This window comes from Camellia sinensis, chromosome 4 (genome assembly GCF_055761805.1).
Source record: "Camellia sinensis isolate YWXY chromosome 4, ASM5576180v1, whole genome shotgun sequence".
In the NCBI taxonomy this organism is placed as follows: Eukaryota; Viridiplantae; Streptophyta; class Magnoliopsida; order Ericales; family Theaceae; genus Camellia; species Camellia sinensis.
Genome location: NC_138964.1, coordinates 72,459,069 through 73,035,784, shown reverse-complemented (window position 1 = coordinate 73,035,784; position 576,716 = coordinate 72,459,069). Strand labels below are relative to the sequence as shown.

The 576,716-nt window shown below is 41.2% G+C and overlaps 4 protein-coding genes and 1 long non-coding RNA gene across 5 annotated transcripts; 2 read left to right on the top strand and 3 right to left on the bottom strand.

Moving 5' to 3' along the window:
• The first annotated feature begins 23,559 nt into the window (after positions 1 to 23,559).
• On the top strand, positions 23,560 to 26,566 carry LOC145823837 (uncharacterized). The gene is made up of 3 exons (XM_082923363.1): positions 23,560 to 24,019; positions 24,111 to 24,165; positions 25,897 to 26,566. Exons 1-3 carry the CDS (start codon positions 23,560 to 23,562, stop codon positions 26,564 to 26,566), a joined length of 1,185 nt encoding a protein of 394 aa, XP_082779489.1.
• A 54,046-nt stretch (positions 26,567 to 80,612) lies between these two features.
• LOC114309980 (uncharacterized) lies at positions 80,613 to 81,272 on the bottom strand. Its single transcript, XM_028255871.2, has 2 exons — positions 81,076 to 81,272; positions 80,613 to 80,961 (listed from the first exon to the last, which is right to left on the bottom strand). Exons 1-2 carry the CDS (start codon positions 81,270 to 81,272, stop codon positions 80,613 to 80,615), a joined length of 546 nt encoding a protein of 181 aa, XP_028111672.2.
• A 345,322-nt stretch (positions 81,273 to 426,594) lies between these two features.
• LOC145823836 (uncharacterized) lies at positions 426,595 to 427,647 on the bottom strand. The gene is made up of 3 exons (XM_082923362.1): positions 427,588 to 427,647; positions 426,891 to 427,076; positions 426,595 to 426,801 (listed from the first exon to the last, which is right to left on the bottom strand). Exons 1-3 carry the CDS (start codon positions 427,645 to 427,647, stop codon positions 426,595 to 426,597), a joined length of 453 nt encoding a protein of 150 aa, XP_082779488.1.
• Positions 427,648 to 430,558: 2,911 nt separating this feature from the next.
• On the bottom strand, positions 430,559 to 431,217 carry LOC145823368 (uncharacterized). Its single transcript, XR_014365647.1, has 3 exons — positions 431,047 to 431,217; positions 430,853 to 430,937; positions 430,559 to 430,652 (listed from the first exon to the last, which is right to left on the bottom strand). It is a non-coding gene; the product is annotated as an uncharacterized LOC145823368 (long non-coding RNA).
• Positions 431,218 to 457,284: 26,067 nt separating this feature from the next.
• LOC145823835 (chaperonin CPN60-2, mitochondrial-like) lies at positions 457,285 to 463,195 on the top strand. Its single transcript, XM_082923361.1, has 9 exons — positions 457,285 to 457,298; positions 458,251 to 458,351; positions 459,715 to 459,888; positions 460,338 to 460,390; positions 460,567 to 460,662; positions 461,038 to 461,137; positions 461,227 to 461,329; positions 461,581 to 461,686; positions 462,814 to 463,195. The coding sequence occupies exons 1-8, from the start codon at positions 457,285 to 457,287 to the stop codon at positions 461,597 to 461,599; spliced, it is 660 nt and encodes a 219-aa protein (XP_082779487.1). The 3' UTR covers positions 461,600 to 461,686; positions 462,814 to 463,195.
• Positions 463,196 to 576,716: the final 113,521 nt, after the last annotated feature.

The window sequence follows — 576,716 nt, the reverse complement described above, 5'->3', positions numbered from 1 at the left end:
TATTTTCTACACTCATTTTATGCATTAAAATATTTGTGCATTGTGGGAAAAACTGTTGTACGTTAGATGTAGAATTTTTTTTTTTTTGGGTTAAACTCTCCCGTATTAATTCTTGATTCAGAGGGTGTAAAAATGTCAACAACCCCCCCCCCCCTCCTTTTGGGTTAAACTCTCCCGTATTAATTCTTGATTCAGAGGGTGTAAAAATGTCAAACCCCCCCCCCCCCCAAAAAAAAATGTGGTAAAAGTGCAGATGGGGATTTGAAGAAAAGATATTTTTTTTTTTTTTGAGAATAATTCTATAAACGATCTCTATTATATCATTTAATGGTTGTAAAAAAATATGAGAATTAATCAATATTTTAAATTTAAAAAGAATTATTACAGGCTCTTAAACAATACAATGAAAATCATTCATTACAACTTTAAAATAGAGATAATCACAGTCGGTTAAAAAAATAATGATATCATCCAATGAATATCTAATGATGTTTAACACATGTATTTTAGTAAGAATTTTAGTACATATAATTTGATTGAAAGATAAGCAAGTCAAAATTTCACACATTTTGAAAACTCAAAGAAGAATAGTCATTAAAACAAAAGATGGAAGATTTTTTTGGCGACAATTACAACAAAAAATTAAAAAAAAAAAAAACTCCCAAAATTTGAGCTTTATAACAAAATAAAATCTTAATTTTTAATTTTGTCAAACTTTTGATTTTTTTTCAATTTAAATATTTTCTATATTTTTATTAAGTCAAATCGACAGAAAAATATTTATTTCTTAAACTCAATGTTGGTATACATTAAATGTCTAAAATACTCTTTTTTATTGAGTTTAATAACTAAAATACCAATTTTTCTATCGATTTTACTTAATGAAAATAGGCAAATAGTATTAATTAGAAACAAATAAAAAATTTGGGATTTTAATTGATAAAATTAAAAACTCAGTATTGATTTTGTTATAAAAATCAAATCTTGAAATTTTTTTAATTTCCCCATTTTTTTTTGGGAGGGGGGGGGGTTTCAAAAGTGCATTTATCATTTTTTGTTTTTTTGTTTTTTTTGCGATTTTCTGTTTTATTTTATAAATTATGCCCGAGGTTGTAATTTTGCCCAGATGTGTTAAAACTTAGTTCCATTTAGCTACACTCTTTTGATTCTTCAAATATTTTATGAAACATATCTTAAACTTATAAATGATTTTAGGCTTTAATATACGTGTTTATATAAAATCAAAGGGTATGAGATACGGTCATTTATAGGGTGTAACGTCTTAATTTAAATCTCAACATTGCATGGTATATTTTTCTCTTATTTATGTTAAACCCAATATAGAAAGGGGATTTTTTTTTTTTTTTTAAATTCCTGATATTAAAATTTTATAAGCTCAATATTTTTACAGAGAAATTTTGCGTGGAAGAAATTTTATCCGACTTAGAGAAATTTCAATCCCGGCCCAGAGAAATTTTAATTTTCATAGAGAAATTTCTTTATTATGATCGCAGAGAAATTTCACTGAGAGACCTTAACTAATAAAAAAATATTTTGGATCTCTCCTGCTACACTAAGTTGGAGATGGATGTTTTACTAATTTTTCCATATAAAAAAGGGGAATTACTTACCAGTTGGACAAATAAAAAAATATATCCACAAACATGGAGGGGTGCAAGTGAGAGTTGCATCCTCACAGTTTTTCATTTGTAACCCATCACAGAATCATTTGTACTCTCAATGTTTTTGTAATTTTTTTCCTATGACACTATTAAGTAATTCTCCCTATAAATATATATATAACTAAATTATAAATTGGATTTGTTTCATTTGCCAAAAGCCAACAGAAGTTATTAAGTGGCTGTTTGGCAATTACTTTCTTCTTTTTTTTCTTTTATAGTTGTTTTGTTAATTTATTCTCATCTTTAGTAAAAAAAAATTAAATTTTATAAAAAGTCTTTTATATTGTACTCGACGAGGCAAATCGAGAAACTATTAGAAGAAAAAATTAATTAATTTTTTTAAAAAAAAAATCTAGAAAAGGCAAACAGAACAAATAATTGTGGATTTTTATTTTCTTACTAGTAATTTTTGGGCATATTTGATTGGGTGGATTAGAGTATGTGATTGTAATTATTAATTCGTGGACCCAATTATTATATGTTTGTTTTGACATTTTCATTTAGAATTATTAATCCAATGAATAATTAATCTAATAAATTTATAAGATTATTAGTAATTGAGTAGTGATGGAATTATTAATCTAATAGATATTAATCTAACTAGAGAGTGACTATCACACTAATTTAATAAAATTATTAATATTTTACTATTAATCTTGTGAATTAAACATAACCTTTATAAATTTGATTAATCATAAATATCATTGGTGTTTAACACACGCGAGAAGCTGAGAGCAATATCACGTGCATAAGCAGATGCGGGCAATTAATGAAAAGGGTTGAATTAGGTTCTGCCACGTCACAACAAGACATGGTGGCAAATGTGGGCCCACGAACAACGTGTCAAGGGAGCATGAGGAGTTAATGAGACGGCCCACGGAGTCACCGTCCTGTCTGTACACTCTCCTCTCCGCTGACGAGGACTGTTTTATCGTTTACTTGCCTCCGAGGCGGCCACCCCACGTGGCCGTCCACATCGAACAAGAATTCCTTCCTTGAGTTTTTAATTTGACTTCTTATTTGCTGAGTTATTGGATTTATGTTTAGGCTCAATTTTAATAATTCAAACTCTTCATATTTTAAGATTTATCAAGTATATCATATTTGTAAAAAAATTAAGTTTATCAAATATCAAAAAATATGTATTTGAAAAATTATTTATTAAATTATTTTAAAAAATAATTTTCAATTCGATTATACGAACACATACTTTCTAATATTAGATTAATTTAATTTTTTATAAATTTTATATACTCAAAATATCTTAAAAAATAAATTGTTCATAGTATCCAAATTGAGTCTAGAATTAAACTCAGGCCTCGTTTAGGAACAGGCTATTTTAGTAATTTTTTAAATTTTTACGAAAAAATGTACAAAAAAGTAGAGAAATGATGTGACTAATTTTAATTAACTTTTTAACTTTTTAACTAAAATAATCACTCCCCAAACGAAGCCCCAATAACTCAATAGGTAAGAAGTCCGGTACGAAATTCAAAGAGGTGGTCCTGATTCCCACATCGGGGGCTCACTTTGGTGACATGGCAGGTAATTTAGGCACGTGGCATCGCCGAATCACACGCTGTGTTTAGGCGAGGGGTAGCAGAAAGATATAGTAAAGCTTAACCGTGTCGGGGTCTGTCAGGCGGAGAGGGCTGTGGTTTATGTTTAAAGATAAATTATAAATTATAAATATAAAATTTGTTTAAAATATGAATTATTTTTTATAATTTTAAAAATTATAAATATTTTATTTTTATAATTTTTTAATTATTCTTTTACATAATAAAATAATAAAATTATTTAAATTATTAATTAAAATAAATTTTTGATATCATTAAAAATTATTAATTAATTTTATGATTTATTGAAAAAAGGAATCATTTGTTATGAAATTTAAAATTTTATAGAGCTAAATATAATTTTTATAATTATAAAAAATAATTTATATTTTAAATAAATATAAAAAATATTTGTAATTTATCCTTTATTTAATGGGACGGTTGAGTGACTGAAACCGGCATCGCTACTCCTGTGTCGTGGTGGGGGGTTTTTAACCCTTGGATATAGTGTACTGCCTTGTTGGTGCTGTGTCGGTGTAGCATTCTGTTTAAGTGGGGTGTTGGTGTTGGTTTTTTTTTTTTATAATTATTTTTTATAAATTATAAAAAGCTACTCCATTCATCAATTTAATTTTAGATTTTTTTTATTTATTGAAAGTTCATATTTTAAAATATTTTATCTATAAAGACAAATTCTTATAAAATAAATAAATTATGTATGATTATTAGGCTTTTAATGTTTAATTGATATATTTGATATTAATATATGAAATGTTTTTAATTTTATATTTTTTTATTTAAGGGATTGGTTTGATAATGATATCAAAGTTGTCACCATATTTGATTTTGAAAAAGTAAAAACTAATTTAACAAAAATAAAAATAACTACCTATTACATAATTATCATCCAAACATTTATTAAAAATTAATTTGGTAAAAATAAATAAATAAATATGTAAAAGATTTATCAATTTGATATAATTTTATGGTGACTAGGAATAATTTTTAAAAATTCAAAAATAATTTTTTGATATGTATTTTTGTCAAACTAGTTTATATTTTATCAAATTGATGATTTTGTCTTTAAAATTGAGCAATAATATTTTTAATTATTTTTATTTGAAACGAAATTTAAATTAAAAATTAAATATGTGATAATTGAAAAGTCAAAAATTAAAAGCAACACAAATTTCAAATTATAGAGGCGATTAGTGTAATACGCTCCTCTTTTTTTTTTAATTTAAAAAGTGTGGGAGAATCGGTGAAAAGTTCCATTTGGGAACTTGTTTAGTCATAGATTCCACAGACCCAATATATTTGGAATTGTATTCTAAGAGGTCTGTTTATTTTTTTTAGTTACATATTTCTTCATGATAACAATGTCTTTTTGGCCAACATGTTTGAAAAACTTAAGTGATTCGTGATTCAAATCAGAATTAATTGTAACAATTTTCAAACAATTAATACTAACCATTTAAATCATCCAGCACATACAAAAATGATTTAGATTGTTGTTTTAAAATTAATAAATTGACACAATCAATTTTTACGTGAAAAAATCACAATTGGAGTACCTCCAATTGTGATTAAAAACTCACGGGTGAAACGCCACTAATCAATCCACTATGAAAGAAAGAAATAATACAGATTTGTCAAACAAACTCTATCAATTTGTCTTCAACAATCTATATCTCTTTCACCACCACATTCGTCTGGGAATTGATCACCTTGATATCGAATCCATAACATCCACGTCGAATCAACGACCACTCGTAGCTTCGAAATCCTTCAAATACTCCACACTTGACTTTTTGGAATTCACCGAAGAGGAACTTCTCTCCTGATCCATGAACAAACTCACAAAGAAATCAAAGAAAAACTAGTAAATAACCTCAAGAAGAAAACCCTAAAACCCAAAAAAAGGATCTGGAAGCCGTACCTTAGATTTGGAACAAACTGCAGATTTGTAGCAGTCAAAAATGCAATTTCTGCTTGAGCGTAGGAATGGACACTCGAGGGGTGTCACTTAAACTCATGTTCCTAACAAGGGTCTATGCTCAAGCGCAGGAAAGTTCGTTCGAGCATAAAAACACAACCCCCAATACTTTTGCAGACAAGCCAAACTACTAAGAGTGGGAGTTTGCCACTAGAGCGAGAAGACCAAAAAGCAAGGAAAAATTACAACTCGACTAAACCAAGTTTGTTTGCAGAATTGACAACAAGTAGGGACCTAACAATCTCCCCTTTTGTCAATTCCTAGACAAAACTTTCTAACAATTTTTCTTAACAAACACACGCACTAGATAGACTACCTAATAAAAAACAAAGGCTACAAAGGATACAAGCCTAACTAGTTAGGAACACCATGAAACAGCCACCTGTTAAACCAAAAACCAAAACACTAGAAATAGGATATTAAACACAAGCAGATATAGATAGAGATAAGACAATATATATCAAAGTAATAAATCGATATCAATATCCATCAAGTTAGCATTCCACAAAAACATTCTATCCTAATATTCAACATGCATTCATCAAAAAAAAAAAAAAAAAAAAACACTAGACTACGTATGTGGCATGAGTAAGTGCACGTGTAAGTCTCCAAAACCCAAAAAACCAAAACACTCCTTTTTGTTTGGGAGAGATAAACAACCACTATATATATATATATATAAACAAGAAATAAGAAAGAATATCACTGAGAATGAGGAGGATGAGACTGCAGTTGGAGCAGAGAAATAATCTCGGCAACCTGGATGGTAGTCTAATCAACAGTCTGTTTAAGATGTCTAAGACGGCCATCGAAAGCATCTAGGCGAGCATCCATGTGATCAAACCTCTTGGTTATAGACTGCTCAAACTGGCAAAGCGGGCCACGAATGGTTCGTAGAAGGACATCATGCTCCTCCACACCAGCGGCTGCAACATCTTTTTTGGCCTTCTCAACGAAAAGATCATCATCACCTGCAGTAGAAGTACCCCCCCCAGACGACTCCCCCTTAATATGAGCCCAATTTTGAGAAATGGTTTTCTTAGTGAAAAGTTTGATAGAAATGGCAAACTCGTCCTCATCTAAGACCGGGACCTCAAGTTTAGAATGGAGGCGGTGGATAAAGCAACCATAGGGTAACCCTAACTGCTTGTTCCTAAGGACAACTATCATTTTCTGGAGGATAAGAGTGGCAAGATTAATAGGTAACTGGCGATCTATGCAGTAAAAGGTATAGCCTTGGTCTTGGTTAATTTCAGAGTTGTGGGTGGTGACAATGATATTGGCACAAACAATGAGGTTAAGCAACCGAAACAGGGGAAGGAGTTTATTCTGTTTGATTAGGGCCCCCTTAATCCAGGTTTTTGGTGTACCGCATAACTCAGTGGCCACCCAGTTGAAGCCACAAGTGGGGCGAACAAAGAAAGGAAAATGAGAGTTGACAACCGAGCCAATGCTTAGGAGAGAACGAATGAGGTCCTGGTTTACGGTGATTTCCTTAGATCTAACCTAGATTTTAAAGGAAGGACCAACATCATCGACCCCCTCAACGTTGCAGTAAAACTCTCAGACACAATTCAAATTTGGGCTCCTAGAGAAAGAGAGAACTAGGTCACCTCCTAAGGGTTGAAGCACAGGCTATATAGGGATCGACTCAAAAGTATTGGGCTGCACATTTCTCTCTGGATGCACTGTATGGGAGATATAGGCTTCTCGAAAGTTTTTGGCTTTTCGGCAAAGGGAAAACAGTCAGGATTATAAAATGGACAGTTCGCCGTAGACTTTCGGCATTTAGAGGTTGACATGGCTAAACCTAAGGACACACCTATCCCCCAAATGCAAAATAAGAGATCAAACCGCATTAGTGACCAAACCATTAGGAATCAAAAGCCAAAGACAACAAAATCCCAACAAAACAGCATGAAGATATATCAATAGACACATAGAGGAAAAAAAAGAAGAAAAAAACAATAATAAGGCAGTAATATAAACCAAAGCACAACCAAGCATAACCCAATCAGAACTAGCATTAGGACTCTGGTCAAACATGTTCAATAGAAAACCACACAGAAACCAAGAACAACACCCAAAATGCTCAAATCCACTGTGGAAGTGTGTGAACAAGTGAAGCCCTAGAATAGACACGGACCAAGCCACCATAACCAAGACTCAAAATAGATGAGAAACCGAGATAAAAAGAAACATTAAAGATTAAAAAAAAAAGAAAAAAAAAATGAAGAAAATGAAGAAAGACATACCTGAGACAAAGATGGAGGACTTGAAGAAGGTAAGAACACACATTGACAAGGAAGACCAAGTTGCAATTAGGGAGGATGAGATCGCAAATGGAGCCCTAGGAGAGAGAAGAAGAAATTTGGGGCTAAAAAATTGGACTGAAAGGACGGGTTAAAGTTTTTATACAAAGGCTCACTGCTCGAACGTGAGAATCAATGCTCGAGCGAACTCACTTATGCGCGTTTCTCTGCTCGAGCCAAGAATATTGCGCTCAAGCGCTAAAAGCATGCTCTCAGTATCTCAAACACTCTGCAAAAATATTGGATGAGTGAAATCACCGCTCGAGCGTAAGAGTTGATGCTCGAGTGGGGGAGAAAAAAATATCAAGTTCAAAATTCACCCTACTGAGCATTTAAAAACAACTCACACTGGATGCGTTTGTCGTTGGTTATGTAGAAATGTTGGAGATCTCTTCTTTAAAAGTGTTTTTGGGAAGTAAAAAGTGTGTGATTTGAAATCATAGATGTTGATTTATGAAAAAAGAAAAAGAAAGGAATGATGTTGTGTTTTTGATTGGATAAAATGAATGTATATGTTGATAATGAGGGTGGAGTCCGATATGTGTATCACTCCCATTTTGAAGAATTATGAGATTATATGTGTTGTTGGAAAATTATCTATTGATTAGAAATATTTGTTTAGGGTTATCAGTGGAGGATAGCTTTGATTGTTGTAAAAATTGAATGAAGATTAGGTCAATTGAAAGTAATTACTCATATATCTTGCATTGAGCATTGCTTTATACTTAAACATTGAAAGTGTATTGTTTTGAGAAAAGCAGTGCATACCTCAGTAAATCTGGTGAGAGGGTGTGGTTGTGGTTATTATGTTATCATGTGTGTCCTTGGTAAAAGTGCAGAAACCCACGGAGTTAGGCCGACCCTTCCGGTTAGTACCGGTAAAATGGCTTTGGTAGTGCTTATATAGCCTACTGGCAGACATGTACCTAGAGATTCCCAGTGTTTTGTATCTACTGCCCTATTTTGTAATTGAAAAAGTATTATTTATTGAATTGAATTACATATTATTGAGACATGGCATTGTTTTGAAAGAGGAAGCATGATGTTTTGGAAAAATATATTCACCATATGATTTTGTTAAGCTTCATAAGTTACGTTTGAATATCTCGACTGGGTTTTAGCTCACCCAACGTTAAAAACAACTTTCAGGTACTGATGATATGCCTCCGCCAAGGACGTAGCTTGGGAGGACTTGGAGCCAAGAGCTTCTTTTGTCTCTTTTGAAGTAATTGTTTTGTACAAGCCATGGACTTTAACTATATTGCGTTAAACTCATTTTTGTTGTTTCCAAGCATTGACTTGGAAGGATGTAGCCATTAGGGCATAACTTACCTGTGTCTCCTTATGTTTTAATTCCTTTACATATATCATATGCTATAGATTCAGGATCTAAGATTTATGCATGTATGTATGTCATCTTTTGTACGGTCAATGAATGTAAATAGAAGGGTAACATTTCTCAAGCTTGTGTTTTCTATTGAATATCATGGGATGGGTTGTCATTATTTTGGGGCATTACAAATGTCACATGATTTTTCTAATTTATAGAATTCAAGAAATAAGTTAAATTTCTCTCATCTCATAATATGCAAATTTAATTATTAACTTATAGGTTTTTTTTAATTTTTTAAAATCTAAAACCAAAAAACTAATTTAGTTATTAGTCAATTTATTTTTAAAAACAATTCAAAGGTTTTAATGCCCAATAGTTTTGAGGATTTGGCATTCACTTGCAGAAATGAAATAAGTTCATATTTTTTCTTTTTATTTGTTAACAATATTCGAAACATGTCATATATCATATTAATGCAAGAGTAAAAAGAATATTAAACTTAAGTAATGTTCAATTATTTTTTATTATTACCGTTACATTATCGCTATCTTATAATTTTATAATTGAGATGGCCACTTCAATTAGCTTAAAATTTAACCATGCATATTTTTAAAATTTTAAAAATGTTTGAACATTGTAACACCCCCAATTTATAACAATAGATAATCTCATAACCCATCAACAGATATACAGATGCTCATCAAATTTAATCATTAATTAAGACAATATTACTATAATATTCTCTCTTTCATTAATTTCTTTAATATAGTACAAAGATGATATTACATGCATTAATACATTCTGTAGCGATCCCGATTTTGACCCGGTCAACTTACGAGAGTCGAGCTGCCCGGTCAGCTCGTCGAAGCAAAAATGTAAAATGCATTCGAAGTTGCTTGAGCCGCACGTGCGGAAATCAGGGGAGGGCTTGTTTGGCTACTGCAATAACTGCAGGTGTGGGAGTGCAAGTGCGGGAGAAACGCCACACGTGCGGTGGCAGGTGAGTCCGAAATTTTGGTCTTTTCTTCTCTTTAGTTTGAGTGTATCCCACTCTTGTTAGGTCTCTCTCTCTCTCTAAAAACCCTTTCATCTCCCTTCTCTCTACATTTCCCTATGCCAAACTGGATCAAAACCTTGATTTCTCAAGATCCATTAGAGTTCTGCCATAGGTTCTTCATCAAAGTTGGTTAACTTTTCAAGGGCTTCGTTGTGTATGGTGAAGATCGAGTTTCAACACCGTTGATTTTGGGAGTTTCATCTCATTTCTTCTTCAAAAGTTGAGGTACGGATTTTCTTAGAGTTATATATATATATATATATATTTGCAAGATCTAGATGATTTTCGAAATCATCTTTCGATAGCTTTGAAAATTGATTGTTGATTCAAGAAGTTGAGTGATTTTGAAAGTGGGTTTGTCTCTTATTCTTTTAAAATAATCTTATGGGTTTTGATCTTCGTTGATTGAAGAAAATATTATTTTGGAAAGTTTTCTTTCAAAAGATTTGAGTTGTATAGTTTTGGTGAGAAAACCTAGAATTTGGAAAAAAAAAAATTAAAAGAGACTGAAAATCCAAGAATGATATTGTTATATTTCCTTTGTGTGTCAAAATAAATGAATGTTTGGAAAATTTCTTATTTATATTTATATAAATAATGAATTTCCGGGAATATGAGAATTGTTGTTTATTTTGGAAATTATTGTTCAAAACGTTGAAATAGTCTTGAAATGACTAATTGTTGAGAATACTTGAGAAAAGGAAATTGTGTTATTCTTTGGATGATGAATTGGAATAAAAGTATTTATATTCATCTTGTGTTATTGGCATATCAATTAATTTGATTACATTAAACTTTGAAAGTTGATTTGAAAACTTGCATTGAGAAAAGAATGTTAAGAAACAAGTTTTCATGGAATGGTTTTGGGGTAAAAACGTTGATAAGTCTTGATAGGTGGTGTAGATAATATTGAATAAGTTGGCCTGAGAGTCCGGGGTGAAAGACCGAAAACCCGCGTGGATAGGTGTCGAGCATTCCGGTTAATATCAGTAAAAATCACAAATTGGTAGTACTTGTATAGTCTACTTGCAGACACCGACCTAGGGATTACTAGAGTCGTGTTTACCGCTCTTGAAATGAATTGTTATGTTTTGAAGAATTGAAATTGCATGACATCATTGAGCATGATGGTTTTCAAAGATGAAGATGTGATTTTCTTTCAAAAAGGCATAGCATGGCATGTGCATTTTATCTCTTGAGACTTGTATAAAATGTATATAGTTTGTTGAGGATTTCCTACTGGGTTTTATGCTTACCTTATGGGATTTTTGTGCAGGAAAAGATGTAGTGATGCCGCCTAACTAAAGGCGAGGAAATGTGTGTTGAGAGTACGAGACTCTCATTTTGCTCTGACACTATGTGTAAGCCAAGGGCTGTATGTGTGTGGGTTTTCTTTTATTTTAGACAGGAAAAGCAATTACAAAGAAGAGGGAGCCTCCGAAGCCACCAACCCCATTAAGGAGGGAGGAGCTTCCTCCATCCAAATGCGAGGTGAATCAAAATCAAAAGCTAACCTACTTAAACAATGAGCCACAGAATTGCCATCTCTATAAACATGCGAGACGGATGAGGAATGAAACTGCAAGAGGAGTGCTTGAGCCATATCTACGAAATGACCATAACACGATAAATTTTCTGTCTTTCCTTGAATTGCAGACACCATGTTGAAAGAATCTCCTTCAAGCTGAATATTATCCAACCCCAAGTCATATCCAAATTGAAGCGCTTTAACGGCACCCAAAGCTTCCACACAATCCACATCTTCCAGATAATGAATTTGCTCAACCATAGCAGCAATAACCAACCCATTACTGTCACGAACAATAATCCCAATACCAACAAGTGCTTGGGTCTTCCGAATCGAGCCATCAAAATTCAATTTAAACACACCTTCTTGTGGTGCAACCCACCTTCGAACCCACAGATGATGCACTGGAATTTGGCTGCATTGGTGAACTTGAGCATACTCTGTTACATACTTCTCAGCAAAAGCCACAACATTATCTATGGTTCTTACCTTATGTTCAAAGAGAATGGAGTTTCGTTGATTCCATAAACCCCAACAAATAGTAAAAAATAAAGCCATCAACTTCATATCATACTTTGTCATAAGATTGCAAACCCACTGAAAACAATTATTAACAGGCATAATGTTGAGAACCACCGAAATCGAGCTGGACATCCAAACTTGCCGTGCAAACCAACAATTATGAAAGCAATGGCTCACGGTATCCACTTCATCACCACACAACTCACATAAATCCACAGTCACGATATGTCTTTTCCGCAAATTTTCTCGCACCGGTAACAACCCATGACACATTTTCCAGCCAAATATCTTGATTTTAGTCGGAATCTGCAGCTGCCATAGAGCAGTCCAAAACTGCTTCTTTGACAGACCATCATCGGAGGTGACACCAAGGCCATCCAAGCAGCCCATATCCACACACAAATGATACGCCGATCGCACTGAAAATTCACCACTTCGCGTAAAAATGCCAAACTAATGTATCCGGGGGTAAAGTTGGACAGATAGGGATGCATCGAATAGCTTCACCATCAACGCGCAGAAACTATTGATTAAGAAGCTCAGAGTTCCAGATACCAAGTTGGGAATCAATCAACACACTAACCTTTGCATTGTCCGGGAGAGTGGAAGGTGGCAAAATGACCTTAAAGGTATGAGACCGGGGAACCCATTTATCAGACTTAACCGAAATGCTCTCACCGTTTCCCACTCGCCATCGTAACCCAGCATTAAGCAAATATCGAGCGCCTGCTATACTCCTCCAGGTGAAAGATGGGTTGCTTCCAAGCAACGCATCAAGAAACGAAGTGTGAGGAAAATACTTGGCTTTTAACACCCTTGCAATCAACGAGTGAGGCCGTTTCACAAGTCGCCAACATTGTTTGGCCAACATAGCTGTATTAAATTCATTAAGGCAGCAAAACCCCATCCCTCCACTCAATTTAGATTTGCACAAATGCTTCCAGTTAGTCCAATGAATTTTATAGGCTTCCTCCTTTTGTCCCCACCAATAATTGCACACCATTGATTCAATTTCATGGCACAGACCAGCGGGTAATCGAAAACAGGACATAATATAAGTGGGGATTGCATGGGCAACAGACTTAATAAGGACCTCGCGACCCGCAATCGATAATGATTTCTCCTTCCACCCATTTAAACGATGCCATACTTGCTCTTTGACAAAACCCAAAACGGATCGTTTTGAGTGACCCACACAATACGGTAGCCCCAAATACTTCCCGTACGTCGCCATGGAACCCACCCCAAGAATTGATGTCACCACTTGCTGGGTAACCAATTTCGTATTTTTGCTAAAACAAATAGCAAATTTTTGGAAATTAATTTTCTGCCCCGAGGCTAGCTCATATATTTGAAGGACATCTCGTAGCACCCCGGCTTCAGCTTCAGTGGCAGCCGCAAATAGAAGACTATCATCAGCAAAAAACAAATGCGATAATCGTGGACTACCGCGACAAAAGGAAATCCCCAACAACTAGTTGTTTACCATAGCATGTGTTAGAAGCGCCGACATCCCTTCCGCACAAATAGTGAACAAGTATGGCGAAAGAGGATCCCCCTGTCTGAGCCCCCATGTTGGACGAAACAATCTTGAAGGCTTGCCATTAAGAAGAACCGAAAATGATACCATCGACACACAAATCATGAGGAGTTGCACAAATTGCTGCGGAAAACCCAATTGGAGCATCATTTGATGAATAAATGGCCATTCCACTCGGTCATAAGCTTTACTCATGTCTAGTTTCAGTGCGAGAAATCCATCTCTTCCGGCCCGCTTGTTTTTAAGAAAATGAAAAACTTTGAAAGCCAATAGCGCATTATTTGTGATCAATCGACCTGGTATAAAAGCACTCTGAGTGTTAGAAATTACTGATGGCAAAACCTCTTTAAGGCGATTGGCCAACACTTTGGCAATAAGCTTGTAGACAACATTACATAGACTGAATGGCCGAAATTCGGACATATGCTGGGGCTTTTTAACTTTAGGGATAAGCACAATAAAGGTATGATTAATCTGTGAAATATCATCCACCCCATTCAAAACCCCAAGCACAGCATTACTGACACTAGGACCCACTACGTGCCAAAATTTTTGAAAGAATAAAGCAGGCTTACCATCAGGCCCGGGGGCCTTCGTTGGATGCATTTGGAGAAGCACATGATGCACTTCAAGTGCAGAGAAAGGGCAACTTAGAGTAATAGCACTACGAACTGAAATTCTCCTTTGAACCAATTGGAGCACCGGGTCCACTGTCAACCCCACGCCTGCTGAAAATAGCTCTTTAAAATAAGTCACGAAATTATCCTCCATTACACTGTGCTCCGCTTGCCAGATCCCACAGGAATCGACTATGCCGTCAATCTTCTTCTTTTTATGTCTTTGGGTGGCCTTAGAATGGAAGAAAGAAGTATTACGATCGCCATCCTTTAACCAATTGGCTCGAGCACGCTGACCCCAAAAAATAGATTCTCGTTCTAAAAGCTCATCAATTTCACACCGCAACGTACGCTCTTCTTCTGCTTCAGCCAAAGAAAGACCACACCTTGTAAGCAACCGGTGGAGGTGGTTAGTTTTTTTCGTCAACTGCTTCTTTATACACCCAAATACATTTCGGTCCCACCGTCTCAACGAAGAGCTCACTCGGGAAATATTAGAAACCAAGCCCTTAACATCCATAGTAGAAGAAGGCCCCCAATTTTTAGTGACCACTTGTTCACAGTTTGCATTCCGTAACCACATAGCCTCAAAACGATAAATGCGATGTTTATCCCGACGAATCTCACGTTGAGCCTTATCCCCACAGAGGTCAATACAGAGAGGTAAATGATCTGAGGATGTGCAAGCTAGAGGATAGGCCTTTGTGGGTTTGAATAATCATTTTGTGTAACCAGGCTCAAGCCTTGGAAAATTGTAAGCCATTGGGGGCATTTATTTGTTTATTTACTTGTTGTTGGATTAATGTATTGTTGCATGAAGAACTATTGTATCATGCAATGTAAGTTTGGAGATTTATATTTAGTTTTCTTTGAAAGAGCCATGATTGTTGTATTATCATTTGGTCTATAAATTTGGGGCATTACACATTCATTAACCCTAAGTTATGAATCTATAGCATGTGACGGATATACATAAATAACAAAAGAGGAAAATAGAAGTTCATGCCCTAAGGGCTACATACTTTCAAGACGATGTTTGGTTACAACAAAAGTGGGTCAAGCCCAATACAAATAAAAAGCTCGAAACTTGTACAAATGATATTTACAACACAAAAATAAATGAGCCTTCGCCCAAGATCCTCCCAAGCTGAGTCCTTGGCGAAGGCATTCGTCAACACTTGAAAGTTGATTTCCACATAGAGTGAGCTAAAACCTAGTAGATATTAACTTAACAAATTATATGATACTTAACAATGACATATGGTGAATGCACATGAATGTCATTTATTAAAAGAATGCCTTTTTCCTACTCAAACAACACAATTTTATTTTCAGAATCCAATTAATAAATCATTACCTTTTAAATTAGAAAATAGGGCAATGGATACACAACACTGGGAATCTTTAGGTACGTGTTTGCCAATAGGTTATACAAGCACTAACAAAACCATTTTACCGATACCAACTAGAAGGATCGACACCCAACTTCGTGGGTTTCTAGACTTTTGCCAATGACACACAGGCCAACATAATAATAACCACAGCCACACCCCCTAATTAGATTCATTAAGGTATTCACCAATTTGTCTCAAAACAATACATTTCAATGTATAAAATATGAAACCAATGTTCAAATGCGAGATGCGAGAGTGGATGTTTTCGTTAACCTAGTTTTCATGCACTTGCTACAACAATCAATGATATCCTCCACTGATAGTTAAAATAGATATTTCTATTCAAAAGATAATTTTAAGTAAACGGATATAAATTTCCAAAATTACAACATAGGAGTAACAACACATGTTCCAATTCCACTTTCCAACTCAACAAGTATCCAATCACTTCTAATCATTCTCATTCTTACTCAAAAACCAAATAATTTCCATGATTTTGAAAACATATGTTTCTTTCAATAATTAATTTTAAAGAGAGGTTTCCAAGATTTTCAACCCTTCTCATCAACAATGTGGCACCTGGGTTTTTCGTTCTGCTCGAGTGAAGCTTTTCTCAATCAAGCATAGATCTCTAGCTCCCAGTAATTTGCAACTTTGCAGGTGGGCCGCTAGAGCGAAGAAGTTTTCGCTTGAGGTAGAATGCATGTTCCTAGTAATTTCATTGTAGCTCTGCAAAAATTCTGGGACATGTTCTTTTTCGCTCGAGCGAAGGAAGTTGCGCTTGAGCGAGATCTCTTAGTTGTGCCTTACGCTCGAGCGTCAAAAGTTGAGCTCGAGCGACCTGTCGGGGACAGCAGATTTTAAAGGTTGATTCCAAGTCATTTTCTTTTAACCTTTCCACCATCTCTCTCTCCAACTCTACCTTTTCTCAAACCTTAGCTCACAAAACCATTGATTTCTCCAATCTTGACCCAAGATCCATCCAAGATCTCCCAAGAATAGTTGAAAGAAAAGCTAGATTGACGCTTTCACCGATTGTTTCGCTGGATCATTGAAGTACGAGTGTGAATTGCAACTCTAGCTTACCAACTCGAGGTAGGGGTGTCTTTAACTCCTTATATCTTCAATTTGAGTTAACTTATGTGGTATTTCATAGCTACTCATGGTGTATCTATACACACACACACACATATACATGTATGTGTATACATTTTATATCATGATCAACGTTGGGAAAAAAGAGGTCGGGGGAGAGGGGGGGAGGGGGGAGGAAATACTCTATGGTTATGAAAGAAACTATACCTTTCTTTGGATGAATATCAATGTTATGATGGAAAATTTCCTCAATTTCATAAAAGACAGAAAATCCCCAATTTTCTTAAAACCCTATTTTTTAATTTAATTTACAAAAAAGGGGGTTTGCTCAATTGAGTTCCAAAACATGAAATTGAGTGTAATTACTTGACTTTGAGATGGAAATATGTGAGTTAAATGTTCTTCCTTGATATACACCTTGAGTTGATGATGATTGTTGGTGGTAAACCCTTATTTTATGAATTGTGAAGGGGTGGATTATTTAGGAAATGGTATCATCTTAAGAAAACTATACCTTATTTCCAATTAATGCATCATATGCATCATTATTTCTTTTGGTTTTATGTTTGTACAAATGGTTGAAGGTTGAATGGTGGTAATTAGCCTATGAGTCTGGGTAGTAAGTCAGGTTGGATTTGAGTTATGTTTTGTCATTGGTACCTGCGCGGGGAGTTAAGGTACCCAATTTCCCTATCTGCGTGTGACACCTGAGTTTTTCGCTCTGCTCAAGCGAAGCTTTTCTCGCTCGAGCATAGATCTTTAGCTCCCAGTAAATTACAACTTTGCATGCGAGCCGCTTGAGCAAAGAAGTTGTCTCTCGAGCGTAGATTGCATGCTCTCAGTAGTTTCATTATAGCTCTGCAAAACTTCTGGGACATGTTCTTCTCCGCTCGAGCGAGATCACTTGGTTGTGTCTTACGCTTGAACACCAGAAGTTTCACTTGAGTGACCTGTCGGTGACAGCAGATTTTAAAAGCGATTCCAAGTCATTTTGTTTGTACTTTTCCATCATCTCTCTCTTTCTCGCTCTGATCCCACATTTTCTCAAACCGTAGCACACAAAACCTTAGATTTCTCCACTCTTGACCCAAGATCCACCCAAGATCTCCCAAGAATAGTTGAGAGAAAAGCTAGATCGACACTTTCACCGATTGTTTTGCTAGATCTTTGATGTGCAAGCTTGAATTGCAACTCTAGCTTACTAACTTGAGGTAGGGGTGCCTTTAACTCTTTATTTCTTCAATTTGAGCTAACTTATGTGATATTTCATAACTACTCATGGTGTATCTACATACATATATACATAGATCTATATAGATTATGGGTGTATGGTAGTGTGGATGAATAATTGGGTTCATGTTGTAAATGTTTCATGACTAAGCAAGAAGTTGTGCTTATTATCAATGATTATCACTATTGATGATGAGTAATTGCCTCAATTTCATTAAGAAGGGAAAAACCCCAAATTTTACTTAAACCCTAGTTTTCCAAACTCTTTTTATTTTATTTTATTTTTTTTATAAAAAGGGATTTTGCTCAATTGTTTTCAAAAACATGAAATTGAGTGTAATTACTTGACTTGAGTTAGACATGTGTGATTTACATGTTTCCTTTGGTGTGCACCTTGAGTTGTGGATGATTGTTAGTGTTAGACCCTTGGTTTAGACATTGTGAAGAGGTGGACTCCTTTAAGGAGTGGCTTCATTTTGGGAAATCATACTCTAATTGCAAATTCATACATCATATGCATTGTCATCTCTTTTGGTTATATCTTTGTACGAATGGTTGAAAGTTGAATGAAGGTAATTAGCCTATGAGGCCAGGTAGTGAGTCGGATTGGACTTGAGTTGTGTTATGTCATTGGTACCCGAGCGGGGAGTCAAAGTGCCCAATTGCCCTGCCTATACATATAGCCAGACGAATGTGAGAAAATGTTTTTGGGGTGTCCATGAGGTCACCGTTTCTAGAGTTGGCAAATGTGGAAAAATGAATGGTTTTGGGTGTCCACGTCCTCGCCATTTATGGAGCTGGCAAATGTGGAAGGTTTTGATGTTTTTGGATGTTTATCGCCTCGTCGTTTCAGGAGTCGGAAAATGTGGGATTATTTTCTATACCTAATTATAATTATCTATGTATGTTTGATGTTTGACTCTTACCTGGAAATGTCATGGCTGGGTTATCGCCCGATGAGAATGTGGGATAAATGAGATATATTCCAAGCACTGTATCTTTTCATTTGCATACTCATGCATTGTTTTACATTCTTTTTCTATATTCTCATAAATTGCATCGCGTGAGCATAAGTCTTTCAAATGATTATATAATTTGTTAAATGCATCACCTATTGAGCTTATGCTCACCCCAAAAACTAACAAATTTTCAAGAATTGAGGACAAGATACCTCTCAAGTGATGATGTCAATTGACCTAGCACGTTTTGTTGAAGTTTCTTAGGGCGTGGTGATGATAATTATATTTAGAAGCTAATTTTTGTGTCCTAGTTTGTGAAGAACATTGTGATAAGGAAAAAAGGCCCTTGTGGGTTTAATTGTTGATTTCTTACTTTTTTCCTTTTGAATTGTTTTAATGTTTTGAGGAATGAAATGGAACAACTATGTAAATTTCTTTTGGGAATAGTTCAAAGGGAAAGAAAGCCATGAGTGTATTGCTATATTATTATTGTTACGACCCAAACCCGCCCCTAAAAGTTTAGTCCATGACCGGCCCGCACTTAGGCCTCAAAACAAAATTTCTATAATATGCATCTGATAACGGGGCCTAAAATGGAAGCAAATAAATTACAGAATGTCCATTGAGCAGTGCTTATATGGTAAAATTTTAAATTTACACAATTTATATACATGTACATGTATAAGACCACATCATGTAGGTATATACAAGGAGTTCGCCACCAAAAATTTACAAAACATATGACATCAAAAGAACCAGACAAAAGGCTTCAATTGCGGGGCTTAACACAACAGACTCGCCAAAAAGGCTCCTGAAGCTGACCTAGGGCTGTCCTCCAAGTTGATCACCTACATAAACATATATAAAAACGAAGTGAGCAAGACTCGGTGAATAATAATAATGTAAGGAGGTTCAGTGAATACGCATATGTCTTAGAGAATATTTATCTAACGTTTATATGTCCCCTTCGCCATATTCCAAAGCGACCTCAGCCCACAAAGGACAAAACGGCTTAGGCCCAACGTAAAACAGAACGGCCTTAGGCCCAACATAATACCAAATGACCTCGGGCCCAAGACAATACCAAAACGGCCTTGGGCCCAATAGAGTACAAAATGGCCTCGGGCCCAACATAATACAAAATGGCCTCGGGCCCAATAGAGTACAAAATGGCCTCGGGCTTAACATAATACAAAATGGCCTCGGGCCCAATAGAGTACAAAATGGCCTCGGGCCCAATAGAGTACTCATATATAACAAAATAGAACGACTTTAGGTCCCTTTCTTATGCCATTACTCATGCTTATATCATTACTCAGTCGTTTCCATTCACTTAAATTTATTTAACGTGCGCCACTTCCAAGCAAAAATACATAAATCATTGCACCATTTATCCCCAACATATCACTCGCAATCATAATGTAATAACCATAGTACAAATTGTCTCGAATGAACTAAATACAATTAAGGTACGTAATTCATAAACAAGAATATAGAAATAAATATATAAATCATTACACTATTATTACTTACTGCGGTTTAGGCGAGCAACGGTCTCTTTCCGCAAGTGACTTATACGTAGCACACATACACAAACGGGTAAATGATACATTCTTTCCTTAGTTTATCTCTTTAATCATTTGTTCGATTCATTAATACATAGGAAATTGTAAGCATTGCAGACGGATCAAATGTACATATTAATAATTTTAAAGGGTCAAATAGAGGCAAGAAAGGTGATAGAACCCTTCTCCACGTGCCGCACGTGCGAGAATCTCCCACCGCACGTGCGAAAAGGTGCACTGCATGTGCTGCCCGCACATGCCTTTATTGTAGAATGCTGAAGTTGCTTCCCCTATTTTCCGCACATGCAGCTGTAAGCCCCGCACGTGCGGTTGTACCTTCCGTATATGCAGCCATGAGCCCCGCACATGCGGTCCTGGGCCTTGTTTGAGCAGTCCAAAAATCCATCCAAGGCAAGCCTTCTAAACTCGTTTCTAAGGCTCAATTCAAGCAAATTTACTTCAAAAAACATGATCTATGAACATATTAAACATGAAACACAAGCTCAATGAGATCAAACTTCTTTTAATTTGACATACAAATTCTTAATGTTCATCACCCCTTCATTTTCTTCATCCTTTCATAATATATATATACATACATGCTTACATGGGTTCATAATATGCAAGGCCTCAAGATTAAATAGCAAAATCAACTAAACATAAAGGGATTAACTCTTTAATCAAACAATTATGAGAAATCTATGGTAATTTCCTACCATTTGTCCAAGTAAGAGTATAACTCACAAACCCTAACTCCCAAGAGTGACAAAGCTTCCTTATAGGTCTTGATTCTATCAATATAAGAAAAATGTAAGGTGTTTTAGTTGATTTACACTTACCTTGAGTTATATTCCTTGAATCCTCTTTCAATTTCTTAGATTCTCAAGCTCCAAGTTGAGTTCCTTTCTTCTTCTCTCTTTTCTCTTCTCCTCTCACTCTCCAGAAGATATTTTTGGTGTTTGGTTGAGTGTAAAGAATATAGAAGGCTCAAAGATATATATATATATATATATATATATAACAAGGCCAACCAACCCTAACTTAACGAATCAGACAAAAAATCAGTCTTCAATTAAATTGCCTGAATGGCTCTAAAAATTCTCATTATCATATTCATGTACTCAATTTTGATTTCTGAACTCATTAAAATCGTTAATTTCAGTTTCAAGTGTTAACTCCAAGAGTTAAGCCAAATAAAACTAATTAATTTGTTATGAATTAAATTTTTACAAAATTTCATATAATGTCCTAAAAATCATGATGATCATAACTGTAAAGTCAATTTTCGGTTATCGTGCCGCTAAGGCTTTCAATTTGCAGTCCGAAGGTCGTAATTTCAACAGGTTTTTTTTTTTTTATAACCGACAGGTATAATCTCATAAGCACATAATTCACACATTGAATCACATACATACTAACACAAATAATGAGGAATTTAGAACATAGACAGTATATGAAAGAGATGGGCTATTACAATTATATTTGTCTAGATCTTGTATGTTGATAATGCTTGGATGAACAATTTTATGGATTGGGTTTTTAGGGCGTTACATTGAGCATATTGTTGGACAAATGTGGAAAAAATGTTTTTGGGTGTCTACGAGCCTGCCGTTTGTGGATCCGTTAAATGTGAAAAAACATGATTTTGGGTGTCCATGTCCTGCCATTAATAGAGCCGACAAATGTGGAAGGTTTAGATGTTTTGGGTGTCCATCACCCCGCCCTTTCTAGAGTTGATAAATGTGGGGTTATTTTCTATATATATATATATAACTACAATTTTCCATGTATGTTTTGGTTTTTGACTCTTACTTGGGATGTCATGGCTGAGTTACTGCCCGATGAGAACGTAGGAAAGATGAGATATTTTCCAACCATTGCATCTTTTCATTTGCATAATCATACATTGCCTCACACTTTTTTCCTTTTTTTTTTTTTTTAAATATGCTCAAGAGTTGCATTGCATGAGCATAAGTCTTTCAAATGATTATATAAGTTGTTAAATGCATTACCTATTGAGCTTATGCTCACCCCCAAAACTAACAAATTTCAGGAACTGAAGATGAGGTACCTCTTAAGTGATGATGTCATTCAGAAAGCATGTTTTGTTGGAGCTTGTTGATCTGTTTGTTGAAGTTTTGTGGGGCGTGACGATGATAATTGTATTTAAGGGTTGATTATTGTGTCTTAGTTTGTGAAAAACATTGTTGTGAAGAGAAAGCCCATGTGGATTTAATTGTGTATACTTATTTCTTTTCTTTTAAACTACTTCAATATTTTGAAGAATGTAATGGAATAGTTATGTAAATTTCTTTTGGGAATAGTTCAAAGGGAAAGAAAGCCATGACTATATTTCTATATTATTCTATTTGTTTGGATCATGTATGTTGGTAATGCTTGGGAGAATAGTTTATGGAATGGGTCTTTTAGGGTGTTACAATTTGGTATCAGAGCTAACCAGGTTGCATACCTGGAGCTCGTGGGAAGTGGCCTTGGCGCATAAGGCTATTATGTTAGAGGGGGAAATATTAGATTGTCTTGTGTGCTTTAAATTGATTTTTTTTTTTTTTTTGATTATGTGGGTATGGAGTTAAGCTCTTAGGACATGACTTGTATCTATTGTAATCATTGAAATCCTTTTGGAAAGGCACCTGATCAATGCTTTTTCCACCAGGAAATCTTTGAGTGCTATGGGACTAGTTAGAGTCCAGGGAGAGTAACTCATGTGTGCCCTGTGTGTTTATGTGAGTATGTGGTGTGCCTTATGTAGCAATTGCCTAAAGGTGCATTTAACTCTTGTGTGTAATATAAGAGTTTCCATATATCGTGTGTGGGCTGTGAGTTAAATCTTTCTCCTTATTTTCGTATAGGATGTCAGGATGAGGATGAGGAGGTCGAGGTAGACCCCGTAGAGACTGCTGGGATATGTCGGCACAGTAAGATCTCGCTCCCTATGAAGAAGGGGTAGGGTAGAATGACGGGCCATTCCGCCGGCCTAATATGCAATGGGGGCATTAGCCAGAGAAATGAAGGGAGCCCTTCGTGAATCTATTGAAATACTCTGAGCCGAGCAAGCAACGAGGACAATTGAAGGGGAAACCTGAGTCTCCTTCTTGAAGAAGGAATTCTTTCGCTCTAACCCCGCAGAGTATAGTGGCGAGCCTAACCCTATGAAGGCAGATGAATGGTTGGAGCAAATTGTCAAGTCATTTGAGATTCTGGATATCAATGATGGGGAGCTTATGGTGGCTTTCGCAGTGTATCAATTGAAAGGAGAGGCCGGTCAATGGTGGAGGGCAATTAAGCACAGAGTGGAGCATACTTGGGAGGCATTCATTCACACTTTCCAAGAGAAGTTTTTGCCTCTTACAACTAGGGAGAGGTTTAGGAAGCAATTTGAAGATTTGAGGCAATTAGACACACCAGTGGTAGAATTTGAGGCCACATTTACTACTTTGGCATGTTATTCTCTTGAACTCGTAGCTACTGAAGAACGTTGGTGTTTCGAATTTGAGAAGAGGTTAAGGCCTAAGATACTCATGAAGGTGATGGGTCATGTGTATTGGGAATATAATAAGTTAGTGGAAGCTGCGGCACATGTGGAGATTATGATGGAGGCCGGGCAACAAGGTAGAAGCACAAGAGGCCGAACTATGCTGAGTCTATGGGCGATTCTAGATCTTCTAAGAAATCTAAGGATTTTTTTTCTTCATCTTCTCAGTCTATACTGCAATCAACCAAGTCATCGGGATCTGTTTCTCTGAGAAGTTTGGAAAGTACGGGCCCCAATCGTGTCACTTGTTTTAGATGTGGCCAGTAGGGCCACAAGGCTTTAGACTGCAAACAGAATCGTAGCTGTCAACAACAAACTTGTTCTCAAAGTCTAGCCCAAGGAAGGGGGCAATTGCCTGCGTGCTACCATTGCGAGCAATCGGGTCACATGAAAAAATCTTGCCCACAACTGATTGGAACAGGGAACCCTTCTAGGTCCCAAAATTCTGGGGGTTATTAGTCAGGCCAGGGTCAAAGACAGGGTTATCATCCATTTCAGTCAGGATAGACATCGAGGGTAGTATAAGGGGCCACATCTGCACAGTCAACACAACTGGTCAATACTGTGAGAAGTGATTGGGGTGATCAGAGGGTTGAAGGATGAGTTTATGCTGTTACTGCTTTTGAACAGTCATCGGGACTATCGGTGATGAGAGGTACTTATCTTGTTTATAACACATGGGCCAATGTGTTGCTTGATACCGGGGCATTGCATTCATTCATAGCATCAACATTTGCATTTGCATTGGGCCTAAAAGTAGAACGATTAGAATCATCACTCATGGTTGAGTCACCACTTGGGGATCAAGTTACATTGGATAGGGGGTGTCGTAGGTGTGTAATTGAGTTAGCTGAACGTCAACTTCCTTTTAATTTCATGTTGACAGAAATGTCAAGTTATGATGTTATTCTCGGTATGGAGTGGTTGCTCACATATCGTGCTTTAATAGATTATTACTGTGAAAGAGTTACAGTGTGCATTGTAGGAGGAGACTATTTTCACTTTCTAGGGATAGAGCTTTTGGAGGGTTGTCACCCCTGTATGACCCACGAAATCGAGGCAAGCTTAGTTTTCTTCTCGCAACTATTGTAGATGATGAGAATAATGGGATTTGAGGAATGTTTCCTAAGGTAGTTTTTGAGTATCCTGATGCTTTCCTTGAAGACCTCATTACATTACCACCTCATCGTGAGGTAGAATTTTCTATAGATTTAGTGTTCAGAATAACGCCCATTCCTATGTCTCCTTATAGATTTTCCCTTGTGGAGTTACTTGTTGTAAATGAGTAGCTACAAGAATTGCTAGACAAAGATTTTATACGTCCTAGTACCTTGCCATGGGGAGCACTGACACTATTTCCAAAGAAGAAAGATGGATCGTTGTGGCTATGCATCGACTATCGCAAACTCAAAAGAGCCACAGTCAAGAATAAATACCCTTTATCTCAGATAGATGACCTTTTTGACCAACTCAAGGGTTTTTGATGTTTCTCGAAGATAGACTTAAGATCGGGCTATCATTAGTTACGAGTGAAAGAGGAGGACAATCCTAAGACAACCTTTCGTACTCGTTATGGTCACTATGAATTTCTAGTAATGCCGTTTGGCTTAACTAATGCTCCTACAACTTTTATGAATTTGATGAATCAAATTTTCTGAGATTTCCTTGATAAGTTCGCAGTAGTTTTGGTAGACGACATACTTAATTACTTGCCCTCTGAAGATGAGCATGAGAAACATCTTCACATTGTCTTACAACTTCTTAGAGAACACCGACTTTTGGATAAATATAAGAAGTGTGAGTTTTGGCTCTCAGAGGTGAAGTTTTTGGGTCATGTGGTCTCGGAGGAGGGAGTTACAGTAGATTCATTGAAAATTGAAGCCATACAGAAGTGGGAACAACCTAGAAATGTGTTTGAGATTCACAGCTTTTGGGGGTTTGTTGGGTATTATAGGCATTTTGTGAAGGATTTTTCTTCATTAGTGACACAGTTAACCAAATTGACCAGGAAGGGAGTGAAATTCATATCGAACGATGCCTGTGAGAAATCTTTTCTAGAATTAAAGGCTAGATTAACTATCGCGCCTATTCTGATTATTCCCCAGAGAGGAAGAGGTTACGCGGTCTATTATGATGCTTCAAAAGAAGGGCTAGGGTGCGTCCTGATGCAAGAGGGCAAAGTTATAGCTTATGGTTCTCGCCAACTGAAAACACATGAGAAAAACTACCCTTCTCATGATCTTGAATTAGCCGCGATCATTTTTTCTTTAAAAACTTGGAGATATTACCTATATAGAGAGAAATTTGATGTCTTTTTTTATCATAAGAGCCTCAAGTACTTATTTTCTCAGAAAGATTTGAATTTACGTCAAAGAAGATGGATGGAATACGTGGAGGACTACGATTTTGAATTGCACTACCATCCAGGAAAGGCGAATGTTGTCGCAGATACTTTAAGTAGAAAATCTATGGGCACGGTTGCCAGCCTTTCCATGAGAGAGTGGAATATGTTGGAGGACTTAATTGAGTTCGAGGTACAACTTGCTGAATCACCTAGTCAAGCCACATTGTTTTTTATTTTAGTTCAACCATCATTAGTCGCTCAAGTTTTGGAAGCACAGTGAAATGATCTAGAAGTGGAGGCTATGAGAGGGAAGATCTCACAAGAAAAAGAGGAAAAAGGGTTGAGGGTGCATTCCGACTCAAGCATTCGATATGTAAACTTCCTTTTTGTTCCATAATCTTGTAGAGATAACGCACAACGAGAATCCCATCACTCCCGTCTTGCCTTTCATCCCGGAGGTATGAAAATGTATGTGTCGTCACCTTTGGTGGAAAGGTATGAAGAAGGATGTGGCTTTATTTGTGTCTAAATGCTTAACATGTCAAAAAGTTAAAGCAAAGCACCAAAAGCTACCAGGGTTGTTACAACCCTTACTTGTAGCGGAATGGAAGTGGGAGCACATCACCATGGATTTTGTTTCCGATCTCCCTAGAACTCAAAGGAGTAACAGTGCTATTTGGGTTGTAGTGGACTGACTAACCAAATCAGCACATTTTCTTGCGATGTGTATGAATGACTCCATTGACTATCTAACAGAGTTGTACGTTAAGGAGATTGTTCGGCTCCATGGGGTTTCATAAGTATTGTTTCAGATAGAGATCCCCGCTTCACTATAGTTATGGCAGAGTTTGCAAACCGTCATGGGGACTTAATTGAACTTCAGTATTGCATATCACCCCTAAACCAATGGTCAGCTTGAGCGTATGATCCAAATTTTAGACGACATGTTAAGGGCTTGTGTATTAGACTTCAAGGGGATGTGGGAAAAATATTTGTCATTAGCCGAGCTTGCCTATAACAACAGTTTTTAGGCTAGCATTGGGATGACGCGTTTTGAGGCATTGTATGGTCGTCCATGTAGGTCGCCCGTGTGTTGGATTGAAGTGGGAGATTCACCCATGCTCGGCCTGGACTTAGTTTACAAAACTACGGAAAAAGTAGTTGTTATTCGAAAAAGACTAATCGCGATGCAAAGTCGGCAAAAGAATTATGTGGATCGGAGAAGACAACCATTAATTTTTAAAGTGGGTGACCATGTATTTTTGAAAATATCACTAGGAAGTGTTTGATGAGATTTGGCCGGAGTGGGAAGCTATCACGTAGATATATTGGCCCTTTTGACATCATTGAACAGGTGGAAGAAGTCGCTTACCGTCTCGCCCTTCCTCCATAACTATTCGAAATTCATGATGTGTTTCATGTCTCCATGCTTTGCAAATATGAACCAGACCCCTCACACGTTTTAGATTGGGCTAGCATAGAGGTAGATGAGAATGTTACTTATGGAGAAAGATCGGTAAAGATTTTAGACTCTTGAGAGCATGTACTGACAGGCAAAACCATTCCCTTAGTCAAAGTACTTTGGCACCATCATGGAGTGGAAGAACCTACTTGGGAAAAGGAAGTAGAAATTTGAGAAAAATACCCTGAACTATTTAGAGACATGTAATCATATCAACTTTTGTGATGTTAATGTTTGTATTATGGCTAATTAAATGGGAATGAGCCTTTGGCGAATGTATTATGTTGAAATTGTGAAAGGTTTATGAGTTTTGATCATTGAAAAGCCAAATTTTTGGTATTATACTGATGCTATGATGATTTTGGGGCATTATAAGATTGGTATTTGTCTTCTTGAGAATTGTTTAAATTGCTTTTGGTAGGGATTACCTTAATTTCGGGGACGAAATTCTTTAAGGAGGGCAGGTTGTGACACTTGGGCTTTTCGCTCCGCTCAAACGAAGCTTTTCTTGCTCAAGCGTAGATCTCTAGTTCCTAGTAATTTGCAACTTTGCAAGTGGGCCACTCGAGCGAGGAAGTTTTCTCTTGACCGCAAAATGCATGCTTCTAGTAATTTCACTGTAGCTCTCCAAAGCTTCTGGGACATGTTCTTTTTCGCTCGAGCGAAGGAAGTTCTCGAGTGAGATCTCGTAGTTGTGCCTTATGCTCGAGCGTCAAAACTTGCACTCGAGCGAACTGTCGGGGACAACAAATTTTAAAAGTTGATTCCAAGTCATTTTCTTTTAACCTTTCCATCCTCTCTCTCTCCAACTCTGCCTTTTTCCAAACCTTAGCTCACAAAACCATAGATTTCTCCAATCTTGACCTAAGATCCACCCAAGATCTCCCAAGAATAGTTGAAAGAAAAGCTAGATCGACACTTTCACTGATTGTTTCACTGGATCATCGAAGTACGAGTGTGAATTAGCTCTAGCTTACCAACTCGAGGTAGGGGTGTCTTTAACTCTTTATATCTTCAATTTAACTTATATGGTATTTCATAGCTACTCATGGTGTATCTATACACACACACACACACACACATATATATATATGTACATGTATATGCATACATTTTATATCATGGTCACAGTTGGGAAGAAAGAGGGAGGGAAATACTCTATGGTTATGGAAGAAACTATACTTTTCTTTGGATGAATATCAATGTTATAATGGAAAATTTCCTCAATTTCATAAAAGATAGAACATCCCCAATTTTCTTGAAACCCTATTTTTTTTTTAATTTAATTTACAAAAAAAGGGGTTTGCTCAATTGAGTTCCAATACATGAAATTGAATATAATTACTTGACTTTGAGATGGAAATATGTGATTTAAATGTTCTTCCTTGATGCACATCTTGAGTTGATGATGATTGTTGGTGGTAAACCCTTAATTTATGAATTGTGAAGAGGTGGATTCTTTAGAAAATGTTATCATCTTAAGAAAATGGTATCATCTTAAGAAAACCATACCTTATTTGCAATTCATGCATCATATGCATTGTCATTTCTTTTGGTTCTATCTTTGTACAAATGGTTGAAGGTTGAACGGTGGTAATTAGCCTATGAGTCCGGGTAGTGAGTTGGGTTGGATTTGAGTTATGTTTTGTAATTGGTACCTGCGCGGGGAGTCAAGGTGCCCAATTTCCCTATCTGCGCATATTGCTGGACAAATGTGAGAAAAATGTTTTTGGGTGTCCATGAGCCTGCCGTTTATGGAGCCGGTAAATGTAAAAAAAACATGGTTTTCGGTGTCCCCGTCCCCGTCCCCGTCATTTATGGAGCCGGCAAATGTGGAAGGTCTTGATGTTTTGGGTGCCCATCACCCCACCGTTTCTAGAGTCGGCAAATGTGGAGTTATTTTCTATATATATATATATATATATAACTACAATTATCTATGTATGCTTTGGTTTTTGACTCTTATTTGGGATGTCACGGCTGAGTTATCGCCCAATGAGAACGTGGGAAAGATGAGATATTTTCCAAACATTGCATCCTTTCATTTGCATACTCATACATTGCCTTGCATTTTATTTTATTTTTTTATTATATATCCTCAAGAGTTGCATTGCAGGAGCATAAGTCTTTTAAATGATTATATAAGTTGTTAAATGCATCATCTACTGAGCTTATGTTCACCCCAAAAACTAACAAATTTCAGGAACTGAAGATGAGGTACCTCTTAAGTGATGATGTCATTGAGAAAGCATGTTTTTGGAGCTTATTGATCTGTTTGTTGAAGTTTTATGGGGCGTGATGATGATAATTGTATTCAAGAGTTGATTTTTGTGTCTTAGTTTGTAAAAAACATTGTTGTGAAGAGAAAGCCTGTGTGGATTGAATTGTGTCTACTTATTTCTTTTCTTTTAAACTGCCTTAATATTTTGAAGAATGTAATGGAAAAATTATGTAAATTTCTTTTGGGAATAGTTCAAATGGAAAGAAAGCCATGACTATATTGCTATATTATTTTATTTGTCTGGATCATGTATGTTGGTAACGCTAGGGAGAACAGTTTATGGAATGGGTCTTTTAGGGCATTACAAACTCACCCATATTCACAACCTTTCAAACAACCCATTCCAAAACCCCTCTTTTATAACTTATTTCAAACCCAAATCAAAACCAAATTAAACTCAAATATCTCAAAATGCTACTCTATTCAAGGAGCACATAACAAAGCTAAATATCATGCATAAATGTTAAAGAAATCCCTACCTCAAAAGAAGAAAGAGAGGGAAAGAACACTCCTGAAATCAATGAGTCGAATCTTGAACTTTTTCAGATCAAAACGACTATCTTTTCGTGCTCTACCTTTTTTCTCAAAGAACAAAGGTCTCGAAATTCAAGGATTTGGGTATATGGGTAAATTTATATAAGAGTAGAGAGAGAGAGAGAGAGAGAGAGAGAGAGAGAGAGAAAAGCAAAAAGTGAAATAAAATCTTTTTCTCATATGTTTATATGCACAAACTGCTCGAGTGTCAAATACAAAACACTACTCAAGCTATCAAACCATGACTTGAGTGAAGAAACCAAATTCTCACAACAACCCTGCAGGATAAATCGCTTGAGCGAATTAGTCACCACTTGAGCGAAGAATGACCCCCTCTCGGACAAAGAGACCGCTTAAGCGAAGAACACCCCACTCTTAGATGTCCAGACTATAGACACTTTGTCTAGAATGAACAAAAGACCGCTCGAACTCAACAACAAACGGACAGAAATTCCCTTGAAACACTAGCTCGCTGCCTCTTCAAAACAAAATCCAACTATCTAAACAACCAATCCCAATCAATAACATGACAACAAGAAGTATAAAGAACAATAATGAGTATCGGATCCCGAATCAAATAGCATAAAATGGACAGGCCTTAACCCAAGCCGATAAACGTTATATTACACATGGATTGTAGTGTTTCCTAATTTATATTCATTCAATAAAAGTAACATCAATTTTAATAGACAAAAGTTAAAAATATTGATTATCTAACTTATTTTTTTTCTAATAGATCATGCATTTACCTTGAATATGAAGAACTTTAAAATTTTTCTCTATGAAGCTATGTCTCTTATTGACAGAAACATGAGACTTTTATGTGATATTGTGAATTTACAAGGTGAAAAACATGCATTGCAAAAAACAAACCAATCCCCCCCCCCTCCCGCCCCCAAAAAAAAAAAATTATTTTTTACCACTTTACATTTAAAATATACAACTTGAAATAAGAAAAAAATTAAAATATTTATATACATGAAATTCAGCGCATGAAAAAAAAAACCATGAAATATGAGTCAAACTTCCTAAATAAATCATGTAAAATGAAGTTTTTCTCACAAATATGGGGGCTCACCTTTTGTTTCACATTTGTGTGTTCTTAGAAACTTGTTTATGATTAAAAATTGTGTAACAAATGTTTTAAAAATAATGACAAGGTTAATTTCTTTTTTGAAATAAATCTATATATATATATATATATATATATTTTAAATTAGTAAAATATAGTTTGTGCTATTCATTATTTGTTTTTTAATTTTTTTTTCTTGTGCGTCATGGGCTTGCTAGCAAGAGCTTTTAACAAATTTTCAAAACTTATTGATGTGTCATTTAATAAAAAAAAAAAAAAAATTAGAATATTTAAACAAGACTTATTTCAATGACGGGATAAGATAAGCATTACACTAGTAAGTGAAAACGTGTTTAAGATGTTAATTATACCTTATTGTAGTCTAAATAGTTATGAGAGGGCACTTTGATGTTAGACGAGATTTCTATTTTGAGTCAATGGAATTGTGTTGGCCTTTTATAATACTTAACGCCATCAATCTATTGATATCATATTTCGTGACCCAAAAAAAAAAAAAAAAAAAAATTACACTTTAATCCAGTTGAGGACAGAAGGTTTCATTAGCTAAATTTATTGGTTTTTTTGTGATACTTTGTCTTTTTATTTGTGTGCATGGAGAACATATAGTTTTTCTTTTTAGGGTGTCGTTTGGTAGCTCGAAACTTTTGTAACTCAAATTGGCTCAAATGATATGGCGATGATGAGGAAAATAATTATTAATTTTATTTTATTTTATTTTATTATTATTATTTAGGATATTAAACCTAGATGTTTTTGATAATATACAATTTTTTGAGATATTTTATCAACTCTTTTTCTTGTAAATTCTATATCTTTAGCAACACTAGTATTTAGTAGATTTTGTAAAAATTCACAATGTTGGTGACAGTTTGCGATTAGTATTAGTATTTGATTACGATCTAGCAACAGATCTTGAATATGGAAATGGTGATATAAACTAATAAAAAAGAAAAACTTACCTATAACTCTAAGATATTTTGATTTTAAGCAGACTATGCTTCCAAAATAAGAACAGTAGCTAAGGAATTTGACTGTTACCTAAACATAGTCGGCGTAGAGCTCTGGCGTTGGCAAGCTTCCAGTTTACAGAGGTGGCTAACCTCAACCTTTCCTTCCTTAGATCAGGCTTAGCACAGATCTGTTTCGTTTCCTACCTCAGACCGTAACTTCAAAAACTACTTCTTTGGTTACGTAGGAGACCTAAGATCAATAACTTGACATACAGTAGTAACACACTCTTTTCTGAAAATGAAAAACTTTTTTATTTGTTGAACAAAGATTTACAAGGAAAGGGGTGTCTGCAGACTGTTGGATTGTTAGAGTATTATTTGCTCTAAGAAGGCTTCAGAACCAGACTTCTTTTTTAGTTTTAAGTATAAATCTCTTCTCTTTTGCTCTACCTCAAGGCCTTTATATACGCACCTTGTGGACTTCAAAGTCTGGATTTTAACCTATTCTATAAGCATAAAATATTTTATGCATTATTTATTTATTTATTTATTTTTATTTTTTTGTTACTTGAAGACAAACAAGAGATAAACAAGCAGGTGGTGTGGCCACGTGCTAATTTATTTATGAACAAGAGACACTTGGTGGTGTAGTTCGATGGAAGAATCTTCAGCCCATGGTTTTACCAAACTGCCCATTGTTTTGTCAATCCATTGTATTGTCTAGTGTAACAACCCGACTCTCTTATATGCTTTAATTTCCTCATTATATGTGTGATTATATTTGTGTTTATGTGCTTGATGTAAAATTTCATGTTTAAATGTGTGAATTACATGTTTATAAACTTGTATTTGTTAGTTATAAGAAAATCTATTGAAATTGCAACCTTTGGACTGGAATTGATAGCCATGGAGGCGCGATAAACTGAAATCGACTTCACAGTTATGATTAGCATGATTTTTAGGACACAATATGAAGTTTTGTAAAAATTTGATTCGTAATGAATTAATTGGATTTATTTGGCTAAATTCATAACTAAGCCCAATTAGACTCAATGAGCTTAAGTGATATAGGATATGTATAAGAGCCTTATGAGACTTAGACTCAACACAACTCAAAATATCTCCTGGAGAGAGAGAGAGAGAGAGAGAGAGAGAGAGAGGAAGGAAGAAGAGAGAGAGCAAGGGAGAACTCCACCTAGAGCTTGGATCTTAGAAATTGAAGGGGCAAATCAAGATTATAGTGCAAGGTAAGTGTAAATCAACTAGAATACTTAAAATCTTGCTTCAATTGGTTCAAATCAAGACTAAAATGAAGCTTTGACACCCATGGAAGTTAGGGTTTATGAGATATGATCTTGCTTGATCATAAGCACTGCTTAATGGGCATTATGTTATTTTATTTGCTTCCGCTTAAGCCCCATTATTATAAATTCTTTGTAACCTTTCTGAGGCCGTAAGTAATTAAGAGGTTACTAGCCGGTCATAATCCTAACTTTTAGGAGCAGGTTTGAGTCGTGACATCTAGATTCCATGCCTCCTCATCACCCACGATATCACTAAGATCATAGTTTTCATCATATTCTTCAAACATCTCATTCCACCCTTCTAGATCTTATTCCATCAGATATTTCTCCAAAAATTTACATAATCTTTGAATAAATACGTCCCCAAATCTACTTGTTCCAAATAATCATATACTAATTCACAAGGCAATCCTAGAACAATTTACTTTTCCGCCAAGGATGGTGTTATTGCAAATGTAGTCCTTCCATAATGAATTAATTTGAATCCAACTCTTGCCAATTTTGCAATTTTGTGAGATATTATGAAAAACCCTCTTACACTTACTTCTGTTGGATCTAATAGAAAAGGTTCGTCTCAATCTTTGTACCAATCACATTTGTAGGGGATCACGTCTTTCTTGTCTTTGACTTTTATCAGATAAGGAGCTGCATTTAGGTGTTCATGAATTGTTGGAATTTGGTGAGTTAAGAGAACATAGTACTCTGTTGGTGAGGTGGAACATCGAATGTATTGATTATTCCCAATTTCCATGTTTGAACCAACGTTTTTTTGGGCTGATGACATTGTCTAGATCGAATGAAACTTTTAACATTCTATAACTATACAAGGCTGTCCATCCATTGAAGTAGCACCACTGAGTTCCCAGATAGGTGACACATTCTGCATACCATCTCGGAAATAACTTAATAAACATACGTCTTCTTATTTTATCTTGGATGTCATAGGGGAGTTGAAGAAACAAATATAATACTTCTAATTGTAAAAAGGTTTTGGCTACTAAATGGGTTGTCCTAATAAGCTCGTTCACAAAATGGCTCTTCCATGCTGCTTGCATTTTTCTGATAATTTCAATGCTGTCTTGTGTCACCAAGTCCAGCACTTCTTGAGTTTTTGGCAGGAGTGTTTCCTTCTCTGGGGGTGTAAGTCTTGTGGATGTGGATGTCATCTGCAAGTTCTCGAGTTAGAGTATCTGTTAAATTATTTTTATTGCCATTAATATGTTTTATATCAAAGGTAAATTGTTTTAACCAGAGTTGCTATCATAAAAGCCTTAATTGTGCCTGCATGTTAGATAAATTCTTTTTTACAAAGCCTAGTAGGCCTTTGCAATCAATTCTTATTAAAAATGGTTTTGGTACCAAAAATATTAAAAAATTTCTATACATTTTATTATGGTTGATAATTCTCTTTCCATGGTGGGATAATTACATTCAACTTCATTAAAACTTCCATTACAATACCCAAATAGTTTATTATTTTCATTTATTTTTAGCATTGCGCTCCAATGATTATTACTTGCATCAGTTTCTAGTACGAACTTATCATTTTCATTGGAAAGAGTTAAAGTAGGTAAATCTTTACATTTTTCTTTTAAGAATTTTACTAAAGTACAGTCGGCTGCGCTCCAAGTCCAACTCTCATCGTTTTTTAGTTTCTTTTGTAAAGATTTTCTTATTTTGGCTAAATCTTTTATAAAATCTGAGGCATAAGTTAAGCATCCTAAAAATCTTTCTAATTATTTTTTATTCGTGATTTTATCAAGAAATTTATTAATTTTTTGAAGAATATGACTTTGCATTTTTATTGATCTTGCCTTGATTTCAAGTTCTAAAAATTCTATTTCCTTTTGTGCATATACGTATTTATTCTCACCTAACACTATTCCATGTTCTTCACATTTTTCTGTTATTATTTTAATATCTATTCTATGTTGTTCTATGAATCTAGAAAAAAAATTAAAATATCATCTATATGTATAAGACAAATATTATTCAATTCTTTAAAAATGTTATCCATTTTTCTTTGAAATATTTGAGGTGCATTTTTTAACCAAAATGGCATTACAAGCCATTCATAATGTCCTTGTGATGCACTAAAGGTTGTTAGTGGGATGTTGTCTTTATCCATTTTTATTTGCCAGCATCCACTTTTACAGTTAATTTTGGAGAACCATGAGGCACCCTGTATTATGTTAAAAAGGACTTGCTTATTTGGAATAAAATAACCATCTCTTTTCGTATGATCATTCAACTTTTTGTAATTTATTACCATTCTAGCATTTCCTTTTTTAATCTCAGCATGATTTCTAACTATAAAAGTTGGACTACTATGTGGACTTTTACTATCTCTAATTAATCATTTTCCATTGAGATCTTCTATCTCTTTTCTGAATTCCTCTATATCATTATAAGTATATACCATTTATTTTACTCTAATTATTTTATTAGGGCCGATTAGGTCTAATTTAGATATAATTTTATTTTTATGCCAAAATTTTAACGGATCTTCACTATATAAATTCTTGCATTTTTCTTGTTGGCCTTTTTGAATTTCTTCTTAAATACTAATTTCTTTAATGCTTAGTGCAGTTTCACACCCGATTGGAGAGATTACCTCCTTACCACACTTGCTGTGTATGAAGTGAATATTGTAATGTGAAACAGCCGCTTTTAGTTTTAAGACTTCAATTGGTTTATTGTTATTTGTAAACATAACAGAGTGTAATGTTTGAGTACAAGAGATGTATAATCTTGGAAAATTATTGCCAATAATTACATCATGTGATGGTTGATCGATTGCCCAAAGTTTAGGAATGATAAAGGTAACTGAATTAATTTCTATAACTAAATTTTCTACAGCATCATTATGTATCCTCGTACTATTATTAGTGATTTGAACTATTAATGGTGGATTTTGCTTTTTCCACATATATGCTGGAAAGAGTTTCTTTTTCCCAAAACATACTAAGCATCCACTATTTAAGTAAGCACATAGTTCATAAGTATTAAATCCATTTATGTGTATTCTTAAGGGTATATATATACTATTAATATGATAATGACATTTTATTGTCTTCATTCTTTTTACTATATCATTTTACAAATGTATCATATTCTTTTTGTGCCTCTTCTTCATTGTCTTTTGTCGATATCATAAGATTTTCCTCATCTACACATACTGGTACACTCGTAGTTCTATATCCTATTATTCTTTTGCTAATTGAACTCTTTCTAGATTGTACACTAGAATTGTCTATAGAGTGTCTTCCTGACGATATCCTTATGTTATCCACTTCATCATTATTTTCTATTGTGCTAGGAGTTTCTATTTCAATATTTCCGGTGTTATCGATTTTAATTATATTTTTTCTTTTTGTAATATTTTTAGGATTATTGAAACCTATCTATCGATTATCTAACTTGATTTCATTAAGATTTATTGCTTTAGGTGTAATTTTATCTATTGATATTCCATTAGTAGGTTCAAATTTATCAACTTCTATCATTTTATATTGCATTTTAGGATTTATGGCATTATCTAACTTATATATTATTTTCCAAAATATCCTTAATAGATGGGTGGTTTCATGCATATTGATTCCTACGATTTTTATTTTTAAAGTTAAAAATCTATTTATGACTCCATCTTTTAAGCTAATATAATATCATGGTCTGCAATTAAAATCTAATGGTCTCCTACATAGATTACTTTTTATTCCATTGATTATGGTCCTTCCAAAATTACATTGTCTAAATCACACAAAACTGCATATATATATATATATATATCTTATCCTTTATCAAATAATGGTGTAATTTGTATTTGTATACTCCCCATATGCATATATTTATACTTATTATCTTTGTTATTTTTTAATATATTTTCATAATTTATTAAATTTATTTCTCCTACATCATATTTACAATCCTTAATTTTAATATCTCCTTTCATTCTTTTACATATATATTTACTTTTTAATTTGAATATTGATTTATGATATATTTCGTCTTTTCGTATTATTGGCAATATCTAATCTTTTTCTAGAGAAATTTCTATGTCAAACTGTTCTCCTCTTAAATTTTCTGTACTTATTTCTTCTGTCATCCTAAAATTGAACTCTTTTTCGGCGTCACTATAATCTTCGTCTTCTATTTCTATTTCTTCTTCAATTAATTCTATTATTCCTTTATTATTTTCTAAAGTCAATTCTAGAGCTTCTTCTTCCTCTAATTCCACATAATCCAAACTTCCTAAGGCTTTTATTATTTTATTATTCTTTTTATTTCTGCATTGATTAGCAAAGTGACATATTTCTCCATATGTGCAACATTTACAAGTCTTTTTTTTTTCCTTTTGGACAATAATTATTTTTTCTAAAAATATATTTTACAAATAAATTTAACATACGTCCTGGGGTAGTTTCTACTGTTAATTTTTCTTTGTTACTTTCTCTCAGGTTGTTATACCAGCTTGCTACTATACCTGTAAAGCTATGTTCAATATAATTTAGAAAACTTTGCACGCTTTAATTGCTGCTATGGATATTTAAGACATGGTTCATGCCTCTCTTCCATTGTTTTTATTACCTCAATTGTATTTGTAGCACAATCAATGTGTAATAAATACCCTGTATTACTTATTGGTTTTAATGGTAACTTCCTTAAGAATACTCCCTTCCTAGGAGTAAAATCTGCATAATTGGATGTTCCTCTAGCAAAAGATCCTTTATTTAGATAACTATAGTGTCCCGTTCTTCTTCTATATTCATAATTTGTGGTATCATTTTTCAATTGTTGTTTGGTAAAATTTCTAAAATTTGGATGATTTGGATTAGGTGGGGTAGACGAGCTACTTCCTTCTTGTTTTATTACTGCCATATCAATATTATTAATGTTATTAGGTTCTTCTTCCAAAGCATTATCTTTTCTTTTTCTATGTCTTCGAAGGTCATTATTTCCCACTATTTGTTCTAAATTTTCAATGGGAATGCGTTCTATTTCTCCCAAGCTAATTAATCTTAATTGTTTATAGGTATCTTTTTCTAATTCTATTCTCTAATTATTTATTTATGTTCTATTATTTCTTCATCTACCATATCTAATTGTTCAGCTATTAATAATATTATCTTGTATTTTATTTTATTTCATTATCATTTTCTTTTTCAACAATTTCTTCTAACTATCTTAAGTTATAGTTATTTAACTCAATTATCTTCTTGTTTTGCAGGTGAAATTAATTCAAAGGGTTCCTCCAGATTATTTCCTCTATATGGATAGGGATATAGATCTAATTCTTTTTGTTTTTCTTCAAAAATGGCTACTTGTTTTTCTGGATCTTATACAATATGTCTAATTTCGTGTATTATTTCTAATTGATTAGTTCTAAGTTTTTCGTTAATTTCTTTTAATAGCCTAATTAAGGTGTTATTTTGTTCTATTATTATTTGTAAAGAAGTATTATTATTTAAGTTATCATATTCTAGTGCTTAACTATAGTTAACACGCATGCAAGAGTTATTGGCAAGGTTGAGAAATCGGGCTCTGATACCAATTTATTTGCAGATTTGCAGATCTAATTTAATATTAACTCTTGTAAAATCTTGCAGATTTGCGAATCTAATTTGATATTTCCAGTTTTGACTAGATCCTTATTGTATTCTGGACTTGGGTTTTATGGTGTTGTATTGTTGATCATATCTTGCTTCCCTTGTGTTTCTTTAAATTTGGCTATTGCGTTGTTGTGGTTGCGTTTGGAACAGGTTGGTTACCTAGTTTCCAAACTTTTGTTGCCCAGATTTTTGCCCTTCGCTTGAGCGACACTTCTTGCGCTTGAGTGGCTTTGCAAACTCTCAGTACTTTTGCAGGTCTGCAAAACTATTGGGAGAGTGTATTCTACGTTCAAGTAGTTCTTTCTGTGCTTGAGCGAGCTCAGCTCAAGCAGCCTTTCTTGCCCTCAAGCGTTGGTCCGTTGTCTGCAAAACTACTGGGAGTGTGCATTCTGCACTAAAGTGGCACTTCTTGCACTCGAGTGGAACAGCTTATTGTGTCTGACGCTCGAGTGTCACTTCTTGCGCTCAAGCGAACTGTGCGTATATTAGTTCGTAACAGCCACTTTTTACATCACTTTTTCATCTCTTTCTTTCTCTAAAACATTTCAAAACCCTAGATCTTGAGTCTCTTTTTCTAAAACTCACACTTTCTCTACATTTTCATCTAGATCCATTGGTTTCTCTACCCCAGTGTCTTTGGAAAAAAGTTGGATCATCTCAAGGTCTTCGTTTCGATCCGAATAGACCTTGGTTTCGGTGTCATTGGAGTTTCTCCATTGTTTTGTTTGTCTTCTCACTTTGAGGTAGGGACTTTCTACACTTTCCTATGATTTTTAACTTAGTTATTTGTTGTTGTGTAAATAATGTTGGAATTTGGAGGATTTTAGACAAACCTAGGATTTTGGTTTAAAATCAAAAAAGGGTTTTCAAATGAAGGTATTGAAAATGGTTATGGGTATAGATATGAGGATGTGTTGTGTTGAATTTGTTGATTTTGACACATGGTTTGGATTTGGGAGAGAATGGAGTTTTGCCCTTAAATGTTTAAAATAATTGTTTTGTATAAATAATGAAATTGGTATTGAAAATCTGAATTAGACGAATGTTTATATCAATGGTGGAGTTGGATGCGTATTATCTCTCACCTATGAAAATTTAGATAATTTATCTGTCATGGAGATTGTATATCTGTTTAGAAATATTTATTTTGGGCTATTCGTAGAAGATAAGTATGATTGTTGTAGAAATTGCATGAAAATTAGGTGAATTGAAACTAATCTCTTATTGGTTGTCGCTGAATATGATTGTGTTTTAATATGTTGTATATGTATGATGTTTGTGAGGAGAAAGGAGATGTACTTCATGTTTGGGAGGAGAAAGGGGATGGACTCCGGTGAATTAAGTTGGTCTGCGTGTCCAGGGTGAAAGTCCCAAAAATCGCTTGTATACATGGGTGCCAATCCCGCGGACGAAATTTTCGTAAAATGACAAATGAATGTGTTTGTATGATAACTATATTGATTTGAGACTCGATGAGTTGTATTTTTAGTATTGGGTGATTGAACGAAATGGATATGAATAATGAATAAGATATAAAACTTGGCATACTATGATCTTGTAAATTATGAATGATTTATCACAGGCATTGTATATGGACATTTTACTTATATCTTTATTAAAATTCATATATTGTGTTAGATTGTTTCTACCGGGCTTTGGCTCACCCTATTTGGGAAGAACCATTTTCAGGTGTTGGTGATATGCCTCCGCCAAGGACTTAGCTTGGGAGCATTGTGGAGCTGAAGGCTCACTTTTGTTTATTTTGTATTTACTTGTTTACAAGCCTAGGGTTTTAGTTGTACTGAGCTTATGACTCATTTTGTTATAACCAAGCATGGTCTTGGAAAGATGTAAGCCATTAGGGCATATAAATATCTGTTTAGCTTTCATTCTTTATTTATGTCTTGCAATACATGCTGTAGATTTAGGATGAATGATTTATAAATGTATATCACATGTGTCACCTTTTGTATATTAACTCTGATTAATGAAAGCTTCTAATTGTATTTATAACACTTTGTACTGGTGCTTGGAGTTGGATTATTGTAATTATTTTGGGGGCGTTACAAAAGTAAAAGAAATAAAAGTAGAGTAAATACCCAAGGGCTACAAGTTCCCAGGCTTAAGCCTAGTTACACAAAAAGGTTGTCAAACCCATACACATTTAGTTCTTAGCTTGCATAAGATCACAAAAAGGGGAGAAAGCCTCTTGCTCTCAAGACATTCTATACCTTCAACTAGGCGGGATCACCACATCTTTTCCTACACAAATCTACTAGGGGATGAGTACAAAGTCCAGTAAAGATAATTTAACAAAGTATATACATTTTAAGTAGTCTCATATACATAAATGCAATGCCATGCCATGTTCAAATGTCAAAAATTTTCCATTTCTTTTGAAATACATGCAACGTTTCTTTCAAAAAGTTTATTTTCTTCATGAAATTCAAATAATGACAATGGGTGATTAATATGACTCAGGTAATCCCTAGGCTGATGTCTGTAAGTAGGCATAACAAGCACTACTAATCCTCCACTTTACCAGCTCCTAACTGAAAGGCACGTGCTTCTCTATGCGTATTTTCGGTCTTTCACCTTGGACACTCAGGCCAACTTGAACAATACCAATTACAACCCCTATCCGGACTTATCAAATGCATTTACCCAAAAATAATTCAATAGCAGTAGTTGTTTTCTCAAAACAATGAATTAATTTCTAAGGCATGGCCGTGAATGAAAAATATTCAAAACGATGCAAACGAGTAAAATGCAAAATAACTACATGTATGCATCTCATTTGTGCAATATTTTCATGATTCTCAACACTATTGTTCAATAGTTCTCCAAATCATGACAAAATACAAATCTATGTGACATTTATGCCATTTCATGTTCACAATCAATATTCATTTCATAGTCCAACTTACACTATTTCAAGATCTTTTACATTTTTCCAACAACAACATTTATCCATCCCATAGATATCTCAACTACACAATTAACATAAGGAGGGTTTTATCAATTTCATGAGGAATTTAACAACAGTTTCATGGATATCTCACGAAATTCATTTTCCCTAAAATTTCTTCCAAACTAGGGTTAGATCTAAAAAGATTTTTCCTTCATTTTTCACAAAATCTCCTTTCAAGGTACTTCCAAGAGTTCTACAAGCTCATAAAACATTTTTAATTTGAACATTCTCACAAGAAAAAGCCATTTTCTTCAACATTTTCAAAAACCATACTACAAAACCCAACTCTTCATTCAAAGTCATGGGAAAAATAGACTAGACATGCTAAAATTATATATAACTCAAAGAACTCCTTATCTCAAGATTTGGGATGAAAATGTGAGAAAAACTTCAAAATCAACAATGTTACTCTTGATAAGCTCTCTAATAATAATGAAGACACTAGGGTCAAAAACCCAATGAATTTGTATATATCAAAGAAATAAATAAGGTGGATAGAAGGGTTTTCTAGAGAGAGAGATGAGAGAAAAAGGGGAAAGTGAAATGTAGAGTGTCACAACCCAAACCCCCCTTATAGGTTTAGTAGCGTAACTGGCCAGTAATCCTCAGATTACCGAAGGCCTTTGAGACAGATTAACATAATATTAGGGGGCTAGCAGAAGCAAATAACAAATATACAATGTCCATTGAGCTGTGTAGACTTATATGAGACAAAAAAAATTTGAACTTTTTATATACATGTATCATACATCACCCTTACGTCATCACATTTATGCAGGTAACGTAAAAAGGGAACTTAGCCATATATTCAAAATAAACAGAAACTTGTTTAACCAGAACAAGATAACCAAAACTTGAACTTTAATAATATAGCCATGACTACTGGACATATCCGGAACCTTCACGGGAGACACATAGATTGGCTGACAAAGACAGATTCCAAGCAGAAGCTCTAGGCCTGGTCACGTGTCTAATCACCACCATATATATATATATATATATATAAAGAGTGAGCTGGAGCCCTGTGAATAATAACAAAGTAAAGGTTTTATGAATGTTGTCCACAACAGATTCAAAAATCAGAATTCAGATCAGAAACAGATTCATATACATATTTAGATTTGGCATATAGCCATATGTGGTATATCCAATAACGCTAACAGATGGCTCATGATTACATGAGATGGTACAGATGACCCATAAATGGACGTATACAAAGTAGAGAAACGGTTATGCTTAACCAGTTCCATAATGGAACCTCTGGTACTAGGTAACAGATAACAGATATTACATGGTGCTAAGGATGCCACGAATACATTTCAGAAAGGTCGACAATCATTCATTTAATCATAAAATAGCATTTCAGAAAACAAATTATATCATATCATTCAGAAAATACTTAAAGTTGAACATAGATTTATAGAGTTATTACTCATAGATAGCTCCAAAAGCGGATCAGACAGATTTGACAAATTAGACAGATCAAGCAAACGATAACGTGTGACCTACACAAACACATAACATATACACATTGAAACACAATATCACTTCCTTAATCAAACTTGACTTCTCTTGTCTTTTTCAGTCTAAGAAACCTGAAATTCTACTACGCGTATTCTTTCTTTATTCAAATGAATCGGATTCTCATTTCACATATTCTTTCATTACTAAGTCCTTCTTTTCCAAATGAATCGATTTCTTATTTGGCTTCTTAAACAATTATTACTAGATCAATGATTTATTCTTTAACTAACTAATTTATGCTGATTGATAGCTTATTAATCTTTATTGAGCCATAAATCATGTCTAAAATGCTTTGAAAAGAGATAGGATCGAAATATGAGCGAAGTGTAGTTTTTCAAAATATGTTGAAAATAGTTTGACCGCTCAAGCTTAATGTATTGCCTGTAAAAATACTGAAAGGTCGTAATGTTCATTCGAGCCATTAATTGATTGCTCGAGCCGTCTGTAAATTTTCTGAGTTTCAAAACTGTAGTTTGACCTTCCAAACTTCATTTCAAATTTAGATTCATGCATGACTCAATTCAAACATGTAATGTCATTAACAAATATGAACACATGACTAATTTCCAAATCTCAATACAAAAACCTCCTTAATTTGTCTAAATTTAAATTTAATTCATTTCCTTCATATGAAACCCAATTTCAAACTCGTAAGTTCTGAAATATGAATTAAACTTTCAAAATATAATTCCAAAACTTAGGTTTAAACATGACTTGTCTAAACATGTACAAACACTTAGATAATTAAGAAAACTTGATGAAATTTTAAACCATTTACATCAAAACTCCTTTAATATAAAAATTAAGCTCATTCTTCATAGACTCATAATTTTTTATTTTTTTTTCAAAATTTAGTTCTTGTTTCATCAATACATGGAAATCAATTCCTAGAAATCTTTAATGCATGTGCAATTAGAGTATCAAAATTTGTACAATTTGTTCATGCATGTAGGAATTAGACTCATACTCATGTAAGAAATTCAAAATCAATTCCAAAATAATTAGTTTCCAAAACCATGAACATGCATGTAACCCATTTCATGTTCAAAACCCAATTCCTTTCTAATTCCATTAATATAACCTCAAATCATTCTCAATCTCAAGTATTATAAGAAGATTCTACAAAATCAAACCAAAAGAAAAATAATAATTAATTTCTAAATCAATTTCCAAAACCATGATTTTAACTCAATTTCCTTCATTTTCTTCTTAATTTCTTTCAATTACACGATATTGATTCTAAATTCATCTCAATTTGGACATAAATTTCATTCCTTAAGTTTTAATTGATTAAAATTCTTGAACTTCCTTTCCTTCTTTTGTTATTTTAACTGGAGCTTTTCTTCTTCCCCTTCTTTTGTTCTAGCAGCTAGCTAACTCTCTCTCTCTCTCTCTCTCTCTCATTCACAGTTTTTGGAACAAAAGAATTAATTGAATGAGATTTCCTTCTCTTTCTAGTAAGAGATATACACACACTCTCTCTTCTCAATTTTTTTAGAACGTGCTCCAGTAAAAAAAATGAAAGGGACTCCCCTCTTTTGAGTTCTGCCAAGCCTCTCAAAGCTTTTAGACTTTACCTTAACACACATCACTTAATTTTAATTAATCATAATTACCACATAACTTATTTAATTGACTATAACTAATTACACGTCTCATATAATTTAATTAGTCTAATTGACTTCAGTTAAGGCCAAATCAATCGTAATTAAATTTATCAATATGAATTAGATTTTTAATTAAATACCCAAAAGGTTCCAAATATCAAATTAAACTTATTTCCATCACCAATTTTGGTTTTTTAAATCATTAAGGCCTTCAATTTTAGATCAAACTCTAAATCTCTGCCAATAAATTATGTACTCAATTGACCACCTCATAAATAAATGGAATTCATAATAAGCTTAATTCCTAATTCTGATAACTTAATTAACTCCAATTCAGATATGGTCTGATACTCGAAATTAAACTAATTCAATTATTCAATTTCACATTCTTGAGCAATTTAAGCTTTCAATTTCTAATTCCAAAATAAATTCTTAACCAAATCATATACGAATTAGTTTCCATAATTTTCATAAATCTCAAATTAAGTCAGAATAATAGGCAATTAAAATTCAAATCTCTTTAATTAATTAATGTTAATTTTTATATGTGGTGGGGTCATCACATAGAGAGAGAGAGTGAAGTGAAAAGTGAAAGAAAATGGTGTAAGGGTCTAACTTTTAAGTGATTAGATATATTTTTTGAAACAGACTGCGGACAGACTGCTTGAGTGGCCAAACCTGCGCTCGAGCGAACAATTCAAACTCTCAAAATCTCTCTCCTCCTTGCAAAGACCACTCAAGCGACGAAACCTTCGTTCGAGTGAATAATAGAAATTCCCAAAACTTCATATTGCAAAACCGAATGCTAGAAAGTTGACGTTACCGCTTGAGCGATGAAAGGACCGTTCGAGCAGTTTCAACTAAAGAGTGCGACAAAACAACCTTAAAGCATTCTCACCATTCCTGAATTCACTCTAACACCCAAAGATACAAAATGACATCTCGGAATACAATAGAATGTATTTGAACAATCACAAGGAAAGAATAGATAACAACACGAGACTCAAAGGGTTCAACAGTGATGAAGACAACTAAAGAAGATAGAAATTACAGATTAGTATACTTAAATTGCTTTAAAAAGACTCGGGACATCACACGTACACTTACATTGAACATAATGGCTAAAATATTATTTTTTTAAAATCAGTTTAACATGGTGAAGATAGACAAATAATTTAAATTGAAAATAAATCAAAAAAAATTAAATTTCAAATTGATAAAATTAATAATTCAAAATTTATTTTCCTATAAGGCTCAAATTTTAACTTTTTCCTTTCTATTTATAACTTTTCCTAGAAAAAAAAGTTGATCCCCAGCTACCCTTTCAGATTTCAAGCTAATCGTCTTTGTAACTTTAGTTACGAGGTGATCACGAAGATCCTATCCAACAGGCTGGTGAGAAAATGCTTTGCCTTAAGTTTCTTCGATGTCTCCAAATTGTTTTAGAGACTAACAACAAATTTAATGCTGTGGTTGGTGTAGTTTTGAAAATTTAATTTCATCCTTCCATTTGTGTGTATTGTTTGGATAGTTTTAGAATTGTGACTTCATCACACATTTTAAAACATATTTCTCTTTTCTGGCTATTATCTCTCTTTCGTGTTCTCCATTCTGAAAAGTAAAGGATTTTTGAATTTCGGGTCTACCTAGTCATCCTCCCGGACGTCCACTCGGATGTTCGGCGGGTGTTTTTTTTTTTTTTTAGGCACCTGTTATTTTTTATATTTTAAATAAAAAATATTTTGAATTTTTTTTTTTGTAATTTTTTTTTAAAATTTTTTATGAGCTTTGAATATAATTTTGGATTGTATGTTTGGTTATGAGTTGTAAATTTTTAAATCAAATATCATTTGTCACATCACTCAATTCAAACTATTTTCAAAATTTTTTTCAAAACTCATAATCAAAAAAATTTTCAACACTCAAATAATAATTTCAAAACTCATAAACTCAAAATACAACTCTATTATCAAATCATAATTTTAAATCTCTACCAAACGCAATCTAATGTTTTCATACTTTTTGTGCTTTAATTCATAATTATTCCTAGAAAATTTCCTAATTTAATGGTTTAAATTAACCGTTCTCCAATACTTTAACTAAATATTCAATAAACCATTGTCTTAGTGTATATGCACATAACATAACACGATTAATTGAAGGGAGTTTTTCGTGCATGTCTTAATATATGAATTTATTACTTAATACGTATTGCGATAATTAACATCGTTTTTATAATATAAAAAAGTCATTATTTATTAATTTTTAGTGATAGTTTAAAAAATTCGTCATAAAAAAGTTGCTAATTGTCAATTTTTAGTGACAGATTTAAAAAGACATAAAGCATCTCAAAAAATGTCACTAATTATCAATTTTTAACAACAGTTTCAATAAAATGTCACAAAAACATACTAATTGTCAATTTTTAACGATAATTTTGATAGGATCAACTTTTGACGATGAATTGATAGGACTTAATGTGAATTAAATCCAACTATCTACTGATAATTTACCGCTAATTTAACTACAAATTAGTGATTTTAACAATCAATGCAAGAGAACAAGAAAGACAACCTTGCAATTTTATTTATTTATTATTATTATTATTATTTTATTTTAGCAAGGACCCTTATATATATTTAAAAATTATATTGGTGTTTGCTTAAAGTAAATCATGGTTGTAGTTCAATTGGAGGACCAAATGACAATTAGTCACATGAATTAAGGTAATGATGTATATAATAAGAAATGCATGTCCTTAACCATTTTTTTTATTTTATTTTATTTTTCCTTTTGTGTGAACTGAAAAACGCCCAAGTCTTTACAGGAAAAAGGACATTCCCAACCCAGTCCAGAGGCGCATTAATGAGCCACACGGTTGGCCTCCTTGGCCACCCAAGAAATCGAACATCCTGAACATGTTATTAATAAATTATTAACATCACAAACCCTAATGCTACCTTTGTCATTTGCAAATTGCATTAACCTATAGCTTCAGCTCACTGCTTGACTTTGCAATTCATATTTATAATGTTAATGAAGGCACTTTAGAACATTCTTTTGTCACTATCTTACGTAAATATTATATTATATTTGTACGGGAAAGAAATAAACATTCTCGTATAATCTTATTGATCAAGTCTGTGCTCCTCCGCACGACATCGCTTTACTCCCTGAAAACACAAACGTGAGCTAGCTGGTGAGTGTGTGCCGGATACCTCTCCGATGCCTAAGTCAGCAAAATAGATAAATAGACAAAAGCTCTGTGTATTTGAGAATCAAAATTGTGTTACCTCTCCATAGGTGATGTTGTGAGCTTTTATAGGTTCTGTGTGTCACAATCCTAGTAGGACTCTTACTCCTCCCTGTAGAGTCCCCTTAGGAATCACATTCCTGAAAGATAATGCTTATCCTTCAACACCCCCCTCACTGCTTAAACCAAGTGAGATGGTTTTATCATGGTCGGATCCCCACATAACCGAGGTAAGCATGGCTATGCTAAGCCGCAGAGTAGACCGAACTAAAGCCAGTTCGGTTTCTTCCATTCACTACTCTTACCTCGGCTTCTCCTTTACAAACCATGGTGTGTTTAGACCGAGCTAAGAAATAGCAAGGTTTTGACCAAACTAACCGCAACATGCCACGACCGGGCTAACTCTGAGTGTGGTGCCCGGGTTGTCTGTAACACTCTCTTGGACCGGGATAACAACAAGGCATTTTTTGGAGACCGGGTTAACGCCAAGGCCTTTTTTACTTCGCCCTTCTTACTGTGGCCCACAACGGCCCATTACCCAGCTCGGCCCAATTTATGTATAAATTACCCTCTCAATTACCCTTTAATTCCATCTGCACAGCATGATAGGGATTACCTGTTTTCAGCCGTGCTAAAAAAAACCTTTAGCATTTCAACCGAGCTAAGAACTTTTAGCGTTCCAACCAGACTAAATTCTTGTTCCAACCGGGCCAGGTTAACACCGGGCTACTTTAATATGCCCGGTCAAAACGTCTCTTCAATCGCCGCAACTGATTCGCTTCTCATCCCTGGGACACGTGGCACACTCTTATTGGCCCAGTGCAGCTGTTACGCCGTCTTCGTACTTCACGTAATTTAAACAGTCCCGCCTTTTTTGTCCTTCCCTCTACACAAAACAAATCCTTCCTTTTTTGAATCAATCATTATACTATTCATCTCTTTCTCTCTCTCTACCTTCTGAGTTCCCATTTCACCTCAACTCTGCAGCTGTGTGGCTTGTGTTTTTGTTGCTGCTCTTGAGGCCTTGATCTGCTTCCTCCGAATCGTAAGTACCTCAACCTTCTCTTGCTTTCCTTTTGTATAGACGCGTAGCATTTGTATATACATGTTTTCTCAAAACACACGCCATGTTTGCTTCCGTTTTTCTTTTGATTCAATTAGTCGAGCTATCGAACCGTACTAGGTCTGCGCAATAGTGTGCCTGAATGCCTTAACCACGACCGAGCTACAGCCTGGGGGCTAAACCAGCCCTCTTAGTTCGGACCGAACTAAGAATGCTGCCCCTAGAGGCTCAATCGAGCTAAAAACTGCCTACTCAAACCGAGCTAAGATTCGTAGCATTTCACATAGTCGTGCTAGGTCTTCAATTATCTTGCCTTTGTTTCTTTTAGCACAGTCCAATCGATCTGTGCTTAACACCTTTGTTTTTCACTTTGCAGACTTAAGCTGTCCAGGCACTCCTTTGAGCGCTCGACCGAGCTACTCAGCATCACTCTTTGACCGAGCTAACACTCTAGTTTAATTTATTCATAACTTAAACCATAAATGGGAAAGTATAGGTTCTTAGTTAACTCATCTGGCGCCATGGCCGAATTCCGAAAAGATTATAACATCCCTGATGATGTCCACATCTCCCTAGCCAACCTGGATATCATACTATGGGAAAAACATGGCTTCGTTCCCTTTACCCTGCTGTCCATAGTGGAGACCGGACTAAGATTCCCCGTACAGCCTCTCCTCTATGAATTCCTTAGGCAGACCAACCTTTGCCCAACCCAACTTTCCACCAATTCTTACTGTATAATAAATGGTATTGCCGAGCTAAACTGCCGGGTTGGCCTTAATCTCGGTTTAGACGAGCTGTTCCATCAATATTCTATAGGCTCCGCCGAAGATGGATGTGTCTATTATTTAAGAATAAGACACCGGCGTGAAAAAAAAAAAAGATACCCCGGATAAAGACGTAAATGATGATGACTTCCTTTGGGTATCTGGAAATTTTGAGGACCAACAGGCCTAGATCCCTGGTGATAGAATAAATTGGAACAAGGGCGTAGTCGGTAGAGTCACTTCGACCTTATACTATGTCTTTCTTTACTTCGGTTTTCTCATCTTAAACCGTACTAACTGTTTGTCTTTTTTATGTAGATTCGAACTTCCTTAAGTCCCAATACAACTACCCCAACTTGAATATATTTCGCGCCGCCCTGCGATATCCAAATCGAAGTTGGACCGAGCTACTGGACTTTCAACCAACCTACCGATATAGTGGCAAATGGAAGACCAAGGTAACTGATTTCTTATTGGAAGCCTCTTCTGAACCGGACCCAAACTTGCCTCAAATCAGATTGATCCCCTTAACCGCTGAGCAAGAGATGGCCAAAAAATGAGCTATGAGGGCCCTTTTGATCGAAACAAACCAAGCCGAGGTACCGCCAGCAAGCCTACCCCAAGAGACCGTGGTGGCCTTACCGACGCATCAACCCTCTTCATCTCGTCCAAACAAGTGTGCTCGGACTTCCACGACTGAGCCACGCCTTGTTGATGAAGAGGATACCATTCCTCCACTAAGCCCTCTACGAAGCCAACAACCGGAGCGCTCTGACCGAGCAAACTCTTCAAAGTGGGCTCAAAAAATCACTTTTCAGAACCGCGCTATATGGGATACAGACTCGGTGGTCGCTGAAAAAGGTCACCTAATGGCCTTTAATCTGGCCAAAAGTGTTTGCCTTCCACGTGACATGAAGCACCATGACCACCTAACCGAGCTAAAGGGACTTCGCTCATCCACAAAATCCATGGTGCTGGTAAGTATCTCTCTTGCTTATCTTTCAAATTCTTACAACTTTCTGCTCGGTCGTTTGTGAAAAAGTTTCTTTCCATCACTTTGTAGGCCATACAGAAGAACCATATCGCTCATAAGCGAGTGTTGGAGCTTCGTAAAACAACAAGGTAAGCTATGGCCGAAGTAACTGAAAAAATCATCGAGCTAGAAGAGGCCAGGAAGCAGTTCGCCGAGCTTCGAACCGAGAATGGTCGTCTGTTCAGTCATATTAGCTGGGCTGAGGCGGACAAACAAAAGGTTGCAGCCGTGATAAAAGACAAATATTTGCGCGAGCTAGCCAAGCTTGAAGGGAAAAAGAATGCCGAGATAACCAAGCTTGAGAAGAAGCTGGAAGATGCGGAAGACCATGGCTTTAAAGAAGGCGAAGCCCTGTACATTAAGCAGTGTGAAGCTGCAAAGGACCTCTTCTTTAAGTGCGGGTAGAGGGGTGCTGTGGTGCAACTCGGTCATGGGCCTGAGACCGAGGTCTTCAATCCTTCTCAATACTTCTTACCGAGCTCACTTGCGGAGTATGCTGCCACCACTCAGCAACAATTTCTCGAAGCTTATAATGAAGAAGAAACCATGCCCATCGATACCCTGGTCGTCAATGATCCCGTCGATCAGTCAGCTTGGGCGGAGCCAACGATGGAAGACCTGACTAACGAGCAACCCACTAAAATCGTGCCTTCGACCAAAACCGTGCTCTTGACTGAAACCGGGCTCCGAGTTGAACTAGATGTTGATCTTGACGACCTATTTGCCTGACTTTGTATTTTATTTTTTTTTTTGGATAAGAAAGGTAACCGGGCTGAAGTCCCCTTTTTGTATTTTGACTTTGCATGATCAATGAAATTTCTTTTGTACTGTTATTTTGGCTTACTTCTATGCATGTACTTTGCTTTCCAACTGTAGTCTGAATGAAGTATAACCTTCTCTTACCGAGATACTTTATCCCGGTCTTTAGCTTTCCAATCTATCAGGCCAACAATAAGTGTTGATTTTTCCAGCCAACCACTCTTCAGCTTGGATCCTTATCTCGGTTGAAGGGTACAAAGTGTTGGTTTTTCCAGCCAACCATTCTTCAGCCTGAATCCTTATCTCGGCTGAAGAGGACTAAGTGTTGGTTTTTCCAGCCAACCACTCTTCAGCCTGAATCCTTATCTCGGTTGAAGAGGACTAAGTGTTGGTTTTTCCAGCCAACCACTCTTCAGTCTGAATCCTTATCTCGGCTGAAGAGGACTAAGTTGGTTTTTCCAGTCAACCTAGAGTAAAGTGTTTGGTTTTTCCAGCCAAACGTCCTGCAGCCTGGATCCTTATCCTGGGCTTAGGAGGGGTGCTGGTTCTTCTAGCCAACCTCGAAGTTGGTTTTTCCAACCAACCTAGAGTAAAGTGTTTGGTTGTTCCAGCCAAACGTCCTGCAGCCCGGATCCTTATCCTGGGCTTAGGAGGGGTGTTGGTTATTCCAGCCAACCTGTAAGTTGGTTTTTCAAGCCAACCTAGAGTAAAGTGTTTGGTTATTCTAGCCAAACGTCCTGCAACCTGGATCCTTATCCTGGGCTTAGGAGGGGTGTTGGTTATTCCAGCCAACCTCTAAGTTGGTTTTTCCAGCCAACCTAGAGTAAAGTGTTTGGTTATTCCAGCCAAACGTCCTGCAGCCTGGATCCTTATCCTGGGCTTAGGAGGGGTGTTGGTTATTCTAGCCAACCTCTAAGTTGGTTTTTCCAGCCAACCTAGAGTAAAGTGTTTGGTTATTCTGACCAAACGTCTTGCAGCCTGGATCCTTATCCTAGGCTTAGGAGGGGTGTTGGTTATTCCAGCCAACCTCTAAGTTGGTTTTTCCAGCCAACCTAGAGTAAAGTGTTTGATTATTCCGACCAAATGTCCTGCAGCCTGGATCCTTATCCTGGGCTTAGGAGGGGTGTTGGTTATTCTAGCCAACCTCTAAGTTGGTTTTTCCTGCCAACTATGCTTACAATGTCTCTAACTTACTAAAACAATCTCTTACAGAATGAAATAACTGTGCTGAAAAGAAATTGTTTGTTTTATTGAGAAAGGAAAAAACTACAAATACTTGGAAGAAAAGCTAAAAATAAAATAAGTTAAGATTGGCGGTGTTCCACGGCCTTGGAACGACTTTGATGTCTTCATCTTCCAAGTGGTATGCCCCTTTTCCGGCTAATCTCACCACTTTGTATGGTCATTCTCAATTGGGCCCTAGCTTGCCATCTCCGGGTACCAAAGTGTTTCCCATTACTTTGTGAAGTACCCAATCTCTAATCTTGAACTGTCTTGGATGCACTGTCTTGTTGTATTTCCTTGATAACTCTTACTGGTATGAGGCGATGTGAACTAGTGCTCTTTCTCTTCTTTCTTCCACAAGGTCGAGCTCCAAGGTAATGGCTTCTCCATTTAGGTCTGGATCAAAATTTTCACTTCTGATTGTAGGCAGGCCGACTTCTATGGGATTACTGCTTCCATGCCATAGGCCAAGGAAAAAGGTGTTTCCCTAGTAGATCGACGAGGTGTGGTACGGTAAGCCCATGAAACACGAGGGAGCTCTTCAGCCCACTTGCCCTTTGCTTTTTCTAGCCATTTGTTCAATCCATCCAAGACAACTTTGTTTGATGCTTCTGCTTGGCCGTTTTCCTGGGAGTAAGCCGGTGTAGAGTTGTAGAACTCTATCTTGTATTCTTCACAAAAGCCTCTAAAAATTTTGCCGTCGAACTCGGTGCCATTGTCTGATATTAGAGCTTTTGGTATGCCGAATCGAGTAATGATATTCTGCCAGATGAATTTCTTCACATATTTCTCCTTTATTGATGGTAGTGCTTCTGCCTCCACCCACTTTGTGAAGTAATCTGTTGCTGCTAGAAAGAACTTCCTATTGCCGGGTGCTGTTGGGAGTGGCCCTACTATGTCCAAGCCCCACATTGCTAAGGGCCATGGGCTAGGTAATGGTAGAAGTTCTCTGGCTGGCTGATGTATTTGGTCTGCGAACTTCTGACATTTCTCGCACCTCTTTACTTACTTCTCTGAATCTACTTGCATGTACGGCCACCAATATCCTTGTGAAATGGCTTTGTAAGCTAATGATCTTCCTCCTTGGTGGCTTCCGCATACGCCTTCATGTATCTCGAACAAGAACGTTTCAACTTTGCTGGGATGGACACACTTCAAATAAGGTCCTGTGAAGGATTTCTTGTACAAGGTCATTGATGGGGAGAGCCAAAATCGCTGTGACTTTGCTCTTATTTTGTTGGCCTTTTTTTTCTCTTCCGATAGGACGCCGTCTTTTAAGAATGCTATGATGGGATCCATCCATGAAGGGCCTAGTTCGGCGTAACATGCTTCTTCTACATTAGGTTCTTCAATGCTTGGTCTTGGTATGTAGTCAATTAGTAACGGATGTGGGATGAATGTATCTGCCATTGAAGCAAAGCCTGATAGTTCGTCAGCTCTATTGTTTTCTTCCCTACCAATCTGTTCTATCCGTACTACTTCAAATTTCTTGATTTCTTTTCTGACTAATTCTTGGTACTTAGCCATCCTGTTGTCTTTTGCCTCGTAGTCACCTGAAATTTGGCTTACCACCAGCTGTGAGTCACTGTAAACCATTAGCTCGGTGGCCTTCATATAGGATGCTGATTTCAGTCCTACTAAAAGTGCTTCATATTCTGCCTCGTTGTTTGATGCTGGGAAGCCAAGGTTGACTGCTTGTTCCACTACTAGGCCATCTGGTGAGATGAGGACTATGCCGAGTCCTGCACCGTGCCTGTTGGATGCTCCATCCACAAAGAGCTTCCACATCTCTCCTACGAATAACTTTCAGGAGGTAGAGGGATCAGATGATGCCTTGGGGTCCTGAGTGTTGCTGGTGTTTTCTTCCAAGTCCATGCTTGCTGTTTGCCCCTCATTATCTGATTGTACCAAGTCTTCATTTGCTGGTGAATCTTTGGTTGGTGTAGCATGGTTTGCTTTTTTCATCCTTACTTTACTCTGGTTTGCCTTATGGTCTGACTGGATATCCTGTACCAGGGGTTGCGCTATTCCGGCGTCAACTTCTAACCCTAGTTCGGTTGTATCAGTCAGGTCGACTGGGCAGATATGATGACTTCCTGGGGTGAATTCTACGACAAAGTCTGCCAAGGCTTGGGCTTTTATCACGGTTCTAGGTTGGAACTTGATGTCAAATTGTCCCAACTCCACTACCTACTTCAAGATTCGCCCAGAAAAGTTCGTCCTCTCAAACAGAGCTTTTAATAGAAAAGCTGTGAGGACGATTATGGTGTGGACGTGAAAGTAGTGCGACAACTTCCTTGATGCCATCATCAAGGCTAAGGCCAATTTTTCCAATGGTAAGTACTTGGTTTTCGCGCCCAGCAATGTCTTGCTAACAGAAAAGATGGGTAGATGTTGGATTCCATCCGCTCGTACTAACAGTGCACTAATCACGCGCTGTGAGACTGCCAGGTACAAAAATAGTTCTTCTCTAGGTATTGGGGTCACTAGCAGCGGTGGAGAAGACATGTATTCTTTCAAACTTTCAAGGGCACGGTCACAATCTTCATCCCATTGAAATTTGGCCTTCAATGCTTGAAAAAATGGCCGACATCTGTCTGACGACCGACTGGTGAACCGGTTTAGTGCGGCTGTCATACTGGTGAGATGCTGTACTTCCTTTACTGAGTTGGGTCTCTCTAGATCCTGGATTACTTTGATCTGAGAAGGGTCTGCCTCTATGCCTCGTTTGGTTACCAGGAAGCCTAGGAATTTTCCAGATCCTACGCCGAATGCACACTTAGATGCATTAAGGCGTAACTTGTGTTTCTTCAGGATTTGAAACATCTCACCTAGGTCCTTGAGATGGTCACTCTTGTCCTTGCTCTTGACCACCATGTCGTCGATGTAAGCCTCCATTGTTCCGCCTAACAGTGGTTCAAACATCTTGGTGACCATCCGTTGGAATGTTGCCCCTGCGTTCTTTAGGCCAAAGGGCATGACCTTGTAGCAGTAAAGTCCTCTTGGTGTTGTAAAGGATGTGACCTCCTGGTTCATACATAACGATCTGATGGTAGCCTCTGTACGCATTGAGGAAGCTAAGACAGTTGTGTCCTGCCGTCAGATCTACTAGTTGGTCTATCCGTGGAAGAGGAAAACCGTCATTTGGGCATGCCTTATTGACCGTTTTGTAGTCCACACAGATACTCCATTATCCATTCTTCTTAGGCACTACCACTGTATTGGAAATCCATCTGGGGTAGTGCACTTCTCTGATAGCTCCTGCTTCTAGCAGGTTTTCTACTTCCTCCGTCACTATCTCGGCATGGTGGAGTGCCGATCTGCGAGTGCGCTATATAATTGGTCTGGCAGTTGGGTGGACATTCAATTGGTGACAGATGAAGCTTGGGTCAATGCCAGGCATGTCATACGGCGTCCAGGCAAACACTTCGATGTTAGAGGTCAAGAATTCCATGACCTCTATTCTCTCAGTGCTGGACATAGATGAGACAAGCAAAAAGAACTTATCCGGGTTCTTTTCATCTATTCTTACCTGTACCAAGTCTTCCACTACCTTCTGTTTAGCGACTTTGCCAATATCCGCAAATAATTCATTATTTTTGGGCTCTTCAACCATTTGAACAAACCCCTTGGCAGCTCGGCTGCCATTTACTGTGACGAAGCATTGCTTGGACATAATTTGATCACCATAGACCTCTTCAATTATTCCGGCTTCGTTGGGGAACCGCATTACTTGATGGTAGGTTGACGCTACCGCTCTCATGGTGTGCAGCCATGTCCTTCCCAAGATTATGTTGTAAGTGGAGGGCACTTTTAATACCCAGAATTCCACTTGTTTAGTCATGCTTCCTGCTTTGACTGGGACGATTATCTTGCTGACTGGCCACTCTGGCATTGAGTTGTACCTGATCAGGGGAGATACAGCGGGTGCCAAGTCTTTGTCCTTCAATTTCAATTGTTTGAAAGTTTCATAGTACATTATCTCACATGAGCTTCCTTGGTCAATCAAAATTCTCTTGACGTTGTAACCCTTGATGCGAAGAGTGACGACCAGTGCATCGTTGTGTGGGCAATATATCCTTTCCAGGTCCTTGTCTGAAAAAGACACGACGTTCGTGGCCTCTGTTTTCCCCTTTTTAATGGTGGGCTGCACACTTAATACCTCCTTTAAGTGCTCAGCCTTCTTTATCATGCCCCTGAGCTCACATACTCGCTCAGTCTCTGATACCCAATGTATCACGTTTATCACGCCTTGAGGTGGGGCGTCGTTCGGTGTTCCATCTGGGTGGTCGTGGTTTTGGGGGGCTGGCTGTGTCCCTCCTTTTATGTACCGGTCTAGGTGACCAGCTGCCACTAACTCCTCCAGATACTGCCTCAATGGTGTGCAATTTTCAGTGCGGTGCCCCTTTTTCTTATGGAAGGTGCACCGAGATCTTTCGTCACAGTCCTTCTGAGCCTCTCCCAATTTAACTGGCCATTTGACGAAAGGTTCATCGCGTATCTCACTGAGAATTCGGTAGATTGGTTTCTTGAATACCGTGGTAATGGCAGTGCGGACTCTCAACCATCTTTTATCTCGGTCCTCTTCGTTGTCTCGCCTACCTCGTCCATTCTTGTTTTGACGTTCCACCGCATTGACCTTTGCTGCAGTCTTCTTGTCTGGTGTTGCTGTTGCACCAGATTTTGCCTTGGCATGGGCGTCATCTTCCTCCACCCGAATATGTTGGTGCACTCTCTCCATCAAGGCTTCCATCGTGAAGGGTGGAGTCATGGTAATCGAATCCCTCAATCTGTTTCCGATTGGAAGTCCTCTTTTGTATTGTGCGATGGCGAGATTGGTGGGGCAGTCCCCTATCTGGTTGAACGTCTCGCAGTAGCGACTGTTGTAGGACCTCAATGTTTCTTTGTCGCCCATGTCAATGGAGAGTAGCTGATCGATCTCCACTGGTGTCTTGGTGTTCATTCTGAATCTTCGCTAATTGCGCCCAGGAGGCTATGTTGCCTTCTGGTAGCCTTTCGAACCAGGTTAAACCTAGGTCACCAAGGCTAGAAGGGAATAGGATGCACATCAAAGCTTCGTTCCGCCGGTATACTGCCATAACCTGGCGAAAGTGGCTTAGGTGCATGTAAGGGTCTGTCTTCCCTTCGTACGTGGTAAATTTAGGCTGGATGAAGCCTGAGGGTAATGGTGCGTTCGCAATCGCCGGAACGAACGGCGAACTATGTAGTCTTGCCCACACTTTATCTGTTGGTTTGTAGGCAAGGTGCGGTATTGGCATTCCAACCTCGACGCTTCCATGCGTCCGAGGAGCCAACCGCTGAAGGGTTAAAACTCTGTGCGAGTCGCGTGCCCTGGCATCCTCTTTCTATCACACCCTTTCTTCAAGCACAGTCTGTAAGTCGGATGATCTAGACAACTCCGTTTGCCTGGATGATGTCTGGTGCGTATGTGAGGGCCGATAGGTACTTCCCTCAGTGTAAGACCACAATGATCTCGTTCTCTCAGACCTGGAGTAACGAGTTCTGGAAGTCCTTGATTGAGTGTCGCCTGTCCTGAGGCTTTTACTCTTTTCTTGCGATGGCGTGGTATGCCTACCACGATCTTCTGAGTGGTGAGGAGGTGTATTGCCTTTGCGCTTCTGTCCTGTCGCCACCCCTTTTTCCTTGATCTGGCGCTTTATGGCCTCCATGTCCGCCGCCATCTTCCTTATTAGTTCATCTTGCTATTTTACACGATCCTCCAGAGCTTGAGGGTCGATTCTTCACCTTTGCCTTTCAGGACTTTGTGAGCGAGAGTGACGGGGGCTGTTGTTCTGCCTCCCCCTTGCATCCCTCCTGGGATTCTGTCGCTGGGGCTCTAAGTCCACCATGGGAGGGATAGAGGGCAATCCTTCGCGCCTCCCACCCCCCTCTGGGGTTTGTCTGTCGATGGCGGACTACGGCAAATCTTCGTTGTGCGCTATTCAACTAACGAGGGAAACTTAATCAAGAGGTTTTGTTCTTTTTCTGATCTTTCCACAGATGGCGCCAATTGTACGGGAAAGAAATAAACCTTCTCGTATAATCCTGTTGATCAAGTCTGCGCTCCTCCGTACGACGTCGCTTTACTCCCTGAAAACACAAACGTGAGCTAGCCGGCGGGTGTGTGCCGGATACCTCTCCGATACCTAAGTCAGCAAAATAGACAAATAGACAAAAGCTCTGTGTATTTGAGAATCAAAGTTGTGTTACCTCTCCATAGGTGATGTTGTGAGCTTTTATAGGTTCCGTGTGTCACAATCCTAGTAGGACTCTTAGTCCTCCCTGTAGAGTCCCCCTAGGAATCACATTCCTGAAAGATAATGCTTATCCTTCAACACCCCCCTCACTGCTTAAACCAAGTGAGATGGTTTTACCATGGTCGAATCCTCACATAACCGAGGTAAGCGTGGCTAGACTAAGCCGCAGAGTAGACCGAACTAAATCTAGTTCGGTTTCTTCCATTCACTACTCTTACCTCGGCTTCTCCTTTACAAACCATGGTGTGTTTAGACCGAGCTAAGAAATAGCAAGGTTTTGACCGAACTAACCGCAACATGCCACGACTGGGCTAACTCTAAGTGTGGTGACCGGGTTGTCTGTAACACTCTCTTGGACGATAACAACAAGGCCTTTTTTGGGGACCGGGCTAACGCCAAGGCCTTTTTTACTTCGCCCTTCTTACTGTGGCTCACAACGGCCCATTACCCAGCTTGGCCCAATTTATGTATAAATTACCCTCTCAATATTATATAATTCTTAAAAGTAAGGGGTTAATGCCAAACTGGTGGTGTCATTTGAAAGATTCTTTTATTCCTAGTACAATCATAATCTAATAATGTAGGGTTTTCTTTAAGGGAGAATTATATGTAAGGGAGAGAAGGAGATACAAATTACCAACACATAGAGGGGTGTAAGTGACAATTGAACTCCCACAACTTTTTATTTGCACCCCTATGTATTTGTAATTTTTTTCTCTTTCTGCCACCTGCATGTAGTTATCAATTTTTTTTTTTCAATCTATATTCTAGAGAATTAATGATTCATCCCTTAATTTTGTTATCCTAATTCTACCTCTAATAATGTGAAATTAAGGAGGTTAAAAATGAGAGGAGTGTGGAAATTACTTCACATGAGAGTGGATCACTTCATTAGAAGTAAAATTGGATGGAAAAAAATAAGGGGATGTAACACCACTAAATTAGAATATTTAATTACAATAAAGATTTTTCCTAATTTGTTTTGGAATTTATTTATACTTACTAATTTGTGGTAGAAACTTATCATTACTGATGTAATTAATTTAAATTTTATAAATTAGAACATTAAAAAAATAACTTTCCTACTTTGTTTTAGAATTTATGTCTACTTTTCAATTTGCGGTAGAAAATTATCATAACCGGGTAATTTATGCAAATTTTATAAACAAAACATAAAATTATCATAAAGAATGTCTTTAATTATAAAATTCCTAATTTGTTTTTGTTAATAATATTTTTTCTTTGAAAGAAAAATGATTAGATAGTCCTGAAATAGCATGCGACATTGTTTATGTGGTGTTCACGGAAAATGAGAAATCGCAACTTACACTAAGTGAGTCATTTCTTGTGACACATCTATCTAACAATGGTAAGTTATTATGTTTTTACCTGTAACATTTCTCGGTACACACTGATATGAGGACAATTTTATGTGTGCCTTCGAGAGTATCCAACAATTTGTTCATGGAGTTTTACATTGATTATGAAATGCTATTGACAAACTATGAAAAATAAAGATTTTGCTATTTAAAAAAACAAATTAGTGAAAGCTATTAACAAGGACAAATTAAGAATTATAAAATGAGTAACGCTAGGAACACATACACCAAATACAAAATCAATTACATATATCTCATATAGAGTTGAGTCTACATAGGGTGGGACCTACATGTGCGATTCATCCCATGTGAGATATATGTGTTTAATTCTGTGTTTGGTGTTTGTGTTCCTAAACTTATTGTTATACAATTAGGAAGGTTTTATTTATTTATTTATTCATTGCATCTTATTTATTTATTTATTTATAATCAAATTAGGAACGCTCTTTATGGTAATTTAATGTTTTGTGTATAAATTTTGTATTAATTTTTCAGGCACAAATTGGTAAGTAGACATCAAATTTAAAACTCAAAAATAAAACAAATATATTTAATCCACACTAAATATTTTTAGTTGCTTCTTTTAGATTGTTGTCGTGCCTATAACTGTTCCTGGTAACTTCGTAATATTTAGTTTCATTGTTTAATTACTTCCTGTCTTACATGCCCAAAAGAATTAAAAATCACATAGTTAGGCTTTGTCCCCTCCCCTATAAATATTGGTCAGATTTGGTTCTAACAAGGTAAAACAAATCCATTGGCATAAACTATTTGAAGGTTAACTCATAACTTAATACTCTTGGATTATGTTTGTTTGGGTGGATATGAGTTTGGAATTAGACTAATATGGAGAAGGCTCCAATCAAATCCGCTCTTTTGGTCATTCTCTTAGTAGTTGTATCTGGTACTCTCTCTTTCTCTCTCTCTCTCTCTATATATATATTAACAGTATTTTATTCAATAAAAGATGAACCCATTGCCTTCGATTTCTCTTTGAATTAATTAAAAAAAAAATGTTTTAATTACATGTACATTTTGTTAAATTATTGATCACCAACATATCAAAAAGTTAAAAGTTGTTTGCTCAAAATGCTTCAAAATGCCCCTTAACTATGAAAATAATTTTGTTAAGGTTTTCGTATAAGTGCCCTAATACATATATTATGAAGTGTAAAATATTTTTACATCCTACATAAAAAGGGTGTGCAATAAAATTTTAAATTTTTTTGTTGCTTCTTAAAATTTGGTAAATGTCTCAATATACGTCTCTCTCTCTCTCTCTCTCTCTCTCTCTCTCTCTCTCTCTCTCTCTCTCTCTCTCTCTCTCTCTCTCTCTCTCTCTCTCTCTCTCTCTATATATATATATATATATATGTGGTATCTTAAATTACATGAAGGTTTTCAACGAAATTCTTCTATTTCTTGGAAAAAACTAAAATATATATATATGAAGGTGACACAACAAAAAAATTCACTTTTAACAGCGGCCAAAATTGCCGCTAAAAGTAGGAAAAAACATTGCTAAAAACTAAAAGACCTTTACCCGCAGTTGAAATAGCGGCTTCAAAACTGCCACAGTAGCCCCATCAGCATATCCTTATAGTGACGTTTTTGTCAAACGCTAGTATGGTTATTTATATTGCGACGGTTGATGTAGTGATGGTTACAAATGTTGCTATATCGTAAATTTACCCATTACTTGATAACTTTATAGCGACGGGTTGACTGCTGCTATATCATTCGCTTTTGCGATGTTTTGTGAACTGCTACTATATTTTGACTCTATTCCATCAGTTATACACTGTTGTTATAGCCATAGAATTCTTTTTGAATTTTATTTGCAACGATGGTTATTAACCACGGTTATAGGCTATGTTTATTATTCAATTACCAATAATATATAACTTGAATTTTTCAATGGTTTGCTAACCATTAATGGTTGTCTCTCACTTATCCCTGCTCATATTACATAACTATAAAAGCACTATTTTATTCTAATGGCTCAATACTCGATAATTGTAAAAGGTAAAAGAGTTTGCATTTTCATAATGCCAAAATATCCAAAACACCTTAATTTCAAGGTTTATTACATAAGTCTGTCATACCAAAATAGATCAAATATTTGTAGCAAACTAATAGCCACACCATAATCCAAAAGATTCATATAAACTTGTCACATGACAATAGTACTGAAAAGTATTACTCATGATGCCATTTTAGAAAGACCTCCATGAAAAATGTTCAAATCGAGAAATTTCGTCCATTGTTTGATGCTTTCCCATTGTCTTATTTCCTGTAATAAAAATGATTGAATGGTGTAGACGTCCCCGAACGCCCCGGGAGGGAATCCCATTTTGTTCATTGGGCTCACTACAGTTCAGGACTCAATGTCACGGTCCTGTATCCAATCTCGCAGAGTGCAATGCAAGACCGATGAATCGTTAAAGAGTCCAAATTCGGCAAATCATTTTTGAAAACAGATTTTTTGAAAGAAGTGCCAAACATGGACTGCTTTGCCAGATACAAAGTCGCCACCTAAATATTTTATTCTTTGGGAATTTAGGAAACCCTGACTCGTGTCTAAGGCCACGTGTCCGTCATCACTAAAGTTGCCTCGGATCGGGAATTTGGGTACGATTGGGGAAGGTCACTTCGTGAGCACCCCCGCTCGCCCGATCAAAGATCGGCCTCTACTAACCATGATATCGTGTTTTGAAAACATTATGCGTTCTTATTCCGGTTATTAGCCTAGATTTACTATGTGATGCGCCCAGCATACAAGTATAGACTGGATCGCCTGAATTGGAACAAAACATCTCATGTTTGTTTTTTTTGAAAATGGTTTGATGGTGCTACTCGTAAGTAGGCTAAGACGTGGATTTGCCACCCTCAGGTGGGCTTAGAAAAAATAATTTTGCCACTCTCAAGTGGGCTTAAAACTCGCATTTAATGAATTGTTCCAATCCAAATAACCCAACCTTCACCCACAGGCATTCAGGCAGTTATATCACATAAGTAGTTAGCCTCATGGTAAGCATGCTATCATGGCAGTCACTCACATACATGCAAGGATGCTATCATGGCAGTCACTCACATACATGCAACCTAGCATATGCAATGCTATGAAATGGCATACACCATGCACGATGGACTTACACCAACATGAGTGGACCTTAGCCACGCTCACATCAGTGGCCATTAGGATGGAAATGAGACAACTGAAACACATGCAAACTTGCACGGATACAAAGGACCGACCCTAAGGCATAACATACCACTCTACCAAAGCATGGCAAGGGATGCAATATGGCATAGAATACCATAAATTACAGCTCTGAAACAGCATGCAATATGGTCCCGAAACATGCAAATATGTCACATAATGCAAGCTAGGGGGCCCGGGTACCGGAACTAGTGAAGTGCGTTACACTAGAGGTACCCAAAGCAATGCACCAAAGGCAAAACCAACCCCAAACAGACCCTAGACAGGTCTAAAACAGTGGGGAAATGGCCTAAAATGGTGGCTCAACATGCAAGAAAATGGAGCTCATTCAATGGTCCGAAAACAAGGCATTCAAGCCCGACTCTCAAGTACACTTAAAGAGATGAAAACATGGCAATATGGCATTCATATAGGCTCTGAAATGTGATGTAAAATGGCCTCAAAACATGAACACACCTCAGCACATGCATGCAATGGACCTCAAATCTCAAAGTTAAGCATGGGTATTGAACTACAAGCATGCAAAACAGACATCATTCAATCATGAGACCCAAAAACAGAGCTAGGGTAGTCCAAAATAAGCACAATATCAGTTTATGACATGGCCAAAAAGTGCTAAAATCAAGGGCCCACAAAGCATGCAAAGAAAGCTAGCTAACCATGAATTGTTCTACAACTATATGAAGCATATGAAAGCTCATTAAACTAGATAAAAAAAAGATGTATGCCATGCCAAAATATGCCCAAATAACCACTAAAACTCAGTCAATGCATGCAAAAAAGATGAGCTCCTTTGGAAGGCCATGCAAGGGGTTACTCTACACCTATATGATGGACACATAAAAGGTCAAAACCACCTCTAGAAATGAGTTATGAAAACTTTAAAACTCACCAAATAGGCCCTAGAATTGGTCTAGGAAGCATGCAATGAAAGGTCCGTTTGAAAGGCCTTGAGTAGGATTGCTCTACACATGCATCATAGACATAAAATATGGCAAAATGGGCTCTGGACAGAGCTAATGCAGACCATAAAACTCACAAAATAAGTCCTGGAATGTGACTTCACAACATGAAAAATGGAGCTCCTTTGGAAGGCCAACAAAGCTAGTTAAGAGAATGAGGGGTGAGGGGGTCACCCCTCTATGATTTTGAAGCTCAAAGACACATATTGGTCACTGGAAATCCACTGGATTTCAATGGCCAAAAGTCCATACCAAGGCCAATGCAAGTGCTCTAATGCATAGTCCTAAACATGAGGAAATGGAGCATGCAAGGGGGAAGATGACCCCAAACAGAAAAAAGTCCTTAAACAAACATGTTTAGAAGATCAAAACAAGACTTTTTCCAGTTTATGTAGAAGTCCAAAAATGCTTGCAAATAAGGCTAAACTATGGAGAAAAATAGTGCCAAAATGGGAGAAACAGAGGCTTACCCTTGTAACACAGCAATGCAGCAACTTTTGGACCAAGAAAGGGAGCCTTCAAACTCTGAAAATCAGTCCCAAGGTGCTTGAATGGATGATGGAGGTGGTAGGCTTGGAGGTGTAGTGTAAATGGCCAAGAATATTAGGGTTTTGGAGGCTTGAAGTAGAGAGATGGAGGGGAAGTGTAAATGCTCCAGCCAAATTTTTTCTAACCCTTGCAAATGGAGAGGAGGGTTCGTTTTTATAGAGGAAGAGAGCCAAGGCTTCTTGGAGAAGCCTCAAGAAAGGGTCAAAGCTTCTCAAAGAAGCTTAAGCAAAAGGGTCAAGCTTCTTGGAGAAACTAGAGCAAAAGGTTCAAGCTTCTTCAAGAAGCTAAAACAAAAAGTTCAAAAGGTTCAAGCTTCCTTAAGAAGCTAAAACAAAGGTTCAAGCTTCCTCAAGAAGCTAAAACTGAGGGTTCAAGCCAGCTAAAAAAAAAAAAAATCAGCCAACAAAGATGACCGACCAACCATCAAATGGCGCCGACTGACCAACTGTCAAAGGTGCCGACCGACCGTCCATCAATGGTGCCGACCGACCGTCCATCAATGGTGCCGACCGACTGACCGTCAATGGTGCCGACTGACCGTCCATCAATTTTGCCGACCGACCGTCCATCAATGGTGCCGACCGACCGACCGTCCATCCATGGTGCTGATCGACCGACCGACCGTCAATGGTGCCAACCGACCGACCGTCAAAGGTACCGACCAACCGACCGTCAAAGGTGCCGACCGACCGTCCATCAATTGTGCCGACCGACCGTCCATCAATGGTGCCGACCGACCGACCGACAAAGGTGCCGACCGACCGTCCATCAATGGTGCCGACCGACCGACCGTCCATCAATGGTGCCGACCGACCGTCCATCAATGGTGCCGACCGACCGACCGTCAAAGGTGCCGACCGACCATCCATCAATGGTGCTGACCGACCGACCGTCCATGGCCGGTGGCAAGAAACCAGGGCCGGTGGCCTTAAGCTATGGCCGGTGGGTTTAGGGAATGGCAGACAAGCCACTCTCTACCCTCCAAAGCAAAAACCAACAAGTGTTTGGTCCAACCAAGCACAAAACAAACAAGTTAAGAGATCCTGAGGCAGGGCGCTCGGCCGAGGCCTCCGGGAACTCAAAACGAATGAACATGGATGATCATCGAGTGTTCAAACAATGACGTCCAAATCTTGAGGACGGACAAAAATGGGGTGTCTACAAATGGGTATAAGTATCATTTTCAATTTCAAAATCTATAAAGAAAATTTAGACTACAAATAATTCTCGACAAGTCTTATTTATTTATTTATTCATTTTTTTTTGTATGTGGTTTACATACAAAAAATAAAGATTATAATGAAGTTCAATATCATATTTGCATATTAAGAGAGATCAGCCATTAAGAGAGAAAACAACAACAAATGGAGAAAAAAATACAGTAATGAGGAAGTGTGTTAAAGGTGGCTAAAGATTTAAGAAACAAATTGTTCTCAATTTAGACTGAATCAGCCAATAAGGCCAAACATTAGTAGCAGCCACCAAATCAAGCAGCCAATAGCAACATCCAAACATCTATTTTTAATTGTATATTATAGTTTGATACGTTGCTGATATTCAAATTTGTTCGATTGCCCAATTCTTTATTTCACTGGTTTGTTTGGTATTTTTACAGATGCCAATAAAGGAAGAAAAGTAGAGAAGTCAACCTATCAAATCCCAATTATGTCCAAACCAACTAACAATTTATTGGTAAATAAGTCAATAACATTGGTTCTAAATTTGTGTCAATGTATGTGTATTGTAATGATGACTTACCTCAATTAGAAGGTTGTATTTCATGACTCCCAAAAGAGGATCTTTGATGTGTTTGTGGAGAAGCCTGGTCTGGAATGCCACTAGATCCATCTGTCGCCTAATTTATACAATAAAATTTTCAAGTCAAACTGTTCCATTTAATCAATGAAGACCATATAGAACAAATACCTCACTTGGGGTTTCTAAGGACAATAATCATAGAATCTCCTCGGAGAAACACCTTGCTAATGAACCGATCTTTATTAACTGGGTGGGCTTTCTTCTTGCCGTTCCTAGTCTTCTGTACTTGAGAAGAAACACAAAATTTAAACACAAACTTTAGAATCTTTAGATGTGGAACTTGCATGGTATTCAACATAATAGCATTAACAAATGGAAAAAAAAAAAACCAAGATTTGTCAAAGATACAGAACTAACCTCTATTCACATCTCTCTAACATTTTTCAGCACCATGTTGCAGTGTCGATCAAATGCTTTCATATGGCCCAGAAGTTTTTTGTTGGTCTTGCAGTTGATAAGCACCTGATTATTGCAGAAGAGTCACAGATGTGTCATCAACAACCAAATACACAACAAACCCAGTGATAAAAAGTAAGCAAATTAAAATACATACAACAATTCCTTCTCGATTTCACAATAGAATTGAACACAACAAAATCATCTCTTACAATAGAGGATCCTGGCAACTGCTCTAACGTTGCAATAGCATACACGCGCCCCTGTGGCCTCTGATCAACTTGTTCATCTCTCGGAGTATAGGCTTGTTGTACTGATTGAGTCAAGGTGGCTCCCTAATTAGCTTGTGAGGTTTGGACTGAATGAGCCTACTGATGGCTTTAAGTCTTCATCGACCCTAATGTGCCAGATGCGCCTCCCAACTACGAGTAAGCTATTCTCAAATGCCCTGACTGACCACACTAAAAACATGTAGTTCCATATCCCCTACTCTAGGACTGACTCTAAGATCGGTTAGGTGGTGGTGGTAAAATTTGCTGCCCTCTTCCCTTCTGTGGGCAGGCACTAGCCTTGTGACCTTGCTGGCCACACTTGAAACAAGTAAGTCCGCCCTGAGCATTCTTCCTCGGGCCAATACTCGACAATGGAAAAGTGAATCTAGTCTGTTGAGATTGAGGCTAGGGTGAAGCAGAGCCCCTATGCTTCTTGCTAAGTCTAAAGTCACCCTACGACTCTTGACCCTTAGACCTTGAACCCCGAAGTCTCTCATTCTCGGCCTGCACTGTAATCTTTACATATGCTGCTGCCTCCACAAGACGATCATAGTTTCGGATCATGTTTTCAGCAACCTTGAACAAGATTTTGGTTCTCAATCTTTTCTCAAATTCTATGCAACGATGTTCTTCCGTTGTCACTGATTTATGTGCAAACCAGGGACAAACTAGTGAAGATCGCTTTAAACTCAACCACTGACAGGTTTAGTTGCTTGAGGTTTTGAAATTCTTGCCTCATTCTCTCTAGAGTAGTGGGAGGTACGTATTTGTCTTGGAAAACGATGGCAAAAGCTTCCCATGTCAACCCCACTTTGCCTTTGGCATACTTCTACCATTGGCCCACATCCCCTACTGGCACAAAATATCTGCATAAAGCAGATGAATAGGGTTTGGCCACCAAAAAAGGCTGATCGACCAACATAAGTGTTGGCCAACCAAATATAGTGCCGATCGGCCAATACTTTTGGCCGATGGAAAGAAAACAGGGCCGATGGCTTCAAGCCTTGGCCAGTGGGTTGAGGGTATGGCAAACAAGCAGTCCTTTTCCTTTAGAAACAAAAACACAAATGTTTGGTCCACAACCAAGCACAAAACAGACAAGTTGAGAGATCTTAAGGCAAGGCGCGTAGCCGAGACCTCTGAGAACTCAAAGCGAACACGAGCATGAATGATCATCGAATGTTCAAACGATGACGTCCAAGTCCTGGGGATGGTAAAAAATGGGGTATCTACAGCTATGCATCCTGGAAATACTAAGATATATCAAGATCTCAAGAAAGCTTTTTGATGGCCTAATATGAAGAGAGAAATTGTAGAGTTTATTTCAAGATGTCTTCAATGTCAGCAACTAAAAGCAGAGTATCAAAGACTAGAGGGCTTACTTCAGCCTCCCTATTCCGGAATGGAAGTGGGAGCACATAACTATGGACTTTGCTATTGGCTTACCCCGAACACCTCAAGGTATGGATTCCATATGGGTTATCGTGGATAGATTGACTAAATCTACTCATTTTTTTCCTGTGAAAATTGTTTATAATACTGATAGACTTGCTACTATATATATCAATGAGATTGTTTGACTACATGGTGTTTCGGTTTCAATTGGGTGGGATAGAGATTCTAAGTTTTGTCAAGATTTTGGCAAAGCTTACAGAAAGCATTGGGAACAAAATTAAGATTCAGTACTACATTTCATCCACAAACTGATGGGTAGTCTGAAAGGACTATACAAACTTTAGAGGACATGCTCCCAATGTGTGTTTTAGATTTCCATGAAAATTGGGAAACTTATCTACCTTTTTTAGAATTTTCATATAATAATAATTTCCACTCCAGTATATAGATGGCACCATATGAAGCTTTATATGGGAGAAAATGTTGATCTCCAGTTTGTTAGACCGAAGATGGGAATAAAGCATTGTTTGGACTTGAAATTGTGCAAATTAGTACAAAAAAAAAATCAAGATCATCCAACAGAGATTGAGAACTACTCAAAGCTGACAAAAGAGCTACGTGGACCAAAGAAGGAGGGACTTAGAATTTGAGGTTGGGGATCATGTTTTTTTTTTTTTTAATCAAAGTCAATCCGATGACAAGGCAAACAAGATTTGGGGAAAATGGGACATTGTCACCCTGGTACATAGGTGTAGACACCCCATTTTTGACCGACCTTAAGACTCAGACGTCATCGGTTGTGCATTCAATGATTGTGCATGTCTGTGCTTATTTCGAGCGCCCGAAGGTCTCGGTTGGGTGCCTTGTCTTTGAGCCTCTTAACCCTTTGTGTTTTGGCCTTTGTTTTTTGGGTCTAACCTTGTTGCCTCTTGCCTGGGGGGGGGGGGGGGGGGGAGGGAGAGGGCCTTGCTGGCCACTTGTGGCACTTGCTGGCCACTTTTCTCCCTTGTAGACCACTTTAAGTGGCCGACCGGCTAGGGAAAGTGGCCGGCCGATCAATTAACTAGCCGGTAGCCACTTTTTTTTCCTTTTTAGATATTTTCAGATATTTTCAGCCAGTTGCGCCTCACTGAACGCATCCTCCATATTGAGCAAGCCTTTTGGCTTGCATTGCTTATATAAGGGGAGCTTGCTCCCCCTTGAGAGGGGTTCAGATTTTTCAGAGCTAAAAATCTTCCTCTCTCTACAATTCTCACTCACTCTCTCTATATTGTGCTATTTTGCTTAGAAGTGTTGTTTTTTCATACTCTTGCACACAAACACCTAGTTAAACACCTTTACTTTGGAGCTGAGGTCCATTGGAGTTTCATTTGAGGTCTTTGGAGTGCATTTGGTTCAGAATTGTTGTTGAAGTTGCCTCCTTGCTGCTGTGCTCCAAGGGTAAGGCACTTGTCCCTTTAAAAGCTTTGTTTTGCTTAAGTATTTGGCCACCTTTGCATGCTAATTTAGGCCTGGTTGTTAACTACAAAAAGCTCTAATTTTAAGTGTTAAGAAAGGTTGTTTAAGGCCTCTTTGGTGTTGGGGGTGTTTCACCCTCTTGTGTGCCTTATTTGCTTGAGGTTGGTGCCTTCTTTTAAAGCTTTGGAGGCACCCTTTGTTTGGCTTTCCTACCACTGAAACTCAGTGGAATTTCAGTGGTAGAAACCATGTTTTGAAGTCCAAAATAGGAGGGGGTGGCCTCCCCTCCTTGCTTCTTGGTTCCATGCCTTGTTGGCCTAATTAGTGAGCACGTTTTTCTAGCATGTGTTGGCTTATTCTCAGCTCATTTTTGGTCTTATTTTAGCATGGCATAACTCTGTTTTGGCCTAGTTGGGTCACCTCATACATGCTTTTTACACTTGTAGTGTAATCTTGCCTTTTAGCCTTACATGCTTGCTACTTTGGCTCATCATCCTAGCTTATTTTGGCTATGCTCCCACTTGTTTTTACTCTTGATTTAACATGATATAACTCTATTTTGGGTTGGCTTGGTTGCTCTTGCATGCTTCTTACACTTGTAGTGCAATTTGGTTCACTAGCCAAGTGTATTTTGTGTTTTAGCCTATTGATCTAGCATGTGTATGCTCTACTCCAGCACATTTTTGGCTATGTTTTAGCATGCTTTAGGTCTAATTTGAGTGTTTTTGGGCATGCATGTTTGGCTTTGCATAGCTATAGTGTATGTGGTTTTGATAGTCTTGTGCTTTAAGACCTCTAGCATGTCATATTTGAGCTTTTTGCATGGCATGGCATCATTTGGCATGTTATTTCAGACCATATACCTCTGCCATATTCTTGCATTTGTCTCCCTTTTGTTGTGTTTGAGGGTTGAGCCTTATGTTTCACTTGTGGGCCAATACGTATGCATGCTTGTCTAAGCTTTTGAGCTTCCATCTCAGCATGTTTTGGTCATTGTTTTGGCCTAATTGGGCTCTGTCGAAAGCTGGTTTAGTCATTTGTGCCATGTATTACATGCCTCTTGTGTAGTGTCTCTTACTAGCTTTATGCTTTGGGCCTTCTACCATGCCTTATTTGTGATGTTTATGTGATATGGCATCATTAAATACATAATTTCAGAGCATATAGCCCTGTCATACTCTCATGTTTATCACTCTTTAATTGTGTTTAAGAGTTGTGCCCTTATGCCTTGTTGATGAGTTAATGCATGAGCATCATTATCTTGCCTTTCATGCTATCATTTCAGAGCATTTTGGCCACTGTCTTGGCACACATGAGGTCTGTTTAGGGTTGGTTTAGTCCATTGATCATCGTATTGCATAGTCATAGTGTTGTGTACTTCACTAGCTTTAATGCTTAAGGACTCTAGCATGCCATACTTGTGTTGTTTGCATGATATGTCATCGTTTGGCATATGATTTCAGTGCTTGTACCTCTATCATGCTCTCATATTTGTCACTCTTTCAATGGGTTAGAAAGTTAAGCTTTATGCCTTGCTTGTAAGCAAATGAGTGAGCATGCATTTCTTGTCTTTTGTGCCTAAGTTTTGGTGTGTATTGGCCACTGTTTTGGAGTATCTTAGGTCTGTCCATAGTTGATTTTACCATTTTAAATTGATATTTCATGCCTCATGTGTAATACACTTCACTAGCTTTGATGACTTAGCTTCTAAACATGCCATGCATGCATTGTTTAACTGATAGAGTCTTGTGCATGCCACTTTAGCATTGAAGGATAAGCATCTTGTTTGCATTGCATTATGTCTGGATCGGACGTTAATCCAAACACAAGGAATAAGGCACGTTTCATACTCAAAGTGATGAAACGTGTTGCGTTTCTTGGTTGCTGACCCTCTTGATCATGCATGATAGAGGCGGAAGCTCTTATGTGTTGTTTGTGCATTCACTAATATTGTGCAAGCTTGGCTCTTTGGCCATCGTGCATTGAGATGCGTGATTGGTGGCTTGAGAGCTGAGTACTACGCTGCTTTGAGCTTGACAAATGATAAGGAGAGTAGTTCCACACACATTTCCATGTAAATGCATTGTTGTGCCTTCGTTGATCTCTATTGCAGCAAAGTTGAGGTTCTAGAAAGGAAGGTGGCCGGTCGGCCACTTGCACTAGCCTGTCGACCACTTGAAGTGGCCGGCCGGCCAGTTGAGGTAGCCTGTCGACCAGCTAAAGTGGCCGGTCGGCCACTTGCAGCAAATTTGTCCAGAATTCTCTTGTTTTGGGGCAGATGCAACCTGAAAGTGCGTTCGATGTTCTGAGGTCACCGTGAGTGCAAACAAAGGCAACTTATGGAATGGCAATGCATTTCCGGGCAAAGCAAACCGAGCATGCATATCTTCCTCCCCTCGAGGCCATTTTGACTGCTTTGTTTAGTTAGTTAATTTGTCGGTTTCTATAATTAATTAGTTGATGTGTTTAGCTAATTTAATTCATTATTGTAATTTTCTAATTAGCTTAGAATAGCTATTTTCAATTTGGTTTGTAACAATTAGTTAGCTAGAGTTAGTTAATTAATTGGTTTGTAATAAGTAGCTTAGCTTAGCTCTCATTTATTTGGACCCTCTGTCGAGAGGGCAAATGTTGTAATAAGCGTGCGTGTGTGTGTGAATGTCTTCCAACCCCACTTCTCCCTTTTATTTATCCGTTTTTGATGGCTAGTTTAGGGCATATCTCAAGTAGCATACCTTATGCTTGCTTGTTTGAATCCACTCATTTGTATTGCATGCATCGGGCTCGGCACATCATTTAAACTGTATCGTATTTCAATACACTTTCTTGAATAAGTGTTTTAATGCATGTTATCAAGTTGCATTCATATGCCATCTTAGCAAGCCAAGCTTATTTTAGTTACATTTTTGCATGCGTTGCATTAGGCATCTTACATAGTTAGGATCATGCATGATTTCTAATTAGTTTCCTGTTTTGGCTCGGAGTACACTTTAAGTGTTTACGCTTTAGCATACTGCACGAGATGTGTATGTTGCCATGTTTACCATGCTTGCCATGAGGCTATGTACTTAAATGATTAACTGCATGAATGTCTGTGGATGAAGGCTTCATTACTTGAATTGGAACAATTCATCAAGATGCGAGTTTTATGCCCACTTGGAGTGGCAAATCATCATGTTTTAAGCCCACCTTATTTGGTGGTAAATCTGCATTTCTAAGCCCACTTGAGGGTAGCAAATTCAAACCATTTTTGAAAAGCAAACATGAGATGTTTTGTTCCAAATCGAGCGATTTAGTCTATACTTGTATGCTGTGCGCATCACATAGTAAGTTAGGTTAATAATGAAAATAAGAAGACATGTGTTTATAAAACAACATATCATGTTAGTAGAGGCCGATCCTTTGATCGGGCGAGCGGGGGTGCTCATTTCAGGACCTTCCCCTCTCGTACCCAAGTTCTTGAGCCGAGGCAACTTTGGTGATGACGAACACGCGGCCTTTCGCACGAGTCAGGGTTTCCTAAATTTCCCAAAACAAAATATTTAGGTGGCGACTCTGAAATCTGGCAAAGCAGTCCATGTTTGGCGCTTTTTGATTAAAATCAATTTTCAAAAACGATTTGCCGGAATTGGACTCTTTGATGATTTATCAGTCTTACATTGCACTTTGTGAGATTAGATTCAGAACCGTGATATGAGTCCGAATTGTAGTAGCTAGAACCCGATTCGCGCCCTCTTCGAGAGGGGGGCTGCACGGAGAGAGTTTCGGGGCGGTCTAAATAGGTCCATTTCAAATTTTAGAGAGATTAGGTCTGGCTGCCTATCGAATTGTTTTACCACTGAGCATAAAGCAAGTGCATAATGTGTTCCACGTATCAACGTTGCGAGGCTACCTTCGGGATCCTTTTTATGTTGTTGATTATCATCATATTATTTTGGATGACGATATGATTTATGAGGAAAAACCCATTCAGATCTTGGATCGACAAGTCAAGCAAGTGAGAAACAAGACTATCCCAATGGTGAAAGTCGAATGGAAGGAACATTACGAAAAAGAAGCCACTTGGGAACGGGAATAAGAAATGAGGCAACGATATCCATAGTTGTTTTCGACTTAAGGTAATGAAGTTTAGAGGACCAAACTTCCTGAAGGGGGGAAGACTGTGATAACCCAACCCGTATTATGCTTAATTATGCATGTGATTATGTGTTTGATATGAATTTGCATGTTTAAGTATGTGATGTAAGTGATTTTGAATTTATATCTGTTACTTGTATGAAAATCTGTTGCAATTAGAACTTTGAACTGAAATTGGAAAGCTTTAGAGGCACTAGAAACCAAAACTGACTTCATATCTGTGTTTGGCATGATTTAGAGCCTACTATGAAATTTTGTAAAATTACGATTCGTAATGAATTAATTGGGTTTAATTAGCATAAATCCTAGATTAACTTGCCCTAAGTCAATCTAGCCTCAGTTATACATATAGTAAGTTGTCTTGAAATCATCTTTTATTAAGAACTCTTGCTTGAGAGTTAGAGAGAGAGAGGGGGAGAGAGAGAGAGAGAGAGAGAGGAAGGAGAGCTCCAAGAATTGAGAACGAAAGCTAGAGATTTTGAGGAGACTGAAGGGGAAAACTCAAGAATTGGTTTAAGGTATCTAAAACTCAAATAGATCTCTTGGATTAACTCATCTTTTGTTTGAAATTAAGAATTAATTTGAAGGTTTGAAACCTAAATAAGTTAGGGTTTTGAGCTGAGAGTTTGTTTAAGCTAAATTCAAGAAATTGAGCGTTGATCTATTTAACTTTGTTTGATTTGTGTTCAATCTTGTGAATACCTCATGAAATGAGCTCTAGATTGTTCATACAACAAAGATTTGTGTAAGGATCATCCATGTATGTATGTATTTTAAACTTGATCATGTGATGCTTGAATTTTTGGAATAGATGAGATGTTGATTTTGAACTTTAAGCAAGATTGATGTGTTTGAGTTGAAATTACACATGAATAATGTTAGTACATCATGTTGTTGAATTAGTTTTGTTGGAATTTGGGCTTGGAAATGAATATAATAGATTATACTTTGTGTCATTTTCGGGCTGTCTGGTTTTGCCTGGACCGCTCGTGCAGCTGCGAGCTCCGCAAGAGCGGAGCATGAACCAAAAAAGAGGATGCATTCTTCTCGCTTGAGCAACCATTACCTCCACATGAGTGAAACTTGACCGTAAGAGCGGTGAGGCTGTCTGCGCGAGCGAACAACAGGGGAAAATTCTACATCCTTTTTGTTGACCTTTCTAACCTTCTTACTGCATGCATGACCTTTCTGAACTTTTGTTTTGAAAATATTGTGTACATGGTCAATTAGAAAGGAATAAAAATCACCCGTCTTGCTCATTAAAATGATTTCAAATGACAATTTTGCAAATTCACTAATCGGACATTTCCATGGTCGATTCTATGAGTTATAGAACGAAAATGCCTCGATGCTTGTAGACCCATAGGATATAATTTGGTTGAGATAGGGCCGAACTCAAGTTTGGAGTTGGCTACATATCCCAAAGGTTGGGAATCAGGCCATTCGTAGTTCATGGTAGGGTTCACTTGGGTGTTAACTCTCTCCTTTTGCACTCTAACTTCTGCCAAGATTGCTTTTTTGAGTTTTCAATCTTGCGAGCTTTCAATTTTTATTTATTTATTTATTTTTTGCTCTAATTTTTTTCTTAGGTTTCCCTTTCGAGTTTTCGGCCTAATGAGCTCGCTCAACAACGGTAGCACCTTTTTAGTTTGTCCAAGTTAATAGGTTACGTGAATTCTATCTCATCCTGATCCATTAGAGTAATTGCTCTCCCAGTGATAATCTTTTTAATGATGTTTGTCCCCGTCCAGTTTGGCTTGAATGTTCTTCTTGGGTCATGTGCCGGAGCTTGGTTCTCTTTGAGTACTAGTGTCACGACCCGGACCCGACCCTAGAGGTTTAGGTCATGACCGACCAGTAATCCCAAATTACCTTCGGCCTCAAAGACAAAATCAAATTATAATATAATAAACGGGGTTAGGGAAAGCAATAGCAAATTATAAATAGTCCATTATAAACTGCAGGCATGGCAAATTACATAGATATAATAAACTTTATTCTATATACACGACCAACAAACTTAAACATTTTACACAACTTCCAAACATAAAACATAGTTTTCTAAATAACAAAGACAAACCTTAAAAAAAAAAAAAAAGGTTGACATGCTTGGCTCCTCTTGAGACCAATTAATGCCCCATTGAGGAGGCACTTCATGAGTTGCTTCACAAAAAGGATGGACTCCCGAGACATCTCTAGACTTGACGATCCATTTGCTCACCTATATATATATATATATATAAGGGAGAGGGGTGAGATAAAGCCCGGTGAATAATAACAGAATAAAGAGGTTTGATGAATCATACATTATAAATCATGCCTTACATTTTCAAATATCGAATAACGAAATCGAATCAAACATTTATCATATCAAACACAGTAACCAAATGTCATATGCGGTACATCCATTAGCATAACAAATGGGCTCGAAGGCCTAATTAAAGGGACCATAAGGTCTAGTAAAGGGACCACAAGGGTCTATACAAAGGGACCATAAAGGTATAGCAAAGGGACCACGAGGGTCATCCATTTGAGATCTCTGTAATCGAATAATCAAAGGGCCATGATATTGTTTTCCCCAGGCATAAGGCTCATTAAGGATGCTACAAATACATTTACAAAATGGACATTCATTCATTCATATAAAATAGCATTTCACAAATATCATTCTTGGAATAATCCAAAATACATTTGAACATATCTTTACAAAGCTACTACTTATAGTAGGCTAGCACAAATGTAGGGCTTCGGATGATCACCTACACAAAATATATAGCAAAGATACACATTGTCTTAATCAAATGTTCGATCTTAATTCAATTCCCTTAAATGTGTTTCTAGCTCATTCTCTCATTATTGATTGAAAAGCAATTCCCAGGAATGCCTAAAGGTACATAAGAATGGAAGTATGCACTTAAAGCATTTTTCAAAAGTTGTTGAAACATGGCCATTCACTTGACTGCACTATTGGTCGATCGAGTGGACCACATGGTCTGCAAAAGTATTAGATGGTTGAAATATAGGCTCGATGGTAGCTCGAGCCAAGTGTAATGCAAAGCTGTGTTCACTTGAGCACACACTTGGTCACTCGAGCCAAATGCAAGGTTTTGCAAAAATACTAGGAGCATGCAAAGTGTGCTTGAGCGATGACTTTATCGCTCGAGTGATGTGGTCAAATTTTGAAATATCCAGAATATAATTCAAGTTTAAAATCATGAGTTCAAGTTGTATAGCTTGCATGGCTGGACCCAAAAGCATAAAACTCTTTACAAAACGCAATCCATTTGAAACAATAAAGTCAAAACCTTTGTTAATTCTCAAAATCAAACTCCAAACCTTGTAATTCAACCGTGCATAGAAGGAAGTCATCCTCATGACTTTCAAATTGTCAAAACATGAACAACTGAGTATAAATTCATGGAGAGTTCTCAAAATCAACAAGTATGAACTTCATGCATGTAAGGATTTTGAAAACCAAATTCAAAAGTGGAGAATTACGCATGCACGTAAGCCACGCTTCCAAATTCATCAATCCAAGCTTAATTCTTATATCTAATTTCACTATCTTCTTGAATTCAATTACATCTACAAGGATTATGATTGAAATTCTTACCTTAAGCTTGAATTTGAGGGTTTGCTAGCTTAATTCCTTCACTTCTTGTTCTACTCTTCACAATTCTTCATTTCTCTAACAAATTGTTCAAGTTCTCTCTCTCTCTCTCTCTCTCTAAATTTGAGCCATATTATGAGTTTGAGTTCATTCTTAAGCTTAACAAACACACACACACACACACACACACACACAGAGGTTAGAATAAGTTAGACTAATTAATCAATCTTAGGGTTAATTAATCTAGCTCAGTTCTAATTGATTTTAATCAATCAATTAATTAATTCTAATTAATTTAGTCTGAATGAAATTTTAATCAAACGTCCCATATGATTCTAAATATCCTAATTAGCCTATTAAGCTAGTCAATTTCAATTTCTGAATTTGCTAAGGCTTTCAATTTTAGATTCGAAGTAAGCATTCAAATAGATATTCCAAGAACAAACAGATATACACGATTTTAAACATGTAAACAAATTATAAAATAATTCAGTATGCAATGATCATGTGCATGTCGGGGTGGTCACAACCAGATCCCCATCTTTCAGATTTCTGGCCTTCACCTTTTTGTTAAATGCCTAGAAAATCCTTCGTCGATAACCTTGGGCATGATACAATGCTTGCAACCTTTTCTCGTCAAAGAGCATTAGTTCTTCAAGCCTGCTTTTTTGCCACTCAGCCTCTTCAATTTGACACTCAGCCAACACTTGTAGTGAAGGGACCTCAGTCTTAATAGGTAAGACAACTTCTATCTCATAGACTAGAGAATAGGAAGTTGCCCCAGTTAAAGTTCTAATTGATTCGGTACCCCATAACATGAATGGCAACTTGTTTGGTCAACCCTTTTATTTATCAATTATTTTTCACAGAATTCTCTTAACATTATTTTTTGTAGTTTCAATAGCCCTGTTGGTTTGTGCTCAATATGGCGATGACTTATGGAAAGTCACACCATATTTTTCAATAAAAACGACCATTTCTCCTTTAAAATGAAAACCATGATCAAATATTATTTCATTTGACACTCCATATCTGCAAATGATATTGTTTTTGATGAATTTAGCCACATGTAAGGCTTTGAGTACTAAGAAGGATGCTGCTTTGACCCACTTAGTAAAATAATCGATGGTCAATAGTATATATTCTTGTTTGTTTGATCCCCTTGGTGTGACTGCCCCAATTACATCAATGCCCCAAATTGAGAACTGTTAGTGCGAGGTGCAACTGTGAGGATGGCACATTCATAAGATTTGCTTGAATCTGGCATTTATGGCATCTTCTAACAAACCGTATGAAATCACTCTCCATGCAATACCCTTGTCTAAGGATTTTTCTTGCTAGCACAACCCTATTCATATGAGCTCCACATTCTTTGCCATGTATGGATTCCATGAGCTTTTCCCCTTCTTCACCATCTACACATAGCTTTTGGGCATCCCCAGATGACCCCTTTTATATAGCCTTCCTCCACACGGAATGTATTGGGTAGCTAAATAGCGGATAACTCTTCTGTGTTTCTCTGTTGCTCCATGCGAATAATCTTTATTCTCTATGAAATTCCAGATGTCATAGTACCATGGATGTCTATCTTGGACTTCTTCTATTATAGCAATCAACTCGTAGGCTGACATGTATTTTTTCTCTATGATGATTGGTTTCATTTTGATGCTTTCTAGGTTATCAACCACATAAGCTAGAGTAGCCAAGGCATCAACAAACCTGTTGTTTTTCCTCAACATGTGGGTGAATGTGATGTTCTTAAACCTAGGTAGCAGACAATCTAGACTCTGATGGTACACTTTCATATTTTCCTCTTTGACTTTTTAATCCCCTCTAGCTTGTGAGACTACCAAGTTTGAGTCTCTGATAATGTCTAACCGCCTTGCCGCTACCTCAAGGGCTGCTTCAAACCCAGCAATGCAAGGCTTGTATTCTGCCTGATTGTTGGATACTTCAAAACGAAGCCTGAAAGCCAATGGCACATGAGACTTATTAGAGGCAATAAGAAGGACCCCTATCCCATAGTCAATTTGGTTTGAAGCTCCATTAAAGTACAATTTCCAAGTTTCTTCCATTACTTGCATGATTTCCTCACCGGACAACAAGAATTCTAAGCCTTCTTCTTCACTGACTAGTTGATCTGCTAAGAATTTTGGCACTGCCCTACCCTTTATTGATTTCCTGGGGATGTGCTTCAAGCCGAACTTAGCTAGAAGTAACAACCAACGTGCTAGCCTACCAGTTAATGCTGGCTTCTCAAAGGGATATTTGATAGGGTCTAGTTGTAGCTGGTTTTTTGCACTCCTCGGATGTGTTAGTCTCCTTGGGTATGATAGCCCTACAGTTCAGACTCTCGTGGTTCTGAATTTGGTTTTACAAGTGCACTAAAAAAAAAAAAAGAATGATAGTCCAAGTCTAGTAAATCTTAAAAAATTCATTTATCATGAGAGATGCTAAAAATGGACTGCATTGCCAGATTTCAGAGTCGTCACTTAAATATTTTTGAAAAATTTAGGAAACTCATTACTCGTGCTGAAGGTCACTTGTCCGTCATAATCGAAGTGTCTTCGCTCGGGAACTTAGGTATGAGAGGGGAAGGTTATGAATTGAGCACTCCACTCACTCGATCAAAGATGGGCCTATACTAGTCATGATGTGATTTTTATCAACATTATATGTTCATGTTCTGATTATTATGCCAACTTACTATGTGAGGCACACAAATATAGACTATTTCACCCACTTCAGAATGCTTTGATTTCATGTTTGTTTGAAAGGAGTTTTGAGTATGTGCTACTTGAATGAAAAGCAGGCACATACGTTCATTTATCAAAGTCATTCAAACTTAAGCGAAATAGCTTTCATCCATAGGCATTCAAAGAGATGTTTCAAATAAGCACGTAGCCTTAGGGTGGTATGCTTGATATGGAAACACAAACACTCATGTAACATGCTAAAGCAAAAAATGCTCACCTAGTACTCAACCAAGGCAAGCCAAAAAGAAGAAAATAATTAGAAAAATGCATGTTCTTAATATGCAAAGTGACTAATGCAACGCATACAAAATGCAACTATTAGGTTCGGCTTTTTTATCATGTCATATGGATCATCTAAAAGCATGCGGTAATGCACATATTCAAGTAAGTAGGAAAATAACAATGATATTGGAATGATGAACCGAACCCAATGCATGCAAAATGGATACAAATCATGGCAATGATATGAAACCAAAAGTATGATGCTATATACAACCACGGTAAGCATATAAATAAAAGGGAGAAAGAAATGAGGGTTCGAAAATATACAACTATTACAAGTTAGCCCTTGCACAAGAGGGTTCGAATGAATGTCCTAATTAAACTAATTATTACAACACACTTGAATAAACTAAGCTAACTAATTATTACAAGTCCGAATGAAAGTAAAGAAACTAATTAATTACAACATATGAATACGAATATTAAAGCAGCTAATCTAATGGACTTGAACAGGAGGTGAAGAATCACATGTGCACAATTGAAAACACCCTCCAGAAACCTCTCAAAAGTTTATTTTGTTTTGGCCTCAGATTCTACTTTGTTCTGCTGTAAAAATGCCAATGCCTTTACAAAATGGATGGCCAGCCGGCCTGAGAGATGGTCAGCCGTACTGAATGATGGTCGGTCGGCCACTGCTACAATAGAGTTGAAACAGAGCAAAAACATATTGTTTCCACAAGATGTTTATCCTCTCTACCCTTCCCTATCATGAAGATTGATCAAGGGAGGAGCAAATTCTATTCTCAAATCATCAATCATTGCAAATTTGTTGCATAATGACTTTAGAAATAAGGGGAAAAGAGCTCAATAAATGAAACAAAAGATAAACAATACCTCTCTATCATGGAGTTACCTCAAGAGAGGGAGCAGAGTTGCCTCATGAATCATCAAACATCATAACAATAGTATGCGATGATTCAAGATGCAATAGGTTCAGTATAACGTCCAACTGAACCTAACCAAATTTTATTGTCTTTTTACTCTTTTACTCCAATTGTATTAGCCTTTTTTTACATTACCTTTCTATTTTTCTTATCTTTTCTTCCTTTCTGTCCAAAGGTGATGATTACGTTCACTAAATCCAAAGCAATAAAGAGTAGCAAGCATGACTTAACCCGAGAAATGAGCTTTTCAAGTCCTTTTCTATAGGGGAAACTACAAAGGAAGGATCAAACTCATTTACAAGAGATCATGAATTCGTAATCAAACCTAAAACGAGCGATAATGACTCCAAATCCAAACTTGATAATATGCTATAATGAACCTTTCCTTTGTGATTTACATGGATCTAACTAGAAAATTAGTCCCTTAGAAGTAACACAACGACGATAAAGAGAAGTATCAGACAAAAATCATGCTTAGCATAAGAGAGATGTAATGCCCTAGTAATGAACCTTCGAAGAGATTAAACCATTTAGCACGATAGGTCTCTTTCGTATGCCTTGAGCGATAGTGTTTTGTTTGATACCACTCTTTATCAAAAGAAACAAAGAAAGGAGGGAGATTGCAAATTGCTAATGAAAAGGTGGATGATTATCATGGTGTGAATATGTACATGAAAGCTATGAAAAATGAAAGAAAGGACTATCAACTCAAATAGATTGGAAGCTAAGACCTATATACCAAATCCATGAGGACTCACAACAACACAAGTATAATATTTCAAAGCATGAATTAAATAAACACTTTAAACAGCACCAAAATAGCACAAAACAGTGTTGAAAATCGGTTTAAAAAAACATATAAAATATGAACAAAAAAGGAAGAGGACAAACCTAGTAAGCAAGCTTAAGGAAGGGTGGCTAACCCCTCCACTTTTTGCAACTTTAAATCACATTTTTAAGCTTTAAAAGCTGTGAAATCAGTATGAAAAGGTAAAGAAAAGAGAGAGAAAAGATTGTAAAAGAGCTCAAGATATACCTCTTGGAAAAGAGAAAAAGCCCCCTAGTTAACAAACCACAAACCAAGCACTCTCAAGGAGTTGAAGTTAGATTCAAGAACCTCGGCAAAAGCTTCAAGTTTAAGCTTAAAAGGTGTATATAGTGTATGTATATTGCAAGAGAGGAGGGTAGGGTGTTGGATAAGTTTTTAGCTATTGGAGAATTTTTGTAACCCCAAACCCTTAGGAGAGGCCTTGTATTTATGGAAAAACAAGTTCTCACGTTGCAAATATTAGCAAAGGGACAATTGGTGCAAGTCATGCATATGGGGATAATTGGCTATCTCAAAATATCTACTGTCGCTAAACATGGCTGGCTGACCATCAGGAGGTACGGTCGGTCTAATGAAAATGGCTAGCCGGCCATTTGTTGGCCAGCAGTTCTCTGAGTGGTTAGGATAGAAAAAATAAGGTTTTGGTCCAAAGGGGGCATAGGGCTTAGGTTTTAAAGCTTGAAACTGAGGCATTTTGCTGAAGAAAATCAAATGATTGCACAGTGTAACATTTCATCATCGAATGTTTAGAGTGAGGCGTTCAAGTCTTAGGGGTAGTCAAACTGGGGTGTTTATAGTTGCCCTCTTTGATAAAGCTTGAAATCATGAAATGATGTGAGTGAATGTCAAAGCCCGAAGATGACCCATTTGACAAGGCCGTAAGACTTGGGCAGACAAACAAAACGTAAATGCATTTAGTTGAACTTGAAAGTTTCCTACGTATCCATTTGCAAGGAATCAAACTAGCGTAGTTCAAGGACAAGATGCAAATGATATGCTTAAGACTACACTTGAAAGATGGACTTACATACTTTGTGAAGCCAGTTATTTTGAAAATTCATGATCATGCAAGACAATACAATGAGTAATAAATATGACAAGGTGACGGCACATGAATGAAACAAGCCTCAAGCCAAATCAAAAGAAATCTAACCATGTTTCACATGAGAAGGAATAAGCAAACAGCAATTCCAAACACATTTCACAAGAAAGGAGGATGGGAGATACAAGCCAAACTACGTGTCACGTAGAAAAGATGTGAGAATATGCAAGCCAAACTATGTCTCACATAGAGAGGGTGAAAAGATGCAAGTCAAATTACATCTCACGTAAAGAGGATGTGAAGATACAAGCCAAACTACATCTCACGTGGAAAGGCTGTAAGAAAATGCAAGCCCAAACTACGTCTCATGCAGAGAGGATGAAAATGCAAGCCAAACTACGTCTCATAGAGAAAGGATGTAAGAAAATGCAATCCTAACTACATCTCATGTAGAGAGGATGAAAAGATGAAATCCAAACTACGTCTCAGGTAGAGAGGAGTGAAAGAAATGCAATCTTAACTACGTGTCATGTAGAGAGGATGAAAACATGCAATCCAAACTACATCTCACGCAGAGAGGAGTGAAAGAAATGCAATCGTAACTACGTCTCACGTAGAGAGGATGAAGAGATGCAATCCAAACTACGTCTCACGCAGAGAGAAGTGAAAGATATGAACCAAACTACGTCTCACGTAGAGAGGTGGTGAAAGATGCAATCCTAACTATGTCTCATGTAGGGAGGATGTAAGAAATGCAATCCTAACTACGTCTCACGTAGAGAGGATTAAAGAAGCAGACCAAACTACATCTCACATAGTGAGGAAAGGTACAAGCCAAACTACGTCTCACGTAGAGAGGGATGAAAAGGTGAAAGCCAAACTACGTCTCACGTAGAGAGGGTGGAAGAGTTGCAAACCAAACTACATCTCATGTAGAGACGGATGAACAGGTGCAAACCAAACTACGTCTCACGTGGAGAGGGTGAAATCCTAACTACGTCTCATGTAAAGAGGATGTAAAAAGATGCAATCTTAACTACGTCTCACGTAGAGAGGAAAGGGTGAACAAGCTTAATGCATGCAACTAGCTAAATCCACTATCTGGTGATAATGATAGACACAATATGATGAATAGGCACGATGCACATGGATGCAACATAATATGATATAATTGCTGCAATTGATGCGAATTACAATGCGATGAATGTTCCTTGCAACATGACAGAATAAGAGAAAGAAAAAGCAATGGTTTTGAAAACGCCTCATGGGGGAACTGGTGATGAGCAACCTTATTTTGCCAAGGATCTTCCTCTTCTTTTTATGTTTTTCAAACTTCAACCCTCAACGTCACAGTTAGTTTTTCAAACTTCAACCCTGAATTTATAGTTAGAAGTTCTCGTACTGAAATTTGCTTGAGCTCGAGGTCGTGGCACATTTACACTTCGGAGACATGGTGAGACCTAGAACACCGCATCCAGAATGACATTTCAAAATTTTATGTAAATGAAACAAACCCAAATTCTTCATTTTTCCACTTTATAGATGAAGACTGGAAAAACCATGCCCAAAATAGGTAAATTTCCAAGAAAATACCTAAAAATACACTAGAGTAGTCGGCTGGCCAAAAGAGGAACCGGCCGTACAACATTTTAGCTGGCCGGCTGATCGATCTGTTTTCGGGGTAGAATCGGGTTTTTACACCCATGGCTCATTTAAACATGATGTAAGCCCTAGTTGCTTACACCTTCACATCTGAGAACTCCATCTCTCTCTCTCTCTGGGCTCTCTAGATTTTCACCCTACTCATGTTATCCAACAATCCACGCGAACTTTTTCGCAGAACCCTTACGGCCCTCTACATTTTGAACCGAATAGGTTTTGATTTGATTGAGTTTTTTTTCTTTCTCATTGTTTTTTGCTTATTCTCACGGGTTTTCTTGGTATTTGTGCACTTACTCTCAAGTTTTGACTTTTCCTCTTACTTTCTCTTTCTTAGGGTTTGGGTTTTTGGGTTTCCTGCCTATTTCCTCATTTTCTTTATTTGTTTCTCACCACCCACTATATTCTTCATGGCTGATGATATCTCACATGATGGTGCCTTTCCCGAGATGCCGGTTTTTCCACCTGCTGAGGGTATGGAGGAGCCAATGATAGACGAGGCTGGCGGGGTGACAGAGGACATTGCTGACGATATTGCTGTGGAGGAGATCTACCCTCTAGAGTTCGAGCCTGAGCTATCGTCATTGAGGGTGAGGCCATTCGACCTAGCCACTTACCACTCATGCACACATGCGATGGCTCCTGGCGGCATGTTGCGGTTTGAGGATTTTGCCTAAGGCATGCCTGAGGATTTCCTCCTACAAGAACACACCTTGCAGCTCTCCCATGATGCTTCTAAGGTGAGAACTTTTGCTCATTTGTATACACTTTGCTTTCTTTGACATTCATTACAAACTTTCATTTGTCACGTATGTAATAATTTCTTCTTTCAACATAAGGTGATGCTCTTGCTTGGAAAGGCTATAGGGCGGTGACAATGAGGAACTGGTACCAGGAGCTCCCCGCTTGAGTTTGAAAGTTAGTTGATAAGGCAGGTTTGGGCCTATTTAGCTCTGGGCTCTCACCGTTGTAGGCGAGTCGGCCCTTGCTCGGGGCCCTAGTAGAGAGGTGTTGGGACACCACCAACTCCTTCCACTTCTCCATTACTGAGGAGATAACGATGACCCCTTACGAATTCTCCATGATCATGGGACTACAAGTAGGGGGTGATTTGATCCCTTTTGATCTTGACATGGTGTAACACGTCCGCGAGGGACCCCGCTACAGTTCGGACTCGATTTGTGTCGTGGTTCTTAATCTTAAACCAAAGAGTCCAAATCTGGCAAATCGTTTTGTGAAAACAGATTTTAGGAAAGAAGTGCCAAACATGGACTGCTTTGCCAGATGCAGAGTCGCCACCTAAATATTTTTTATGGGGGAATTTAGGAATCCCTGACTCGGTGCCAAAGGCCACACGTCCGTCATCACCGGAGTTGTCTCGGCTCGGGAGCTAGGGTACGATTGGGGAAGGTCAGCTATGAGCACCCCCTCTCGCCCGATCAGAAGATCGGCCTCTACTAACCGTGATATCCATTTTTTGAAAACATTATGTGTTCTTATTCCCATTTGTTAGCCTAGAATTACTATGTTATGCGCACAGCAAACAAGTATAGACTAGATTGTCTAATTTGGAAATAAGCATTGCATATCCGTTTGTTTTGAAAAACGCTTTGGAATTTGCTACTCGCAAGTAGGCTAAAACATGGATTTCAACGAGTTTTTCCAACTCAAACAATCCAACCTTCACCCACAGGCATTCAAACAGTTTATCTCATATAAGCACTTAGCCACATGGCAAACATACTGTCATGGCAACATTCGCACGCATGCGAGATGCTAAAGCATAAATACTTACATTGTACTTCGTGCCAAAACAATAAACTAGTTAGCAAACATGCATGATCCTAGTTCATGTTAGAGTGGCTAATGCAACGCATGCAAAACGAAATTAGAGTAGGCTCGGCTAACCTAAGCATGGCATGTAAAATGCAGTCAATTGATGCACGTACTCAATTTGGAATTTGAAATACAAATGCAGTTAGTGTGATGTACCGAGCCCGGTGCATGTAAAACAAATGAATGAATGCATGCATGCATTACATGAGGTATGCTAATTTAAACGTGCCCTAATCTACCATCATAAGCAGGTAAATAAAAGGGAAGAAAGACGTGAGGTTGGAAGACATACACACACTCACGCACACTTATTACAGATTTGCCCTCACTCGGAGGGACCAAATAAATAATACAAATTAATTAACTACGCAAGCTAATTAAATATTACAAATTGCCTAATTAGCTAACAAACTAATTAAGCTAAGAAAAACAGTAAACCGCCTCAGGAGCAAAGCCAAATGCAGCGCGTGCTCGGGTCTTGCTCGGAAGTGCACCGCCATGCCTAGTCTGCCTCTGTTTTCCTTCTTTTACTCCTCCGGAGGCTGCCAAAACCTCTGGATTGCTTCTCTGGATACTGGAAGACATCACCGGCCGAGTGGGATTACCACCGGCAGTGATATATAGCTACCGGCCATTGGTGAAGCTATCGACAGAGATAGGAGTGCCGGTCGGCACTTGGCACTGCCGGTCGGCAGAGTGTTCCTGCAGAATCTGCAATTGACAGCAACAGAGGGCAAGGCAGAGCATGGCAGCACAATTCAAGGCATATATGCACCAATCATGTCCCTTATCATGTTTGTGACTCAAAGGGACATACTCCTTGGTTCTCGGACCATCAATCGCACATTTCCATGCGTGATGGTCCAAGTGACCAAGTGTGCACATTTTGATGTTAAGTGTAACGCAAACCAACAAACCAAAGGGGTCCAATCCCTATCACTAAATCAACGGACAAGACATGCATGTTCAATGCAACCTAAGCATGTTAGCTAGGGATGCAACATGGCAATGCAAGCAAGCAAGCAATGAACAAGCATACAAGCTAATGGTCATGCAAGACACGGTGCAATCAAAGCATGCGAAGTGTGAGACATGTAACAACATGTAAAGATTGGACTTAAACATGATTTGGGCAGCTCTAAAAGGGGCCGAAACAGTGGCCAAAAGTCAAGGAATTGGAATCAAACATACATACACACATGCAAGTAAGTTGGACCAACACTTAGGCACAAATGCTCAAGCCTCAAAGGGCTACTTCTAAGCACATTTGAATGAGGCAATCATGGGCATATGACATGCAAGGTAAGCATTGAAACTCATGTTAGAATGGTGTCAAACCAAGCAAACAAAATAGACCAAGCATGCAATAGATGGCCCAAGTACTTGAAGCAAGTCAAAGAGACTTGAACCATGGCTAAGCCAACCAAGCCTCACAAGGCTAAGAGGACTTAAAATAGGTTCAAGATAGTCCTAGACCATGCAAAAGGGACTCTTAGATGGCATCTAAGTGGCTCGAATTCAAAAGCATGCACAAGTGCCAAAACATAGAGCATGCTACACAAGCTTTCAAAGCATTAAGGAAACATCCAAGGCAAACATACAAGCATGCTATAAGGTCTGAAATAACATGGTGGATAGTTCCAAACCACTAAATCAATGCAAGAATGCCATGCTATACATTCATACACTTAAGGCCAACAAGCCGGAATGCAAAGGAGCTATTCTAAGCATGCCAAATCCGACCCAAACAACCTAGGAAAGACCTTAAACATGGCATAATGAGCACAAAACCTTCACAAGGCTAAGCCTAAAACATGCTAGAACAAAGGCTAACAACCTAAGGCATATTAAGGCAATAACATGGCTTTACATGGTAGGTATGCTAAGCATGCATGGTGTACCAAAACCAACACACAACAAGGCTATATCATGGCATAATAAGCATGGAAAACAACCAAGACATGACCAATACACACTCTAACATGATACTCTCTCAAGAGGCCAAAAGGGGTTCATTTCAAGGACAACAAGGAGAGGGGGTGGCCCTCCCCTTTTGGAGACTTCAAGGCACCATCTCCACCATTGAAATCCCTCAAGATTTCAGTGGCGAAGAGGCCCAAACACCAAAGTCTCGAAACTCACTCAAAATGGCTCAAAATGGGGCCTTTCAAGGCCTAAGAGGGGTCAAACACCTCCAAACCAAAAAAAACTCTTATTAAACAATCAAGAGGGCTAAAAAACAGAACTTTTTTGTACTATACACCAAGCTCAAAAACGATTTTAAGACAGGTAAAAATACAATGCAAGATTGGGGAATAAAGGGGCTAGTTTCTTACCCTTGAAGACCCCTTCACAAATGATGCTCCAACAGCCCTCCTTGGCTTGAAAACAGCTTCAAAACTTCAAAACCAACCTCTTAGAACCTCAGTAGCTAAGTGAAAGTGAAACACTATGTGTTTATGTGCAATAGTAAGACACAAATGCACTTAAACACACACAAGAGGGAGATATAGAGATAGAAAGCGTATGGTTTCTAACCCTAGAACTCAAAACCCTAAAAATGGCTGTCTAAAAATATCCTAAGTCTCTCAAGTGTCTAACCCTAAAGCCAGGAGACAAAGCTCTCTCTTATAGAGCTTCTTGTCTTGTAAAGCTTACAAGACAAGCTTCCAAGAGAGAGATCCCTCCATACACGTGTATGGAGGGGAGCCAAAAGCAAGACAGCTGTGATAAAATATCTGCAAAAGAAGATGCACAGTTGTCGGCCAGCCAAAGATGCCATTTTGGCAAAAAGGGGTGCCGACCGGCAACAAAATGTGTCGATGGCAGTAAAAACCAGCCGGTGACCTCTAGCCACTGCCGGTGGTGTGTGGGGATGCCTCACAAGGCATTCCCTGCCCCTCCAAGGTAAAACACAAGTGTTTGGTGCAAAACCAGACACTAAACAGTCAAGTTTGGAGATCCTAAGGCAGGGCGCGTAGCCGAGACATCCGGGAACTCCAAACGAACACAAACATGGATAATCACCGAGTGTTCAAACGGTGACGTCCAAGTCTTAAGGACTGTCAAAAATGGGGTGTCTACACATGGGCCAGTGGTAGGCCGCCTGGGTCCATCTTCTTGGTGCACGCCCTCCCTTGGATAGGCCATCCATGGTGCGCTACAGTTGGTTCTACAACCACTTCAACGGGAGCCATCCAGAGACTCAGAAGTTGATTGAGCAGTACACCTAGGGTTTCCTGATCTACCTTCTCGGCACCATCTTGTTCACGAATAGGTGGAACACCATAGGTCTGTATTTTCTGAGTGCCCTGGTGCTCCTGCCACAGGTGTGCTTCTATGATTGGGGTGGCACTGGCCTCGCCACCCTGTATGGATATATGAGCTTTGGTTCCTGCAAGAAGGAGAACATGGTGGGCGGCTACTAGATAGCCTGGGAGGTAGGTCTTGCACTTCGTTTTCAATTTCTACTTGTAATTTATGTTTTCTGCTTTGCATTTTCTACCTTTATTTATGTTTATAACCTATTGACTCACAAACTATTCTCCTCTTGTAACTCTGGTTCTATGCTTACTTCCCTGTCCTTGCTCTATTGCCATGAGATAAGGTGGAGACATCTGTGCCTCACTCGAGTCGATATGATGACAGGTGCTACCCTCGGTGCTGTAATGTCACCACTTTTGCCTACTACTGCCAATTCTTTGATGCCGTTGTGGCATGTGAAGTAACATGAAACCTATACTCATTCCATATCTATATTGCTTCCGTTCCATAATTTGACAACTAATACAACTGACAACAATTGATGATTGCAAATTCTTTGTTTGCAGGTTACATGGCAACTGTGGGTGGTCATGCTAGCCGGGATGAGGGACGAGTATGCCGGGTCCTGGGATACCTCCAAGTTGCGGATCTTGCTGGGGGGTCCTTTCTGCTAGACTTGGTATCTTGGAGAAAGGTTCGTGCACCAGACCCTAGGCTTACCAGATCCCATTGTTCCTACTCCACCCCCTACATCTATGAGGATGGCCGATAGTCTTCCTGTCAAGGCTATTGTACAGTTAATGGCGGGACATGATACTGATCTCTTCTATGGGGTTAGAGACTACACCGATTTCATTCGGACCCATCTCATGCCACCTTTGGCCTATAGATGCACCTGCTGCCAGAGCTGCCACTCATGTTGCTGAGCCTCATGTTAGAGGGGCTCTTCCTCCTATTCATATAACCCATCTGCTTGCAATCTCAACTATGATCACATATTGGCGGCCGAATGGGATGGCTTACTAGATTCCGATTGAGCATCTGGAAGAGGAGCGTGAGTACATTAGGGACCTCGACGTAGAGTAGGTATGCACTTTGTCACGCAGTTATATTTCATATTTTATTTTCTGTGTACTAATGTTCAAACTAATTTATAGGTGCCAATGGGTTACGTGGACGGCCTCCTTCAGTTGGTCGACTCCTTGATCCATATGGAGCGGAGGAGGGAGGCATAGATTGTCTACCATGGTCATCAGGTAGCCTATTTTCCATGTCTAACATGCACTGATTTTCCTTTACCATGCTCATACTATTCCTGCACCAAACTGTACTGATGTTCTGTTTCTTGCAAACTCTTTTCAGCCTCTACCTGTACCAGTGGTACCTGTGGCACCCCCCCAACCGCGAGAAGGGGAGACAGAAGAGCTCTGGGTTGTGGCAAGGGTGAGGGCAGAGGCAGAGGCAGAGGTAATTGCAGAAACGCCCGAAGTAAAAGCCGGAGTCAGAGTAGAGACAGCGAGTCCAGAGTGCAGGGAGCTTATTCATTTGCTTAGAGGACCTTTACTGGTGAGGACACTGAGACTAGAGACACTGAGGCAATCATGAGCGAGCACTCTAAGTCTGTGGATGGAGACGTTGATTCTAGGTCGGAGTCATAGTCTTCCGGAGATAGCAATGCTAATGGCAACAGTGAGGGCTTCCCAATGCACTTGACTTGATGCATGCTGATTTTGGATTCCTCTGTTTCCTTTTTGTTTTGGTAGTTTAGAACTTGTAGAGCTTCAGATAGATTCTTTTACTCTTTGTTGTTGAAAACTTATATTTTCTCTTTTGTAAAAATATGATCGGGGTAGAACCTGACAGTTTTATAAAAGAAGGAACTTTTGCTTTGCACAACATCTCAAGAATGGCACAACACTTAAAACAAATGATTGCATTTCTGAATTTGAAATAGAGAATGGTTCACAATCGAATGAGTTCACAACCAGATATTGAGCCTACAACTGACCAAAATGTAAAATACAACTCAATAAAGGAATGACAAAGTAAAAACAACCTAAACACACCTACTTATACTTACTAGAAACAAAAGACTCAAAACAAGATGTAAAAACAAAAAGGGCAAACATAACACTGCTGCCAAGTTGTTTGGTTGGCAGAGTTGGCCGGTCAACCAATGAAATGTACGGCTAGCTGGAGGAGTGGCCGGCCAACCAAGACTTGCGGCTGGAGAGCTAGCAGCAGCTGTCAACCACTCACACAACCTTATCTTCTATAAAGGTCTTCTCTTGATATTTCTTCAACAGAACCTCTTATTTTCTACTTGTTTACTCTAAAAATGGATATTTTGGTTATGGAGAAGCTCGAAGATTGGACGACTACTTTGGACGGCACGAAAAAGGTTAATTTCAATGGCTTAAACATAAACGTTCTTTTTACTTTGAGTCACACTCCGCTTTGATTTTCTTTCCTCTAGGCCGCTGCCCATTGTTGGGACCCGATTACCCATGTGTTTTGCTTTGGATCACAAGAGATGTGCCCTACTCTTGAATAGTTTCAAGCACTAATGGAGTCCCGACATAACGAGGAAATTATGCCTCAACCTCTTTTTGGCCATGCACGGGCTCTTTAACAAATGTGCAGCCTCTCTTTCAAGGAGGCTAAATCTTTGGCTCATCCAATATTGGGAATAGGTGTGATCTTTTTTGGCGAGGTTATCGCCAACATGCCCCCTGTATGCTTCCTAGCCCATTACCTTAGGTATGAGAGGGGAAGGTCATGAATTGAGCACCCCGCTAACCCAACCAAAGATGGGCCTCTACTAATCATGATGTGATTTTTATCAACATTATATGCTCACGTTCTGATTATTATGCTAACTTACTATGTGAGGCACACAAGTATAGACTATTTCACCCACTTTGGAATGCTTTGATTTCATGTTTGTTTGAAAAATGTTTTTAATACGTGCTACTTGAATGAAAAGCAAGCTCATATGTACATTTGTCAAAGTCATTCCAAATTAAGAGAAATAACCTTCATCCACAGGCATTCAAAGATATATTTCAAATAAGCACGTAGCCTCAGGATGGTATGCTTGATATGACAACACAAACACCCATGCAACATGCTAAAGCAAAATGCTCATCTAGTACTCAACTGAGGCAAGCCAAAGAGAAGAAAATAATTAGAAAAATTCATGTTCTTAATATGCAAAGTGGCTAATGCAAGACACACAAAATGCAACTACTAGGTTTGGCTTTTTTATCATGTCATATGGATCCTCTCAAAGCATGCGGTAATGCATGTATTCCAAGTAGGAAAATAACAACGATATTGGAATAATGAACCAAACACAATGCATGCCAAATGGATACACATCATGGCAATGATATGAAACCAAAAGTATGATGCTATATACAACCACAATAAGCATATATAAATAAAATGGAGAAATAAATGGGGATTGGAACACAAACAAATATTACAAGTTAGTGTAGCTTGGTTTTTCGTGCTCCTCAGATGGGTTTAGTCTCCTTGGATAAAATAGCCCTACAGTTCAGACTCCCGTGGTTCTAAATTTGTTTTCATAAGTGCAATGTGAAACAGAAAAACACAAAAAAGTCAAAATCTGACAGATCTTTGGAAAATCAATTTACAATAAAAAAATTCCCAAAATGGACTACATTGCTAGATTTCAGAGTCACCACCTAAATATTTTTGGAAAATTTAGGAAAACTGTAGCTCGCGCCAAAGGCCACTTGTCCGTCATCACCAAAGTGTCTCGGCTTGGGAACTTAGGTATGAGAGGAGAAGGTAATGAATTGAGCACCCCCTCATCCGATCAAAAATTGGTCTCTACTAATCATGATGTGATTTTTATATACAGTGTATGCTCTTGTTCTGTTTTATTAATGGTAAACATACTATGTGTGGCACACAAGTATAGACTAAGTCACTCGTGTTGGAATATTTTGATTTCATGTTCGTTTGAAATGTGTTTTGAATACGTACCACTTGAAAAAGTGAGCTCATTGTAGACACCCCATTTTTGATTGCTTTTAAGACTTGGGCGCTACTGATGGTTTACTTGGTGGTGAAAGTTATGCAGTGTAAAGTTTCGATTTCTTCAGCAAGAGGAGAGTCAAATCCTAACCTCACACCCCATTTTTGGACAAAAACTATTTTGAATGGTTTTTAGACCTTAAAACCCTCTCTTTCAAAATATTTTTGAAAAGAAGTTTCTACGATGTTCCGACGCTCGCATTTTGTCAAATGTTACGCTTTTCGGTAAATTGAGCAAGGACAAAGTGGAAATGAATTAAAGAGAGATGAAATCTATGGAAAATCCTTCAAAACACCTTGTTTAGGGGTTTGGATTTGAATAAAAGAGGAGAAGAGGGAAGAAACCAAGTTGGAGAAGAAGATGGGCATGAATCGCTAAGACAGAGTCGAGCAACGCTCGCTGAATCAGGCCTATTCATCTGTGCATTTGGATTTCAGCTATGAGGCCACCACTGTTGAAAATAAGATTTCCGGGGCTTCATTTTGCATTCAAGAAGCTCCTCAAGACGAGTCCGGATGGGGGAGATATGATTGATTGAAGTTGGGCATCATTCCAGTTGGACCGAAACTGAGCAGCCTTCACTAAAAGAGAGATATTTCTTTACACAGTTGGAATTTTTGTGAACGGTTTCCATCATTGGAAAGCTTACTTCCGGGGCTTCAATTTTCATACAAAAATGACCTGAAAAGGCATCCAGATGAAGGAGTTAGGCTTGCTTCAAGTCGGGGACTAGGACTGATTTTTGCTCCCGGCCCCTATGGGAGTGTGCCAGCCAACAATAGTGTGCTGCCAACCAACAATGGTAAAGGTGCCGGCCATTGATGAAAATATCAGTTGTTTGCAGATATTTTGCTCCAGCTGTCTCTCTTGAGATATTTTCGGTGGAAAACTTGTATCTTGCTATATAATGAAGCCTTGTACCTCATATTGAAGGGTTAGAAATTTTTGAGAGCTTCTCTCACTAAACTCCCTCTCTCTCTACAATTTTTCGAGCTTAATCTCTGCCTCTCTCTCTAGAGTTCACTCTCTCTTGCCCTTTTGTGCTAGAAGACTTGCATACAACCATCTTCAACCTATCAACCCTTAAGAAGACTTGATCACATTGGGCTGAGGTCCCTTGGAACTTGTTTTGGGCTGCTAAAGGTGGTTTTGGCTCAAGAAAAGTGGCTTTTTGTTAGTTGTTTGCTGCTGTGCTTCAAGGGTGAGCTTCTCCCTCTTTTAAGCTTATTTTTGTACACAACCTTAGCCACCTTTTCATGCTGATTTTGGCCTAGTTGTCAACTACAAAAACCTTAGTTCTTAAGGATTAAAAATGGTAGTTTAAAGTGTTTTTGGACTTAGGGGTGTTTCACCCTCTTTGGTGGCTTATTTGCTAAGCTTCTTGCCTTCCTTTAAGGCTTTTGAAACCATCTTGTTTTGGCCTTTTAACCACTAAATTCCAGAGGAATTTCAGTGGTGGAAAACCTATTTTGAGTCTCAAAATAGGAGGGGGTGGTCCCCCCTCCTCTTGTCTTGTTTGCTTGTCTTGATGGCTCACCAAATGAGCACGTGTTTGTACTTCTTTATGGCTTTGTTCAAGTACTTTTTTGTGACTTTTTAGACCTGCCATAACTCTGTTTTGGGCTGGTTTGGTCACCTCTTGCATGCTTTTGGTACTTGTAGTGAAATCATGCTTGTTGGCCTAACATGCTTCATGCTTTTGTTCATCATTCTAGCATGTGTTAGCTTTGATCTAGCACATTTTTACCACGGATTTAACATGCTTGCGGCCCGTTTTAAGTGGTCCTGGTCATGTATGGCTTGTCTTGTAGGGCTATAGTGCAAATGGCTTTGCTAGCCTTGTGTTTGGGGCCCCTAGCATGCCTTATTTGTGATGTTTGTGTGATATGACATCATTTTTCATGTAATTTCAGAGCATAAACTTTTGTCATACTCTCATGTTTATCACTCTTTCATTGTGTTTAAGGGTTGTGCCTTCATGCCTTGTTTGTGAGCCAATACATGAGCGTATCTTTCTTGCCATCTGTGCTGCAAGTCTAGCATGTTTTGGCCACTATTTTGACCTGCCTTAGATCTGCTTTGAATGACTAGGGTCATTTGAGCATTGCTTAATATGGTTGTAGTGTAAAAGGGCTTGACTAGTTTTGAGTTTCGGGTCCCCTAGCATGCCTTATTTGTGATGTTTGTGTGATATGGCATCATTTGGCATGTAATTTTGAGGCATATAGTGCAGTCACACTCTTATATACTTCACTTCTTCATTGCTTTTGAGGGTTGTGTATTATGCTTTGCTTATAGGCCAACATGTGAGCATGCTTGTCTAGCCTTTTGAGCTTCAATTCCAACATGTTTTGGCCACTGATTTGGGCATGATTGAGGTCTGTCCATTTTAGTTTAAGTCCATTTTGCATGTTGTTGCATGCTTGGTATATAGCATGTTGTTGTATGCTTGTTCCATTGTGTTGTTGTTGCATGCTTGTCGCATTGCATGTTGTCGCATGCTTGCCGCATTGCATGATTCTTGCATGTTGTTTACATGTTTATGTTGCATTGCATTGTGTTCAACCCGGTGTTGTGTTTGAACACAAGGTGGATTAGCTCATTTCATACTTGAAGTGATGAAATGGGCCAATCTTCCTTTGGTCTCCATTGCCTTTGATTTCTCATGATAAGGAGATGGTCTTGGTGTCTTATATGTCATGCATTTATTGAATTTGCACATGTTGGATCTTTGGCCATCATGCATCGAGATGCGCGATTGATAGTCTTGGATCAAATGATGCCCCCTCCATTGATGTTTTAAAGTGATATGGAGTGGCATAGTGCGTACACACCCTTGGGAGACCCTCCATTTTCTCTATTTTGTGCTCTGTGGCAGCTTTTAGTCAGAGCACACCAGTGGTCGGCAGCCTCTTATTTCTTGTCGGCAGCCCTTCATCCTTGGTCGGAAGTGTGCATATTTGGTCAGCAGGGGGGTTGGCAGCAGCTTCTCATGGCCGGGAGGCCACTGATGCACTCCCCAGCACTGCTTTGGTAAGTTTCAACAGCAAGCACTGGAAGACACCCTGTAAGCAAAGCCTCAAGAGAGCAACCAGAGAGCTTTTCGGGGCAAGAAACCGAATGTGAGCATACATGTTCAACATCTTCAAACCAGAGCTGAAGTAGTTTAATTTAGTGCTTTACTTGTTAGTTAGCATTGAATTTGTAATTTAATTAATTAATTTGTTAATTAGTTAATTGTTGTAATAATTAATTGTAGCTAGTTATTCAATTTGGTTATCTAATAATTAGTTTAATTAGCGTAGCTAGTTAGCTAAATTCATTCGGACCCTCCGTCGAGAGGGCGAATTTTGTAATAAGTGTGCGTGCGTGTGTGAATTTCTTCCAACCCCACGTCTTTCTGCCTTTTACTTACCCGCTTTTGATGGTTAGTTCTAGGTCGTATTTTGATTAGCATCCTTATGCTTGCATGTTTGCATCCATTGATTCGTATTGCATGCACCGGGCTCGGCGCATCATACTAACTATATTGTGTTTCAATTCCTATTTGAATACATGATTATCAAGTTACATCTCATATGCCATCTTAGAATAGTCGAGCCTATTTTTAGTTGCATTTTGCATGTGTTGCATTAGCCATCTTAACATAGCTAGGATCATGCATTGATTACTAACTAGCTATTGTTTTGGCTCGGAGTACTAGGTAAGCTTTTACGCTTTAGCATCCTTGCATGAGTGTGAGTGTTGTCATGATATCATGCTTGCCATGAGGCTATTTGCTTAACTGATATAACTACCTGAATGCAGTGTGGGTGAAGGTTGGATTACTTGAATTGGAACAACTCATCAAATGCGAGTTTTAAGACCACTTGAGGGTGGCAAAATCTTGTTTTCTAAGCCCACTCGAGGGTGGCAAATCCACGTGTTAGCCTACTTGTAAGTAGCACCTTCAAACCATTTTCAAACAAACAAACAAACATGAGATCTTTTGTTCCAATTTAGGCGATCTAGTCTATACTGGTGTGTTGTGCGCATCACATAGTAATTATAGGCCAATAACTGGAATAAGAACGCATGTGTTTTCAAAAACAAGATATCATGTTAGTAAAGGCCGATCTTTGATCAGGAAAGCGGGGGTGCTCATTGCATGACCTTCCCCTCTCGTACCTAAGTTCCCAAGCCGAGGCAACTTTGGTGATGACGGACACGTGGCCTTAGGCAACAAGTCAGGGTTTCCTAAATTTTCCCAAAAATAAAATATTTAGGTGGTGACTCTGTATCTAGCTAAGCAGTCCATGTTTGGCACTTTATAAAAATTAGTTTCCCAAAACGATTTGCCGGATTTGGACTCTTTGGTGATTTATCGGTCTTGCATTGCACTTTGCGAGATTAGATTCAGAACCGTGACATTTGAATCCGAACTATAGTAGCTCAATGAACAAAACGGATTTCGCGCTGCTCGCGCGCGGAACCCGGGACATTCAGGCGCATCTACAGTTTCTAGCGACTCTGCTGTGGACTTAGAGAACTTGACTCGAACTCATGATATCTTATTTTGATTACACTTATGTGTTTCTTTGCATTGCATGTGCATTGGTGCGCCTTGGACACCATGTTTGTCGTATGCTATTCCTGAATGGTTTGTCGGAGGCTTGCTTTGAGGAGCGTTCCATAACGCTGACCGGTTGCGGGCTCTGCCACGACAGGAACACAAACCTCAGTTTTTACCGAGGCACCCTTTTGACCATTCGACCTAGTGCATATCGGAAACTGTAGTGACCATTCCAAGCTAGGACAGGTTGCTTACCCGGTTATAGGTTTTTTGAAACTACTGTGTGCGTAGTGAAACCCTAGCTCCTGACAAGATAGGACAGAGAAACCCTATCCCATCATAGGGGTGTTTTGGTTCTTGCTTGCTTGCTATGCGCTGTCAGAGTGTGTCTCTACAGGTTGTATGAATCAGTTTGCAAGTCTGGGTATCTGGCCTGAGGGCATCAGTATTTTTGAGGAATCAGTTTTACCTGAGGGTATCAGTTTAGAGGCAGAATTTTGGGTTGAATTTTTGTAGGGAGCACAGTTATTCAGCTTTGCTTATATTTATTCTGGTGAAATCAGGCTGAGATGCTGTCTGTTTTCTCTTTTCCTAGAGGTAGTCTTGGAACCATAGCTTCAGAAGGCTCCAATATCCCCCGGGTACATTGGACTTGTGCTGATAGACTTTGTCAGGTCAGAGATTCAGTGCAAGGGCAACCAATTTTTCTTTGCCAGTGGTAAAGCAAAGAAAGGCCAGTTAGGGCTCACCGGTTCATCTGATCCGTTAGTCACTAGTCACATCACCTCTGTTCAATTCAGCAAACTCATGATGACGCAGAGTTCGAAAGAGATTGTGGTCATGATAGCGACATTAAACCAGGGAATCACCATGCATGGTGGAACCGACGCTGAAATGCAATGCCCGTCTGGGGCACCTACCACACATCCAGTCTTGGAACCCCAATCATTTCAGGCCTGTGAGCCCACTACTTTTGAGCTGATGGGAATGATCAGCGATCTTCAGAGAACTGTGGTTGATCTGGCCTTTGGACTATCGGCTCTGCCATTGACTACATCATATGCCGGGAATTTCACACCAGAAGACCCCCCACTCTTGGGGTGAATTGTAATTGAACTCAGCCAACCTGACGCTATCCCAAGTTTGGGCAATGATGTGTCAGCAACAACCGGGCTTCGCACTGATGTAGCAACCCAAACCTTTGACCAAGCTGAGGCGACTGGAAAGAACAAAGTGGGGGCAGACATTGATCCTTATGAATACCTTTCGTGGATTTTGAGGCTTTGAAAGCCGATGGGCTGAACAAACAACAAGTGTTCACAGTTGTTGTGAAAACTGTGGATGACACTTTCGCCACTCTGAATGAGAGCAGTTCAAAGCAAGGGGAGAACAGGGAGAAGGGTCGTCGTACCAAAAATGATCCTGTCAGCTTTAATCCTGTACTCCGAAAAGACCAGAAAACCAAGCCAGCACTTGTTGACCCCTTTGCTAGTGCACCCAGTAGAAATCCCCAAACCTCGAAGTATCTACCTCGAGGTCGTAGGGTCTTTCATGCTCTCTCTATGCCTTTGTCCAAGGCTATTCAAATCCTTGTTGAAAAGGTCCATCTCAAACGCCTTGAGCCTCGGCCTCTCCCGAATAACCTCCCTCTTTCGCATGATGCTACCCAGTATTGTGCCAACCATCAACAAACCGGTCATACCACCGATAATTGTTTTCGTCTTCGCCATGAAATACAGGATCTGTTTGACAACAAGGTCATCATCCCACCAAGCTCAGCAAAGTCTATTGTCACTAGTTCAGTGAACCTGGGGGATAATGTGATATGATCAGGGGATGAGCCACCTGCGGGCGGCGCTCAACTTACTCCAGATATGGCGTATGGCACGCACTATTTTGAGCATTTGCGAATGCTAGTTTTTGTACTTTCTGACTTGGGCATTGGGTCAGTTTTGTTGTGTTGTACAGAGTCAGTCTTTTTGGGCTGAGTCAGTCGGGTCTGTCTTGTTATATCGAGTCAACCCTGTTGTATAGGAGTCAGGTGATTCCTGGGGTGTTACCTCGGACATCACTATTTTGTTTTGTGTTTGTCTTTTCGTTTTCTTTGAGTCTGTTTCTGTCGTGGGGCCAGTTGCACCAGAATATTTGAATGGAACAACAGTGATTTTCACCCCTTTGCATTTGTTTATGCCCTGAAGCCAATTATGCCAGAAGTTTTGAATGAAACGGCAGTGCATTTTTGCATACTTCTTCTGTGCTTTTAAGTCATTGCATTGACCTATGTTTTTCAAAACATTTTCTAACACTGTGGCGAAAACAATGAGGAAGGAATTCCTCGGGATTTGCCAAAATTTGATCAACTGAGAGAAAGAGAGGCATGCTAAGCCCTTAATGAATGAGATCATGCTTGTTAATGTGAGTATTGAGAAGGATCCTGGCCTGATCCAGATTAGTTCTACATTGTCTTCGGCTCGAGCGACTAGTCGCTTTCTTAAAGATTTCAAAAAATATTTTACGCGGTCCTGCGAAGACCTGTTTGGAATCACTCTTGAGATTGTGTAGCATAGGATCACTCTCAGCCTCAAGACTCCACCCCTTTTTGCTTTCAAACCTTGAACTTGGATTCAGAATGTTCTATGGTCAACCACAATGTGAGGCTTGTATGGCCAGATTTGAAGCAGCCCATGAACTAGGGGCAATAAGGTCGTATGACATCAAAGGAGGCCCGCCAAGCCTAATTTAAAGCAGCCCTCAGACTACGGGCAAAGAGGGTCAAATATGATCAAAAGAATGCTTGCAAAGCTGTATGAGAAGCAGCCCTTGAACTAGGGGCACAAAAAATGTCAGATGTGCTCGAAGAGTCAAAAATTGGGACATTTCTGAAGCTAACGAAGATCGGCAAGAATGCCAAATCACAGAAGGGAGGAAAGAAGAAAGTATTGCTGAAGGATAACCGAGTTTCTATCCGCAACGCTAGGGGCAAATTCAGCCCCCTATTGGATGGACCTCTGCATCATCAACAAACAGCAGCCATTCTCTTGAATTCAGATGGCTTCGAGATCCTACGACCAGTCAACATGGACAAAGTTAAACTTTTATCCTTGAGAGGCTCGCTGGGTCAAAAACCCGGAAGGGCGACCCAGGCAAAAGTCAGAGCAAGAAAAGAAAGAAAAGAAAAAGGACAAAAAAAAAAGAAAAAAAGAAAAATGAAGAAAAGATGAAAAGAAATGAAAAGTAAGAAAAGAAATGAAAAGAAAAGAAGAACATAGCTCGCAAGGTTGAAAACCTGGAAGGGCGGCCTTGGCAAAAGTTAGAGTGCAAAAGGAGAGGTTAATACCCGAGTATACCTTAACCCCGAACTACGTAAGGCTTGATTCCCATTTATGGGATACGTAGGCAACTTCATTCTGAAGTCTAGCCGTAAACACTTCAAATTCAATTGTCCTATCCACGAGATTGAATGGGTCATCTTTGTCTTCTCTATTATCTGAGAGTTTGGTTGTGATCATCACTCTGAGGACTGATTGCAGTATGCTGCGGCGCTATTCAAACAAGGGACAACTTTTCGTTGCTAGATTTGGTGTCGTACAGTGCCATTCAGACAAGGGGCAATTTTCCATTGTTTTGGATCTGAGGTTATGCATCTCAAGAGAAGATTCTGTGTTGGTCGAGTAGGGGCCATTTGTAAAAGCAAGTTTTGAGAATTTTTAATGAAGTTGACTAATTTTCTCAAAATTAGTCCATTTTTCCAAAACTGGACCACTTCTTGGACCCAAAAAAGAAAATTTTCAGTGCTCATAGCCTGATCTGCATGATTTCAAATCAGAAAATTGAACAAGCATGTTAATCTAACTCTCATGTTGGTCAAAATTGTTTTAGTAGAAAACCAAAACAAAAAAAGGTCAAAATGATGAACTAGGGGCACAGTTGAGTCAGGCTTCCTGTCTTTTTCCCCGTTGTCAATGCATTTGCCAAAAAGGGCACCATAGTTGCCGGAAAGGGCACCATATTCGCCAGAAATGACACAATTGAAGCTAACAGCAAAGGACTGAAAGCTCTCACATCCTCCAAGCAGCAAGGTATCAAGCCAAGTGCGAAGCACAAACTGGAATGGATCAAGATATTCCACTCCCTCATCTGGACTGGTTTGATCACATCTGAACTGGCCAAGGGCATCATCAATCGATGTCAACTGCAGATCTGTTGCACATCCAACCGCATCACAACCCCCTCTGTGGGAAAGCTCACTGTTGTGAGCGGAAGGAAGAGAATCTAGCAGAATGCTAGGGGCAAGAGCCCGTAACTTCCTGTTTATCCATCAACCACCCAAAGGAGGGATAAAAAAGAAGAGAGGTTGAAGAATAGAGAGATGTGCGTTGAGAGAAAAAGAAAGAAAAGGGCTTTTTCAGAAAACAAGAGATTGAGTGCCAGAGTGATGTGAGAATCACAAATGAGAAAGGGTGGGAAACAATACCGGAGAAACAGGCTCCCTGTGCACATTTGAGTCTTGTGTTTTGTTGTGTTCTTGTTTGTCTTGATTTTTTTTTTGAGTCATTTCAAATGTCAATAGATGTGTTTAGGTTGTTTTACCTTTGTTTTCCTTTGTTGAGTCGTGGTGCGCTGTGTTCAATCGTAGGCTCAATACCCAGTTGAAAACTTATTCTCACTTTCAATTTCAAAAATAAATCGCTTGTGCTCAGACTGCTGTGCCATTCTCCACATATGTGCAAAACAGGATCCTTTCTTTCTTGAACTACAGCGTTCAACCCAGGTCATGTGAGAACAATAGAACCAGGACCTATCTGAAGCTATATAGGTTCCGGACTGCAAAGCAAAAGAAAAGAGGGAAAATTTGGAGCATCTCAGCATGTTTCAACTCCGGTAAAATCCGAGACTGCATTTCAGGTGCACCTTCTCAGGCCTCGCCTTTCTCTGGAATATGAGTGTATCTCGACCCGAAGCTTAAGCTTGTTTCAAGTCAGAATGGCAGTCCAAGCAGCACCTGTGGTTTTCACATGCAGATGTTATCTCTCACCAATATGAACAGGGTGTACCCTTTTGAGCGGAGTATGTTGCAAAGTCCTCTGAGAGGTAAATCAGAGGCACCGGAGTACATGTTTGATGCGCCTCTATTGCATAGAATGTGCACTTTCATATACACTTCTGTTGCATGCGTGCCATACATCGTTATGATTCATGCATAGAATATGCCTGTCTATTGCATAGAATATGCTTGCCTCTTGCATTGAATATGCTTTCAATATTGCATAGAATATGCTTTTGTTTCATGCATAGAAAATGCACTCTTCCATACTTGCATAGAAAATGCTCGTATCTCTTGCCTAGAAAATGCATTCTTCCTCATTTGCATAGAAAATGCATTTTATTGCACTTTTTTGTGCATCTCACTCACACTATCTTGTGCCCTTACACTCTGGATCTCACTCGCACTATCTTGTGCACTTACACTTTGTGTCTCACTCGCACTTTCTTGCGCATCGCACTGTCATGTGCATTCTCTGGTCTAGGAGACCTTAAAATCCACCATTCACATTCGTGCTTTCTTGCGCATCGCACTGTTTTGTGCAGTTTACACTCGCGCTTTCTTGCGCATCGCACTGCTTTGTGTAGTTTACACTCGCGCTTTCTTGTACATTGCACTATTTTGTGCAGTTTACACTCGCTCTTTCTTGCACATTGCACTATTTTGTGCAGTTTACACTCGCTCTTTCTTGCGCATCGCACTGTTTTGTGTAGTTTACACTCGCGCTCTCTTGCACATCGCACTATCTTGTGCATTTCATTACACGCTCTCATCTTGCATAGAAAATGCTTGTATCTTTTGCATTGAATTTGCATCGCGCTTTCTTGCGCACCTTACTTGCACTTGTTAGTGCATTGCATTGTCTGCGCTTTCTTGCGCACCTTACCTACACTTGTTAGTGCATTGTATTGTTCGCGCTTTCGTGTGCACCTTTCTTGCACTTGTTAGTGCATTGCTCGCGCTATTTTGCGCACCTTTCTTGCACCTGCTAGTGCATTGCTCGTGCTGTTTTGCGCACCTTTCTTGCGCTTGTTAGTGCATTGCTCACACTTTCCTGCGCACCCTACCTGCACTTGTTCGAGCATTGTTTGCGTTGTCATGCGCACCCTTTGTCTTAGCACTGTTTTGTGCACACACTTCCATTGCACGATCTTGTGCATTTCGCACTATTTTGTGCATTCACTCTGCATCACACTGTCAAGTGCATTTCAAATTGTCCGCGCTGTCTCGCGCATCGCACACGTCTGGTGCATTTCATCCATTTTATCTCCCAGTCTAGGAGACCTTAAATCCTCTAAAGGTGCAATTCCTTTGGTGTTTGTCGTGCTCGAACGATTTCCGGTGGTCTGGTATAGCCACCTGCCTGTGTTTGTGGTGAGTTTCGAGGAGATCAACTAAGACGGTGGAAACTAGAGTTCGAATGGCCAATGCCTAGAATGCAAAGATTCAGGATTTCTGAGACTAAAGTCTGGTTTAAATACCCAGGGGTGTATCCTCGGCTTGAAATCTGTATGGAAGCCCCATAGGTTGAGATAGCATGCGTATGTGCCTCAGTTCTGGATACTGAACCAACCTAGTCTGTCACCATGTTGGAGAATAGGGAAAGTTGCGAACATAGCCAGGGAGAAAAGTAGAACCTATGGTTCAACCAAGAAGAAGCGAAAGATCCCCAGCAGCATGAGGTGAGTAATTGCCAATTGCGCCTGTAAGGTACTTTCACTTCCCAACTACATTGCATTTTAATATCTATTACGTCTGTTGCATTGTATATAGCATCTATTGCATGCATGTGCTGCATTATTCATTTTATCGCTTGCATCCTTTCCATATTAAGCTTGGTTTGGCATGCGTCCATGCATTTCCTTCGTTCAAAGCATAGTTGTGTGATTATGTATACGCGCCTATTCCACTAAGAGAATTGTGGTCTGCAGGTGTCAGCATCTTTTCTGTGTCAGACGTGGTCTGTTTTGTGTGTATGCCTTTTCTAGGAGAAACGTTGTTTGGCCGTGCGCCTTATTCACTTCATCCATTGCATCGTAGCTTGTTATGTTGCATGCAGCATTTAGGACCACGATGTTCCCTCAGCAGATCAGTCCTCACTTATATCATGCCACCTAATTACTGGTATTTTGTGGTCTCTCTACGAAACACATATTTGTGCATGTGCTCGCACCCCTTTCATGTTGAAACACGGTTCTGTTATGTGTAAGCATCCATGCTGCGTTGAGGCCAGTATTGAGGATGTAGGCACTTAGCCTGTGTTAGGCTTCATTCGGCTTGTGCCCACTTCTTTTCTATGTTAAACGTGGTTTGATGTTTCATCTCCATCCCTTTATGATATTTGTGTGGTTTTGCACTGCTTGTGGTCTGATTATTTCATTACATTTTATATCATTACATTGTTTTGTAATATTGCATATCACTTTGCATCCTGCCCCTGAACTACACTGGTTTGATTCCTTGCAATGGGATATGTAGGCAGCCTGCGGGCGCAACCATTTATTTATCTATATTTTGTTTGTTTGTCCAAGTCTTCAGCCTTGTCAAAAATGGGTCATCTCTGGGCTTTGACATTCACTCACGTCATTTCATGACTTCCGAGTTCTGTCAAAAAGAGGCAACTGTAGACACCCCATTTTTGACCGCCCTTAAGACTTGGGCGCTACTGATGGTTTACTTGGTGGTGAAAGTTGTGCAGTGCAAAGGTTCGATTTCTTCGGCAAGAGGAGAGTCAAATCTTAACCTCACCCCCCATTTTTGGACAAAAACTATTTTGAATGGTTTTTAGACTTTAAAACACTCTCTTTCAAAATATTTTTGAAAAGAAGTTTCTACGATGTTCCGAGGCTCGCATTTTGTCAAATGTTGCGCTTTTTGGTAAACCGAGCTAGGACAAAGTGGAAATGAATGAAAGAGAGATGAAATCTTTGGAAAATCCTTCAAAACATCATGTTTAGGGGTTTGGAGTTGAAGAAAAGTGGAGAAGAGGGAAGAAACCAAGTTGGAGAAGAAGATGGGCATGAATCTGTAAGAGAGAGTCGAGCAACGCTCGCTGAATCAGGCCTGTTCAATTGTACATTTATATTTCTGTTATGACGCCCCCACCGTTGAAAAGAAGATTTCTGGGGCTTCATTTTTCACTCAAGAATCTCCTCAAGACGAGTCTGGATGGGGGAGATATGATTGGTTGAAGTTGGGCATCATTCCGGTTGGACCGAAACTGAGCAGCCTTCACTAAAAGGGGGATATCTATTAGCACAATTGGTATTTTGATGCAAGGCTTCCACCATTGGAAATCTTACTTCCGGGGCTTCAACTTGCACACAAGAATGACCTGAAAAGGCATCTAGATGAAGGAGTTACGCTTGCTTCAATTCGGGGACTAGGACTGATTTTTGCTGCCGGCCCCTATGGGAGTGTGCCGGCCATGAATGGCCAATGCCGTCCAAGAGTGACCCCCGTCGGCCAACAATAGTGTGCTGCCAGCCAACAATGGTAAAGGTGCTGGCCATTGATGAAAATATTAGTTTTTTGGAGATATTTTGCTCCAGCTTGCTCCAGCTGTCTCGCTTGAGATATTTTCACTAGAAAGCTTGTATCTTGCTATATAATGAAGCCTTATATCTCATATTGAAGGGTTAGAACTTCTTAAGCAATTTTGAGAGCTTCTCTCACTAAAATCCCTCTCTCTCTACAATTTTCAAAGCTTAATCTCTGCCTCTCTCTCTAGAGTACACTCTCTCTTCCCCTTTTGTGCTAGAATACTTGCATACAACCATCTTCAACCTATCAACCCTTAAGAAGTCGTGATCACCATTGGGTTGAGGTCCCTTGGAACGTTTTTTGGGCTGCTAAAGGTGGTTTTGGCTCAAACAAATTGGCCTTTTGTTGTTTGGTTGCTGCTGTGCTTCAAGGGTGAGCTTCTTCCTCTTTTAAGCTTATTTTTGTACACAACCTTGGCCACCTTTTCATGTTGATTTTGGCCTAGTTGTCAATTACAAAAACGTTAGTTTTTAAGGCTTAAAAATGGTAGTTTAATTTTTTTTTGGAGTTAGGGGTGTTTCACCCTCTTTGGTGGCTTATTTGCTAAGCTTCTTGCCTTCCTTTAAAGCTTTTGAAACCATCTTGTTTTGGCCTTTTAACCACTGAATTCCAGAGGAATTTCAGTGGTCGAGAATAGTTCACTCATCTTGTGGTTGCCAACTATGTGTTGTCTTTATTAAAGCTGTTATGCTGTCCATTTTTCTGGTCATTTTATTTCCTTATTATGCTTTATTTATCTTTTTGCAAGGTAGTTTTAGCACCATTGCATCCGACCAGATAGACATTCCCCGAGCACTCTGGGTTAGAGGTCGTAGACTTTTTCAATTTAGGGATCTGATAGATGGACAAGCAGTGTTCCTTTCTTTACCTCCGATTACCAGACGGAGATCAATAAGGCACAGTGTATCGGTACAGCAGTCGTCAGATCAGTGGTCTACCCTACTAGTGAACAGTCAGGCTGAGGTCTCAATTTCTATTACAGGGATAGATATACCGGTTATTCAGTTAGATCAGCATAATATGGCAGGCTTGGAAGTGATGATGCGTCAACTCCAGGAAAGTATGAAAACCATGCAGCAGGATCCTGCCCGTCAAATAGAATTTGCTACACGCCAGGCCGAGGTTATGGCTCAACAAGCAGAGGTAATTACCAAGCTACAGCAGCAGACTGGAGCATCTACTTCACACCAAGCTCCTCCCCCACCAAGAGTTCTCATACTCGGGGAGACAACTAATGTCCAAGATGGTACGGACATTCCAATCGCGCCGGCCCCACCCCGATCCTACCCCAGCTATCCAAAGCACATACCAACCTACCGGATTCTCCCTTTGAGTTCGAGGTGGACCCCACAGCATTAAAAGTGAGTAAGCTTGAAAAGCTGTTCAAGAAATCCTAGGGTGTGAAGTCCATTTCGGATATTGAGTATGGGTACACCGACTCAACCGTAACTCTGCCAGACCGGTTTAAAATGCCGCACATAGACCGTTTCGACGGGTCTGGAGATCCTAAGGTGCATTTGCGTTCGTTTTCGGACATACTAAGGCCGATGGGCCTTTCTAGATTGCAGAAGCTTTCTCTGTTTGGCCGAACCCTGTTGGGTGTAGCGGCTATTTGGTATGCAAAATTGGAAGACTTTGTTAAGAGGAATTGTGAGGAGATGGCTGAGGCCTTCATAGCTCAATACTCCTATAATACTCAGATCGAGGTTACAACTTGTGATCATGAGACGACCAAGCAGGAGCGAAAGGAGAGTTTCTCCGATTTCGTAACCCGTTGGAGGGCTAAAGCCTTGATGATGACCTTCAGGCCAGTTGACAAAGACCAGATTCGAATGGTTATCCGCAACCTCCAGCCCAAGCTCATGCAGAAGATGATCGCTCTCCCCCTCCCACCTTTGCAGATCTACACGAGATAGGGGTGCAGATCGAGGACGCAATGAAACAAGGCCTCATTGATCATGAGAGAGAGCAGCCCAAGAGGGCATTCAACAGCAGTACAAATGCAGGCACAAGCAGTGCTGCAGCTGCTAGATCCTCAGATGTGGGTATGGTTACTACCACCACCACTCCAAGAACCCTAGCAGCTACACCATTCACTGGTGCGTCCGGAAGTAGCTCACAAACAACCAAGTATCCACCCCGAAGCCAAAGAACCTTCACCCCACTATATATGCCCCCGTCCAAAGCTCTGGGGGTTTTGATCAGGAAAGGGCACTTGAAGCCCCTAGAGCCGCGGCCAGTACCAGATAGACTCCTTGCTTCCCATAACCCAGCCAAGTACTGCGCCTATCACCAACAGCATGGTCATGACCCCGACCAGTGCTTTCGATTATGTCATGAGATTCAGGATCTCATTGATAACAGGGTGATCGTACCTTCGGAGAAACCGAATGTCACAACCAACCCTCTCCCACCTCACAACCAAGCTCCACCTCCTAAACGCATCAATTTAATCCAAAATGGGGTTGTGTCAAACGAACCTAGCATATACATCACCCCTTCTCACCTACCCAAGCTGGAGGTGTTCATTCCTGACAGCACTGACTTGTGCTTGTTGGACATCTCCCAAACCCAACCAGAAGTGGTGGTGGTGGCTATTGAAGATAAAATTGGGTTAACTGTGGAAATAAATGAGAATGATCAGTCAGAGCCTGAGGGGTCTGCGAGTTTCATATACGACCCGAGTTGTTATATTACATCAGCAGGCCAGTTTAGGCCAATTGTGGAATTGCTAGTGGAGGCAGAGATTTGTGTAGTACGGGAGGATGGACCTAATCAGGGGCTAGATGACTTGGCGGATCTCGAAGAAGACATTGCAAATCTACAGTTCTTTGAAGAGCAGGACTTAGCGAACGTGACAGTCAATTAGTTTGATTTGGGTGGGTCAGCGGAATCTACTGGGTGGCTTGACGACCAACCCGATGTTGTTGAACAACCTTAGTTAGAACAAGGTCCATCAGGGACAGGGACATCAACAGGGCTGGGAATCAGTTAGCATCGTCGAAGAGTGCCGATGTTAAGAATCTCGCTCGGGTTCCGGGCAGTTTGAATATGGAAGAGACTGAACAGCAAGTCGTTCTAAAACAATTTGAGCAGGAAAGGATCGAAGATTCTGAGAGGTCCAAAAAAGCCAAAACCCCTGTGGGGACAGAACATGCTACGTGTACAGGAATAGAAGGTGCTGTAGGCACAGGAATAGTTGTAACAAAGCCAGACAGGTGTCTGTCGGCTGTCGATGGCGTATGGTGAGAAGATAATGACCTGTGTCTTGATCACACAGATGAAGACTAGGGATAAAGCCAACCGGATGATACCTGGTATGTGGGAGAGGTTGACCACATGACTAGGAGTGGGCGGTATTTCAAGCCCCCGCACTTAGATCAACCAGAAGTGTCTGGGAAGGACGAGGAGGTGGTGAAGCAGAAAGAAAAGTTACTTGAAGAGGAGGCTGTACTGAAATAGTTGAAGAAGATACAAGCAAACATCTCCATCTGGGACTGCTTATGGCTTCCAGAGTACATAAACAGGCTGTTCTTTCTGCAATGGACAAGGCCAAACTCTTAATAGACACCACATCTGAATAGCTGGTAGGGCTGGTCTTTCCGGGAGGAGCTTTCCTGACATTGACCTTTTCTGACAAGGAACTGTCGCCTAAGGGCTCGGTTCACAACAAACCACTCTACATCTTTGTGGAGTGTAGAGAAAAATAGATACCAGTGGTTCTTGTCGACACAGGATCCGCCATTAACGTGTGCCCATCGAGGACAGCATATGCAATCGGGTTGAAGCCCGTGGACTTTGTGCCAACTGCACAAGTAATATGGGCGTATGATAACACCAGTAGAGAAGTGATGGGGACTGTACAAATTCAGACCCAGGTTGGTCCAGAACAATGTTGACTTTCATGTCTTGGACGTTCCCGCAACCTTTAATCTACTCCTGGGATGACCGTGACTGCACCTGGTAAAGGCAGTCTCTTCTACCCTGTACCAAATGTTGAAATACCCCCATGGGAAGGGGGTGGCTATAGTTTTTGGGAATTCGTAAATCCAACCACCTCTAGAGGTGTCTACACCAGGTTTAGAAATCGAACACGGCGCAGAGGATATGTTCCGGTCGGGATTTACCCTAGCCGAGGTTCGAGTCGTACAAAACATTTTGGCTGTTGATGAAGGGTTATATGTCAATGCACAATCAGTGTACCTCATGAACAAGGAAGAAGTGGCCGGAAGGGCATTACTGTATCGGCCGAAGTGCCGCACTTTGTTCGGGAGGGGGAAGACTTTCCATTCTTTGGCTTCCCAGAGCCATGGCTAAATGCAGAGAAGAGGCGGCTGGTGGGGTTTGAGATATTCTTTGACTTACAGTTGTCCGGGGATGATGTTGCTGCGGAGCAGACAGACCCACCAACAGAGGTTGATCATTATAAGGAAGTGGATTCTGAGAGCACCGAGATTGAAACGGGGGTAACACTAGCTTGTCTATTTTCAGATTCTCCGATTGTACATGAGTGCTTGGGGGATGACCTCTCAATGTCTACGATCAGGTATGAAACGACTGCAAGCCCATCTTCAAACATTTTGGATACATCCATCACACCCTCTCTCGTTTGGCAGTACAAGAAGGGATTCTTATCAAGCAGCACCAGATTAGGTAGTGAGTCGGAATCTGATTCCACCGAGTCCGTAGAGTCAGAATTAGGTTCCAGCTCGTCTGAGTCTGAGTCCAGTATTCCTGCGAGTGATAACCCGGATGCCACAGTCCTGTCTAGGTCGTCCTTTTTTTTTTTTTTCCTTTGAGTCTGTTGTAAAAGAGGAATCAGGCGACTTGGAAGAGATTAATGAGAACGACTTGGCATTTGAGTATTTTGTTATGCCCTTGATTTATTGCATTAATTCAGTCTTTCAAAATTTCGATGAAAAGGACGAGGAAGAAATTCTTCCGGTTTTGAAATATTTGCTAGAACAAGAGCAGGAGAGGTTTGTAAAATCGCTGGTTGATGAAATCAACCAAATTAATGTTGGTACTGAGAAGGACCCGCGACTGGTCCAGATCGGGTCCACGTTGTCTTCGGAGGAGTGCGAGCGCTTAGTCACTTTATTAAAAGATTTCAAAGATGTTTTTGCGTGGTCTTATGAAGACATGCCTGGAATTGATCTTGAGATTGTACAGTACCGGATCCCTCTTGACCCAGATGCCCGACTTGTCAAGCAGAAGCTCAGAAGGATCCGCCCGAATTGGGCTATCAAGATCAAAGAAGAGGTCAACAAGCAAATTGACGCAGGGTTCCTGCTGGTATTTGAATACCCAACTTGGTTAGCCAACATAGTTCTGGTGCCAAAGAAGGACGGCAAAATTCGGGTATGTGTGGATTTCAGGGATTTGAACAAAGCCAGTCCGAAGGACGACTTTCCTCTGCTGCATATCAATGAGTTAGTGGATTTTACTGCTGGGCATGCGTTTCTCTCATTCATGGATGGGTTTTCAGGCTACAACCAGATTGTAACAGCACCTAAAGACCGGGAGAAGACTGCTTTTACCATCCCGTGGGGGACCTATTGTTATAGGGTGATGCCGTTTGGGCTGAAGAATGCTGGAGCTACATATCAACGCGCGACGACCACAATATTGCACGACGTGATCCATAAGGAGGTTGAGGTGTACGTAGACAACATGACTATCAAGTCCAAGGAAAGAGAGGGCCACTACACTGCCTTGCAAAAGTTCTTTCAACGGATCAGAGAGTATCGGTTGCGACTGAATCCTCAGAAGTGTACGTTTGGTGTTACAGCAGGAAAAATGCTGGGGTTCTTGATCACACAGAGAGGTATCAAAGTCAACCTTTCCAAAATCAAGTCCATCTTAGAAATGCCACCACTAAGGACTGAAAAGGAGGTATGAGGCTTTCTGGGTAAAGTGCAATTCATAAGATGGTTTATCGCAAAATTAACCTTGACTTGTGAACCACTCCTTGGTCTCCTGAAGAAAGGAAAGAAATTCCAATGGGACGGCCAATGCCAAGTTGCTTTTGAACAGATTAAGCAATATTTACAGAACCCACTTGTGTTGTCACCACCAGAGTCAGGGAAACCGTTGATCTTATATCTTTCAGTGACTGAAACTACAATGGGCTGCATGCTTGCACAAGAGTCTGAGGACAAGGTAGAGAGAGCTATCTACTACCTGAGCAAGAAAATGTTGGATTACCAGACCCGCTACACTCCGCTGGAGAAGGCTTGTCTGGCCTTGGTATGGGCTACCATGAAGCTACGGCACTACCTGTTAGCTCAATCTGTCACACTGGTTTCAAGATTAGATCCCATCAAATATCTCTTCAAGAAACCGGCACTTACGGGCAAGCTAGCTCGTTGGTTGCTTCTGCTTTCCGAATTCGATCTTAAGTATGTGACGCGCAAGTTAGTAAAGGGGAGTGTAGACACCCCATTTTTGACCGTCCTCAAGACTTGGACGTCACCGTTTGAACACTCGATGATTATCCATGTTTGTGTTCGTTTGGAGTTCCCGGAGGTCTCGGCTACGCGCCTTGCCTCAGGATCTCCGAACTTGACCGTTTAGTGTCTGATTTCACACCAAACACTTTTGTTTTGCCTTGGAAGGGGAGGGAATTCCTTGTGAGACATCCCCACATACCACCGGCAGCGGCTAGATGCCACCGGCTGATTTTTGCTTCCATCGGCACTATTTGTTGCCGGTCGGCACATTTTATTGCCGGTCGGCACTTTTTTTTGTCGAAATGACATTTTTGGGCAGCCGACCACTGTTCATCTACTTTATGGAGATATTTTGTGCCAGCTGTGATAGCTGGCACCAACTCTTCCTCCCTCCATACACGTGTATGGAGGGATCTCCCTCTAACCAAGCTTGTTGTATAAGCTTTGCAAGAGGGAGTCCTATAAGAGGAAGGCTCTCCTCTTTGATCTAGGTTAGAAAACTTGGAAGCAAAAACCAGAGCTTAGAGATATAGATACATCCTATCTCTATATCTCCCTCTCTCTCTTCCTTTGTGTGTGTTTTTTGGCCCAAAAGTGTGTTTTTACCTTACTTTTGCACCAATACACACACTATTACACCTAGCTCCGAGATTGAGGGACTTGGGCGGTTGATTCTTGAGTTTTTGGACTGATTTTGATCAAAAGAGGAGGGCTAGACCATTTGTTCTTCAAAGGTTCTTCAAGGGTGAGCATCTTGCTTTATTTTCCCCAAACTTGCAATAGTTATTTACCTATCTTGCTTGTTGATTTAGCTTTCGTGCATAACATGAAAAAGGCTTATATTTTCATGCTTTAGAACTTTCATTAAGGTTGTCTTGTAGTTTGAGTGCAAACTCACCTTGTTAGGCCTTATTTGGCCCCTTTTGTTGCCTCTTTGGTAAGGCTTTGTTTACTTCAGTGTTTTGATCTCTTCACCACTGAAAACCAGTGTATTTTTAGTGGTAAGGAAGGTGGTTTAAAGTCTTGCATAGGGGAGGGACACCCCTCTCCCTTCATTGTCTTTTTTCCTTGCTTTTTGGCTTAAAAGGGTAGCATGTATGCTTGATTATTTTTGGCCTCATTTCAGAAGTTTTTTGGGTGTTTTAGGTCATGTGTGACCTCTGTTTTTGGCCGGATTTATGTCTCTTTGCATGCTTAAAGTACTTGCTTTGTATTGCTCCATTTGGCCTAGGAATGCCCCTTGTGCTTAGGCCATGATTCTTGCATATATTGGCATGGTTCCATGAAGGTTTTGGTATTATTTTATCATGTTTGAGGTCTGTTGGTCATCTATTTCAGCCATGTTTGCCTTGTTGATGTCATCTCTTTGTGTTTTGGTTTGTAAGCTTTGAGTATGTTGACCTCTAGCATGCATAGTTTGGACCATCCTCATGTTTTGGCATCATTTAGGACCATATTTCAGTCCATAAATCATGCTCATATGTGTGCATTGGTGAGCTCTTTTGTGCCTTGAAGGTGTGCCCTCTTGTGCCTACACATGAACCTTAGTGCATACACCTCTTTGGAGCCATCTTAGCTGCCATACTAGGAGGGTTTGGAGCCCTATTTTGCCTGTAAAAATTCTGTTTCTTACTTGTCTAAATCATGCTATGATTGGTCATGTTATGGGAGTGAGGTACCTCCCTTCTTGTGCCTTAGTTTTGAGACCATTGGCTTGCATGTTGGCATGAGAGTTTGTCCACCATTTTAGGCACTTTTGGTCACTGTTTTAAGATGGGTTGAGGTCTTCCCCTTTGTGGTTTATGGTCACCCTTGCATGCTTGTCTCATGTTTGTTGCATAATTGCTTCATTAAGTGTTGTAACATGTCAATCCCATTGCCTAAATGGCCCATGTTTGCACTACATTTGCATCTCGTATGCCTAACATTGCATGCTTGCCATACTAGTTGCACCACACTTGGCATGCCTTGCATCTTGGTATCATGTCGCATTTTAAGCCATGTTTGCATAACATGCATTGCATTATTTGGTTTGGGGTGTCAAGCCAAATGTGGGGATCAAGGGACATTCATACTTCAAGTGATGTAATGTGCCTTGATTCTCGGTCACCGAGACCTTTGACTCCAATTTGATAAGGCTTTGGTTCTCATTTTGTTTGTTGCATGCATCTTTACATCAAGTGGCAAATTTGATCCCTTGGGCTATCATGCACCATTGATGGCTCGAGGATCGAGGGCCATGCTTCCTTGAGTTTAAAGCATGATAGGAAGCATGACCATGCTAACATATGCCTGAAATCCCATACCATACTGTCTGTCCTCTGTTTGCTGTCAAAATTGTCTTCTGCAGGAAGTTTCTGCCGACCGGCAGAATTTAGTGCCGACCGGCAATCTGTTTACAACTGATAGATCCAAAAGCGGCCGGTGGGAATTGTGCACTGCCAGTGGTAATTTCCCTTGGCCGGTGGTACTGTACAGCATGCAAGGAACCTGTTCTGGGACTTTGGGAATTTTCAGAGAAGCAGGGCAGTATAAACAGAGGTGGCAGTAATGTGGTACGGGTTTTCTAGGCGAGCCGGGTTTCGAGCATGCATCATTTGCGCATCCCGAGGCAGAGGCTGCGGCCACCCCTTTCCTTCCTTTTTGCATTCTTTTTTATTAATTAATAAAAAATTCTGTAATAATTTTATTTGCTTATCATTCGGACTGTAATATTTATTCGGTCCCTCCGAGTGAGGGCAATGATGTAATAAGTGTGCGTGAGTGTGTGTATGTCTTCCAACCTCACGTCTTTCTTCCCTTTTATTTACCTGTTTATGATGGTAGACTAGGGCATTTTTTAAATTAGCATACCTTATGCAACGCATGCGTGCATCCATACATTTGTCCCGCATGCACCGGGCTCGGTACATCATGCTAACTGCATTTGTATTTCAAAATTCCAAATTGAATACGTGAAATCAATTGGTTGCATTTCACATGCCATGTTTAGGGTTAGCCGAGCGTATATAATTGCATCCTGTATGTGTTGCATTAGACAATTTAACATGAACTAGGACACGCATGTTTGCTAACTAGTTTATTGTTTTGGCACGGAGTACGATGTAAGTATTTACGCTTTAGCATCCCGCATACGTGTGAATGTTGCCATAACAGTATGCTTGCCATGCGGCTAAATGCTTATGTGATAAATTGTTTGAATGCCTGTGGGTGAAGGGTAGATTGTTTGAATTGAAAAAACTCATTAAAATCCGTGTTTTAGCCTACTTGCGGGTAGCAAATTCTAAAACGCTTTTCAAAACAAACGGATATGCAATGCTTATTTCCAAATTAGGCGATCTAGTCTATACTTGTTTGCTGTGCGCATAACATAGTAATTCTAGGCTAATAACCGGAATAAGAACACATAAAGTTTTCAAAAACGGATATCATGATTAGTAGAGGCCGGTCTTCGGACCAGGCGAGAGGGGGTGCTCATAGCTGACCTTCCCCAATCGTACCCTAGCTCCCGAGCCGAGACAACTCCGGTGATGACGGACATGTGGCCTTCGGCACCGAGTCAGGATTTCCTAAATTTCCCCATTTTAAAATATTTAGGTGGCGACTCTGTATTTGGCAAAGTAGTCCATGTTTGGCACTTCTTTTCAAAAAATCTGTTTCCCAAAACGATTTGCCAGATTTGGACTCTTTGGTTCAAGATTAAGAACCGTGACAATTTGAGAGTCCGAGCTGTAGTGACCCCACAAATGAACAGAACGGGACTCACCCTCCCGGGGCGTTCGGGGACGTCTACAGGGAGAGCGGTAGCAGAGTTCCTAGCCGATCACCCAGTGGAAGGAGATGAAACAGTTGATTATTTGTTCTCGGACGAGGCCATTTTACATGTCGAAAAAGAGTTTTGGACGATGTACTTTGATGGAGCATCAAACCAATATGGATATGGGATAGGAGTGTTGCTGATAGCACCTGACAATTCCCTCATACCCTTAGCATTCAAACTCCATTTCAAAGTGTCGAACAGTGAAGCAGAATATGAGGCCTGCATTGCTGGTTTAGAAGCCGCCCTAGAACTAGGGGCAAAACGGTTGGACATCATCGGGAACTCGAACCTTGTTGTGTCTTAAGCTAAAGGAGATTGGAAAGTTAAAGAAGAAAATATGAAAATCTATCACCAGGCCTTAGATGTGTTGATTCCTCGGTTTGAGAAACTGAATTTCGCTCATCTGTTAAGAGAGAACAACAGGTTCGCAGATTCACTAGCAACTTTATCTTCCATGATAGACATCCCTTTCGGAGTCCAGATGCGTCTGATGATCATTGAACAGAAGTTTGCGTCAGCCTATGAGCTGATTGCTGCCATAGATGAGGTTCAAGATAAGAACCCCTGGTATTATGATGTTTGGAACTTCTTGGAGAAGGAAGTGTATCCACCAGGGGCAAATGCCAAAGATAAAAGGGCAATTTGAAGAATGGCTGCTCAGTTCATCGTCTGTGGGGGTAAACTGTACAAGAGAGGTCATCTCGGGATGCATAAAGCATGTGTTGAAGCTGAAGAATCGAAGCGCCTGATAGAGGCCATACATGGAGGGGAGTGCGGAGCGCACATGAACGGGGTGATGCTAGCCTGGAAGATACTTAGACAGGGTTACTACTGGTCCACCATGGAGGAGGATTGTGTTGGCTTTGTTCAGCGATGCCACAAATGCCAGATCCATGCAAATCGCAAGAACAGTCCACCGTCTAAGCAGTACAACATGACTTTGCCACGGCCGTTTTCAGTATGGGGAATTGATGTGATCGGGCTATCACTCCGAAGGGGTCCAATGAGCATGAGTTCATTCTGGTCGTGATAGACTATTTCACGAAGTGGGTTGAGGCCTATAGACACCCCATTTTTGACCGTCTTCAAGACTTGGACGTCATCATTTGAACACTCGATGATCATCCATGTTTGTGTTCGTTTTGAATTTTCGAAAGTCTCGGTTGCGCGCCTTGCCTTAGGATCTCTCAACTTGACTGTTTTGCGCTTGGTTGTGGACCAAGAACTTGTGGTTTTTGTACCTGAGGGTAGGAAGTGGCCTGTTAACCATCCCCTCAACCCACCGGCCATGGCCTGAGGCCACCGGCCTTGTTTTCTTGCCACCGGCCAAATGTATTGGTCGATTGGCACTGTATTTGGTCGACCGGCCATTTTCTTGGTCGATCGGCGACTTTTCCTGGCCGAGGCATTTTCTTTTCCTTTTTCAGGCATTGTGCATGCCAGCTGTGCCAGCTGGTGAGCACAGACTCTGCCCTCCATACACTTGTATGGAGGGATTTCATCCTACACTTAGCTTCCCTTAGAAGCTTGGAATTGAATTTCCTATAAGAGGAGGGCCTCCCCTCCCTTTCCAAAGGTTCAGCCAACTGATATAGAATATATATATCACTCTCTCTATATATCTCCTCTCTCTGTATAGTTGTGTGTGTAATAGTGTTCTAAAGGGTGTTTGGTTCATATTTTTGCACTAAAGCACCTAGTGGTACACTAACCCTTAGTTACTGAGGTGCTAAGGAGTTGCTTTCAGAGTTTTTGAGTTGGTTTTGATCAAAAGGAGGTGCCGGAGCTGGTGTTCTTGAAGTGTTCTTCAAGGGTGAGAAACTACTCTTTTATTCCTTATTTTTGCTTAAGCTTTTAGCAATACTTGCATACTATTTTAAGCTTAGTGTCCAACTAAAAAAATTTATGTTTTTATTTGCTAAATATGTTTGTTTAAGGTTACTTTTGGGTTGGGGGTTGTCTACCCCATCTTAGGCCTTGTTTGGCCTTATTTTTTGACCTTCTTTTTGAGCTTTGAACCCTTTTGGTCTTGACCTTCTCACCACTGAAATCGAGAGGATTTTCAGTGGTGGAGAATTGGTTTTGAAGTCTTGAATAGGGGAGGGACACCCCTCTCCTTTTGTGTCTCATTTGCTTGCATTGTTGGTTGACTATAATAGCATGTTTGCTTAGCCTATGTTGACCTCATTTCAGTGGGTTTTTGGGCTTGTTTTAGCATGCCATGACTCTGTTTTGGGTGGGTTTAGTCGGCTCTTACATGCTTCATATACTTGCTTTGCAATCCCCTCATTTGCCTTAACATGCACCTTGTGTTTAGACTACCATGCTTTCTTGTTTTGGCTTAACTTTGAGAAGCTTTTAGCTTTATTTTACCATGCTTGAGGTCTAATTTTGGTTGCTTGGGTCACATATGCCATGCTTTGTATAGCCACCATGCAATCTAGCTTGTTAGCATTGAGTGTTCAAGTCATTAGCATGCTTTATTTCGACCATTTCAGTGATTTGGCATCACTTGCCGTATTATTTCAGTCCATATAGTATGCTCCTATGCTTGCACTTGTGACTTCTTTAATGTTTTAAAGAGTTGGTATGTTGTGCCTCATGAATGTGTCATTGTGTATGCCATCATGTTTAGGCCTTTGGGATGCTATCTAAGCGGGTTTTTTTTGGGCTCATTTTGCATGCCATAACTCTGTTTTTATTGGCTTAAAAGATGTTATATTTAGTTGTCTTAGGTGTAGTGTAATACCTCTTTGGTAGCCTAACATGCCCCATGATCTTGCCCCTTTGTCTTAGCTTGTTTTGGCTTTGGTCATTGTATGTTTTAGGCTTACTTTGCCATGCTTTAGGACTATTTTGGGTCATACTTGCCATATCCCCTTTGTTTTGTGTAGCTTTGGTTCAAGTCCCTTCACTAGACTTAAGGTTTAGGCCTCCTTGCATGCTACATTTGTTTTGTTTGGTTGGTTTGGCATCACTCCTCACATGATTTTAGAGCTTAATGCATTGCCATACTCTCATGTTTATCGCATCTTGCTCGTGCTTGAAGATTGTGCATTGTTGCTTAAGTGTTGGACCATTTGCATATGCATGTTCGTTTTGCATTTCCATGCTCCCAATTCATGACTTTGGCCACTGTTTTGGGTATGGATGAGGTCTTCCCATGTCAGTTTAAGTCCATCTCCGCATGTTGTTGCATGCTTGTCTTGCACGTTGCATGTTTACACGTTTAGGTTGCATTACATTTGGCCTGTTCGCTACCTTAAGCTTTGTGTGCATACTTGAGTCACATTGTGTTTGACATGCATGCATTGCATTGTGTTTGGTTTGGGTTGCCAAACCAAACATGAGGAATGAGGGACGTTCGTACTTAAAGTGACGAAACGTACCTCAATCCTCGGTTGCCGACGTTCTTGAGCAAGCATGATAGAGTTCTAGGCATTCATGTGTTTTGTTGCATTCACTCCACACTGATTTGCACACTTGGCACCTCTGGTCATCATGCATTGAAATGCGTGATTGGTGGTCCGAGGGTCGAGAGCCATACTCCCTTGAGTTCATAGTATGATAGGGAGGGTGGTCGTGCACACATTGTCTTGTAAACACCCTGCCATGAACTGTCTGTCCTCTGCTGTAGCAAAAACAACATTCTGCAGGAAGGGATGGCCGGTTGGCCATCTTCAGTTCCGGCCGGCTAACTTAACCTGGCCGAGAGCTCCACTTTTGGTCGATGATCATTTTCCCATGGCTGGTGACTCCATATCTTGGCCAGTGACCTCCCACAGTTCTCAGGGAGTGTTTCAGAAGCATCTTAAGGATTTTCACAAATTTTAGAGATGCAAAACAGTGCAAACAGAGGCAACATGTGGCATGGCAACGGGTTTCTGAGCGAGGCGATCGAGCATGCATCATTCAATCATCCCGAGGTGGAGCTGCGGCGGCCTCTTTTTTTGTAATTAATCTGTTAATTAATTAAGGGTTTGTAATAATTAATTAGCTAGGATAGTTGATTAATCATTTGGGTTTGTATTATTTATTTGGACCCTCCATCGAGAGGGCGAATTTGTAATAAGTGTCCGTGCGTGTGTGAATGTCTTCCAACCCCACGTCTTTCTCCCTTTTACTTCCCTGCTTTTGATGGTTAGTTTTAGGTCATGTTGCAATTAGCATACTTATGTTAGCATGTTTGCATACATTCATTCGTATTGCACGCACCGGGCTCGACGCATCATACCGATTGCATAGTATTTGAATTCCAACTTGAATACTGTAGACGCGCCCGCGTGGGGCCCTCGCTACTACAGTTCAGACTCGATTTGTGTCACGGTTCTTAATCTGAACCAAAGAGTCCAAATCCGGCAAATCGTTTTGAGAAACAGATTTTTGAAAAGAAGTACCAAACATGGACTGCTTTGCCAGATACAGAGTCGCCACCTAAATATTTTAATGGGGGAATTTAGGAAACCCTGACTCGGTGCCGAAGGCCATGTGTCCGTCATCACTAAAGTTGCCTCGGCTCGGGAACTTGGGTACGATTGGGGAAGGTCAGCTATGACCACCCCCTCTCGCCCGATCCGAAGATCGGCCTCTACTAACCATGATATCCGTTTTTGAAAACGTTATGTGTTCTTATTCCAGTTATTAGCCTAGAATTACTATGTTATGCGCACAGCAAACAAGTATCGACCAGATTGCCTAATTTGGGAATAAGCATTGCATATCCGTTTGTTTTGGAAAATGTTTTGGAATTTGCTACTCGCAAGTAGGCTAAAACACAGATTTCAATGAGCTATTCCAACTCAAGCAATCCAACCTCACCCACAGGCATTCAAGCAGTTTATATCACATAAGCAGCTAGCCTCATGGTAATCATGCTATCATGGCAACACCAACACACATGCAAGGATGCTAAAGCATGAATACTTACATCGTACTCCGTGCCAAAACAAAGAACTCGTTAGCAATCAATGCATGATCCAAGTCCATGTTTAAATGTCTAATGCAATGCATATGGAATGTCACTAGAGTAGGCTCGGCTATTCTATGAATGACATGTGAAAATGCATAAGTAGAATGTATTCAAGTTAGATTTGAAATACCAATGCAGTTGGCATGATGGGCCGAGCCCGGTGCATGCAATACTAATGAATGACGCACGCATGCATAGCATAAGGTATGCTAAATTAAACATGACCTATTTACTAACCATCAAAGCAGGTAAGTAAAAGGGAGAAAGAAGTGGGGGTTGGAAGACATGCACACACTCAGCCACACTTATCACAAATTTGCCCTCGCTCAGAGGGACCGAAAGAATAATACAAATTAACTAACTTGCAAGCTAATTAATTATTACAAATCAACTAATTAATTAACAAATTAACTAAGCATAAGGAAAGCAATAAAAGGGGGGGCTCGGGAAGAGGGTCCGATGCGCGCGTGCTCGGGTCTTGCTCGGAAGTGCACGGCCATGCATAGGCCGCCTCTGTTTTCCCTGCTCTGCCTCTTTGAAGACTGCCAAAGTTTCAGAATTGCTTCCCTGGATATTGGGAGACACCACCGGCTGAGTAGAATAGCCACCGGCAGTGGTATGTGATCATCGGCTGTTGGTGAAGCTATCGGCCACTAATGGATTGCCGGTCGGCACTAACCACTGCCGGTCGGCAAATAATGTTTGCAGAACCTGCAGTTGACAGCAGCAGAGCGCAAAGCATAGCATGGTAATGCAATTCAAGCCATATATGCACCAATCATGTTCCTTATCATGCTAGTGACTCAAAGGGACATGTTCCTTGGTTCTCAGACCATCAATCGCGCGTTTCCATGCGTGATGGCCCAAGGGACCAAGTGTGCACACTTTGATGTCAAATGCAATGCAAACCAAAAAACCAAAGCCCAATTCCTATCACTAGATCAAGGAACAAAACATGCATTCTAGACGCAATGCAACCTAGGCATGCAAGCTAAGGATGCAACATGGGAATGCAAAATGTACATGCAAGCATGCAAACAAACATGCAAGGTAAGCATGCAAGCAAACAAAAGATGGACTTAAGCATGATTTAGGCAGCTCCAATTAGGCCCAAAACAGTGGCCATAAGTGCTATGAAATGAGGACTAAACACACATACACACATGCACATGTTAAAGGGCTAACACTCAAGCACAAAAGGGCAACTCTCAAGCACACTTGAAAGAGGCATAACATGGACTAATGGCATACAAGGTAAGCATTGAAAATCATGTTACAAAAGGTGCTAAGCCAATTAAACAAGATAAACAAGGCATGCAAACAAAGCCAAAAACCCAAGACAAGCCAAGAGGCTTAAACCAAGACTAAGTCAACCAAGCCTCACAAGGCTAAGAGGACTTAAAATAGGTCTAATGCGAACCTAAACAACACCCAAGGGACACCTAGATGGCATCTAAGTGGCTCAAATTCAAAAGCATGCACAATGACCAAAACATGGAGCATACAACATAAGCTTTCAAAGCTTCAAAGAGGCATCCAAGGCAAGCATACAAGCATGTTAAAGGGACTGAAATAACATGGCAAATGGTCCCAACCCACTAAATTAAGGCAAGGATGCATGCTATACATTCACACACTTAAGGCCAACAAACCAAAAATACAAAGGGGCTATACTAAGCATGCCAAAGTCGACCCAAACAACTAAGGACAGACCTCAAACATAGCAAAATAAGCACAAAAGCTTCACAAAGCCAAGCCCAAAACATGCTAGAACAATGGTTTATAACCTAAGACATGTTAAGGCAACAAAATGGCATTACAAGGCATGTATGCTAAGCAAGCAAGGTGCACGAAAACCAACTAAAAACAGAGGCATATTATGACATAATAAGCACAAAAATCAACTAAGGCATGGTCAATAAGAGCCTAAGCTAGGTGCTCCCTCAAGAGGCAAAAATGGTCCTTTTCAAGGACAACAAGGAGAGGGGGTGGCCCTCTCCTTCTTGGGACTTCAAGGCGCCATCCTTACCACTGAAATCCCTCAAGATTTAGGTGGTGAGGAGGCCCAAACACCAAAGTCCCGGAGCTCACTCAAAATAGCACAAAATGGAGTCCCTCAAGGCTTAAGAGGACAAAACACTCTAAACAAACTATTTAGAGGGCCCAAAAACAGAACTTTTTTATATTGTACACAGCTCAAAAACAGTTCTAAGATAGGCAAAATAGTATGCAAGAGTGGGGTAAAAATGGGTAAGATTGTTACCCTTGTTGACCTTATTCAGAAATGAAGCTCCAGCAGCTTCTTGAGCTCCAAACAAGCTCCAAAACTCTGAAAACAATCCCTTAGAACCTCAATAGCCAAGGGAAAGTGTAATGGTAGGTGTTTGTGTGCAATATTATGAACAAATACACCTGGAACACTCAAGAGAGAGAGATATAGAGATAGAATATATATAAGCTCTAACCCTACAACCAGAGTTTCGAACAATGTTTTTCTCTCTAAAATGTCTAACCCTAAAGCCAAGAGAGGAGGGCTCCTCCTATAGAGAAGCCAATCTTGTAAAGCTTACTCAAGAAGCTAACAAGGAAGCCATCCCTCCATACACGTGTATGGAGGGGAACAAAATGCAAGCCAGCTGTATTAAAATATCTGCAAAAGCAGATGAACAGTAGTCGGCTGCTCAAAATTGCCATTTTGACAAAATGTACTGCCGACCGGCAACAAAGAATGCCGACCGGCAATATACATTGCCGATGGCAACAAAACACCAGCAGGTGGCCTCTGGCCGTGGCCGGTGATGTGTGGGGATGCCTCACAAGGCATTCCCTGCCCCTCCAAGGCAAAACACAAAGTGTTTGGTGCAAACCAGACACTAAACAGTCGAGTTCGGAGATCCTGAGGCAAGGCGCGTAGCCGAGACCTCCGGGAACTCCAAACGAACACAAACATGGATGATCACCGGGTGTTCAAACGGTGACGTCCATGTCTTGAGGACGGTCAAAAATGGGGTGTCTACAGTTGCCCCTCTTTGACAGAACTCGAAAGTCATAACAATGACGGGAGTGGATGTCAAAGCCCAGAGACGACCCATTTTTGACAAGGCCGAAGACTTAGACAAACATGCAAGACAAACAAGGTATGCGCCCGAAGGCAGGGGCAAAATGCAAGACAATGCACGAAGCCGAGCATAACTTATGATCATGTAAAGAAAGCTGTAATGAAGCATACATGCGACAATTTTAAGCTAGCATACACCGAACTACACTACAATGCAGAAAGGATGTAAGAGAATTATGCAATTCTCAATACGTCTCACTCGGAGGATACAATACCTATGCGGCTCGTCTCGTTGCACCAGCCTCAAGTGAACCGTACATACAATATCGTGCCTGTAAAGAAAACAACTCAACAGGTACGATGTTATTAGCAACATGCATGACAATGCAAAAATGGATGCAAAATGATATGCAATATATACAAAACAATGTATAAGAAATGCAAATGAAAATGCAATGCAATTGAAACAATGCAAACTATGTGCAAAGCAATTCGATCATGATCCAATCATGAGTGGTTCGAAACCACACCTATGTCAAATAGATTGATGGAGGTAACGAGTCCGTCTACCATAGAACGGTCAACTGAACTATGAGTAATGTAGACAGATGCAAGCACAAGTATTGGGGGGGATGACATAAGTGGGGAAACGACCCACTGGGGGAAGGACAAAGATCCTAATGCTGGATGCAACAATTACACTACAATGCAATATATATATGGATATGCTGGGGAAATGGCAATAGATATGGCACACGGGCCAAACCAAATCTTGCCTTGGCAAAGCATGTATGCATACAAGCCATGTCTAACATAGAACGGTCCACTGAACTATGCTTCGACACGAGAAATATGGGCACATACCGGACCATGCTCAACATGGAAAGGCGCAAGCCATAGATGAAAGGCGATACAGTGGATGTATGCAAATTACAATGCAATGTGCATTGGGATGGAAAAGATACGATGGATAAGGCACGCAGGCCAATCCAAATCTTTGCCTAAGAAGGGCATGTACACGTACAAGCCGCGTCTAACATAGAACGGTCCATTGAACTATGCTTCGACACGAGAAGTATGGGCACATACTGGACCAAGCTCAACATGGAAAGGCGCAGGCCATAGGCGGAGATGATGCAACGAATGCATGTAAGCTACAATGCGATGTACACTATATTACAATGATGCATGACAATGCAACTATTTACGATGGTGCATGACAATGCAATTATATTTTTTTTGTTTTATTTTTGTTTTTTGAAATGCAAATGCATGACGATGCATGATGCATGGAATGCGCGACAACACGCAGTTTTTGAGATGCACGACAATGCGAACGAACTGTGCACATCAATGCACCAAAGGTCTTGCACCTTCCAAGGATTTAAGGTCTCCTTGACCGCACAATACCTGTGCGGCTCGTCTGGTTGCACCAACCTTAAATGAACCGTACATACAATATCGTGCCTGCAAAGAAAACAACTTAACTGGTACAATGTGATTAACAACATGCATATTAATGTATTTGAAAATGCATGACAACGCAAAGCAAGTGGGAAGCATAACAATGCTGTGAAGGCACAGACATGTAAGTGGAGCACGCGGTCTGCGTAGGCAACGAAATTGATCATAAGCATGCGGTCTACGCAAGCAATGAGATCGAACATAAGCATGCGGTCTACGCAAGCAGAACATACAGTCTACGCAAGTAATGAATTTGAACAAACATGCGGTCTACGCATGGAAAACATGCGGTCCACGCAAGTAAAACATGCGGTCTACGCAAGTAATGAAATTGAATGCAAACATGCGGTCTACGCAAGCAAAACATGCGGTCCACGCAAGTAATGAAGTTGATTACGAACATGCGGTCTACGCAAGCAAAACATGCGGTCTACGCAAGTAATGAATTTGAACAAACATGCGGTCTACGCAAGCAAAACATGCAGTCTACGCAAGTAATGAATTTGAACAAACATGTGGTCTACGCAAGCAAAACATGCAGTCTACGCAAGTAATGAATTTGAACAAATATGCGGTCTACGCAAGCAAAACATGCGGTCTACGCAAGTAATGAAATCGATTACAAACATGCGATCTACGCAAGCAAAACATGCGGTCTACGCAAGTAATGAATTTGAACAAACATGCGGTCTACGCAAGCAAAACATGCGGTCTACGCAAGTAATGAATTTGAACAAACATGTGGTCTACGCAAGTAAAACATGCGGTCTACGCAAGTAATGAATTTGAACAAACATGCGGTCTACGCAAGCAAAACATGCGGTCTACGCAAGTTATGAATTTGAACAAACACGCGGTCTACGCAAGTTATAAATTTGAACAAACATGCGGTCTACGCAAGCAAAACATGCGGTCTACGCAAGTAATGAAATTGATTGAATGCATGCAAAATGCAATGAGATACGCAAAACCACGCGATGCGTTTTAGACAACGCGAGCGGACAAGACAGTGCGGATGATATGCGATATGCATGGGGCAACTTTTGAGTTTTGTAAAAGCCAAAAGGATACAAAAAGGATACCCCTTGCACGAATTCGAGTGCCACGCACAGAAGACACGACCCGAGGTCACAACGGAGGCCGGTTGAGTGTCAGAGATGCACTTTCTTGTACTTTTTTGAGCTATGAAGACCCGAAACTACAGATCTGACCCAAACAAGGATGCAGGAGGCTCACCGGCCGGAAGAGGAGGCCACCGGCTGTCCATCGGCCATCAATACATTCCACCGGCCAAATATTTGGCCGACTGGCCAAAAATGTAGCCGACCGGCCAAAAATGCCTGAATCGGGGCAAATTTGACTTTTCACCTCGGGTCTTTTAAAATAGGGTTCCAAACCCTATTTTACACATCCTCCTTAGCCGAAAATCGATTCCCTCTCTTTCCAAAGCATTTTTCTCTCTTCTTTTCTCCGTTTCTTTGCGTTTCACGCCCGTTTCTTCGTTCTATTCGCGTATATCTTCGCGTTTCGAACATTTTCATCCGAATATTTCTTCATTTCGGTGCTTCCTTTGCCATTTCCACCTTTTGGGGTTTATTCCCCTCGAGTTTCTCTCGACTTGCGTGCTTTTTCACTTCCCGGCTTCTCGGGCCACTTTTCACCCTCTCGGGTTGACTTTCCGGTTGACTTTCCACATTTTTGCCCGATTTTCCCTTTTCCGGCTATTTTCTCACCATTTTTGACATGGCCGACGATATTCCACAAGGCGGGACTCCCCCGGATCACGAGATGGATCGCGGGGTTGAGCTCCTCCCGTTAAGCGTCCGCCCGTTCGACCCGGCGACCTACCGGCCGGCGATTCATATGCTACCTCCTGACGGACTTCGCTAGTTTCGGAGTTTTAACAGAGCGATGCCACCAGAGCTCCTCCTGCGTGACCTACATCTCACTTATCCTTCGGCGCTTCTGAGGTAACATTCCTTTCTCTGTTTTATTTTCCGCAATGTAGAATATAAAAAACTGCCATAGCTGATTACATTCTTTAACTGCTTGACTCAGATACACTGACACACTGTGCACTGTAGTTGATCGCAACCATACTGATACCCGATATCTGTTTGAATTTGAAAAGCTTGCACACGTGCTATATTTGTACTGAACCACGCCAACACGCTGACACATCACACATTGTAGTTCACTATAAGCACACCAGCACCCGGGATCTGTTTGAATCTGAAAAACTTGCACGCATGCTATATTTGTACTGAATTCTAAATGCCCTTCGAAACTAGTATATTCAGTATTGCCTCGCAATTATTTGTTTGAAAATAGGGAGATTCCCATACCGTCCGCGGGTATGGGAACATTGTCACTCGGGACTGGTATGCTGAGCTTCCCGACGCGGTTCGCCACATTGTGGACCAGGCGGGCTTCGGCGCTTTCTGCAGGGGATTATCCAGACTCACCACGAGCAGGCCTCTCCTTGCTTCTCTAGCGGAGAGGTGGTGGGACACCACAGACTCGTTCCATCTATCTGCGACGGGAGACATGACGATGACTCCCTATGATTTCTCGATGCTCACAGGTATCGGGGTAGGGGGTGATCCGATCCCCTTCGACACTGATATGGATGAGTGGACTGCCACTCAGATCCATCTGCTTGGCGAGGTGCCACCTCTCGCCCGTCCAGGCTTTGCTCGTTACTCCTGGTTTGAGGTGCAGTTCAGGGTCCAGCCCGCGTTGGTGGAGGAGGCACAGATGACCCAGGAGGCCGTGGAGAGATATACGCGCGGCTTTCTCATGTTCCTGCTGGGGACGACCATTTTTGCCGACCAGGCGAACACCGTGCCCCTCTGCCTGCTTAGTGCACTGGTGGATGTTAGGCAGATCTTGCACTATGATTGGGGTGGTGCCGCTCTGGCCACACTCTACGGGTATATGAGCTCGGCTTCCCGTGGGAGCGGACAGTTGCTCGGGGGCTACTGGCGTGCTTGGGAGGTACGTTTTTTTTTCGCTTTTCATTTCTGCTTTTTTATCTTCTGTATTCTGTACTGTATTCTGTATTGCACACACTGTAGTCTGCTTTTCACTAACTGTATACTGCACACACGGCACACACATACACTCTGCTTTACGCTGACTGTACACTGCTCACACTGTACACTGTACACAATACACTGTCTGCGCAACACACTGCACAACATGTGGCCCTGTTATTCCTGTTTTATTTTGCATTCCGCTCTTATCTGATAATCATATTGATGTTTTCTCTGCAGTTGTGGGTCTATGCCTACTTTCCCAGGCTTGCACCCGTGCCAGACACGGAGACCCCCCTCGTCGTCCCGTTCTCGCGATGCTTCGACGGGAGATGCGTGCGGAGGTCACGAGAGACATTTAGCTTCTTTCGCCGCTACTTCGACACTATCACCCCTGCCGAGGTATGTTTTATTTCAGAATTTATCTAAGCTTTTCCTTTCACTGCATATTTCAATAACGATAGATAACAAACTGTATGTCACTTTCAGATCACTTGGCAGCCTTGGGCTTCGTTGTCGGTGACGATTCGGGACCGATTTGCCGGTGCTGAGGAGACCTCACATTTCCGGATCTTACTAGAGGGCCCGGTCTGTCGGGCTTGGTACCTGGGTGAACGTTTCCTACGCCAGACCCTAGGGTTACCAGAGTAGATAATCCCAGTTCACCCTCCTGAGGACATGAGGGAGACCAAGAGACTCATTACCGAGCAGATGTCCGATTATACTATCGGCTAGGAGGCGACCCGCTTCAGAGGCGTCGGCGACTATAGAGAGTATGTGCAGACATACATTATGCGGTTTCTGAGCGGCGGCCGTCGAGCTGAGGGAGCCAGGCCCGTGGCGCCAGTAGCAAGGGCAGGAGCGGGAGCTGGAGCAGGAGCATCGAGGAGGGCTCGAGTCCGTGGCAAGGGCGGGGTTCAGGGAGGACGGGGGACCGGTTGGCCTGCTCTGCCCACTTTACTGACATAGAGAGGGCAGGATGGGGCGACCTACCAGATCCCATTTGCTCCTCCCCCGGCTGGGCATGAGTTAGCCGGTATCCCCGACTTGCCTTCGGTATGTATTACATCATTTTGCATCTTGCATTGGCATTTCATTTCAGTTTATTTGATATTCCGCGGAATACTGATATATCTTGTACTCTTGCAGGCGTCTTCCGAGTACACCCAGCAGTCTGTGGAGTTGAATGCCTCTACGATGGGGATGCTACAGCGGACCTTCGACCTCCTGGCCCTCTATAGTATTTCGGTATGTTCTTCTGATCACGGCCTCAAATCACTCACAAGCTGATTCACGTAATCTAATGCACGACACAACACCTGACACACTGAGCTCACATCGTCTGATACACTGCATACACTGCATTCTACACTGTACTCTGCACTGATAAACTGCTCACGACATTCACACATTGTACTTTATACACCGCATTGTGTATTGATAAACTGCTCACGGCATTCACACATTGTACTCATACACTGCATTCTGCACTGATAAACTGTCCACAATATTCAGACACTGTACTTCATACACCGCATTCTGTACTGATAAACTGCTCACGTCATTCACACACTGTACTCATACACTGCATTCTGCACTGATAAACTGTCCACAGTATACTGATGCATTTGCCTTTTATGTACTTTTTCAGCCTCCCTTCCAGATTCCTGTTGTAGGAGGTGCTCCAGCCGGACCTTCCGTCCCCGCCCGAGGGAGAGATGAGGAGGACAGAGTATTCCCCCACACCAAGGCGGGGCGCACTCATGTCGGGAGTAGTTCGCAGGCTCCAGTCCCTGATGATGATGACGAGGAGTCGAAGGCGGAGGCAGAGTCGGAGGCGGAGTCATCGGAGGAGGAGACCGGAGGCGGCACTGGCTCGGGCTCGGATGACGATGCTGATGATGCTCCTGGACCTTCATCCAGGAAGAGGACTAGGACAGACCGACAGCCCTCGGAGCCACTTGACATGGATACAGATTTTTGTTGTTTTTCTTCTTTCTTGTACTTTTCCTTTTTGTTGGTAGTTAGGATACTTTGTACTGCCGTAGGTAGATTTTTGTTTCCAAAACTTGTGTACTTGAAAAGATGATGAAATGAAACAGGCTTTTTATCTGAAAAAGTGTTTACATTCGTATATCTTTACATTTCGTACTTTGCATTGCATCACACCATACTACACCTCAATGTAAATGAAATTGATTGGTTGTCTGAAAATTGAACACTTGCACTGTAATAATCAGATAACTAAACGGCCTCATAGCAAAATAGCCCAAGCAACACACTGCTCAAACTGAACACGCAGCCCATACTCTGTTGGGGATTAGTTTGTGTACAGCCCCTAACACCACACTCGGTTCATTCTGCACACAGCAAATCCTGAACAAACGGCCCAATTTGACAAGACGGAGCACAAAGATGGAACCAGTTGAAGTTGAAGCACGCTCAGATGCCCCGAATTTTTCTTCTTCTTCTGCTTCGCACAGATGTAGAGAATGGCACAGCACTCTGAGCATAAATGATTAATTTTTGAAATTGAAGAAGGGTTTTTCAAATCGGGGCATCGAGCCTAACACTGAACATAGCGGGAAGGATTCAAACAAAAGGGAACACAACCTAAACACAACGAGACACGCTCGGAAAAGACCCAAAACAAAAGTTGAGGTGGACAAAACGAAAGACACGACATGCGGACATGTTCAACGAAAGACCTCAAATCTCGAGGAGCCAGTTCCTCCGAGTATATTTCCTACCCTTTCTGATTTGTGATTCTCACATCACTCGACCCTCAGGCTCAGTTTTTCTCTCAAAACCCTTTGGCTTGCTTTTTCTCTCAACTTACACCTCTCTATTCTTTATTCTCTCATTTTTCGTCCCTCCTCAAGGTGATTAATGAATGAATAGGAAATTGCGGGTTCATGCCCGATGCCGTTAGCTCACAGCTATTTCTTTTGGTGGGTAGAGTGCCCTCCTGGCAAGTATGTTGACGACGGGGGAAAGACAGAACGCCTGGCTCAACTGTGCCCCTAGTTCATCATTTTGACCATTTTTTGTTTTGGTTTTCTACTGAAACAGTTTTGATCAAGATGAGAGTCAGATTAACACACTTGTTCGATTTTTGATTTGAAAACCATGAAAGTCAGGCTATACGCACTGAAATGTTTCCTTTTTGGGTCCAAGAAAATGGTCCAGTTTTGGAAAATGGAATAGTTTTCGAGAAAATAGTCAACCTCAGTAAAAATTTTCAAAAACTATTTTGCAAATAGTCAATGCTCAACGGGCATAGAACTTACTCTTTGAGATGCGCGACCTCGGATCAGAGGTAATGGAAAATTGCCCCTGGCTTGAAAGGGGTGGATGGCAACGAAAAGTTACCCCTGGTTTGAGCGGCGACTCACGACGACTCATGGCAACGGAAAGTTGCCCCTTGTTTGGATGATACCGCAGCAGCCCGCAAACAGTCTTCATTGGTGGTGGTCAAACTCTTGGACACGGAGATGACGAAGAGGGTCAAAATCAATATATGGACACAGTCACATTGGACGTGTTGGCGACTGGACTTTGGGATGAAATCGAAACCATTGTATGGACTGAGACGCTATGAAAGCGTTGGGGGCTGGACTTCAGAATGAAGTTGCCTACGTATCCCAAACATGGGAATCAAGCCCTACATAGTTCCGGGTAAGGTACACTCTGGTATTTTAACCTTCACTTTTTAGGCTCTAACTTTTTCCTAGGTGCCCAATGCGGGTTTTCGACCTTGCGAGCTTCTTTTCATTTTCTTTTTTTTCGATTTTTTTCTTGATTTTTTGTATCTTTTCATTCTCTTTTTTTATTTTATTTTATTTCTTCTCTTTTTTTTTTTGTATTTTTCTCTTGCTCTAACTTTTTCCTGGGTCGCGCTTCCGGGTTTTCGGCCCAGTGAGCCTCTCAAAGGGTAAAAGTGTAACAAGTCCATGCCAAATGGTTTTTGAAGTTAAAGCCTCTCTACATCTAGGAGAATGGCTGTTGCAATGATTTGCTGAAGAATCCATCATGGCTGCTCCACGAGCTTCTTCTGGTGAGATCTAATCTTTTTTATTCGACTTTGGTGTCTCTTGTTCGAGGGCTGCTTCAAAACTGGCCACACGGGCCTCCTCTGACAGCTGACCATTGAATGTTCCGAATGAGTTCAAGGTTCAAAACAAACAGGTCGAATCTTGGAGCTGAGAGCAATCCTAAGATGCACAATCTCAAGAGCGATTCCACACAGGTCTTCACAGGGCCGTGCAAAACATTTGTTTTTGAAAGTTTTTAAGAAAGCGACAAATCGCTCGCGCCGAAGATAGTGTGGAACCGGTCTGGATCAAGCCAGGGTCCTTCCCAGTACTCACGCTGACAAGCATGATTTCATTCATTAAGGGCTTGGCATGCCTCTCTTTCTCTCAATTGATCAAATCTTTGCAAAACAGGAGGAATTCCTTCCTCTTCGTTTTTATCACAATGTGTCGAAAAAAGTTTTGAAGAACTTAGGTCAATGCAATAATTCTCAAGGCACAGGGGAGCAGGTAGAATGCAGGGCCATTCCATTCAAAACCTCTGGCACAACTAGGCCAAAACAAACAATAAACACGGAAACATGATAGCCGCAGCTGTTTCATTCAGGTTTCTCGGATGTAACTGGCCCCACGGCAGAGACAGACTCAAAAAGAAAGCAAAAAGGTTAAATAAAAAAACGGTGTTCGAGGCAACAACCCCGGAATCACTCGACATCCTATACAACGGGACCGACTCGCTACAACAAGACAGACCCAAAAACAGAAAGACTGACTCAAAGCAAAGAGGCAGACTCAAAACAAAACAGAGAACTGACACAAAACCCTAGCCAGAAGCTACAAAACTGCATTTACAAATGCTCAAAAGTGCGTGCCAGACCTCATTATCGATCAGATCCTATACATCATGGCGAAGGCGAAAATAGTTGTCAGTGGCGTGACCGATCTGCTGGTGGTACGCGTAGTACAAAGCAGCATCATGTGTGAGAGGGAGATTCTTCGGGAGAGGCCGAGGTTCAAGGGGTATGAGGTGCCCCTTTTCAGCAAGAATCTGAAGTGCCTTAGACAGAGGCATGTAGAGAGCATGAAAGACCCTGCGCCCTCGAGGAAGGTACTTTGAAGTCTGAGTATTCTTACTAGACGCACTAGCAAAAGGGTCGGTAGGCACTGCCTTAGCTTTCTGATCTTTCCCAGGTGCAGGGTTGGGGATAGGAGGAACTGTTTTGGCATGACGGGGCCTATCTCGATTTTCTGACTAATTTGAACTACCCTCAGGTGGAGTGGGGAAAGCATCATCCACAGTTTTTGCCACAACTGCGGATATCTATTGCTTGTTCATCCCCCCGGCTTTCAAAGCCTCGACTGCCCACAGCAGTTGTTCAATGGGATCGGCATCTGCCTTCATTTTGTTCTTGCCTCTGGCCTCAGACTGATCGGGGGTTTGGGTTACTGCATCAGAGCGAAGCCCGGTTGTTGCTGACACGTCGTTACTGTAGCTGGAGGCAACCTCTGGTTGGCTGAGCTCTATCACAATCCGCCCAGTAGCGGGGGCTCCTGTGGTATGAAATTCCCGGCATACGGTGCCGCTGGTGGTGAAGCCGACATTCCATAGGCCAGATCGGCCACGGATCTCTGGAGGTCACCAATCATTCCCATTAGCTCGAATGTGGTGGGCTCACGAGCCTGATACAACTGGGGGGTCCAGACTGGGTGTGCGACAGGCGACCTAGGCGGATGCGATACATCAACAATGGCTTCATCCTGCAAGGTGATCCCTTGATCCAGCGTAGCTGTCATAACCACAATCTCTTCTGAATTCTACGTCATCATAAATCCGCTGTAGTGAACGGTGACTGACAGATCAGATATCGGTCTTGCCTCAGCAAGGGGGAACACTAGCTACTCTGTATCAATTCTTTGAACCTCTGAACTGAAAGGAAAAACAAACAGCATTTCAGCCCAAACAGATCAAACACGGGTGTAGCCGAACAACTGCACTCTACTACTGATCACTGTTCCCCAGAATCACTGTCCCCGAAGTTGAACTTGATACCCGCAGATAACTGATTCTCATAAACTGACACTGATACCCCCAGGTCTGATACTCAAACTTGCAAACTGATATGTACGTTCCTGTAGAGATACACTCTAAAGCACATAGCAGATAAGTGAGAGCCAAAACACCCCTATGTTGGGGTAGGGTTTCCCTGTCCTATTTTGTCAGGAGCTAGGGTTTCACTATGCACGCAACAGTTTTCAAACAACCTAACATCGGGTAAGCAACCTGTCCTAACTTGCAATGGCCACTATGGATCCGAATATGCACTAGGTCGAATGGTCAAAAAGGGTGCCCCAGTAAAACCGGGGTTTGTGTTCCCATACTGTCAGAGCCCATAACCGGTCAGCCTTATGGTCATGCCTTGACAAGACAAGCCTCCGGCAAACCGTTCAGGAATGGCAGATGGCAAACACGGTGTCCTAGGCGCACCAATGCACATGCAATACAAAGAGACACATAAATGAGATCAAAACAGGATATCATGAGTTCGAGTCAAGCTCTCTAAATTCCCCAGTGGAGTCGCCAGAAACTATAGACGTGCCCGCGTGGGGCCCTCGCTACTACAGTTTGGACTCGATTTGTGTCACGGTTCTTAATCTAAACCAAAGAGTCCAAATCCGGCAAATCGTTTTGAGAAACAGATTTTTGAAAAGAAGTGCCAAGCATGGACTGCTTTGCCAGATACAGAGTCGCCACCTAAATATTTTAATGGGGGAATTTAGGAAACCCTGACTCGGTGCCGAAGGCCACGTGTCCGTCATCACCAAAGTTGCCTCGGCTCGGGAACTTGGGTACGATTAGGGAAGGTCAGCTATGAGCACCCCCTCTCGCCCGATCCGAAGATCGGCCTCTACTGACCATGATATCCGTTTTTGAAAACGTTATGTGTTCTTATTCTAGTTATTAGCCTAGAATTACTATGTTATGCGCACAGCAAACAAGTATAGACTAGATTGCCTAATTTGGGAATAAGCATTGCATATCCGTTTGTTTTGGAAAATGTTTTGGAATTTGCTACTCGCAAGTAGGCTAAAACACGGATTTCAATGAGCTATTCCAACTCAGGCAATCCAACCTTCACCCACAGGCATTCAAGTAGTTTATATCACATAAGCAGCTAGCCTCATGGTAATCATGCTATCATGGCAACACCCACACGCATGCAAGGATGCTAAAGCATGAATACTTAGATCGTACTCTGTGCCAAAACAAAGAACTCGTTAGCAATCAATGCATGATCCAAGTCCATGTTTAAATGTCTAATGCAACGCATACGGAATGTCATTAGAGTAGGCTCGGCTATTCTACGAATGACATGTGAAAATGCACAAGTAGCATGTATTCAAGTTAGATTTGAAATACCAATGCAGTTGGCATGATGCGCCGAGCCCGGTGCATGCAATACTGATGAATGATGCACGCATGCATAGCATAAGGTATGCTAAATTAAACATGACCTATTTACTAACCATCAAAGCAGGTAAGTAAAAGGGAGAAAGAAGTGGGGGTTGGAAGACATGCACACACTTACCCACACTTATTACAAATTTGCCCTCGCTCAGAGGGACCGTAAGAATAATAGAAATTAACTAACTTGCAAGCTAACTAATTATTACAAATCACCTAATTAATTAACAAATTAACTAAGCATAAGGAAAGCAATAAAATGGGGGGCTCGGGAAGAGGGTCCGATGTGCGCGTGCTCGGGTCTTGCTCGGAAGTGCACTGCCATGCATAGGCTGCCTTTGTTTTCCCTGCTCTGCCTCTTTGAACACTGCCAAAGTTTCAGAATTGCTTCCCTGGATATTGGGAGACACCACCGGCTGAGTAGAATAGCCACCGACAGTGGTATGTGATCATCGGCTGTTGGTGAAGCTATCGGCCACCAATGGATTGCCGGTCGGCACTAAACACTGCCGGTCGGCAAATAATGTCTGCAGAACCTGTAGTTGACAGCAGCAGAGGGCAAGGCATAGCATGGTAATGCAATTCAAGCCATATATGCACCAATCATGTCCCTTATCATGTTAGTGACTCAAAGGGACATGTTCCTTGGTTCTCAGACCATCAATCGCACAATACCATGCGTGATGGCCCAAGGGACCAAGTGTGCACACTTTAATGTCAAATGCAATGCAAACCAACAAACCAAAGCCCAATTCCTATCACTAGATCAAGGAACAAGACATGCATGCTAGATGCAATGCAACCTAGGCATGCAAGCTAAGGATGCTACATGGGAATGCAAGATGTACATGCAAGCATGCAAACAAACATGCAAGGTAAGCATGCAAGCAAGCAAAAGATGGACTTAAACATGATTTAGGCAGCTCTAATTAGGCCCAAAACAGTGGCCATAAGTGCTATGAAATGAGGACTAAACACACATACACACATGCACATGTTAAAGGGCTAACACTCAAGCACAAAAGGGCAACTCTCAAGCACACTTGAAAGAGGCATAACATGGACTAATGGCATACAAGGTAAGCATTGAAAATCATGTTACAAAAGGTGCTAAGCCAATTAAACAAGATAAACAAGGCATGCAAACAAAGCCAAAAACCCAAGACAAGCCAAGAGGCTTAAACCAAGACTAAGTCAATCAAGCCTCACAAGGCTAAGAGGACTTAAAATAGGTCTAATACGAACCTAAACAACACCCAAGGGACACCTAGATGGCATCTAAGTGGCTCAAATTCAAAAGCATGCACAATGACCAAAACATGGAGCATACAACATAAGCTTTCAAAGCTTCAAAGAGGCATCCAAGGCAGGCATACAAGCATGTTAAAGGGACTGAAATAACCTGGCAAATGGTCCCAACCCACTAAATTAAGGCAAGGATGCATGCTATACATTCACACACTTAAGGCCAACAAACCAAAAATGCAAAGGGGCTATATTAAGCATGCCAAAGTCGACCCAAACAACTAAGGATAGACCTCAAACATAGCAAAATAAGCACAAAAGCTTCACAAAGCCAAGCCTAAAACATGATAGAACAATGGTTTATAACCGAAGGCATGTTAAGGCAACAAAATGGCATTACAAGGCATGTATGCTAAGCAAGCATGGTGTACCAAAACCAACTAGAAACAGAGGCATATTATGACATAATAAGCACAAAAATCAACTAAGGCATGGTCAATAAGAGCCTAAGCTAGGTGCTCCCTCAAGAGGCAAAAATGGTCCTTTTCAAGGACAACAAGGAGAGAGGGTGACCCTCTCCTTCTTGGGACTTCAAGACACCATCCTTACCACTGAAATTGTAATAACCCGACCCTCGTACATGTTTTCTGATATATTTTTAGTCCCTGTTTTGTGCTCTCGAATGCTTATTTTGAAATCCTATGAGAAATTACGGTTAAGAGAGTGAACTTCATGTTTAAAGATGCCTATCTGTTTGATAAGAAATGTATCTGTTGCAACTATAAAGTTTGAATCAGAAATTAGAAGCCTTGGGGGCCTGTTTATCTGAAATTGATTTTATATATGTGATCAACATAATTTTTAGGTAATATTAAGCGTTTCTGTGGAATTTCAATTTCAGATGTTTAAACGATTGATTTTCGTCTTTATTCACCCTTTATATATGTATGTCTATAAGAGCCTCTATGAACTCAAGACTTAGAAACTTTCTTATAACATACTCCTTGGAGAAAAGTGAAGAGAGGATAAGAACAAGGGAGAGTTGAGAGAAATTGAAGCTAAGGTAAGTTTAATTTCCCTAATCCAATCTTCTTCCTCAATTTGAAATAGGAAGCTCTTGACGTGTATGATCTATAGTGGAATAAAAGTCCTAGATGTGTGTGTTGAAGACTTGGTATGATAATCCTGTCATTTGTGCATTATGGATCCAATTCAAGTTATCTAGTGAGAGCATACATTTTGTCTCTTCTCTTTACTTCTCAAATCGGTATTCATGTTCATGCCATGCCTTTGTGTATCTATGTTATGTGTGTATAAAGTTAAGAGCCTCAAGAATGGAATTATATTGATGAGCTTCAACTTTTGTTCAAACCAATTGAATTGTGTTCATGGGTTTAATTCCAGTTAGATTATGGTATGTCGTACCTTGAATTACATGTTTTTGAACCATGATTTAGTAGTGAAAGGATCCATTTTAGAGCCTTGTGAACATCCCCCAAAGGATGAGAATTTGTTGCAAATTTCGGACCAAAACAGGGCAATCGCCGCACGTGCGGGAGTCACTGCCGCACGTGCGGCAAATGCTGAAATTTTGTGGTTTGGTTCTGCCAAAAAGGCACGTGCGGGACCTCAAGGCTGCACGTGCGGGGCCAACTGCCGCACGTGCGGGGCTCACAGCCGCACGTGCGGCTCATGCTGAAAAATAATGTTTGCTCCGTTTTGCGTGTAGAATCCTCTAATATTATCGGAATATGTATTCGAGGCCTTTTGATAATGATACATTCCTTCGAAGTGAAATGAAACAGAAAGTAAAATGATAAGCAAAATGAACTAATGAGCAAGTTTTGAACGTGTGCAGGACACACCCTGGGAGGAAGTAAAACGTCATCTCGACACTGTGAGTAGTAGTACTGTCGTAGTATGCTTTATTTACAGCAAATGGTCACCACGGACACTCTGTTAATTTCAGGTTAACTATGTTAACGCACACGAACGATGATGAAATAAATGTGTATGCTTCTGATTAATAGTTAATATTAATAGTCTATCCTCTGTAAGTGAACTATGTCATGCTTAATGAATAAAAAGGAACTTAGGATCATTCTTGAACAACGATTTCGATGTGAACATTGAAAGATTTTGGCATACATCGGTACGACTCTGAACCTACCTTGCATTTTGGTTAAGGTCCATGATCATCGTCAATGTATCAACTTGTAAGTTACCCATGATTCCGTATAAGAATTGCATATACACCCTTAACACTGTGAAGTTGGTTGTTCTGACCTATTAATGTAATTATATCTTTGTCTTCAGGTCATCGTTAAAATGAACGTTCTGCTAATTGCAAGACAAGTATGTCGATTTACAATGAATCAATGAACCATGAGGCAATCTAAACGCATCATTAGGTCATACGTTGTTTACTGTTAATAGTTAATGTTAACATTCTGTTTTCTGCGAGTTAGCAGTATTGGTTCATGACAAGAAAATCGAATGTAGGCACACTATGGTGTAATGGTAATCTGAAGAACTGAGAATGCCCTGTTTCTATTTATCCGTTCTATTTCTGCTATGTTATGACATGATATGAGTGATTCAGGGAAACAGTGTGAAGCTATGGAAACATCAAAAGAATTGGTGAAGCTATAAATCTATGTGAATAAGTGAATGTGTGAACCTATCAAGTATGGAACAAAGTGTTGTACGGAACTAAGTGCTGCCATGCGAGTCACCTCTAGAATCTGTACGAGCCACCTCTTGAGTCCATCATGCATATGTGAACTAGGCTTAAAGCCGATGTGAAAGTCATGAGGCCTATGGCCGTTCTATGAAAGTTGTGAAGCTTATAGCTGTTCTGTAACATTTGTGAGGCCTATGGCCAATTTGTGATATCCGGGCCTATGGCCATTCTGTATGATCCGTTAGTATGAAACAAAGTGCTGCCATGCGAGTCACCTCTAGAATCCGTGCGAGCCACCTCTTGAGTTCATACATACATGATAAGGGCTTTATGCCATTCTGTCAAGGGCTTTACGCCATTCTGTTAAGGGCTTTATGCCATTCTGATAAGGGCTTTATGCCATTCTGTCAAGGGCTTTATGCCATTCTGTTAAGGGCTTTATGCCATTCTGATAAGGGCTTTATGCCATTCTGTCAAGGGCTTTATGCCATTTTGTTAAGGGCTTTATGCCATTCTGTTAAGGGCTTTATGCCATTCTGATAAGGGCTTTATGCCATTCTGTCAAGGGCTTTATGCCATTTTGTTAAGGGCTTTACGCCATTCTGTTAAGGGCTTTACGCCATTCTGATAAGGGCTTTATGCCATTATGTCAAGGGCTTTATGCCACTCTGTTCAAGGGTTTGAAACCATTCTGTTTAAAGTTAACACTGGAAATAATTACAGGATAAGTTAACTATATGCTCTCTGCACTTATACATGTCCATTGCCATTCACGTTAAATGTTAAATTGTTTATGTATTACTATTCACTGAGCTTGGCTCACTTTATCCTATGTTTGTTTCTGTAGGCGTTCCACCTGGAGGTCAGTCTTAACCTATGGCTTCCATTCCTCCTTGGTCAACCTCAGAGTGTCCAGGCACCAAAATGAAGGCAGCTCATTTTACAGAGTTTTGTTAAGCGTTTAGTTTTGTAGCCTGATGGTCTGTTTAATGTTAAAGTGTATATAATTCTTTTACCCTCCAATGTTTCTGTTATACACCAATCTTGAGGGTTGGGTCAGTATATGCATGTGTGCATAGCTAAATTCTTCGAGGCATGTCTCTGTATGTCTATTTGCCATATGTTCTGTTGGTGATCCTGGCATAGTAGCGATGGCTCAATGGATGATTTGTACGTTGTTATATTAGATTAAATGCTTCCGTTCAGGCCCCATATCTCATATACATCGAGTAAAGTGTCCGTTTTTTGAAGTGGTCATGCCCGAACTTTTAGGGGCATGTTCGGGGCGTGACAAGTGGTATCAGAGCACGAGTTGCTATCTCACACACGAATCCATTGAGCTCTAGGATGTCTAGAGAAGACGTAGGTACCAAGACGTAGGTACCATGCATGACGTTCTTATGAAAAGATTGATGACAACGTCAAATGTACTTTGTTAATGCTAACGGTTATGATCTATGCCTATTGTATATCCTGTATGTATATTGTGATTGATTGTTATGCAGAACATGGGGAGTATAAAGCTGGAAGATCCGAAGGATCCTACCTTCATGCGGTCAGACAAAATGAAAAGAAAAACTACATGACGTATGTGAACGGCAAGGTGGGATTAAGTTGATAGTACTGCACTGTCAAAGTGTGGTGAGGGCTCGAGCCGATCGGTAAGACCTTTCATATGCAATTAATTAAGTAAGATACGTTTTATTAGTTGTTATTTTTGGACCAATAGTTACCTATCATCTGTGTAGATGAATTACTTAAACTTCAAGTATTAATCCCTCGGACTTATTAAGTAACTAACACGATATATGTCATGTTTTAAGCTCTATGAGATAGGCACGTCCTTCTTATCATAGCAATGTGCAGATTTGTGATTTTGAGATGCTATTGTGTCTAGATATTTTGATAAGTTGCGTTTCGGCATGATAGTTTGAATTGTATTAAGTATAGCTGGCTGTGAGAAGAAGTTATGCCTATAGTGACCCCTCTTCGAATTGTGTGAAAAGTTAAGTGAATGTAATTTTGTTCCTACTGATTGTTCCTCTGTTTGGAAGTTGAATATTGACCTCTGTAATTTGTTTTGTTTATGTGTAATCTGTAATATATGATAGAGATTCTCATAAGGAATGGTTGAAAGACATGAAGAATCCCACCTCTGTTACGTGTCTGCCCATATGACACCCGCAAAAAGACAGGCAATTATTGACTACTTCGAGATCAAACGAGATGATTAGTAAACTGATAAGTTATTGTAAGAATTAGAATCCTGTTTCGGTATGTTAATGACTTAAGATTGAAAATCATTTCTGTAATATGTTCCTGTGTAAATGTGTAAATGCTCGATAGTGTAAATTGCTAAATTAATCCCTATTCTGTATTTAAAGGGTATAATGTGAACTGTTCTGCATGACATAGTGAATGTTAATAAATAAATAAAAATGATTATGGGGGTGTCCCATATTGATGATGGGTTAACGAGTATCTACCTCCTCTTACATGTTCGTACGGGTTGGTATAAAATGTGCGATATAATTTTGAATTGATGTACTATCATATTGAACTGATCTGGCTAAGAATCCTAACTCTGATTTTGTCACTAAACTGTTGAATTCCTAGACATTATGGAATCTGAATGAATGTGATCACGGTATATTTCATGAAATTTATGACCCTACGAATAGACTTAGTGGAACCTACGTACATGGAGGAACCAGATACCCTATTTATGTTCCTTGACTAGGCCGGACGACTGGTCTAGAATTTCTGTATGACTGTTTATTGACTTCCTACAACTATCAATTGTGAATACGAAACCATGTGGTTAAGCTTGTATCCTACTGTAGGACGAGGAAGAATTGTCTGAACAGTGGAACACTGAAATGATTATAAGGGACCAAATTAAATTGTATTGTGATGAGAATGTTGCATCTTATTGTTATGACTGATTAGTTAAGTGATTGAATTTGCTTTCTGGCCTTATCTTTGCTCTCCTTGCTCAAAAAAAAAAAAAAAATGGTTGTCCCATCTGTTTCTGTTACTCAGGCCCGAACTAGTAATAGTGTAATTAAGTAGTTATTATGGCATATCTGCATGAATTCGCAAAAGTATAAGAGACTAGTTTTGATATTATCATAACTGTTTGATTTGAAGCATGATTTTTCTTGTGTTACTGTGCTTAGAGATAACGCTATGAGAAATTAACGATGTGCATTGTGACCTTTTTGTTTATCGTATTAGCCATGCTTACCTATAATTCTGAACCAATAAAATGGTATGCTGCGGAAATGTTTTGAAAACGCTTAAGCAAATGGTATCTTCTACATTTCAGTAGTTGAGAATTATACGTTTCTGTATTTAAGAATTGATGCGATGAAACTTATCGATAAAGAAATATTGTGATTATAGACCTTGCCTACCGAGGATTTTCTACCTTAAATACTCTGCAATAGACTCTACGTGAGTCGACATTGAAACGACTGGTTGGATAAAGCTATGAAATGTTTATTATGTTAAGAACTTTTGTATAACCATAATAAATATCAGCTTAACCTGTAAAGTGGTCAAAAACAAAAAAAAAACAAAAATTTAAATTTACGTGAGCATCTATAGCAGAATTGGACAATAATGTGAGACTGGGATTTCTAATCTGTTACATGGTAAAACAAGTTTGGAGGACCAAACTTATTTAAGGGGGGGAGAGTGTAACAACCCGACCCTCGTACATGTTTTCTAATATATTTTTAGTCCCTGTTTTGTGCTCTCGAATGCTTATTGTGAAATCCTATGAGAAATTATGGTTAAGAGAGTGAACTTCATGTTTAAAGATGCCTATTTGTTTGATAAGAAATGTATCTGTTGCAACTATAAAGTTTGAATCAGAAATTGGAAGCCTTGGGGGCCTGTTTATCTGAAATTGATTTTATATATGTGATCAACATAATTTTTAGGTAATATTAAGCGTTTCTTTGGAATTTCAATTTTAGATGTTTAAACGATTGATTTTCGTCTTTATTCACCCTTTATATATGTATGTCTATAAGAGCCTCTATGAACTCAAGACTTAGAAACTTTCTTATAACATACTCCTTGGAGAAAAGTGAAGAGAGGATAAGAACAAGGGAGAGTTGAGAGAAATTGAAGCTAAGGTAAGTTTAATTTCCCTAATCCAATCTTCTTCCTCAATTTGAAATAGGAAGCTCTTGACGTGTATGATCTATAGTGGAATAAAAGTCCTAGATGTGTGTGTTGAAGACTTGGTATGATAATCCTGTCATTTGTGCATTATGGATCCAATTCAAGTTATCTAGTGAGAGCATACATTTTGTCTCTTCTCTTTACTTCTCAAATCGGTATTCATGTTCATGCCATGCCTTTGTGTATCTATGTTATGTGTGTGTAAAGTTAAGAGCCTCAAGAATGGAATTATATTGATGAGCTTCAACTTTTGTTCAAACCAATTGAATTGTGTTCATGGGTTTAATTCCAGTTAGATTATGGTATGTTGTACCTTGAATTACATGTTTTTGAACCATGATTTAGTAATGAAAGGATCCATTTTAGAGCCTTGTGAACATCCCCCAAAGGATGAGAATTTGTTGCAAATTTCGGACCAAAACAGGGCAATCGCCGCACATGCGGGAGTCACTGCCGCACGTGCGGCAAATGCTGAAATTTTGTGGTTTGGTTCTGCCTAAAAGGCACGTGCGGGACCTCAAGGCTGCACGTGCGGGGCCAACTGCCGCACGCGCGGGGCTCACAGCCGCACGTGCGGTTCATGCTGAAAAATAATGTTTGCTCCGTTTTGCGTGTAGAATCCTCTAATATTATCGGAATATGTATTCGAGGCCTTTTGATAATGATACATTCCTTCGAAGTGAAATGAAACAGAAAGTAAAATGATAAGCAAAATGAACTAATGAGCAAGTTTTGAACGTGTGCAGGACACACCCTGGGAGGAAGTAAAACGTCATCTCGACACTGTGAGTAGTAGTACTGTCGTAGTATGCTTTATTTACAGCTAATGGTCACCATGAACACTCTGTTAATTGCAGGTTAACTATGTTAACGCACACGAACGATGATGAAATAAATGTGTATGCTTCTGATTAATAGTTAATATTAATAGTCTATTCTCTGTAAGTGAGCTATGTCGTGCTTAATGAATAAAAAGGAACTTAGGATCATTCTTGAACAACGATTTCAATGTGAACATTGAAAGATTTTGGCGTACATCGGTACGACTCTGAACCTACCTTGCATTTTGGTTAAGGTCCATGATCATCGTCAATGTATCAACTTGTAAGTTACCCATGATTACGTATAAGAATTGCATATACACCCTTAACACTGTGAAGTTGGTTGTTCTGACCTATTAATGTAATGATATCTTTGTCTTCGGGTCATCGTTAAAATGAACGTTCTGCTAATTGCAAGACAAGTATGTCGATTTACAATGAATCAATGAACCATGAGGCAATCTAAAGGCATCATTAGGTCATACGTTGTTTACTATTAATAGTTAATGTTAACATTCTGTTATCTGCGAGTTAGTAGTATTGGTTCATGACAAGAAAATGGAATGTAGGCACACTATGGTATAATGGTAATCTGAAGAACTGAGAATGCCCTGTTTCTATTTATCCGTTCTATTTCTGCTATGTTATGACATGATATGAGTGATTCAGGGAAACAGTGTGAAGCTATGGAAACATCAAAAGAATTGGTGAAGCTATGAATCTATGTGAATATGTGAATGTGTGAACCTATCAAGTATGGAACAAAGTACTGTATGGAACTAAGTGCTGCCATGCGAGTCACCTCTAGAATCCGTACGAGCCACCTCTTGAGTCCATCATACATATGCGAACTAGGCTTAAAGCCGATGTGAAAGTCATGAGGCCTATGGCCGTTCTATGAAAGTTGTGAAGCTTATAGCTGTTCTGTAACATTTGTGAGGCCTATGGCCAATTTGTGATATCCGGGCCTATGGCCATTCTGTATGATCCGTTAGTATGAAACAAAGTGCTGTACGGAACTAAGTGTTGCCATGCGAGTCACCTCTAGAATCCGTGCGAGCCACCTCTTGAGTTCATACATACATGATAAGGGCTTTATGCCATTCTGTCAAGGGCTTTACGCCATTCTGATAAGGGCTTTATGCCATTCTGTCACGGGTTTTATGCCATTCTGATAAGGGCTTTATGCCATTCTGTCAAGGGCTTTACGCCATTCTGTTAAGGGCTTTACGCCATTCTGATAAGGGCTTTATGCCATTCTGTCAAGGGCTTTATGCCACTTTGTTCAAGGCCTTGAAACCATTCTGTTTAAAGTTAACACTGGAAATAATTACAGGATAAGTTAACTATATGCTCTCTGCACTTATACATGTTCATTGCCATTCACGTTAAATGTTAAATTGTTTATGTATTACTATTCACTGAGCTTGGCTCACTTTATCCTATGTTTGTTTCTGTAGGCGTTCCACCTGGAGGTCAGTCTTAACCTATGGCTTCCATTCCTTCTTGGTCAACCTCAGAGTGCCCAGGCACCAAAATGAAGGCAGCTCATTTTACAGAGTTTTGTTAAGCGTTTAGTTTTGTACCCTAATGGTCTGTTTAAGGTTAAAGTGTATATAATTCTTTTACCCTCCAATGTTTCTGTTATACACCAATCTTGAGGGCTGGGTCTGTATATGCATGTGTACATAGCTAAATTCTTCGAGGCATGTCTCTGTATGTCTATTTGCCATATGTTCTGTTGGTGATCCTGGCATAGTAGTGATGGCTCAATAGATGATTTGTACGTTGTTATATTAGATTAAATGCTTCCGTTCAGGCCCCATATCTCATATACATCGAGTTAAGTGTCCTTTTTTTGAAGTGTTCACGCCCAAACTTTTAGGGGCAGGTTCAGGGCGTGACAGAAATCCCTCAAGATTTCAGTGGTGAGGAGGCCCAAACACCAAAGTCCCGGAGCTCACTCAAAATAGCACAAAATGGAGACCCTCAAGGCTTAAGAGGGTTCAAACGCCTCCAAACCACAGAACACTCTAAACAAACTATTTAGAGGGCCCAAAAACAGAACTTTTTTATATTATACACTAAGCTCAAAAATAGTTCTAAGATAGGCAAAAATAGTATGCAAGAATGGGGTAAAAAGGGGTAAGATTGTTACCCATGTTGACCTTCTTCACAAATGAAGCTCCAGTAGCTTCTTGAGCTCCAAACTAGCTCCAAAACTCTGAAAACAATCTCTTAGAACCTCAATAGCCAAGGGAAGATGTAATGGTAGGTGTTTGTGTGCAATACTGTGAACAAATACACCTAGAACACTCAAGAGAGAGAGATATAGAGATAGAATATATATAAGCTCTAACCCTAGAACCAGAGTTTCTAACAATGTTTTTCTCTCTAAAATGTCTAACCCTAAAGCCAAGAGAGGAGGGCTCCTCTTATAGAGAAGCCAATCTTGTAAAGCTTACTCAAGAAGCTAACAAGGGAGCCATCCCTCCATACACGTGTATGAAGGGGAACAAAATGCAAGCCAGCTGTATTAAAATATCTGCAAAAGTAGATGAATAGTAGTCGGCTGCTCAAAATTGCCATTTTGACAAAATGTACTACCGACCGGCAACAAAGAATGCCGACCGGCAATATACATTGCCAATGACAACAAAACACCAGCTGGTGGCCTCTGGACATGGCCGATGATGTGTGGGGATGCCTCACAAGGCATTCCCTGCCCCTCCAAGGCAAAACACAAGTGTTTGGTGCAAAACCAGACACTAAACGGTCGAGTTCGGAGATCCTGAGGCAAGGCGCGTAGCCGAGACCTCCGGGAACTCCAAACGAACACAAACATGGATGATCACCGGGTGTTCAAACGGTGACGTCCAAGTCTTGAGGATGGTCAAAAATGGGGTGTCTACAAATATGTGTATCGAGTTGTCGCATTTCACATGCCATTCTTAGATTAGCCGAGCCTATTCTAGTTGCATTTTGCATGTGTTGCATTAGCCATCTTAACATGAACTAGGATCATCCATGATTTCTAACTAGTTTCTTGTTTTGGCTCGGAGTACTAGGTAAGCTTTTATGTTTTAGCATCTTACATGAGTGTGAGTGTTGCCATGATAGCATGCTTGCCATGAGGCTATTTGCTTAAGTGATATAAGCTGACTGAATGCCTGTGGGTGAAGGTTGGATTACTTGAATTGGAACAATTCGTCAAAATGCGAGTTTTAAGCCCACTTGAGAGTGGCAAAATCATGTTTTTTTAAGCCCACTCGAGGGTGGCAAATCCATGTCTTAGCCTACTTGCGAGTAGCACCATCAAAGCATTTTGAAATAAACAAAACATGAAATGTCTTGTTCCAATTTAGGCGATTCGGTCTATACTTGTGTGTTGTGCGCATCACATAGTAATTTTAGGATAAGAACCGGAATAAGAATACATATGTTTTCAAAACAAAATATCATGTTTAGTACAGGCCGATCTTTGATCGGGTGAGCGGGGGTGCTCATAGATGACCTTCCCTAATCGTACCTAAGTTCCTGAGCTGAGGCTACTTTGGTGATGACGGACACGTGGCCTTGGGCAACGAGTCAGGGTTTCCTGAATTTCCCCAAAATAAAATATTTAGGTGGCAACTCTGTATCTGGCAAAGCAGTCCATGTTTGGCATTTCTTTCTTAAAATCCGTTTTGTAAAACGATTTGCCGGATTTGGACTCTTTGGTGATTTATCGGTCTCGCATTGCACTTTGCGGGATTAGATTCAGAACTGTGACATTTGAGTCCGAACTGTAGCATGAGGCCCTCATGGGGCGCGTCTACAAGGCCTAATCTTATGCGGTGTTGAAGGCTTCGCATGTTGCAAAGTTCATCAGGAACAACATCATCTGTCGCTACGGGGTCCCGAACGAGATCATTTCAGATAATGGTTCCCACTTCAAGAAGGAAGTGATCGACTTGTTGGACAAGTACAACATGGCTTTTCATAAGTCATCCATATATCAGCCGTAGGTCAATGGAGCAGTTGAGGCCGCCAACAAGAACATAAAACACATACTGCAGAAGATGGTGGAAACCTACCGGGACTGGCCATGTAAGCTGCCTTTCGCTCTGTGGGGCTACCGGACTTCAATTCGAACTTCTACTAGGGCGACTCCTTATTCCTAGGTCTATGGGATGGAGGCTGTTCTGCCTATCGAAGTTGAGGTTCCGTCATTATGGGTATTGGCTGAGTGCCAGATAGCTGAGGCAGATTGGCAGCAAAGCAGGTTCGAAAAACTCATGCTCTTTAACGAGAGAAGGCTAAAAACACTGTACCATGTTTAGGGTTATCAACGAAGAATTGCCAGGGCTTTCAATAAGAAGATTAAGTCCAGGAATTTGAAAGAAGGAGATTTGGTGCTGAAGGACAACCAAGCTCCCATCCACGATCCTAGGGGCAAGTTCAGACTCAATTCGACTGGTCCTTACATCATCAAGTTGATCTGGTTGGGTGGAGCTGTCGTTCTGATGGACCTAGATGGCCTAGAGTTCTCCTAGCCGATCAACATGGACAAGTTAAAGAAATATTTTCCCTGAGTGGCTCGCTAGGCCGAAAACTCGAAAGGGCGATCTAGGCAAAAATTAGAGCATGAAAATTTTGAAATTACAAAAACTGAGCTTGCAAGGTTGAAAACCCGCAAAGGGCGGCCTTGGCAAAAGTTAGAGTGCAAAAGAAGAGTGTTAATACTCGAGTGAACCCGTCTTTGGGATACGTAGGCAACTTCATCCTGAAGTCCAGCCATAAACACTTCCCCGATCAACTTTGTCCATGTGATCATGCTTGGTCATCTTCATCTATTTTGCATTCAAGACCTTGGTTGTCATCTCCGGTACAGTGCCATTTAGACAAGGGGCAACTTTCCAATTGCTGGAATCCGGGGTTGTACATCTCAGTGACAGATCTTAGGCGTGTCCAGTTTTGATCCATATTGAAAATGGTTTTGAAAAGTTTTAATAAAAGTTAATTTTTCTCAAATTAATCCTTTTACAAGTTAGACCATTTTTGGACCAAACGGAAAATTTTCATTACCTACAACCTTCAATTACTTTGATTTCAATACAAAGTTCTCCTACTCTTGAATACAAATTGAAGTTGCTTTTCATTATATTCATAAGGAAAACTTGAAAGTTCTGATTAAAGCAAATAAATCTGGGGCATAATCAGGTGTTCCTGCATCCCCTTCCAGAGCTTGTGAAAGCCTCTGATGCCAAAGTGGGCCCTACCTGTACCTCTTCATGGAGCCAATCTATGCACTCATCAGAGAGGGTGCAGCTGAAAGCGGGAGCGGAGGCCAGAAGCTCTCTCGTCCTCCATGCTATGGCACATCGGACTAGCTGTGCGCCTTGGACCGGGAGTGTAGCAGGGTACTCTATCCCCTCTTTTGGACAAGTCGGATCCTGACCGAACTGGCGCCGGATCCGGAACGGAAAGTAAAAGACACAGTGTGTGAAACTAACGAACTGAATATCGAGCTGGCGAATTATGCTATAACTCATTGTTGGTAAATTGAGCCAGGGTAGCGCCAGGCAATGTCGAAAGCAGACAAATTGCACATCCAGTTGTACCACCATTCCTCAACAGGGGCATTGCCTAGACGTTGTCGAAAGAAATAGCTACGAGCTGAGTATGCCGGGCATGAGTCCACCACTCTCAATTTGTCCATAAACCATACCTGGAGAGGGATAAAAAAAATGAGAGATTAAACAATAGAGAGGTGTACGTTAAGAGAAAAAGTAAGAAAAGGGTTTTGAGAGAAAAACTAAGCCTAAGGGCCGAGTGATGTGAGAAACATATGTGAGATAGGATGGGAAACATTACCTGTAGTAGTAGTGGACTCCCCGTGAACCTAACCGTCTCCCGGCGATGAGAAGCGTCTAATCCTATCAACGTCTTGGCTAGCGTCATGGGGATGCCGCTCTTGCCCTCTCTTCAGCCCTCGGCGACCTCAATCAAATGAGTGTTAAACCCACCAGAGCCTGGGGCAAGCAAGAAATGAGATAGCATACACAAGCAAAGCGCCTGCCGCCGATAACTCTGTCAATGATGGTCGCCGTGGTCACCGGCATCAGAAAACCGACGAACCAAGCTCAGAATGTCCAGCTCCCCGTCATGAATCAACGACTGAGCATCATGCAAAGTGAGGCCGCACATCCGTCCTAAGGCTTGGACGTGGCCGAACCGGGGTTGAGGCAAGATTTCTTCCTCGCACTCGGATTCCGTTAAAGCTTGGAAATCCTCAAAAGTAGAACACATCTTTTGTCCACCAAAGCTAAAGACGTGTGTCATCGGATTCCAAAACCTTGCTGCGGCATGAAGGAACGGATAACGCAGCGGAGTGCGACTCAACGTGAATAGTGCATTTATGCCAAAGCCCCGAAAATTCAGCTTTTCTGAGCCATCCAAGTTGGCAATCCAATTTGTGAGGTTTTAGACAAGAAATGCTTCCATTTGGTGCAAAATTGAGCTAAAATGAAGAGAATCCTGAAGCTGGAACTTGTATAGAAGATAAGACAATGAGTGGAGAACAGATGTCGACGTTTCAGAGAGTCTGCCATCGATAACCGGTAGTGGTTCATCAGTGGCCAGCAATGGCACACTGATGGCCGGCAGATCCTCCTCTGTGGCCGGCAACCCCTCTCTTATGCTCACTGGCCTTCTTGGTGAAGATCCAGTTGTTTGCTGCAGAGAAGTCCTGTCACTCGCGTCTTTTAAGGTCTTGTTTTTGTCTTGTCGGACTCTGTTGCGTCTTGTTTAGGGTGTTTTAGTCTTTCATTTTGTATCGAGTTGTAATCATCTTCCTCTCATTTATCGAGTTATTGTAACTTGCTTATCGAGTTGTAAACTTGTTAGGACTTTGTTTTTCTTATCGAGTTGTTTTGTTGTTAGTCGATTCACTACCTTATTAGTGCAATTCAAGTGTTTAGTTTTCAAAACAAAGTTCAATCTCATTTACATTGTTGTGTAAAGTGATGCGATGCGATGCGATGTGATGCATAGAATGTACAAATGTAACACTTTTTCAACAAAAGGACTGCTTTCATTCCATCATAGATTCTTTTTACAAAAGAGCGTAGTTTTGAGAAAATAAAACCTGCCTGACGCGGTACAAGGTGCTAAAGCTACTAGTAAAAAGGAAAATAAAGCAAAAAAGAAGAGCAACATCTGAACCAACAAAATATCTGGATCAGCACTAGTTGCCTCAAGGCTGAGAGGTCCTCCTCGCTCTCTTCCTTGACTGAGAGGACTCTGGAACATCGTCACCATCGGCATCTGAACTCAAACCATCCCCAGCCTCATCCCTATCTTGAGGCGACTCTGACCGCAGACTCACTGTTTCCTCGTCAGACTCATCATCATCTAGGGCAGTCCCCCGTGAGCTAGTCCCACGTCCCGTTCCCTCTGCTGCTCGGGGAGGTGCTGAAGGACCCGTCCGTGCTCCTGCTGCGGCATCTGATGGGCCTGGCATCATGAAAGGAATCTGAAAAAAAGGCAATTCGCCGAAATGAATTAATAATCAAAATTTATCAGATGCAAAGAATAATGTGCTATGAGCAGTGAATGATTTGCAGTGTATGTGTACCACCGTGAGCGGTGTATGAGTGTGGAACTGTACAAATGATGTTGTGTTAAGAAAAGACTGTGTGGCATGAAGTGTAGTTTGAAAAGACTCACCGAAATGCTGTAAATACTGAGCAGGTCCATGCTCGTTTGCAGCATCCCTATCACCGAAGCCGTCAACTCCAGAGACTGACGAGTGTACTCAATGGAAGCCTGCAAAAATGTTGAAGTCATTAGTATTCTGCGAGACATTAAATGAAATCAAATGACTGTACAGAATAAAAAGTATAGTACATACAGGGGTCGAGCCGTAAACTCCGACAAGCTCGTGACCAGCTGGACGAGGAGCGAAGGGAATTTGATAAGTCTCTCCAGACCGCCCTTGGCATGCCATAGTAGTAGGTAGCATTGGCCATGCAGTCCCCTGCCTTCCCTCAGGACCTCTCCTCCTACGAGACCTGGTCGCTCCGCCTCTCCCTCTCGCAGTTGGAGCCCTCGCTACCTCTCCTCCTCGGACACCGAAAAAAGGCGGCATCAGATGTGTCTGAATAAAGGTCGGGTAGTCGCCCTCTGCCTGGAAGAAATCCGTCTCCTGTCCTACCATGAACTGAATCACCTGGTCAGCAGACAACCTGTGTGTCTCCCTCATCGATGGTGGAGGTGCCATCGGTACAAATGGAGCAAGCAATCCCAAGGTCTTACACACGAAGCGCTCACTCAAAAACCAAGCGCGACAAATCGGGCCTTAGAACAGAATGTGGAACTGAGACATAGTCCAGGCAGTGTGGTACTGATCTTGGAGTCCTGACGGGATCGCATCCCACGGCTGCCACGTGATCTGAGAAAAGAGAATAAACAAGATGATTAGTCGTCAAATAACTAACGTTGGTGCACCAGGTTAATTGAAATAATCTTATTGCAGACTTACCTCACGCGCCGTGACCCTGTCAAAATACTGTCGGAAGAACATAAAGCTCTCTTGGGTGCTACGACGAAGCGGGTCATCGTATATATCAGAGAATGGGACAGTCGCTGGGGTCTCCTCCATAGGCTCTGGAGCAAGTGTCGGGAAGTATGCGTACACCCACAGCTATAAGAAAGATGTGATCAGTACAGTGTATGAACAGATTGTTGAACATGCAGAAAGCAAAACGCAGTACAATGCCTAAGGAGTCAAGAGCAGACATTAGATTTTGTGTGTGCAGTGTATGGTATGTAGTGTGCAGCATGTATGGTGTACAGAAAATGCAAAGCAGAAAGCATGCAATACAAAGCAAATACAGAAAACGCAGAAAGTACAAGTGCTAAATAAAACAAAAGAAGGAAATGCTAAGCAAAGTAATGAAAAGGGGAAATTAAGCGATGTACCTCCCAAGCTCGCCAGTAGTCGCCGATCAACCTCCCACACATCCGAGAGATCGAGCTCATGTATCCATAGAAAGTGGTAAGGCCGGCTGCGCCCCAGTCATAGAAACGGACTCGTTAGAGCACCACCAAAGTGCCCAGGATGTATAAACCCACGGTATTCCACCTGTTCAAAAACAAGGTGGTACTGAAAAGGAACAAGAGGAAGCCCCTGTCGTACTGGTCTACCTCCCCATCAGTATCAGGATCTGTAGACACCCCATTTTTGACCGTCCTCAAGACTTGGATGTCACCGTTTGAACACTCGGTGATCATTCATGTTCATGTTCGTTTTGAGTTCCCGGAGGTCTCGGCTACGCGCCTTGCCTCAGGATCTCTCAACTCGGTTGCCTTGTGCTTGGTTGGACCAAACACTTGTTGGTTTTTTCTTTGGAAGGTAGAGAATGGCTTGTTAGCCATCCCCACGCCTCACCGGCCATGGCTTGAGGCCGCCGGCTGTGTCTTCTTGCCACTGGCCATTGGTGATGGCCGGTCGGCACTTTGTGTGGTCGGCTGACAATTTATTTGGCTGATAGAATCCTTTTCTGGCCGGTACCACCTTTTTGCTTTTTTCAGGCATTATGCATGCCAGCTGTGCCAGCTGGAGTGCACGGATTTGTCCTCCATACACCTATATGGAGGAATTGCACCCTTTGCACCCTTTTGGTCCTAGCTTCCTCAACAAGCTTGGACCCTTTGCTCAAGCTTCTTGAGGAAGCTTGACCCTTTGTCTTAGCTTCCTCAAGAAGCTTGGACCTTCGGGTTAGCTTCCTTGAGAAGCTTGACCCCCTTTGACCCTTTTGTTTAGCTTCCCTTAGAAGCTTCAAGCCTTCATCTTGCTCTATATAAGAGGACCTTCCTCTTCCTTTGAGGAGGTTCAGCAAAACCAGAGATAATACATATATATCTGATATATAAACCACTCTCTCTCTATATCCCCTCTCTCTCTCTTCATTTGTGTGTGTTTGAGAGTTCAAAAGTGTGTTTTGTTCTTAGTTTTGAACTAGGACACAATATTAAACCATAATTCGGTTCTTGAGGTGTTGAGAGATTGTTCTTGGAGGTTTTGGGTTAGTTTTGATCAGAAAAAGGGGCTACACTTGCTGTTCTTCAAGTGTTCTTCAAGGGTGAGTATAGTTGCTTTATATTCCCCATTCTTGCACTAGTTTTTAACCTATCTTGCATACTGATTTAAGCTTTGTGTATAACTGCAAAAAGTCTTGTATTTGCATTCTTATGATCTTTCATTAGGTCTCCTTTGTGTTTGGGGTCGACCTCCCCCTCTTAGGCCTTGTTTGGCCCCTTTTGTGCCTTCTTTTGTTGAGCTTTGGAACCTTTTGTGTATTGGCCTTCTCACCACTGAAATCCAGTGGATTTTCAGTGGTGGTGAAAGGGTCTTGAAGTCTTGCATAGGGGAGGGACACCCCTCTCCCTTCATTTTTTTGGCTCACAAAGGTAGCATGCATGCTTAGTGGTTTTTGGCTCCATTTTAGAGGGTTTGGGAAGTTATTCAGTCATATTATATCACTGTTTTTGGTCGGATTAATGGTCCATTTCATGCATTATATGCTTGCCTTGTAATCTCATGTTTTGATCTAATATGTATTATGTTAGGAGATGACATTCTAGCATGATTTTGGTTTGGTTCCAAGAAGGTTTTAGCATTATTTTGCCATGCTTAAGGTTTGTTAGGTACTGATTTGGCCATGCTTGCCATGATTTGTATAGCCTCCATGCATTTTGGCTTATGAGCCTTGGGTGTGTGAGTCATAAGTATGCTTTAGTTGGGCTATTTCAGTGATTTGGAGTCACTTATTATGCCATTTCAGTTCATGTTTTATGCTTACATAATTGCATTTGTTACCCTTTCAATGCCTTGAAGAGATGTGGTCTTATGCTCCATGTTAGGGGCTTTTGTCCATTCCTATGTGTTTGAGGCTTTGGGCTGCCATATCAGAGGTTTTTGGGGCTCATTTTTGCAAGATAAAACTCTGTTTTGTATTGAAAAATCAATGCCATGTTTGCTTGGGGTAGGTGTTGAGTAATGCTTTCTTTGTGGCCTTGAATGTCTTCTATCTCGCACCCATTCCCTAGCATGTTTTGGCATCATCCTTCGCATACTTTTCAGAGTTTAACATGAGTGCTTAATGTCCATTTTTGTCACCTCTGAGTGTTCTTGAGAGTTGCCTTTCATGCCTTAGTCTTAGGCCCTTCGGGTGGCATGTTTGTTTTGCATGATTGGCACCATTATTTTAGCATTCTTGGCCACTATTTTGGATGGGCTGAGGCCTTCCCATCTCGGTTTAGGTCCATCTTTGTATATAATTGCATGTTTGATGTGTTGCATTGCCTTGGTATCATGCGTGCATTGTATCTTGTTCGCACATTTGCATATTGTTTATCTAGTTCCATTTCATATCCTAGCTTGCATGATAGACTGCATGGCATTGCATCTTGCATGTTTGGCACATTGCATTTGGCATGTTCATTACCTTAGTCCCATATGGCATACTTGAGCTACTTCGCATGTTTGAGCCATGTTGCACACATGCATTACATTTTGCTTGGTTTGGGGTGTCAAACCAAGCAAGAGAGGTGAGGTGTGTTCGTACGCCAAGTGACAAAACACGTCTCAACCCTCGGTCGCCGATGCCCTTGATCTCAACATGATAGGAGATGAGGTATTCATTTGTTTTGTCCCATGCATTTACATCGATTTGCAAGCTTGGTGCCTTTGGCCATCATGCATCGAAAAGCGTGATTGGTGGCCCGAGGACCAAGGGCCACACTCCCTTGAGTCCATAGCATGATTGGGAGAGTGACCATGCACACATTGCTTTGAAATTTCCATACCATGCACTGTCTATCCTCTGTAGCTGTCAAAACAGGGTTCTGCAGGAAGGAATGGCTGGCCGGCCACTTATAGTATCGACCGGCTACCAAAGTCTAGCCGGTGGTTCAATTTTTGGCTGATGGCCACATTCTCATAGCCGGTAATGCTCTATCATGGCCGGGGGCATCCCATAACACTTAGGGAGTTATTCAGAAGGGTCCTGGAAACTTTCATAATTTTCAGAGGAGTAAGGCAGTGTAAACAGAGGCAACAGTGGCATGGTACTGGGTTTCCGAGCAAGGCGAGTCAAGCATGCATCAGCCACGCATTCTGAGGCAGAAGTGCGGTGGTCTCTTTAGTTTCACATTTAGGCTTTTTTTTTTGTTATTAATTTGTTAATTAATTAGAGGTTTTGTAATAATTAATTAGCTAGGATAGTTTATTCATTATTCGGCCTGTATTGTTATTTCGGACCCTCCGAGCGAGGGCAATTGTGTAATAAGTATGTGTGAGTGTGTATGTCTTCCAACCCCTACTTCTTTCTCCCTTTTACTTACCTGCTTTCAATGGTTAGTATTAGGGCATATTTAAATTAGCATACCTTATGCTATGCATGTGTGCATCCATACATTTGTTTTGCATGCACCGGCTCGGCGCATCATACTAAGTGCATTGTATTTCAATTCCAAGTTGAATACGTGTTAGCTGTAGCATCATCATATGCCATCTTAGAATAGCCGAGCCTATTGTAGTTGCATCTCTCATGTGTTGCATTAGCCATCTTAACATGAACTAGGATCATGCATATGATTATTAACTAGTTTCTGTTTTGGCTTGGAGTACTCGCTAAGCAGTTATGTTTTAGCATCCCTGCATGAGTGTAAGTGTTGCCATGATAGCATGCTTACCATGAGGCTATGTGCTTATGTGTTATAACTGCCTGAATGCCTGTGGGTGAAGGTTGGGTTGCTTGAGTTGGAATAATTCGTCGAAACCCATGTTTTAGCCTACTTGCGAGTAGCAAATTTCAAGCCATTTTCAACACAAACAGATTTGCGATGTTTTGTTCCAATTCGGAAATCGGTCTATACTTGTATGTTGTGCGCATCATATAGTAAATCTAGGCTAATAACCGGTTTAATAACGCATAATGTTTTCAAAATAAGATATCATGGTTAGTAGAGGCCGATCTTCAGATTGGGCGAGCGGGGGTGCTCATAGCTGACCTTCCCCAATCGTACCCAAGTTCCCGAGCCGAGGCAACTTTGGTGATGAGGGACACGTGGCCTGAGGCAAACGAGTCAGGGTTTCCTAAATTCCCCCATAAAAAATATTTAGGTGGCAACTCTGTATCTGGTAAAGCAGTCCATGTTTGGCACTTCTTTCAAAAAAATCTGTTTTCAAAAACGATTTGCTGGCTTTGGACTCTTTGGTTCAGATTTTGAACCGTGGCAATTCGAGTCCTGAACTGTAGTGAGCCCATAATGAACGAAACGGGATTTCCCTCCCGGAATGTTTGGGGACGTCTACAGCTTCTGGCGACTCAGCTTGGGAGTTAGAGAGCTTGACTCGAACTCGTGATATCTTGTTTTGTTACACTTATGTGTTTCTTTGCATTGCATGTGCATTGGTGCGCCTAGGACACAGTGTTTGCCATCTGCTATTCCTGATCAGTTATCCTGAGGCTGCGTGCCATAAGGTTGGCTGGTTACGGGCTCTGCCAGTATGGGAACACAAACCCCGATTTTTACAGGGGCACCCTTTTTGACCATTCGACCTAGTGCATATTCGGAATCCGTAGTGACCATTCCAAACTAGGACAGGTTGCTTACTCGATTATAGGTTGTTTGAAACCGCTACGTGTGTAGTGAAACCCTAGCTCCTGACAAAATAGGACAGGGAAACCCTACCCCAACAAAGGGGTGTTTTGGCTCTCACTTATCTATTATGTGCTTTAGAGTTGGCCTCTACAGGAATGCATGTATCAACTTATAAATTTGGGTATCAAAAAACCAGTTCAGTATTTCATGAATCAGTTATCTGCGGGTATCAGATTCAGTTTTTGGGGCAGTGATTCGGGGACAATGATCAGTATTGAGGAACAGTGTATTCAACTTATCAACCGTGGGTTGTGATGCCCAACTATGTGTTGTGTGTTTATTTTACGTTGTTGTACTGTCTGTTTGTCTGGTTATTTATTTCCTTATTATTGATTTATTTATCTTTTTGCTAGGTAGTTTAGCACAATTGCTTCCGACCTAGCAGATATTCCCCATGCACTCTGGACTAGAGGTCGCCGACTTAATCGATCTGAGGATCTGGTCGACGGACAACCAGTGTTTTATTCTCTACCCTTGGTTATCAGACGAAGGTCGAGAAGACGCAGTGTATCCGAGCAGAGATTGCCAGAGCAGTGCTCAACCCTACTAGTGGACAGTCAGGCCGAGGACTCAGTTTTCACCACAGAAAGGGAATATATACCGATAATTCAATCATAGCAGAGCAATATGGCAAGCTTGGAGGAGATGGTGTGCCAGCTCCAAGAGAGCATGAAAACTATGCAGCAAGACGCTGTCCGACAGGCAGAGTTCGCCAAACAACAGGCCATGATTATGACTGAACAAGCATAGTTAATCATAAGGCTACAGCAGCAAACCAGGGCATCTGCCTTACATCAAGCTCCTCTCCCACCAAGGGTTCCGATGCCCAAGGAGACACCAAATGTCCAGAATATCCAAGAGGATACAGACATTCCAACGGGGCCGGTTCCGCCCCCGATTCTACCACAACTATCCAAGGAGCCCACGCCTATCAATGTACCGGATTCTCCCTTCGAGTTCGAAGTGGACCCCACAACATTAAAGCTAAGCAAGCTGGAAAAGATGTTTAAGAAATCCCAGGAAGTGAAGACCATCCGTGATATTGAGGACGGGTATACCGACGCAACTTTGACGCTGCCGGACCGATTCAAGACGCCGCATATTAACCGATTTGATGGGTCCGGGGACCCCATGGTGCACTTGAGGTTGTTTTTCGATATCTTAAGGCCGATGGGCCTCACCAGATTACAGAAGCTATCTTTGTTCGGCCGGACCCTGTCGGGTGTGGCGGCCATCTGGTACGCCAAATTAGAAGATGATGTTAAGAAGAACTGGGATGAGATGGCCGAGGCAATCATTGCACAGTACTCATATAACACGCAAATCGAGATTACGACCCGTGATCTCGAGACGACAAGGCAAGAGCCTAAGGAGAGCTTTTCGGAGTTCGTAACCAGATGGAGGGCCAAGGCCTCAATGATGACCCTAAGGCCCACCGATAAAGATCAAATTCGGATGATTGTGCGCAATCTCCAGCCTAAGCTGATGCAGAAAATGATCGTGCTCCCCTTCCTTACTTTTTCAGATCTGCATGAGATGGGAGTACAGATTGAGGATGCCTTGAAACAAGGCTTGATCGACAATGACAGAGAGCAACCCAAGAGAACCTTTAACCGCAACACTAATACAGGCCCGAGCGGCGCTACAACTACAAGAGCCACAGAAGTGAGCATGGTCACCACCATTCCCCCTCCAAGAGCCATGGCAGCTACGCCATTCTCCGGTGCGTCCGGAAGCAATACACAAACAACCAAATACCCGCCCAAAAATCAAAGAACCTTCACTCCACTATATATGCCCCTGTCCAAAGCTCTAGGGGTTTTAATCAGAAAATGGCACTTGAAGCCCCTAGAGCCGCGGCCATTGCCGGAAAAACTTCCCCCTACCAACAACCCAACCAAATATTGCGCATTTCACCAACAGCACGGTCATGACACCGACCAATGCTTCTGATTACGTCATGAGATTCAAGATCTCATTGATAATGGGGTGATTGTGCCTTCCAAAAAACCCAATGTCATAACAAACCCTCTCCCACCGCACCACCAAGCTCCACCTCCTAAAAGAATCAACTTTATCCAGACTGGGGTCGTGTCTTACGATCCTAGCATATATATCACCCCATCCCACCTACCCAAGCTAGAGGTGCTCCTTCCTAACTACACTGACATGTGCATGTTGGACATCTCCAAAACCCAACCTGAACCAATGGTGGTGACTGTCAAAGACAGAACAAGGGAGATTTCAGAGGAGAATGGGATTGTTGAGTCAGAATCTGAGGAATCTCGGAGTTTTGCCAGAGAGATGTACAGTCCGAGTGACTACATTTTGTCGGTAGGCCATGATAGATCAAGTGTGAAATTGCCAGAAAGGGCAGAGCTTTGTGTGATACAAGGGGATAGATTTGATCAGAGATCAGAGGACTTAGCGGCTGTGGAGGGGAACTTTGCTGACCTCCAATTTTTCAATGAACAAGGTCTAGGGGACATGTCTGTCAACTGGTCAGATTTCGTGGAATCAGTAGAGGCTACCGGGTGGCTTGATGACCTACCCGACGTTGTCGAAGAATTTCAGTTGAAACGAGGCCTGTTAGGGGGAAGGACATCAGTTGTGGCCGGGAGGGCCGAGGATCGGAGTGCATCGCCGGAGAGCGCCGGTGTTAAGAATTTTGCTCGGGATCTGGGCACTTTGAATACGAGAATTATTGAACAGACAGGTGTACTGAGGCAATTGGAACAGGAAAGGTTTGAGGATTCTAAGAGAATCAGAAAAGCTAGAGCCCATGAGGGGACTGAAAATACTGTGAGTACAAGGACAATAGAAACGGAGCCGGACAGGTGTCTGTCGGTTGCCGATGGAATGTGGTGGGAGGACGATGATTTATGTCTTGCCCACACAGATGAGGATTGGGGGAGCAATCAACCAGACGATACCAGGTATATTGGTGAAGTCGACCACATGACTAGGAGTGGATGGTATTTCAAGCCTCCACACCTAGATCAGCCAGAGGCGTCTGGGAAAGATAAGGAGGTAGAGAAGGAAAAAGAGAAGCAACTTGAAGATGAGGCTGTACTGAAATAGTTGAAAAAGATACAAGCAGACATGTCCATCTGGGGATTGCTTATGGCATCGTAGGTGCATCGACAAGCTGTCTTATCGGCCATGGACAAGGCCAAGCTCGCAATAGACACCACGCCTAAACAGCTGGTGGGCTTTGTTTTTCCGGGAGGAGCTACCCCAATGTTGACTTTTTTTGACAAGGAATTTCCACCTGAGGGTGCGAACCATAACAAGCCACTCTATATCTCTGTGGAGTGTAGAAACAAATGGATACCAATGGTACTTGTCGACACAAGGTCCGCCATCAATGTGTGCCCGGCAGGAACTGTATATGCAATCAGTTTAAAAACCGCGGACTTTGTGCCGACAGCCCAGGTGATTTGGGCATATGACAACATGAGCAGAGAAGTAATGGGAACAGTGAAAATTCAGACCAAGGTTGGCCTGGGACAGCATGAGATAGATTTCCACGTCCTAGAGGTTCCCGTCACTTTCAATCTACTCCTGGGACGGCCGTGGCTGTACCAGGTAAAGGCAGTTTCATCCACCTTGCATCAGATTGTGAAATACCCCCATGGGAAGGGAGTAGCCATTGTTTTTGGAAATTCGTCGATCCATCCACCACCACAAGTATCTACGCTAGCTTTGGAAATTGAGCACGGTATGGAGGATGTGTTCATGCCGGGTTTTACCCTTGCCGAGGCCCAGGTTGTACAGAACACTTTGGCTGTTAATGAGGGGTTGTATGTCAGTGCTCAATCAGTGTACCTCATGAACAAGCTCCAACACATGCTCGGGATGGGATTGGGAAAGAGCGGCCAGAAGGGCGTCGCAACATTGGCCAAAGTGCCACACAACCCGCATGCCTTCGGTTTGGGTTATCTGCCCACCAAAGAGGATTGGATAAGGAAAGGCAAGGAGATGGCTGGGAGAGCCAGAGCGAAGCAGGCAGGGAAGCCTTTTGATCTAATGCACCGGCCTATCCAGGGTACCCTAAACGGACGCTTCGTCTGGGAGGGAGAGAACTTTCCGTTTTGTGGCTTCCCAGAGCTGTGGCTAAATACGGAAAGGAAGCGCGTGCCAAGTTTTGAGATCTTTTCTAACCTACAATTATCCGGGGATGATGTTGCCGAAGAGCAGACAGACCCAACAGTTGAGGTCAAGCAGAGCAAGAAAGTGGAGTCTGAGGACACCGAAAGTGAAATGGGGGTAGCGCTGGCATGTCTACTTTCAGATCCTTTGATCACACAGAAGTGCTTGGGGGATAACTTTTCGGTGTCCATGATCGGGAATGAAACGGTTGCGGGCCTACCAGCAAACATTTTGAATGCATCCATCGCACCCTCTCTCATTTGGCATTATGAAGAGGGATTTTTGTCAAGCAGCACCGGGTCAGGTAGTGAGCCGGAATATGATTCCACCGAGTCTTGTGAGTCGGAATCAGGTTCCAGCTCGACTGAGTCTGAGTCGAGTAATCCTGGGGATGATAACCCAGATGCCACAATCCTGTCTAGGTCATCTTTTTCCTTCTCTTTTGAGTCTATTGTAACAAAAGAATCGGACGGTTTGGATGTGCTTAATGAGAATGGTGTGGATGTGGTTTCTGAGTACTTTTCTGTGCCCTTGATTTATTGCATTAACTCAGACTTCCAAAATTTTGATGAAAACGACGAGGAAGAAATTCCTCTGGTTTTGCAACGCTTAATTGAACAAGGGCAGGAAAGATTTGTTAAACCTTTAGTTAATGAAATCACTACTGTGAATGTTGGTACTGAGAAGGACCCGCGGCTGGTCCAGATTAGGTCCACGTTGTCTTCGAAAGAACGCGAGCGCTTACTCGCTTTATTAAAAGATTTCAAAGATGTTTTTGCGTGGTCCTACGAAGACATGCCTGGAATCAATCTTGAGATTGTACAGCACCGGATCCCTCCGGACCCCGAGGCCCGACCCATCAAGCAGAAACTCAGAAGGATCCGCCCGGACTGGGCCCTCAAGATTAAGGAAGAGGTCACCAAGCAAATGGACGTTGGGTTCCTCCTGGTTTCTAAATACCTGACTTGGTTGGCTAACATCGTTCCGGTGCCGAAGAAGGATGGCAGGATCAGGGTATGCGTGGATTTCAGGGATTTAAAAAGAGCTAGTCCGAGTGACGACTTTCCCTTACCGCATATCGATGAGTTGGTGGACTTCACAGCGGGGCATGCTTTGCTTTTGTTCATAGATGGCTTCTCAGGCTACAATCAGATAGTGACGGCACCAGAAGATCAAGAGAAGACTGCTTTCACTACCTAGTGGGGGACATACTGCTATAGAGTATTGCCGTTTAGGTTAAAGAATGCTGGAGCTACATATCAACGGGCCGCGACCACGATATTACACGACATGATCCACAAAGAGGTTGAGGTGTACGTGGACGACATGATTGTCAAGTCCAAAGAAAGAGAGGGCCACTACACTGCCTTGTAAAAGTTCTTCCAAAGGATCAGAGAATTTCGGTTGTGACTGAATCCTCAGAAGTGTACGTTTGGTGTTACAGCGGGAAAAATACTGGGGTTTCAGATTCCACAGAGAGGTATCGAAGTCGACCTTTCCAAAATCAAGGCCATCTTAGAAATGCCACCACCAGGGACTGAAAAGGAGGTGCGAGGCTTTCTGGGTAAAGTGCAATTCATAAGACGGTTTATCTCAAAATTAACCTTGACTTGTGAACCACTTTTTGGCCTCCTGAAGAAAGGAAAGAAATTCCAATGGGGGGGCCGATGCCAAGTTGCTTTTGAACAGATCAAGAAATACTTACAGAACCCACCCGTGTTGTCACCGCTAGGGCCGGGGAGACCGTTGATTTTGTATCTTTCAGTAACTGAGACTACAATGGGTTGTATGCTCGCGTAAGAATCAGAGGACAAGGTGGAGATGGTTGTCTACTATCTGAGCAAGAAGATGCTAGAGTATGAGACTCGCTACACACCGTTGGAAAAGGCTTTCTTAGCCTTGGTATGGGCTACTAGGAAGCTGTGGCACTACCTGTTAGCTCACTCTATAATGTTGGCTTCAAGATTAGATTCCATCAAATATCTTTTCGAGAAATCGGCACTTACGGGTAGGCTAGCTCGTTGGTTGCTGTTGCTCTCCGAATTCGATCTAAAATATGTGACGCGCAAGTCAGTCAAGTGAAGAGCAGCAACAGAATTATTAGCCGATCGTCCAGTGGAAGGGGGTGAAGCAGTTGAGTACTTATTCCCATATGAGGCCATTTTACATATTGATGATAAACTTGGACGATGTACTTTGACGGAGCGTCAAACCAGTACGGGTATGGGATAGGGGTGTTGCTGATAGCACCCGACAATTTCCGTATCCCTCTAGCCTTCAAACTCTGGTTCAAAGTCTCAAACAACGAAGCAGAATATGAGGCATGCATTGCCGGTCTAGAAATAGCCCTGGAACTAGGGGCAAAGAAGTTAGACGTCATCGGGGACTCGAACCTTATTGTATCCCAAGCTAAGGGGGATTGGAAAGTCAAAGAGGAAAAGATGATAATGTACCACCAGACCTTGGACCTTCTGATTCCTCGGTTTAAGAAGCTAAACTTCATTCATCTACTAAGAGAAAACAACAGGTTCGCAGATTCACTAGCATCTTTATCTTCCATGATAGACATCCCGTTTGGAGTCCGGATGCGTCCAGTCATTATCGACCAGAAATTGGTGCCGGTTTACGAGTCAATTGCTGCTATAGATAAAGTTCAAGATGAGAATCCCTGGTATCACGATATTTGGAATTTCTTGGAGAAGGAAGCATATCCACCAAGGGTAAATGCCAAGGATAAAAGGGCAATCAGAAGAATGGTCGTTCAGTTCATCATCTGCGGAGGTAAATTGTATAAGAGAGGTCATTTGGGAATGCATAAGCTGTGCGTTGAAGCTGAAGAATCAAAACGCCTGATGGAGGCCATCCATGGAGGGGAATGCGGTGCGCATATGAATGGGGTAATGCTAGCACGGAAGATCCTCAGACAAGGTTACCACTGGTCCACCATGGAGGAGGATTGTATCGGTTTTGTTCGGCGATGCCACATTGTCAGATCCATGCAAACCGCATGAATATCCTGCCGTCGAAGCTGTACAATATGACTTCGCCATGGCCATTTTCCGTTTCGGGAATTGATGTGATCGGAGCTGTTACTCCAAAGGGGTCAAATGGGCATGAGTTCATCCTGGTTGCGATATATTATTTTACAAAGTGGGTTGAGGCCCAATCTTATGCTGTGTTGAAAGCATCGCACGTTGCAAAGTTTATCAGGAACAACATCATCTGTCGCTATGGAGTCCCGAACGAGATTATCTCAGATAATGGTTCCCACTTCAAAAAGGAAGTGATTGACTTGTTGGAGAAATACAATGTGGCTTTTCACAAGTCATCCACATACTGGCCTCAGACCAATGGAGCGGTTGAGGCCGCCAACAAGAATGTCAAGCGCATTGTACAGAAGATGGTGGAAACCTACCGAGATTGGCCAGATAAGCTGTCGTTTGCTCTGTGGGGCTACCGGACTTCGATTAGAACTTCTACTAGGGAAACCCCGTATTCATTAGTTTATGGGATGGAGGTCGTTCTACCTATTGAAATTGAGGTTCTGTCTTTGCGAGTACTTGTTAAGTGTCAGATAGTCGAAGCAGATTGGCAGCAGAGCAGATTTGAGGAACTCATGCTCTTTGATGAAAGAAGACTGAAAGCATTGTACCATGTTCAAGGTTATCAGCGCAGAATTGCCCGGGCTTTCAATAAGAAAGTTAAGTCCCGAAATTTGAAAGAAGGGGATTTGGTGCTCAAGGACAACCGAGCTCCCATCCACGATCCAAGGGGTAAGTTCAGACCCAATTGGACCGGTCCCTACATCATGAAATCTATATGGTCAGGTGGAGTTGTGGTTCTGATGGACCTAGATGGCCTAGAGTTTTCACAGCCGATCAATATGGACAAGTTGAAGAAATATTACCCCTGAGAGGCTCGCTAGGCCAAAAACCCGAAAGGGCGACCTAGGCCAAAGTTAGAGCATAGAAAATTTGAAATTATAAAAACTGAGCTCGCAAGTTTGAAAACCCGCAAAGGGCGGCCTTGGCAAAAGTTAGAGCGCAAAAGGAGAGTGAAAATACTCGAGTGATCCCAAGCCTGAACTACGTAAGGCTTGATTCCCATCTTTGGGATATGTAGGCAACTTCATCCTGAAGTTCAGCCATAAAATTTTCCCCGATCAACTTTGTCCATTTGATCATCTCGGTTATCTTTGTCTATTCAGCATTGAAGAGGTCATTTGTGATCTCCGGTACAGTGCTATTCAGACTAGGGGCAACTTTCCAGTTGCTGGGATCTGGGGTTGTGCATCTCTGTGACAGATCTCAGGCGTGTCCAGTTCTAATCCATATCGAAAATGGTTTTGAAAAGTTTTGATAAAAATTGACTTGGTTCAAATTAATCTTTTTACAACTTAGACCATTTTTGGACCAAAGCGGAAAATTTTCAGTACCCACAACCTTCAATTTCATTGATTTCAATACAGAGTTCTCCTGCTCTTGCATACAAATTGAAGTTGCTTTTTATTACATTCATAAAGAAAACTTGAAAGTACTAATAAAGCAATAAATCCAGGGCATAGATAAGTCAGGTGTTCCTGCCCCCCCTCCCAGAGCTGGTCGAAGCCTCTGATGCCAAGCTGAGCCCAATCTGTGCCTCTTCATTGAGCCAATCTATGCATTCATCAGACAAAGTGCAACTGAAAGTGGGAGCGGGGCCCAGGAGCCAATCTATGCACTGTAAGTCTCTCGGCGATAAAAGGCGTCCAAGCCCATTAACGTCTCAGCCAAAGTCATGGCAATACAGCTCTTGCCTTCTTTTAAGCCTTGGGCAACCTCAATCAATCGGACACTAGACCCTTTGGAGCCTGAGGCAAGCAAAAAGTAAGATAGCATGCACAAACTGAGGGCGTGTCACCGAAAGCCCTGCCGATGATAGTCGTCGCGGTCACCAGCATCAGAAAATTGGCAAATCAAAGTCGGAAGATCCAACATTCCGTCACAAATCAAAGACTGAGCATCGTGCATCGTGAGCCCACACATTTGCCCTAAGGTTTGGGCGTGGCCGAAACAAAGCTGAGGCAAGACTTCTTCGTTGCGCTCAGATTCCATCAAAGCTTGGAAATCCTCGAAGGTAGGACATACCTCTTGCCCGCCAAAGCTAAAGACATCTGTTACCGGGTTCCAAAACCTCGCCACGGCATGAAGGAACGGAAAGTGCAGTGGGGTACGACTCAGAGTGAATAGTGCATTTATGTCGAAGCCCCGAAAATTTAGCTTTTTTGAGCCGTCCAAGTTGGCAATCCAAGCCATGAGATTCTGGGCAAGAAACTCTTCCATTTGGAGCAAATCAGTGTTGAATTGAGAAAAACTACGAAGCTGAGGCCTTTTGTAGAGGATAAGGTGGGTGGAGGACAGGGGTCAACATTCTAGTGGTTCTTGCCATTTTTGACCGGCCGGCCATGAATAGTGCCAACCGGCCACCATGTTTGGCCGATCGGCTAGTCATAATGGCCAGTGGCCATTTATTGTGGCCAGTGACCTCTTTATTTGGCCGGTGGCCTTCCTTCCTATCCTCAGAGTTGTCCATCTGCTGAAAATGCTGAAAACTTGTGACTGGTTCCACTTCCAGTGTCTTTAGTGATTGATTTTGCGGAGTCACGCCTATTGGCATATTGAGTTGTTGCATATTTGCTTATCGAGTTGTAGTTCACTCTCTTTAGGTCTTTGCTTTGCTTATCGAGTTGTGCTCGCACTTGGTTAGCTTATTGAGTTTCTTTGTTTTGCTTATCGAGTTGTAAGTCAGTTCACTACCTGATTATTATGATGCAAGTGCTTAATTTTCAAACGAAGTTTAATTTCATTCACATTGTTATGTGATGCCACGCGATGCGATGCGTAGAAAGTACAAATGTAACACCTTTTTGAACAAAATAGCTGTTTCATTTCCATCATGTCTTTGCAAAAATACACAGTCTTGAAAAAGTAAAACCTGCCTGAGGCAGTGCAATATGCTTAAAACTAACAGTAGTAAAGGAAAGTAAAGCAAAAGGAGAGAAGGGTAGCAGAGTGTCTGGATTAATACCAGTGGCCTCCTCTTGTGATCGATGCACCTCCCGCGCCTTTGTTCGGGTCAATTATACAGTTTGGCACCTTCATTACTCGAGATAATGCAAGAAAGTGCGCTTTGGAATGTTAACTGGTCTTTCTGTTGACCTCGAGCCATGTCTTCTGTGTGTGACGCTCGGTGCGCGCAAAGTGTATCCTTTCCCGTATCCTTTTATCTGGCGAGTTCCGCATGTCACTGTAATAAGCACGCTCGTTACGCGTCTTGCTTTCAACAAATGCCTCGTCTCGATTTGGTTGCACCTCAACAAATGCGAGTAGCATGCCTTCACTATACTTATGCCGAACATGTGTTCATACCTTGCTTGCTTCACACATTGCATGCGTTGTCGCGTTATGCTTTACTTACATGTGTTCAAGTTCCCTCTATACACATTGCATGCGTTGTCGCGTTATGCTTTACTTACATGTGTTCAAGTTCCTTTTTATACACATTGCATGCGTTGTCGCGTCATGCTTTATTTACATGTGTTCAAGTCCCTTTTTATACACATTGCATGCGTTGTCGCGTTATGCTTTACTTACATGTGTTCAAGTTCCTTCTATACACATTGCATGCGTTGTCGCGTTATGCTTTACTTACATGTGTTCAAGTTCCTTTTATACACATTGCATGCGTTGTTGCGTTATGCTTTACTTACATGTGTTCAAGTCCCTTCTATACACATTGCATGCGTTGTTGCGTTATGCTTTACTTACATGTGTTCAAGTTCATTTTATACACATTGCATGTGTTGTCGCGTTATGCTTTACTTACATGTGTTCAAGTCCCTTTTTATACACATTGCATGTGTTGTCGCGTTATGCTTTACTTACATGTGTTCAAGTTCCTTTTATACACATTGCATGCGTTGTCGCGTTAAGCTTTACTTACATGTGTTCAAGTCCCTTTTTATACACATTGCATGCGTTGTGACATTATGCTTTACTTACATGTGTTCAAGTTCCTTCTATACACATTGCATGCGTTGTCGCGTTATGCTTTACTTACACGTGTTCAAGTTCCTTTTATACGCATTGCATGCGTTGTCGCATTATGTTTTACATATATGTGTTCAGGTCCCTTTTTATACACATTGCATGCATTGTCACGTTGTGCTTTACTTACATGTGTTCAAGTTCCTTCTATACACATTGCATGCGTTGTCGCGTTATGCTTTACTTACATGTGTTCAAGTTCCTTTTATACACATTGCATGCGTTGTCGCGTTATGCTTTACTTACAAGTGTTCAAGTCCCTTTTTATGCATATTGCATGTGTTGTCGCGTTATGCCTTACTTACATGTGTTCAAGTTCATTTTATACACATTGCATGCGTTGTCGCGTTATGCTTTACTTACATGTGTTCAAGTTCTTTTTATAGACATTGCATGTTTTGTCACGTTATGCTTTACTTATATGTGTTCAAGTCCCTTTTTATACACATTGTATGTGTTGTGGCATTATGCTTTACTTACATATGTTCAAGTTCATTTTTATACACATCGCATGCGTTTTCACGTTATGCTTTACTTACATGTGTTCAAGTCCCTTTTTATACACATTGTATGCGTTGTCGTGTATGCTTTACTTACATGTGTCTGCATCTTCACAAATTGTGCACGTTGTCACGTGTTCTTCACTTAGATGTGTTTATAGCATTGTTATGCCTACCCAAATCGCATTGTTATGTGTCCTACTCGACTTGCATTGTCACGCAGCTTCAGATTGCATTGTTATGCATACTGCTACCGATATTGTACCTGTTAAGTTTTCTTTCTCTTACAGGCACGATATTGTATGAACGGTTCATTTGAAGCTGGCACGACCAGACAAACCGCACAGGTATTGTATTCTCCGCGTGAAACGTAGCGAGAATTACATAATTCTCTTACATCCTTTCTGCATTGTAATGTAGTTGGATTTATGTTAGATTACTTAAAACTGTTGCATTTATTGTATGTACATGCTTCATTACAGCTTTCTTTACATGATCATAAGTTATGCTCGGCTTTGTGCATTGTCATGCATTTTGCCCCTGCCTTCGGGCGCATGTCTTTGCTTGTAGCTTGTATGCTTTGTCTAAGCCTTCGGCCTTGTCAAAAATGGGTCGTCTCTGGGCTTTGACATTCACTCCTGTCATTGTTATGACTTTTGAGTTCTGCCAAAGAGGGGCAACTGTAGACACCCCATTTTTGACCGTCCTCAAGACTTGGGCATCACCGTTTGAACACTCGGTGATCATCCATGTTCGTGTTCATTTTGAGTTCCCGGAGGTCTCGGCTACTCACCTTGCCTCAGTATCTCTCAACTCGGTTGTCTTGTGCTTGGTTGGACCAAACACTTGTTGGTTTTTGCTTTGGAAGGTAGAGAATGGCTTGAGGCCACCGGCCATGTCTTCTTGCCACCGGCCATTGGTGATGGCCCGTCGGCACTTTGTGTGGTCGGCTGACCATTTATTTGGCCGATGGACTCATTTTCTGGCCGGTACCACCTTTTTGCCTTTTTCAGGCATTATGCATGCCAACTGTGCCAGCTGGAGTGCACAGATTTGTGCTCGAATCGCACCCTTTGCACCCTTTTGGTCCTAGCTTCCTCAAGAAGCTTGGACCTTTGGGTTAGCTTCCTTGAGAAGCTTGACCCCTTTGACCCTTTTGTTTAGCATCCCTTAGAAGCTTGAAGCCTTCATCTTGCTCTATATAAGAGGACCTTCCTCTTCCTTTGAGGAGGTTCAACAAAACCAGAGATAATACATATATATCTGATATATAAACCACTCTCTCTCTATATCACCCTCTCTCTCTTCATTTGTGTGTGTTTGAGAGTTCAAAAGTGTGTTTTGTTCTTAGTTTTGCACTAGGACACATAGTATTACACCATACTTTGGTTCTTGAGGTGTTGAGAGATTGTTCTTGGAGGTTTTAGGTTGGTTTTGATCAGAAAAAGGGGCTGGACTTGTTGTTCTTCAAGTGTTCTTCAAGGGTGAGTATAGCTGCTTTATATTCTCCATTCTTGCACTAGTTTTTAACCTATCTTGCATACTGATTTAAGCTTTGTGTATAACTGAAAAAAGTCTTGTATTTGCATGCTTAAGATCTTTCATTGAGGTCTCTTTTGTGTTTGGGGTCGACCTCCCTCTCTTAGGCCTTGTTTGGCCCCTTTTGTGCCTTCTTTTGTTGAGCTTTGGAACCTTTTGTGTATTGGCCTTCTCACCACTAAAATCCAGTGGATTTTCAGTGGTGGTGAAAGGGTCTTGAAGCCTTGCATAGTGGAGGGACACCCCTCTTCCTTGGTCTCTCATTTGTTCATTTTTTTTGGCTCACAAGGGTAGCATGCATGCTTAGTTGTTTTTGGCTCCATTTCAGAGGGTTTTGGATGTTATTCAGTCATATTATATCACTGTTTTTGGTCGGATTAATGGTCCATTTCATGCATTATATGCTTGCCTTGTAATCTCATGTTTTGATCTAATATGTATTATGTTATGAGATGACATTCTAGCCTGATTTTGGTTTTGTTCTAAGAAGGTTTTAGCATTATTTTGCCATGCTTAAGGTCTGTTGGGTATTGATTTGGCCATGCTTGCCATGATTTGTATAGCCTCCATGCATTTTGGCTTATGAGCCTTGGGTGTTTGAGTCATAAGCATGCTTTAGTTGGGCTATTTTAGTGATTTAGAGTCACTTATTATGCCATTTCAGTTCATGTTTTATGCTTACATAATTGCATTTGTTACCCTTTCAATGCCTTGAAGAGATGTGGTCTTATGCTCCATGTTTGGGGCTTTTGTGCATGCCTATGTGTTTGAGGCTTTGGGCTGCCATATCAGAGGTTTTTGGTGCTCTTTTTTGCATGATAAAACTCTGTTTTGCATTGAAAAATCTATTCCATGTTTGGTTGGGGTAGGTGTTTAGTAATGCTTTCTTTGTGGCCTTGAATGTCTTCTATTTCGCACCCATTCCCTAGCATGTTTGGCATCATCCTTCGCATGCTTTCAGAGTTTAACATGAGTGCTTAATGTCCATTTTTGTCACCTTTGAGTGTTCTTGAGAGTTGCCTTTCATGCCTTAGTCTTAGGCCCTTTGGTTGGCACGTTTATTTTGCATGATTGGCACCATTATTTTAGTATTCTTGGCCACTGTTTTGGGATGGGCTGAGGCCTTCCCATCTCGGTTTAAGTCCATCTTTGTGTATAATTGCATGTTTGATGTATTGCATTGCTTTGGTATCATGCGTGCATTGTATCATGTTCACACATTTGCATATTGTTTAGCTAGTTGCATTTCATATCCTAGCTTGCATGATAGATTGCATGGCATTGCATCTTGCATGTTTGGCACATTGAATTTGGCATGTTCATTACCTTAGTCCCATATGGCATACTTGAGCTACTTCGCATGTTTGAGCCATGTTGCATACATGCATTACATTTTGCTTGGTTTGGGGTGTCAAACCAAGCAAGAGGGGTGTGGTGTGTTCGTACTCCAAGTGACGAAACATGTCTCAACCCTCGGTCGCCGATGCCCTTGATCTCAACATGATAGGGCATGAGGCATTCATTTGTTTTGTCGCATGCATTTACATCGATTTCCAAGCTTGGTGCCTTTGTCCATCATGCATCGAAATGCGTGATTGGTGGCCTGAGAACCAAGGGCCACACTCCCTTGAGTCCATAGCATGATTGGGAGAGTGACCATCCACACATTGCTTTGAAATTTCCATACCATGCACTGTCTGTCCTCTGCTGCTGTCAAAACAGGGTTCTGCAGGAAGGAATGGTCGGCCGGCCATTTACAGTGCCGACCGGCAACCAAAGTCCAGCCGGTGGTTCAATTTTTGGCCAATGGCCACATTCTCATAGCCGGTAATGCTCTAACATGGCCGGTGGCATCCCACAACACTCAGGGAGTTATTCAGAAGGGTCCTGGAAACTTTCATAATTTTCAAAGGAGTAAGGCAGTGTAAACAGAGGCAACAGTGGCATGGTACTGGGTTTCTGAGCAAGGCGAGTCAAGCATGCATCATCTACGCATTCCGAGGCAGAGCTGCGGTGGTCTCTTTAGTTTCATATTTAGGCTTTTTTTTGTAATTAATTTGTTAATTAATTAGAAGTTTTGTAATAATTAATTAGCTAGGATAGTTAATTCATTATTCAGCCTGTATTATTATTTCGGACCCTCCGAGCGAGGGCAATTGTATAATAAGTGTGTGTGAGTGTGTGTATGTCTTCCAACCCCCACTTCTTTCTCCCTTTTACTTACCTGCTTTCAATGGTTAGTATTAAGGCATATTTAAATTAGCATACCTTATGCTATGCATGCGTGCATCCATACATTTGTCTTTCATGCACGGGACTCGGCACATCATACTGACTGCATTGTATTTCAATTCGAAGTTGAATACATGTTAGTTGTAGCATCATCATATGCCATCTTAGAATAGCCGAGCCTATTGTTGTTGCATCTCGCATGTGTTGCATTAGCCATTTTAACATGAACTAGGATCATGCATATGATTATTAACGAGTTTCTGTTTTGGCTTGGAGTACTCGGTAAGCATTTATGTTTTAGCATCCTTGCATGAGTGTAAGTGTTGCCGTGATAGCATGCTTACCATGAGGCTATGTGCTTATGTGTTACAACTGCCTGAATGCCTATGGGTGAAGGTTGGGTTGCTTGAGTTGGAATAATTCGTCGAAACCCATGTTTTAGCCTACTTGCGAGTAGCAAATTTCAAGCCATTTTCAAAACAAACGGATATGCGATGTTTTGTTCCAATTCAGGGAATTCAGTCTATACTTGTATGTTGTGCGCATCATGTAGTAAATCTAGGCTAATAACTGGTTTAAGAACGCATAATGTTTTCAAAACAAGATATCATGGTTAGTAGAGGCTGATCTTCGGATCGGGCGAGCGGGGGTGGTCATAGCTGACGTTCCCCAATCGTACCCAAGTTCTCGAGCCGAGGCAACTTTGGTGATGACGGACACGTGGCCTTAGGCAAACGAGTCAGGGTTTCCTAAATTCCCCCATAAAAAATATTTTGGTGGCGACTCTGTATCTGGCAAAGCAGTCCATGTTTGGCACTTCTTTCAAAAAAATATGTTTTCAAAAATGATTTGCCGGATTTGGACTCTTTGGTTCAGATTTAGAACCGGGACAATTCAAGTCCTGAACTGTAGCGCGCCCATAATGAACGAAATGGGATTTCCCTCCTGGGACGTTCGGGGACGTCTATAGGATCCTCCCCTCTGTAAGGCTCCTCGAAGCAAGTATATCTGACCATACTTGCTTGAAGTGTCGGTGGACGCGCTACAAGTAATGTATCCCACGCAGCCACCCACTCTCCCATGTCGGGATCAAGAGGAATCAGATCACCTCCTACACCCAGGCTAGTGATCATAGCAAAGTCGAGGGGAGTCATCGCCATCTCTCCTGCTGTGCAGAAGTGGAAAGAGTTGGTGGTGTCCCACCACCTCTCCACAAGAGCCCCTAGGAGGGGGCGACTCGCTGTGACCCGTGTCAAACTGCAGCAAAATAGACCAAAGATGGTCCCGTCGATGATCCAGCAGACCCTCGCGGGAAGCACATCATACCAGTCCCGAGCAGTCGTAGCACCATAACCTTAGAAGGAGCGGGATCCATCCAGCGAAAATACAGTTCAAGTCAGATTAGCGGTGTATTGAAAATACAATTCAAGTCAGATCAGCAGTGTAATAAATATACAGTTCAAGTCAAATTAGCGGTGTATTGAAAATACAGTTCAAGTCAGATCAGTGATGTATTAAAAGTACAGTCGCATCCAGAATAGTGATGTATCGAAGACGCAATTGAATTCAGGGCAGTGATGCTTGAGGTGCGGTCGTATACGGTACATACAGGGCAGTAATACGTGAAGTGCAGTTAAATGCGGAGCAACAATGCATGAAATACAGTCAGATCAAAGCATGTGATGCAATCAGAATGAAACAGTACAAGAAATGCAAGTAGTTGAAGTAATACTGCAGAAAAGCAGAGTTGGTACCTCCGCAGCAATGGCCGACAAATGAGACATCGACTCTCTCAGTAAGAGGTCGTCTGGCGTGCCGTTATCAAAATCAGTGAAAGTGTGGATGCCTCCCACCACCAGAATAATGTGAGTCTCCGGGTGATACCTCGCGGGGTCAAAGGAACGTATGCTCAATGGTAAAGGCTGAGGCTCAACCTCCAGCTTAGCCGCAAAGTCTGCCGCTAACTCTACTAGAGGGAGTGAGGGGAAGCCCTCATCACGCGGGATATCGTCAGCCATCTGAGATAGATGCAAAAATGAGGAAAAATGAGCAAAATGGTGAAATTTTGAACAAATCAAACCCTAGGAGAGAGAAAATCCAAATAAAGTTGAAAACCGGGGAAAAGTGAACTAACCTCGAGAGAAATTCGGGTGAAACAATCCTTGAATGGGGGAAATGATGAAAGAGGCCTCAGATTCAATTTCTGATCGGTTCAAATTGAAGAGAACAAAGGAGTTTTAACGATTCAAGGTTGTTTAGGGTGTTGGGAAACGCGTAGAATGCGCGAATCTAGAGAGAAGGCACACCTAGAGGGTAAGGGAAATGTTTTCTATGTAAGGGTTTGTGAGGAAATGGGGTAATTTTGGGTCTATTTAAAGACCCATGGCCGAAAAGACCACTTTGCCCGAATCTGCCACCGATGGCCGGCAGGGGCACATCGATGGCCGGCAGTCCATTATTGATGGTCGGCAGTCCATTATTGATGGCCGGCAGTGGCTTCAGATGGCCGGTAGGGGGCCAGCGGATTTCCCTGATGGCCAGAGATCCTCCACTAGCTTCCTCTGCCTATTGTGTCTTCGTATGTGTCCCTGGATGTCAACAATTTCGAGGAGTATTCAAAATTTGGTTCAAAACGCCACCGTGGAAACCCGAAAATCATGTTCTGAATGTACGGTGGTCATCGCCCATCAACGTGCACAAGGTGTATCCTTTTTACGCATCGCAAATCTTTCGGGTGGTAAACCGGAAGTTCCCTTGAAGATGTCTTTATCAAGCATGTTTTTGTTGTCACCTAGCGTTTACCTGTCGTATTAAACAGCCGTTCTTTATACTTGCATTGTTTTGCACCTTCTTTATACTTGCATTGTTTTGCACCTCATTTATACTTGCATTGTTTTGCAGCTCATTTATACTTGCATTGTTTTGCACCTCATTTATACTTGCATTGTGTTGCACCCTCTTTATACTTGCAATGTTTTGCACCCTGTTTATACTTGCATTGTTTTGCACCTCATTTATACTTGCATTGTTTTGCACCTTCTTTATACTTGCATTGCTTTGCATCTCATTTATACTTGCAATGTTTTGCACCTCATTTATAATTGCATTGTTTTTCACCCTTGTTATTTGCGTTGTTTCGCACCCCTGTTTAACTTGCACTGTTACGCTCGTTATTCGCGTTGTTTCGTACCCCTGTTTAACTTGCGCTGTTATGCTCGTTATTCGCGTTGTGTCGCACCCCTCTTTAACTTGCGCTGTTGCGTTCGTTATTTGCGTTGTTTTGCACCCCTCTTTAACTTACGCTGTTACGCTCGTTATTGGCGTTGTTTCCCACCCCTCTTTAACTTGCACTGTTATGCTCGTTATTTGCGTTGTTTCGCACTGATATTTAACTTGCGCTGTTACGCTCGTTATTTGCATTGTTTCGCACTCCTCTTTAACTTGCACTGTTACGCTCGTTATTGGCGTTGTTTCGCACCCCTCTCTATCTTGCGCTGTTACGCTCGTTATTTACGTTGTTTCGCTTGTTACTTGCATTGTTTTGAATATCTTTATCCTGCGCTGTCACGCACATATCCCTATCTTGCGCTGTTATGCATGTTTCACCTGCGCTGTTACGCATTTCATTTACGTGCACTGTTACGCACCTCGCTTACTTGCGCTGTCACGCACGTTACTTGCATTGTGTTGCACTACTTCATTCTCGTTGTCACACCCGCTTAGGTTCTATTATCATGCACCCCTCCACTTGTGTTGTCACACACTTTTCACCTGCATTGATGTGCATGTTTCTAACGATATTGTAGCTATTGAGTTTCTTTCTTTTACAGGCACGATATTGTATCTACGGTTCATTTAAAGCTGACGCGACTAGACGAACCAGACAGTATTGTATTTGCGCCGCATGAGATGTGGCGAGAATGGTACAAATCTCTTACATCCTTTCTGCATGTAATGTAGTTTTTTTTGTATTCGCATTCTTAAAACTGTTGCATTTATTGTATATAATTGCTTCATTACAGCTGTCTTTGCATAATCATAAGTTACGCTCTGGCATCTTGCATGTCATTTGCATTTTTTCCCAGCCTATGGGCGCATCTCTGCATGGTTATTTTGAATGTTTGCCCGAGTCTTCGACCTTGTCCAAAATGGGTCGTCTCTGGGCTTTGACATTTACTCCCGTCACTTTGTGATTTTCGAGTTCTGTTAAAGAGGGGCAACTGTAGATACCCTATTTTTGACCGTCCTCAAGACTTGGTTGTGCTTGCAGGTACATTCAACAACTAGTTCGATTGCTCGTCGAGTGCTCGGCTTTCGCAGCGGAACGTCATAGGTTTGAGCTTTCCAAACCCTGTATCCTTTCTACCCCTTTTTTTGGACCATGTGTTGGTCTTTCCAGCATAATTCTCTTACTGCACTGCCGGCTATCCTATGCTACTGCTGGCCATGCCTTTGTTACTGCCGGCCATTGACGAAGCCTGCCGGCCATCAATGAGCCACTGTCGACCACCACTGATGGCCGGCAGAACCCTTGTCCCCGCAGGTTTCACCCCAGATCTTTTGAGACAACTGGTTTTCACTCATCTTCCCTCCATACACGTGTATGGAGGGATGAAGCTCTTGCCAAGCTTGTTTAACAAGCTTCTTCTTGTTTTTCTTCTATATAAGGAGAGGCCCTTCCTCTCTACCAGAGGTTCAAAAAATTTTAGAGAAGCTGTATCTCTCTCTATATATATATTTCTCACTCTATCTCTCCATATTGTGTTTGTTTATGCTCTAAAGTCCATTTTTCTTACACTTTTGCACTACAACACATAGTGATACACCACCATCTTTGAGCTGAGGTTCTTGGGAGGGTTATTTGAGCTTTGAAACTTGGTTTCTAGCCTCTGAGGTTGCTGGTTTCGAAGTTGATCTTCAAGGGTGAGTATATTCCCCATTTAAGCCTTTGTTTGTATCTCATTTTGGCCATCCTTGCATATTGTTTTAGGCCTTGCTTTCAACTGAAAAAAGTTTTATTTTTAAGTGCTTTTGATGATTTTTATGGTCTTTTTGGTGTTAGGGGTGTACAACCCTCTTCTATGCCTTGTTTGACCATGTTTTGTGCCATGCTTTAAGGCCTTTGGAGTAGTATTGGTTTGGCCTTTTAGCCACTGAAATCCAGTGGATTTTCAGTGGTAGGCATGTGGTTTTGAGGCTTCAAATCAGAGGGGGGTGACCCCCTCTCTTTTTCTTTTGTTTGCTTGAGTTATTGGGCTATCAAAGGAGCATGTATCCATATAATTTTGAGACCTAGTTCAGGCACTTTTTAGTGGCTTTTAGGGCCTGCCTTAACTGTTTCCTTGGCTGGTTTGCTCACCTTGTGCACGCATCTTGTATATGTAGTGTAATCCCATTTGTGGTTCATCAAAGTAGCATGTCTTGCTAGCATGTATTGGCTCCATTTCAGTGGGTTTTTGAACATCATTTGACATGTCTTGACTCTGTCTCAAGTTGGTTTGATAGTCTCTTGAGTGGCTCATGTACTTGTAGAACAAATCTTGTTTACTAGCTTTATGTGCATGACGCTTTGACTCATCACTCTAGCATATTTTGGCGATGCACCAGCATGATTTTATTTATATTTTGGGATGTTCTAGGACTGTTTTGGGCTTCCGTGGTCATATCACTCATGTTTTGTATAGCTATAGTGCAAATGCTTTGACTAGTCTTGAGCTTTGAGGCCCCTACCATGCTATACTTGTGACGTATGCATGCTTTGGCATCATTTGAAATGTTATTTCAGTACATGTTTCATGGTCAAACACTTTCCTTTGTCATGCTTTCAATGCCTTGAAGAGTTGGCGTTTTATGCCTCATGAATGGATCATTGTGCATACCTCTATGCTTAGGTCCTTAGGATGCCATGTTAGTGGATTTTGGGGCTTGTTTTATCATGCCATAACTCTAATTTTTGTTGGTTGAGTTATCCCATGCTTGGTCTTAATAGGTGTAGCGTAATCCACCTTATTCATGCCTTATGCCCTCCATGCTAGCATATTTTGGCTTCTTTCCATGCATGTTTTAGACTCATTTTAATATGTTCCAGGACTGTTTTGGGTTGCCTTAACCATGTGCTCCATGTTTTGTATACTTGTAGTATAAATGCTCTTGCTTGCCTCAAGCTTTGAGCACCATTGCATGCTTCATTTGTGTTGTGTACGTGATTTGGTATCACTTAACATGACATTTCAGAGCCTATAGCATTGCCATATTTCCACTTCAATCATGCTTTAAGTGCCTTTGAGCATTGTGCTTTGTTGCCTAGTTTATGGCGTAGTGTGTTTGCTTGCATGCCTAGGTCTTTGGGCCCTCATCTCAGCATGTTTAGGTCCTTAATTTGACCTATTTAAGCTCTGTCCATGCATAGTTCATGCATTTGTGCCATGTATTGCATGCTTCCTTTGTAGCCCTCTTTGATAGCTCCATACTTTAAGGACCTTCGCATGCTTTACTTGTGTTGTTTAAATGATTTGGGATCATTTCTCACCCCATTTCAGTGCACTTAGTGTTGTTACACTTCTACACTTTTCACTCTTTAGGTGTTCTTGAGAGTTGCACCTTTATACCTTAATTGGTGAGCCAATTGGCATGCATGCTTGTATGTGTTTTCAGTGCCTTCATCTTCGCATTTTGGTCACTGATTTGGGCATATCTGAGGTCTGTCCGTTTCAGTTTAAGTTCATTCAGCATGATTGATTACATCGCATTATCTATGCCTTATACTTTGCATTGTGTATGCTTAGGCTACATTGCATTGAGCATGCCATCATTTGCATTGTGTATACTTAGTTGTTGCATGCATTAGCATTGCACATGCCATTAGCCTTGTTAGGTTGTTCATATTGCATTACATGTTTGCATGCTTGAGTCGCATTGTGTATGCCATGCTTGTATTCCATTGTCTGTTTGGATTAAGTGTTAATCTGAGCATGAGAAACGAGGGACGTTTCATACTTCAAGTGATGAAACATGCCTCAATTCTCGGTCGCCGTCACTCTTGATTATCCATGATAGAGTTCTAGGCATTTATGTGTTTTTGTGCATCCATTTTACATTGAATTTGTACAAGTTGTATCTTTGGCCATCATGCATCGGGATGCGTGATTGATGGTCATGGATCTGACTATGCCTCTCCCTTGATGTTTTGAGGTGATATGGGGTGGCATAGTGCGTACATACCCTTGGGAAACCCTCCATTTTTCTCTATTTTGTACTCTGCTGCAGCTTGGTGTTACAACACATCAGTGGCCGGCAGTTCCTTGCAGATGGCCGGTAGTGCTTCATTCTTGGCCGGTAGTGCCCACTCTTGGTCGGCAGGGGGGTCCACAGTGGCTCCCTATGGCCGGCAGGCCACTGGTGTATTCCCCAGGCTGGTTTTGGTAAGGTTCAGCAGGAATTCCTTCAGGACACCTTGCAGACAGAGCCTCTAAAGAGCAGCCAGAGAGCTTTTTGGGGCGGCAACCGAGCATGCATCCTCTTCTCCCCCAACCAGAGCTGGAACAACATTGTTTACTGTTTTCCTTACTTGTTAATTAGCATTTGGTTTTGTAATTAATTAATTAATTTGTTGATTAATTAAGTTTTGTAATAATTAGTTGTAGCTAGTTATTTATTCGGTTATGTAATAATTAATTAGCTTGTTAATTAGTTAATTAGTTGGTCTGTATTATTCATTCGGACCCTCCATTGAGACGACGAACTTTGTAATAAGTGTGGGTGCGCGTGTGCATGTCTTCTAACCCCCATTTCTTTCTCCATTTTAGTCATCTGCTTTTAGTGGTTAGTTTTAGGGAATGTTTTGATTAGCATCCTTATGCTTGCATGTTTGCATCCATTCATCTACATTGCATGCACCAAGCTCGGCGCATCATACTAACTGCATTGTATTTCAATTCCAAGTTGAATACATGTCATCAAATGTTGCATCACATATGCCATCTTAGAATAGCTGAGCCTATTTCTAGTCGAATTTTTGATGTGTTGCATTAGCCATCTTAACATGAACTAGGATCATGCATTGATTACTAACTAGTTGTTGTTTTGGCTCAGAGTACACTGTGAGTGTTTATGTTTTAGCATACTGCATGTGTTATTGTTTCCATGAAAGCATGCTTGCCATGAGGCTAATTGCTTATTTGATATAACTGTCTGAATGGCTGTGTTTGAAGGTTGGGTTACTTGAATTGGAACAATTCATTAAAATCCGCAATTTAGCCTATATACGAGTAGCAAACTTCAAACCGTTTTCAAACAAACGGATATGCAATGTTTTGCTCCAACTTAGGCGATCTAGTCTATACTTGTTTGTTGTGCGCATCACATAGTAATTCTAGGTTTAAAAACCGGAATAAGAACACATGTGTTTTCAAAAATAAGATATCATGTTAGTAGTGCCCGATCTTTGATCGGGCAAGTGGGGGTGCTCATTGCATGACCTTCCCCAATCGTACCCATGTTCCCGAGCCGAGGCAACTTTGGTGATAACGAACACGTGGCCTTAGGCATAAGTCAGGGTTTCCTAAATTCCCCCAAAATAAAATATTTAGGTGGTGACTCTGTATCTGGCAAAGCAGTCCATGTTTGGCACTTCTTTACAAAAATCAATTTTCCAAAATGATTTGCCAGATTTGGAGTCTTTGGTGATTTATCGATCTTGCATTGCACTTTGCGAGATTAGATTCAGAACTGTGACATTGAGTCCGAATTGTAGTAGTAAGCTCGGAACAAAACGAGATTCGTGTGCCCCCTCGCAAGCGCGGATGTCGGAGAGTTCCCGGGAGCGCGTCTACACTCTGTTGCAATAGAATGGAAATAGAGCAAAAACAGAGAGTTTTCAGGGGATGTTTATCCTCTCTGCTTATCCCTATCATGAAACTGATCAAGGGAGGGGTAGATTCGATTCGCAAACCATTAATTGACGCAAACTCGTGGCATGATGATCTATCTATTGATGGGACAAACGCTCAATATTTGAAAAGAAAAGAACAACAAAACCTCCTCCCCATCATGGACTTACCTCAAGGGAAGTACTAGATATCGCTTCACAAATCATTAACATTACTAAAGAGTATGCAATGACTCGAGACACAATAGGTTCAATTAACGTTTGATTGAACCCAACTTGATTTTATTGCTCTTGCTGCCACTTTTAGTCCAAATGTATTAGCCCTTTTTATTACCTTTCCATTTTTTAATCATTTTGTCCAAAAGTGATAGTTACATCCACTAATGAAGAGAAGTGTCAAACAAGAAGTTGTCTTTAGCATAAGAGAGAAGTAATGCATTAGTAATGAATCTTCGAGGAGATTAAACCATTGAGCATGAAAAGTCTCTTTATCATGCCTTAAACAACAATTAATTGTTTAGAACAAATCTTAAATAAAAAAGAAAGAAAATCGAGAAAGGAGGGAGGTTGCAGAGATGAATATTATAAGTGTGAGTATATGTACGAAAACTATGAAATAAAAGCTATTAACTCAACTAGGTTGGTGTCTATGGCCTAAACCACCAAACCTATGAGGACTTAAAACAATACAAGCATGATATTCAAAGCATAAGATATCTAAACAATTAAAACAGCCCCAAAACTCCAAAAATTGTGCTAAAATTGGTTTGAAAAAAGCTAGAAAAAGCAAGCAAAACGGAAGAGAATTGAAGCTAATAAGCAAGCCTAAGGAGGGGTGGCTTACCTCTCCACTTTTTGGACCTTAAAATCACATATTTTAGCTTCTTAAAACTCTGAAAAGCAGTGGCCAAAAGCTGAGTAACAAGTGGGAAACACAAGGATAAAAGCTTGTGGTACAAGGTTCAACCAAGGGTGATTAACCCCTCTGCCTTTGGTAGCTTTAAATCACAAGTTTCAGCCCACCAAAACAATCCAAAAAGAATATGGAAACAGCAAGAAAAGAGAAGGAAGAAGAAGTGTAACAATGGCCAAAGTTATACCTCTTTAAGAGGAGTTACTCTTTTGTTCACATACCACAAGATATCTACTCTCAAGGGCAGAGATTTTAGCTCAAGAACCTCAACAAGGAGCCTGTATTTTTGGTTTAGGAAGTGTATGTATAGTGTTTGTATGTTGCAAGATAGAGAGGGAGAGTGTTTAGAAAGAATTTGAGCTTTGGCAAATTTTTCTAACCTAAAACCGTAAGGGATGGTCAAGTATTTATAGAAAAACAGGTTCCTATCTTAGAAATATCCATATTGAGTCAGCTGGTGTAGTACATGCAGATGAGGGGGATAACTGGTAGGAAATATCTGCTTACTGGGAAACTTGGCCACCCAGCCAGGTAAGGAGACGGTCGGCCACTAAAAAATGGCCAGCCAGTGAGTCCCCTCTCCAGAAGAGGACGAAGGGAGCCTCTCGAGCTTGAGGCGATTGACACTGATTTCTGTATTCTTTTTTCTTTCTCTTTTGTTTTGCAGTCTAAAACTTTTATAACTTCAGATAGGATTGTTACTTTTTGTTTTGAAACACTTGTACTTCCTTTTTTTGTAAAAACTATGATTAGGGTAATACCATGCTGTTTTATAAAAGGAGTATTATTTCCCATCTTGAGTATGACACCACATTTGCATAAAATTAGAATTGAATATGCAAAATGCTTGTATTTGAACGATGTTTGAAATCGGATATTGAGCCGACAACCAACCCAAAATTCAAAATACAACTCGATAGTGAAAAACAAACTAAAAATAACCTAAACACGGTTATTTACACTTGCTGGAAACAAAAGACTCAAAACATGACCTCAAAGCAAAAAGATCAAAACAATACACTGTTGTCTAGCTACCAGGCCAACATAGTTGGTTGGCCAGCCACCTGAAGGAACGGTCGGCCAGGGGAGGTGGCCGGCCGGCCAAGTGCTATGGCTGGATAGCTGGCAACAACTGTCAACCACTCATACAACCTTATCCTCTATAAAAGGTCTTTCTTCGCTGTTTTTTCGATAGAACTTCATCTTTGCTGTTGTTTTCTCTAAAAATGGAGATATTTCTTGCTGAGAGGCTCAAGGATTGGATAGCCACTTTGGACAGCATGGAAAAGATAAATTTTAAGGGTTTCACCATAAACGCTCTTTTCTCGTTGAGCCATACTTTGCTTTGTTTTTTGTTCCTTCACACTGCGGTTTGATGTTGGAACCCGATTACCTATTTATTTCTCTTCGGAGAGCAAGAGATGTGCCCTACGATCGAAGAATGTGTGGGCTTATGCCTTAACCCTGTTCTGGCCCTGCACAGGCTTTGGAACGAATGTGAGGGCTTACTTTACCCAAGGCTCGATCCTTGGCTGATGACGGGGAGTTGAATATACCTAGCATGATTCATCGGTTTTTTGTCAATGAAGATAGACGTGATCTTCTCTGGCGAGGTTATCATCAACATGCCCTTTGTTTATGTTTGCTTGCACACTTCCTTCTTTTCTCTAGTTGCGCTACAGCTAGCATTAGGTTGATCAAAGTGGCCCAATGTCTCAAAGAGGGTAAAAGTTGCATGGGTTTAGCATTGGCCCAGACTTTGATGGGTTTGGACGCCTTCCATTGACGAGAGACTACTTGGTTTACGGGGAGTCCATTGCTTCTCCAAGTATTTTTCCCACCCTTTCTTATTTATGATTTCTCATATCACTCGGCACTTACTCTCCGTTTTCCCCTCAAAAACCTTTTTCTCACTTTTTCTCTCAATGTATATCTCTCTATTCTTTAATCTCTCTGATTTTTCATCCCTTCCCAAGTGTGGTTGATGGATAAGCTGAAAGTGGGGGACCCTTGTCCCGAGTATTCGACCAGAGCCTACTTCCTTCGTCCACGGCTAGTGGATTTTCCCTCAGAAGGAATATGGTGTGACTAGATATGCAGTAGATTTGTGGCTGACATGCCTTGGTGTTGCCCCTGGCTTAATCTGGCTGAGATAGGCTACAACATATCCTGACAGCCGGGTATAGAGTTGATTGGCCTCACGCACTGGGTGTTCTATTTCCCACTCAGGTTTAAACACCAGTTTGGACATGACTAGACCTGTCAGGAGGAATGGGTGGAATACCCGACTCCATTTCCACTTCGTGATCCGCACTTGGCCTGGCACCTCACTGTTTGGAGGACAAGAGAGTTTCTAATTCTTGCTGCTAGCTTCAGTTACACCCTTCTGGCAAATGCTTGGCTTGGCTTGAGGACCAGGCACAGGTTAGGCCATCCTTGGTTACAGAGACTCCCGTAAGCACGAGTAGAAGACATAGGACCGCTTGACTTATCTATGCATAGTTTATTTCTTTGACTTTTCTTTCCAAGTTTTATGATGTAAAAACAACTTTGATTTAATTAGAGAGTTGGAGAATGTACTTGTGTTGAAAAGATGGACCGATCAAACAAAATGGATAAGACAGTAGAGTTGGAGATGGTTATGGTCGAAATTCAGGATGAAGTTGCTTATGTATCCCAAAGATGGAAATTAGGCCTTACGTAGTTCGGTTAAGGTGCACTCTGGTATTAACTCTCTTTTTATGCTCTAACGCTTGTCAAAGTCTCCCTTTCGGGTTTTCGACCTTGCGAGCTCAGTTTTTCTTTGTTTCTAATTTTTCATGCTCTAAGTTTTGCCTAGGTCGCCCTTTCAGGTTTTTGGCCTAGCAAGCCTCTCGGGGATAGTATTTCTTCAACTTATCCATATTGATCGGTTGTGAGAACTTCAGGCCATCTAAATCCATAGGAATAATTGCTCCCCCAACCAGATAGATTTGATGATGTAAGGACCAATCCAATTGGGTATGAACTTGCCCCCACGGTCATGGATGGGAGCTTAGTTGTGTTTTAGCACCGTATCTCCTTCCTTGAGATTTTTGGATTTGACTTTCTTATTGAAGGCCCTGGCAATTTTGTGCTCATATCCTTGGATGTGATATAACGCCTTCAATCGTCATTTGTCAAACAACATCAATTCTTCGAACCTATTTTGCTGCCAATCCGCCTCCACTATCTAACACTCGGCCATAATCTGTAGTGACGGTACTTCAATCTTAATCAGCAGAATAGCTTCCATCCCATACACTAGAGAATAGGGGGTTACCCCTGTAGATGTTCAAATTGACGTTCTATAACCCTAGAGTGCAAATGGCAATTTATTTGGCCAGTCTTTATAGGTCTCAACCATCTTTCACAGGATGTTCTTGACATTCTTGTTAGCAGCCTCAATAGCTCCGTTGGTTTGTGGTCTATACGTTGATGACTTGTGAAAAGCCATGTTGTATTTCTCGAGTAAATCGACCACCTTTTTGTTGAAGTGCGAGCCGTTGTTTGCGATGATCTCATTTGGTACCCCATACCTGCAGATGATGTTGTTTCTGATGAACTTGGCCATATGTTACGCCTTCAACATAAAGTAAGACTGAGCTTCCACCCGCTTGGTAAAACAGTCGATTGCCACTAGAATGTACTCATGCCCATTTAAACGCTTTGGCAAGACTGCCCTGATGACGTCAATTCCCTAGACTAAGGCAGGCCATGGCGAAGTCATGTAGTAAAGCTTTGGCGGCGGTATGTTCATGCAATTAGCATAGATTTGATATTTGTGGCATCACCGAACAAAGTTGATACAATCCTCCTCCATAGTTGACAAATAATAGCCTTGTTTGAGGATTTTTCGAGCCAGCATTACACCATTCATGTGTGCTCCACACTGTCCCTAATGAATGGTCTCCATGAGACGCTTTGACTCCTCTTCTTCAACACAGAGCTTGTGCATTCCTAGATGGCCTCTTTTACATAACTTATTTCCACAGATGACGAATTGGATGCCTAGACGCCGTATTCCCATTTATCCTTGGCATTGCCCCCGGTGGATACGTATCCTTGTCCAGAAATTTCCAAATGTCGTAATGCCAGGAGTTCTTGTCTTGAACCTCATTTATCACAACAATGAACTCATAAGCTGGCGTATACTTCTATTCAATGATAATCGGATGTATGTTGACTATAAGCGGGATGTCTACCATGGAATATAAAGTTGCTAATGCATTAGTGAACTGGTTGTTCCCTCTTAACAGATGTGTAAATGTTAGTTTTTCAAACCTCAGAATAAGAATGTCCAGGGTCTAATGATAAACCTTCATTTTCTCTTCCTCGAGAAACAACCAAGTTCGAGTCTCTGATGACGTCCAACCTTATTGTCCCTAGTTCTAGGACATCTTTTAATCTAGTGATACATGCCATGTATTCTGCTTCACTATTGAACACTTTAAATCGGAGTTTGAAAGCTAGGTTTATGTGGGAATCAGTTGCTGCTATTAACAACACACCTATCCCATGACCGTATTGATTAGCAGCTCGATCAAAGCACATTGTCCATGTTTCCTTTTCTATCTGTAGAATTTTTTCATTTGGGAATAGATACTTGACTGTTTTATCTCCTTTCACTGGGTGGTCAGCCAGAAATTCCACTATGGCTCTCCGTTTGAGAAATTTGTGTGTGAGATATTTGAGGTCAAACTTGGAGAGGAGAAGCAACCAACGAGCTAGCCTACCCGTACATGCTAGTTCCTCAAAGAGATATTTGATGAGATCTAATCTCAAAACCAAAATTACGGAGTGAGCTAACAAGTAGTGCCTCAACTTGCTGGTGGCTCAAACCAAAGCTAAGCAAGCTTTTTCTAGGGGGTGCAACGGGTCTCGTAATCCAACATCTTCTTGCTCAGATAGTAGATGGCCTTCTTCACTTTAGCTTCTGATTCTTAAGCTAGTATGCACCCCATGGTCGAATCTGTTACTAACAAATACAAGATCAACGGCTTCCCCAGCTCTGGCAGTAACTATACAAGTGGATTCTACAAGTACGGCTTGACCTGTTCGAAGGCGAACTGACATTGATCATCCCATTGGAATTTTGTCCCTTTCTTCAAGAGACCAAACAGTGGTTCACAAGTCAAGGTAAATTTTGAGATAAACCGTCTTATAAATTGCACTTTACCTAGAAAGCCGCACACTTCATTTTCAGTCCTCGGTGGTGGCATTTCTAAGATGGCCTTGATTTTGGAAGGATCTACTTCAATTCCCCTCTGTGTAATCAGAAATCCTAGTATTTTCCCTGCAATCAGCCTAAAGGTGCATTTTTGTGGGTTCAACCTCAGTCTATCCTCCCTGATCCATTAAAAGAATTTGTCCAATGCGGTGTAGTGGCCTTCTCTCTCCTTAGACTTGACAAAGATGTTGTCCATATACGCCTTGACCTCCTTATGGATCATGTCGTGCAAGATTCTGGTTGTAGCCCTCTAATATGTAGCCCCGACTTTCTTCAACCCAAAAGGCATAACCCTGTACCAGTAAGTACCCCATAGTGTGATGAATGCAATCTTTTCTCTATCCTCTAGTGCCATCACAATCTGATTATACCTGAACAACCCATCCATGAACGATAACAATGCATGGCCTGCGCTGAAGTCTACCAGTTCATCGATGTATAGCAATGGAAAGTCGTCTTTCAGACTGGCTCTGTTTAGATCCCAAAAGTCGACGCAAACCTTAATTCTGCTGTTCTTTTTTGGAACTGGAACGATATTAGCCAACCAAGTTGGGTATTTAGACACCATCAAGAAACCCGCATAAATCTATTTGGTGACCTCCTCTTTAATCTTCAATGCCCAATTCGGACGGATTCTGTGCAATTTCTGCTTGACTAGTCGGGCCTCGGGGTCAAGAGGGATCCAGCTTTGTACAATCTCAGGATAGATTTTAGGCATGTCTTCATAGGACCAGGCAAAAACATCTTTGAAATCTTTTAATAAAACGATTAAATGCTCACATTCCTCCAAAGACAATGTGTCCCGATCTGGACTAAGCGGGGATCCTTCTTAGCACCCATGTTAATTGCAATGATTTCATCTATACAGGGTTTAGCACATCTCTCATCCTTCTAGTCAATCAAGTTTTTCAAAGCCTGAGGAATTTCTTTATCTTCATTTTCATTAAAATTTTGAAAATCTTGGTCAATGCAATAAGTCAGCGGCACTGAGAAGTAAGCGGAATCTATAGCATTTTAATTCATAAGTTCTGGCTCTTCGGTTACAACAAACTCGAAAGAGAAAGTGAAAGGGGACTTAAACAGGACCTTGGCATCCGGGTATCCACTTCGGAAATGCTAGACTCTCCTCGGACTGACTCGAATCTGATTCTGACTCAACAAACTTGGTGGAATCAGATTCATGCTCATCATCCGATTCAAAAGTGGAAATAAAGCCCTTCTTCAACTGCTAAGTGAGGTGTGGCATCCTTGATGCATCCAGAATACCACTAGTATATGCCTTTTTAAACAGCTTCTCCAGTTTATTGATTTTGAGCGCGGTTGGGTCAACCACGAATTCAAATGATGCCTCAGCCTGGTAAACTAGAGCTCTAGAAGCCTGTGTTGGTATGGGTTCTTCCTAGACAGCAAAGATCGGAACACCCTCGGCCTGTGGACCTTAATTTGTAGTAGCATTGGCAGTGGTACTAGGCACATGAATAGCCGCGGTAGGTACATGCGACGTAGAAGCCGTAGCTGGCTGCTGTTGTTATTACTGCAACCTCGTTGTGACCTTGGCTTGGCAGGCCATATTGTGTTAGAGTGAGTCAACTGATTGTTGCAATTGGATTATCAAATCCTCCAAATCTAATGAAGGGTATCGTGTCATTCTTGGAATAGATGACTATTCATGAGGTGGACTAAGAATAGGTGAGCTCAAAGGTGATTGCGCAAGAATTGAACTGGTGAACTTTGCCTAATCCTCCTTCGCCTTGTAACTAGTGGCTGGGAGGCAAACACAGGTTGTCCCCAAACAAGATCTCCGACCTTGCAAAGTCTACCGACGTGGGTCCAGAGTATTTGGGGGATATTAGAACTTCTATGGTTTTAAACTACCTAGCAAAAAGAAATAAATAAAGAGAATAGTAATCAGAAATCGGACAACACCTCAGCTAAGATTCCATCAAAACAAGCATGATCAAGGCTGTAGGATTGTACTTCCCACTAAATTCTGCCCCAAAAGAGATAACAACTGTACCACTGATATGAACATTCATGTACAGTTTCACTATAAAGCACATACCAGTTAAATAAAGCCAAATCACCCCTATGTGGGGGTAAGGTTACCATGCCCTAGATTTTGACATGAACTGGAACTTCACTATTTCACACAAGTAGTTTCACAAGATCCTACATACGAGTGAGTATCCTGTCCTAGTTTAGGATAGTCATTATGGCTTTACTATATGCAGTAGGCCAAATGGTCAAATGGTACCTCGCAAGATTATCTAATATACCTCTCATACCTAACACCGAGAAGTGAAATGAGGATCAAGTGGTACAACGGTAGTCCAGACCCGAGGGTTATGTTTCCAACGTGGCAGAGCCCTTGACCGGCCAACCCTTTTGGCAAGCTTTTAAGGCAAACCTCCAGAAAGTCAGCTAGTAATAGCAAATGGAAAACACAGTGACTTAGAGTAACGATGCAGATGCAATGCAAAGAACATATATCTGTAAATAAAATGTCACATCATAAAGTCCAAGTCAAGTTCTCTAAGTCCCAACAGAGTCGCTAGAAATTGTAGCTTGGTTTTTCGTGCTCCTTAGAGGGGTTTAGTCTCCTTGAATATGATAGCCCTACAGTTCGAACTCCCATGGTTCTGAATCTGGTTTCACAAGTGTAATGTGAAATAGAAAAACACAAAAGCATCAAAATCTCGTAAATCTTTGGAAAATCGATTTACGATTAAAAAATGCCAAAAATGGACTTCATTGCCAGATTTCAGAGTCACCACCTAAATATTTTTGAGAAATTTAGGAAACTCGTGACTTGCTCCAAAGGCCACTTGTTCGTCATCACTAAAGTGTCTCTGCTCGAGAACTTAGGTATGAGAGGGGAAGGTCATGAATTGAGTACCCCCCTCACCCAATCAAAGATCGGCCTCTACTAATCATGATGTGATTTTCATATACAATATATGCTCTTGTTCTGTTTTATTAATGCTAAACATATTATGTGCGAGACACAAATATAGACTACGTTACTCATGTTGGAATGTTTTGATTTCATATTCATTTTGAAAAGTGTTTTGAATACGTATCACTTGAAAAAGTGATCTCATATGTACATTTAATCAAATCATCCCAACTTAAGTGAAAAATCCTTCATCCATAGGCATTGAAAAAGGTATATCAACTAAGCACTTAGCCTCATGGTAAACATGCTTGATGCATCAACAATCGTACGCATGCAATATGCTAAAGAAAAAAATGCTTACCCCAAGTATCCGAAGCGAACCAAAAGAAAGAAAAGAGTTAGAAAAAATGCATGTTCCTAAACAATGCAACATGACCGATCTAACGCATACAACGTGCAATTAATAGGCTCGGCTACTAGCATGGCATGTGAGCCAATTCAAGGCATGTGACAAAGCTCGTATTTAAGTAAGGAATTTGAAATTAACATTGATTAGTATGATGAGCTGAACCCTTATGCATGCAAAATGAATGGATGCGAGTCATGGTAATGCTTATGGAATCAAAACATGAATGCAACATGTAACCATCATAGTCAAGTAAATAAAAGGGAGAAAGAATGGGGGTTGGAAGACATACACAATATTACAAGTACGCCCTCGTACAAGAGGGTCCGAATGAATGTCCTAATTAACTAATTATTACAACACCAAATTAATTAACTAAATTAACTAGCTATTACAAATTCAAAAGAATTTAACTAATTAATTACAACACACTAATTAATCAAAGAGCTATCTAGGCTAATTAATTCAAACAGGAGTTGAAGAACCACGCACGCAACCGAGAACATTCTCTCGGAAACTCCTTTGTTTTGCTGCTAGATTCTGTTCTACTTGCAATCAAAAAATAATTCTATTTTTTCCCCAGTTTCTGCTTTGTTCTGTCATGAAAATGACACTACTTGTATGAAATGAGGTGGCCGGCCTTGGAAAGTGGTCGGCCAGATGGTTGGGTGGCCGACCGGCCACTATTTTTAGGTGCTGTCCTGCTGCAACAGAATGGTAACAAGGCAAAAATAGAGAGTTTCCAGGGGATGTTTATCCTCTTTCCCTCTCCCTATCATGAAACTGATCAAGGAAGGGGTAGATTCGATTCACAAACCATCAATTAACCCAAACTCATTGCGTGATGATCTATGAATCGATGGGACAAAGGCTTAATAAATGAAAAGAAAAGGTCAACAAAAACTCCTCCCCATTGTGGAGTTACCTCAAGGGAGGGGTAGATTCGATTCACAGACCATCAATTGACGCAAACTCGTTGCGTGATGATCTATGAATTGATGGGACAAAGGCTTAATAAATGAAAAGAAAAGGTCAACCAAACCTCCTCCCCATTGTGGAGTTACTTCAAGGGAAGTAGTAGACATCTTTTCTCGAATCATTAACATCACTAAAGAGTATGTAATGACCTGTGACATAATAGGTTCAATTAACGTCCGATTGAACCCAACTTGATTTTATTACTCTTGTTCCCACTTTTAGTCCAAATGTATTAGCCCTTTTTATTACCTTTCCATTCTTTAATCATTTTGTCCAAAAGTGATAGTTACGTCTACTAATGAAGAGAAGTGTCAAACAAGAAGTTGTCTTTAGCATGAGAGAGATGTAATGCGTTGGTAATGAACCTCCGAAGAGATTCAACCATTAAGTAAGGTCTCTTTCTCATGCCTTAAATAGCAATCAATTGTTCAAAAAAAAAAATTCGAGAAAGGAAGGAGGTTACAGAGATGATTATTTCAAATGTGAGTGCATGTATGAAACTATGAAATAAAAGCTATCAACTCAAATAGGTTGGTGTTTATGGTCTAAACCATCAAACCTATGAGGACTTACAACAATACGCGCATGATATCCAAAGCATAAGCTATCTAAACAATTAAAACAGTCCCCAAAAATCCAAAAATTGTGCTGAAATTGGTTTGAAAAAGCCAGAAAAAACAAGCAAAATGGGAGAGAATTGAAGCTAGTAAGCAAGCCTAAGAAGGGGTGGCTAACCCGTCCACTTTTTGGACCTTAAAATCACATAATTTAGCTTCTTCAAACTCTAAAAAGAAGTGGCCAAAAGTTGAGAAACAAGTGGGAAACACAAGGATAAAAGCTTATGAAACAAGGTTCAAGCAAGGGTGTTTAACCTCTTCGCCTTTGTTAGCTTTAAATCACAAGTTCAACCCACCAAACTAGTCCAAAACAGTATGAAAATAGCAAGAAAAGAGAAGGAAGAAGTAGTGTAAGGATGGCCAAAGTTATACCTCTTGGAGACGAGTTACTCTTTGTTCGCAAACCACAAGATATCCACTCTCAAGGGCCGAGATTTTAGATCAAGAACCTCAGCAAGGAGCCTCAAATATTTGGTTTAGGAAGTGTATGCGGAGTGTATGTATGTTGCAAGATTGAGAGGGAGAGTGTTTGGTAAGATTTTGAGCTTTGGCAAACTTTTCTAACCTAAAACCATAAGGGATGTTCAAGTATATATAGAAAAATAGGTTCCTATCTTAGAAATATCTATATTGAGCCAGCTGGTGAAGTGCATGCATATGGGGGGACCACTGGCAGCAAACATCTTCCGGCCGGGAAACCTGGTCGGCTGGCCAGGTAAGGGGACGGCCGGCCACTAAAAAATGGCCAATCGGCCACCGGTTGGCCAGTAAACCTTTAAGTGGCTAGGCTAGAAAAAAAAAGTTAGGTTCTAGTCCAATGGGGGTGCAAAGTTGTAGGCTTTGAAACTCAAAACCGAGGCTTCTTGCTGAGGAAATCAAATGTTTGTACAACATAGTATTTCATTATCGAGTGTTCACCGTAAGGCACCCAAGTCTTGAAGGCAGTCAAAAATGGGATGTCTACAGCTAGCCCTCGCACAAGAGGGTCTGAATGAATACCCTAATTAAACTAATTATTACAACACAATTGAATAAACTAAACTAACTAATTATTACAAGTTCGAATGAAAGTAGAGCAACTAATTAATTACAATATATGAATTTGAATATTAAAGCAGCTAATCTAATGGACTCGAACGGGAGAAGAAGAACCGCATGCGTACAATTGAAAACACCCTTCATTTCCTCACAACCTTAGGTCCGAAATTGCTCTCCCTCCCTCTCTAGACACTTTTCTCTCTAGATTTGCACTTTATCTGTGTTTTCCATCACCCCATGCAAACTTTATTCGCTAAACCCTCATAGTTATCTTCCTTTTGAACTGATCAAAATTCGTTTTCGACGATTTTTTCCTCATTTTCACCCTTCTAGACTTGTTCCCCTCGAGTTTCTCTTAAGTTTCGTGAACTTTCCTGGGCTTTGACTTTTTCTCCCATTTTCTCTCTACTAGGGTTGACTTTTTCCAAGTTTACCCTCTTTTTCCATTTTTCTTCACTTTTCACCTACATTTCACCCATTCTTCAGATGGTAGATGATATACCACATGACGGAGACCCTTCCGAGGTTCCCCCTATACTCCAACTTGTTGCCAAGGTAGAGAAGCCAGCAGTTGCCAAGGCCGATGAGGTGGCTAAGGGCATTAAAGCTAACCTCGAGGCAGTGTTTGAGCTTGAGCTTGAGTCAGAGCCGCTACCATTGAGGGTATGGCCTTTTGATCCAGCAAGGTATCATCCCCGCACACATATCTTGGCAACACGGAGGCATCAGGTGCTTCAGTGATTTCACTCGCAGTGTACCGGAGGACCTCCTGCTGAGGGAGCCAGCTTCTCACCTTTCATCCAGCGCCACTGAGGTATGAACTCTATTTTCATGCATTCCTGCCTTTCTTTTCACTGCATTGTTTTGCACTGTGTAGTGACCCCATTTTTGACTGACCTTAAGACTTAGACGTCATCGATTGAGCGCTCGGTGATGGTGCATGTTGTGCTCATTTAGAGGTTTCGGAGTTTTGGCTGAGGGCCTTGCCTACGGGCCTCTGAATTCTTTTGTGCTTCGGTTCGGTTTGTGGACCGAACTTTGTTTCTCTTTGCCGGAGGGAGGGAGAGGTCTTGTAGACCATCTCCTTGTGGTCATAGACCACTTTTTGTGGTCGTAGGCCACTTTTCCTGTTTGGAGACTAGTTTCCAGTTTTTGGAGCCTTCGACCGTGTGCCTTGTCTCGGGACCGCTTAACGTTCTCTGTTTGGCGTGGTTTTTGAACCACACAACACTGTGGTCTGGGAGACCACTTTTGTGGTGGCATACCACTTTTGATGCTTGTAGACCAGTTTTCGAGGCTTTCGGCCGCGTGCTTTGCCTCCTGAACTCTCGTCTTGTATCCGTTTTGTTTTTTTTTTGGTACAAACCTTGTTTACCATATTTGGAAGGTGGTACAGGGGTGGGAGAGCAATTTTCTCCTTGGAAACCACTTTTTCTTCTGCCAGCCAATTTTCTGGTCAGATAACTGGCTTTCTTGTTCTTTGGGCCACATTTTCTAGTCAGCTACCACATCACTAGCCTTTTTTCATGCCCTGGACTCTCTCCCACCATGGTTGACCAATTTGTGTCTTGGAAGACCACTTGAAGTGGTCGGCCGACCACTTTGGAGATGTTTTCCTCCAGCTGGCACAGCTGGAGGGCATTTGGGCTATCCTCCATACACGTGTATGGAGGGATTTGTTTGAAGCTTAGGTTCTCCATGAAGCTTTGCCTTTTGGTTTCTATAAGAGAGAGGCTCCTCCTCCCTCCTCTAGGTTCAGAAAAACTTCCTTGAGCCATCATATAATCTATATCTATACATCTTCATTTCTCTCTTGTTTTGTGCCATAAAGTGTAGATTTGTCTCACTTTTGTACACAAACACACACTCAAACACCTTGCTTGTGTTGCTGAGGCTTCTTGAAGTTGTTTTTGGTGTTCTTGGCTTGGTTTGAACTTGGAAAACTTGCTGAAGTTGCAGTTTTAAAGGTGGTCTTCAAGGTTGAGTCTTTAGCCCTTAAATCCACCATTCTTGCTTAAGCCTTTAACCCTTCTTGCATACATTTTTAAGCTTAACTGTTAACTAGAGAAAGTTTTGTTTTGCATGCTTAAGATCTTTGTTTGATGTCACTTTTTCGTTTGGGGTGATTTACCCCCTCTCAGGCCTTGTGAGGCCTTATTTTGAGCCATCCCTTTAGGCTCTTGTTGAAGCCTTTGCATGAACTTTCTACCACTGAAATCCAGAGGATTTTCAGTGGTGGAAAGGTGGTTTTGGTGTCTTAAATAGGAGAGGGTCAAATTTGTTTACTTGCTTCATATGCCTCATATTTGAGCACCTTTGTTAAGCTTATGATGGCCATATCTTAGCTTGTATTTGTGGTTATTTTGCTGAGGCATACAACTTTTTTTGAGTCCATTTCCATGGTTAATACACTTGTAGTGTAAATCTCTTAAACTAGCTTTGTATGCTTCATGAAGTAGCATGTCATTATAGCTTGGTTTGAGTCCAATTCAGCATGTTCTTGGGCTTCCTTTACCATGTCATACCATTGTTCGGATTTTTTTTGGTTAGCCTTTGCATGCTCCTTGCACTTGTAGTGCATTTCCATGAAATAGCCTAACATGCATCATGTTGTAGCATATCATTTTAGCATGCTTTTGGCTTAGCTCTGAGAAGACTTTGTTCATGGTTTAGCATGTTTAAGGTCTGATTTGTGTTGTTTTGGTCATTCATGACTTGTTTTGTATAGCATTGGTTCAATCTAGCTTGTTAGCTTTGTGTATTGAGTCCACTAGCATGCATTAATTGGACTATTTTAATGATTTGGCATCATTTATTATGTGATTTCAGTCCATGTTTCATGGCCATGCATCCACATTTATCACTTATTCAATGCGTTGGAGGGTTTCCCCCTTTATGCCTTAACATGAATCATTGCGTATGCCTTCATGCCTTAGCTTGCGAGTCATCATTTCAGTGCTTATTTGGGGTTATCATGCCATGGTACAACTCTGATTTTTGTTGCATAAGTCATCCCATGCTTGGTCTTAATAGGTGTAGTGTAATCCACCATATTTGCCTTGTATGCATCATGTCTTATGCCCTTCATGATAGCTTGTTTTCGCTTCCTTCCATGCATGTTTTAGACTCATTTTAACATGTTGTAGGACAGTTTTGGATCGCCTTGGTAACATGCTTCATGTTTTGTATAGTTGTAGTGCAAGTGCCCTTGCTTGTTTCAAGCTTTGAGCACCATTGCATGCTTCATTTGTGTTGTGTACATGATTTGGCATTACTTAACATGACATTTTAGAGCATATAGACTTGCCATGTTCTCACTTCATTCACCCCTTGAGTGCCTCTAAGGGTTGTGCATTTGTTGCCTAGTTTATGGCTTAGTTTGTATGCTTGCATGCCTGGGTATTTGAGCCCTCATCTCAGCATGTTTAGGTCATTGTTTTGACCTAATTAAGCTCTGCGCATGATTGGTTCATGCATTTGTGCCATGTATTGCATGTCCCTAGAGTAATCCTCCTTGTTAGCTTACATGCTTTAGGACCATTGCATGCTTTGCTTGTTTTGTTTGAATGATTTGGCATCATTTCTTACATCATTTCAGTGCACTTAGTGTTGTCACACTTGCACGTTTGTCACTTTTGAGCACTCTTGAGAGTTATGCTCTTAGGCCATTTTGATAGGCCATTGCATTGTACATGCATACCTTGCCTTTTGTGCCTTAATTTCATCACCAATGATCACTAATTTGGGCATGACTGAGGTCTACCCCTGTTGGTTTAAGTCCATTGATTATGCCATGTATATTGCATTGAGTATGCCATATTGTTTCATTGCATTGTGCATGCCATGTGGTTATTTGCATTGCGTATGCCAAGTTGTTCCTGGCATTGAGTATGCATGTCCCTAACATTGCTAAGTTGCCCTTGTAGCATTGCATTGTGCATGCATGTATTAGCATTGTTTGCATGCCATTTACATTGGTAGTTTCATCATGTTGTATTGCATGTTGTTGCATGTCTGTCCCTTGCATTATGTATGCCATGTCGTAGCATTGTACATGCCATGTTATGTGTTGCATTGTGTTTGGAATAGGTGTTAGCCCAAACACGGGAAAAGAAGGACGCTTCATACTTGAAGTGATGAAACGTGTCTTAATTCCCGGTCGCCGACGCTCTTGATCATACATGATAGAGTTTTAGGCCTTATGTGTTTACTTGTGTATTCATTTTACATTGAATTGTGCAACTTCGCCTCTCGGCCATCATGCATTGAAATGCGCGATTGGAGGCCCGAGGGTCGAAAACAACACCCCCTTGTGTTCATAACATGATAGGAAGGGTGGTTGTGCACACATATCTTGCAAATACATTGCCATGCACTTTCTTGCTCTCTGTTGCAGCAAATTGCAATTCAACAACAACAACTGGCCGGCCAGCCAGAAAAACTAGCTGGCCGACCACTTTTCTGGTTTTTCAACAACGAAAAGTGGTCGGCAGGTGTCTGGAGAGACCAAAAATGGTTGGCCACTCTCCCATAGGTTTCCCTAGGTGGAGTTTCATCTTTCTAGAGCTTAGTGTAGAGTTCTGAGGACAAATGAAAACAAAGGCAAATTGGGGCATCGCATTGGATTTTCAAACGAGGCGACCGGGCTAGCATGCATTCCTCTCCGTCTGAGGCTCTTGATTTATTACTTTCCTTAGTTGCCATGCTTAGATAGCTCGCTTTTGCTTTGGTTTGTACTTTAATTAGTTAATGCGTTAGCTATTCAATTCATTTTGTAATAATTAGTTAATTAGGATTAGTTAATTAATTTGTTGTGTAATAATTAGTTTAATTAGATTAGATTAGCTAGTTAGCTTCTTATTCGGTCCCTCTTTCAAGAGGGCGTATTATTGTAATAAGCATGCGTGTGTGTGATGCATGTCTTCCAACCTCCATTTCTTTCTCCTTTTTACTTAACCGCTTACGATGGTTAGTTTTAGGGCATATTTCATTTAGCATACCTTATGCTTGCATGCGTGCATCCATTCATCTGTATTGCATGCATCGGGCTCGACGCATCATACTAACTGCATTGTACTTTCAATACATTACTTGAATACGTGTTTTAACAGCATGGTATCAAGTTGCATTTCACATGACATTCTAGGTAGCCAAGCCTATCTTAGGTACATTTTCGCATGTGTTGCATTAGACATCTTAACAGGAACTAGGACCATGCATGATTTCTAACGAGTTCTTTGTTTTGGCTCGGAGTACACTGTGAGTGTTTACGCTTTAGCATACTGCATGTGTGTTAATGTTGCCATGTTAGCATGCTTGCCATGAGGCTAACTGCTTATGTGATTAACTGCCTGAATGCCTGTGGGTGAAGGTTGGATTGCTTGAATTAGAACAATTGAATGAAATCCGCATTTTAGCCTACTTGCGAGTAGCAAACTTCAAACCATTTTCCAAACAAACGGATATACAATGCTTCATTCCAAATTAGACAATCTAGTCTATACTTGTTTGCTGTGCGTATCACATAGTAAGATTAGCTAATTAACCGAAATAAGAACACATGTGTTTTCAAAAATAAGATATCATGCTTAGTATAGGTCGATCTTTGATCGGGAGAGCGGGGGTGCTCATTAGATTCAGAACCATGACATTTGAGTCCGAACTATGGTAAGCCAAAATGAACAAAACGGGATTTTCCCGGAACGTTCAGCCGCGCCCACACACTGCCTTTCATTTTACTATACTTTCATCATTGCCTTATCTGATTCATCTGTGCTTTGCCACATGGGGAGTCTCGTGCCTACTGAGGGTATGGAGCTTTGATGGCAAAAGGTTGGTACGACGAGCTCCCTGCTAGTGTTCGCGACATTGTTGACGAGACCGGCTTTGGTCTTTTCTGCTCCAGCCTAACATGGGTCATTGTGAGTTGTTCTGTTCTAAGCACGTTTGTAGAGAGGTGGTGGGACACCACCAACTCCTTCCACTTCTCCACTGCGGGGGAGATGACGATGACTCCCTACAAATTTTCCATGATTACGGGCTCAGGAGTAGCGGTGATTCAATCCCTTTTGACACAGACATGAGGGAGTGAGAGACCGCTTGGATCGAGCTGTTAGGAGCACGTCCACCCTTGTACCGACCAACCGTGGTCAGATATAGATGGTTCACTGAGCAATTCCAAGGGAATGAGCCAAAGACAGTAGAAGAGATGGAGCAGTATGCCAGAGGCTTCCTGATGTTTGTCCTTGGTACCACATTATTTTCGAATAGGTGGAACTCCGTGGGTTTATATCTGTTGAGTTCCTTGATGACCTTTCCCCAGGTAGGCTTCTATGATTGGAGTGGAGTTGGCCTTGCCACCCTGTACGGATATATGAGCTCTACCTCCCGCCTGAGGAAGAGCCGATCGGAGGCTATTGGAGAGCCTAGGTGGTATGAATTTCAGTTCACTCTTTGTACTTTACATTTTCCTCTACATTTTCTATTTTATATCTGTTCAACACCTATGCTTTCTACTTTACACTTTCTGCATCTGTTCATGCATCGTGCTTTCTACTTTGCACTTTCTGCATCTGTTCATACTGTATGCTTTCTGTTTTACATTTTCTATATCTGTTCATGTTGTATGTTTTATGCTTTGCACTTTCTGCATCTGTTCATACTCTGTTGATCACATATTACTACACTTTCCTTGCAACTATGGGTTTATGTTTATTTTCCAGCTCTTGCCCCAGAGCCCATGGAAGAGCTCCCCCTGGCAGTTCCCTACTTGAGGCGGTATGATGGCAAGTGTCAATACAGGAGTCGCGAGTCGTTTGCATTCTTTCTCCACTACTATGATACAGTGGCAGCCCACGAGGTAACCCAAAACATAGTCGTTTTTGCTTTATAACTGTTCTGATTCACACTTTAGCAACTGACAACAACTAATAATCTGTACACTCTTTATTTGTAGATCATGTAGTAGACGTGGGCCATGATGCCGGCTGGAGTACGGGACCAATACGCTGGAGCCTAGGCCACTTCTGATTTTCGGATCTTGCTTGAGGGCCCAGTTTGCTGGGCCTAGTTCCTGAGTGAGTGGTTCGTCCGCCAGATCATGGGCTTGCCGGACTTGATCGTTCCGATGCCACTGCCAGAGTCTATGAGGTCAGCAGACAGCCTATCTATTGATGCAGTTACACAGTTTATGGTAGGCTTTAATACCGATTACTTCAGGGCAGTGGAAGACTACGCAACCTTTATTTAGACACACCTCATGCCACCTTTGACAAGCGCTCGAGGAGGCGAGGGGGCGAGGGCTTCTTCCGTGAGAGAGGCGACTAGGGTGACCAGGGTTCGTGCTAGAGGGGCTCCCCCTACGGAGCAGAGAACTCGTTGTCCAGAGCTTCCCACCGCGCTTACATGCTGGCGGCATACTGGTGCTACTTACCAGATCCTAATCGAGCCTACAGAGGCTGGACACAAGCTAGTTAGAGTTCGGGGTTTGTCTCAAGTATATACCATACTTTACGATTTGCACTCCACATTTCATTTCAAATATGTTTATTGCAGACACTGATCATCCAAATGCATTTGCAGGCATCCATTGAGTACATGGGAAGCGCTCTCGAGCTGGTAGCCTCCTTGACGGGTATAGTGCAGAGGAGGGAGACGCTGCTCAGTCTCCACGGTATCTAGGTAATTTCTTTCAGTCTGCACTTCATGCTATCAAATTTCTTCTGATACATTGGCATTTCAACTGTAGTCTTTCCCAAACTGCACGGATACACTGCATTGGCACACTGTACTTATACACTGTTCTCATACTGTATCTGATTTTTGCATACCGCTTATTCTGCATACTGTGCTTGTATCTGATACACACTATAACTGATCTGTTGATGACTATCTTTTTCAGATCCCGTCTACACCGATGGCTCCGGCGGCGGCAGAAGCACCAGCACAAGCAGTACCCCCTCCAACAGCAAGGAAGAGAGGCAGAGATAGGGGCACCCAAGGCCAGATTAGTCCTCCAATGCCCATCTTGAGCGATGATGATGCTGAGACTAGTGGCTCAGAGCAGGTAGCGGGTCAGCATTCTGAGTCATCGAAGAGCAAAGATAACAATACTCGCTCGGGTTTCGAGAACGGAGGTGATGATGCCGAGGAGAGTTATGGGTAGAGAGCAGAGACGATGCCGGCTCTGGTTCTGGCTTAAAGACTGATTCAAACAACAGCGCTAATGAAGATAGTGCCACTGAGTCCTGTCCTCCAAGGAAGAGGTTGAAGAGGGCCTCTCGGGCCTGAAGCGACTGGCGTTCATTTTTGAGTTTTTGCTTTGTTTGGTAGCATTAGCAAATGTATAACTTCAAATAAGTTTATTTTGCTTTAAAACTTGTACTCCTCTTTTGTAAAAAAAAAACATGATCGGAACAAAACGTCACAGTTTTTTTTATAAAAAGCGTTGTCATTTTTGCATCATGAGCACCATATTTGCATGAAATGGACATGGAATTGAATTGGCCAAGAGCACTTGATTGAAACAACATTCTTAATCAGGTAATGAACCGATTAACAAACCAAATACAAAATACAACATACAACTCGATAAGCAAAACAAAAACAACTCAAGTACAAATAAACAAACTTGCTAAAACCAAAAAGACTCAAAACAAGACCTTGAAACACTCAAAGATCAAGACAAAACACATGCTTCTAGCACTGCTCAACAAACAGGTGGATGGCAGGCCTGAATAGATGGCTGCCGGAGTTTGCCGGCCATAGAGAGTGGCCTGCCAGCCACCTGCCGGCCATCTGCCAGCCACCAAATATGAGAATAGCCAGATTGCTGACAACTGGCTTCCACTCACAGCCTTATCTTCTACAAAAGGTTTAGCTTCGTGAATTCTTCTCTAGAGCTTCATTTCAACTACAAAATCTTCCACAAACGGAGCCATATTTTGCTGAAAAGCTCTAAAATTGGATAACGACTTTGGACCGCACGAAAATGGTAAATTTTCAAGGTTTTAGTATAAATGCACTTTTTTCATTGAGCCGAACTCCACTTTGTTTCCCATTCCTTCATGCCACGGCACGATGTTGGGACCCGATTACACACATCTTTAGCTTCGGGAGACAAGAAATATGCCTGACAGTCGAAGATATTCAAGCATTAATGGAATCCCAACGTGATGAGGAAATCATGCCTCAGCCCCGTTTTGGCCATGCCCAAGCTTTGGGACGGATGTGTGGGCTTACTCTACACGAGGCTCGACGTCTGGCCCGCAACGGAGAGCTAGACATTCCCAGTTTGATCCATCGATTTTCCAACATTGATGACAGAGGCAACCTTCTCTGGCGAGGTTTACGACAACATGCCCTCTGCTTATGTATGCTTGCTCATTTCCTTCTTGCCTCTAGTTTTGGCAGGTCCAGTATTCGTTTTGATTAAAGTGGCCCAAGGTTTGAAAGAAGGCAAGAGTTGCATTAGCTTGGTGCTGGCCGAGACTTTGATGGGCTTAGATGCTTTTCATCAGTGAGAGACTACCAGATTCGCAGGGAATCCACTACTTCTTCAGGTATTGTTCCCACCCTTCCTTATATGTGTTTCTCACATTGCTAGGCACTCATGATCTATTTTCTCTCAAAATACATCTCTCTATTCTTTAATCTCTCTTTTCTTTCATCCCTCCCAAGGTGTGGCTTATGGATAAGCTGAAGGTAGTGGACTCTTGCCTTGAGTACTAAGCTCGAGGCTATTTCCTTCGTCACTGTCTAGTGGATTTCCTAAATGAGGGATGGTGATGCCACTAGATGTGCAACAAGTCTGCTGCTAACATAGGCTGGCGTTTCCCCTAGCTTAACCTGACTGGGATGAGTTACAGCATGGCTTAGCAGCTTGGCATATAGCTGATCGGGCTTATGCACTGTGTGTTCTACTTCTCCTTTTGGTTTAGACATTAGTTTGGGCATGATCAAACCCGCTCAGAGGAGGGCGTAGAGTACCTGGTTTCATTCCCCATCCGTGGTTCACATCTGGCTAGGTACCTTACTTCTTCGCGGGTGAGAGAGCTTCTGGCCCCTGCCCCTAGTTTCAGTTGCGCCCTTTCTGGCGAGTGTTTGGCTTTTCTCGAGGATGGGGCACAAACCGGGCCCACTTTGGCTTCAAAAGCTTCCACAAGCACGAGTAGGGGACGCAGGAGCACCTGACTCATCTATGCCCCTAGTTTATTGCTTTGACCTATCTTTTCAAGTTTTTTCAATGTAATAAAAGCAACTTTGATTTGTATCGGAGAGTTGGAGAGCTTTTATGCTGAAATTAATGAAATTAAAGTTGTAAGCATTGAAAATTTTCCTTTTCGTCTAAAACTGATATAAGTTGTAAAAGGGAAAATTTGAACAAAATCAACTTTTATTAAAACTTTCCAAAACCATTTTCGAAAAGGATCACCACTTGACACGCACATAATCAATCTTCAAAATGTACAACCCCGAATCAAAAGATCACAAATTTCCTTTTGATTGAATATCACTACTCAGTATTGTAACTAGCTCTTTTTCTCAGAGTGAAGATCACAACCAAACCCTCAGGTAAAGAATAGACAAAGATGACCTAATCAGACACATGGACAGGACAGCTAAGTTGAAGGTGATGGGAAGATGGGAATCAGGCCTTATGTAGTTCAGTTTAGGTTCACTCGAGTATTTACTCTTTCCTTTTGCGCTCTAACTTTTTGCCAAAGTCACCCTTTAGGGTTTTCAACCTTTTGAGCTCAGTTTTTCTTTATTTATAATTTTTCATGCTCTAACTTTTGCCGAGGTCGCCCTTCCAGGTTTTCAGCCTAGCGAACCTCTCAGGGATAGTATTTCTTCAACTTGTCCATGTTGATCAGTTGTGAAAATTCCAGGCCATCCAGGTCCATGAGAATAACAGCTCCACCCGACCAGATAGTTTTGATGATGTAAGGACCAATCCATTTGGGTTTGAACTTGCCCCTAAGGTCATGAATGGGAGCTCCGTTGTCTTTCAGCACCATATCCCCCTCTTTGAGATTCCAGGACTTAACTTTCTTGTTAAAAGCCCTAGCAATTCAACATTGACAGCCCTATACATGATACAATGCTTTCAGCCTCCTCTTATCAAAGAGCACCAGTTCTTCAAATCTGCTCTGTTGCCAGTCTGCCTCTGCTATCTAACACTCAACCATAACTCGTAGCGACGAGACTTCTATTTCCATTGGCAGAACAACTTCCATCTCGTAGAGAAGATAATAAGGAGTTGCCCCTGTAGACGTCCGGATTGAAGTTCTATAGCCCTAGAGTGCGGATGGAAATTTATTTAGCCAGTCTCTGTAGGTCTCAACCATCTTTTGGGAAATATTCTTGATGCTCTTGTTAGCGGCTTCAATATCTCCGTTGATTTCGAGCCGATATATAGATGACTTATGAAAAGCCACATTGTATTTCTCCAACAAGTCTATCACCTCTTTCTTGAAGTCGGAGCCACTATCTGATATGATCTCGTTTGGGACTCCATATCGGCAAATGATATTGTTTCTGATGAACTTGGCCACATGCGATGCTTTCAACACTGCATAGGACCAAGCTTCCAGCCACTTTGTAAAGTAATCAATTGCCACCAAGATGTATTCATGCCCATTCGACCCTTTTAGTGTGACTGAATCGATGACATCGATTCCCCAGACTGAGAAATGCCATGGGGAAGTCATGTTGTACAGTTTTGACAGCGGGATTAGCATGAATTTGGCATTTGTGGCATCACTGAACAAAACCAATACAATCCCCCTCCATAGTAGACCAGTAGTAACCTTGCCTAAGAATCTTCTGGGCTAACATCACTCCGTTCATGTGCACTTCGCACTCTCCTCTATGGATGGCCTCCATCAAGCGCTTTGACTACTCTTCTTCAACACACAACTTGTGCATTCCCAGATGACCTCTTTTGTACAGTTTACCTCCGCAGATGATAAATTGGACAGTTATTCGCCATATTCCCCTTTCATCCTTGGCATTCACCCTTGGTGGATAAATCTCCTTTTCTAAGAGGTTTCAAATATCGTAGTACCAGGCGTTTCTGTCTTGCGCTTCATCTATTGCGGTGATAGTTTCATAGGCCGGCATGTATCTCTACTTAATGATAGTCGGACGCATCCAGACTCCTAGTGGGATGTCTACCGTAAAAGATAGAGTTGCTAAAGTATTAGTGAACCTATTGTTCTCTCTTAGTAGATGCGTGAAAGTCAGCTTTTCAAACCTAGGAATCAGAACATTCGGGGTCTGGTGATAAGTCTTCATCTTTTTTTCTTTGACTTTCCAATCTCCATTTGCTTGAGACAAAACTAAGTTCGAGTCCTCGATAACATCCAACATTTTTTCCCCTAGTTCCAGGGCAGCTTCTAAACCAGCAATACACGCCTAATATTCTGCTTCGTTATTTGACACCTTGAACTGAAGTTTCAAGGCTAAGGGTATATGGGAGTCTTTGGGTGCTATTAGCAACACACCTATCCCGTAACCGTATTGATTGGATGCTCCGTCAAAGTACATCGTCCAAGTCTCCTTCTCAATTTCCAGAATGGCTTCATCTAGGAATAGGTATTCCAATGCTTCATCACCTTCTACCAGGTGATTTTCCAGGAACTCCGCTACAGCTCTACCTTTAACTGATTTGCGGGTAACATACTTGAGATCAAATTCAGAGAGGAGAAGCAACCAACGGGCTACCCTACCTGTAAGCGCTAGTTTCTCAAAGAGATATTTGATGGGATCTAACCTCGAAACCAGGATTACAAAGTGAGCTAACAAGTAGTGCCTCAACTTCCATATAGCATACCAAGGCAAGGCAAGCTTTCTCTAACAGAGTATAGCGGGTCTCGTAATCTAGCATTTTCTTGCTCAAGTAGTGGATGGCTTTCTCCACCCTATCCTTAGATTCCTAAGCGAGCATGCATCCCATAGTCATGTCTGTCACTGACAGGTACAGAATCAATGACTTCCCCAGCTCTGGCGGCGACAACACGGGCGGATTTTGAAGGTATTGCTTAATCTACTAAAAAGCGAATTGACATCCATCATCTCACCGTAATTTCTTTCCTTTCTTCAGGAGACCAAATAGTGATTCACAAGTCAAGATTAATTGGGAAATAAACCGTCTTATAAATTGCACTTTACCCAGAATGACTCGCACCTCCTTTTTAGTCCTTGGTGGTGGCATTTCTAGTATGGCCTTGATTTTGGAAGGATTTACCTCGATGCCCCTCTGTGTGATCAAAAAGCCTATCATTTTCCCTATTGTTATGCCGAAAGTACATTTATGCATATTCAACCTCAGTCTGCATTCTCTGATCCGTTGAAAGAATTTCTTCAAGGCGGTGTAATGGCCCTCTTTTTCTTTGGACTTGACAATCATGTCATACACGTACACCTCGACCTCTTTGTGGATCATATCATGGAGAATGGTGGTTGCAACCCTTTGGTAGGTATATCATATCATATCATATCATGCATTCTTCTGCCCAAACAGCATAACCTGATAGTAGTAGGTCCCCCACGGCGTAGTAAATGCACTTTTCTCTCTATCCTCGGGCGCCATCAGAATCTGGTTATACCCGGAAAATCGATCTATGAAGGATAGCAATGCATGACCCGTAGTGATGTCACTAACTCATCAATGTGCAGCAAAGGAAAGTTGTCCTTCGGACTGGCTCTGTTCAAATCCTGAATGTCTACACACACTTGGATTCTACCATCATTTTTCAGCATTGGGACAATGTTGGCCAACTACGTCGGATATTCAGATACTAACAAGAAACCTACCTTGATCTGCTTGGTGACCTCTTCTTTGATTTTCAACGCCCAATTCAGACGGATTCTTCGCAACTTCTTCTTGACGGGTCGGGCCTCAAGGTCAAAAGGGATCCAATGCACTCAAGATCGATTCCATGAATGTCTTCGTAGGACCGCATGAAAGCATCTTTGAAATCTTTTCAAAAAGCGACTAAGCGCTCACGCTCCTCCGAAGACAACGTGGATGCGATCTGGGCCAAATGTGGATTCTTCTCAGTACCCACATTAATAGCAATGATTTCATCAGCACAAGGATTTGCACACCACTCCTCCTCCCGATTTGTCAAGTTTTTCAAAACCAGAGGAATTCCTTCCTCTTCATTTCATTAAAATTCTGAAAATCTTGGTCAATATAATAAACAAGTGGCACCGAGAAATACTCAGAATTAGTAGCGTTCTCGTTCATAAGGTCCATCTCTTTGGTTACAACTTACTCAAAAGAAAAAGAGAAGGAGGACCTGGACATGACCTTGGTATCTGGGTTATCACCCCCAAGAATACTAGACTCGGACTCAGAAGAATCGAAATCTAATTCCAACTCCACAGACTTTGTGTAATCAAATTTTAGCTCATCACTCATTTCAAAACTAGACAGGTAGCCCTCCTCTAGCTGCCAAATAAGAGGCGATGCTTCCGATGCATCCGAAATGCTACTGGATGGGTTCACACCCAGTTAGTCCTCGATCATAGAGATGGCAAGTTTATCCTCCAAGTTCTCTGAGTCAACTGGAGGAGACACGCCAATGCTACCCCTATTCCAAGCTCATTGTTATCTGAGTAATTTTTTATGCTCCTTTCAGCTTTAGCACTTGGTTTAGCCTATTCCTCGACATTACTATCTTACAACTGCAGGTCGGAGAAGATTTTGAATCCAGGAACATGCTGCTTCATGGAATTCATCCAGGGCTCGGGAAAACCGTAAAAAAGGAAATCTTCTCCGTCCAAAATAAAGTGGTCGTTCAGCGTTCCTTGGATTGGCCTATGAATAAGCTCATAGTGTTTCCTTGCATGCTTGGCTCTGGCTCTGCCTGTCATCTCTTTTCTTTTACTGATCCAATCCTCTTTGGTGGGTACCTATCCTAGACCGATGGCTTGCAGATTATACGGCACATCGGCCAATGTTGTGACGCCTTTCTGGCCACTTCTTCCAAGTCTCATTCCTGGCACATGCTGCAATTTGTTCATGACATAGATTGATTGGGCACTGACATACATGCCCTCATCAACGGCCAAAATGTTCTACATTACTCGGGCCTTAGCCAGAGTAAACCTTGAAAAGAATACATCCTCCTCCCCATGAGTGATCTCTAACACTGGTGTAGTTACCTCTGGCGGGGGTTGGATGGATGAATTCTCAAAGACGATCGCCACTCCCTCCCCATGAGGGTATTTCAGCATTTGGTGGAGGGTAAAAGAGACTGCTTTCGCCAGATGTAACCAAGGTCTTCCTAGTAGTAAGTTAAAGGTGGTCGGGATATCCAGGACATGGAACTCGACATCTTGCTAAGCTGGGCCTAGCTGGACTCTAGTTTGTACCATGCCCATAACCTCTCTGCTTGTATTATCATATGCCTGAATTACTTGGGTTGTGGGCCCAAAATCTTCCGGTCTAAGGTCGATTGCATAAGCTGTGGGTGAAGAATAGACGTTGATAACTAAATCGGTGTCTATCAATACCACCGGTACCCATTTTTCCTTGCACTTGTAGACACCCCATGTTTTACTGTCCCCGAGACTTGGATGTCATCGCTCGTGCACTCGATGATTGTGACTATTTGTGCTTGTTTTAGTGCCCAAAGTCCTCAGTGGAATGCCCTGTCTTTGAGCCTTGAAACCCCATCCAATCGGTGCCCCATTTTGGACCAAAACCTTCAAGCGTCGGCCGTCAATTGAGGCTGTCGGCCACCAATTGAGCCTGCGCACCAGTGTCTTTTTTCAAATATTTTGTTGACAACTGTTTCAGCTGTTGGCACAATTGGTGTCATCTCCATGCACGTGTATGGATGGATTTTTCTCAGCCATAGGCATGTTTATTTATATATATGGGGTCTCATCCCTCACTTTTAGAGGTTAGAAATTTTGGAACAAAAAATCTCTCTCTCTCTCTCTCTCTCTCTCTCTCTTTGTCGTGTAAATTTGTACACATTTGCCTACTTATACTACACTCATATATTTCCTTAACTAAAGTTGATCATCTTTGAGCTGAGGTTCCTTGAAGCCATCTTGGAGCCCTTGAAGGTGGTTTTAGCTTGAATTAGTACCTAAAATTGTTCTTTGCTTTAAGAGGTATAGTACTTGTCTTTTAAGCTTTCTTTGCATACTTGTTTTCCTATCTCTTCCTACTATTTTTGGGCTGTTTTTATGGGTTGAAATTGGTGTTTTAGGCCATTTAAGGTTAGGGGGTATCTCACCCCTCTTTATTCCTTGCTTTTAAGACTTTTTCACCTTTGTTTCCCACTTTCAAACTATCTTTGCTTGGGCTTTTTAGCACTGAATTTCGGAGTATTTTCAGTTCGAAAAACCATGTTTTAAAGTCCAAAATTAGAGGTGTTAGGCTCCCCTCCTTGTGTCTTATTTGCTAGCCTGGTTAGCTCCATGTGTTAGCTTAATTTTCTAGCCTTTTGTAGCTTAATTCTAGCATGCTTTAGGCTCTATTTTACACTGTTTTAACTCTGTTTTTGGTTTTTTTATTGCATTTTAGTCTTGTTTTGCATGCCTCTAGTGTAATAGTCCTCACATGCTTGGTGTTTTAGGGCTTTAGGCACAACTTATTTGAGTTGATTGCATGTTTTAGTGCTTTTCTCACTTCATTTCAACACTTATGATCTTTGAAATCCCCCTCTTTTCTTCACTCTTTATTTGCTTTGAGGGTTGTTTCAACCTTAGGATAGTTTAAGCTTGAGATTGAGGTTCATTGCTTAATGGTTTAATCCTCTTTTGGGGGATCATTACCAACAGCATCACATCTCTATCTTGCCTTAAACTATCCCCTGTTTAATATTTCCTTCCCTTTAGAGGACTTCTCATCAATGGACTTAATTGGTTAAAGAATGGAAAGGTAATTAAAATGGGTAAACAAGTTAAAACTAAAAGTGTGCAAGATAAGAAACTGGTTTTCTTTTGATGTGTTCAATCTGATGTTAATTGAACACAAGAAAAATTGAGGCATTTCATACTCAAAGTGATGAAATGTGCCAAGTTTCCAAGGACTCCATTGCCCTTGATCATGCTTGATAGGGTGATGGTCTTTTTGGTCTTATTTGTGCATTTATTAACTTGTATATCTTGGTTCCTTAGCCATCATGCAATGAAATTTCTTGATTGATGGTTTGAGGACTAAGTGTATCACTCCTTTGAGATGTTTTGATGATAAGAAGAGATACAAAGTACAAACAACCTGTGAGAAGACCCTCTCTTTTCCTTGTTTGCTCTCTGTTGTAGCAAAAAAAAAAAAAAAAAAAACAAAGAGTCATCAGTGGCCTGCTGGCCACTGTTACTGGCTGGTAGGCCATCAGTGTTGGACGGCAACCCCTCAGTGGTGGCCGATTGGTGTAGACACCCCATTTTTGACCGACCTTAAGACTAAGACATCACCGATTGAGCGCTTAGTGATGTTGCATATTGTGCTCGTTCTGAAGTTTCAGAGTCTTAGCTGCGAGCCTTGCCTCCGGACTTCCGGACTCTTTTGTGCTTTGCCTCGGTTTTCGAACCATGCCCTATTTTCTCTGTTTTCTCTTCCCAAAGGGAGGGAGAGGTCTTGTAGATCATCTCTCAGTGGCCGTAGGATACGTTTCGTGGTCGTAGGCCATTTTTCCCGTTTGGAGCCCGGTTTTCGATTTTTCGGAGCCGACGGCCGTGTGCCTCGGTTCGGGACCGCTTAACCACCTTCGTTTGCTCCGGTTTTTGGCACATACCTTATTTTCTCCTTTTCGAGGGACACTGTGGTCCGAGAGACCGACTTCGTGGTCAAATACCACTTCTGGTGCCTAACGGTCAGTTTTCGGGGCCCCACACTGCGCGTTTTGGCCCCCGAGCCTTGCTTACGAGCATTGTTGGGCTCTGACCCAAACTAGAGGTAGTCATATTTTGAGGTCCTTTTCATGTTTAATTAAGGACCTTTTGCTGTTTGAGATCTGCTCCTATCACTTGCTTCTTTAACGCTCTTTTAGGCCTATTTTTGCACGGTATTTTAGGCTTATTTGTGAGCTGTTTCGGACTTGGTCATAAACTACAAAGTGTCTTTTTTTGAGCCCCTCTTCAACTTTGTTGAAGGGATCTCGGCCATTTGGGTCCAGCAGCTACCACTTGCCTTTATATCCCACTTTTTGGCCTTTTTGGGGGGAAATTTGAATTTCAATTTCCCCCCCATTTTTCCCCCTCTTTTCCACCCTCTTGTGTCTATATAACAGACCCCCCAGATGTGTTTTAGGGGTTAGAAAATTTTGGTTTGGAGCTCTCACATTAAATCTCTCTCTCTCTCTACTCTAAGCCTTAAAAAACCCCTTTGATTCTTACACCATTTCCTCACCATCACCTAGCACCACACCACCACTCCATTCAAACAGCTTGGAGGGTCTTCTCAGAGCTTAGGAGGCAGCATTTCTTAGTCCAAAAGGGTGTCAAAGATTAGTCTTCAAGGGTAAGTCCTCTTCTCCCCTTTTTGACCCTTTTCTTGGTTCACATCTTAGCTCTTTGTGCTTGCATGTTGGGGTTCCGACCCTAACTGAAAATATCATTTTTTGAGCTCTATTTCATGTTTGTTTAAGGGCATCTCACTGTTTGAGGCCTCCTTGTTGCACTTGCTTCATTACCTCCCTTGTATGCCATTTTCTTGTGTAGTATTTTTGGCCTATGTATAAATTGTTTTGAGGCATGTAATAAACTGTAAAGTGGGTTATTTTGAGCCCTTCTTCAACATTTTTGAAGGGCTCATCACTGTTTGAGGCTTCTATCTTCCACTTGCCTTTATATCCCTCTTTTGGCCTCATTTTTGCATGATTTGTTAGCCTCTTGTGCTTCTGTTTTTGGGCTCTGGTCCGAACTGTAAGTGGCCTTATTTTGACCCCATCTTCGTGTTTCATTCAGGGTATTTTACTATTTGAGGCATCCTTTTTGTACTTTGTGTTATAGCTCTCTTTTGGCCTTATTTTGCATAGCATTTTGAGCATGCTTGTGCACTGTTTTGGGTCTGGTTATAAACTGTAAAATACTATATTTTGGGCCCCTCTTCGATACTGTAGAAGGGCCCTTCTCTGTTTGGGGTCAGCGGCTGTCACTTGCTTCAATAGCTTGCTTTCGGGGCCATTTTTGCATGCTAGTTTAGCCCCATTTGCATTCGTTGTTTGACCTTGCTTAGAAATGTAAATGTGCTTATTTTTGGGCTGTATTGACTCTATCTTTACATTCCATGTTCAAATAATGCATGCTTTGTATAGCAATAGGTCATTGCGTATGCTTAGTTTTGCATTTCGGGTCTTATTTCATGCATCGGGTGCCATGTTTGCATGATTCGGGGCTGTTTTGCATCGTATTTCAGCGCTGAAATTTGCATGCTTGTATGCCATATTCCATGCCTTGCCATGTTTTGTTAGAGTGGCATTTGGTGCCTTAGGGTCGGTCCTCGGTTTGCGTGCATGTGTGCACGCATTCCGAGTTATCTCATTTTCATCTCATGGCTACTAATGTGAGCGTGGCTGAGGTCCACTCATGTTGGTGTAAGTCCATCGTGAATGGTGTATGCCATTTCATTTCATAGCATTGTGTATGCTAGGTCGCATGTTAGCGCATTGTGTATGCCATGTTACCTCGTGCGTCGTGTATGTCATTCCATAGCATTGTGCACGCTAGGTTGTATACTAGTTGCATTCATGCATGTCATGCATATTGCATTGTGTTTGGGATAGGAGTTAGCCCGAGCACGGGAAACGAGGGACGTTTCACACTTCGAGTGACGGAACGTGTCTCAATTCCCAGTCACCGACTCTCCGGATTATCCATGATGGAGTTTAGGTTTCGTTATATTTATATGTGCATTTATTCTATATTGAGTTGCACAATTCGACTCCTCGGCCATCATGCATCGAGATGCGTGATTGGTGGCACGAGGATCGAGGCATGCATACGTTTGTGAAAATACATTGCCATGCCCCTTTTCTGCTCTTTGTTGCAGCAAATCAAGAATCAGCAGTCTTCCGGGGCTTGGCGCGCTTTCCAAGAACCATTGCAAAACAGAGGCTAATTGGGGCATCACAGTGGATTTCCGCGCAAAGGCGACCCGGACATGCATCATTCATTATCTGGAGAAGAGTCAAGACAGTCCCTGGCTTGCATGCCAGTTTATTATTTTTCTTAGTTAATTTGTAAATTAATTAGGGATTTGTACATATTTGGGCTGTATTATTTGGACTGTATTATTTGGACTGTACTATTTATTTGGACCCTCTGCGCAAGGACAATGTTGTAATAAGTGTGCGTGTGTGTGATGTATGTCTTCCAACCCCACTTCTTTCTCCCTTTTATTTATCCGCTTATGATGGTTAGATTAGGGCATGTTTCAATTAGCATACAGTATGATAGCATGTTTGGATTCATTCATCTGTATTACATGCACCGGGCTTGGCGCATCATACTAACTGCATTGTATTTTCAATTCCAAGTTGAACACATGTTAGCTGTAGCATCTCATATGCCATGTTTAGAATTGCCGAGCCTGTTATAGTTGGATCTTTGCATGTGTTGCATTAGGCATTTCTGTATAATTAGGATCATGCATGGATTTCTAATTAGCTTCTGTTTTGGCTTGGAGTACTCGGTGAGTTTTATGCTTTATCATCCTTGCATGCGTGTGAGTGCTACCATGAATAGCATGCTTACCATGACGCTATATGCTTATGTGATATAACTGCCTGAATGCCTGTGGGTGAAGGTTGGGTTATTTGAATTGGAACAATTCATCAAATGTGTGTTTTAAGCCCACTAGATAGTGGCAAAATCATGTTTTCTAAGCCCACCCAAGGGTGGCAAATCCACGTCTTAGCCTACTTGCGAGTAGCACCATCAAACCATTTTCAAACAAACAAACATGAAATGTTTTGTTCTAAATCAGGCGATCCAGTCTGTACTTGTATGCTGTGCGCATCACATAGTAAATCTAGGCTAATAACCGGAATAAGAACGCATAATGTTTTCAAAAATAGATATCATGGTTAGTAGAGGCCGATCTTTGATCGGGCGAGCGGGGGTGCTCACGAAGTGACCTTCCCCAATCGTACCCAAGTTCCCGAGCCGAGGAAACTTTGGTGATGACGGACACGTGGCCTTAGGCAAACGAGTTAGGGTTTCCTAAATTTGCCCCCAAAATAAAATATTTAGGTGGCGACTCTGTATTTGGCAAAATAGTCCATGTTTGGCACTTCTTTCAAAAAAATCTGTTTTCTCAAAACGATTTGCCGGATTTGGACTCTTTGGTTCAGATTAAGAACCGTGACAATCTGAGAGTCCTGCGCTGTAGTGAGCCCAATATCGAACGAAACGGGGGGGGACTCGTTCCCTCCCGGGGCGTTGGGGGGACGTCTACAGTTTCTGGCGACTCTGCTGGGGAGTTAGAGAACTTGACTCGAACTCATGATATCTGTTTTTGACTACACTCTTGTGTTTCTTTGCATTGCATTTGCATTGGTGCACCTAGGACACCGTGTTTGCCATCTGCTATTCCTGAACGATTTGCCGGAGGCTTGCCTTGTCAAGGCATGACCATAAGGCTGACCGGTTGTGGGCTCTGCCAGTATGGGAACACAAACCCCGGTTTTACCGGGGCACCCTTTTGGCCATTCGACCTAGTGCATATTCGGAATCCGTAGTGACCATTCCAAACTAGGACAGGTTACTTACCCAATATAGGTTGTTTGAAACCGCTATGTGCGTAATGAAACCCTAGCTCCTGACAAAATAGGACAGGGAAACCCTACCCCAACATAGGGGTGCTTTGGCTCTCACTTGTCTGCTATGTGCTTTTAGAGTGCGTCTCTATAGGGATGCATGTATCAGTCAACAAGTTTGGGCATCAGGCCTGCGGGCAGCGGTTTAGTAGTTTGGGCATTAGGCCTGCGGGCACCAGTTCAGTACTTTGGGATTCAGTTCACCTGAGGGTATCAGTTTACGGGCAGAATTTTGGGGGCAGAATTCAGTAGAGGGCACAGTCATCCTACTATGCTCGTATCTGTTTTGGTGAAGTTAGGCTGAGATGCTGCATGTTTTCTCTTTTGCTAGGTAGTCTGGGAACCATAGCTTCAGAAGGCTCCGATATCCCCCGAGGTTCATCGAACTTGTGCTGATAGACTTTATCAGGTCAGAGATTCAGTTCACGGGCAATCAGTGTTCCTTTGCCAGAGGCAGGGTAAAAGGGCCAGTCAGGCACAAATCACCAGTTCAGCAGTTACCAGATCAGTGGCCCTTATCCACCCCACCAGTAAACAGTCAGGCTGAGGTCTTAGTTTCTACTGCAGGGATAGATACCAGTCAGTTAGATGGATCAGCAGAACACATCAGGGATGGAGGCAATGATGCGCCAGATGCAAGAAAGTATGAAACTCTTGCAGCAAGATGCTGTCCGCCAAGCTGAATTCGCCAAACAGCAGGCTGCGGTCATGGCCCAACAGGCAGAGCTAATCACCAGATTGCAACAGCAAAACGGAGCATCTGCTTCACATCAAGCTCCCTCTCCACCAGTAGATCCAATACCCGAGGAGACGCCAAATGTCCAAGACGGTACGGACATTCCGACAGGGCCGGCTCCGCCCCCAATCTTACCCCGGTTGTCTAAAGCACCAACCAACCCATCGGACTCTCCCTTTGAGTTCGAGGTAGACCATACAGCGTTGAAGTTGAGCAAGCTTGAAAAGTTGTTCAAGAAATCCCAGGGGGTAAAGTCCATCCCGGACATTGAGGACGGGTATACCGACGCAGCTGTGACACTACCGGACAGGTTCAAGATGCCTCACATCGACCGTTTTGACGGGTCAGGACATCCCATGGTCCACCTGAGTTTGTTTTCAGATGTTCTGCGCCTGATGGGCTTGACAAGATTACAGAAGCTTTCCCTTTTTGGCAGGACCCTGTCGGGTATTGCGGCCATCTGGTACGCCAAATTGGAGGATTCAGTGAAACGAAGCTGGGAGGAGATGGCTAAGGCCTTCGTCGCACAATATTCGTACAATACCCAAATCGAGATTACGATCCGTGATCTTGGGACGATGAGACAGGAGCCTAAGGAGAGCTTCTCAGAATTCGTGGCCCGCTGGAGGGCCAAAGCCTCAACGATGACCATTAGGCCAACGGATAAGGATCAAATACGGATGGTTGTGCGCAACCTCCAGCCCAAACTAATACAGAAAATGATCGTGCTCCCCTTCCCTACCTTTTCAGATTTGCATGAGATGGGAGTACAGATCGAGGATGCTATGAAGCAGGGCCTGATTGACAATGACAGGGAGCCGCCCAGGAAGGCGTTTTTTCGCAGTTCGAATGCGACCACTAGCGGTGATGCAGTTGTAAGATCTTCTGAAGTGGGCATGGTCACCGCCACTGCACCAAAAACAACCACCCCATTCACCGGTGCATTCGGGAGTAGCTCGCAAGTAGCCAAATATCCACCCCAAGCCAAGAAGGTTTTCACCCCACTTTATATGCCTTTGTCAAAGGCTCTGGGGGTTTTGATCAAGAAAGGGCATCTGACGCCCCTGGAGCCGCTGCCATTACCAAAGAACCTCCCTCTCTCACACAACCCAGCCGACTACTGTGCCTTCCATCAGCGAGCTGGCCATGACACTGACACGTGCTTTCGTCTCCGCCATGAAATACAAGATCTGATCGACAACGGGGTCATCCCCGCACCAGGTCCTGCAAAGTCTATCGGCACTTGATCAGTGAACTTGGGGGATAATGTGATGTGATTGGGGGATGAACCACCTGCGGGCAGTGCTTAGTTTACTCCAGATATGGTGGATGGCATGCACTGTTTTGAGCATTTGCGAATGCTAGCTTTTGTGCTTTTTGACTTGGATATTGGGTCAGTCTTGTTGTTTTGTTTTGAGTGTGTCTTTTTGTTTTGAGTCAGTCTCTTTTTTTGTTTTGGGTCTATCTTGTTGTATCGAGTCAGTCCTGTTGTATAGGAGTCGAGTGATTCCAGGGGGTGTTGCCTCGGGCATCACCATTTTGTTTTGTGCTTGTCTTTTCATTTTGTTTTGAGTCTGTTTCTGTCAGGGAGCCAGTTGTGCCAACAGATTTTGAATGAAACAGCAGTGATTTTCACGCTCCCGCATTTGCTTCTGCCTTGTGCCAGTTGTACCAGAAATTCCAAATGAGATGGCAGTGTTTGATTAGAAGCTGTGTCTTTTCTGTGCCTTGAATTCATTGTATCGACCTAAGTTTTTCAAAACTTTTCGAACACTGCGGTGAAAATGAAGAGGAAGGAATTCCTCGGATTTTGCAAAACTTTGATCATTCGAGAGAAAGAAAGGCCTGCTAAGCCCTTAATGAATGGAATCATGCTTGTTAGCGTGAGTACTGAGAATGACCCTGGCTTGATCCAGATTGGTTCTACACTATCTTCAGCGCGAGCGATTTGTCGCTTTCTTAAAAATTTTCAAAAACAAAATGTTTTGCGCGTTCCTGCAAAGACTTGTGTGGAATTGCTCTTGAGATTGTGCAGCTTAGGATCGCTCTCAGCCTCGAGACTTGAGCCCTTGCTTTCAAACCTTGACCTTGGATTCAGAGTGTTCAACGGTCAACCACGATATGAGGCCTGTGTGGCCAAATTTGAAACAGCCCTCGAACAAGAGGCACCAAAGTCAGATCAAGAAGATCAGACCCCATCAGAAGAAGCTTGCGAAGCTAGAACAGAAACACTCCTCGAACTAGGGGCGAAAATGTCCGATGTGCTCAAAGAGTCGAAGATGGATCCTTCTGCAAATCGATACAACAGCCACTCTCTTGGATACGGATGGCTTCGAGATCCTAAAACCATTTGGCATGGACTTGTTACACTTTTACCCTTTGAGAGGCTCGCTGGGCCGAAAACCCGGAAAGGGCGACCCAGGCAAAAGTTAGAGCAAGAAAAGTTATATACAAAAAGCAAAAAGAAAAAAAGAAGAAAAGAGAAAAAAGAAGAAAAGCAAAAAAAAAAAAAAGAAAAAGAAGAAAAGAGAAAAAAAAGAGAAGAAAAGAAATGAAAAAGAAAAGAAAAACAAAGCTCGCAAGGTCGAAAACCCGCAACAGGTGCCTTGGCAAAAGTTAGAGCACAAAAAGGAGAGGTTAAATACCCGCGTGTACCTTAACCCCGAACTACGTGAGGCTTGATTCCCATCTTTGGGATACGTAGGCAACTTCATTCTGAAGTCCAGCCGTAAAATACTTCAAATTCAACTGTGTCCATGTGATGGTTCTAGTCATCTTTGTCTTTTCTGTATCCGGGAGTTCGGCTGCAATCATCGCTCTGAGGACTGATTGCAATACACTACGGTGCCATTCAGACAAGGGGCAACTTTCCGTTGCCATTCAATGCACCGCGGTGTCATTCAAACAAAGGGCAGTTTTCCGTTGCCATTCAATGCACCGCGGTGTCATCCAAACAAGGGGCAGCTTTCCGTTGCCATTCAATGCGCTGCGGTGCCATTCAAACAAGGGGCGATTGTCCGTTGCCATGCAGCTCCCCTCAAGAAAGGGGCAATTTTCCTTCGGATCTGAGGTTGTGCATCTCAAGGGTAGGTTCCGTGCTCGTTCAGCAGTGGCCGTTTGCGAAATAGTTTTTGAGAATTTTTACTGAGGTTGACTAATCTTCTCGAAAAGTACTCCATTTTTTCAAAACTGGACCATTTCTTGGACCCAAAAAAGGAAAACTCTCAGTGCTCATAGCCTAACTTGCATGATTTTAAATCAGAAAATCGAACAAGCGCGTTAATCTAACTCTCATGTTGGTCAAAACTGTTTTAGTAGAAAGAAAAAACAAAAAATGGTCAAAATGATGAACTAGGGGCACAGTTGAGTCAGGCTTCCTGTCTTTCCCATTGTTAACATACTTGCCAAGAAGGGCACTCTACCTGCCAGAATAGGGCACAACTGAAGTTAACAACAAAGGGCTGAAAGCTCTCTCATCCTCCAACCAACGAGGTATCAAGCAAAGTGTGAAGCACGAACTAGAATGGGGCAAGATATTCCACTCCATCATCTGGGCAGATCTTATCACGTCCAATCTCCCCAGCAAAGCATCATCAACTGATGTTAGCTGCAGATTTGCTACACACCTAGTTGTAGCGCAACCCTTCCGTGGGAGGAATTCACTAGCTGTGAGCGGAAGAAAGAGAATCTAGCAGAATGCTAGGGGTACGAGCCCACAATTTGCTGTTTATTCATCAACCACCCAGGGGAGGGATGAAAAATGAGAGATCGAAGAATAGAGATATGTGCGATGAGAGGAAAAGTGAGAAAAGGGATTTTTCAGAAAAACAGAGCCTGAGGGCCGAGCGATGTTAGAGACACAAATGAGAAAGGGTGGGAAACAATATCCGGAGAAACTGGCTCCTCGCGATCTGAGAGGTCTGTCGTCTTTGTAATACGTCTATGTGTCGTGTCTTTTGTTTTGTTTGTCTCGATTCCTACTTTGAGTCGTCCCGAGCGTGACTCGTTGTGTTTAGGTTGTTTACCTTTTTGTCTTTCGTTGTTGAGTCTTTTTCGCTGTGTTCAGTCGTAGGCTCAATACCCGGTTAAGAACTCATTTCTTAATTTCAAAAATAAAATCGTTTTGTGCTCAGAGTGCTGTGCCATTCTTCATGATTGTGCAACACAAGATTCGTTCTTTCATAAAACCACACGGTTCAACCCAAGTCATATGAGAACAGTAAAATCAGGATCTATCTGAAGCTATATAGGTTCCAGGCTGCGAAGCAAAAGAAAAGAGGAAAAATTGGAGCATTTGAGTTTGTTTCAGTTTCCGTGATTATACTCTCCGTTATTATACTCCAGATGTACCTCTTCAGGCCTTGTCAATGCTCCGAAGTACGAGTGTGCCTCTACTCCCAAACTCAAGCCTACTTTAATGCCAGAATGGCAATCGAAGTGCTCCCTCTGAAAACCAGCCCCTGCCAGATGCATCTTGGCTGTGTTTGCAATGAGTTCCTAGGAGGCCAACTGCGACGGTGGAAACTAGAGTTCGGACGACTATTGCCTAGAACGCAAAGGTTCGGAATTTCCGAGACTAAAGTCTGGTTTAAATACCCAGGGGTCTATCCTCGGCTTGAAATCTGTATGGCAGCCCCATAGATTGAGATAGCATGTGAATGCGCCTCGATTCTGGATACTGAATCAACCTAGTCTGTCACCCTGTTGGAGAATAGGGAAAGTTGTGAACATGGCCAGGAAGGAAAGGTAGTAACTGCGGTTTGGAAGTACAAATTAAGAAAGTGTAAGAAGAATCCACTCTTTTCAGCTCAAAATGTTTCTGCGGAATTTTCAACTCATGTCTTCGATGTGTAGCTGATCGTCAGTCGGCATGCACGAGGTGTATCCTTTTTCGAATGCATCGTGACCCCTCCGAGAGGTAAATCGGAGGTTGCGTTTGGAATTTGGTCTACTTAAGGCTTGTATTCCCTTATTCGGTATTTTTGTTTCAAACGGGTGTTGTCACGCGCGTTCCACTGGCATTGTTATGCTCATTCGTTGCATTGTTATGCACATCTATCTAGCATTGTTATGCTCATTCGTTGCATTATTATGCACATCTATCTAGCATTGTTATGCTCATTACTTGCATTGTTATGTACACTTCACCTGCATCGTTATGCACCTTTTCACTTGCAATTGTCGTCTTTTCTCCTATTGCATGCGGTGCGTTAGGACATCTTCGGTTTCGAACATTCGGACGAGTTCCGGTGTTCATTCATACCTTTCCTCTCTTGCATGTGATATGCTGAGAGGTTTTCTCTTGCGTGTGATACGCTGAGAAGTTTCCCTTTTCTCTCTTGCATGTGATATGCTGAGAGGTTTTCTCTTACGTGTGATACGCTGAGAAATTTACGTTTCCTCTCTTGCATGTGATATGCTGAGACGTTTTCTCTTGCACGTGATATGCTGAGAAATTTACCTTTTCTCTCTTGCATGTGATATGCTGAGAGGTTTTCTCTTACGTGTGATACGCTGAGAAATTTACCTTTCCTCTCTTGCATGTGATATGCTGAGAGGTTTTCTCTTGCGTCTGATATGCTGAGAAATTTACCTTTCCTCTCTTGCATGTGATATGCTGAGAGGTTTTCTCTTACGTGTGATACGCTGAGAAATTTACCTTTTCTCTCTTGCATGTGATATGCAGAGAGGTTTTCTCTTGCGTGTGATACGCTGAGAAGTTTCCCTGTTCTCTCTTGCATGTGATATGCTGAGAGGTTTTCTCTTGCGTGTGATACGCTTAGAAATTTATCTTTCCTCCCTTGCATGTGATATGCTGAGAGGTTTTCTCTTGCGTGTGATTGTAGACAACCCATTTTTGATCGTCCTCAAGACTTGGACGTCACCATTTGAACACCCGGTGATTATCCATGTTTGTGTTTGTTTGGAGTTCCCGGAGGCCTCGGCTACGCGCCTTGCCTCAGAATCTCCGAACTCGACCGTTTAGTGTCTGGTTTTGCACCAAACACTTGTGTTTTGCCTTGGAGGGGCCGGGAATGTCTCGTGAGGCATCCCCACACATCACCAGCCATGGCCAGAGGCCACCGGCTGGTGTTTTGATGCCATCGGCAATGTATATTGCCGGTCGGCATTATTTGTTGCCGGTCGGCACTCAATTTTGACAAAATGGCAATTTTGGGCAGCTGACTACTGTTCATCTGCTTTTGCAGATATTTTAATACAGTTGTATGTCATTTTGTTCCCCTCCATACAGTGTATGGAGGGATGGACTCCTTGTTAGCTTACCTTGTAAGCTTTACAAGATTGGCTCCTCTATAAGAGGAGCCCTCCTCTCTTGGCTCTAGGTTAGACACTTGAGAGAAAAAAACATTGTGAGAGCTTTGGTTTTAGGTTTAGGGTTTGATTTATATTCTATCTCTATACCTCTCTCTCATTTAGCCTTAGTGCGTGTGTTTTGTCTTACTTTTGCTCACAAGCACCCACCATTACACCATCCCTTGGTGGTGAGACCCCTTGAGGGTTGTTTTTGAGGTTTTGAAGCTGGTTTCAACCTAAAAGAAGCTGCTGGTCCACCATTGTTGAAGGGGCCTTGAAGGGTAAGAAACTAGTCCCTTTATTCCCCATTCTTGCATACTTGTTTTGCCTATCTTAGAACTATTTTTGTATTTAGTGCATAATACAAAAAAGTTATGTTTTTAGGCCCTCTAAATAGTTTGTTTAGGGTGTTTTGTTGTTTGAGGTTGTTTGACCCCTCCTCAGCCTTGTAAGGCTCCATTTTGTGCTATTTTGTGTGAGCTCCAGGACCTTGGTGTTTGGGCCTCCTCACCACTGAAATCTTGAGGGATTTCAGAGGTGAGGATGGTGCCTTGAGGTCCTAGGAAGGAGAGGGTCACCCCCTCTCCTTGTTGTCCTTGAAATGGACAATTTTTGGCCTCTTGAGGGAGCACCTAGCTAAGCTTCTTGTTGACTATGCCTAGGCAATTTTTTGTGCCTATTATGTCATAATATGCCTCTATTTTTTGTTGGTTTTGGTATACCATGCATGCTTAGCATACCTACCTTGTAATGCCACTTTATTGCCTTAACATGCCTTAGGTTGTAAACCCTTGTTCTAGCATGTTTTAGGCTTAGCCTTGTGAATCTTTCATGCTTATTTTTCCATGTTTAAGGCCTGTCTATAGTTGTTTGGATCAGCCATGGCATGCATTGCATAGCCCCTTTGCATTTTTGGCTTGTTGGCCTTAAGTAGGTGAATGTATAGCATGCATTACTTGCCTTGAATTAATGGTTTGGCATCATTTAAAGCACCATTTCAGTCCCCCTTGCATGCTTGTATGCTTACCTTGGTTGTCTCTTTGATGCCTTATGAGCTTGTGTTATATGCTCCATGTTTTGGCCATTATACATACCTTTGAATTTGAGCCACTTAGATGCCATCTAGGGGCCCCCCTTTGCATGGTCTAGGTCTGCCTTGGACCTGTTTTAAGCCCTCTTGGCCTTGTGAGGCTTGGTTGGCTTAGCCATGGTCCAAGTCCCTTTGACTTGCTTCAAGTACTTGGGCCATTTATTGCATGCTTAGCCTATCTTGTTTGCTTGGTTTAGCACCATATTCTTGCATAATTTTCAGAGCTTAATGCATGTCATTTATCCATGTTTGCATCCTCTTAAATGTGCTTGAGAATTGCTTTTAAATGCTTGAAGTATTGGACATCCTTTGCATGCATGTGTGTGTGTGTTTTAGTCCTCCATTTTGGGCACTTATGGCCACTGTTTTGGGCCTAATTAGAGCTGCCCAAATCATGTTTAAGTCCAATCTTTACATATTGTTACATGTCTCACACTTTGCATGCATTGATTGCACTATGTCTTGCATGTTCACTAGCTTGCATGCTTGTTCATCACTTGCTTGTTTGCATTGCCATGTTGTATCCCTAGCTAACATGCTTAGGTTGCATTGAACATGCATATCTTGTCCCTTGATTTAGTGATAGGGATTGGACTCCTTTGGTTTGTTGGTTTGCATTGCATTTGATTGCACTTGGTCCCTTGGGCCATCACGCATAGAAATGCGCGATTGGTTGTCCGAGAACCAAGGAGCATGTCCCCTTGACTCACTCACATGATAAGGAACATGATTGGTGCATATATGGCTTGAATAGCATTGCCATGCTCTGCCTTGCCCTCTGTTGCTGTCAATTGCAGATTCCGCTGGAACTTTCTGCCGACCGGCAGTGCTAGGTGCCGACCGGCAATCTTTCCATGGCCAATGGATTCATTCACAGCCGGTGATCACATGCCACTGCCGGTGGCCATTCTATTCAGCCGGTGGTGTCTCCCAATGTCTAGGGAAGCAATCCTGAGACTTTGTAAGTCTTCAGAAGAGTATAGTAGGGAACACAGAGGCAACCTATGCATGGCAGTGCACTTCCGAGCAAGACCCGAGCACGCGTGCACCGAACTCTCTTCCCGAGGCTGTTTACTGTTTTTCCTAGCTTAGTTAGTTTGCTAACTAATTAGGTAATTTGTAATAATTAATTAGCTAGGTTAGTTAATTCGTTATTTAATCTTTATTATTCTTTTGGTCCCTCCGAGCGAGGACGAATCTGTAATAAGTGTGGGTGAGTGTGTGCATGTCTTCCAACCCCACTTCTTTCTTCTCCCTTTTATTTACCTGCTTTGATGGTTAGTAATAGGACATGTTTAAATTAGCATACCTTATGCTATGCATGCGTGCATCCATACATTCGTCTTGCATGCACCGGGCTTGGTACATCATGCTAACTGTATTTGTATTTCAATTCCAAATTGAATACGTGCATCAACTGATTGCATTTCATATGCCATGTTTAGGTTAGCCAAGCCTACTCTAATTGCATCCTGTATGCGTTGCATTAGACATTCAAACATGGACTTGGATCATGCATTGTTTACTAATGAGTTTATTGTTTTGGCATGGAGTATGATGTAAGTATTTTCATGTTTTAGCATATCGCATGCGTGTGAATGCTATCATAACAGCATGTTTACCATGTGGCTAGATGCTTATGTGATAAACTGTTTGAATGCTTGTGGGTGAAGGTTGGATTGTCTGAGTTGGAAAAACTCGTTGAAATCCGTATTTTTAGCCTACTTGCGAGTAGCAAATTCCAAAGTATTTTCCAAGACAAACGGATATGCAATGTTTATTTCCAAATTACGCAATCTAGTCTATACTTGTTTGCTGTGCGCATAACATAGTAATTCTAGGCTAATAATCGGGATAAGAACACATAACGTTTTCAAAATCGGATATCACGGTTAGTAGAGGCCGGTCTTCGGACCGGGCGAGAGGGGGTGCTCATAGCTGACCTTCCCCAATCGTACCCAAGCTCCCGAGCCGAGGCAACTTTGGTGATGACGGACACGTGGCCTTTGGCACCGAGTCAGGGTTTCCTAAATTCCCCCGTTTTAAAATATTTAGGTGGCGACTCTGTATCTGTCAAAGCAGTCCATGTTTGGCACTTCTTTTCAAAAAAATTTGTTTCTCAAAACGATTTGCCAGATTTGGACTCTTTCGTTCAGATTAAGAACCGTGACACGAATCGAGTCCGAACTGTAGCAGCAGGGCCCCCCACGCGGGCGCGTCTACAGTTTCTGGCGACTCTGCTGGGAAATTTAGAGAGCTTGACTCGAACTCGTGATATCCTGTTTTGATTTCATTTATGTGTCTCTATGCATTGCATGTGCATTGGTGCGCCTAGGACACCGTGTTTGCCATCTGCCATTCCTGAACGGTTTGCCGGAGGCTTGTCTTGTCAAGGCATGACCATAAGGCTGACCGGTTATGGGCTCTGACAGTATGGGAACACAAACCCCGGTTCTACCGGGGCACCCTTTTCGACCATTCGACCTAATGCATATTCGGATCCATAGTGACCATTCCAAATTAGGACAGGCTGCTTACCCGTTGTTAGGTTGTTTGAAAACTTCTGCGTGCATAGTGAAACCCTAGCTCCTGACAAAATAGGACAGGGAAACCCTACCCCAACATAGGGGTGTTTTGGCTCTCTTTACTTGCTATGTGGTTTTTAGAGTGTATCTCTACAGGAACGTACATATCAGTTTGCAAGTTTGAGTAACAGGCCCGAGGACACCAGTATCAGTGTTACTGAGAATCAGTTATCTGCGGGTATCAGGGTTCAGTTTTGGGGATAGTGATTTCTGAGAAACAGTGATCAGCAGTAGAGTACAGTTGTTCCGCTACACCTGTGTTTGATCCATTTGGGCTGAAATGCTACTTGTTGTTCCTTTCAGTTCGGACAGCTAGTACAGAATAGCTAGTGCTCCCCCTTGCTGAGGCAGGACTCACGACGACGCAGAATTCAGAAGAGATCGTGGTTATGACAGCTGCATTAGACCAATGGATCACTCAGCAAAGTGAGACCAACATTGATATGTCACATCCACCCAGGTCGCCTGTTGCGCACACGGTCTGGGCCCCCCAGCTATACCAGGCTCGCGAGCCTACTACATTTGAACTAATGGGGATGATAGGTGATCTCCAGAGGTCTGTGGCGGATCTCGCCTACGGAATGTCAGCTTCACCTCCAGCCACACCATATGCCAGGAGTTTTGTACCCCAGGAGCCCCCGCTGTTGGGGCGAATTGTGATCGAACTTAGCCAACCGGAGCTGGCCTCCAGCTATGGCAATGACATGCCGACATCAACCCAAATCCTCGACCAAGCTGAGGCCAGAGGCAAGAACAAAGTGAAGGTAGATGCCGATCCCAGTAAACAACTGCTGTGGGCATTCGAGGCTTTGAAAGCCGGGGGAATGAACAAGCAACAGATATCCGCAGTCGTGGCAGAAACTGTGGAGGATGCTTTCCCCACTCCACCTGAGGGTAGTTCAAGTCAATCGGAAAATCGGGATAGGCCCCGTCATGCCAGAACAGTTTCTCCTATTCCCGTCCCTACACCTAGGAAAGATCAGAGAGCCAAGGCAGCGCCTGCCGACCCTTTTGCTTGTGCAGCTAGTAAGAACGCTCAGACTCCGAAGTACCTGCCCCGAGGGCGTAGGGTCTTTCATGCTCTTTACATGCCCCTATCTAAGGCACATCAGATCCTTGCCGAGAGGGGACACCTTAAACCCTTGGAGCCTCGGCCTCTCCCGAAGAATCTCCCTGCTACGCAAGATGCTGCTCAGTACTGCGCGTACCACCAGCAAACAGGCCATGCAACCGACAATTGTTTCCGCCTCCGTCATGAGGTGCAAGATTTGATTGACAACGAGGTTATCCTCCCGCCCACCTCTGCCAAGTCCGTTACCACCCAGTTATTGGATTTTGAGGACACAGATATTGCAAGTATGTAATCAGAAAGTGAACCACTTGCGGGCGGCATTCGGTATATTCTGGATATGGCGTCTGGCACGCATTTTTGAGCATCTGTGAACGCTAGTTTTGTAAATTCTGGCTTGGGTATAGAGTCAGTCTTTTGTTTTGAGTCTGTCTCTTGGTCTTGAGTCAGTTTTTTTCGCTTCAGGGTCTGTCTTGTTGTAGCGAGTCAGTCCCCTTTGTATAGAATACCAGGTGGTTCCGGGGTTGTTGCCTCGAACACCGTTTTGTCTTGTAATTACCCGTTTTTGTTTTTTTTTTTGAGTCTGTTTCCGCCAAGGGGCCAGTTATGCCAACAAATCTGAATGAAACAGCTGTGGCCATCTCATTTTCATGCTTGCTTTCAGTATGAGTTAGTTGTGCCAGAGGACTTGAATGGGTTGACAGTACACCTTGCCTGCTCTCCTGTGCGCCAAGCTCATTTCATTAGCCTAAGTTTTTCAAAAAACCTTTTGAACACTGCGGTGATGAAAACGAAGAGGAAGGAATTCCTCGGGTTTTACAAAACTTTGATCAAATTGAGAAAAGGAGAGGCATGCTAAGCCCTTAACGAATGAAATCATGCTTGTCGGCGTGAGTACTGAGAAGGACCCTGGCTTGATCCAGATTGGTCCCACACTATCTTCAGCGCGAGCTATTTGTCGCTTTCTTCAAAACTTTCAAAAACAAATGTTTTACGCGGCCCTATGAAGACCTGTGTGGAACCACTCTTGAGATCGCGCAGCCTAAGGATCGCTCTCAGCCTCAAGATTCGACCTGTTTGTTTTGAACCAGGAACTCATCCGGAACATCCAATAGTCAACTGTCGGAGGAGGCCCGTATGGCCAGTTTTGAAGCAGCCCTCGAGCAAGAAGCACCGAAGGCGAGTCAAGAGGATCAGATCTCACTAGAAGAAGCTTGTGGAGCAGCCATGACGGATTCTTCTGCAAATCATTACAACAGTCGTTCTCCTAGATACAGAGAGGCTTCAACTGCAAAAAACCATTTGGCGTGGACTTGTTACACTTTTACCCTTTGAGAGGCTCGCTGGGCTGAAAACCCGGAAGGGCGACCCAGGCAAAAGTTAGAGCAAGAGAAAAATACAAAAAGAAGAAAAAAAATGCAAAAGAAAAGGAAAAAAGAAAGAAAAGGAAAAAGAAGAGAAAAGAAAAAGAAATAGAAAAATTGAAAAGAAAAGAAGAACAAAGCTTGCAAGGTCGAAAACCCGCATCGGGCACCTTGGCAAAAGTTAGAGCCTAAAAAGTGAAGGTTAAAATACCCGAGTGTACCTTAACCGGAACTACGTGAGGCTTGATTCCCATGTTTGGGATACGTAGGCAACTTCATCATGAAGTCCAGCCCCCAACGCTTTCATAGCGTCTCGGTCCATGCAATGGTTTCGATTCCATCCCAAAGTCCAGTTGCCAACACCCTCCAAGGTGAATGTGTCCATATATTTGTTATAACCGTCTTCGTCATCTCTGTGTCCAAGAGTTCGACCACCACCAATGAAGATTGTTTGCGGACTGCTGCGGCACCATCCAAACAAGGGGCAGCTTTCCGTTGCCACGAGTCGTCGTGAGACGCCATTCAAACCAGGGGCAACTTTCCGTTGCCATCCACCCCTTCCAAGCCAGGGGCAATTTTCCATTGCCTCCGATCCGGGGTTGCGCATCTCAAAGAGTAAGTTCCTTGCTCGCTGAGCATTGACTGTTTGAAAAATAGTTTTTGAAAATTTTTACTGGGGTTGATTATTTTCTCGAAAACTGTTCCATTTTTTCAAAACTGGACCATTTTCTTGGACCCAAAAAGGAAAATTTTCAGTGCTTACAACCTGACTTGCATGGTTTTCAAATCAAAAATCGAACAAGTACGTTAATCCGACTCTCATCTTGATCAAAACTGTTTTAGTAGAAAACCAAAAAGAAAAATGGTCAAAATAATGAACTAGGGGCACAGTTGAGTCAGGCGTTCTGTCTTTCCCCCATCATCGACGTACTTGCCAGGAGGGCACTCTACACACCAGAAGAAATAGCTGTGAGCTAACGGCATTGGGCATTAACCCGCAACTTCCTATTCATTCATTGATCACCTCGGGGAGGGACGAAAAATGAGAAAATAAAGAATAGAGAGGTGTAAGTTGAGAGAAAAAGCGAGCCGAAGGGTTTTGAGAGAAAAACCGAGCTTGAGTGCCAGAGTGATGTGAGAATCACAAGTGAGAAAATGGTGGGAAATAATACCTGGAGAAATTGGCTCCTCGTGATCTGAGGTCCCCCGTCATCATTAACGCATCTGTATGTCGTGTCTTTTGTTTTTGTTTACCTCAATCTTTGTTTTGGGTCTTTTCCGAGCGTGTCTCGTTGTGTTTAGGTCGTGTACCCTTTTTGTTCGAGTCCTCCTCGCTGTGTTCTGTTGTAGGCTCGATACCCCGGTTGAAAACCCTTATTTAATTTCAAAAATCATTTATGCTCAGAGTGCTGTGCCATTCTCTACATCTGGGCGAACCAAAAGAAGAAAGGGAAAATTTGGGGCATCCGAGTATGTTTGAAACCTAGCCGGTTTCACCTTTGAAGGCCGTCTTGTCAGATTGGGCTGTTTTGTTCAATGTTTGCCGTGTGCAGAATAAACCAAGTGTTGGGTTATGGGCTGTATGAAGATCAATCCCCAGTAGAATAAAGGCTTTGTGTCCAGAATCAGGCAGTGGGTTGCTTGGGTTATTTTGGCTGTTGGCTGTTTAGTTATCTGATTATTACAGTGCAAGTGTTAAATCTTCAGACAACCAATCAATTTCATTTACATTGAGGTGTAACATGATGTGATGCGATGCAATACATGAGATATGTAAATGTAACACTTTTTCAGATAAAAAGTCTGTTTCATTTCATCATCTTTTCAAATACACAAGTTTTGGAAACAAAAATCTGCCTGCGGCAGTACAAAGTATCCTAACTACCAACAAAAAGGAAAAAGTACAAGAAAGAAGAAAAACAACAAAATTCTGTATCCGTATCAAGCGGCTCCGAGGGCCATCAGTCTGTCCTCGCCCTCTTCCTGGACGAAGGTCCAGGAGCATCATCAGCATCGTCATCAGAGCCCGAGCTAGAACTGCCTCCGGTCTCCTCCTCTGATGACTCCACCTCCGGCTCTGCCTCTACCTTTGCCTCGGACTCGTCATCATCATCATCATCATCGTCAGGGGTCGGCACCAGAGAACTACTCCCAATATGAGTATGCCCTCCCTTGGTACGGGACGTGCAATGTCTCCACGTGCTCCTCGAGTAGGAATAGAAGGCCCAGCTGAAGCACCGCCCACCGGGGGAATCTGGAAGGGAGGCTGAAAATCACAAAGGGCAAATACATCAGAATACTGTGAGCAGTGTATCAGTGCAGAATGCTGTGTACAGTGTGAGAATGCCGAGGGCAGTGTATCAGTGCAGAAGGCAGTGTATGAGTACAGTGTGTGAATGCCGTGAGCAGTTTATCAGAGCAGAGTACAGTGCAAAATGCAGTGTATGCAGTGTATCAGACGCTGTGAGATTAGCGTGTCAGGTGTTGTGTCGTGTATCAGATAATGTGAAGCAGTGCATGAATGGTTTGAGGCCATTGTCAGAAGAACATACCGGAATACTGTCGAGGGCCAGAAGGTCGAAGGTCCGCTGCAGCATCCCCATCATTGAGGCATTCAACTCCACGGACTGCCGGGTGTACTCGGAAGACGCCTGCAAGAGTATAAGATACATCAGTATTCTGCGGAATATCAAATAAACTGAAATCAAATGCAGATGCAAGATGCAAATTGAAGTAATACATACCGGAGGCAAGTCGGGGATACCGGCTAACTCATGACCAGTCGGGGGAGGAGCAAAGGGGATCTGGTAGGTCGCCCCATCCTGCCCTCTATATGACAGTACAGTGGGCAAGGCGGGCCAGCCAGTCCCCCGTACCCCCTGAGCTCCACTCCTGCCCTACACTCGAGCCCTCCTTGATGTGCTCGCTCCAGCCCCAGCTCCCGCTCCAACTGCCGGCGCCGCTGACCTCTCTTCCTCAGCTCGGCGACCACCGCCCAAGGGTCGCATAATATAGGTCCGGACGTACTCTGCGTAGTCGCCCTCGCCTCTGTGATGCTCTGTACCCCAGCCAATGGTGTAGTCCCTCATCTGCTGGAGAGAGAACCTCTCTGTATACCTCATATGCGTAGGAGGTGGACCTGGAACTATCTGCTCCGATAAACCTAGGGTCTGACGCAAGAAACGCTCGCCCAGGTACCAAGCCCGACAGACCGGGCCCTCCAACAGGATCCGACAATGGGCAGTCTCCTCCGCGCCCTCATAGTGATCCCGCACCACAGCCGGTAACGGAGCCCAGGGCTGCCAGGTGATCTGAAAATGAAATGCAGTTTATTATCTACCGTTATTGAAAATATACGGTGCGAAGCAAAGCCAAAATAATAAACTCTAAAGTTGAACATACCTCCGCGGCGGTGACGGTATCGAAGTATCGGCGGAAGAAAATAAGAGACTCCCGTGGTCTCCGCATGCATCGCACATCGAAGCGATGAGAGAAGGGGACGCCAAGTGGGATCTCCTCATCGGGTACTGGGGCAAGCCTAGGAAAGTAGGCATACACCCACAACTGCAAAACAGATATCAGTATGACTGTCAGATAAGGCAGAATACAGAATAAAGCAGAAATGGCAGAACCGTGTGTTGTGCAGTGTATTGTGCAGAGTGTACAGTGTGAGCAGTGTGCAGACAGTGTAAAACAGAGTATATGTGTGCCGGGTGTGCAGTATACAGTCAGTGTGGGGCAGTGTACAGTATATGTGCAGTGTGCAGAATACAGCAAGCAGAAAGCAGAAATGTAAAAATAGAAGAGAACGTACCTCCCAGGCTCGCCAATAGCCACCAAGGAACTGTCCGCTGAGGTGGGAAGAAGAGCTCATATAACCGTACAAAGTGGCTAGAGCGGTGCCACCCCAGTCGTAGTGGCGGATCTGCCTGACGTCCACCAGTGCGCTCAACAAGCATAAGGGCACAGTGTTCGCCCGATCGGCGAAGAGAGTCGTCCCGAAGAGGAACATGATGAAGCCCCGCGCGTACTGGTCCACCTCCTCCGGGGACATCTGCGCCTCCACTGCCAAGGCCGGCTGGATCCGGAAGTGGCTCTCAAACCATGAGTACCTAACAAACCCCGCTCGAGCGAGGGGAGGCTGTGTGCCAAGCAGGTACAGCTGGGCAGCGTCCCACTCGTCCATATCTGTGTCAAAGGGGATCGGTTCACCCCCTACCTCGATGCCAGTAAGCATCGAGAAGTCGTAAGGGGTCATCGTCATATCGCCTGCGACGGAGAAGTGGAAGGAGTCGGTGGTATCCCACCACCTCTCCGCCAGAGCAGCAAGCAAGGGCCTACAGGTAGTCAGTCGAGAGAGCCCCCTGCAGAAGATGCCAAAGTCGGCCTCGTCGATGATGTCACGAACCGCATCTGGCAGCTCGAGGTACCAGTCCCGAGCAACGGTGTTCCCATACCCGCGAATGGTATGGGAATCCCCCTGCAATCAAGAACAACAAATGCAAGACAATATTCAAAATGCAGTTCTAAGAAGCATACAGTGAACTACAGCATGGGATGTGTCAGCGTGTTTGGGTGGTTCAGGGCAGATGTAGCATGCGTGCAAGTTTTAACAGATTCAAACAAATACCGGGTGCCGGTGTGCTTACAGTGAACTACAACGTGTGATATGTCAGTGTGTTCGAATGGTTTAGCGCAAACGTAGCATGCATGCTTGTTTTCAGACTCAAGCAGCTACCGGGTACCAGTGTGCATGCAGTGAATATAGTGCGCGCCGTGTGTTTGGGTGATTCAGGGTCAGTGCAGTGTGTGTGCACGTGTAAGTTTCAAACAGATAACGGTTGTAAGTTTGTGTGCAATCAACTACAGTGTACAGTATATCGGTGCATCCGGACTAAGCAGTTAAAGAGCACAACCAGCTACGACAGTTTTGTATCCTACATTGCAGAAAGTAAAGCAGAGAAAGAAAGTTACCTCGGAAGCGCCGAAGGACAGGTGGGAGGTAGGCTCGCGGAGTAGTAGCTCGCGTGGGACGTGCCTCTCGAAGCTCCGGAACTAGCGTAGTCCGTCGGGGATCATCTCATGAACTGCAGGCCTGTAGGTCTCCGGATCGAACGGCCGGATACGGAGTGGCATGGGCTCGGCCTCAGGGTTCATCTCGAGCTCAGGAGGGGCTCCGCCCTGTGGAAGATCATCCCCCATCTCGGAGGATGTGAAAATGGCCGAAAGGCGAAAAATCGGGCGAGAAGGTGAAAAGTCAACAAAAAGTCAAACCCCGAGAGGGTCGGAAAAGGCCGAAAAAGCCAGAGTGTGGAAAAAGCATGGGTATCGAGAAAAACTCGAGGGGAACAAGCCCCAAGTGGCGAAAATCAAGAAAGAAACACCGAAATGAAGTTTCGTTCGGTTGAAAATGTCCGAAACGCGGAGGAGATCGCGAATCGAACAACAAAATGGAAGCTAGAACGCAAGAAAAGGAGAGAATCGAGGGAGGAAATGCTCTAGAGAGAGAGAGAGGGGATTTTTGACCAAGGAGGAGTAAGGAAAATAGGGTTAGAAACCCCATTTTAAAAGACCCGTGTCGAAATGACAGTACTGCCCCGATACAGGAATTCTTTGCCGGTCTGCCACACTCTTTGCCGGTCGACAAAATATTGTGCCGATGGAATTGTATGATGGCCGATGGATGGCCGGTGATGTATTTTGATGGCCGGTGGACATCCGATGGTCTCCTACAGTGATTTTGGAGCCGCCTACACCCTTGTTTGAGTTATTTGTGGGGTTCAGGGCCTTCATTGCTCAAAACAGTGCAAAACAGTGCATCCCCGACACTCAACCGGCCTTCGTTGTGACCTAGGGTCCTGTCTTCTGTGCGTGGCACTCGAATTCATGCGAGGTGTATCCTTTCCGTATCCTTTTGGCTTTTACGAAACTCAAAAGTTGCCCCCTTGTGCATCACATATCTATCGCACTGTCTCGTGCATTTCAAATCTATCGCACTGTCTTGTGCATTTCAAATCAATCGCGCTATCTTGCGCATTACACTGTCTTGTGCACTCGCGTTGTCTAACGCATCGCGTGGTTTTGCACATCTTGTTGCATTCCGCATGATTGTTCAATTTCATTACCTGCGTAGACCGCATGTTTTGTTCGCGTAGACCGCATAATTGTTCAATTTCATTACTTGCATAGACCGCATGGTTTGCTTGCGTAGACCGCATGATTGTTCAATTTCATTACTTGCGTAGACCGCATGTTTTGCTTGCGTAGACTGCATGATTGTTCAATTTCATTACCTGCGTAGACCGCATGTTTTGCTTGCGTAGACCGCATGATTGTTCAATTCCATTACCTGCGTAGACCACATGTTTTGCTTGCGTAGACCGCATCATTGTTCAATTTCATTACCTCCATAGACCGCATGTTTTGCTTGCATAGACCGCATGATTGTTCAATTTCATTACCTGCGTAGACCGCATGTTTTGCTCGCGTAGACCGCATGTTTGTTCAATTTCATTGCTTGCGTAGACCGCATGTTTGTTCAATTTCATTACTTGCGTAGACCGCATTCTTATGTTCAAATTCATTACCTGCGAAGACCGCATGTTTGCACTCAATCACGTTACTTGCGTAGACCGCATGTTTCCTTGCGTAGACCGCATGCTCTACTTGCGTAGACCGCACGCTTGAAACCAATTTCATTACTTGCGTAGACCGCATGCTTATGATTAATTTTGTTGCCTGCGTAGACCGCGTGCTCCACTTACATCATTGTGCCTTCACAGCATTGTTATGCTTCCCACTTGCTTTGCGTTGTCACGCATTTTCAAGCACATTATGGTGCACGTTGTTAATCACATTGTACCTGTTAAGTTTGTTTTCTTTGCAGGCACGATATTGTATGTACGGTTCATTTAAGGCTGGTGCAACCGGACGAACCACGCAGGTATATACACGGTCTAGGAGACCGTAAATCCTCTAAAGGTGCAAGTCCTTCGGTGTTTGTCGTGCCTAAACGACTTTTGATAAGTTGCATCATACATGTATTTCAAAGCTGCACGTCGTTGCGCATTTTGAGTTCACTTGCATTATCATGCATTTCTTGTGCAATCCACCACGGTCTAGGAGACCTTAAATCCTTGGAAGGTGCAAAACCTTTAGTGCATTGATGTGCACAGTTCATTGGCATTATCATGCATATCTTAAGCCGCACGCTGTCGCATATTCAAGTTCACGTGCGTCTCAAAAGCCACGCTTTGTCGCGCATTTCGAAATCATTCATGCATCATTCGCATTTCAAAAACAAACAAAAAATATAATTGCATTGTCATGCATCATCGTAAATAGTGGCATTGTCATGCACCACCGTAAGTAGTTGCATTGTCATGCATCATTGTAATATGGTGCACATTGCATTGTAATTTTCATACATTCAATCGCGCTATTTTGCGCATCACACCGTCCCGGCAACGGAACGGTCTAGGAGACCTTAAATCTTTGGAAGGTGCAAAACCTTTAGTGCATTGATGTGCACAGTTCGTTGGCATTATCGTGCATATCTTAAGCCGCACGTCGTCGCATATTCAAATTCACTTGCATTATTATGCACTTCTTGCGCAACATACGCACGGTCTAGGAGACCCTAAATCCTCTGAAGGTGCAAGTCCTTCGGTGTTTGTCGTGCCCGAACGCATTCCATGCAACATTCATTCTATACATCATTTGCATTTCAAAAACAAAAAAAAAAACAACAAACACACATGCATTGCAACGCATCATCGTAAATAGTCGCATTGTCATGCATCATTAGAACATAGTGCATATTGCATTGTAGTTTGCATGCATTCATTGCATCACCATCCGCCCATGGCTTGCGCCATTCCAGGTTGAGCTTGGTCTGGTATGTGCCCATACTTTTCACGTCGAAACATAGTTCAGTGGACCATTCTATGTTAGACGCGGCTTGTACGTGTACATGCCCTTCCTAGGCAAGATTTGGTTTGGCCCGCAGGCCATATCCATTGTATTGCATTTCCATTTCCATTGCATATTTGTAGATATTGCATTGTAGTTTGCATGCATTTATTGCATCACCTTCCATCTATGGCTTGCCCCTTTCCAGGTTGAGCTTGGTCTGGTATGTGCCCTTACTTTTCACGTTAAAGCACAGTTCTGCATGTGTACGCGCCTATTCCACGCTGGTATGTTGGTTTGAGGGTTGTGGCACCTTTTCTGTGTTAGACATGGCTCGTATGCGTACATGCCTTTCCTAGGCAAGAATTAGCTTGGCCCGCAGGCCATATCCATTGTATTGCATTTCCATTTCCATTGCATATTTGTAGATATTGCATTGTAGTTTGCATGCATTTTTTTGCATCACATCCATCTATGGCTTGCGCCTTTCCATGATTGAGCTTGGTCTGGTATGTGCCCATACTTTTCACGTCGAAACATAGTTCAGTGGACCGTTCTATGTTAAACATGGCTTGTATGCGTACATGCCTTTCCTAGGCAAGATTTGGTTTGGCCCGCGTGCCATATCCATTGCCATTTCCCCGGCATTTTCATTATATATTACATTGTAGTGTAATTTTTGCATCCAGCATTTGGATCGTAGTCCTTTCCCCAGCGGGTCGTTTCCCCACTTGTGTCAATCCCCCCCAATACTTGTTCTCGTGTCCGTCTACATTACTCATAGTTCAGTAGACCGTTCTATGGTAGACGGACTTGTTGCCTCCATCAATCTATTTGACATAGGCGTGGTTTCGAACCGCTCACGATTGGATCATGATTCAATTGCTTTGCACATAGTTTGCATCGTTTCAATTGCATTGCATTTTCATTTGCATTTCTTATACATTGTTTTGTATATATTGCATATCATTTTGCAACCATTTTTGCATTGTCATGCATGTTGCTAACAACATCGTACCTGTTGAGTTGTTTTCTTTACAGGCACGATATGGTATGTACGGTTCATTTGAGGCTGGTGTAACCAGACGAGCCGCACAGGCATTGTATCCTCCGAGCGAGACGTATCGAGAATTGCATAATTCTCTTACATCCTTTCTGCACTGTAGTGTAGTTTGGTGTATGCCAGCTTAAAACTGTTGCATATGTGCTTCGTTACAGCTTTCTTTGCATGATCATAAGTTATGTTTGGCTCTATGCATTGTCTTGCATTTTGCCCCTACCTTCGGGCACATACCTTGTTTGTCTTGCATGTTTGTCTAAGTCTACGGCCTTGTCAAAAATGGGTCGTCTCTGGGCTTTGACATTCACTCCCGTCATTGTTATGACTTTCGAGTTCTGTCAAAGAGGGGCAACTGTAGACACCCCATTTTTGACCGTCCTCAAGACTTGGACGTCACCGTTTGAACACCCGGTGATTATCCATGTTTGTATTTGTTTGGAGTTCCCGGAGGCCTCGGCTACGCGCCTTGCCTCAGGATCTCCGAACTCGACCGTTTAGTGCCTGGTTTTGCACCAAACACTTGTGTTTTACCTTGGAGGGGCCGGGAATGCCTTGTGAGGCATCCCCATACATCACCGGCCATGGCCAGAGGCCACCGGCTGGTGTTTTGATGCCATCGGCAATGTATATTGCCGGTCGGCATTATTTGTTGCTGGTCGGCACTCAATTTTGACAAAATGGCAATTTTGAGCAGCCGACTACTGTTCATCTGCTTTTGCAGATATTTTAATACAGCTGTATGTCATTTTGTTCCCCTCCATACACGTGTATGGAGGGATGGACTCCTTGTTAGCTTACCTTGTAAGCTTTACAAGATTGGCTCTAGGTTAGACACTTGAGAGAGAAAAACATTGTGAGAGCTCTGGTTTTAGGTTTAGGGTTTGATATATATTCAATCTCTATACCTCTCTCTCATTTAGCCTTAGTGTGTGTGTTTTGTCTTACTTTTGCTCACAAGCACCCACCATTACACCATCCCTTGGAGCTGAGACCTCTTGAGGGTTGTTTTTGAGGTTTTGAAGTTGGTTTCAACCTAAAAGAAGCTGCTGGTCCACCATTGTTGAAGGGGTCTTCAAGGGTAAGAAACTAGTCCCTTTATTCCCCATTCTTGCCTACTTGTTTTACCTATCTTAGAACTGTTTTTGTGCTTAGTGCATAATACAAAAAAGTTCTGTTTTTAGGCCCTCTAAATAGTTTATTTAGGGTGTTTTGTTGTTTGAGGTTGTTTGACCCCTCCTAAGCCTTGTAAGGCTCCATTTTGTGCTATTTTATGTGAGCTCTGGGACCTTGGTGTTTGGGCCTCCTCACCAATGAAATCTTCAGGGATTTCAGAGGTGAGGATGGTGCCTTGAGGTCTTAGGAAGGAGAGGGCCACCCCCTCTCCTTGTTGTCCTTGAAATTGACCATTTTTGGCCTCTTGAGGGAGCACCTAGCTAAGCTTCTTGTTGACTATGCCTTGGCTATTTTTTGTGCCTATTATCTCATAATATGCCTTTATTTTTTGTTGGTTTTGGTATACCATGCATGCTTAGCATACCTACCGTGTAATGCGACTTTGTTGCCTTAACATGCCTTAGGTTGTAAACCCTTGTTCTAGCATGTTTTAGGCTTAGCCTTGTGAATCTTTCATTCTTATTTTGTCATGTTTAAGGCCTGTCCATAGTTGTTTGGGTCGGCCATGGCATGCATTGCATAGCCCCTTTGCATTTTTGGCTTGTTGGCCTTAAGTAGGTGAATGTATAGCATGCATTACTTGCCTTGATTTAATGGTTTGGCATCATTTATAGTACCATTTCAGTCCCCCTTGCATGCTTGTATGCTTACCTTGGTTGTCTCTTTGATGCCTTAGAGCTTGTGTTTTGTGCTCCATGTTTTGGCCATTGTACATACCTTTGAATTTGAGCCACTTAGATGCCATCTAGGGGCCCCCCTTTGCATGGTCTAGGTCTGCCTTGGACCTGTTTTAAGCCCTCTTGGCCGTGTGAGGCTTGGTTGGCTTAGCCATGGTCCAAGTCCCTTTGACTTGCTTCAAGTACTTGGGCCATTTATTGCATGCTTAGCCTATCTTGTTTGCTTGGTTTAGCACCATATTCTTGCATAATTTTCAGAGCTTAATGCATGTCATTTATCCATGTTTGCATCCTCTTAAATGTGCTTGAGAATTGCTTTTAAATGCTTGAAGTATTGGACATCCTTTGCATGCATGTGTGTGTGTGTTTTAGTCCTCCATTTTGGGCACTTATGGCCACTGTTTTGGGCCTAATTAGAGCTGCCCAAATCATGTTTAAGTGCAATCTTTACATATTGTTACATGTCTCACACTTTGCATGCTTTGATTGCACCATGTCTTGCATGTTCACTAGCTTGCATACTTGTTCATCACTTGCTTGTTTGCATTGCCATGTTGCATCCCTAGCTAACATGCTTAGGTTGCATTGAACGTGCATATCTTGTCCCTTGATTTAGTGATAGGGATTGGACTCCTTTGGTTTGTTGGTTTGCATTGCATTTGACATCGAAATGTGCACACTTGGTCCCTTGGGCCATCACGCATAGAAATGCGCGATTGGTGGTCTGAGAACCAAGGAGCATGTCCCTTTGACTCACTCACATGATAAGGAACATGATTGGTGCATATATGGCTTGAATAGCATTGCCATGCTCTGCCTTGCCCTCTGTTGCTGTCAATTGCAGATTCTGCAGGAACTTTCTGCCGACCGGCAGTGCTAGGTGCCGACCGGCAATCTTTCCATGGCCAATGGATTCATTCACAGCCGGTGATCACATGTCACTGTCGGTGGCCTTTCTATTCAGCCGGTGGTGTCTCCCAATGTCCAGGGAAGCAATCCTGAGACTTTGGAAGTCTTCAGAGGAGTATTGCAGGGAAAACATAGGCAACCTATGCATGGCAGTGCACTTCCGAGCAAGACCCGAGCACGCGTGCACCGAACTCTCTTCCCGAGGCGGTTTACTGTGTTTTCTAGCTTAGTTAGTTTGTTAACTAATTAGGTAATTTGTAATAATTAAGTAGCTAGGTTAGTTAATTCGTTATTTAATCTGTATTATTCTTTTGGTCCCTCCGAGCGAGGACGAATCTGTAATAAGTGTGGGTGAGTGTGTGCATGTCTTCCAACCCACACTTCTTTCTTTCCCCTTTTATTTACCTGCTTTGATGGTTAGTAATAGGACATGTTTAAATTAGCATACCTTATGCTATGCATGCGTGCATCCATACATTCGTCTTGCATGCACCGGGCTCGGTACATCATGCTAACTGCATTTGTATTTCAATTCCAAATTGAATACGTCCATCAACTGATTGCATTTCACATGTCATGTTTAGGTTAGCCGAGCCTACTTTAATTGCATCCTGTATGTGTTGCATTAGACATTCAAACATGTAACGAGTTTATTGTTTTGGCATGGAGTACGATGTAAGTATTTTCATGTTTTAGCATATCGCATGCGTGTGAATGCTATCATAACAACATGTTTACCATGCGGCTAGATGCTTATGTGATAAACTGTTTGAATGCCTGTGGGTGAAGGTTGGATTGTCTGAGTTGGAAAAACTCGTTGAAATCCGTATTTTAGCCTACTTGCGAGTAGCAAATTCCAAAGTATTTTCCAAGACAAACGGGTATGCAATATTTATTTCGAAATTAGGCAATCTAGTCTATACTTGTTTGCTGTGCGCATAACATAGTAATTCTAGGCTAATAATCAGGATAAGAACACATAACGTTTTCAAAATCGGATATCACGGTTAGTAGAGGCCGGTCTTCGGACCGGGTGAGAGGGGGTGCTCATAGCTGACCTTCCCCAATCGTACCCAAGCTCCCGTGCCGAGACAACTTTGGTGATGACGGACACGTGGCCTTTGGCACTGAGTCAGGGTTTCCTAAATTCCCCCGTTTTAAAATATTTAGGTGGCGACTCTGTATCTGTCAAAGCAGTCCATGTTTGGCATTTCTTTTCAAAATAATCTGTTTCTCAAAACAATTTGCCAGATTTGGACTCTTTGGTTCAGATTAAGAACCGTGACACGAATCGAGTCCAAACTATAGCAGCAGGGCCCCCCCACGCGGGCGCGTCTACAGTGATACGCTGAGAAATTTGCCTTTCCTCTCTTGCGTGTGATATGCTGAGAGGTTTTCTCTTGCGTGTGATACGTTAAGGAATTTGCCTTTCTTCTCTTGCGTGTGATATGCTGAGAAGTTTACCTTTCCTCTCTTGCGTGTGATACGCTGAGAGGTTTACCTTCTACCTCTCCTATGTGTGATACGCAGAAAGATGTTGTGTGTAAGACTCTGGGTATTCTCAGTAGTCGCTTTTAGCCTTCTCCGCGTGAGACGCAGTGAGAATTGCACAATTTTCTTACATCCTTTCTGCATGAAATGTAGTTAGATTTGTATTCACTTGCTTAAAAATGTTGCATGGTATGCTTCATTACAGCTTTCTTTGCATGATCATAAGTTATGTTCAGCTTCTTGCATTGTCGGTTGCATTTTGCCCCTGCCTGCGGGTGCATCTCTGTTTATGTTACCTGTTTGTCTAAGTCTTCGGCCTTGTCAAAAATGGGTCGTCTCTGGGCTTTGACATTCACTCCCGTCACGTGTGACTTTCGAGTTCTGTCAAAGAGGGGCAACTGTAGACACCCCATTTTTGACCGACCTTAAGACTAAGACGTCACCGATTGAGCGCTTAGTGATGTTGCATATTGTGCTCGTTCTGAAGTTTCAGAGTCTTAGCTGCGAGCCTTGCCTCCGGACTTTCGGACTATTTTGTGCTTTGCCTCGGTTTTCGAACCAGGCCCTATTTTCTTTGTTTTCTCTTCCCAAAGGGAGGGAGAGGTCTCGTAGATCATCTCTCAGTGGCCGGAGGCTACGTTTCGTGGTCGTAGGCCATTTTTCCCGTTTGGAGCCCGGTTTCCGGTTTTTCGGAGCCGACGGCCGTGTGCCTCGGTTCAGGACTGCTTAACCACCTCCGTTTGCTCCAGTTTTTGGCACATACCTTATTTCCTCCCTTTCAAGGGACACTGTCGTCCGAGAGACCGACTTCGTGGTCGAATACCACTTCCGGTACCTAACGGTCAGTTTTCGTGTCGCCAAACTGCGCGTTTTGGCCCCCGAGCCTTGCTTACGAGCATTGTTGGGCTCCGACCCAAACTAGAGGTAATCATATTTTGAGGTCCTTTTCATGTTTGATTAAGGACCTTTTGCTGTTTGAGATCTCCTCCTATCACTTGCTTCTTTAACGCTCTTTTAGGCCTATTTTTGCACGGTATTTTAGGCTTACTTGTGAGCTATTTCGGACTTGGTCATAAACTACAAAGTGTCTTGTTTTGAGCCTCTCTTTAACTTTGTTGAAGGGCTCTCGGCCATTTGGGTCCAGAAGCTACCACTTGCCTTTATATCCCTCTTTTTGGCCTTTTTGGGGGAAAATTTCAATTTCAATTTCCCCCCCCATTTTTCCCCCTCTTTTCCACCCTCTTGTGTCTATATAACAGACCCCCCAGCTGTGTTTTAGGGGTTAGAAAATTTTGGTTTGGAGCTCTCACATTAAATCTCTCTCTCTCTCTACTCTAAGCCTTAAAAAACCCCTTTGATTCTTACACCATTTCCTCACCATCACCTAGCACCACACCACCACTCCATTCCAGCAGCTTGGAGGGTCTTCTCAGAGCTTAGGAGGCAGCATTTATTGGTCCAAAAGGGTGTCAAAGATTAGTCTTCAAGTGTAAGTCCTCTTCTCCCCTTTTTGACCCTTTTCTTGGTTCACATCTTAGCTCTTTGTGCTTGCATGTTGGGGCTCCGACCCTAACTGAAAATATAATTTTTTTGAGCTCTATTTCATGTTTGTTTAAGGGCCTCTCACTGTTTGAGGCTTCCTTGTTGCACTTGCTTCATTACCTCCCTTGTATGCCATTTTCTTGTGTAGTATTTTTGGCCTATGTATAAATTGTTTTGAGGCATGTAATAAACTGTAAAGTGGCTTATTTTGATCTCTTATTCAACATTGTTGAAGGGCTCATCACTGTTTGAGGCTTCTATCTTCCACTTGCCTTCATATCCCTCTTTTGGCCTCATTTTTGCATGATTTGTTAGCCTCTTGTGCTTCTATTTTTGGGCTCTGGTTCGAATTGTAAGTGGCCTTATTTTGATCCTCTCTTCATGTTTCATTAAGGGGATTTTACTGTTTGAGGCATCCTTTTTGTACTTTGTGTTATAGCTCTCTTTTGGCATTATTTTGCATAGCATTTTGAGCATGCTTGTGCACTGTTTTGGGTCTGGTTATAAACTGTAAAATACCATATTTTGGGCCACTCTTTGACATTGTAGAAGGGCCCTTCTCTGTTTGGGGTCAGCGGCTGTCACTTGCTTCATTAGCTTGCTTTCGGGGCCATTTTTGCATGCTAGTTTAGCCCCATTTTCATTCGCTGTTTAACCTTGCTTAGAACTGTAAATGTGCTTATTTTTCGGCTGTCTTGACTCTGTCTTTACATTCCATGTTCAAATAATGTATGCTTTGTATAGCTATAGGTCATTGCGTATGCCTAGTTTTGCATTTCGGTTCTTATTTCATGCATCGGGTGCCATGTTTCCATGATTCGGGGCTGTTTTGCATTGTATTTCAGCACTGAAATTTTCATGCTTGTATGCCATATTCCATGCCTTTCCATGTCTTGTTAGAGTGACATTTGGTGCCTTAGGGTCGGTCCTCGGTTTGCGTGCATGTGTGCACGCATTCCGAGTTATCTCATTTTCATCTCATGGCTACTAATTTGAGCGTGGCTGAGGTCCACTCATGTTGGTGTAAGCCCATCGTGCATGGCGTATGCCATTTCATTTCATAGCATTGTGTATGCTAGGTTTCATGTTAGCGCATTGTGTATGCCATGTTACCTCGTGCGTCGTGTATGTCATTCCGTAGCATTGTGCACGCTAGGATTTATATTAGTTGCATTCATGCATGTCATGCATATTGCATTGTGTTTGGGATAGGAGTTAGCCCGAGCACGGGAAACGAGAGACGTTTCGTACTTCGAGTGACGGAACGTGTCTCAATTCCCAATCACCGACACTCCGGATTATCCATGATGGATTTTAGGTTTCGTTGTATTTATATGTGCATTCATTCTATATTGAGTTGCACAATTCGACTCCTCCGCCATCATGCATCGAGATGCGTGATTGGTGGCACGAGGATCGAGGCATGCATACATTTGTGAAAATACATTGCCATGCCCCTTTTCTGCTCTCTGTTGTAGCAAATCAAGAATCAGCAGTCTTCCGGGGCTTGGCGCGCTTTCCAAGAACCAGTGCAAAACAGAGACTAGTTGGGCATCACAGTGGATTTCCGCGCAAAGGCGACCCGGACATGCATCATTCATTATCTGGAGAAGAGTCAAGACAGTCCCTGGCTTGCATGCCAGTTTATTATTTTTCTTAGTTAATTTGTAAATTAATTTGGGATTTGTACATATTTGGGCTGTATTATTTGGACTGTATTATTTGGACTGTACTATTTATTTGGACCCTCTGCGCGAGGACAATGTTGTAATAAGTGTGCGTGTGTGTGATGTATGTCTTCCAACCCCACGTCTTTCTCCCTTTTATTTATCCGCTTATGATGGTTAGATTAGGACATGTTTCAATTAGCATACAGTATGATAGCATGTTTGCATTCATTCATCTGTATTACATGCACCGGGCTCGGCGCATCATACTAACTGCATTGTATTTTCAATTCCAAGTTGAATACATGTTAGCTGTAGCATCTCATATGCCATGGTTAGAATAGCTGAGCCTGTTATAGTTGCATCTTTGCATGTGTTGCATTAGGCATTTCTGTATAATTAGGATCATGCATGGATTTCTAATTAGCTTCTGTTTTGGCTTGGAGTACTCGGTGAGTTTTATGCTTTTGCATCCTTGCATGCGTGTGAGTGCTGCCATGAATAGCATGCTTACCATGAGGCTATATGCTTATGTGATATAACTGCCTGAATGCCTGTGGGCGAAGGTTGGGTTATTTGAATTGGAACAATTCATCAAATGTGTGTTCTAAGCCCACCCAAGGGTGGCAAATCCACGTCATAGCCTACTTGCGAGTAGCACCATCAAACCATTTTCAAACAAACAAACATGAAATGTTTTGTTCCAAATCAGGCGATCCAGTCTGTACTTGTATACTGTGCGCATCACATAGTAAATCTAGGCTAATAACCAGAATAAGAACGCATAATGTTTTCAAAAATAGATATCATGGCTAGTAGAGGCCGATCTTTGATCGGGCGAGCGGGGGTGCTCACGAAGTGACCATCCCCAATCGTACCCAAGTTCCCGAGCCGAGGCAACTTTGGTGATGACGGACACGTGGCCTTAGGCATACGAGTCAGGGTTTCCTAAATTTCCCCCCAAAATAAAATATTTAGGTGGCGACTCTGTATCTGGCAAAGTAGTCCATGTTTCGCACTTCTTTCAAAAAAATCTGTTTTCTCAAAACGATTTGCCGGATTTGGACTCTTTGGTTCAGATTAAGAACCGTGACAATCTGAGAGTCCTAAGCTGTAGTGAGCCTAATATCGAACGAAACAGGGGGGACTCGTTCCCTCCCGGGGCGTTCGGGGGACGTCTACAACCGGCCACCACTTCTGGCCTACTGGCCACTAGTGAATTTTGGGCATTATGCTCGTGAAGCATGGCAAAGTTGATCTAGATAAAGAAATAGTGCAAGGGTTGTGCAAACAGAGGCTTTCGAGGGCAGACAACGGATATTCTTCGGCTGGAAATCGAGCATGCAAGGGCCTCCCTCGCTTCCTGGGACTAGTTAGCTAGTTAATTAGTTTAAATTAGCATTAAATTATGTGTTTGTTGTAAATTAATTAGTTGTAGCTAATTAGTTTGTGTTGTAATGTTTTAATTAGCTTAATTAGTTATAGCTAATTAGTTTACTCATTTAATTAGTTTAGATTAATTAAATTAGTTTGTGTTGTAATATTTAATTAGTTTAGCCTAGTTAAATTCCTAATTAATTAGCTTAGATAGTTAGTTAATTATTCATCCAAGTTTTGTAATAATTAGCTTAATTAGCTTAGCTAGCTTATTCATTCAGACTCTCCTTCATTAGAGTGCAATGTAATAATGTGTATGTCTTCCAACCCCACGTCTTTCTCCCTTTTATTTAACTGTTTTGATGGTTAGATTAGGGACATGTTTCAATTAGCATACTTATGCTTGCATCCATTCATCTTGTAATGCATGCACCGAGGCTCAGCGTATCATTCAAACTACATTGTCGTTTCAATAATTCTTTGAATACGTGCTTAGACCACATGCTGTCAAATTGATTCATATGCCATATTAGTAGTCGAGCATAGTAATTGTATATTGCATGCGTTGCATTAGACATTTAACATAGTTAGGAAACATGCATATTTTTCTAACTCATATCTTCTTAGCTTGGAGTACTAGGTGAGTTTTTAATGCTTTAGCGTACTTGCATGAGTGTGAGTGATTGTTATGACTATGATGCTTGCCATGAGGCTAAATGCTTACTTGCTAAACTACTTCAATGCCTGTGGATGAAGGCTTGTTGTTTGAATTGGAATGATTCAATAAATGTACATTTTTTAAGCCCATTATGTTTAGTGGCAAATTCGCAAACTTTAAGCACTTGATGTGGAAAAATCAAACCCTTTTTCACAAAACAAACATGAAATTAAATTGTTCCAATTTGGGCAAACTAGTCTATACTTGTATGTACACATCACATAGTAATGCTAGCCTAATTAACAGAACAAGAGCATATAATGTTGATAAAAATCATATCATGATTAGTAGAGGCCGATCTTTGATTGGGCGAGCGGGGGTGCTCAATTCATGACCTTTCTCTCTCGAACCTAAGTTCCCAAGCCGAGGCAACTTTGGTGATGACGGACACGTGGCCTTCGGCACGAGTCATGGCTTTCCTAAATTTTTCCAAAATAAAATATTTAGGTGGAGACTCTGTATCTGGCAAAGCAGTCCTATTTTGGCATTTTTGACTGAAAATTAATTTTTCAAATGATTTGCCAAATTTGGACTCTTTGGTGTTTATGAATTTCACATTGCACTTGTGAGATTAGATTCAGAACCGCTGGAGTCCGAACTGTAGGGATTTCTTTCAAACCTTCCGAAAAGGGACGCGAAAAGTCGAGCTACAGTTTCTGGCGACTCTGTTGGGGATTTAGAGAACTTGACTCGAACTCATGATATGACATTTTATCTACACTTATGTGTTTCTTTGCATTGCATTTGCATTCGTGCGCCTAAGTCGCTGTGTTTGCCATCTGCTATTCTTAGACGGTTTGCTAGAGGCTCGCTTGGAAAAGCTTGCCAAAAGGCTGACCCGTCATGGCCTTTGCCACGATGGGAACACAACCCTTGGATTTGGACTACCATTGTATCGTTTGATGTTCCTTTCACTTCTCAGTGTTAGGTGTGAGAGGTATATTGGGTAGTCTTGTTGAGGCACCCTTTTTGACCAATCAACCTAGTTGCATATCTAAAGCCATAGAGACTGTTCCAAACTAGGACATGTTGCTTACCCGAATGCAGAATTGTGTGAAAACACTTTCCTTGAATAGCTAACCCTAGTTCCTGACGAAACTAGGACAGGGTAACCCTACCCCCATCATAGCGGTGTTTTGGCTCTCACTTAACAGGTATGTGCTTTTAGAGTGAAACTTTACAGGAATGTACGTATCAGTTGCAAGTTTGGGTATCAGATTTGGAGGTAGAAATCAGTGTTGAGTGCAGTTCTACAGCTTATGATTGCAACTGTATCTTGTTCACATCTGAGCTGAGGTGTTGTGCGGTTTCTGATTTTTGCTTTCTTTTTGCCTTATTTCTTTTTGCATGGTAGTTTATCACAATTGCTGCGGGCAGTTATGTTACCGCCAAGCACTCTGGACTAGTGTAAGGTGACTTTATAGATCTGGGGATCTTGTTAGGGGATAGCCTGTGTTTACTTCACTCTCACCGATTACGAGACGAAGGAGGGTCAAGCATAATTTACCAATCCAGCAGTCAGCTTTTACTTCACTTGTGCCCAATCAGGCTCAGTCTTCTACTTCCACTCCAGTAAGAGATTGTTCACCAGTTCTGACGGCTCAACATCCCCCCGATTAGCATGGAAGACTTGCTTCGTCATCTCCAGCAAACCATTGAAACCATAAAGCAAGATGCTGCCCGCCAAGCTGAAGTTACAACCCATCAAGCTGAGGTGATAAACAGGTAGTAGCAACAGCAACCATAGCAAGCAGCGGCTTTTGTTTCCCATGCACCTCCAATGCGTATTCCAGTACCCAAAATCGCTGCTAATGCTCAGGTTGAGAATTTGGCTAACCCGGTAGACCTCATCCTACCACAGGCCTCCAAAGCACCAGTGTACCAAGCTGAGACATCGTTTGAATTCGAGGTTAACCCCACTACACTGAAGGCGAACAAGCTGGAGAGGCTTTTCAAGCGAGCACAGGGTGTGAACTCAATCCCTGACATCAAGGATGGATATGCTGACTCCACAGTAACTCTTCCAGACATATTCAAGATGCCACACATAGACCAGTTCGACGGTTCTAGGGATCCCATGGTCCATCTACGGTTATTCTCAAACATCTGGCAGCCAATGGGCCTCACTAGACTTCAAAAGCTGTCACTTTTTCGTTGAACCTTGTCAGGGATAGTGGCTATCTGATATGCAAAGCTGGAAGACTCTTTGAAACGAAGCTGGGAGGAAATGGCTGAGGCCTTCATCGCACAGTACTCCTACAATACCCAGATTGAGGTCACAACTCATGATCTTAAGGCAACCCGTCAGGGGCCAAAGGAGTGCTTCTCAAACTTTGTGACCTAGCGGAGGGCCAAGGCTTCATTGATGACTACCAAGCCATCCGAGAAGGATCAAATTAGGATGGTGGTTCGCAATCTGCAAAGGAAATTACTGCTGAAGATGATTGTCATGCCGTTGTTCACATTCACTGAGCTACATGATTTAGGGGTTCAGATTGAAGATGCAATGAAACATGGGTTGATAATCGATGAAAAGAAGCAACCTAAGAGTTCTATCACATGTAGTTCCAATGCAACCACAAGCAGAAGCACAAATGCACGACCATCTGATGTGAGTGTCATCACCATGAAACCCAAAACTGCCAATCCTTTCGCCAATACAAATCCACAAACCTCAAAAAGCCAGGCCCGATCTTAAAGGGTCTTTACCCCTCTCTATATGCCTTTGTCCAAAGCCCTAGGGGTGCTGATCAAAAAGGGGCATCTTAAGCCGTTAGAACAACGCTCACTACCCAATCCTCTCCCGCCTAAACACAACCCGGCCAAATACTGCGCTTTTCACCAGCAGCACGATCACGACACCGAACAATGCTATAGGCTGCATCATGAGATTCAAGATCTCATTGACAACAAGGTGATAGCACCACCCCAGAAGCCAAATGCAACCACCAACCCTCTTTCGGCCCACAACCAAGTTGCCTCACCGCAGAACCTAAAGCTAATACATACACTGGCCATCCCATATGACCCCAGGATATATATTACCCCTTCCCACCTACCCAAATCGGCTATGTTCATTCCTGAAAGCACGGACTTGTGCATGATGGACACATCCACACCCCAACTTGAACCTGCGGTGGTGACAATTGTAGAAGGAGGGAGGTTAACCTTGAAGGAAGATGTCAGTCCGCTGCCTGAATGCTTTAAGGATTTGACTGAGGGAGAGTATGATCTGTGCCACTACACTGTGCCAGTGGATCAAGCCAAGCCGAAGTGGTATTGCCGATAGTAGTGGAAGTCAGTGTGGCTCTAAATGATGGTCCAAGTCAAGGTCTGGATGACCTAGCGGAGCTGGAAGAAGACTTAGACAATTTATAGTTCTACGACGAACAAGATCAGGGGGATGTGCAGATTAACTAGTTTGATCTGAATGGGTCGATAGATAACTCTGGGTGGCTTAGTGACGAGCCTGACAAAGAGGAAGAAACCAAATCAAAACTTGAAGAAGTAGGAGTATCTGCAGTGGCCGGAATGGCTGAGAACAATGGGAAATTACCGGAGAGCACCGGTATCACGAATTTAGCTCAGGAATTGGGCACCGTAAGTATCGCGGATACTAAACAAGAAGTCGCGTTGAAGTAGTTTGTGCAAGAAAATGATCGATACAAACAGGAAGTTGGAAAATCCCAACACCCTACGGGGGATACTTCTGATGAAGGATTGATCAAACTGGAGCCGGACAACTATTTGTCGGCTATCAGAAGTGCATGGTGAAAGGATGATGATCTGCTTTTGGCTCACATCGACGAGGATTGGGTGAAGACCTGCCAAACAACACTTAGTACTCTGAAGAGGTTGATCACATGACGAGGAGTGGGCAGTATTTCAAGCCCCAACATTTGGATCAAGCTGAAGCCTCCAAGAAAGGTAAAGAGGTAGAGAAGCAGAGGGAAAAGAAGTTGGAAGAAGAAGAAGTACTGAAACAACTGAAGAAGATCCAGGCCGATATTTCAATCTGGCGTTTGTTCATGGCTTCTCACGTGCACTAACAGGTTGTGCCATCAACGATGGATAAAACCAAATTGTCCATTAACATGACTCCTGAACAACTTGTTGGGTTGGTCTTCCCCAAAGGCACTGCGCCAACTCTAACCTTCTCAGGCAAAGAATTACTGCCAGAAGGCTCAGCACACAACAAACCCCTATGCATATCTGTAGAATGCAGAGAAAAATAGGTGCCACTGGTATTAGTCGATACAGGGTCAGCTATCAATGTCTGTCCATCTCGTACAACATATGCCATCGGTTTGAAACCAGCAGATTTCGTGCCTATAGCCCAGGTGATTCATGCACATGACAACATCAGTAGAGAGGTGATGGGCACAGTACAGATCAGAGTTTAGGTGGGCCCAGCTCAATAGGATATTGAGTTCCATGTCCTAGATATGTCGGCCACTTTCAATCTATTGCTAGGAAGGTCGTGGCTACACCAAGGAAAAGTTGTCTCCTCTACCCTCCACCAAATGCTGAAATACCCCCATAGGAAGGGGGTGGCTATTGCGTACAGGAATTCATCTATCCATCCTCCGCCAGAGGTAACTACACCTATGTTGGAAATGGTTCGGGGCGAGGAGGATGGTTTCCTCTCTGGATTTACCCTAGCTAAGGCCCATGCAGTGCAAACCATCCTGGTAACTAATGAGGGCTTGTATGTTAGCGCCCAATCAATCTACTTCATGAACAAGCTCCAACATGTACCAGGAATGGGGTTGGGAAGAAGTGGCCGAAAGCACATTATTGCATTAGCCGATCTGCCACATAATCCACGCGCCTTTGGTCTTAGCTATACGCCTACCAAAGAGGATTGGGTTTGGAAAGAAAAAGAGATGGTAGGCAGAGCCAGAGAAAAGCAGATCGGGAAATGCTATGAGCTTGTGCACAGACCAACTCAGGGAACCCGGAATGGTCATTTTGTTCAGGAATGTGAAGACTTCCCATTTTGTGATTTCCTCAAACCTTGGCTCAACTCTGAGAAGCAGCAGGTTCCTGTCTTTGAGATTTTCTTTGACTTGCAGTTGCAAGACAGTGATACAGAGGAAAATGCTGAACTGACTGTTGAAGCTGAGTGGAGCATAGAAAATGAACTAAACAATAGTGAACTCGAAGTATGAGCAGCACTTGCATGTCTCCTTTTGGATCCTCTGATCGACTCAGAGAGCTTAAAGGATAACCTGATCGTTTCCATGATCGGGAACCAACAAGGTATGAACCCTTCTAGCAGCATTTTGGATGAATCTGATGCACCATCCCTTTTTTGGTAGCTAGAGGAGGGCTATTTGTCTCAAAGTTCTGAGTCGGGTAGTAAGCCTGAATCTGATTCCAGAAAGTCTGTGGAGTCAAAATCAGATTCCGATGCTTCTAAGTCTTAGTTCGGTATTTCTGGGGGTGACAACCCGAATGCCAAGGTCTTGTCGAGGTAATCCTTTTCTTTTGCTTTTGAGTTGGTTGTAACTGAAGAACTGGATAAGCTTGACCTTGTGAATGAGAATGCCACTGCAGATTCTGAGTATTTCTCTATGCCGCTTGTTTATTGCATTGATCAGGACTTTCAAAAATTTAATGAAAATGATGAGGAAGAAATTCTTTTGGTTTTGAAAATTTTGATTAATCGAGAAGATGAGAGGTTTGCAAAACCGCTCATTGATGAAATCATTGCTTTTAATGTTGGTTTCGAGAAGGATCCGTGTCTGGTCCAGATTGGGTCCACGTTGTCTTCGGAGGAGCGTGAGTGCTTAGTTGCTTTATTAAAAGATTTCAAAGTTGTTTTCGTGTGGTCCTACGAAGACATGCCTGGAATCGATCCTAAGATTGTATAGCATCGGATCTCTCTTGACCCCGAGGCCCGACCCATCAAACAGAAGCTGCGGAGAATACGCTCGGATTGGGTTTTGAAGATTAAAGAAGAAGTTACAAAACAGATAGACGTAGGGTTCTTGCTAGTGTCTTAGTATCCAATATGGTTGGCCAATTCGTCCCTGTGCCGAAGAAAGATGGCAGAATTTGGGTGTGTGTGCACTTCAGGGATCTGAACAGAGCCAGTCCAAATGACGACTTTCCCTTGCCGCACATCGAAGAATTGGTGGACTTCACCGTGGGTCATGAATTGCTCTCCTCCATAGATGGATTTTCCAGGTATAACCAGATTCTGATGGCACCCGAGGACACAGAGAAAACTGCCTTCACTACGCTGTGCGAAACCTACAGCTATCAGGTGATGCCGTTTGGGCTGATGAATGATGTGGCTACCTATTAGAGGCCTACAACCACTATTCTGCATGATATGATCCACAAAGAGGTTGAGGGTTACATGGACAACATGATTGTCAAGTCCAAGGAAAGATAAGGCCACTACACCGCTTTGACGAAATTCGTTCAATAGATCAGAGAATACAAACTGAGATTGAATCCACAGAAGTGTACTTTCGGCATAACAACAGGGAAAATGATGGGTTTTTTGATCACACAGAGGGGCATCGAGGTAGATCCTTCCAAATCAAGGCCATCCTAGAAATGCCACCACCAAGGACTAAAATGGAGGTGCAAGGCTTTTCTAGGTAAAGTGCAATTCACAAGACGGTTTATCTCTAAAGTAACCTTGATTTGTGAACCACTTTTTGGTCACCTGAAGAAAGGAAAGAAATTCTGATGGGATGATCAATGCCAAATGACTTTTGAGCAGATCAAGTAGTACCTTCAGAATCTGCTTGTGTTGTCGCGGCCATAGCTGGGAAAGCCCTTGATTCTGTATCTGTCAGTAACAGACACAACAATGGGATGCATGTTTGCTCAAGAATCTGAGGGTAGGTGTAGACAGCCCATTTTTGACCGACCTTAAGACTTAGACGTCATCGTTTGTACACTCGATGATTGTACTTGTTTGTGCTCGTTTGAGTGCCCAAAGTTCTCGGCGGAATGCCTTATCTTTGAGCCTCTTAACCCTCTTTGTTTTGTGCTTGTTTTTGGACCAAACCTTGGTGCCTCTTGCCTGGAGGGAGGAAGGGCTCTATGGGTCACTTTTGGCCCTTGTCGGCCACTGGAAGTGGTCGGTCGGCCAGGGGAGGTGGCTGGCTGGTCACCTAAAGTAGCCGACGACCATTTTTCTCCTCTTTCAGATATTTTCTTTGCCAGCTGTGTCAGCTGTTAATCATTGATTGCCATCTCCATACACATGTATAGAGGGATGAAAAGAAGCCTTTGGTTTGTATTGCTATATAAGGGGAGGTCTCTCCCCTATTTGGGGGGTTACACAATTTTGTGAGCAAAATTTCCTCATTTTATCTCTCTAGAATTCTCTCTCTCTCCCTATTTTGTGCTTGAAAGTGAGAATTCTCTACAATTTTGTTCTAGGACCCTTGACCAAACACCTTCATCTTAGAGCTGAGGTTCTTTGAGGCTTATTTGGAGCTCCTAAGGTTGGTTTAAGCTCAGAATTGCACATGTTTCAGTGTTGTGCTTCAAGAGGTAAAGAGTTACATTATAAGCTTTGATTTAGTTGTTTGCTTTTCCATCTTTTTACACTATTTTGGCCTAGTTTTCAACTGCAAAAACCTCTGATTTTTCAGCCTTAACATGTTGGTCTGAGATCATTTTGTGCTAAGGGGTTGTCTACCCTTCTTGTTGTTTGTTTGTGCAAAGTGTTGTGCCATTTTTGAAAGCTTGTAAGTCAAATTTTCTTGGCCTTTTAACCATTGAATTCCAGGGGAATTTTAGTGGCAAAAACTTGGTTTTGAGGTCCGAAATAGAAGGGGGTGACCTCCCCTCCTTCTATCTTGTTTGCAAGTGTAGATAGCCTAACATGTGAGCATGTTTTTCTATGCTTTTATGACTTAATATTAGCATGTTTTAGCTACTAATTTTCCATGATTTAGCTCTATTTTAGGCTGCTTTGATCATATGAGCCTTGTTTTGCATAGTTATAGTGCATATGCATTCACTAGCTTAGTGTTTTAGGCCTCTAATCATGCTTTGTTTGAGATGATTGAATGTCATAGCATCATTTAACATGTGATTTCAGTGTATATGCCTCTGTCACACTCTCACTTACTTCACTCTTTCAGTGCATTTGAGAGTTGTGTTTTGAGCCTTGTTTGCAAGCCAACATGTGAGCATGTTTTTCTTGTCTTTTGTGCCTAAATTTCAACATGTTTTAGCCATTGTTTTCGCATGTTTAAGCTCTATTTTGAGCTAGTTTCGTTAATTGAGCTTTGTATTGCATGCCTCTAGTGTAGTGCTCTTCACTAGTTCAGTGTCTTGTGGCCCTTAACATGTTGTGCATGTGTTGCTTACATGTGGTAGTATTATTTTTCATGCCATTTTAGCACTGAAAAGTCTGCAACCTCCCTCATTTCTTCCCTTTTCATTTGCTTTGAGGGTTGGTTAACCTTAAGGTTGTGTTTAAGCCTAAGATAAAGCTTGTGCTCAATGGTTTTAACCCTCTTTTGAGGGTTCCTCCTAAACAAAGGCATGATCTCTCTAATGCCTTAAACCATCCTTTGGTTTACCCCTCTCTCATTAGAGGACATTTGTCTTGGACTTAACCAATTAAAGAGTGACTTGGTAATGCTAAAATGAGTAAACAAAATCGAACAAGTTAAACATGACCAAGATAAGCATGAAACGTGTCATGTTTCTTGGTCGTCATCACCTTTGATCATGCATGATAGGGTGGTGGCCAATTGAGTCTTATTTGTGCATTCATTAACCTTGTACAAGCTTGACTCTTTGGCCATCGTGCATGAAAATGCTTGATTGGTGGCTTGAGAGCCAAGTGCCATACTCCTTTGGGCTTAAGAAATGATAACGAAGGTGGCAGTACACACATTCCTTGAAAAATACATTGCTTTGCCTCTGTTGCTCTCTGTTGCAGCAAAACTAGAAGCTTGGAAAAAATGGTGGCCAACCGGCCACCTGAAGTAGCTGACCGGCCACTTGAACTAGCCAACCAACTAGTTAAGGTGGTCAGCAGCCACTTTTTATGGCCAACCGGCCACCAGTCTGTTTTTGTGCAAAGTATTCCTGTTTCGGAGCAAAAGCAATCTGGAAGTTGGTTCGATGTTCAACAATCATAGCAAGTGCAAACAGAGGTAACCGGTGGCAAGGCGATGGATTTTCAAGAGGAAGCCAACCGAGCATGCATGTCTCCCTTGCCCGCGAGGCCACTTCATTGCTTTATTAGCTAGTTGTAGCTAATTAATACATGTGTTGTAATTAATTAGTTTAATCTGTTTTGTAATATTTTAATTACCTTAGCATAGCTAGTTATTCAATTGTGTTGTAGTAATTAGCTAACTAGAATAGTTAATTAGTTTTGGTTTGTAATAATTAGCTTAGCTTATTCATTCGAACCCTCCTTCGTGAGGGCATAATGTTGTAATAAGTGTGCGTGCATGTGTGCATGTCTTCCAACCCCACATCTTTCTCCCTTTTATTTAACCTCTTTCAATGGTTAGTTTAGGGGCATTTTCGATTAGCATACCTTATGCTTGCATGTTTGCATCATTCATTTGTCTTGCATGCACCGAGGCTCGGCGCATCATTCAAACTACATTGTCAATTCAATACTTATTTGAATACGTGTTTCAAAGCATGTTATCAAAGTGTTGCATATGCCATATTAGTAGTCGAGCCTATTAATTTCATATCGCGTGTGTTGCATTAGGCATATTGTATAGTTAGGATCATGCATTGTTTCTAACTAGTTTTTGTTTTGGCTTGGAGTACTCAGTGAGTCTTTACGCTTTAGCATACTTGCATGAGCTTGAGTGATGCCATGATAGCATGCGTGCCATGAGGTTATTTGCTTAAATGCTATGAATACCTATGGATGAAGGCTTTGTTGCTTGAGTTGGAACAATTTGACGAATGTTTGATTTAAGCACACTTTGCGAAGTGGCAAATCATGTTTTAAGCCCACTTGAGGTGGCAAATCCGCATTTCTAAGCCCACTTGAGGGTGGCAATTTCAAACCATTTTCGAAAACAAACATGAATTGAGTTGTTCCAATTCTTGCGATTTAGTCTATACTTGCTTCCGCACGCACCACATAGTAAAGTTAGCTAATAATTAAAACAAGAATACATGAGGTTTATAAAACATCATATCATGAAAGTAGAGACCGATCTTTGATCGGGCATGCGGGGGTGCTCATTTCCGAACCCTCTCCTCTTGTACCCAAGTTCCCGAGCTGAGGCAATGACGGACACATGGCCTTTGGCATGAGTCAGGGTTTTCTAAATTTCTCAAAAACAAAATATTTAGGTGGCGACTCTGTAATCTGGCAAAGAAGTCCAATTTTGGCATTATTTGATTTAACATCAATTTTCCAAAATGATTTGCTGAATTGGACTCTTTGGTGTTTATCAGTCTCACATTGCACTTTGTGAGATTAGGTTTAGAACAGTGACAGGAGTTCGAACTTTAGGACCAATTCAAGTTCGCCAAAAGGGGGCGCGAAAAAGTCGAGCTACAGTGGGGTGGAGAAAGCCATTTACTACTTGAGCAAGAAAATGTTGGATTATGAGACTCGCTACACTCTGCTAGAGAAAGTTTGCGTAGCCTTGGTATGGGCTACTGGGAAGCTGAGGCACTACATGTTAGCTCATTCTGTAATTCTGGTTTCGAGATTAGATCCCATCAAATAACTCTTTGAGAAACCAGCGCTTACAAGTAAGCTAGCCCGTTCGTTGCTTCTCCTTTCTGAATTTGATCTGAAGTATGTTACTCGCAAGTTTGTCATGGGGAGAGCTGTGGCAGAGTTCTTGGCATATCACCTAGTGCGATGGGATGAAGCTGTAGAATACCTGTTCCCAGACGAAGCTATTCTACAAGTCGAGGAAGAAATTTGGGCAATATACTTTGACAGAGCGTTTAATCAATATAGTTATGGGATAAGGGTGTTGTTGATAGAACTTGACAATTCCCATATACCCTTAGCCTTCAAACTCCGGTTCAAGGTATCTAATAATGAAGCAGAATACAAGGCGTGAATACTAGGGGCAAAAAGGTTGGACATCATCGGGGACTTGAACCTAGTTGTGTCTCAAGCAAAAGGAGACTAGAAGGTCAAAGAAGAAGAGATGAAGATTTATCACCAGACCTTGGATGATCTGATACCTAGGTTTGAAAAGATGACCTTCACACATCTACTAAGAGAGAACAACAGGTTCGCTGATGTCTTATCAACTCTATCTTCTATGATAGACATCCCACTTGGAGTCCGGATGCGTCTGATCATTATTGAGCAGAGGTATACGCCAGCCTACGAGACTATCATCGCAATAGATGAAGTGCAAGATCAAAACCCTTGGTTCTACGATATTTGGAACTTCTTGGAAAAGGAGGTTTATTCATCAGGGGTAAATGCCAAAGACAAAAGGGCAATACGGCGGATGGCTGTTCAATTTATCATCTGCGGTGGTAAATTGCACAAGAGGGGTCATCTGGGAATGCACAAGTTGTGTGTTGGAGTAGAGGAATCAAAGCGCCTAATGGAGGCTATCCATGGGGGAAAGTGTGGAGCACACATGAACGAGGTAATGTTAGCCAGGAAGATTTTCAAGCAAGGTTACTACTGGTCTACCATGGAGGACGATTGTATTGGTATTGTTCGGCGATGCCACAAATGGTAAATTCATGCTAATCACATGAATATCCCGCCGTCGAAGCTGTATAACATGACTTCACCATAGCCTTTCTCAGTCTGGATAATCGATGTCATCGGCGCAGTCACACCGAAAGGGTCAAATGGGAATGAATATATTCTGGTGGCAATTGATTACTTCGCAAAGTGGGTAGAAGCTTAGTCCTATGCAGTGTTAAAATCAACACATGTGGCTAAGTTCATCCGAAACAACATCATTTGCTGATATGGAGTCCCAAACGAGATCATTTCAGATAATGGCTCCCACTTCAAGAAAGAAATGATCGACTTGTTGGAGAAACACAACGTGGCTTTCCATAAGTCATCTACATACCGGCTGCAAACCAACGGAGCTGTTGAGGCCACCAACAAGAACATCAAGCATATTTTACAGAAGATGGTTGAGACCTACAGGGACTAGCCAGATAAATTGCCATTTGCACTCTAGGGCTACAAAACTTCAATCCAGACGTCTACAGAGGCAACTCCTTATTCTCTTATCTATGGGATGGAAGCTATTCTACGAATCGAAATAGAAGTCTCGTCACTGTGAGTTATGCCTGAGTGTCAAATAGTAGAGGCGGATTGGCAGCAGAGCAGGTTTGAAGAACTGATGTTGCTTGATGAGAGAAGGCTGAAAGCATTGTATCATGTTCAGCGTTATCAATACAAGATTGTCAGGGCTTTTAACAAGAAAGTTAAGTCCCAGAATCTCAAAGAGGGGAATTTGGTGTTGAAAGACAATCGAGTTCCCATCTATGACCCTAGGGGCAAGTTCAGACCCAATTAGACTGGTCCTTACATCATCAACACTATCTGGTCGGGTGGAGCTATTATCCTCATGGACCTGGATGACCTAGAATTTTCGCAACCGATCAACATGGACACGTTGAAGAAATACTAACCCTGAGAGGTTCGTTAGGCCGAAAACCCGGAAGGGCGACCTAGGAAAAAGTTAGAGCATAAAAAAATTGGAAATAAAGAAAAACTAAGCTCGCAAGGTTGAAAACCCTAAATGGCAGGCTTGGCAAAAGTTAGAGCGTAAAAAGAGAGCGTTAATACTCGAGTGAACCTAAATCGAACTATGTAAGGCCTTATTTCCATCTTTGGGATATGTAGGCAACTTCATCATGAAGTTCAGCCGTAAAACACCTCCAACTCAACTGTCCTGTCCATGTACTAATCAGGTCATCTTTGTGCGTTCTTTATCTGAAAGTTTGGTTGAGATCTTTACTCTGAGAGAAAAGCTGGTTACAATGCTGAGCAGTGTTATTCAGTCAAGGGGCCATTTGTAATCCTCGTATTCGGGGTTGTACATCTCGAGGATTGATTTTGTGCGTGTCAAGTGCTGATCCTTATTGAAAATGATTATGAAAAGTTTTGATAAAAGTTGATTTCGTTCAAATTTTACCTTTTACAACTTAGACTATTTTTGGACCAAAAGGAAAATTTTTAGTGCCACAACTTTAAATTCATTGATATCAATACAGAGCTCTCCAACTTTCAATACAAATCAAAGTTGCTTTTATTACATTCATAAAACTTGATAAGTAAAGATCAAAGCAATAAACTTGGGGCATTGATGAGTCAGGTGCTCCTGCGTCCCCCGCTTGTGCTTGTGGAAGCTTCTGATGCCAAAGTGGGCCCAATTTGTGCCTCATCCTCGAGCCAAGTCAGGTTTTCAGTAGAAAGGGCGCAGTTGAAACTATGGGCAGGAGCTAGAAGATCTCTCGTCCTCCAAGCAGTGAGGTACCTAGCCAAATGTGAACCTCGAATGGGAAATGAAATTAGGTACTCTACCCCCTCCTCAGGGCAAGTCTAATCATGTCCAAACTAAAGCTTGAACCGGAATGGAAAGTAGAATACACAGTGTGTCAGACCAATCTACTGAATGCCAGGTTGTCGAGTCATGTTGTAGCTCATTTCAATCAGATTAAGCCAGGGGCAATACCCAGCAATGTCAGTAGCAGACCTGTTGCACATCCACTAACACCACCATCCTTTATTCGGGAAATCCACTAGCTGTTGGCGGAAAAAATATGCTCGAGCTGAGTATGCTGGGCAAGAGTCCACTACCTTCAGCTTATCCATTAGCCACACCTGGGGAGGGATGAAAGAAAAGAGAGATTAAAGAATAGAAAGATATATGTTGAGAGAAAAGTGAGAAAAGAGCTTTGAGAGAAAAACAAAGCATGAATGCTGAGTGATGTAAGAAACACATATTAGAAAGGGTGGGAAACATTTACCTGAAGGAGTAGTGGACTTCTCGCGAATTTGGTGGTCTCTCGCTGATGGAAAGCATCTAAGCCCACCAAAGTCTCGACCAATACCAAGCCGATGCAACTCTTGCCCTCTTTCAAACCTTGGGCCACTTTAATTAGCCGAATGCTAGATCCGTCGAAGCTAGGGGTAAGGAGCAAATGTGCCAGCGTACATAAGCAAAAGGCGTCTTGCTGAAAACCCCGCCAAAGAAGATTACTTTAGTCACCCACCTCAGAAAATTGATCAATAAGGCTAGGAATATCTAGCTCTCCATTGTGAACCAAAGATCGAGCCTCGTGTAGAGTAAGCTCACACATCCATTCCAAAACTTGGATGTGGCCGAAACGCTGCTGAGGTATGATTTTCTCATCACGCCGGGATTCCATTAGCACTTGAAATTCTTCGATTGTCGGGCATATGTCTTGTCCTCTTAAGCTAAAGACATGTGTAATCGTGTTCCAGCATCTAGCCGTGACATGAAGGAACAAAAACCGAAGCAAAGAATGGCTTAGCGGGAAAAGTGCATTTATGTCGAAACTATGGAAATTCACCTTTTTTGAACCATCTAAAGTTGCAATCCAATATGGGAGTTTTTCGGCGAAAAATGGCTCCATTTGTGAAGAATTCGCAGCTAAAATGAAGATATCACGAAGTTCAACCTTTTATAGAAGATAAGGTAGTAAGTGGAAGCCATCAATAATCTGGAGATTCTGCACATTGGTGGCCGGCAAATTTCATCCATGGCTGGCAAGTTCTTTATATAGCCGGCAACTTTCTTGTCAGGTATGCAGTCCTCATTTGTGCTGAACAATGCTGAAAGCATGTGTTTTGTTCTGCTCTTTGTGTGTTTTAAGGTCTTGTTTTCAGTCCTTTTTTTTTATTTTAGCAAGTTTGTTGATGTAGACACCCCATTTTTGACCGTCCTCAAGACTTCAATGTCACCGTTTGAACACTCGGTGATCATCCACGTTTGTGTTCGTCTTGAGTTCCCGGAGGTCTCGGCTACGCACCTTACCTTAGGACCTCTCGACTCGATTGTGTTGTGTTTGGTTTTGCACCAAACACTTGTGTTTTTGTTTGGAGGGTAGGGAATGGCTTGTTGGCCATCCCCACTCCTCACCGGCCATGGCTTGAGGCCACCGACCGTGTGTTCTTGCCACCGGCCATTGGTGATGGCCGGTCGGCACTTTGTGTGGTTGACCAACCATTTAGTTGGCCGATGGCCTCCTTTTCTGGCCGGTACCACATTGTTGCCTCTTGCAAGCATGGTGCATGCCAGCTGTGCCAGCTGGGATGCACAAACCCTCCCCCCACACACGTGTGTGGCTGTTTTGGCCCCTTTGCCCCTTTTTTGATCCAAACTTCTTCTAGAAGATTGCACCCTTTGCTCAAGCTTCTTGAGGAAGCTTGGCCCTTTGTCTTAGCTTCCTCAAGAAGCTTGGACCTTTGGGATAGCTTCTCTTAGAAGCTTGGTCCCTTTGACCCTTTCATTTAGCTTCTCTAAGAAGCTTCAAGTCTTTGCCTTGTCTATATAATTAGACCTCTCTTCTCCATTTGGGAGGTTCACCAAAATCAGACCTAAAATATATATATTCTGATATATTCATCTTCTCTCTCTATACCTCCCTCTCTCTCTACATTTGTGTCTGTTTGAGGGCCTAAAAGTGTATTTAGTTCTTAGTTTTGTACTAAGTCACCCACTATTACACCATACTTTGACTTTGGAGGTCTTGAGGGTTTGTTCTTGGAGCTTTGGGTCAGTTTTGATCAGAAGAAGAGGGCCGAGCTTGCTGTTCTTGAAGTGTTCTTCAAGGGTAACACTATTTACTTTATATTTCCCAATCTTGCACTAGTCTTTAACCTATCTTGCATACTGATTTAAGCTTTGTGTATAACTGAAAAAGTTTTGTATTTGCATGCTTAAGATCTTTCATTAAGGTCATTTTGGTGTTGGGGGTCGACCTCCCCCTCTTAGGCCTTGTTTGGCCCTTTTTGTGCTCTCTTTGATAAGCTTTGGGGACTTTTGTGTGTTGGCCTTCTCACCACTGAAATCTAGTGGATTTTCGGTGGTGAAGAAGAGGTTTTGAAGTCTTGCATAGGGGAGGGACACTCCTCTCCCTTGATCTCTCTTTTGTTTGCATTTTTTGGCCCATAAGAGTAGCATGTATGATTAGTTGTTCTTGGCTTCATTTCAGAGGTTTTTGGATGTTATTGGCTCATATTATGCCTCTGTTTTTGGTCGGATTAGTGACCTCTTCCATGCTTAATATACTTGCCGTGTATTCCTCTCTTTTGCCTAGAAGTGCATCATGTATTTAGTCTACCATGCTCTCATGTTTTGGCCTAACTTTGTGAAGTTCTTAGCCATGTCTTACCATGCTTGAGGTCTGTTGGGAACCGTTTTGGTCATATTTGCTGTGTTTAGGGTAGCCCCTTTGTATTTTTGCTTGTGAGCCTTGAGGGTGTGAGTCATGAGCATGCTTTGGTCAGTTTATTTCAGTGATTTCGAATCATTTCTCATGATGTTTCAGTCCCTAATCCATGCTTATATGCTTGCATTCGTCATCCCTTTCATGCCTTGAAGGATTGTTCTTTTATGACTAGAAATGAGTCATTGTGTATGATACCATGTTTAGGCATTTGAGGCTACCATATCAGTGGGTTTTGGGATGCATTTTGATGCATAGAAACTCTATTTTTGGTTGCTTAGTTCACACCATGAGTGCTTGGGGTAGGTGTTGAGCAATGCTCTCTTTTGTGGCCTTGAATCCCTTCCATTTTTGCATCCATTCCCTACCATGTTTTGGCATCATTCTTGGCATGCTTTTCAGAGTTTAACATGAGTGCTTAATGTCCATGTATATCACCTTTGAGTGTTCTTGAGAGTAGCCCTCCATGCTTAGGAGATGGGCCTTGGTGTGTGCACACTTGCATGCATAATTTGTCTCCTTTTGCATCATCTTTTGGCCACTGTTTTTGGGGTGTGGCTGAGGCCTCTCATTTCGGTTTAAGTCCCTCCATGTGTACAGCTGCATGTTTGACATATTGCCTCTAATTACATGCTTACATTATACCATGCTTGCATCACATGTTAGGTTGCATCGCATTGTAGCATTGCATACTTGGCACATTACATTCTTGCATGATAGGTCACCTTGCATTTGGCATGCCTTGTAACTTAACCTTATGTTCCATACTCTAGCCACGTTGCATTTTTGAGCCATGTTTGTATACATGCATTGCATGGTTTGGTTTGGGGTGTCAAACCAAGCATGAGGGGTGAGGTGCGTTCGTACTCAAAGTGACGAAACACGCCTCAACCCTCGGTCGCCAATGCCCTTGACTCAAACATGACAGGGCATAAGGCATTCATCTCTTTTATGCATGCATCTACATTAAGTTGCAAACCTGGTGTCTTAGGCCATCATGCATCGAAATACGTGATTGGTGGCCCGAGTATCGAGGGTCACACTCCCATGAGTCCATAGCATGATTGGGAGAGTGGCCATGCATACATTGCTTTGAATTTCCTTACCATGCACTGTCTGCCCTCTGTTACTATCAAAAACAGGTTTCTGTAGGATGAAATGGCCAGCCGGCCACATAAAGTGCCGACCGACCATCAATGTCTAGCCGGTGGTGTAACTTTTCGCCGATAAGCCCATCCCCATGGCCGGTGAACTTGAATTGTGGCTGGTGACACCCCAGAGCATTCCGAGGGTGATTCAAAATGGTTCTGGGGAGTTTCAGAATTTTCAGAGGAGCAAGGCAGTGTAAACAGACGCAACAGTGGCATGGCACAGGTTTCCGGGTGGGGCGAGTCGAGCATGCATCATCCTAGCATTCCGAGGTGGGGCTGCGGCCATCCTCTTTCTACATTTAATTTGTTAATTAAATAGAAGATATGTAATATTTAATTAGTTAGAAGAGTTAATTATTTATTTGTTTTGTAATATTTATTCGGACCCGTCGAGTGAGGGCAATTATGTAATAAATGTTCGTGAGTGTGTGTATGTCTTCCAACACCACGTCTTTCTTCCCTTTTATTTACTAGCTTTCAATAGTTAGTTTAGGGCATGTTTCAATTAGCATACTTATGATAGCATGTTTGCATACATTCATTCGTTTTGCATGCACCGGGCTCGGCGCATCATACTAACTGCATTTGTATTTCAATCCCAAATTGAATATGTGTTAGCTGTAGCATTTCACATGTCATTTTAGAATAGCCGAGACTATTGTAGTTGCATTCCTGCATGTGTTACATTAGGCATTTTTGTATAATTAGGGCCATGCATGGATTTCTAACATAGCTTTTGTTTTGGCCTGGAGTACTCTGTAAGTCTTTTCACTTTAGCATCCTTGCATCCGTGTAAGTGTTGCCAAGACAGTATGCTTACCATGAGGCTATTTGCTTATATGATATAACTGTTTGAATGCCTGTGGGTGGAGGTTGAATTACCTGAATTGGAATAATGCATTAAAATTGTGAGTTTTAAGCCCACTAGATAGTGGCAAAACCATGTTTTCTAAGCCCGCCCGAAGGTGGCAAAATCTACATTTTAGCCTACTTACGAGTAGCTGACCATTTTCAAAACAAACATGAAATGTTTTGTTCCAATTCAGGCGATCCAGTTTATACCTGTGTGCTGTGCGCATCACATAGTAAATCTAGGCTAATAACCGGAATAACAGCTTATAATATTTTTCAAAACAAAATATCATGGTTAGTAGAGGCCGATCTTCAGATCGGGCGAGAGGGGGTGCTCATAGCTGACCTTCCCCAATCATACCCAAGTTCCCGAGCCGAGGCAACTTTGGTGATGACGGACACGTAGCCTTAGGCAAACAAGTTAGGGTTTCCTAAATTCTCCAAAAATAAAATATTTAGGTAGCGACTCTGTATCTGGCAAACCAGTCCATGTTTGGCACTTCTTTTCTAAAAATCTGTTTTCTCAAAACGATTTGTCGGATTTGGACTCTTTGGTTCAGATTAAGAACCGTGATAATTTGAGTCCTGAACTGTAGTGAGCCCAAATGAACGAAACGGGATTCCCTCCCGGGGCATTCGGGGGACATCTACAGTTTCTGGCGACTCCACTGGGGATTTAGAGAGCTTGACTCAAGCTCATGATATCCTGTTTTGATTACACTTATGTGTTTCTTTACATTGCATGTGCATTGGTGCGCCTAGGACACCGTGTTTGCCATCTACTATTCGTGAATGATTTGCCAGGGGTTTGCTTTGTCAAAGCATGCCATAATGTTGACCGGTTATGGGCTCTGCTAGTATGGGAGCACAAACCCCAATTTTTACCGGGGCACCCCTTTTGACCACTCGACATAGTGCATATTCGGAATCCATAGTGACCATTCCAAACTAGGACAGGTTGCTTACCCGATTATAGGTTGTTTGAAACCGCTATGTGCATAGTGAAACCCTAGCTCCTGACAAAATAGGACAGGGAAACCTTACCCCAACATAGGGTGTTTTGGCTCTCACTTGCTTGTTATGTGCTTTTAGGGTGTGTCTCTACAGGAATGCATGTATCAGTTTGCAAGTTTGGGCATCAGGCCTGCGGACACTAGTTCAGTATTTTGGGATTCAGTTTACCTGAGGGTATCGGTTTACAGGCAGAATTTTGGGGGCAGAATTCATTAGAGGGCACAGTCATCCCACTATGCTCATATCTATTCCAGAAATTGGGCTGAGATGCTGTCTGTTTTCTCTTTTGCTAGGGGTAGTCCAGGAATCATTGCTTCAGAAGGCTCCACTATCCCTCGGGTACATTGGATTTGCGCTGATAGACTTTCTCAGGTCAGAGGCTCAGCTCAAGGATGATTAGGGCCAGAGAAGGCTAGTCAGGCACAGACCACCAGTACAACAACTACCGGATCAATGATCTTTGAGCAGTTGGGTTGAGATTTTCGAGCCTACTGCAGACACAGATATAATCGGTTGCTCAGTTAGATCAGGACAATATGTCGGGTCTGGAAGAGATGGTGCCCCAACTACAGGATAGTACGAAAGCCATGCAGCAAGACGTTGTCTGTCAAGCAGAATTTGCTAAGCAACAGACCGTGGTCATAGCCCAACAGGCAGAGACAATCACCAGGCTACAGTAGCAAGCCGGGGCATCTGCTTCGCACCAAGCTCCTCCCCCAACAAGAGTTCAAAATACCCGGGGAGACGGCGAATGTTCAGAATGTCTGGAAGGATACAGACATCCCAACGGGGCTGGCTCCACCCCCGATTCTACCTCAACTATCCAAGGCACCCACTCCTATCAATCAACCGGATTCTCCCTTCGAGTTCGAGGTGGACCCCACGGCATTAAAAGTGAGCAAGCTTGAAAAGCTGTTCAAGAAATCTCAAGGTGTGAAGTACATTTCGGACATTGAGGATGGGTATACCGACGCTGTTGTGACGCTGCCGGACAGATTCAAGATGCCACAAGTTGACCGCTTTGACGGATCTGGGGATCCCATGGTGCATCTACGGTTGTTTTCAGACATTTTAAGGTCGCTGGGCCTCACCAGACTACAAAAGCTTTCTTTATTCGGCCGAACCCTATCGGGTGTAGCAGCCATCTGGTATGCAAAATTGGAAGATGATGTTAAGAGGAATTGGGATGAGATGGCCGATGCTTTCGTCGATCAATACTCCTACAATACACAAATTGAGATTACAACCCGTGATCTCGAGACGACTAGGCAGGAGCCAAAGGAGGGTTTCTCCGATTTTGTAACCCGGTGGAGGGCCAAGGCCTCAGTGATGACCATTAGGCCAACCGACAAAGATCAGATTTTAATGGTTGTGCGCAACCTCATATCCAAGCTCATGCAGAAGATGATCGTTCTCCCCTTCCCCACCTTTTCAGATTTGCATGAGATGGGAGTACAGATTGAGGATGGTTTAAAACAGGGCCTGATTGACAATGATAGAGAGCAGCCCAGGAGGGCGTTTTCCCGCAGTTCGAATGCGACCACCAGTGGTGATGTAGCTGCAAGATCTTCTGAAGTTGGAATGATCACCACCAAAACAACCACCCCCTTTGTTGGTACATCAAATCCAAACCCCCGAACCTCAGACTATCTACCCCGGGCAAGAGGATTTTCACCCCGCTTTATATGCCTTTGTCTAAAGCTCTGGGGATCCTACTCACGAAAGGACATCTGAAACCGTTAGGACAACGGCCTCTACCCGATCCTCTCCCTCCAAAGCATGACCTGACTAAGTACTGTGCTTTTTATCAACAGACCGGTCATGACACCGATAGTTGCATCCGTCTTCGCCATGAGATACAAAATTTGATTGACAACAGGGTCATCCCCGCACCAGGTCCTGTAAAGTCTATCGACACTTGATCAGTGAACTTGTGGGGGATAATGTGATGTCATCGAGGGATGAACCATCTACGGGTGGTGCTCAGTTTACTCCGGATGGCGTATGGCATGCACTGTTTTGAGCATTTTGCGAATGCTAGTTTGTGCTTTCTGACTTGGGTACTGGGTCAGTCTTGTCGTTTTGTATTAAGTCAGTCTTTTCATATTGAGTTAGTTGGGTCCGTCTTGTTGTATCGAGTCAGTCCTGTTTTGTTAAGGTCTGGTGATTCCGGGGGTGTTACCTCGGGCATCAGCATTTTGTTTTACGTTTGTCTTTTCGTTTTCTTTTGAGCCTGTTTCTACCTTGGAGCCAGTAATGCCAACAGATTTGAATGAACAGCAGTGATTTTCACACTCTTGTGTTTGCTTCTGCCTTGCACCAGTTGTGCCAGATGATTTGAATGAAATGGCAATGCATTTCACTTGCTTTTCTATGCCTTAAAGTCATTGCATTTGACCTAAATTTTTGATAAATTTTTGAATAACGTATTGAAAACGAAGAGGAAGGAATTTCTCAGGATTTGCAAAATTTGACCAATCGAGAGAAAGAAAGACATCCTAAGCCCTTAATGTTTGAGATCATGCTTGTTAATGTGAGTACTAAGAAGGATCCTGGCTTGATCTAGATTGGTTTCACATTGTCTTCCGCGCGAGCGATTTGTCGCTTTCTTAAAAGATTTCAAAAAAAATGTTTTGCGCGATCCTGTGAAGACCTGTGTGGAATCGCTCTTGAGATTGTGCAGCCTAGGATTGCTCTCAGCCTCAAGACTTGGCCCCTTGGTTTCAAACCTTGAACTTGCATTTAGAATGTTCAGCGGTCAACCACAACGTGAGGCCTATGTGGCCAGATTTGAAGCAGCCCTCGAACAAGAGGCCAGGAAAGTTGGATCAAGAAGATCAGAAGGTCAAAAGAAGCTTGCGAAGCTAGATCAGAAGCACCCCTTTGAACTAGGGGCAAAAGAATTTCAAATGTGCTCAAAGAGTCAAAGATGAAAATCGGCAAGAATGTCAAATCCCAGAAGGGAGGAAACAAAAAAGCATTGCTAAAGGACAACCGAGTTCCTATCCACAACACTAGGGGCAAACTCAACCCCCATTGGATGGACTCCTACATCATCATCAAACAACAACAGCTATTCTCCTGGATTCAGATGACTTCAGGATCTCAAAACCATTTGACATGGACAAAGCTAAACTTTTACCCTTGAGAGGCTCGCTGGGTCGAAAACTTGGAAGGGCGACCCAGGCAAAAGTTAGAGCAAGAAAAAGAAAAAAAAGAAAAAAAAAAGAAAAATGCAAAGAAAAGATACAAAAAAAGAGAAAAGAGGAAAAAATGAAGAAAATGAAAAGAAAAGAATGAAAAAAAAAAAAAAAAAAAAAGAAATGAAAAGAAAAGAAAAACAGAGCTCGCAAGGTTGAAAACCCAGAAAGGGTGGCCTTGGTAAAAGTTAGAGCGCAAAAGGTGAGGGTTAATACACGAGTGTACCTCCCCCGAACTACGTAAGGCTTGATTCCCATGTTTGGGATACGTAGGCAACTTCATTCTAAAGTCTAGCCGCAAACACTTCTACAATTGATTGTGCCCATGTAATGGTTTTTGATCATCTTTGCCTTATCTGTATCTAAGAGTTTGGTTGTGTTCGTCACTCTAAGGACTGAGTACAATGCACTGTGGTGCCATTCAAACAAGGGGCAACTTTCCGTTGCCATTCAATGCGCTGCGGTGCCATTCAAACAAGGGGCAGCTTTCCGTTGCCATGCAGTGTCGTTCAGACATGGGGCAGTTTTCCTTCCGATTTGAGGTTGTGCATCTCAAGAGTAAGTTCTATGCTCATTGAGCAGTTGCTGTTTGCCAAAATGGTTTTTGAGAATTTTTACTGAGGTTGACTGATTCTCTTGAAAAATATCCCCTTTTTTTTTTTCAAAACTGGACCATTTCTTCGACCCAAAAAAGGAAAATTTTCAGTGCTCATAGCCTAACTTGCATGATTTGAAATCTAAAAATTGAACAAGCATGTTAATCTAACTCTTATTTTGGTCAAAATTGTTTTAGTAGAAAGCCAAAAACAAGAAATGGTCAAAATGATGAACTAGGGGCATAGTTGAGTCAGGTATTCTGTCTTTTCCCCGTGTCAACGTACTTGCTAGAAAAGGGCACTCTAGTTGCCAGAAAGGGCATCATACCTGCTGAAAAGGGGGACCACTGAAGCTAACTGCAAAAGGGCAGGAAGCTCTCACATCCCCCAAGCAATGAGGTATCAAGCCAAGTGCGAAGCACGAGCTGGAAATGGGGCAGGATATTCCACTCCCTCATCTGGACAGATCTGATCATGTCCAAGCTCCCCAGCAGAGCATCGTCAACCAATGTCAGCTGCAGATTCGTTACATACCTGATTGTAGCACAACCCTACTGTGAGGAAGTTCACTGTTGTGAGCAGAAAAAAGGAAATCTAGCGGCATGCTCGGGGCAAGAGCCCGCAATTTCTTGTTTATCCATCAACCACCTAGGGGAGGGATAAAAAATGAAAGATTGAAGAATAGAGAGATGTGCATTGAGAGAAAAAGTGAGGAAAATGGCTTTTTATGAAAAAAAGAGCTTGAGGGCCGAGTGATGTGAGGATCACAAATGAGAAAGGGTGGAAAACAATACCTGGAGAAACAGGCTCCCTGTGCACGTTTGAGTGTCGTGTCTTTTGTTTTGTCTTGATTCTTGTTTTGAGTCGTTTCGAGTGTTGCTCAATGTGTTTAGGTTGTTTACCTCTTGTTTTTCTTTGTTGAGTCGTTATGCGCTGTGTTCAGTTATAGGCTCAATACCTAGTTGAGGACTCATTTCTTAATTTAAAAAAAATCATTTTGTGCGCGGAGTGCTGTGCCGTTCTCCACATTTGTGCAAAACAAGATTTTGTTCTTTCAAAAACCGCAGGGTTCAACCCAGGTCATATGAGAACAGTAAAACTAGGACCTATCTGAAGCTATATAGGTTCCAGACTGCAAAGCAAAAGAAAAGATGGAAAATCGAAGCATCTGAGTTTGTTTCAAATTCCATGATTGTATTCCGGATGCACCTCCTCAGGCCTTGTTAATGCTACCGAAGTATGAGTGCGCCTCTACCTCAAGTGTAAGCCTGTTTCAAGTCAGAATGGCAGTCCAAGCAGCATATGTGGTCTTCACATGCAGATGTCATCTCTTGCCAATATAAACAGGGTGTGCCCTTTTCAAGCTGAGTGTGTTGCAAAGTCCATTGAGAGGTAAATCGGAGGCATGGGAGTACATGTTTGATGCCCCTCTATTGCATAGGATGTGCACTTTCATATACACTTTTGTTACATACGCGCCGCGTATCGTTATGATTCAGGCATAGAATATGCTTGCTTTCGATTCCGCATAGAATATGTTTGCTTTCTATTTCGCATAGAACATGCTTTGCTTTCAATGTTGCATAGAATATGCTTGTCTCATGCACAGAATATGTCTTCAATATTGCATAGAATATGCTTTCTATGTTGCATAGAAAATGCATTTTATCGCACTTCTTTTTGTGCACCTCACTCGCGCTATCTTGCGCACCTTACCTGCACTCGTTAGTGCATTGCATCACGCTATCTTGCGCACCTTACCTGTACTTGTTAGTGCATTGCATTGCACTGTTTTGTGCCTTTAATCTACATCGCACTGTCTTGTGTACCTATATTGCATTGTCTTGCACACCTCTTCAACTTGCATTGTTACGCACATTACTTGCATTGTCATGCACACTCTTTACTTGTGCTGTCACGCACACTCTAGCTGCATTGTCATGCACCTCTTTACTTACGTTATCATGAATGTTCTACTTGCATTGTTATGCACGATTCAATCGCATTGTTATGCACACTCTTTAGTTCCGAAACACCGGGATACGTCCCTATGTTTCTCCTTCTCTCCGAAACACCGGGATACATCCCTATGTTTCTCTCTCTTTCCGAAACACCGGGATACGTCCCTATGTTTCTCCTTCTTTCCGAAACACCGGGATACGTCCCTAACCACGGGGATATGTCCCTAACCACTGGGATACGTCCCTAAACACCAGGATACGTCCCTAACCACAGGGATACGTCCCTAAACACCGGGATACGTCCCTAACCACTGGGATATGTCCCTAACCACCAGGATACGTCCCTAAACACCAGGTTACGTTACGTCCCCAAACACCGGGATACATCCCTATGTTTCTCCCCCTTTGGTTAAGAGCATTTGGAATACATTCCAATGTTTATACCATTTCGAAACACCGGGATACGTTCCTATGTTTCTCCCTCTTTGGTTAAGAGCATTCGAAATACGTTGCAATGTTTATACCATTCCGAAACACCGGGATACGTTCCTATGTTTCTTCTTCCTTTTTAACCACTGGGATAAGTCCCTATGTTTCTCCCTCTTTGGTTAAGAGCATTTGGAATACGTTCTGGTGCTTGAACCACTCTGAAACACTGGGATACGTCCCTATGTTTCCCCTTCATTTCGAAACACTAGGATACGTCCCTATGTTTCTCCTTCGTTTCGAAACACCGGGATATGTCCCTATGTTTCTCCCTCTTTAGTTAAGAGCATTTGGAATACGTTCCAATGCTTATACCTTTCCGAAACACCGGGATACGTCCCTATGTTTCTTGCATGATCATAAGTTATGCTCGGCTTTGTGTATTGTCTTGCATTTTGCCCCTGCCCTCGGGCGCATATCTTTGTCAACTACTTGTATGCTTTGTCTAAGTCTTCGGCCTTGTCAAAAATGGGTCGTCTCTGGACTTTGACACTCACTCTCGTCATTGTTATGACTTTCGAGTTCTGTCAAAGAGAGGCAACTGTAGACACCCCATTTTTGATTGTCCTCAAGATTTGAACGTCACTGTTTGAACACTCAGTGATCATCTACGTTTGTGTTCGTCTTGAGTTCCCGGAGGTCTTGGCTACGCGCCTTGCCGTAGGACCTCTCGTCTCGATTTTGTTGTGTTTGGTTTTGCACCAAACACTTGTGTTTTTGTTTGGAGGGCAGGGAATGCCATGTTGGGCATCCCCACTCCTCACCGGCCATGGCTTGAGGCCACCGGCCATGTCTTCTTGCCACCGGCCATTGGTGATGGCCGGTCGGCACTTTGTGTGGTCGACCGACCATTTAGTTGGCCGATGGCTTCCTTTTCTGGCCGGTACCACATTGTTGCCTCTTGCAAGCATGGTGCATGCCAGCTGTGCCAGCTGGGATGCACAGACCCTCCCCCTACTCACGTGTGTGGCTGTTTTGGCCCCTTTTGCCCGTTTTTTATCCGAACTTCTTCTAGAAGATTCCACCCTTTGCTCAAGCTTCTTGAGGAATCTTGGCCCTTTGTCTTAGCTTCCTCAAGAAGCTTGGACCGTTGGGATAGCTTCTATTAGAAGCTTGGTCCCTTTGACCCTTTCATTTAGCTTCTCTAAGAAGCTTCAAGTCTTTGCCTTGTCTATATAAGGAGACCTCTCTTCTCCATTTGAGAGGTTCAGCAAAATCAGACCTAAAACATATATATTATGATATAAACATCTTCTCTCTCTATGTCTCCCTCCCTCTCTTCATTTGTGTGTGTTTGAGGGCCTAAAAGTGTATTTAGTTCTTAGTTTTGTACTAAGTCACCTACTATTACACCATACTTCGACTTTGGAGGTCTTGAGGGTTTGTTCTTGGAGCTTTGGGTCGGTTTTGATCAGAAGAAGAGGGTCGAGCTTGCTGTTCTTGAAGTGTTCTTCAAGGGTAACACTATTTACTTTATATTCCCCAATCTTGCACTAGTCTTTAACCTATCTTGCATACTGATTTAAGCTTTGTGTATAACTGAAAAAAGTCTTGTATTTGCATGTTTAAGATCTTTCATTAAGGTCATTTTGGTGTTGGGGGTCGACCTCCCCCTCTTAGGCCTTATTTGGCCCTTTTTGTGCTCTCTTTGATAAGCTTTGGGGACTTTTGTGTATTGGCCTTCTCACCACTGAAATCCAGTGGATTTTCGGTGGTGAAGAAGGGGTTTTGAATTCTTTCATAGGGGAGGGACACCCCTCTCCTTTGATCTCCCTTTTGTTTGCATTTTTTGACCCATCAGGGTAGCATGTATGATTAGCAGTTCTTGGTTTCATTTCAGAGGTTTTTGGGTGTTATTGGGTCATATTATGCCTCTTTTTTTGGTCGAATTAGTGACCCCTTCCATGCTTAATATACTTGCCTTGTATTCCTCTCTTTTGCCTAGAAATGCATCATGTATTTAGTCTACCATGCTCTCATGTTTTGGCCTAACTTTGTGAAGTTCTTAGCCTTGTCTTACCATGCTTGAGGTCTATTGGGAACTTTTTTGGTCATATTCGCTGTGTTTATGGTAGCCCCTTTGTATTTTGGCTTGTGAGCCTTGAGGGTGTGAGTCATGAGCATTCTTTAGTCGGGTTATTTTAGGGATTTGGAATCACTTCTCATACTATTTCAGTCCCTAATCCATGCTTGTATGCTTGCATTCATCATCCTTTTCATGCCTTGAAGGATTGTTCTTTTATGCCTAGAAATGAGTCATTGTGTATAATACCATGTGTAGGCATTTCAGGCTACCATATCAGTGGGTTTTGGGGTGTATTTTGTTGCGTAGAAACTCTATTTTTGGTTTCTTAGTTCATGCCATGAGTGCTTGGGGTAGGTGTTGAGCAATGCTCTCTTTTGTGGCCTTGAATCCCTTCCATTTTTGCATCCATTCCCTACCATGTTTTGGCATCATTCTTGGCATGCTTTTCAGAGTTTAACATGAGTGTTTAATGTCCATGTATATCACCTTCGAGTGTTATTGAGAGTAGCCCTCCATGCTTGGGTGATGGGCCTTGGCGTGTGCACACTTGCATGCATAATTTGTCTCCTTTTGCATCATCTGTTGGTCACTGTTTTGGGGGGTGGTTGAGGCCTCTTATTTCGGTTTAAGTCCCTCCTTGTGTACAGTTGCATGTTTGACATATTGCCTCTAATTACATGCTTACATTATACCATGCTTGCATCACATGTTAGGTTGCATCGCATTGTAGCATTGCATACTTGGCACATTACATTCTTGCATGATAGGTCACCTTGCATTTTGCATGCCTTGTAACTTAACCTCATGTTGCATACTCGAGCCACGTTGCATTTTTGAGCCATGTTTGTATACATGCATTGCATGGTTTGGTTTGGGGTGTCAAACCAAGAATGAGGGGTGAGGTTCGTTCGTACTCAAAGTGACGAAACACGCCTCAACCCTCGGTCACCAATGCCCTTGACTCCAACATGATAGGGCATAAGGCATTCATCTCTTTTATGCATGCATCTACATTAAGTTGCAAACTTGGTGTCTTAGGCCATCATGCATCGAAATGCGTGATTGGTGGCCTGAGTATCGAGGGTCACACTCCCATGAGTCCATAGCATGATTGGGATAGTGCCCATGCATACATTGCTTTGAATTTCCTTGCCATCCATTGTCTGCCCTCTGCTGCTGTCAAAAACAGGTTTCTGCAGGAAGAAATGGCCGGCCGGCCACATAAAGTGCCGACCGACCATCAATGTCCAGCCGGTGGTGTAACTTTTCGCCGATAAGCCCATCCCAATGGCCGGTGGACTTGAATTGTGGCCGGTGAGACCCCAGAGCACTCCGAGGGTGATTCAAAATGGGTCTGGGGACTTTCAGAATTTTCAGAGGAGCAAGGCAGTGTAAACAGAGGCAATAGTGGCATGGCACGGGTTTCCAGGCGGGGCGAGTCAAGCATGCATCATCCTAGCATTTTGAGGATGGGCTGCGGCCATCCTCTTTCTGCATTTAATTTGTTAATTAAATAGAAGATATGTAATATTTAATTAGTTAGAAGAGTTAATTATTTATTTGTTTTGTAATATTTATTCGGACCCTCCGGGCGAGGGCAATTGTGTAATAAGTGTGCGTGAGTGTGTATATGTCTTCCAACCCCACGTCTTTCTTCCCTTTTATTTACTAGATTTCAATGGTTAGTTTGGGCCATGTTTCAATTAGCATACTTATGATAGCATGTTTGCATACATTCATTCGTTTTGCATGCACCGGGCTCGACGTATCATACTAACTGCATTTGTATTTCAATCCCAAATTGAATACGTGCTAGCTGTAGCATTTCACATGTCATTTTAGAATAGCCGAGCCTATTGTAATTGCATTCCTGCATGTGTTACATTAGGCATTTTTGTATAATTAGGACCATGCATGGATTTCTAACATAGCTTTTGTTTTGGCTTAGAGTACTCTGTAAGTCTTTTCGCTTTAGCATCCTTGCATGCGTGTGAGTGTTGCCATGACAGTATGCTTATCATGAGGCTATTTGCTTATATGATATAACTGTTTGAATGCCTGTGGGTGGAGGTTGAATTACCTGAATTGGAATAATGCATTAAAACTGTGAGTTTTAAGCCCACTAGATAGTGGCAAAACCATGTTTTCTAAGCCCACCCGAAGGTGGCAAAATCAGCATTTTAGCCTACTTATGAGTAGCAGGCCGTTTTCAAAACAAACATGAAATGTTTTGTTCCAATTCTGGCGATCCAGTCTATACTTGTGTGCTGTGCGTATCACATAGTCAATCTAGGCTAATAACCGGAATAAGAGCTCATAATATTTTCGAAACAAAATATCATGGTTAGTAGAGGCCGATCTTCAGATCGGGCGAGAGGGAGTGCTCATAGCTGACCTTCCCCAATCGTACCCAAGTTCCCGAGCCGAGGCAACTTTGGTGATGATAGACACGTAGCCTTAGGCAAACAAGTCAGGGTTTCCTAAATTCCCCAAAAATAAAATATTTAGATGGCGACTCTGTATCTGGCAAAGCAGTCCATGTTTGGCACTTCTTTTCTAAAAATCTGTTTTCTCAAAACGATTTGCCGGATTTGGACTCTTTGGTTCAGATTAAGAACCGTGACAATTTGAGTCCTGAACTATAGTGAGCCCAAATGAACGAAACGGGATTCCCTCCCGGGGCGTTCGGGGGACGTCTACAGTTGAGTTGTATTTGTGTTGTTTTGTTTTGTTTATCGAGTTATAGTTGTGTTGTTTTGTCGAGTTATATGTTGTTGACTATCAAGTTGTATATCGCATTTTGTATTTTGGTTGTTGTTTCGTTCGCTACCCGATTAAGCGTCTTATTTTAATTAAACGTTCTTGGCCATTTCAATTCCCCGTCCATTTCGGGCACATATGGTACTCATGATGCAAAATACAACATATTTTTCATAAAGCTACCAGTTTTATTTCGATCATGGCTTTTTACAAAAGAGGAGTACAAGTTTTAAAGCAAAACAGAACTTCCTAAAGCTATTGTAGACTGCCCGGAACTTCGTCCCGCGCGCGAGGGCACGAATCGTTGTTCTTAGCTACTACAGTTCGGAATCATGTCACGGTTCTGAATCTAATCTCACTAACTGCAATGTAAGACTGATAAATCACCAAAGAGTCCAAATCCGGCAAATCGTTTTGGAAAACTGATTTTAATCAAAAAGCGCCAAACATGGACTGCTTTGTCAGATTTCAGAGTCGCCACCTAAATATTTTATTTTGGAAAAATTTAGGAAACCCTGACGCGTGCTAAGGCCACATGTCCGTCATCACTAAAGTTGCCTTGGCTCGAGAACTTGGGTATGAGAGGGGAAGGTCATGCAATGAGCACCCCCACTCGCCCGATCAAAGATCGGCCTTTACTAACATGATATGTTGTTGTTGAAAACAAATGCGTTCTTATTCCGATTATTAATCTAGAATTACTATGTTATGCGCACAGCATGCAAGTATAGACTAAATCACTCAACTTGGAACAAAAGATCTCATGTTTGTTTGTTTGAAAATGGTTTGAAAGTGATATTCACAAGTAGGCTAAGTCGCTGTTTTGCCACCCTCAAGTGGGCTTAGAAAACATGGTGATTTGCCACTCTCAAGTGGGCTTAAAACTCGCATTTGGATGAATTATTCCAATTCAAGAAATCCAACCTTGATCCACAAGCATTCATCCAGTTATATCAGTTAAGCAAATAGACCCATGGCAAGCATGCTATCATGGCAGTCACTTACACACATGCAAGGATGCTAAAGCGAAAACACTCACAGTGTATTCCGAGCCAAAACAAAAGCTAGTTAGTGATCAATGCATGATCCTAGCTATGTTAAGATGCCTAATGCAACGCATGCAAAATGCAATGAGATAGGCTTGGTTATTCTAAGATGGCATATGAAATGCAATGATTGATACATGTATTCAAATTAGAATTGAAACACAATGCAGTTTGTATGATGCGCCGAGACCGGTGCATGCAAGACGAATGAATGAATGCAAACATGCTAGTATAAGGATGCTAATTGAAAAATGCCCTAAAACTAACCATCGAAAGTTGATAAGTAAAAGGGAGAAAGAAATGGAGGTTGGAAGACATGCATCACACACACGCACACTTATTACCAAATTTGCCCTTTCGACGGAGGGTCTGAATAATAAGCTAACTACCTCATCTAAGCTAATTAAACTAATTATTACAAAACATAACTAATTAACTAACAAGTTGACTAATTGTTACAAAACAAGCTAATTAGCTAACTACACCAGCTAATTAAATACAAATTAGTAGCTAAATGCATTAACTACTTAAGCACAAAACTAAAGTGTAAGCTAACCAAACAAAGCAATTTAAAAGGAGCCTCGGGACGAGAAGCGCATGCATGCTCGGTCGCCTCATTCGTAATTCCATCGCGATGCCCCAACTTGCCTCTATTTTCAATTGTTCTCAGAGCACTCTACAAAGCTCCAAATAGCTTTTGCTCCACCATGGGAACCTCCACGAGCATTGCCGACCACTTGGTGGTGCTACCAACCACCTGCCGACCACCTACCTTTGTTGCAGACCAGAAAAAGTGATTGGCCAGCCACTTTTACTGGTCTGCCAACCAAAAAATGCTGCATTTCTCCAGTTTGTTGCAGCAGAGAACAAGAAGGGGCATAGCAATGTATTTGCAAGATATGTGTGGACAACCACCCTCCCTATCATTTCATGATCTCAAGGGAGTTTAGTTCTCGACTCTCGAGCCACCAACCGAGCATCGTAATGCACGATGGCCGAGAAGCCAAGATTGCACGAATCAATGTAAATGAATGCACAAAAGACAAATAAGAGACTCCGCATCTATCATGCTTGATCAAGAGGGTCGGCGATCGAGAATTGAGGCACGTTTCATCACTCCAAGTATGAACGTCCCTCGTTCCTTGTGTTTCGACTAACACCCTATCCAAACACAATGCAACACAAGCACGTCGAAAAGAATGCAATGCATGCAAGCAAACAACAATGCAATGAAACAAGCATGCAAACTTAAGGCAATGCAACAAACATGTAAACACAATGTAATGCAACCAATGCCCAACCTAGTAATGCTAATGGCATGCAAACACAATGCTATGCAACATAAGCATGCAAACAACGAAGCAATGCAACCAATGCTACAAGGGCATGCACAAAATTCTATCATGCAAGGCATGCACACACAATGCAAACAACAAGCATGCAAATATCATGCAATGCAACAAGAATGCAACAACTTGCAATGCAATAAGCATGCAACAACATTCAAACCACATGCTCAATGGACTTAAACTGAATGTGGACAGACCTCAATCATGCTCAAAACAATGGCCATAATGCTATGAAATACTAGCATGAAATCAAGAAAATGCATGCACATGCATTGACTCACCAATTAAGCATAAGTGCAAAACTCTCAAAAGCGCTCAAGGAGTGAGGAATGTAAGTGTAGCCACATTATAAGCATTGAAATATCATGTGAAATGATGCCAAATCATTCAAACAACACAAATGTAGGATGCTAGGTTCCTTAAGCATTAAAGCTAATGAACGGGACTACACAAGAGGCATGCAATACATAGCCCAAATGGATGAACCAGCCACAAACAAAGTTCAAATAGGTCCAGATAGAGACCAAAGCATGCTGAGACGGGAGCTCAAAGGTCTAGGCGTGCATGCATACAAGTTAGGCCACAAACAAGGAAACAATGGATGACCCTTAGAGGCACTCAAAGGGTGAAAGAAATGGGATCATGGCAGTACTATATGCTCTGAAATAACATGGTAAATGATGCCAAATCATGCACATGTCACAGATGATGCATGCTAGGAGGCTCAAAGCTTGAAACTAGCATAGGCACTTGCACTATAGCTATGCAATACATAAAGCATATGGCCAAGGCAACCCAAAATAGTCCTAGAGCATGTCAAAATGATGCTAAAACATGCATGGAGCAAAACCAAAACAAGCTAGCAGGAAGGGCCAAAACATGGAGCATGCAAGGGCAATAGGGCGGATTACACTGAACCTACCAAAACCAAGCATGAGGTGACTCCACCAACAAAAATCAGAGTTATGGCATGGAAAAATGAGACCCAAAACACACTGAAATGGTGGCCCAAAAGCCTAGGCATGATGGCATACACAGTGGCTCATACTTAAGGCATAAAACACCAACCCTCCAAAGCATTGAAAGAGTGAAAGATGTGAATGCATGGCAATGAAACATGCTCTAAAATCACATAACAAATGATTCCAAATCATGCAAATAGCCCAAGCAATGCATGCTAGTGGCTTGGAAACTCAAAGCTAGCATGCTAGAATGCACTATGGCTATACAAAGCAAGGTATGCATGATCAAAACAACATAAATTAGACCTTAAGCATGGCAAAACATGGCCAAAAATTACTTGGAGTTGAGCCAAAATCACACTAGAATGATGGTCTAAAGCATGATGCATATTAGGCTAGCATGCAGGATTGCACTACAAGTGTAGAATGCATGCAAGTGGTGACTCAACCAAGCTAAAATAGAGGTATGCCATGTCAAAATAGTACCAAAAACAAGTTGAGAATAGGCCAACACATGCAAGGAAAGTATGCTCAAACATGAGGCTAATAAGGCAAGCATTCAAGATTCAAGGAGAGGGGATGACCCCCTCATATTTGGGACCTCAAAACACCCTTTTCACCACTAAAATTCCTTTGAGTTTCATTGGTGAGAAGGCCAAAAGGAGGTTGTCCCAATAGCTTAAAAGGATAGTACAAAACCAAGGCCAAACAAGGCACAAGAGGGGGTAGACCACCCCCAACACCAACAAGGCCTGAAACAAACATTTCAAGCATGAAAATTAGAACTTTTTGTAGTTAAAAGTTAGGCCTAAATCCGCATGAAAATAGGGCCAAAAGCTTAAACAAAAACCAAGGTTTAAGGGGTTAGAAGATTACCCTTGTAGAACCACTTCAAAGCTGCAACTCCAGCAACCTTTTTGAGCTAAAACCAATCCAAAAACACCAAAACCGACTTCTAAGTGCCTCAGCTCCAAGAGTGTGGTGTTTCACTATGTGTTTGTGTGCAAAAGTGTGAAGAATAAGCACTTTCAAGCACAAATATGAAGAGGAAGAGCAATATAGAGATAGATGGTATATGTATAGCTCAAGCAACTTTTTCTGAACCTGGAGAAGGGAGAGAGGGCCTCCCTTATATAGAAAAACCAAGAAACAAGCTTGTAGAGGAAGCTAAGAGCTCCAAGCCATCCCTCCATATGGAGGATGGTTTCTTGCTCACCAGTTGGCACAGCTGGCAATAAAAGATCTTCAGAAAGGTGCAGGTTCAAGTGGTCGGCCAGCTACTTACAATGGTCGGCCGACCAGTGAAAGTGGTCTCCCAGAAAGAAAAGTGGTCGGCCAGGGGGAGAAGGGGTCTGCACAAGGAAAGCAAGGTGGTGGCACGGTGGCCTACCACTTTTGGTGGTCTAAAGGTCACCAAGGCTATTTGGCAGACTAGAAAATTGGCTGGCGGGGAAGAAAAGTGGTTTTCAGGGAGAGAAACTGGTCTTCCACCCTTATTCCACCCTCCAAGCAAGGAAAACAAGGTTTGTGCCAAAAACAAACCAAAAAGGACGCAAGATAAGAGTCCGGGGGTCAAGGCGCGTAGCTGGAAGCCTCAAAAACTAGTCTACGAGCACAGAAAGTGGTCTACAAGGGAAAAGTGGCCTACGACCACAAAAAGTGGTCTTCCAGACCTCAGTGTCCCTCTAGGCAGAGGCAACAAGGCATGGTCCGAAAACCAAGCCAAGAGGAGAACATTAAGCGGTCCCGAGATAAGGCGCGCGGCCGAAGGCTCCGAAAACCAGAAACTAGTCTCCAGGATGGAAAAATGGTCTAGGACCACAAAAAAGTGGTCTCCAGACCTCTCTCTCCCTCCAGATAATGGAAAACAAGGTTTGGTTCAAAACCAAACAAAAAGGGAAGCAAGACAAGGCACTCGTCCGGAGGCTCCGGAAACCAGAAACTGGCCTACCAAAGGGAAAAGTGGTCTACGACCAGAAAAAGTGGTCTACGAACCTCTCTCTCCTTCCAGGTAAGGTCAACATGGCTTGGTCCACAAACCGAGCCAAAACACAAACAGTTCAGAGGCCCGGAGGCAAGGCACACAGCCAAAAACTCTGGAAACTCGAAACGAGCACAAACAAACGCGATCACCGAACGCTCAATCGATGACGTCTGTGTCTTAAGGTCGGTCAAAAATGGGGTGTCTACAGTTGCCCCTCGTTGACAGAACTCGGAAGTCAAGAAGTGACGGGAGTGAATGTCAAAGCCTAGAGACGACCCATTTTTGGCAAGGCCGAAGACTGAGACAAACATGCAAGATAACAAAGAGATGCGCCCGCAGGCAGGGGCAAGATGCAAATGACATGCACAATGCCAAACATAACTTATAATCATGCAAAGAGAGCTGTAATGAAGCAATTATGCAAAATAAATGCAACATTTTAAGCAAATGCTATGCAAGCAAGTAAGCACAAACCAAACTATATCTCATGCAGAAAAGATATAAGAAAATTATACAATTCTCACTATGTCTCACGCGGAAAAGGCTAAAAGTGACTACCGAGAACACCCAGAGTCTCAAACGAAACATCGCCTAACGTATCTGACACGAAAGGAGAAAGACTATGCTAGAAAATGCAGCCATCCAAACGCGTGCCAAACGTGAGAGGACAAAGGTATCCAAATGCGCGCCAAACGTGAGAGGGGAAAGGTATCCAAATGCGCGCCAAACGCGAGAGGACAGAGGTAACAGTCAAACTGAACCGGAACATCTCTGAATGAACCGTACATACAATATCGTGCCTGCACAAAAGAGAGAGTTTGACAAGTACAATATAACAGGAACACACGATCAATGCTATATCAATGTAAAATTTCAATACAAGATAAACGCATGCACATATGATGCCGTTGGAAAGGTACATAGCAATGCAAGTGAAAAGTGCATAACAATGCAACTGAACGTGCGTGACAACGCAAGTAATGTGGTGCATGAAATGCGAGTAAAGTATGCACGATGACGAAACTAAAGAGGTGCATAACAATGCAACTAGAGTGTGCATGACAATGCATGTAAAGAGGTGCATGACGATGCAACCTAAGTGTGCGTGACAACGCAGGTGGAGAGGGTGCATAACAATGCAACCGGAACGTGCGTGACAACGCATGTGAAGAGTGCATGACAATGTGGGTGGAATGGTGCATAAAAATTCCAGAGCAATGTGCGTAACAACACAATGAATGGCGTGCGTAACAATGCGACTAATGATGTGCATAACAATGCAACAAATGATGTACATAACAATGCATTTTCAGTGTAACTTCAAAAGCATGTTTGAAACAAAATGCCAAATAAGGAAATACAAGCCTTAACGACAGCAATTCCACCGTAACCTCCGATTTACCTCTCGGAGGGTCATAATGTACTTAAAAAGGATACACCATGCTTTTGACGAGTAATGATGATCCATGCATCGAAGACTTGAATTGAAGTTCCGACGGGCACATTTTGAACCGAAAAGTGTACTTTTCTTGCAATTTCTCGAGAGCCAAGGACTCCAATCAGCACAAAAACACACAGGGAGGACAATGGGACCCTGGAGACCATCTAGGAGGGCTGCTGACCACCTACATAGCTTACCGACTAGTTGAAGGCCACTTAAGTGGACGACCGACCAGAAAAACTGGCTGGCCGACCAGTTTCCACAACTTTGGGGCAGTTTGGTCTTTTAGCCTCGGTTCTATAAGTTTACACCTCCAAAACACTTTTCATCACACCTCCAAGGCCGAAAATACACTTATCTTCCCTCCTAGACACTTTTTCCTCTCAGATCCACACTTTATACTCATTTTCCAACGCCCCATAGGAAGTTGATTCGCAAAAAACTTTTGATTCTCTTCGTTTTGAACCGATTAGAATTTGTTTTCGGAGCTTCTTTCTCCATTTTTGCCATTTGAGGTATGTTTCTCTCAAAGTTTGGCACCTATTCCCGGGCATTGACTTTTGTTGATTTTTTCTCTTCCCGAGAGTTAACTTTTGTTGACTTTTTGCCATTTTGGCTCATTTTGATCTTTTTTGCTCATTTTTGCACCTTTTTTCAAATGGCTGACGATATTCCACATGACGGGGGCTCCCTGCGAGCAGAGGATGAGCCTGATGTCATACCATTACCTCCGAGGATTCGGCCTTTCGACTCGGAGAGGTACCACCCGCAGGAGCACGTGCTGCCACCAAGTACTTTCCACCATTTTACGGATTTTGTGTGGCAAGCACCCGCAGACTTGCTATTACGAGAGCCGAAGTCGCACTTACCTTATCATGCGCGCGAGGTGCGTATTTCACTTTTACATTTTCTGCGATGTATTTTACATTTCTTGTACACTTCATGCTTTCACTATGTATTATATCTGCTTGTTCTGAACACATTTACATGCCCTGCATCCTGTTCATTCTAAAAACAGCTCACACACAACATTCTATTCATTTAGCACACAACACATACATAACACTATGCTGACTTGCCACATAGCTCAACAACACATCATTATGTTCATTTGGCACACAGCTCATACATGGCACTATGCTGACTTGGCACACAGCTCCACAACACAGTATTCTTGTTCATTTGGGCACACAGCTCATACACAACACTCTGTTAAATTGGCACGTAGCTCTCAACGTAGTATTTTTGTTCATTGGGCACACAGCTCAAAACGCAACATTCTTTTCATTGGGCACACAGCTCAAAACACAACATTCTTTTCATTGGGCACACAACTCAGAGCACAGTACACTGCTCATTCTGAACACACGGCTCATAACACAGTACACTGCTCATTCTAAACACACAGCTCATAACACAATACACTGCTCATTCTGCAACTGAATACATCTGTTCATTCTGAATGCAAGTACCTTCCCGTTTCACCCGGGGATATGGATCGATCATTGCGAGGGAGTGGTACATGGAGCTCCCAGATGCTGTTCGACATATTGTGGATGAGGCAGGGTTTGGCCCATTTTGTATGGGGTTGCCGCGTCATCCGGCGAGCAGGACCCTTGTCGGTGCACTTGTAGAGAGATGGTGGGACACCACCAACTCCTTCAATTTCTCTGCCACCGGGGACATGACGATGACCCCCTATGACTTTTCCATGCTGACAGGCCTCGACGTGGGAGGCCGGCTGATCCCATATGAATTTGACATGGGCGAGTGGGAGGCAGGTAGGACTTATCTGCTCAGAGCCCATCCACTGGCCTGCAGATCACCATGCATGGTTAGGTACACCTAGTTTGCAGAGCAGTACAGGAAGACTACGCCCGAGACTTTTGAGTCCATACAGCAGTATGCCCGGGGATTTCTGATGTTCCTTCTCGGGACCACACTGTTCTCCAATAGGGGGAACACCGTCGGGCTATATCTGCTGACTGCTCGAGTAGACCTATCACAGGTCCGACACTTTGATTGGGGCGGTGCTGGCTTCGCTACCCTTTACTGCTACATGAGCGTGACCTTCCGCGGGCGGTGGACCATAGTAGGTGGCTACTGGAGAGCCTAGGAGGTACCTTCTGCCCTTTTGATTTTTGCTTTCCATTACTTGTACACTACACAGTCCACACATGGCATACATTACATTCTATACTCTGCATTCCGCACTCAGCATCCTGCATTTTCTATACATTTTGTATTCGCATTCTACACTCAGCATTCTGCATTCTCTGTACATTCTATATTCTCATTACCACTTTCTCGCCTTTCACAGCTGTGGGTTTATGCCTACTTCTCGAAGCTCGCCCCTGAGCCGGAGGTTGAGGCATCGCTTGAGATACCGTACTCACGCAGATTCGAGAGTCGATGCCAGCCCAGACCTCAGGAGACTCTGTCATACCTTAGGCAGTATTTTGACATTGTATGGGCAATGGAGTTAAACCAGAACTCTCAGTTCTTCATGCTTTCAGCTTCGATTTGTCTTGCATATTTATGACATCTAATCAATTCATGCATTTGTTATCCGCAAATCACCTGGCAGCCTTGGATAGCCATGCCAGTGTATTCTCAGTTCCAGTTCGCTTGGGCATGGGGTGCCTCCCGGTACAGGATTTTGTTTGAGGGACCAGTCAGCGGAGCCTGGTTTCTCGGGGAGCGCTTTATGTGCCAGACGATGGGTAATCCCGCTCAGGAGATCCCTTCGCCGCTCCACTGGACATGCGGTCCACAGAGAGTCTCACTTCCTGGGAGGTTGATGACCTCATGCTGGGTGTCGACGCAGTTCTTTTCCTGGAGGAGAGGGAGTACACGACATACATCGATACATACTAGATGCCTCCACTGACAGGTGCCCGTACTCCCTCGAGGAGAGCTGTTAATATGCCGTCGTCAAGCTGCGCCCGAGCTACAGACATTCCTTCAACTAGTAAGGCCAGCACTTCAGGAGGTTGGGGGATCCCCCCCCCCCCCATTAGGTAGTGTGCTGGATAGCTAGATATTCCAACCGAGCTAACAAGCTGGAGGTATAGGACGCGTTACCAGATTTCACTAGATCCTCCATTGCCCGATAATCGATATGTCAGTGACCCTGACTCACCACCGGTATGCTCTATAGTTTTCATTTATCATTAAGATATTTAGACGTTCATTCATTCACTGATGACTTGAACTTGCATCTGCAGCCTCCCAGAGGATATACTGAGGGATTGCTCAAGATGGTGGCCTCACTCGAGAGTATGGTCTTACGGAGGGAGACGCTGTTGTACGCCTCTGGCATTCTGGTACTTTTCAATTTCCTTCCATTTATCATACTTCTGTTGACATATGGAAACTGAACATTTCACTATATTGATTCACTGCATGTGTAGACCACATCTGACACATCACATTCACATACTATAGCTGCATGCACACACTCTATGTACCATTCTTAGATCTGATATCTGATATACATACTCTAGCTGATGTATTCAAAACGGCCTCTTCAAGTCGCACCACTACAGGTCGGGCCATCCAAGCCTTCTCGAGCAGCTAGGAGAGGGGTCTTGACTCACGGCCGAGGGAGGCGTCGAGCGCCTGCTAGACAGGACAATGAGTCCAACGAGGAGGAGGAGTCAGCGCATCCTCAGTCAGAGACATCTGCGGGCAGAGATGATGACTCTGGTTCCAGTTCTGAGGGCAGAGGCGACGTCGAGGAGGATTCCAAGGATGGTGGCTCTGATTCAGATAGTGGTGCCGGCGATGGTTGTGCAGAGGCTGCTCAGCCGAAGAGGGTCAAGAGGGCCTCTCGATCTTGAGCTTGATAGCACCGATGCAGATGTTTTTGCTTTATTTTCTTTTTACTAGTAGTTGTAGCACATTGTATAGCGTTAGGCAGTTTCATTTTCTTTAAAACTTGTACCTTCTTGCCGCATGTCCTCTAAACAGTGCCTTATCCTCCATAAAGGTTCCAACTTCGTGGTTCTCTCATTCAAACTTAGGTTTCCACCAAATGGCAGCATTTCTCGTCCAAAATCTCAGAAATTGGATTGCTAACTTGGATGGCTCGTAAAAGATGAATTTTCATGGCTTCGGCATAAATGCACTATTCATGCTGAGCCGCACCCCACTGCATTTTCCGTTCCTTCATGCCGCGACAAGATGTTCGAATCCGGTAACTCACGTCTTTAGCTTTGGTGGGCAAGAGATATGTCCCACTTTTGAAGACTTCCAAGCTTTAATGGAATCCGAGCATGCGGAAGAGATCATGCCCCAGTTCCACTTCAGCCACGTCTAAGCCTTGGGACGGATGTGCGGGCTCACATTGTATGATGCTCGGTCATTGATTCGCGACGTAGAGCTGGACATTCCGAGCTTGATTTGTCAGTTTTCTGATGCCTGTGACTGCAGTGATCACGACTAGCAGGGTTTTCGGCGACATGCGTTTTGCTTATGCATGTTATCTCATTTCTTGCTTGCCCCAGGCTCCGGTGGATTTAGTGCCCATTTGATTGAAGTTGCCCAAGGCTTAAAAGAGGGCAAGAGCTGCATCGCCATGACACTAGCTGAGACATTGACGGGTTTGGACACTTTCCATCGACGAGAGACGACTAGATTCGCGGGGAGTCCACTACTGCCACCGGTAATGTTTCCCACCCCATCTCACATATATTTCTCACGTCACTCGGCCCTCGGGCTCGGTTTTTCTCTCAAAACCCTTTTCTCTCTTTTCTCTCCACGTACACCACTCTATTCTTTAATCTCTCATTTTTCATCCCTCCCCAGATATGGTTGATGGATAAGTTGAAGGTTGTGGACTCATGCCCAGCATATTCAGCTCGCGGCTATTTCTTCTGGCGACGCCTAGTCGATGCCCCCGATGAGGGATGGTGGTATGAATGGATGTGTAGATTGTTTGCTCTCGACATTACTTGGCGCTGCCCTTGGCTCAATTTACCAGTGATGAGCTACAGCATGACTCACCAGCCCGGGATTCAGTTGATCGGCCTAACACACTGTGTCCTTTACTTTCCATTTCGAATCCGGCATCAGTTTAGACATGACCAGACTTGTCTGGAAGAAGGGATAAAGTACCCTACTGCATTTCCTGTCTGAGGCACACAGCTAGCTCGGTATGCCACAACAGGAAGGATGAGAGAGCTTCTGGCCCCCGCTCCCATTTTCAGTTGCACCCTCTCTGATGAGTGCATAGCTTGGCTTGATGAAGAGGTGCAAGTTGGGCCTACTTTGGTATCAGAAGCATCCACAAGCTCTGGGAGGGGACGCAGGAACACCTAACTATGCCCCAAATTTATTTGCTTTAAAGAGTACTTTCAAGTTTTCTTTATGAATGTAATAAAAAGCAACTTCAATTTGTATTCAAGAGTAGGAGAACTTTGTACTGAAATCAATGTAATTGAAGGTTGTGGGTACTGAAAATTTTCCGTTTGGTCTAAAAATGGTCTAAGTTGTAAAAAGATTAATTTGAGCAAAATCAACTTTTATTAAAACTTTTCAAAACCATTTTCGATATGGATCACAACTGGACACGCCCGAGATCTATCACTGAGATGTACAACCCCGGATCCAAGCAACTGGAAAGTTGCCCCTAGTCTGAATAGCACCGCACTGGAGATCACAACTAAGCTCTTAAATGCAGAATAGACAAAGATGGCCAACAGGATCACACAGACAAAGTTGATTTGGAAGTCTTTATGGCTGGACTTCAGGATAAAGTTGCCTACGTATCTCGAAGATGGAAATCAAGCCTTACGTAGTTTGACTGAGCTTCACTCGTGTATTAACACTCTCATTTTGCGGTCTAACTTTTGCCAAGGCCACCTTTTCTGGGTTTTCAACCTTGTGAGCTCAGTTTTTATTATTTTAAATTTTTCATGCTCTAACTTTTGCCTTGGTCGCTCTTTTAGGTTTTCGGCCTAGCGAGCCACTCAGGGATAGTATTTCTTCAACTTGTCTATGTTGATCGGCTGGGAGAACTCTAGGCCATCTAGGTCCATCAAAACGACAGCTCCACCCGACTAGATAGACTTGATGGTGTAAAGGCCAGTCCAATTGGGTCTGAACTTGCCCCTAGGGTCGTGGATGGGAGCTCAGTTATCTTTGAGCACAAGATCCCCCTCTTTCAAATTCCTAGACTTAACCTTCTTGTTGAAAGCCCTAGCAATTCTTCGTTGATAACCCTAGACATGATACAGTGCTTTCAGCCTTGTTTCATCAAAGAGCATGAGTTCTTCAAACCTGGTTTGCTGCCAATCTGCCTCAACTATTTGACACTCAGCCAATACCCATAATGACGGAACCTCAACTTCAATAGGTAGAACAGTGCCCATCCCATAGACCAAGGAATACGGAGTTGCCCCAGTAGAAGTTCGAATTGAAGTCCGGTAACCCCAAAGAGCAAATGGCTGCTTATCCGGCCAATCCTTGTAGGTTTCCACCATCTTCTGCAAAATGTGCTTGATGTTCTTATTGGCGGCCTCAACTGCTCTGTTGGTTTGCGGCCGATATGTAGATGACTTATGAAAAGCCACGTTGTACTTCTCCAACAAGTCGATCACCTCCTTCTTGAAGTGGGAACCATTATCCGAAATAACTTCATTTGGGACCCCGTAGCGATACATGATGTTGTTTCTGATGAACTTAGCAACATGCGATGCTTTCAACACCGCGTAAGATTGGGCCTTAACCCACTTCGTGAAGTAGTCTATCGCTAGTAGAATGTACTCATGCCCGTTGGACCCCTTTGGAGTGACAGCCCAAATCACATCAATGCCCCAGACTGAAAATGGCCATGGAGAAGTCATGTTGTACAGCTTTGACGGCGGAATGTTCATGCGATTTGCATGGATCTGACATTTGTGGCATCACCGGACAAAACCAATACAACCCTCCACCATGGTGGACCAGTAATAACCATGTCTAAGGATCTTCCAGGCTAGCATCACCCCGCTCATGTGCGCTCCACACTCTCCTCCATGGATGGCCTCCATCAGGTGCTTGGATTCTTCAACATCAACACACAGTTTATGCATCCCGAGATGACCCCTCTTGTACAGTTTACTCCCGCAGACGATGAACTGAGCAGCCATTCTTCTAATTGCCCTCTTGTTTTTGGCATTTGCCCCCGGTGGATACGCCTCTTTTTTCAAGAAGTTCCCGACATCATAATATCAGGGATTCTCATCTTGTACCTCAGCAATCAGCTCATAGATCGGCACAAATTTCTGTTCGATGATCATCAGACGCATCCAGACTCCGAAAGGGATGTCTATCATAGAAGATAGAGTTACTAATGAATCAGTGAACTTGTTGTTCTCTCTTAACAGATGGGCAAAATTCAGTTTCTTAAATCAAGGAATCAGAACGTCCAAGGTCTGGTGATAGATTCTCATCTTTTCTTCTTTAACATTCCAATCTCCTTTAGCTTGAGATACAACAAGGTTCGAGTCCCCGATGACATCCAACCGTTTTGCCCCTAGTTCTAGGGCGGCTTCTAGCCCAGTAATACATGCCTCATATTCTGCCTCATAGTTCGACACTCTGAACCGGAGTTTGAATGCTAAAGGTATGTAGGAATTGTCGGGTGCTATCAGTAATAACCCTATCCCATACTCGTATTGGTTTGACGCTCCGTCAAAGTACATCGTCTACGTCTTTTCTTCGACATGCAGAATGGCCATGGCGAGGAACAGATACTCATCTGCTTCATCCTCTTCAACTAGGTGATCGGCTAGGAACTCCGCCACCGCTCTCCCTTTCACTAACTTGCACGTCATATACTTCAGATCGAATTCGGAAAGCACAAGCAACCAACAGGCTAGCCTACCTGTGAGTCCTGGTTTCTCGAAGAGATATTTGATGGGATCTAATCTCGAAACCAGTATTATAGAGTGAGATAACAGGTAGTGCCTCAACTTCCTGGTAGCCCATACCAAGGCCAGACAAGCCTTCTCCAGCGGAGTGTAGTGGGTCTCGTAATCTAGCATTTTCTTGCTCAGGTAGTAGATAGCCTTCTCCACTTTGTCCTCAAACTCCTGTGCAAGCATGCAGCCCATTGTAGTTTTAGTCACAGAAAGGTACAGAATCAATAGTTTCCTTGGCTCAGGCGGTGACAATACAGATGGGTTCTGTAAATATTGCTTGATCTCCACGAAAGCAACTTGGCATTGGTCATCCCATTAGAACTTGTTTCCTTTCTTCAAGAGACCAAAGAGTGGTTCACAAATCAAGGTTAATTTTGCAATAAACCGTCTTATGAATTGCATTTTAACCATAAAGCCTTGCACTTCCTTTTCAGTCCTTAGTGGTGGCATTTCTAAGATGGCCTTGATTTTAGAAGGATCGACCTCAATACCTCTCTGTGTGATCAAGAACCCCATTATTTTCCCTGCTGTAACACCAAATGTACATTTCTGAGGATTTAGCCACACCGATATTCTCTGATCCTTTGGAAGAACTTCTGCAAGGTAGTGTAGTGGCCCTCTGTTTCCTTGGACTTGAAAATCATGTCGTCCACATACACCTCAACGTCTTTATGGATCATGTCGGGCAAAATCATGGTCGCAGCCCGTTGATATGTAGCTCTAGCATTCTTCAGCCCAAACGGCATCACCCATAACAATAGGTTCCCCACGGGGTGGTGAAAGCAGTCTTTTCTCGATATTCGGGTGCCATCAAAATCTGATTGTAGCCTGAAAAGTCATCCATGAATGAGAGCAGCGCATGCCCAGCAGTAAAGTCCACTAATTCATCGATATGCGGCAGAGGAAAGTCGTCCTTCAGACTGGTTTTGTTTAAATCCTTGAAGTCCACACATATCCAAATTTTTCCATCTTTCTTCGGCACTAGAACTATATTGACCAACCAAGTTTGGTATTCAGATACCAACAGGAACCCTGCCTCAATTTGCTTGGTGACCTCTTCTTTGATCTTCAGAGCCTTGTCCGGGCGAATCCTTCGGAGCTTCTGCTTAACAGGTCGGGCCTCCAGGTCAAAAGGGATTCGGTGCTGTACAATCTCAGGATCGATCCCAGGCATGTCTTCATAGGACCACGCGAAAACATCTTTGAAATCTTTTAATGAAGCGACTAAGCGCTCGCGCTCCACCAAAGACAACGTGGACCCGATTTGGACCAGCCGTGGGTCCTTCTCAGTACCATCATTAATTGTGGTGATTTCATTAACCAAGGGTTTAACAAACCTCTCCTGCTCTTGATCAATCAAACGTTATAAAACCGAAGGAATTTCTTCCTCGTCGTTTTCATCAAAATTTTGAAAGTCTTGATTAATGTAATAAATTAAAGGCACAAAAAAGTACTCGGAAGCCACAGCCGTACCATTCTCATTAATAACATACAGTTTGTCTGATTCCTCTGTTACAACAGACTCAAAGGAAAAAGAAAAAGACGACCTGGACAGGACAATGGCATCTGGGTTGTCACCCCCAAGAATACCAGACTCAGACTCAGATGAGCTGGAACTTGATTCCGACTCCACAGACTCAGTGGAATCATATTTCGGCTCACTACCTGACCCAATGCTGCTCGATAAAAAGCCCTCATCGTATTGCCAGACGAGGGAGGGTGCGATGGATGCACTCAGAATGTTTGAAGATGGGCTCACAGCTGCTTCATTCTCGATTATGGATACTGAGAAGATATCCCCCAAGCACTCTTGTACGATCTGAGGATCTGAGAGTAGACAAGCCAGTACTACCCCCATTTCAATCTCTGTGCTCTCAAAACCCTCTTTCTTGCAGTGCTCAGCCTCAGCTGGTGGGTCTATCTTCTCTTCGATAACATCATCCCCGGATAGTTGCATGTCAAAGAGAATCTCAAATCTCAGCAAGCACCGCCTCTCTGCATTTAGCCATAGCTCTGGGAAGCCACAGAACGGGAAGTCTTCCCCCTCCCGAAAAAAGCGTCTGTTCAGGGTGCCCTGGATTGGTCGGTGCACCAACTCATAATGCTTCCCTGCCTGCTTGGCTCTGGCTCTTCCGACCATCTCTTTTCCTTTCCTGGCCCAATCCTCTTTGGTAGGTAGATAACCTGAGCCACAGGTATATGGGTTGTGCGGCACTTCGGCCGACGCTGCAACACCTTTCCGGCCACTTCGCCCTAATCCCATCCCGGGGATGTGGTGGAGCTTGTTCATAAGGTAAACAGACTATGCGCTGACTTATAGCCCCTCATCAATAGCTAGGATATTTGGTACAACCTTGGCCTCGGCTAGGTTGAACCTTGACAAAAACACATCCTTCGCGCCATGCTCAATCTCTAGAACTGGCGTACAAACCTCTGGCGGTGGATGGATTGAAGAATTCCCAAAAACGATAGCCACCCCCTTCCCGTAGGGGTATTTAAATATCTAGTGGAAGGTGGAAGAGACCGCCTTCACCTGGTGCAGCCACGGCCGCCCCAGGAGTAGATTGAAGTTTGCAGGAATGTCCAAGACATGAAAGTTAGCATCCTGTTGCCCTGGACCAACCTGAGTTCAAATCTGAACAGTCCCCATCACCTCTCGGCTGGTATTGTCGTAGGCCCGTATCACCTGGGCGGTAGGCACAAAATCTACGGGCTTCAACCCGATAGCATATGTCGTCCTCGACGGACACACGTTGATAGCAGATCCTGTGTCAACAAGGACCACTAGTATCCATTTTTCTCTACACTCCATAGAGATGTAGAGTGGTTTGTTATGATTTGAGCTCTCAGGCGGTAGTTCCTTGTTAGTAAAGGTCAACGTTGGGGAAGCTCCTCCTGGAAAAACCAGCCCTACAAACTGTTCGGGCGTGCTGTCAATTGAAAATTTCGCCTTGTCCATGGCAGAAAGGACAACTTGCTTGTGAACTCTTGAGGCCATAAGCAGTCCCCAAATGAAGATGTCTACTTGGATTTTCTTAAGCTGTTTCAGTACAGCCTCCTCCTCGAGCAGTTTTTCCTTCTGCCTCTCCGCTTCTTTGTCCTTTCCAGATGCCTCTGGTTGATCTAAATGTGGGGGCTTGAAATACCGCCCACTTCTAGTCATGTGGTCAACCTCCTCAATATACCAAGTATCATTCAGTTGGTTTTGCCCCCAATCCTCGTCGATGTGGGCAAGACGTAAGTCATCGTCTACCCACCACATACCGTCGGCCACCGACAGGCAGCTATCCAGTTCTGTTGCAACTGTTTCTGTGTGCACTGCATGTTCCATCCCCAGAGGGGCTTCGGCCTTTCTAGCCCTCTCCAGATCTTCGATGTTTTCCTGCTCAAACTGCTTTAGTGCAGCCTGCTGTTCAGTATCTTCTGTATTCAAACTGCCAGGATCCCGAGCAAAATTCTTAACACCAGTGCTCCCCGGCAATCTCTCCTGATTCTCAGCCATCCCGGCCACTGCTGATGTTCTGGCTTCTGATTACCCCTGTTCTAGCTGAAGTTCTTCAATAACATCTGGTTGGTCGTCAAACCACCCAGTATTCTCTGTTGACCCATCCAAGTCGAACTAGTTGATAGTCACGTCCCCTGAGTCCTGTTCTTCAAACAACTGCAGATTTGCGATGTCTTTTTCCAGCTCTACCAGGTCATCTGACCCTGACTTGGTCCATCCTCTCGAACTACACTGATTTCTGCCCCAACCGGCAACTCGACCCTTGGCTTAACTTGGTCCGTTGATATGATATAACCACTCGGGTTGTATGAAAAACTCGCAGACCTCTCAGGCTTTGAATTATCATTCCCGTCTGCCCCCAAAGTCATCCTTGTTCAGTGTTCGGTAGTCACCACCACTGGTTCAGCTTGGGTTTGGGAGGTGCTCAACATGCACAGATCCGTGCTGTCTGGAATGAACACCTTCGGCTTGGGTAGGTAGGAAGGTGTAATATATATACTAGGGTCGTATGACACAATCATAGTTTGGATCAGATTGATGCGTTTAGGTGGTGGAGCTTGGTTATGTGGCAGAAGAGGGTTGGTTGTGACATTTGGTTTTTCTAGAGGTACGATCACCCTATTGTCAACGAGATCCTGGATCTCGTGACGTAGTTTGAAACACTGGTCGGTGTCGTGACCATGCGGTTGCTGAAAGGCACAGCATTTAGCTAGGTTATGGAAGGGAGAAAGTTTTTCTGGCAATGTCCGCGGCTCCAGGGGCTTCAACTGCCCTTTCTTGATCAGAACCCCCAGAGCTTTGGACAGGGGAAGCTATAGTGGAGTGAAGGTTCTCTGCCCTCGAGGCGCATATCGGGCAGTTTGTGAGCTATTTTCGGATGCACCGGTAAAGGGTGTAGCCGTAAGGGTTTTTGGAGGGGTGGTGGTGACCATGCCCACATCTGAAGTCCTGGCAGCTACAGCACTGCTTGTGTCTACATTTGAACTGCGGTTAAATGCCCTTTTGGGCTGCTCTATATCCTGGTCTATCAGACCCTGCTTCATGGCGTCCTTAATCTGTACCCCGATCTTATGTAAATCCGCAAAGGTGGGAAGGGGGAGGACAATCATCTTTTGCATCAGCTTTGGTTGGAGGTTGCACACAACCATCCAAATCTGATCCTTGTCGATGGGCTTGATGGTCATCATCGAGGCTTTGGCCCTCCAACGGGTTACAAAGTCGGAGAAGCTCCCCTTTGGCTCTTGTCTGGTTGTCTCGAGATCACGAGTTTTGATCTCAATCTGCGTGTGGTAGGAGTATTGAGCCACAAAGACCTCAGACATCTTCTTCCAGCTTCTCTTGACAGAATCCTCCAGCTTTACATACCAAATAGCCGTAACACCCGACAGGGTCCGGCCAAAGAGGGAAAGCTTCTGCAATCTGGAGAGGCCCATTGGCCTTAAGATATCTGAGAACAGCCGCAGGTGTACCATGGGATCTCCAGAACCATCAAAACGGTCTATATGAGGCATCTTGAACCGGTCCAGCAAAGTCACTGCCGAATCGGTGTATCCATCATCTATGTCAGGAATGGAATTAATGGCTTTAGCCTTCTGGAACAGCTTTTCTAGCTTGCTCACTTTCAGCGCTGTTAGATCCACTTCAAATTCAAACAGTGTATCCACTAGATTGGTGGGTGCTTTGGATAGGTGGGGTAGGATTGGGGTGGAACTGGCCCCATTGGGACGTCCGTATTTTCCTAGACGTTAGCAGTCTCCCCGAGTGTTGGAAATCTAAGTGGGGGTGGAGGTGGGTGCGAAGCAGATGCTCCGGCTTGCTTTGGTTGTTGCTGCTGTTGCTGAAGTCTGGCAATCAGCTCCGTCTATTGAGCAACCACCTCTGCCTGGCGCGCAGCAAACTTTACCTGGCGGGCAGCATCCCGCTGTATGGCTTGCATAGTTTCTTGAAGCTGACGCATCATCTCTTCCATACTTGCCATAAGATGCTGGTCTAACTAAACAGCAGGTATATCTACCTCTGCCATAGAAACTGAAACCTCAGCCTGACTACTCACTGGCGGGGTGGATAAGGACCATTGACCTAGCAACCACTGTACTGACGAACTATGCCTAACTGACGTCCGTCTAATAACCGGGTTAATGAAAGGAACACTGGTTGTTCGTCTATCAGATCTTCAGATCGATGAAGTCTTCGACCTTTAACCCAGAGTGCTTGGGGAATATCTGCCTGGTCAGAAGCAATGGTGCTAAACTACCTTGCAAAAAGATAAATAAAGCATAATAAGGAAACAAACAACCAGAAAAACAGACAGCATAACAGCTTAAATAAAGACAACACTCGGTCGGCATTTGTAAGCTGAATACACTGTTTTCAAACACCGATCACTGTTCCTAAATCACTGCCTCTGATCTGATACCCTCAGGTAAAATTGATTCCCTAAATACTGATGCTCGCAGGCCTGATACCCAGACTTGCAACTTGATACATGCATTCCTGTATAGGCACACTCTAAAAGCACATAGCAAGCAAGTGAGAGCCAAAACACCCCTATGGATGGGTAGGGTTTTCTTGTCCTATCTTGTAAGGAGCTAGGGTTTCACTACACATGCAGCAGTTTCAAACAACTTATAATCAGGTAAGCAACCTGTCCTAGTTTGGAATAGTCACTACAGTTTCTGATATGCACTAGGTCGAATGGTCAAAAAGGGGGCCTCGGTAAAAACTTAGGTTTGTGTTCCCATCGGGGCGGGGCTTGCAACCGGTCAGCCTTATAGTACGCGACCTTTGGCAAACCGTTTAGGAATAGCAAATGGCAAACACGGTGTCCTAGGCGCACAAATGCAAATGCAATGCAAAGAAACACATAAGTGTTGTCAAAACAAGATATCATGAGTTCAAGTCAAATTCTCTAAATCCCTAGCAGAGTCGCCAGAAACTATAGACCGCCCGGAACTCCACTCCGCGCACGAGGACGCGAATCATTGTTCTTAGCTACTATAGTTTGGACTCAGGTCACAGTTCTGAATCTAATCTCACAAAGTGCAACGTAAGACTGATAAATCACCAAAAGTCCAAATTCGGCAAATCATTTTGGAAAACTGGTTTTAATCAAAAAGTGCCAAACATGGACTACTTTGCTAGATTTCAAAGTTGCCACCTAAATATTTTATTTTAGGGAAATTTAGGAAACCCTGACTCGTGTCTAAGGCCACGCGTCCATCATCACCAAAGTTGCCTCGGCTCAGGAACTTGGGTACGAGAGGGAAAGGTCATGCAATGAGCACCCTCGCTCGCCCAATCAAAGATCGGCCTTTACTAACATGATATGTTGTTTTTGAAAACAGATGCGTTCTTATTCCGATTATTAATCTACAATTACTATGTGATGCGCACAACATACAAGTATAGACAAAATCACTCAAGTTGGAACAAAACATCTCATGTTTGTTTGTTTGAATATGGTTTAAAGGTGCTACTCGCAAGTAGGCTAAGTCGCGGATTTGCCACCCTCAAGTGGGCTTAGAAAACATGGTGATTTGCCACTCTCAAGTGGGCTTAAAACTCACATTTTGATGAATTGTTCCAATTCAAGCAATCCAACCTCCATCCACAGGCATTCATGTAGTTATATCAGTTAAGCAAATAGCCTCATGGCAATCATGCTATCATGGCAGTCACTTACACACATGCAAGGATGCTAAAGCGTAAACACTCACAGTGTACTCCGAGCCAAAACAAAAGCTAGTTAGTGATCAATGCATGATCCTAGCTATGTCAAGATGCCTAATGCAACGCATGCAAAATGCAATCAGATAGGCTCAGTTATTTTAAGATGGCATATGAAATGCAACAATTGATACATGTATTCAAATTAGAATTGAAATACAATGCAGTTTGTATGATGCGCCGAGCTCGGTGCATGCAAGACGAATGAATGAATGCAAACATGCTAGCATAAGGATGCTAATTGAGAAATGTCGTAAAACTAACCATCGAAAGCTGATAAGTAAACGGAAGAAAGAAATGGAGGTTGGAAGACATGCATCACACACACGCACACTTATTACAAAATTTGCCCTCTCGACAGAGGGTCCGAATAATAAGCAAACTAGCTAATCTAAGCTAATTAAACTAATTATTACAAAACAAAACTAATTAACTAACAAGTTGACTAATTATTACAAAACAAGCTAATTAGCTAACTACACCAGCTAATTAAATACTTAAGCACATAACTAAAGTGTAAGCTAAACAAACAAAGCAGTTTAAAAGGAGCCTCGGGGCGAGAAGCGCATGCATGCTTAGTCACCTCGTTTGAAAATCCATCGCGATGCCCTAACTTGCCTCTGTTTTCAATTGTTCTCAGAACACTGTGTAAAGCTCCAGATAGCTTTTGCTCCATCATGGGAACCTCCAGGAGCATTGCCGACCACTTGGTGGTGTTGCCAACCACCTGCCGACCACCTACCTTTGCTACAGACCAGAAAAAGTGGTCGGCCAGCCACTTTTACTGGTCTGCCGACCAGAAAATGCTGCACTTCTCAAGTTTGTTGCAGTAAAGAACAAAAAGGGGCATGGCAATGTATATGCAAGATATGTGTGCACAACCACCCTCTCTATCATTTCATGATCTCAAGGCAGTGTAGTTCTCGACTCTCAGGCCACCAACCGAACATCGCAATGCACGATGGCTGAGAAGCCAAGATTGCACAAATCAATGTAAATGAATGCACAAACGACAAATAAGAGCCTTCGCCTCTATCATGCTTGATCAAAAGGGTCGGCAACCAAGAATTGAGGCACGTTTCATCACTCCAAGTATGAAACATCCCTCGTTCCTCGTGTTTGGACTAACACCCTATCCAAACACAATGTAACACAAGCATGCCAAACACAATGCAATGAATGCAAGCAAACAAGCATGCAAACATGAGGCAATGCAACAAACATGTAAACACAATGTAATGCAACCAATGCTCAACCTAGAAATGCTAATGGCATGCAAACACAATGCTATGCAACATAAGCATGCAAACAACAAAGCAATGCAACCAATGCTAGAAGGGCATCCACAAAATTCGATCATGCAAGGCATGCACACACAATGCAAAACAACAAGCATGCAAATATCATGCAATGCAACAAGCATGCAACAAGCATGCAATGCAATAACCATGCAACAACATTCAAACCACATGCTCAATGAACTTAAACCGAATATGTACAGACCTCAATCATGCCCAAAACAATGGCCATAATGCTATGAAATGCTAGCATGAAATCAAGAAAATGATTGCACATGCACTGACTCACCAATTAAGCATAAGTGCACAACTCTCAAAAGCGCTCAAGGAGTGACGAATGTAAGAGTGTAGCCACACTATAAGCACTAAAATATCATGTGAAATGATGCCAAATCATTGAAACAACACAAGTGTAGCATGCTAGGGTCCTTATGCATTAAAGCTAATAAAGGGGACTACACAAGAGGCACGTGGCCCAAATGGACGAACCAGCCACAAACAGAGCTCAAATAGGTCCAGATAGAGACCAAAACATGCTAAGACGGGAGCTCAAAGGTCTAGGCATGCATGCATACGAGCTAGGCCACAAACAAGGCAACAATGGATGACCCTTACAGGCACTCAAAGGGTGAAAGAAATGGGAGCATGGCAGTACTATATCCTCTAAAATAGCATGGTAAATGATGCCAAATCATGCACATGTCACAGATGAAGCATGCTCAGAGGCTCAAAGCTTGAAACTAGCATAGACACTTGCACTATAGCTATGCAATACATGAAGCATATGGCCAAGGCAACCCAAAATAGTCCTAGAGCATGTGAAAATGATGCTAAAACATGCATGGAGCAAAACCAAAATAAGCTAGGATGACGGGCCAAAACATGGAGCATGCAAGGGCAATAGGGAGGAATACACTACACCTACCAAAACCCAGCATGAGGTGACTCCACTAACAAAAATCAGAGTTATGACATGGCAAAATGTGACCCAAAACACATTGAAATGGTTGCCCAAAATCCTAGGCATGATGACGTACACAATGGCTCATACACAAGGCATAAAACACCAACCCTCCAAAGCATTGAAAGAGTGAAAGATGTGAATGCATGGCAATGAAACATGCTCTGAAATAACATAAGAAATGATGCCAAATCATGCAGATTGCCCAAGCAATGCATGCTAGTGGCTTGGAAACTCAAAGGTAGTGAGCTAGAATGCACTATGGCTATGCAAAGCATGGCATGCATGACCAAAACAACATAAATCAGACCTTAAGCATGGTAAAACATGGCCAAAAAATTCTTGGAGTTGAGCCAAAATCACACTAGAATGATGGTCTAAAGCATGATGCATGTTAGGCTAGCATGCAAGATTGCACTACAAGTGTAGAATGCATGCAAGTGGTGGGTCAACCAAGCTAAAAGAGACGTATGCCATGTCAAAATAGTACCGAAAACAAGATGAGAATAGGCCAACACATGCACGGAAAGTATGCTCAAACATGAGGCTAATAAGGCAAGCATTCAAGATTCAAGGAGAGGGGATGACCCCCTCATATTTGGGACCTCAAAACACCCTTTTCACCACTGAAATTACTCCGAGTTTTAGTGGTGAGAAGGCTAAAAGGAGGTGGTCCCAATAGCTTAAAAGGACAATACAAAACCAAGGCCAAACAAGGCACAAGAGGGGGTAGACCACCCCCAACACCAACAAGGCCTTAAATAAACATTTCAAGCATGAAAAATTAGAACTTTTTGTAGTTAAAAGTTAGGCCTAAATCAACATTAAAATAGGGCCAAAAGCTTAAACAAAAACCAAGGTTTAAGGGGTTAGAAGCTTGCCCTTGTAGAACCACTTCAAAGCTGCAACTCCAGCAACCTTTTCGAGCTAAAACCAATCCAAAAACACCAAAACCGACTTCTAAGTGCCTCAGCTCCAAGAGTGTGGTGTTTCACTATGTGTTTGTGTGCAAAAGTGTGAAGAATAAGCACTTTCAAGCACAAATATGAAGTGGAAGAGCAATATAGAGATAGATGGTATATGTATAGCTCAAGCAACTTTTTCTGAACCTGGAGAAGGGAGAGAGGGCCTCCCTTACATAGAAAAACCAAGCAACGAGCTTGTTGAGGAAGCTAAGAGCTCCAAGCCATCCCTCCGTGTTTGGAGGATGATTTCTGTGCTCACCAGCTGGCACAACTAGCAAGAAAAGATCTTTAGAAAGGAGCAGGAAAGTGGTTTCCCAGAAAGCAAAGTGGTCAGCCAAAGGGATGAGTGGTCTGCACAAGGAAAGCAAGGTGGTGGCATGGTGGCCTACCACTTTTGGTGGTCCAAAGGTCACCAAGACCAGTTGGCCGACCAGAAAACAGGCTGGCGGGGAAGAAAAGTTGTTTTCAGGGAGAGAAACTGGTCTCCCACCCTTATTCCACCCTCCAAGCAAGGAAAACAAGGTTTGTGCCAACAACAGACCAAAAAGGATGCAAGGCAAGAGTCCGGGGGTCAAGGCGCGCAGCCGGAAGCATCGAAAACTAATCTACAAGGACAGAAAGTGGTCTACGAGGGAAAAGTGGTCTATGACCAGAAAAAGTACTATGCCAGACCTCAGTGTCCCTTTAGGCAGAGGCAACAAGGCATGGTCCAAAAACCAAGCCAAGAGGAGAACGCTAAGCGGTCCCGAGACATGGTGCGCGACCGAAGGCTCCGGAAACCGAAAACTAGTCTCCAAGAAGGAAAAGTGGTCTACGACCACAAAAAAGTGGTCTCCAGACCTCTCTCTCCCTCTAGGGAAGGAAAACAAGGTTTGGTTCAAAACCAAACCAGAAGGGAAGAAAGACAAGGCACTCGACCGAAGGCTCCAGAAACTGGCCTACTAGAGGCAAAAGTGGTCTACGATCACAAAAATGGTCTACGGACCTTTCTCTCCTTCTAGGTAAGGTCAACAAGGCTTGGTCCACAAACTGAGCCAAAACACAAAGAGTTCAGAGGCCCAGAGGCAAGGCACTCAGCCGAAAACTCCAGAAACTCGAAATGAGCACAAACATGCGCGATCACCGAGCTCTCAATCGATGACCTCTGAGTCTTAAGCTTGGTCAAAAATGGGGTGTCTACAGCTATACATGTGCTAATGTTGCTAGCAAAAAGAAGCTAAGCAAAATACAAAGTATAGTTGTAGATGTAGTACGATGAAAATTATGGAATGTAATGGTCCAGATATAGTGCAGGTACAATACAATGTGTCAGTGCAGCATATTAGTATGATGTGACAAGGGGCAGAATATATGTTGTGGTATGAGTATCAGTGTGTCAATGAGATTCGTGTGTATGATAGTGTCGAAAATACTGAAATGCAGGTAAAGAATGAGAGAAAATACTTGGATGCCATAGAGGCTGAGCAACGCCTCTCTCCTCTGCACCATGTCTATCAGGGAGGCAATAAGCTTGAGAGCCCCCCCCCCGGTGTACTCTATAGGGGCCTGCAAATGTATTTGGAGGATCAGCATCTGCAACGAACATATCTGTGGGGACCGAATACATGGAAAAATCAAATGGTGCGTACCATTAGAAGACTGATATTTATCAGCTATATCCTACGAGAGTGGGGAACCGAATATAATATATGTGCCGAATAAGTGCAAGTCCTTAGGGCCGAATAAAAGAAAGGACAACGATTAAAAAGTAGGCCCTAGCCCCGAGGATTAAAAAGAACAGGTATAAATACAAGAACAACGGTTATAGAAAGGTATGTAAGAATCACTTCACAAAACTTAGTAAAGAAGCTACCCTGAGTGTCTGAACTAACTTGTCCGTCGGGGTGCTACTTCCGGCACCCCCAACCGGAGTGTTTGTATCTTTTCAGGTGACTAGCTAAGGATCACTAGCATCTCCTAGGATCTGAAGAGTATTTCAAAACCACTTCTCCACAATTGGCGCCGTCTGTGGGAATACTCAAATACATCCATGGCAGGCGTGACTGAAGATCCTCCAGTAGCCGTTGACGAGACCGCACAGGGAGATGACCTCACACCAACAAATATGCTCGGAAAAGAAACCATCACTGCAAGACGCGCCTTGAACTTCGAGTCACCAACGACCTCAGCGCAAGAGACAATACAGGCGATCATCGAACAAGCAAAGCAGAATGAACAAAGGATGGAGAACATGATCGCTAAAAATGAACGTCTTGGTCAAGATTTGGCCCTCGAAGTCACAAAATCGAGAGAAACCATGCGCCAAGATCCTAAACGACCTCCGAGGGCCGGTGGACAACGACCTCGAGCCCGACCAAAGGATACCGATAGCGACTCCAACTCATTAACCACGGAGCTTAACAAGAAGGGTGATCCGAAACTTCCAGCTCCTCCGAAAAGAGTCTACATACAAGGAACAAGCGCAGGAGGAGCAGTTCAGACGAAGAGGACCAGCACGATCCTTTTGTCCGACGGATTGCAAGGGCGACCCTGCCCAAGAAGTTCAAAGCTCCGTCATTCACTCTCTACGATGGAAAATTAGACCCCACTGATCATATCCGTCACTACAAGCAGGCCATGACATTGCATGCAGACAACGAAGCCCTCATGCGCCAAATATTCCCCAGCAGCCTGGGGCCATTAGCTGTCAGGTGGTATTACAAGTTGGAGCTGGCCTCGATCAAAAGCTTCCATCAATTACAGAAATCCTTCAGGGCCAGGTTCATCACCAACGAGGTGCAGCCGAAAGAGGACGACTCTCTCTGGGCTATGCAGATTCAGTCAGGAGAAACGCTCAGAGCGTATTCGGCTTGCTATTGGGAGCACTTCAACCTCGTCGACGACGCTTGCAACGACTCCACGGCCAACACCGCCTTCAAAATGGGACTACATCCTGATAGTCCTCTTCGCAGTTCCCTGACCAGAAGACCCCCTAAAACCATCTGGGCGTTGATGAAGAAAGTTGAAGAGTATTGCAAAGTGGAAGATCATGCCTTGAGAATAAAACCGGCCAAATGTCCAAGAAAACGCCCCCCCCCGAAATTGCTCAACCAATAAGTTTCGCGCCACCTCCTAGCCCAGAGCCTCGGCAACGCGCTAAACGAGACAAAAGGCAGGATACTCGCTGATCAAGCGATCAATGCTCCCACCGGACGAATGAACAACTGCAAGTCGACAGCAGGCGTTCGAGGCGTGCTGACAAGAAGTACACAGAGTTGTTAGAACCAATCGCCGCAATAATGACCAAAGTCCAACACCTTCCATTCTTCAAATGGCTGTCAAAGATGGTGGGGCCGCCCGACACGCGAAGAAGGGATAGGCGGTGTAAATATCACCATGATCACGGCCACAAAACGGAAAGTTGTTATGCATTAAAAGATCACTTGGAAGAACTGGTGCAAGACGGCCGACTGCAACAGTATGTGAGAAAGGGAAAGCCAACCAAGGCACTAGCCTTGAGGCAGCACTCACCTCCACTTGGCGTGATCCGTATGATCTACGGCCCGCTTGCACCCCTAACCGTGCACACAATTCAGTCGTATCCAATCCCCCAAAAGCAGCGTATCCCGACTGAATGGCCCAAAGAAGCTCTGACAATTACTTACAATGACTCCGATCTTAGCAGCATAACAGATTCCCAAATCGATCCGTTGGTCCTTAAATTATGCATAAATTGGTTCACCATTGAACGCATTCTCATAGACCCGGGGAGTACTTCGGAGGTTATGTATTACCAAACTTTCACCAAACTCGGCCTCAACGAGTCAGAACTGTCTCCGACGCCTCACCCATTGTTCGACTTTAATATGAATCTTGAATACCCGTTAAGGAAGATCATACTACCTGTTCGAGCGGGCTCCAGAACGGTCGAAGTAGAATTCCTGGTCGTAAAGCTCCCTTCGCCGTATAATGTCATCATGGGGCGAACTTGGATACATATTATGAAGGCCGTTCCAAGCATTGAAGAGATCCGTGGCTCCCCCCAATCGACACAAGCAGAGATTTAATGAAAACCCTATCACTAACCTGACCTGACCTGTGGGCTTTGATACTTGTATGTATATCACTTCAGCAACGCAAACCATTTTTCTTCGTGGCTCCATTCATTCCTCAAAGCCCCCTTGGGTGCATGATAGCTTAGGGTCGATTAAAGTCTCCGGATTCGGAGCCCCCTTTGGTGCATGACACCTTAAGGCCGATTAAAGTCTCCAGATTCGGAGTGCCCTTCGTGGATATCACGATTGGCCAAACCAAGTCTCCAGATTTGGAGCCCCATTGGGTGCAAGACACCTTAGGACCGATTAAAGTGTCCGGATTCGGAGCCCCTTTGGTGCATGACACCTTAGGGCTGACTAAATCTTCGGATTCAGAGCGCCCTGCATGGATATCACAATTGGCCAAACGAAGTCTCCGGATTCGGAGCCCCCTTGGGTGCATGACACCTTAGGGCCGATTAAAGTCTCCGGATTCGGAGCCCCCTGTGGGGCACGACACCTTAGGGCCAACTAAGACTCCGGATTTGGAGCGCCCTTCGTGGATATCACGATTGGCCGAACTATGTCTCCAGAGTCGGAGCCCCCCCTTTGGTGCATGACATCTCAGGGCCGATTGAAGTCTCCGGATTCGGAGCCCCCTTTGGTGCATGACACCTTACGGCCGACTAAGACTCCGGATTCGGAGCGCCCTTCGTGGATATCACGATTGGCCAAACCAAGTCTCCGGAATCGGAGCCCCCTTGGGTGCATGACACCTTAGGGCCGATTAAAGTCTCCGAATGCGGAGCCCCATTTGGTGCATGACACCTTAGGGCCAACTAAGACTCCGGATTCGGAGCGCCGTTCGTGGATATCACGATTGGCCAAACTAAATCTTCGGATTTGAAGCCCCCTTGGGTACATGACACCTTAGGGCCGATTAAATACTCCGGATTCAGAGTGCCCTTCGTGGATATCACGATTGGCCAAACCAAGTCTCCGGATTCGGAGCCCCCTTTGGTTCAAGACACCTTAGGGCCGACTAAGACTCCGGATTCGGAGCGCCCTTCGTGGATATCACGATTAGCCAAACTAAATCTTCGGAGTCGGAGCCCCCTTGGGTACATGACACCTTAGGGCCGATTAAAGACTCCGGATTCAGAGCGCCCTTCGTGGATATCACGATTGGCCAAACCAAGTCTCCGGATTCGGAGCCCCCTTTGGTGCATGACACCTTAAGGCCGACTAAGACTCCGGATTCGGAGCGCCTTTCATGGATATCACGATTGGCCAAACTTAATCTCCGGATTCGGAGCCCCCTTGGGTGCATGACACCTTAGGGCCGATTAATGTCTCTGGATTCGGAGCCCCATTTGATGAATGACACCCTAGGGTCAACTAAGAATCTGGATTCAGAGCGCCCTTCGTGGATATCATAATTGGCAAACTAAATCTCCGGATTCGGAGCCCCCTTGGGTACATGACACCTTAGGGCCGATTAAAGACTCCGGATTCAGAGCACCCTTCGTGGATATCACGATTGGCCAAACCAAGTCTCTGGATTTAGAGCCCCATTTGGTGCATGACACCTTAGGGCCGACTAAGACTCCGGATTCGGAGCGCCCTTCCTGGATATCACGATTGGCCAAACTAAATCTCCGGATTCGGAACCCCCTTGGGTACATTACAGCTTGGGGCCGATTAAAGACTCCGGATTCAGAGTCCCCTTCGTGGATATCGCGGCCAAACCAAGTCTCCGGATTCGAAGCCCCCGTTGGTGCATGACACCTGAGGGCCGACTAAGACTCCGGATTCGGAGCGCCCTTCGTGGATATCATGATTGGCCAAACTAAGTGTCCAGATTCGGAGCCCCCTTGGGTGCATGACACCTTAGGGCCGATTAAAGTCTCCGGATTCGGAACCCCCTTGGGTGCATGACACCTTAGGGTCGATTAAAGTCTCCGAATTCGTAGCCCCCTTTGGTACAAGACACCTTAGGGCCGACTAAGACTCCGGATTCGGAGCGCCCTTCGTGGATATCACGATTGGCCAAACTAAGTCTCCAGATTCGGAGCCCCCTTTCGTGCATGACACCTTAGGGCCGACTAAGACTCCGGATTCGGAGCTCCCTTCGTGGATATCAAGATTGGCCAAACCAAGTCTCCGCATTCGGAGCCCCCTTGGGTGCATGACACCTTAGGGCCGATTAAAGTCTTTGAATTCGGAGCCCCCTTTGGTGCATGACACCTTAGGGCCGATTAAAGACTCCGGATTCAGAGCGCCCTTCATGGATATCACGATTTGCCAAACCAAGTCTTCGGATTCGGAGCCCCCTTTGGTGCATGACACCTTAGGGCCGACTAATACTCCGAATTCGGAGGGCCCTTCGTGGATATCACGATTGGCCAAACTTAATCTCCGGATTCGGAGCCCCCTTTGGTGCATGACACCTTAGGGCCGATTAAAGTCTCCGGATTCGGAGCCCCATTTGATGAACGACACTTTAGGGCCGACTAAGACTCCGGATTCAGAGTGCCCTTCGTGGATATCACGATTGGCCAAACTAAATCTCCGGATTCGGAGCCCCCTTGGGTACATGACACCTTAGGGCCGATTAAAGACTCCAAATTCAGAGCGACCTTCGTGGATATCCCGATTGGCCAAACCAAGTCTCTGGATTCGGAGCCCCATTGGGTGCATGACAGCTTAGGGCTGACTAAGACTCTGGATTCGGAGCGCCCTTCGTGGATATCACGATTGGCCAAACTAAATCGCCGGATTCGGAGCCCCCTTGGGTACATGACACCTTGGGGCTAATTAAAGACTCCGGATTCAGAGTGCCCTTCGTGGATATCACGATTGGCCAAACCAAGTCTCCGGATTCGGAGCCCCCTTTGGTGCATGACACCTTAGGGCCGACTAAGACTCTGGATTTGGAGCGCCGTTCGTGGATATCACGATTGGCCAAACTAAATCTCTGGAGTCGGAGCCCCCTTGGGCGCTTGACACCTTAGGGCCGATTAAAGTCTCTGGATTCGGAGCCCCCTTGGGTGCATGACACCTTAGGGCCGATTGAAGTCTCCGAGGTCGTAGCCATCTTTGGTGCAAGACACCTTAGGGCCGACTAAGACTCCGAATTCGGAGCGCCCTTCGTGGATATCACGATTGGCCAAACTAAGTCTCCGGATTCGGAGCCCCCTTTGGTGCATGACACCTTAGGGCCGACTAAGACTCCGGATTCGGAGCGCCCTTCGTGGATATCATGATTGGCCAAACCAAGTTTCTGCATTCGGAGCCCCCTTGGGTGCATGACACCTTAGGGACGATTAAAGTCTCTGAATTCGGAGCCCCCTTTGGTGCACGACACCTTAGGGTCGATTAAAGACTCCGGATTAAGAGCGCCATTCATGGATATCACGATTGGCCAAACCAAGTCTCCGGATTCGGTGCCCCCTCTGGTGCATGACACCTTAGGGTCGACTAAGACTCCGGATTCAGAGCGCCCTTCGTGGATATCACGATTGGCCAACCTTAATCTCCGAGTTCGGAGCCCCCTTGGGTGCATGACACCTTAGGGTCGATTAAAGTCTCCGGATTCGGAGCCCCCTTTGGTGCATGACACCTTAGGGCCGACTAAGACTCCGGAATCAGAGTGCCCATCGTGGATATCACGATTGGCCAAACTAAATCTCCGGATTCGGAGCCCCCTTGGGTACATGACACCTTAGGGCTGATGAAAGACTCCGGATTCAGAGCGCCCTTCGTGGATATCACGATTGGCCAAACCAAGTCTCTGGATTCAGAGCCCCATTTGGTGCATGACACCTTAGGGCCGAAAAAGACTCCGAATTGGGAGCGCCCTTCCTGGATATCACGATTAGCCAAACTAAATCTCCGGATTCTGAGCGCGCTTGGGTACATGACACCTTGGGGCGAATTAAAGACTCCGGATTTAGAGTGCCCTTCATGGATATCCCGATTGGCCAAACCAAGTCTCCGGATTCGGAGCCCCCTTTCGTGCATGACACCTTAGGGCCGACTAAGACCCCGGATTCGGAGCGCCCTTCGTGGATATCACGATTGGCCAAACATAGTCTCCGGAATCGGAGCCCCCTTGGGTGCATGACACCTTAGGGCCGATTAAAGTCTCCGGATTCGGAGCCCCTTGGGTGCATGACACTTTAGCGCCGATTAAAGTCTCCGAATTCGTAGCCCCCTTTGGTGCAAGACACCTTAGGGCCGACTAAGACTCCGGATTCTGAGCGCCCTTTGTGGATATCATGATTGGCCAAACTAAGTCTCCTGATTCAGAGCCCCCTTTGGTGCATGACACCTTTGGGCTGACTAAGACTCCGAATTCAGAGCGCCCTTCGTGGATATCACGATTGGTCAAACCAAGTCTCCGCATTCGGAGCCCCCTTGGGTGCATGACACCTTAGGGCTGATTAAAGTCTCTGAAGTCGGAGCCCCCTTTGTTGCATTACACCTTAGGGCTGACTAAGACTCCGGATTCGGAGCTCCATTCGTGAATATCACGATTGGCCAAACTAAGCCTCCGGATTTGGGGCCCCCCCTTTGGTGCATGGCACCTTAGGGCCAACTAAGTCTCCGGATTCGGAGCCCCCTTGGGTGCATGACACCTTAGGGCCGATTAAAGGCTCCGGATTCAGAGCCCCCTTTGGTGCATGGCACTTTAGGGCCGACTAAGACTCCGTATTCGGAGCCCGCTTCGTGGATATCACGATTGGCCAAACTAAGTCTCTAGATTTGGAGCCCCCTTGGGTGCGTGACACCTTAGGGCCGATTAAAGACTCCAGATTCGGAGCACCCTTCGTGGATATCACGATTGGCCAAACCAAGTCTCCGGATTCGGAGCCGCCTTTGGTGCATGACACCTTCGGGCCGATTATGACTTCGGCTTCGGGGCGCCCTTCGTGGATATCACGATTGGCCAAACTAAGTCTCCGGATTCGGAGCCCCCTTAGGTGGATGACACCTTAGGACTGATTAAAGTCTCCGGATTCGGAGCCCCTTCGGTGCATGACACCTTAGGGCCGACTAAGACTCCGGATTCGGAGCGCCCTTCATGGATATCACGATTGGCCAAACTAACTCTCTAGATTCGGAGCCCCCTTTGGTGCATGACACCTTAGGGCTAACGAAGACTCCGGATTCGGAGTGCCCTTCGTGCATATAACGATTGGCCAAACCAAGTCTCCGGATTCGGAACCCCGTTTGGTGCATGACACCTTAGGGCCGATTAAAGTCACCAGATTCGGAGCCCCCTTTAGTGCATGACACCCCAGGGCCGACTAAGACTCTGGATTCGGAGCGCCCTTCGTGGATATCACGATTAGCCAAACTAAGCCTCTGGATTCGGAGCCCCCCCTTTGGTGCATGACACCTTAGGGCCGATTAAAGTCTCCGGATTCGGAGCCCCTTTTGGTGCATGACACCTTAGGGCAGACTAGGACTTCGGATTCGGAGCGCCCTTTGTGGATATCACTATTGGCCAAACCAAGTCTCCATATTCGAAGCCCCCTTGGGTGCATGACACCTTAGGGCTGATTAAAGTTTCAGGATTCGGAGCCCCCTTTGGTGCATGACACCTTAGGGCCGACTAAGACTCCGGATTTGGAGTACCCTTTAGCACGAACGAAACAAAACTCACCAACATAAAAAATGAGGTGCTTAACTGAGCACATAGAAAATTCAGAATAAGATGCAAATAAGGTGCTTAACTAAGCATATAAAAAATTTAGAATAAGATGCAAATGTTCGAAATAAAGTTTTGTATTCGATCAAACAGTTGTTACATAAACGCAACCCGCATTTGAGCATTACAATTTTTATTTAATCACACAGTTGTTACATTAACACAACTTGCATTTGAGCATTACAATACCCATTTCCAAACTCAAATGCTAAAAAAGGGAGAAGACACATTGGTAAAGCAGCAGCGCCGAATCAACTTTCGTCACCCGGAAGTCCTCCGCTGTTTGCAATGCCTTGAGCCAACTGTGCCCAAGTCCTCCCCTGATACCATTGACAATGTCAAGGCAATGATCCAGGACAAGGAAGGATAAAAACCCAAGGGTCGTTGCCTTTCCTTTCTGGGTGATCTGCTTCGACGACTTGAAGATTCATGCCAACTTTTGGACACCCTACTTCCCATACGGATGGGTCCTCTGCCGCGCTCCATGGCAACACCAACATCGGTTGAACCCCAGTCTCTCCAACTAACATCCACACTTATCCCACCACACATGAGTGATTGTTTATCTGCGCGAAGCGCCCCCTACTTTTATTTTCAATACTGGCAGCAATCTCGAGGCCCCAATCCCGAGGCGATTTCACTAACACTAAACTCCATGAGAAAAACGTCGGTTGACATTCGCCATGGTGTAGTTATCCAAACGACTTTTTCAAGCACGTGCACTGGCCAAAAATCTAGGCCCCTAGCCGAGTTGAATTCACCGCAGCCACTCTACCCACTGGCTTTCGGCTTCCTCAAGTTACAATAGCCTCATTTAGGGATAAACGGCTATCACGTAGGGGTCGACCCTGACGATCAACGTTTATACATTCGTTCAAACATATACAATAAAACAAAACGCATACGTACCAAATACTAACTGCAACAAAATATTTATCATGGAACGTTTTTTACTCGATAAAACAAGTAATATATTACATAGTTTTGAACGCGATCTGCGTTTCAACCTTACAATAAGTATACTTATACGGCATCACCCTCATCCTCACTCTTCTCGACTTCAAAAGCAGAAAACAGAAAATGTTTACTGTGGTAGAGTGGCGATGACGAATCAATGCCCGACGCTCGAAGAGCTTCTGCGGCTTGAGATGCCTTGATCCAACCGTGCCTAAATCCACGATTTTCACATCGACAAACTTCTTCGGCAATTTTTTCCTTGGTCTTTTCGATTCCAACTTTTCGGCCGTCATGAGAACTTTTCTCATAGGCCCTCCCCTTCGCGTTCTCTATTGCGAACATACTCGCCGTCTCACGATCCTCAAGCGCGGAACTGATGAGCCGACTGGTAACCCTTTCTTCCATGATTGGGTTTCCATGCCCGACGGGTTGTGCGTGGGCCGCCTTGGTCTTCCTTAACTCTCGCTCAGTCGCCTCCGTGCGAGCCTCCAAACTTCGAATACGTTTTTCTTTCTTCTCCATTTCTCGGCGGGCAGCGCGCAACCACATGTCGATTTCATAGGCAGTGTAAAGGCCCTTCATCGCCCCGTGAATGTCTTCGCGAAATACTTCGTAGTCCTGACGACCTAGCATCGATTGCTGAACCTCAGGAGGAAAAATGTGTCGAGCAAACTCGACCGCTACATTTGGGTCCCGAACGATCGAGTCCGCCTCTGTCATGGGTCTATTCCCCACAAATACCGCAAAGCTTAATGGGCACGGATTCGAGTCAGATCCCTTCTCGACTCGAAGTTGAGAAGATCTACCCTGCCACTGCTTGTCCTGCCTGGGCGACCTGCTTCGACGTCGAGGAAACTGACGCCTCTCTCGATCCCTTGAACTCCTACCCCCTGTGAACGAAGGGTCACCACCTAGATGCATGTCTCCACCCAGCTCAGCTAGTGTCCTTGCTTCCCCTCTGCTGTTAAAGAAAAGTATGTTCGACATTCACACGATACCTTCAAAAGCTGGAGTCAGTTATTTACTGTATTCATAAAAGTTGTACCCTTAATCATTTATCCTTTATAGAGGCAACACCCTCGAGGCAATTTCATTAATTGTGAAAACCTCAATCGCCCAGCGCCGACTGGATAGACCCGCCGGCGCCCGAATGATCATACACCGCCTGGGGCAAGGGCGTGATAGATTAATCAATCTATTCGGCTTAGGTGCCCCAGTCGGCTCATGAATCGACTTCAGAATGATCATGCACCGCCTGGGGCAAGTGCGTGATAGATTAATCAATCTATTCGGCTTAGGTGCCCCAACTGGCTCATGAATCGACTTCAGAATGATCATGCACCGCCTGGGGCAAGGGCATGATAGATTTATCAATACATTCAGCTTAAGTGCCCCAGCTGGCCCATGAATCGACAACAAAACTAAGTTTGCCTCCTCCAGCGCCCGAATGATCATGCACTGCCTGGGGCAAGGGCAAATTAATCAATCTATTTAGATTAAATGCCCTAGCCGGCCCATAAATCGTTTCAGCATAATACCAACGAACTATTCGGCATACAAATGATAAGATTGCCATGATATTCAATCATATAAAGGTCAACAGAGTAGTCATTCTAACTAAAGTAGTGAAAGGAAAACATTGTACACCAACATAACATCACAAACTGCGCATTAGTAGTAAAACAAGAAAATAATTTTCAGTAATAAATTGAGCGCAGACAGTAGCCAATTTATACATGAAAACTACTCGGAACCAACAAAAGTCCTAAAAACAAAAACATACATTAAAAGGGAAAGTATTTCATAAAATTTGAATGACTCCCAGATCAATCCTCGGGCTCAGACTCAAGTGGCTCAACGTCCACCATCTCATAAGGAATTGGCAAGGCCAATGTAACCCCAGCGGCATCAAGGGCCTTGAGCCACTCGTGTTTGAACCCCCGATTCTCAAACTTGGGGACTTCATCTATGTATTCTTTGAAGGTGGTGCCTTTTCCTGCTTTGAATGTGGCAGAAGCCTCAAATTCTGTCTTTTCCTTGGCCGCCTTGAACTCTGCTAACTCAGTCTCCATCCTGTTAAGTGCCTCCTCGGCTATCCTAAGCGATTCTTTACTCTCGTTTGCCCTATCTTTGACATCAGAACGGTGCTGATCGACAGCCCGAGCCCTTTCCACTTCGGCTTCGGCTCGCGCAGTCTCCATTGCGGCCCTCAACATCTCAAACTCGGCCCTGCTCTTTTGATCGACCACTTCTGACTGCAAACGGTCAATCCTCTCAAGGGCATCGTGTAGGCGGTGGCCCAAGTCGACGATCCTACCGACCGTCTGCAAAACGAGTTGGGATCGTTAGATGCCATAGGCAACCAAAATCAAAACAAGTCAAAGTTCACCTACCAAAAGGGCCGACTGCGCAGATAGGGCTATAGCCACCAAATCTGGCACGGCTTGAAAGGATGCCTTATCAACTGGTAGGGAGACTGACGCTGCCAGGCTCAAAACTACCGCCGGGTCGGTAATGATGGATGCATCAGAAGGAATCGGCGTGTCTCTAATCTTTAGTGGAACAATAAAAGGAACAACCACGTCCGATTCTTCCAAGCGAGGCCTTTTGTCGGCAAGACTATCTTCTGAACCGGCCTCTCCGTCGGCGCTATGCTTCTTGCCCCGCTCTTCCGGAATCAACCGTTCATCAATGACCGGTTGTTCAACCTCTTTCGTCGTTTCAGCCGCAACAATCTTAGCTGGCTCTTCAATAACAAGTTCGGAGGACTCAACCAAGGCAGGTCCAGAACGGGCGGCCTCGGCCTTTTTCTGGGCGGCCCTATGCTCGGCATTTTTCTTTCGAGCCATTTGCATGAGGCTTTCCCCAGCTATACCTTCAAAAAAATCACCGAGTAAGTCTCCCAAACCTCCAAAAATATCTCCAACAGAAAATTCTGCCCGACCCGAAGTGAACGGCGAGGTAGGCTGAGTACGTCTGGCTGCCTCAAACACCGAATTTAGGGCCTCGTCAACCTCTTCGACCTCCTCAGCGAACTCTCTGTCTGGTTTGGCGACTACCTCTACCACCGGCTCGATGTCTTGCCCCGAGTCAGAGGCTTCGAGACCAACTTGTCTAAGACTCTTGAAGCTAGGGAGGATAAGAGTAGCAAGCTATCGATCGCCGGATGGAATTAGAATATTGTCAGCGGCCGAAAAAGTAGTGTAAGTAGGCCCGTATCGAAGAAGTATGTGGGTCGGTCTCCCTTGCTTCTATAAGTTTGGGCGGCCGAAGTATCCGAGTGCAGTCGCAACCTGCGTAAGGACCGCATCGTCGGTAGAAACCAGAATCTTCTTCAAATTACTGCCTGCAAAGGCAAAGGGTTAGACACAGGGGGAAAGTCGAGTAAAAAAAAAGTTCAGTAAACACAAGGAGACACACGGCAACCTGGTTCACCCCTCCGTCTGGGAATAGGGTCTAGGTGATCCTCGCCTTTGCCAAATTCCCAGTTCCCTCGGATATTGACCATTACGTCATCCACACGCTCGCTAGAACTGGCGAGCATGGTTACCAAATGATGGTCAGTATCTTTGGCCCTAAGAAAATACCGTCCAAGCCGACCAGAAGATTTAGCTAAAGCATAGCAGTGCCGAATGGCCAAAATCCCAAGATCGATCCTGAGACGCCGGTTCAACTCTACGATCCCCATTACGATTCCAAAAGAGTTCACGTTGGGCTGAGAAGGAATCAGACCCCAATAGCGGAGGACGGCCCAAAGGAATGGATGTAGGGGAAAATGGACCCCACCCTCTGCAATAGATAGGAGAGGAAAGACGATTGAATTTTGATCCTCTCTCTCCATATCCAAAGTGTTGTCCGTCACTAGAGATAGATGAACATCGTCGGGGATGGAAAAGTGTCGCTGGAATCCGGAGACACGACCCTCAGAAAGGAGGTCTTTCAAGTGTTTGGCCATTTTCATGGGGAATAAAGGGTTCACCAAAATGAAAATAATAAACAAAAAGTAAGATTGCAAAGAAAAGAGAAGAAGACTTACGAGGAGTAAGAAAGACGAGGGTAGACGGAGAAGAGTTGCAGAGAATGCGAGTCAGAGAAGGGATATCTGCTGGCGGTCCAATAGACTCGAATACTCGACAAACTGTGCATTCGAAAGGACTAAAATTTCAAATCACAAAAAATGTGAGACGCACGATTGAGGCGGGAAAGCGTAATGATGAACGAAAAGGTGTGCGCATCCTGACATCTGTATTGGGCTACGCGAAGCTGCCTGACCTATTTTAACCTTTCCAATTCAAGACCAAACACGCCGATTAACTTCCGTCAATAGGGAGTTCGGGGGGCAATTGTGGGGGCCGAATACATGGAAAAATCAGATGGTGCGTACCATTGGAAGGCTGATATTAATCGGCTATATCCTACGAGAGTGGAGAGCCGAATATAATATATGTGTCGAATAAGTGTAAGTCCTTAGGGCCGAATAAAAGAAAGGACAATGATTAAAAAGTAGGCCCTGGCCCCGAGGATTAAAATGAACAGGTATAAATACAGGAACAACGGCTATAGAAAGGTATGTAAGAATCATTTCACAAAACTTATTAAAGAAGCTACCCTGAGTGTCTGAACTCACTTGTCCGTCGGAGTGCTAATTCCAACACCCCCAACCGGAGTGTTTGTATCTTTTCAAGTGACTAGCTGAGGATCACTAGCGTCTCCCAGGATCCGAAGAGTATTTCCAAACCACTTCTCCACAATATCTAAAATGAAATATGGAATACGACTATAAAGAATGGTCCATACTTGAGTCGGGCCTCGAGTCCCAACAAGTGCATGCCCGGTCGCCGCGGGCTCAATCGGAACCTGGTAAGGATCCTCGGTATGCCACTAGCATGTCAACTCAGTCGGAATCTCTGGCCAGCCGGTGACCAGCCAGCGGGAGGGGCACCTCTAGTCCTGGCCCTCCTCGCCAGAGTCCTACCTGCTATAGGGGCACCTGCTGCTTTGCCTGCATGAGCATGAACATCCGTCAAGGGAGGCATAAGGTGTGTCTGGATGAATGTCGAATAATCCCCCTCCCCGCTGAAGTAGTCCACATTAAAGCCCTCCGTGAACTGGATCATCTCTTGAAAAAGATAGGCTCTTCGTGGCCCTCATAAATGCTGGAGGAGGCATGGGCACTATTGGCTCAGGCAAGCCCATGGTCTGGCACATGAACCGCTCACCTAGAAACCAGGCTCGGCACACTAGGCCCTCTAGCATAAGTCAAAAACGGGATGCCTCCCAGACACCGGCATACTGGTCTCTAACTCCAGCTGCATCAACGCCCAAGGCTGCCAAACGATCTGCAAATAGGGGATATATACAGATGGTTAGTCATTGTCAGTTGTTGACAAAACAAAAATAACTATGAGTTTTGGGTTACCTCCCCCGCAGCTATTGTGTCGAAGCATCGACAAAAGAATGCGAAAGTCTCCCGGTTCCTCCGCTTACATCTCTCATCATACCGGTAAGAGTATGGCACAACAGGACGCATCTTCACCTTTGGCTCTGAAGCAAAGGTCGGGAAATATGCGTATGTCCATAGCTACAAAGGGCAACAGTGAGTATATAGTGTACAGAAAGTACAAGTACAGATGCAGAAAGTAGAATGTGTAGTACAACGTACAGAGTGTACAAATACAGAGGATACAGAAAGTGAAAAGTAGAAAGCGCAGAAATATAAGACAGAAAATGTAAACGAGAGATGTAAAGCATACCTCCCAAGCTCGCCAAATAGCCTCCGACATTGTCTCCCCTCATGTGGGACGTGGAGCTAATATAGCCGTACAATGTGGCAAGGCCAGCGCCACCCCAATCATAGAGCCGGACTTGAGTTAAGTCCACCAGGGCGCTCAGGAGATACAACCCTATGGTGTTGCACATGTTCACAAACAAGGTGGTATCGAAGAGAAACATCAAAAATCCTTGGAAATAATGCTCAGTCTCCTCTGGGGTCAGCGGCTCCCTCCCGCAGAAATGCTCGGCGAACCAGCTATATCGTACCATCCCCAGTCGGACGAGAGGTTGGCATGCTCCCAGCAGGTGTAGCCAGGCAGCCTCCCACTCGCCTATGTCCATATCGTAAGGGATCGGATTACCCCCTACTTCTACGCCCATGAGCATGGCGAAGTCGTAGGGAGTCATCATCATCTCCTCGGTGGTGGAGAAGTGGAAAGAGTTGGTGGTTTCCCACCACCACTCCACCAATGCACCAAGAAGCGATCGACTCGCGATATGGCGCGATAGCCCCATGCAGAATAAGCTGAAGCCGGCCTCATCAATAATGTAGTGGACACAGGCAAGGAGCTCCATCTACCAATCCCTCATGGACGTGGCTCCATAACCCCTAATAGAGCGAGAGTCGTCTTGTGATCAGATCAGTGATATATAGTGATATGAGAACAGGCAGATATACAGTGCAAGAGTGTGATTAAGACAAGAAATGCAGTGTAAGCATTACAGTTGAAACAACTAATACAATTAAAGCAAGAATGCAATGTACAGTGAAGAAAACGTGAGAATACAGTGTATACCTCGGTGGCGCCGTAAGGCAGATGGGAGTCTGGCTCTCGTAGCAAGAGTTCCTCCGGTATGCATCGCACAAACGCTCTGAAGTGCCTGATACCCCACGGGGGTAGCACATGTATCTGAGGATGGTAAGTCACCAGATCAAAGGGGCGTACTACCAGTGGTAGTATCTCGAGCTTAGGCTCGGCCTTCATCTCTGCCGGAGGTGCAATCTCAAACAGAGCTCCGTCATGAGGTAGATCATCTGCCATCTAGAAAGAAGATGCGAAAGGGGTGAAAAATGAAGAAAAATGACAGAAAAATGACAAACTTGGAAAAAGTCAAACCCTAGTAGAGAGAAAAGTCAAAGCCGGGAAAAGTGTACCAAACCCCAGAGAAACTCGAGGAAAACAAGCCTCAAATGGTGAAAGTGAAGGAAAAGGCGCCGAAATCAAATTTCAATCGGTTTTAAGTGAAGGAAACAAAGAGGATTTAGCGCATAAACTTTCCATCTGGTGTTGAAAAATGCATAGAAAGTGCGGATCTAGAGAGAAGGAGCACTTGGAGAGAGAGTAGGAGCAATTTCGGGCATGGGGTAATGACAAAATGAGACACCATGCCCTATATTTAAAGACTGAAGCCAAAAAGACAAGAATACCTTAAATCTGCCACAGGTGGCCAGTAGGCCACTGTAAACATCCCCAAACGTCCCGGGAGGATGAATCTTGTTTCGTTTGTTTGTGGGCTCACTACAGTTCGGACTCAAATCGTCATGGTTCTTAATCTGAACCAAAGAGTCCAAATCCGACAAATCGTTTTGGAAAACAGATTTTTAGAAAGAAGTGCCAAACATGGACTGCTTTGCCAGATACAGAGTCGCCACCTAAATATTTTTTATGGGGGAATTTAGGAAACCCTGACTCGTTTGCCTAAGGCCAGGTGTCCGTCATCACGAAAGTTGCCTCGGCTCGGGAACTTGGGTACGATTGGAGAAGGTCAGCTATGAGCACCCTCTCTCGCTCGATCTGAAGATCGGCCTCTACTAACCATGATATCTTGTTTTGAAAACATTATGCGTTCTTATACCGGTTATTATCCTAGAATTACTATGTGATGCGTACAGTAAAAGAAGTATAGACTAAATTGCCTAAGTCGAAACAAAGCATCGCATTTCCCTTTGTTTGGAAAATGGTTTGAATTTTGCTACTCGCGATTAGGCTAAAATACGGATTTCGATGAATTATCCCAATTCAAGCAATCTAACCTTCACGCACAGGCATTCATGCAGTTATATCACATAAGCATATAGCCACATGGTAAGCATGCTATCATGTTAACATTCACACTTATGCGAGAAGCTAAAGCATAAATACTTACATCGTACTCCGTGCCAAAACAGTGAACTAGTTAGTAATCATATGCATGATCCTAATTCATGTTATAGTGGCTAATGTATCTCATACAAAATGTCACTAGAATAGGCTTGGCTAATCTATGAATGGCATGGGAGATGCGACAGATAACATGTATTCATGTTTGATTTGAAATACTATGCAGATAGTATGATGCGCCGAACCCGGTGCATGCAATATTGATGAACGATGCACGCATGCATAGCATAAGGATGCTAAATTAAATATGCCCTAGTACTAACCATCAAAGCAGGTAAGTAAAACGAAGAAAGAAATGGGGGTTGGAAGACATGCACATATGCACCCACACTTATTACAAATTTGCCCTCGCTCGGAGGGACCGAAAGAATAATACAATTTAACTAACTATCAAGCTAATTAAATATTACAGACAATTAACTAGTTAAGCAAATTAACTAAGCTAATTAAGCAGTAAAAGCAGCTTCGGGAAGAGGGCCCAATGCATGCGCGCTCGGTTCCGCTCGAAAACCGACCACCATGCACAAGTTTGCCTCTGTTTCCCCTGCTCTGCTCCTCTGAAAGTTGCACAACTCCCAAGGTATGATCCATGGACACTGTGGATCACCACCGACTGAGTGGAAACCCCACCGACCATGTCTGGATGGTCATCGACCATTTGTTAAGCTCTCGGCCATCAATAATTGGTCGATCGGCACTCCATGTATTCGACCGGCCAAGTCTTCCTGCAGAACCTATTTTGACAGCAGCAGAGGGCAAAACAAGGCATGGCAATGTATTTCAAGCAAATGTGTGCACCAACACATCCCTTATCATGTTTGTGACTCAAAGGGGTATGTTCGTTGATTCTCGGACCACCAATCGTGCATTTCAATGCGTGATGGCCCAAGGAACCAAGTCAGGCATTTTGATTTCAAATGAAATGCAATGCATAGAAACATACCAAGGGGCTTTCAACCTCTATCATGGCTTGATCAAGAGGTGAAAGATACATGCAATGATATGCAACCTAGACATGTGAGCTAGGTGTGCAACATGAGATGCAAACAAGTAAGCATGCAATAGGCACACAACCTAAGCAAACAGGTATGCAAGACATGGAATAACTATGCAAGCTTAACCATGCAAGCATGCAAGGTGCAACATGGACAACATGTTAGGCAACTTAGCCAAGATAATGCGTGCCAAATGCAAAGCGATTGAAGCATGCAACGCATGCAATAGGCTAACTATATGACAACACATAAGGTGAGCATGCGACAACATGCAAACAATGGACTTATACCAATTTGGGCAGCCCTATACTAGGCCCAAAACAGTGGCCAACATACTAAGGAATGAGAGGCAAAACACACACAAACATGCACATGTTAAGGCCTAAACACTTAAGCATATGGAGACAACTTTTAAGCACACTTAAAAGAGGATAACATGGACATATGGCATACATTATAAGCTCTGAAATCATGTTATAAAATGATGCCAAATCAATCTAAACAAGGAAATCAAAGTATGCAAAGAAAGTCCAAGGTCTAAGGCTCACCAAAGGGGTATTAAACTACCCTTAACAACACCAAACATGGCATGAATTGAACAACTAAAATCAGAGTTTTAGCATGTTAAAACAAAGCCAAAAACACAATGACATGGCATCCTAGAGGCCTAAACATGATGGTATACATGAAGGCACAAACATGGAGCATGAAACACCAACCCTTTAAGGCCTTAAAGGAACTCCAATTGCAAGCATACAAACGCACCACAAGGACTGAAATGGCATGGCAAGTGGTTCCAAACCACTGAAACAAAGCAAGGATGGCATGCTAGAGGGGTTAATGCTTAGGGCATACAAGAGAGGTTGCATGGTAGCTATACAAAGAAAAGCATGGACTACCCGAATGACCAAAAACAGACCTTTAGCACATCAAAACAAGCACAAAAGCTTCACAAAACTTGGTCAAAAACAAGCTAGAAGAAGGGTCAAAGCACAAAGCATGTTAAGGCTAAAACATGGCATTACAAGACATGTATGCAAGACATGCATGGTTTGTCTAAACCAAGTAAAAACAGACGTAAAACATGGCAAAATACTACCAAATACCTACTGAAACATGGCCAACATGAGTTCAAAAATGGTGCTCACACATGAGGCTTAAATGGCATATATTAAAGACAACAAGGAGAGGGGATGTCCCTCTCCTTCTTAGGACCTTAAACCACCATCCTCACCACTGAAATCCCTCAAGATTTCAGCGGTGAGGAGGCCCAAACAAAGTGGTCCCGGAGCTCACCAAAATAGCACAAAAACAGGGCCAAACAAGCCCTAAGAGGGGTCAAACAACCTCAAACAACAAAGTGACCAGAAACAACTATTTAAAGTACTCAAAAACAAGACTTTTATTAGTTATATACAAAGTCTGAAAACAGTTGCAAGATAGGTTAAAAAGCTATGCAAAAATTGGAAAAAATGGGTAAGATTGTTACCCTTGTAGACCTCCTTCACAAACAATGCTCCAGCTGGTTCTTTGAGTTCAAAACCAGTCAAGAACTTCAAGAACAGTTCCCTAGCACCTCAGTAGCCAAGGTAAGGTGTAATGGTGGGTGTTTGTGTGCAATAATAAGACCAAACACACACTTATACACAAAAGAGAGAGATATAGAGATGGGGGATATGCAAACCCTAACCCTAATATCAGAGCCCTCTGAAAAAATGTTGTAACCCTAATGGAGAGAGAAGAGGCTCCCTCTTATAGAGATTCACTCTTGCAAACCTTCCAAAACAAGCTAAGCAAGAGTGAAATCCCTCCATACACGTGTATGGAGGGGAGCAAAGTGTATGCCAGCTAGCACAGCTAGCATAAAAATATCTGCAAAAGCAGATGTACAGTGGTCGGCTAGCCAAAAATGCTATTTGACCAAAAAAGATGGTTGGTCGACCACAAAGAGTGCAGGTCAGCCAAACATTTGGCCGATGGCAACAAACCAATGGCCGGTAGCCTCAAGCCATGGCCGATGAGGTGTGGGGATGGCCAACAAGCCATTCCCTGCCCTCCAAAGCAAAAACACAAGTGTTTGCTGTAAAACCAGACACAAAGCAGTCGAGTTGAGAGATCCTGAGGCAAGGCGCGTAGCCGAGACCTCCGGGAACTCAAGACGAACACAAATAAGGATGATCACCGAGTGTTCAAACGGTGACATCCAAGTATTGAGGATGGTAAAAAATGGGGTGTCTATAGTTGCCCCTCTTTGACGGAATTCGAAAGCCATAAGAATGACGGGGGTGAGTGTCAAAGCCCAAAGACGACCCATTTTTGACAAGGCCGAAGACTTAGACAAACATGCAAGACAATAAAGATATGCGCCCGAAGGCTGGGGCGAAATGCAACTGAAAATGCAAGAAGCCGAGCATAACTTATGATCATACAAAGAAAACTGTAACGAAGCACATACAATGCAACAGTTTTAAGCTAGCACAAACCAAACTATACTATAATGCGGAGAGCGTGCAAGAGAATTATGCAATTCTCGATACGTCTCACTCAGAGGATACAATACCTGTGCGGCTCGTCTGGTTGCACCAGCTTCAAATGAATCGTACATACAATATCGTGCCTGAAAGAGAAAGAAAACTCAACGGGTACAAAATCGTTAGCAACATGCATAACAATGCAATCGAAAGCTACACGACAATGCAAATGTAGGATTTAAGGTCTCCTTAGACCAAGCGGTGCACAAACAGTGCGATGATATGCAATTGAATCTAATGTAATGCAAATGATATGCAAAATTACAAAACAAATGTAAAAACAATGCAAATAATATGCAAAACATACAAAACTATGTATAAACAATGCAAACGATATGCAATGCAATTGAATCATGATCCAATCATGAGCAGTTCAAAACCACACAAATGTCAAATAGATTGACGGAGATGCAAAGTCCGTTTACCACAGAAATGGTGCCGCAACCCTCAAACCACAATACCAGTAGTGGAATAGGCGCGTACACATGCAGAACTATGAGTGATGTAGACGGACACATGAACAAGTAATTAGGTGGAATGACATAAGTGAGGCATGCTCTGCTCAGAAAAGATTATGATCCTAATGCTGGATGCAATCGAACTACATTACAATGCAGATATAGTGGATATGGCGCGCGACCGAAACATATCTTGCCTAGGAAAGGCATGACCACATGCAAACCACGTCTAACACAGAAACAGTGCCGCAACCCTCAAACCAAATACTAGCAGTGGAATAGGCACATACACAAAAGTCTCAGATCTGTGCTTCGACGTGAAAAGTATGGGCACATACCAAACCAAGCTCAACCTGGAAGGGCGCAAGCCATAGCTGGATGTGATGCGGCAAATGCATGCAAGCTGCAATGTAACAAATACAAATATGCAATGGAATGGAATATTTACAATGGATAAGGCCTGCGGCCCAAATCGTATCTTGTCTAGGAAAAGCATGGACATAAACAAGCCACGTCTAACACAGAAAAGGTGCCGCAACCCTTAAACCACAATACCAGCAGTGGAATAGGCATGTACACATGCAAAACTATGATTCGACGTGAAAAGTATGGGTACATACCAGACCAAGCTCAACATGGAAAGGCGCAAGCCATAGATGGGGGTGATGCAGTGAATGCATGATAGCTACAGTGCAATATTTACCAATATGCGATGGAATGAAATATATACCGTAAAATGCATGACATATGCAATATTTACAGTGATGCATGACATATGCACTATTTACAGTGGTATGCATGACATATGCACTATTTACAACGATGCACGACACATGCACTATTTACAATGATGCATGACATATGCGCTATTTACAGCGAAATGCATGACATATGCATGTTTGTTTTTTGTTTTGTTTTTTGAATGCATGACAATGCATGATGAAGGGAAAATGCATGATAATGCATGTATTTTTTTTTTTGTGTGTGTTTTTGTTTTTGAAATGCAAATGATGCATGTTGTTTTTGTTATTATCTTCTTTTTTTTTTTTTGAAATACAAATGATGATGCATGATTTTGAAACGTGCGACAACGCGCAGCTTTTGAGATGCATGACAACGCAAATGATCTTGGAATGCGCGACAACGCGCGGCTTTTGAAATGCATGTGAACTCGAATATGCGACGACGTGCATCGCTTGAAATGCATGGTAATGCATGTGGACTCGAATGCGCGACAACGCGTGTCGCTTGAGATGCATGATAATGCATGTGAGCAGTGCATATCAATGCAAGTTGTGCTTGTTACGACGTGTGTATGCATGCAAAAACCAAAGGTCTTGCATCTTTAGAGGATTTAAGGTCTCCTAGACCGAGCGTGTTTAAGGTCTCCCCAGACCGTTGCGAGGTGCATACAATGCAAGCATAATGACGTATAACCCAACGCGCGTTCACGTCAAAGCGTTGTAAAGCAACACATGTAAGGTGCGTATGACAACGCGTGATGAGGATCATGCATAAGAATGCAGACCGATGGATTTAAGGTCTCGCCAGACCGCAGCTGGGGTGCAAAACAATGCGAGTTGTGCGCATGATAATGCGTGTAAACATGCATAACAATGCAATGTATCTGAAGTAGTTCCCAAACCTTTGCAAGGTAGAAAAAGGATACGAAAAGGATACACCTTGCACGTATTCGAGGATCGCGCACAGAAGACACAGCCCGAGGTCAAAACGGAGACCGGTTAGGCTTCGAAAATGCCTTCTTTTGCACTTTCTTGAGCAACGGTGACCCCAAACCACACATATCACCCAAACAAGGTTGTAGGAGGCTCACCGGCCATCAGGGGAGGTCACCGGCCATCCACCGGCCACAAAAATTGTCCACCGACCAAATATTTGGCCGACCGGCCAACAGTGCCTGAATCGGGGCAGTTTGGTCTTTTGGCCTCGGGTCTTTTAAAATAGGGCTTCTAGCCCTATTTTCTTCACTTTCTCTTGTTTGAAATCTCACCCTCTCTCTCTAGATCATTTTCCTCCCTTAATTCTCCCATTTTCCTCGGTTTTAGGGCCCATTTCGCCGTTCGATTCGCGAATACCTTTGCGTTTTGAATGTTTTGAACCGAACGAAACTTCGTTTCGGTGTCTCTTTCGTGATTTTCACCACTCGGGGCTTGTTTCCCTCGGGTTTCTCTTGTTTTCCATGCCTTTTCCACACTTTGACTTTTCCGGCCATTTTCCGCCCTCCCGAGGTTGACTTTCCGTTGACCTTTCGCATTCTAGCCCAATTTTCCCTCTTCCGGCCATTTTCACACTACTCTTGGCATGACGGATGATCTTCCACAGGGCGGGACTCCCCTGGAGCATGAGATGGATCCCGAGGCCGAGCTCTTGCCCTTGAGCATCCGTCTGTTCAACCCGGCGACCTACCGGCTGGCGATTCACGTGCTTCCTCCTAACGGACTTTGCCAGTTCCGGATTTTTGACAGGACAGTGCCTCCAGAGCTTCTCCTGTGCGAGCCGGAGTCACATCTATCATACAGCGCGTCCGAGGTGTATTCTTCCCCGTTTCATTTTTGTAATGTAGAACACTTAACTGCCATAGTTGATTATGTTCTTTAACTGCTTAGCCCAGATGCACCGATACATTATATACTATAGTTGACTGTGAACACACTTGCACCTGGTATCTGTTCGAACTTGAAAACGTGTGCACACGCTATATTTGTACTGACCCACTCAAACACGCTGACACATCACATGTTGTAGTTTACTGCAAGCACACCGGCACCCAATATTTGTTTAAACTTGAGAACGTGCACACACGCTGTATTGTCACCAATTCTGAATGTTCTTCAAAACTGTATATTGAATATTGCTTTGCAGCTGTTGTTTTTTAATACAGGGGGATTCCTATACCTGCCGGGGGTATGGGAATGTCATGGCCCGTAGATGGTATATGGAGCTACCGGACGCGGTCCGCCATATCGTAGACTAGGCCGGCTTCGGTGCCTTCTGCAGGGGACTTTCTAGACTTACCGCGAGCAGACCTCTGCTTACCGCTCTGGTGGAGAAGTGGTGGGAAACCACCGATTCCTTCCACTTTTCCGCCACGGGAGATATGACGATGACTCCCTATGACTTCTAGATGCTCACCGGCATCGGGGTAGGGGGTGATCCAATCCCCTTTGACACAGACATAGATGAGTGGGAGGCCGCTCAGATGTACTTGCTTGGCGACCTATCGCCTTTTGCTCGTCTAAGCTTCGTTAGACACTCGTGGTTCGAGGACCGCTTCAGGATTCAGCTAGCCTTAGCTGAGGAGGCTCTGATGACTCAGGAGGAAGTGGAGAACTACGCGTGCGGCTTCCTTATGTTCTTACAGGGGACGACCATCTTTGCTGACTGGGCGAACACTATGCCCCTCTATTTGTTGAGCGCTCTGGTGGACGTGACTAGGATCCTGCGCTATGACTGGGGTGGGGCAGCCTTGGCCACACTCTATGGGTACATGAGCTCATCCTCACGATGCAGCAGGCAGTTGCTCGGAGGCTACTAGCAAGCTTGGGAGGTACATCTTCTTCCTCTTTTTTACATTTCTGCTCTACATTACCTGTATTTTGTACACTGCACACACTGCGGTTTGCCTCACGCTAGCCGTTTACTGCACACACGGTACACATATAATCTGCTTTACACTGACTATACACTACACACACTGTACATTCTGCACAATCAACTGCACAACATACGGTTCTGCCATTTCTACTTTATTCTGCATTCTGCTTTATCTGATAAGCGTACTAATATTTGCCCTGCAGTTGTGGGTCTACCCCTACTTCCCGAGGCTTGCGCCAGTGCCTGACGTGGAGACTTCCCTCGGTATTCCATTCTCCCGACGCTTCGACGTGAGGTGTGTGCGGAGACCTCAGGAGACATTCATATTCTTCTGCCGCTACTTCGACACCATCACTCCCGCAGAGGTATGTTCAACTTTAGAGTTTATTTCAGCTTCGCTTTGCACTGTATGTTCAATAACAGTAGATAATAAACTGCATTTCGCTTACAGATCACCTGGCAGCCTTGGGCCCCATTGCCAGCCGGGATTCGGGAGCGATTTGTCGGTGCGGAGGAGACTGCCCGCTTCAGACTTCTATTGAAGGGCCTTGTCTGTCGAGCCTGGCACCTGGGTGAGCGCTTCTTGCGCCAGACCCTGGGTTTGTCAGAGCAGATAGTCCCGGTTCACCCTCCTAAGCATATAAGAGACACCGAGAGGTTCACTCCTGAGCAGATGGCTGATTACACGATCGGTTGGGACTCGATACGCTTCAGAGGCATAGGCGACTACACATAGTACGTCCAGACCTACATCATGCGGCCTTTGAGTAGTGGCCGTTGAGTTGAGAGAGAGAGGCCTGCGGCGCCGGTAGCTAGAGTAGGAGCGGGAGCACCGAGAGTGGCTCGGGTCCGTGGTAGGAGTGAAGCTCGGAAAGGACAGGGGACTAGTTGGCCAGCACTGCCCACGATGATGACATTCCGAGGGCAGGGTGGGGAGATCTATCAGATCCCCTTCGCTCCCCCTCTGGCTGATCATGAGTTAGTCGGGTTCTACGACTTACCCCCGGTATGTACTTTTGCATTTTGCATCCTACATTGTCATTTCGTTTCATTCTTCTTGATATTCCGCAGAATACTGATACTTCTAACACTTTTGCAGGCTTCTTCTGAGTACACTCGTCAGTCCCTGGAGTTGAATGCCTCCATGATGGGGGTGCTACAGCGGAGCTTCGACCTGCTGGCCATCTACAGTATTCCGATATGTTCTTCTGACCACAGTCTCAAACCATACATAAACTGTTTCACATAATCTGATGCATCGCGCTGTCAACCCAACACTCGATACACGGCTCTCACGGCATCTGATACACTGTAGCCCATAGACTATTCACAGCATTACTCGCGGCATTCATACACTGCACTCAGTCACTGCATTCTGTACCGACACACTGTTCATAGCATTCATACACTGTACTCACACACTGTATTCGAGATTCATACCCTGCTTTACGTAGCATACTGATGCGTTTGCCATTTGTATATTTTCAGCCTCCATTCCAGATGCCGGCCGCAAGAGGTGCTCCAGCTGGGCCTTCTGTTCCCGCTCGAGGAGGAGGGCGAGGTGGCACAGTATTCCCCCGCACCAAAGTGGGGTGCACTCATGTCGGGAGTAGCTCTCGGGCACCAGTTCCTGATGATGACGAGTCCGAGGCGGAGGCAGAGTCGTCCGAAGAGGAGCCCGAAGATGGCTCGGACTCAGATGACGGTGTTGATTACGATGCTCCTGGACCTTCGTCCAGGAAGAGGACGAGGACAGAACCGTAGGCTTGAGACCACTGATGCTGATCTAGATTTCTGCTGCTTTTCTTCTTTTTGTTTTGCTTTTCCTTTTGTTGGTAACTTCAGTACCTTATACCACCGCAGGCAGGTCTTTGTTTTCTCCAAAACTTTATACTTCAAAACATGATGAAATGACACAAACTTTTTATCTGAAAAAGTGTTACATTGATACATTTCATACACTGCATCGCATTGCATCATATTACACCTCAATGTAAATGAGATTGATCTCCTGTCTAAAAAATCAAACACTTGTATTGTAATAACCAGATAATGGACCGGCCAACAGCAAAACAACTCAAACAAACCACTGCCCATTTTGAACACTCGGCTCGTAACACAGTGCTTGGTTTAATCTGCATACAGCCCACACAGCTCACAACTGATTCTAAACACTACTCATTCTGAACTTCATAGCCCAAAACACAGTATTCTTAGTTCATTCTGCACGCGGTGAAAACAGCCTGAATCTGAAAAGACGGAATACAAAGATAGAATCAGCAGAAGCTGAAACACACTCAGATGCAATCCGGAACCAACATGTTCACTGTTTCCAAGTGACCCGGGTTGAACCCCTGCAGTTTTACAAAAGAACAAAACCTGTTTTGCAGAAATGTGGAGAATGGCACAGCACTCTGAGGACAAAACGATTTGAGAAAAAAGGTTTTCAACCGAGTACTGAGCCTACGACTGAACACAGTGAAAAAGACTCAATAACGAAAAACAAAAGGTAAACAACCTAAACACAATGAAACACGCTCGGAACCGACTCAAAGCAAGAGTTAAGGTAAACAAAGCAAAAGACACGACACATAGACGCGTTATAAAAACGAGAGACTTCTCAGATCACGAGGAGCCAGTTTCTCTGGGTATTATTTCCCACCCTCTTCCCATTTGTGATTCTGACACCACTCGGCCCTCAGGCTCGGTTTTTCTCTCAAAACCCCTTTTGCTCACTTTTCTCTCGACTTACACCCCTCTATTCTTCACTCTCTGATTCTTCATCCCTCCCCAAATATGGTCGGCGAATAAACAATAGGTTGTGGGTTCGTGCCCAACACTGATAGCTCGCAATTATTTCCTCCGGTGACGTCTAGTCGATGTTCTTGATAAGGGAGTGGAGTATCTTGATCCATTCTGGTTCGTGCTTCGTACTTGGCTCGATACCTTGTTGCTCGGAGGTTAAGAGAGCTTTCAGCCCTTTGTTGACAGCTTCAGCCGTGCCCTTCTGGCATGTAGAGTGCCTTTCTTGGCAAGTATGTTAAAAATGGGGGAAAGACAGGAAGCCTGACTCAACTGTGCCCCTAGTGCATTATTTTGACCATTTTTGTTTTTGGCTTTCTACTAAAACAATTTTGACCAAGATGAGAGTTAGATTAACATGCTTGTCCAATTTTTGATTTGAAATCATGCAAGTTAGGCTATGAGCGCTGAAAATTTTCCTTTTTTGGGTCCAAGAAAATAGTCCAGTTTTGGAAAGTGAAATAATTTTCGAGAGAATAGTCAACCTCAGTAAAAAAAATCTCAAAAATCATTTTGGCAAACAGCCAGTGCTCAACGAGCATGAAACTTACTCTCGAGATGTACAACCTTGGATCGGAGGCAATGGAAAATTGCCCCTTGTTCCAAAGGGCACAGCATGGCAACGGAAAGTTTCCCCTGGTTTGGATGGCGACTCAAGGCCACGGAAAGTTTCCCCTTGTGTGGATAACGCTGCAGCATACTGGAATCAGTCCCCATGAGTGATGATCGCAACCGAACTCTCAGATACAGAGAAGACGAAGATGGTCAAAACAAATATATGGACACAGTTACTTTGAAAGTGCATGGGGCTGGACTTCAGGATGAAGTTGCCTACGTATCCCAAAAATGGGAATCAAGCCTTACGTAGTTCCGGTTAAGGTACACTCGTGTATTAACCCTCACTTTTTTATGCTCTAACTTTTGCCATGGCCGCCCTTTGCGGGTTTTCAACCTTACGAGCTTTGTTCTTCTTTTCTTTTCCATTCTTTTGTATTTTCTTTTTCTTTTTCATCTTTTCTTTTCATTTTCTTCATTTTTTTTTTCTTTTCTTTTTACATTTTCTTTTTTTGTATTTTTCTCTTGCTCTAACTTTTGCCTGGGTCGTCCTTCCGGGTTTTCGGCCCAGCAAGCCTCTCAAAAGGTAAAAGTGTAACAAGTCCATGCCAAATGGTTTTAGGGTTTCGAAGCCATCCGTATCCAGGAGGGCGGCTGTTGTATTGACTTGGAGAAGGATCCATCTTCGGCCCTTCGAGCACATCGGACATTTTTGCCCCTAGTCCGAGGGGTGCTTCTGTTCTAGCTTCACAAGCTTCTTCTGATGAGGCCCGATCTTCTTGATCTGACTTTCTTGGCCACTCGTTCGAGGGTTGCTTCAAATTTGGCCACGCAGGCTTCATGTTGTAGTCGACCGTTGAACCTTCTGAACTAAGGTCCAAGGTTTGAAAGCAAGCGCTCAAGTCTCGAGGCTAAGAGCGGTCCTAAGCTGCACAATCTCAAGAGCGATTCCACACAGGTCTTCGCAGGACCACACAAAACATTTTGTTTTTGAAAGTTTTTAAGAAGCGACAAATCGCTCGCGCTGAAGATAGTGTGGAACCAATCTAGATCAAGCTAGGGTCTTTCTCAGTGCTCACGTTAACAAACATGATTTCATTCATTAAAGGCTTATCACACCTCTCTTTTTTTCAATTTGATCAAAGTTTTGCAAATCCCGAGGAATTCCTTCCTCTTCGTTTTCAACATCACAATGTTGGAAAAAAGTTTTGAACAACTTAGGTTAATGTAATGAATTCGAGGTGCAGAAGAGTAAGTGAGATGCTCCGCCGTTTCATTCAAATGCTCTGGTACAACTAGCTCAAAGTAGTAATAAGCATGGAAACATGATAGCCACAGTTGTTTCATTCAGATTTCCTGGTTGCAACTGGCTCCATAGCAGAGACAAACTCAAAAGAAAGCAAAAGGATAATTACAAAACAAAATAATGATATCCGAGGCAACAACCCTAGAATCACCTGATTTCTATACAATGGGATTGACTCGACACAACAAGATAGATCCTTAAGCGAAAAGACTGACTCAAGGCAATGAGACAGACCCAAAACAAAGCAAAGAACTGACTCAACACCCAAGCCAGAAATTACAAAACTATATTCGCAAATGCTCCCGACAGTGCGTGCCAAACGCCACATCTAAAATACACCGAGCACCGCCCGCAGGTGGTCCAACCCTTGATCACATACTCGCAGTATCCTCGAAGTCCAACAACTCAGTGGTAACAGACTTTGCTGAGGTGGGTGGGAGGATGACCTTATTGTCGATCAAATCTTGCACTTTGTGGCGAAGGCGGAAACAACCGTCGATGCTGTGACCGGTTTGCTGATGGTATGTGCAGTACAAGGCAGCATCATGTGTAAGAGGGAGATTCTTCGGGAGAGGTCAAGGTTCGAGGGGTTTAAGATGCCCTTTTTTGCCAAAATTTGAAAAGCCCTAGACAAAGGCAGGCAGAGGGCGTGAAAGAATCTGCACCATCGAGGCATGTATTTCGAAGTCTGAGGGTTCTTGCTAGACGCACTAGCGAAAAGGTCGGCAGGCACTGCCTTGGCTTTCTGATCTTTTCCTAGTGCAAGGTTGGGAGCGGAAGGAACTATTGTGGCATGACAGGGCCTATCCCAATTTTTCGCCTGGCTTGAACTGCCCTGGACTGGAGTGGGGAAAGAATCATCCACAGCTTTAGTCATGACTGCGAATACTTGCTGCTTATTCATTCCCCCGGCTTTCAAAGCCTTGACTGCCCACAGCAGTTGTTCAACGGGATCAGCATCTGTTCCCACTTTATTCTTACCTCTAGCCTCAGCCTGATCGAGGGTTTGGATTGCTATATTAGAGCGGAACTCGGTTGTTGTTGACATGTCGTTGCCATAGCCTAGGACAACCTCAGGCTAGCTGAGCTCGATCACAATTCGTCCCAGCAGTGGGGGCTCCTGTGGTATGAAATTCCCGGCATATGGTTCAGTTGGTGGTGAAGCCGACATTCCATAGGCCAGTTCGGCCACAGATCTCTGGATGTCGCCGATCATTCCTATCAATTTAAACGTGGTGGGCTCACGAGCTTGAAAGAACTGGGGCTCCCAGATCGGGCGCGCGACTGGCGACCTGGGCGGATGTGGTATTTCGACATTGGGCTCATGCCACAAGATGGTTCCTCGGTCCAGTGCGGCTACCACAACCATGATTTCTTCTAAACTCTGCGTCATTATAAGTCCGCTGAACTGAACGGTGATGATGCAACCGGTGATTGACGGATCAGACGTCTGCCTTGCCTCAGTGAAGGAGAACACCAAATCTCTGAACCCAAATCTCTTAACTGAAAGGGAAAACAAGCAGCATTTTAGCCCAGACGGAACAGACACAGGCATAGCTAAATAACTGTACTCTACTACTGATCACTGTTCCCCAAAAAACTGAACCTGATACCCGCAGATATAGCCGATTTCCCAAAACACTGATACTGATGTCCTCAGGCCTGGTACTAAACATGCAAACTGACATGTGCGTTCCTGTAGAGATACACTCTAAAAGCACAAAGCAAGTAAATGAGAACCAAAACACCCCTATGTTGGGGTAGGGTTTCCCTGTCCTATTTTGTCAGGAGCTAGGGTTTCACTACGCACGCAGCGGTTTCACACAACCTACAATCGAGTATGCAACGTGTCCTAGCTTGGAATGGTCACTACGGATTTTGATATGCACTAGGTCAAATGGTCAAAAACGGTGCCCTGGTAAAATCGGTGTTTGTGTTCCCATACTGGCAGAGCCGCAACCGGTCAACCTTATGGCATGCTTCTCAAAGCGAGCCTCCAGCAAACCGCTCAGGAATAGCAGATGGCCAAGACGGTGTCCTAGGCGTACCAATGCACATGCAATGCAAAGAAACACATAAGTGTAGTCAAAACAAGATATCATGAGTTCAAGTCAAGTTCTCTAAATCCCCAGCAGAGTCGCCAGAAACAGTAGACGTCCCCGAACGTCCTCGGAGGATAAATCCCGTTTCGTTCGTTTATAGGCTCGCTACAGTTCGGACTCAAATCGTCACGGTTCTTAATCTGAACCAAAGAGTCCAAATCCGGCAAATCGTTTTAGAAAATAGATTTTCAGAAAGAAGTGCCAAACATGGACTGTTTTTCTAGATACAGAATCACCACCTAAATATTTTTTATGTGGGAATTTAGGAAACCCTGACTCGTTTGCCTAAGGCCATGTGTCCGTCATCACCAAAGTTGCCTCGGCTCGGGAACTTAGGTACGATTGGGGAAGATCAGCAATGAGAACCCCCTCTCGCCTAATCCGAAGATCGGCCTCTACTAACCATGATATCTTGTTTTGAAAACATTATGCGTTCTTATACCGATTATTAGCCTAGAATTACTATGTGATGCGTACAGGGAAACAAGTATAGACTAAATTGCCTAAGTCGGAACAAAGCATCGCATTTCCGTTTGTTTGGAAAATAGTTTGAATTTTGCTACTCGCGGGTAGGCTAAAATACGGATTTCGATGAATTATCCCAATTCAAGCAATCCAACCTTCACCCACAGGCATTCATGCAATTATATCACATAAGCATATAGTCACATGGTAAGCATGCTATCATGTTAACATTCACACCCATGCGACATGCTAAAGCATAAATACTTACATCGTACTCCGTGCCAAAACAGTGAACTAGTTAGTAATCATATGCATGATCCTAATTCATGTTAAGGTGGCTAATGTATCTCATACAAAATGTCACTAAAATAGGCTTGGCTAATCTATGAATGGCATGTGAGATGTGATAGATAACATGTATTCAAGTTTGATTTGAAATACTATGCAGTTAGTATGATGCGCTGAGCCCGGTGCATGCAATACTGATGAACGATGCACGCATGCATAGCATAAGGATGCTAAATTAAATATGCCCGAGTACTAACCATCAAAGAAGGTAAGTAAAAGGGAGAAAGAAATGGGGGTTGGAAGACATGCACATACGCACCCACACTTATTACAAATTTGCCCTCGCTCAGAGGGACCGAAAGAATAATACAATTTAACTAACTATCAAGCTAATTAAATATTACAGACAATTAACTAGTTAAGCCAATTAACTAAGCTAATTAAGCAGTAAAAGCAACCTGAAGAAGAGGCCCAATGCATGCATCCTCGGTTCCGCTCGAAAATCCACCACCATGCACAAGTTTGCCAATGTTTCCCCTGCTCTGCTCCTCTGAAAATTGCATAACTCCAAAGGTATGCTCCATGGACACTGTGGATCACCACCGACCAAGTGGAAACCCCACCGACCATGTCCGGATGGTCATTGACCATTTTTTGAGTTCTCGGCCATCAATAATTGGTCGGTCGGCACTCCATGTAGTTGACTGGCCAAGTCTTCCTGCAGAACCTGTTTTGACAGCAGCAGAGAGCAAAATAAGGCATGGCAATGTTTTTCAAGCAAATGTGTGCACCAACACATCCCTTATCATGTTTGTGACTCAAAGGGGTATGTTCCTTGATTCTCGGACCACCAATCGCGCATTTCAATGCGTGATGGCCCATGGAACCAAGTCATGCATCTTGATTTCAAATGAAATGCAATGCATAGAAACATACCAAGGGGCTTTCAACCTCTATCATGGCTTGATCAAGAGGTGAATGATGCATGCAATGATATGCAACCTAGACATGTGAGCTAAGTGTGCAACGTGAGATGCAAACAAGTAAGCATGCAATAGGCACAACCTAAGCAAATAAGTATGCAAGACATGGAATAACTATGCAAGCTTAACCATGCAAGCATGCAAGGTGCAACATGGACAACATGTTAGGCAACTTAGCCAAGATAATGCGTGCCAAATGCAAAGCGATTGAAGCATGCAACACATGCAATAGGCTAAGTATATGACAACACATAAGGTGAGCATGCGACAACATGCAAACAATGGACTTATACCAATTTGGGCAGCCCTATACTAGGCCCAAAACAGTGGCCAACATACTAAGGAATGAGAGGCAAAACACACACAAACATGCACATGTTAAGGCCTAAACACTTAAGCATATGGAGACAACTTTTAAAAACACTTAAAAGAGGATAACATGGACATATGGCATACATTATAAGCTCTGAAATCATGTTATAAAATGATGCCAAATCAATCTAAACAAGGCAATCAAAGTATGCAAACAAAGTCCAAGGTCTAAGGCTCACCAAAGGGGTATTGAACTACCCTTAACAAAACCAAACTTGCCATGAATTGAACAACTAAAATCAAAGTTTTAGCATGTTAAAACAAAGCCAGAAACACAATGACATGGCATCCTAGAGGCCTAAACATGATGGTATACATGAAGGCACAAACATGGAGCACGAAACACCAACCCTTTAAGGCCATAAAGGAACACCAAATGCAAGCATACAAATGCACCACAAGGACTGAAATGGCATGGCGAGTGGTTCCAAACCACTGAAACAAAGCAAGGATGGCATTCTAGTGGGGTTAATGCTTAGGGCATACAAGAGAGGTTGCATGGTAGCTATACAAAACAAAGCATGGACTACCCGAATGACCAAAAATAGACCTTGAGCACATCAAAACAAGCACAAAAGCTTCACAAAACTTGGTCAAAAACATGCTAGAAGAAGGCTCAAAGCACAAAGCATGTTATGGCTAAAACATTGCAATACAAGACATGTATGCAAGGCATACATGGTGTCTCTAAACCAAGTAAAAATAGAGGTAAAACATGGCAAAATACTACCAAATACCTACTGAAACATGGCCAACATGAGTTCAAAAATGGTGATCACACATGAGGCTTAAATGGCATATATTAAAGACAACAGGGAGAGGGGATGGCCCTCTCCTTCTTAGGACCTTAAACCACCATCCTCACCACTGAAATCCCTCAAGATTTCAGCGGTGAGGAGGCCCAAACAAGGTGGTCCCGGAGCTCACCAAAATAGCCCAAAAATGGGGCCAAACAAGCCCTAAGAGGGGTAAAACAACCTCAAACAACAAAGTGACCTCAAACAACTATTTAAAGTACTCAAAAACAAGACTTTTATTAGTTCTATACAAAGTCTGAAAATAGTTGCAAGATAGGTTAAAAAGCTTTGCAAAAATGGGGGAAAAGGGGTAAGATTGTTACCCTTGTAGACCTCCTTCACAAACAATGCTCCAGCTGGTTCTTTGAGTTCAAAACCAGTCAACAACTTCAAGAACAGCTCCCTAGCACCTCAGTAGCCAAGGTAAGGTGTAATGGTGGGTGTTTGTGTGCAATAATAAGACCAAACACACACTTATACACAAAAGAGAGAGAGATATAGAGATGGGGGATATGCAAACCCTAACCCTAATATCAGAGCCCTCTGAAAAAATGTTGTAACCCTAATGGAGAGAGAAGAGGCTCCCTCTTATAGAGATTCACTCTTGCAAACCTTCCAAAACAAGCTAAGCAAGAGTGAAATCCCTCCATACACGTGTATGGAGAGGAGCAAAGTGTATGCCAGCTAGCACAGCTGGCATAAAAATATCTGCAGAAGTAGATGTACAGTGGTCGGCCAGCAAAAAATGCTATTTGACCAAAAAAGATGGTCGGTCGACCACAAAGAGTGCCGGTCGGCCAAACATTTGGCCGATGGCAACAAACCAATGGCCAGTAGCCTCAAGCCATGGCTGGTGAGGTGTGGGGATGGGCAACAAGCCATTCCCTACCCTCCAAAGCAAAAACACAAGTGTTTGGTGCAAAACTAGACACAAAACAGTCGAGTTGAAAGATCCTGAGGCAAGCTGCGTAGCTGAGACCTCCGAGAACTCAAGACGAACACAAACAAGGATGATCACTAAGTGTTCAAACGGTGACGTCCAAGTCTTGAGGACAGTCAAAAATGGGTTGTCTACAGCCACATTGGTGGCCGGCAATAGTTATTGAAGGCCGGCAGGTGGTCGGCGGTTCCTCTTGTGGCTGGCAAGTGGCCAGTGGCCTCTCCTGGAGTCCTGATGCTGTTTTGTGTCCTTGGTTTCAAAGAAGTGTAGGGATTGTTCACTGTTGGGTTCAGAATGTCTCCATAGAAGCTTAAAATCGTGTTTTTGATGCATGATATTCGTCACTTTTCAACATGAACAAGGTGTATCCTTTAAACATATTGTAACTCTTCCAAGAGGTAAATTGGAAGTTGTTTGTCAAATCATGCTTTTGTACATGCATTTCACGTTGTTGCATGAATATACATTTCGTGTTGTTGCATTTCACCTTGTTTTATCAATATGCGTTTCATTTCGCTTCCTTGCGTAAGGTATGCATTTCATGGATATTGCATGCGCATCCTGCATCATGCTATATGTTACACTTAGAATATGCTCACGCTAATGTATCACGCATAGAATATGCTCCCATTACAAATCACGCATAGAATATGCTTCTGCTTTTGTTTCTAGCATAGAACATGCCATTAACATTATATCTCTATTGTTTGTCTTGCATAAAACATGCATTCCTATTGAATCACACTTGTTAGGTTTCTTTCATACAAATGCACGATATTGTATGTACGATTCATTCAAGGAAATTTACGAGATTGTATGTATGGTTCATTCGAGCAAATGCACGATATTATATGTATAGTTCATTCAGAGGAGTTCCAGGTAAAATTGTTCGTGCCCTTCGGATCGTATCCTTTTACCATTTCCTCCTCTCGCGTGCAATGCATTAGGATTGCAAATCGGTTAAAAACATTCAAGTGCATCCTAGTGTTCACACCACCTCTTTCTCCTCTCGCGTGCAACATGCTAGGATTACCCATTGGTTAAAAACATTCGAATGCGTCTCAATGTTCACACCACCCATTCCTTCTCTCACGTGCAATGCATTATGATTGTAAATCAGTTAAAAACATCGGGGTGCATCCCGGTGTTCACACCACCCCTTCCTCCTCTCGCGTGAGACGTGTTAAATTTGCAAATTGGTTAAAAACATTCGGGTGCATCCTGGTGTTCACACCACCCTTCCTCCTCTCGCGTGCAATGCGTTAGGATTACAAATTGATTAAAAACATCGGGGTGCATCCCGGTGTTCACACCACCCCTTCCTCCTCTGACGTGCAGCGCGTTAGGATTGCAAATCAGTTAAAAACATTCAGGTGCATCCTGGTGTTCACACCACCTTTTCCTCCTCGCACGTCAACACGTTAGGATTACCCATCAGTTAAAAACATTTGGATGTATCCCGATGTTCACACCACCCCTTCATCCTCTCGCATGCAACGCGTTAGGATTGCCAATTCGTTAAAAACATTCGGGTGTATCCCAGTGTTCACACTACCCCTTCCTTCTCTCGCGTGAGAGGCGTTAGGATTGCAAATCAGTTAAAAACATTCGGGTGCCTCTCGGTGTTCACACCACCCCTACCTCCTCTCGCGTGAGACGCGTTAAGATTGCAAATCAGTTACAAACATTCGGGTGAGTCCCAGTGTTCACACTACCCTTCCTTCTCTTGTGTGCAATGCGTTAGGATTGCAAATCGGTTAAAAACATTCGGGTGCGTCCCGGTGTTCACACCACCCCTCCCTCCTCTCGCATGCAACGCGTTAGGATTACAAATCGGTTAAAAACATTCGGGTGCGTCCCGGTGTTCACACCACCCCTCCCTCCTCTCGTATGCAACGCGTTAGGATTGCAAATCGGTTAAAAACATTCGGGTACGCCTGGTGTTCACACCACCCTTCGGTTAAAAACATTCAGGAATGCCTAGTGTTCGCACCATCCATTGGTTAAAAACATTCGGGTGCGTCCCAATGTTCAAACCACCCATCTATACAACTTCTATTTTGTACATTCTTTCGACAAAAATAGTAGCTCAGCTTTTTCACGCCCCCTTTCAAATGGTTTGAAAGAAATCCCTACAATTTGGACTCCCACAGTTCTGAATCTAATCTCACAAGCATAATGTGAAATTGATAATCACCAAAGAGTCCAAATCTGACAAATCTATTGGAAAATTGATTTTAGAATCAAAAATGCCAAAATTGGACTACTTTGCTAGATACAGAATCGCCACCTAAATATTTTATTTTAGAGAAATTTAGGAAATCCATGACTCATGCCAAAGGCCACGTGTCCGTCATCACCAAAGTTACCTCGACACGGGAACCTAGATACAAGAGGAGAAGGTCACGAATTGAGAACCCCTGCTCGCCCGATCAAAATCGACCTCTACTAATCCTGATATGATTTTTATCAAAATTATATGCTCTTGTTCCGGTTATTAGGCTAGCATTACTATGTGATGCGCACATACAAGTATAGACTAGTTTGCCCGAATTGGAACAACTCAATTTCATGTTTGTTTTGCGAAAAGGGTTTGATTTTGCCACCTCAAGTGGGCTTAAAGTTTGCGAATTTTCCACTAAATTTAATGGGCTTAAAAAACGTACATTTATTGAATCGTTCCAATTCAAACAACAAGCCTTCATCCACAGGCATTCAAGTAGTTTAGCAAGTAAGCATTTAGCCTCATGGAAAGCATGATAGTCATGGCAATCACCCACACTCATGTAAATATGCTAAAGTATTAAAAACTCATTTAGTACTCTAAGCTAAGAACAAAAACTAATAGCTACAACTAATTAATTTACGACAAATAAATAATTAATTACTAATTAAACTAATTAACAAGCTAATTAGTCTCGGGAAGCAAGGGAGGCCCATGCATGCTCGGTTTCCACTCGAAGAATATCCATTGTCTGCCCTCAAAAGCCTCAATTTCCACAACCCTTGCGCTGTTTCCTTCTCCAGATCAACTCTGCCATGCTTCACAAGCACACTAACTAAAATTCACTGGTTGCTGGCAGGCCAAAATTGGTGGCCGGCCGGCCACCACTAGGGGATTGTCGTCCAACACTGATGGCCTGCGGCTAGTAACAGTGGCCGGCCGGCCACTAATGACACTTTTTTTTTTTTTTTGCTCTTGAAGTAACGAACAATTCTAGGCACTAGTTCAAGCTAAAACCACCTTCAAGAGCTCCAAGATGGCTTCAAGGAAGCTCAACTCAAAGATGAACAACTTTGGTTAAGGAAATGTATGCAAAAGTGTACTGTAAGTTGGCAAATGTGTACAAATTTGCAAGAGAGAGAGAGAGAGAAATGTAGAGAGAGAGAGAGATTTTGTTTCAAAATTTCAAACCTTTAAAAATGGGGGAGGAGACCCTATATATATAGACAAACAAGCATTTGGCTGAGAAAAATCTATCCATACACGTGTATGGAGATGAGACCAATTGTGCCAATAGCTAGAACAGCTGTCAACAAAATATCTAAGAAAAGACATTGGTGGCCGGAAGGCCACCAGTGATGGCCAGCAGCCTGAATTAATGGCCAATAGCCACCAAGGGTTGCAAGCTTGAAGGTTTTCATCCAAAACAAGGCACATAATTGATGGGGTTTGAAGGCTCAAAGAGAGGGCATTCTGTCGAGGACTTCGGGCATTAAAACAAGCACATGTAGTCACAATCATTGAGTGCACGAGTGATGATGTCCAAGTCTTGGGAACAGTCAAAAATGGGGTGTCTACAACACTCAACTGATATGTACAGGGGTTTGTTGTGAGCTGAGCCTTCCGGCGGCAATTCTTTGTCCGAAAAAGTTAGGGTTGGCCCCGACACCACCTGGGAAGACTAATCCCACAAGCTATTCAGGGGTAGTGTCAATGGACAATTTAGCTTTGTCCATTGCTGACAATACGGCCTGTCGATGCACCTAGGAGGCCATACGAAGACCCCAAATTGAGATATCAGCTTGTATTTTCTTCAACTACTTCAACACTGCCTCTTCTTCCAACTGCCTCTCTTTCTGTTTCTCAACCTCTCTATCTTCCCAAATGCCTTAGCTTGGTCTAAGTGCGGTGGTTTGAAATACTGCCCACTTCTTATCATGTGATCAATCTCTTCCGCATACCATATGTTGTCTGGGAGGCACTCACCCCAGTCTTTATCGGTGTGAGCCAGAAGTAGATCATCATCCTCCCACCATACGCCCTTGGCAGCCGATAAACAGTTGTCTGACGCCGTTCGTATCACTTTCACCTCACAATCATCCCTCGTAGGGTGTTGAGCCATTATAGCTTTCTGGTTCTCTTCAATCCTCTCTTGTGCAAACTGCTTTAGTGCAGCTTTCTATTCTGTATCCACAATACTCACAATGCCCAATTCCTGAGCTGAATTTTCTGCGCCAGCATTCTCTGGCAATTTTTCCTTTTCATCGGCCATTCCGGCCACTGCAGCAATTCTTAATTTATTTTCCTCTGGTTTTGTTTCAGTTCCTTCCTCCCTGTCCAGTTCATCACTGTGAGTAATAGTAGTGTAAGGATATGTTGTAACTTATATATTTTCAATTATGAATGATATGTTTTATTCAAGTTGTATTTAGTTTGAAATGTTTGAGTATTTGATAGCAATGGCATATGAAATGAACCCAAGGTCGTTCTGTTTATGTTATGCATGATGGGCCTAAGGTCGTTGTGTTTGATATGGACTACTTGACCCAAAGGCCAAGGGAGATGGAGACATGTCAATGTTCTATCCACCCTACCATGTTTAGAACATCTGTTATTGATTGGGCCTAAGGTTGTTCTGTATTATGTTGGGCCTAAGGCCATTCTATATTATATTAGGCCTAAGGTTGTTTTGTATTATGTTGGGCCTAAGGTTGTTCTATATTATGTTGGGCCTAAGGCCATTCTGTATTATGTTGGGCCTAAGGCCATTCTGTCTTATGTGGGCCTGAGGCCGTTCGGCAAATGTGATTATGACTAATAAATCTATATGTTAGCTAAATATCCACCAAGATATATGCCCATACATGTGAACCTCCTTACATTATTATTACTCATTGAGCCTTGCTCACTCCGTATTTATATATCTTTATGAAGGTGATCAGCTTGGAGGCCAACCCTAGGTCTGCTTCAGGAAACTTTTGATGGACTTGTTTTGTTTAGCCTCCACAATTGGAGCCTTTTGTCTTTTTCCTTTGACGACACATTTTTGGTTATGTCTTTAGTGGCTTTTGTTGAAAACTTGGGTAATATGTAAAATTTGGGTTGTTAACTCTTTGTATATACCTACATGACTTGGACTTGTATGCAAAAGAACCTTGAATGTGAACTCTTTATTTGACATGATTAATCCTGCCATATAAGCAATGGTCAATGGACATTCTATTATTTATTAACTTTCGCTTTAAGCCCCGTTATTGATTTTTTGAAAATTTTGTTTTGAGGCCTAAGTACAAGCTGGTCATGGCCTAAACTTTCAGGGGCTGGTTTGGGTCGTGGCGTCAGGCTTATGCTCTAAGGGGTGAGCAGGTAGAGTAGAGACCTTCTCGGCGTGTGTATATTGTTACCGTGCCCGACCTAGTATTTGCATCTTCGGTAGTGAGAAGTACATTCTTGTTATGCAATTATATTGTTAATGTGTTGATTGATATGGGTGCATCCCATTCATTTATCTCATCTACATTTGCATTGGCTTTGGGGTTAGAATTGGCTCGATTAGTATCTCTCTCTGTGTAGAGTTATCTATTGGTGGCGAGATTATTTTGGAATAGGGGTGTTAGGGTTGTGACATAGAGGTTGTTGGTCGCTGACTTCCTTTTGCATTTGTGTTGATTAACATGTCGAGTTTTGATGCTATATTTGGTATGGACTGGTTGTCATCGTATCGACCTATCATAGATTGTAATCGTCAGAGTGTTACGGTATGTACCTTGAACGGTGATTACTTTTATTTCTTAGGGGACTGGGTTGATAGGGTTCTATCACCGGTGTATGATCTATGTTGTCGGAGTGAGCTTAGTTGTCCTCTTGTAAACTTCTTGGATAGAGAGTGTGATGAAGTTCGAGTTGAGTTACCAATGGTAGTTTGTGAATACCTGGACATTTTTCCTGAAGATCTCACTAGTTTGCCACCTCACCGTGAGATTGAGTTCTCTATTGACTTAGTGCCTGGCATGACACCGATTTTTATGCCACCATATACATTTGCACTCGTTGAGTTAGGTGAGTTGAAGATTCAACTCCAAGAATTGCTAGATAAGTGTTTTATTTGTCCTAGTACTTCACCTTGGGGAGCACCGACTCTCTTTGCCAAAAACAAAGATGGTGTGTTGCGACTTTGTATTGATTACTGGAAGTTGAACTGGGTAACTGTTAAGAACAAATACCCTATGCCTTGTATAGACGATATGTTTGATCAGTTGAAAGGGTCTTGTTGTTTTTCCACAATAGACCTAAGATCAGGTTATCACCAATTGAGGATAAGAGAGGAGGATATCCAGGCAACGGCAATCCATACATGGTGTGGCCATTATGAGTTTCTAGTGATGCCTTTTGAGATAACCAAAGCACTAGTCATGTTTATGGATTTGATGAATTGGATCGTTCGTAAGTTCCTAGACCGTTTTGTGGTCGTCTTTGTCGATGACATCTTGATTTATTCACCCTTTGATGAGGAACACGAAGAACACTTACGAGTAGTACTTGAGTTATTTAGAGCGCACAAACTATATGCCAAGTTTGGGAAGTGTGAATTCTGGTTTAGAGAAGTAAAGTTCTTAGGTCATGTGATATCCGGAGAAGGGGTGACTATAGATTCATCAAAGATAGAAGTCGTGTAAGATTCGGAACAACCTAAGAATGCCTTTGAGATTCGTAGTTTCTTAGGGTTGGCCAGGTATTATTGGCAGTTTGTCAAAGCTTTCTCTAGATTAGCCTCACCATTGACTAGAGTGATAAGGAAAGGAATCAAGTTTGTGTGGAGTGAGGCTTGTGAGAAATCATTTGAAAAACTTATGGTTAGACTTACCACTGCTCCAGTATTAATTATTTCGAAGAGGGTTTGGGTTGTTCGGTGTATTGTGATGCGTCATGAGAAGATTTGGGTTGTGTATTGATGCAAGAGAGGAAAACAGTAGCTTATGGCTCATGGCAGTTGAAAACTCATGAGAGAAATTATCCAACCCATGATTTAGAGTTAGCGGTAGTGATCCTTGCCATGAAGATTTGAAGGCATTATTTATATAGTAAGAAGTTTGAGGTATTTTCTAAGCACAAGAGTCTGAAAATATCTATTTACATAGAAACACTTAAATCCGAGGCAGAGAAGGTGGATGGAGTGTACAGAAGATTATGACTTTGAGTTGTATCACTTTGCTTGTTTTTGGTTTTCCAAAAACACTTTTCAGAAAATTCTACTTTCTTGTTTTCCATGTGTTTTTTGTTTTTGCTGAAATTTTTTTAATATTTTAAGCAATTTTTTAAAAAATTTTAGACACACCTAATAAAAATACATATAAAAAGTATATTATTTGTGAAAAAAAAATCTTTCAAAAATTCACCAAATATTAAAAAAAAACACAAGAATTCAATATATTTTATGTATTATTATATATTTATTAATTTTTTAAAATATTTTTTCACATTTTTTACTTTTTAGATATATCTAAGTAAGGTGTATCTAAATAAATAAAGAAATCTTGAAAATTTTAAAATATTCACTAAGAAAAAAAATGAAAAATGAAAAACAAAAATCTCTGTTTTCAAAAAACTTAATCCAAAAAACTCAATCCAAACACACACATTATCATCCAGGGAAGGCTAATGCTGAAGCCAATGTTGTGGTCGACGTCTTAAGTACGAAATCCATCAACAGTCTAGCTAACATAGCCATTCAGAAATGGGAGCTGTTGGGTGCTATTGGTGAGTTCGACTTCCATCTTGGCAGCCTTGTTTTCCATAGTTGACCAACCTACACTTGTGAGCCAAGTGATGAAAGCACAGACGGGTGACCTTGAGGTAGAAATCCTCCGGGAGAAGATCTCTATTGGAAAGGTAGAGAAGGGCTTGAACGTGTGTTCTAACTCAAGTGTTAGATACCTTGACCGTCTTTCCATGTCAGAGTCTTGTCAAGAGGAAGCACTCCCAGAGTTTCACCATTCACGCCTTGCGGTGCATCCGGGAGGCGCAAAGATGTATCATGATCTTAGTTGCCAGCTTTGGTGGAGGGGAATGAAGAAGTATGTGGCCGTGTTTGTGTCAAGGTGCTTTACTTGCCAACAAGTCAAGGCCGAACATCAGAGGCCAGCGGGTTTATTGCAACCCTTGCATATAGTCGAGTGAAAGTGAAAGTGAAAGCATGTTATGATGGATTTTGTTATAGGTCATCCTAGGACTCAACGGAGTAGTGATGTGATTTGGGTGGTAGTTGACCGGTTAATCAAGTCGGCGCATTTTGCAGCCATGCGTGTGAATGACTCGCTAGATTATTTAACCAACCTCTATATTAGGGACATAGTTCGTCTTCATGGCATCCCTGTAATATTGTTTCGGATAGAGACCTGCGTTTTACGGTAGATCTCCTGTGTGTAAGGCCGAGGTGGGTTATGCACCTATGTTGGGTCTAGAGTTAGTCTGGGAAATGATGGAGAAAGTTGCACTTATCCGTAAGAGGTTAGTCACGACCAAGAGTCGCTAGAAAAGTTACGCCAACTGTAGGAGGAGACCTTTGTCCTTTGAGGTAGGAGATCATGTCTTCTAGAAGATATAACCTAGGCAGGGTTTGATGAGGTTTGGGGAGAGTGGGAAGTTGTCCCCTAGATTTATTGGGCCTTTTGAGATCCTTGAGCGGATTGGGGAGGTAGCTTATTGTTTGGCCTTACTGCCACAGCTTTCCGAGGTATATGATGTGTTCCATATCTGTATGCTTTGGAAGTATGAGCCGGATCCATCACACATGTTGGATTTGACCAAGTTAAAGGTAGATGAGGATGCCTCGTATGAGGAGAGACCGGTGAGAGTTTGGGATAGTCGAGATCAAGTCTTGCGAAGCAAGACAATTCCTTTAATGAAAGTGTTATGGAAACATTATGAGGTTGAGAAAGCAACTTGGAAACGTGAATTGAAAGTCCGTGAGAAATATCCAGACCTATTTATTAATGTTTGAGAATGTATTAAAACTTTTGTCATGTTGATTTAATACAAACATTGTATACGTTTTGGAAGTGTGAATTGTATATTCAATATTGAGAGCTTGTTTAACACATTGAGGAGAATGAATGACTGGTGGATGGGTCTTGGTATTGGAATTGATTGATTATCATTGTTGTAAATTGGTTTAAACATGGTTTTATGGTTTGATTTATAATTTTAGGGATGAAACTTGTTAAGGGGGTGGAGGTTATAGGTTATAGCAATTCTGGTTTGGACCTGAACCGTTTTATGTTTTGGATCTGGGTTTCATTGCCTTGTATAGTCATTTATGTCTTGTTTCGTCTTATACCTCTTTGAGTTTGGCTTTTGGGTTGTGTTGGTTGCGTTTGGAACAGGTTGGTACCTTATTTTTCAAAAACCTTGTTCCCCAAAATTTTGCCTCTACACTCGAGCGTCACTTCTTGCGCTCGAGCGACCTTGGTGAACTCTCAGTACTTTTGCAGGTCTGCAAAACTATTAGAATAGTGTTTTCTACGTTTGAGCGGTGCTTCCTGCACTCGAGCGACTCTTCTTGAGCTCTAGCAGTAGGCATCTGTCTATAAAACTACTGAGAGAGTGTATTCTACGCTCGAGTGACACTTCCTACACTCTAGCGGTAACTATTTTTGTGTACGGACACTTAAGCGTCACTTCTTGCGCTCAAGCGGACTGTGCGTATATCAATCCGTAAAAATCAATTTTTACATCACTTTTTCATATGACTCTCTCTTAAACTTTCTAAAAACCCAAAGTTGAGACTCTCTCTCTCTCTCTCTAAAACTCACTTTCTCTCTTCTAAAACACTTGTATCCATTAATTTCTCTACCCTACTTCATTTGAGAAAAAGTAGAGCTCACCTAGAGCTTCGTGTTCATCCAAATAGAGTTGGGCTTCGGCATTGTGGAAGTGTCATCACTCTCTCCTTGTTCTTCTAGCATTGAGGTAGGGAATTCTCTACGCTCTTTTATGATTCTTAACTTAGCTATATGTTTTTGTGAAACAATCTTGTGATTTTGGCGGATTTTGAACAAACCTAGGGTTTTTGTTTAAAGTCAAAAGAGGGCTTTTCAAATAGATGTATTGAAAATGGTTATGGAATTGGAAATGAGATTGAGTTGTGATAAAATTGTTAATTTGGTACTTGGATTGGATTTTGGAAGAAAATAGGGTTTTGCCCTAAATGTCTCAAATATTTATTTTGTATAAATAAATGGAATTGATGTTGAAAATGTGAAATTGGATGGATATTGATATGGATGATGGGGTTGGATATGTATTATCACTCACATCTTAAATTTTGGAAAGTTTATCTGTATTGGAGATTTTGTATCTGTTTAGAAATATATGTTTTAACCTATCGGTGGAGGATAGCTATGATTGTTGTAGAAATTGCATGAGGATTACTTGAATTGAAACTAATTTTTCATCCATGTGCATTGAACATTGTTGCTCATTTAATACATTGCAAATGTATATGAATTTGAGAAAAATGGCTAAATGTTGGAAAGAGGTGTGTATCACGAAATTAAGTTGGTCTGTGTGTCCAGGGTGAAATTCTCAAAAAATGCGCATATACATGGTTGCCGATTCCCGCTGACAAAATATTCGTAAAATGGCAATAGTAGTGCTTGTATAGACTACGTTCACATGGGTGCCATTTGACGGTTTCCCGCCGACAAAATATCCGTGAAAGGTTATACTAGTTTGAGATTTTTTTCCCCTTGTTTTCTATTACAAAGAGCATGGCTAGAGAATTGTGATATAGACTACGCATGGCATTGTTCTTAGAAACAAAATGTAAAACGTTTTGATATGGCCATTGCATGTGCATAAAAGCTTTATATCTTTGTTAAGATTCATATATTGTGTTGGATTATTTCTATTGGGCTTTGACTCACCCTATATGGGAAAACCATTTTTAGGTGCTAATGAGATGCCTCCGCCAAGGCAGTAGCTTGGGAGGGTTGGAGCAAAGGCTTCATTTTGTTTACTTGTTATTATTTTGTACAAGCATAGGGCTTTATATGTATTGGATTTAAATCCATTTTGATGTAACCAAGTATTGTCTTGGAAAGTTGTAGCCTTCAGGGAATTTCAATTGTTTGTTTAACTTCTATTTCATATATTCATTGTTGACACATGTTATGGATTCAGGGTTAGGACTTATGAATGTATATTTGCATGTGTCATCCTTTTGAACAATTGAGTCTTATGTAATGGAAGAATATTATACTCTGATTTAGATTGTTATTTACTTATTGTCATGGATGGTTTATTATAATTATTTCAAAGCGTTACATGACAAAAGAGTTATGCAGACCAGAGGATGAGAGATTTAGAATATGAAGTTGGTGATCACATATTTATTAGAGTGACTCTAATGAAAGGAAAAATAAGATTTGGCAGATAGGGAAGTTGATACCTGTAGACACCCCATTTTTTACCGCCCTTAAGACTTGGGCGCCTCATGGTGAACATTCAATGATGAATTAGTACACTGTACAAGCCGTTCAATTTCTTCAGCAAAGAGCTTCGGTTCTGAGTCTCAGAGTCTAAAACCTTGCTCCTCCTTTGGACCAAAACCTAATTTTTTCCAACTTGACCACTCAGAGGCTTGCTGGCCAACAGGCCAATTTTATTGGCTGGTCATCCCCTTTCTTGGCTAGCCGGCGGGCCATGTTTCCTGGCAGGTAGATATTTGCTACCAGTTATCCCCCCCCATGTGCATACCTTGCACCAGCTAGCTCCATACAGATATTTCCAACTAAGGAACCTGTGTTTCTATAAATAAAGGACCATCCCTCTTGATTTTAGGTTAGAAAAATTTGCGAAGATTGAATAACTTGCCAAACACTCTCCCTCCCTATCTCGCAATATACATACACTATACATACACTTCCTAAGCCAAAATTTGAGGTTTCTTACTGAGACTATTGAGCCAAAATTTTAGCTCTTGAGAGTGAACACTTTGTGGATTGTGAACCGAAGAGTATCTTTTCTTCAAATGAATAACTTTTGCCTTGTTTAACCTATTGTTCTCTCATATTTTTCTTATTGTTTTTGGACTGCTTTTATGGGCTGAAACTTGTGATTTGAAAGCTACCAAAGGTGGAGGGGTTGGCCACCCTTCCTTGAACCTTATTCCAAGCTTATATCCTTGTGTTTCTCATTTGTTTCTTAACCAGCTACTGATTTTCAAAGTTTTCAGAGTCTAAAACATGTGATTTTAAGGGCCAAGAAGTGGAGGGGTTAACCACCCTTCCTTAGGCTAGCTTACTAGCTTTGTTCTCCTCTTCTTTTACTTGTTTTTTCTAGCTTTTCAAACCAATTTTCTGGAATGTTTTTGTTAGTTTTGGGGTTGTTTTAGTCGTTTATCTAATTTATGCTTTGAATACCATGCATGTGTTGTTGTAAGTCTTCATAGATTTGGTGGTTTAGGCCTTAGACACCAATCTATTTGAGTTGATAGCTTTTTATTCCATAGTCATCACACATATACTCACTCTTGTAATAATCATCTCTGCAATCTCCCTCCTTTCTTGGTTTTCTTGTTTGAGAGTTGCTTCAAACAATTGATTGTTATTTAAGGCATGAGAAAGAGATCTTACATGCTAAATGGTTTAATCTCTTTAGAGGTTCATTACCAGGGCATTACATCTCTCTCATGTTAAGTACAACTTCTTGTTTGACACTTCTCTTAATTAGTGGATGTAATTATCACTTTTGGACAAAAAAGAAAAAAGAATGGCAAGGTCATGTAAAAAAGGCTAACAAAATTGGACTAAAAATGGTAACAAGAGTAATAAAATTCGTTTGGGTTCAATCAGGCGTCATATTGAACCTATTGCGTCTCGAGTCATTATACTCTTTGGTGATGTTAATGATTCGCGAAGCAATGTCTACCACTTCCCTTGAGGTAACTCCATGATAGGAAGATGGTTTTGTTGATCTTTAATTTCCATTTATTCAGCCCATGTCCTATCGGTTCATGGATCGTCACGTAACAACTTTGCGAATATGGATGATTTGCGAACTGAATCTACTACTCCCTTGATCAGTTTCCTGATAGGGAGAGGCAGAAAGGACAAACATCTCCTAGAAACACTCTATTTTTGCTTCATTTCATTTCTGTGGCAACAAGGCAGTACCAAAAAATAGTGGCCGGCCAGCCACCCTTCCATCCGATCGACCACTTTCCAAGGCCAGCCAGCCACCCTATTTTATGAAGGCAGTGTCATTTTCATGATAGAATAGAGTAGAAGGTAGGGCAAAAATAGATTAATTTTCTAACTACAAACAGAGCAGCTTTTAGCAGCAAAACAGAGAGGTTTCCGAGAGGACGTTCTCATTTGTGCACGTGCGACGCTTTATTTCCTGTGGTCCTTTAAATTAATGCTCAAATAGTAATATTTTGTGCTTAATTAGTAGCTTCATTCAAAAACTTGTAATAGCTAGTTAAATTAGCATTAATTAATTAATTTGGTGTTGTAATAATTAGTTTAAATTCAGACATTCGGACCCTCTCTAGCTCGGCTTTTTCGTGCCCCCTCTCGGAAGCTCGAAAGAAGCCCTACAGTTCGGACTCCCGCGGTTTTGAATCTAATCTCACAAGTGCAATGTGAAATTGATAAACACCAAAGAGTCCAAATCCAGCAAATCTTTTGGAAAATTGATTTTAGGATCAAAAATGCCAAAATTGGACTGCTTTGACAAATACAGAGTCACCACCTAAATATTTTATTTTAGAAAAATTTAGGAAACCCATGACTCCTGCCAAAGGCCACGTGTTCATCATCACCAAAGTTGCCTCGGCTCAGGAACTTAGGCACGAGAGGGGAAGGTCATGAATTGAGCACCCCCGCTCGCCCGATCAAAAATCGGCCTCTACTAATCATGATATGAGTTTCATCAACATTATGTGATCTTGTTCCGGTTATTAAGCTAGCATTACTATGTGATGCATGCAAGCAAATATAGACTAGTTTGCCTGGATTAGAACAATTGAATTTCATGTTTATTTTGCGAAAAGGGTTTGATTTTGCCACGTCAAGTGAGCTTAAAGTTTGCGAATTTGCCACTGGACATAGTGGGCTTAAAAAAAGTATATTTATTGAATCATTTCAATTCAAACAACAAGCCTTCATCCACAGGCATTCAAGCAGTTTATCAAGTAAGCATTTAGCCTCATGGTAAGCATGCTAGTCATGACAATCACTCACACTCATGAAAGTATGCTAAAGCATTAAAAAAACTCACCCAGTACTCCAAGCCAAAAAAGAAACTAGTTAGAAAGAATGCACGATCCAAGACATGACTACACAATTATGACTAATGCAACACATGCGAAAATGAAACTAATAGGCTCGGTTATTAATATGGTGCATGAATTAATTCAAGACATGTGGTCTAAGCATGTATTCAACAAAGTATTGAAACGACAATGCAGTTTGAATGATGCGTCGAGCCTCGGTGCATGCAATACAAGATGAAAGGATGCAAGCATAAGGTATGCTAAATGAAACATATCCCCAATCTAACTATCAAAAGCAGTTAAATAAAAGGGAGAAAGACGTGGGGTTCGAAGACATACACATTATTACATTACGCTCTCATGAAGGAAAGTCCAAATGAATGAGCTAACTAAGCTAATTATTACAACACTTGAACGAATAATTAATGAACTATCTAAGCTAATTAATTATGAATTTAACTAGGCTAAACTAATTAAATATTACAACACAAACTAATTTAATTAATCTGAACTAATTAAATGAGCAAACTAATTAGCTATAACTAATTAAGCGAATTTCAATATTACAACACAAACTAATTATCTACAACTAATTAAATTAAAACAAACGTATAATTAAATGCTAATTTAAACTAATTAACTAGCTAACTAGTCCCGGGAAGCGGGGGAGGCCTATGCATGCTCGGTTTCCACCCGAAGAATATTCGCTATCTGTCCTTGAAAGCCTCTGTTTGCACAACCCTTGCACTATTTCCTTCTCCGGATCAACTCTGCAATGCTTCACAAGCACACTGCCCAAAATTCACTAGTGGCCGGTAGGCCAGTAGTGGTGGCTGACCAGCCACCATTGAGGGGTTGCCGTCCAACAGTGATGGCCTATCGGAGAGTAACAGTGGCCGGCCAACCATTGGTGATGCACAATTCTATCCTGCAACAGAGAGCAACCAGCGCAAAGAAACAACATTCCCACAGGTTGTATGTACTGTGTATCCCTCTTTATCATCAAAATATCTCAAAGGAGAGATACACTTGGTTCTAAAACCATCAACCAAGAAATTTCATTGCATGATGGCCAAAGAACCAAGGTGTACAAGTTAATAAATGCACAAATAAAACCAAAAAGACCATCACCCTATCATGCATGATCAAGGCCAATGGAGACCTTGGAAACTTGGCACATTTCATCAATTTGAGTATGAAATGCCCCAATTTTCCTTATGTTCAATTTACATCCACATCAAAACAAATCCAATTTCGTATCTTGCACGCTTTTAGTTTCAACTTGTTTACACCTTTTAATTACCTTTCCATTCTTTAACCAATTAAGTCCATTGGTGAAAAGTCCTCTGAAGGGAAGGATGTGTCAAACAAGGGGTAGTTGAAGGCGAGAGAGGGATGTCATGCCATTGGTAATGAACCCCCAAAATAGAATTAAACCATTAAGCAGTGAACCTCAATCACAAGTTTAAACTATCCTAAGGTTGCAACAACCCTCAAAGAAAATAAAGAGTGAAGAAATGAGGGAGATTGCAGAGATTATAAGTGCAGAAATAAAGCAAGAAAGCACTAGAACATGCAATCAACTCAAACAAGTGTTGCCTAAAGGCCTAAAACACCAAGCTTGTGAGGACTATTACACCTAAGGCATGCAAAACAAGACTCAAATGCAATAAACAACCAAAAATAGAGACAAAATAGTCTAAAATAAAGCCTAAAATTTGATGGAATTAAGCTACAAAAGGCTAGAAAATTAAGCTAACACATAGAGCTAACTAGGCTAGCAAACACGACACAAGGAGGGAAGGCTAACCCCTCTAATTTTGGACTTCAAAACATGATTTTTTTTCCCACTGAAAATATTTTGAAATTCAGTACTAAAAAGGCCCAAGAAAGATAGTTTGAAAGTAGGAAACAAAGGTGAAAAAGCCTTAAAAGCAAGGAATAAAGAAGGGTGAAACACCCCCCTAACCTTAAATGGCCTAAAACACCAATTTCAACCCACAAAAACAGAGGTTTTTATAGCCCAAAAACTGTTTGAAAAGATTGCAAAACAAGTATACTAAAGCAAAGTAAAGAGGCAAATGTTATACCTTTTGAAGTAAAGCTCAATCTTAAGCACTAATCCAAGCCAAAACCACTTTCAAGGGCTCCAAGATGGCTTCAAGAAATCTCAGCTCAAAGATGATCAACTTTGGTTAAGGTAGTGTATGCAAAAGGATAGTGTAACTACGCAAGTGTGTACAAACTTGCAAGAAAGAGAGAGAAATATATATATATAGAGAGAGAGAGAGAGACAGAGACAGAGACAGAGACAGAGATTTTTTGTTCCAAAATTTCTAACCCTAAAAAATAGGGGAGGAGACCCCATATATATAGATAAATAAGCATTTGGCGGAGAAAAATCCATCCATACATGTGTATGGAGATGAGATCAATTGTGCCAACAACTGGAGCAGCCGTCAACAAAACTTCTGGAAAAAGGCACTGGTGGCCGGCAGGCGACCAGTGATGGTCGGTAGGCCACTTGGGTGGCCGGCAGGCTCAATTGGTGGCCAACAGCCAGAATTTCTAACCGGCGGCCACCAGGGATTGCAAGCTTGAAGGTTTTGGTCCAAAATAGGGCACAAAATGGATGGGGGTTGAAGGCTTAAAGATAGGGCATTCCACCAAGGACTTCAGGCACTAAAACGAGCACAAATAGTCATAATTATCGAGTGCACGAGCGATAACGTCCAAGTCTTGAGGACGGTCAAAAATGGGGTGCCTACAGTTGCCCCTCTGTGACAAAACTCGAAAGTCATGAAATGACATGAGTGAATGTAAAAGCCTAGAGATGACCCATTTTGACAAGGCCGAAAGACTTGGACAAACAAACAAGACAGAAAACAAATGGTTGCACCCACATGCTACCTACGTATCTGTAGGAACCCACATTTTATGTCCTCGTCATGTTCATGAGCATCGGTATGATTATGACTTGTTAAGTTTGCATGTGTATGTTGTGATTTGTTTCGCTTGAGCTAATGTGATCCATGCCTTGTTTTGAAGCCTTGTGATTTGTCTAAGTGTAGTATGCTTGTCTTGTTCCTTCCTTGGTGTGAAACTTAGGTTACGCCTTGCCTGAGTTATGCTAGCCGATGTTATTCCAAGCCGAGGTCATCCTTAGTCTAGTGGTAGTATCTTGGAACCCCTTGTTGACCTCCGTCCTTGCCTTGACCACATTAGCCGAGATGTTACCTTGCACCCAAGTGATCTCGTCCTGGAGCGGTACGACCTAGGCCGAGGTGTGGCGCATCTAGGCCAAGATGTGGCACAGCTTAGTCAAGTGTTGTCCTTCCTAGCCGAGGTCATTGTCACCTGAGTTGCCGAAGTCTTTTGTTAGCCGATATCATTGCCTCGTCAGGAAGCCCATACCGCTTTGCTTGTTGAACACCCTTCCACCATGCTTTGTCTGGCCTGTCAGCCACCTTTTCAGATAGAACCCAACCAGTCGCCGCCACGTGTCTCAGCAGAGGGTTAACCCCAGAACCGGGTATAGAAAACTATCATTTGGTGTCATAACCTTGTCTTGTAGAGAGAGAAGCTCTAGGAGGAAGAAAGAGTTTCAGAGTGAGGAAGTAGATCTTCAAGCTTGGTTCCTAGAGATCCGACCGTTAGATCCGCGTTCTAAGGTTAGATTCTTGATCTGCTCATGATGTTCTCTATGTTCATGTTGTTGCATTGCATGATCGGACATGATTTGTAAGCCATGCATCGTTTTGAAGCTCGATTTTAGAAAGAGAAAATGACATTCATGTGTTCTTCAAGAAAAGTCTTGTTTTGATCCGAAAACTTGCATAAAGAATCATGTTTTGTGTTTGTTTCCGCAAGAACTCCAAATACGGGTACCCAGGTCCATGTTTTCAAACTCATAGCATGAAAATCCCAGATTTGCGATGACAGATTAAGATTGAACATTCATATTTTTCATGTTTTCACACTCATGTTCTTCATGTTCATCAGCAGAGGGATACCCAGAGTTTCCCGACCTCTTTTCCTTGCATGAGGCCCTCGGGAACACACCTCGGCGAGGAGGTGTGGAACCTCGGCCTAGACCTGGTTGGTGCCCAGCATGTTTTCCGAAATCATTTGTGTACATACGAAACTTGTTGAAGGTGCATTCAATAGGCTTTGCCCTGTGTTTGTAGGACTTGGGCTTGTCTCGACCCCGACGTGTGAAGAAACTATGTGAGTGGTATTTTTGATAAAGCTATGTTACACTTGCTTTCATAAATCTCGTCTTGCCTTGTTTTGAAAAGTATTTGATCTAGCATGAATGACTATCCCTACTTGAATATTAAACACTATCTTGTTTTGATGACATGTCTTGAAAGTCCTTAGCTGCAGGGGACTATAATGCAACTGCACTCTTGTCTTGAAAGTCCTTAGCTGCAGGGGACTATAATGCAACTGCACTCTTGTCTTGAAAGTCCTTAGCTGCAGGGGACTATAATGCAACTGCACTCTTGTCTTGAAAGTCCTTAGCTGCAGGGGACTATAATGCAACTGCACTCTTGTCTTGATATGTCATCGCACTTGTAATATGTAGATGTAATAACATCCAAGAACTTGAAAGGCCGGCAATGAACTTGATTTCCCTCTTGATTGTAAAGTATACTATGTATTGTTTTGAAAGGAATCTTGGATATCAATCATGCAAAACCTTTATTTCTAATATCATTCACTGAGTATCCAAGCTCACCCTTCCTATATATATGTAGGTGACGAACAAGAAGGCATTGAGGCCTAAACGTGATGCCGATGTGTTTTTGGGTGCATTGCCGACATGTTTTGGATTATCATTTTGTACCGTCTTGAAGATCATACTTCTCGGCTTGTTTTTCATTTGTACTTGTATATGTCGGCTTGAGAAGCCTTTTGGTCAAGATGTGTTTTGTACCTCATTTCCTTATTGTATTTAAGTTGTAAGACCTTATAAAGATGTATGTCATTTCATTTGACTTATGCACTGCTCTTATGGACCACTTACATCTTGAATTATTGCTTCCGCATTTGTGAGCCCCCTATATAAATACTCTGATTGTGTGTGATTCTTGTAAGTTGGCCTTCGGTAATTACGGATTACTGGCCATCACGGCTCCAAACTACTAGGGGCGGTTTGGGGGCGTGACAGAATGGTATCAGAGCACAAGTTCCTTACAGTACGTTATTCACACACTTTGAGTCCTAAAGAGCATAAGATGTCCCTTAGAAGAATGTTAGGATTGCATCTTGTTGCTTGCTACTTGAAAAGGTGTGCATCGTCTTGGCATGAACAATTTGTTACATCGACATGATCATACTCTCTCGCATACACGTTCACTTGTTCATTTTGTTCTAAGTGTCACAACCTCCACACCCCAGCGCCATGAGGAGAGGTAGACCTCCAGTTGGCCGAGATCATTCCGAAGATAGGTTGGAGAGACTGGAAAGGTTAGTCGAAGGCTTGGTTCGTGAACTGAGACAACCGAGGCCACAGGATACTGGTACCACCTCTACCCAGGCCGAACAGACCAATGGCCGATATGCAGCTCCGCCTCCACCTCCTCCAGTGCCACAAGTGCCTTTACAACAGGCTTTGTATGGGAACGACACGATAACCCTGATCAGAGAGTTCAAGAAAATGAAACCGCCGAGATTCCAGGGAGGCATAGAACCAATGAAAGCCGAGGCGTGGGTTTTAGAGATGGAGAAGCTGTTTGAAATTTTCCCCAGTACAGACGCTCAGAAGGTGTCTCTGGCAGCCTTCACGTTAGACGACGACGCCCGCAGGTGGTGGATGATGGTTCGAGAAAGTAATCCGGGTTTGACTTGGGCCAGATTCCTGGAGTTATTCTACAACAAACATTTTCCCCTTAGCGTCCGAGACCGAAAGACCACGGAGTTCCAGAATCTGACACAAGGGAACAAGACAGTGGCAGAGTATGACCGTGCCTTTACCGAATTGGCGAGATATGCACCCCATATGGTTGACGACGAATACCGAAAAGCGAGGAAGTTCGAAAGTGGGTTACGTGGACCGATACAAGACAGGGTCAATATGCTCAATATGCCGACATACGCTGGAGTACTGGACAAGGCCATCCTGGCTGAAGCTAATTTGAACCGATACCAGAGTTCAAGTGAGGGCCAGAGGAAGAGACAGAATTATGACAATCGCCGAGTTCCGTTCAATGCCAAGAAGAAGGTGAATGTGGACAGTTCCAGTAACTCAAATCAGGATGGAAATGCTAAGCCGTTGTGTACGAGTTGTGGGAAGCTACATTTTGGGGTCTGCTGTTGGGCGACAGGGGCTTGCTATGAGTGTGGCGAGATAGGCCATCACGTGAAAGACTGCCCGAAAGCAAGGACCGGTGATGGGAAGAGGGATGGAAGCACCTCGGGCTCTGCACAGAAGAATAACATCGGGGGAGTACAGACGAGACAGGGCCGAGTTTTCGCATTGGTGCCAGGTGACGCCCAGAATACTGAAGCAGTGGTATCAGGTACCATTTCAATTTGTTCTCAAGATGCATACGTATTGATTGATTCGGGTTCTACGCATTCATTTGTGTCTACCTTATTCGCCGAGAAGTTGGATAGAGAATTAGAACCCCTTGATTATGTATTATCTGTGTCTATTCCATCTGGGAGAAACATGATTGTTGCATCCATTTATAGGGCGTGTGTTGTTATGATTGAGGGTGTAGAGTTGTTAGTCGATTTGATACCTTTGAGCATGACTCATTTCGATGTCATATTGGGGATGGATTGGTTAGTAGCGAATCATGCATCCATTAATTGTGTTACTAAGAGCGTCACGATGAAGACCCCAGATCTAGCCGAGGTCATTTTCTAGGGTAAAGGAGTAGTACCCCCACCTTACTTAATTTCATCCATGAAGGCCTACAAGTTGATCCAAAAAGGATGTAAGGGTTATTTATGCAGTATACTGAGCGATTTGAATGGAAATGTTGAGTTAGCCGATATACCCGTTGTTGAGGAATTCCCCGATGTCTTTCCGAATGAGTTGCTTGGCCACCTTGTCGACAGGGAAATAGAGTTTACCGTGGACATCCTGTCAGGAACACAACCCATCTCCAAAACACCCTACAGAATGGCCCCAGCCGAACTTAGAGAACTGAAATCGCAACTACAAGAATTGTTGGACAAAGGATTTGTTAGGCCGAGCACTTCACCGTGGGGAGCACCCGTGCTATTTGTTAAGAAAAAGAATGGCACACTTCGCCTTTGCATTGACTACAGAGAACTTAATAAGGTGACCATCAAGAACAAGTACCCATTGCCTAGAATTGACGATTTACTTGATCAACTACGAGGAGCACGAGTCTTTTCCAAGATTGACCTTAGGTCAGGTTACCACCAGTTGAAGGTTAACGCCGAGGACATTGAGAAAACTGCCTTTCGGACAAGATATGGCCACTACGAATTCTTGGTAATGCCCTTCGGAGTAACCAATGCCCCAGCAGCATTCATGGATTTGATGAACAGAGTCTTTAAGCCGTACCTAGATGAGTTTGTCATTATTTTTATCGACGACATATTGATCTATTCCGAGAGTGCGAGCGAGCACGAGAATCATCTGAGACTTGCCCTGCAGACCTTGAGGGATAAGAAGTTGTACGCCAAGTTAAGTAAATGCGAGTTTTGGCTTTCCAGCATTTCATTTCTTGGGCATGTGATTAATGAAGACGGTATATCAGTTGACCCCAGTAAGATTGAAGTCATTGTGAATTGGCCGACGCCGACCAACGTGTCCGAGGTTCGTAGTTTTCTGGGTTTGGCAGGTTATTACAGGAAGTTTGTGAAGGATTTCTCGAGGATTGCAGTGCCTTTGACAAAACTAACTAAGAAGGGAGCAGGTTATGAATGGACCAATGAAAGAGAATCAGCCTTCCAGGAGCTGAAGACGAGATTAGTTACAGCACCAGTTCTGGTACTACCATCAGCTAATGAGGAATTTCAGATTTACAGTGATGCTTCACACAAAGGTTTGGGTTGCGTGTTAATGCAAAAAGGTAAAGTCATAGCGTACGCGTCTCGTCAATTGAAGCCCAATGAAAAGAATTATCCTACCCATGATCTGGAGCTAGCTGTCGTAGTTTTTGCTTTGAAGATATGGCGTCATTACCTGTATGGAACATCTTGCCAAGTTTTCACCGACCACAAGAGCCTGAAGTACCTGTTCACTCAGAAGGAGTTAAATATGAGGCAGAGAAGATGGCTCGAGCTACTGAAGGATTATGACATGCAGATTCAGTACCACCCAGGTAAGGCAAATTCCGTAGCCGACGCATTGAGCAGGAAGTTAGTTGGAAGTTTGGCGTGCCTGACAGCGGTTTCGGTGGAACCGACCATCATTGAGGAAGTGAAGACCAGACAGAAGGAGGATAAGCTCCTCAAGAAGGTAATTGATGAATTCGTCACCAAGCCGAGGCTGGGATACACCATGGAGAATCAAGTGCTTAAGTTTGAAGGAAGATTGTGTGTAGCCGACGTACCAGAGTTAAAAAGGAAGATTTTGCAAGAGGCCCATAGTTCCAAGTTTGCCATTCATCCAGGGAGCACCAAGATGTATCAGGACATGAAGCGGACCTTTTGGTGGCCGAACATGAAAAGAGAGATAGCCGAGTTTGTATTTCAGTGTCTGTGTTGTCAGCGAGTGAAGGCAGAACACCAGAGACCGGCAGGACTTCTTCAACCCTTGTCAATTCCTGAGTGGAAATGGGAACACATCTCCATGGATTTCGTAGTGGGTTTGCCGAGGACGCAAAGAGGTATGGATTCCATTTGGGTTATAGTCGACAGGTTTACTAAGTCAGCCCACTTTTTGCCTGTCAAGACTACATTCAATGCCGACCGACTTGCCAAATTGTACATGAATGAGATCGTTAGGCTTCATGGTGTGCCGATGTTCATTGTGTCAGACCGAGATCCGAAGTTCGTTTCTAGGTTTTGGCAGAGTCTACAGGGAGCCTTGGGAACAGAGTTGAGATTTAGCACAGCCTTTCACCCTCAAACCGACGGGCAGACAGAAAGAACGATTCAGACACTCGAAGACATGCTCAGACTGTGCGTGTTGGGTTTCCAGGGTAGTTGGGAGTCACATTTGCCATTAGTAGAGTTCGCGTACAACAACAGCTATCAAGCCAGCATAGACATGGCACCGTATGAAGCTTTGTATGGAAGGAAGTGCAGATCGCCGATATGTTGGACTGAAGTAGGAGACAAAGCTCTAATTGGCCCCGAGTTGGTTCAGATGACAACTGAAAAGATCAAACTCATTCAGCAGAGGATTAAAACTACACAGAGTCGACAGAAGTGTTATGCCGACCAAAGAAGGAGGGAGTTAGAATTTGAAATTGGGGATCATGTATTTTTGAAGGTCTCGCCGATGACAAGAGTTTCGAGATTTGGGAAGAAGGGTAAACTCGCACCCCGATATATTGGGTCGTTTGAAATTCTTGAGAAAGTTAACACCGTTGCTTACAGACTCGCTTTGCCTCCAGATTTGAGCCAAGTCCACAGTGTGTTCCATGTTTCAATGCTGAGAAAATACGTCCGAGACCCACTGCATGTAATAGATTACTCCGGAGTTGTAGTTAATGAAGACTTGGGCTACGAAGAGAAGCCGAGGAGAATTATCGACAGACAAGTGAGACAGCTGAGAAACAAGTCGATATCGATGGTGAAAATCGAATGGGAGAAACATTATGGCGAGGAGGCCACATGGGAAAAGGAAGAGGAGATGAAAATCCGTTACACGGAGTTATTCGTAGGACAAGGTAACTTAAGTTTGGGGACCAAACTTCTTTAAGGAGTGTAGACTGTAGGAACCCACATTTTATGTCCTCATCATGTTCATGAGCATCGGTATGATTATGACTTGTTAAGTTTGCATGTGTATGTTGTGATTTGTTTCGCTTGAGCTAATGTGATCCATGCCTTGTTTTGAAGCCTTGTGATTTGTCTAAGTGTAGTATGCTTGTCTTGTTCCTTCCTTGGTGTGAAACTTAGGTTACGCCTTGCCTGAGTTATGCTAGCCGATGTTATTCCAAGCCGAGGTCATCCTTAGTCTAGTGGTAGTATCTTGGAACCCCTTGTTGACCTCCGTCCTTGCCTTGACCACATTAGCCGAGATGTTACCTTGCACCCAAGTGATCTCGTCCTGGAGCGGTACGACCTAGGCCGAGGTGTGGCGCATCTAGGCCAAGATGTGGCACAGCTTAGTCAAGTGTTGTCCTTCCTAGCCGAGGTCATTGTCACCTGAGTTGCCGAAGTCTTTTGTTAGCCGATATCATCCCTTGCCGGAGTGCCTTTCCGTATAGCGTGTTAGATACGCCTCGTTATTAGCCGATGTCATTGCCTCGTCAGGAAGCCCATACTGCTTTCCTTGTTGAACACCCTTCCACCATGCTTTGTCTGGCCTGTCAGCCACCTTTTCAGAAAGAACCCAACCAGTCGCCGCCACGTGTCTCAGCAGAGGGTTAACCCCAGAACCGGGTATAGAAAACTATCATTTGGTGTCATAACCTTGTCTTGTAGAGAGAGAAGCTCTAGGAGGAAGAAAGAGTTTCAGAGTGAGGAAGTAGATCTTCAAGCTTGGTTCCTAGAGATTCGACCGTTAGATCCGCGTTCTAAGGTTAAATTCTTGATCTGCTCATGATGTTCTCTATGTTCATGTTGTTGCATTGCATGATCGGACATGATTTGTAAGCCATGCATCGTTTTGAAGCTCGATTTTAGAAAGAGAAAATGACATTCATGTGTTCTTCAAGAAAAGTCTTGTTTTGATCCGAAAACTTGCATAAAGAATCATGTTTTGTGTTTGTTTCCGCAAGAATTCCAAATACGGGTACCCAGGTCCATGTTTTCAAACTCATAGCATGAAAATCCCAGATTTGCGATGACAGATTAAGATTGAACATTCATATTTTTCATGTTTTCACACTCATGTTCTTCATGTTCATCAGCAGAGGGATACCCAGAGTTTCCCGACCTCTTTTCCTTGCATGACGCCCTCGGGAACACACCTCGGCGAGGAGGTGTGGAACCTCGGCCTAGACCTGGTTGGTGCCCAGCATGTTTTCCGAAATCATTTGTGTACATACGAAACTTGTTGAAGGTGCATTCAATAGGCTTTGCCCTGTGTTTGTAGGACTTGGGCTTGTCTCGACCCCGACGTGTGAAGAAACTATGTGAGTGGTATTTTTGATAAAGCTATGTTACACTTGCTTTCATAAATCTCGTCTTGCCTTGTTTTGAAAAGTATTTGATCTAGCATGAATGACTATCCCTACTTGAATATTAAACACTATCTTGTTTTGATGACATGTCTTGAAAGTCCTTAGCTGCAGGGGACTATAATGCAACTGCACTCTTGTCTTGAAAGTCCTTAGCTGCAGGGGACTATAATGCAACTGCACTCTTGTCTTGAAAGTCCTTAGCTGCAGGGGACTATAATGCAACTGCACTCTTGTCTTGATATGTCATCGCACTTGTAATATGTAGATGTAATAACATCCAAGAACTTGAAAGACCGGCAATGAACTTGATTTCCCTCTTGATTGTAAAGTATACTATGTATTGTTTTGAAAGGAATCTTGGATATCAATCATGCAAAACCTTTATTTCTAATATCATTCACTGAGTATCCAAGCTCACCCTCCCTATATATATGTAGGTGACGAACAAGAAGGCATTGAGGCCTAGACGTGATGCCGATGTGTTTTTGGGTGCATTGCCGACATGTTTTGGATTATCATTTTGTACCGTCTTGAAGATCATGCTTCTCGGCTTGTTTTTCATTTGTACTTGTATATGTCGGCTTGAGAAGCCTTTTGGTCAAGATGTGTTTTGTACCTCATTTCCTTATTGTATTTAAGTTGTAAGACCTTATAAAGATGTATGTCATTTCATTTGACTTATGCACTGCTCTTATGGACCACTTACATCTTGAATTATTGCTTCCGCATTTGTGAGCCCCCTATATAAATACTCTGATTGTGTGTGATTCTTGTAAGTTGGCCTTCGGTAATTACGGATTACTGGCCATCACGGCTCCAAACTACTAGGGGCGGTTTGGGGCCGTGACAGTATCCCTTTGCAAGGAATCAAACCAGCATAGGTCTGGAGCGAAATGCAAACAATGCAAAATGCAAGAAATAACTTATGATCATGCAATGAGGCTGTGCAATGAAACATTTGAATACAAACGTAATGCAAAGAAATGCCACATTTAAACAAACCAAGAACAAGGTACAGTAACCTCAATCATGAAATGAAGAGCAATAAACATGCCACACGTGGGAATCACGAGCCGAACCACATTTCATCTAGAAAGGATGTAAGAAAATTATGCAAGCTTAACTACACGTCGTTCAAGAAAGGCAAAGGACAACATAACCATTAGGTGCACCCGAGGTTTCAACCGAGATCCTAATGTGTTGCACGCGGAAGGAGAAAACGGATGGTGTGAACACTGGGAGGCACCCAAATGCATTTAATCGATACAAACAATCCTAACGCGTCTCACGCAAAAGGAGGAAGAGTGGTGTCAACACCGGGGCACCCAAACGTTTTTAACCGATTTACGATCCTAACGCGTCTCACGTGAGAGGAAAGAAGAGTGGTATGAACACCGGGCGCACCCGAATGTTTTTCACCGAAGGGTGGTGTGAACACCGGGCGTACCTAAATGTTTTTAACCGAAGGGTGGTGTGAACACCGGGACACACCCGAATGTTTTTAACTGATGGGTGGTGTGAACACGGGACGCACCCGAATGTTTTTAACGAAGGGTGGTGTGAACAATGGGACACACCCGAATATTTTTAACCAAAAGGTGGTGTGAACACCGGAACACACTTGAATGTTTTTAACCGAAGGGTGGTGTGAACACCGGGACACACCTGAATGTTTTTAACTGAAGCAATCCTAATGCGTCTCACACGAGAGAAGGAGGGGTGATGGGAACACCAGGATGCACCTGAATGTTTTTAACCGAAGTAATCCTAACGCTTCTCACGCGAGAGGAGGAGGGGTGGTGGGAACATCTGGCGCTCCCGAATGTTTTTAACCGAAGAGTAATCCTAATGTGTCTCACGCAAAAGAAGGAAGAGTAAGGATGCGATTCGAAGGACACGAATGATTTTACCTAGAATTCCTCCGAATGAACCGTACATACAATATCATGCATTTCCTCAAATGAACTGTACATACAAAATTGTGCATTTCCTCGAAAGAAACCTAACAAGTGCGATTTAGTAGGAATACATGTTCTATGCAATACAAACAATCGAGATACAATGTTAACGGCATGTTCTATGCGAGAAACAAAAGCAAAAGCACATTCTAAGCATGATTCGAAAGCAAATGCACATTCTATGCATGATTCAAGAGCGAATGCATATTCCATGCATAATTCAACACGAATGCATATTCCATGCATGATTCAAGAGCGAATGCATATTCCATGCGACAACGTGAAATACATATGCAACAACATGAAATACATATTCTATACACCAATGGGAAATTGCATATTCATGTACCAAAACGAAATGCATATTCCACGTAAGGTACAAAGCAAAAACAAACAGATAATGAATAGTAAAGAATGATTCCTTTTGAACAATAGATGTCTTTCACATCCAACTAGAATAATGAGTAACCTCTTGATTTTTAAATGGCAGATCCAAAAAAACGTACTTCTATATCAAAAAGTGTATTCGTAAAAAAAATTGGAAAAAGAAAGGATATTGGGCAACTTTAAAAGCTTTTTCGTTAGGGAAATCTCTTTTATTCGGAAATTCAAAAAGTTTTCTTGTAAATAAATCCAATAGCAAACTTTTGATTTACCTCCCGAAAGAGTTACCATATGTTTCAAGCAGACACCGCGTTCATGTTGACAAGTGACAAACATCGCGCACCGAAAACACAGTTTTAAGCTTCCGTAGAGACATTCTAAACTCAACAGTGAACAATTCCTACAATTCTTGGAAACCAAGGACACAAAATAGCATCAGGACTTCAGGGGAAGCCATAGGACACCTGTCAACCACAAGAGGAGGCCGCCAGCCACCAGCCGGCCTTCAATACCCTTTGCCGGCCACAAAAGTGGCATGCCGGTGGCAGATTCGGGATATTCTTGTCTTTTTGGCTTAGCTCTTTAAATATAGGGCATGGGACTTCATTTCCACACAACCCCACATCCAAAATTCTTCCCTTTCTCTCCCTAGGTGCTCCTTCTATCTAGATCCTTACTTTCTTGTGCTTTCCAACACCCCACATGAAGTTTATTCGCTAAATCCTCTTTGTTTCTTTCACTTTGAACCGATTGAAATTTGATTTCAGCACCTTTTCCTTCACTTTCACCACTTTAGGCTTATTTTCCTTGAGTTTCTCTCGGGTTTGGCACACTTTTCCAGTTTTGACTTTTTCAAAGTTTGCCCTTTTTTCTCCGTTTTTCTACATTTTTCACCACTTTCACATCCTTTTTCTAGATGGCGGATGATCTACCCCATGACGGAGCTCCATTCGAGATTCCACCTCCGACAGAGATGGCTTCCAAGCCTGAGCCCAAGATACTACCACTAGAAGTACGCCCCTTTGATCCGGCGACATACCATCCTCAGATACATCTGCTACCCCCCGGGGGTATCAGGCACTTCAGAGAGTTTGCGCGACGCGCACCAGAGGACCTCTTGCTATGGGAGCCGGACTCCCATTTGTCTTACAGCGCCACCTAGGTGGACACTATATTCTCACGCTTTCTTCAATGTACATTGCATTTCTTGCTTTAACTGTATTAGTTGATTCAACTGTAATGCTTACACTGCATTTCTTTCCTTAAACACACTCCTGCACTATATTTCTTAGACTGCCTTTTCATCTGCCAGTTCTCGTATCACTATATATCACTGTTTTGATCACAAGAGGATTCTCGCTCTTTTAGGGGCTATAGAACCACGTCCGCGAGGGACTAGTATATGGAGCTCCCTGCCGGTGTGTGCCACATCATCGACGAGGCCAGCTTCGGCTTATGCTACGTGGGGCTATCACGCTATATCGCCAGTCGACCGTTTCTCGGTGCATTGGTGGTGCGGTGGTGGGATACCACCAACTTCTTCCACTTCACCACCACTGGGGAGATGATGATGACACCCTACAACTTCGCCATGCTCACTGGCGTAGAATTAGAGGGTAATTCGATCCCTTATGATATGGATATGGGCGAGTGAGAGGCCGCCTGGCTACACCTACTGGGAACATGCCCACCTTTCTTCCAAGTGGGGATGGTACGATATAGCTGGTTCGCCGAACATTTTCGTAAGAAAGAGCCGCAGACCCGAAAGGAGACCGAGCATTACGCTCGAGGCTTTTTAATGTTCCTCTTCCGTACCACCTTGTTTGCGAACAGGTGGAACACCGTAGGGTTATATCTCCTGAGCGCCCTGGTGGACTTACCTCAGGTCCGCCTTTATGGTTGGGGCGGCGTTGGCCTTGCCACATTGTACAACTATATGAGCTCCATGTTTTGCAGGAGGAGAGACCGACTTGGATGCTGTTGGCGGGCTTGGGAGGTACGCTTTACATCTCTGGTTTACATTTTCTATCTTCTATTTCTACGCTTTTTGCTTTGCACTTTCTGTACACTGCATGCTGCAATGTTTACATCTATACACTATGCTTTCTGTATTGCACATTTGCTTCCTCTGTATCTGTACACTCTGTATGCTGTACTACACATTCTACTTTCTGTATCTGCACTTGTACTTTTTGTATACTGTATACTCACTGTTGCCATTTCCTTGCAGCTCTGGGTATACGCATATTTCCCGACCCTTGCTCCAGAGCCAAAGGTGGAGATGCCTCCTGGTGTGCCATACTCTCACCGGTATGATGACAGATATCTGCGGAGGATGTAGGAGACCTTCACATTCTTTCGCCGGTACTTCGACACAGTATCTGTGGGGGAGGTAACCCAAAACTCACAGTTATTTTTGCTTTATCAACCACTAATGACGACTAACCATCTGTATATCCTCGATTTGTAGATTGCTTAGCAGCCTTGGGCATTGATGCCAGCTGAAGTTAGAGACCAGTATACTAGCGCATGGGGGGCATCTCATTTTCTACTTTTGCTAGAGGGCCCGGTGTGTCGAGCCTAGTTTCTAGGCCAACGATTCATGCGTTAGACCATTGGCTTGCCTGAGCCAGTAGTGCCCATGCCTCCTCCAGCATCTACAAGGGCCACAGAGAGCCTCTCCTTTTAGGAGATGATCCAGTTCATGGATGGCTTGGATGCAGACTACTTCTGCGAGGAGGGGGATTATTCGACATTCATCCAAACACACCTCATGCCTTCATGCTCGTGCAGGCAGAGCAACAAGTGCCCCTACGACAAGTAGGACTCAGGCAACGAGGGCCAGGACTGGAGAGACCTCTCCCGCTAGGCAGGTCACCGGTTAGCCAGAGCTTCCGACTGAGTTGACATGATGGCGGCTTACCGGGGATCCTACCAGGTTCCGATTGAGCCCGCGGCGGCAGGGCATGCACTTGTCCGGATTTGAGGCCCGACTCAGGTATGAACCACACTTTACATTTGCACCCCACACTTCATTTTAGATATGTTCATTAGTAGATACTGAACATTCAAATGCATTTACAGGTAAACATCGAGTATACGGGTGGTGTTCTCGAGCTGATAACCTCCCTGATAGGAATGGTACAGAGGAGAGAGGCGCAGCTCAGCCTCTACGGTATTCAGGTAATTTCTTTAGTTTTTATATTCTAGGCATCAAATTTTCACTGACACACTGACTCTGACATTTCAACTGAAAACTTCTCGAACCGTACTAATACGTTGCGTCGATACACCACATCTGACACACTACACTCACATACTGTATTCAAACACTATATCTGACTTCTATATATATTCATTCTGTACACTGCGCTTGCATCTGATATGCATACTGTAATTGATATGTGATAACTATCTTTTCAGATTCCACCTATACCGATGGCACCAGCGGCATCTTCAGCACCCGCACCAGCAGTACCTCCTCCGGCAGTAGGGTGGAGAGAGAGACAGGCTCCGGCATACGATCGAGGTAGAGTTAGGAACACCCGAGCCAAGAGCGGCCCTTCAGAGCCTATCCGGAGTGATGATGATGTTGAGACAAGTGACTCTAATGAGGCAGCGAGTTAGCATTTAGATTCATCTGAGAGTGAAGGTGCTGACGTCGGCTCAAGTTCCGAGAGTGGAGGCGATACCGAAGCGAGCTTTGAGGTAGAGAGCAGAGGTGACGCTAGCTAGGGTTCCGATCCAGGTTCAGACAGTGGCGCCGACGGAGACAGTGCCCCAGAGTCCTCTCCTCTAAGGAAGAGGATAAAAAGGGCTTCTCGAGCCTGAGGCAACCAGTGCTAATTTTTTTGTATTTTGGTTAGTTTCTTTTCTTTAGTAGCATTAGCACATGTATAGCTTTAGGAAGTTCTATTTTGCTTGAAAACTTGTACTCCTCTTTTGTAAAAAGAAAATCCATGATTAAAATAAAACCGGCAGTTTTATGAAAAATGAATTGTCATTTTTGCATCATGAGCACCATATATGCATGAAATGGACAAGAAATTGAAATTGCCAAGAACGTTTGATCAAAACAAGATGCTTAATCAGGTAGCAAACCAAACAACAACCAAAATACAAAATGCAACATATAACTCGATAATCAACAACATATAACTCAACAAAACAACACAACTACAACTCGATAAACAAAACAAAACAACACAATTACAACTCAACAAACTTGGTAAAACCAAAAAGGACTCAAAACAAGACGCTAAAACACACAAAGAACAGAACAAAATGCTTACTTACAGCACTGTTCAGCACAAAGATAGACAGCATACTTAAGAAGAAGGGTGCTGGCCAGAATAGGAATTTGCTGGCCACCAACAGTGGCCTGCCGACCACGAAAGTGAAGAACCTCCAGATTGTTGACACTTGGCTTCCACTCACTGCCTTATCGTCAACAAAGGTTGAACTTCGTGATTTTTTCATTTCAGCTACAAATTCCTCACAAATCGAGCCAATTTTTTGCCGAAAAACTCTCAGGTTAGATTGCGACTTTAGACAGCTTGGAAAAGATGAATTTTCAGGGTTTCAACATAAATGCACGTTTTTCGCTAAGTTGTTCTCTGCTTTGTTGTCCATTCCTTCATGCCGTAGCTAGATGTTGGAAGCCGATTACACACGTTTTTAGCTTCGGGGGACAAGAGATGTACCCAACGATCGAAGAATTTCAAATGTTAATGGAATCCCGGCACAATGAGGAAATCATACCTCGGCCATGTTTCGGCCACATCCAAGCTTTGGGAAGGATGTATGGGCTCACTCTACATGAGGCTCTATCCTTAGTTCACAACGGAGAGTTGGATATTCCCAACCTAATTCATCGATTTTCTAAGGTCGACGACCAAAGTAATCTTCTTTGGAGGGGTTTTTGGAAACACACCCTTTGCTTATCTATGCTGGCACATTTCTTTCTTGCCTCTAGCTTCGGCTAATTGAAGTGGCCCAAGATTTGAAAAAGGGTAAGAGTTGCATTGGCTTGGTACTGGCCGAGACTTTGATGGGCTTAGATGCCTTCCATTGGGGAGAGACCACCAAATTTGCTGGAAGTCCACTACTCCTTCAGGTAAATGTTTCCCACCCTTTATAATATATGTTTCTCACATCACTCGGCACTCATGCTCTGCTTTTCTCTCAAAGCCCTTTTCTCACTTTTCTCTCAACATACATCTCTCTATTCTTTAATCTCTCTTTTCTTTCATCCCTTCCCAAGTGTGGCTCATGGACAAACTGAAGGTACTGGACTCTTGCCCAACATACTTAGTTTGAGCATACTTTTTCCGCCAATAGCTAGTGGATTTCCCGAATGAAGGATAGTGATGCCACTGGATGTGCAATAGGTCTACTGCTGACATTGCTTGGCATTGCCTCTGGCTTAATCTGACTGAAATGAGCTACAACATGGCCTGGCAACCTGGGATTCAGCTGATTGGCTTGACGCACTATGCATTTTACTTTCCGTTCAGGTTCAGACGTCAGTTTGGACATCATCAGACTTGCCCAGAAGAGGGGGAAGAGTACCCGATTTCATTCCCCATCCGAGGTTCACATTTGGCTAGATACCTCACTGCTTGGAGGACAAGAGATCTTTTGGCCCCTGCCCCTAGTTTTAGTTGCGCCCTTTCTGGCGAGTGCCTGGCTTGGCTCGAGGATAAGGCACAAATTGGGCCCACTTTGGCATCGGAAGCTTCCACAAACACGAGCCCGGGTATGCAGGAACACCTGACTCATTTATATCCCTAATTTATGAATGTAATAAAAGCAAATTTGATTTGTATTGAGAGTTGGAGAACTTTGTACTGAAATCAATGAAATTAAAGTTGTGAGCACTAAAAATTTTCCTTTTGGTCCAAAAATGGTCTAGGTTGTAAAAGGTAAAACTTGAACAAAATTAACTTTTATCAAAACTTTTCAAAACCATTTTCAATAACGATTACCACTTGACACACACAGAATCAATCCTCGAGATATACAACCTCGAATCCAAAGATAACAAATTGCCCCTTGACTTAATAATATTGCTCAGAACAACCAGCTCTCCTCTTAGAGAAAGGATCATAACTGAACTTTTAGGTAAAGAACAGACAAAGATGACCTAATCAAACATATGGACAGGACAGTTGAGTTGGAGGTGTTTACGGCCGGACTTCAGGATAAAGTTTCCAACGTATCCCGAAGATGAGAATCAGGCCTTATGTAGTTTGGTTCAGGTTCACTCGAGTATTAACACTCTCCTTTTGTGCTCTAACTTTTACCAAGGTCGCCCTTTAGGGTTTTCGACCTTGCGAGCTCAATTTTTCTTTATTTCCAATTTTTTGTCCTCTAACTTTTGCCTAGTTCGCCTTCTGGGTTTTTGGCCTAGTGAGCCTCTCAGGGATTGTATTTTTTCAACTTGTCCATGTTGATTGGTTGGGAAAATTCTAGGCTATCCAGGTCTCTGAGAATAACGGCTCCACCCGACCAGATAGTTTTGATGATGTAAGGACCAATCCAATTGGGTCTGAACTTATCCATAGGGTCATGGATGGCAGCTCGGTTGTCTTTTAGCACAAAATCTCCCTCATTGAGATTCCAAGACTTAACTTTCTTGTTAAAAGCCCTAGCAATCCTGCGTTGATAACCCTGAACATGGTACAGTGCTTTCAGCCTTCTCTTATCAAACAACATCAATTCTTCGAACCTGCTCTGTTGCCAGTCCGCCTCTGCTATTTGACACTCAGCCATAACTCGCGGTGACAGTACTTCTATTTTGAAGGGTAGAACAGTTTCCATCCCATACAGAAGAGAGTAGGGAGTTGCCCCTGTAGATGTCCAGATTGAAGTTCTGTAGCCCCAAAGTGCATACAACAATTTATCAGGCCAGTCCCTATATGTCTCAACTATTTTCTGCAAAATATGTTTGATGTTCATGTTCGCGGCCTCAACAGCTCCGTTGGTTTGTGGCCAGTATGTGGATGACTTATGAAAAGCCACATTGCATTTCACCAATAAGTCGATTACTTCTTTCTTGAAGTGGGAGCCATTATCTGAAATGATCTCGTTTGGGACTCCATATCGACAAATGAAGTTGTTTCAAATGAACTTATCCACATGATCTGCTTTCAACACTGCGTAGGACTAAGCTTCCACTCACTTTGTGAAGTAATCAATTGCCACCAGAATGTATTCATGCCCATTTGACCCTTTCGGTGTGACAGCCCCAATGACATCAATTCCCCAGACTAAGAAAGGCCATGGTGAAGTCATGTTGTACAGCTTTGATGGCGGGATGTTCGTGCGATTAGCATGAATTTGTCATTTGTGGCATCGCCAAACAAAACCAATACAATCCTCCTCCATGGTAGACCAATAGTTACCTTGCCTGACAATCTTCCAGGATAACATTACTCTGTTCATGTGCGCTCCGCACTCTCCTCCATGGATAGCCTTCAACAGGCACTTTGATTCCTCTGCTTCGACACACAACTTGTGCATTCCCAGATGATCTCTCTTGTAGAGTTTACCTTCGCAAATGATAAATTGAATGGCCATCCGCCGTATTGCCCTCTTATCTTTGGCATTTGCCCTTGGTGGATAAACCTCATTTTCCAAGAAGTTCCAGATGTCATAGAACCAAGGGTTTTGATCTTGCACTTCATCTATTGCAACGATAGTCTCGTAGGCTGGCGTATATCTCTGCTCAATGATGATCGGACGCATCTGGACTCCAAGCGAGATGTCTATCATAGAAGATCGAGTGATAAAGCATCAGCGAACCTGTTGTTCTCTCTTATTAGATGCGTGAAAGTCAATTTTTTAAACCTAGGAATCAGAATGTCCAGGGGTCTAGTGATAGACATTCATCTTTTTCTCTTTGACCTTCCACTCTCCTTTTTCTTAAGACACAACTAGGTTTGAATCCCTGATGACGTCCAATCTTTTTGCCAGTAATTCCAGGGCAGCTTCCAAACCAGTGATACACGCCTCGTATTCTGCTTCATTGTTGGAAACTTTGAACCAGAGTTTGAAGACTAAAGGTATATGGGAATTGTCAGGTGCTATTAACAACACATCTATCCCATAACCGTATTGATTAGACGCTCTGTCAAAGTACATTGTCCAAATCTTTTCTTCGACTTGCAAAATAGCTTTATCTGGAAATAGGTATTCTACCGCTTCATCCTCTTCTGCTTGGTGATCTTCCATGAACTCCGTTACTGCTCTCCTCTTGACCGACTTGCGAGTAACATACTTTAGATCAAATTCGGAGAGAAGAAACAACCAACGAGCTAGCCTACCTGTAAGCGCTGGTTTCTCAAAGAGATATTTGATGGGATTTAATCTCGAACTAGAATTACGGAGTGAGCTAACAAGTACTGCCTTAACTTCCTCGTAGACCATTCCAAGGCTAAGCAAGCTTTCTCCAGTGGAAAGTAACGGGTCTCATAATCCAACATTTTCTTGCTCAAGTAATAGATAGATTTCTCCACCCTATCATCAGATTCCTAAGCAAGCATGGTCACCACCACCCCTCCAAAAACACTTACAGCCACACCATTCACCAGTGCATCCGGTACTAGCTCACAAATTGCCAGATATTCACCCCAAGGCCAGAGAACCTTTACTCCACTATACATGCCCCTGTCCAAAGCTCTGGGGGTTCTGATCAGGAAAGGGCAATTGAAGCCCCTAGAGCCGCAGCCATTACTAGACAAACTTCCTCCCTCCCATAACCCGGCTAAATACTGTGCCATTCACCAACAGCATAGTCACGACACCGACCAGTGCTTCAGACTGCGTCACGAATCCAGGATCTCGTTGATAATAGGGTGATCGCACCTCCAGAAAAACCAAATGTCACAACCAACCCTCTCACATCACATAACCAAGCTCCACCTCCCAAACGCATCAACCTGATCCAAATTGCAGTTGTGACAAATGACCCTAGCATATATATCGCGCCTTTCCACCTACCTAAGCCGGAGGTGCTCATTCCAAAATGCACGGACTTGTGCATGTTAAGAATCTCCCAAACCCAACCTGATTCGGTGGTGGTGACTGTCGAAGACAGTATCGGGATGACTATGGGGGCAGATGGGAATGTTGATTAAGAGCCTGAGGGGTCTGCGAGCTTTGAGTACAACACGAGTGGCTACATCACATCAGCGGGCCATGTTAAGCTGAGGATAGAGTTGCCGGTTGGGGCAGAGATTTGTGTGGTTCGGGAAGATGGACTAAATCAGGGATTAGATGACCTGGTGGAGATGGAAGAAGACATCGCAAATCTGTAGTTCTTTGAAGAGCAAGACTCAAGAGATGTGAACATCAACTAGTTCAACTTGGATAGGTCAGTAGAGAGTAGTGGGTGGCTCGACGACCAACTAGATGTTGTTGGAGAATCTCAGCCAGAACAGGGACCATCAGGAATGAGAGCATCAGCAGTGGTCGAAATGGTCTGGAATCAGGAGAAATCGCCGGAGAGCACCAGTGTTAAGAATTTTGCCCGGGATCCGGGTAGTTTGAATACAGAAGATACTGAACAGCAGGCTACACTGAAGCAATTCGAGCAGGAAAAGATCAAAGATCTGGAGAGGGCTAGAAAGGCAAAGCCCCTACGGGGACGGAATGTGTTGTGAACACAAGAACAGTTATAACGGAACCAGACAGCTGTCTATCGGTTGCTGACGGGATATGGTGGGAAGACGACGACTTACGTCTTGCCCACACTGATGAAGATTGGGGACAAAACCAACCGGATGATACCTGGTATGTTGAAGAGGTGGATCATATGACCAGAAATGGGCGGTACTTCAAACCCCCGCACTTGGATCAGCAAGAGGCATCCGAAAAGGACAAAGAAGTGGAGAGGCAGAAGGAAAAACTGCTCGAGGAGGAGGCTGTACTGAAACAGCTTAAGAAAATCCAAGCAGACATCTTCATCTTGGCACTGCTTATGGCCTCAAGAGTTCACAGACAAGCTGTCCTTTCTGCCATGGACAAGGTAAAACTTTCAATCGATACCACGCCTGAATAGTTGGTAGGGCTGGTTTTTCCGGGAGGAGCTTCCCCGACATTGACCTTCACTGACAAGGAACTGCCGCCTGAGGGCTTAGATCATAACAAACCCCTCTATATCTCTGTCGAGTGTAGAGAGAAATGGATACCGCTGGTCCTTGTTGACACGGGATCCGCTATCAGCGTGTGTCCGTCGAGGACGTCATATGCAATCGGATTAAAGCCCGCGAATTTTGTGCCTACTGCCCAGGTGATACGGGCCTACGATAATACCAGCCGAGAGGTGATGGGAACTGTACAGATTTGGACCCAGGTTGGTCCGGGGCAACAGGATATTGATTTCCATGTCTTGGACGTTCCCGCAACCTTCAATCTACTCTTAGGGCAGTCATGGCTGCACCAGGTGAAGGCGATCTCTTCCACCCTGCACCAAATGCCGAAATACGTCCACGGGAAGGGAGTGGCGATCGTTTTTGGGAATTCTTCAATCCATCCGCCGCCAGAGGTTTCTACACCAGTTCTGGAGATTGAGCATGGCGCAGAGGATGTGTTTTTGTCAGGATTTACCCTAACTGAGGCCCGAGTTGTACAGGATATCCTAGTTGTTGATGAGGGGCTATACATCCGTGCACAGCCTGCCTACCTTATGAACAAGCCCCAGCACATCCCCGGGATGGGATTAGGGTGAAGTGGCCAGAGAGGCGCTGCTGCATCGGCTGAAGTGCCGCATAACCAATATACCTTTGGTCTAGGTTATCTGCCTACCAAAGAGGATTGGGCGAGGAAGGGAAAAGAGATAGCTGGAAGAGCCAGAGCAAAGCAAGCCGGGAAGCATTATGAATTGGTGCATCGACCTATCGAGGGCACCCTGAACGGACGCTTTTTCCAGGAGGGGGAAGACTTCCCATTCTGCGGCTTCCCAGAGCCATGGCTAAATGTAGAAAGGCGGCGTTTGTCGGGATTTGAGATTTTCTTTGACTTGCTACTGTCCGGGAATGATGTTGCCAAAGAGCAGACAGACCCACCAGCTGAGGCTGAGCAGTGCAAGGAGGAGGATTTTGAGAGCACAAAGATTGAAATAGGGGTAGCACTGTCTTGTCTACTCTCAGATCCTCAGATCGTATAGGATTGCTTGGGGGATAACTTCTCAGTCTCCATGATCGGGAATGAAGCAGCTGTGAGCCCATCTTCAAACATTCTGGATGCATCCATCGCACCCTCCCTCGTCTGGCAATACGAGGGGGGCATTTTATCAAGCAGCACCGGGTCAAGTAGTGAGCCGAAATCTGATTCCACTAAGTCTGTGGAGTCGGAATCAGGTTACAGCTCGTTTAAGTCTGAGTCTGGTATTCTTGGGGGTGATAACTCGGATGCCACTGTCCTGTCCAAGTCATCTTTTTCTTTTTCCTTTGAGTCTGTTGTAACAGAGGAATCAGGCGGACTAGATGTTATTAATGAGAATGGTACGACTGTGGCTTCCGAGTACTTTTCTGTGCCTTTAGTTTATTGCAATTATCAGGATTTTCAAAATTTTGATGAAAACGACGAGGAAGAAATTCCTCCGGTTTTGCAATATTTGCTTGATCAAGAGCAGGAGAGGTTTGTTAAACCCTTGGTTGATGAAATCATCGCAATTAATGTTAGTACTGAAAAGGACCCGCGGTTGGCCCAGATCGGGTCCACGTTGTCTTCAGAGGAGCGCGAGCGCTTAGTTGCTTTATTAAAAGATTTCAAAGATGTTTTCGCATGGTTCCTACGAAGACATGCTTGGAATCAATCCTGAGATTGTACAGCACCGGATCCCTCTTGACCCAGAGGCCCAACCTGTTAAGCAAAAGCTCTAAAGGATCCGCCCAGACTGGGCTCTAAATATCAAAGAAGAGGTCACCAAGCAAATTGATGCCAGGTTCCTAATGGTATCTGAATACCCTACTTGGTTGGCCAATATAGTTCCAGTACCGAAGAAGGACGACAAAATTCGGGTATGTATGGACTTCAGGGATTTGAACAAAGCCAGTCCGAAGGATGAATATCCTCTACCGCATATCGACGAATTAGTGGACTTCACTGCTAGGCATGCGCTGCTCTCGTTGATGGATGGGTTTTCAGGCTACAATCAGATTTTGATGGCACCCGAAGACCGGGAGAAGACTGCTTTCACCACCCTGTGGGGAACCTATTGTTATCGGGTGATGCCGTTTGGGTTGAAGAACGCTGGGGCTACGTATCAACGGGCTGGGACCACAATTTTGCACGACATGATCCATAAAGAGGTTGAGGTGTATATGGATGACATGATTGTCAAATCCAAGGAAAGAGAGGGCCACTACACCGCCTTAAAGAAATTCTTCCAACGGATCAGAGAGTATCGGTTGCGGCTGAATCCTTAGAAATGTACATTTGGTGTTACAGCAAGGAAAATACTGGGGTTCTTGATCACACAAAGAGGTATCGAGGTCGATCCTTCTAAAATGAAGGCCATCTTAGAAATGCCACCACCGAGGACTGAAAAGAAGGTGCGAGGCTTTCTGGATAAAGTGCAATTCATAAGACGGTTTATCGCAAAATTAACCTTGACTTGTGAACCACTCTTTGGTCTCCTGAAGAAAGGAAAGAAGTTCCAATGGGACGACCGATGCCAAGTTGCTTTCGAGCAGATCAAGCAATATTTACAGAACCCACCTGCGTTGTCACCACCTGAGCTAGGGAAACTGTTGATTCTATACCTATCAGCGACTGAAACTACAATGGGTTGCATGCTTGCACAGTAGTCTGAGGAAAAAGTGGAGAAGGTTATCTACTACCTGAGCAAGAAAATGCTGGATTACGAAACCCGCTACACTCCGCTGGAGAAGGCTTGTCTGGCCTTGGTATGGGCTCCCAGGAAGCTGAGGCACTACCTGTTAGATCACTCTGTAATATTGGTTTCGAGATTAAATCCCATCAAATATCTCTTCGAGAAACCAGCACTTACAGGTAGGCTAGCTTGTTGGTTGCTTCTGCTTTCCGAATTTGATTTGAAGTACATGACATGGAAGTTAGTGAAAAGGAGAGCGGTAGCGGAGTTCCTAGCTGATCACCCAATGGACGGGGATAAAGCAATTGAGTATCTATTCCCAGATGAGGTCATTCCGTGTGTCGAAGAAGAGACTTGGACGATGTACTTTGACAAAGCGTCAAACCAATATGTGTATGTGTAGACCGCCCGAACGTCTCGGCATCGCGCGTGAAGACGTGAAATTGTTTTGTTCATTAGCTACTACAGTTCAGACTCAATGTCACGGTTCTGAATCTAATCTTGCAAAGTGCAATGCAAGATTAATAAATCACCAAAGAGTCCAAATCCGACAAATCGTTTTGAAAAACTGATTTTAATAAAGAAATGCCAAACATGGACAGTTTTGCCAGATTATAGAGTCGCCACCTAAATATGTTATTTTGGGAAATTTAAGAAACCCTGACTCATGCCTAAGGCCACATGTCCGTCATCACCAAAGTTGTCTCGGCTCGGGAACTTGGGTACGAGAGGGGAAGGTCATGCAATAAGCACCCCCGCTCACCCGATCAAAGATCGGCCTCTACTAACATGATATGTTGTTTTTGAAAACACATGCGTTCTTATTCCGGTATATTAGCCTAATTTACTATGTGATGCGCACAACATACAATTATAGACTAGATCGCCTAAATTGGAACAAAACATCTCATGTTTGTTTGTTTGAAAATGGTTTGAAGGTGCTACTCGCAAGTAGGCTAAGACGTGGATTTTTCCACCCTCAAGTGGGCTTAGAAAACAAGATTTTGCCACTTTGCAAAGTGGGCTTAAAACTCGCATTTTCATGAATTGTTCCAATTCAAGCAATTCAACCTTCATCCACCGGCATTCATGCAGTTGAACATTTAAGCAGTTAGCCTCATGGCGAGCATGCTAAACATGGCAACACTTACATGCATGCAAGATGCTAAAACATAAACACTTCCGGTGTACTCTGAGCCAAAACAACAACTAGTTGGAAATCATGCATGATCCTAGTTTATGCTAAGAATGCCTAATGCAACACATGGAAAATGTAACTAAAAATAGGCTTGGCTATTCTAAGATGGCATATGAAATGCAACTTGATAACATCTTGTTGAACACGTATTCAAGTAAATGTATTGAAATACAATGCGGTTTGTATGATGCACCGAGCCCGGTGCATGCAAGACAGATGAATGAATGCAAACATGCAAGCATAAGGATGCTAATCAAAATATGACCTAGAACTAACCATCGTAAGCGGTCAAGTAAAAGGGAGAAAGACGTGGGGTTAGAAGACATTCACACACTCACGCACACATATTACAAAATTTACCCTCTCGACGGAGGGTCCAAATGAGTACACTAAGCTAGTCTAACTAATCTAGTAATCTAATTAGACTAATTATTACATAATCAAATTGAATAACTAGCTAACACTAAGCTAATTATTACAACACGTTAACTAATTAACAAATTAGCTAGTTTAATTACAAATTCAAAAGCTAACTAATCAAGTAAAGCTAATTACAAATTACAAAGCCTCAGCTCAGTTCTAAGAGTTCGAAGATGCATGCTCGATCGCTGAGCTCGAAAATCCGTTACCATGCCTCATGCTACCTCTGTTTGCACTGTTTTAGACTTCTGAAAATTGTGCCAATCTCCAAAACACTTCTAATTCACCTCATGGACATGCTGAGAGGTCATTGGCCAAGAGGTATGGCCATCGGCCAAAGGATAAAGGTCATCGACCAATTTTGAGGCTATCGGCCAATTATTGATAGCCGATCGGCACACTAGATAGCCGATCGGCCATCTCTTCCTGCAAACTCTCCTTTTTGCTGCAATAGAGCACAAACAGAGGCACGGCAATGTATTTGCAAGAAAATACGTGTGCAACTACACCCCTTATCATGTCTAAGGCTCAAAGGTGTGTAGTGCTCTACTCTCGAGCCATCAATCACGCATTTCGATGCATGATGGCCAAAGAGGCCGAGTTGCACAAATCAATACCAAATGAATGCACAAAAACACATAAATGCCTTAACCTCTATCATGCATGATCCAGAAGGTCGGCGACCGAGAATTGAGGCACGTTTCATCACTTCAAGTATGAAACGTCCCTCGTTTCTCGTGTTTGGCTTAACACCCAAACCAAACACAATGCAATGCATGCACAACTTAACAAAGCTAATGGCATGCAAACAATGTAATGCAACATGAGCATGCAAGCACCATGCAATGCAACTCAAGCATGCAACAACAATACAATGGAACAAGTATGCAACAACAAGCTATATATTAAGCATGCAACAACATGCTATCTAATCAACATGCTAAACATCATAAACATGCAACAACATGCAAAAAATAATGTCATGCAACAATATGCAAACAACAATGCAATGGCAAGGACCATGTCATGCAACACTTAGTGGACTTAAACCGCATATGGACAGACCTAAGAGGGTCCAAAACAGTGGCCAAAATGCTTTGAAAATGAAGTACGAAAGCATATACAAACATGCATACACTTTGGTTCACAAACAAGGCATGAAGATAACAACTCTCAAGCATGAGCAAGAAGTGACAAACATGGAAGTGTGACAACTCTAAGTGCTCTGAAATCAGGTATGGAATGGTGTCAAACCACTCAAACAATACAAGTATGGCATGCAAGAGGGCTCAAAGCTTGAAACTAGCATAGGTACTTGCACTATAGCTATACAAAACACGAAGCATATGGCCGAGACAACCCAAAATAGTCCTAGAACATGTCAAAATGATGCTAAAACATGCATGGAGAGAAGCCAAAACAAGCCAACATGAAAGGCCAAAACATGGATCATGCAAGGGCAATAAGGAGGATTACACTACACCTACCAAAACCAAGCATGAGATGGCTTCGCCAACAAAAATCAGAGTTATGGCATGTCCAAATAACACAAAAAATGCACTGATATGGTAGCCCACAAGCTTAGGCAACATGGCATGCATATAGACTCATACTTAAGGCATAAAGCATGACTCACCAAAAGCATTGAAATAGTGAATCATGAGAGAGTATGGCCACACCATATGCACTGAAGTCATGTACCAAGTGATGCCAAATCAAGCAAATAGCCCAAGCAATACATGCTAGTGGCTTGGACACTCAAAGCTAACAAGCTAGAATGCACTATTGCTATACAAAGCATGGCATGCATGACCAAAACAACATAAATCAGAGCTCAATCATGCTAAAACATGGACAAAAGCTTCTTGTATTTAAGCTAAAACATGCTAGAATGATGGTCTAAACACATGATGCATGTTAGGCTAGTGAATGGATTTGCACTAGAAGTGCAAGGAGCATGCATGATATCATCAAACCAAGCCAACACAGAGTTATGGAAGGTCTAAGAAGTCACAAAAATGAGCCTAAACAAAGCCATAAAGAAGTAAAAACACATGCTCATTTGGTTGGCCATCAACACTAGCAAGCAAGACAAGAGGAGAGGGGACCACCCTCTCCTATTTGGGCCCTCAAAATAGGGTTTTCACAACTGAAAATTCTCTAAATTTCAATGGTTAAAAGGCCATGAAAAGTTATTTTGAAAGGCCTTAGAAGATGGCTCAAAAGCTATACAAGCTAAGGAACAAAAGGGAGAGACAACCACCTAACACAAAATAGGCCTAAACTATCATTTTTAGGACTGAAAAAAAGAGTTTTCTTTGGTTCAAAACCAAACTAAAAACAGTTTGCAAAGGTAGTAAAACAAGCATGCAAAACAAAACTTTAGAGGGACAAGTGCTTACCCTTGAAGCCAAATAGAAAAACAGCAAGATTTCTGAGTTAAAACCAAGCTTTAGCAGCCCAAAACAAGTTCCAAGGGACCTCATCCCAATGGTGATCAAGTCTTCTTAAGGGTTGATAGGTTGAAGATGGATGTATGCAAGCCTTCAAGCACAAAATCCTTAGAGAGAGTGAAATCTAGAGAGAGTTTCTAGAGAGAGAGGCTCCCAAATCTTTTTTCCAAAATTGTTCTAATCTATCCTCCAATCTTCTCACCCTTGAATATGAGATATAAGGCTTCATTATATAGCAAAAATATCAAGCTTGGTTGAAAATATCTGAGCTAGGACAGGTGGCACAAGCTGGAAACTGCTGGAGGAGAAATATCTGTCAATTCTCGGCTTTTTGGACATTTTTGGCTGATCGGCCAACATTTGTCACCGATAAGGTTCACTTTTGGCTGACCTATGGCCGATGAGGTCCAATTGTGGCCAATGTAGTCCCATAGAGGCCGATGGAAAAAATCAGTCCTGGTCCCTGACTTGAAGCGAGCCTAATTCCTTCATCTGGACTCCTTTTCAGGTCATTCTTGAGCCTAAACTGTAACCCCAGAAGTCTTCTTTCCAAATTTAGAAGCCTCGCCAAAAAATTATAAGTGTGCTAAGAGATATCCCTCCTTTAGTAAAGACTGCTCAGTTTTGATCTAACCGGAATGATGCCCAACTTTAACCAATCATATCTCCCCCATCCGGACTCGGCTTTAGGGGATTCTTAAGTGAAAAATGATGCCCTGGAAGTAAGATTTCTAATGGTGTGGCCTCATAGCTGAAATCCAACTATACAAGTGGATAGGCCCGATTTAGCGAGGGTTGTCCGGCTCTCTCTTAACGATTCATGCCCAACTCCTCTCCCCAATAGGGTTTCTTCTCTCATCTCCTCTTTTCTTCAACACCAAACCCTAAACAAGATGTTTTGAAAGATTTTTCAAAGATTCCATCTCTGTTTCACTCATTTCCACTTTGTCCTTGCTCGGTTTACCGAAAAGCGCAACATTTAACGAAATGTGAGCCTCGAAACATCGCAAGAACCTTTTTTTAAATATTTTGAAAGAGAGAGTTTTAAGATCTAAAATCATTTTGCTCCAACAATGGGGTGTGAGGTTTAGATTTGACGCTCTCCTTGCCAAAGAAATCGACCCTTTGTATAGCATAACCTGCACAACTTTCTTCACCAAGGAAGTCATCAGTAGCGCCCAAGTCTTAAGGCGGTCAAAAATGGGGTGTCTACAGTATGGGATAGGGGTGTTGCTGATAGCACCCGAAAATTCCTGTATACCCCTAGCATTCAAACTCCGGTTCAAAGTGTCGAACAATGAGGCAGAATATGAGGCATGTATTGCTGGAGTAGAAGCCACCCTAGAACTAGGGGCAAAACGGTTGGATGTCATCGGGGACTCAAACCTTGCTGTATCTCAAGCTAAAGGAGATTAGAAAGTTAAAGAAGAAAAGATGATAATCTACCACTAGACCTTGGATGTTCTGATTCCTCGGTTTGAAAAATTGAATTTCACCCATCCGTTAAGAGAGAACAACAGGTTCGTTGATTCATTAGCAACTCTATCTTCTATGATAGACATCCATTTCGGAGTCCGGATGCGTCCGATCATCATCGAACAGAAATCTTTGCCGGCCTATGAGCCGATTGCTGCCATAGATGAGGTATAAGATGAGAATCCCAGGTATTACAACATCTGGAACTTCTTGGAAAAAGAAGCATATCCACTAGGGGCAAATGCCAAAGATAAGAGGGCAATTCGAAGAATGGCTGCTCAGTTCATCGTCTGCAGAGGCAAACTGTACAAGAGAGGTCATCTCAGGATGCATAAGCTATGCATAGATGCTGAAGAATCCAAGCGCCTGATGGAGGCCATCCATGGAGGAGAGTGCGGAGCGCACATGAACGGGGTGATGCTAGCCCGGAAGATCCTTAGACAGGGTTATTACTGGTCCACCATGGAGGAGGATTGTATTGGCTTTGTCCAGCGATGCCACAAATGTCAGATCCATGCAAACCGCATGAAGATTCCACCGTCGAAGCTGTACAACATGACTTCACCCTGGCCGTTTTTAGTCTGGGGATTGATGTAATTGGGGATGTCACTCTGAAGGGGTCCAACGGGCATGAGTACATTCTGGTAGCGATAGACTACTTCACGAAGTGGGTTGAGGCCCAATCTTATGCGGTGTTGAAGGCATCGCATGTGGCTAAGTTCATCAGGAGCAACACCATCTGTTGCTACGGGGTCCCGAACAAGATTATCTCGGATAATGGTTCCCACTTCAAGAAGGAGGTGATTGACTTGTTGGAGAAGTACAACGTGGCTTTTCATAAGTCATCTACATATTGACTGCAAACCAACAGAGCAGTTGAGGCCGCCAACAAGAACATCAAGCACATTCTGCAGAAGATGGTGGAAACCTATAGGGACTGGCACGATAAGTTGCCATTTGCTCTTTGGGGCTACCGGACTTCAATTTGAACTTCTACTGGGGCAACTCCGTATTCCTTGGTTTATGGGATGGACGTTGTTCTGCCTATCAAAGTTGAGGTTCCGTCCTTATGGGTATTGGCTGAGTATCAGATAGTTGAGGCAAATTGGCAGCAAAGCAGGTTCAAAGAACTCATGCTCTTTGATGAAAGAAGGCTGAAAGCACTGAATCACGTCCAGGGTTATCAACGAAGAAATTCCAGGGCTTTCAACAAGAAGGTTAAGTTCAGGAATTTGAAAGAGGGGGATCATGTGCTCAAAGACAACCGAGCTCCCATCCACGACCCTAGGGGCAAGTTCAGACCCAATTGGACGGGTCTCTACATCATCAAGTCTATCTGGTCGGGTGTAGCTGTCGTTCTGATGGACCTAGATGGCCTAGAGTTCTCCCAGCCGATCAACATGGACAAGTTGAAAAAATACTTTCCCTGAGTGGCTCGCTAGGCCGAATACCCGAAAGGGCGACCTAGGCAAAAGTTAGAGCATGAAAAATTTGAAATAATAAAAACTGAGCTCGCAAGGTTGAAAACCCAGAAAGGGCGGCCTTGGCAAAAGTTAGAGCATAAAAGAAGAGGGTTAATACACGAGTGAACCCGAACCGAACTACGTAAGGCTTGATTTCCATCTTCGGGATACATAAGAAACTTCACTCCGAAGTCCAGCCATAAACACTTTGAAATCAACTTTGTCCAGGTGATCATGTTGGTCATCTTTGTCTATTCTACATTCAAGAGCTCGGTTGTGATCTCCAGTGCAGTGCTATTCAGACTAGGGGCAACTTTCTAGTTGTTGGGATCCGAGGTTGCACATCTCAGTGATAGATCTCGGGCGTGTCCAGTTGTGATCCATATCGAAAATGGTTTTGAAAATTTTTAATAAAAGTTGATTTTGCTCAAATTAATCTTTTTACGACTAAGACCATTTTTGGACCAAACGAAAAATTTTCAGTACCCACAACCTTCAATTACATTGATTTCAATACGGAGTTCTCCTACTCTTGAATACAAATTGAAGTTGCTTTTTATTATATTTATAAAGAAAACTTGAAAGTACTGATTAAAGCAAATAAACTCGGGGCATAGTCAAGTTAGGTGTTCCTACGTCCCCTGCCACAGCTGGTCGAAGCCTCTGATGCTAAAATAGGTCCAACCTGCGCCTCTTCATCAAGCCAAGCTATGCACTCATCAGAGAGGGTGCAACTGAAAGTAGAAGCGGGGTCCAAAAGCTCCCTCGTCCTCCATGCTGTGGCATACCGAGCTAGTTGTGCGCCTCACACCGGAAATGCAGCAAGGTACTCCATCCTTTCTTCTGGACAAGTCCGATCATGTCCAAATTGACGCCGAATTTCAAATGGGAAATAAAGGACACAGTGTGTCAGGCCGATCAACTGAATCCCAGGCTAGCGAGTCATGCTGTAGCTCATCACTAGCAAATTAAGCCAAGGGCAGCGCCAAGCAATGTTGACAGCGGATGGATAGCACATCCACTCGCACCACCATCCCTCATCAGAGGCATTGACTAGACGTTGCCGGATGAAATAGCTGCAAGCTGAATATGCTGGGCATAAGTCCACAACCTTCAATTTATCCATCAACCATACCTTGGGGGGGGGGGATGAAAAATGAGAGATTAAAGAGTAGAGAGGTGTACGTGGAAAGAAAAGTGAGAAAAGGGTTTTGAGAGAAAAATCGAGCCTGAGGGCCGAGTGATGTGATAAATATATGTGAGATAGGGTGGGAAACATTACCTGCAGCAGTAGTGGACTCCCCGCAAATCAAGTCGTCTCTCGGCGATGGAAAGCATCCCAACCCATCGATGTCTCAGCTAGTGTCATGGTGATGCAGCTCTTGCCCTCTTTCAAGCCCTCGGCAACTTCAATCAAACAGACGCTAAACCTGCCGGACCCCGGGGCAAGCAAGAAATGAGACAACATGCACAAGCAAAGCGCATGTCGCCGAAAACCCTGCCAGTGATGATCACCGCTGTCACCGACATCAGAAAACTGACGAATCAAGCTTGGAATGTCCAGCTCTCCGTCGCGAATCCATGACCGAGCGTCATACGAAGTGAGCCCGCACATCCGTCCCAAGGCTTGGACGTAGCCAAAGCGAAACTGGGGTAAGATCGTTTCCTCATGCTCATATTCCATTAAAGCTTGGAAGTCTTCGAAAGTGGGACACATCTCTTGTCCTCCAAGGCTGAAAACATGAGTTACCAGATTCCAACACCTTGCCGCGGCATGAAGGAACGGAAAACGCAGCGAGGTGCGGCTCAACGTGAATAATGCATTTATGCCAAAGCCCCGAAAATTCATCTTTTCCGAGCCATCCAAGGTGGTAATCCAATTGGCGAGATTTTGGACAAGAAATGCCTCCATTTGGTGCGAAACTAAGTTAGAATGAGAGGACCACGAAGCTAGAACCTTTATAAAAGATAAGGCACTGTTTACAGGACATGTGGTAAGAATCTGGAGATCCGCAGCATAACTAGTCGGCCGGCCACTTTTTCTGGTCGGCCAGCCACTTTTTCTGGTCGACCAGCCATGTTTTCTGGTCTGCAGACCAAAACAGTAGTCGGCAACCCCTTTTAGTGGTCGGCCATGAGCAAAATGGTGCTCTGCAGCTGTTTCTTGTCTCTAGATGAGAGTCCCTAGCCTTCCTATGTGCTGAGAGTGCTGAAGGTCTGAGTTTACCTTTGTTTCGGATGCATTCTGTCGCTTTGTTTATCCAATGTGCATTTACTTATCGAGTTGTTAAGTTCTACTTATCGAGTTCTTACTCTTTGATTATCGAGTTGTCACTCTTTTGTTATCGAGTTGTTACTCTTTTGTTATTAAGTTGTTACGATTTGTTTATCGAGTTGTTACTCATTTGCTTATTGAGTTGTTGTAATTCGTTTAACGAATTGTTTTTGTTTTCATTTTTTTAGTTTGTTACGTTGGTTCGCTACTTGACTTGGCAACACACGATGTTCAATTTCCACTCAATGTCATTTTTGTGCAAAATGATGCGATGCGATGCTTAGATTACAAATACAACACTTTTTGAACAAAAAGTTGTTTTTCATTACATCATTTTTTTTTTTTACAACAAGGTACAAGTTTTAAAGAAAATAAAACTGCCTAACGTTGTACAATGTGCTACAACTACTAGTAAAATGAAAATAAAGAAAAACATCTGCATCGATGCTATCGGGCTCAAGATCGAGAGGCTCTCTTCACCCTCTTCGGCTGAGCAGCCTCCGCACCACAGCCTTCGGCACCACCGTCTGAATCAGAGCCATCCTCGGAATCCTCCTCGGCGTCACCTCCGCCCTCAGAACCAGAACTAGTGTCGTCATCTCTGCCCACAGATGTCTCTAACTGAGGGTGTGCTGACTCCTCCTCCTCGCTGGACTCATCATCACGTTTGACAGGCGCCCGACACCTCCCTCGGCTATGTGCCGGGATCCCTATCCCCGCTACTTGAGAAGGCCTGGATGGCCCAGGCTGTACAGGTGTGACTTGAAAAGGCAGTTTGAATACATCAGCCAAAGTATGTATATCAGATGCAGATGCAAGTATGGTGCACGGAGTGTGTGCATGCAGATATAGTATGTGAATGTGATATGTCAGATGTGCTCTACACATGCAGTGAATCAGTATAGTGAAATGTTCAGTTTCGGTATGTCATCAGAAGTATGATAAATGCAAGGAAATTGAAACGTACCGGGATGCTGTAGGCGTGCAGCAGCGTCTCCCTCCGCAAGACCATACGCTCAAGTGAGGCCACCACCTCAAGCAACCCCTCAGTATATCCTCTGGGAGGCTAGAGATGCAAGTTCAAGTCATCAGTGAATGAATGAATGTCTAAATATTTGAATGATAAATGAAAACTGTGGAGCATATCGGTGGAGAGTCAGGGTCACTGACATATCGGTGATCTGGCAATGGAGCCTCCAATGGAATCTAGTAAGGTGTCCCATACCGCTAGCCTATCAACTTGGTTGGAGGATCTGGCCATCCAACACACTGCCTAGTGAGGGAGATCCCCTTACTCCTACCTCTCGAAGTGCTGGCCCTACTAGTCGAAAGAATGTCAGCAGCTCGGGAGCGGCTTGACGACGGCATATCAACAGCTCTCCTCGTGGGGGTACGAACACCTGTCAGTGGAGGCATCAAGTATGTATGGTGGTACGTCATGTACTCCCCCTCCTCTAAGAAAAAAGCTGCATCAGCACCCTGCATGAGGTCATCAACCTCCTTCTCTAGGGACCGAATGTCCAGTGGAGGCGGTGAAGGGATCTCCTGAGCGAGATTACCCATCGTCTGGCACATGAAGCGCTCCCCGAGAAACCAGGCTCTGCCGATTGGTCCCTCAAACAAAATCTTGTACCGAGAGGCGCCCCATGCTCCAGCGAACTGGAACCGAGAATACCCTGCCATTGCTATCTAAGGCTGCCAGGTGACCTGCGGATAACAAATGTATGAATTGATCAGTTGTCATAAATATGCAAGATGAATCAAAGTTGAAAGTATGAAGAACTGAGAGTTCTGGATTACCTCGGTTGCCTGCACTATGTCAAAATACTGTTGGAGGTATGGCAATGTCTCCCAGGGCCTGGGCTAGCACCGATCCTCGAATCTGCGCGAGTATGGCACATCGAGTGGTGTCTCCACCTCTGGATTGGAGGCAAGCGTCGGGAAGCAGCCGCAAACCCACAGCTGTGAAAGGCAAGACAATGGTAATGGGAATACAGAAATACAGAATGCAAAGTACAGAACGTAATGTGTGCAATGTGTGCAGTGTGCAGTGTACAGATAATGAAAAGCATAAATGTAAATCAAGAGGGCAGAATGTACCTCCCAGGCTCCCCAATAGCCACCTACTATACCCCTGCGCCCGTAAGAGGTTGCGCTCATGTAACAGTAAAGGGTAGTAAGGGTAGCAAGGCCAGCACCGCCCCAATCAAAGTGCCGAACCTGTGATAGGTCTACTAGAGCACTGAGAAGATATAGCCTGACCGTATTCCCCTTATCGGAGAACAATGTGGTCCCAATAAGGAACATCATAAATCCCAGGGCATACTGCTCTATAGCCTCAACGGTCTCAGGCGTAGTCCCTCTGTACTGCTCCGTAAACCAGGTGTACCTGACCATGCATGATGATCTGTAGGTCGGTGGATGGGCTCCGAGCAGGTAAGTCCAAGCTGCCTCCCACTCGCCCATATCAAAATTGTATGGGATCAGCTGACCTGCCACGTCAAGGCTCGTCAATATCGAAAAGTCGTACGGGGTCATCGTCATGTCCCTGATAGCAGAGAAATGGAAGGAATTGGTGGTGTCCCACCATCTCTCTGTAAGTGCACCCATGAGGGTCCTGCTCGCCTGAAGACGCGACAACCTCACCCAAAATGGGCCGAACCCCGCCTCATTTACAATATATCAAACAGCATCTGGGAGCTCCATGTACCACTCCCTCGCGATGATCGACCCATATCCCCGTGTGAAACGGGAAGCTACTTGTGTTCAGAATGAACAGATGTATTCAGTTTCAAAATTAACAGAATACTGTGTTGTGAGCTGTGTGCCAAATTAACAGAGTGTTATGTTATGAGCTGTGTGCCCAAATGAACAGAATACTGTGTTGCGAGCTGTGTGCCAAATTAACAGAGTGTTATGTATGAGCCGTGTGCCAAATGAATAGAATATTGTGTTGAGAGTTGTTCACCAAATTAACAGAGTGTTGTGTATAAGCTGTGTGCCCAAATGAACAGAATATTGTGTTGTGAGCTACATGCCAAATTAACAGAGTGTTATGTTGTGAGCTATGTGCCAATTGAACAGAATACTGTGTTGACAGCTATGTGCCAAATTAACAGAGTGTTGTGTATGAGTTGTGTGCCTAAATGAACAGAATACTGTGTTGTGAGTTGCATGCCCAATGAACAGAGTGTTGTGATGTGAGCTATGTGCCAAATGAATAGAATATTGTGTTGAGAGTTGTGTGCCCATATGAACAAAGTGTTGTATTGTGAGTTGTGTACCCAAATGAACAGAATACTGTGTTTTGAGCTGTGTGCCCAATGAACCGAGTGTTGTGTGTGAGATGTGTGCCCAAATGAACAGAGTATTGAGTTGTGAGCTGTGTGCCAAATGAATAAAATGCTATGTATGAGTTGTGTGCCAAATAAACCAGATGCTGTGTTGTGAGTAATGTTTAGAACAAGCAGATATAATACATAGCGAAAGCATGAATTGTGCAAGAAATGCAAATTATATAGCAAAAAATGTAAAAGTGAAGTATGCATCTCGCATGCGTGATGAGATAAGTGGGATTTTGGCTCTCGCAGCAGCAAGTCTGCGGTGCTCGGTGCACAAAATATGTCACATGGTGAAAGGTGCTCGGGGGTAGGATGTGCTCCTGAGGATGATACCTCTCCGGGTCGAACGGCCGAATCCTCGGAGGCAATGGCATAATGTCAGGCTCGTCCTCTACTCGTGGAGAACCTCCGTCGTGTGGAATATCGTCAGCCATCTGAAAAAAGGTGCAAAATGAGCAAAAATGAGCGAAATGAGCCAAAATTGCAAAAAATCAACAAAAGTCAACTCTCGGGAAGAGAAAAAGTCAAAGAAAGTCAAAGCCTGGGAAAAGGTGCTAAACTTCAAGAGAAACATACCTCAAATGGTGAAAATTGAGAAAGGAGCTACGAAAACAAATTCTGATTGGTTCAAAACGAAGAGAATCGAAAGTTTTTCGCAAATCAACTTCGCGGAGGAGTTGGAATACGCATATAAAGTGCGGATCTGAGAGAGAAAAGTGCCTAGGAGCAAAGAGAAATGTATTTCGGCCTTGGGTGTGAGACCAAAAGTGATTTGGAGTTGTATATTTAAAGGGCCGACCTTTAGAAGACCAAGCTGCCCCTGTTTTGGTAAACTGGTCACCCGACCAGTTTTTCTAGCTGGCCGACCACTTAGGTTGTCAACAAGTGGTCGGCAGCTGTTCTAGGTGGTCGGCAGTCCTTCTAGGTGGTCTTCAAGGCCCCATTGTCCTCCCTGTGTGTTTTTGTGATGATTAGAGCTCTCGGCTCTGGAGAAAGTGCAAGGAAGGTACACTTTTTGGCTCAAAATTGTCCCCGCGGGAATTTCAATTCAAGTCTTTGATGCGCGGCTCATCATTACTCATCAAGAGCAAGGCATATCCTTTTTAAGTACGTTGTGACCCCTCCGAGAGGTAAATCGGAGGTTACAATTTAATTGGTCTTGGTAAGGCTTGTATTTACTTATTCGGCATTTTGCTTCAAACATGCTATTGAAGTTACACTCGTCGCATTGTTATGCACACTTCTCTTGCATTGTTATGCACACTTTACTCGCATTGTCATGCACATTTAGTTGCGTTGTCACCTTACTTGGGTTGTCACGCACACACTCGTTGCATTGTCATGCACCTCTTTACTTGCGTTATCACGTACACACTTGTTGCATTGTCATGCACCTCTTCACTTGCGTTGTCGTGCACGTTCAGTTGCATTGTTATGCATCGTTTCACTTGCATTGTTGTGCACCTTTTCACTTGCATTGTTGTGCATATTTCCATCGGCATCATATGTGCACGCGTTTATCTTGTATTGAAATCGCATCTTGATATAGCGTTGATCATGTGTTCCTGTTATATTGTACTTGTAAGAATCTCTCTTTTGTGCAGACATGATATTGTATGTACAGTTCATTTGAAGTTGGTGAAACCGGACGATATTGTACATATGGTTCTTTTGAAGTTGGTGAAATCGGACGACATTGTATGTACGGTTCATTCAAGAGAAGTTCCGGTTCAGTTTGACTGTTACCCTTCTCCACTTGCGTTTGGCATGCGTTTGGATGTACCTTTCGCCTTTCGCGTTTGACACGCATTTGGATGACTACGCTTTCTGGCACAGTCCTTCTCCTTTTGTGTTTGATACGTTGAAAGGTGTTTCGTTTGAGACTCCGGGTGTTCTCGGTAGTCGCTTTTCACCTTCTCTGTGTGAGATGCAGTGAGAATTGCATAATTTTCTTACATCATTTCTGCATGAGATGTAGTTTGGTTCGTGTTTACTTGCTTGCACAGCATTCGCTTAAAATGTTGCATTTATTTTGCATAATTGCTTCATCACAGTTCTCTTTGCATGATCATAAGTTATGTTCGGCATTGTGCATGTCATTTGCATCTTGCCCTACCTGCGGGCGTATCTCTTTGTTATCTTGCCTGTTTGTCTAAGTCTTCGGCCTTGTCAAAAATGGGTCGTCTCTGGGCTTTGACATTCACTCCCGACATTTCATGACTTCCGAGTTCTGTCAAAGAGGGGCAACTGTAGACACCCCATTTTTGACTGACCGTAAGACTCAGACATCATCGATTGAGCATTCGATGATTGTGCATGTTTGTGCTCGTTTCGAGTTTCTGGAGTTTTCGGCTGAGTGCCTTACCTCCGGGCCTCTGAACTCTTTGTGTTTTGGCTCGGTTTGTGGACCAAGCCTTGTTGACCTTCCCTGGAGGGACAGAGAGGTTCGTAGACCACTTTTTGTGGTTGTAGGCCACTTTTCCCTCTTGTAGACAAGTTTCCAGTTTCTGGAGCCTTCGATCGCGCCTTGTCTCTGGACCGTTTAACGTTCTCCTTTTGGCTTGGTTTTCGGACCATGCCTTGTTGCCTTTTCCTAGAGGGACACAGAGGTCTTTTAGACCACTTTTTGTGTTCGTAGACCACTTTTCCCTCTTATAGACTAGTTTTCAATTTCCGGAGCCTTCGGCCGTGCGCCTTGTATCGGGATCGCTTAACGTTCTCCTCTTAGCTTGGTTTTTGGATCATGCCTTGTTGCCTTGGTCTAGAGGGACACAGAGGTCTTGTAGACCACTTTTTGTGGCCATAGACCACTTTTCCCTCCCGTAGACCACTTTTGGTGCCCGTAGACTAGTTTTCAAGGTTTTCGGCTGCGTGCTTTAAACCGCGAACTCTTGTCTTGCATCCTTTTTGGTTTGTTTTTGGCACAAACCTTGTTTTCCTTGCTTGAAGGGTGGAATAAGGGTTGAAGACCAGTTTCTCTCCCTAAAAACTACTTTTCTTCCCCGCCAGCCAGTTTTCTGGTCGGCCAACTGGTCTTGGTGGTCCTTGGACCACCAAGAGTGGTCGACAACCATGCCACCACCTTGCTTTCTTGGTGCAGGCCACCTCTCCCCCTTGCCGACCACTTGGTCTTCTTGCAGACCACTTTTGGTGGTCGGCCGACCAATGCAAGTAGCTAGCCGACCACTTCAACTGGTCGGTATCTTTCCTGTAGTTTCCTACGGATATTTTCTTGCCAGCTGTGCCAGCTGTTGGGCATAGAAAGCATCCTCCATACATATGGAGGGATTGCTTGGAGCTCCTAGCTTGTTCAACAAGCTTGAACTTTGATCTTCTATAAGAGGGAACCTCCTCCCTCTTGCTTTATGTTCAGCAAAATTACATTACGCTATACATACACTTCTATCTCTATATTGCTCCCTTTGTCTCATATTTGTGCTTGAAAGTGCCTTTACTTCACACTTTTGCACACAAACACATAGTGAAACACCTTCAATCTTGGACTAAGGCTCTTGGAGGTTTGTTTGGAGCTCAAGGCTTGGTTTTTGCCTCAGAAGTTGTTGTCTTGCTTTGATTCTTCAAGGGTGAGTCTCTAATCCTCTTAAAGCCTTGTTGTAGTTGCTTACTAGGCCACCCTTGCATGCTTATTTTGGATTGACTTTCTACTGCAAAAAGCTTCATTTTCAAGTGTTTGAAATGTTTGTTTAAGGCTTCTTTGGTGTTGGAGGTGGTCTACTCCTTTGCATGCCTTATTTTTCTTTGTTTTGAACCATTACTTTAGGCCCATGAGATCATCTTCTCTTGGCATTTTAGCCACTGAAATCCAGCGGATTTTCAATGGTAGAAATTGTGTTTTGAGGTCCCAAATAGGAGGGGGTCATCCCCTCTCCTTGTGTCTTGTGTGCCTGCCTTGTTGGCTCATCAAAGTAGCATGTTTGTCAAGCATGTTTTGGTCCTACCTCAGAAAGTTTTTGGTGTTGTTTTAGCATGCCTTAACTCTTTTTTGGGTTGGTTTAATTACCCCTTGCATGCTCCTTGCACTTGTAGTGCAATTCCACTAACTAGCCTAATGTGCATCATGCTTTTGACCAGCATTCTAGCATGTTTTTGGCTCCACTCCAGCAAGATTTCACTCATCTTTTACCGTGCTTAAGCTCTATTTTATGTTGTTTTGGTCATGCATGCCTTGTTTTGTATAGCTATAGTGCATTCTAGCTCACTTGCTTTGAGTTTCCAAGCCACTAGCATGCATTCCTTGGGATATTTACATGATTTGGCATCATTTTTTATGTGATTTCAGTGCATGTAGTGTGTCCATACACTCACATCTTTCACTCATTCAATGCTTTGGAGGGTTTGTGCCTTATGCCTTAAATATGAGCCAATGCTTATGCCATCTTGCCTAGCTTTTTGGGCCACCATTTTAGTGTGTATTTGGTCCTATTTTGCCATGATACAACTCTGATTTTTGTTGGTGAATTCATCTCATGCTTGGTTTTGGTAGGTGTAGTGTAATCCTTCTTATTGGCCTTGCATATTCCATGCTTCATGCCCTTCATGCTAGCTTGTTTTGGCTTTACATTGTGCATGTTTTAGCATCATTTTGACATGATCTAGGACTATTTTGGGTTGTCTTGGCCATACGGTTCATGTATTGCATAGCTGTAGTGCAATTGGCCTTGCTAGCCTTAAGTTTTGAGCACCATAGCATGCTTCATTTGTGACATGTACATGATTTAGCATCATTTAACATGATATTTCAGATCATATAGCATTGCCATATTCTCACTTCTTTCACTCTTTGAGTGCCTTTAAGGGTTGTGCATTATTGCCTTGTTTGTGGACCAATACGTATGCATGCATGCCTAGACTTTTGAGCTCCCATCTCAGCATGTTTTGATCTTTGTTTTGACCTATTTGAGCTCTGTCTGTGGCTAGTTCATTCATTTGTGCCATATATTGCATGCCTCTTGTGTAGTCCTCCTTGGTAGCTTTGTGCCTTAGGCCTCCTAGCATGCTATGCTTATGTTTTTTGGATGATTTGGTAACATTTCATACATGATTTCAGTGCTTATAGTGTTGCTAGACTATTGCATTTGCCACTCCTTGAGCACTTTTGAGAGTTGTGCTCTTATGCTTAATTGGTGAGTCAATGCATGAGCATGCATTTTCTAGCCTTTCATGCCATCATTTAAGAGTGTTTTGGCCTTTGTTTTGGCATGCATGAAGTCTATTTCGGGTTGGTTTAGTCCATTGTGCATTGCATTGTATAGCCTTAGTGTTGTGTGCCTCAATGCTTAAGGACTTTCTTTTGACATGCTCATGTTGCATCGCATTATGTTTGCATGCTTGAGTTACATTGCATGTGTTTGGATTGGGTGTTAATCCAAACACGAAAAACGAGGGACGTTTCATACTTGAAGTGAAGAAACGTGCCTCAATTCTCGGTCGCCAACCCTCTTGATCATGCATGATAGAGGTTAAGACCCTTATGTGTTATTTGTGCATTCATCGACATTGAATTATGCAATCTTAGCTTCTCGGCCATCGTGCATTGCGATTCTCAGTTGGTGGCCCGAGAGTCGAGAACCGCACTCCCTTGAGCTTAAAAAATGATAGGGAGGGTGGTTATGCACACATACCTTGCAAATACACTGCCATGCCCCTTCTTGTTCTCTGTTGCAGCAAACTGGAGTTGTGCAGAATTTCCTGGTCGGTAGAGCAGTAAAAGTGGCCGGCCGACTACTTTTTCTGGTCTACAGGAAATGTAAGTGGTCTACAGGTGGTCTACACCACCAATAAGTGGTCGGCAATGCTCTTGGAGGTCTCCATGATGGAATGGAAGCTATCTGGAAACTTGTACATTGTTCTAAGATCAAATGCAAACAGAGGCAAGTTGGGGCAGAGCGATGGATTTCCGAACGAGGCAACCGAGCATGCATGCACTTCTCGCCCTGAGGACATCTCTTTACTGCTTTACTTAGCTGCTTGGCTTAGCTAGCTAGTACTTTGGTTTTGTACATAATTAGTTAACGTGTTTAGCTAATTGATTTATGCTGTAATGTTTAATTAGCTAGTGTAGCTAGCTAATTAGCTTGTTTTGTAATAATTAGTTAACTTGTTAGTTAATTAGTTTTGTGATGTAATAATTGGTTTAGTTAGCTTAGTTTAGCTAGTTAGCTTATTATTCGGACCCTCCGTCGAGAGGGCACAACTGTTGTAATAAGTGTGCGTGTGTGTGATGCATGTCCTCCAACCCCATTTCTTTCTCCCTTTTTACTTAACCGCTTTCGATGGTTAGTTTAGGGTCATTTTCAATTAGCATCCTTATGCTTCGCATGCGTGCATTCATTCATTTGTTTTGCAAGCACCAGGCTCGGCGTATCATACAAACTGCATTGTATTTCAATACCAATTTGAATACATGTTATCAAGTTGCATTTTTGCATGTGTTACATTAGGCATTCTTGACATAGCTAGGATCATGCATTGATTATTAACTAGCTTCTTTTTTGGCTCGGAGTACTAGGTAATCTTTTACGCTTTAGCATCCTTCCATGTGTGTAAGTGACTGCCATGACAACATGCTTGCCATGAGGCTATTTGCTTAACTGCTATAACTGCATGAATGCCTGTGGATGAAGGTTGGATTACTTGAATTGGAACAATTCATCGAAATGTGTGTTTTAAGCCCACTTGGAGTGGCAAAATCACCATGTTTTCTAAGCCCACAAGAGGGTGGAAAATCCGCGTCTTAACCTACTTGAGGATAGCTTCTTTGAAACCATTTTCGAAAAACAAACATGAGATGTTTTGTTCCAACTTGAGCCATTTAGTCTATACTTGTATGCTGTGCGCATCACATAGTAATTCTAGATTAATAACCGGAATAAGAACGCATGTGTTTTCAAAAACAACATATCATGTTAGTAAAGGCCGATCTTTGATCGAGCGAGCGGGGGTGTTCATTGCATGACCTTCCCCTCTCGTACCCAAGTTCCCGAGCCGAGGCAACTTTGGTGATGACGGACACGTGGCCTTAGGCACGAGTTAGGGTTTCCTAAATTTCCCAAAACAAAATATTTAGATGGCGACTCTAAAATCTGGCAAAGCAGTCCATGTTTGTCACTTTTTGATTAAAATCGATTTTCCAAAACGATTTGTCGGATTTGGACTCTTTGGTGATTTATCAGTCTTACATTGCACTTTGTGAGATTAGATTCAGAACTGTGACGCGAGTCCAAACTGTAGTAGCTAAGAACTATAATTCGTGCCCTCGCGCGCGGAGCGGAATTTGGGCGGTCTACACAATGCAGTTTGAATGATGCGCTGAGCCTTGGTGCATGCAATACAAGATGAAAGGATGCAAGCATAAGGTATGCTAATTGAAACATATCCGTAATCTAAACATCAAAAGCAGTTAAATAAAAGGTAGAAAGGCGTGGGGTGGGAAGACATACACATTGTTACATTACGCTCTCACGAAGGAGAGTCCGAATGAATGAGCTAGCTAAGCTAACTAAGCTAATTATTATAACGCTTGAACGAATAATTAACTAACTATCTAAGCTAATTAATTAGGAATTTAACTAGGCTAAACTAATAAAATATTACAACAAAAACTAATTTGATTAATCTAAACTAATTAAATGAGCAAACAAATTAGCTGCAACTAATTAAGCTAATTTAAATATTACAACACAAACTAATTAGCTACAACTAATTAAATTAAAACAAACACATAATTAAATGCTAATTTAAACTAACTAACTAGCTAACTAGTCCTAGGAAGCGAAGGAGGCCCATGCATGCTCGGTTTCCACTCGAAGAATATCCACTGTCTGCCCTTGAAAGCCTCTGTTTTCACAACCCTTGCACTATTTCCTTCTCCAGATCAACTCTACCATGCTTCACAAGCACACTACCCAAAATTCACTGGTGGCCAGTAGGCCAGTAGTGGTGGCTGGCCAGCCACCATTGAGGGGTTGCCGTCCAACAGTGACAGCCTGCCGGCCAGTAACAGTGGTCGGCCGGCCATTGATGATGCAAAATTCCATGCTGCAATAGAGAGCAAACAGGGCAAAAAGAGAGCATTCTCACAGGTTGTATATACTGTGTATCCCTCTTTATCATCAAAACATCTCAAAGGAGAGATACACTTGGTTTGAAAACCATTAGTCAAGCAATTTCATTGCATTATGGCCAATGAACCAAGGTGTACAAGTTAATAAATGCACGAATAAGACCGAAAAGTCCATCACCCTATCATGCATGATCAAAGGCAATGGAGACCTTGGAAACTTGGCACATTTCATCACTTTGAGTATGAAATGCCCCAATTTTCCTTATGTTCAATTTACGTCCGATTGAACACATCAAAAGAAAACCAATTTCATATCTTGCACACTTTTAGTTTCAACTTGTTTACACATTTTAATTACTTTTCCATTCTTTAACCAATTAAGTCCATTGGTGAGAAGACCTCTAAAGGGAAGGAAGTGTCATACAAGGGGTAGTTTAAGGCAAGAGAGAGATGTCATGTCGTTGGTAATGAACCCCCAAAAGAGGATTAAACCATTAAGCAATGAACCTCAATCTCATGTTTAAACTATCCTAAGGTTGGACCAACCCTCAAAGAAAATAAAGAGTGAAGAAATGAGGGAGATTGCAGAGATTATAAGTACTGAAATATAGCGAGAAAAGCACTAGAACATGCAATCAACTCAAACAAGTGGTGCCTAAAGGCATAAAACACCAAGCTTGTGAGGACTATTACACTAGAGGCATGCAAAACAAGACTCAAATACAATAAACAACCAAAAACCAGAGACAAAACATTCTAAAAGAAAGCCTAAAACATGCTGGAATTAAGCTACAAAAGGCTAGAAAATTAAACTAACTCATAGAGCTAACTAGGCTAGCAAACAAGACACAAGGAGGGGAGGCTAACCCCTCCAATTTTAGACTTCAAAACATGATTTTTTTTTCTACTGAAAATATTCTGAAATTCAGTACTAAAAAGCCCAAGAGAGATAGTTTGAAAGTGGGAAACAAAGGTGAAAAAACCTTAAAAGCAAGGAATAAAGAAGGGTGAGACACCCCCTAACTTTAAATGGCCTAAAACACCAATTTCAGCCCACAAAAACATAGGTTTTTAAAGCTCAAAAACAGCCCAAAAATAGTTTGAAAAGATTGGAAAACAAGTATACTAAAGCAAATTAAAAAGGCAAATGTTATACTTTTTGAAGCAAAGCTCAATCTTAGGCACTAATCCAAGCCAAAAGCACTTTCAAGAGCTCCAAGATGGCTTCAAGAAACCTCAGCTCAAAGATGATCAACTTTGGTTAAGGTAGTGTATGCAAAAGGGTAGTGTAACTAGGCAAGTGTGTACAAACTTGCAAGAGAGAGAGAGAGAGAGAGAGAAATATATATATATATATATAGAGAGAGAGAGAGAGAGATTTTGTTCCAAAATTTCTAACCCTCAAAAATGGGGAAGGAGACCCCATAAATATAGATAAATAAGCATTTGGCTGAGAAAAATCCATCCGTACACGTGTATGGAGATGAGATCAATTGTGCCAACAGCTGGAACAGCTGTCAACAAAATATTTGAAAAAAGACATTGGTGGCCGACAACCACCACGAGTTGCAAGCTTGAAGGTTTTGGTCCAAAACAGGGCACAGAATGGATGCGGGTTGAGGGCTCAAAGATAGGGCATTTCGCCGAAAACGTTGGGCACTAAAACGAGCACAAATAATCACAATCATCAAGTGCACGAGCGATGACATCCAAGTCTTAGAGACAAGTAAAAATGGGGTGTCTACACCCTCTTGTGCGAGGGAAAACTTTTAATATTGTGTATGTTTTTCAACCCCCATTTCTTTCTCCCTTTTACTTATATGCTTATGATGGTAGTATCATGTTTTACATTTTGATGGCATTGCCATGACTTGTATCCATTTGTCCATACATTGGGTTCGGCTCATCATTCTGACCTGGTTATTATTTCCTACTTAATTGAATATGTGCGCTATCACATGCTCTGAGTTGAGACATATTCCATGTTAATAAACTGAACCTAGTAGTTGCATTTTGTATGTGTTGCATTAGTCATTCGCATATTAGGGCATGCATTCTTCTAACTATTTCCTTCTATGTTTAACTTGCCTCGGTTGAGTATTAGGTGAGTGTTTTTACTTTAGCATATTGCATGTATGTTAGTGTTGCCATATCAAGCATATTACCATGAGGCTAAGTGCTTATGTGATATATCTCTTGAATGCCGGTGGATGAAGGCTATTTTGCTTAAGTTGGGATGATTTGATTAAATGTACATGTGAGCTCACTTTTTCAAGTGGTACATATTCAAAACACTTTTCAAAACAAACATGAAATCAAAGCATTCCAAAGTGGGTGACTTAGTCTATACTTGTGTGCCTCACATAGTAAGTCAACATTAATAATCAGAACAAGAACATATAATGTACATAAAAATCACATCATGATTAGTAAAGGCCGATCTTCGATCGGGTGAGTGGGGTGCTCAACTCATGACTTTACCCTCTCATACCTAGGTTTTCGAGCCAAGACAATTTGGTGATGACAGACAAGTGTCATTTGGCACGAGTCACGAGTTCCCTAAATTTTTCAAAAATATTTAGGTGGCGACTCTGAAATCTGGCAATGTAGTCCATTTTTGGCACTTCTGATTGTAAATCGATTTTCCAAAGATTTGCCGAATTTGGACTCTTTTGTGTTTTTCTGTTTCACATTGCACTTGTCAAACCAGATTTAAAACCACGGGAGTCCGAACTACAGGACTATCATATTTGAGGAGACTAAACCCTTCCAAGGATCAGAAAAAACTAGCTACAACACCTCAATATACCTGGTCATTTCAGATTTTGGAAAGGTTGGGACTAGTTTCTTATTGCAAAGTCTTACCACTGTACATAATGTGTTTCATGTGTCAATACTAAAGGGTTATCTTCGAGATCCATTTCACGTTATCAAATATTACTGAATAGCTCTTGATGTTGATATGAAATACGAAGAGAAACCGATTCAGATTATCAATCGACAAGTGAAGCAATTAAGAAATCGATCAATTCCTATGCTGAAGATAAAATGGAAGGAACACTACGGGAAAGAAGTAACACGGGAAAAAGAAGACAATATATGATCCATATTTGTTTTCGGAAGAGAGGTAACCTAAGTTTGGAGGACCAGAGGGAGAGTGTCATGACCCGAACCTGCCCATAGAGGTTAGGATCATAACCGGCCAGTTATCGTGAGATTACTTATGGCCTCAGACATTAATCTAATCACATTTAATTATATGGGGCCAGAAGTGGAAGTAAAAACATAAAATTTGTCCAATGAGCTTGTGCATAAATGGCATGAACAAAAACTTCTTACATATATACATATATATATATATATATATATATATTAATAACTCACACCAATACATACAACAAAAGATATTATATGTCCAAGACCATTCAAATATCATAGTCATACAAGAACCAAAACTTATATACAGTCATGGTCAAACATGACCAACAAAAGAAAGCAAAAGAAAATCAAAAGACAAAAGCCTCGTACGTGAGGCATCATTCGTTGACTCCACAAAAACTCGGTAATCTTTTCACAAGCTCACTAAGGCTGAGCATCCCATACCTCACCTACATACATATAAATATAGAGTGAGCTAACGCTTAGTGAATAACAACAGAGTAAAGGGATTATATGAATGAGTTCTATTAAGTAACATACGCATTTCGATATCATAAACAATTCATAACGGAACGACCTTAGGTCCAATAGATGGCAGAACGACCTCAGGTCCAATGTATAAAAGATGTACATAAAAAAATTGATCATATCTTAATGGAACAACCTTGTGTCCAATCATTTACAACTGTATAATGACCATTCGGTCAACTCATAACAGATAATTAGACTTATCAGATATTCAAAATAACCTTAGGTCTATCTTGTCAAATATACAAAATGACCTTGGGTCCAATTCAAATATACAAAACAACCTTAGGTTCATCATACACATTCGTGTCACATTAGTCACAATTATAGTTATCGTGCTGATCAGACAGACAAGAACTCATTCACATTTGCAAAATCACGAATTCAAAAAACTTACTACATTGAGATATTTAGAAAATAGAGTAAATAAGAAAATATCTTTACTGAGATATTACTCACCGTGGTTTGATTGCCGACACAACTTTGTGAATGAACCTACACAATTCATAACATATACTCATTGAATCACATTGTTTAACCGGATCATTCTTTAACTTATTCAATTCTTTTAAGTCTCATTCTAACTCATTAATTCATTTTGGATGTACAATATATGCCTGAGAATACTAAGAAGGGAATGAGAATGCCAAAATGGGTAAAACATGACTTTTCAAAATATGCTGAAACAGGATAGTTCACTCAAGCGCAACATTGGTTACTCGAGCAAACTACTAGGTTTGTAAAAGTGTTGGATGGTTCAAATCTAGGCTCGATGTTCACTCGAGCCAAGGTGCAAAGTAAAAGGTGGTCGCTCGTGGGGTGACTCAGGTGCTCTAGCCAAATGCAAATGTCTGCATAAATATTGGGTGCATGAAATGTGCACTTGACTAACAGATAGTTCACTTTAGCGGTGAGATAGGATTCTAGAATTTCCATAACAGGGTTGAGCTTCAAACGCATTGTTTCAAATCATGAACTTGCATTCAATCACAACTTAAAAGAACACTTAGAAACTTTTTCAAAAACACAATCATGTACTCAATTTCAAACCCTTAGCTTAAAACTTCAAGAATTCTTCAAAATGAACCTCAAATTCTCATGCATGTATGATTAAACTTCAAGTTCTTTTTTTTTTTTCCCCCTAAAGCTTACAAAACATGAAATTCACCTTCAAAACTTTGTGAATCATGAATGCATGTTCAATTCATCTTCTAAATTCAACATGGATGACAAAATCATGCTCAAAAGAATGAAACTCAACAAAACTATTCATGCATGTATAATCTAGTTCCAAATTCATCATCCTTAGCTTAATTCTTACATTAATGACATTAATCTCTTTGAATTCACACATTTTATGGCTTAGACTAATAAATTAGGAGTTAAACACTTACCTAAGGCCTTCAAGAACAATAATTCTAGCAAGAACTTGAGATGTTCCTCCCAATTCCCCAATTTCCTTGTCAAATTCCAAGTTCTCTAGCCTTGTCTCTCTCTAGAATGAATTTCTCCCTCTCCCTCTAGACTTTTAGCAGAATTTTTGAGCTTAAATGAGCTAATCCACTTCACTTAACCATATATATACATGTAATTAGATTAGGGTGTTAATTAGGTTTAAGCATTAATTAATCACACTTAATTTTTATTAGTTTAATCTAATTAATTTAATCTAAATCAAATTTTAACCAAACTTCTGATTAGGCTCTAAAAATTATGCCTTTTACAATAAACTAACCAATTTCAGTTTCTTACACCATTAAGGCCTTCAATTTCAAATTATAACAGAAATCTCAATAGATATTCCTATGATTAACAGATATGAATCCAAAAATCATATAAAGACATAATTAGCATTCAAATTCACACTAAGCACTAAAATAACATTCAAATAAGTGATTAAGAGCATAATATGTGATGGGGTTGTCACAATCTTCCCTCCCTTAAGAAGTTTGGTCCTCAAAACTTGCGTTACCTTGTGTTGGAAACCACTCAGGATACCTTTGCTTCATTTCGCCTTCTTTCTCCGAAGTTGCTTTAGTGCCTTAGTGTTAGAAACTTGCGTTACCTTGTGTTGTAAACAACTCAGGATACCTTTGCTTCATTTCACCTTCTTTCTTTGAAGTCGCTTCAATGCCATAGTGTTCTTTCCATTCTACTTTTACCATAGGAAATTTTTTATTCCGTAATTGTTTCACTTGTCGGTCAATAATCTGAACTAGTTTCTCTGCATACTCCATATTCTCATCAAGAGCTATTCAGTGATAATCAATAACATGGAACGGACCCCCAAGATAACCCATCAGCATCAATACATGAAACACATTATGAATTTGTTCCATCCTTGGTAGTAGAGCAACTCGGTATGCGACTAGACCAAGCCTTTCCAAAATTTGAAATGGTCCAATGTATTGGGGTGACAATTTTCCTTTCTTACCAAAACTCGATGGACCCTTCATCGAAATTACTCAAACGAACACATGATCACTGGCTTCATACTCAAAAGCCCTTCTTCTATGATCCACATAACTCTTTTGTCGGCTTTGTGTAATTTTGAGTGTTTGTTGAATAACATTAATCTTTTCAATGGTTGTTTGCACAATTTCAAGTCCAAGTATGACCCTATCCCTAACTTCAGTCCAACAAATCGGAGATCTACATTTTCTGTCATAAAAGCCTTCATATAGTGTCATGCCAATGCTAGAGTGGAAACTATTGTTGTACGCAAATTCCGCCAATAGCAAGTAGGTTTCCTAACTTCCCTGCAAATATGAAGCACACATTCGGAGCATATCCTTTATGGTCTAAATAGTTCTTTCTGATTCCCATCGGTTTGTGGATGAAATGCGGTACTAAACCTCAATTCCATTCCCATTGCTCTTTGAAGACTTTTCCAGAATCTAGACATAATTTTTGGATCTCTATGTAAAAAAATGGATACTGGTACTCCATGTAAATGAACAATTTCATTGATGTAAATTGTAGCCAATCTATAAGCATCATAACTAGTCCTTATGGGTACAAAATGTGCAAATTTAGTTAACCTATCCATAATCACCAGATAGAGTCCATACCTCTCGGTGTCTGAGGCAGACCAACAACGAAGTCCATGGTTACGTGCTCCCACTTCCATTCCGGAATAGGGAGAGGTTGTAGTAGCCCTACTGGTTTTTGATGTTCGGCTTTGACTTGCTGGCATTCCAGGCATTTAGATACATACTCTGCAATTTCCTTTTTCATATTAGGCCACCAAAAACTTTGTTTCATGTCCTGATACATTTTATTGTTGCCCGAATGCATTGCAAACTTTGACTTGCAAGCCTCTTCTAAGATTCTCTTCTTCAAATCAAAAACATTCGAAACGCACCATGTCCCTTGAAACTTTAACACTTCATTCTCAACACTGTTCAGATTCGATTCAAATTCATCAATCACTTTTTTGAGGAACTCATCCTCTCTTTCCTTCTGTTTAATCTCATGAATGATTGTCGGTTGAGCTGAAATGGCGGCTATCATTCCCCCTTGTTCATGAAACACCACTTCAATCTCAGATTTCTCTAAATCTTTCAGTAACTCCCTCTATTCGGTGATTAAACATTCCAAATTCCCCATTGACTTTCTAATCAAAGTATCGGCCACGGTGTTAGCTTTACCCGGATGATATTGAATATGGAGATCATAGTCTTTAATCAATTCTAACCACCTTCTCTATCACATATTCAATTCCTTTTGAGTGAAAAAGTACTTCAGACTCTTATGGTCGGTATAGACTTTACACTTTGCTCCATATAGATAGTGGCACCAAATCTTCAAAGCAAATACAATAGCGGCTAATTCTCAGTCGTGAGTCAGGTAATTCCTCTCATGAGGCTTCAATTGTCGAGAAGCATAGGTTATTACTCTTCTATTCTGCTTCAATACACCACCCAAACCTTTATACGAAGCATCACTATAAATCACAAAATTCTCCACACCTAAGGGTAGGGTTAAAACTGGTGTTGTAGTCAGCCTTGTTTTCAGTTCAATAAATACGAACTCTCTTTCATCAGTCCATTCAAACGGTTGTCCCTTTCGAGTAAGCTAGGTAAGTGGTACAACTATCTTTGAAAAATCTTGTACAAAGCTTTTCTAATACCTAGCTAATCCCATGAAGCTTCAGATTTCTGTCACATGTGTCAGTGTAGGCCAGTTCACAATCACCTCAATCTTTTGTAGGTCTACTGAAATCCCATCTCTATTAATTTTATGACCTAGAAACACAACTTCATCCAACCAAAATTTACATTTCTTCAATTCCTTCTCCCTAAGTGTTTCCAAAACTATTCTCAAATGTTTCTCATGTTCTTCTTTACTTTTTTAGTAAATCAATATATCATCAATGAACACCACAACAAACTCTTCAAGATAGGATTTAAAGATTCAATTCATAAGGTCCATAAAAGTTGTGGGCGCATTAGTCACTCCAAATGGCATAACTAGAAATTCATAGTGACCATACCTTGTTTGGAATGTAGTTTTTTCAATATCTTCGCCTTTCACTTTCAGTTGATGGTACTCAGATCTTAAATTAATCTTTGAAAACACTTGTGAACCCTGCAACTGGTCAAACAAGTCATCAATGCAAGGTAAAGGGTACTTGATCTTGATTGCTACCTTATTCAGTTCTCGCTAATCAATGCACAAGCATAGGGCTCTGTCTTTCTTCTTCACAAATAGAATCGACACACCCCATGGCAAAGTACTCGGTCAGTTAAAACCCTTGTCAAGCAAATCTTGTAACTATTCTTTCATTTTTGCAGTTGACATTCTGTATGGAGTCTTTGAAATGGGTTGAGTACCTGGCATGATATAGTAAACTTAATTTCCCTGTCAACTATTTCCTCTTGCAATTCCTCTGGAAACACATTTGGAAATTCTCTAACAATAGGACTATCATCTAACACAGTATTCATGGACTGATCAGTCAAAATACTAACAGATAACCCTGACACCCTTCTTAAGTAACTTGTATGCTTTCACTGCCAAAATTAAGTACGGCGGAGGTACTACATCATTACCCACAAATACAAATCATCATGTCCCAGAGGTCTAAACGAAACCTTATTTCATTACACAATTAATGGTAGCACAATATTTATACAACCAGTCCATCCCCAAAATCACATCAAAATGTCTAATGTCAAGAGGTAACAAATATACAAATAACGTAGCATTTCCAACACATATTTGACAAGCACGATATACATATAAACACAAAACAGATTCTCTGGATGGAGCAGATACACATAGTATGGCAATGATTTCATGGGTCTATTCAATCTAGTTGTAAATATAGTAGATATGAAAAAATGTGTCGAGCTCGAATCAATAAGCATATAAGTATCTTGGTTGCAAATAGAAAAGGTACCTGAGACAACGGCTTTGGTACTTCGTGTATCACCTGGGAGAAGTGAAAAAACTCTCCCCTGCCTTAGTGTGTCTCTCGTAGCAGCAGGCCTTGCAGTGTTTCCTAGCATTGGGACGAACCCAGTTGAACTTGGTCTTCCACTTCTATGTTCATCTTGGGGACAATCTCTGACCATATGTTCATTCTTGCCATATCTAAGGTACACACCCAAAGTATGATAACAAACTCCTCTGTGTTTCTTGCCGCACTCATTATAGGTTGCCCACTACAACAAACCTAGGTCCTTACGGCATCAAATACACGCCGTGGATACGATTCTACAACGTGCAATGTAAAGACGTGTTATGAACAATCATGGAAGGTCATTCACTTCAACAGCATGCCATAGTACACCGTTAAAGACCCTTTTGATTTTTCTACAACTAGTTTTGCACGCCGTTAAAAATCCTTTAACAACGGATCTTATATGTCGTGTTTGATTTTTCTACAACTATTTTTACACGCTGTTAATTCCTAGGACATATCACAACTCTCATTACTCATCATAAAATATGTAATATAACGACCTGTTATGTCTGTCGTAGGATATGCAGTTTTTTTTTTTTTAATTCAGCTGGTTCTATTTGACCTGTTCTGTGCAATCTACAAACATTACAAACAAGTTTCATAAAGCATATCCATCCACCACCAAAATATTCTTTCAAGCATAAAAAAAAAAACTATATTCATAAATTATGAACATTCAACAATTTTCTATACATTCCAAACATTCAAAAACTATATCCTTAAGTTCTAAATTGTCCAAAAAATTTAAATCATCCAAAAACTATGCATATCTGGGTTTCTAAACATATCCAAAACTATTCAAAGATTATCCATAACTACAGGCAACAGTTTCCTATAATAGTTGTAGCTGCAGCAAACCCGCTTGCTCCTGTCATAGGGACGAGGGTGGCCAATGTATGCGCTACGATACCTAAACCCGCGGCAATAGCTGGAACAGCTAACCCTGTTGCCAATAAAATATGAATTCATCAAGAAAAAACACTCATGTCATTAGAAGCTTGTTGGCCAATGTCATTTAAAATGTTCAAAAGCTTAAGGTGAAGAAGTCATACCACTAGTAATTGACATTATGGTTCCTCTAGTTAATGTAGCTGCACCTATTATACCTCCATGGTTCCACTTGTCCCAAATGTTGTCTAGTGTTTGGTTATCTCCTCATTTTGATTGTTCTCTTTTTGCTAAAACCATTGCAGAGCAAGCATCCATAATCTCCATGGCTTCCTACAGACATAATTTTTCTCTTTAGCGAGGGTAAAAATGTCGCCAAACACAAATCAACAACAGAAACAGTACTTTATGTAAGCCTTCTGAGGAAGATGTGAGTGATGATAATATATTCATTAACTAGCTTTAGGTGGGTGCTGCATATGAAAAGAGCAGCAAGCAGCCCTCCAAAAGTTAAAACTGAAAACTAGTTCATTAAGAAGTCATCATAAAATAACATATGTAAATGAAAGCCACGAGAGATGAAAATGTGGATTCTTGATTCCTTCAAATAATTAGAAGGAAAATGTTCATTTTAAAGAAGGGAAATCTTTAATCTCAGAAATAGAATTGTTCTGGTGGGTTCTGTTGTACAATTTATTGTGTGATTGTATCAAACACCAAACTTGAAGCTGAAGACTTCAAACAATCAAATGTTGTGATCCCTAATTGCTAAATTCCTCTCCTTCCATTACTTCTCTTTAATTCTCTACAATCATGCTTTTTTATTTAATCATTACCAGACCTTAATTTCTTTATCTCCTCCTTGTTTAGCCTTTTATTTAACACCATAGGTCCAAAAACACAAAAAGGCATGCTATAAAGAAACTTCCAGCATCAATTCTAGCACTCTCAGTTTAAGACCAAGCCAATCAAGGCCCAATCAATTGATATATCTAAAGTACCATTGTCTATGAAAATTCATTTTCTTTCCAGCTTCCTCTATTTTCTCAGCAAATAGACAGCAACTATGCAACGAGTATATAACTCAATTTAAGATAGTTTCCAAAATTTGAATATTAAAGCCCAAATATGACATCAATCAAAATACTAATTTCTTATAAGAATATAGTGATTAAAATACACCTAGGTTGCTTTTTTATTTATTTATATGTTTTGAACATGTTAATTTTGATCTTCGTTTTTCCACAATTTCACATTATCCACAACAAGAATTCAAGTAAACCACAAAAAATAATTGAGAAAAACATATAAATGGTAGACACATCCACATGATTATTGATAGAAATATCTTTTGAAGTGTAGATTACGGGATGCCAAACCACAAAAAAAAAAAGAAAAAAAAAAGACATGGGATGTTGACGACAATACAATAATTCAATATGTATCATGAATCAATCTCACTAAAACATGTTTCTACAACTAGTGGACAAACCATAGTAAACTGCTGATGGGTCGTTTCACACATTAAAAAGAAACACTAAACTATACTAAATTCCTTAGAATAACGGTAAGTCCAGGTATTGATCCACAAGGACGAATAGGAAATTAAACTTATTTAATTGTTGAATTCCTAAATTAATTTTGATAAAAAGATTGAGGGATATCATGACTACACGAGAATTAAATGAAATTTAGAAATTGAATTGATAATTAAAAATAGGGTTTGAGAAACTGATTTTTGAGAAAATCCTAGGGCAAAGAATTCACCACTAACGACATAAGTATGATTTAACATTGGCCACCAATTGCAATCCGGTTTGAACTACCCAATATTTCACAACTACAAGTTTGAAACATTGATCAAGAGGATTGTTGCATTCAACGTACAGGCACGAATCATTCTAAGTAGCACGAGTCGTTTGCTCTAAACTATGGTAGCAACATGACCCGTCTCTCGTAGCATGACTCATCTTATACTTTGAACACAAACCCACGAAAAACTAATGTATGGAAAGCATTAAACTATCACAGAGAATAAAATACTTGAAGAGATGAAAAGAAAAATTATTATAAACTTCTAAAACATCCATACATTTATTCAAACCATTTCACAATCAAAGCCTAAGAAACATCTCTTTACATGGCTAGAGTTTAATCAAAATCCTAGAAATAGTAGCCTAGCCACTCATGGAGGAGTGGGAAAAGGTGTAAGAAGAAGAAGCCACCATGGGAGACATTCTTCAAACTTCAAGTTCTTTTTCTTCCAAACCCTAGTCTCTCTCTCCCTTGTCTCTCTCCCTTGGAAAATTATCAAAACCCTAATTATAGGCTCTTTTCTTCTTTTTATTCCCAGCAGAAGAGACTTCAATTTCCACGCACGAAGTCCTAGGTGGGCTACTCAAGCACCCATGTGGACCGCTTGAGCAGTGGTGTGCCGCACGTGCGGTGGAGCCTGGCCGCACGTGCAGTGAAGTGGCAAGCTGGGAATTCTCACTACTCACACGGACAATCTGCATTTGGGTCACTTTTTGGTTGAATTTGCGTGTTGCCTGCCAATTTTGTATAAGTGCAAAAACACATCATCTTCACCAAATAAACAAAATTCAAAGACTATAAATGTAACTTAAGCGCCCTCAATGTGATACCTTTCGGCCCACATCACGTCCCCCAACTTACATTTTGCTAGTCCTCGAGCAAAACAATAGAAAAAAGAAAAATAAAATACTCTGAGCCACTTTCGTAGGGATCATGATTGCATTTAGCATATGCAACAAGCCTTTAAACCACAAAGTTACCCTAAATAGACGAGTATAGTCTCATGAGGGTTTCCAAAAATGATACCCACAAACATTAACATATTCACATCTGCCCAACAACAATTAATCACACTACACCACTCAAGAATTAACTTATGTACTAGTACAGTGCAATATTAAGACATGATGAGTCATTGAAGGCATAGTAGACAAGCATGATAGAATCTATTGAGCAAAGATCGCAATTTAGTATTACAAAATTAAGTTCCATGTACTTGTGAATGCTAGTAGACACATCGTCAGTACCCTCAGTGTAAAGTGCAACCTCTATAACTAGTTAACTGTCCACTATAATAGCCCAGTCTAACTCACAATAACACCCAACATATATAGAAAAACTAAACTTTTGCAACCAAGATTCTTATTTTTAATTTTTAGTTTTTGAAAGACTACGCAATATCTTGATCTAGTAAGCTTTCTAATCAACCTATGTAACAAGCATTGGGCCAATGACACCCAAACCAGATGGTTTTAGGGCACTAGGTGTGAAGACACCCCTACAGGCTTAATAATTTGAGTTGAAAGGCTACGAACCCAAACAAGCCTTTATTTTTTCTTAGCAGTGCAATGTCTATGTCTCTTAAGCTTTCTAATTAACCCATATAGCAAGTATTGGGCCAATGACTCCCAAACCAGACGATTTTAGGGCACTAAGTGTAGAGCCACCCCTACGGGCTTAATAACTCGAGTCAAAGAGGGTACGAACCCAAACAAGTCAAGTTTTTTATTTTTATTTATTTATTTATTTATTTATTTTATTATTATTATTATTATTATTATTATTATTATTATTATTATTATTATTATTTTGTGAAAATCAAGGCTACTCATTTATTCTTTTCTGCAACACTAGCAATTGTCAACGATGTACACCAGAGATTAGAATAGAAAGGTCACCGCTATGAAAGTGTTTTCATGTGAATCAAGGCATACTCATAACAAGCGTACTAATACCACAAACACAAACAACTCCCCTAGTGCAAACATCACATGCGAATATTTACCCAATAAACTCTTTTCATACAAGTCCACTATGTTCCCCAATTAACATATGCTTATATCACCACCATACTGGCAAAAAGTGAAACTCAAGTGAAGTGGTGCAATCAAGTGCAACAAGTACAAACATGAATTGTTTTAATAAATACATTCACCCCCCAACTGGAATACAACATTATCCTCAATGTAAACAACTGTAAAGTAGATAGTAAAATGAGAGACAGAGCATCTTACCATACGGCGTAGGTGCACATCCAGTGAGGCAAGGACGAACCAAACACACACACACACACACACACACACAATTTTTATTTTTTTTTTGTAGAGTATAAAAGGAAAAGAAAAATAAAACAAAACAAAACAAAAATAAATAAAGAAATAAAACAAAGAAAATAAAATGGATATCGCTGATTTGGATTTGGCGGTGGTGGAAAATGCTACTCAAATAAGGCATGCATCATCGTCCAAGTCTCAAATGCCTCATAATGAACCCTAGCACTAAGCTGATCAAACCGTTGTTGGCTCGACTCCCAGTATGCGTAGAAGTGAGTTTGCAGAGATACAACTTACTGCTGATATTCGAGCTGACGAGCATTAACTTGGTCAAATGTCATCTATGAGCAATCCCGATATGCCTGATAGTCTGCATAGAGATCAACCGCAGATTGCTGAATGGTGGCTTGATTATCCAAAATAGCTTGATATTGTGCGCGTGTCATATAGAATGGCGGTGGCACTGGTGCGGCGGCGGGCTCTACTGGAACATCATTAGGATAGGCTGCGGCATTAGGGGGGACTAGTGGAGGCAGTAGGCGAGTAGTGGTTTGACGTCATTGGGTTTTAGCATAAAGCGTTGACAGCGGAAGCTGAACCTTATTGGGGTCAAATGTGTAAGTCCCTTGGCCTTTGATAAGTGTTGTAATGAGGTTGGCGAAGGGGAGGGCCCATGTAGAACCGCCTCAGGTGCTGTGCAATTTGACTTCGTTTAGTATACAAGCCATTTGATTGAAGATCAATGAAGGGATGTCGACCTAAAAGTTAAAATCAAATCGATGCAAGGCACTGAGGAAGTCCCCTCACTACTCTTCCTTGTGGCCGAGAGGTATACATTCATTTTGAGAACCACATCAGGGAAGAGGAGGCGGCGTGGAAAGTTATCCCGACGGATGCTGGTTTGTTTGTCATCATCCTGTCGCCCCGAATAGAATTTGGTCACTAATGCCGGGACTATGAGTTCTCGAGTGAATACCGAGAACTGCTCCGCATTGATAGTGTCCATATAGAAGTTTAGAGCCTCAGTAATGGAAGCTGGTGTGATCCCTAACTCCATCCCATCAATAATGGAAAGAAGGGCTCTCGGGGCCTCGTCACTGATATACATGTTCATATTAAAGACTTGCACAATGCGAGGATAGGCTGGTTTAGTGACGTTGCAGACACCCAGTAGACCCTGGTCTTCAAGTTGTTCCACACTCCATGTAGTGTGTTGGTGGCGCCGGAAGAAGGCCACATCAAATGGCGTACCTGAGGCAATTTGTTTGTGTACCCAGATGTCAGTTGGCACTTCCCTAGCGGCTATGTTGGCATTGCGAGGCCGTTTGGGTGCACGACGTGATGATTTAGCCATATCTGCTCAAAATAATACAACCAACGCAACAAAAAACATAGAACTATTTTATCAGAACTCATCACATAGTGCATGCATGCACTAATCACTCAAAACCTCATTGTCATCACACCACCAGATTTTTTTTATTTTTTTATTTATTTATTTATTATTATTTTGAATACTACCCTAAATTAACTTACACTAAGTTAGCATGAAAAAAAATTGACAAACACAAATATGAAATACAAGGAATAAATAAATAAGTTAGTAGAGGAAAAGAGAAGAAAATAAAATAAAAAATACAAAAAATAAAAACTAAACCACTAACCAATTAAACTAACAATTAAATCACTAAATAAAAATAAAACTAAATCACTAACTAACAACTAAACTAAACAACTACATTAAACAAAAATAGGCAACCGCAAACGATATTACAATTATTATCAAGCTATATTATTATTATCTATATATATATATATATATTGGGTCGCACCTGCGACGGCTTTTTGATGCCCAACAATGTCTTCTTTTTTTTTTTAAATATATATATAATTTTAGGGTGAGCCACATGTGGGCCGGAGTTGGCCACACGTGCGGTGGTTTCTAAACAATCTTTTTTTTTTTTTTCTAATTTTATGTGAGAATGATGATGAAGAACAATGATGATGAACAATGCTCAAAAACTACCATTAAACTACCAATGGACTAATATTACAAGTGAAAACTAAGAAATCTAAACAAAAAGAGGGTGATTATCTTGAAAAAGTAGGAAGTAAAGAGAGGAAGAAGAGAAGATGTAAGATTCGCCGAAAAAAATGGTTGCTGGAAGGTCGCCGATCAAAGAAGATGGTGATGCTTTGGTAGGAAGTTGGTGGTGAGAAAGAGGTGCGGTGAAGGTTGAAGGTTGAAGGGTTGGTGATGGTGGGGTTTGATGGGTAGAGAGGGAGTTTGCAGGGAAGAGTGATGGTCAAAAGTGGGTCTACGATTTGGCTTAAAGGAATTAATTTTATTTTTTATTTTTTTTGAAAGAAATAAAATAATTAAATAAAAATAAATAAATAAATAAAAGCAGCAGGATTTTTTTTTAAGAATCTAAAATAAGTAAATAAATAAATAAATAAAAATTGCACAATTATTTTTTTTTATTTTTTTGATGAATGAGCCGTTCATGCTCCCATGTGGGCCGTACGTGTGACGAAATTGGGCCTCTCTAGTAGTGCTTGCGCAAAATACTTTTGGGCTCGGTCCGCTTGTGCATCCTGGGCTTCCGCTCGTACGTCCCATTTTTTCAGATGGATGGGTCGCTCGTGCGCCCATGTGGGCCACACGTGCGGTGAATTTTGGGCCACTCATGCGGTGGAATTGGGCCACTCCAGTGGCACTTGCACAAAATACTTTTGGGCTTGGGCCACTCGTGCGACCTAGGCCTTTGCTCGTGCGCCTAAGGCGTAGACTCTCTGCTCGTGCACCCATTTGGGCCGCACGTGTGGTCTGCTCTTTTTCTTTTTTTTTTACAAACCCAAATACAATCGAAAAAAAAAATGAAACCATTTCTACCTTCATTGTACATCTGAAATAAAAAAAGCACTTCGAAAATATCTAAATGCTTCACAAAGGTATAATCTTCACGCGAAAACCACAGGTATTACATTTCTTCCTAACAATGTTTGTGACTTTCCCTATTCTCCAACAAGGTGACAGACTAGATTGCTTCGGTATCCAAAATCGAGGCACATAAAGCTAACTCGACCTATGGGACTGTCATACAGAGTTCAAGTCGGGGTGATTTTGAAGCAATCTCCACACCCCTGAGTATTTAAACCAGACTTTAGTCTCGAAAATTCCAAATCTTTGCATTCGAAGCTTTGCCATTTGAACTCTAGTTTTCACCATCTCAATTAGTCTCCTAGGAACTCACTACAAACACAGTTATGTGGCTATACCAAACAGTTAAATGTCGTTCGGGCACGGCTAACACCAAAAGAATTACACCTTTAGAGGATTTAAAGTCTTCTAAACATCACGTCCAGAATAGCAAACATAAAAATTCGAATAGCAAAGAAAGGGGACCAAAAAAAAAAAAAAAAAAGAACTCCATGTCTCAATCAGAATAAAATGAGTCCATCAAAGCATTGGACTCAATCTTTATATATCTTGCTATGTTTGCTATTTCAATAACAATAACAAGCATAACATAGTAGAATTTTTATTATTGTTATTGATGATGATGATGATGATGATGATGATGAAACAGATATATGATAAATTTTGAATAGATAAGTGAGATCTGGTTCAAACTTTGAACAGATATAGGACAAAGTTGTTCAAAATTTGAACAAATAATAATAGTTTGTGAATTTTTGTGTAATATTTGATTGTTGGTGGTGGATAATTCCATAGTTTGTGAATTTCAAACAAATAGGAGAAATAGGCTTCCAAATTTGAGTAATTGTTATTTTAATAGATAAAAATTGTTATTTTAACAGATAAGAAAAATTAAATAGAATTTATGATAAATTAAATAGATAGATAAAAATTATGGAAAAAAAATTGAATAAATAGATAGAATTTAGGGGAAAAATTGAACATATAGGGGGAAAAATTGAACAAATAGTCAAAAATTTTTGAACATATAGTCAACAAAAAGTCAGATAAATAAAATAGTCAAGTGGTAAAATTAGAAACAAAATATCCTTCAAGACTTTTCACCAAATTATTTCACAAAGTGTGGGTTTCTGACCAACAAAAAATATCTACTGGACCTAGTGCCTTATACTCTCCTTAAATTGGATTTATCACCAATTTCCTTAAAATTACAAACTTGAATAGAAAGTGAGAAAATTGGAAAAATAAAATAAATAAATAAATAATTAATTCGTAAAATACTTTTTAGTACATATAATTTTGTTTATTGATAGTTCAAATCAAGTAGGAGACTTTTAAATATTGAATTTTAAAATAAACAGGCATAAGGGTATATTGATGTGACATTTTTGCGAAAAAAAGTAAATAAAGAGAGAGATATGAACCACATAAAAGAGAGAGAAATAAAATTTAAGGTAAACGTTACTTTTGATAATATATATTATTTGTAATTTTCTACTTATCTAACCAAAAAAAAAATTACCACAAAAAATAAAAAAATATAAATAAATAAATAAAATAAATGGAAGGAAGCTAATATGTAAGAAGTGGACTGACAACAGTTATCGGTTCATCCCAAGAACGTCAAAGAGGGTGTGTGTACTCGTTTTGGTGCTTTACAAAATACACTACAATCTCAACACTACATAGAATCTGAACTCTTATGTTGTGGAGTGTGCATAGTTACGTATGAGAAACAGTTTTTTTTTTTTTTTTTTTAAAAAAATAATAAAATAAAAAATAAAAAATAAAAAAAATTTGGGGATGGCCTTGACCATTACCAAAATTTGATGTCCTTGGCAATTTGTTCTTGTTGCTGGTGGTGTCTTGTTGTGGCACACTAATTTTTAGTGCTGTTGAGCCAATCAATACATGGACATTATTGTAAAATGGAGAAAGGAACAAGTTGCGTAAAACATTCACTTTTGTAAGCCCCAGCATAAATATCTCTCTGTGGCCCAAATGCTCAAATAGAGGATTTTGGGGGACTACTGTACTACGGTTGTTTCATCTGTAGGATTCATTTCAGGTTTGTTGGTTATTTTGACATTTCAAGAGTAAGAAATGTAATTAGAGTGTGTTAACAAAGATCTGAAAAGTCTTTATAGATAATTAATGAGTTAAAATTTATCAGACGATTGTGTTAAGGTTCTCTTAACCTCAGTAAAAAGGATTTTATTATGTTGTGTTACAAGATGAACCAATACTTTTAACTCGAATTCGTAGCAGAATGGGAAAGAGAGGCTAGGCAAAAATTGTAATTGATTAATTAAATAAACAATTATAAAATGTTACCTTTAATAAGAGCAACTTCGAAGTTTTAACTTGATCGAATTCTGAAATTACAGAGTTAATATATTCTTATAAAATGTAAGTGTAGTGCATGAAAGTAAACTACTGCAATTTAAAAATAAATGAAATTAACAAAGATATAGAGTCTGGATTTGGTCGAAAGTTTTCTTAGTCTTTGTTTCCATCTATTGATAGTCTTCTTTTGGCTTCGAAGCATGATCCCCTTCTCTCTAGCTTCTCCTTAGAGATACTCCTTTATTTGAGTGCACATAATCACTTATAACTATTCCTTAATTTCTTCCTTATATGCTTTCCACATATGATTTAAGACCACCACCAGTTCAAATCTTACACTCGTGGCTCACGTGAGTAGCTTTGAATGTAGAGACTCTTCAATAATTTGTTGTATTTGTGCATTGCCTCTTGCTTGCCATGTGTCAGCCTCTAATTGGTAGATTTAAATATGGCGCTAACAGGTCCTATCTCTATAATTTGAGCTATTCATTTTTTAGAGTTCATTGACTAGTAAATCTCTATTACAAAAAAAAAAAAAAAAAATTAAGTTATTCGGATATAAATAATCTTTTGATGATATCATATTTGTATTTAGATTAACACCCAAAATAACATTTATCACTACTTTTTTTTGTATAAGTATGTTTTTTATCAAAAGGTTACACTGTTGGAAAATCTGCTTTTAGCGGCGTTTACAAAACGCCGCTATAGGTACAACAAACGTCGTTAATTCTTTTTGTGACGTTCAATGTCAAGCGCCGATGCTGCGGCCGTCGCTATAGCTTTATGACGTTTAAAAAACGTCGTTATATGACTATAGGCGGCGTTTTTAAAAATGCCGCCAAATATCCCACCAAAGGTACTATGACGTCACTATCATTTTAACGACGTTTTCAAAACGCCGCCATATCTTTTTAAAAAACTTACTGTTAGCTTTTAGAGTTTTAGGTGGCGTTTTCAGAAACGCCGTGATATCCCCTTTTTTTAATTTTCTTAAATTTTAAATTTAATATGAACAAGGACCTATTGATGTAATAATAAATAAGAAGGCAGCCTAAATAATAATGCATATGTACGGTTTTAGAAACACACAAATGAAGAAATATAAGCTCAAAGCATTAATCTTTACATGCTTACAAACTCCAAAGGCCTTGTTACATAAAGATTTAAAAAACAAAAAACAAAAAGTTGGGTCAAGAGGGTCTCATCAGAGAGTAAAATCAATTTTTCTGGTGTAGCCAATTTTGGGGTCGGGTAGTTATCTGCTGTGGGAATCCTGATGATGCTGCAGCAGTTGCAAACAGTTGCGGAGGATTGATGAACGGCCTTTGCTGATTGTTGCTCATTGACAGGGAGAGGTGATTGCCTTCGGTGGTGGCTCCAATTTGACCTCCATTGCTGCTGCTGCTGCTGCTAAGATACTGAACCTACAACCACACGATTAAAACAATTTATTAGCCGGTCTAATTAATTAACCCAGTTATACCCAACTCATGAAATGGGTTTCAATACAGACTTGATAGTTTGATGAGGGTGAAAACACGTGAAGCATTGAGTTTTCACTCTCATTGACGAATTGCCCGGGTCTTAGTGAACTCGGAGATTGAATGTGGGTTTGGCTCAGAAGTTGCACTGTCTCGATCTCATTGTACCCTTCTCTTCTGTAGGAATTAATTCTAGATGGTTCTTGTTGAATATTGAGCTGGGTTCACATTAGTATAAGTTATGGAAATTATTAAATATTATTAGAATAAATAGTTCAATTAAAGAAATTATTAATATTATTGGGCTGGATAAATAATAGCTTCTTTTAAGAATTTAGTCCATGTAGAATAACGTAGAAGCCTTCAGTTCTAGTCAGGCAAAGAATAACACAAGCCAATCTGAAATGAAACATGGCATAACAAAAAATCTACTCTAATGCACAATATCAAAGTTGTGTAGATTTCTCCATAAAGCAAAGGCATGAAAGAGCTTTTTAGAAGAAATTATAACAAATGTGTTACGTACAGGTTCTAAACGTACTTTATTTTATCTCTTTTCATGTTGCAACTTATATTAGTATCTATTACGTCCCACAAAACATTCTATTCAATTTATAGACTTCGCTCAGTATTAATTTATCTCTTTTCACCCTTAAGAGCCTGAGACCAGAACAACAATTATATCATGTTTAAAATCTATTATATCTTCACTTCTCTCCAATCTTATACAGAACAAGGATCTAATATGAAATCTATATTGGTATCACAACCAATAGTGCATTGAGCCATTAAATATTAAAAGCAGAAGTACTGAATAATAAATGTTAAACAAATAAAGCTCCAAAAACAAACAAACAAACAAACAAAAAATAAAAAATTTGAAAAGAGTTGTAAACAAGGTAATATCGCTTTACCAGTACTCCATCATACCGGTTTTTCTACATACTCAAAACCTAATTTCAAGCTAGAATTATCAAAGCCGCCATTACGGTATCTTGAGTACGACAATAGTATCTATACCAGATCCCAACAAATTAAGCTGAAATTTTAACAACTAAATACAAAAATTCGCAGTTTCGATTTCAGTAAACAAACCAAAAACAAGTGCAAAGAGCAAGAGACATTTCAAGGACGCAAAAACAACCGATTTTAAGCAAGTAAAGCTGTGAAGTGAAAAATAGAACTAACCTTTTCTTGCTGGAGACCGTTCGTCGGAATTAAGCTGTAAAGTTAAAGCCGCTAGAATACCATACTGGAATTGGAATTGGAAAGTAATTTCATAGCTCAATAGAAGTTAACAACTATCATAAAACCATAAATGTAATTTCATACCTACCTGTAAAACTCAATTAACTTATTGTAAAATTCTTCAAAACTATATTTTGAAAACACTATTTCATACTTTAAGTTGTGTTGTCAAAATACGCTTTCCTAATTTCCTTGACTTATTTTTCTTTTTTATTTTATGTTTTTATTCCAAGGTTGGTTTCATAGCAAATATCTCTTTCTTCGACTCATCAAAACAATTATCTACTAACCACCCAAGGACAGATTTTCGTTCCTTGTACTTTTGGCTCTTTTCATGGGCAGTCTCCTGAAAATAAAAACCTAAATTAATTAAGCACCACAGTCAACTAAACACGTGTAAACCATAATCTCAAGAACTCTGCCTCATGCTCTTACGTATTTCCATCCCAAAATTGATCCCACCCAATGCAAAAAACATCAGCAACAGTGTGCAATCCGGTCATCATCATTCTTTCTTCTCGCTCTTCAACCCCACGAGAGAGAGAGAGAGAGAGAGTCGCACATGAGGAAAGGAAGAAGGGGGGAGTGGCAACGGTTTGCAGATCTTCAGTCTTGTTCAAGGAGGTAGCAGCCAAATAGATTTATCTATTGTACCATATTTTAAAGCATGTAGTGTATTGTGTTATGGTTCCCAGTCCTTGTACAGAAATGATTGTGTTCCAGGTAACATAGGTCGAGCATATTGTATTGTATAATGAAGCTGAAGTGAAGAGATAATTTTGTTATTTATCTATATAACTCTCCTCAGTCCTTCAATTTCTGCTCTGACAATTCAAGGGCGTAGAAAAGAAAATAAGAGAAGCTGAATAATTTCCCTCATGAGAGGTAGGGACTGATAGAAGAAGTGTAATATTATTTGCTCGTGTTAGTGGCTCAACCATAGGATCACCTTACATGATGTTTTTATGTTCATTACTCATACCCAAAGTTCTTGACTTGTTGGGTTTAAAAAAAAAAAAAAAAAATTGAATGAGCAAATTTCCCAATAAAAACTAAAATACTAAAATTGTCAAAACAAGAAGAAAAGAACATTTCTGTAATTTGAGTGACAGATAAAAGTCCACTCACCGATTAATAGCGTAATCAACACCGGCTGCATCAGCTCCATCAAAACTGAACCCATTTGGTTCAAGACCTTGAGCTTCTGCTCTCTCTTTATCATTGTCAACATCAAATACAGTATCGTAAAGTCCTACAGGAGGAACCAAGGGTTGTAATAACTGTTAAACACAATATCAAACATATGATTAAAAGATTAAAAGACCTGCCCCACTGCTCCAAAATATGATTAAAAGATTGTTTTCTGGTGAGCGCCAATAGAAACCTTGCAAAGCTGCTGGAAACTCATCAATAGGTGTGTTTCTGCTAAGGAGGTGAGGTGTTTCCTTCGTAATTACCTACACAAACACAAACAACAAACAGGAAATATAAATATAAATATGAATTTGACTTATCTCATGTAATGAATGACTCATCATATGATAGTCGTGTAACCTTTGGTTTTATGCGCTTCGCTCTTGAATACAAGAAGACACCAGCAAGCGCCACAGCAGTTCTTGCAATTAAAACTCACCCAGTTTACAGACCAAGCATTAACCAAGCAAGTGTGAAGAGAGGCATCTTTTACCAGTAACATGTTAGTTATAGAGGGTTTACTGAGACCGTTAATAGGCGAAACGGGTGTCTGGAAGAAAATAACAGGGGACACAATGACCACAACTCACTTCACACAGTTTCCCACTGCATGGGTTACCGGTGACACCATTTGTAATATCATATAAGAAACCTGACAGTCAGAATTTGAAATGATAAGTTACATGATATTTTTAAGTAAAATTGATCAAATATAGTTTTTTTTTTTCAGTTCTGATTATTGTTTTCATGACAGAATGGACCCATTCTGTAAAACATAGTCCCCAAAAATAAAAAAATTTGAAGACAGAGATAATGATGCATTTTATTGACTAATCAAGGGGAGTGATTATCATAAAATGAGTGTTAGCACTGAAAATCATTGGTGAAACTGAAGTTTAACCAAAATTTTTGGCACTATAGCAACAGTTTATTGTGCTTGATCTTTAATTAATTTCAAAATATTGTGGTGTTTCATGTAACAAATACAGTGATTTGTAATGTTCTAGGCCATGAAAACACAAGATATGAGAAACCTCACCTGTTCGTAAGTATGGAAGCAAAAACTAGCCAGGAGAGCTCTCACACACACACAACTCTCTAACATTCAACCCTTGACTTGCCTGAAACCAGGTACATAGAAATGTGTATCATGTTGGGATACAAAAACTGATCTATAAACACTATGTATAACAAATTAAGGCAATCCATCTTGTTAGACACATATCACTTACAGCGAATTGCACGTATGATGGACTAAACTTCACGCCTTCCATGAGAATAGCAATAGGGGCCAGCAGTACAAAAGAGATAATTGTTATGATTGAGAAGAGATTGATGTTGTCCAAAGCTTCCTGTTTATGGTAGATTGTTGGTTAAAATTAAGAGGAAAAAAAAAACAACAACAACAACAACAATGTTGTGACAAGTTTGCATGAATCAAGAAAATGAACTGTCATTTTCCAAATGTGCAAGCAAAGAAAGGTCTTTGTGGAACTTTGATGATTAGACAGCATGGAAAATTAGAACTTGTATCTAAGTTATGAATTTTTACCTCTTTATTGACCATGAACTTTTTGCTAAGTACATTGCGTGATTGGTTGGTCAAATTGGAAGCCATTGCACCACTGAAACCTATCCTGTCTCAAAACAAAAGAAAGCATCACATGTGAGAACCAAACTTCAAAATTTCAAGGGTTTTGATTTGTTAATTTCTTTGTTTAAGAGAATTTTCAGTTAGTGTCATACCAATTGAAAGATGCCTCGGTGAATGATGCCAATGCCACTCCCCCTACAATTGGTACAAGGGAAGAAACTACCCAAAGAGTGGGCCTCTGTATGCACATGATGATCAAAGAAAAAGTTACACAGCTTTGATGATGGTAAACAATGAGGTGAATTATCAATATCTTCCTACAATTTGTAAACTAATATCTTCCACAAAACAATTCTTAGTCTAAAAGAATTGATTAACAAAAAAACCAGAATCAGCTAGAGAGTAGAACTCAAGGAAATGGTAAACTGGCATAAAAACTAGTAATTTTCTTTTCCAATTTCATATTAGATATATAGGATTATAAAATACACGAGGAAACCGCCAAGCAAGCATACGAACAAAGTAAAAAGAAACATAAATAAATAAATAATCAAATTTTGCTTCTATAATGCCCATGCCCCTAATGGAATCGACAAATAGGCGACTCGCCCTAACTTCTCTAAGCTAGCTATGTTATATCTTTGATTAGCACCAAATAAATAAAGATTGGAGTATCCTGGAAAACATCTCAATAAGGTAGCAGTGCAACATACGTACTTCAAACATTTCTACACAAGACTACAAACTGGCTTCTTTTTTTTTTCCATTAAATTTCTACACGGACTAGTTTCTACAGCAGCAATTCAATCAATCTGAAACTTTATCATGCCTCATGACGGCTGCGAACATGCTGGGCAGAAGAGTAAGCAGAAAGCGCTGATCCAGTCACAGTCAATGAATGCTTCGCGAGCCCCACGCTTTTCTTTGTTGCCAACCACATAGTCCAAAAGAATCTAATCCAGTTTACATGGTCTTGAAGGTTTTCTCAGTCAGATCGGAGGAAAAAAAAAAAAAGAAGAGAAATAAAAATCCAAAGGATTTTAACATAAAAATAAGAAGAAAGTGAACCAAAACACCCAACCCCCATCCATCCTTCACCATCATTCTACCCTACAGAGTTTAATAGTGTTACTAATTGCTCTGTAAAACCATTCTCGGCCTACAGTTCCAGCAAATGTAATGATGAATTGCCCTAGGATAGAAATAATTCCTAAATAACTAATTAATTTGTGCTAGTTGCCAACTGTGCTGCATCACATTGTAAATAAAAGAGTAGGCAAACCAGAAACTAAAAATATGTGAGATGGGAATTTTTACAAAATATTTACATGGCGATTACACCCCCTAATGCTGATTTATCTTTTAACATTTACAAATTAAAAGAATATCAGAGGTTCATTGATTTATCTTCAAATCAACGATGTTAGACAAAATATTTACATCAATAATTTCAGTGAGCGAATTTTTACTCTATTGGTACACTTTTAACAGGGGTCTCCAAGGCAAAAAATTTGCTTCAAATATTGCAATATCGAAACAAATCAATGGCAATTACACCCCCTAATGCTGGCAATATGTAGGGAAAAAAATTCAAGAAGTTTCAATTTGAAGTTAATAACAACTCACAAAACAAAATGAAGGAAGTTAAGACACGTTGAAAATAGCCAACTTCCTGCAAATGAACAAATAACCTTTCTCTCATTATTTGAACCAGTTTTGTATGTATCTCATCTCTGTGGATTTTATAATCCCAAAAGTTTGAAAGAAATAAAAACTGTGAGATACCTTGTATGAAGTGAAGTACTAAAAAATTACAGTATATGTCATTCACTGTCAAAAACATGATCCTCATATTATAAATGGCTCAAAAAATAAAATTAAATTAAAGCCCAATGCTAATGATGCCAGCAGAAGCACAAGACATTTAACTTGTAGTTGCATTGTTTTTCTTATCATTACTTTTATTGTGGCTAAAGCAATATATAGTGTATTCCTTCCAAAAAAATGTCTATTGAAAGGGAAAGAACCTTGAACAAGCTCATAAGCAAGTTACATATGAACTTTTTATCGATTGCTCAATTCATGTGCAGCTCCAAATAATATAATATTTAAGTTATGCAGGAACAGATGACACTCGAACATATATATATATATATATAAAAGTAGCAAGTTATTTTACCAGAGCTACTCGATCAATCTTAGACAGTAGCAATGCCTTTCGTGTCTCAGGTACTTTCATAAAGAGAATCCTCCTGATTTCTCAGTTCCACATGCAAAAACAAAATGTCAGCAAACTATTTAGGAAATTTAGCAATTACAAATCATAGATGTAGAACACAGTTTCTATGTGCACTATATTTCGACTTTTTAATTAACATATATATAGCCTACATCAAGTAAAAGGATAAAAGGTAGGAGAATATGCACAGTGACAACTAAAAAATGATACAAAAGATTCATGATACCTTCCCCAAGCAAACGAGAGAGAGAGAGAGAGGGGGTGGAGCAGCTCAAATTAAGCTACTGAAAAAAGCAACAAACAGCCCCAAAATTAGTTCAGTTCAACTAACTCCCTTATTTCCAAGTGAAGTTGGTGGAGTCATGCAGACAAATATTGGAGAGTTAAAACAGCAAATTGATAATCAAAACAAAACACGGAGAAGAAGCGATTGCCGATGAAAATCAACAATATAAATGGAACCAGCGTGAGTGCCAAGAGAGAAATCAATACCTCGCTGGTGTAGATGGTGGTGGTGGTGGTGCTTCGAAATCGAGAGAGAGACATCGAAATCGCTCTGAGATGAAATCAAAGATGAATCTCTGAGAGAGAGATCTAGAGTGAGAATCGAAATCGCAGATCGATCTGAATCGAAATCGCGGTGGCGGTGTAGACCGATCTGAAATCGATGAATCTATGAGATTTGAATCGGTGAATCTCGCTATGTCGCGGGTGAAGATGGTGGTGGCGGTGGAGCTTCGAAATCGGTGAATCTGTGAGATTTGAAGGTGAGATTCAAAATAAGGGTTTAGAGAGGATTGAGAGAGAGAGAGAGCCGAGGCGAAGATTCAATGTTTGTTTATGTCTGAAGGCTTGAGGGTTTACAAAAGGCTTATATTCTCAGATTCCAAATAGCGCGTGTGGGGTACCGCAATTGGAGGCGGTTTCAAACGCCCTTTATTATAAAACGGTGTCATTTTAATTATAGAAATATACGACGTTTTTAAAGCGCCGTTAAATATTAACAAAAATGACATTTAAAAAAACGCCGTTAAAAAAACGCCGCAAAAACCCTTATTTCCTGTAGTGTTACCGATATTCGATTAACTTTTTTTTTTTTATTTATAGAAATGTACAATTCAACATTAAAAACTAAACGGTTCAAATCATTGAGATAGGATCCGAAGTGAATCTTATAAGCGAACAATCATGACTGCTATGCAAAAGGCACAACAATCACCCTATCTCCCCAAATAAAAGGTTTAAAAAAGAAACACCATCTTTCTTATTAGCGGTGAAAGATCAACAATTTTAATTTTGGGTGTGGAAACATTTGCAATTCTTAATAATAATTATTATTATTATCATAAAAGATTAAAATACAATATAAATTTTAACCAATTCAAATAAAGTATTGATATTGTTGGAAAATGGCTTTGTAAAACCTTATTTTTTGCTAACTTTAAGTATTAATTAAGGTATGACACAAGCGTTATTTTTAAGGTTTCTAATTGAATTCTTGTTTAATGCCGCATATTGAATAACATCGTATATTTGGTTGCTCAAATCTATTTTCGGATGAATGAGAATTCGACACGCATTTTCGGGTTCGTAGATATGGCTGTAGGTGGGTTTCATACACATTTGTAAAATGTGTTTGTCCTATATTGGAAAGGCCTAAGAATTTAAATGGGTATATAGACTCTAGCTTAGGATACTTGGAATGGGCCCCAAAGGGTACCCAAGTTTTGTGGAAGAGTGAGGTTATAGATAAAGTAGGCTAGACCCATTGGACCCAAAAACAAAAACACACGAGCGTGCCGCCGCCGTCTAGGTTGGGCTTGGGTGCAGGTGTGCAGTGTGAGGTTGGGTTGGGCTTGTCCAACCCAATAGTTATCTTTTTCGGCCAAAAACATTTGTATTTTATTTATTTAATTTTGAATTTCGGTTTCAAAATTCAAAATAAATTTGTCCAAATTTTTCCTCCATCTTAACAAGATCATACCTGTTAGAATCCACCCGAACAAATCTATTTCTGTTCAAATCTATTCAAACAGGTTTTCTACCTGTTGAATCTGTCCAAACAGGTTTTTTATCTATTGATACCTGTTCTGAAAAGCCATCAGTTCTCCTATATATAGCCTGCTATTCCAGCAATTCAATCCATCCAATTTTTCCTAACCATTTCATCTTTCTTCTTTTCTTTTCATCTTCCTGTTTTTTGCATCTGTTTATTATTTAATTTTAAGAAGAAAAATAAAGAGTCACATCAGAGTTTGGATTCGCCAGACTTGAGCTTGTAATGCTGCAAACCAAGTAGCAGTAGCCGTTACATCTTAGGAAGTAGACGCCGGTAAATCTTGAAGCACCGGAACGAGGGCGAAATCTATTTTAAGGAGATTGTGTCCAACACAAATCTCGACATTTAAAGTTCCTGTAAGCATTTAATTCAGAATTTAATTCGTTAAGTTAATTTCTGAATTATTTAATTTCTTTTGTTTATTTTATTTGTACATTTATTTACACACATACACAACCACTGGTTAATAACAATCTTAAAGTAGATTTTTGTTTTTTTTTTTTTATTATTATTATTTGTGTGTTAGACAAACGAATATTTTGTTTCAGGAAATTAAATAGTAGTTGTATATTGTTTGATGATTTCTTTGATAACATAATAGTCATCTACTGTTTATCATTGAAATTTTGTTACAAAAATTTTTCTATATATTTTGTGTGCAAATTCTATTCTATATAAATTTGTAATTGGTGCGTTTTTACTTCGTCAAAAATATAAATACTAAAACAAACAATACTAAGACTGTTCTCACTCCTAGTCCCACACCCGTTGTGCCAGTGATGACTCTGGCAATACCGGTAAATCATGGGGAGAAGCCAGAAAAATTCAGTGGAAATGATTTGAAAAGATGGAAACAAAAGATGATGTTTTATCTTACGACATTGAATTTGGCTCGCTTCACTCATGAAAAAGCTCCGACACTGAACGAGGAAGAAACTAACAAGCCAGTGGTTGCCTCACTCGATGCATGGAAACATTGTGATTTTTTGTATCAGAATTATATCCTCAATGGGTTGGACAATACACTGTACAATGTGTATAGCGTCAAAAGTACAACAAAAGAACTGTGAGAATCTCTAGACCACAAATATAAGACAGAGAATGCCAGTACAAAGAAATTTGTTGTCGGTCATCTTCTGGATTTTAAAATGATGGATTCCAAGACGGTTATTAGCCAGGTTCAAGATCTCCAATTAATTCTCCATGACATACATCAGAAGGGATGATTCTTAGTGAATCTTTCCAAGTAGCGGCAATTATTGAAAAATTACCACCATCCTAGAAAGAATTCAAGAATTATCTGAAGCATAAGCACGAGGAAATGAAATTTGAGAAATTGATAGTGCGGCTCAGAATTGAGGAGGACAACCGTGGTTCCAACAAGAAGTCGGGAAATCATATCATGCAGGCTAAAACAAATGTTGTAGAACATGGACAAGGGTCAAAATTCATCAACAAAAAGCGGAAGCATGATGGCAATGGTCCCAAACAAGAATCCACTAATATGATCAATAAAGAGATCCACAACGGGTTCAATAAGAGGTTCAAAGGCAAGTGTTTTATGAGTGGTAAAGATGGACATTGCGCTGAGGATTGTCATGTTCACAAGGACGGAAGGAGTTCAAGCAAAAAGCCAACACAAGCCAACATAGCCACGGATTTTTATCTTTCCGATGGAGTGGCAGACATCAATCTTGCTGCAGTAGTCTCTAAAGCAAATTTGGTGGCCAATCACAAGGAGTGGCGGGTGGATACTGGAGCAACCCACCATATCTGTGCAGATAAGAAAATGTTCATAACCTACAAAGTAGTGGAAAGTGGGGAACAACTCTTTATGGGAAACTCCTCCATATCAACTGTAGAAGGACAAGGAAAGACTATACTAAAAATGACCTCAGGGAAAGAGCTCACACTCAACAATGTACTCCATGTGCCAGAGATTCGCAAAAATTTGATTTCTAAGTCATTGTTGATCAAGAATGGGTTTAGATTAGTCTTTGAGTCTGACTGTACTCTCTAAGAGTGGAATGTTTGTTGGGCGAGGTTACATGAGTGATGAGCTTTTTAAGATCAATGTATTAACTGTTTTACCAAATTTGGCTATTAATAATAAGAACACATCTTCTGTTTATATTGCTAAGTCTTTTTTTTTATTTATGACATGGTAGATTAGGACATGTTAATTTTAATTCTTTGCGTAGACTTGTTTCTTTAGAATGTTTGCCAAACTTAGAGTTTGATCCTAATCATAAATATGAGATTTGTGTTGAGGCAAAACTCACTAAGGCATCATTTAATAAAGTAGAAAGAACTATTGAACCTTCAAGTTTAATTCACACAGATATCTGTGATTTAAAATTTGTTCAAACTAGAGATAAAAAGCATTTTATTAATTTTATTGATGATTGCACTTGATATTGCTATGTTTGCTTATTAAGAAGTAAATATGAAGCCTTAGAAGCTTTTAAGCAATATAAACTTGAGGTTAAAAATCAACTTAACAAAACTATCAAGGTAGTGAAGTGTGACAGAGGCGGTGAGTACGATGCACCATTTGAGGAATTTTGTTTTAAACATGGTATTATTCACCCAACCACTGCACCGTATTCTCCTCAATCAAATGGAGTTGGTGAGAGAAAGAATTGAACTCTTAAAGAGATGATGAATGCCATGTTGATTAGTTCAGGGTTACCTCAGAACTTGTAGGGGGCGGCGATTTTGTCTGCTAACTTTATCCTTAACAGGGTACCCCATAAGAAAATCAATTAAACACATTATGAAGTGTAGAAAAGTCGACGACCTACCTACAATTACCTCAAAGTGTGGGAGTGTTTGGCCAAGGTGGCAGTCCTTAGTCCTAAAACAACTAAGATTATTTGTGTGTTCATTGGTTATCCAAATAATAATAGTGCATACAGATTTTTAGTTCATAGATCTAAAAATCTTGATATGCATGTAAACACTATTATTGAGTCAAGAAATGCGTCGTTTTTCGAACATATTTTTCCTTGCAAGGAAACAGAAAAGACAAGTTTAAATAAAAGAACTTTTGATACTACTATGGGTGGTAATGAAGACCAAAATGATAATGAAGGAGAAGAACCTAGACATAGTAAGAGGGCTAGGATCTCTAAATCATTTGGTCCAAATTTTCTGACATACCTGTTAGAAAATGAGCCTCAAAGCTTCAAGGAAGCAATGTCAAGTCCTAAAACTCTATTGTGGAAAGAGGTTGTGAATAGTGAAATTAAATCTATTTTGTAAAATCATACTTGGAAACTAGTGGATCTTCCAACAGGATATAAACCTCTTGGATATAAGTGGATATTCAAGAAAAAATTGAAAGCAAATGGTTCAATGGATAAATACAAAGCTAGACTTGTTGTTAAGGAATACAAGCAGTAGAAGGAAAGCCTTGATTATTTTCATACCTATTCACCAATGACAAGAATAACATCTATTCAGATGCTAAATGCAATTGCAGCTTTGTATAATCCGAAGATACATCAAATCGATGCTAAAACAACCTTTTTGAATGGCAAGTTAGATGATAAAATCTATATGGAACAATCGGAAGGGTTTCAAGTTCTCAGCCAAGAAAAAAAGGTTTCTAAACTTGTCAAATCCCTTTATGGATTAAAACAAGCCTCAAAATGATGGTATGAAAAAATTGATCACATTATGCTTTCGGATGGCTTGAAGATAAACGAATGTGACAAATGTGTCTATTTTAGAAGCATAGACAAAGGCCATGTCATAGTTTGTCTTTATGTTGATGGCATGCTCATTATTGGAAGCAATAATGACATGATTAAATCCACAAAGAAAATGTTGAATAAAAAGTTTGATATTAAAGATTTAGAAGTAGCAGATGTAATTCTAGGAATAAAAATTATTAGAACATCTGAAGGATATGCTTTATCTAAGTCTTATTATGTTGAGAAGATTCTGGAGAAATTTGGAAAGTATGACGATCGTCCTGCTAAAACACTTGTTAACATTAGTCTTCATTTGTCAAAAAATATAGGTGCAGGTATATCACAATTAAAGTACTCTTGGATAATTGGAATCTTGATGTACTTAATGAATTGCACTAGGCTAGATATAGCCTATGTTGTAAGAAAATTGAGTAGGTACACAAGTAATCCAGGGTCCGATCACTGGAAAGCGATAATTAGGTACTTAGGTATCTAAGACATACCCAAAATTATGGCTTACATTATACCAAATATCCAGCAGGTACATTGATGCCAATTGGATATCGAATACTAAAGACTCAAAATCCACTAGTGGATACATTTTTACCCTAGGAGATATTGTAGTCGCTTGGAAATCCTCCAAGTAGACATGCATAACAAGGTCAACAATGGAATCTGAGTTTATCGCATTAGATAAAACAGGAGAAGAAGCAAAATGACTTCATAATTTCTTAGAAGACATTCCAATGTGGCCTAAACCTATGCCAGGTATACGCATTCACTGTGATAGTGAAGCAGCAATAAGACGGGCACAGAATCATATGTATAGCGGTAAGTCTCGACACATTCGTCGAAGACATAATACCGTTAGGTATTTGCTCTCACATGGAATAATTTCCATAGAATATGTAAAATCAAGAGAGAATATTGCGGATCCATTTACTAAGGGGCTAGCCAGAGAGCAAGTGTACCATTTATCGAGGGGAATGAGATTAAAGCCTATTACTTAAAAGTCGCCATAATGGAAACCTAACTTAGTTGACTAGAGATCCCAAGATCTAGGTTCAATGGGACAATCGAATTATGGATGACTTCTCGTATCACTAAGGAGGTTTTCTTCTACCCATTTCTATTATAAGAAGAGTGATACCTACAGCGTTAGTAGGATAAGCTTTGCTTTTAATGATTCTTATAGCTTGGACATCCAAGTGGAATATGGCAGAATACTCTTAATAAGAAGTCACCTATATAAGTGTGAACTGGGCCGATTCTATGAGAATTGAGAAGGCTAAATTCTCTAGAGCACTCATGAATTACCAGGTGTTGTTCAGGGCCAAAATGAACATAGTCATGAGAACCAAAATGTGTCTGAAGATACACTATGTGTAGTCTATTGTCTTGGCTTACACAAACAGCTGAACAGTTCAAGGCGCATTGCATCCACTGGTTAGCCAGTAAGTCTGATAGGCTTTCACTAGAGGAGGTTCAAAACCAAAAGCTACTTATCTCGATGTGGTATATCTTCTTAATGTACTTTTCTTTTCTTTTTTTTCTTTTTTTGCATCTTGTTACATGTCCGTTATCGTGAATTCCATTCCTGTAGGGGATTGTTGGAAAATAGCTTTGTAAAACCTTATTTTTTGCTAACTTTTAGCATTAATTAAGGAAGGACCTAAGTGTTATTTTTAACATTTCTAATTTGGTTCATGTTTAATGTCGTGTAGTGAATAACATCGTGTATTTGATTGCTCAAAACCATTTTTGGATGAATGAGAATTCAACACACATTTTTGAGTTCATGGATATGGCTTTAGGTGGGTTTCCTCCACATTTGTGAAATGTGTTTGTCCCAGATTGAAAAGACTTAAGGATTTATATAGGTATATAAACTCTACCTTTGGATACTTGGGATGGGCCCTAAGGGGTACCCAAGTTTTGTGGAAGGGTGAGGTATAAGCAAAGTGGACTAGACCCATTGGACCCAAAAACAAAAACGCGCGTGCGCACTGCAGCTGCCCGGTCGGGCGGGTTGGGCTTGGCCTTGGGCGCGATTGTGAGGTTAGGTTGGGCTTGTCCAACCTAATAGTTATCTTTTTAGGCAAAAAATATTTGTATTTTATTTATATAATTTTGAATTTCGGTTTCAAAAATTCAAAATAAATCTATCCAAATTTCTTTTATATAATCCAACACTAACCTCGACGTTTAAAGTTTCTGTAAGTATTTAATTCAGAATTTAATTTGTTATGTCAATTTCTAAATTACTTAATTTCTTTTGTTTATTTTATTTGTACATTTATTTACACACATACACAACCACTGGTTAACAACAAATATTACTATTAACTAGACAATTTTGTAAACATAATTGAGTGTAACCATATGATTATACTGTGAGAAATATAATATTATGCTTGATATTATTTGATGTTAGATTTGACATCAAAATCTTAAGCAAGTTATTTCTTAATAAATGTGATCAAATCACTTTTTGAAAAATCATTTCACAACTTATTACTTTCGTATTTGAAATTGTATGTTATTATGCGTAGTTGAAATAGGTAAAATTAATACCAGATGAATCTATCTATGAATAAATGGATTATTTGTTTTAATAAACAATATCAATTTTCTTGTACTTAGTTTTTTAACATTTAAACAATATTTTTATTTTCAGGTGATAAACAAATAATAATAGATGCAACACAAAGGCTTAAGCAAATTGAAGTATGATGTATAAAAAAGTTATAAATGGCACATAAACAGAACATAATAAGAATAAAAGCAAACACAGCCAAATATAATAATAGAAGTAACTCTGAATAACATAAATAAATAAATAAATAAATAAATAAATTCATGAAAAAGTCTAGTGTTTTATGTTGGAGGTTTCTCGTTTGACAACAGGTTAATTTAGTAATTTTTTAATTATTTGGTTAAAATATGAGCTAAAAAAAACTAGTATGTTTGGGATGACTTTTTGACTTTTTTACGAAAAGATGTACAAAAAATAAAGAGAAAAGAGAATCTTTGACTTTTTTGTATGAATTGTTGGTTTTTTGACTTTTTTAATAATTTTTTGACTTTTTGACTAAATGAGTTGGTTCTCAAACGAGGCCTAAGTTTTGGTATTAGTTGATTATAAGGACACACGCTTGGCACTTCTTGGTTGGTAAGTTCAAGGAATAATTTTTGACATTTTCATCTGAAAATCCTACGTGATTTGTGATTAGATCAAGATTAACTTATTCCAAAACCCAATAAATTCAAAAACTCTCAACCTAAAATCATCAAACACTTACGAGAGTGATTTTAGTTTGTTTGTTTTTGAGAATAAACAATAAATCGACACAAACGATTTTTTACGTGGAAAAAAACCACAATTGAAGAACCTTCAATTGTAATAAAAAACCACGGGCGAAACGCCACTATCAATCCACTACTGAAGAACAAAAAGATTACAAAGATACAATACAAATTACCCAACCCAGTCAATTTGTCTCTGAATCTTCTGTAACTCTTTTCACCACACCTTCGTCACGGAATTGATCCTGAAGTTGATTCCACACCACAACTCCACTTGTCGAATTAACGACTACGTAGAATCAAACGCCTTTTGAATTCTACGCTTTAATCTTCGGAATCCACCGAAGAGAACTTTCTTGTACCTTAAGAAGCAACCTCCTTGATGTATGAATCTCAATGCATAAGTTCAGAACTCTCTCAAGAACATCAAGGAAAACTATCAAAAATCTCCAAAGAAAACTTTAAACACAACCCTAGTTAGTTTAGATCAGATCTAGGAAAACGTACTTCACAAAAACACCCTTAACAGCTTTAAATAGAAATCTGAATCCGCGATCTCCGCTCTAGCTCACCACAGCCTGCTCGAGCGGACTGACCAAAAACGGCGTGTGAATAAGCTGAGATGCGCTCGAGCGTATGATAATCCGCTCGAGCGTAAAATCACACCCACCAGTATTTGTGCTTGCCCTGTCAAAATACTGAGACCTGCTAATCTACGCTCGAGCTCAAAAGTCTCCGCTCGAGCGGACAGTACAAAAACGCAAAAAAAAACTTTTGAATCAACACAAGGTTTTGTCTCCGGATTTGACAACATAGGGACCTAACAATCTCCCCCTTTGTCAATTCCCGGACAAAACCATTCTAAACATTATTCCTCACACACACGCACTAAAACAGTTTCAAAACAAATAAACAAAACAATCTTTTAAAACCCGCAAACACACAACTAGAAAAAGACTTCATTCATTCAACTTCATCCACTTAGGCGCGTGTTCCATGAGCCTGAAAAAGAACATCCAAACACAAACCAACCAAAAACAGGTGGAACTGGATTAAATAGCCATTAAGCCAGGCATAAGCAACCAGTATCCATCCATCCATAAACATATATCCATCCATAAACATATATCCATAGTATAACTAGAAAAAAAACTATATAAAATCCAACTGTACCAAGGAAGGATAACCAGAGAACAACTGTACCAACAAAAATTGAATCATAAAAAGCTGTGTAATCAAAAAATCAACTGTACCCATCAAAAGAAAAATCAACTGTACCCATCAAAAGACCCATCAAAAGACCAGCAACATCACTCCCCCTTTTTGGCCGGGAATGAAGAAAGCAAGAAATCAAGCACCAGGTAGAGGAGGGGCCGGCTGAAGCGTCAGTAAGGAAATGATGTGGTCCAGCTGCGAAGTAGTGTGAGCGGCAGTCTGCTCCAGTTGACCAAGACGACCATCAAAGGCGTCAAAACGAGCATCAAGAAAGTCTAACCTCCGGGTCATAGCCTCCTCAAAGTGCCGAAGCTGATCAGAAAAAAAGCTAGGGGGAACAGGAGCCTCATCATCATCACCGGCTGCGGCGGCATCAAACTCGGCCTCTTCAGTAAGACCAGCAGCAACTCCTGCAGAAGGACCAACCCGGGATGACTCCCCCTTAATATGGGCCCGACTTTGAGACACAGTTTTCTTGGTAAAAGGGCGAGAAGGAGAGGCAACCTCATCATCTTCTAGAATAGAGGTCCCAAGGTTAGACAAAATTCGGTTGATCAAGCAACCGTAGGGAAGGCCAAGTTTTTTATGCCCATGAGCACTGATCATCTTTCTGATAATAGGAGAGGCGAGATCAATAGACCGGTGACGGGCAATACAGGACAAAATGAATCCTTGGTCTTGTTTGACCTCGGAGGAGTGTGTAGTGACAATGATGTTGGCACAGACAATCAGATTAAGCAGTCGGAACTCCGGAAGAAGTTCAAACTGTTTAATCAAACCGCCTTTAGGCCAATGACGGGCAACACCACACAGTTCCAAAGCCACATCATCAAAGTTACAAGTAGGACGATCAGGAACAGGGAAAGGATAGTATTGGGGAAAGACTTGCTCAATTTGAAGGAGTTGGCGAATCAAAGCAGGGGTGACAGAAATGGATTTTGACCTAACCCATGTAGTGAAAGATGGCTCATAATCCCGAATACCCTCCATATTACAATAGAATTCTCGAACCCAATCGAGATTCTGACGCCCAGAAAACAATAAAACAAGGTCACCACCTAGAGGGTCGAACAATGGACGAATTTGGATGGACTCAAATGTATCAGGTTGAACATTCCGTTCTAAATGAACTGTGCGAGTCACAAAAGATTTGTGGAAGGACTTGGATTGTGTGGCCGACTGAAACCTATCAGGGTTATAGGTAGGGCGAGAAACGGTGGCCTTTCGGCGTTTAGGAGCAGGAGCAGACATACCGAAGAAGACACTATTACACCCAACAAACCAACAAACCCAAAACCCAAACCACACCAAAACAAAACCAAAACAAATCATTAGTTCAATAATCAAATTAAAAAACAGGGCATGAAATCCTCAGTATACAATGCAACAGATCAAGCATGAACAAATAGGAGCATGGTATTGAAGAACTCATAACTAATACACTCAATATGAGAGAAATTGCTAAGTATAAGTATGAATCATGAGAAAATCAATGCCAAGAATTCAAGACCAGATCCATACGCACGCACAGTGACCTCAACAGAGACAAACATACATGAAAGCAGCCCATACAGCGACAAGACAGCAGAAACACAGATAAACCCGAATACCACAGAAACAATAAAGAAAACACCCATAAAAAAAATTAGACAAGAGGACGAGGAAAAAGTGTGGGAGAGAGAGGTTCACAAACGACACACAAAACCCACAAAATCACAAACCCAACAACCACTAGAACCAAGTAGAACAAAAAACAACGAAAATAAAAGAGGGTAAAACTTACCAAGGAGCAAATCGGTGGGTAGGATGATGGATGTGAGGGAAAAACGACCACAATGCAGCCACAAAACAAACCCTAGATCGAGAAAAAGAAACAGGGAAAAAAAACTAACTTGAAAAGTCGAGAGAGGGAGTTAAGTATGAAACTGGTCCGCTCGAGCGTACTAATTACCGCTCGAGCGTACCACAAAGCAAGCAGACTCCCGCGCGAGCATGCAAAGGGACGCTCGAGCTAAAAAAAACAACTCTCAGAACTGCCAAAACGCGAACAAACTGCTGCAAGAGTGAAAAACGCGCTCGAGCGTAAAACATTCCGCTCGAGCGGAAAGAACCCCCCCTTTTTCTTTTCTTTTTTTTAAATAACAAAACACACCTAAGAAAGTCCTGTAACAAGCAAGGAGAGCAAGTGAGACGAAACCACAAAGACAAGAAAATCCATCAAATGATGAGTCCTGCAAATTTTGAGAAAAGAGATGAAACACCAGCTCATAAACAACACAGATAGTATGAAATCAAAGCCACACGCATCATGAGAATGCATAACTCAAAAACACACATGAGAGCTCATGTAAAAATGTGTGTGTGTGCAATCCTTGAGATCCACAAAGCTAGAGTTAATCCTAGTAGTGATCGGATGGCTGGACCTCCGACACGAGTAACTAACTATCACAGAGAAAAGTCAAACCACTAGGAATCACGGGGTAGTTGTTAAGTAAATGCGGAAGCTCCCCCTCAGATTTTTTTTTTTTTTTTTTTTTTTGTGTGCACTCACTGGTGGCATGCACGCTCAAGAGTATGGATTCCAACCAGAGAAGAATGAAGTCAAAATGATGGCCTGGTTGGTGCCTCTGAGGTAGCCTTTTCCTAATGCCCGGAGATCATGTACTGAGGGAGAAACCATGGAAGTGAACTAAGGCGGTAGATGGTTAAGAGACTTAACATCACCCATGATGTACTAGTATGGGTCAATTTCTCCGTAAAAGTACAAGAAACACTGTCAGTGGTCCATAGAGAACTTTGATCACTTATGCGGAAACCCCTGCAACAGTTTAGCTCAAGAATGTGTACAGAATGAGATCACGAAGTAAATGAGTATGGGCATTCAGCATGAGCTATGAACTAAGATGTGAAACAAATCTTGTAAGAAACATGAGCAGTGTTCATTTAATATTTTGATGCAAAAGATACCAGGACTCAATCACAATGAGATTAACACATCTAAGAATAGTATGTCAGCCACTCACACTCACCTCACGACCACAGGAACCAATCTAGTTACTGAGCATTACACCTAAGGTCTTTCTAAGAAACTCAAATCGAAGAAGATCAAGGGGTTTTGTAAAAATATCAGCTTTTTGATGCTCAGTAGGGATATGTTCCAAAACAACAATGCCTTCATCCACTAACTCTCGAATAAAATGATGACAGATGTCAATATGTTTGGTGCGAGAGTGTTGGACTGGATTTTTTGAAATGTTTATGGCACTTGTGTTATCACAAAAAAGAGTGAGGGTATTCAGTTCTATTCCATAATCATGAAGCATTTGCTTCATCCACAACATTTGTGCACAACAACTCCCTGCAGCAATGTACTCAGCCTCAGCAGTGGAAAGAGAGATGGCATTCTGCTTTTTACTATGCCAAGAAACCAAATTATTCCCAAGGTAAAAACACCCCCCGGAGGTACTTTTCCTATCATCAACACACCCTGCCCAGTCGGCATCAGAAAAACCAGTAATTTCAGCTGTAGTATCAGTGGAAAACCAAACCCCATACCCCAAGGTCCCATTAACATACTTGATGATGCGTTTTACCGCAAGAAGGTGCGACTCTTTAGGACTGGCTTGGTAACGAGCACAAACACCGACACTGAAAGAAATATCAGGACGACTGGCTGTGAGATACAAAAGACTCCCTATCATTCTCCTATAAAGGGTAGGATCAACATCAATACCAGAGGAATCTTTCGAGAGGTGAAGACTGATGCTCATGGGAGTGCGTGCATGTTTGGAAGACTCAAGACCAAACTTAGACACAAGATTTTTCGCATACTTAGACTGAGATACAAATATACCCGTAGGAGACTATTTAATTTGAAGACCCAAAAAATAAGACAACTCTCCCATCATGCTCATCTCAAACTCATGTGTCATGCAATCCGAAAAATATTTCACAAGATGTTCAGCAGTGGATCCAAACACAATATCATCAACATAAATCTGAGCAACAAGAATATGAGACTTAGTATGTTTCACAAATAAAGTCTTATCCACACTACCCCTTTGAAAATCATTGTCAAGAAGAAATGTAGTAAGTCTATCATACCAAGCTCGAGGGGCTTGTTTCAATCCATACAAAGCCTTGTCTAACTTGTAGACATGATTAGGACATTTAGGGTCCTCAAACCCTTTTGGTTGCTCAACATATGCCTCTTCTCTCAAGTACCCATTCAAAAAGGCACTTTTCACATCCATTTGAAACAATTTAAAGCCAAGAAAACATGCAACACCAAGCAAAATACGAATAGATTCGAGACGTGCAACTGGGGCAAACGTCTCATCATAGTCAACACCCTCTACTTGTGTGTAGCCTTGAGCAACCAACCTAGATTTGTTTCTAACAACTGTACCATTCTCATCAGATTTATTTTTAAAGATCCACTTGGTACCTATCACATTCATGTCTCTAGGTCTGGGAACTAGAGTCCAAACTTTGTTACGTTCAAATTGACCTAATTCTTCATGCATAGCATTGACCCAACTATCATCTAGCAAGGCTTCTTTAAAATTCTTAGGTTCAATTAATGAAACATAACACATATGTGATACCTCATCCCGAATCTGTCTTCGGGTTTTCATTCGATCCGAGACACTTCCAATCACCTGTTGAGCTGGATGATTCAGTTTCACCCTAGCTGATGGTTTAAGCTCAGGACTTGAGGTGACAGGGGCAACAGGAGTGATGTCCCTTGGAGCACTCTTTGGGCTTGACCTTACCTGTGAAGATGGTTCTGTAACCATTTCTTGTGATGGGTCCGCACCTTCTCCTTGATTTTGTGATTCCGTGTCCAAGATTGGAGACTCATCATTATCATCCTCATTTGTTGCTGGAGTAGGTGCACCTGTGTCATCTATAACCACATTGATAGATTCCATTAAAGATGAAGTTCGCAGGTTATAGACTCTAAAAGCTCTACTAGTGGTTGAATACCCTAGAAAAATACCTTCATCACTTCGGGAGTCAAATTTGCCCACAGGCTCTCTATCTTTGAAGATGTAACACTTACTCCCAAAAGTTTTGAAGTATTTTACATTAGGTTTCAAACCCTTCCACAATTCATATGGAGTTTGTAAAGTGCCGGGCCTTAGATACACGCGATTTATGACATAAACAGCGGTATTTAAGGCTTCAGCCCAAAACTTAGGAGGAAGTTTCTTACTAAGGAGCATGACCCTAGCCATTTCTTGAACAACCCTGTTCTTCCTCTCAACAACTCCATTTTGTTGTGAAGTAATAGGAGCAGAAAATTCATGCTTGATTCCATGCATATCACAAAAATCCGAAAACGAACTATTTTCAAATTCACGACCATGATCAGTTCGGATTCTTATGATACGCCCAATGGAAACACCCTGTTCATTTTGGATTTTAGGGACTAAGGCCTGGAAAGCATCAAACGTATCAGATTTTTCCCTTAAAAGATTTACCCACGAAAATCAAGTAAAATCACCAACAGTTAAAAAAATGTATCTCTTTTGGGAAATCTGAATTTTTTTCATAGTACAATTATTACATTATAAAAATATTAATTTTTCAAAATTACCCTTTGATAGTACATTTTTTTGGGAATATCAATTGTCATAATTGTACTTTTTGTATTATTAATGAATTTAAAAGAAGGGCAAAATGGTAAATTCATATTATTTTATTTCTTGATTTTTTAAAAGGAACTAATATTTTGGGACAATGAAAAATGGAATAAGGGACTAATATTTTGGAATAGAGGGAGTAATTACAAGATCATAATCTGAATTATGAGAAGAGTTTTAACACTTACAATCCCAAAACATGATTGCTAATTCCTAATTCTTCTAGGATAGCCATATGTCTTCAAACGTTTTTGCTTCATTGTCATTCGCTTAAATTTCGTCAACACCTGACATGAAACGCCATGAACTTGAAGTGCCTAGTAAACGGATACACAGCCATTCTTTTTTCCCAATCCAATACACAATCACAATTATAACAAACAAGTAATGAAACATGATATTCAACTAAACAAGCAAAGGGTTACCAAGTTAGACGCTAGTAATCTAGAAATCCCCCAAAGAGATTCCATCATCCCAACCACAACAATTGGACTCGGATTATTCAGTATGCCCTCTCTTTTGCTGCTTTGCATACCTTACCCTAGTTGCCTACATCGGTTATGTGTTGTGAAGTGCCAACCGAGGACCTCAAAAGATACGGTAAAAACAAGAGTCTTGCCCATAACCTCCTCCAACTTTATCCATCATAAATACATAGGGTCCGAATACAACCGGTTCATTCAAGGGTTTCAAACAACCACTTGCAGAAGACTTAACTTTCGCTTAAGGAACACATCCTATGAATCCATACTTGAAATTAACAAATTATCATCTCATCATTATTCAAGTGATCAAAAACCCAATACCACCCTATTTAGTTTTCCCTTAAGTTAGATATTTTAAGTTACGGTTAGAATAAACTATTAAGAAAATAATTTCTACGAGCATCATCAAAGCATCATGGTAAAGAAATACTGGCACAACAATATAAATATCATACTAAGGTATATAAGAAGCACATTCATGAAATTAAAAGTATGAAATCATCAACATACAAAACATTCCAAATTAGATACAATTTAAAGATCACAATCTAAGAGACTTTTTCAGATTTTTTCCAAACTCGGTTTCTATTGTTTGTAGAGAATTATATATAGTTTCTAAATCATATTTTGGAAATGAGATATTTTTTCTAGATTTTCAGTTATTAAACAAATACTCCAACACTGTTCGGATTAGTCGAATGTTCCGAAAATTGGATTTCCTCTTAAACCACTCATTTTTTTTTCAATAAAATATTTTTACTTGAAAGAAAATACTTTAAGGAAAGATTTGGTATAAAAAATGAGGCCAAGGGAGTTTTTTTTTTTTATTTTTGTAGAATTGTTTTAAGTAGCTGAAAATAGCAATCTTTCTTACACAAAGCTTGAAATAAGAGTATTAGAAAAAGAGGGCATCCATGAGCAATTTCTCACTTCTATTATGATGAAAACATGCTAAATAATATATAAATAACTCAAATTTTTAGATTGAAGATATGCCTTTGAAAATAATGTCAGAAATGAATAGAAAAAGATAGTCTTGCTTCATTTTAAGGAAGAACTCATGCAATGTGACAACTAAGGCTCTATTCTTCTTATTTAAACACATGAACACCATATATACACATCTAAAAATAATATTCTAAGCCTCTAATATCATGTATTTGAAAGAGAAAATGAAAGAATGGTTTATGTTGTGACTTACTTGTTTGCCTAGGAAAAGTGTTGTGCAAGAATTGCTCATTTTTCTTCCTCGTCCTCCAAAGTTCTCACTTTCTCTCCTATTTCCCTCTCCTCGGTGAAATATAGTTTTTATATATGTTTGTTGTGCCAAAAAGTGTTGAGGGAGGTGGTGCATTTATAGGAAAATTGTGGTGAAAGGTCCTAATTGCCCATTGGTTGGAATTGAATGGAATGGATTTGAATTGTAATGAAATGAAGGGTGATTAGGAATATTAAGTGTGATCTACTTGGAATTAACCCTTGCTTAGTTGGTGTGGAACTTGATTGAAGGTGGGTACAAGACAAACATCCTTGATTTGGGGTCTTGGGTCAAAAGTCTTCCATGAATTCATGAAATTGATTTCAAAAGTACTATACAAAACCTTCACAGCCATGTGCTTCAATTAACTAGGGTTTTTGAGGATTAATTAATGAATATTCGAGTGTTTGAAATGGATATTATGCTATTGGGATCGATTAGGATTTGCATGGTTTGGTCTGGGACGCATTTTTGATTCTATAGTTTAAAATGCAATTGAATAGATTTTCAAGGGTTCTTTTAAAATAAACTCAAGGTTAGGGATTCAAATGTAATTATAAAAATTGGGGTCTCTACAACCTATCTCCCTTAAACAAATTTTGTCTTCGAAATTTAAGTCATTCCTCAAGTCCCGAGGAGTTGTGGATAATTTGCTTGCATTGCATCCTTATGCTACCAGGTAAATTCTGCCAATGTGCTTCAACCATCTAGACTATCTTTTTCTCTTAATTTCTTCTCCCTTCTGTCCAGAGCATTTTGAATTGAATTTCTCCCCAATTAATGACATAAGAGGGTGCGTCAAAATTTCTGAATTGCTCGTCGTACAGGTGATGACGTTGCTACTTCAGTGTGAAGGTTCGTGTTGCCAATTTCCTGATGTGGTGGTCTACATCCATGTTAAGAATTAATCTTATTGACCCTCTGGTAGGTTGCTAATGTCGTTATGTTTTTTGATTTATAGAAATTAGTCTATCCCACTTAAACAATAAAAGCGTTCCATTGAATGGGTAAGTTGTCTCATTCTATTGGTAACCATCGATAATAGCTTACTGTACGAATAACGAATTTGTTTCTCAAATGAAGTTGATGTCAAGTATCTTCATGCTTTAGGAATTGAGAATCAATGCACCAAAAAATATATATATGTATATTTCCTACAAGTCTACATACAAGTTCTAATGACCTAACATACTGCAGATATAAAGGAATGCGATGAATAAATCATTTACTCAAGAGTTGTGAAATACAGGTGTTAAGACACCAAGATTTAATTAATAAAAGAGAATTTACACCATCCAGTCATTAATCATATTCCTCCATTCTTGTCTACGCTTCTATTGTTGTTGTGTTCCCTTCACCTAATGCGCTAACATGGCTTGATTCCTAGTATTCTTTGGTCCTTCTTCCCTTAAATAGTCATCCTTAACTTCTTTCCATATCATTCTTTTTCATTTTCATAATTAGGGCCTTGGAGTATGGTTTTTGTAATGTATTCCTTCGGTCACTCATTTCCAGTCCCCTGTGAAGTTGACTCTTTTTGTTTCAAGCTCCAAATCCTCATGGAATCTGTCTCCTCTAATTCTAAATCCAATACTGTGTTAACTACATCAGCTAAAGTGGGAAGTCGTAATGGAAACATGTTTCCTCTCAACCCCACTCAAACTTTCGTGCTTTCTACTCATCGTATCAGGTTGCATATCGGCCAACTCTTCGAACTTTGCCACATGTTGGGTCATCGTTATCATGCCTTGTTCTAGCTTTTAAAATTCTCGAATCCTTTCCTATCTAACTATGTTCGGAAAGTACTTTCTTAAAAATAGACCTTTAAACTACGCCCACATCATTATTGTGATGTCTCTAGATTCCTTAATTAGGGTCCCACCAATGGTTTGCTTCTCTTTCTAATTGGTAAAATACTAAAGTAATCTTATGCGTGTGCTCTATTACTTCTATTATCTCTAGTATTTCTTCAATCTTCTAGAGCCAGTTCTCTACCACCTTCGAGTTTGGCACTCCTATAAATTTGAGAGGTCTATGTTTTCTAATCTCCAAAAAGATACGAGTTCTATGGCTCTATCGGTTTCCTCTTAAATGTCCCAACTATTTCAAAATTTGATTCTTGATGTGGTGTGTGATTTTGGCCGCAGGTGGTCTATTCTCAAGGTTTCAATTTCCCGGTGCCGCATTTCTATTGTGTTGTTGCTAGCGAGCTCATGTGACTTTTGCTATTCTTGTGGTCTACCATAGTACTGGGTAAAGCATAAGTCAAGGTCTAATTATGGAGACAATTTATCAAGGGTAATCAACTAGTCTTAAAGTTAAGATTTAATCATCCTAGGCTGTTTAAAGCAAGAAGGTCAAGTAGTAACTAATAGATATAGGACAACACACAAAACAACTTCATATATATATATATATATATAGGCAAAATAATAACTATAAGAGTTTTAATATCGAATTAATGGAAGAAATACAAAGTGCAGATGAAGAATATGAAGCAGCTATATTAATAGCATCATAAGGATCAACTAAATTATGGACAGATGATGTAACAGAATGGATAGCATTCTTGTTTCAAACTTTAATGTGGTCAAGGTTATAGAAGTAGTGACTAAACTGGATATCTAACTTGAAACTGCGTTGGCTGTCTGCGTTTCAAACTAGATATCCAAGATTCATCACCGAGTAAACAAAATACAACTATGTACAAGAAGCCTAGTGTTAAATAGAAAAATCAAGGCTCAAAGGGGTTTAATTTAACAATTAGTGGAATTGAAACAAACAAAAAAAAATGAAGTAATGTTAGATGGTAATGACTTAATCTTGAAGAAGAATGACAAAGGTTACTAATATGAGATGACGGTATGACGATCGATAGAAGACTCGTAGAAATAACAGTACCCATATTTCTATATTGTATCTAATGCGCAACATGGTGTCCTGTTCTTAATTAGAGCCACTTCCCTTTGTAGGTGATCGTCAAATCGTAACGCAATGATTCTGAATCTGAAATATGTCTTCATGAGTCAATGTTACTATGCCCGAGATCTGAAGACACAACCTAGGGTAGGTCAAGAAAATTTCAATTTTTTTTTTTTAGTTAATAGAATAGATAGTGTTATAATAATATAATATAGTCGAGGCAAGGTAGTCTCTAGCCGCAGGTCGAAATGCGTGGGTAAGGATTGAACCTAGGCTCTGTTACCAAGTTGTGACACTCCAAAAAACAAAAAAATAAAAAAATATATTAACAAATAAATACAAGATTTTTTTAAGGTTACAGGTGTGACACCCCAAATCTACTCCAAGATTGAAGTCTATAAAACATTCCCAATGAGTCCTTTGGTCAATAACCAAGTAAGATATCAGGAAAGATCGAATGAGTCAATAAAGCCTCACTTCTAAGTCCAATTAGATAGCAAAATTACCCTTTTGACAGATCATAACAAGGTATTAACATAAGGTCTACACAAGTTGATGAAAAATTAGAAATAGATTACAGAGGATATATAGATATATAAGTAAAATAATAGTTACAGGATCATAATCTTAATTATGACAAGAGTTTTAACACTTACAATCCAAAAACATGATTACTAATTCCCAATTCTTATAGGATAGCCATACATCATCAAATGTTTATGTTTTGATGTTGTCCGCGTAAATTTCGTCCACACCTAACATGAAACGCCATGAGTTTGGAATGTCCAGTAAACGCGTATACACCCCGTCCATTTTTCATAATCTAATACACAATCACAATTATAACAAACACATAATGAACCATGATATTCAAGTAAACAAGCAAAGGGTTACCAAGTTAAATGTTAGTAATCTAAAAATCCTCCAAAGAAATTTCATCATCTCAACCACAAGAATTAGATTTGTATTATTCAGTACGCCCCTTCTTTAATTGCTTTGCAGACCTTACCTCAGATGCCTACAGTGGTTATGTACCGTGTAACGCCAACCGAGGACCTCAAAAGAGATGATAAAAATAAGGGCCCTGCCCACAACCTCTTCCAACCTTATCCAACATTTGTCATAAATACCTAGAGTCTGAATACAACCAGTCCATTTGAGGGTACCGAACAACCATTTATGCAAGACTTAACCATCACTTAGGAAACACGTCCCATCAATCCATACTTGAAATTAATACATTATCATCTCATCATTATTCAAGTGATCGAAAACCTAATACAACCTCATTTAGTTTCCCCTTGAGTTAGATATTTTAAGTTAGGGTTAGAACAAGCTATTGACACAATAATATCTATATATTTATGAGCATCATCAAAGCACCATGGTAAAGAAATATAGGTACAACAATGTAAATATCATACTGAGGCCCAAACAAGAGAAAAGAAACACATTCATGAAATTAAAAGTATCAAATCATCAACAAACATAAATTTCCAGATTAGATATAATTTAAAGATCACAATCTAAGAAACATTTCTAGATTTTTCCCGAACTCGGTCTTTCCATGGTTTCTTTACGAAATTGGATTTTCCCTCAAACCACTTACTCTTTTTTTAAGAAACCATTTTTACTAGAAAGCTAACACTTTGAGGAAAGTTTTGGTATAAAAATGAGTCAAGTAGATTTTTCTGTATTTTTGTAGAATTTTTGAGAGTTGTTGAAAATACCGATCTTTCTTATACAAAGCTTGAAATAGGAAGTGTATTACAAAAAGAGGGCAACCATGTGTAATTTGCCATTTCTCTTATGATGAAAACATGCTAAATAATATATAAATAACTCATATTTTTAGATTGAAGGGATGTCTTTGAAAAAATGTGAGAAATGAATAGAAAAGATAGACTTATTTCATTTTAAGAAAGAACTCATGCAAGGTGATAACTAAGTCTCAACTCTTCTTATTTAAACACATGAACATCATATATGTACATCTAAAAATAATATTCTAAGCCTCTAATATCATGTATTTGAAAGAGAAAATGAAAGAATGGATTGTGTTGTGGCTTACTTGTTTGCCTAAGAAAGGTGTTGTGCAATAATTACTCACCTTTCTTCCTCCTCCTCCAAAGTTCTTACTTTCTATCCTCTTCCCCTCTCCCTAGTTGAAATATAGTGCGCGTCTGCATGTGTATGTGTTTGTTGTGCCAAAAGTGTTGAGGGAGGTGGTGTATTTGTAGGAAAATTGTGGTGCAAGGTCCTAATTACCCTTTGATTGGAATTGAATGGAATGGACTTGTATTTAGTTGAATTGTAATGAAATGAGGGGTGATTAAGAAGATTAAGTGTGATCTACTTAGGATTAACCGTTGCTTAGTTGGTTTGGAACTTGATTGAAAGGTAGGTACAAGACAAACACACTTAATTTATGGTCTTTGGTCAAAAGTCTTCCATGAATTCATGAAATTGGTTTCAAAAGTATTATACAAAATCTCCATGGCCATGTGCTTCAATTGACTAGGGTTTTTGAAGGATTTTTCATTTTATTTTTTTGTACAAATTCATCTTAAAATAGTGTGGATGTTTTGTGAAAAATATTATTATAATGGATTGTACTTTTATATATATAAAGAAATGATTTTGAAGCTAATGTGCAATTTTAATAAAGTGTGAGGACATGGGCTCAATTGATGAATTCAGATGTCTATTTCAAGTGTAGGATTAATTAAATTAGTAATAGGAAAATAATTCGGTTTAAGTTGCTTCCACTACAGGAAAAAAGGGTTACGGTGGCGTTTTTTTAACGACGTTTTTTTAAACGTCACTGTTATTAACATTTAACGGCGTTTTATAAACGCCGCATATTCTTTTTAACCAAAACGGCGCCGTTTTATAACAGGAGGCGTTGAAAAACGCCTCCGAATGCGGTGTACCGCACGCCTCTTCTCAACCCTTATTTTGTATCTGGCCCTCTCTCAACCCATACGCATACATCATTTTATCTGAGCCCCCCCTCTCTCTCTCTCTCTCTCTCTCTCTCTCTCAACCCTCTCTAAGCTCCATCGAAGTAATTTCGAAGCTCCATCGAAGCTCTAGATCGAACCGATTTCGAAGCTCCGTTGAAGATTCAGTGATTTCCAGCGAAGATTCAGATATTCGAAGCTCCATCGAAGCAATTTCGAAGCTCCGTCGAAGCTCCAGATCCAACCGATTTCGAAGCTCTGTTGAAGATTCAGTGATTTCCAGCGAAGATTCAGATATTCGAAGCTCCATCGAAGCAATTTCGAAGCTCCATCGAAGCTCCAGATCCAACCGATTTCGAAGCTTCGTTGAAGATTCAGTGATTTCCAGCGAAGATTCAGATATTCGAAGCTCCATCGAAGCTCCAGATCCAACCGATTTCGAAGCTCCGTTGAAGATTCAGTGATTTCCATCGAAGATTCAGATATTCGAAGCTCCATCGAAGCAATTTCGAAGCTCCATCGAAGCTCCAGATCCAACCGATTTCGAAGCTCCATCGAAGCTTACAGAGCGAGACCACTTCATCATTCTTGGCTGTGATGGCCTGTGGGGGGTATGTCATCTGTCCACTATCTCTTTTGCCTTCATTTTAAAACTATTTTGACTTTGTTTTGTGCTCCAAATGTCATGATGATGCCTTCTTTGGTGAAACAGATGCAATGCCTGGAGGAGAGTGCTGAATCCCCGAGGGAAAGAAGTTTAAAATTTTACAAAGGATGTCGGAAATACACGTGAGTACATTTTTAATCTTGTCTCTGAACTTTTGCCTGATTTACGAATTCAACTTTTCTTTCATATTTTTTAACTTTTTCTTGCAATTGCCGTATATCTTTGAATTTCGATTATATTTGATTTTATTTATGTATTCAATCATTCATTTGCATAAATTTGATATGTTGTTGCTTCAATTTGATTAGGCACCATTAATTGAACTTCAATTTATAGCTGTTCCCTATGTTAAGATGTTAATGTCATCTAATTTTCAACCATAACTCTGTTTTCAGGATAATATGCTTCAATAAGTTGGTGTTCTTTTTCCCCGGATGTTCTTAACTTTTTAATATCTTTGTTTTGATGAACAATTTTGGTTTGAAAAAGAAGTGAAACATATTAGATAGGAATGAAATTGAGAGAATGAACAAAGTTTACATTAGCAAAAATCTAATTTTCTTGTTATCCATGTGATCTTGTCCTTGGCTAGAAATTCTGCATTATGTTGTTATTGATTTTCAAGGGAAAGATATATTGATTCTGCACAAACTTTTGTTAGTTGGATGAGTTTGGCTCCTTTGCCTTCCAAAGAAAGTGAAGAGTTATTGATAGGTTGTTGATTTGGGTCGTTTATGACCATCATACAGATACCAATTCAAACTAAGCCTTATGTCCCAATCAAGTATGGTTGGTTACATGAATCCTTTTTTCCCATTATGTTGGTAAAATATTATCAAGTTAGTGTATTTTATGGTAAGTGATGCTGGTGTTTCTGTTTGTTCTTTAACTTGCAGTGAAGGACTTGGCGGGGGATATGATGGGGACATTGCTTTTGCCAGTGCCCTAGAAAATTTTGGTGGAGGGCATAATGATCCAATTAGTGTGGCTTTCGGAGGTATGTCTAGATGTTGAAATTTTTTCTTGAAAGTTGCCTTGGGTAGTGAGTTGGATGCAAGTTGGTGCATTTATAGTCATAATACATACTCTAGCTTGTTCATGTTGGAACCTTTTGCATGACAAAGTCTTTATTTCTTTTTAGGCACATGAGGTATGAACAACCTTAAAACAATATGACATTCTTGAGCAATATGTATGTTGTTTATAAAATTTGAGTCTTGGATTGAGGGGACTAATTTGTGGAAGTGAATAAATAGACTCTTATGAACATCATAAGAAGTTTTGTCTATTGATCTTATGTTGGACTTTTGTGTTTCTGGAATCTGGATATTGGAATTTTGTGTTAATTATGAAAATATGTTAAAATACAAATTCAAGCTTGTACATGTAGTTGAAGCATTGTTTCATGCTTCAATAGTCATAATTTGTTATGCTTGGGCATGTACTTGGACTTTTATGTGGATAGGGGTAGACCGGGTGGTCAGAAGTTCACCAAAGAGTGGCAAAACATGTTAGAGGCATCGGAGACAAAGGCGATGACTGGAAGAGACATAGAGCAGTCCAACCAAGAGAGAGAGAGAGAGAGAGAGAGAGAGAGAGAGAGAGAGAGAGAGAGAGGCAGTGGAGAGCTCAAAGTACTGAGCTCGACCTGAGATAATGTATTCTACCTTTGTTGTAATTAAAGTATCACCTTCTATATATGGGATATGAGCCTATGGTCGTAACTAGATATCCAGAATATTTGTCATATTTACTGGTAGGATGACACACTGATTTTGCGATTTGATATGTTAGCAGTGGCTTAATGCATTTCAGAGGCGCAAGTTAATAAAGTTTAAGGCTGATTTGCATCTGTTATTTGTCAAACAAATGGAACCTCCTCTCATCTGGAGATATGGAATTTTCAAACTTCGCATAATTAAATGATAATGAGGTCTTAACAAGGAAGGTGGAATTTGGGTAGAAGTATCTATTCAATTCAAAGTAAAATTGGTAAATACCACCAAATATGAAATGGCTACCTGATAATCAAACCTACCTTTTTTTTTCAAGCAGCTTCCATGGAATAAAACCACCACTGGCCTACCTGTCAATCAAACCAACCTTGTTTTTGTTTTTGTTTATCAAATTCCTAAATAGGGACCCAATGCAAAGCAAAGCCACTAATTTTATTATACCCTTTGGATAATAGATATATAGGTTATCTTCTCTTGTTCTAGTTTCAAAATTTTTGTATGTTCTTCAAAACAAGCCACCATAGACTCGTAGTTTCCAAAAACAGAACACATTTGGGAGTGTTTTTGAAATGGGTTTGATGGGTGAGAACCTAACACAGATTGTGATACCTGTGGCTGCTTTAGTGGGGATTGTGTTTGCTTTGTTTCAGTGGTTTTTGGTGTCAAAGGTGAGGGTAATTGGGTCTGGTTTGGATGGATATAAGGACAGGTTGATCGAAGAAGATGAACCAGAGGAGGGTATTGACTCTGAAGAGGCTGTTGCCATGTGTGCTGAGATTCAAAATGCCATTTCTGTTGGTCAGCTCTCTCTCTCTCTCTCTCCATAAGTTCTTGTGCCTTGTTGCATTGTGATTAATGGAATTCAGCATGATTGATTTTTGGTCCATTTGACTTTTAAAAACTGCTTTTCAATTAAATCAATTTTTTTTTTTTAAATTTTAATCTTTAGTTGACTCTTCCAATTTTCATTCCTTTGTTTATTAAGTTTTTAGGTGCTTTTAGACTACAAGTCCCTAATAAGTAAAAATAAAATAAAAATTGAAAAAAGACAACTGAAGACCAAAACAACCAATAATGAAGCTGGTTGCAGACGTAAAAGGATGAGAAGTAGGATTTCTGACATGAGTAATTCTGATTTTTTTTTGTTTGTTTGTGTTTTGATCATAATTCTGATTGAGTACAATAATTTTAGTACAAGCTAATCATTTTAGAATTATGCAAAGATGTTTGAGCATGGGGTGACACAGTTGTTATTGACGGTGCTGGTGACAAAGAGGCCTTGGAAGAGAGATGTGAACAGGTATATGTTGCTTCATTCTTCGAAATGTGAAGCCCTATTTGCCTGTTGAGTTTATTCTTGAACTGTTGGTGATTGATTGACCATTAGTTAATTGAAAAGCAATAGCAAAAAAGTAAAAAATAAAAAATTTCTTCTGATCCTAACTTCATTATGCTACCTATCATTTGTAATTACAGATTAGGTCGGCAATTGATTTGAGCACTTCTGATTATGACAAGGAGAAGTTGCAAGAGAGATTAGCTAAGCTTTCTGGTGGTGTTGCTGTATTGAAGGTCTGCCTCACTACAATGCAAACTTCTCAGGCTAGCTAAGTGCCTGCTTGTTTGGTTTTGTTTTTGCTTTTGCTTTTGTTTTTTGCTTTGATTTTGTGTTTTCAGAAACAAAAACAATGAAAAGTTCAAAAACCTCCATTGTTTTCATTTTTATGCGAAGACCATTTTAAAAAAATTTCGAGAACATCTTTTTGGTGTTTCTATAAAAATGGGTTGTTTTCAAAAAAATTCCTGAAAACAGTTTTTTCAGAAAACACAATATGAAAACAAAAACACAACCAATCAAGTTTCTAATTCTCATATGCTGTTATCATTGCAAGTGAAGCAGTACCCCTGATAAACACAATTATGAAACTTGTTTGTTTGATTGCACAGATTGGAGGAGCAAGTGAAGCTGAAGTTGGTGAGAAGAAAGACAGAGTAACAGATGCTCTAACTGCCACAAAGGCAGCACTAGAGGAAGGAATTGTACCGGGTAGGGAGCTTCATTTTAATTGGCTTTCTCTGAATCTCTAGTTTATCGTAAATGGATAAAAAGATTGACAAAAAACACTTTCTTTGCAGGTGGCGGAGTCGCTCTTCTTTACGCATCAAAAGAGTTGGACAAACTGCCAACAGCCAACTTTGATCAGAAGATTGGTGTTCAAATTATTCAGAATGCACTAAGGTCTGAAAGTTTTCGTTTATAACCATTAATAAACCGAAAAGGTCTTTTAGAATTATTTTTTATTTATTCATTTATTTATTTTTCCATGTGTTGTGGGTCTCATTAAAATACTCGAAAGCAGCCATTTCTAGATCACTCATTTTGTATTATCGCAAACTAATGAGCCTCTTCTTGCTTCAAACCTGTAATCAAAAGATAGCAGCTTTGAATACTAACCAATTTTCCATACAAACGGTTCAATTCCATTGCAGATGCCTGTGCATACAATAGCTTCGAATGCTGGAGTTGAGGGGTCTGTTGTTGTCAGGAAGCTATTGGAGCAAGACAACCCTCATCTTGGGTATGATGCAGCCAAAGGTCCGTAGACCACCTTGGATATCATCTTGTTTCACCACATGACTGCGAATGTTATTTTCAGCTTGTACTAAAATGATTAGCTTCTGTTTCTGTTGCACGATCAGGTGAATATGTAGATATGGTAAAGGCCGGAATTATTGACCCATTGAAAGTAGTTTTAGATATGGTAAAGGCTGGAATTATTGCATTCTAGAATTATGCAAAGATGTTTGAGCATGGGGTAATTCAGGCATGCTAAAAATCTGTCAGGACATCAATTAAGGTGTTACCTTCTAATAATAGTATAAAATATGCCCTTATATATGAATTTATGGGTTTTGGGATTTGTGAAGTAAACATTTAATTCCGTACTCGTCATTGAAATTCTTTGTATTTTCTTTGTGATATTATGTGCAAAATTCCTCTTATTAAGGGTAAATAAGTAGTATAGATTATGCTGAACATGACGCTCATAGACTCATAGTGTTTTATTACCTGTCATGATTAGTTTAGGTAGTATGTGGTAGAGTTTCTAACAGAGTGCACAATGTGATCTATCATTTATGTTTTTGGATGGAATGATAGCTTGACATGATATGAGAGCATATCTGCAATGTAGCGATAGCCAACATTTGCAGTGTAGTTAATGTTCTTAAAGAATCGTGGAAATCATATTTTATTGTCTTTTCTTTTTGGTATATTTCAACATACACACATCTCTCTAATCTAATGTTTTGGAGTTTCTTATTCAATGTACTCTGAAACTCTGCTACAATTTCATTTACTAATAGCATAAATGCCTTGATCTATGAAAATAGTCATAACCTGTTTTATTCTCCTCTTCCTGAAGCTCATGTTGTCATCTTTACTTCTCTTAAAATTTTCTACTGCATCATTTATTATTTTCCTTCATGTTAAATACAATTGCATCAGCAATGATATGTGCATAAAAGTTTACGCACACAGTATCCACCAATGTCTCAAAATGTACAAATCGCTGCATTTTGTGCACACAAACTTTCTGTGCGTGTAGGGTTTTGCATTTTTATACATGTCAAATGATGAAGTTTCATTTTGTCATGAGAACAATGGTGTTGGTGTTCTTGTTGCAACGACAGATATTCACAAGGCTAATTCTATTCTCTCAGGTTGGAGGACACGAAAACTATGGAATCAAAGACGAATTCCATTGACAGGGCTGTTGCTAACCTCATGTTTAGTAAGGTGGATTCGGGTGGAATAGATCTCCTCGCTGCAGTGTCATCCAAAGAGGAAGCTAAGGGAACAACCAAGCAGTGCAACTACAGCTTGAATCAGCCACAACAACCTCATTGGCATCACCACACAAGAAGTTCAACCGGTGATGTCGAAGTTCCAATCTTCGGTTAAATGAAGCCACACTTGTTGCTGCAGCAAATAGATCCATGCAAATTTCTCAAGCACTATATTGTAAGCACTATGTAGTCGGTACATGCTGTCTCAACTCAACAGAGATGCACATTTCAGATTTCATGGAGTACGTGGACCTCTTTAAATGTGTGTGTATATATATATATCAAAGTGGTTTGTATTTGTTAACAGGATGTGAATTCTTGATGCATCCACTCAATTTTGGTTAGCACCTAAATGAGTTATATGTTTCTGTTAAATTGATTATTTTTATTTTAATTTTGTTTATAATTTTTCATCTTATTGCATTTTTTTTTATTTTTAATTTTGTTTTTTATTATTTTAATAAACATCAATTATTAGTTCTTAATAATTGTTTATGACAGGTATTTTTTTCAACCATATAAAATTAGCACAACTTCAAAAATAAAAAAAAAATAAAAATAAAGGCTATGGCGGCGTTTTTTGAACGTCACTATATCCCTATTCCAACGGTTAGATTTTTAAAATGTATAAATATCTTTGACGGCGTTTTCAAAACGTCGCTAAATGTCATACTGACGTCACAGTACAGTTAGGGTAGGACATTTGGCGGCGTTTTTAAAAACGCCGCCTATACTAATATACCGACGTTTTCCAAACGCCATAAAGCTATAGCGACGGCCGCGTCTTCGGCGTTTGGTACAAAACGTCACAAAAATAATTAGCGACGTTTTCAGTACCTATAGCGGCGTTTTTAAAACGCCGCTAAAAGTCGATTTTCCAGCAGTGCTCACTACAAATTTAAAAGGAGAATAGTTGAACGAAAACAATGAAAATAGAAAATAATAATTTTTAGCGATCAATCTATAATTAGGGTATTAATTAATGAATATTGGAGTGTTTGAAATGGTTATTATGCTATTGGGGTCAATTAGGGTTTGCACGGTTTGGTCTAGGACGCATTTTTGATTCTAGAGTTTAAAACACAATTGAATAGATTTTCAGGTGTTCTATATTAAAATAATCTCCAGGTTAGGGATTCAAATGCAAATACAGAAGTTGGGGTCTCTACATTAGGCCTAGTTGGTTTACAAATAATAATAATAACAAATGTTCATAGTGTTAAAACTTTTAACATGTCATAGTTTTGCACTCGGTAGTTTATTTTGGACGATTTTTTGTATTTCATATATTTTTCCGGAGATCTATTCATGTGTGAGACTACCAAAGGTAGTTTGGAGCGTTTTGGCCACAAAAATAAATAAATGTTGTTTTGCTATTTTGATTGACCGAAAAATCATTCTATTCAATTTTTTTTTTTAATAAAAAAGATTCATATTTAATATTGATCTTGTTTGAAAGATGTTGAAAAATCTAATCCGCATATATTAATTTGTAAAAACAGATTTGTAAAATTCACGTTATGAGATTTTAAAGTTGTTTAGAACAAAATAAACACAAGGGTAAAATATATATCCTTATGGAGTGATTGCTAAATAAGTTTGAAACTTCAATTTATGGTCTGAGTGCCCAATAAATAACAACATAGCTAACACAACAAACCAATAGCTAATGAAACTAGGCTACAAAATTATTTTCTAATTTTTGTTATATAATTAATTTGGAAGTGTGAATATGGTGTGAAATCTTATAATTTTGAAGGTATAAAATTCTAATTTTAAAATTATCTTAATAATTATCAATATATAGCATGAGGATTTTTAAAAGAAATTGGGGGTGCAACCTCCCTTACGCCACTTAGATCCATAATTGCTCATTAATTTTCATCAATTTAGGAAATATAATAACAATATTACGATGATTATATTAATATATAAAATGTTATTTACCATGTCATATATTACTATTGTATTGATTTAATGTGTCCCACAATTTATTTATATTACTAATACACTTTTGACACATCTCATAATAAATAAAATATGATACATAAATATGGTCATGATAACATAACATTAGTAAATATAAATTAGAAAATCTGTCATGGTTTGGATGGTCAACAAAGTCTTTTTTTTTCCTCCACAAATCATTTCACAAGTTTAATATCTAAACATAATTTAAAAAAAAAATAAAAATAAAAATAAAAATGCAAACACACATGTAAACTTAGGTTGGACCTAGTGCATCTCACAAGTCTAGTACTTAAGGTATCTATTTTGTGTAATTTTAGTTTCAAATATTTTAATTGTGTCAATTTTATCTTCATAATATTAGATATTAGTATTCATTGTCACAATCAGGAATATTTCTCAACCAAAAATTACACAGCAAAAAAAGTTGAATATACTTTGGTTCTTAAAATGTGCATGTTATGTCATTTGTCTCAACATTTTAATTATGTCAATTTATAATTCTTTTTTTTTTTTTTTTGTGAGGTGTAATTTTTTGGTTAAAAAATACCTATAATTCTGATGATAAACACTAAATGAAGAACTACACTTTTTTTTTGATGATCGGATATCTGGGCCAGTTTACGCTCACCTTGATTAATTTCGGAACCCACGCAAAACGCTCCGTCCACGTGGATCGAACAAATCTCAAGTAAAGTCTGTGGGCGTGGCCCTAAGGAACAGATTGTTCCTAATAAGAGTTGAACCTGAGATCTAAAGGGAACACACCCCTAAACTCCAAGTTACACTAATTAAGCTAACCTCTTAGAATGAAGAACTACACCTTCACATACATTTAACAATTTAAAATCACACAAATTAGAGGTTAAACTGACACAAATTATAATTAGGCCCAAAATTAAATGAAAGAGAGAAAGAGAAGGGAAGAAGTTGGAGGAAGTGACAAAGCATAACCAAGTTCAGAAGCTGTCATTGCAACATTGGTGAGGGGATGGGCCACGCAATTTATTTATTTTGGTGCAGTGTAGACACACTCAAAATGGATTTGCATCTCAAGCTTGTGTAAAAAAACTGTGGGAAATACCGTCGTTGTATCTGAGTTCACATTAGAAATGATTGTGAATCACCCACTTCATTTTTTGTATAAATAATATAAATATGTTTTATTAAATATTTTGGTGAAGTAGGGGTAAACTTTGTTTCTTGTCTTAAAGTACTTACAATTATTAGATTAATTAAATTTTTTGAAATGTAATAATTTCAATACATGTGTCAATGACTGTTTCCAAATTCTTTTGATATTGTTAGAAACAAAAAATACAGACACAAAATATTATTAAAAAAAGTAGTATGTGATTCAAATTCTAACTCTAGTATAGTGGAGGCTATAAAATAACTCTAAACTACGTACTATTGATATTTTTATGTGTCTAAGTTTTTAGTCTTTAGTATTACAGAAATTGTTTTATTCTTTGTTCTAAAACAGTTTAAGATGAAAAGAAAAAAAAAAAAACAAAAACGAAAAACAAAAAACCTTGACTCTCAGAATGTCGTGTCTAGGATAGTATTCGGGAATGTAAGTAAACCAATCAAAATAAAAGGAAAAATAGAATAAAAACAAACGAAAAGAGAGGAGTGTGAGGACCAAAAAAATCCAAAGGTCGAGAGGGTACTTATCACGACCCGAATCTGTCCTTAGAGGTTTAAATCATGACAGGCAGCCAATAATCCCAGACTACCTTCGACCTCAACAACAAAATCAAATCATAATATAATAAATGGGACTTAGCGGAAACAATAACAAAATATAAATAGTCCATTGAGCAGTGCAAACATGGCAAATTTTATAGATACATTAAACTTCATTCTATATACATTACCAACAAACCTAAACTTGTTTTACATAACATCCATACACAAGACAAAGTTTCCAAATAATAAAGACCAAAATTAAACAAAAGGGTTGACCAGCTTGGCTCCACTTGAGTCCAAGTATCCCCCATCACGGAGACATTCCAGAAACGGCTTCTCAAAAGGGTGGACTCCCGAAGCATCTCCAAAATTGACGTTCCACTTGCTCATCTACATATATATAATTAAGGGAGAGGGGTGAGCTAAAACCTAGGGAGTAATATCAAAATAAAGAGGTTAGATGAAGAAAGTCCCATACATTATAAATCATGCCTTACATTTTCAAATATCAAGTAACAAAAACGAATCAAACATTTATCATATCAAACACAGTAAGAAACTGTCATACATGGCACATCCATTAGTGTAGCAAAGGGGTTTCAAGGCCTAATCAAAGGGACCATAAGGTCTAGCAAAGGGACCACAAGGGTCTATACGAAAGAACCATAAAGGTCTAGCAAAGGGACCACAAAGGTCATCCATCAAAGATCTCTGTAATTGAATAATCAAAGGGTCATGCCAGGCGAGGGCCTCACTAAGAATGCCACAAATAGCTTTACAAAATAGAAATTCATTCATTCATATAAAATAGCGTTTCACAAATAGCATTCTTGAAATAATCCACAATACATTTGAACATATCTTTACAAAGATACTACTGATTGTGGGCATGTACAGGTGTTGGACTTTAGGTGACCACCTACACAAAAGACATAACAAAGGTACACATTGAAAGACATTGTCTAAATTAATCATTCTATCTTAATTCAATTTCCTTAAATGTGTTTCTAGGTTATTCTCTCATTAATAATGCTAAAAAAATGCCCAAAATGCCTAAAGGTGCACGAACATGAAAGTATGCACTTAAAAGTATTTTTCAAAAATTGTTAAAATAGGGCTGTTCACTCGAGCACAATATTGGTCACTCGAGCAGACTATATGGTCTACAAAAGTACTGAATGATCGAAATGTAAGCTCAACGGTCGCTCGTGCCAAGTGGTATGAAACCTAAGTTCGCTCGATCGGTAATTCGGTTTCTTAAGCTATATGCAATATGTCTGCAAAAATACTAGATGCATGTAAAATATGCTCGAGTGACGACTGCATCACTTGAGCGAAATGGTCGAATTCTAAAATTTCCATAATAGAATTCAAGTTAAACATCATAAGTTTTGAGCCCAAAAGATTGCATGGCTGGTATAACATGTAAAAACACTTTCCAAATGTTGAATAATTGATCATCTTCATACCATAGACCCAAAATCTCTTTCAATCATCAAAACAAAACCCAAAACTTCATAATTTTGCCATGCATATAAAGATTCCAACTCTTTTCTTTCAAATTACCATCATTTCAAATAGTGAGTGTAAAATCATGAAGAATTCTCAAAAGCAACAAGTATGAATTTATGCATGAAAGGATTTTGAAAACCAAACTCAAAAATAATGAATTGATGCATGCATATCCATATTTAACCAATTGTCACCATAATCAAGTTAATTCTCCAATTACTCTTACAAATTCTTAGTTCTCATCTTCATTACACTTCCTAATTGGATTAAATTCAAGAATTAGAGGTGAAATACACACCTAGAGCTTGAATTTGATGTATTATAACACAATTCCCTTCAATACTCATTCTTCCTACACAATTCTCCAAATTCTCTCTCTCAAAATTGACATTCTTCCCTTTTTCTCTCTAATCTCATCCAAAATATGATTAAATGAACTCAATGATTAAGCTTATAACATATTTATAGGTTAGATTAAGTTAGACTAATTAATCAAGCTTTGGACTAATTAATCTAGCTTAGTCCTAATTGTTTTTAATCAATTAAATTGATTAATTCTAATTAACTTAGTCTGAATCAAATTTTAATTAAACTTCTCATATGGTTCTAAATATTCTAAAGAGCCTGTTGAACTAGTCAATTCGGTTTCTGAATTCACTAAGGCTTTCAATTTCTGATTCGAAGTGGGCATTCAAATAGATATTCCAAAAACAAACAAATATAAGCACAATTAATCACATAAATATGCAAATTCTCATACCAATATGTTATGCAATAATGATATGCAAGTTGGGGTCATCACAATCACTCCCCCATAGAAAGTTTAGTCCTCCAAACTTAAGTTACCTTCATTCGAGAATAGTTTCGGATATCGTTGTCTCATCTCAGCTTCTCTTTCCCAAGTGGCTTCTTTTCCATAGTGTTCTTTCCGTTCAACTTTCACCATAGGAATTGATTTGTTTCTCAACTGTTTGACTTGCCGATTGATAATCTGAATTGGCTTTTCCTCATACACCATGTCGTCATCAAGTGCTATCTGATGATAATCAATAACATGGAAAGACTCTCGAAGGTAGCCTCGCAACATCGACACATGCAATACATTATGCATTTGTTCTAAAGCAACTTGATAAGCAACAGGGCCAAGCCTCTCTCAAATCTGAAATGGTCCGATGTAGCGATGAACCAATTTTCCTTTTCTACCAAACCTCGTATGCCCTTTCAACGGTATCACCCTAATAAACACAAGATCTCCCGCTTATACTCTAAATCTCTTCTTCTCTGATCCGCATAACTTTTCTGTTTGCTTGAGCGGTGTTGAGACTTTGTTGTATGATCTTTATCTTTTCGTTGTTACTTGCACAAGTGCAACCCATACAAAGCTCTATCCCCAACCTCTAGCGTGGAAACTATTGTTATATGCAAACTCAGCTAAAGGCAGGTACGTTTTCCAACTACCTTGAAACTCCAAAACACACATACAAGCATGTCTTCTAGGGTTTTGGTGGTTCTCTTAGTTTGCTCATCAGTTTGCGGATGAAAAGTAGTACTGAATCTGAACTCGGTTCCCACTACTTTCTGAAGGCTTTGCCAAAGTCTAGAAACAAATTTAGAATCTCTATCCGAAACAATAGACACAGGGACTCCGTGCAATCGAATAATTTCATCAATGTAGATAGTAGCAAGCCTATATGCATTGAAAGAAGTCTTCACCGCAAGAAAATGAGCAGATCTTGTCAATTTATCAATGATAACTCAAATAGCATTCATACCTCTAGATGTTTGAGGTAGACCAACAATGAAGTCCATGGTTATGTGCTCCCATTTCCATTCTGGATAGGGAAAGGTTGTAGCAACTCTGCTGGTTTCTGATGCTCGGCTTTAACCTGTTGACACTAAAGGCATTTGGAATTAAATTTATCAATCTCTTTCTTCATGTTAGGCCACCAATACACTTTCTTCAAGCCTTGATACAACTTGGTATTTCCCAGATGCTTAGCAAACATTGATTTGTGAGCTTCCTCGAAAATTCTTCTTTTCATCTCTACGTCGTTGGGAACACAAAGTCTTTCCTAGAACTTTAGCACTTGATCTTCAATAGTGACCCTCGGCCAAGATTTGGTCTCAAAATCATCACACAATTTCTTGAAAAAATTATCCTCTCTTTGCTGTTACTTCATTTCCTCAATGATTGTTGGTTGTGCGGACATTGCAGCCAATATATTGTCATTCCTGTGATATACAACTTCTATTTGAAGTGTGTCCAGGTCTTACAAAAGCTCTATTTGATCTATAAGCAAACAAGCTAAAGTCCCCACATTCTTTCTAATGAATGCATCGGCTACGGTGTTGGCTTACCCAAATGATATAGAATTTGCAAATTATAGTCTTTGATCAACTCGAGCCATCTCCTTTGTCGCATGTTGAACTCCTTCTATGTAAAGAAGTACTTCAAGCTTTTGTGGTCTGTATATAATTCATATTTTCCTCCTTAAAGGTAGTGGCGATAAATTTTTAACTCAAATACAACAGTGGCGAGTTCCAGCTCATGTGTCAAGTAGTTCTTCTCATGGAGTTTCAATTGCTGAGACACATAATCAATCACCTTTACATTTTGTATTAAGACACAACCCAAAGCTTTGTAAGAAGCATCACTAAAAATTACAAACCCCTTGGTACTTGATGGTGAATTAAGGATTGTAGTTGTGGTTAGTCTTGTTTTCAGTTCCTAGAATGCAAATTCTCTTTGGTCTGTCCATTCAAATGATTCCCCTTTCCAGGTTAGTTGAGTCAATGGTATGACAATCTTCAAAAATTCTTTTACGAATCTCCAATAGTAACTTGCCAATCCTATAAAACTTCAGGCCTCTGTGATGTCCCGGGTCTTAGGCTTAAATAGTATTATGTAGTAGGGTAGTATGTTTTTCTTTTGGTGTTTTGTTTAACGTATCGGGTCATTGAGATTCTCTTTCTACTCCTACTTAACCTCTCCTAACTTCTTCGGGTTGAAAATTTTAAGTTTTAGGCTTTGAAACTTGTTTCGATAGGAAAAAACGCTCGTGTGAGATTGAAAACCGCCCAAGAGGATCCTCACAGAGTTTTTCAAAAATTTCAGAGTTTTTTGAGCAGAAAACGACTCGAGCAGATTTTGGGTGGATTTTCTAGGCAGCTCTCTAGAGCAATCTGCCCATGAGGCAAAATTTTCCGCTTATGCGGATTGAAAATTCCACTCGTGCAGAATTGAAACCGCTCAGGCAGATTTTGACGCGTCTGTCTTGAATTCATACTTTTTTTCTCAAAAACATATGCCAAAAAGGTGTTTAGCATAGATTTTTCTCTTCTTTCTCTCTATTTTAATCTTTCCTCTACGTTCTCTCTAAAAAAACACCCAAATCCAACTTCTCTCTAAGATTTAGCCCAAATCTTCAAGAGTTTGAGGGGGCTTTTTACAACAAATTGAAGAGGGCGACGAGGGCTATATTTGTAACTGATTGGATCGTGTTTTCGTCAACTTTGATTTATAGGGTTTTCTTCCTTTTCATCTCCCAAACTTGAGGTAGGGATAATCTTGGAGTTATATATATATATATATATATTTGCAAGATTATGCTTGTTTAAAGCATTTATTACATGTTTGAGTTATAGTTTTGGGTTGTTAACCCCTAGATGATGTTAGGATATGATTTTATATATTTTTCCCAAAACTTTTGAGAATATGAGTTATGTTCTAAGGTGTGGATGTTGTTTTAGAAAAATCTTTTCAAAAATGGAACATAAACCTTGTTTTTTTGTGGAAACCCTAAAATTTGGGGATTTTGGAAAAAGTTGAGGTAATGTGAAATTTATGCTCGGTAAATTATTATGTGAAGAATTGATCGAGAAATTTTCATGGTTGTATCAAATGAGGGAGTTTCAAGAAGGAAATGAGAATGTTGATATTGTTATATTATCTCCTGGAAATGTATATTATGATGTTATATTGATAAGAGATGTGAAATTTGATCATAATGGAAGATTGTGTGAATGAATTAAGAAATTGAGAAATTTCAAGGCATTGATGTAGAAATATATTGCATTGGCACATGATTTCATTATCATCATCTTTTGAATTGGCATTGTTGAGATTATTAATTGGAACCTTGTTATTGCATTGGACATTTGCATCGCCATTCCATTTTATCATTGATGCAATTGATTTTGAATATTGCACTGGAAAAGTATTGCTTTGAGAAAGAAAATCGGTTTGTGAAACAAGATCATATTGATTTGTTTTTTGGGTAAATACGTTGGTAACTCTAGATAGGTGGTGTAGTTGGTATTGGTTAAGTTGGCTTGAGAGTCCATAGTGAAAGACCGAAAACACGCATAGAGAAGGTACCACATGTCTTCCAGTTAGTAATCGGTAAAGTAAGGATGGGTAGTACTTGTTATGCCTACTTGCAGACACCAACCGAGGGATTACCTGAGTCGTATTTACCACCCCTTGAACTATGTTGAAATAATTGAATTGTTAAATTCTCAAGATTGCATTGTGCAAAAAAGTTTCAAAAGATAAAGATATATGTTTTTTTAATATGGCATGGCATGTGCATTTCATTCCTAGAGATTGCATAAAATGTATTTACTTTGTTAAGGTTTTCCTACTAGGCATTGTGCTCACCCTATGGGATTTTGTGCAGGAAATGATGTGGTGATCCCACCGAGTTAGAGGCATGAAATATGTTTTGAGAGCACAAGACTCTTTTTCTTTTGTGGTAATTATTTTTGACAAGCCAATGGCTTTACATGTATGGGTTCAAAAAATAATTTTTTGTGTAACCGAGCATAAGCCTTAGAATTTGTAACCCCTTAAGAGAATTAATTTGTACTTGACTTATCGTGCCACATGTTATAGATTCATATTCTAGGAATGTTGAATATATACTCGCATGGGAAATATTTTTTTTGTAATTCTCTTGATGTTTAGTGAATACACATGTTAGAGATTGATGATGTTGTTTATGTTGAGGTGTTATATTCCTTACATTTATACTAAGCATTGGAGGGGTTGATTTGGAAACAAGATAATGTAAATGGGAAGTTAATGAATCTATATTGTGTTAATTTTCGGGGCGTGACAACTTGTTATCAAAGCTACTGGGTTTGAATACTTGGGGCTCGTGAGAAGTAGTCATTTTTCCATAATTAGTTCATTTCACTTAATTAGGAGATGTTTCATGTGTTAGGTGTTATGTGATAACATGCTTATATGACTAAATTGGTATGGGATTGAACTTTTGGGATGTGGTTTGCGCCTATTAAATTCCTTGAGGTCTTACTAGAAAGGTACTTGATTAATACTCATTCTACTAAGAATTCTTGGTATTTCGTGGGACAAATTTCATCGTAAATGACTAATCCGTATGTGTTTATGCAACTAAGTGCTTATGTGGAGTGAAACTAAGTATTTTTATGATATGAAAATGTAAAGAATTGTTGTGATAGGGCATGTGAGATAAGTTGTGAGCACATTTGAGTTTATGTGCTAAATTGTTTACCTCAATTAGGATGTCAGGGAGAGGTCAAGCACGTGGTGATAGAGGCGGAAGGCGTGGTAGGCCTTGCTGAGGTGTGCATAAAGTAGCAGTCCATGAGGTACCAGTGCAAGAGGAAGGGTTTGGCCAAGGTAATGCGGCCAAGAAAATGGGACAAGCAAGTCAAGCGGCAATGGGTGCCCTAGCTTGAGAAATGGTGGGGGCCTTGAAAGAGTCTATGAACATCTTGAGGGCAGAGAACCAAGCCCGAGACAACACTGCGGAGTCGAAGGCAAGCTTAGTTGTCTTCTTACAACTCTCTTGGATGGTGAGAGTGACAGGGTCGGAGTTGAATTGTCGAGGGTAGTTTGTGAATACCCGGATGTTTTTCCCAAGGATCATACTAGTTTGCTACCCCACCAGGAGATTGAGTTCTCCATTGACTTAGTACCTGGCACGACATTTATTTCCATGACACCATATAGATTCGCACTTGCAGAATTGTATGAGTTGAAGATTCAACTCCAAGAACTTTTAGAAAAAGGCTTCATTCGCCCTAGTACTTCACCTTGGGAAGCGTCGGCTCTCTTCGCGAAGAAGAAGGATGGGTCATTGCGGTTATGTATTGATTACTGCAAGTTAAATCGAGTTACCATTAAGAACAAGTATCCTCTACCCAGAATAGATAACTTATTTGACCAACTTAGCAGGTCTCGTTGTTTTTCAAAGATAGACTTGAGATCAGGGTACCATCAATTGAGAGTTCAGGAGGAAGACATCTAGAAAATGGCCTTTCGCACGCGTTATGGCCACTATGAATTCCTAGTAATGCCTTTCGATTTAACCAATGCTCCTACTTCCGTTATAGACTTGATGAACTAAGTCTTTTGTGAATTCTTGGACCACTTCATGGTCGTCTTTGTGAACGATATCTTGATTTATTCAACCTTCGAGGAGGAACATGAGGAACACTTACGAATAGTGCTTGACTTGCTTAAGGTGCACCAATTTTATGCTAAATTTGAGAAATACGAGTTTTGGTTGACTGAAGTAAAGTTTTTAGGGCATGTTGTATCGAGAGAAGGAGCAACTGCAGATTCTTCTAAGATAGAAGCCATGCAACATTGGGAACAACCTAAAAATGTTTTTGAAATCCGAAGTTTCTTGGGGTTAGCAGGGTATTATTATCGTTTTGTAAGGGACTTCTCTAGACTAGTCGCATCGTTGACCAGGTTGACAAGGAAAGGTGTCAAATTTGTATGGAACGAGACTTGTAAGAAGTCATTCTAAGAACTTAAGACTAGGTTGACCACCGCACCGGTTTTGATAATCTCGGAAAGAGGCTTAGGTTATACTGTTTATTGTCATGCTTCCCGGGATGGACTTTGTTGTGTATTGATGCAAGAAAGAAAGGTTGTTGCCTATGGTTCACGACAATTGAAAACTCATGACAAGAACTACACCACCCATGATTCAGAGTTAGCGGCAGTGATTTTTGTTTTGAAGATTTGGAGGCATTACTCGTATGGTGAAAAGTTTGATGTTTTCTCTGAGCATAAGAGTCTAAAATACTTGTTTTCCCAAAAAGACTTGAATTTACGCCAACGGAGATAGATGGAATTTATGGAGGATTATGACTTCGAGTTACACTATCATTCAGGGAAGGCCAATGTTGTGGGCGATGCCTTGAGTCGAAAATCTGTGAGTAGTTTGGCAAGTGTGGCCATTCGGGAATGGGATGTGCTAGGTGATATCAGTGAGTTTGATTAGCAATTGGGCAAGTCTAGCAAGGGTGCTACCTTGTTTATCTTGATTGCTCAACCTACCATAATTAGTAAAGTCATAGAGGCACAACAGGGTGACCGTGAGGTAGAGAGAATCCATGATAGGATCTCCAACGGGAAGGAAAAGAAGGGTTTGAGCATACACTCAAATTTGAGTGTGAGGTATCTAGACCATTTGTTTGTATCAGAATCTTGTAGAGAGGAGATACTCCGAGAATTTCATCACTCACACCTTGCGGTACATCCAAGAGGCATCTAAATGTACCATGATCTTAGTCGCCAGCTTTGGTGGAGGGGTATGAAGCGTGATGTCACCTTATTTGTTTTGAAATTCCTTACTTGTCAACAAGTGAAGACGGAGCACCAAAAACCAGCAGGCTTGCTACAACCCTTACCTATGGCCGACTAGAAATGAGAGCATGTTACCATGGACTTTGTAGTTAGGCTTCCTAAAACACAACGGGACAATGATGTCATTTGGGTGATTGTTGATAGGTTGACTAAGTCTATGCACTTTATTCCGATGCGCACCGATGACTCATTTGAGCATTGGTAGAGTTGTACATTAGGCAGATAGTTCGACTTCATGGGGTCCCTGTGACCATTGTCTTGGATAGAGATCCTCGTTTCACTGCCCAATTATGGTAAAGCTTTTAAGAGGCATTAGGAAACGGGACAATGATTCTTCGTTTGGGTGATTGTTGATAGGTTGACTAAGTTTACGCACGTTATTCCGATGCGCATCGATGACTCAGTTGAGCATTTGGCAGAGTTGTACAATAGAGAGATAGCTTGACTTCATGGGGTCCCTATGACCATTATCTTGGATAGAGATCCTCGTTTCACTGCCCGATTGTGGTAAAGCCTTCAAGAGGCATTAGGAACTAAGTTGACCTTTAGCACCGCTTTTCATCCTCAGACCGATAAGCAGTCAGAGCATACCATTCGGATTTTGGACGACATGCGTTGTAATAACCCTCACACTATCCTAACCATGCTCATGTGCATTCATATGATTCTGTCTTGTTAAGCTTGCATCTCAAGTCTTGTCCTTGTTCGCTTAAGTGTTACAGCATGCTTTGTACCATGCTCAGTGTGGGTTTAGCCGAGGTCACCCTGAGCCTAGGTCAGTTTTGAACCTCTTGCATCTAAGACCGTCTTGGAATTTACTTTGGTTGACTCCACCTTCGCTCTGACATGTTGGCCGAGATGTCACTATCTAGGCCGAAGAAGAAGTTTTGATTTGACTTAGTTTTTGAGGAATGCCAAGATCATCTGCATGCATGTGAAACTTGTTTGAAAGTGCATTCAACAGACTTTGCCATGTGTTTGTAGGACTTGGACTTTCTTTGACCCCGACGTTTGAAGAGCTATGTGAGTGATATTTTTAATAAAGCTATTTTATAATGCTTTGATAAAAGCCTTGTTTTGCTTTGTTTTGAAAAGTATTTGGAAGCATGAATGGTTATTCCTAGTTGGAAAATATGTACTATCTTGTTTGATGACATTCTTGAAAAGTCCTTACGTGCTGGAGGACTCTAAGCATTTGCAGCACAAAGTTTGGAAAGTCCTTACGTGCTGGAGGACTCTAAGCATTTGCAGCATAAAGTTTGGAAGTCCTTACGTGCTGGAGGACTCTAAGCATTTGCAGCACAAAGTTTGGAAGTCCGTACATGCTAGGGGACTCTAAGCATTTGTCGCACAAGTCCTTAGTGCCAGGGGACTATAATGCAACTGCACCATTGAATTGAGATATCTCCCTTGTCTTGCCTTGTCTTGCCTTGTTTGCCACTGACGGTTTGTCGCGTGGGTTTGTTGTCTGAGATGTCATCACTTGTATTATAATGATGCTAATAAGCATTCCTTGAAGCTTGACAGATTTGCTAGATGGACTTGGTTCATCCTTTGACTTGCACTAATTATGTTATGTATCGTTTGATAAAGATCTTGAATACCAGTCATGTAAACCCCTTTATTATTTATACCATTCACTAAGTATCCAAGCTCACCCTCTCTATATATATATGTAGGTGATGAGCAAGAAGGCGGTGACGCCTAGATGTGATTCGCGAGCTTGTTTGGATTTTTGTTATGTCGGCTTGACTTGTATTCACGTCGACAGTCTTGAAAATTATGCTTCTCGACTTGTAATACTTGTAATTTGCACATGTCGGCTTGAGAAGCCTTTTGATCAAGATGTAACATGTATTTTATTTTGCTTATATTCAAGTTGTAAAGCTATGTAAAGATGTACGCCATTTCATTTGATTTACGCACTGCGCTTATGGACCACTTATATTGTAAATTATTGCTTCCGCACTAGTTAGCCCCATATGTAATACTCTGATTGTGTATGAATTTTGAAAGTTGGCCTTCGATAATCTCGGATTACTGGCCATCACGGCACCATACTACTAGGGGCGGTTTGGGGTCGTGACATGCGTAGAACTTGTGTCCTTGATTTCAAAGGGTCTTGGAAGAGGCACTTATTGTTGAACAAGTCCGCGTATAACAATAATTATCAAGCTAGTATCGAGATGGCCTTGTTTGAGGCCTTGTATGGCTAGCCTTATAGATCACCACTTTGTTGGGCCGAGGTGGGTGATGAACAGATTTTAGGCCCGAAGATTGTTAGAGAAACTATAGCGACCCCGGTCTTTTCCCATTTGATTATTGTATCCGGACTTCGGTTCCGTAGATTCTGTCATTGTATAATTGTTGTTGTTGTCCCTTATTTTCTCATTTGGAATTATAGGAGGTGTTGGGCAGGTTTGTTTCAGGTTGGTTGGGTTTAGAAACCAAGTGTTGTTGTCCAGGTTTTTGGTTCTTCGCTCGAGCGAGGAGTTGTTCGCTCGAGCGAGAGGTTGCGTTTGATTTGGACCTGTAGCTGTGCATTCTTGGCTCGAGCGAGCTTTTCTTCGCTCGAGCGAGTTAGTTTGTTCTTCGCTCGAGCAATAGTTCCTTCGCTCGAGCGTGTGTCTGGTTTCAGACCTGAGGGTTTGAGTTCTTCGCTCGATCGAGCTTTCTTTCGCTCGAGCGAGCTTTTGGGTTGTTGGCTCGAGCAAGGTTTCCTTGGCTCGAGCGTAGTTTCTCTGTGTCTGGTCGCTCGAGCGACCAAGTCTTCGCTCGAGCGAGCCTGTCCAGTTTATATACGCAACAGCGGATTTTGATCAGTCTTTTTCATATTCTTTTGATTCCAAACCCTAGGTCCGACTTCTCTCTCTCCCTACTCACCTTCTCTCTTAGATTTGATCCACTTAGGGTGTGTTTCTACCCTAGATCCTTCATTAAAAAGATACAGGGAGTCGATGGCTTTCATTTAATCTGAGCATTTGGTGATTTGGAGCACTTTGGTATTTGGGCACTCATCTTTGTCTTCACCATTTGTGTTGTTTTCTTCGAGGTAGGGATTTCCTACTCCATTTTATAGGTTTTGTTCTAAGCTTTGGTAATTTGATATGTTGGGGATACATTGGTAAATTTTGGGAAAAACCCTAGTTGTATTATTGAATTAATTTGTATAAGTAATTCATGGAATTGGGAAAAGATGGTTAAATTCATGGAATTGGGGAATTCATTGATTAAATAGCGTAATTGGGTAATTGGAATCATTTGCCTATTGAATTGTTGACATAGTTATTTTCAGTTTAGAAATAACTGTTTTGGGCTATCGGTGGAGGATAGTCGTGATTGTTGTAGACATTGCATGTGGATTAGGAATAACTGAAACTAATCACATTGATTAAGTCATTAATTTTGACTATGGCATTGATACAGAAAATATGTGTATTGATTGAGCATTGCATTTGCATACATTGTTTGTGTGTGGGAGGAGATAGGGGATGTACTCCACGGTTTAAGGGAAGATAGGGGATGGACCTCTAAACCGGATTTTGTTTGGGAGGAGATAGGGGATGGACTCCATTAGCATCACTTTTATGTGTGCTTATTTATATAGAAGTGTTTTATTGATACAGCACTAAAATGTGTATCAATCTGGAAGTATGAAGTGTTTGATTTGAGCTTGAGTCTCATTTGTTTGTTGATATTGGAGGGATGTGAATTTGATATATGTGATCCACTGTTATAAGTTTGGCCAGGTTCTGAGCCATGTTGATAAAATTGGAAAGTAAAACGTATCTTTGGCAATAGTGTCATGAGACTGTAAAATGAAGTAATTGATTATTTTGGTTAACCATCTGTTAAATGCTATTGCTTTATTCATTGCTTATATGTGGTTTAGTATATTTCTACTGGGTTGTGGCTCACCCTTTATGGGAACATCATTTTCAGGTTCAGGTGATAAACTACCTCCAAGGACTTAGCTTGGGAGGGTTTGGCATTTGGATTGAAGAAGACTACCTTTAGTTAATAGTTTTTATTTATTAGTACATGTAAACATTCAAGCCTAGGGCTTTTCTTGTATTGAGATTATAACTCATATTTTTGAATCCAAGTGTTGGCTTGGAAAGATGTAAGCCTGTAGGGCATTTTATTCGATGTTACATGTAATGCTTTATTTAGTAATTCTCTGATGAATGAATTAATAAATTGTCTTCTTTAAATAATGCATGTCAATGATATATAATGGGTTATTTTTTGAGGGCGTTACAGAAACGATCAAGAAAGTTGCTCTCATTCGAAAAAGGTTAGCCACAGCTCAAAGCTGACAGAAGAGTTATGCCAATAAAAGAAGATGACCTCTACCTTTTAAGGTTGGTGACCATGTGTTTCTTAAAATCTCACCAAGGCGCGGTTTGATGAGATTTGGTAAGAGTAGAAAGTTGTCTCCAAGGTTTATTGGGCCTTTTGAGATTTTAGATCGGATTGGAGAAGTTGCATACCGTTTGGCCTTACTGCCACAGCTTTTTGGGGTTCACAACGTGTTCCGTGTATCTATGCTTAGGAAGTATGAACCCGACCCTTCATATGTACTGTATTGGGTTGATTTAGAGATAGATGAGGATGCCTCATACCAAGAGCGACCAGTTCAAATTCTAGATGCTCGAGAACAATTGTTGAGAGGCAAGACCATACCATTAGTAAAGGTGTTGTAGAGGCACCATAGGGTTGAGGAAGGAACTTAGGAACAAGAGAGAGAAGTCCACTCCAAGTATCTGGATTTATTTGAGAACGTTTAGTTGTTCTAGATTGTAAATTTTCTCTTGTGTTCGAAAAAAATAATTGGAATTGTAAAACCACTTGTTGTTATGATTGTGGTTGTCTTATAAGTATGAGAACAGTTGTAGAATTGTTACAATTGTTGTTGGACTTATGCTTTTGATGGTCATATAAGTGGTTGTTGGATTGTGGCCTTGGCCCATGGAAATTTTTTTGATAATGATGGTGAAATGTTGTTGAGATTGAGATCTCCATGCTATATTTGATTTGTTGCTATTATGGATTTATTTTGTCATTAGCATGGTTGTTACCACTCGAAGCCTTCTTGTTATTTTGTTCTTGCTCTTTAGAGGTGTTGGTGAGAGATGTAACCAAATTTCGGGGGTGAAATTTTCTAATGGGGGGAGGTTGTGATGTCTCGGGTCTTGGGCTTGAATAGTATTGTGTAGTAAGGTAGTATGCTTCTCTTTTGGTATTTTGTTTACCGTATTGGGTCATTGAGATTCCCTTTCTACTCCTACTTAACCTCTCTTAACTTCACTAGGTTGAAAATTTAGAGTTTTGGGCTTTAGAACTTATTTCGAAATACAAAATCAATTCTCAATTTATGGAAAAACCGCTTGTGTAGGATTGAAAACCACCTGAGCGAATCCTCACAAAGTTTTCCAAAAATTTTAGAGTTTTCTGGGCAGAAAACTGCTCGAGTGGATTTTGGTCCCGCTCGAGTAGATTTTGGGTGGATTTCTGGGCAACTCTCTGGAGCAATCTTCCCATGAGGCAAAATTTTCTACTCGTGCAGATTGGAAATTTTGCTCATGTGGAATTGAAACTGCTCAGGTGGATTTCAGTGCGTCTGTCTCAAAATTCGTCTTCTTTTTCTCAAAAAATTGATGCCAAAAAGGTGTTTTGCACAGATTTTTTTGTTCTCTCTCTCTCTCTCTCTCTCTATATATATATATATATTCATTGTTGCTCTCCCTTCTCTCTAAAAACACACCCAAATCCAACTTCTCTCTAAGATTTAGCCCAAATCTTCAAGAGTTTGATGGGGCATCAAAGAGGGCGATGATGGCTACATTTGTAACCGATTGGATCGTGCTTTCATCAACTTTGATTTCTAGAATTTTCTTCATGTTCATCTCCCAAGTTTGAGGTAGTGATAATCGTTGAGTTATATATATATATATATTGCAAGATTATGCTTGTTTAAAGCATTTATTACATGTTTGAGTTATGGTTTTGGGTTGTTGAAACCTATATGATGTTAGGAGATGATTTTATCTATTTCTCCCAAAACTTTTGAGAATATGAGTTATGGTCTAAGGTGTGGATGTTGTTTTAGAAAAATCTTTTCAAAAATGGAACAAAAACCTTGTTTTAGTGGAAACCCTAAAATTTACGGATTTTGGGAAAAGTTGAGGTAATGTGAAATTTATGCTTGGTAAATTGTTATGTAAAGAATTGATGGAGAAATTTCCATGGTTGTATCACATGAGGGAATTTCATAAAGGAAATGAGAATGTTGATATTGCGATATTGTCTCTTGGAAATGTATATTATGATGTTATATTGATAAAATATGTGGAATTTGGTCACAATGGAGGATTGTGTGGATGAATTGAGAAATTGAGGAATTTCAAGGCATTGATATAGAAATATATTGCATTGGTACATGATTTCATTGTCATCACCTTTGGAATTGGCATTATTGAGATTATTAATTGGAACCTTGTTATTGCATTGGACATTTGCATCGCTATTCCATTTTATCATTGATACAATTGATTTTGAATATTGTATTGGAAAAGTATTGCTTTGAGAAAGAAAATTGGTTTGTGAAACAAGATCATATTGATTTGTTTTTAGTGTAAATACGTTGGTAAGTCCAGATAGGGGGTATAGTTGGTATTTGTTACGTTGGCCTAAGAGTCCATGGTGAAAGACCGGAAACAAGCGCAGTGGAGGTACCATGTGCCTTCCGGTGAGCAATCGGTAAAGTGGGGATTGGTAGTGCTTTTTATGCTTAATTATAGACACCAACCTAGGGATTACATGAGTCGTATTTACCGCCCCTTCGAACTATGTTGAAATCATTGAATTGTTTAATTCTGAATATTGCATTGTGCACAAAAGTTTCAAAAGATAAAGGTATATGCTTTGAACATGGCATGGAATGTGTATTTCATCCCTAGAGATTGCATAAAGTGTATATACTTTGTTAAGATTTTCCTACTGGGCTTTGTGCTCACCTTATCAGATTTTGTGTAGGAAAAGATGTGTTGATCCCGTCGAGTCAAAGGCGTGGAATATGTTTTGAGAGCACAAGGTTCTTTTCCTTTTGTTGTAATTATTTTTGGCAAGCCAAGGGCTTTACATGTATGAGTTTGAAAAATCATTTTTTGTGTAACTGAGCTTAAGCCTTGGAATTTGTAGCCCCTTGAGGGCATTAATTTGTACTTGAATTATAGTGCCACATGCTATAGATTCATATTCAAGGAATGTTGAATATATACTCGCATGTGGAATATTTTTTTGTAAATCTCTTGATGTTTAGTGAAGACACATGTTAGAGATTGATGATGCTGTTTATGTTGAGGTGTTATATTCCTTACATATATACTAAGCATTGGAGAGATTTGGAAACAAGATAATGTAAATGGAAAGTTGATGAATTTATATTGTGTTAATTTTTGGGGCGTGACATCGTCTGTTATGTTAGTCGGGGTAGGCTAGTTTCAATCCCTTTAATTTTATGTGGATCCACGGATATTCCATCTCCGTTAATAACATGACCCAAAAAAGTAATCTCATCTAAGCAAATTCACACTTCTTAAACTTCCCATACAATTGTTTCTCCCTAAGTGTTTGAAGGATTATTCTCTAATGTTATTCGTGGTTATCTTTACTCTTTGAATAAATAAGAATATCGTCAATAAATACAACAACAAATTCATCCAAGAATGGTTTAAGGATCTGATTCATTAAATCCACAAAAGGCGCTGGCACATAAGTAACCCCAAATGGCATTTACTAAAAACTCATAATGTCTACACCTGGTTCGAATGGTGGTTTTCTTAACATTCTCGGCTTTGATTTTTAACTGATGATACCCGGATCTCAAGTCAATTTTTGAAAATATCTACACTCCCTGTAACTGATCAAACAAATCATCAATTCGAGGTAGAGGGTATTTGTTCTTTACAGTTACCTTATTAAGTTCCCGATAGTCAATACATAATCAGAGTGTTCCATCTTTCTTTTACACAAAAAGAACCGGTACGCCCCATGGCGATGCACTCGGACGAATAAACCCCTTATCAAGTAGTTCCCGTGGTTCAACTTTCAATTCTTTCATTTCAATAGTTGACATACGATATGAAGTTTTAGATATTGGTTGAGTACCCGACACTATATCAATTACAAACTCAATCTCCCTATCAATCAATTATCCTGACAACTCTTCCGGAAACACATTTGAAAAGTCTTTCACTACTGGATATCATCTAGAGTAACATTCGTGGTCTGGACAGTTAACACACTACACAAATACCCTTGACAACCTTTGCAAATAAGTTTATGGGCTTTCATTGCAAAAATTACATATGGTGGAAGAACTACACCCTTACCCTCAAAATAGAACTCATCTTGACCTGGGGGGTTGAAATATTACTCATTTAGAGGCACAATCAATAATTGCATAATACTTGGATAACCAATCCATATCCATAATAATATCAAAATGAGTCATGTCTAAAGGTAACAAATCAACATATAAAATGGCATTCCCAAGCAAAATCTCACATGTAGGATAAACAGATAAACACAAAATAGATCCCCCCAATAGTGATGCAACACATAATATATATCTCAAGGATTCCATAGGTTTATTCAATTTATCAGCAAACACCATAGAAATAGGCTTAGGGTGTGGGACCCCGAATCAATCAATATGTATGCATTTTGGTCACAAACAGAAAGTATACCTGATACTACAGCCTCTGTGTTCTGGGTATCCCTTAGAACAAGTGCAATGACTCTTCCATGTCTTAGGTTATTCCTTGTCGTAGCAGGTGCTACATTGGATCTCACTGTCGAGACCGATCCAGTTGAAATTGTAGTATCCCGGTTACCACCTTGTTGTGGTTGCGGACAATCCCTTGCCATATGACCTACCTTTCCACATTAGAAACAGGCCTCTAAAGTCCAATAACATACACCTCAATGCTTCTTCCCATAATCTGGACAAGTGGGTGCCGAATTACCACTTTGATTTGAATTGTTAGAGCTTCCCGATTTGGCCTTCTTATTCATTGAAGATGTTGCCGCTTTATTTGCATTCAAATTCTATCTCTTGCCTCTCTATTCAAAATTCCAATTATGAGCGACCATGTTTTCTTCTAACATTAGTGTCCTATCCAAACCATTAACATACTTCAGTAGTTTTAGAACATTGATCCTCTCTAGAATTGAATCACGAAGGCCACCCTCGAATTTTCTAGCTTTCTTGTAATCCCTGTCGATCATGTGTGGCACAAAGCATGCCAACTTGGTAAACTAAGCCTCGTATTCTGCCACTGTTTTATTTTTGTACTTCAATCTCTCAAATTCAGATTCTTTCCCATCCTGGATACATTGTAGAAAGTATTTCTCGTAGAAAATTTCTAGGAATTGGGTGCATTCAATGCCTCGGTTTCATCTTGAACTAACATCAACCATCTCTTGGCTTTATCATCTAAAGTGAACGCAACCAATACAACCTTCTGTGCTTCTATACATGGAAACACTTGAAATAAATTTTCGATTCCCAGGACCCAGGCTTTAGCCTTTAGTGGGTCAACTCCCCTATAGCACAATGGTAGCTTCATCTTTTTGAATTCCTTGGTAAGGGCGATTGTACGGTCATCAGCTTGGTGTTCTTGCACAGGATGAGGTACTGGCATTGGAGGTGGGGGTGGTGGTTGTTGTCTTAAACTTTCAGCCATATCATGCATCATTTTCTCCATTCGATCAAGTCGGGAGGAGATAGACTCCTCGAGTTCATCCCCTCTTATTCTCGCCATTATCTATATGAAGCTTGTATTATAATAAACACAAATGTATGCGTGCATATTCACATTCATAATTACAAAAGTCATTTCATTCTTGCACTAAAATGCATATGAATGCAAATCTTAAGTCTTTTCTAGACACCTTATTGCTCAAATAGACAAGTGAGTAAGATATTAACTCGTGCTTTGATACCACTTTGTCACGACCTGAACCCACCCCTGGAGGTTTAGGTCATGACCGGCCAGTAATCTTTGATTACCTTTGGCCTCAAAGACAAAATCAAATAATAATATAATAAATAGGGCTTAGCGAAAGCAATAATAAAATATAAATAGTCCATTATGTAGTGCATTGGCAAATTTCATAGATATATTACACTTCATTCTATATACATTACCAACAAACTTAACTGAGGTTGAAATAACATCCATTCACAAGACAAAGTTTCCAAATAACAAAGACCAAAATTAAACAAAATGGTTAACAACCTTGGCTCCACTTGAGTCCAAGTATGCCCTATAATGGAGGCACTCCATAAATGGCTTCTCAAAAGGGTAGACTCCTGAAGCATCTCTAAACTTGACGTTCCATTTGCTCACAAACATATATATAAGGGAGAGGGGGAGCTAAAGCCTAGTGAGTAATATCAGAATAAAGAGGTTAGATGAATGAAGTCCTATACATTATAAATCATGCCTTGCATTTTCGAATATTGAATAACAAAATCGAGTCAAACATTTATCATATCAAACACAGTAAGCAAATGTCATAGGTGGTACATCCATTACTGTAACAAAGGGGCCTAAAGGCCTAATCAAAGGGACCATAAGCTCTAGCAAGGGGACTACAAGGGTCTATACGAAAGGACCATAAAGGTCTAGCAAAGGGACCACGAGGGTCATCCATCAAAGATCTAAGTAATTGAATAATCAAAGGGCCATGGTATTATTTCCCCCAGGCGAGGGTCTCACTAAGGATGCCATGAATAGCTTTACAAAATGGACATTCATTCACTCATATAAAATAACATTTCACAAATAGCATTCTTGAAATAATCCAAAATACATTTGATCATATCTTTACAAAGATACTACTCATAGTGGGCTTGTACAGATGTTGGGCTTCGGGTGACCATGTATACAAAACACATAACAAAGGTACACATTGAAACACATTGTCTAAATCAAACTATCATCTTAATTCAATTTCCTTAAATGTGTTTCTAGCTTATTCTCTCAATAATGATGCTAAAAAAATGCCCAAGAATGCCTACAGGTGCACAAACATAAAAGTATGCACTTAAACATATGTTTCAAAAGTTGTTGAAACATGACAGTTCACTCGAGCGCATTATTAGTCGCTCAAGCGAACCACATGCTCTTGAAAAGTACTGAATGGTCGAAATGTAGGCTCGACGGTCACTCGAGCCAGGTGCTATGAAAGGTGAGTTCGCTCAAGCTGTAATTCGGTCACTTGAGCTATGTGCAATGTGTTTGCAAAAATACTAGATGTACGCGAAGTGTGCTCGAGTGATGACTTCATTGATTTGACGAAGTGGTCAAATTCTAGAATTTTCATAACAGAATTCAAGTTCAAAAACATAAGTTTTGAGCCCAAATGCTTGCATGGTTGGTATAATATGTAAAAAAAACTTTCCAAATGTTGAATACATGATCATCTTCAAACATAGACCCAAAACCTCTTTCAATTATCCAAACAAAACCCAAAACTTCATAATTTTGCCATGCATATAAAGATTCCAATTATTTTCTGCCAAATTACCATCATTTGAAATAGTGAGTCTAAAATCATGAAGAATTCTCAAAATCAACAAGTATGAATTTTGTGCATGGAAGGATTTTGAAAATCAAACTCAAAAATGATGAATTGATGCATGCATGTCCATATTTAACCAATTCTCACCATAATCAAGTTAATTCTCCAATTACTCTTACAAATACTTAATTCTCATCTTGATTACACTTCCTAATTGGATTAAATTCAAGAATTAGAGGTGAAGTACATACCTAGAGCTTGAATTTGATGTATTCTAACACAATTCCCTTCAATACTCCTTCCTACACAATTCTCCAAATTCTCTCTCTCAAAATTGAATTTCTTCTCTCTCTCGCTCTCTAATCTCAACCAAAATATGATTAAATGAACTCAATGCTTAAGCTAATAACATATTTATAGGTTAGTTTAAGTTAGACTAATTAATCAAGCTTAGGGCTAATTATTCTAGCTTAGTCCTAATCAATTTTAATCAATTAAATTGATTAATTCTAATTAACTTAGTCTGAATCAAATTTTAATTAAACTTCCCATATGGTTCTAAATATTCTAACAAGCTTATTGAACTAGTTGATTTCGATTTCTGAATTCACTAAGGCTTTCAATTTCTCATTTGAAGTGGGCATTCAAACAGATATAAGCATAATTAGTCACATAGACATGCAAATTCTCATAATAATATGTTATGCAATAATGATATGAAAGTTGGGGTTGTCACAATACCCCAATACAATTATCTTTTACTATAATCTCCGAAGCATTAAGTTTGGATCCCAAGATTGATTGGACAATGCTATGCCACGTCAATTCTACCTATTGCTTTCTCAATTTCTCAATTCTCATCACTCTAATCCAAACCTGTAGGAAACATAATATAGCAAAAATAAACAGATATGGATATATTTTTTATGCTCAAATCGAATGTAATGATCATGTGGGTGAGTCACATACCTTTATTGATGTTTTCGAACAATTCTCAGTAGTGGTATGGAACTCCAAGAGAACTTCCCACACTATTCACAATACAAAGGATGTTCTGTGTTTCTATGGAGAGAAGAAAAAAAGAAGAGGAAAGACTACAAGAGACTGATCAGATACTATTAAATTAACTATCACTATATAATATGTATAGTATATGGGATTGTTATAACCACCCACAGCTCTATCTCTTAAAGAGATGAGTTAGTGGGCCTTTCACATTTATCCCTAGGTTAAGTTAATCCTAGTCCACTTTGACCAGGTCTCTCCATATGGGTCTTGGATCATGTCACCATGAGTGATCCAATCTGGTATGGTTTCTAAACCCGACCCAACTTCTAAAATCTCCTACTCGAACATGCACTAGCATAACACTACACATCCTTTATCTCAATCGATCCATCAATACATGATCATTCTGGCCAATGGGCCATCTGACCATTGAGAACACCTGCATGTGGGAGCCTTACACTAGAAACTCAAAAGAGCCAGCATAGAGACATCAACCCGAAGATAAGAATAGTGTCTCATTGTAGTTTGCCTTTTGTGCTCCTTTCGAATACGATAACCCTACAGTTCGAACTCCCGTAATTCTGAATCTAATTTTATAAGTACAATGTGAAATAGATAAACACAAATGAGTCCAAATCCGACAAATCTTTTGGAAAATCGATTTTGAATCAAATGCCAAAAATGGACTACTTTGCCAGATTATAGAGTCGCCACCTAAATAATTTTTGGAAAATTTAAGAAACCTGAGACTCGTGCCAAAGGCCACTTATCCGTAATCACCAAAGTGTCTCCGCTCAGGAATTTAGGCATGAGAGGGGAAGGTCATGAATTGAGCACCCTCACTCACCCGATCAAAGATCGGCCGCTACAAATCATGATGTGATTCTTATTTACATTATATGCTCTTATTCTGATTTATTAGGCTATTTTACTATGTGATACACACAAGTATAGACTAATTTGCAAAAGTTGGAACATTTTGATCTTATGTTTGTTTTGAAAAGTGTTTTGAATACGTACCACTTGAAAAAGTGGGCTCCTATGTACATTGCTCAAATTATCCCAATTTAAGCAATTAGCCTTCATCCACAGGCATTCAAAATAGGTATATCACTTAAGCACTTAGCCTTATGGAAATCATGCTTGATAGTACTCCAGGGCAAGCCAAACGGAATAAAATAGTTAGGAAAAATGCATGATCCTAATGACGCAAAATGACTAATGCAAAACATGCAAAAATGCAACTAATAGGTTCGGTTGTTGAAAATGTCATATGAATCACTTTGATAGCATGCGGTGGTGCACGTATTCAAGGAAATAATAAATGACAATGACGTTAGAATGATATACCAAACCTTATGCAGGCTAGACAAATGGATACTTTGTACATGGAAAATGCTAATTAAAACATGATATTCTATACTATCCATTATAAGCAAGTAAATAAAAGGGAGAAATAAATGGGGGTTGGAAGACATACACATTATTGCATTTTTTCTTCCCACAAGAGGGTCCGAATGAATGTCCTAGCTATTTAACGAATTAACTAACTATTTACAATACCGAAATGAATTAACTACACTACCTAATTTTACAAATTAGAATTGAGCTAACTAATTAATTACAAGTCTACTATCTTGCAACATACTACTATAAACGTATTTTAAGCGGGTCCCGAGAAGCGAGGAATGACTCATGCATGCATGCGGATTGCCACCCGAAAATGTCTCTATTTGGCTACCAAAATGCTTCTATTTTGCAGTTAGAAAATTGCACTATTTTTCACCTCAGCCTCTACTCTGTTCTGCATGAAAAGGAACACTGCCTGGCTGAAAAAGGTGGTCGGCCCACCAGAAGAAGTGGACGGCTGTACAGTAAAAGTGGTCGTCCGGTCACTAATGTTTGGTACTGCCCTGCTGCAACAGATATAAAGCAGAGCACAAATAGAGCATTTTCAGGAGATGTTTGTCCACTCTGCCACTCCTTATCATCAAACAGATCAAATGAGGAGTGGACATGATTCGCAAACCATCAATCGAGACACAATGATTGCGTGATAATCTATGAATCAAGGGATAAGATTTCAATAAATGATAAGGAAAGACTCATAAACCTCCTTCTTATCATGATATTGATCAAGGGAAGCGGTTGACGTTGACTCTCGAACCATTTTCATCACTAACAAGTATGAAATGACTCCAGACTCAATGAGGTCAATTAATGTCCGATTGAACCCCGAACCATTTTATTATCTTGTTCCACTTTTACTCCAATAATGAAGATTACGTCCACTAACAGAGAGAAGTATCAAACAAATGATTGTTTTGGGCATGAGAGAAATTTCATGCTTTTGGTAATGAACCTCCGAAGAGATTAAACCATTAAGCATAGGGATCTCTATCTGAAGCTTAAACAATGACCATTTGAAACAACTCTCAAAGCAAAGAAAAAGCCAAGAAAAGAAGGAGGTTGCAGAGGTGATTAGAGATGAACACAAGTATGGAAAGCACTAAATAAATGCTATCAACTCAAATAGGTTGGTGTCTACTGCCTAAAACACCAAATCTATGAGGACCATTACACTAGAAGCATGCTATACAAAGCATAAATGAAACTAACAGTCTAAAACAGTCCTAAGATAGTCAAAAATAGTACTAAAATTCACATGGAAAAGTTTTGAAAAACCTAGCTACAATGTTGAGGAAATTAAGCTAGTAAACAAGCACAAGAAAGGAAGGCTAACCCCTCCATTTTTTAGACTTCAAAACAACATTTTAGCCTCTGAAAATCTCTGAAAATCAGTTGTAAAATACTCAAAAAAAAAAAAAGTTAATGAAGAGATGGGAAACACAAGGGGAAAGGCTTAGGAGACAAGGTGCAAAGAAGGGTGATTAACCTTTTTACCTTTAATAACCTAAACCACAAGCTTTAGCCCATAAAAATAGTTGAAAAATAGCCCAAAAACAACAAGTAAAGATATAAAAGAAGTAGTGTAAAGATAGTCAAAGTTATACCTCTTGAAGCAAGGTAACTCTTTTGTTAACAAACCCACAAGTTCTTACTCTCAAGGGCTGAGATTTGAGCTCAAGAACCTCAACAAGAAGAGCTAAATTTTTGGTTTAGGAAGTGTAGAGAGCGGGTGTGTAGGCTGCAAGATAGAAAGAGAGAGTGCTATGCAAGTTTTGGAGTTTTTGGAATTCTTTTCTAACCTAAAACCAAGAGGGAAGGTCCCCTATATATAGAAAAACATGTCACTAGGTCAAAAATATCTGTATATAGACAGCTAGTGCAATGCATGCACCTGTGGGGACAGCTGACACAAAATATCTGTTTTTGACACAAGTGGCCAAACGTGCACTTCTTCTGGTTGGTCGTACACTATTAGTGTCTGGCCGTACACTTGTGGGGACACTTGGCTAGCCACTCCACACAAAATGGCCTAATTTTTCACAACTGGCCGGTTGTACACTATTAGTGGCCAATCGTCCACAAAAATCTACTTCTAGGCCCGACTTCAAACGTGCATATCTCATTCATCCAGACTCGGTTTCAGGTCATTCCTGAATCTAAATTGAAGCCCTGATAGTCTAATTTCCAATGGTGGAAGCTTCACATCTACATTCTAAGTGTGCAAAGAGATATACCTGTTTTAATGAAGGCTGCTCATTTCTATCTTAAGGGATTAATGCCCAACCTTCTGCCCAACTAGTTTTCTTCCCTCCCCTCCTATTTCCTCCAACTCCAAACCTATAAATAAGATGTTTTTAAAGATTTTTCAAAGAGTTCACCTACCTTTCATTTATTTCCACTTTGTCCTTACTTGGTTTACCAAAAAATGCAATATTTTAAATGAAATGCGAGCCTCGAAAAATAATAGAAACATTTGAAAAAACATTTTGAAAAAGTGGGTTTTAAGGTCTAAAATAGTTTTGGTCAAAAATGGGGCATAAGGTTGGGATTTAAAAGCTGTTCTTGCTGAAGAAATCGAATGTTTGTACAACATAACTTTCATCATCGAGTGATCAACCTGAGGCACCCAAGTCTTAAGAGCGGTCAAAAATGAGGTATCTACACTCATATACCCTAGACTCATCTAATTACACCATCCAAAAACATCTCTAATCCCTCAAATCTTGCAATATTTTCACACTCAATCTGCCTCTCATACAGAGCGATATAAGTTGCCGGCAATGAATATACAACAAAGGTGTAATACTAGATGATCTTCCCTCTACCCTCATCCCATTTAGTTTAGGATTGACTATTTTCCCAGTGATGTCCCTTAAAGATGAATTATACATGACCGCAGGCAACATACCAAGGTAGCAGACCATTAACCCCTTACCTTATGACATAGTCAAAGCTCACAAAAGGGTATAAAGTGAAAGTCATATCAATAATGACATGTAAAACTCACACGATGAGGAAATATAAATTAATTGTCTCACCTCATTACTCAGTCGCTAATCACATGTAGTATGAATACATGCTACACTAGAGTAGCTCTTCCAAAGAGTGACATCATACTCGATACACTATACAGATGAGGTACACAGTGGGCACCATACAGAGTAGCTCTTAAGCACTCGAGTCACTTTCCATAGCCTAACCCAAATTCTCTATTTATTCATCTTCTAGGCGCCAAATGAGTTCCAGCATCTAGTTAATCATAACAGGCAATACATAGGAAGTGGGCACCAACATCTACGTTTGGTCTTTAATATGACCTCATCTTGGTTCTAACCTAGGTGTTGTACATAGTGGATAATTTAAGCCTCACTTGGCTCCAAGTAAAATAAACCACTAGTTTTATCCTTGCTCGTTCCCAAGCACCAAGGGTGATTGCTTGTGTGAGTGAGCTAATCTTGCCTGCTAACATCATCATTTTCTAATCATTTTGCTACAAACCATTTTAACATCAATATCCCATAATCTCACAAAAACAAGCAAACGATTGAAAAACACAACCACAGTTTGCACAATTCTAGATTCCGAACATAGGCCTTATCAATACCTCTTGCGATAAGCATATACAACGGAATCCATCATGTGCGCCTCGCATGAAGTGGTTCAAAATCACTACCTCTTGTGCAACCACCTCTCTAAAGACATTCTGGTGACCAATTTGCATTTATTCAAGATGAGCCTAACTAGCGCATTGAATCTTACAATGGCAAATTTGTACACTACTAGTAGAGCATCCTATCCATAGGCTAATAAGCAAGGTCAAGGTCTAAACTACTCAATTGACCATTTACAAAAGACAACACTCATCATGCCGAATACGCCCGCATAGCGTACTTCAAGCTCCCTCAACAAAAGATCAAGGAATATAGGTCATATGTTTCTCCTTAAGACAATCTGAGAGCTGAGGCTCTAGCTTATACCGTCATGTACATCAATAGGTTTACAATTTCGCATCTAGAATCATTTTAGGGTATTCCTTATGTAAGTCATCAATGACAAACCAAAAATTCTCCAAGAACAATCCCTAAGGATGATACATCCGAGCATATTAATTGCATGACCTATGTCCATCATGTCTAAAACAGATAACTACCAACCCTAGGTGGTGAAAACCCTATAAATTCTTGGCTCATAATGACTATGTAAGGAAAAACTTATTTTGGACCATTGATCATGCCTCAGTGATCTTCATCGATCATCGTTGGCCCATCATGGGTCGATAAAATCTAAGAACCACTTATTGGATAACTTCTTTAGGCCATAAAAGATTTATTAGAACTAGAATCTTTTGTGCTCCTAACTTTTCACCATAAAAGCATATGGTAAATCCCTACGGATCTACTTATCCAATTCTCCAATGAAAAGTTTGGTCACAACGTCCACAAAGTAAAGTTTTGAACCCATGTCAATGATAGCCTAAGTTGAAGTAAGCCTCACTCCCCAAGAGTAAGTCTTTTCATAGTCTACACCTTTCTCGACGGTGAGATGTTTCAGTACCTAGTGAGCCTAATGCCTCTAAAAACAACTATCCAATTCGCACATAACTTTAGAATAGTTTCGCATCATAGTGGAAAATCAGCCAAATCCTAGAAATGGTTAATCCTTAAAGACTTCATCTTAAAATGTGCAACATTGATCCACTTTCTAAAAATAGAGGACTAGAGAGCCTTTGGCACTATCCTAAGTTCTCTTTATCATCTTGCAAAGAAATCATGAATGTTTCCCTCCCAATCACCCAGTGATGACGTGAAAAATTTTCACATTTGCTACCACATAACTAAGAATGTAGAGTATTCTTCTCCAATGGAATAATCCACTAGTAGACATGTTGCTCCGACTGTCTTTGGGATATTGGAAATTTCTTTCCATTCTCAACTAGGCTATATAAAACGCCATACATAGAATTCTCTATCTTATAGAGTTCCAAAACTCTATTAATGTCACCTCTGCTAAGAAAACTTTGTGACTAAATATTAGATACGCTCCTATTACGTTGCTCACCTATAAGTATATGACTGTAACATTGCCTAGGGGGTGCCCATGCGTGTTAACAGTTCAGACCCTTGGTCTCTTTGATCTAGTCTCACGAGTGCAATGTGAAACATATATGAGAGTTCACATTAAGCAACTATTAGAAAATTCATTTTATTGCAAAAACATTTGCCAGAAATAGACTGCATCATCAAATCTCAGAGACACCACCTAATATTTATTTTGGGAGAATTAGAAAACCTGTGACTCATGCCAAGGCCACTGCACATCGTAATCAAGGATGATTGGCTTGGAATCATAGGTATGACGGGGAAAGGTCATTAATTGAGCACGCCCGCTCACCCGATCAAAAGATTGGCCTTTACTAACCATGGTATGATTTTTATTTCCATTATGTGTTCATATTCCAATTATTTATTAAATCATAAAAATTACTATGTGAAGCAAACAAATATAGATTGTGTCGTCCATTTTGGAACAATTTGATTTTATTATTTCGAAAATGTTTTGAATAGTGCAATCATGAAAATCAATTTTATTCCAAATTAAATAACATAACTTTCACCCACTGGCATGCATAGAGTTATATCAAATAAGCACATAGCCACATGGTAGGATGCTAAACATAGTAAGAAAAGAATCACACACAAACAGGGATGCTAAAGCATAAAAGCTTACATATTTACTTGCATCCTACAAATAGACACAAAAACAAAGTTAGTAATAATGTGCATGCTTCTATATACATGATCCTAATGCAATTCACTCATGAAATGCAACTACAGATCCAGCTTCTAACATATATGACATGTCAATCGTCTCAAAACATGAGGTAATGCACAAAATCACATAATTAATGATTAAAACCATAGATGCAAATTTTGGTCGGATCTTAAGGCATAAAGCATGGATGCAAGGCATGGATATGATGGCAAGAATGATATATTACATATTTACAGAATATGAAAAGCAATTGAAAGAAGGGGATATAAAGAAGTAGGCTGGAAAATTATTACATCACTTTGAAATGTTACAAATTCGAATAAAGGGGAAGAGGAAAATAATTACAACAAAATTAAAAACCTCACAATCACTCTCTAATTCAAGTAAAAAAATAACAAAAATAGAAGCTGCAGGCAGTCTTGGACACCGTTGGAAATTATTCTGCTCATCGTTGGAGGTTGTTGGAGTCTATCCAAGAGAAGGGTGATCAGCTAGCCAAAAGAGGAGCTGGACGGCCACAAAACTAACTGGCCAGCCACAAAAGCTACTAGTTGGCCACTTAATTGGCCAGCTGGCCAATTAGGCCAAGCCAAATGCTCTATTTTATCCAGAAACTAGAAAAACAAACGGGAAATATGCAAGTGGCTCAACCAACCACCTCCAGTTAGCTTACAACAGGTTTATAATATGAAATCAAAGCAAGAAAAGTAACACAAGAAAGAAAATGTAAGAAAATGCAAAAAAAAAAAAAAAAATGAGAAGTGTGCAAAATTTACCTTCCAAGTGAAGGATTTGATTTCCAAACTTTCTTTTGCATACCCTTAAGCTTGTGGAAGTGTGTTCTCAATTCTCAATTTGAAATTTCAAAATTCTACTTTTTGGGGCTATTTAACAGTGTTTATGGGGATGCTATTCCAACTATCAATTTTTCTCTCAATTTCAACAACACTCACTCTATTTTGATCAAAGCTACTTGATTATGTCTCTAACAAAATTTATGGGCTTGGTTTGACATATTGAAAGATGGTATATCAGTGTTTATGAAAGTTTTGGCTCAAAAACATGCACTTCTTTCTTTTTCTCTCTAACTCTTTGTTTTTCCTCTAAATTCAAGTATCTTCTCTTTTTTCTTGATCTTATCTATCTCTATAAGCAATCAAAGAGGATTGCTAAGTCAAGAAGGTGGGAGACCATGGTGGGAGACAAAGTTGATGGATGGTTGAAATGAATTCATCCTTATGGAAGACGATGGTTGAAATGAATTCATCTTTATGGAGGAGGACAAACCTCCTTTTGACAATGGTGACCAAATAAAGATAATGGAGGGTGAGAGAGGGTTTATCTCGTGCATGTATGTATCAAGAAATATCTGGAATAGCAAGTTCCACTCACTTCTAGCAAGAATTTTGCTGAAACTGCTCTGCTTTTGAGCAAACTAGCCGGCTAGCCAATTTCTTGGCTGGCCGGTCGGCCGGCCATTTTATTGGCCAGGGTTGACTGCATTGCATGAAACAAAATATTTCTACAGAATTCTTGTCCTTTCCTCCTATTTCCACATTGTTCTTTACTCAATTTCCTGAGAAATTGTTTCATTTTGAAGTTTAAAAGTGAGCCTCGGAACACTATGAAAATATTCAAAAAATAGTGTGGAAACAAAGTTTGAAAAGAGAGTTTTGAACGGAACTTGAACACTTGGCCAAAATAGGCTTAGGTTTGGAAATGAAGTGCAAATTCCATCTTTCGTACTGAGAATTATGCAAGAAACACATTCTTGTTTTCATCATCGGGTAATCAAAAGAAAGTGCCCAAGTCTTAGGGCCAGTCAAAATGGGGCATCTACAGTTGCCTCTCTTTGACAGAACTGGAAGTCATTTCATGACGTGAGTGAATGTCAAAACCTGAAGACGACCCATTTTACAAGGTCGTAAGACTTGGGCAAACAAACAAGATGCAATGCAGGTTGGTTAAACCCAATGGTTGCCTACCCTTTGCAAGGAATCAAACCAACATAATTCAGGGATAGAATGCAAATGATATGAAATTGAAATACATTTTGAAAGCTGGACTCACACGCTTCACGAAACCATTTTTGTTTTGAAAATTCACATTCTACAATGCAATGCAACATGTAATATGAAGCATAACAAGGAATACAACCCAAACACATTCATATAAGAGAACGAAATGTAACTGACAACTAGTTTTAACCTACAACCCAAGAAAATTGAGGTATTAATCGAAAGTGGTTTGGACTGCCAACCCGAGAAAGAGATAGTTTCATCATCCTCAAAAAGGGTCAGTACAAAGTGATGGTTTGATCCTACAACCCAAAAAACGGGGGTTAGCATAAACTATTGAAAAAGGTTTGTAATCAAATGTTGATGTGAATTGATTATAGCCAAGTGATGCAACAATGATAGTTGTAACCATGCAAAATGATATGCTAATGCAATTGAAAGTGAATTTTTTTTTTTTTTTTTTTTTGAAAATGCATGGATGCAATACAATATGATAGGTGGTGAGAGAAGCCCCATGCAAATGAAGCAAACAAAGGGGTACAATCCAAACACACTCACACGGGAGATGAGAAGAGGATTTAATCAAACAGTGAGACCTAGACCATACCTTAGTACGAAATAAGGGATTGATTTCAACCGGGTAAAAGAGAAAGGGGTCTTAACCAACAGGCGAGACCTAGACCGTACTGCAATACAAAATAGGAGATGGTTTTCAATCGGGTAAAGGATTAAGGGGTCTTAACCAACAAGCGAGACCTAGACCGTACCGCAAAATGAAATAAGAGATGGTTTCAACTGAGTAAAGGAGAAAGGGGTCTCAACCAACAAGCGAGACCTAGACCGTACCTCAATATGAAATAGGGGATGGTTTTCAACTAGGTAAAGTAGAAAGGCGTCTTAACCACCAAGGGAGACCTAGACTGTACTTCAATACGAAATAGGGGATGGTTTTCAACCGGGTAAAGGATAAAGGTTATAACCAAAAGCTTGAAGTGATATAAATGGATTGTAACCATGCATGATAAATGTAACAGATAGTGCAAGTGTAATGGTGAATGCAAAAACACGAAGGGGCAATATGAAACATACAATATGCAATGTGATGAATACACAACAAGATGATGGATGCACAATAGATAAAATATTTTTTTTGTTTTTTTTCAAATTTTCTCCTTTTTTTCTCTAAAATTTTTGAAGAATTATTTTTTTTTTTTAAATTTCCCCCTTTTTTTCCTTTTTTTTCTGAAAATTTCTTTTGCAATTTTTCCTTGAAAATTTCTTTTTGAAATTTTTTTGTTTTTTTTGGAAATTTTCTATATATACCATATATCAATATACGGATACAAAATACAAAATACATACTATGTACATATATACAAAATATATACACACACTGATACATACATATATACAGATACTTACGAGCTATATATACATATACATATACATATACATATACATATACATACACGTATACGGCCGCAGACATACGGATATGGATATATGGATACACAAACAAAATATGTACAAATTATATACATATATATACAAATATGTATATATATACAGAATATATACAAATACATACATATATAGCCCTCTATCTCCCCTATTTTTGTCTCTCCCTCTCTGCCCCATTCTTCTTCTTCGAGCGTCGTGTCCGGCGTGCCATTTCAACAATCACGGCGCGCTTGACCGATAGTAGCTGGACGACCCCTCGTTTGTCAAAGATTGCCTTAGCAATCTACTCTTCTTTGGCTTCTTCTTCCCCTCCATTCTTCTTCTTAAACCCAACTTACGAGGGTAAAGCAGAGAGTTACAAACCCCCCTGCCATTACTCTACAAATTTCCCTTTGAAAGCAATACACTCCCTTGTCATGGCTTATTCTTGTCGTCCCTTCACTCTCTTTCCTAACCTTAACACTCCCCCGAATGTTGAGGCCAGCTCCTCTAAACCTCAGTAGAGTGCCCCATCCCCTACCCCTTTCCTTAATTTTCCTATGCTATCAATCGAGCAAACAATGGTAGCACAGTATGATATTAAGGCCAACCACTACCCACTGAAGTCCTATGTGGAGATGATGACCGCGGTCACCAATTTGTCTCACCAGCTCCAGAACATGACAAGTGAAGTGCTTTGATTAATTGCCCAACTCTCTCTGCTCTAGAGCATATACATGGATACTCAAGCAGAGATTAGCACATTGAAGAAACAAAACAAGGAGCTGAAATAATAGGCGACCTCTGCAGCCTAATTCGGAGGTCCTTCATACCCCGCCTTTGATGGCCAGCAGAGAGTAATTTCTTTCGAGAGCTCTACCAATACTGAGGCAGAGTCTTCAAAGGCTTCTCGAGCATAAAGATATGACGAGGCAGCTGACGGTAGAATCAAGCGACGAAATTGTGTGCAAATGATGTCAATTTGTAATCTTTGTCGTGGGCTGCTACCGAGAAAATGATCCCTCTGTTTTTTGTTTTTTATTTTTATTTTTTTTTGCATTTCTTTGTATTTTTTTTTTCTGTTCTTGTTTTTATTTTTCTTTTTCTTTTTCTTTTTAGGAAGGAGTACCAATTCTTTAGATTATCCCTCTTTTGTTGAAATTTTCTTTTCTTTTTTGTAATGCTGATCGAGGTTTCACCTTGAAGTTTAATAAAAGAAATTTTGTTTTTTTTTTATTTTTTATTTTTTTTTTTGCATATCATAGCATGAATGGCTTTTGCCCTTGAGCTTGAAAACATTTTAATGAATTTGAATCTGAGAATGATTGAATTTTAATGAATTCTGAATTAGACACCGAGCCCTCAACTGACCAAGATCAAAAAAGACTACATAAAAGAAAGACAAATCAAAAACAAACCAAACACACTTATTTAGACTTGCTAGAATGGAAAACACTCAAAGCACAACTCCAAAGGACAAACCATTGAGTCTCTACACATTTTGCAATTTTTCATTTTGGGTTCATAAATTGGCCGGCCTGCTAATTGATTATCCAACCAGCTGGAAAATTGATGGGTCAACTAATTTATGAAACACCCGACTGAACGAACTGATGAACTAGCTAGAAAACTAATCGACTAGCTAAACAAGTGGCTAAAAATTAAAAATAACTCAACGAAAGGAAAACAATACAAAAAACATAGATTGACACTTGTCGGAATGGAAGACACAAAACTTCAATGCGAGCGCAATTCGAACCACCGCGGGCACGACGATCGCAGGTGCGGTTTAGGATATCGCGAGCGCGATACATTACCAAAGACAATTATTACGCACTTTCCGGCGAGTGATTTGACAATGGAGACTTTCAAGAATATGTGGAAAGATAGAAAATATGACTCGACTGTGAGCATTGGAAATTTTCCCCTTTTTGGGTCCAAGAAATGGTCTTTTTTTGAAAAAAAAAGTGGAATAATTTTCAAGAAAAGTAGTCGACTGCATTAAAATTCATCAAAACCCATTTTCGCAAATGGCCACTACCCAACTAACATGAAATCAATCCTTGAGATGTATAAACGACCCAAACTTGTTTTTCCTAGCAGCTGAATCAGCCGTAAAAAAGAGATAGGACAGCCGAATTGGACAGAGATGAGTTAACTGAACATGGATAAAACAGCCGAGTCGAATAAGGATAAGCCAATCAAATATGGACGAGACAAGCAAGCAAAAAATGGCTAGGGCCGAACTTCATGATGACGTTGCCTACGTATCCCAAAGATAGGAATCAGGTCTTACGTAGTTTCGGGTAAGGCTCACTTGGGTATTAACACTCTTCTTTTGTGCTCTAGAATTCTAGGCCATCTAAATCCATGAGAATGGTTGTTACTCTTGATCAGATAAATTTTATGACATAGGGAGCCCTTCAATTGGGTCTAAATTTGCCCCTAATGTCGTGGATAGGAACTCGATTGTCTTTCAGCAACAAATCTCCTCTCTCAATTTTTGAGATTTGATTTTCTTTATGGTATCCATTGGCTTGGAAAATGATCCGGTTTGAATCTTTAATCACATCCGATGTTTTTTGCCCCTAATTCAAGGGCTACTTCCAATCCGGCTTTGCAAGCCTTCTTCGAACATATCCGACCTTTTTGCCCCTAGTTTAGGGGTTGCTTCCAATATGGCTATGCAAGCCTCATATTCTGGTTGAATATTAAACATTATCAATCACGGTTTGAAAGCTATGGGGGTCGGGTCCCAACGTCAGGAGTGGTCCTATGCTGTACAATCTCAAAATTAATTCTAGGCAAGTTGTAGCTCCACTTTTTCGAGCCCCCTTTCGGGAGTCGAATAAGCCTTATAGCATCGAACTCCCGCGGTTCTAAATCTAATCTCACAAGTGCAATGTGAAATAAATAATCACCAAAGAGTCCCAATCCGACAAATCTTTTGGAAAATCGAATTCGAATCAAATTGCCAAAAATGGACTATTTTGCCAGATACAGAGTCGCCACCTAAATATTTTTCGTTTTGGGGAAATTTAGGAAACCCATGATTCGTGCCAAAGGCCACGTGTCTGTCATCACCAAGATTGTCTCGGCTCGGGAACTTGGGTACGAGAAGGGCAGGTCATGAATTGTGCACCCCCGCTCGCCCAATCAAAGATCGGCATGTACTAATCATCATATGAATCTTATGTACATTATATGCTCTTGTTCTGGTTTATTAGGCTAGCATTACTATGTGATGCACACACACACGAGTATAGACTAACTTGCAAGAATTGGAACATTTCGATTCATGTTTGTTTTGCAAAATTGTTTCGAAATATGTACCACTTGAAAAAATGATCGCATATGAACATTGCTGAAATTATTCCAATTCAAGCAATTAGCCTTCATCCACAGGCATTCAAGTAGTTATAGCAATTAAGCAATTAGCCTCATAGCAAGCATGCTAAATATGGCAACAACCACACACAATGTAGTATGCTAAAGCGAGTAAAAGGCTCACTTAGTACTCTAAGCCAAAATAAACAAAAGAGTTAGAAAAATGCATGATCCTAACTATGCGAGATGACTAATGCAACACATATAATATGCAATTACTTAGGCTCGGCTACTAGACATGATATGTGAAGCAATTTTGATAGCATGCGGTCTAAGCACGTATTCAAAGAAGTATTAAACTAACAATGCAGGTTAGAATGATGAACCGAGCATCGGTGCATGCAATACAAATGGATGCAAAAATGGAGAATGCTAAACAAAACATGATGCTCCTAAACTAATCATCATAAGCTAGTAAATAAAAGGAAGAAAGACATATGGTTGGAAGACATACACATTATTACATTGCGCTCTCACGATGGAGAGTCCGAATGAACAAACTAGCTAATTAATTAAAGTTAAGCTAATTATTACAACAAATTAAATTGGCTAAACTACTTCACTAATTATTACAAAACAAAATCGAATAACTAGTCAACTAACTAATTAATTACAACACTTTACAAAATTAACTAGCTACAACTAATTAATTACAATAAATATCAAAGTTAAGTATTCATACTTAAACAGGCTTGATACGCGAGGCCTCTATTGCACAATAGAACACGTACACCTTTGTCCACTTCCAAAATGGCTTTGCTCTGCTCAAAAAACGTGCTGCTGAATTTTGCATCAATGGCTGGCCGGCCATGAGTGAGGCCTGCCGGCCACTAGTGATAGCCGATCGGTAATCAAAAGTGGCCCGCTGGCCATAGAAAGTGGCCTGTCGGCCATTGTTGCCTACTTCATCTTGCTGCAACAAAGAGCAAACAGAGCATGCAAAAGGTATTCTCAAGGGTTGTCTGCACAACTCACCCCTCCTTTTCATGAATAAATCAAAGGAGCAGTAAACTTAGTCCGCAAACCATCAACTCAAGCAATTTCATTGCATGATGGCTCATGAACCAAAGTGTGCAATTTTAATAAATGCAACAAAATAAGACTCGAACCTCCTCCCTTTCATGAATTGATCAAGGGAAGTGGTGACCTTGGAAACTCGAATAATTTCATCACTAATGAGTATAAAATGCCTCAAGCTTCCATGTGTTCAATTAACGTCCGATTGAACACAACACTTTTTATTATCTTACACCATTTTAGTCCCATTTTATTACTCCATTTTAGATTACCATCCATTCCTTAATTCATTAAGTCCAATGGTGAGTTTAAGTCCTCTAAATGGAAAAAAAGGCTCAAACCAGGTGTTGTCTTAGGTATGAAAGAGACATCATATAGTTGGTAATGAACCCCAAAGGGATTAAACCATTAAGCATGACATCTTAATCTCATGCTTTAAACAAACAAGTTGTTTGAACCACTTTCAAAGAAAAACAAAAGCCCAGAAAGGAGGGAGGTTGCAAAGGTGATTAAGAGTGATCACAAGTATGGAAAGCCATAAATAAATGCAATCAACTCAAATAAGATGGTGTCTAAAGCCTAGAACACCAAACTTATGATTATAATTACACTATAAGCATGCAAAACAAAGCTTAAATGAAAGTATCAACCAAAAATAGTGCTAAAATAGTCTAAAAGCAGTCCTAAAACATACTGGAATTAAGACAAACATAGCTTGATCAATATGCTAAAACATAGCACAAGCTAGGCTAGTAAGCAAGACACAAGAAGGGGAGGCTAACCCCTCCAAATTTAAACTACAAAACATGATTTTGGCCACTGAAATAACTCTAAAAAACAGCATTTAAAAGCTCAAAAACAATTAGTAAAAGGATGGAAAATACAAGGGAAAAGGCCTTCAAAACAAGGTACAAAAAAGGGTGAACCACCCCTCAACCTTTAATGGCCTTAATACCCAAGCTTCAGCCCAAAAAATATAGAGTTTTTATAGCCTAAAAACAATTGGAAAACAACAAGAATAATAGCAAATAAAACAAAGCAACAAGCAAAGCCTTATACCTCTTGAAGAGAAGACCAATTCTAGGCAACAAATCAGGACAACACACCCTTCAAGAGCTCAAACCAAGCTCAAAAGTACCTCATCTCAAAGATAAGAAGGTTTGGTTTAGGGTGTATAGCCAAAGTTTAAGGATATGTAGGCAAGAGTGTAGAAATTTGGAAGAGAGAGGGAGAGAATTGTAAAGAGAGAGAAAAAATTTTGCTCTAACATTTTTCTAACCTTAAAACATGACAGGAAGGCTCTCTATATATAGAAAACATGAATTCCCATCAAGAACATCCAGCCCTACATGTGGAACTAGATACAAGCATCTGTGCAAACAGTTGGCACAACTGTCACAAAACATCTGCAAAACTCCCTGGCCGGCCATCACTGGTGGTCGGCCGGACATCACTGGTGGCTGGTAGGCCACATCAGTGGCCGGAAACCATGAGTGATGGCCGACAGCCCAAAAAGTCACCGGCAGGCCACCAAGGGTTATAGGCTTGAAGAACCAAGGTTTAGTCCAAGAATAAGGAAACAGGGATGTAGGGTTTGAAGGGCTCAAAGTTGTGGCCTTCCGCTGAGGACTTCAAGCACTTAACAAGCATATAGACTTATCATTAGGTGTGCATGCGATGACGTCCAAGTCGTAAGGGCCGTCAAAAATGAGGTGTCTATAGTTGCCCCTCTTTGACAGAACTCAGAGTCATGAAATGACGTGAATGAATGTCAAAGCCTGAAGATGACCCATTTTGACGAGGCCGTAAGACTTGGACAAATAATCAAGACATAAATAAATGGTTGTGCCCACAGGCTGCCTACGTATCCCTTTACAAGGAATCAAACCAGCGTAGTTCTGGGGCAAGATGAAAACTATATGCACAATCAACTTTGAAAGCTGGACTAACATGTTACGCCAAATCGGCTATTTTGAAAACTCATGATCATGAGAGATGATACAATAAGCAATAACAAATGCAATAAGCAAGATAATGAGATAATAACATGTGAATGAGCATCTTCAAGTTGAAAACCAACATAGGTTCCATGCAAAAGGATCCAAAACACACTCTAACCATGCCAAAACAAGAGACGAGGAAAAAAAACACCGCTCAGGGTAACATTTCACGCATCCTGAAAAGCTGAGAACAAAAACCGCTTGAGGTCGCGTTTCACACATCCCGAGAAACTAAAGAATGAAAATCGCTCAGGGTCACATTTCACGTATCCCAAGAAACAAGAAACCACTCAAGGTGGCATTTTACACATCTTGCGAAACAAGAAAGACTGCTCGGGTTCGCGCTCCACGCATCCCGAGAAACAAGAAAGACCATTCGAGCTCGTGCTTCTCACACCCCGAGATAAAACTTGCCCAGAGCCACGCTTCACATGTCCTAAGATACTCTAATCACGTTGAAATTGTGAGAAGGGGAGAAAAATTGCTCGGGCTTGCGCTTCGCACGTCTTGAGATACAACATGCCCAAAGCCACACTTCACGCGTACTGAGACACTTTAATCGTGCTAAAATCGTAAGAAGAGGAGAAAAATCACTAGGGCTTGCACTTCGAATGTCCCGAGATATAACACGTCCAGAGCCGCGCTTCACGCATCCTGAGATACTCTAATTGCGCTAAAATCATGAGAAGAGGAGAAAAATCGCTCGAGCTCGCGCTTTGCACGTCCAGAGATACAACATGCCCAGAACCGTGCGTCACGCATCCTGAGATAAGGGAAAATCGCTCGAGGTCGCGCTTCGTATATCCCGAGAAACAAGAAAAAGCGTTCAGGCTCGCGATTTGCATGTCCCGAGATAAAAGGAAAATTGCTCGGGCTCGCACTTCACGCATCCTGAGATTAAACACGCCCAAGGCCGCGCGTCACGCATCCTGAGATACAAGAGAAACAAAAATCGCTCGGGCTCGTGCTTCACACGTCCCGAGATGAAACATGCCCAAGGCCACGTTTCACGCATCCTAAGATATAAAAAAAATCGCTCAGGCTCGCGCGTCACGCGTCCCAAGATACAACAGAGAGATGTGCGATAGATGTACAAAGTGAATGTGTGTGATGTATGCATAAAGTGAATGTGTGCGATCGATGCAAAGTGAATGTGCACGATGGATGTACAAAGTGAATGTGGGCGATGATGCACAAAGTGAATGTGTGCGATAGATGCACAAAGTAAATTTGTCAATTCAGTGACAATGCATATTCAATGTAAGATGGACAACCGATGTATGATGTTAATTGAAAGAATATTCTATGTATGAAATAAAAGCATATTCCATGCAAAATTGACAGTGTGTTCTACGCATGAATCATAACTGATGCAAGACACGCGTGCAGCATGCATATATGTGAAATACATATTCTACGCAATGAAAAACAACAAAAGCGTAAAACAAATAAAACAATACTCAGTGGCACCTTCGAGTTACCCTTTAGAGGAATTGCAACACGTTCAAAAGGATACTCCTTGTTCAAAGTAGCAACTGGGACACGTTCACACGCTGGAACACAGCTGCAAGCTTCCAAAATAGAACCTTCCACAAACCACTCAGGAAGAAGAAACCCCAAACAGCACCAGGACGCACCTGAGAACCACCGGCCACGTGCAGGCCACCAAGGAATGCTGCCGGCCACATGCCGGCAATCAAAACATCTTGCTGGCCACCTATCGGCCACCGATGGCAGATTCAAGGCAATTTAGTCCTTTTGCCTTAGGTTTTTAAGTATAGACCAAGACCCCTCATTTCCACACACCCACACCTCCGAAATTGCTCTCCCTTTCTCTCTAGGTGTTTCTTCTCTTTGGATCTGAGCTTTACACGCGTTTTCCAACGCCCCACACACACTTTATTCGTTAAACCCTCTTGATTCTCTTCCTTTTGAACCGATCAAAATTTGTATTTGAGACTTTTTTCCTCATTTTCACCCCTCTAGGCTTGTTCTCCTTGAGTTTCTCTTTGGTTTCATGAACTTTCCCGGGCTTTGACTTTTTCTCTCATTTTCTCTCTCCTAGGGTTGACGTTTTCCAAGTTTATCCTCTTTTCTCCATTTTTCTTCATTCTTCACCTACTTTTCACCCATTTTCCAGATGGCTGATGATATACCACATGACAGGGCTCCTCCTGAGGTTCAACCTGCATTCCCACCCATTGTCGGGACAAAGGAGTCGGCCGTTGTCGAGGCTGGAGAGGCAGCTGAGGGCATCAAGGCCGACCTTGAGGCAGAGTTTGAGCCTGAGTTTAAGCCGGAGCCTCTACCGTTGAGGGTATAACCTTTTGATCCAGCGAGATATCATCCTCGCACAGACATACTACCACCCAGAGGGATTAGGCGGTTCAGCGGCTTTGCTCGCGATGTACCCGAGGACCTCCTGCTGAGGGAGTCAGCCTCCCACCTTTCATCTAGCGCCACTAAGGTATGAATTCTGTTCTCAAGCATTTCTACATTTCCTATAATTGCATTTCTTATATTGCCTTTCATCTGACTGTACTTTCATCACTGTCTTACCTGATTCATTTGTTCTTTGCCACAGGGAGAGTCCCGTGCCTATAGAGGGTACGTTGCTACGACTGTGAGAGATTGGTACAACAAGCTCCCTGCAAGAGTCTATGACATTGTTGACGAGACCAGCTTTTGCCTTTTCTGCTCCAGCCTTACATGGATCATTACAAGCCATCCTCTTCTAGGCCCGCTTGTGGCGAGATAGTGGGACACCACCAACTCCTTCCATTTCTCCACTGCCGGGGAGATGACGATTGTAGACACCCCATTTTTGACCATCCTCAAGACTTGGACGTCATCGTTTGAACACTCGATAATCATCCATGCTCGTGTTCGTTTTGAGTTCCCAAAGGTCTCGGCTGCACGCCTTGCCTCAGGATCTCTTAACTTGTCTGTTTTGTGCTTGGTTGTGGACCAAGGACTTGTGGTTTTGCTTCTGAGGGAAGGGGGTGCCCTGTTGGCCATCCCCTCAACCCATCGGCCAAGGCATGGTGCCATCGGTCTTGTTTTCTTGCCATTGGCCATAAGTGGTGGCCGATCGGCACTCCTTTTGGTCGATCGGCACTTTTTTTGGTCGATTGACCATATTTTTGAGCTGAGACCTTTCTATCTGCTTTTTGTAGATATTTTCTGGCAGCTGTGACAGTTGGTGGGCACAATTCTCATCCTCCATACACATGTGTGGAGGGATTACATTCAAAACTCAAGCTTGTTCAACAAGCTTAAGAATTGAAATTCTATAAGAAAGGAGCCTTCCCTCCCTTTCCAGAGGTTCTGAAAAAGTTGATATAGAAGTTATATATCTATCTCTCTCTATATTTTACCTCTCTCTCTCTCCACTTGCTCTTGTTTGTACTCAAAAGTGTGATTTCTTCATACTATTGCACACAAACACCTACTAGAACACCATCCTTTGGTTGCTGAGGTCCTTAGGAGTTGATTTTAGAGTTCTTGGAGTGGTTTAAGCTCAGAAAAGATGTTGGAGTTGTGTTCTTGAAGGTGTTCTTCAAGGGTGAGTCAACTACCTTTTAATCCCCCATTTTGGCTTAAGCTTTTAGACCTATTTGCATATTGTTTTAAGCTTAACTCTAAACTATAAAAAGTTCTAATTTTTCATGCTTGTGAAGTTTGTTTAAGGTCACTTTTTGATTGGGGGTTGTCTACCCCCTCTTAGGCCTTGTTTGGCCTTGTTTTGTGCCTTTCTTTTTGAGCTTTGGAACCATCTTGTTTTGACCTTCTCACCACTGAAATCCATAGGATTTTCAGTGGTGGAAAGGTGGTTTTGTAGTATTAAATAGGAGAGGGACACGCCCCCCTCTCCTTGTGTCTCATATGCTAGTATAAATGGCTCATAATGGTAACATGTTTGCTTAGCTTGTTTTGGCTCCATTTCAGCAAGTATTTGGTGTTATTTTACCATGCTATACCTCTATTTAAAGTTGGCTTGATGACCTCTTGCATGCACCATACACTTGTAGAGCAATTTTGCATGCTAGCATAACATGCATCTTGTGTTTGGACCATCATTCTTGCATATTTTGGCTCAACTCAAAGGAGCTTTTAGCCTTGTTTTACCATGCTCTAGCTCTAATTTGTATTGTCTTGGTCATGCATGTATTGTTTTGTATAGCCATGGTTCAATCTAGCTTGTTAGCTTTGAGTGTCCAAGTCACTAGCATGCATTGCTTGGATCATTTTCATGATTTGGCATCATTTCATATGAGATTTCAGTCCATATAGTATGGCCATGCATTCATATTTGTCACATTTTCCATGCATTGGGAGGTTTGTGTTTTATGCCTTAAGAGTGGGCCATTGTGCATGCCATCATATTTAGGCTTTTAGGATGCCATCTAAGTGGGTTTTGGGGCTTATTTTGACATGTCATAACTTTCATTTTTATTGGTTAAGTCATGCCATGTTTGGTTTTAATAGGCATAGTGCAATCCCCTTTGTTGGCCTTACTTGCATCATGCCTTATGCCTCTCGTGTTAACTTGTTTTGACTTTGGTCCATGCATGTTTTAGACTCACTTTGGTATGCTTTAGGACTGTTTTGGTTTGCTTAGGCCATTTGCTTCATGTTTTGCATAGCCTTAGTGAAAATCCCTTTTGCTAACCTTAAGCTTTGAGCCTCATGCATGCTATGCTTTTGTTATATATGTGATTTGGCATCATTCTTTACATCCATGCTTTTCATTCATTACTCATGCTTGAGAGTTGTTGCCTTCATACCTTGTTTGCAAACCAAAGTGTATGTATGTTTGTATGTGCATTTCATGCCATTAATTCATCATTTTGGCCACTGATTTGGGTATGGCTGAGGTCTGCCTATTTTGGTTTAAGTCCATCTTTGCATGTTGTTGCATGCTTGTCACATTGCATGTGGTTGCATGCTTGCTAGTTTGCATCTTGTTGCATGCTAGTCCATCTTTGCATGTTGTCATATGCTTGTTGTTGGCATTGTTGTTGCATGCTTATTACATTGCATGTTTGCATGTCTAGGTTGCATTGCATTTTGCATACTTGTTACATTGCATTTGGCATGCTCATGTTGCATTGCATAACATCTCCATGTTGCATGCATTGCATTGTGTTTGGTTTGGGTGTTAAACCAAACACGAAGAACGAGGGACGTTTCATACTTGAAGTGATGAAACGTGCCTCAATTCTCAGTCCCCGACACTCTTGATCCAACATGATAGAGTGTGAGGCATTCATGTGTTTTGTGCATTCATTCCATATTGATTTGTGCAATTCGGCCTCTTTGGCCATCATGTATCGAAATGCGTGATTGATGGTTCGAGAGTCGAACACTACACTCCTTTAAGTCTCAAACATGATAAGGGATGTAGTTGCACAACATTTTCTTGCAAATGTATTGCCATGCTCTTGTTTGTCCTCTGCTGCATCAAAAGGAGCAGTCTGCAGGAAGAGATGGTCGATCGACTATCTTCAGTGCCGATCGGCTGACAATTTTTGGCCAATGGACTCATAAGTGGTCGATAACCCATTTCCCTTGGCCGATGCCCATACCATTTGGCCGATGGCCTCTCAAAGTGTCCATGGGGTGGTTCAGAGGCATCACAGAAGCTAGAATAGTTTTTAGAGGAGCATAAGTGTGCAAACAGAGGCAACATGGGGCATAGCAACAGATTTCTGAGCGAAACCGATCGCGCATGCATTTGTCCCTCCTCTTGAGGCCGCTTTAACTGTTTTGTAACTTAATTAATTTACTTAATTAGTTAAAAGTTTTGTAATAATTAATTAGCTAGGGTAGTTGATTAATTAGTTGGTTTGTATTATTTATTCAGACCCTCTGTTGAGAGGGCGAATTTTGTAATAAGTGTGCATGAGTGTGTGAATGTCTTCCAACCCCACGTCTTTCTCCCTTTTACTTAACCGCTTACGATGGTTAGTTCTAGGTCATGTTTTGATTAGCATCCTTATGCTTGCATGCTTGCATTCATTCATTTGTCTTGCATGCACCGGGCTCGGCTCATCATACTAACTGCATTGTGTTTCAATTCCTACTTGAATACATGATTATCAAGTTCCATTTCATATGCCATTTTAGAATAGCTGAGCCTATTTCTAGTTGCATTTTGCATGTGTTGCATTGGCCATCTTAACATAGCTAGGATCATGCATTGATTACTAACTAGCTATTGTTTTGGCTCGGAGTACTAGGTAAGCTTTTATGCTTTAGCATCTTGCATGAGTGTGAGTGTTAACATGACAGCATGCTTGCCATGAGGCTAACTGCTTATGTGTTTAACTGCCTGAATGCCTATCGGTGAAAGTTAGATTACTTGAATTGGAATAATTCATTGAAATGCGAGTTTTAAGCCCACTTGAGAGTGGCAAAATCATGCTTTCTAAGCCTAAGCCCACTTGAGGTGGCAAATCCACGTCTTAGCCTACTTGCGAGTAGCACCTTCAAACCATTTTCAAACAAATATGAGATGTTTTGTTCCAACTTAGGCGATCTAGTCTATAATTGTGTGTTGTGCGCATCACATAGTAATTCTAGGCTAATAACCGGAATAAGAACGCATATGTTTTCAAAAACAAGATATCATGTTAGTAAAGGCCGATCTTTGATTGGGTGAGCGGGGGTGCTCATTGCATGACCTTCCCCTCTCGTACCCAAGTTCCCATGCCGTGGCAACTTTGGTGATGACGGACACGTGGCCTTAGGCAACGAGTCAGGGTTTCCTAAATTTCCCCAAAAATAAAACATTTAGGTGGCGACTCTATATCTGGCAAAGTAGTCCATGTTTGGCTCTTCTTTACAAAAATCAGTTTTCCAAAACGATTTGTCGGATTTGGACTCTTTGGCGATTTATTGGTCTTGCATTGCACTTTGCAGGATTAGATTCAGAACCATGACTTTAAGTCCGAACTGTAGCAGCTAATGAACAAAACGAATTTCCACGCCAATCCGTGCGTGGAGCCAGGACGTTCGGGCACGTCTACAACGATGACTCCCTACAATTTCACCTTGATCACAGGCTTAGAAGTAGGGGGCAATCCGATCCCTTTTGACACAGACATGGGGGAGTTGGAAGCAGCCTGGATGGAGCTGCTGAGAGCGCGCCCACCCTTGTATCGGCCAACTATGGTCAGATATAGCTGGTTTGCTGAGTAGTTCCGAAGGAGAAAGCCTGAGACGCTAGAGGAGATGGTGCAGTACGCCACGGGCTTTCTGATGTTTGTCCTCGGTACCACCTTATTTTTGAAAAGGTGGAACACCGTGGGCTTATATCTGTTGAGCGCCCTGGTGACCCTTTCCCGAGTATGCTTCTATGACTGGGGCAAAGCTAGCCTTGCCACTCTGTACGGATATATGAGCTCTACCTCCCGCCTGAGGGGAGAGCTGATCGGAGGCTATTGACGAGCCTAGAAGATATGCATTTCAGCTCCCTCTTTGGACTTTATATTTTCTGCTTTATATCTGTTCAACACCTGTGCTTTCTACTTTGTACTTTGTACATCTGTTCATACATTGTGCTTTCTACTTTGCACTTTCTGCATTTGTTCATACTCTGTTGATCACATATTATTGCACTTTCCTTGTAATTGTGAGTTTATGCTTATTTCCCAGCACTTGCCCCAGAGCCCATGGAGGAGCTCCCCTTGGCAATTCCCTACTCAAGGCAGTATGACAGCAGGTGTCAACATCGGAGCCACAAGTCTTTCACCTTCTTCTGCCATTATTTTGACACAGTGGCCGCCCACGAGGTAACCCAAAACATAGTCATTTTTGTTTTACAACTGTTCTGATTCACACTTTAGCAACTAACAATCTGTACACTCTCTATTTCCAGATAGCGTGGCAGCCTTGGGCCATGATGCCACCTGGGGTGCAGAACCAATACGCAAGGACCTGGGCCACTTCTCGTTTCTAGATCCTACTTGAGGGCCCAGTCTACTAGGGCTGGTTCCTGAGTGAGCTGTTCGTTCACCAGACCGTGGGCTTGCCGGATCCAATCGTTCTGATGCCACCTTTAGAGTCTATAAGATGAGCAGACAGCCTATCTGTTGATACAGTTACACAATTCATGATGGGCTTAGATGTTGATTACTTCAGGGCAAAGGACGACTACGCGACCTTTATTCAGACCCACCTCATGCCATCTCTGACAGGCGCTCGCAGAGGCGAGTGGGGGATGGCTCCTGCTACGAGAGAGGCGACTGGGGCGACCAGGGCAACCAAGGCCCATGCTGAAGGGGCTCCCCCTACAAAGCAGAGCACCCGCTGGCCAGAGCTTCCTACTGCACTCACATGCTAGTGGCATACTGAGGTGGCCTACCAGATCCTGATTGAGCCTGCAGCTGCTAGTCACGAGCTTGTCGAAGTTCGTGGTTCGTCTCAAGTATGGACCATACTTTACGATTTGCACCCCGCATTTCATTTCAGATATGTTTATGGCAGACACTGATCATCCAAATGCATTTGCAGGCATCCATAGAGTACACGGGGAGCGTTCTCGAGCTAATAGCCTCCTTAATGGGCATGGTATGAAAAAGGGAGACACTGCTCAATCTCCACGGTATCCAGGTAATTTTCTTCAGTTTGCAATTCATGCTATCATCTTTCCACTGATACACGAACATTTCAGTTGTAATCTTTCCCAAACTGCGCTACTGCGCTGATACACTGCATTGGCACACTGCACTCACACACTGTACTCATATTATATCTGATTTCTGCATATCGCTTATTCTACATATGCTTGTATTTGATACACACACTGTAACTAATATGTTAACAACTGTCTTTTTCAGATCCCATCTGTACCGATGGCTCCAGCGGCGGCACCAGTACCAGCACCGATAATACCTCCTCCAGCAACAGGGAAAAGAGAGAGGGATAGGAGCACTATAGGGCAAAGCAGTCCTCCAAAGCCCATCTTAAGCAATGACGATGCTGAGACTAGTGACTCTGAGGAGACAGGGAGTTGGCATTCTGAGTCATCCGAGAGTGGAGACGATGATACCAGCTCGCGTTCTGAGAGCGAAGGTAATGATGTTAAGGAGGGTTCTGGAACAGAAAGCGGGGAAGATACCAGCTCAGGTTCAAAGTCTGATTCCGACAGCGGCACTGATGGAGATAGTGCTCCCGAGTCCTCTCCTCCGAGGAAGAGGACAAAGAAGGCCTCTCGGGCCTGAGACAACTGGTGCTAATTTTTTATTTTTTTTGCTTAATTTCTTTTTGTTTGGTAGCAATAGCAGATGTATAAATTCAGATAGATTTATTTTGCTTTGAAACTTGTACTTCTCTTCTATAAAAATCATGATCGGAATAAAAACTCGCAGTTTTTATAAAAAAAGTGTTGTCATTTTTGCATCATGAGCACCATATTTGCATGAGAATGGACATGGAGACGAATTTGGCCAATAGAGCACTGGATTAAAACAATGTTCTTAATTGGGTAATGAGCTGACCAACAACCAAAATACAAAAAAACAAATACAACTCGATAAACAAAGAAAAAACAACTCAAATACAAATAAACAAACTTGCTAAAACCAAAAAAGACTCAAAATAAGACCTTAAAACAATCAAAGATCTAGACAAAACACTAGCTTCCAGCACTGCCCAGCACATAGGTGGACGACAGGCCTGAGGAAAAGGTTGTCGGCTAGAGAGGGAGCTTGCCGGCCATAGAAAGTGGCCTACCGAACACAAGAGGTGGCCGGTATGAGAATCGCCATATTGGTGACTGCTGGCTTCCACTCACAGCCTTATCTTCTACAAAAGGTCCAGCTTCGTGATTTCTCTTTAGAACCTCATTTTAGTTGTAATTTCTTCCACAAATGGAGCCATTTTTTGCCAAAAAGCTCTCAGATTGGCTAGCGACTTTAGACGACAGAGAAAAGGTAAATTTCTAGGGTTTCGGCATAAATGTATTTTTTTCGTTGAGCCAAACTCCACTTTGTTTTCCATTCCTCCATGCCGCGGCTCGATGTTGGGACCCGATTACACATGTCTTTCACTTCGGGGGACAACAAAGATGCCCAACAATTGAAGAATTTCAAGCATTAGTGGAATCCTGGCACGATGAGGAAATCATGCCTCAGCCCTGTTTTGGCCACGCCCAAGCTTTGGGACAGATGTGTGGGCTCACTCTACACGAGCCTCGATCTTTGGCCCACAATGGAGAGCTGGACATACCCAACTTGATTCATCGATTTTTCAAAATCGGTGACAGAAGTGACCTTTTCTAGCGAGGTTTTCAGCAACATGCCCTCTGCTTGATCTTTGGCCTACTTTGATGGGTTTAGATGCCTTCCATTGGCGAGAGACTACCAGATTCGCGGGGAGTCGGCTACTTCTTCAGGTATTGTTTCCCATCCTTTCTTATATGTGTTTCTCACATCACTCAGCACTCATGCTATATTTTTCTTTCAAAGCCCTTTTCTCACTTTTCTGTTAACATACATCTTTAATCTCTTTTTTCTTTCATCCCTTCCCAAGTGTGGGTTATGGATACGCTGAAGGTAGTGGCCTCTTGCCCTGAGTACTCAGCTCAAGGCTATTTCTTCCGCCACCAACTAGTGGATTTCCCGAATGAGGGATGGTGGTGCAACAGGTATGCTGTTGACATAGCTTGGCATTGCCCCTGGCTTAATCTAACCAAGATGAGTTACAGCATGGCTCGACAGCCTGGCATACAGTTAATAGGACTCACACACTGTGTGTTCTATTTCCCCTTCCGGTTCAGATGTCAGTTTGGGCACGATCAGACCCGCCCAAAAGAGGGGGTAGAGTACCCGGTTTCATTCCCCATCTGCGGTTCATATTTATCTAGGTACCTCACTGCTTGGAGGACGAGAGAACTTATGGCCCATGCTCCTAGTTTCAGTTGCACCCTTTCTGGAGAATGCTTGACTTGGCTCGAGGATGAGGCACAAATCAGGCCCACTTTGACTTCAGAAGCTTCCACAAACACGATAGTAGGGAACATAGGAGCACCTGACTCACCTATGTCCCTAATTTATTACTTTGACCTTTCTTTTCAAGTTTTTCGAATGCATTAAAAGAAACTTTGATTTGTATCAGAGATTTGGAGAACTTTCAGTTGAAATCAATGAAATTAAAGTTGTGAGCACTGAAAAAAAAAAAAATTGGTCCAAAAATGGTCTAAGTTGTAAAAGGTAAAATTTGAACAAAATCAACTTCTATTAAAACTTTCCAAAACCATTTTCTAAAAAAGATCACCACTTGACACGCACGGAATCAATCCTCAAGATGTACAACCCTGAATCAAAAGATATAACTGCCCCTTGATTAAACACCACTGCTCAACATTGTAACCATCTTTTCCCTCAGAATAAAGATCACAACCGAACTCTTGGGTAAAGGATAGACAAAGATAACTTGATCGATCACATGGACAGGACAGTTAAGTTGGAGGTGATTACGGATGAACTCCAAGATGAAGTTTCCTACGTATCCGAAAGATGGGAATCAGGCCTTACATAGTTCGATTCAGGTTCACTCAAGTATTAACTCTCTCCTTTTGAATTCTAACTTTTTCTAAAGGCGCCCTTTATGGTTTTCAACCTTGCGAGCTCAGTTTTTCTTTATTTCTAATTTTCCATGCTCTAATTTTTGTCTAGGTCGCCCTTCCGGGTTTTCGGCCTAGCGAGCCTCTTAGGGATAGTATTTCTTCAACTTCTCTATGTTGTCGGTTGTGAAAATTCCAGGCCATCTAAGTCCATGAGAATAACAACTCCACCCGACCAGATAGTTTTGATGATGTAAGGACCAGTCAAATTGGGTCTGAACTTGCCTCTAGGGTCATGGATAGGAGCTTGATTGTCTTTCAACACCATATCCCACTCTTTGAGATTCCGGGACTTAACTTTCTTGTTAAAAGCCCTAGCAATCTGTGCTGGTATCCCTGAACGTGATACAATGCTTTCAGCCTTCTCTCATCAAATAACATCAGCTCTTCAAATCTGCTCTGTTTCCAGTCCGCCTCTACTATCTGGCACTCAGCCATAACTCACAGCGACGGGACTTCTTATTCAATTGGAAAAATAGCCTCTATCCTATAGACAAGAGAATAACAAGTTGCCCATGTAGACGTCCGGATTGAAGTTCTATAGCCCCAGAGTGCGAATGACAACTTATCTGGCCAGTCCCTGTAGGTCTCAACCATTTCTTGCAAAATATTCTTGATGTTCTTGTTGGCAGCTTCAATAACTCCATTGGTTTGCGGCCAGTATGTTGATGACTTATAGAAAGCCACATTGTATTTCTCCAACAAGTTTATCACATCTTTCTCGAAGTGGAAGCCATTATCTGATATGATCTCGTTTGGGACTCCGTATCAGCAAATGATGTTGTTTCTGATGAACTTGGCTACATGCGATGCTTTCAACACTCCATAGGACTGAACTTCCCCCCACTTTGTAATGTACTCAATTGCCACCAGAATATATTCATGTCCATTCGACCCTTTTGGTGTGACTGCGCCGATGTAGTCGATTCCCCAAACTGAGAAAGGTCATGGCGATGTCATGTTGTACAGTTTTGATGGTGGAATATTCATGCGATTAGCATGAATTCAGCATTTGTAGCATCGCCGAACAAGACCGATACAAGACTTCTCCATAGTGGACCAGTAGTAACCTTGCCTGGGAATCTTCTGGGCTAACATCACTCCGTTCATGTGTGCTCTGCACTCTCCCCCATGGATGGCCTCCATCAGGCGCTTTGATTCCTCTTCTTCGACACACAACTTGTGCATTCCCAGATGATCTCTTTTGTACAGTTTACCTCCGCAGATGATAAATTGGACGGCCATTCACCGTATTCCCCTTTTGTCCTTGGCATTTGCCCCTAGTGGATAAATCTCATTTTTCAAAAAGTTCCAAATATCGTAGTACCAAGGGTTTTTGTCTTGCGCTTCATCTATTGCGGTGATAATTTCATAGGCCGGCGTATATCTCTACACAATGATAATCAGACGCATCCGAACTCCAAATGAGATGTCTACCATAAAAGATAGAGTTGCTAAGCATCAACGAACCTGTTGTTCTCTCTCAGTAGATGCATGAAAATCAGCTTTTCAAACCTAGGAATCAGAACGTCTAGGGTCTGGTGATAAACCTTCATCTTTTCTTCTTTGACTTTCCAGTCTCCATTTGCTTGAGAAACAACTAAGTTCGAGTCCCCGAGAACATCCAACCTTTTTGCCCCTAGTTCCAAGGCGGCTTCTAAACCAATGATACACACCTGATATTCTGCTTTATTGTTGGACACCTTGAACTGGAGTTTGAAGGCAAGGTATATAGGAGTCGTCGAGTGCTATCAGCAACACACCTATCCCATAACCATATTGATTGGATGCTCCGTCAAAGTACATCGTCCAAGTCTCCTCCTGAACTTGCAGAATGGCTTCATCTGGAAACAGGTATTCCACCACTTCATCCCCTTCTACTGGGTGGTCTGCTAGGAACTCGGCTACAACTCTCCCCTTGACCGACTTGCGGGTAATATACTTGAGATCAAATTCGGAGAGAAGAAGCAACCAATGGGCTAGCCTACCCATACGCACTGGTTTCTCAAAGAAATATTTGATGGGATCTAATCTTAAAACCAGGATTACAGAGTGAGCTAACAAGTAGTGCCTCAACTTCCTGGTAGCCTATACCAAGGCTAGGCGAGCTTTCTCCAACGGAGTATAGTGGGTCTCATAATCCAGCATTTTCTTGGTCAAATAATAGATGGCTTTCTCCACCCTATCCTCTGATTCCTAAGCGAGCATGCATTCCATAGTCATGTCTGTTACTGACAGATACAGAATCAAAGGCTTCCCCGGCTCTGGCAGCCACAACACAGGCGGATTCTAAAGGTATTGCTTAATCTGCTCAAAGGTGAACTGACATCAATCATCCTAGCGGAATTTCTTCCCTTTCTTCAGGAGACCAAATAGTGATTCATAAGTCAAGGTTAATTTGGAAATAAACCATCTTATGAATTGCACTTTACCTAGAAAGCCTTGCACCTCCTTGTCAGTCCTTTGTGGTGGCATTTCTAGGATGGCCTTGATTTTGAAAGGATCTACTTCAATGCCCCTCTATGTGATCAAAAACCCCAGCATTTTCCCTGTTGTTACGCCAAAAGTACATTTCTGCGGATTCAACCTCAGTCTGTATTCTCTGATCTGTTAAAAAAAAAATTCAAGGCGGTGTAGTGGCCCGCTCTTTCTTTGGACTTGACAATCATGTTGTCCACGTACACCTCGGCCTCTTTATGGATCATGTCATGCAAAATAGTGGTTGCAGCCCTTTGACAGGTAGCCCCAGCATTCTTTAGCCCAAATGGCACAACCCGATAGCAGTAGGTACCCCACGGCGTAGTGAATGCGTTTTTCTCTCTGTCCTTGGGCGCCAATAGAATTTGGTTATACTCAAAAAACCCCGTCCATGAAGGATAGCAATGCATGACCCGTATTGAAGTCCACTAATTCATCAATGTGCGACAGAGGAAAGTCGTCCTTTGGACTGGCTCTGTTCAAATCCCGGAAGTCCACACAGACCCAGATTCTACCATCCTTTTTCGACACTGGGACGATGTTGGCGAACCAAGTCAGATATTCAGATAATAACAAGAAACTTGCCTCGATCTGCTTGGTGACCTCTTCTTTGATTTTCAATGCCCAATCTGGATGGATTCTTCGCAACTTTTGTTTGACGGGTCAGGCCTCGGGGTCAAGAGGGATCCGATGCTCTGCAATCTCTGGATCGATTCTAGGCATGTCTTCGTAGGACCACGGGAAAACATCTTTAAAATCTTTTAATAAAGCGACTAAGTGCTTGCGCTCCTCCGAAGATTTTGTGGACCCAATCTAAACTAGACGCAGAACTTTCTTAGCACCCACATTAATATCAATGATTTCATCAGCATAGGTGTGGACGCGCCCGAACGTCCTGGGCTTCGCGCGCGAAAAAAATGGCGCAGGATTCCGTTCTGTTCATTGGGCTTACCACAGTTCGAACTCAAATGTCACGATTCTGAATCTAATCTCACAATGTGCGATATGAGATCGATAAATCACCAAAGAGTCCAAATCCGGTAAATCGTTTTGAAAAAATGATTTTTAATAAAGAAGTGCCAAACATGGACTGCTTTGCCAGATACAGAGTCGCCACATAAATATTTTATTTTGGGCAGAATTTAGGAAACCCTGACTCGTGCCTAAGGCCACGTGTCCGTCATCACCAAAGCTGCCTCAGCTCGGGAACTTGGGTATGAGAGGGGAAGGTCATGCAATGAGCACCCCCGCTCGCCCAATCAAAGATCGGCCTGTATTAAGCATGATATCTTGTTTTTGAAAACACATGTGCTCTTATTCCGATTAATTAGCTAGTTTTACTATGTGATGCGCACAGCAAACAAGTATAGACTAGATCACCTAATTTGGAACAAAGCATCGCATATCCGTTTGTTTGGAAAATGGTTTGAAGTTTGCTACTCGCAAGTAGGCTAAAATGCGGATTTCAATGAATTGTTCCAATTCAAGTAATCCAACATTCACCCGCAGGCATTCTGGCAGTTAATCACATAAGCAGTTAGCCTCATGGCAAGCATGCTAACATGGCAACATTAACACACATGCAGTATGCTAAAGCGTAAACACTCACAGTGTACTCCGAGCCAAAACAAAGAACTAGTTAGAAATCATGCATGATCCTAGTTCATGTTAAGACGTCTAATGCAACACATGCGAATATGCAACTAAGATAGGCTCGGCTATCCTAAGATGTCATGTGAAATGTAACTTGATAACATGTTGTTAAACACGTATTCAAGTAATGTATTGAAAGTACAATGTAGTTAGTATGATGCGCTGAGCCCAGTGCATGCAATACAGATGAATGGATGCACGCATGGGAGCATAAGGTATGATAAATGAAATATGCCCTAAAACTAATCATCGTAAGCGGTTAAGTAAAAGGGAGAAAGAAATGGGGATTGGAAGACATGCATCACACACACGCACACTTATTACAACAATTGGCCCTCTCAAGGGAGACACCAAATAAGAAGCTAACTAGCTAATCTAAGCTAGTTAAACTAATTATTACATAACAAGTTAATTAACTAATCCTAGTTAACTAATTATTACAAAACAAATTGAAATAGCTAAACACATTAACTATTAAAGTACAAACCAAAGCAAAAGCTAGCTATCTAAGCATGGCAGCTAAGGAAAGTAGTAAATCAGGAGCCTCAGAGGGAGAGGAATGCATGCAAGCCCAGTCGCCTCGTTCGGAAATCCAATGCGATGCCCCGATTTACCTCTGTTTTCATTTGTCCTCAGAAACTTGCACCAAGCTCCAGAAAGCTGAAACTCTACCTAGGGAAACCTGTGGGAGATGGCCGACCACTTTTGGTCTCCAGACACCTGCCGACCACTTTTGGTTGTTGAAAAACTAGAAAAGTGGTCGGCCAACTAGTTTTTCTGGCTGGCCGGCCAATTGTTGCTGCTGAACTGCAATTTGCTGCAACAGAGAGCAACAAAGGGCATGGCAATGTATTTGCAAGATTTGTGTGCACAACCACCCTCCCTATCATGTCATGAACTCAAAGGAGTGTGGTTCTCGACCCTCGGGCCACCAATCGCGCATTTCAATGCATGATGGCCGAGAGGCGAAGTTGCACAATTCAATGTAAAATGAATGCACAAGTAAACACATAAAGCCTAAAACTCTATCATGTATGATCAAGAGCGTCGGGGACTGGGAATTAAGGCACGTTTCATCACTTTAAGTATGAAACGTCCCTCGTTTCCCGTGTTTGGACTAACACCTATTCCAAACATAATGCAACAAAAGCATGGCAAACATGTAATGCAACTACATGGCATACCCAATGCAATGTGACATGATTAACTTAACAAAGCTAATGATAACAATGCTAACACATGCATGCACAATGCAATGCTACAAGGACAAATTAGCAATGTTAGGGCCATGCACAATGCAATGAAACATAAGCATACACAATGCGATGAACTACATGGCATACTCAATGCACGGCAACCATAAGGTTCTAAACACCATGTAATGCATGCATGCACAATGCAATGCAATAAGGGCAACAATATGCAATACACAAAGCTAACAAGCTAGATTGAACCAAGGCAATACAAAGCAAGTTATGCATGACCAAAACAACACAAATCAGACCTTAAACATGCTAAAATATGAACAAAGTCTTCTCAGAGCTAAGCCAAAAGCATGCTAAAATGACATGTTACAACATGATGCATGTTAGGCTATTTCATGGAATTGCACTACAAGTGCAAGGAGCATGCAAAGGCTAACCAAACCAAACAAAAATAGTGTGATGACATGGCAAAACATCACCAAAAACATGCTGAAATGGAAAGAAAACAAGCTAGAATGACATGCTATTTCATGAAGCACATAAAGCTAGTTTGTGTGATTTACACTACAAGTGTATTAACCATGCATGGAGTGACCAAACCAAGCAAAAAAAGTGGTATGCCTCAGCAACATAACCACAAATACAAGCTAAGATATGGCCAACATAAGCTTAACAAAGGTGCTCAAGCATGAGGCATATGAAGTAAGTAAACACAATACAAGGAGAGGGGATGACCCTCTCCTATTTAAGACACCAAAACCACCTTTCCACCACTAAAAATCCTCTGGATTTCAGTGGTAGAAAGGTCATGCAAAGGCTTCGACAAGAGCCTAAAGGAATGGCTCAAAATAAGGCCTAACAAGGCCTAAGAGTGGGTAAATCACCCCAAACGAAAAAGTGACCTTAAACAACTATTTTAAGCATGCAAAAATATAACTTTTTCTAGTTAAGAGTTTAGCTTAAAAACGTATGCAAGAAGGTCTAAAAGCTTAAGCAAGAAAGGGGGATTTAAAGGTCAAATGCTCACCCTTGAAGACCCCCTTTACAAGTGCAACTCCAGCAAGTTCTTTGAGCTTAAACCAGTCTAAGAACACCAAAAACAACCCCTTAGCACCTCAGCAACCAAAGGAAGGTGTTTGAGTGTGTGTTTGTGTGTTAAACTAAGACAAAACAATACTTTAAGGCACAAAAATGAAGCAAAGAAGGAAGTATAGATACAAGACTACATCTAACTCTCAACCCTCAAATTTCTGAACCTAGAGGAGGGAGGAGGAGCCTCCCTCTTATAGAAACTAAAAGGCAAAGCTTCTTGAAGAAGCTAGGCCTCAAACAAATCCCTCGAAACATGTGTATGGAGGATAGCCCAAATGCCCACAGCTGGAGGAAAATATCTCCAAAAAGGTGCCAAAAAAGTGGTCAGCCTGCTACTTAAAGTGGTCGGTCGACCACTTCAAGTGGTCTTCCAAGACACAAACTGGTCGACCATGGTGGGAGAGAGTCCAGAGCATGAAAGAAAGCTAGTGGTGTGGTGGCCGACCAGAAAATGTGGCCCAAAGAGCAAGCAAGCCAGTTATCCGACCATAAAACTAGCTGGCAGAAGGAAAAGTGGTCTCCAAGGAGAAAAAGGGTCTCCCACCCTTTCCAAACATGGAAAACAAGATTTGTACCAAAAACAAACCAAAACGGATGCAAGACGAGAGATCGGGAGGCAAAGCACGCGGCCGAAAGCCTCGAAAACTAGTCTACGGGCATCAAAAGTGGTATGCCACCACAAAAGTGGTCTCCCGGACCACAGTGTTCCTTTAGGCAGAGGCAACAAGCTGTGGTTCAAAAACCACGCCAAACGGAGAACGTTAAGCAGTCCCAAGACAAGGCTGAAGGCTGAAGGCTCCGAAAATCGAAAACTAGTCTCCAAACGGGAAAAGTGGTCTACGACCATGAAAAGTGGTCTATGACCACTAAGAGATGGTCTACAAGACCTCTCCCTCCCTCAAGCAAGGAAAACAAGACTTGGTCCGCAAACTGAGCCGAGACACAAAGAGTTCAGAGGCCCAGAGGCAAGGCTCTCAGCCAAAACTCTGAAACCTCGAAACGAGCACGACATGCATTATCACCGAGCGCTCAATCGATGACGTCTGAGTCTTAAGGTTGGTAAAAAATGGGGTGTTTACAATAGGGTTTTGCAAACCTCTCCTCCTCTCGATTAATCAAGTTTTTCAAAACTAGAGAAATTCCTTCCTCTTCATTTTTATTAAAATTCTGAAAATCTTGGTCAATGCAATAAATAAGCGGCACAGAGAAATACTCAGAATCGACAGCATTCTCATTCATAAGATCCAGCCTTTTGGTTAAAACTGACTCAAAAGCAAAAGAAAAAAAAAGACCAGGACAAGACCTTGGCATCTGGGTTATCACCCCTAGGAATACTAGACTCAGACTTAGAAGAACCGGAATTTGATTCCGACTACACAAACTTTATGGAATCAGATTCTAGCTCATCATCCAACTCAGAACTAGACAAGTAACCCTCCTCTAGCTGCCAAATAAGAGATGGTGCCTCTGATGTATCCAAAATACTGCTGGATGGGTTCACACTCGGTTGGTCCCCGATCATGGAGATGGTAAGGTTATCCCCCAAGTTCTCTAAGTTCGCCGAAGGATCTGTAAGGAAACATGCCAGTGCTGCCCCTACTCCATGCTCGTTGTTGTCTGAGTCACTTTCCATGCTCTTTTCAGCTTCAGCACTTGACTCAGCCTTTTCCTCGGCATCACTATCTTGTAGCTGCAGGTCGAAGAAGATTTCGAATCCAGGAACATGCTGCTTTGCAGAATTCATCCAGGGCTCGAAAAAGCCATAAAAGGGAAAGTTCTCTCCCTTCTGAACGAAGCGGCCATTCAGCGTTCCCCAGATTGGCTTGTGGATAAGCTCATAGTGTTTCTCGGCTTGCTTGGCTCTGGCTCTGGCTCTGCCTACCATCTCTTCTCTTTTCCTGACCCAATCCTCTTTGGTGGGTACATATCCCAGACCAAAGGCATGCAGATTATGCGACACATCGGCCAATGTTGTGACACCTTTTTGGCCACTTCTTCCAAGTCCCATTCCTGGCACATGTTGCAGCTTTCGTGAAATAAACAGACTGGGCACTAATGTACATGCCCTTGTCTGCTGCCAAGATGGTCTGCACTACTCAAGCCTCAGCCAAAGTGAACCCTGAGAGGAAAACATCATCCTCACCATGCGTGATTTCCAACACTAGTGTAGTTACCTCTGGCGGGGATGGATGGATGAATTCCTAAAAACAATCGCTACTTCCTTCCCGTAGGGGTATTTTAACATTTGGTGGAGGGTAGAGGAGACTGCTTTCACATGTTGCAACCAGGGTGTCCCTAGCAATAAGTTGAAGGTGGCCGAGACATCCAGGCCATGGAACTCGACATCCTGCTGAGTTGGGCCTACTTGGACTCTGATTTGCATCATGCCCATAACCTCCATGCTTGTATTATCATATGCTCTAATTACTTGGGCTGTGAGCACAATGTCTGTCCGTCTAAGGCCGATGGCATAAGTTGTGCAAGAAGGAAAGACATTAATAGCTAAACCGGTGTCTATCAACCCCACCGATACCCATTTTTCCTTGCACTCAACTGATATGTATAGGGGCTTGTTATGAGCTGAGCCTTCCGGCAACAGTTCTTTGTCAGAAAAGGTTAGGGTTGGCCCAACACCACCTAGGAAGACCAATCCCATAAGTTTTTCAGAGGTAGTGTCAATGAACAATTTAGCTTTGTCCATCGCTGACAGTACAACCTGTCGATGTACCTAGGAGGACATAAGCAGACCCCAAATTGAGATGTCAACTTGGATTTTCTTCAGTTCCTTCAACACTGCTTCTTCTTCTAGTTGCTTCTCTTTCTGTTTCTCAACCTCTCTATCTTTCCTAGATGCTTCAGTTTGATCTACGCGTGGTGGCTTGAAAATACCGTCCACTTCTGTCATGTCATCTATCTCTTCCGCATACCACGTGTTGTCTGGGAGGCACTCAACCCAGTCCTCATCAGTGTGAGCCAAATGTAGATTGTCATCCTCCTACCATGCACCTCTAGCAGCCAACAAATAGTTGGCTAGCTCCATTTGTATCATTTTCACCTCACAAGTATCCCCCGCAGGGTATTGGGCCATTACAGCTTTCTGGTTGTCTTCAACCCTCTCTTGTGCAAACTGCTTCAACGCAACTTCCTGTTCTGTGTCAACAGTACTCATAGTGCCTAGTTCCTAAACTGAATTTTCCACACCAGTGTTCTCCGGCAGTTTTTCCTTTTCATCGACTGTTTTGGCCACCTCAGCAATTCCTGATTTCTTTTCCTTCAGTTTTGTTTCAGTTCCTTCCTCTATCTCCGATTCATCACTCAACCACCCAGAGTTGTCTGCTAATCCATTCAAATCGAACTAGTCAATCTTCACATCCCCTTGATCTTGTTTGTCGAAGAACTATAGGTTGTCTAAGTCCTCCTCAAGTTTTGCCAAATCATCTAACCCTTGGCTTAGGCCATGCTCCCTAACCATATTGACCTTCATTACAGTTGGCAATACTGTTTCCATCTTGGCTTGATCAATCAGCACAATGTAGCAGCTTGGATTGTACACCCTCTTAGACAGGTCCTCAGAGCACTCAAGCAACGGACTCGTACTTTCCTTTAAGGCCAGCCTCCATTCTCCTGTAATTGTCACCACCACAGGCTTAGGTTAAAGTGCGGACATGTCCATCATGCACAAATCTGTGCTTTCATGAATGAACATCGTCGATCTAGGTAGGTGGGAAGGGGTAATATATACGTTGGGGTCGTAGGGGATGGTCAGTGTATGGATTAGGTTTAGATTATAAGATGGGGGAACTTGATTGTGGACCAGGAGAGGATTGGTAGTTACATTTATTTTTTGGGGTGGTGCAATCACCTTATTGTCAATGAGGTCTTGAATCTCAAGACACAGCCTGAAGCATTTGTCGGTGTCGTGACCATGCTGCTGCTGGAAAGCACAGTACTTGGCTGGGTTGTGTTTTGGTGGAAGAGGATCAGGTAATAGATGAGGCTCTAATGGTTTGAGGTGCCTCTTTTTGATTAACACCTTCATGGCTTGAGATAAAGGCATGTAGAGTTGGGTAAAGGTCCTCTGGGATCCGGTAGGGTTGTTTGAAGTTTGTGGTGCTATATTGGCAAAGAGATTAGCAGTCTTGGTTGTGGTGGTGACAACACTCACATCCGACGGCTGCGCAGTTGTGCTACCACTGGTGGTTGCATTTGGAATTGCACACAAAAGGCCTTTTGGCTTACTCTTTCTTATCAGTAATCAACCCTTGTTTAATGGCGTCTTCAATCTGAACCCCTATCTCATGGAGCTCGGTGAATGTGAATAAAGGTAGGACGATCATTTTCTGCAACAATTTCCTATGTAGATTATGGACTACCATCCTTATCTGATCTTTCTCTGAAGGTCGTGTGGTCATCGTTGAAACCTTAGCCCTCCACCTTGTCACGAATTCTGAGAAGCCCTCCTTTGGCTCCTGGCGCGTTGCCTCGAGATCACGAGTTATGACCTCAATTTGTGTGTTGTACGAGTACTGTGCAACAAAGGTCCCAGCCATTTCCACCCAACTCTGCTTCACAGAATCTTCTAGCTTTGCATACTATATAGCCACTATTCTCGACATAGTCCGGCCAAAGAGTGAGAGCTTCTACAGTCTAGTCAAGCCCACCGGCCGCAAGATGTCTGAAAACAGCCAAAGATGAACCATGGGATCTCCAAAGCCATCGAATCGATCAATGTGTGGCATTTTGAACTGATCTGGCAATGTCACTGCAGAATCGGTATACCCGTCTTCTATGTCAGTTATAGAATTAACACCTTGTGCTCTCTTGAAGAGCTTCTCCAATTTGTTGACCTTAAGTACGGTCGGGTCAACCTCAAACTCAAATGGAGCCTCGGTTTGATACAAAAGTGCTTTGGAGGCTTGTGGTCGGATCGGCTCTGCTGGATTGCCTTGATTCTTAACATGGGCAGTGGCTCCGAGTGCTGGGATACCCGTAGGAGGTGTGTGAGATGCAGAAGTTACTGCCGACTATGGTTGTTGTTGCAGCCTGTTTATTACCTTAGCCTGACATGCCGTGACCTCGGCTTGATGAGCAGCGTCTTACTGCATGGTTTCAACTGTTTACTGAAGATGGTGGATTAGTTCCTCCATGTTGATTGGGGGATATTGTGCCATCGGGATTGGCAAGTGATCTCGTACTGGACTAGATGTAGAAGACTATCCCTGAGCCTGACTAAATGCAGGTGAATTGAGGGGCAACTGTTGTAGAAATTGGACCGGTGAACTCTGCCTGACTCTTCTCTGCCTAGTAACCGGTAGGGGCGAAGTAAACACGGGCTGTCCCGTAACAAGATCCCCGGCTTTGCAAAGCCTCCTGACTCGGGTTCAGAGCACTTTGGGGATATCCGAACCTTCCGAAGCTATGGTGTTATACTACCTAGCAAAAAAAAAAATAAAGTAAAAAGAAAGCAATAATCAAATACCCCACAGTACCTCAACTCAAATGTTAACAACACACAGATGTAATCAAAGCTGTAGAACTGCACTCAACACTAAAGTCTGCCCCCAAAACTGATACCCAACTTACAACTGATACGCACATTCCTGTACAGTTTCACTGTAAAGCACATACCAGTTAAGTGAGAGCCAAACACCCCTATGAGGGGGGTAGGGTTACCCTGTCCTAGTTTCGTCAAGAACTAGGGTTCACTATTTAAACAAAGCAATTTCACGCAATCTTGTATTTGGGTGAGCATCTTGTCCTAGTTTGGAACAGTCTCTATGACTTCCAATATGCAACTAGGCCAAATGGTCAAAAGGGTACCTCAGCAAGACTACCTAATATACCTCTCGCACCTAACACCGAGAAGTGAAAGGAGGATCAAATGGTACAGCGGTAGTCCAGATCCAAGGGTTGTGTTCTCATCATGGTAGAGCCCGTGACTGATTAACCTTTTCGAAAGCTTTTAGGTAAGCCTCCAGCAAACCATCCAGGAATAGCAGATGGCAAACAACGTGACTTAAACACACCAATGCAAATGCAATGCACAAAAACATATAAGTGTAAAATTTCATATCATGAATTTCAAGTCAAGTTCTCTTCTTTCCCCAGCAGAGTCGCCAGAAACTATAGCTCGACTTTTTTGCGCCCCCTTTCGAGAGTCGAATAAGCCCTACAGTATCAGACTCCCGTGGTTCTAAATCTGATCTCACAAGTGCAATGTGAAATAGATAATCACCAAAGAGTCCCAATCCGGCAAATCTTTTAGAAAATCGATTTTAAATCAAATTGCCTAAAATGGACTGCTTTACCAGATACAGAGTCGCCACCTAAATATTTTTATTTTAGGAAAATTTAGGAAACCCATGACTCGTGCCAAAAGGCACGTGTCCATCATCACCAAGATTGTCTCGGCTCGGGAACTTAGGTACAAGGGGGGAAGGTCATAAATTGAGCACCCCCGCTCGCCCAATCAAAGATCAGCCTCTACTAATCATGATGTGAATCTTATATACATTATATGCTCTTGTTCTAGTTTATTAGGCTAGCATTACCATGTGATGCGCGCACACACGAGTATAGACTAACTTGCAAGAATTGGAACATTTCGATTCATGTTTGTTTTGCAAAATTGTTTCGAAATATGTACCACTTGAAAAAGTGGTCACATATGAACATTGCTGAAATTATTCCAATTTAAGCAATTAACCTTCATCCACAAGCATTCAAGTAGTTATAGCAATTAAGAAATTAGCCTCATGGCAAGCATGCTAAATATGGCAACAACCACACACAATGCAATATACTAAAGCGAGTAAAAGGCTCACCTCGTACTCCAAGCCAAAATAAACAAAAGAGTTAGAAAAATGCATGATCCTAACTATGCGAGATGACTAATGCAACACATACAATATGCAATTACTTAGGCTCGGCTACTAAACATGATATGTGAAGCAATTTTGATAACATGCGGTCTAAGCACGTATTCAAAGAAGTATTAAACTAACAATGCAGGTTAGAATGACGAACCAAGCCTCGGTGCATGCAATATAAATGGATGCAAACATAGAGAATGCTAAACAAAACATGATGCTCCTAAACTAACCATCATAAGCTAGTAAATAAAAGGGAGAATGACGTGGGGTTGGAACACATATTGCGCTCTCATGAAGAAGAGTCCGAATGAACTAACTAGCTAATTAATTAAAGCTAAGCTAATTATTATAGCAAATTAAATTACCTAAACTACTTAACTAATTATTACAAAATGAAATCGAATAACTAGTTAACTAACTAATTAATTATAGCACTTTACAAAATTAACTAGTTACAACTAATTAATTACAATAAATATCTAAGTTAAGTATTCAAACTTAAACAGGCTCGGTATGCGAGGAATGCTCGTGCACGTGCTCGGTTTCCATCCAAAAAGCCACTGTTTTGCTTTTAGAAGGCCTCTATTGCACAATAGAACACTTACACCTTTGTCCACTTCCAGAAAGGCTCTACTCTGCTGAAAAAACATATTGTTGAATTTTGCATCAATGGCCGACCGGCCATGAGTGAAGGCCTGCCAGCCACCAGTGATAGTCGACCGGCCATCAAAGGTGGCCCGCCGGTCATAGAAAGTGGCCTGCCGACCACTACTGCCCAGTTCATCTTGTTGCAACAAAGAGCAAACAAAGCATGCACAAGGTATTCTCAAGGGTTGTCTGCACAACTCACCTCTCATTGTCATGTACAAATCAAAGGAGCAGTAAACTTGGTCCACAAACCATCTACTCAAACAATTTCATTACATGATGGCTCATGAACCAAAGTGTGCAATTTCAATAAATGCAACAAAGTAAGACTCTAACCTCCTCCCTTTCATGAATTGATCAGGTGAAGTGGTGACCTTGGAAACTTCAATCATTTCATCACTAATAAGTATGAAATGCCTCAAGCTTCCATGTGTTCAATTAACGTCTGATTGAACACAACACTTTTTATTATCTTGCACCATTTTAGTCCCATTTTATTGCTCCATTTTAGATTACCATTCTTTCTTTAATTCATTGAGTCCAATAGTGAGTTTAAGTCCTCTAAATGGAAAGAAAGCTCAAGCCAAGTGTTGTCTTAGGCATGAAAGAAACATCATATTGTTGGTAATGAACCCCAAAAGGATTAAACCATTAAGCATGACATCCAATCTCGTACTTTAAACAAACAAGTTGTTTGAACCACTTTCAAAGAAAAACAGAAGCCAAGAAAGGAGAGATGTTGCAGAGGTGATTAAGAGTGATCACAGGTATGGAAAGCCATAAATAAATGCAATCAACTCAAATAAGATGGTGTCTAAAGTCTAGAACACCAAACTTATGATTATAATTACACTATAAGCATGAAAACAAAGCTCAAATGCAACTATCAACCAAAAATATTGCTAAAATAGTCTAAAAATAGTTCTAAAACATGCTGGAATTAAGACAAAAATAGCTAGATTAATATGCTAAAACTTAGCACAAGCTAGGCTAGTAAGCAAAACACAAGGAGGGGAGGCTAACCCCTCCAAATTTGGACTGCAAAACATGATTTTGGCCACTAAAATAACTCTGAAAAATAGTATTTGAAAGCTCAAAAATAGATAGTAAAAGGATGGGAAACACAAGGGAAAAGGCCTTCAAAACAAGTTGCAAAGAAGGGTGAACCACTCCTCAACATTTAATGGCTTTAAAACCCAAGCTTCAGCCCAAAAATTATAGAGTTTTTACAGCCCAAAAATAGTTGGAAAATAGCAAGAAAAATAGCAAATAAAACAAAGCAACAAGCAAAGCCTTATACCTCTTGAAAAGAAGACCCATTCTAGGCAACAAATCAAGACAACACACCCTTCAAGAGCTCAAACCAAGTTCAAAAGTACCTCAGCTCAAAGATGAGAAGGTTTGGTTAAGGGTGTGTAGGCAAAGGTTAAGGATATGTAGGCAAGAGTGTATAAATTTGGAAGAGAGAGAGAGAGAGAGAGAGAGAGAATTGTAGAGAGAGAGGAAAAATTTTGCTCTAAAATTTTTCTAATCTTAAAACATGAGAGGGAGGCCCTCTATATATAGAAAACATTAATTGCCCTCAAGAACATGCAGCTCTACACGTGAGAGCATATGCTAGCATCTATGCAAACAACTGGCACAAAATATCTGCAAAAGACCCTGGTGGCCGGCCGGCCATCACTGGTGGCCAGCAGGCCACATCAGTGGCTGCCAACCAAGAGTGATGGCCGGTAGGCCACCAAGGATTGCAGGCTTGAAGAACCAAGGTTTGGTTCAAGAATGAGGAAATATGGGTGTAAGGTTTGAAGGGCTCAAAGTTGTGGCATTCGACTAAGGACTTCGAGCACTTAACAAGCATATGGACTCATCATTGGGTGTGCATGCGATGACGTCCAAGTCGTAAGAGCTGTCAAAAATGGGGTGTCTACGCATGTCTTCATAGAACCATGCAAAAACATCTTTTTAACTCTTTTAATAAAGTAACTAATTGCTTGTGCTCCTCTGAAGACAATGTAGAACCAATCTAAACCGAGCCACGATCCTTCTCAATACCCACATTAACAAAAATGATCTCATCCATCAAGGGCTTGGCACACATCTCTTCCTTTCAGTTAATCAAATTTTACAAATCCAGAATAATTCCTTCCTCTTCGTTTTTATCATAGTCTTGAAAAAAGTTTTGAAAATTCCGGTCAATGCAATGATTTAAAGGCATAGAGAAGTAGGTAACATTACTATATTTTTCACTCAGAACTTTAGCTCAATGGTTGAAACAAAATCAGAAGAAAGAATGAAAAGACAAACACAAATAGGAATGTGATGTTTGCGTTATCACCCCTGAAATCACTAGACTCTAACTCACGAGACTAACTCAATCATGATTCCAGCTCCACAGACTTGGCGGAATCAGGTTTAGACCCAACACCCAATTCAAAAAGTAAAATAAAAGCATTCCCAAATTGCTAAAACTAGTGTTTGCCATCTACACGTCTTTGTGCAATCAGCAGGTGGTCCATCCCCGATCACAAAAATGGTGAAAATATCCCCTGAATTTATTTGTCCTACACTAGTTTCAAGATCTATCACAGATTCAACACCAATGTTAGACCTATAACTTTTTTGCTGCTTGATTAATCCATGGTTCAGGGAAATCGTAAAGAGGGAAGTGCATGCCCATGAGAATATCTACCAATATCCTGCTTTGGCTAAAGCTCATCTGCCACCACAGAGTTTTTGATTTTTGGTTGGGCTTGAGGTGCATATATCATAGATAAATCAGTGCCTTCTGGTTGCATGGGAAGGTGTGATGTATATGCTGGGGTTGAAAATAGATAGTAGTGTATAGATGAGGTTGAGATGGGAAGGTGGTGGGACTGGTCATAGGGTGGAAGTGGGTTGGTGGTGGTCTTGGCTTTTTAAGGTTGAGACGGAGCTATGGTTTTACTGTCGATGAGATCTGGAATCGCATGTCATAAGCAAACACAACGATCAGGATAGGCCCATTAGCTTTAGAATGTCTAAAAAGAGATGGATGTGAACCATAGGGTCACTAACCCTATCAAATCTATCCATATGTGACATTTTGAACAACTCAGGTTACCTCACAATTGTTTCTGTAAGCCCATCATCGATGTTTGGAGTGGAGTTAATCCCTTGTGAGATTTTGAACATTTTTTCCAATTTGGATATTTTCAACATAGTCGGGTCAACTTCATCAATATCTATGGAGAAAGGTCCTCTCATTGGTTGTGTAGAAACCCAAAGAACTTCTTGAAGATTAGGTTCATGAGGTTCCTCAACTAGTGGAGATGGGTCCAAAACCGGATAAACCACTAAACGTAGATGAGATGCAGACGCCCCAGATAGGCATTGTAATTCGGCAAGAGCCTCCTTGTTGGCTGCAACCTTGTTGGTAAAAGCATCCATGCTTTGTTGAAGGGCCAAAAGCATGTTTGCTATATCTATTGGAGGTTAGTCTGTTACTCTTGCGAGTTGGTCCGTTATTACAAGAGATGGGCTTGTCACTACTGGAAGTGGGCTCGTCACTATTGAAATTGGGTCTGTCACTATTGGAAGTAGGTCTGTGACTATTGGAGGTGGGTCCATAACCACTAGAGGTTGGTCCATCGCCACTGAAGGTGGATCCATCACAAATCCTATAATTTCTGGCTGGCCAGGTTCTGACAATAAGAACAATGAGGTTTTAACCTTTCTCCTTGGAACTGGTGGCAAAGAAACTAACACTGGCTATCTTCGAACCAAATCTGTGCTTCTACTAAGTCCACCAATGCGAGTCCACAAAACTTGGGTGATATCAGACCGTTCTGAAGCTATGGGACTATAACTACCTAGTAAAAATAAAACGAAACTCCCAATCAAAATTTCAACAGCATTTTGGCTTAACTAATCATTATGCACACTGAGTGCTACCCTTCAACATGGTATGCTTGTCCCATTCATCAGATTGGAGAACCCCAGATGCCATACATTGCACATAGCAGGAAAGAGAACAAACACTCCTATGAAGAGTAGGGTTATCATGTCCTACCTTTGAAATGATCTAGGGTTTCACTATTCACACAAGTGGCATCATACATCCTGAAGTAGGGTGGCATCATGCCCTAATTTTGGAAGTTACTAGAGTATACTATACGCAATAAGTCAGTCTGGTCAAAAGGGGTACCTCAGCAGGATACTGATATATCTATCCAATCCGGCGGATCAAGTGTGCTCCCACCATTTTAGAGCCCATGTCCGCCTACCCCGCCCAAAGCTAAATAGTTGTCCAGGATAACAGGGATGAACACGGGACTTAAGAGCACCATGCATGCAATGCAATGAACATATAATTGAAAATAAAAAACATATCATGGAGTTCGAGTCAAGTTTTCAAAATATCCCCAGTGGAGTCGCCAGAAACTGTAACATCGCCCCAGGGGGTGCCTGCACGCGTTAATAGTTCGGACCCTCGATCTCTTTGATCTAGTCTAACGAGTGCAATGTGAAACATAGATGAGAGTCCACATTTGGCAACTTTTAGAAAATCCATTTTATTACAAAAATATTTTACAGAAATGAACTATATCATCAGATCTCAGAGTCACCACCTAATAGTTATTTTGAGAGAATTAGGGAACCTGTGACTCGTGCCAAAGCCACTGTACGTCGTAACCAAGGATGCTTGGCTCGAAACCTTAGGTATGAAAGGGGAAGTTCATTACTTGAGCACTCCCGCTCACCCGATTAAAAGATTTGCCTATACTACCCATAATACGATTTTTATTTCCTTTATGTGTTCATATTCCAATTATTTATTAAATACTCAAAATTACTATGTGAAGAAAACAAATATAGACTGTGTCATCCATTTTGGAACAATTTGATTTCATTATTTCGAAAATGCTTTGAATAGTGCAATCATGAAAATCAATTTTATTCCAAATTAAATAACACAACCTTCACCCACTGGCATGCATACAGTTATATCAAATAAGCACGTAGCCACATGGTAGGATGCTAAACATAGTAAGAAAATCACACACAGGCGGGATGCTAAAGCATAAAAGCTTACATATTTACTAGCGTCCTGCAAATAGACACAAAAACAAAGTTAGTAAAAATATGAATGCTTTTATATACAAGATCCTAATGCAATTCACTCATGAAATGTAACTATAGATCCAGCTTCTAATATATACGACATGTGAATCATCTCAAAACATGAGATAACGCACAAAATCACATAATTAACGATTAAACCCACAGATGCAAATTTTAGCTTAATGTTGAGGCATAAAGCATGGATGAAAGTCATATATATGATGACAAGAATGATATATTACATATTTACATAATATGGAAAGCAATTGAAAGAACAAGACAGAAAGAAGCTGGGTGGGGAATTATTGCATCACTTTGAAATATTACAAATCCGAATAAAGAGGGAGAGGAAAATAATTACAAAAAAAAATTAAAAACCTCACAATCACTCTCTAATTAAACTAAAAATAACAAAAACAGAAGCTGCAAGGGACCTTGGAGACCATCGAAAACTGTTCTGCTCATCGCTAAAGGCTGCTGAGTCTATCCAAGAGAAACGTGGTTGGCCGGCCAAAATGGGAGCTAGCCGGCCACAAAACCTACCGGTCGGCTACTTAATTGGCCGACTAGCCAATAAATTAGCCAGCCAGCCAATCAGGCCAGGCCAAATGCTTTGTTTTGTCCAAAAACCAGAAAAACAAACGAGAAATATCCAAGTGGCTCAACTAACCACCTCTAGTTAGCTTACAACAGGTTTATAATATGAAATCAAAGCAAGAAAAGTAATACAAGAAAGAAAATGCAAGAAAATGAAAAGTGTGCAAAATTTACCTTCCAAGGAAAGGATTTGATTTCCAAACTTCCTTTTGCTTACCCTTAAGCTTATGGAAGTGTGTTCTCAATTCTCAATTTCAAATTTTAGTTGGAATGGTGTTTTGGGGCTATTTAACAGTGTTTATAGGGGGGAGTTATTCCAACTCTTAGTTTTTCTCTCAATTTCGACAACACTCACTCTCTTTTGAACAAAGCTACTTGATTATGTCTCTATCAGAATTTATGGGCTTGGTTTGATATATTAAAAGATGGTATATCAGTGTTTATGGAAGTTTTGGCTCAAAAACGTACACTTCTCTCTTTTCCTCTCTAACTCTTTCTTTTTCCTCTCAATTCAATTCCCTTCTCTTTTTTCTTAATCACATCTATCTCTATAAGCAATCAGAGAGGATTGCTAAGTCAAGGAGATAGGAGACCATGGTGGGAGACAAGGTTGATGGGTGGTTGAAATGAATTCATCCTTATAGAAGAAGACAAGCCTCCTTTTGAAAATGGTGACCAAATGAAGATAATGGAAGGTGAGAGAGGGTGTATCCTGTGCAAGTATGTACTAAGAAATATCTAGAATAGCAAGTTCCACTCACTTCTAGCAAGAATTTTGTCGAAACTGCCCTATGTCTAGGCAAAGTAGCCGGCTAGCCAATTTATTGGTTGGCCAGCTAAAAAACTAGCCAACCGACCACTTTATTGGTCAGCCGACCAAAAAGTTGGTCGTGGCTGACTTCTTGGCATGAAACAGGATTTTTCAACAGAATTCTCATCCTTTTCTTCTATTTCCACACTATTCTTTCCTCAATTTTCTGAGAAAATGTTTCGTTTTGAAGCTTAAAAGTGAGCCTCGGAATACTATAAAAATATTCAGAAAATGGCACGAAAAGAAAGCTTTGAAAGAGAGTTTTGAACGGGATTTGAACACTTGGCCAAAATAGGCTTAGGTTTAGAAATGAAGCACAAATTTCTTCTTGCTAAGAATTATGAGAGAAACACATTTTTGTTTTTATCATCGGATAATCAAAAGAAATCGTCCAAATCTTTGGCCGGTCAAAACGGGGTGTCTACAATGACCTGGAGGGTTTACAGGATAACATGCAATAATGCGCCACATGGCCCTAAGTATTTACAGGACAATATACAATAATGCACCTTATAACTCTAGGTCTCAACTTCTCAACCTTATGAGAAGTAAAATAAAGATAAACTACTTTATGGATACAAATCGCCCAAAATTGGCTCTCTGCTAATCCATTACCCAAATAGAGTGTAAATTATTGATATGGAGGGCACTCCATTAGGAATATAGGCAACAGACTAAAGTACAATTCCAAATTGGGAAACATATTATGCCATCATCCATCTAACATAAACAATATTTAATTCCTTATTTCTGCTACACCATTGTGTTGTTGAGTACTAGGAATAATCAATTTTCTAAGCATCACTTTCTCTTCACAGAGCTTTTTAAAATTAACTCAAATAGATACTCACCACCTCAGTCAAAACTAAGAGCACAAAAGCTCTTATCTAATTGATCTTGATCTTATATGTGCAATGTCAAAAATCATATCAAAACTTTTGACTTATGGAAGATCAAATAGTCTTGACTAAGATGTGTATCATAATCTATAAATGTGACAAGATTGGAGCTAGTTATCATGCCTTTGCATATATCAAGTCACAAATATCATAATGGAGTAAATGTGCCAATACAAATGCCTTTTTGCGGCTTTCCAACTTACTTGTGCACAACCACCTTTTTGCGGCTTTCTAACTTACTTGTGCGCAGCCATTGCAAACAAAGTTACATATTCATATTAGAGCAAGATGCCACAAGCAAGTGGACCCGTGAGGGCCTACTCAAACCATCCACCAGTTTATAACCAATGTCATAAACTAATTTCGATCATCCTAATCTGTGAGTTCTCAAAGACAAGTGCAAAGATTTAGGCCCACCAACTAGGTAATGACTCATAATTAACTCATGTTCACTAGATCATAAAAAAAATGTCATGGAGATATCAAGTACGCCTAAATCACAAATTTAACAAGTAAGTACTAATCCCCTACACTTTAAGTCAATTTTGTTCTCCATACACTTTACTGCATCTAGTTGAAACATGATTATAATCTTTTTGCCATCTTATTTTCTTGCTTCATAATTAGTTGCAATTAATTCTACAATCCTCGAGGAGAGAATAAGCTACCAATCTATGACAGCTCCTAAAGCAACTTAAGTGCGAATCAGGCTAAAGAGTCTAATTCAACACAATGCTCTCAGGAGCGATGCGTCAAATTATTATAGTCATAACAACCAACTTAGCCTTATCCTTTTTATTACTATGTTGCAACTTTTGTACTCAGTGATAAACACCATTCAAAGGCTTTAACCTAGCTAAGGAATCATACAAAGAAGCATCCCCTCGTGTCTCATACTCAAGTGTGGAAATAGTAAGTATCTAGACTTAGACAAGTTGGCAGTGCTAATGGATTTTGCAGCCACTAGGCGATAATCTTCTCATGTAGTGTTAATAGATTTTGCAATTTCTAAGCGCCAATCTTTTAACTTCAAGCAACACTTTAATGCACACTATCACAGTGCATGAAATTTTGCTCCATCTACTCTCATCAGTTGGGTTGAAAGCAAAGCACTGCTCATACCGGCTACTCGTCTTAGACTTAATGAAAAATAAATTGAAGCTCGCATATCTTAAATGACGTGACTCTTGGATATTGCTTCATCCAATGATACAACATTAATAAAAGTCAATCTGCACAGCTCAATAGTGAGGATCACATCTAGATCTATTGAGGGCTTACTAATCTTACAACTCCAAACTTGTCAATCAAAATTGCTTAGCATGCCGCTAATCATAGCGCATACATCAGTTTTTATTGTGTCAATCAAGGCAACAAAACCACGGTGATGTTGAGTCGTGTTTCCTTACTTTGGCTCAACTGAGGTCTGACGTAAAGTCTCTAAAACTTTCTTCTCATCTAAAAAATAAGACTTCGTTGTTCACAACTAAACATCTTTGTTAAGTTTAGATTAACCAAATTAATTTCCACAAACAAGTTAATTAGAGGAAAAATGAATATTGGGATTAATTTGATTAGTATATTACAATATAATTTTTTTCACAAAAATCTAAATTAAATAGTGACAATATTACACAAGTCATAAGATGGAAAATCTGCTATGCTCGTAATCATCTCTTACGGCACAAATGACAATTATCTAAAATTTAATTTAATTCATGCACAAAATATTTATTTTCAGGAGTGAATTTACAAAGATTTCTCTCAACCGAACAATCTCCTACCAACTAGGGCATGTCTAAAGTATGATAATATATTAATTTCACATAATAACATCTCAATGTGAGTTCATAAAAGAAAAAATGTTATTTAAAATAACAAAATACTACAAGGTTTAAGCATTTGAAAGAACTTAACTTGCTGTGTACAATATTTAAATAATGCCATAACAGATTTTTATAATTTCTGCAATTTTTTAAAATTTTCTAAAATTAAAAGTAATTAATAATTACACAGAAAATCTAAAATAAATATTACAGAATCTGAAAAAATACAGCAATACAACCAGTAAATAAAATATCACTACAATAGTGTACTATAAAAATTTTAAATCTAGAATCCAAGTCATGCTCTTCCAAAAATGATTTAACATAAAAAAAAAAATTATTCATTAATAAAAAATATTTTATTTTCTAGAAAAATCTGAAACTTTAACAGAACGTAGAAAATTAGATTATGGATCCAACAATACCAATCATGATCAAAGCAGAGTTATAACAAATATTCTACAGCCAATTAACATAGTTTTGAATTTCAAAAAAGCCAAATAGGGCCCTTTCCCATCAGTAGCCACCATCAGCTCTCACATCAGTGTTAAGACTTAAGCGTGTCAGCAACACGTGTTTGACTGACATCAGCGCACGTGTCAGCAGCAATTTCACCCAGCCTTCAATGGCTTTAACCCTTACTCAGAATTAGGATTTAAATTTTCTTCTTAATCGTAAATTGAGGCCTCGTTTGGGAATAGGTTAATTTAGTAATTTTTTAGTTATTTGGCTAAAAAGGTAGGTAAAAAAAACTTGTATGTTTGGGATGACTTTTTGACTAATTACGAAAAGATGTGCAAAAAGTAGAGAGAAAAGAGAATCTTTGACTTTTTGGTATGGGTTGTTGGCTTTTTGGCTAATTTAGTAACTTTTTGACTAATTGACTAAAATAGCCTCTTGTCAAACGAGGCCTGAATTTAGATTCATAATATATTGTTTCAAAAGTCTTAAAATAAGGATTTCAAATATATAAGTTTCACAATATGAAAACGAGACATATAAAAATAGCATGTAATCAAAATTATGGAAATCAAATATAGATTTTCATTTTTTTCTCAAAATTCAACTGTTTGATTTTTTCAAAACTTTAAAAATATGCTCAAATATAATATGGTTTACAACACATATATGAAATTCAAGACGATCGAGATGGTTCGAAAAATACCAATTTTCATGCACAAATCATACATATATATATTCATGCATAAATAACACGAAAATACCCAAAAATAGCTCTTATACCAATGTAAGAATAGCAAAGATAAATGGATTCGGGCATATCTTTCCTGCTCAAACCGAATTCAATGATCATGTATGTGAATCATGTGTTTTCATTGATGTCTTTAAACAATTCCCAACAGTGGGGTAAAACTACTAGAGAATTACTCACACTATTCACACTACAAATGTTGTTTTGTGTTTCTATGGAGAGAGAAGATTATATAATTATAAGAAACTGATCAGACACAGTTAAATTAACTCTTACCATATAATACGTATATTATATGGGAGTGTTATAACCATCCACAGCTCTATCTCCTAAAAAGATGATATAGTGGGTCATTTACACTTATTCCCAGGATAAGTTTATCCAAATCCACTTTGACTGGTCTTTCCTTATTGATCTTGGGTCATGCCACCATGGGCGACCCCCAATCAGGTACAAGTTCTAAATCCAACCCAATTTCTAACAAAATCCCATATTAATTTTGGTTCCCCACATAAAATTAATCTTTCTTATTTTTTTTTTTTTTACAATCAAGAAAAGAATATTATAATTTAAAAATATCATAACAATTACGTTAAACGAGAACAAACAATTATGCTCCACTTGTTTGGACATAAAACATTTTCTTATGTTTGATTGTGTTCTTGAATTTTTTTTTAAAAAAATATACTAACGATTGCATTTGTGGTTGTGGTAATGGTAATGATGAGGTGGAGGTGTTGAGGTGATGGTGGCGATAGTGGTAGTGGTGCAACAATAGTTGCTAGCGGTGGTGGCAACAGTAGTGGTAGTGGTGGTGGCAGTAGAGGTAGTGTGTTGGCGACGGTGGTGATAGTGGTCATGACCATGGCGGTGGTAGTATGCTAGTGGAGGTGACGGTAATAATGGCTGTGGTGACATTGATAAAATTTTTGTTCAAAAATGTTTTCCGCCTTTTAAAAGTGAAAAATATTTTTTGCCAAATAGACTCATTTTTCATTGACCATAGAAAATGTTTTTTCATTAACTTTTTCTTTTTGTTATACCAAACGTCAAAAAATACGAAAAATATTTTCAAAAATTATTTTTCGCTCAAATAAATGAAAAGGAGTACTTACGTGTAGGTCATAATAAGTGGACTTATTGTCTAATAGGTTCTATAAGAAAAATTTGTCAAAAAAAAAATCACTAACTGTAAGTTTTAGCGACAATTTATAAAAATTATGACTAAAAAAAGTCACTAATTATCAATTTTTAGCGACATATATAAAAAATTGTCGCAAAAAAATTATTTTTAACAACCATTTTACCAAGGCTTATTTTTAATAGGACTTAATGGGAATTAAATCCAACTATTAGAACCTATTGGTAGTTTACCCAATCAATTATTGCATTTGGTAACGATTTATCTTATGATCTCTTAGTTACAAGCATAGAAGAACGGCCAACCAAACTAGTTGAATTGATTTTCAGCCTAATATTAACCACCAATGACCTCTACATATGATATTTGTGTGTGATGTATCCATCATAACATAAAAATAACAATTTGAACAAATTTTTGCAATTTTTATGACAACATAAAAAAAATAAAAATATCCAAGAAAGATTATTTAGGTGGTAATCAACTTGCCAAATTCTATGATCTTCTATGACAGTGTGACGGCCGGTTACGTATAATATTTTAGTATTTAATTAAGAAAAAAGATTTGTATTTTAATTAGCCCTTATTCTGATTTAATTTAAGATTTATGAAAATTATTCAGTCTGATTCGTATATGATTTGATTAAGGATTTATTTTAGAATTGGAAATTGAAACCCTAAATAGTTTAAGAAGGTGAAATTGATGAGTTGAATCAGTATAATTTCAAGTATTGACCCATTTGAGAGTTTAATTATATATTCAACTCAGTTTATTAAAATTAAGATTTGATTAATAGGGTCTAAATTAGAATTAATTAAATTAATTAAGTTATGAAGATTGGAAATCATGATTATTATGAATTAAATTTACCTATGAAGTGTCTAATTTGAATATGTAATTATTGACGGAGATTTTGGGTTTGATTTGAAATTGAAGGCTTTAGAAATTTGAGAAACCAAAATTGATTATGGCAACAAATTTAATTTGATATTTGGAGCCTTTGGAAAATTTGATGAAAAATTTGATTCAAATTGGTAAAAACTAAATACAATTAATTTGGTCTTAATTGAAATCAATTAGACTAATTAAATTATGTGAGAATTGTGAAATTAAGAAGGATTAATTAGACTGATTAAGTTAAAGATTAGACATAATTAATTAAGATTAACAATTAATTAAGTATGTTAATATGTGATTAGTGAATTAATCTAATCAAAGCCAGTTATATAATATTAATTAAGGTCTCGTTTGGGAACAGGCTAATTTAGTCACTTTTTGGCTATTTGACTAAAATATAAGCTAAAAAAAACTAGTATGTTGGAGATGACTTTTTAGCTTTTACGAAAAGATGTGCAAAAAATAGAGAGAAAAGAGAATCTTTGACTTTTTTTGCATGGGTTGTTAGCTTTTTGAATTTTTTAGTAACTTTTTGACTTTTTGACTAAACGGGCTAGTTCCTAAACAAGGCCTAACTATGTTAATATGTGATTAATGAATTAATCTAATCAAAGTCAGTTATATAATAAAGAAGAGTTGAGAACAATTGAGAAGAATGTAGAACTGTTTCTGCTGGAGGGAATATTTGCTTATATCTGAAGAGAGAGAAAGAGTATTCAATTTATTTTGTTTGCCGGAGAAGAAAAATAGTTAGGCCTCGTTGGGAACCCTCCCTTTTAGTCTAAAAGTCAAAAAGTTACTAAATTAGTCAAAAAGCCAACAATCCATACCAAAAAGTCAAAGATTTTCTTTTCTCTTTACTTTTTGCACATCTTTTCGTAAAAAGCCAAAAAGTCATCCCAAAACATACTAGTTTTTTTTAGCTCATATATTAGCCAAATAGCCAAAAAGTTACTAAATTAGCATGTTCCCAAACGAGGCCTTAGTTGCTGGAAAATTCTAAGTCAAACAAGAGAAAGAGAATTGAGCTCAAGGAAAGCTAGGGTTTAAAGAAAGGAAAGGGAAATTCATCAAGAAACTTATCAAGGATTTTAAGTCTAGTTCTTGTAGATAAGTCACTTAAAAGCTGAAATTAAGAAGTAATTGAGTTCAATTTCATGTAATTAAAAAGAAATTAGCAAGAAAATGAAGAAATTGATCTAGGTTCATGGTTATGGAAATAAATTTAGAAATTAATTATTTTGGGTTTGATTTTGAATATCTTACACGGATTTGAATTTCATTTCTACATGCATGAACAAATTTTATAAGTTTTAATACTCTAATTATACATGCATCACAGATTTCTAAGAATTGATTTCATGTTTTGATGAAACAAGAAGTTTTGGAAAATTATGAGTTTATGAAAGAATGAGCTTAATTTTTATATTAAAGGAGTTTTGATGTAAATGGTTTCAAATTGATCATGTTTTCTTGATTATTAAGAGTTTGTATGTTTTTAGATAAGTCATGTATGAACCCAAGTCTTGAAATCATATTCTGAAAATTTAATTCATGTTTAAAATTTATAAGTGTGAAATTGGGTTTGATATGAAGAAAATGAATTAAACCTAAATTTGGACAAACTAAGAAATAAATTATGATTTGAATTTGACAATCAAGAATTGGTTTGATTTTGATTTGAATTTCGTACATGCAAATATTTTTTTAAGAGCTTTATAGCCTTAATTTCATGTCTTATAAAAATAAAATAAAAAATAAAAACTAAAAAAAAGGAAGAAAAGTTTTGAAATCATTATATTTATGAAGTTTTAGTTTTAATCTTGACAAATTAAAGAGGGTTTTATATTATAATTTAAAATTAGTCATGGGTTCATATTTATTAATGAAATTACATATTTAAATTGAGTCAAGCATGGCCGTAAGTTTTGAAATGAAGTTTAGAAGCTAAATCTTCAATTTTGAAAACTCAGAAAATTTATAGACCGCTTGAGCGATCAATGGTGGCTCGAGTGAACATTATGAGCTCCTAGTATTTTTGCAGACTATGCAATCCGCTCGAGCAACAATGTGGTGGCTTGAGCGGTCAGGACTTTTGAGCATGTTTTCAAAAATTACATATATTTCATATTTTCATTCTCATCTTTCCCCAAGTATTCTTAGGCATAAATTATGACTCATTGAGGATTAATAAGTTAAGAACCAACACAGGTTAATTGATTATGAAGCACAGTAAGAAATCAGTTTATTTGAAAAGAAAGAATAAGTAAAGTAAAAATACGTGAAATAAGAATTCAGTTTATTTGGGAAGAAAATAATAAAAGAGGTTATATGTGATCAAGAGTGATATTGTGTTTCTATATGTTTGTTTGTGTGCTTTGTGTAGGTTAGTCATCCGATGAGTTATATTCGAGTCAAACCCACTGTGAGTAATATCCTTATAAAAATATGTTCGAAATATGTTTTGAAAATTGTTGTACGATGATGATTTTGAAATGTTATTTTATATGAATGAATGAATGTCTCTTTTTGAAATGTATTCATGGCATCTTTTAGTGAGACCCTTGCCTGGGGAAAACAATACCATGACTCATTGATTAATTGGCCATTACATAGGAAAAACAATACCATGACCGATTGATTAATAGGCCATTACTTGGGAAAAACAATACCATGGCATATTAGATTAATTAAAACACAGAAATCTCTAATGTTAGACCTTAATGATCCACATTGAATTATGGATTATTGATTGACCTTTTGTGGTCCCATTGGATTGAGCCTAGTGCTCCTATTGGTTTCAGCACAATGTTATAGTACAGTGTTATAGTGTTATTCTATTGGATGTACCACGTATAAGACTCAATCGTTTATTGTTATCGCAAATATTGATATGATTGAATAAATGAATTGTTTTGGAATATGAAAAATATGTTTTATGAGATGATGGACTTTGTTATAGCGAATGTTTTGACATGAATGTGAAATATGAATCGTTTTAGAATTGTAAAACATGTTTTTATATAGTTATGGACTTTATTCATTTTAGCATCTTTATTTTGATATTACTCACTGAGCTCTAGCTCACCCCTCTCCCTTATATATATGTAGGTGAGTAACTGAAAAATCAGTATTAAAGTTTGCCTCGAAATCCGTCCCTTTGTCAAGCCACCCGAGTAGTGCCTCCGTGTTAATGCTTCAGTTTTATTTTGTCAAGCTTGCTAAGTTTTGTATTTCGTTAAAAGTCTTGTGTATATGTGTGTGTGAGCTGTTTAAGATATGTCTTGTGTATATGAAGGTGTATTATAAATGTTTTTAAGTATTTCAGTTCATCATGTATGCTCAGCTCAATGGACAATATTATTTTGTTTTGCCTCCGCTTTAGATCCTAATATTATTTAAATATTTTGAAATTTTGTCTTTGAGGCCATAGATAATCTATGATTACTAGCTGATCACCACTCTAACCTCCAAGGGCTCGTTGGGGACGTGAAAGACAGTATCCAACTCTTGCGATAATAATTTCTTACTTTTTTTTTCGTCATCAGTTATTGCATTCCATCTTACATTATTAGTAAACTCAAAACACCAGTTATGGTTTCTAAAAAATTATTATATAATTTTAGAGTATGAAGTAAGAATATTTATATCGTGTTCTCGATGTTGAGAAAATAGTAAATCAAAAATAGAAAATAAAATAAATAAAGTAATCAAAACATATATAAAAAAATTGGACTATTTTTTTTATAAAATACTAACATGAAAACAAATCGGAATAGAAATTAATAGAACAAAATTGCAAAAAGCATGAATGGATGATCAAGGCTATCGTTTGACACTATGTTCTTAAGATAAAATTTCTCCCTCACATTGGTGTATACGACTTTTCGAATATGTACCTCCCAAGATACAATAATCTAAAAATTACACAGAAGTAGCACTATAATATTATGTTTTTGATGGCAAAAATGGGAGAAAGAGAGCGTAGAGGTTGGCAACCGGTAGTCCGTAGGAAAGGGCCAGGCAGAAATTTTGATGAAGATAGGAGTGGTTTATTCACAATATTTGTGGAAAATATCCCAGAGGTTATAAATCCGAAAATGTTGTTTGGATTGTTTTCAAAGTTTGGCATTGTGAAGGATGTGATTATACCAATGAAGATGAAGAAGGCTATAGGACCAAGATTCAATTTTGCCATATACGATTGTTTTGTAGCTGTTGAGATAGCAGTACAAAAAGCTGATGGGTTATGGTGTGAGGATAAGGAGCTAAAGGTTAAAGAAGCAGAGTATGGGAAATGGGTGAAAAGAAACAAATGGGGAATATAGTTAGTATTCAATTAGGAGGAAAGTACCAGCAGCATCAGAGGGTGAGTATGATTGGAAACCAGGGTATTCAGAAGGAAGGGATACAACGAAAGCAAGAGCATTAAGGAATGAAGTCATGTGCACAGGCTATTAGAAAAGAAAGTAATCATGGAATGGAGAATGTAATCATTCAGGCAAGAGAAGTGGGTAATGGGTGGTTTTATAGAAGTTTGGTGGTCAGACTTCATAACTTCTTCTCCATTACGGCTTTTAAGGAGGAATGTCTAAAAAGAGGTTTGAAAGAGGTAATAGTTAGAGCGGGGAAAGGGAGGCTGGCAATTTTGACATTTAATGTTTAGGAGATGAAAAACAGTATACAGAGTTTAAATGGATGGATATTCGACTGGTGCAATTCTATGGACGAGTGGAGAGCATATGATATAATTGAACAGGAAAGATGTGTAAAATCGTGTTTATTATTATTGTATATCTCTAATCTAATGTTGTTGTCTTCACCGGAGAAATAACAATTTTGACATAACTCGTATTTTACAAAATTTTGACTAACAAACACCAACTCACACCATTTACACTAGGTTTTTTAACTAATAGGAAGCCCTTGTACGGCTGGTGTGAGTTTACTGTTTACCATTACAAAATGGCTCGCCAAACCTCTTTATGTTTCTATGCCAATAATGTTTTCTCCACCTCCCCACTTACCTAAAAGAACAACTCTTAAAACTCCTTCAATCCCTTCTCCGACTAGCATGTCAGCCATACTACATATGTGACAACCCCGCCATGTATAATATTTTATATTTGGCTAATTAAGGAGATTTGGAATTTTAATTAATCGTTATCCTAATTTAATTTGGGATTTATGAGAATTGTGGAATTTAATTTGTATATAATTCTATTAAAGATTTATTTAAGGGTCCAAATGGCTTAAGGAAGTGAAATTAAGAAATTGAATCAATTTAATTTTTAATTACGGACCCATTTGGGAGTTAATTAAATATTCGATTCAGTTTAGTAAAATTGAGATTCGATTAATTAGGCCCGAATTGGAGTTAATTAAGTTAATTAAATTATGAGAATTGAGAATGGTGATTATTACAAATTAAATTTATTTACGGGGTGTCCAATTAAAATGTGTAATTTATTGACGAAAATTTAGAGTTTGATTAAAAATTGAAGGCCTAAATGGTTTAGGAAATCAAAATTGATGATGACAATAAGTTTAATTTAATATTTGAAACCTTTTGGGAATTTGATTAAAAATTTGATTCAGATTGATAATTTTAAATATAATTAATTGGGCTCTAATGAAAGACAAATTAGACTAATTAAATTATGTGAGATTTGTGATTAGTTACGATTAATTAATTATGTGTTAATTAAGATTTATTAAGAATAAGAGTGATTTATTTAAATTAATCTTAACCATAAATTAAGTTGTAGAATGATTTAGAGTTTGAGAATATATGTGGGTGTGTGCAGAGAAGAACGTGTGTGTGCAAAGAAATTTGAGTGTGCAGAGACAATTTGGTGGGTGTACTGAGAAATCAGAATTTGGGTGAATATAGGCGTTGTGTTGGAAGCTTGAATAAAGGTGCACGTGTGCAATATGTGTCAACAAGAGATGTGTGCATGTATGTAAGTGTTGAAGGAGTGAATCAAGACCCATTTTTGGGTGTTCTGCTGGGAAGAAAACCGTGGGGAGAGGGAGAGAGAGAGAGAGAGTGTTCAACCCAAGGAAGAAGAAAGGAAGAGGGTTTTGTGGGTTACCAAAATTTAAGTTAAAAATTATAGAAAAATCATCTTAATGTAAGAAATTCCATCCTCTTTATAGTGTTGTTTAAATAATCTTGATATAAATTGATTCAAGATGAATTTTGAGAGGATTAAAAATGAAGATTTGTAGATCAATTATATAAATAGATAGAAATTGGGTTTTTGCATATAAAATCAAGTTAGGTTGAAGAATATAAGTTTTCATCCTTTAAATTTGTTAAGTTTAAGTTTAATTTTGAGAATTATTATTGAATTGTGTTATATAAATTACATGCAATAATGATGTATAGAAGATTTGATCCATGCAATGGAGTTAGGTTCAAATTTATGGAATAAATTTAGGAATTAATTATTTTGGGTTTGATTTTGGAATATGTTGTATGAGTTTGAGTCTAATTTCTACATGCATGGAAAAAATTTACAAGTTTTAATACTCTAATTGTACATACATCATGGATTTATAATAATTGATTTCATGTTTGGATGTAATAAGAATTAAGCTTTGGAAAATCATGGGTTTATGAACAAAGAACTTAATTTGTAATTGATTTAAAATTGATCATGTTTGATGAAGATGAGCATCAATTGTGTTATTTAAGTTGAAAATGAAGCCTACATCTCACATGCATGTGAAATTCAAAGTGATATGGAAATTAATTTGCATGTGAAATTCAAGTGATGGAAATTAATTTGCATGGGCTTTAAAGATACAAAGTTGGTATGGGTTGTCAAGAAAAATGTGAAATAATTTGGGAATTGAATTGTGATTTTGGACAAATTAGACTCAATTTTCTTATGTCCTCATATTGTATAAAGATTTCCAAGATTTTGTATCAAGAACATGAGCTTTAAACCCTTTGAATGCTAACTTTGAGCTTCAAATGCAATTCTGGAAATTCTAGAATTCGGCATGTCCGCTCGAGCGGGGAAAGCACCGCTCGAGCGTGAAATGTTGGCTTCCAGAACTTTTGCAGACATTGATATCCACTCGAGTGGAAAGAGCCACGCTCGAGCGTAGAAATATAGTAACCAGTACTTTAGCAGACCAAAAGGGTCCGCTCGAGCAGCCAAATCCGCGTTCGAGCGGAGAGCCTTGTTCCTAAAATTATGAAAAATGGTTTTGTGTTTTGTTTTCAGTTCTCTTTCATTTCTAAGCACTCTTAGGAATACATTGAGCTTTGTAAATGACCTAAAGGGTAGAGAGAGAAGCCTAAGTGAAATAAATAGATTAAAGAACAGATTGAATTGTTTGTGACCCAATATATTGTATGAATTGTGTAGGGTCGAGCATAAGGACGAATCCATCGGCAGAACACTGTGAGTACTATCTTAGTAAAGATATGTTCAAATATGTTGTTTTTCCCAAACGTTACTTCTATACATGCCTTATGGATTTGTATGTTTGAATTAAGAATGAGTATTCTAAATGTCAGTCTTTTACTTAAGACTAAGTGAATACAAATACGATCATGATCATGAGTATGAAACACACATAAAGGCTGTCTGACATGAATGATAGTCCGACATGAATAATAGTTTGACATGAATGATTAGGCCAAAGGCCGTCTGACATGAATGATAGTTTGACATGAGTGATTTGGCCAAAGGCTGTCTGACATGAATGATTGGGCCAAAGGCCATCTAACATGAATGATTGGGCCAAAGGCTGTTTGACATGAATGATTGGGCCAAAGGCCGCCGTTTGACATGAATGATTGAACCAAAAGCTGTTTGACATAAACAAATTGGGCCCGAGGCTGTTTGATAAGGGCGAATTGGGCCTGAGGCCGTTTGATGTATTAGATAAAAACGTGAATGGGCCTAAGGCCGTTAGATATGTCTATTACGCATTTTATTCATGTAACTTCTTTATTTTAATATTATTCACTGGGCTATCGCTTACTCTCATTTATATGTGTGTAGGTGAGCAAAGAGATGACCAAACCCAACCTCAGTGAAAGATATGAGAGAAAGTCAAGTTTTGTGGAGTCAGCCCGCACATCTCACGCACGAGACTTTATTTTTGTTCTTGCGTTCACACTTTTGCTTAGCCGGTGAATACGTTGGATCATCCATGTATATAAGTTTGTTTTGTTTGGCTGACTGCATGTTTTGGAGTTCCTGGATGTATAAGATATTAAATCTGTTTTTATGTCTGAGTTATTATGGACTGTCTATGAAATATTTCGCTTTATCATGTAAGCACAGCTCATTGGACAAAAATTTTTAAGTCTGCTTCCGCTTTTGGCCCCATATGACTATTTTAAAATCTGTTTTCTGTCTGAGGCCGTAGGTAATCTAATGATTACTGGCCAGTTATGATCCTAACCTATAGGGGCGGGTTCAGGTCATGACAACATACTTGTCACAAGGGAGCTCCACGAAGATGGAAACCCTCACCTTCATGCCATGGTTCAATGCACAAAGAAGATCCAAACCTTCAACCAGAGATTTTTCAATATTACTAGAACCAACGAGAGAATCTATCATCCAAATATAGAAAAAATCCATTCTCCAACAGCAAGTCAATAGTATATACAGAAAGGCAACGATTTCATAAAATGGGGAGAATTTTCATCTATGGGGAAAGTCCCTCGAAGAACATAGACGAACTCTGGCAAGAAATACTTGTAGAAGTAGAAATGAAGGAACAATTCTTTGCACTCTGCAAAGAAAGATATCCCACCGATTACGTAACAAAATACCCCCAATTAAAAACATTTTCAAGGAATCATTACAAACGAGAGAGGCCCCCATATACTAGCCCCGTTAATTCATTTCCTTTTTTAAATGAAGAAGTAAAAAATTGGGCAGAAAATAATATTTTATTTGTAAGTTAGAATTTTGTAAAATACAAGCTATGTCAGAATTATTGTTTCTCCGTTTGCAGTGAAGACGACAACATTAGATTAGGGATACACAATAATAATGTACACAATTTATATACTAACGAAGAACACTCCTCCTCTGATAACAAGATCCTGAACAGTGGCCTATCCGCCCAATATCCCTCTACCTCGAAGGACCATCAAGAACAGGAAAAACCGCCTAGGCCAGAAATCTTGAATGACATAACTACTTCGCCGGCATAATAAGTTTCAAGGACTACGATCAAGACGTCATCTACAACGTCATAGACGATATCAAATGCTCAACAGTCACAACCAAACTAATGAAAATTTTAGTAGGTCGCCAGAGAGACTTCCATGTATTTGTAAAATTCCAATCATATCTCACTATTAGAGGAGGAATTCCTTGTATTACATTAACTAATGAGGACAGTAGTTGGTTAGATGCAATGTCCCCAAAAATTAGAGAATGGTTTGATGTAAATGTAACCACTATCATGATTAATGAAAAAATTTATTAATTTTATTTATGTAACCACTCAAACTTTTATTTACTTATTACATTTCTCTTATCATCAACAACAACATCGTCATTTTTCTTTACACTCATGATTACAATTCGTAAAACATCAGAAAATTCTGGACCATCTATAACAACATACCATCTCTTATCTACTTCTTCTTTTCTATAAATTGTTATGGTGTTTCTCTTAATCTTTGGAGTGTACATACATTTAGAAGTATAGGTTCAGTATTGGGAGAAGTGGTGCAGTTTGATGAAGATACTATTAATAATGTATCATTTAAATGTGATAAAGTTAGAATTAGTACGAAGAACACAGAACACATTAACATGGTTGCGAAGTTGAATTGAAAAGGTGTAATCCATAAGGTGAGGGTATGTGAAAATCTTGATGCTTCAATGGCTATGGATTGGAATCCAAGTAAATGTACGAATAGGTCACCGAAAAATGAAACTTCTGGAAGTAAGAAAAGAGAAGATTGTTGCTCAGAGAATGGACGTGGCCAGAAAGGGAGTATCAGGGAGGTGAAAGGGAATGACGACGTGGAAGAGGAGGTGAAAAATAGTGAGGAGGTGGCCAAACAAAATGAAGCCATGTTGGAGCACCAGAGCATTAATGAGAATGGTAATGAAAGTTGGGTGGCTGAAATGAAGGTGGCTGATACAGATAGGCGTGTTGAGAAACCAAACAATGGAGAGAGTGAAAGGATGAAAGACAACATGCTTTTGAGGGAATGAAGGAGAAATGAGGTGTGTGGTGGGGTCGCCATTGATGATCAAATTGTTACCCCTGGGTTTTGTAGACGCACCCTCGAACGTCCCGGGGAGATGAATCCCCCGTTCTGTTCATATGGGCTCACTACAGTTCAGGACTCAAAGTCACGGTCCTGTATCTAATCTCGCAGAATGCAATGCAAGACCGATAAATCATCAAAGAGTCCAAATCCGACAAATCATTTTTGAAAACAGATTTTTTTGAAAGAAGTGCCAAACATGGACTACTTTGCCAGATACATAGTCGCCACCTAAATATTTTATTTTTGGGGAAATTTAGGAAACCCTGACTCGTTGCCTAAGGCCACGTGTTCGCCATCACCAAAGTTGCCTCAGCTCGGGAACTTGGATACGATTGGGGAAGGTCACTTCGTGAGCACCCCCGCTCGCCCGATCAAAGATCGGCCTCTACTAACCATGATATCTAGTTTTGAAAACATTATGCGTTCTTATTCCGGTTATTAGCCTAGATATACTATGTGATGCGCACAGCATACAAGTATAGACTGGATCGCCTGAATTGGAACAAAACATCTCATGTTTGTTTTGAAAATGGTTTGCTACTCGCAAGTAGGTGGATTTGCCACTCTTGGGTGGGCTTGAAATAAGGTGATTTGCCACTCTCAAGTGGGCTTAAAACTCACAATTGATGAATTGTTCCAATCCAAATAACCCAACACTCACCCACAGGCATTCAGGCAGGTATATCACATAAGCAATTAGTCTCATGATAAGCATGCTATCATGGCAGTCACTCACACACATGTGGGGATGTTAAAGCATAAGCACTTGCCGAGTACTCCAAGCCAAAACAGAAGCTAGTTAGAAATCAATGCATGATCCTAAATATACAGAAATTCTTAATGCAACACATGCAAAATGCAACTATAGTAGGCTCGGCTATTCTAAGGATGGCATGTGAAATGCTACAACTAACAAGTATTCAACTCGGAATTGAAATACAATGCAGTTAGTATGATGCGCCGAGCCCGGTGCATGCAATACAGATGAATGATGCGAACATGCAAGCATAAGTATGCTAATTGAAATATGCCCTAATCTAACCATCATAAGCGGGTAAATAAAAGGGAGAAAGACGTGGGGTTGGAAGACATACATCACACGCACGCACACTTATTACAATTGTGCCCTCGCTCGGAGGGTCCAAATAAATAATATACAGTCCGAATAAATAGTACAGTCCGAATGAATACAAAATCTTAATTAATTAACAAATTAATCTAGAAAAGCAAGTAAATTAGCACGCAAATCCATGGACCGCCTTAGCTCTGTTCCAAATGATGAATGATGCATGCTTGAGTTGCCTTGCGCGGAAATCCATTACGATGCTCCAGTTTGTCTTTGTTTGCAATTGTTCTCGGAATATTGGGCAATGCTCCAGAAGGCCGCTGATTTTTGATTTACTGCAACAGAGAGCAACAAAGGGCATGGCAAAGTAATTTCACATATATATGTATGACTACTCTTCAGGGAGTGTAGTCCTCGATCCTCGTGCCACTAATCACGCATATCGATACATGATTTCCGAGGAGTCGAATTGCACGACTCAATATGAAATGAATGCACATGAAAACACAACAAGACCTAAACTCCATCATGGGTAATCCGGAGTGTCGGAGACAGTGAATTAAGACACGTTCCGTCACTCGGAGTACGAAATGTACCTCGTTTTTCGTGCTTGGGCTAACTCCTATCCCAAACACGATGCAAATGAGATGGCATACACAATGCGACTAACATACAATCTAGCATACGCAATGCTATGAAATGGCATACACAATGCTCGATGTAACATGGCATGCACAATGCTCTAACATGCAACTCAGCATACACAATGCTATGGACCGAAATGGCATACACAATGCACGATGGACTTATACCAACATGAGTGGACCTCAGCCACACTCACATCAGTGGCCATGTGATGGAAATGAGAGAACCGAAATACATGCACACGTGCACATATACCGAGGACCGAACCTAAGGCATAAAATGCCACTCTACCAAAGCATGGCAAGGGATGAAAGATGGCATACAAACATGTAATTTCTAGCACTGAAACATGATGCTAAATGGTCCCGAAACATGAAAATATGGCACCCGATGCATAAAATAAGCCCCGAAACTCAAAGCTAGGCACATGTATTGAATTATAACTATGCAAAGCAAGCATTATTTGGCCATGAGGTACAAAGACAGAGCCAAGGCACTCCCAAAACATGCACATTTCTAGTTTAAAGCATGGCCAAAAAGTGCTAACATGATGGACTAAAATAGCATGCAAATTTGGCTAGCAAACATGGTTTACATGGCATGTATATGAAGCGTATGAGAACTCATCAAACCAACCAAAAACAGTGAATAAAACATGACAAAATATGCCTAAATAACCACTGAAATGCATCCAATGCATGCAAAAATGATGAGCTTCTTTGGAGGGCCATGCAAGGGGTTACTCAACACATACAACAAGGACACTTAGCATGGCAAAACCAACTCTGGAAATCAAATATGACAAGCCTAAAACTCACCAAATTGGCCCTGAAATGGGTCAATGAAGCATACAATGAAAGGCCCCCTCAAAAGGCCTTGAATGGAATTGTTCTACACATGCATTATAGACATAAAATAAGACCAAAGAGGCTCCAGACAGAGCTAAGGCAGGCCTTGAAACTCACCAAATTGAGCCCAAAAAGTGACTTCACAACATGCAAGTGAGGGTCCCTTTGGAAGGCCAACAAAGCTAGTAAAGAGAATGAGGGCTGAGAGGGTCACCCCTCTGTGATTTTGAAGCTCAAAGGCACAATTTTCAGTGGCTAAAAGGCTGAATCAAGGCCAATGCAAGTACTCACATGCATAGCTCAAAACATGAGAAAATAAGGCATGAAAGGGGGTAGATGACCCCAAACAGAAAAAGTATCTTAAACAAACATGTTTATAAGCTCAAAAGGAAACTTTTTCTAGTTTATGACAAATCTCGAAAATGCTCACAAGTAGGACTAAGATATGATGCAAAATAGGCCTACAAAGAGGGATAAAGCATACAAGGATGTAGGGGACCTAAAACAGAAAAGTGTCCTTAATCAATATTCAAGAGGAGCTCAAAATATGACACTTTTTAGTTTATGACAAAGTCCATAAATATTTGCAAGTAAGGCTAATCAATGGAGCAAAAAAATGCAAGTTTAAGGGAAATAGGTGCTTACCCTTGAAGAGCAACAAAGCTGGAGCTTTGGGACCAAGTTGGTGAACCTTCAACCCTTTCAAATCAGTCCCAAAATGCTGGAATAGATGGAGGAGGTGTTGTGCTAAGGGTTGGTGTGCAAATGGTGCAAGAATATTAGGGTTTGGAAGCTCAAGTGTAGAGATATAGAGAGAGAGAGAGAGTTGTAAGCCTTCAAAGGGGTTCAACCCTTGCAATGGAAGATCAGCCTCCCCTTTATAGAGGAGAGGCTCCAAAATATCTTAAAGTGGCTTCACATATCCTCCATACACGTGTATGGAGGATGGTCCAATTGCCTCACAGTTGGAACAGCTGTGATGCATTTAGAGAGGGCAAAAAACAAGAAGCAGGCCGGCCAGTTCAAGTGGCCGGCCAGCCACTCCCCCTGGTCGGCCGACCAAGGGTCAAAAGGTTCAAGAAGAATTTCTGGACAGCCACCCCAAAAAGGTGGCCTCCCTGATGAGTGCAACATAACTGTATGGTGGAAAACCAGAAAAAGTGACCCAAGAGAGAGAAAAACTAGCTTTTTAGCAAGGTTCAAAAGGGTCAAGGTGAATTACTGGTCGGCCTACCCATATTGGTGGCCTCCCAGATGAGCACAACACAATGGTGGTATGAAAAGCCAGAAATTGTGGCTCAAAAGTGAGAAAAACCAGCTTTCTGTCAGAAAAACCAGCTTTTGGAGAGAGAAAATGAGAAAACTGGTTTTTCTGGGAAAAAGGTGGCCTCCCACCATCCTACCACCTCCCTAGCAATGAAAATAGGGTCCCTACCAAAAATGGACCAAGACGGATGCAAAACGAAGGTTCGGGGGTCAAAACGCGCAGTTCGGGGCCCCGGAAACAGGCTGTTAGGCACCGGAAGTGGCGCATGACCACAAAGGTGGTCTCCTGGGCCATAGTGTCCCTCTAAAGGGAGGAAATAAGGTGTGTGCCAAAAACCGGAGCAATCGGAAGTAATTAAGCGGTCCCGAACCGAGGCGCACGGCCAACGACTCCAAAAACTGAAAACTAGCCTCCAAACAAGAAAAATGGCCTACGGCCGTGAAACGTAACCTACGGCCGTGAAACGTAACCTACGGCCGCTGAGAGATGGTCTACGGGTACTCTCTCTCCCTTCGGGAGGAGAAAATAGAGAAAACAGGACCTGGTTCACAAACTGAGGCAAAGCACAAAAGAGCCCCGAAGTCCGAAGGCAAGGCTTGCAACCGAGACTCTGAAACCTCAGAACGAGCACCATATGCAACATCACCGAACGCTCAACTGGTGACGTCTGAGTCTTAAGGTCGGTCAAAAATTGGGTGTCTATAGTTGCCCCTCTTTGATAGAACTCGAAAGTCGTAATTGACGGGAGTGAATGTCAAAGCCTAGAGACGACCCATTTTTGACAAGGCCGAAGACTTAGACAAACAGACAAGATAACACAGATATGCCCGCAGGCATGCCCGCAAGCAGGGGGCAAGATGCAAAATGATATGCACAAAGCCGGACGTAACTCATGATCATGCAAAGCAGCAAGCTGTAATGAAGCTCACACACAACAGTTTTAAGCAAGAATGCAAAGCAACAACTATATTTCATGCAGTTTAAGAATGCGAAGAATTATTCAATTCTCGCCACGTCTCACACGGAGAAGATACAATACCTGTGCGATTCGTCTGGTTGCACCAGCTTCAAATGAACCGTACATACAATATCATGCCTGCAAAAGAGAGAAACTTAACAAGCACAACATAGTTAGCAACACATGTTCAACGTTACATCGAATGTAGACAAACAGGGTGCCGATGGGAGAGTGCATTGCAATGCGAGAGACACGTGCGTGTCAATGCAAGCTAAGCGTGAGGGTATGACAATACCAATGAAACATGCATAACAATGCAAGTGGTATGCATGAGAATGCAAGTGACGTGCATAACAATGCAGGATAAGTGCAAATTCGAATGCGTGTTTGACGCGAAACAACGAGCAAAGAAATGCAAGTTTCGACGAGTGCGACTCAATCATGACCTCCGGTTTACCTCCCGGAAGGGTCACAACGTGCTCAAAAAGGATACATTTTGCTCTTGACGAGTGACGATGAAACACGCATCGAAAGTTGGAGTTGAAGTTCCCGCGGAGGGATTTCGCGGCGAAAAGTGCACTTTTCTTGTACTTTCTCGGGTGCCGGGGACTCCGATGACTACCAAAATTTGCAGAGACCTTGGAGACCCTCTTGGGAACACCACTGACCAGGTCTGGAGTCCACTGGAGGCCACCAACCAGGTTTGAGTGCAGGGGGTGGTCGGCCTACCAGAAAAGGTGGCCAGCCGACCACCTAGCCCAAATTCGGGGCAATTTGGTACTTTCACACTTGGATCTTTAAGTATACTCGGCCAAAGCTCTTTTTGCTCACATCTTCAGATCCGAAATCACCTTCTCCTCCTTCCTAAACTATTTTCTCCCTCAGATCTGCACTCTATACGCGTTTTCCAACGCCCCACGCCAAGTTGTTTCGCGAAAACTTTCAGTTCTCTTCACTTTGAACCGATTAAATTTTGATTTCGGAGCTTCTTTTCTCATTTTCACCACTTGAGGTAAGTTTGTCTCAACATTTGGAAGATTTTCTTGGGAGTTGACTTTTGTTGACTTTTTCATTTCCCGAGAGTTGACTTTTGTTGACTTTTTCCAATTTTGGCTCGTTTCGCTCATTTTGGCTCCTTTTTACAGATTCCCTGGGATGGTGGGTCAATTTCCCCATGGCGGAGGTTCTCCAGGTGCCGGAGGTGATCCAGATATCATGTCTCTGCCGCCGAGGATTCGGCCATTCATTCCCGAGAGGTATGACCCTCCGGCACACGTCCTTCCTCAGGCGGTTTTCTATCACTTTACTGACTTCAATCCTCGAGCTCTTGTCGACCTGCTACAGTGGGAGCCGGAGTCCCATCTCTCTCATCAGGCACGAGAGGTACATACTTCACTTTTTTACATTTCCTGCCTTAATTCTACATTTTCTAAGCATTTCATGCTATGTATGCTTATTGCTCGTTCTGAACACATTCGCATGCCATACTTCTGCTCATTTTGAACATGCAGCCCACATTATTTCCGAAATCTGAACACACAGCCCAAAATTGTTTGTGAACACGCAGCCCACATTTGTTAAAAGTTGAACACGCAGCTCATTTTTTATTTCTGAACAAACAGCTCATATTTGTTGGTGAACACGCAACCCACACTTTAAATTTCCGAAATCTAAACACACAGCCCAAATTTGTTGAAAGTTAAACACGCAGCCCAAACTTTAAATTTTTGAAATCTGAACACACAGCCCAAATTTAATTGTGAACACGCAGCCCACATTTGTTGAAAGTTGAACACGCAGCCCAAACTTTAAATTTCTGAAATCTGAATACACAGCCCAAATTTGTTGGTGAACACGCAGCCTACACTTTAAATTTCTGAAATCTGAACACACAGCCCAAATTTAATTGTGAACAAGCAGCCCACATTTGTTGAAAGTTAAACACGCAACCCAAACCTTAAATTTCTAAAATCTGAACACACAGCCCAAATTTAATTGTGAACACGGAGCTCACATTTGTTGAAAGTTGAACACGCAGCCCAAACTTTAAATTTCTGAAATCTGAACACACAGCCCAAATTTAATTGTGAACACGCAGCCCACATTGGTTGAAAGTTGAACACGCAGCCCAAACTTTAAATTTCTGAAATCTGAACACACAGCCCAAATTTGTTGGTGAACACGCAGCCCACACTTTAAATTTCTGAAACCTGAACACACAGTCCAAATTTAATTGTGAACACGCAGCCCACATTTGTTGAAAGTTAAACACGCAGCCCAAACTTTAAATTTCTGAAATCTGAACACACAGCCCAAATTTAATTGTGAACATGCAGCCCACACTTTAAATTTCTGAAATCTGAACACACAGCCCAAATTTAATTGTGAACACACAGCCCACATTTGTTGAAAGTTGAACACGCAGCCCAAACTTTAAATTTCTGAAATCTGAACACACAGCCCAAATTTAATTGTGAACACGCAGCCCATACTTTAAATTTCTGAAATCTGAACACACAGCCCACATTTGTTGAAAGTTGAACACGCAGCCCAAACTTTAAATTTCTGAAATCTGAACACACAGCCCAAATTTAATTGTGAACACGTAACCGACATTTGTTGAAAGTTGAACACGCAGCCCAAACTTTAAATTTCTGAAATCTGAACACACAGCCCAAATTTGTTGGTGAACACGTAGCCCACACTTTAAATTTCTGAAACCTGAACACACAGCCCAAATTTAATTGTGAACACGCAGCCCACATTTGTTGAAAGTTGAACACGCAGCCAAAACTTTAAATTTCTGAAATCGGAACACACAGCCCAAATTTAATTGTGAACACGCAGCCCACACTTTAAATTTCTGAAATCTGAACACACAGCCCAAATTTAATTGTGAACACGCAGCCCACATTTGTTGAAAGTTGAACACGCAGCCCAAACTTTAAATTTCTGAAATCTGAACACACTGCCCAAATTTAATTGTGAACGCTGCCCACACTTTAAATTTCTGAAATCTGAACACACAGCCCAAATTTAATTGTGAACACACAGCCCACATTTGTTGAAAGTTGAACACGCAGCCCAAACTTTAAATTTCTGAAATCTGAACACACAGCCCAAATTTGTTGGTGAACACAACCCACACTTTAAATTTCTGAAATCTGAATACACAACCCAAATTTATTGGTGAACACGCAGCCTACATTTGTTGAAAGTTAAACACGCAGCCCAAACTTTAAATTTTTAAAATCTGAACACACAGCCTAAATTTAATTGAATTTGATTTGATTTGCACACAGCTCATATCTTTCATTTACACGCAGCTTATTCATTTCATTCTGAAACTGAATACATGTGTTCATTATGAATGCAGATGTCCTCCCGCGTTACACAGGGATACGGTTCCATTGCTGCGAGGGAGTGGTTTGCGGAGCTCTCGGAGGCCGTCCGCGATTGGGTTGATCTAGCAGGGCTCGGGCCTTTTTGTACCGGGATATCTCGCTATCCAGCTAGCAGGACGTTGATGGGCGCCCTGGTGGAGAGGTGGTGGGACACCACCAACTCCTTTTATTTCTCATATGCCGGGGATATGACTATGACCCCATTTGACTTCGACGTGCTGACAGGCCTTGACGTGGGAGGCTGGGCGATCCCCTACGATGAGGACATGGGTGAGTGGGAGGCTACTTGGGTTTATCTGTTGGGAGCTCACCCACCGGTCGACTGATCTTCGGGCCGGGTCCGATACACCTGGTTTTCTACACAGTTCAGGCATACTGAGCCCGAGACTCCTGAGGAGATTGCACAGTACACCCGAGGGTTTTTTACGTTCCTCTTTGGGACCACTCTGTTCGCCGATAGGGGGAACACCGTTGGGCTATTTCTGCTGAGTGCCCTGGTAGACCTCTCGCAGGTTAGTCAGTATGACTGGGGTGGTGCCAGCTTGGCTACCCTCTATTGCTACATGAGCGCGACCTCCAGCGGACGGGGGAACATAGGCGGCAGCTACTGGAGAGCCTGGGAGGTACCTTCTGCCCTCTTGACTTACATTTCTGCTTTTCATTATCTATACATTGCACGCACGGCACACTTTACATTCTGTACTCACATTCAGCATTCAGCATTCTGTATTTGGATTTTGCACTCAGCATTCTGTATTCAAATTCTGCACTCAGCATTCTGTATTCTGATGGCTTTTGCCCTGTTTCCCACAGTTATGGGTTTTTGCGTACTTCCTGACGCTAGCCCCAGAGCTCGAGGTGGAGGCGTCCCTCATGACCCCCTACTCGCTTGTTTTCGAGGGCCAATACCGGCCGAGACCTCGGGAGACCCTCCCCTACTTGCGACAGTATTTCGACACGGTGCGGCCGACAGAGGTAATTCAAAACTCTCAGTTCTCCATGTTTTCATCCTTGATTTATTTTGCACATCTATGATTTCTAATCGGCTTATGCATTGGTTATTTGCATATTACATGGCAGCCTTGGGTACCTTTGGGTGGAGACCTCCGATTTCAGCTTGCCGGAGGATGGGCCGCCTCTCGGTATAGGATCCTGTTTGAGGGGCCGGTTGGTAGGGCCTGGTTCTTAGGGGAACATTTCATGCGCCAGACGATGGGCTACCCTCATCAGGACATCCCCTCAGTACCTCCGGTCGACATGCGGACTTCCAGGAGGCTCACTCCCCAGGAGGTTACTAGTGCCATGCTGGGTACTGATGTATTGCTACATTTGGAGGAGGGGGAGTACGCAACCTATCGTCACACATACTTGATGCCCCCGTTGACAGGCGTTCGTACCCCTACGAGGAGGTCCACTGGCATACCATCCTCGAGTCGCACCCGAGCTAGAGACATTCCTTCGACCAGTAGGGCTGGTACATCTAGGGGTGGGGCTGGACTGGTCCCCCCGATTCTCCCAACTTATCATCATGCCGGATGGCCAGACATTTCGACTGAGTTGACGGGTTGGCGATACGGGACTTTCTACCTGATTCCGATAGAGCCTCCTATGCCTGATCATCGATATGTCAGTGATCTTGACTCACCACCAGTATGCCCCACTGCTTTTCATTTATCACTCAGATACTTAGACACTCATTTATTCATTGATGATTTGAGCTTGTATCTGCAGCCACCCAGAGAGTACATGGAGGTGATGCTCGGATTGGTGGCCTCACTCGAGGGTATGGTCTTGCGGAGAGAGGCGCAGCTGTCCATCATGGGTGTCTCCGTACTGTTTAGTTTTCTTGTATTTTATCATACCTCTGATGACATACTGAACTTGATCATTTCACTGCATTGAATGACTGTATATATAGAGCATATCTGACACACACCACATTCATGTACTATATCTGCATACATCCACTCCATGTAGCTTTTTTATCTGTGCATCTGATATACATATTTTGGTTGATGCATTCGAATTGCACTCTTTCTTTTCAGATGCCTCCGCTATATACTGAGCCATAGGCCGAGCCATCTGGGCCTTCCCGAGGAGCTGGGCCATCTAGGCCTTCTCGAGGAGCTGGGAGAGGGGAGTCGTCTCGCAGACGAGGTGGGCGCAGAGCACATATCATCGAGGAGGGGTCCAGCGAGGGGGAGGAGTCTGCGCATCCTCAATCAGAGACATCCGCCGGCAAAGAGGATGACTCTGAGTCCGGTTTCGAGGGCGGAGGTGATGCCGAGGAGGGTTCTGAGGACAGCCGCTCCGATTCAGATAGTGGTGCCGATGGGGATGACGCAGGGGCGTGTAGACACCCCATTTTTGACCGACCTTGAGACTCAGACGTCACCAGTTAAGCACTTGGTGATATTGCATAATGTGCTCGTTCAAAGTTTCAAAGTCTTGGCTGCGAGCCCCGCCTCCGGATTTCCGAACCCTCTTCTGTGCCTTGTCTCGGTTTGCGAACCAGACTCGGTTTTCTCTGTTTCTTTTCCTGAGGGAAGGGAGAGGTCCCGTAGACTATCTCTCAGTGCCCGTGGGCTACATTTGGTGGCCGTAGGCCATTTTTCCCATTTCGGAGCCCGGTTTCCGGTTTTCGGAGCCGTCAGGCCGTGTGCCTCAGTTCGGGACCGCTTAACCATCTCCTATTGCTCTGACTTTTGGCATACATCTTATTTCATCCCTTTTGAGGGACACTGGGGGCTGAGAAACCCACTTCGAGGTCGAATACCATTTTCGGTGCTTAACAGCCCATTTTCGGTGCTTAACAGCCCATTTTCGGGACCCCGAACTGCGTGTTTTGGCCCCGGAACATTCGTTTTGCAACGGTTTTCGTTCATTTTTGGCAGGTACCTCTGTTTTATCACAAGGAAGGTCACTGAAGGGTGGGAGGCCAGCAATTGTTGCAACAACTAGTTATCTCTCTTCCGGAGCCTCCCGGCGCCCGTTTTTCGCACTTCCGGGCTAATGTTGAATACCTTGGAGCTAGTGTTGCCAACTTTCAACCACATATTTGTGATCTACACACATGAGAGGCCCCTAAAAGTTCATGGCCGGCCAGTAAGTCAACTTGACCCTTTTGACCCCCTCTTTCCGAGCCATTGTTGAACCCCTTGGACCCACTTTCTTGGAATTTCAACCGCATGGTTGTGTTGTACACACATAGGGGTACCTCTCCAATAGCTGGCCGGCCACAAAATCTCATTGACCCTTTTGACCCCTAGCCGGCCGGCTAGGGGGTGTGGCCGGCCGGCCACCTCCAGCAAAAGTAAGAGGCCGGCCTGCTTCCTTACACTGTGTACTTTACAGCTGTGGGGCAATATCCCCCAGATATTTCCTGTATCCGGGGGATATTTTGTGGGGGAGTTTTGCTCTCCTTCTCCCCCACCTTTACACCCCCTTTTTGATCCTTATAACCAGCTGGTGGTCTTCTCTTTTGGGGTTAGAAAATTTACTCTTCAAGCTTCCATAGCTAACTCCATCTTCTTCCTTCTCAATTCTTCAAAAAACCCTAACTCCCTAATCATCATTCCTTCTACACCACCAAGCTCTACCACCACCATCTCATTTCCAGCAACAAGGAAGGATTCTTGAAGGCTAGAGAAGCTGCAAATCCATCCAAAAAGCAACAAAAGTTTGAATCTTCAAGGGTAAGTAACACTTTTACCCTTTTGACCCTTTCTCTTGATCTATTTCTAAGCCTCACTTATTTTTGGTTTCAAGCTCCGGCCCTAACTGAAAAGGGCCATATTTTGAGCTCATCTTCACTTCTCATTAAGGGCTCAACCCTGTTTGAGCCCTCCATAATATACTTGCTTCATTGATCATCTTGTATGTCATGATTTTGCATGCTATTTTTGGCCCATGAGAAATCTGTTTTTGAGCATGTTATAAACTGATATAAGGCTTATTTTGAGCCCCTCTTCAACATTGGAGAAGGGCTCAACATTGTTTGGTGTCTCCATGTGTCACTTGTAGTTATACCCCTTATTTGGCCCCATTTTTGCATAAATTGGCAACCCTCTTTTCTTCTGTTTTTGGACCTTGGTCAGAACTGAAAGTGGTCTTATTTTGGCCTATAATTCATGTTTCATTCACACTTTTTTTCTGTTTGGTGATTATTTTATATACTTCATGTTATAGCACCTTTTGAGCCTTGTCTTGCATCACATTTTTCGCATATTTGTATACTGATTTGAGGTCTGTCATATACTGTAAATGTTCATATTTTTGGTCCATCTTCATTGTTGTAGAAGGAAATTTTCCAGTTTGGGTTTTTCTTATACCACTTGCTTCATTACCCCTCTTTTGGCCCCTATTCTTGCATGCTATTTTTCCCCTAACTATACTTGCTGTTTGGCCATGTTTATAACTGTGAAAGTGCATCTTTTGGGAATGTCTAGCTTCTGTATTTGCATTGCATGTCCATATTGTGCATGTTTGGCATAGCTATAGGCCATTTCGGGTGCCTAATGTCGCATTTCGGGACATTTCCTTGCATTTCATGTCATTTCGCTTCATTTCGGGACTATTTTCCCCCATATTTTAGTGCTGAAATTCCATTAGTATGCTTGCATATCATTTTTGCCATATTTCATCACATTTTAGCATTGCCTCGGTTTGCGTGCCAGTGTGCACGCATTTCGAGGCACTTCATTTTCTGCCGCGGCATCTTATGTGAGTGCGGCTTAGGCTCACTCATGTTAGTATAAGTCCATTTGTCATTTTTCATGTCATTTGCATTGCGTATGCATTGCCTCGGTTTGCGTGCCAGTGTGCACGCATTTCGAGGCACTTCATTTTCTGCCATCGGCATCTTATGTGAGTGCGGCTGAGGCTCACTCATGTTAGTATAAGTCCATAACATGTTTTCATGTCATTCGCATCGTTTTAGCATCGTCTCGGTTTGCATGCCAGTGTGCACGCATTTCGAGGCACTTCATTTTCTGCCATCGGCATCTTATGTGAATGCGGCTGAGGCTCACTCATGTTAGTACAAGTCCATATCATGTTTTCATGTCATTCGCATCGTTTTAGCATCATCTCGGTTTGCGTGCCAGTGTGCACGCATTTCGAGGCACTTCATTTTCTGCCATCGGCATCTTATGTGAGTGCGGCTGAGGCTCACTCATGTTAGTATAAGTCCATATCATGTTTTCATGCCATTCGCATCGTATGCATTGCCTCGGTTTGCGTGCCAGAGTGCACGCATTTCGAGGCACTTCATTTTCTGCCATCGGCATCTTATGTGAGTGCGGCTGAGGCTCACTCATGTTAGTATAAGTCCATATCATGTTTTCATGTCATTCGCATCGTTTTAGCATCGTCTTGGTTTGCGTGCCAGTGTGCACGCATTTCGAGGCACTTCATTTTCTGCCATCGGCATCTCATGTGAGTGCGGCTGAGGCTCACTCATGTTGGTATAAGTCCATTTGTCATTTTCACATATCATCGCCTCGGTTTGCGTGCCCGCGTGCACGCATTTCGAGACACATATCATCGCCTCGGTTTGCGTGCCCGCGTGCACGCATTTCGAGACACATATCATCGCCTCGGTTTGCGTACCCGCGTGTACGCATTTCGAGGCACATCATTTTCATTGCATTCGTACATTTTCTCAGTTTGCGTGCCCGTGTGCACGCACTTCGAGGCATATCATTTTCATTGCATTCGTGCATTTTCTCGGTTTGCGTGCCCGCGTGCACGCATTTCAAGACACATATCATCGCCTCGGTTTGCGTGCCCGTGTGCACGCATTTCGAGGCACATCATTTTCATTACATTCGTGCATTTTCTCAGTTTGCGTGCCCGCGTGCACGCATTTCGAGACATATCATTTTCTCGGTTTGCGTGCCCGCGTGCACGCATTTCGAGACACATCATTTTCATTGCATTCCTGTATTTCCTCGGTTTGCGTGCCCGTGTGCACGCATTTCGAGGCATCTCATTTTCATAGCATTGAGTATGTTAGGATTGTACCTTAGTTGCATTTCATACGTATCATGCATATTGCATCTTGTTCGGAATAAGAGTTAGCCCGGGCACGGGAAACGAGGTACATTTCGTACTCCGAGTGACGGAATGCGTCTCAATTCCCTAGTCACCGACACTCCGGATTATCCATGATGGAATTAGGTTTTAGCTGTATTTTCATGTGCATGCATCCTATATTGAGTTGTGCATTTCGACTCCTCGGCCATCATGCCTCGGTAAGCGTGATTGGTGGCACGAGGATCGAGACATGCATACATCTGTGCAAATACATTGCTATGCCCCTTTCCTGCTCTCTGTTGCAGCAAAAAGTAAAATCAGCAACCTTTTTGGGGCTCGGCACGCATTTCAAGAACAGATGTAAACAGAGGCTAATTGGGGCATTCCGGTGGATTTCCGCGCAAGACAATCCGGACATGCATCATCCACTACAAGCAAGGCAGTCCCTGGCTTGCATGCCAGTTTTACTTGTTTTCTTAGTTAATTCTTTAATTAATTAGAATTTTGTAATATTTTTGGACTGTAATATTCTTTTATTTGGGGACTGTAATATTTGGACTATATATTTATTCGGACCCTCCGAGTGAGGGCACAACTGTAATAAGTGTGCGTGAGTGTGATGTATGTCTTCCAACCCCACGTCTTTCTCCCTTTTATTTATCCGCTTATGATGGTTAGATTAGGGCATATTTAAATTAGCATACAGTATGACAGCATGTTTGCATCATTCATCTGTATTGCATGCACCGGGCTCGACGCATCATACTAACTGCATTGTACTTTCAATCCTAAATTGAATACATGATAGTTGTAGCATTTCATATACCATCTTAAAATAGCTGAGCCTGCTATAGTTGCATTTTGTATGTGTTGCATTAGGCATTTTTGTATACTTAGGATCATGCATGATTTCTAATACAGCTTTTGTTTTGGCTTGGAGTACCCGGTAAGTTTTATGCTTTAGCACCCTTGCATGCGTGTGAGTGTTGCCATGAATAGCATGCTTACCATGAGGCTATGTGCTTATATGATATAACTGCCTGAATGCCTGTGGGTGAAGGTCGGGTTATCTAAATTGGAATAAAACACCAAAATGTTTCAAGCCTACCTGCGGGTAGCAAACCATTTTCAAAAACAAACATGAAATGTTTCGTTCTAAATCAGGCGACCCAGTCTATATTTGTATGCTGTGAGCATCACATAGTAACCTAGGCTAATAACCGGAATAAGAACTCACAATGTTTTCAAAAATTGATATCATGGTTAGTAGAGGCCGGTCTATGACCGGGCGAGCGGGGGTGCTCACGAAGTGACCCTCCCCAATCGTACCCAAGTTCCCGAGCCGAGGCAATTTTGGTGATGACGGACACGTGGCCTTTCGGCACCGAGTCAGGGTTTCCTAAATTTCCCAAAATAAAATATTTAGGTGGCAACTCTGTATCTGGCAAAGCAGTCCATGTTTGGCACTACTTTTTCAAAAAAATCTGATTCTCAAATCAATTTGCCGGATTTGGACTCTTTGGTTCAGACTTAGAACCGTGACAACAAATCGAGTCCGAGCTGTAGCGAGGTCCCCCGCGGGCTTGTTACAGTTTCTGGCGACTCTGCTGGGGATTTAGAGAACTTGACTCGAACTCATGATATCTGTTTTTGACTACACTTGTGTGCTTCTTTGCATTGCATTTGCATTGGTGCGCCTAAGACACCGTGTTTGCCATCTGCTATTCCTGAACGGTTTGCCGGAGGCTTGTCTTGTCAAGGCATGACCATAAGGCTGACCGGTTGTGGGCTCTGCCAGTATGGGAACACAAACCCCGGTTTTTACCGGGGCACCCTCTTTGACCATTCGACCTAGTGCATATTCGGATCCATAGTGACCATTCCAAATTAGGACAGGTTGCTTACCCGTTTATAGGTTGTTTGAAACCGCTGTGTGCGTAATGAAACCCTAGTTCCTGACACAATAGGACAGGGAAACCCTACCCCAACATAGGGGTGTTTTGGCTCTCACTTATCTGTTATGTGCTTTAGAGTGCGTCTCTACAGGAATGCATGTATCAGTATATGAGTTTGGGCATCAAGCCTGCGGGCTTCAGTTCAGAATTGTCAGTATCAGGCCTGCGGGCATCAGATCAGTATATGAGTTTGAGTATCAAGCCTACGGGCTACGGTTCAGTATTGACAGTATCAGGCCTGCGAGCATCAGTTCAGTATTGTCGACATCAGGCCTGCGGGCATCAGTTTTGTATTACGGGTATCAAGCCTGCGGGCATCAGCCAGTATTTGAGGATTAATTATATGCGGATATCAGATTCTGTTTCAGGGAACAATGATACAGGGATAATAATCAGTGTTCGAGGCCAGTGTGTATTTCAGCTTATTGACTGTGTGTTGATTATGCCCGACTGTGTGTCTTGCATTTTATTTTAAGCTGTTATGCTGTCCGTTTATCTGTTTATTTATTTCCTTTTCGCTTTATTTATCTTTTGCTAGGTCAGTTTTAGCACGATTGCTTCCAACCCAACAGGCATTCCCCAAGCACCTTGGACACGAGGTCATCGACTCCACCGATCTGAGGATCTAATCAACGGACAGCCAGTGTTCCGTTCTCTACCCCCTGTTACCAGAAGGAAGCCGAAAAGGCGCAGTACATCAGAACAGAGATTGTCAGAACAGTGGGTTACTTTATCAGAGGACTACAGGACTGAGGTCTCAATTACTGCTGTAGAAATAGACATACCGGTTAGACAGATGGATCAACCGAATACATCAGGGATGGAGGCTTTGATGCGCTAGATGCAGGAGAGTATGAAGCAAATGCACGATGATGCCGCCCGTCAAGCGGAATTCTCCAAACAGCAGGCCACAGTCATGGCCCAGCAGGCTGAGTTGATTGCCAGACTGCAACAACAGAATACAGCGTCTCCTTCACAAACAATCCCTCCTCCGGCAGGAGCCCCAATACCTGAGCAAGCACCTGTTGTTCAGAATATTCCTCCGAATACCCAGAATACTGTACCAACTGTCCAAATTTTACAAGAGGACACGAGTCTTCCAACGGGGCCGGCTCCGCCCCCGCTTCCACCACAACTGTCCAAGGTCCATACATCCAATCACCCGGACTCTCCATCCGAGGTCGAGGTTGATCATACGGCTCTGAAATTGAGCAAACTGGAGAAGCTCTTCAAAAAATCCCAAGGGGCCAAGGCTATGCCGGATATCGGAGATGGGTATACCGAGGAGGCCGTGATACTCCCCGATAGGTTCAAAATGCCACAAATAGACCGTTTTGACGGGACCGGCGACCCCATGGTCCACATCCGACTGTTCGCGGACGTCTTGCGGCCAATGGGCCTAACACGACCACAGAAACTCTCACTATTCGGCCGAACCCTGTCAGGTGTGGCCTCCCATTGGTACGCAAGATTACCAGATGAAGTGAAGAAGAATTGGGATGAGATGGCTGAGGCCTTTGTCACACAATATTCATACAACACTCAGATCGAGATCACAACCCGTGATCTTGAGACGACGAGACAAGAGCCCAAGGAATCTTTCTCGGACTTTGTGATCCGATGGAGGGCAAAGGCGTCAACGATGACTTTAAGGCCTACTGACAAAGATCAAATTCAAATGATTGTGCGCAATCTCCACCCGAAATTAATGCAGAGAATGATTGTAGTCCCCTTTCCTACTTTCGCAGATTTACATGATATGGGGGTGCAAATAGAAGATGCTATGAGGCAAGGTCTGTTTGACCAGGACAGAGAACAACCGAGGAGGACCTTCAATCGCAATAACAATGCAGGCCCGAGCGGCGCTGCAAACAGGAGAGCCTCGGAAGTTGGTATGGTCACCACCACTCCCCCTCCCCCTCCAAGACCTATGACTGCCACACCCTTTTCCGGCGCGTCCGGAAGCAACACACAAGCCAACAACCGATTCCAACCACGAGGCCAAAGAACCTTTACCCCACTATATATGCCTCTGACCAAAGTTGTAGGAATACTGATCAGAAAGAATCATTTGAAACCCCTAGAACCAAAGCCATTACCGAATCCACTCCCCCCCTCTTACGACCCATCAAAATACTGTGCATACCACCAACAACACGGTCATGACACCGACCGCTGTTACAGATTGCGTCATGAGATCCAAGATCTTATTGACAAACAAGTGATCGCACCTCCTGATCAACCCAATGTCACAACCAACCCTCTCCCATCACATAACCAAGCTCCTCCTCCCAAAAGAATTAACTTTATCCAGACTGGGGTCGCATCTTACGATCCTAGCATCTTTATTACGCCCACCCACCTACCCAAGCCAGAGGTGCTCCTCCCCGATTGCACTGATTTCTTGTGCATGGTAGACATCTCCAAAACCCAACCAGAACCGATGGTGGTGACCGGCGAAGACGGGGCAGGGCGGATTTTGGGAGGAAATGAGATTGTTGAATCTGAAACTGGACAGAATTTTGTCGGGGGAGCCTATGATCCAAGCAAGCACATCCTATCGACGAGCCGAATTGGGCTAAGCGTAGAATTGCCAGAGACAGGAGAGCTATGCATGATCCGGGGGGATAGCTCTGGGCTATGGGCAGATGAGCTGACAGCTGCAGGGGAGGACTTTGCCAACCTGCAACTTCTTGATGACCAGGAACTGGGGGAGGCGTCAATTAATTGGTATGATTATGAGGAATCAGAGGAGGCCACGGGATGGCTTGAAGATGAACCGGATGCAGTGGGGGAAGCCCAATCAGAACAGAGCCCGGCAGGGGCAGAAATATCAGTTGTGGCCGGAACGGCCGAAAATCAAGTTGTATCGCCGGAGAGCGCCGGTGTAGAGAATTCCGCTCAGGACATGGGCATTACGGATGTAGGAACTGTTGAGCAAACGACTGTACTGACGCAGTTGGAACAAGGAAAATTTGAGGAGGCTGAGAGAATTAGAAAAGCAAAAAGCCCTGAGGGGACTGAAAGTGCCGCGTGCATGAAAACAGACAACGCTGCGAGCATATGGACAGAGAGCGCTGAGAGTGCGAGTGGACCGGAGCCAGACAGGTGTCTGTTGGCTGCCGGTGGAATGTGGTGGGAAGATGACGACTTGTGTCTTGCCCACACGGATGAAGACTGGGGGAATAACCAGCCGGATGATACTTGGTACCTCGATGAGGTTGACCATATGACAAGAAGTGGGCGGTACTTCAAGCCCCCACACCTGGACCAACCCGAGGCATCCGGGAAGGACAGAGAAGCGGAGAGACAGAAGGAGAAGCAGATTGAGGATGAAGCTGTGCTGAAACAATTAAAGAAAATACAAGCAGACATCTCCATCTGGGGACTGCTAATGGCATCACGAGTACACAGAGAAGCTGTCCTATCTGCCATGGACAAGTCCAAACTCTCCATAGACACCACGCCTGAACAGCTGGTTGGGCTGGTTTTTCCGGGAGGAGGTTCCCCGGCATTAACCTTTTCTGACAAGGAGCTACCGCCTGAGGGCACAAACCATAACAAACCTCTCTATATCTCTGTGGAATGTAGAGATAAGTGGATACCGGTGGTACTTGTTGATACCGGGTCTGCGATTAATGTCTGCCCGACCAGAACGGCATATGCAATCGGGTTGAAGCCCGTAGACTTCGTCCCAACCACCCAAGTGATCAGAGCATACGACAATACCAGCAGAGAAGTGATGGGGACTGTTAAAATTCAAACCAAGGTTGGTCCAGGACAGCACAGCATTGAATTTCATATCTTGGACGTTCCCGCAACCTTTAACTTACTTTTGGGGCGACCGTGGTTGCACCAGGTCAAAGCAGTCTCTTCCACTCTACATCAAATGCTAAAGTACCCTCACGGGAAAGGGGTAGCGATCGTTTTTGGGAATTCATCAATCCATCCGCCGCCGGAGGTGTCTACACCTGTCTTGGAGATTGAGCACGGCACGGAGGATGTATTTTTATCGGGGTTCACTTTGGCCGAGGCTCAAGTGGTGCAGAATGTCATGGCTGCGAATGAGGGCATGTATGTTAGTGCACAATCCATATACCTCATGAACAAGCTAAAGCATACCCCTGGGATGGGATTAGGGAGAAGTGGCCGGAAAGGCGTCTCAGTGTTGGCCGAAGTGCCACACAACCCTCACGCCTTTGGACTGGGTTATCTACCCACTAAAGAAGACTGGGTGAGGAAAGGAAAAGAAATGGCCGGAAGGGCCAGGGCAAAGAAGGCCGGGAAGCCATTTGATTTAATGCATAGGCCCATCTGGGGTACCCTAAACGGACGTTTCGTCCGGGAGGGGGAAGATTTTCCATTCTGCGGCTTCCCGGAGCCATGGCTAAACGCGGAGGGGAAGCGCATGCCTGGTTTTGAAATCTTCTTCGACATACAATTATCTGGGGATGACGTTGCCGAAGCGCAGACAGACCCACCAACTGAGGTTGAGCAATGTGAAGCAGTGGATCCTGAGAGCACAGAGCTTGAAATGGGGGTAGCACTAGCGAGTCTACTATCAGATCCTCCGATCGGCCAAGAGTGCTTGGGGGATAACTCTTCGGTTTCTGTGATTGGAGATGAAATAGCTGCAGGCTTTCCAGCGCCAATCTTGGATGCATCTATCGCACCTTCTCTCATCTGGCAATATGAAGAAGGCTTTTTATCTAGCAGTTCCGGGTCAGGTAGTGAGCCGGAATCTGATTCTACCGAATCTTCTGCGTCGGAATCAGATTCCAGCTCGACTGAGTCTGAGTCCGGTATTCCTGGGGGTGATAACCCGGATACCACAGTCCTGTCTAGGTCGTCTTTTTCATTTTCTTTTGAGTCTGTTGTAACAGAGGAATCTGACGGCTTGGAAGTATTTAATGAGAATGATGTGGATGTGGTTTCCGAGTATTTTTCTGTGCCTTTGATTTATTGCTTAAATCAGGATTTTCAAAATTTTGATGAAAACAACGAGGAAGAAATTCCCCCAGTTTTGCAACGATTAATTGATCAAGAGCAGGAGAGATTTATTAAACCTTTAATGGATGAAATCACTACTGTGAATGTTGGTACTGAGAAGGACCCGCGGCTGGTCCAGATCGGGTCCACGTTGTCTTCAGAGGAGCGCGAGCGCTTAGTCGCTTTATTAAAAGATTTCAAAGATGTTTTCACGTGGTCCTATGAAGACATGCCTGGAATCGATCCTGAGATTGTACAGCACCGGATCCCTCTTGATCCAGAGGCCCGCCTTGTCAAACAGAAACTCAGAAGGATTCGCCCGGACTGGGCCCTCAAAATTAAGGAAGAGGTCACCAAGAAAATTGACGCAGGATTCCTGCTGGTATCTGAATATCCAACTTGGTTGGCCAACATAGTTCCAGTGCCGAAGAAGGACGGCAGAATTCGGGTCTGTGTAGACTTCAGAGATTTGAACAGGGCCAGTCCGAAAGACGACTTCCCTTTGCCGCACATCGATGAATTGGTGGACTTCACGGCAGGACATGCCTTACTTTCGTTTATGGATGGTTTCTCAGGCTATAACCAGATAGTGATGGCACCCGAAGATCGGGAGAAGACTGCGTTCACTACCCCGTGGGGGACATATTGTTATAGAGTGATGCCATTTGGGTTGAAAAATGCTGGAGCTACATATCAACGGGCAGCGACTACAATATTGCATGATATGATCCATAAAGAGATCGAGGTGTATGTGGACGACATGATTGTCAAGTCCAAAGATAGAGAGGGCCACTACACCGCCTTACAAAAATTCTTTCAAAGGATCAAAGAGTTTCGGCTGCGACTGAATCCCCAGAAATGCACGTTTGGTGTTACAGCAGGGAAGATGCTAGGGTTTCTGATTACACAAAGGGGCATCGAGGTTGACCCTTCCAAAATCAAGGCCATCTTAGAAATGCCACCACCAAGGACTGAAAAGGAGGTGCGAGGCTTTCTGGGTAAAGTGCAATTCATAAGACGGTTTATTTCTAAATTAACCTTGACTTGTGAACCACTTTTTGGTCTCCTGAAGAAAGGAAAGAAATTCCAATGGGACGGCCGATGTCAAGCAGCTTTTGAGCAGATCAAAGAATATCTACAGAACCCACCCGTGTTGTCGCCGCCAGAGCCGGGGAGACCGTTGATACTGTATCTTTCGGTAACCGAGACTACCATGGGCTGCATGCTTGCGCAGGAGTCAGAAGACAAAGTGGAAAGAGCCATCTACTATCTGAGCAAAAAGATGCTAGATTACGAGACTCGCTATACACCGCTGGAGAAGGCTTGTTTGGCCTTGGTATGGGCAACTAGGAAGCTGCGGCACTACCTGTTAGCCCACTCTGTAATGTTGGTTTCGCGTTTGGATCCCATCAAATATCTCTTCGAGAAACCAGCACTTACGGGTAGGATAGCTCGTTGGCTGCTGTTGCTCTCCGAATTTGATTTGAAGTATATAACGCGCAAGTCAGTAAAAGGCAGAGCGGTAGCGGAGTTCCTTGCCGACCACCCGGTTGAGGGGGATGAAGCAGTTGAGTATCTATTCCCAGATGAAGCTATACTACACGTCAAAGATGAAATTTGGACGATGTACTTTGACGGAGCGTCAAACCAGTATGGGTATGGGATAGGGGTGTTGCTGATAGCGCCTGACGATTCCCGTATCCCTTTAGCATTCAAGCTCCGGTTCAAGGTTTCCAACAATGAAGCAGAGTATGAAGCATGTATTGCTGGCCTAGAAGCAGCCCTGGAACTAGGGGCAAGACGTGTGGAC

Coding starts and splice junctions, on each gene's coding strand:
- LOC145823837 (XM_082923363.1), top strand. CDS start 23,560: ATGAAGGCAGATGAATGGTTGGAGCAAATTGTCAAGTCATTTGAGATT. Junction 24,020..24,110: donor GATGGAGGCCGGGCAACAAG/GTAGAAGCACAA, acceptor TCATCTTCTCAG/TCTATACTGCAATCAACCAA. Junction 24,166..25,896: donor TTCTCTGAGAAGTTTGGAAA/GTACGGGCCCCA, acceptor TGGGTATTATAG/GCATTTTGTGAAGGATTTTT.
- LOC114309980 (XM_028255871.2), bottom strand. CDS start 81,272: ATGGAAGAAACTTGGAAATTGTACTTTAATGGAGCTTCAAACCAAATT. Junction 80,962..81,075: donor CTTGAGGTAGCGGCAAGGCG/GTTAGACATTAT, acceptor TCTGCTACCTAG/GTTTAAGAACATCACATTCA.
- LOC145823836 (XM_082923362.1), bottom strand. CDS start 427,647: ATGGCTCAATGCACTATTGGTTGTGATACCAATATAGATTTCATATTA. Junction 427,077..427,587: donor TCATATTAGATCCTTGTTCT/GTATAAGATTGG, acceptor ATGTGAACCCAG/CTCAATATTCAACAAGAACC. Junction 426,802..426,890: donor CACCCTCATCAAACTATCAA/GTCTGTATTGAA, acceptor GTGTGGTTGTAG/GTTCAGTATCTTAGCAGCAG.
- LOC145823835 (XM_082923361.1), top strand. Junction 460,391..460,566: donor TGGAAGAGAGATGTGAACAG/GTATATGTTGCT, acceptor TTGTAATTACAG/ATTAGGTCGGCAATTGATTT. Junction 461,138..461,226: donor AGAGGAAGGAATTGTACCGG/GTAGGGAGCTTC, acceptor CTTTCTTTGCAG/GTGGCGGAGTCGCTCTTCTT.